The sequence below is a fragment of the Hypanus sabinus genome, unplaced genomic scaffold, assembly GCF_030144855.1.
Source record: "Hypanus sabinus isolate sHypSab1 unplaced genomic scaffold, sHypSab1.hap1 scaffold_47, whole genome shotgun sequence".
NCBI classification, from domain to species: Eukaryota; Metazoa; Chordata; class Chondrichthyes; order Myliobatiformes; family Dasyatidae; genus Hypanus; species Hypanus sabinus.
In genome coordinates this window covers 1,305,524-1,882,239 of record NW_026781341.1, presented here as the reverse complement: position 1 = coordinate 1,882,239, position 576,716 = coordinate 1,305,524, and the positions used below count along the sequence as shown (strand labels likewise).

At 44.1% G+C, this 576,716-nt stretch overlaps 9 protein-coding genes, 1 long non-coding RNA gene, 2 other non-coding genes and 1 pseudogene across 30 annotated transcripts; 10 read left to right on the top strand and 3 right to left on the bottom strand.

Annotated features, from left to right (window-relative positions):
• The first annotated feature begins 11,174 nt into the window (after window positions 1-11,174).
• Window positions 11,175-19,038, top strand: LOC132389080 (uncharacterized). Its single transcript, XR_009510413.1, has 3 exons — window positions 11,175-11,333; window positions 12,696-12,846; window positions 18,617-19,038. It is a non-coding gene; the product is annotated as an uncharacterized LOC132389080 (long non-coding RNA).
• A 13,933-nt stretch (window positions 19,039-32,971) lies between these two features.
• On the bottom strand, window positions 32,972-42,650 carry LOC132389060 (gastrula zinc finger protein XlCGF26.1-like). Of its 3 annotated transcripts, none has more exons than XM_059961472.1 (2): window positions 42,383-42,648; window positions 32,972-37,726 (listed from the first exon to the last, which is right to left on the bottom strand). In XM_059961472.1, exon 2 carries the CDS (start codon window positions 37,316-37,318, stop codon window positions 36,044-36,046), a length of 1,275 nt encoding a protein of 424 aa, XP_059817455.1. In that variant the 5' UTR covers window positions 37,319-37,726; window positions 42,383-42,648; the 3' UTR covers window positions 32,972-36,043. The 3 variants fall into 3 exon arrangements, 2 of the variants coding, with proteins under 2 accessions (XP_059817455.1, XP_059817456.1); XM_059961473.1 differs by having other exon boundaries at window positions 42,414-42,648; XR_009510412.1 differs by lacking the exon at window positions 32,972-37,726 and adding an exon at window positions 37,892-38,171 and having other exon boundaries at window positions 42,414-42,650.
• An 85,164-nt stretch (window positions 42,651-127,814) lies between these two features.
• On the top strand, window positions 127,815-127,887 carry trnaa-agc (transfer RNA alanine (anticodon AGC)). Its single transcript has one exon. It is a non-coding gene; the product is annotated as a tRNA-Ala (tRNA).
• Window positions 127,888-128,395: 508 nt separating this feature from the next.
• Window positions 128,396-128,481, top strand: trnay-gua (transfer RNA tyrosine (anticodon GUA)). The gene is given in 2 exon segments: window positions 128,396-128,432; window positions 128,446-128,481. It is a non-coding gene; the product is annotated as a tRNA-Tyr (tRNA).
• Window positions 128,482-176,613: 48,132 nt separating this feature from the next.
• On the top strand, window positions 176,614-191,933 carry LOC132389076 (gastrula zinc finger protein XlCGF26.1-like; annotated as a pseudogene).
• Window positions 176,638-451,357, top strand: LOC132389087 (zinc finger protein 239-like). Of its 4 annotated transcripts, none has more exons than XM_059961517.1 (4): window positions 176,638-176,775; window positions 434,576-434,748; window positions 435,978-436,122; window positions 449,787-451,357. In XM_059961517.1, exon 4 carries the CDS (start codon window positions 450,195-450,197, stop codon window positions 450,486-450,488), a length of 294 nt encoding a protein of 97 aa, XP_059817500.1. In that variant the 5' UTR covers window positions 176,638-176,775; window positions 434,576-434,748; window positions 435,978-436,122; window positions 449,787-450,194; the 3' UTR covers window positions 450,489-451,357. The 4 variants fall into 4 exon arrangements, with proteins under 4 accessions (XP_059817500.1, XP_059817499.1, XP_059817497.1 ...); XM_059961516.1 differs by having other exon boundaries at window positions 435,952-436,122; XM_059961514.1 differs by having other exon boundaries at window positions 435,948-436,122.
• Window positions 201,260-208,403, top strand: LOC132389058 (zinc finger protein 229-like). The gene is made up of 2 exons (XM_059961469.1): window positions 201,260-201,639; window positions 206,533-208,403. Exon 2 carries the CDS (start codon window positions 206,889-206,891, stop codon window positions 208,092-208,094), a length of 1,206 nt encoding a protein of 401 aa, XP_059817452.1. The 5' UTR covers window positions 201,260-201,639; window positions 206,533-206,888; the 3' UTR covers window positions 208,095-208,403.
• On the top strand, window positions 246,255-247,409 carry LOC132389075 (N-acetyllactosaminide beta-1,3-N-acetylglucosaminyltransferase 3-like). Its single transcript, XM_059961489.1, has one exon. It carries the CDS (start codon window positions 246,255-246,257, stop codon window positions 247,407-247,409), a length of 1,155 nt encoding a protein of 384 aa, XP_059817472.1.
• On the top strand, window positions 263,233-270,477 carry LOC132389094 (probable G-protein coupled receptor 139). Of its 3 annotated transcripts, none has more exons than XR_009510420.1 (3): window positions 263,233-263,348; window positions 264,909-267,308; window positions 269,431-270,477. XR_009510420.1 is itself a non-coding variant. In XM_059961534.1 (2 exons), the coding sequence occupies exons 1-2, from the start codon at window positions 263,282-263,284 to the stop codon at window positions 265,817-265,819; spliced, it is 978 nt and encodes a 325-aa protein (XP_059817517.1). In that variant the 5' UTR covers window positions 263,233-263,281; the 3' UTR covers window positions 265,820-267,939. The 3 variants fall into 3 exon arrangements, 1 of the variants encoding a protein (XP_059817517.1); XR_009510421.1 differs by lacking the exon at window positions 269,431-270,477 and adding an exon at window positions 268,160-268,816; XM_059961534.1 differs by lacking the exon at window positions 269,431-270,477 and having other exon boundaries at window positions 264,909-267,939.
• Window positions 303,862-305,487, bottom strand: LOC132389074 (gastrula zinc finger protein XlCGF26.1-like). Its single transcript, XM_059961487.1, has one exon. It carries the CDS (start codon window positions 305,485-305,487, stop codon window positions 303,862-303,864), a length of 1,626 nt encoding a protein of 541 aa, XP_059817470.1.
• On the bottom strand, window positions 347,761-371,877 carry LOC132389086 (gastrula zinc finger protein XlCGF57.1-like). Of its 4 annotated transcripts, none has more exons than XM_059961511.1 (3): window positions 371,817-371,877; window positions 367,608-367,775; window positions 360,009-361,867 (listed from the first exon to the last, which is right to left on the bottom strand). In XM_059961511.1, the coding sequence occupies exon 3, from the start codon at window positions 361,458-361,460 to the stop codon at window positions 360,825-360,827; it is 636 nt and encodes a 211-aa protein (XP_059817494.1). In that variant the 5' UTR covers window positions 361,461-361,867; window positions 367,608-367,775; window positions 371,817-371,877; the 3' UTR covers window positions 360,009-360,824. The 4 variants fall into 4 exon arrangements, 2 of the variants coding, with proteins under 2 accessions (XP_059817494.1, XP_059817495.1); XM_059961512.1 differs by lacking the exon at window positions 371,817-371,877 and adding an exon at window positions 370,833-370,929; XR_009510415.1 differs by lacking the exons at window positions 360,009-361,867; window positions 371,817-371,877 and adding an exon at window positions 347,761-350,677 and having other exon boundaries at window positions 367,608-368,320.
• On the top strand, window positions 374,885-402,390 carry LOC132389084 (zinc finger protein 135-like). 6 transcript variants are annotated; one of them, XM_059961500.1, is made up of 4 exons: window positions 374,885-375,039; window positions 380,135-380,311; window positions 390,983-391,108; window positions 399,982-402,390. In XM_059961500.1, exon 4 carries the CDS (start codon window positions 400,387-400,389, stop codon window positions 401,524-401,526), a length of 1,140 nt encoding a protein of 379 aa, XP_059817483.1. In that variant the 5' UTR covers window positions 374,885-375,039; window positions 380,135-380,311; window positions 390,983-391,108; window positions 399,982-400,386; the 3' UTR covers window positions 401,527-402,390. The 6 variants fall into 6 exon arrangements, with proteins under 6 accessions (XP_059817483.1, XP_059817488.1, XP_059817489.1 ...); XM_059961505.1 differs by having other exon boundaries at window positions 390,891-391,108; XM_059961502.1 differs by having other exon boundaries at window positions 374,928-375,039; window positions 380,139-380,311.
• On the top strand, window positions 410,837-419,350 carry LOC132389085 (zinc finger protein 239-like). 4 transcript variants are annotated; one of them, XM_059961509.1, is made up of 2 exons: window positions 410,837-412,427; window positions 415,537-419,350. In XM_059961509.1, exon 2 carries the CDS (start codon window positions 415,860-415,862, stop codon window positions 416,727-416,729), a length of 870 nt encoding a protein of 289 aa, XP_059817492.1. In that variant the 5' UTR covers window positions 410,837-412,427; window positions 415,537-415,859; the 3' UTR covers window positions 416,730-419,350. The 4 variants fall into 4 exon arrangements, with proteins under 4 accessions (XP_059817492.1, XP_059817493.1, XP_059817490.1 ...); XM_059961510.1 differs by lacking the exon at window positions 410,837-412,427 and adding an exon at window positions 412,436-413,118; XM_059961507.1 differs by lacking the exon at window positions 410,837-412,427 and adding an exon at window positions 412,436-413,130.
• Window positions 451,358-576,716: the final 125,359 nt, after the last annotated feature.

Sequence of the window (576,716 nt, the reverse complement as noted above, 5' to 3'; positions counted from 1 at the left end):
GCACATTGTCCATATGTGCTTTCCTTGCTAAATTACGCTTTAAAAAGTCAGATTTCCAAATATCACTCTACTTCTTCCCACTTGCAAATTCTCTAGCAAGTTTTGCATCACCAAAATGCAAACAGGCATTACTAGTTTCTGTATTCGACATAAATATTCCCCCTGAATCCGCCCCCAATGACTGACGGTGGTGAACTCAGTGAATGAAATCCCAATGAATATGAAGGGAAGGGCAGTAGTCTGTCTCACTGGAGTCTGGCACATTTGTGATGTGAAAGCTACTTGTTGCCCAGGGCAAAGGTGTTTGATGTCATTACGTACCCAGAGAGAATGGGACAAAATATGTTCTCACCGGTAGAGTAGTCCAGAGCAAGAAGAGGTAGCGGAAGCAACACACACAAAATACTGGAGGAGCTCAGCAGGCCAGGCAGCATCTATGGAAAAGAGTACTAATGCCGATTTTCTCAACTGGTGATGTAAAAGATTTTGTTCCCTTTCTCCGAGTTCCCAATCCTTGCGTTTAGATAGCTGGAGCTCAGCTCTGTCTGAGAGATCCATCGGTTCCCATTCCCTCATCAGCCGGAAGCTCCCCGGGGCCCGTGTACGGATCGTGGGGCTGATAGAGAGGGAAGAGGGCAGGACTGTCCCGGGGTTGCTGGTCACGGTGTCCGAAATTCAGAGGAATTATCCCGAAGTCGGTGTTTAAGATAAAAACTCGGAGAATCACTCTTACCTGCAGCCGACATTTTCAGATGCTTCTGTGTACTGCGCGCATGCGTGAAACTCAGGGACGGCCTCAGCCTGACGCCTGCGCATTTCATCAGCGCTTCAGCGCCGACGAAATTCTTAACTCATGGCCCTATGGGTAATCACGGTGCCATTAAAGATTTCTGTAAGCACTGGTTCAATGTCCATATCTCTTTTTTTTTTATCTTGGGTATAGAAAAAATAGAAAACGGCTCCCATAAGCAATATACTCAATATCAACGTGTATCTAATGCCAAAGTAAAATGCAGATATAAAACACAGGAGTTTCTGCAGTTGCTGGAAATACAGAGACGCATACACACAAAACAATTCAGAGAGCAACTAAGCAGCGGAGTACACAGGCTAGGCATGCGGAAGGGGCTCTGCCTAAACGTTTTCTATTTATTCCTCTCCAAAATTTCTGCCAGATCTGTTGATTTCCACCTGTGTTTTGCAGAAATTAACCCCCTTTTTTTTCGATCAACCAGTTTCCAAATGCTTCTAATCTTTCACTTTTAACCACATCCTGCTGGTCTTATTCGTCCTCCTCCTCTGGACCCCATTTCTCCCTGGAGCCCCTGATTCAGGCTGGCAACTCTTTTGTTTCTGACTCTGCACCATCGAAGTTTCACTCGCTTGCCTGCTGTCAGACTTTAGAGGTGCATTGTGTTACGAGACCGCAGGTTCGTTTACTGTGAGTGTCGCTTTAAGTGCCTGAGTGAGGCGGGGCTGTGACGTCAGACACAAGCTGCGGCAGCCTGAGGGAGCGGGAGAGGGAGAGGGAGACAAGCTGTTGGAACTTCAGCGTGTGACTGCTATAGGCTGCAACTCTTCCATGCCCAAAAGGTACGGTTGATCTGATCATCGGCACGCAGTGCACAACGGATGTGTGACTGTCACTTCGTATCATCCATATGTGTGGATTTGCTGGAGTATCCTGTGGTTTTACTTTTGTTGGCCCTTACCTGGAATCGGGGTGTTCTGTGGTAATCACTTGAAGACGATATTCCTGTGACTGTCACCTGGTGATATTTCTAAGTGGATTTCGGAGCTAATCGACGGATAAGATCTTTGGCGACTGTTATTTCGTTTACCCAGCGTGGAATGTGTGTGGAATTCTTCGTAATTGCCTTCTCTCTACATTTTCGAGTGGATTTACAAATCTCTCCCCTCACTCACTTATTCCGTAGATTACTGAATTTTTCTAATTTACCATCTGAAGACTTTAAGTATTGTTTCCCAAGCTTGACAGTTTGGGAGCTATATATCCGCATTACACTGTTAAATTCTGTTTATTTCCTTTAATCTTTTATATTTGGAGTAGATACTGTTAGGTACCCCGTGACGGGTCAAAGAACCAGCAGAAATAGAAAACACCGTGGAGTCTGGTATTGCTGTAAACTAATGCTGTTTATTAGTAACTACGCGATACAGCAATATAAATGCAGATATATCAACCAGGTTAGCAATGATTATGTGTGTGTGTGTGTGTGTGTGTGTGTGTGTGTGTGGAAATAGGAAAGCCAAGCTTCTTCACGCCTCGGGGTGAATGGATACCGTCTGACGGTGATGAGTGAAGTTCGGTTCAGTTCGTGGGATTGAGTCGAGCAGTGATGGAGAGAGAGAAGGAGAGGTTTGTGTCTTCAGGTAAGCTGACGCCGTCGATAGCCCCGTCGTCCTCCGAAATCCTTTGGAAGTCACCGACTGTGACACTACAAACGGGACCGTTCTTCAGTGGTGGAGTTATTAACCCAGGCGAGGGATGGACACACGAATAACTCCCCACCGGTCACAGCCTTTTCACACTGCGAGAGCCACTGATCGATGCTCCGGATCGATCTTCCAAAGCCCAACTTTTTCTGTGGACACAACAAAGCTCATTCAGTGTCCAAAACCATGTGTCTGGAGGTCTATCAGCGGACCTCCTACTTATCTCACCGTGCTGACCCCCAGCTGTCCATCAAACAGTTCCTCCCTTCTCTCTCTGGAAGAAGCTGACAGTGTCCTTGTAAAAGTGTCAACAAGCTTGCAGAGAAACCATAACACCATCTCCGAGCAGTCAGTCTGTCTCTCTCTCTCTCTCTCTCTCTCTCTCTCTCTCTCTCTCTCTCTCTCTCTCTCTCTCTCTCTCTCTCTCTCGTGTTGAACATCTCCCTCTCTCTTTTCAAAAACACACTTCATAGGGGTAATTCAGGACCCCGTCACAATACTAATAAAGATAGTGGTTTTAACATCGAAACCAGACTCCGTTGGTGATCTGTTGCTGCTGGTATGTAACAATTACAACAACCCAGCTGTCTGAGGCACAGTCATTTAAAATTGGTGAAAATGACACAAAACGTTGAAAAGAGCGGGGAAGAAGGAGTTTAACCAACTTCGTCCGGAGCCCTGAACAACGTCACAACCACAGTGAGCTCATCGTCTTGTTCAGCCCGGAGAAAATCATGCAGGGAATTCATGCAGGTGTATAAGATGATGAGAGGCATTGGTCGTGTGGATAGTCAGAGGCTTTTTCCCAGGGCAGAAACGGCTAACACGAGGAGGAATAGGTTTAATCTGCTTGGAAGTAGGGACAGGGGAGATGACAGAGCCAAGTTTTTTAAACAAAGGATGGTGTGTGAGTGAAATGCACTGCCAGCGATGGTGGTAGAGGCGAATACAATAGGGTCTTTTAAGATACTCTTAGATAGGTACATGGAGCTTATGAAAATAGGTGGCTATGCGGTAGGGTAATTCTAGACAGTTTCTAGAGTAAGTTACATGGCCGGTACAACATTGTGGGACAAAGTATCGGGAATATGTTGTAGTTTTCTGTGATTCTATGACATTCAAGGGAAATCTCCTATCCCACGGAGTGGTGACTAGTTGCAACCTGTCATCTCAGTGAGGGTGAGAGGGGAACGTCAGGGATAGATTTTCATATACTGATATGGAACAGAAACATGGGCAGGGACCAGCTGGGCTGAGTGGCCCCTCAAGAGAGACACGGGATTTGATACAGACTGAATTGTCTTTCACAGATCCACAATATTAAACACCAGTCTAGTTTAAGTCTAACATCAGCAGAACAGACTCCTCCAATGCTCAGTGACCAGGGTTCAGTCCTGGGTGCGATGAGCAGCCGCAAGAACTGCAGAATCTGACAGTAACAGTCCCTCATGAACCTGCAGCTGCCTTCAGTCACCGTGATGGTGAAACATTTAACACGGAGCTGATTTGAACTTCCTTCCTGATGTGAAGTTGCTGGTGCTACAGCAGCTGGGATGATTGAGTAAAACTCTTTGCTCACTCCGGACAGAAATGTGGCCTCTATTTATTGTGAACTCACCGGAGCATCACAAGGTGGGTTAACTGAATGAGTCTCTTCACACACACGGAGCAGGTGAACGGCCGCTTCCCAGAGCGAAGCTGTTGGTGTATCTGCGATGGCCGACTGAATCCCTTCCAAAATGAGAGCCAGAATGACGTCACAGTGCTATCAACGTCATTGCGATGTATCCAATCAGATGACGGGCATGGACAATGTTTGGGCTCTCCTTGCAGCAAGAGGGAGCGTTGTCTTCTCCGCCATCTCCGCCTCCACATTCAAGGATCGGCGGCATTCAAGCGCTGGTGAACTGACAGATACAGCGGAACTATCGAGCTGTTGTGTTTGTGATTCCCATGCACAAATCCTTTGTCTTTTCTAAACTGTTAAAAGCTTACAAACCACGTCAGAGGGTGCAGGACAACATTTCCACTCAGATTATTTACTTTCCATGGTGCCTTCTGAGAAAAACACTGTCACAACTCAAAACAACTTGGGGGGACAAGACTTCATCTTCTAACTGGCCACAGTTCCGGCATCAGGCAGAACATCAATCTCTCCGCTTCCCTCTCTGTATCAAAATGGATCATTCCTCCCCTTCATCAGTCTGTGACTTGGCTCAGTCTGTCTGTCTCCTTCGCATTCTGAGCATGCGCCACACACCCACTGAGATCACATTTTATTTACACGGCTGTGACTAGAGACTTTCTGATTATTATGTCCCTCCTGGCATTTGACGGTGGTGAACTCAGAGTCAGCAATGGTATTGACCCTCAGGAGTAGGTGATTCGGCTTTTTCGTTGGAGATCGATAAACTGCCGGTAGTGTGTGTCTGGATGAGTGGATCGTTTTCAGACTGGAAGGAGGTAGCGTTTGGAGTACCCCAGAGAGCAGTCCCTGACCACAGTTGTTCACAGTTTAATGTCCTGGCGGAGGCAGCGAGATGTGAGATGTCCCAGTCTGCTGGTGACGCAGAAAGAGTGGAGTTGGGGGAGGGGAGGCTATTCACATGCAATTTCGTAGCTTTGCAATCAGTACATAGTGCACTGTGGGGCTGCAGTGGCGGGTTCCAATCTGCTAATTAGATTTGCTGACCACACTGCATTGATCGGCCGAATCCCAAATAATAACGAGGCAGTGTATAGAGAAGAAGTCATCACCCCGACAGAGTGGGGTCAAGAAAACAATCTCTCCCTCATTGTGACAAAAACACAGGTGCTGGTTGTGGATTACAGGAGGAATGGAGACAGGGACCAAATTCAACATTTCCAAGTCTGTTATTGACACAAAATGCACATTTTATTATTGATCATGACGCAATGTATTTTATATATTGTTGATGACATAAAACATATTTATAGATTGTTACTGACAGAGAATCGTATAACTCGTGTTCCGTGTGTTATCTGAATGTACTTGCCTGTGATGCTGCCACAAGTCAGTGTTTCTCTGTACCTGTACCTTCCCGTACGTGTGCACTTGGCAATAAATTCAACAGGACCTGAGAAATCTCAGTGAGATTTGATTAGTGATAATCATCTTGGCAGCTCGGTAGGACGAATGTATACGACAGTACACTGTTAAATGCAAAACCCTGAACAGTGTTGATGATCAGAGGGATCTTAGACTCCAAGTTCATCGCTCCCTGAAAGAGACTGCACAGATTGATCGGGTGGTTAAGAAGGCAAATGACATGGTTGTCTTTATTAGTTGAAGCATTGAGCTCAAAAGTCAGGAAGTTGTGTTGCGGCTGTTACGAGCCTGCGGTCGTACTGTGACTGTTTCTTTAAGAGCGCCGGCGTGAGGAGGCGGGGCTATGACGTCAGTCACAGGCTGATAGCGCTGACTGTGGAATGAACCATAAGAGAGAGAGAGAGAGCGATCTGCAGACAGGCAGTCGGCCAGTCTAAAGAGAGAGAGAGAGACTGGAAAAGCTGATCGCTTCAGTTAGACGCAGCTGAGGCTTGGAACTCTCCTCTGCCCACAAGAGTGGGTTGATCATCGGTACACGGAACCACAACGAATGTGTGTGGCTGTCACTTCGTATAATCCATAGGAGTGGGTTTTGGAATATCTTGTGTTAACCCTTGCCTGGGTATGTTGTGTGGTAACCCCTGGAAGACGGTATTCCTGTGACAGGTCACTTTCGCCGATAACTCGTATGTGGACGGATTCAACGGATAAGAACTTCGTCGACGGTTATTTTGAAGTAACGGCCTTTTCTCTACGTTTCACCATGGATTACAAATATCTCTCCCCCATCATTTATTCCGTGGATTACTGAACTTTCCTACTTTTCCATCTCAAGACTCTGAGCTTTGTTCCCTCAGGCTCGATAGTCTGGGAGTTATATTTACACATCTATAACACTGCTAACTTTTCTTTATTTCGTTAAATTACTATGTTATAAGTAGATACTAATAAAGAGAATGGGTTTAACATCAAAACCAGACTCCAGTGTGAACTCTGTTGCTGGTGGTTCGTTTCTACAACGTCACAGTTCGTAACACAGTTTTATAAAACTAGTTAGACCACATCTGGAGTGTTTCATACAGTTCTGGTCGCCCCCATTCTCGGAAGGATGTCGGGGCTTTGGAGAGGGCGCAGAAGAGGTTTACCAGGACACTTTTGTAAATGGTTCTATTACCGGTATCTATAACTTGTTGATTGATTCTAGACAAGACTTCTTTGATAAAATAAAAAGAGCTTGGGAGGATGACCTAAATTGTCAGATTTCTGATGATAGATGGAATCGAATTCTTAAACGGGTTAATAAATCATCTTTCTGTGCTCGTCATTCTCTTCTACAAGTTAGTGTGGTTCATAGAGCTTACGATTCTGAACAGAAGCTCTCCAGTTTTTACCCGAATGTTTCTCCACTTTGTAATAAATGCAACACGGCTGATGCCTCTTTAATTTATATGATTTGGTTTGGCCCTACAATTGAAAAGTTTTGGTGGGAAGTATTCCATACCTTTTCACAACTTTTTTGGGTCCAATTTGACCCAAATCCCCTTACTGCCTTGCTTGGTATACCTATCTTTTTAACTAAAATTTTTTTCGATCAAATTGACTCTCTTATTTCTTCCTTTATTTGGAACAATAAGAGACCACGAATTAATAAGTATAATTTACAAAGATCTGCAAAAGATGGTGAACTTGCACTTCCTAATTTAAGACTGTATTATTGGGCTGTGAATATTAGACAATTATGATTTTGGTTATATTGGCTTGATATTAAAACAAAAATCATTATGAGTTGATTTGGAATTAAAAGCTGTTAAACAATTTCATTTAACTTCAATATTAGCAGCTCCATTACCTTTACAGCTCTCCAAAATTCCAAAATTAAATCGTTACCCGGTTATTAAACTATTCTTATCGATTTGGGTTTAGTTTCGTTATTTTTTTAAATTTGAAACAATTTAGTTGTCTAGTTTTTTATATCGAAACTTTTCATTTAAACCTTCAACAACTGACCCCATTTTTCTCCTATGGAACAATAAAGGGATCCATTCTTTTACAGATTTATTTTGTGATGGTCGATTGATGACCTTTGAAGGGCTAATTGACAAAATTTCTCTCGCTCATACACATTTTTTGGAATATGTTCAGTTTCGACATTTTTTACAACAATGCTTACCTAAGTTTCCATATTTACAAGAATCTGATTTGTTAGATAACATTTTGAAATTGAATCCCTTAGAGAAAGTTTCCATTGGCAGAATGTATAACTTATTTTTATTACAAATGAGAACATATCACTAAAGATTAAACAAGATTGGGAGAGAGAACTTCATATGATCTTTGTTAATGAAGATTGGCTTCGAGTTTTGAAAAACGGAAATTGTTCTTCTATATGTGCCAACCATTGTTTAATTCAATTTAAAATTGTTCACCGTTATTATTTAACAAAGGAGAGACTATCTAAAATATTTCCTCGTATAGACAAATGCTGTGATATATATAAAACTGAAGTAGCTACTTTGTCACATATGTTCTGGCATGTTCATCATTAAAATCGTTTTGGAAATCTTTATTTCCAACAAGATCTAAAGCTCTGAAAATGAATTTACGACCTAATAGGTTGACTGTTCTATTTGGTATAGTTCCACATCATATTCAGGGTATTTCATCTCCAGATCAACATGTAATTGCATTTGTTACACTATTGACAAGAAGGGCTATTTTATTAAAACACAAAGATAATTCTTCCCTTGAATTAATTGAATGGTTTTCTCAAGGAATCTTATGTCTTATTTTGAAAAAAATTAGGAGAACTTTTGATCCTCGATTCGATTTTGAGAGAAGATGGGGTTCTTTGCCAAATATTATCATTTAATTTGAACTATGCTATATGGTTTCCTTCCACTTTTATTTTTTTTATAAATATGAAATGGCGGTTGATGATTCTATTTTTATATTTAGATGATGGTTAAACGTTTTGCTCCAGGGGGTTGATTCCTAATGGGTTTTTCCCCTTTTTTGTTGTTAGTGGGTTCCCCCCTAGTTAGATGGGGTTCTTTATTTCCTTCCTTTTCCTATATATATTTTCCATTTTTATATTTTGCGATTAGTTTTTTTCTTCAGCTTTATTAATTTTATACATATTAATCTATTGAAGTCTTGTTTCATTCTATAGCTGGAGAAGATTATGTACTAGTTAAAAAGATTCTAAAAATGAAAAATGTAAATGACAAAACAACAATGTAACAAAGCATTATGGCTGCAGAGATAGTGCAGTGCAGATAGACATATGGTGCAGGGTCACGTCGAGTTACATTCTGAGGTCGAGTTACATTCTGAGGCCGAGTCCATTTTATCATTCATTTGGCTTATAACCACAGACAGGAAGCCGTCCTTGAGCCGGGTGGTTCGCGCTTTAAGGCTTTTGTATCTCTTCCCCGATGCGGGAGCGGGTTTGCAGCGAGAATGTCCAGGTTGTGAGGGTCTTTGAGTACATGGCCTGCTTTTTCGAGGGAGGGGAATGAATGTAGGAAGAGTCCACGAAGTGGAGGCTTGTTTCTCTGATGTTCTCTGCAGTTCCTTGCAGTCATGGGCAGAGCAGTAGCCGTACGAAGGCGTGAAGTATCGACATGGAGCTCAGAGACCTCGGCCTTCTCCCTGCCTTGTGTAGCTGGATCCTGGACTTCCTCGGACAGATCGCCGGCATGTGCTAAGTGTGGGCTCGCTCACCTCTCTCTCTCTCTCTCTCTCTCTCTCTCTCTCTGACCCTCAGCACACATACCCCACAGGGTTGTCTTCTTGCCCCCTCCTTTTCTCTGTGCACCCATGAGTTGTGTCGCCACCCACAGCTCCAATCTGCTAACTAAATTTGCTGACGACACTACACTGACTGGCCTAATCTCAAATAATAACGAGGCAGCCGACAGAGAAGAAGTCATCACCCCGACACAGTGGTGTCAAGAAAACAATCTCTCCCTCATTGTGACAAAAACAAAGGAGCTGGTTGTGGATTACAGGAGGAATGGAGACAGGAACCAAATTCAACATTTCCAAGTCTGTTATTGAGACAAAATGTACATTTTATTATTGATCATGACGCAATGTATTTTATATATCGTTAATGACTTAAAACATATTTACAGATTGTTACTGAATCGTATAACTTGTGTTCCCTGTGTTATCTGAATGTACTTGCCTGTGATGCTGCCATAAGTCAGTGTTTCTCTGTACCTGTACCTTCCCGTACTTGTGCACTTGGCAATGAATTCAACAGGACCTGAGAAATCTCAGTGAGATTTGATTAGTGATGATCATCTTGGCAGCTCGGTAGGTGGAATGTATGCGACAGTACACTGTTAAATGCAAAACCCTGAACAATGTTGATGATCAGAGGGATCTTGGACTCCAAGGAGGCGGGACTATGACGTCAGTCACAGGCTGACAGCGCTGACTGTGGACTGAACCATAAGAGAGAGAGAGAGAGAGAGCGAGAGAGCGAGAGAGAGAGAGAGAGAGAGAGAGAGAGAGAGAGAGAGAGAGAGAGAGAGAGAGAGAGCGATCTGCAGACAGGCAGTCGGCCAGTCTAAAGAGAGAGAGAGAGACTGGAAAAGCTGATCGCTTCAGTTAGTCGCAGCTGAGGCTTTGAACTGTCCTTTGCCCGCAAGAGTGGGTTGATCATCGGTACACGGAACCACAACGATTGTGTGTGGCTGTCACTTCGTATAATCCACAGGAGTGGGGTTTGGCATATCTTGTGTTAACCTTTGCCTGGGTATGTTGTGTGGTAACCCCTGGAAGACGGTATTCCTGTGACAGGTCACTTTCGCTGATGACTCGTATGTGGACGGATTCAGCGGATAAGAACGTCGTCGATGGTTATTTTGAAGTAACGGCCTTTTCTCTACGTTTCACCCTGGATTACAAATATCTCTGTCCCATCATTTATTCCGTGGATTACTGAACTTTCCTACTTTACCATCTCAAGACTCTAAGCATTGTTCCATCAGCCTCGATATTCTGGGAATTACATTTACACATATATACACATAACACTGTCAACTTTCTTTTATTTCATTAAGTTACTATATACTAATAAAGAGAATGGTTTTAACATCAAAACCAGACTCCAGTGTGAACTCTATTGCTGCTGGTTCGTTTCTAAAACGTTACAGTTCGTAACACAGTTTTATAAAACTAGTTAGACCACATCTGGAGTGTTTCATACAGTTCTGGTCACCCCCATTCTCGGAAGGATGTCGGGGCTTTGGAGGGGGCGCAGAAGAGGTTTACCAGGGCACTGCCTGGATTAGAGGGCATGAGCTATAACGAGAAGCTGGACAAACTTGTGTTGTTTTCTCCAGAGCGGCGCAGGCTGGGGTGAGACTGGATGGACGTTTATAAGATTACGAGAGGAATAGATAGAGTGGACAGACGATATATTTTTCCTGGGGGTTGAAACGTCTAATACATTTAAGGTGAGTGGAGATGTGAGCGGCAAGTTTGCTTCTTTCCACAGACTAATGAGTAGTTGGAGTCTCTGCCTGGGGGGAGGGGGGGAGGTGTCACCAATCCTGACACGTGATCCCGTTTGCCCCTCCCATTTAACCGCAGATGGGCAGCATCTCCGCGTCTGTTTCCGAGGCCCCGCCTCCCGATGATGTAACAATCTCTCCGCGCATGTTCACAGTCTCCGGGTGGACGGTGTTTTCCTCTCCGCTCAGAGCTGAAGTGGGTCGGCTGTGTGTTCGCGAAAGACTTTCGTCTCTTCCGTCGGGATCACTGTCTGCGGGCCGAAGATATCACTTTCCCATCGGTGAGTATTGAGACCGATCCCGAGCGGGGAGATCCGATGTTGGCCGTGAGCCCCGAACTGAGGGCCAGGAATTCATTTGTTTCCCAACTAACTGGGCTCGTCAGAAATGTTGCGACTTCACTTAATCTGCATTGAACGATCCAAACCAGGAGCCCAGGCTGTCTGTTTCCGCAGAATTGAAATGGAAGTCCCGCCGACAGGTCACGTGAGGCTGTGTGCCGCAGATTTGCTCCGCCCTCCGCTTTGTGATGCCAGATCACGTGGTGTGATTTTGGCCACTGAGTCCCATTAACGTCCCCGAACTCGTCTCGCTTCCTGAAGCTCCTCGCGTTTGTCCTGGAGCTTTATGGCTGTTGTGTCTTCTCCCGGACTGGGGTGGGTGAGAAAGGAGAACGTCCCAGGTTGTGGGGATCTTTGATTTTACTGCCTGCTTTACCGAGGGACTGGGAAGTCCAGGGGGAGAATGGTTCGAGCCTCAGCTCCACGCAGCAGAGCAGAGCCACACGTTACTCCTGCAAGCCCAGCGACGGCGGTCGGTCCAGTATAGACAAGACAAGATCTGTAATACAAATTTCCTGAAATGGTCCTGTTTTAATCTGGAAATGGGGTGATAGTATAACAGTAAAGGAAGCACAACTTGCTGGAACCAATTTGTCTTTTATCCCTGGAAATGTGGCCAATGCAGTTGTTGCTAATGAGGTTCACATGAATAATCTCTTGATCGGTGTTACGTGTGAGGAGCATTTGATGGTTCTTGACCTGTGCTCGATGGAGTTCAGAGGGACGGTGTGGGTGGTGGAGGGGTGTATGGCTAAGTAAACCTACCGAATGCTGAAAAGCCTGGATACAGTGGGCATGGAGAGGATGTTTCCATCAGACAGGGAGTCTGCGATCTGACAGCACAGTCTCAGAATAAAGATGCTTCCCTTTAAAACTGAGATAAGAATTTTTTTTTGACTAAAAGATGTCTGATATGTGGAATTTGTTTGAGGCTGTCATTTGTGTATATTTGTGACAGATTAATATACTGATGATTGCTGAGTAGCTTCAGGGTTACAAGAGGAAGGCAGGAATATGGTGCTGGAATAAAAATCAGCCCTGGTTGAGTGGTGGGACAGACCAGATGGATCGAATCACCTGATTCTGTTCCTGTGTCGTATGTCTTACCGTGACTGGATGATGGATCCTTCTAATCCCGTATCGTCTGTGTCATGCGAGGGACAATAAAAGATTGTTCACTGAGATCATTATATTTTCCTTCAATGTTTAAATTTCAGTGAGTTTTGTTCCTAGTAACATTAAGCAGATATGTTTGGTCCTCCTTTTCATTGTTAATGTGCTTCATTATCTTTCATGTTAAAGTTAGACCTGCAGTGAGAGATTTATTGGAAGAAAAACCACGACTGAAGACATGGGAACAGCAACAAGTGAACCAGCCCGAGAACTGAGAGCATAAACAGGAGAGAACCCATCTGACTCAGGGTTTCCATTGATTCAGTCAGGAGAAAGTCTGGTGAGTCTCATTTACTCAAACACTGGTCCTTTAGGCATTACATGCCTGTGCAAAGGAAGGTACAAAATAGTTGGGAGTGAGACAGAATGTGCCCAGACGAACCAGTTATGCCAGTACCAGTCAGACCCAGTTGTGAAGAAGCCCCCCCCCCCCCCCACCTCCAATATTCCCTTTAAACTTTTTGCCCTTCACCCTTAACCCATGTCCTCTGGGTTTTCTTCTCCCCTAGCCTCAGTGGAAAAAGCCTGCTTGCATTCACTCTATCTATACCCATCCTAATTTTATACACCTCTATCAAATCACCCCTCATTCTCCTATGCTGCAGGGAATAAAGTCCTAACCTATTCAACCTTTCTCTGTAACTCAGTTTCTCAAGTCCCAGCAACATCCTTGTCTCTGCACTCTTTCGACCTTATTAATATTCTTCCTGTAATTCGGTGACCAAAACTGCACACAATACTCCAAATTCCCCCTCACTAATGCAATATACAACCTCACCATTACATTCCAACTCATATACTCAGAACTTTGATTTATAAAGGCCAAAGTACCAAAAGCTCTCTTTACTACCCTATCTACATGTGATGCCACATTTAGGGAATTTTGTATCAGTATTCCTACATCCCTCTGTTCTAGTGCACCCCTTAGTGCCCTACCATTTACCTTGTATGTTCTACCTTGGTTTGACCTTCCGAAGTGCAATACCTCACACTTGTCTGTATTAAACTCCATCTACCATTTTTCCAGCTGGTTCAGATCCCTCTGCAAGCTTTGAAAACCTTCCTCACTGTGCACTACACCTCCAATCTTTGTATCATCAAGAAATTTGCTGACCCTATTTACCAGATTATTATCCAGATCATTGATACAGATGACAAATAACATTGGACCCAGCACTGATCCCTGTGGCACACCACCAGTCACAGTCCTCCACTCAAAGTAGCAATCCTCCACTACCACTCTCTGACTTCTCCCTTTCTCAGTTCCCATTCAAATTTACTACCTCACCATGTATACCTAGTGAATGAATCTTCGTAACTAACCTCCCATGTGGGACCTTGTCAAAGGCCTTACTGAAGTCCATACAGACAACATCCACTGCCCTGCCTTCATCCACTTTCCTTGTAACCGCCTCGAAAATCTCTGATATATTTGTTAAACATGACCTACCGTGCACAAAGCCGTGTTGACTCTCCCTAATACGTCCGTGTCTATCTAAATAATTGTCGATCCTATCTCTTAGTACTCTTTCCAATAATTTACCCATGACCGACATCAAACTTACCAGCCTATAATTTCCCACATTACTTTTAGAGCCTGCTTTAAACAACGGAACAACATGAGCTATCCTCCAAATCTCTGGCACCTCACCCGTAGATAATGATATTTAAATATATCTGCCAGGGCCCCTGCAATTTCAACACTAGTCTCCTTCAGGGTCCCAAGGAATAACCTGTCAGGTCCTGGAGATTTATCTACTCGCCTCAAGGTAGCAAGCACCTCTTCCTCATCTATCTGTATAGGTTCCATGACCTCAATACTTGTTTGCCTTATTTCCATTGACTCCATGCCAGTTTCCTTAGTAAATTCAGACACACACAAAAAAAAAACATTTAACATCTCCCCAATTTCTTTTGGTTCCATACATAGCCGACCACTCTGATCTTCAAGAAGACCAATTTTATCCCTTAACTATCCTTTTGCTATTAATATACCTGTGGAAGCTCTTACTGTCCTTCAGCTTGACTGCCAACGCCACCTCATGTCTTCTTTCAGCCCTCCTGATTTCTTCCTGAAGTATTTTTTTGTACTTTTTATACCCCTCAAGTACCTTCTTTGCTCCCTGTTTCTTACACATGTCATGCATCTCTCTCTTCTTTATCAGAGTTCCAATATCCATCGAGAACCAAGGTTCCTTATTCTTATTCACTTTGGCTTTAATCCTGAGACTTTGTTCCCAGGGTGTCCTCATGGGCCGTCCAGAAATGATTTCAGCTGGTGACAACCCTGTTTTCCCCTGTGGAGTAACCCTCATGTGGATTCGGGCTAATGGTCGGACCTTCAACCAAGTGAGTCCAGTCTCCGCTGTTAGTCTGGCCAGTTTACTCTTCAGAGTGCCATTGGCTCTTTTCACTCTGCCAGCGGCCCGTGGGTGGTGTACACAGTGGAATTGTTGCTTGATAGCTAGTTTGTTACATACCCATTTGTTTACTTTCACCACAAAGTGTGGGCCATTGTCAGAGCTCAGCATCTCTGGCAGGCCGTAGTGGGAATTATTTCCGGTAGTCATGTACGTGAATATGTGTGTTCCGTGTCATCGAACCCAGACAGAGTGATTGTAGCGTATGATAGCTGGAATCCCTTTTCCAATACTATTTCCTGATCGAGAGTGGTTGTGATTGCCCCAACATCAGCCATAAACAGAAATGAAATTCCAGCAACTTGCAATATTACATTGGGCTCTTCCTCAGGGGTGGAACTCACAGTAGGAGGCATCCTTGCTTGTCAATTTCTAAACGGGTTGTTGTCCCCACCTGTCCGTTGGTAGGTTTTTGTTCCCATTTCTGATCCCCAGATGTCGCCCACTCACATCCTCCTTTCCATTGAACATGGTCACCTTTAATATTAGTTCCCTTCAGGGTTGATCAGGATTCGAAAGTCTGGTCAGAATGATATGTCAAAGCTCATCACATTCGATTTCGGTCATTGTCAGGCCAATCCATATTAATTGTTTTAATCATGTTGGCTAACTCAGTTGGTAAGCATTGGAGCAGTAGGGCATTGAACGGGGGGGGGGGGGGGACAGATTCCAATCATTAAATGTTTGGTCTCCTGTGCAGGTGCCGTAGCAGGCCACAAATCACTCCCAATAGTCTGATCCTGATTCCCCAGGGTTAGGCTTGCATTCAAGTACTTTAGTGATGTTCACAGGTTGCTGGAGAGCCCTTTCCAAGGCTTGAATAATCTGGCCTGTCTGTTCATTCTCATTATGTTTTCCCACCTGTAACTCCTGATAGCTTTGGTATCTCAAATCTGCCTTCCATTTTCACCCCTCGTCATGCAGCAGAGACCAAATAAATCTTGTGGAGTCGCAGTAAACATTTTTGTACTGTGGACACACTGAGCAAACTGTGCTGGGTTTTCTCTTCTGTCTGGGGCCTGATTCATGATCATTATCATTTCTTGAGGCTTCCAGGGTGCATACACAGGAATCACTGAGGGCTCTCCCTCCTCCTGCTCGTGGATTGGGCAGCATTCGGGTGGGTAATTGTCTTTGTGGAGCCATTAACTCTGTGGTTTTATTGGATTCTTCCCTCCCTGTCTCGAAATAATCCTCAGTATTCCCATTCGGGATCTGAGAGTAAAGAGAACCTCCCTTCCCTGTTACCCGAGCAGTCACCATTGGGGTTTTGGGGCACTGGGTGCACTTGGCCCGTGGCAAGGTAGGAGAGGTATGGGTGGTGCCCACTCCTCATCATGGTCACTGTCCTCAAACAGGGTTGGTATGACAGACATGGGTTTGGGATCCCTTGTTTCCCTATCAGTATGTAATGAAACCCAATTTCCTTTGGGATCAATAAAGTATATCTGTCTGTCTGTCTGATGTTCCTGCCCTTCTCTCCTATCAAGGCTGGCCTTGGTTTGCTTACTTTGTTTTTCCTGCTCTCGTTTTCGGCATCCTTGCACCCATTCACACTTCACTTTTAGCATCACCCAACCTTTGCAGGTCATACCTCTATCCCATTGTCACATGCATTCTTACTCCAACTTGCTAATAACATACCGTTCCACTGCACATCTGCTTTTCCTTCCATTCCCTTTACCACAATTTCCACTTCATTCCACAGTTCATTTTCCATATCAAATTTACTGCTTGTTCTCATGAGGTAATATCCCAGGTTCCCCCCCAGTGGCCACATATTGTTCCCCAATTTCTTATTCAGCGCTGCACTCAACATTTGAAAATCGTTTTCCTTGTCTGGAAAACTCTAAATCGACTGCAATTGACCCATGTTCTCTTTGTCATTTACTCGGCACAAAGCCTCCTGCTCAATTATCAATCAGGTAACTTTACCCGGCTGGCAAATCCTGCGCAATTGATTAATTTACATGGCAGATCTGCCTCCTGCCACGAGGGACTGTACCTGCAAAGGAACTAACGGACAGCAACAAAAATTAAAATAACTATTGGGCACCCGGTCAGTCTCTGCAGTCCCCAGAGTGGTCCAGCCATTTGCTCAGCCCGTCTGCTTGGCACTCCCTGTATTGGGATCCTGTTCATGATGACAAATGTTAAAAGTTGAATCCAAATAATACACAGAAGCCCAGTTTCCTATCATCACCACAGTTTATTGTGCATTCTCCTGCAGGAGTTTGAGACCCAGTTGTCAAAGGGAAGGCATGCAAGCACTGCCACTATCTTAACAAGTGGACTGACTTGTTATTGACTCAGGTTACAGCTGTATACTTGTACATGGCAAGCCCATACATTACTTTTCTAAGATGTTATTTGAACTGGTACACCCAACAAGTCTGTTGGTGCAAAACGTAATTATTAGAATTGAGAGTTTGCTAAATCAAGGTTTTAGTTACAGGTGGATGTACTGTCCAGTCCTTGTCAGTTATTCCCTTTGCAAGGCCCTGGCTTAATTTCAAACAGAAGTTCATTCCTGTCCTATCACTGAGTCCTCCTCCATTTACTCAAACAAGAGAACAATCGTTATCAGCTAAGGTATAATGTATAATGTTATCAGCTAATGAGAGTACAATGTATAATGTTATCAGTTCTCAGTGTGTCTCTCTGCAAGCTGCAGAGAACTGGTATTGAGCCTGTCTTAGCTAAATGCTGAAGACTGAGTTCACTTCAGTTCAAAATTCCTATTCAGTACCAATTATTCTTTTAGTCAGAGATTACATAGGTTCAAAATGATTTTTTTTAATATATCCTCAATTCCTCTGGTGGGTTCAGCGGAAATATTTATGTCCAATATAGAAACTGGTGTTACCTGTGTGTGTTGTGGCGATGCAAAAGTTGCTGGAGAATTTGCAAGTGGGAAGAAGTGGAGTGATATTTGCAAATCTGACTTTTTAAAGCATAGTTTAGTAAGCAAACCACATATGGACAATGTGCAAAAGCTTTGGTGAGAAAATCCTTCATTACCTGTTACAGGTCTGCTACATAGGTTGTGTGAACGTGCAGATGAACTCAATCACATATAATGTGTAATGTCCTTGTTTATGTTAAGACCCTTTTTTAGGTGTATAAATGATGAGGGGCATTGATCGTGTGCATAGCCAGAGGATATTTTCCCAGAGCTGAAATGGCTAACACAAGGGAGCAGAGTTTTAAGATGCTTGGAAATCGATGCTGAGGGGATGTCAGGGTAAGTTTTTTTTACACAGAGAGTGGTGGGTGCATGGAATGCGCTGCTGGCTTTTTGTGTGTGAGTATTTCAGTTGCTGTGGGGCCAGGCACCCATGCAGCTCAGTAAACAGGGAAAAATATCAATGGAGAGAGTCAAACTGAGTCAGGTCACAGTTTGGAGATGGCAGAAATCCCCCATTCTTAGTGACACAGGAAGAACATCTGAGAGTTTAGTGGTCATTCCAGATACCAGCTCTCTGCCCAGTTAGAAGATGATTTCTCTCTCCAACTCGGGTTGAACTTCACTGTAAGAGTGTGTTGCCAGATCACACCGTGACAACTCAAATGATCTCATCTGAAATGTTGTCCTACACCCATTGATGGATTTTGTATATCTTTTTACAGGTTAAAAATGACAAAGAATTAATCTATGGGAATCTCGAACACCACACACCAGTTTTGCTGTCTCTATCCAGATATTTAAGAAGTGGAACAAAGGATTTCCTCGATCTTCCTTCCTGCTCAGACTGTGGGGAGGGATTCACTCAATCATCTGACTGACTGGCACGCCTGACATTTTAAACAAGGGAGGAAACCCATTCATCTGAAGGGACATCACCAAGTTGACACTGTGACGAGGCCATTCACCTACTCTGTGAGTGAGAAGGGATTCAGTCGGTCTTCCCACCTGTGGACACACCAGTATATCACACCGGGCAGAGGCTGGTCATCTGCTGAATTTGTGGGGAAGGATTCACACGGTCATCTGACCTAATGGCTCACCAGGGAGTTCACACTCGGGAGCGGCCATACACCTGCTCAGACTGTGGGAAGGGATTCACTTGCTCATCGGAACTGAAGGTACATCAGCGAGTTCACACTGGAGAGAGGCCATTCACCTGCTCAGACTGTGGGAAGGGCTTCACTCGGTCAATCGACCTCCTGGGACACAAGTTGGTTCACACTGGGGAGCGGCCGTTCATCTGCACAGACTGTGGGAAGGGATTCACTCAGTCATATCAACTACAGAGACACCAGCGAGTTCACACCGGGGAGAGGCCATTCACCTGCTCAGAATGTGGGAAGGGATTCACTCGGTCATGTCAACTACAGACACACCGGCAATTTCACACTGGCGAGAGGCCGTTCATCTGCTCGGAATGTTCAAAGGGATTCACTCAGGCATCTCACCTACTGAGACACCAGCGAGTTCACACTGGAGAGAGGTCATTCACCTGCTCAGACTGTGGGAAGGGATTCATTTGCTCATCCCAACTGAAGGGACATCAGCGAGTTCACACTGGAGAGAACCCATTCACGTGCTCAGACTGTGGGAAGGGATTCACTTGCTTATCCCAAATGAAGGTACATCAGCGAGTTCACACTGGAGAGAGGCCGTTCACCTGCTCAGACTGTGGAAAGGGATTCACTCGGTCATCCCATCTGAAGGAACATCAGCGAATTCACATTCGGGACAGGCCATTCACCTGCTCAGACTGTGGGAAGGGATTCACTCAGTCACACGAATTACTGGTACACAAGTCAGTTCATACTGGGGAGTGGCCATTCACCTGCTCAGACTGTGGGAAGGGATTCACTCTGTCACACGCACTACTGGTACACCAGTCAGTTCACACTGAGGAGAGGCCGTTCAACTGCTCAGTCTGTGGGAAGGGATTCACTTGCTCATCCCAAATGAAGGTACATCAGCGAGTTCACACTGGAGAGAGGCCGTTCATCTGCTCAGTCTGTGGGAAAGGATGCACTAGTTCATCCCAACTGAAGGTACATCAACGAATTCACACTGGGGAGAAACCGTTTACCTGCTCAGACTGTGGGAAGGGATTCACTTGTTCATCCCAACTGAAGGTACATCAGCGAATTCACACTGGGGAGAAGCCATTTACCTGCTCAGACTGTGGGAAGGGATTCACTAGTTCATCCCAACTGAAGGTACATCAGCGAATTCACACTGGGGAGAAGCCATTTACCTGCTCAGACTGTGGGAAGGGATTCACTTGTTCACCCCAACTGAAGGTACATCAGCGAATTCACACTGGGGAGAAGCCGTTTACCTGCTCAGACTGTGGGAAGCGATTCACTCAGTCATTTCAACTACAGAGACACCAGCGAGTTCATACTGATTAGAGGCTGATCAACTGATCAGACTTTGGGAAAAGTTTCTCTCGGCCAAATCAACCAAATTGTGCATCATTGAGTTTATACTAGGAAGAGGCAGTTCACCTGCTGTGAATGTGGAAAGGGATTCATTCACTTATCTATCCTTATGACACACTACCTGGTTCACAATGGGAAGAGGCGAGTCAGCTGCTGTGAACGTGGAAAAGGAGTCATTCATCTAACCTGATGTAAATCTCGCTTCGGCTAGCAGCTTAATATACGGGGTGATAGCCCCCACCTCAGCCCGGTCAAACATAAGAAATCTCGTTTGGGTGGATGCTGTGTGGTGTGTCCCATGTTATAACTAAGTACCCTGAAATAACAAATGATACACAGTATGTGATTTAATGATTGATCTTTATAATTCATTCTTTGACTATAGGGTTAGTAAAAAAATCAAAAGACAAAAGGGCCCCCACTCTCCGTTCACATCTTCTCATCTCTCCCCAGCAAAAAACACAATAATCTCTCTTCCAGACTCACAAGAAAAAAAAAATTCTGCCATCGGAATGCCTTGCACTCCAAAACCCTGTTATCACTAGTCATAACCTAAATATTGCTGCTACAGAGAAACCATTACATCAGCAGTGAAACCTTACAGCGTGTTACACTTGTGACAGACTAGCGGGTTCACACTGGGGAGAAAGTTTCAATAAGCTTCATGCTGGATATTTGTCCATCACCATTGCTGAATGCTATTTTGAGAGTGACTGTAAGTGCTGAACTCTGCAATTATTGCTGCTGCTCACCACACCCAGTTCTGCACCCTGGTCACTGGGCATGGGAGAAGATTCTCCTGCTGCGCATTACTGGGACAGGAGTTTAATATTCTGCATCTGAGACAAATAAATCTGTTCCATTTTAAACCCTGTCCTTGGTACTTACTGAATTTACATTACACCTATTGTACAGTAGAGAGTCAACTCAGGCTGGCTGGACCCTGCTAGTGATTCTGTTCCAGGACAGTCCTCTTAAATCTTCCCCTGTTGTTCACCTCTTCCTCTGTCTGTAGTGATGGGTTCCAAACAGTCACCAATCTGTTTGTGAAGAGGTTTCCCTTGAATTCTCTGCAGACTGAAGAAGTTAAGCTGACTGCAGTTCTGTCTGAGATGTTCTTTACCCCTGAAATCTCTGGACTGAGGAAGAATTAATTTCGGAGTTACCCTCCTTACTCATGGCTCATTACCACATTATTGGTCATTTTCTCTGCTTCTAAAGGGTTGTTAGAAAACACCACTGTCTTCCAAAGACTGAAAGCAGAATGGTAAACCATTAGCAGGACGTTCAATGGAGCAGGGTCAGAAACCAGAGACAAATCTGCACAGGGCAGAGTTTGGGGCTCTGGAAGATGGTTGGGGTAAGAACATACGATGAGGAGAAGGGAATCAGCAGTGGGGTATGGCAACAAATGACAGAGTAGCAACATTTGGAAGCAGATTGATGGAGAAAATCTTTTGGTGGTTTGACTGATAACAAACTATACCCGTGTGACATCTATGTGTTTGGAATGGTTTCAATTATTGAGGGTGTTGTTCCTGCTTGTTTATCCTGTAATATTATGTCTGGATAGTTATTATAGATTGTCCTATCTGTAACAATGTATTGATTATCATATCATTTGTAAGATTTTGACTCTGAAACTGGATCAGGCTTGAACTTACAGGCTTGTCTGAAGTGATGGAGGGCAATCATGAGTCAGTATTTTAAAGCAAGAATTTGCTGAATGATATTTTATCTTTATAAGTAATCAGTTTGAGTTAAATTCCTGCTGGATCCTGGAATGTGTTGGATTGTGTCTGGTTTCTCTTGGCATTTCCAGCACTTACTGCTTTCAATACAAACAATATTGTATGTATTTTTGATTTTATTTTCCCCTTTTGTTAACCAGCTTGTCTTGTATTCCTGCAAGGAACCCCTCTGTTTCTGGTAAGAGGAGTCCAACTGTCAGTCAGGTGCTCGATGCTTCCTTGTCAACATCTCATCTGCTGAGATTGTTGCGATGCCATACTCATACCACCTGCTAATGATTTCTTCCAGAGTGATGATTTATTTTTCTGAGTTGGCCTCTCAGTTAATTTTTCTGATCTGTATTCCGTATCACAACTGTATATACACACATGGAGTGCTGAATCCAGTTCATTTTTCTTGAAAATATAGAAGTTTTATCTGACTGTTGTGTGATCTTTCCTCGTGTGTTATTCCTGTTCCTCCTTCTGTCCAGGGTCGTGTTAATCTAAGTGAGTTTCAGTGTAAATACTCTTTTCTAAAGCTTTCTAAAGTTCTTATTTACCTTTTGTAAGTTTTACTGATTGAAATGGGACCAATATATTTTTCTTATTAATAAGTCAATGCCAGTATTGAAGAAAGTGTTTATTGCCTTTGTTGTATTTGTTAACTAGTGAGCTCTGTTTAACAGGACTTTTTAAGCCGTGAACTAAATTTTTTCAAAGGTTTTCCCTATTTCGCACTACTTTCTATTTCTTTGCTTGTTGATATTCCAGATTTGTGGGTATCAAGAGTCCCGGTGAAGGGTCTTGGCCCGAAATGTTGATTCCCATCCATAGATGCTGCCTGACATGCTGAGCTCCTCCAGCACTTTGTGTGTAGTTCTCTAGATTTCTAGCATCTGCAGGTCCTCTTGTTTCTCAGTTACTTGTATATTTATTGAAAGAACAAGACAAAAACAAGCTGGTAGTGGGGTGGTGTGGCTCTGAAATATGAGATAAAATCATTAGAAAGAGGTGGCAAAGGGTTGGAAGTTGTAGAATTGAGGAACAGCAAATGTTAAAAAAAATCCCTAATGGGAATTTTACAGAGACCTTCAAACAGTAGTAAGTATGAGGTCCTGAAATTACAATGGGAGATGGAAAATGCATGCCAAAGGGCAATGTTACAATAGTCATAGGGGATTGTCATGCAGTTGATTAGGAAAATCAGGATGGTGTTGGTTTGAAGAGAAGGAATTCCTAGAATGCCTACAAGATGCTTTTTAGAGCAGCTCATGGTTGAGCCCAGTTGGGGATCAGCTATTCTGGATTGGGTGTTGTAATGAACCGGAATTAATTAGGTCACTGAAGTTCAAAGAACCCTTCGGGGCAAGTGATCTTAATGTGAACAAATTCACCCGGACATTAGAGAAGGAGAAGTTAAAGTCAAATGTGGAATAAAAAGAATTAGAGAGGCATGAGAGAAAAATTGATCAAAATTGATTTAAAAAGATCACGAGCAGGGAAGAAAACAGAGCAGCAATGGCTGGAATTTTTGGAAGCAATTCGGAAGGCACAGGATATACCCATGCAAAAGTTTGGGCAACCCTAGTCAAAATTTCTGTTAATGTAAATAGCTAAGCAAGTAAAAGATGACCTGATTACAAAAGGCATAAAGTTAAAGATGACACATTTCTTTAATATTTTAAGCAAGATTACATTTTATTTCCATCTTGTGGTGAACTACATATACCTGTCTGGACACCACCCCCCCACCCCCGCCCCCCGCTGACTGTTCCTGTGGCTCCTCCCACAGACCCTGGTATAAAGGCAATTGAGGCCTGAGCCCTGGCCTCACTCTCCAGGATGTAACATGGTGGTCAATTGCTGCTTGTTCTTTCTTCCAGTCAATAAACGCCGATATCTCGACTCACGGCTCAGAGAGTTATTGATGGTGCATCACATCTTTTACAGTTTCAAAATAGCAAAAAAAGATAAGGGCCAGAAGCAGAAGTTTGGGCACCCTGCATGGTCAGTGTTTAGTAACACCCCCTTTGGCAAGTATCACAGCTTGTCAACGCTTTCTGTAGCCAGTCAAGAGTCTTTCAGTTCTTATTTGAGTAAATTTCTGGGTTCAGACATTAGTAGCAATGTACTAAATGTGGAAATTACAAATCACAATATTATTAGAATCACAGAGCCAAGCGGCACTGAAACTTCCAGCCCTTCCAGTCAATGCTGACCTGATTTTTGTTGTTACTGCCCATTTCCAACTACCTGCTCCAGAGCCTCCATACACCTCCCATCCACGTCCTCACCCAAATTCCTCTTTAGTGTCTAAATCAAACCCACACCCTCCACTTCCACTGGCAGCTCAGTCCACACTCTCACCAACCTCTGAGTGAAGAATTCCCCTTCAGGTTCCCCAAAATAATTCACTTTCACCCTGACTGTATGTCCAATGTCAGGGTGAGCGGGAGGATGGGGCAGAGAGGGAAGACAGGTAAGTGGGTGGTCGAGTGCGGAGAGGGAAACAGAGCAGAGAATTTATACTTAATATCTTTCAGAAAAAGTAATTGTTTGAACTTGTTGCAAACCTGCTATCCGTACCTTGTACATTCTTAACCAGATTATTGATCCAGGTGGCAAGTAGCAATGGTTGATGTTCAAAGTAAATGGTATTATCAGAGTACATCTATGTCACCACATGCAACCCTGAGATTGTTTTTCCTACAGGAACACTTAGCAAATTTATAGAATAGTAAAAAGGATCAATGAAAGTTCAAGTGAAGCATCGAAATCAACTGTGCAAATGCAAATATCATTAAATATCAATGAATAATGAGAGCAATGGGGTGTAACCCTGGGGAACCTTACTGGGCCCGGGCCTCAATTCCAATAAACAGCTCTGCTTCCTACCATCAAGACAACTGTGCATCCAGTGAGCCAGCTCTCCCTGGATCCCGTGTGATCTGACTTTCCACAGCAACTTACCATGTGAACGTTATCAAAGGCCTCACTGATGCCCATATCAGCCCCGATCCTGGGACAGAGGTGTCACAGATCAGAGGGCACAGATTTAAGCAGAGGATGTAGAGGTTTAGAGGGATCTGAGGAGGAGATTTCTCACTCAGAGGGTAGCTGAAATCTGGAACACACTGCCCGAGGTGGTGGTGGAGGCAGGACCCTTCACAACATTTACGAACAGGATGAGCATTGAAACTGCCGAGATACAGTCGGCTGTGAACCAAGTGCTGATAAATGGGACCAGTGTAGACAGTGAGTGGATGGTCAGAACAGGTATGGCCGGCCAAAGGCCTGTTTCCGTGCTCTGTGATCCACCACTCTGGACATGCTAAATTAACGATGGTGGCACCACGAGGCATTGATTTCAAAACTCCACACCCCTCTCCCACCTGAATTGAACCAGACTGAACCCCTTTCTCCCCACTGTGAATATCTGTTTCTGTCAAGGTAATATACCAATTGATCACTTTTGCTGAACAACTGGCAATTGGTGAAGTTCCTGTGTCTTCTTCCGTTAATGTTGCTGCCTTACAGCAAAACTAACCCTCTCACTGTGTCAGAATCAGTGATTAAATCAGACCCCAAACACTGTGCTTTCATCCCTGCATGTTATAAACTGGGACCATCTCACTGAGGGTCTGATGGAGACATGTGATCACATCTCCCCTGCCTCTGACATTTCAAATACCCTCAGAATGGTTTTCTGATTCAGTCTGCAGGTTATGGTACATTCAGCTCGTCGTCAGACCTGACAAACCATGTCTTCCCACAGCTGGTTCCACCTGTTGGTGTGTCCTCTTTCCTCCATCTCCAGGGAAGCTGCATCTCCACACAAACTCCTCACTTGAGACGACTGTCTGTACCCGTGATACAGGAAATCACATCACTGTCACTCTCCTGATACCATGTCTGACCTGCTCACCTCCGGGTATCCTCCCTCAACAAGCTCCTTCCTCAGTCACCGTCTGTGAGATTATATAAAAACACAATTACTGTAAAACGATTTATCAGACAGCTCCTGTATCCCTCCAGCCCGGACGATGGTTTGCTGATTAAAACTCTCTCTCCTCAGCCCTTCCCTGTTCCCTTTCCCCTTGCAAGCTCCACACATGCCAGCTGATCCGAATTTATATCATTTATATCTCACAGGAGGAGGTAGAAACCCGTGTTGTTCTCTGATACAGAGGTCACTGACACCCCGCTGCCATCCCAATCTGCACCAACAGCCCATGACGTTGACAGCTCTACCAGACACTGGGGCTTTGTAACAAACACAATGTTAGCAGCAAAATTAGACAGTAATTCATTTGCAGAGAGAATTGCTGCTTCCTAAAAGGACACGCGAGCGTCCGATACAACGGAGCGGATCCTCCCCTGTTTACAACTCTATTCGACCCAGGTCACGGAACGTCCGATCATCCCACTTTCTCACAACAGCAACCTCACCCCGCATCCCCCCCCCCTCGAATACGGTCCCCCAAAACGTTACTCCTCTCACCCCACACCCACAGTCCACCCATAACCTCTACCCACACACACAGAGACAGATACCTTTCACCCCATATCCCTCCTCGCCTGGGAACCACAACTAACTGATCCCACAGCCCGGGCTCGGGCGCAAAGCTAAAACCGGGGCTGCGGGACCGGAGAGCCCGGAGCCTCCAGCCGCCGGCAGAGCTCGTTCCCGGCACTTTTCATAGAAACATAGAAAACCTGCAGCACGATACAGGCCCTTCGGCCCACAAAGTTGTTCTTCCAAGGCAGCCCCCGATTTCCACAAACCCGAGATCAGTACCATCTTCACGGAATCCTGAACAGAAGAACCGCCGGCGACAGCTACGGTCGGCACTGCGCCTGCGTTTAGCAGGAGGTTCTGGGCTGCACCAGCCGTGGCCAGATGTCCCTATAGGGAGACCAGTAGCCGGAGGCGGGAGGGACAACGGAGAGGTAAATCACAAACAAGACAAAGTCTACAGATGCTGGAAATTCAGAGCAACACAAACAAAATGCTGGCGGAACTCAGCAGGCCGGGCAGCATCTATCGAAAAGAGTCAACAGTCGACGTTTCCAGTTGAACCCTCCTTCAGCACTGAGATGGGATGGGAGAAATATCTGAATAAAATCGGGGCGGGCGAGGAAATGTCCCGCTGGAAGGTGATAGGTGAAACCAGGTAGGTGGGAAAGCTCAAGAGCGGAAGAAAATAGAGTCTAATAGGAGAGGAGAGTGGAGAATAGGAGAAAGGGATGGAGCAGTGGATCCAGAGAGAAGTGATAAGCAGGTGAGAGGACGTGAAAAGTCAGAGAGGGAGGGAGGGGTGTGAGGGAAATTTGTTCACCGGAAGGAGAAATCGATATTTATGCTATCAGGTTGTGTGTGTCTGTGTGTGTGGGGGGGGGTGGGGAGGTGCCCAGACGGAATATAAGTTGCTGATCCTGGACACTCAGGGTGGACTCGTCTTGGCACAAGATGGGCTGACACGTCGGAACGAGAATGGGAATCGGAATTGAAATGTTTGGACACCGGAAGTCCCGCTCGGAGCGGATAGTTCAAAGGTTAATTTATTAGCAAAGCAGGTATCCATAAACAACTCTGAGTTTTTTTCTCCAGAGAAGCACGAAACAAAGAAAGAGCATGAAAGTCGTTCAGAGAGAAAAAAAATCAAATCCCACCCCACCCCCTGCATAAAAAAGAACGACTTCCCGATCATCAACCCCCAAATCCACCCCTCCGGCACAAAAGGGAACAATAATATCGACCCCCGGTAAAAAAAAACACGCCTACCCCGCACAACTGCGGAGGAGCCGGTGTCACCAGTGTCGAGGCGGCCGCATCGGGAGCAGCGGACACAACGGGCGGCCCCGGAAGATTCACAGGTGAAGTGTCGCCTCACCTGGAAGGATGTTTGGACAACGGAGAGAGTTCGGACGTCCGGCCCTTTCACTGCGACACCCCGAACTCCGCATCAAATCCGTCCAAACGAATCTGGGTGAACTTTAATGACGAATAAATATAATTCCTCACAACGATCAGCTGTCTGAATGATTCCCTGACTGAGAGGAAGGGGTATCTATGGTCCACACTGTCAGGGTGTTGAGTTTACCAGGAGACAAAGACTGCAGGGACGAGAGGTTTTCTGTTCGCTAATACACTGTGTGTGGACCCCGCTGGCAATTCTGGTGTTGTGACCCGAATCGAGACAAACACCACGCTGCCCACTCCACCAACAACACGGCACAGCCGGACACATAACAGGGGACTTTACATCCCACAACCCTGGATTCAGTGATGAAACCCGTCATTAATGTTGTTGTCCCACTGAAAAGTCCATTAAGGTGCTTTTAAATGCCAGCGCTCTCCCACAGGTGACGTCACACAGCTCCTCCTCCCAGGCGCCTGACGTCACACATGGGCTCCCCACACCGGGATCTGCCCTCACGTGCGCGGTGTCTTACGTCACCCACGCGCTGCTGTGCTCGAGCTTTATCGGTTTAACGGCTGGGCTAATAATCACGTGACCAGCCCCTTCCCCCATCGCTGTCAACAGAGGATTCAGGCGCTGCGCTATTCCCATTGGTGCGAAGCGATGTCAATCACAGGTTACAACCAGTCCCGGAGGCGGACATGCCGAGTGGGCGTTACCCCGCTGAGTTCGTCTCCCGCTCGAGCGCCGACCGCCTCCTCAGAGCGGAGAAAACCTCAAAGTAAATGTCCGCTTTCTGATTTATTTCCATTTCCCTCCGAGGGAAGTTGGGGCGTTTGTGAAGCGTCTCCTGCGGCCGGAGTCTGATGTATCGCTGAGAGGTAGGAGGAGACCGCTCGGCCCGTCGGTTCGATGCCGGTTCCCCGGGGAGGGATTTTATTGACAGGATGAAGATGGTGAGAGAGGGGGCGGACAGGATGTTTGTCCCAGTGGGGACAGGAGGGGCTCATCTGGGGAAATATCTGAGCCCACGGTGTTGTCGAGCAGAGAGATTCACAACATTGGGGGCAAACACCGGCAGACTGTTGCCCTGCAAGCGGGGCTAATGGTCCGGGCAAAGTGACAATTATTTGTGCTTTGTTGAGATTGTACCTGGAATATGGTGTAAAATCCCGCTCCCCAGACTAACACGGGTTATACAGACCAAAGAACAAACTGCCGGAGGAACTCAGCGGGTCGGGCAGCATCTGTGGAGGGAAATGGACCGTCAACATTTCGGGCCGAGACCCTCCCTCTGGACTGAGAGTTGACGGGAAATAGTCAGAGAAAAGAGGTGAGGGGTGGGGATGGGGCAAGAGCTGGGGAGTGAGAGGTGGATCCAGGTGAGGGGGAGGTGGGAAGGTGGAAATAGTGACAGGGGTGGGAGGTGAGTGATCGGGGCAACACGGGGCTGAAGAAGATGGAAATTAATTCCACAGAGGATTAACAAAGAGGTTAGAGAGTATTTGTTATAGAGAGTGCAATGAAGATACACTGATCCCTGGGGTGGTGGGGTCATCATATGAGGAAAGATCAAATGTGATAACCCTTTCTTTTAGAGAATCGAGGACTGAGAGGTGAACACACTGAAATGCACAACATCATTACCGGTTGAACCAGGGATCTCAGTCTCTGAAACAGGGATAGACTGTGCGGGACTGAAATGAGGGGAAATGTCTCCACTCCGAGGGTGGTGAATGTTTATAAATCCCCACCACAGAGGGCGGTGAAGACTCAGTGATCGTCCGCACGTAAAACAGATGTGTGGAGAACGAAGGGATGGAGGAAATGAGGATCGGGCAGAAACACGTGGCTGAGATGGGTGAGCAGCCGCCATCTTGCTGATGGTTAGAGGGGCTGAATTGCCTCCTGCTGTTTCTCACTTGATGTTTCAGTGTTCCTGTCCAGCAAGGCTCTGGAGGAATGTGAATAGAAATCAGTGTTTATAAACACAGAACTGATTTAAATGAAACGTGAACATTTCCTTTTTGCGTCTGAGTTATGTTTTGGACCTGGATGGGAATTGAGCCGGTGACTCTGTGACCTGGAGGTGGAGGGAAAAGGATCGGGGAAGATATGGTGTGGAAAAATAATCATGTATCTGGGGTAGATATGGAATAATGTGGGGAATGCGGTGGATGGGTCGGGCAGCATGTGAGGGGCGAGGAGCAGAGTCACCAGTTCAGGAGGGAGTCCCTCCACCCGTCACCTGATCCCGGTTCCTGTTCACGTTTTTCTGCAGATCTGCAGCATCTGTGGGTCACTGCTCTACGTGTCCGTGTAGCTTCATCTTTCCCCGTTCAGACAAGGCAGTGAGATCCGGATCTGTCACGTCCTCTGTTGTGCGTGGACAATGTTTTTTTTTTCTCTGCAATAGTTTCTGCATGTTTCATTCACTGTTTTGTGGTGCTGAAGTGCTGCCAATGTTTCTGGGTGTCTGACCCGTTTATGTGAGAATTTAGCCATTTGTATTTATCTGAGCTTCTCATAAATGTGTAAAGTTTAGTTCAGCTTCACTTCAGAATTTCCAAAGCAACACCCAGTCAGTCAAATTGCTCCACACAATTAAAATAGCTTATTACTTTTTTCTCTATTTTTGTACTATATATATGTATATTCTTATTTTAAATCACAATTTTTCAAAACTATTATGAATTAGGTTCTGCTGCTACCGCAGGGACAACATGACACATGCCGGTGCTATTAAACCTGATTCTGATATTGATATGGGAGACCCACCACCGGTCACCTGATCCCAGTTACTGCAGATCGTAATGTGAGATTGAGGTATTTTCCATATATTTGCTTTCCACAGAAATGACAACAGTTCAGTTTCCTTCTGTGGTTCCAGAGCAGAAGCTCAGTCTGTCTAATATTTCCACACAATTAAAATGGGGAAATTTGTTTATTATCATCATGTACTGAGCTACAGTGAAAATCTTGCCTGATGTACCATCCACACAGATTGATACATTCCAACAGTACATTGAGCTGATATACAACAAAATAATCACTGTAACAAAGCATTATGTCTGCAGAGAAAGTGCGGTGCCGATAGACATAAGGTGCAGGGTCACGTCCAGTTACATTGTGAGGTTGAGTCCATTTTATCATTCATTTGGCTTATAACCACAGACAGGAAGCCGTCCTTCAGCCTGGTGCTACGCACTTTAAGGCTTTTGTATCTCTCTGCCAATGTGGGAGCGGGTTTGCAGCAAGAATGTCCAGGTTATGAGGTTACATGGCCTGCTTTTCCGAGGCAGGGGAAGTGTAGGAAGAGTCCATGGAGGGGAGGCTTGTTTCTCTGATGTTCACTGCTCTCCAAAGTTCTCTGCAGTTCCTTGCAGTCATGGGCAGAGCAGTAGCCATACAAAGGCATGAAGTATCGACAAGGAGCTCAGAGACCTTGGCCGTCACCCTGCCTTGTGTAGCTGGATCCTGGACTTCCTGTCAGATCGCTGGCAGGTGGTAAGAGTGGGCTCCATCTCCTCTGTCTCTCTGACCCTCAGCACACATACCCCACAGGGTTGTCTCTTTGGCGCCCTCCTTTACTCTCTGTGCACCCATGACTTGTGTTGCCACCCACAGCTCCAATCTGCTATTTAAATTTGCTGTCAGCACTACATTGATTGGCCTAATCTGAAATACTGATAACAATCAATCAAATGCCTTCTGACAAGGCTCGGTCCAAACAAACTTTTCACCCTTCTTCAGGAGATTGGTCAGAGGAAGAGCGATAGCAGCAAAGTTCTTACGATAATATCTATCCATTCCCAGAAACCTTCTAAGAGCCTTCTTAGCAGTCAGAATAGGAACTTGAGAAATTGCCTGGACTTTTGCCTGAACAGGAGCCAACTTGCTTTGACGTACAACATAGCCAAGACAGGTCACACTGGCATTGCCAAATTCACTCTTAGCCTAGTTAACTGTAAGGTTGTCCTAAGAAAGCCTGTCAAATAGCTTTTCTACTGCAGAGATATGCTCTTCCCAAGTGCCACTCCCTGTAACTAAGTCATCAATATAGGTATCTGTGTGTTCTAACCCTCGAATTACAAAATCAATCATTCTCTGGGATGTTCCTGGAGCATTTTTCCTTCCAAAAGGCAAAACATTGTATTCATACAACCCAGATGGTGTCACAAACACAGAAATGTCTCTACCTCTGTCCGTCAATGGAACACACCAATACCCTTTCAACAGATCAATCTTTGTAAGATATTAGCTATTCCAACCTTATCGATGCAATCATCCACCCTAGGGATAGGATAGGCATCAGTTTTTGTTACTGCATTTACCTTTCTACAATCAGTGCAAAATCTAACACTACCATCATGTTTGGGCATAATAATGCAGAGTGACTCCAATCTCATTTTGAAGGCCTAATAATACCATTCTCCAGCATATACACAATTCCCTGGTCAGCCAATTTACACTTGTCTACGTTCATGCAAAGTGGGTGTTGTTTAATCGGTTTGGCTTGACCAACATCTACATCATGTACTGCGCCCGTGGTTTGCTTGGGAACATCGGGAAATAAATCTTTGTACTTCAGAATTAATTCCTTCAGCTGTTGTTGTTGCTTTGGCTGCAGATGAGCCAACTTGTTATCAATGTTTTCTAGAACAACCGAGTTCATTAGCCTAACTGGGACCATGTTTGGCTTGTGAAAAGTCTCAGACGAGTCTATTGTTTCATTCTCAGGGTTACCAGATTCATTTGTTTTGACAACAATACTCACAGATGGTGCCTGCTTGTCAAAAAAGGCTTTATCATATTTATGTGCACCACCTGTGTTAGTTTACGTCAGTCGGGTGTTTTAATAACAGAATTCACATTATTAATTTGAGAGACTATCTCATACGGTCTATTGAATTTTGCCTGGAGTGGATTCGTCAACATAAGGCAAGCACCTTATCCCCCACCTGGTGTTTTCTTTCGCGAGCGCTGTTATCAAACCAACATTTTGTTTTGAGAAATCTTTAAGATTTGTCTCGCTAGACTACAGGCTTGGTGTAGTTTATTTTTGGACTTCAAAACACAGTCTAACAAGTTAACATGTACATCCCCATCAATCCACTGTACCTTTAACAAGGTCAAAGGGCACCTCGCTCTGCAACCAAATACAAGCTCAAATGGACCAAAGCCCAGTGATTCCTGCACTGACTCTATTTCTGTGGATGAAAGCAAATATGTTCCTTCATCCCAGTCTTTTCCATTTTCAACACAATGTCTTAATCATTGTTTTGAGGGTAGAATGAAATCTTTCTAAAGCCCCTTCTGGTTCCGGATGGTATGCAAATGATGCAATCTGTTTTGCTCCCAATTCATAAACTACCTGCTTGAATAATGCAGATATACAAATACATCCTTGATCAGACTGTATTTCTTTAGACAAATCGAATAAAGTGAAAATCTTGGTAAGAGCCTTCACCACAGTTTTAGCTTTAATATTTCTGAGAGGCATTGCCTCTGGGAATCTGGATGTAGTACACATAATAGTTAGCAGATACTGATGGCCAGCTTTAGTCTTTGGCAATGGGCCAACACAATCCACTATAACTTTGGAAAAGGGTTCACCGAATGCAGGTTCAGGCCACTGGGGTGAGCTCATTAGGTTTACCCACAACTTGACAAGTGCCTTTTGGAAACTCTTATTCAGCGTAAACATAATTTCATGAGTTAAAGCAAACTGATCTGCTAATCCAGCAGATTCCTGCCGAGTGGCAGCATCATTTCCATCTAAATACGTCTTTATGTCATCAGGGACGCACCTTCAGAATTCTTCAATTGAAACCAACTCTCTCAAGCTGTTAAAATCATCATTTACATGTTCAGATGTGCATCAGTAGTCAATAGACACAAATTTCTCATAAGCAAATTCCGTATGTCTGGTTCACAGATTTCTTCAAATTTCTAAACTTTTGCCTGTCTGCTTCTGGGACCAACCCGTAAGCTTTGAGCACAGCCTGTTTCACTAGGTCATAATGTGTGGTCATAATGCGTGGCCATGTGGTTAAGGTGTTGAACTAGCGATCTGAAGGTCATGAGTTCGAGCCTCAGCCGAGGCAGCTTGTGTGTCCTTGAGCAAAACACTGAACCACACACAGCTCCTGCACATTTATAGCCCAGTGGCGATGATTGGGGCAGCATAAATAAGTAAATAATAAGCTGCTTCAGCAACTGTCAAAGCAGAATAGGCTTGCTAAGCCTTCCCCTTAATTACACTTTGTAAGAGAATTTTCTGTCTGCTTTTCTGCCTCTTTAGCCTGAAACTGCCTCTGCCTTTCTGGAGCCTCCATCTTTAATATTTCTAACTTCTACTGGAGCTCAAGCTCACGAGGTTTACTTTCAGGAAACACCTCCAACTCCTTCACTTTAAACACATCCTCAGATACATAATGCTCAGCTATTATCTTCTGCATCTGTGCCCTCCTCATTGTCAATTTCACCTTAGCAAGTATTAACGTTCTAGCAATACTCAACAACTCAATCCTTCTGGTGTCCTCTAATGCCTGAGAGGTTCACACTTCCAGATATCTATCAACATCCATTGCTGCTGGTTTTCCACACACAAGTAAATCAAAAGGGATTTCCCCAATGAAATTGATAATTAATCAATCCTTAAATTTGTCATATCCCAGACACAGCCCCATTTTGTTACAAACCATAATGGTTTAGAAATGAACCAACAGCAAAAGACTACTCCCAGTGGCCACACATTTTAATTCCACATCCCATTCCCATGCTGATATGTCTATCCATGGCCTCCTCTACTGTCAAAATGAATCCAAACTCAGGTTGGAGGAACAACACCTTATATACCGGCCGAGTAGCCTCCAACATGATGGCATGAACACTGACTTCTCTAACTTCTGTTAATGCCCCTCCTCCCCTTCTTACCACATCCCTGACATATTTAGTTGTTTACCTGTTCTCCCCCTCCCTCTGGTACTTCCACCCCCACGCTTTTCTTTCTCCCAAGGCCTCCCGTCCCATGATCCTTTCCCTTCACCAGCTCTGCATCACTTTCGCCAATCACCTTTCCGGCTCTCAGCTTCACCCCCACCCCCTCAGGTCTTCTCCTATCATTTGCATTTCACCCTCCCCCCATTACTTTCAAATCTCTTACTATCTTTCAGTTAGTACTGTCGAAGGGTCTCGGCCCACAACGTCGACAGTGCTTCTCCCTATAGATGTTGCCTGGCCTGCTGTGTTCTATCAGCATTTTTTTTGTGTTTGTATTTCCAGAATCTGCAGATTTCCTCGTGAGTGTTATGTGTATGTATGTGTGTAAATATAACTCCCAAACTTCTGAGCTCAGGGGAAACAAGGCTTGGAGTCTGGAGATGTTAAAGTATTAAAGTTCAATTCATTCACAGAATAGGTGATGTGAGAGAGATATTTTTGTAATCCAGGGTAAATGTTGAGAGAAGGCAATTATGTTGTATTCCACAGGTTCCATGGTGGTAAAAAGAGAGAACAGTCGCTCTAGATTTTATCCATCATCTTTACAAATGTACATACGAATTATCACCTAAAGTGAATTGTCATAAGGGGTATCATCAAATGAATGACCACGCCACAGCCAGGCAAGGGTTAACACATAAGTTGTCTCCACAGGATATCCCAAATCAGATCCACTCCTGTGGAACAAATGAGGTGACAACCACACATTCGATGTACGGTGAATCGATAATTAGCCCACCCTTGTGAGCGAAGGAAAGTTCCAAACAGTGATCCTTGGCTACTAGTTCCCTGGTTTTGATCCTTCCATTTTTCCTCCTTTGTCTCCGTCTGACTCTGAGTGTCTGTGTCCTCAGTTAAAACTAAACAAGCTGCGAGCAATGTAAACAAGCTGCAAGTCAGACTGATTCACCTTCTTAATTTCTCTCTCTCTCTCTCTTAAAATGACAGTCTACAGCAATCAAAACCAAAGGATTCATAACAATGGCCTCTCCTTACTGTGAACTGACTGGTGTGCCAAGAGGTGGGATGACTGAGTGAATCCTTTCCCACATTCTGAGCCTCTCTCTAGTGTGAACTCGCTGATGACTCTGTAGGGTGGATGACTGAGTGAATCTCTTCCGACAGAATAAGCAGGTGAACGGCTTCTCCCCAGTGTGAAGTCGCTGGTGTCTCTGCAGGGTGGAAGAGTCAGTGAATCCTTTCCCACACACTGAGCAGGTGAACGGCATCTCCCCACTGTGAACTCGCTGGTGACGCCGTAGGGTGGATGACAGAGTGAATCGCTTCCCACATTCTGAGCAGGTGAATGGCTTCTCCCCAGTGTGAACTCGCTGGTGTCTCCGTAGGGTGGAAGAGTCAGTGAATCTCTTCCCACAGACTGAGCAGGTGAATGGCTTCTCCCCAGTGTGAATTCGCTGATGTACCAGTAGGAGGGATGACACAGTGAATCCTTTCCCACAGACTGAGCAGGTGAATGGCTTCACCTCAGTGTGAACTCGCTGGTGTCTCTGTAGGGTGGATGACAGAGTGAATCCTTTCCCACAGACTGAGCAGGTGAATGGCTTCACCTCAGTGTGAACTCGCTGGTGTCTCTGTAGGGTGGATGACAGAGTGAATCCTTTCCCACAGACTGAGCAGGTGAACGGCTTCTCCCCAGTGTGAATTTGCTGATGTACCAGTAGGCGGGATGACAGTGTGAATCCCTTTCCACAGTCTGAGCAGGTGAACAGCTTCTCCCCAGTGTGAATTCGCTGATGTACCAGTAGGGTGGATGACAGAGTGAATCCTTTCCCACAGACTGAGCAGGTGAAAGGCTTCTCCCCAGTGTGAACTCGCTGGTGACTCTGTAGGTTGGATAACTGAGTAAATCTCTTCTCACAGACTGAGCAGGTGAACGGCTTCTCCCCAGTGTGAATTTGCTGATGTACCAGTAGGCGGGATGACAGTGTGAATCCCTTTCCACAGTCTGAGCAGGTGAACAGCTTCTCCCCAGTGTGAATTCGCTGATGTACCAGTAGGGTGGATGACAGAGTGAATCCTTTCCCACAGACTGAGCACGTGAATGGCTTCTCCCCAGTGTGAACTCGCTGGTGACTCTGTAGGTTGGATAACTGAGTAAATCTCTTCTCACAGACTGAGCACGTGAATGGCTTCTCCCCAGTGTGAACTCGCTGGTGACTCTGTAGGTTGGATAACTGAGTAAATCTCTTCTCACAGACTGAGCAGGTGAACGGCCGCTCCCCAGTGTGAACTCGCTGGTGAGCCATTAGGTCAGATGACAGAGTGAATCCTTTCCCAGAAATTCAGCAGAAGACCAGTCTCTGCCCAGTGTGAACTGATTGGTGTGTCCACAGGTGGGATGACCGACTGAACCCCTTCTCACACACAGAACAAGTGAATGGCCTTTTCCAGTGTGAACTTGCTGATGTACCTTTAGTTGAGATGACCGAGTGAATCCATTCCCACTGTCTGGGCAGGTGAATGTCCTTTTTCCTGTGTAAAATGATGGGCGTGCCAGTTGGTCAAAATCACCGAGTGAATTCCTCCCTACAGTCTGAGCAGGAAGGGTGGACAATTGGATCCCTTGCTCCACTTCTTAAATATCTAGGCAGAGACAACAAAACTGGCGTCTCGTGTTTGAGCTTCCTGGAGATGAATTCCTTCTCATTTTTAACCTGTAAAAAAATTTACAAAATCCATCAATGGGTTTAGGACAACATTTCAGATGAGATTACTTGAGTTGCCAAGGTTTGATCTGGTATCACACTGTTACAGTGAGGTTCACCCCAAGTTGGACAGAGAAATCATCTCCTGACTGGGCAGAGTGCTGGAATCTGGAATGACCATCAATTATCTGATGCTCTTCCTGTCTCTATCAGAATGGGGCATTTCTGTCGTCTCCAATCTGTGACCTGGCTCATTTTGACTCCCTCCATTGGTATTATTCCCGGCTCCTGCTGAGCGGCATGTGTTCCTTGTCCCACAGTGACTGAAACACTCTCATGCAAATTGTCTTTCTTGACGTGCAGCTGGGATCTTCTCTTGTGTATTATTAACAAAATGCCACAATTTTAACGCCATTTAAAAAATTCCCGCTGAAATGACTGGTTGGCCGCACATCTGTTAAAAGGACTTAGAGTGAATTTTTGTATTATTTCAGGTTCTTGTCGCAATCATAGAAAATTTCAACACAGAAACAGGCCCTTTGGGCAATCTAGTTTGTGCTGAACTATTTAAACAGCCCACTCCCACACCCCTACCATCCAGGTATCTACAAAAACCTCTTAAACGTTAAAATCGAGCTCGCATGCACCACTTGTGCTGGCTGCTCATTCCACAGCCGGATGACCCTCTATGTGAAGAAGTTCCTCTCATGCTCCCCTTAACATTTCACCTTTCACCCTTAACCCATGGCCTCTGGTTGTAGTCCCACCCAATCTCAGTGGAGAAAGCCAGCTTGCATTAACACTATGTGTGCCTCTCTATCACAATCAAATCTCCCCTCAATCTTCTACATTCCCAGGAATAATGTCCTGATTTGTTCAATCTTTCCTTATAATCCAAGTCCTCCAGACATGGCAACATCCTTGTGTATTTTCTCTGAAATCTCTGAACTTCTTTTACATCTTTCCTGTAGGTAGGTGACCAAAACTGCACATAATACTCCAAATAAGGCCTCACCAATGTCTTCTACAAGTCATCTATTGTTGTCACTACTGTGGTTCATGCAGGGCAATGGGCTAAAATATTTCCTTCCATCCCTATCTAACTGTGATACCACTTTCAGTGAATTAAGGACTTGTATTCCCAGGTCCCTTTCTTCTACAACACTCCTCCGTGCCCGATCAGTCACTGTGAAAGACCTCCCTTGGTAGGTCAGACCAAATGCCACAACTCACACTGGTCTGCATTAAATTCCATTTTCCAATTCTCAAACCATTTTCCCACCTGGTCCAGATCACACTGCAAGCCATGATAGTCTTCTTGCAGCCGCTAAACCTCCAGTCTTGTTGTCATCCACAAATTTTCTGATCCAGTTAACCACACTATCATCCAGATTACAGATATAGATGACAAACAACAACAGATCCAGCACTGATCCCTATGGCACACAACTAATCACAGGATTACAGTTATAGAGGCAACCATCTGCTACCACACTCTGGCTTCTCCCAAAGACAGTGTCTCATCCAATTTACTGTCTCATCTAGAATGCTGAGTGACTGAACCTTCTTGACCAACCTCCCATATGAGACTTTATCAAGTGCCTTGCTAAAGTCCATGCAGACAACATCTACTGCCTTGCCTTCATCCACTTCCCTGATAACCTCCTCGAGAGACTCTGAAAGATTGGCTAGTGCCATGCTGTCTATCCTTTATCAGTCCACACCTATACAAATACTTACAGTATATACTTGGTTCCTGCACACACATTCCAATAACTTTCCCAGTTCTGATGTCAAGCTCACCAATGGATAACTTCCTAGTTTATTTTTACAGCCTTTCTTGAACAGCAGAACAACACTGCCTGTCCTCCAATCCTCCAGTACCTCACCTGTCACTAAGGATGATTTCAATATCTGTGCTTAGGCCCTGATAATTTCTGCACTTGTCTTCCGCAGGGTCCTGGTGAACAACTTGTCAGGCCCTGGGGATTGATCCACACTAATTTGCCTCAAGACAGCAAACGCCTCCACCTCTGTAATCTGTACAAGGTCCATGAAGTTAATGCGGCTTTGCCTCACTTCTCCAGACTCTGTGTCCATCTCCTGAGTAAATACGGATGCAAAAAAAATCTCCCCAAGTCTATGCTATCCTTCATATGGATTACCATTTTGATCTTCCAGAGGATTAATTTTTTTTCCCTTGCAATCTTTTTTGCTCTTAACATATCTGCAGAATCCCTGAGGATTCTCCTTCACCTTGACTGCTGGGGCAAACTCATGCCTTCTTTTATTTCTTTCATAAGTGTTCACTTGAATTTCCTGTATTTCATAAGTACCCCATTTGCTCCTATCTGCCTGTACCTGGTATGCACCTCCTTTTTATTGATCTGGGAGAGGAAAGCCAAAGGGGTGATAGATCTGCATGCTGGGAGGTGGGGGTAAGGAGGGTTAAACTAAAGTTGCAGGGGGAATGGGAGCCTGAATAACGGAACAGATAGTGGTGGAGTTGTGGAGAAAGATTTTGTTCAGGCCTCAGACAAAGTCAGGAATGAAAAAGTTGAGTGTGGTGCAGTGAATATGCTGAGCCCTGTGTATTTCAATACAAGGAGCAGCGTAGGAAAGGCGGATGTGTTCAGGGCATGATCAACACTAGGATCTGGCAACTGTGGACTGGGACAGGCTGCTTTATGGCAAAGGTGTGCTTGGTAAATGGGAGGCCTTCAAAGCAAAATTCTTAAAGTAGAAAGCGGGTATGTCAGAATCAAAGGTAAAGATAGAAACTGTAGGGAAACTTGGATTGCAAGAGATATTCAGACCCTGGTAAAGCACAAAATGGAATTACATAACAGGGATAGGCAGTCAGTTTCTTATGGAGTATAAGAAATGCAAGAGAACACATAAGAAATAAATCCGGATGGCTAAAAGATGGCATGAGGTTGCTGTCACAGAAAAGGTGAAGGATAATCCTCAGGGATTCTAGTGATAGATTAAGAGCAAAAGGATTGCAAGGCAAAAAGTCGGTCCTCTGGAAGACCGGAATGGCAATCCACGTGTGGAAACAAAGCAGATAGGGGAGATCTTAAATATTTTTCAAACTCAATTTACTCAGGAGATGGACAAAGGGTCTGTGGGAGTGTGGAAAAGCAGCATTAACCATTTCAACCCTGGGGAAAAAACACTCCTCTGGCCACTCACACGCTCAATACCCCTCATCATTTTATACACCAAAAAATGTCTCTAAATATAAATAAGGAAATTATACATTGCACAACCTACTTTCCATGATTCAGTACATTTACACAGACAGGTGTGTAAGAAGGGCCCAACAAATATCAGGGACAAACGGGCCCAATGCACCCCAAACACAAACTGTTCCTGCTGCCACCATCCAGGAAATGGTATCACAGCAAAAGGACCAACAGGCTCTGGCACATCATCTTCCACCAGGCCATCAGACTGATTAATTCATGCTGATACAATTGCATTTCAATGTTATATTGACTGTCCTATGTGCAAACTATCTATGTAAATTACACGTTGCACATTTAGATGGAGATGTAAGGTAAATATTTCTACTCCTCATGTTTATGAGGTATGTATCTAATAAAGTCAATTCAATTCACCCTCTCCACTATCTGTTCTGTCATTCTGGCTCCCATTCCCTCTACAACTTATTTTAACTACATCACCCCCTCCCCTGCTCACTACCACTAGTAAGCCTTACCACTAGATTATTCATCCCCTCTTGTTCTGTTCCTCTACCTGACGAATCCCCTATCAGGCCTTTGACTTTCCTCTGCCAGGTAATTCCCCCCAACAGGTTATGAAGTGCTCCACCTGTTGTTGTGGGGGATGGCCACTAGAGTACTCTGCGATGCCTATTTAACCTCATTCCCCTTCCTGATTCTCACCCAGTTTCCTGTGTCCTGTGGGTGTGACTCACCTCTCTGCATGTCATATCTATCACCCCCTCCAACTGCTGGATAATCTGGAATTCACCCATTTCAAGTTGCAGCTCATTGAAGTGCAGGGTTACAAGCTGCACATCTTGTAGGTGAGGGCATCAGGGACACTGGAGGCCTCCCCTCCTTCCCTCCTATACCCCTCTAATTTGTAATAATCTCCCCTCTAATTTGTAATAACCAGTGTGCAGATAAATCTTGTACTGTGCATTTTTTACCCAGTGACAATATGTGCACAGTGAATTTTATATAGAGAGGTATTCATTTTCACAGCTGGCAAATCACTGTTGATAAGTACTTTGATCGAGTTCATCTGCACTCTCACACAACCTATGTAGCAGGCCTGTAACAGGAAATGGAGGATTTTCTCACCAAATCTTTTGCACATTGTCCATATGTGGTTTGCTTGCTAAATTTTGCTTTAAAAAGTCAGATTTCCAAATATCACTCCACTTCTTCCCACTTGCAAATTCTCCAGCAACTTTTGCATCACCAAAATGCAAACAGGCATCACTAGTTTCTGTATTCTACATAAATATTCCCCCTGAATCCTCCCCCAATGACTGAGGGTGGTGAATTCAGTGAATGCAATGCCAATGTATATGAAGGGAAGGGCCGTTCTCTGTCTCACTGGAGTCTGACACATTTGTGATGTGAAAGCTACTTGTTGCCCAGGGCAAAGTTGTTTGATGTCATTACGTACCCAGAGAGAATGGGACAAAACATGTTCTCACCGGTCGAAAAGTCCAGAGCAAGAGGAGGTAAAGGAAGCAACACACACTAAATACTGCAGGAGTTCTGCAGGCCAGGCAGCATCTGCGGAAAAAAGTACTAATGCAGATTTTCTCAACTGGTGATGTAAAAGATTTTTGTTCCCTTTCTCCGAGTTCCTAATCCTTGCATTTAGATAGCTGGAGCTCAGCTCTGTCTGAGAGATCCATCGGTTCCCATTCCCTCATCAGCCGGAAGCTCCCCGGGCTCCGTGTACGGATCGTGGGGCTGAGAGAGGGGGAAGAGGGCAGGACTGTCCCGAGATTGCGGATCACGGTGTCCGGATTTCACAAGAATCGTCCCGAAGTCGGTGTTTAAGATAAAAAGACGGAGAATCGCTCTTACCTGCAACCGACATTTTCAAAGCCTTCAGTGTACTGCGCGCATGCGTGAAACTCAGTGACGTCATCAGCCGGACGCCTGCGCATTTCATCGGCGCTTCAGCGCCGGTGAAATTCTTAACTCATGGCCCCATGGGTAGTCACGGTGCCATTAAACATTTCTGCAAGCACCGGTTCAATGTCCATACCTCATTTTTTTTACCGTGGGTATCGAAAAAATCTGCAGCTGTTTAACGCAGAGAGCGGCTCCCATAAACAATATACTCAATATCAACGTGTATCTAATGCCAATGTAAAATGCAGATATAAAACACAGGAGATTCTGCAGTTGCTGGATATTCCTCTCCAAAATTACTGCCTGACCTGTTGATTTCCTCCTGTGTTTTGCAGAAATTGACCACCTTTTTTTTTCGATCAACCAGTTTCCAAATGCTTCTAATCTTTCACCTTTAACCACATCCTGCTGGTCTTATTCGTCGTCCTCCTCTGGACACCATCTCTCTCTGGAGCCCCTGACTCAATCTGGCAAATCTTCGGTTTCTGACTCTGCACCATCGAAGATTCACTCGCGAGTCTGCTGTCAGACTTTAGAGATGCATTGTGTTGCGAGACCGCAGGTTCGTTTACTGTGAGTGTCGCTTTAAGGGCCTGAGTGAGGCGGGGCTGTGACGTCAGACACAGGCTGCGGCAGCCTGAGGGAGCGGGAGAGGGAGAGGGAGACAAGCTGTTGGAACTTCAGCGTGTGACTGCTATAGGCTGCAACTCTTCCATGCCCAAAAGGTACGGTTGATCTCATCATCGGCACGCAGTGCACAACTGATCTGTGACTGTCACTTCGTATCATCCATGTGTGTGGATTTGCTGGAGTATCCTGTGGTATCACTTTTGTTGGCCCTTACCTGGAATCGGGGTGTTCTGTGGTAACCACTTGAAGACGATATTCCTGTCACTGTCACCTGGTGATATTTCTAAGTGGATTTCGGAACTAATCGACGGATAAGATCTTCGGCGACTGTTATTTCGTTCATCCAGCGTGGAATGTGTGTGGAATTCTTCGTAATTGCCTTCTCTCTACGTGTTCGTGTGGATTTACAAATCTCTCCTCTCACTCGCTTATTCCGTGGATTACTGAACTTTTCCACTTTACCATCTGAAGACTTTAAGCATTGTTTCCAAAGCTTGATAGTTTGGGAGCTATATATACGCATTACACAGTTAACTTCTGTTTACTTCCTTTAATCTTTTATATTTGGAGTAGATACTGTTACGTACCCCGTGACGGGTCAAAGAACCAGCAGAAATAGGAAACAATGTATTGCTGTAAACTAATGCTGTTTATTAGTAATTACGCGATACAGCAATATAAATGCAGATATATCAAACAGGATAGCAATGATTATATGTGTGTGTGTGTGTGTGTGTGTGTGTGTGTGTGTGTGTGTGTGTGTGTGTGTAAATAGGAAAGCCAAGCTTCTTCACGCCTCGGGGTAAATAGATACCGTCTGACGGTGATGAGTGAAGTTCGGTTCAGTTCGTGGGATTGAGTCGAGTAGTGATGGAGAGAGAGAAGGAGAGGTTTGAGTCTTCAGGTAAGCTGACGCCGTCGATAGTCCCGTCGTCCCCCGAAATCCTTTGGAAGTCACCGACTGTGACCACTACAAACGGGACCGTTCTTCTGTGGTGGAGTTATTAACCCAGGCGAGGGATGGGCACACGAATAACTCCCCACAGGTCACAGCCTTTTCACACTGCGAGAGCCACTGATCGATGCTCCGGATCGATCTTCCAAAACCCACCTTTTTCTGTGGACACAACAAAGCTGATTCAGTGTCCAAAACCATGTGCCTGGAGGTCTATCAGCGGACCTCCTACTTATCTCACCGTGCTGAGCCCCAGCTGTCCATCAAACAGTTCCTCCCTTCTCTCTCTGGAAGAACACAGAAGCTGACAGTGTCCTTGTAAAAGTGTCAACAAGCTTGCAGAGAAAGCATAACACCACCTCCGAGCACTCACTCACTCACTCACTCTCTCTCTCTCTCTCTCTCTCTCTCTCTCTCTCTCTCTCTCTCTCTCTCTCTCTCTCTCTCTCTCTCTCTCTCTCTCTCTCTCTCTCTCTCTCTCTCTCTCTCTCTCTCTCTCTCTCTCTCTCTCTCTCTCTCTCGTGTTGAACATCTCCCTCTCTCTTTTCAAAAACACAGTTCATAGGGGAATTCAGGACCCCGTCACAATACTAATGAAGATAGTGGTTTAACATCGAAACCAGACTCAGTTAGTGATCTATTGCTGCTGGTAGGTAACAATTGCAACAACCCAGCTGTCTGAGGCACAGTCCTTTAAAGTTGGTGAAAATGACACAAAACGTTGAAAAGAGCGGGGAAGAAGGAGTTTAACCAACTTCGTCCGGAGCCCTGAACAACGTCACAACCACAGTGAGCTCATCGACTTGTTCAGCCCGGAGACAATCATGCAGGGAATTCATGCAGGTGGATAAGATGATGAGAGGCATAGGTCGTGTGGATAGTCAAAGGCTTTCTCCCAGGGCTGAAACGGCAAACACGAGGGGGAATCGGTTTAAGCTGCTAGGAAGTAGGTACAGAGGAGATATCAAAACTATTTTTTTTTAAGCAGAGTGGTGTGTGGAGTGCACCGCCAGCGACGGTGGTAGAGGCGGATACAATAGGGTCTTTTAAGGGACTCTTAGAAAGGTACATGGAGCTTAGGAAAATGGGTGGCTAATGCGGTAGGGTAATTCTAACTATTTTCTAGAGTACGTTACATGGTCGGTACAACATTGTGGGCCAAAACATCGGTAATATGTTGTAGGTTTCTGTGATTCTACGAAATTGAAGGGAAATCTCCCGTCCCACGGAGTGGTGACTAGTTGCAACTCATCATCTCAGGAAAGGTGAGAGGGGAACGATAGGGAGAGATTTACATATACTGATATGGAACAGAAACATGGGCAGGGACCAACTGGGTCGAGTGGCCTCTCAAGTGAGACACGGGATTTGATACAAACTGATTTATCTTTCACAGATTCACAATATTAAACGCCAATCTAGTTTAAGGCTAATATCAGCACAACAGACTCCTCCAATGCTCAGTGACCAGGGTTCAGTCCTGGGTGCGATGAGCAGCCGCAAGAACTGCAGAATCTGACAGTAACAGTCCCTCAAGAACCTGCAGCTGCCTTCAGTCACCGTGATGGTTAGACTTTTAATACGGAGCTGATTTGAACTTCCTCCCTGATGTGAAGTTGCTGGTGTTGCAGCAGCTGGGATGATTGAGTAAAACTCTTTGCTCACTCCGGACAGAAATGTGGCCTCTATTTAGTGTGAACTCACCGGAGCATCACAAGGTGGGTTAACTGAATGAGTCTCTTCACACACACGGAGCAGGTGAACGGCCGCTTCCCAGTGCGAAGCTGTTGGTGAATCTGCGATGCCCGACTGAATCCCTTCCAAAATGAGAGCCGGTGAATGACGTCACACTGCTATAACGTCATGGCGATGTATCCAATCAGATCACGGACATGGACAAGTGTTCGGGCTCTCCTTGCAGCGAGTGGGGCGCATCTCCGCCTCCACATTCAAGGATCGGCGGCTTTCAAGCGCTGGTGAACTGACAGATACAGCGGAACTAACGAGCTGTTGTGTTTGTGAGTCCCATAGACAAATCCTTTGCCTTTTCTACACTGTTAAAAGCTTACAAAGCACATCAGTGGGTGAAGGACAACACTTCAACTGAAATAATTTTAGTTTCCATGGTGTCTTCTGATTAAAACACTGTCACATCTCAAAAACAATTTAGAGCAACAAGATTTCGTCTTTTAACTGGCCACAGTTCCGGCATCAGGAACAACATCAAACTCTCCGCTTCCCTCTCTGTATCAAAATGGATCATTCCTCCCCTTCATCAGTCTGTGACTTGGCTCAGTTTGTCTGTCTCCTTCGCATTCTGAGCATGCGCCACACACCTACTGAGATCACATTTTATTTACACGGCTGTGACTAGAGACTTTCTGATTTTTATGTCCCTCCCGGCATTTGACAGTGGCAAACTCAGAGTCAGCAATGGTATTGACCCTCAGGAGTAGGTGATTAGGCTTTTTCGTTGGAGATCGATAAACTGCCGTTAGCGTGTGGCTGGATGAGTGGGTCGTTTTCAGACTGGAAGGAGGTAGCGTTTGGAGTACCCCAGAGATCAGTCCCTGACCACAGTTGTCACAGTTTAATGTCCTGGCGGAGGCAGCGAGATATACAATAGACAATAAACAATAGGTGCAGAAGTAGACCATTCGGCCCCTCGAGTCTGCACCGCCATTCTGAGATCATGGCTTATCATTCACTATCAATACCCAGTCCCTGCCTTGTCCCCATATCTCTTGATTCCCCTATCCATCAGATATCTATCTAGCTCCTTCTTGAAAGCATCCAGAGAATTGGCCTCCACCGTCTTCCGAGGCAGTGCATTCCACACCTCCACAACTCTCTGGGAGAAGAAGCTCTTCCTCAACTCTGTTTTAAATAACTGACCTCTTATTCTCAACCCATGCCCTCTGGTACTGGACTCTCCCAACATCTGGAACATATTACCTGCCTCAATCCTATCAAATCCTTTAATTATCTTAAACGTTTCAATCAGATCCCCTCTCAATCTCCTCAATTCCAGCGTGTACAAGCCCAAACTCTCCAATCTCTCTGCGTAAGACAGCCCTGCCATCCCAGGAATCAACCTAGTGAATCTACGCTGCACTTCCTCAATTGCCAGAATGTCCTTCCTTAAACCTGGAGACCAAAACTGTACACAATATTCCAGGTGTGGTCTCACCAGGGCCCTGTACAAATGCAAAAGAACATCCTTGGTCTTGTATTCAATTCCCCTTGTAACAAAGGGCAACATTCCATTTGCCCTCTTCACTGCCTGTTGCACTTTCTCATTCACCTTCATTGATTGGTGAACTAGGACTCCTAGGTCTCTTTGCATTTCCCCCTTACCTAACTCTACACCGTTCAGACAATACTCTGCCCTCATGTTCCAGCTTCCAAAGTAGATGTGAGATGTCCCAGTCTGCTGGTGACGCAGAAAGAGTGGAGTTGGGGGAAGGGAGGCCATTCACATGCAATTTCGTAGCTTTGCAATCTGTAAATAGTGCACTGTGGGGCTGCAGTGGCGGGTTCCAATCTGCTAATTAAATTTTCTGACCACACTACATTGATCGGCCGAATCCCAAATAATAACGAGGCAGCATACATAGAAGTCATCACCCCGACACAGGGGTGTCAAGAAAACAACCTCTTCCTCACTGTGACAAAAACACAGGAGCTGGTTGTGGATTACAGGAGGAATGGGGACAGGGATCAAATTCAACATTTCCAAGTCTATTATTGACACAAAATGCACAATTTAATATTGATCATGACACAATGTATTTTATATATTGTTAATGGCATAAAAGATACTTACAGATTATTACTGACAGAGAATCGTATAATTTGTGTTCCGTGTGTTATCTGAATGTACTTGCCTGTGATGCTGCCACAAGTCATTATTTCTCTGTACCTGTATCTTCCCGTACTTGTGCACTTGGCAATAAATTCAACAGGACCTGAGAAATCTCAGTGAGATTTGATTAGTGATGATCATCTTGGCAGCTCGGTAGGTCGAACGTATGAGACAGTACACTGTTAAATGCAAAACCCTGAACAGTGTCGATGATCAGAGGGATCTTGGACTCCAAGTTCATCGCTCCCTGAAAGAGACTGCACAGATTGATCGGGTGGTTAACAAGGCAAATGGCATGGTTGTCTTTATTAGTTGAAGCGTTGAGTTCAAAAGTCGGGAAGTTGTGTTGCGGCTATTACGAGCCTGCGGTCGTACTGTGACTGTTTCTTTAAGAGCGCCGGGGTGTAGAGGCGGGGCTATGACGTCAGTCACAGGCTGACAGCGCTGACTGTGGACTGAACGAGAGAGAGAGAGAGCGATCTGCAGACAGGCAGTCGGCCAGTCTAAAGAGAGAGAGAGAGAGAGAGAGACTGGAAAAGCTGATCGCTTCGGTTAGTCGCAGCTGAGGCTTGGAACTCTCCTATGCCCACAAGAGTGGGTTGATCATCGGTACACGTAACCACAACGAATGTGTCTGGCTGTCACTTCGTATAATCCATAGGAGTGGATTTTGGAGTTAATCGTTGCCTGGGTATGTTGTGTGGTAACCCCTAGAAGACGGTATTCCTGTGACAGGTCACTTTCGTTAACTCGTATGTGGACGGATTCAGCGGATATCTTCGTCGACTGTTATTTTGAAGTAACGGCTGTTTCTCTACGTTTCACACTGGATTACAAATATCTCTGTTCCATCATTTATTCCGTGGATTACTGAACTTTCCTACTTTACCATCTCAAGACACTAAGCTTTGTTCCCTTAGGCTCGATAGTCTGGGGGTTATATTTACACATATATAGACATAACACTTTCCTTTATTTCGTTAACTTACTATGTTATAAGTAGATACTAAGAGTAGTTTTAACATCAAAACCAGACTCCAGTGTGAACTCTATTGCTGCTGGTTCGTTTCTAAAACGTCTCAGTTAGTAACACAGTTTTATAAAACTAGTTAGACCACATCTGGAGTGTTTCATACAGTTCTGGTCCCTCCCATTCTCGGAAGGATGTCGGGGCTTTGGAGAGGGCGCAGAAGAGGTTTACCAGGACACTGCCTGGATTAGAGGGCATGAGCTATAATGAGAGGCTGGACAAACTTGTGTTGTTTTCTCCAGAGCGGCGCAGGCTGAGGTGAGACTGGATGGACGTTTATAAGATTACGAGAGGAATAGATAGAGTAGACAGACAATATATTTTTCCTGGGGGTTGAAATGTCTAATACATTTAAGGTGAGATTAGATGTGAGCGGCAAGTTTGCTTCTTTCCACAGAGTAGTGGGTAACTGGTTCTCTGTCTGGGGTGCGAGACCAAACCGGTCACGTGATCCCGTTTCCTGTTCACGTTTTTCCGCAGATCTGCAGCATCTGCGGGACACTGCTCTACGTGTAAGTGCAGATTCATCTTTCGCCCGTTCAGACAAGGCAGTGAGATCCGGATCTGTCACGTTCTCTCGTTGTGGTGGACAATATGTTTTTTTCTGCAATATTTTCAGCATGTTTCATTCCACAGTGTTTACCTGCTAAGTGCAGCCGATGTTTCTGGTTGTCTGACCCGTTTATGTGAGAATTTAGCCTTTTCTATTTCTCTGAGCTTCTCATAAATGTGTACAGTTCAGTTAAGCTTGACTCCACTACTTCCAAAGCAACAACCCAGTCAGTCAAACAGTCGGCACAATTAAAATAGTTTATTACATTTAAAAATATATATTTTTGTACTATTTATATAATTTAACTACAAAATGTATATTCTTATTTTAAGTCACAATTGTTAAAATCTATTGTTATGAATTAGGTTCTACTGCTGCCGCAGGGACAACGAATTTCATGACATATGCCGGTGCTATTACACCTGATTCTAATATTAATATGGGAGACCCACCACCGGTTACCTGATCCCAGTTACCGCAGATCGTAATATGAGATTGAAGCCTTTTTCATATATTTGCATTCCTCAGAAAGGACAACAGTTCAGTTTCCTTCTGAGGTTCCAGAGCAGAAGCTCAGTCTGTCTAATATTTCCACGTAATTAAAAGGGGAAATTTGTTTATTCTCATAACATACTGAGCTATAGTGAAAATCTTGCCTGACGTACCATCCACACAGATCGATACATTTCAACAATACATTGAGCTGGTATTCGACAGAACAATAACTGTAACAAAGTATTATGGCTGCAGAGAAAGTGCAGTGCAGGTAGACATATGGCTCAGGGTCACGTCGAGTTACATTGTGAGGCCGAGACCATTTTATAATTCATTTGGCTTATAAACACAGACGGGAAACCGCCCTTGAGCTTGTCATTACTAATAACTGCAGGTCTTCTTTTTTTCTCACTTTCTCGTGGCACCAGACAGGGATGTCCATTAACCCCTTTATTATTTAATCTTGTATTGGAGCCTTCAGCTATAACACTACGTGAAGCTAAAAATATTCTCGGTATCTCTACGAATGGAACCACACATAAGATTTCTCTTTATGCAGATGATCTTTTTGTTTTTATTTTAGATCTTGAGGAATCAATTCCTAATCTTTTGGAAACACTTAAAGATTTCGCTAAATTTTCAGGATATAAACTTAACTTGAATAAAAGTGAATTGTTTCTTTTAAATGTCCCTTTTAGTATATATAATGATATTCCTTTTAGAATTGTTAATTACTAAAAAATGTAAACATCTCTATAAAGCGAATATAGTTCCTTTAATGGACGCCAGGAAATAACTATTTTCTCGATGCTATCCACTTACTTTTTCTTTAATAGGTCGTGTTCGTGCTGTGAAAATGATGATTTTACCTAGATTTTTATATATTTTCCAAAATATACCTATCTTTTTAACTAAAAAAATTTTCGATCAAATTGACTCTCTAATTTCTTCCTTTATTTGGAACAAAAAGAGACCAAGATTTAATAAGTATCACTTAGAAAAATCTAAAACGTACGGTGAAATTGCACTTCCTAATTTAAGACTATTATTGAGCTGTGAAAGTTAGACAATTATGTGTTTGGTTATATTGGCTTGATAAGAAACAAAAATCATTATGGGTTGATTTGGAATTAAAAGCTGTTAAACAATTTTATTTAACTTCAATTTTAGGAGCTCCATTACCTTTACAGCTCTCTAAAGTTCCAAATTTAAATCTTTTCCCGGTTATTAAACAATCCCTACGGATTTGGGTTCAGATCCGTAAATTTTTAGAATTTTAAACAATTTAAGTTGTCTAGTTTTTTGCATCGAAACTTTTCTTTTAAACCTTCAACAACTGACCCCATTTTTCTCCTATGGAAAAATAAAGGGATCCATTCTTTTACAGATTTATTTTGTGGTGGTCGAAGCGTTAATTAACAAATTTTCTCTCGCCCATACACATTTTTTGCAATCTGTTCAGGTGAAACATTTTTTACAACAATGTTTACCTGAGTTTCCATATTTACAAGAATCTGATTTGTTGGAAACCATTTTGAAATTGAATCCCTTAGTGAAAGGTTCCATTAACAGAATTTATAATTTATTTTTGTTACGAAAAGAGAAACTATCACTAATGATTAAACAAGATTGGGAGAGAGAGCTTAAAATGACCCTTGTTAATGAAGATTAGCTTCGACTTTTGAAAAACGTAAATTCATCTTCTTTATGTGCCAACCATTGTTTAATTCAATTTAAAATTGTTCCCCGTTATTATTTAAGAAAGGAGAGAATATCTAGAATATTTCCTACTATAGACAAATGCAGTGATAGATGTGAAACTGAAGTAGCTACTTTGTCACATATGTTCTGGTCATATTATTCATTAAAATCGATTTGAAAATCTTTATTTTCTACAATTTCTAAAGCTCTGAAAATTAATATACAACCTAATAGAATGACTGGTCGATTTGGAATAGCTCCACATCATATTCAGGGTATTTCACCTTCAGATCAACATGTAATTGCATTTGTTACGCTACTGACAAGAAGGGCTATTTTATTAAACTGGAAAGATATTTCTTCCCCTACATTAACTGAATGATTTTCTCAAGGAATGTTATGCCTTAGTTTGGAAAAAAATAGAAGTAGAACTTTGGATCCTCGATTCGATTTTGAGAAAAGATGGGGTTCTTTTGCCAAATATTATCTTTTAAATTGAATTACACTATATGATTTCCTTCCAATTTTATTTTTTATATAAATCTGAAATGGCGGTTGATTTTTCTTATTTTCATACTTAAATGATGATTGATGGTCAAATGTGTGTTTCTCATGTAGTTAGTGGGTTTTTTACCAAGTTAGATGGGGTTCTTTTTCCCCCATACATATATATATTTCCAATTTTATATTTTACAATCAGTTTTTTCAGTTTTATTAATTGTATACATATTAATCTATTGAAGTTTTGTATCATTTTGTAGCTGTAGAAGATTCTGTACCAATAAAAAAAATTCTACAAATGAAAAAAAAATGAAAACGACAAAACAATAACTGCGACAAAGCATTATGGCTGCAGAGAAAGTGCAGTGCAGATAGACATATGGTGCAGGGTCACGTCGAGTTACATTGTGAGGTCGAGTCCATTTTATCATTCATTTGGCTTATAACCACAGACAGGAAGCCATCCTTGAGCCGGGTGGTTCGCGCTTTAAGGCTTTTGTATCTCCTCCCCGATGGGGGAGCGGGTTTGCAGCAAGAATGTCCAGGTTGTGAGGGTCTTTGAGTACGTGGCCTGGTTCTCCGAGGCAGGGGAAGTGTAGGAAGAGTCCATGGAGGGGAGGCTTGTTTCTCTGATGTTCTCTGCAGTTCCTTGCAGTCATGGGCAGAGCAGTAGCCCGTACGAAGCCCTGAAGTATCGACAAGAAGCTCAGAGACCACGGCCTGCACCTTGCCTTGTGTAGCTCGATCCTGGACTTCCTGTCAGGTCGCCGGCAGGTGGTAAGAGTGGGCTCCCTCACCTCTGTCTCTCTGACCCTCAGCACACATACCCCACCGCGGTGTGTCCTTGCCCCCTCCTTTACTCTCTGTACACCCATGACTTCTGTCGCCACCCACAGCTCCAATCTGCTAATTAAATTTGCTGATGACACTACACTGACTGGCCTAATCTCAAATAATAACGAGGCAGCCGACAGAGAAGAAGTCATCACCCCGACACAGTGGGGTCAAGAAAACAATCTCTCACTCACTGTGACAAAAACATAGGAGCTGGCTGTGGATTACAGGAGGAATGGAAACAGGGACCAAATTCAACATTTCCAAGTCTGTTATCGACACAAATACACATTTTGGTATTGATCATGATACAATGTGTTTTGTATATTGTTAATGACATAAAACATATTTATAGATTGTTACTGACAGAGAATCGTATAATTTGTGTTCCGTGTGTTATCTGAATGTACTTGCCTGTGATGCTGCCACAAGTCAGTGTTTCACTGTCCCTGTACCTTATTGCACTTGGCAATAAATTCAACAGGTCCTGAGAAATCTCAGTGAGATTTGATTAGTGATGATCATCTTGGCAGCTCGGTAGGTCGAATGTATGCGACAGTACACTGTTAAATGCAAAACCCTGAACAGTGTTGATGATCAGAGGGATCTTAGACTCCAAGTTCATCGCTCCCTGAAAAAGACTGCACAGATTGATCGGGTGGTTAAGAAGGCAAATGTCATGGTTGTCTTTATTATTTGAAGCATTGAGTTCAAAAGTCGGGAAGTTGTGTTGCAGCTGTTCCGAGCCTGCGGTCGTACTGTGACTGTTTCTTTAAGAGCGGCGGCGTGAGGAGGCGGGGCTATGACGTCAGTCACAGGCTGACAGCGCTGACTGTGGGCTGAACCATAAGAGAGAGAGAGAGAGCGAACTGCAGACAGGCAGTCGCCAGTCTAAAGAGAGAGAGAGAGAGAGAGAGAGAGAGAGAGAGAGAGAGAGAGAGAGAGAGAGAGAGAGAGAGAGAGAGCGATCTGCAGACAGGCAGTCGGCCAGTCTAAAGAGAGAGAGGGAGACTGGAAAAGCTGATCGCTTCAGTTAGGCGCAGCCGAGGCTTGGAACTCTCCTATGCCCACAAGAGTGGGTTGATATTCGGTACACGGAACCTCAACGAACGTGTGTGGCTGTCACTTCGTATAATCCATAGGAGTGGATTGTGGAATATCTTGTGTTAACCCTTGCCTGGGCATGTTTTGTGGCAACCTCTGGAAGACGGTATTCCTGTGACAGGTCACTTTCGCTGATAACTCGTATGTGACGGATTCAACGGATAAGAACTTCGTCGACGGTTATTTTGATATAACGGCCTTTTCTGTACGTTTCACCCTGGATTACAAATATCTCTGTTCCATCATTTATTCCGTGGATTACTGAACTTTCCTACTTTACCATCTCAAGACTCTGAGCTTTGTTCCCTCAGGCTGGATAGTCTGGGAGTTATATTTACACATATATACACATAACACTGGTAACATTCCTTTATTTCGTTAAGTTACAATTTTGTAAGTAGATACTAATAAAGAGAGTGGTTTTAACATCAAAACCAGACTCCGGTGTGAACTCTATTGCTGCTGGTTCGTTTCTAAAACGTTACAGTTCCTAACACAGTTTTATAAAACTAGTTAGACCACATCTGGAGTGTTTCATACAGTTCTGGTCGCCCCCATTCCCGTAAGGATGTCGGGGCTTTGGAGAGGGCGCAGAAGAGGTTTACCAGAATACTGCCCGGATTAGAGGGCATGAACTGTAACGAGAGGCTGGACAAACTTGCGCTGTTTTCTCCAGAGCGGCGCAGGCTGGGGTGAAACTGGATGGACGTTTATAAGATTACGAGAGGAATAGATAGAGTGGACAGACGATTTATTTTTCCTGGGGGTTGAAATGTCTAATACATTTAAGGTGAGAGGAGGTGTGAGCGGCACAGAGTAGTGGGTAACTGGAGTCACTGCCTGCGGTGGGAGACCAAACCGGTCACGTGATCCAGTTTCCTCCTCACGTTTTTCCGCAGATCTGCAGCATCTGCGGGTCACTGCTCTACATGTACGGGTAGCTTCATCTTTCGCCCGTGCAAACAAGGCAATGTGATCCGGATCTGTCATGTCCTCTCGTTGTGGTGGAGAATATGTTTTTTTCTGCAATATTTTCAGCATGTTTCATTCCACTGTGTTTACCTGCTAAGTGCAGCCGATGTTTCTGGTTGTCTGACCCATTTATGTGAGAATTAAGCCTTTTCTGTTTATCTGAGCTTCTCATAAATGTGTACAGTTCAGTTAAGCTTCACTCCACAATTTCCAAAGTAGCAACCCAGTCAGTCAAATAGTCGACACAATTAAAATAGTTTATTACATCTTTTTTTTTCATTTTGTACCATTTATATCATTTAACTATGTAATACTTTTATTTCTTATATTAAATCACAATTGTTAAAATCCATTGTTATGATTTAGGTTCTACTGCTGCCGTAGGGACAACGAATTTCATAACATGTGCCGGTGCTATTAAACCTGATTCTGATATTGATATGGGAGATCCACCACCGGTCACCTGATCCCAGTTCCCGCAGATCGTAATGTGAGATTGAAGCCTTCTCCATTTATGTGCATTCCACAGAAATGACAACAGTTCAGTTTCCTTCTGAGGTTCCAGAGCAGAAGCTCAGTCTGTCTAATATTTCCACACAATTAAAATGGGAAATTTGTTTATTCTTATCATGTACTGAGCTTCCAGTGAAAATCTTGCCTGACGTATCATCCACACAGATCGATACATTACAACAGTACATTGAGCTGATATACGACAGAACAATAACTGTAACAAAGCATTATGGCTGCACAGAAAGTGCAGTGCAGATAGACATATGCTGCAGGGTCACGTCGAGTTACACTGTGAGGCCTATTCCATTTTATCATTCATTTGGCTTGTAACTGTAGACAGGAAGCCGTCCTTGAGCTTGTCATTGCTAATAACTGCAGCTCTTCTTTTTTCTCACTTTCTCGTGGCACTAGACATTAACCCCTTTATTATTTAATCTTGTATTGGAGCCTTTAGCTATAACACTACGTGAAGCTAAAAGTATTGATGGTATCTCTATGAATGGAACCATACATAAGATTTCTCTTTATGCAGATGAACGTTTGGTTTTTATTTCAAATCTTGAGGAATCAATTCCTAATTGTTTGGAAACACTTAAAAGATTTCGGTAAATTTTCAGAATATAAACTTAACGAATAAAAGCGAATTGTTTCCATTAAATGTCTCTGTTAGTGTATATGATGATACTCCTTTTAGAATCGTTAATACATTTAGATATTTAGGTATTATAATTACTAAAAAATATAAAGATCTCTATAAAGCGAATGTAGTTCCTTTAATGGACTCCATGAAACAACTTTTGATTTTATATATTTTCCAAAATATACCTATCTTTTTAACTAAAACAAATTTCGATCAAATTGACTCTCTTATTTCTTCCTTTATTTGGAACAATAAGAGAGCAAGAATTAATAAGTATCATTTACACAAATCTGAAAAAGATGGTGGACTTGCACTTGCTATTTTAAGACTATTATTGGGCTGTGAATATTACACAATTATATTTTTGGTTATATTGGCTTGATAAGAACCAAAAATCATTATGGGATGATTTGGAATTAGAAGCTGATAAACAATTTTATTTAACTTTTATTTTAGGAGCTCCATTACCTTTACAGCTCTCTAAAATTCCAAATTTAAATCATAACCCGGTTATTAAACTATCCCTACGGATTTGGGTTCACTTTCGTAATTATTTTAAAAAGTTTAATCAATTTACGTTGTATAGTTTTTATATCGAAACCTTTCATTTAAACCTTCAACAACTGAACCCATTTTTCTCCTATGGAAAAATAAAGGGATCCATTCTTTTACATTTATTTTGTGATGGTCGATTGATGACCTTTGAAGAGTTAACTTTCTCTCGCCCATACACATTTTTTGCAATATGTTCAGGTGAAACATTTTTTACAACAATCTTTACCTAAGTTTCCACATTTACAAGAATCTGATTTGTTGGATACCATTTTGAAATTGAATCCCTTAGTGAAAGGTTCCATTAGCAGAATTTATAATTTATTTTTGTTGCAAGAAGAGAACCTATCACTAAAGATTAAACAAGATTGGGAGAGAGAACTTAATATGACCTTTGTTAATGAAGATTGGCTTCGAGTCTTGAACAACGTAAATACTTCTTCTATATGTGCCAACCATTGTTTAGTTCAATTTAAAATCGTTCACCGTTATTATTTAACAAAGGAGAGACTATCGAAAATATTTCCTAGTATAGATAATTGCTGTGATAGATGTATAACTGAAGTAGCTACTTTGTCACATATGTTTTGGTCATGTTTTCATTAAAATCGTTTTGGAAATCTTTATTTTCTACAATTTCTAAAGCTCTGAAAATTAATTTATAACCTAATAGATTGACTGTTCTATTTGGAATTTTGGAATAGTTCCACATCATATTCAGGGTTTTTCATCTTCAGATCAATATGTAATTGCATTTGTTACACTACTGACAAGAAGGGCTATTTTATTAAACTGGAAAGATATTTCTTCCCCTACATTAATTGAATGGTTATCTCAAGGAATGTTATGTCTTAGCTTGGAAAAAATTAAAAGTAGAACTTCTGATCCTCGATTCGATTTTGAAAGAAGATGAGGTTCTTTTGCCAAATATTATCATTTAATTTGAATTACTTTATATGGTTTCCTTCCAATTTTATTTTTTCATAAATATGAAATGGCGGTTGATGATTTAATTTATATTTAGATGATGGTCAAACGTATCGCTTGGGGGTTTGATTTGCTATGAGTGATGAACAGACCTGATGGACAATGGGGTACAGAGTTAACAACCCCCTCCTGAGAACCACGAACTATTACTGTTGCTATGCTGACCATGAGAAAGAGAGACGGAAAAAGCAAGAACATCGGCGACAAATAAGAGAGAGGTGGAAATTGCTGATTAACCGTATTGTGACTCCTTTTTGAATTATTTACTCTTTCGCTGCTAGGACAATAATTTGCTCATAAACATTCCTCAGTGGATTGAAGGAGTGGCCTTATTTGATGGACACAGTCATTCAGGAGTGATGGATAGCTGAGTCCCCGTGAGTAGGGATAAAAGACAGGTCTGGAGTGACGCCCTCCAGACACGTCAGTGAACAATGATTGAGTGTTGGAACCCACAAGAATGGTGGGGGCTTCAGAGACCGAAACAGGAGATCGGTCAGTAAAGCTCACAGTGTTAAAGCAGGGCCGGTGGGAACTTGTGTGTGTGTCCACTCATGCCAGAGTGACGAGTCCACCACAGAAGAACGGTCTAGCAGAAGGACCGAGAGGTCATAACTGAATGACCACACCGATACGACGGATTAAGAAAGCAAAGGAAGGTTTGCCTGACTGTAGCTGTGACATCTCTCTCTCTCTCTCTCTCTCTCTCACGATTACAATATAACAACCATAACTACATCAGCACTTAAGAACTGAAATTAACTTAATACTTTTCTATGACAATTTATTTACCCCAAGACAACGATAGAGCTTGTTTATTATTGATTATTATTATTCCTACACTTTTAGGTTTAATGCTGCTAACTTGTTTTATATGTATATTAGCATTATTGATAAGTTTTTGCTTATTTTTTTTATTAATAAGCACCTTTAGTAGAGTACCACCAGACTCCAACGAATTCTTCTTTCATTGCTGATTGGACACCCAGTTAAGAGCTACGTAAAAGATTCCTAATGGATTGGTTTTTCCTTTTTTGTAGTTAGTGGGTTTTTTTCGGAATTAGATGGAGTTATTGTTTTCTCCTTCTTTTTATATATAACTTCAGGAGATTAGTCAGAGGAAGAGCGAGGGCTGCAAAGTTCGTACTATAATATCCATCCATCCCCAGAAACCTTCTAACAGCCTTTTTAGCAGTCAGAATAGGAACTTGAGAAATTGCCTGGACTTTTGCCCCAACAGGAGCCAACTTGCTTTGACCAACAAAATAGCCAAGACAGGTCACAGTGGCATGGCCAAATTCACTCTTAGCCAAGTTACCTGTAAGGCTGGCCTGGGAAAGCCTGTCAAACAGCTTTTCTACTGCAGAGATATGCTCTTCCCAAGTGTCACTCCCTGTGACTAAGTCATCAATATAGGCATCTGTGTGTTCTAACCCTCGAATTACAGAATCAATCATTCTCTGGAATGTTCCTGGAGAATTTTTCCTTCCAAAAGTCAAAACACTGTATTTACACAAACCAGATGGTGTCGCAAATACAGAAATTTCTCTACCTCTGTCCATCCATGGAACACACCAATACCCTTTCAACAGATATATCTTTGTAAGAAATTATCTATTCCAACCTTATCGATGCAATCATCTACCCTAGCAATAGGATAGGCATCTGTTTTTGTTACTGCATTTACCTTCCTATAATCAGTGCAAAATCTAACACAACCGTCAGGTTTGGGCACAATAACGCAGGGTGAGCTCCAATCTGATGCTGAAGGACTATTTTTCAGCATATATTCAATTCCTTGCTCAGCCAATTTACACTTTTCGACGTTCATGCAATATGGGTGTTGTTTAATCGGTTTGGCTTGACCAATATCTACATCATGTACTGCGACTGTGGTTTGCTTGGGAACATCGTGAAATAAATCTTTAAACATCAGGATTACTTCCTTCAGCTGTTGTTGTTGCTTCGGCTGCAGCTGAGCCAACTTGTTATCAATGTTTTCCAGAACAACCGTGTTCATTAGTCTTACTGGGACCACGTTTGGCTTGTGAAAATTCTCAGACGAGTCGATTGTTTCATTCTCAGGGTTACCAGATTCATATGTTTTGACAACAACACTCACAGATGGTGCCTGCCTGTCAAAATAAGGCTTTATCATATCTATGCGTACTACCTGTATTAGTTTACGTCGGTCGGGTGTTTTAATAACATAATTCACAACATTAATTTGAGAGACTATTACATACGGTCTATTGAATTTCGCCTGAATGCAGATATAAACCACAGTGGGGCCACAGGGTGACCTGATTAGGTTTACACACAACTTGACAAATGTGACAAGTTCTGCAAAAGGTCACAACATCTTTCCTCAAATTAGGAATTAGGAGAATTATTTCATAATCCTGTTTACAGTTTTATTCACTCCAAAAAGGCGACCTAAGGGCATACTGTGGGCCACATTAAAACTTCAGCCCTATAAGCTTCAGGAACTACAACTTGGTGAACAATTGCCCATTCCTCACTCGCTGGAATAGCAGGAGGCCCTCACTTCCTCATTAACACTCCGTCCTTGAGATAATACCCTCCTGGCACTTTCTTAATCTCATCATCTGACAGAGTTGTTTCTTTTAAAGCTTCAATCTAAGGTTCTCAGTTCTGTTCTGCTATAAACTCCTTCCGACACAGGGATAAATCTTCCTCATCAGACTTACTACCTGAATCCTGTTGAAACAATGAAGGCAGAAAAGTCGCTGTCAAGTCATCATAACCTGAATCCCGATTTTGGCTATCATGGGTATCAGAATCATGCTGCACAGAACCGTCTGCGTCGGCAGACTTTTTAGCCATACTTCGAGTTACTCGCGCAGGAAGGATAAATGTTAAAATCCATCTGTGGGTCGTCAGTGGTTGGCTTAGTTGTCAACAGCACTGCAGGAACAACTTTACCATCTGCCAGGTCATTCCCTAACAGCAAAGTAACATCTTCCACCGGTAAACTGGAGCACAATCCTATCTCAACAGGTCCCGAAACCAACCCTGACTGTAAAGTTACCTTGTACAACGGCACAGAAACCATGCCGCCCCCAATGCCTTTAATAAGATTTACCTCACTAGTGTCAGTCTCATCACCAAACTTTTGAACGCTGTCTAATATAAGTGACTGAGAAGCCCCAGTAACTGGAAGAATTTTCACTGGTACCGGGGTTGACCCTTCCTTTACTAATACAAACCCATCTGACATAAAATGATCGAATCCTTTCTTATCTCGGTCAGAACTCAGTCCTTAACTGAGCCTCAATAGAATGTTCAGAACCCTGTGGGTTCATAGCTGCTTCAACATATTGAATACAGGCATTTGGGACTGCCTCCTGTTCCTTTTTCTTCATCAGGACGGAACAATTAGCCATCATATGTCCAGCTTTCTTACTCTGGGTAAACTTGACCTAGTGGGTTAAAGCAAACATTTGCTAATCTAGCAGACTCCTGCAAAGTGGCAGCATCCTTTTCATCTAAATACGTCTGTATGTCATCAGGGACGCAGCCTTAGAATTCATCAATTAAAACCAACTCTTTCAAGCTGTTAAAATCATCATTTATATTTTTACATGTGCACCAGTGGGTAATACACACAAACTTCTCATAAGCAAATTCCATATAAGTCCGGTTCACAGATTTCCTCAAATTTATGAACGTTTGCCTGTAGGATTCTGGGACCAACTCATAAGCTTTGAGCACAACCTGTTTCACTTTGTCATAATCAGCTGCTTCATCAACAATCAAAGCAGAATAGGTTTGCCGATCCTCCCCCTTAATCACACTTTGTAAGAGATTAGGCCATTTTTTTTTGTCTTGTTAAGAGGGGTTGTGGTTTTTTGATTATATTTATAACAGCGTAACTTTATACTTCGTCAAGTCACTTTTATTGTCATTTCGACCATAACTGCTGGTACAGTACATAGTGAAAATGAGACAACGTTTTTCAGGACCATGGTGTTACATGACACAGTAAAAAAAAACATCTGATTTTCACAATATATACTTTTATTTGCTGTTTATACGTCTTTTGTGTTATCTGATTCCTAACACTTCCTCTGATTTGTATTTTTTATTGGAAAATCAATAAAAAGATTGAAAAATGAATGAAATGAGAATAGGCCAACCCTCTTGGCCACTTTAAACTCTGAGCAACCTTCTCAAAACGCTGAAAGTATTTAACAACCTCTGCCTCGTCAAACGCAGGTACCAATTTAACTTCCCGTCTGGCCTCAAACTTATCACCAGAGTACCTTTACTGCAATCTTTCTATCCTTTCCAGCTCGGCAGCCTCTGTCTTTCTGCTTCCTCGCTCTGTTTTTCTGCCTCTCTATCCTCAAATTGCCTCTGCCTTACTGTAGCTTCCATCTTTAATTTTTCTCACTTGTACTGGAGCTCACGAGGTTTACTTTCAGGAAACACCTCCAACTCCTCCACTTTAAACACACCCTCAGATACATAATGTTCAGCTATTATTCTCTGCATCTGTGCCCTCCTGATTGTCAATTTCACCTTAAAAGTTTTAACTTTTTAGCAATACTGAACAACTCAATCCGTCTGGCATCCTCCAATGCCTCAGAGGTTGGCGCTTCCACAAACCTATCAGCGTCCGCTGCTGATTTTCCACACACAAATAAATCAAGTGGGATTTCCCCAATGAAATCGATAATAAATCAATCAATACGCCCCAAATTTGTTCATATTTCGGATGCAGGCCCCGATTTTATTACGAACCATGACACTTTAGAAACAAACCAGCTGCAATAGAGTTCACACTGGAGTGTGGATTGTATGTAAAAAATACTTTCTTTATTAGTATTTACTTACTATATAGCAACTTGAGCAAGATAAATAAAAGTTAACAGTGTAATGTGTATATATGTGTGTAAATGTAAGTCCCAAACTATTGAGTTTAGGGGAATCAAGGCTTGGAGTCTTGAGATGGTAAAGTATGAAAGTTTAGTTCATTCATGGAATAGGTGATGTGAGAGATATTTGTAATCCAGGGTAAATGTCGAGAGAAGGCAATTATGTCGAATTCTACAGGTTCCATGGTGGTAAAACGAGAGAACAGTCACTGTAGATTTTATCCATCGTAATTCCAAATCCACATACAAATGATCACGGAAAGTGACTTGTCACAAGGCGTTTTGTCTTCAAGTGAATTACCACACCAAAGCCAGGCAAGGGTTAACACATCAGTGGTCTTCACAGGATATCCCAAATCAGATCCGCTCCTATGGATCAAACGAGGTGACATCCACACATTCGATGTATATTAGACTGAATCGATAATTAACCCATTCCTTGTGGGCATAGGAAAATCACAAATAGTGACCCTTGGCCACAAGCTTCTTTGTTTCGACTGTTCCATTTTATCCTCCTTCATTTCTGTCTGACTCTGAGTGTCTGTGTCCTCGGTTAATACTAATCAAGTTGCGAGCGACTTAAACAAGCTACAAGTCAGACTCTCTCCTCTCTCTCTCTCTCTCTCTCTCTCTCTCTCTCTCTCTCTCTCTCTCTCTCTCTCTCTCTCTCTCTCTCTCCCTCTCCTCTCTCTCTCTCTCTCTCTCTCTCTCTCTCTCTCTCTCTCTCTCTCTCTCTCTCTCTCTCTCTCTCTCTCTCTCTCTCTCTCTCTCTCTCTCTCTCTCTCTCTCTCTCTCTCTCTCTCTCTCTCTCTCTCTCTCATAAAATAACAGACCACAGCAAACGAAACCTAGGGATTCATAACAACGACCACTCCCTAGTGTGACCTGACTGTTGTGCCAGTAGTTGGGATGACTGAATGAATCCTTTCCCACATTCTTAGCAGATGAACGACTTCTCACCACTGTGAGCTCGATGATGAACCAGTAAGTTGGATGACTTAGTGAATCTCTTTCCACAGACGGAGCAAATGAACGGCTTCTCCCCAGTGTGAACTCGCTGATGACTCAGTCGGGTGGATGAGTGAGTGAATCCTTTCCCACAGACTGAGCAGGTGAATGGCCTCTCCCCAGTGTGAACTCACTGGTGTGTCTGCAGGTTGCATGACAGAGTGAACCTCTTCCCACATTCTTAGCAGATGAACGACTTCTCACCACTGTGAGCTCGATGATGAACCAGTAAGTTGGATGACTTAGTGAATCTCTTTCCACAGACGGAGCAAATGAACGGCTTCTCCCAGTGTGAACTCGCTGATGACTCAGTCGGGTGGATGAGTGAGTGAATCCCTTCCCACAGACCGAGCAGGTGAACGGCTTCTCCCCAGTGTGAGTTCTCTGATGACTCTGTAGGTGGGATAACCGAGTGAATCCTTTCCCCACAGACTGAGCAGGTGAATGGCCTCTCCCCAGTGTGAACTCGCTGGTGTGTCTGCAGGTTGCATGACAGAGTGAACCTCTTCCCACATTCTGAGCAGGTGAACGGCTTCTCATCAGTGTGAGCTCGATGATGAACCAGTAAGTTGGATGATAGAGTGAATCTCTTCCACAAACGGAGCAGGTGAACGGCTTATCCACAGAGTGAACTCGCTGATGACTCCGTAGGTTGGATGACTGAGTGAATCTCTTCCCACATTCTGAGCAGGTGAACGGCTTTTCCCCAGTGTGAACTCGCTGATGACTCAGTAGGTTGGATGACTGAGTGAATCTCTTTCCGCAGTCCGAGCAGGTGAATGGCCTCTCCCCAGTGTGAACACGCTGATGACTCAGTAGGGTGGATGAGTGAGTGAATCCCTTCCCACAGACCGAACAGATGAACGGCTTTTCCCCAGTGTGAATTCTCTGATGACTCAGTAGGCTGGAAGACCGTGTAAATCCCTTCCCACAGTCCGAGCAGGTGAACGGCCGCTCCCCGGTGTGAACTCGCTGGAGCGCCATTAGGTGAGATGACCGAGTAAATCCCTCCCCACAAATTCAGCAGATGACCGGCCTCTGCCCGGTGGAAACGGACTGTTCTGTCCACAGGTGGGATGACAGATTGAATCTCCTCTCACACAAAGAACAGGTGAATGTTCTTGCCCAGCGTGAATTTGCTGATGTAACTTCAATTGAGGTGACCGAGTGAATCCATTCCCACTGACAGAGCAGGTGAACGGCCTTTCTCCTTTGTAAAATGACGGGCGTGCCAGTTGGTCAGATGACCTAGTTGAACTCTCCCCACAGTCTGAGCAGGAAGGACGGTCAACTTCACTTTATAAATATCTAGATCGAGACAGCAAAATTGGCGTGCCGTGTTTGAGATTCCTGGAGACAAATTCCTTCTCGCTTTTAACCTGAAAAAAAGATTTACAAAATCCATCAATGGGTGTAGAACAATATTTCAGATGAGATCACTTTAGTTTCCAAGGTATGATCTGACATCACACTGTTACAGTGAGGTTCAACCCAAGTTGGACAGAGAAATCATCTCCTGACTGGGCACAGTGCTGGTATCTGGAATGACCATCAAACTGTCTGATGTCCTTCCTGTCTCGATAAGAATGGGGCATTTCTGCCATCTCCAATTCGTGACGTGGCTCAGTTTGACTCTCTCAGTTGGTATTATCCCCATTTCCCACTGAGCTGCATGGGTTCCTGGCGCCACAGTAACTGAAACACTCTCCCGGAATTAGACTTTGTTGACATGCAGCTGGGATTTTCCTTTACCTGCTGTCAATTTAAAGTTCCAACAGTTTTAAAGCTTTCTGAAGATTCCCTGCCCGGATGAATGGTTGGTCCGCACAGCTGATAAAATGATTTAGAAGAATAATAGCATTATTTCATGTTCTTGTCACAGAATCATAGAAAGGTACAACACAGAAACAGGTCCTTTGTTCCATCTAGTTTGTGATGATCTACTTAAGCTGTCTGTTCCCATACCCCTACCATCCAGGTACCTATACAATCCTCTTATATGTTGAAGTTGAGCACGCATGCACCAGTTAGGTTGTCTGCTCATTCCACACATGGATGATCGATGTTTAAAGAAGTATCCCCTCATATTCACCTTAATGTTTCACCTTTCTCCCTTAATCCATGGCCTCTGGTTATCGTTCCACCCAATCTCAGTTGGAAAAGCCATTTTTGAAAAATGAAAAAGCTTCCATTTACCCTATGTATAAACCTCATAATTTTGATACACCTCCATCAAATCTTCTCACAATTCTTCTACATTCCAAGGAATAAAGTCCTGACCTGTTCAATCTTTCCTAATAACCCAAGTCTTCTCGACCTGGCAACATCCTTGTGAATTTTCTCTAAACTCTTTCAACCTCTTTTACATCTTTCATGTAGGTACGTGAACAGAACTGCACACACTGCTACAAATTAGGGCTCACCAATGTCTTCTTCAAGTCAACATAACATCCATTTATTGTTTTCAGTTCTTTGGTTCATGAAGGCCAATGGGCTGATTTTTTTTTTATCCCATCACTAGCTAACTATGATACCAGTTTCAGTGAATTAAGAACTTCTATTCCCAGGTCCCTTTCTTCTACAAAACTCCTCCGTGCCTGACCAGTCACTGTGAGAGACCTCCATTGGTAGATCATACCAAAATGCAAAACCTCACACTTGTCTGCAGTAAATACCTTTTTCCATTACTTAATCCATTTTCCCAGCGTGTCCAGATCGCACTGCAAGCCATGATAGTCTTCCTCACTGTCCACTACACCACTAGTCTTGGTGTCATCTACAAATCTACTGATCCGGTTAAACACACCATTATCCAGATTCTTGATATAGATGACAAACAACATCAGACCCAGCACTGATCCCTATGGCTCACCACTAGTCCCTGGCCTCCGGTCAGAGAGGCAACCATCTGCTACCACACTCGGGCTTCTCCCAAAGACAGTGTCTCATCCAATTTACTATCTCGTCTTGAATGCTGAGTGACCGAACCTTCTTGATCAACCTCCCATATGAGACTTTGTGAAGTGCCTTCCTAACGTCCATGTAGACAAAACCCACTGCCTTGCCTTCATCTACATTCCCGATAACTTCCTCGAGAGACTCTATAAGATTGGCTAGACATGACCTACCATGCACAAAGCCATGCTGTCTATCTTTAATCAGCCCACATCTGTCCAAATACCTTTATCTGGTTCCTGCATATACTTTTCTATAACTTTCCCATTACTGATGTCAAGCTCACCAATGTACAATTTCATAGATTATTTTTAGCGTCTTTCCTGAACAGCAGAAGAACATTGGCTGTCCTCCAATCCTCCAGTAGCACACCTGTCACTAAGGATTATTTAAATATCTGTGCTTGGGCCGCTACAATTTCTGCACTTGTCTTCCGCACGGTCACAGGGAACAACTTCTCAGGCCCTGGGGATTGATCCACACTAATTTAGACAATAGACAATAGACAATAGGGGCAGAAGTAGACCATTCGGCCCCTCGAGTCTGCACCGCCATTCTGAGATCATGGCTGATCATTCACTATCAATACCCAGTCCCTGCCTTGTCCCCATATCCCTTGATTCCCCTATTCATCAGATATCTATCTAGCTCCTTCTTGAAAGCATCCAGAGAATTGGCCTCCACCGTCTTCCGAGGCAGTGCATTCCACACCTGCACAACTCTCTGGGAGAAGAAGCTCTTCCGCAACTCTGTTTTAAATAACTGACCTCTTATTCTCAATCCATGCCCTCTGGTACTGGACTCTCCCAACATCTGGAACATATTTCCTGCCTCAATCCGATCAAATCCTTTAATTATCTTAAACGTTTCAATCAGATCCCCTCTCAATCTCCTCAATTCCGGCGTGTACAAGCCCAATCTCTCCAATCTCTCTGCGTAAGACAGCCCTGCCATCCCAGGAATCAACCTAGTGAATCTACGCTGCACTTCCTCAACTGCCAGAATATCCTTCCTTAAACCTGGAGACCAAAACTGTACACAATATTCCAGGTGTGGTCTCACCAGGGCCCTGTACAAATGCAAAAGGACATCCTTGCTCTTGTATTCAATTCCCCTTGTAACAAAGGCCAACATTCCATTTGCCCTCTTCACTGCCTGTTGCACTTGCTCATTCACCTTCATTGACTGGTGAACTAGGACTCCTAGGTCTCTTTGCATTTCTCCCTTACCTAACTCTACACCGTTCAGACAATACTCTGCCCCCTTGTTCCTGCTTCCAAAGTGGATAACTTCACATTTATTCACATTGAATGACATCTGCCAAGTGTCTGCCCATTCACCCAGCCTATCCAATTCTCCCTGTATTCTCCTAACGTCCTCTTCGCATGTCACACTGCCACCCAGTTTAGTATCGTCAGCAAACTTGCTGATATAGTTTTCAATGCCCTCATCTAAATCATTGACATAAATCGTAAAGAGCTGTGGTCTCAATACAGAGCCCTGTGGTACCCCACTAGTCACCTCCAGCCAGTCCGAGAAACACCCATTCACTGCTACCCTTTGCTTTCTATCTGCCAACCAGTTTTCTATCCATGTTGAAACCCTGCCCCCAATGCCATGAGCTCTGATTTTACTCACCAATCTCCTATGTGGCACCTTATCGAATGCCTTCTGAAAATCTAGGTATACAACATCCACTGGCTTACCCTCGTCTAACATCCTTGTTACACCCTCAAAAAACTCCAACAGATTAGTCAAGCATGATTTGCCCTTGGTAAATCCTTGCTGGCTCGGCCTAATCCTTTTTCTGCCATCTAGATGTTGCCACTATTTCGTCCTTAATAATGGACTCAAGCATCTTCCCCACGACTGACGTTAGGCTAACAGGGCGATAGTTCTCCGTTTTCTCCTTCCCTCCCTTCTTGAAAAGTGGGATAACATTAGCCACTCTCCAACCAGGAACTGATCTTGCAACTGAATTTGCCTTAAGACAGCAAACGCCTCCACCTCTGAAATCTGTACAGGGTCCATGAAGTTCATGCAGCTTTGCCTCACTTCTATAGACTCTGTGTCCATCTCCTGTGTAAATACGGATGCGACAAAGCTCCCCCACATCTGTTGGATTACATCATATGGATTACCATTCTGATCTTCCAGAGGAATAATTTTTTCCCTTGCAATCCTTTTGCTCATAACATTTCTGCGGAATCCATGAGGATTCTCCTTCACCTTGTCTGCTGGGGCAACCTCATGCCTTCTTTTATTTCTTTCATAAGAGTTCAATTGAATTTCATGTAGTTCATAAGTAGCTCATTTATTCCTCTTTGCCTCTACATGGTCTGAACGTCCTTTTATTGATCTGGGAGAGGAAAGCCAAAGGGGTGATAGAGCTACATGCTGGGAGCTGGGGTAGGTGGGGGTAAACTAAAGTTGCAGGGGAATGGGAGTCTGAATAACAGAACAGAGAGTGGACAGGTTGTGGAGACAGTTGTTGTTCAGTCCTCAGAGAAAGTCAGGAATGAAAACGTTGAGCATGGTGCAGTGAATATGCTGAGACCTGTATATTTCAATACAAAGAGCAGCGTAGGAAAGGTGGATGTGTTCAGGACATGGATCAACACCTGGAATCTACACTAGGATCTGGTAACTGTGGACTGGGACAGGCTGCTTTATGGCAAAGGTGTGCTTGGTAAATGGGAGGCCTTCAAAGTGAAATCTTGGAAGTACAAAGCGGGTATGTGCTTGTCAGAATAAAAGGTAAAATAGAAACTGTAGGGAAACTTGGATTTCAAGAGATATTGCGACCCTGGTGAAGCACAAAATGAATGGAGTTGCATAACAGGGATAGGCAGGCAGTTTCTTATGGAGCATAAAAGAAGCAAGAGAACACATAAGAAGTAAATCAGGATCTCTGAAAGAGGATGTCTAAAATGTGTGGGAGTCCCTACATTGATTGGGACTTCCATACTGTTAAAGGTCTGGATGGGTTAGAGTTTGTGAAATGTGTTCAGCAAAGTTTTCTAAATCAATATATAGATATACCAACTAGGGAGGATGTAATATTAGATCTCCTATTAGGAAATGAGCTAGGGCAGGTGACGGAAGTGTGTGTAGGGGAGCACTTTGTTTCCATTGTTCATAACGTCATTACTTTCAACTTGATCATGGATAAAGATAGATCTGGTCCTCGGGATGAAGTTATAAACTGGAAAAAAAGCCAAATTTGAAGAAAAGGGAAAGGATCTAAAACGCGTAGATTGGGACAAGTTGTTCTCTGGCACGGATGTGATTGGTAAGTGGGAGACCTTCAAAGGAGAAATTTTGAGAGTGCAGATTTTTTTTGTTCCTGTTAGGGTTAAAGGCAAAATGAATAACTACAAGGAACCTTGGTTCTCGAGAGATAGTGGAACTCTGATAAAGAAGAGGAGATATATGTATAACAAGTATAGGCAACAGGGATGAAATAAGATACTTGAGGAGTATAAAAGAGAAGAAAATACTTAAGAAAGAAATCAGGAGGTTAAAAGAAGAAATGAGGTTGCTTTGGCAGTCAGGGTGAAGGATAATCCTAAGAGCTTCTACAGGTATGTTAAGAGCAAAGGGATAGTAAGGGATAAAATTGATCTCCTGAAGATCAGAGTCGTCGGCTATGTATGGAACCAATGGAAATGGGAGAGATATTAAATGTGTTTTTTTTTGCATCTGCATTTCTTAAGGAAACTGGATTGGAGTCTATGGAAACAAGGCAAACAAGTAGGAAGGTCATGGAACATACAGACTGAAGAGGAGGAGGTGCTTGCTTTCTTGAGGCAAATCAGAGTAGATAAATCCCCTGGACCAGACAGGTTATTCACTCGGACTTTAAAGGAGACTGGTGTTGAAATTGCAGGGGCCCTGGGTGAAATATTTATAATGTCGATATCCACGGGTCAGGTGCCGGAGGATAGCTTTTGTAGTTCCGTTGTTTAAAAGTGGGTCAAAAAGTAAGCAGGGAAATTATAGGCCGGTAAGTTTGACATCAGTAGTAGGTAAATTATTGGAAGGAGTACTAGGAGATAGAGTCTACAAGTATTTGGATAGACAGGGACTTATTAGAAAATGTCAGCATGGCTTTGTGCTTGGTAGGTCATGTTTAACCAAACTATTAGCCTTTTTCGAGGAAGTTACCAGGAAAGTGGATGAAGGGAAGGCAGTGGATGTTGAATACATGGACTTCAGTAAGGCTTTTGACAAGGTCCCGCATGGGAGTTTAGTTAGGAAGATTCATTCCCTCGGTATACATGGAGAGGTAGTAAATTGGATTAGACATTGGCTCAATGGAAGAAGCCAGAGAGTGGTAGTGGAGGATTGCTATGCTGAATGGAGGCCTGTGACTAGTAGTGTGCCACAGGGATCAGTGCTGGGTCCATTGTTATTTGCCATCTATATCAATGATCTGGATGCTAATGTGGCAAATTGGATCTGCAAATTTGCTGATGATACAAAGATTGGAGGTGTAGTGGACAGCGAGGAAGGTTTTCAAAGCTTGCAGAGGGTTGCAGGAATGGGCTGCAAAAATAGCAGATGGAGTTTAATGCGGACAAGTGTGAGGTATTGTACTTCGGAATGTCAAACCAAGGTAGAACATACAAGGTAAATGGTAGGACACTGAGGAGTGCAGTAGCACAGAGGGATCTGGAAGTATAGATTCATAATTCCCTAAAAGTTGTGTCACCAGTAGATAGGGTTGTAAATAGAGCTTCTGGTACATTGGCCTTTATGAATCAAAGTATTATAAGAGTTGGAATGTAATGGTGAGGTTGTATACGACATTGGTGAGACCGAATTTGGAGTATTGTGTGCAGTTTTGGTCACCTAATTACAGGAAAGATATTAATATGGTTGAAAGAGTGCAGAAAACTTTTACAAGGATGTTGCCGGGACTTGAGAAACTGAGTTACAGAGAAAGGTTGAATAGTTTAGGACTTTATTCCCTGGAGCGTAGGAGAATGAGGGGTGATTTGATAGAGTATAAAATTATGATGGGTATAGATAGAGGGAATGCAAACAGGCTTTTTCCACTGATGTCAGGGAAGAAAAAAAAAACAGAGCTCATGGTTAAAGGGTGAACGGGGAAAAGTTTAAAGGAAACATGGCGGGGGTGGGTGCTTCTTCACACAGAGACTGTTGGGAGTGTGGAAAGAGCTGCCAGATTAAGTGGTGAATGCAGGTTTACTTTTAACATTTAAGAAAATCTTGGACAGGTACATGGATGAGAAGGGTATGGAGGGATATTGTCCAGTTGCAGGTCAGTTGGACTAGGCAGAAAAATGATTCGGCACAGCCATGAAAGGCCAAAAGGCCTGTTTCTGTGTTGTAGTGTTCTTTGTTTCTACGGATCTAGCCATGCTGGAGTATCTTAAAAAGACCCTATCGGTTCCACCTCCATCAAAGCCATTGACAGCCCATTCCACGCACACCATTGCGTAAAAGAAACTACCCCTGACATCTCCTCTGTACCTACTTACAAGCTCCTTAAAACTATGCCCTCTCGTGCTAGCCATTGCAGCCCTGCGAAAAAGCCGCTAACTATCCACTCGATCAATGCTTCTCATTATCTTGTATACCTCTATTAGGTCACCTCTCCTCCTCGGTCGCTCCAAAGAGAAAAGGCTGAGTTCACTCAAACAATTCTCATAAGGCCTGCTCTCCAATCCAGGCAACATCCTTGTAAATCTCCTCTGCACCATTTCTATGGTTTCCACATCCTTCTTGTAGTGAGGCGACCAGAATTGAAAACAGTACTCCAAGTGGGGTCTGACCAGGGTCCTGTATAGCTGCAACATTAACACTCGGCTTTTAAACTGAATCTTATGACTGATGAAAGCTAATGTGTTGTATGTCTTCTTAACCACAGAGTCAACCTGCGTAACTGCTCTGAGTGCCTGAGGGACTCGGATCCCAGGATCCTGCTGATCCTCATATACAAAGACCATTACCGAGGATCTGGAACCCAGAAAGATCCCAGTTACAAACGGCACTTGGCAATTCAGTATTGTTGATGTACGTACAGTATGGGATGAGGTGGAGAGCGCTGGGTGTGACGAGAGAGAGAGGCAGAGAGGGAGGGAGGGGGGAGACGGTTGGGTACAGAGAGAGTGAGAGAGAGCGAAGGGGGGAAAGCTTAGGATGAGCGGTGCATTTAGAGGGTGAGAGAGAGAGGAAGACAGTGTGGGATACGGGTGCCAACAGGGAGATTACATGGGAGAGCAAGGGGAGAGGGTAAGACATTGGAAGAGAGATTGAGAGGGAGAGGGTTAGAAATGGAGGAGCTTACAGAGAGGCAGAGGTGAGAGAGACGAGTTTGAGTGAGGTGACAGGGTGCATGAGAGAGGAGGACATGGAGAGGGGAAGACAGAGGGTGACTGAGATTGGGAGTGGGATAGCAGGTGATAGGGGTAGGGACAGGGATTGTGGGATGGGAGAGAGAATGGAAGAGTAAGATGAACAGATGGACAGAGGGGAGAGAGTGTGAGAAATGAAAAGAGGCATGAGAGAGTGAAGAGATGAAGAGAGACGAGAGAGGAGTACGATTTGTTAATAGAGGATTAGAGGCAGTGGTGAGAGTAGAAAGCGAGGAAAGGGGTGATAGAGAGTGGGAGACTAGTCGAATAGGGGTGTAACAGAGGGGTAGAGAAGGGGGAGAGGGAGAAAGGCGATGAGGAACCAAGGATGATTGAGAGCGGTGATGATAAGGAAGGGGTGAGGGAGAGGCAAGACAGTGCGGGCGAGAGGGAGAAAGAAGTAAGGGCTGGGGTAGAGGGCTGCATAATGAAGAGGGACTGGGAGGAGGGAGTGGTGAGGGAGATGTGGTAAGTAGCTAGGGATGAGAGAGAAAGGCGAGGAGATAGTGTGTCTGATTAGAATTATTAGACTAAATACTTATTCAGTCCCCAGTTGCAGGGTCGTTAATCACGTATGTTCACAAGTCTCCGAACCAATCCACCGAGCGATTTCATTTCCACGCCGGGAGTTTGACCGCGTACGGTTCGGGTCTCCATTTCGGACAGCAGGGAGTTTGACCGCGTACGGTTCGGGTCTCCATTTCGGACAGCAGGGAGTCTGACCGCGTACGGTTCCTGTCTCCATTTCTGACAGCGGGGAGTTTGACCACGTACGGTTCGGGTCTCCATTTCGGACAGCAGGGAGTTTGACCACGTATGGTTCCGGTCTCCATTTCCGACAGTGGGGAGTTTAACCACATAAGGGGACCTACTGTAAGTCGCAGCACGATGTCAACCGCAGCTAATACCGGGGTGTTTCCTGTTCAGATGACGTGAGGAAAGGGTTGATCTGGGTTTTTTGTAAATCGAGGGCTGGTTGCAGTGGGAACGGGTCGGGACCGAGCCGGACACCGGGAGGCTCCGGGCTCTCCAGTCTTGCATCCCTGGTTTTAGTTTTGCACTGAGTCAGGATTGCGGGATTAGTTTGCTCTGGTTCCCCAAGCTGGGAGGGCGGACGTTGGTGAAGGGGTCTGTCTATGTATCGGTGTGGGGTGAATGGTCAGAAGGCTGTGGGGCCACGGGTGGGACGGAGGGTGGTTGGGGTACTGTGAGTGATCGGAAGTAACATGACCCGGGTGGATGGGCAAGGGGTAAATTACGTTGTCAACCCGAGGGTGGATCTGGTCCAATGAATCAGGCAGCTCAGCTCGCATATCCTTTCAGGAGTCCACAATTCTCTCATCATCTTAATCACTGACTAATCTTCCTATTACAATTGAGTTTGTTACAGAGCCCCAGGGTCTGCAAACAGAGGGTGAGAGGCTGTTTCTCGAACTCGAGTCCCGAGCTTAGTGTCATTTCCTGGTGTTATGCCCATTGCTACTCGTCATCTATGTCAATAACTTAGCTGAGAAAGTATAGGGTATGGGTAGGGAGTTTGCAGCAAGTTCAAACAATTACTCTTTTTGAAAGGCAGTCAGTATAAACACTCCCCTCTGTTTCCCTCTCTGCACTCAGACCTGACCAAAAGCTACTTCAGGAGATGCAAGATCTTGAACTGAGTAAACACTGTGGGTGAGAGGGACTGGTTTTAAACGGCTGTGCTGCTTGGAGCTTATAACCAGACCTGGAGTGATTGGAACTGCGTCTGACAGAGGCATAACTGTTACTTCTGGGCACATTCAGTCTCACTCCAACTAGTTCCTACCTTCCTTTGTACAGGTATGTAATGTCTAAAGTGTTTGAGTAAATGAGACTCACCAAACTTTCTCCTGACTGAATCCTGGAATCTCCGATTCAGATGAGTCCTCTCCAGTTGATGCTCTCAATCCTCGGGCTGGTTCACTTGTTACTGTTCCCTCGTCTTCATCTGTGGTTTGCTTCCAGTTGGGGTTTTCCTTCCATGAAACCTCTCACCTCAGGTCTGACTTTAACATGAAAGATAATGAAGCACATTAGCAATACAAAGGAGTACCAAACATTTCTACTAAATGTTACTAAGAACAAACCTGACTAATATTTAAACTTTGAAGGCAGATATAATGATCTCAGTGAACAATCTATTGTCCCTCACACGTCACAAAATGATATGGGATAAGAAGGAGCCATCATTCAGTCATGTTACAACATAAGACACAGGAACAAAATTATTTGATTCGATCCATCTGGTCTGCCCCTCCGCTCAAACATGGCTGAGATTTATTTTAACACCATATTCCTGCCTTCCTTCTGTAATCCTGAAGTGATTTAGCAATCATGAATATATTAATCTATGTTATAAATACACTCAAAGGCAGCTTCATCCTACCTCTGCGGCAACAAATTCTACATTTCAGACATCTTTTGGACATATGTTTTCTCATCTCAGTTTTAAAGGGAAGGATTTTTATTCTGTGGTTGTGCTGTAAGATTACAGACACTCCGACTAATGGAAACATCCTCTCCATGCCCACTGTATCCAGGCTTTTCAGCATTCGGTAGGTTTACTTAACCACCCTCACCCTGGCCACCAGCATCGACCCTCTGAGTACAGAGTACAGGTCCAGAAACATCAAGTGCTCCTCATACTTAAAGCTGATCATTCCTGAGATTACTCTTGTAAACCTTCTTAGCAATAACTGCACTGAACACATTTCCTGAAATAACAGACAAATTGGTACCAGGATAATTGACGGGGGAAAGTTGTGTTTTCTTTACTGTTCTCCTATCACAGAACGAGTCATTTCCATTCCCAGGTTAAATCAGGTCCATTTCGGAAAATATAAACCAGTCCAGAATGAATGTAATAAAAAGAAGCTGGAATTACCTGAAACGCTCAGCAGGTAAGGAACAACTGTGGGGAGAGGAACAAACTTTACCATTCAGGTAATAACGTTTCATCAGAATGACTTCAAACATTTACAGTTTTTAGTTAAGATCTCCAGCAACGCGAAATTCTGCCTGATTTCCACCGAGGACAGACAGGTGACAGTGAGGGGGGGGGGGATTTCCAAACACAGTTTGAACACCAAAACTCACGAGTCTATTTCTATTGTTGTAAACACGGATCAGCACATTCACTCATAGCCTCTCCCTGTGAGGATGGACTGGGAACCCATCATTTCCTCAGCAGCAGTCTTTGCTTCCAAAGGAACTCCAGAAAAAAAAATCTGATCCCAGACCAGGAATACTCTCTCAACACCTCATAAGTCCAAGCAGCTCGATCCCCGGGTCCTTTTTTACCAAGATCAAAAACTGTGATATCCAGTTCCCAACCTCACAGGATCAAACAGCTGAACCTGTCATTTAACAACCCTGAGAGTCTCACACATCGAACCCCCCTCCCATCTGACAATCCCGGATTTCCCCACAACCAAAGTCCAGCTGCTCGAAATTTCTGCTTTATTGCAGAAGGACGATCATCCAGCCCCATTTGTAGAAGCACAATCCAACGTCAAAGCTAAATCATCAACAGCTCCATTTGCCTGGAATGCTGATCACGGGATTATAGCCCAAGCACCAACTCTCCCAGTACTCTTTGCTGCCAGTAAAATGCCGCAGTGTGTCAGCCAGTCACAGTTCAAATACCAGCACCTCCATACCAATGCACAACAGGACTGGTACCCGAAGGCCCTCCGGCATTCCAGCTAACAATAACCGACTCTGGAAATACTCATTGAGGCCAAAGGTGCAAAAGAACACTTAAAAATTAAGACAAGGGTTGGAGGAAAGATTGCTAATGTATTACATTGAGGTGTGGGATACAGGGTGGATAGAAGTTGACTCAGATGGTTGATGCATATCACTGATGCGGGCGGGGTGTAGGTTAGGAGACTGGGCAGAGGTTGAACAAGATGGGCAGGGATGAGCAGATGGAACCAGGTGGGTGAAGGAATCAAGGACGATCACTGATGGTCCTCCAGCAATACACAGATACTGAATTAATAGTATATACTACTGCATAAAAGATTCTAAAATGACAAAGTTAGAGCAAACAATAAGTAATTTGTCAGATATACTTTGACGCTGAACAATTTTTATATCAACACACCATACAAAATTCCCCATCCAGATACATCACGACTTTGCATGGGAACTCATCTGCCCGTGACTGGGAGGAACTGCAGAGACTTTTAGATACAGATCAGCACATCACAGAAACCATTTCCCCCCCCCCCCCAGACTTCCCAGTCCCTCGGTAAAGCAGGCAGTGAAATCAAAGATCCCCACAATCTGGGACGTTATCTTTTCTCAGCCACCCCAGTCCGGGAGAAGGCACAACAGCCATAAAGCACAAGGACAAATGCGAGGAGCTTGCGGCACACAGCCTCACGTGACCTGTTGGCGGGAGTACCATTTCAATTCAGCGGAAATAGACAGCCTGGGCTCTTGGTTTGGATCATTCAATGCAGATTAAGTGATGTCGACACATCTTTGACGAGCCCATATAACTGGGTACTAAATGAGTAATTGGCCCTCAGTTCGGGGCTCATGGCCAACATCAAATCTCCCCGCTCGGGATCGGTCTCAATACTCACCGATGGGAAAGTGATATCTTCGGCCCGCAGAGAGTGATCCCGAACCCGGCTCCTCCTAATGGCTACACATTTTAATTCCATGTCCCATTCCCATTCTGATATGTCTGTCTATGGCCCTCCTCTACTGTACAGATGAATCCACACTCAGGTTGGAGGAACAACACCTTATATACCGGCTGGGTAGCCTCCAACCTGATGGCATGAACATTGATTTCTCTAACTTCCGTTAATGCCCCTCCTCCCCTTCTTACCACATCACTGACATACTTAGTTGTTTGTTCTTTTTTTCTCTCTCTGCACATCGCCCTGCCTGTTCCCCATCTCCTTCTGGTGCTCCCCCTCCCCCTTTATTTCTCCTGAACCCTCCCGTCCCATGATACTTTCCCTTCTCCAGCTCTGTATCACTTTCGCCAATCACCTTTCCAGCTCTTGGCTTCATCCCATCCCCTCCGGCCTTCTATCATTTCGCATTCCTGCCTCCCCTCACTACTTTCAAATCTATTAGTATCCCTCCTTTCAAATAGTCTTGATGAAGGTTCTCGGCCCGAAATGTCGACAGTGCTTTTCCTTATAGATGTTACCTGGCCTGCTGTGTTCCACCAGCATTTTGTGTGTATTGTTTGAATTTCCAACATCTGCAGATTACCTCGTGTTTGCTCTTGGGAATGTTGAATTTGGTTCCTCAATCAAATAGTTGACTCAATTTGGGTACAACTGGGCTCCAAGCACCGGTCTCTACAACACCCACAGGGTCATCCCTCAGTGAACAAATCTGTAATTGTCCCTCACACGTAATAAAACCTGATATGGAAAGAGCCATCATCCAGTCATGGAAAGACACAAGGCCGAGGAACAGAATTAGGAAATTCTGTCCATCGAGTCTGCTCCACCATTCAACCCTGGCTTATATTTATTTCAACACCTTATTCCCACCTTTTCCATTTCATAAAGTTTAAGCTAAGATTGTAATGGCTGCCTTTACCATCCCTTGTTCTGCATTCAACAAATTCTCTGGTATTTCCTGGTAACAACAAAAGATTTCAGAAATAGCTCAGTAAGGCAAAATACTTCACAATGAAGACAACGGTAGGAGAAAGATTGTTGATGAATAATCATAGGTGAGATACAGACTGGACAGATGTTGAACAAGATGATTGATATATATCAGTGAGTTGATGGGATACAGTTCGGGCAGAGGTTGAACAAGATGGTTGTTATTTCTCATTGATATGGTGGGATACAGGCTGGAGAGAGATAGAACAAGATGGTTGATATATATCATTAATGTGGTGGGATACAGGCCGGACAGAGGTTGTACAAGATGGTTGATATACATCATTGAGGTGGTGGAATACAGGCTGGACAGAGATTGAACAAGATGGTTAATATTTCTCATTGAGGTGGTGGGACAGAGGCTGGACAGAGGTTGACCCAGATTGGCCGGGGATGAGCAAATTGAGTCAGATGGGAGAATGGGATGAAGGGTGATCTCTGATGTTACTCCCGCAATATACAGACCCTGACATAATGGTACGCACTAGTAGATAACAGATTCTAATATAATAAAACCAGAACAAACAATAACAACTTTGGTATATGCCCTTTTCTACTCTACACACTTTATCAATGCACCGCAGAAAGTATCCCATCCCGATACTTCACATCTTCATACGGCTACTGCTCTTCCTTTAACTGAATAAAATAGCGGAGAACTGTGGACACAGCTGAGCACATCATAGAAACCAACCTCCCCTCCATGGACTCTGTCAACACTTCCCACTGCCTCTGTAAAGCAAACACCATAATCAAAGATCCGTATAACCCATTCTCATTTCTAATGCCCCATAGGGGCGAAGATAAAACAAAACAGAAACATGCCTCCGGGCTCAAGGACGTTGTCCATTCTGCTGTTAGAAGCGAACAGCGTGATGAGTGGACTCCTGACCTCACAGTCTAAATCGATGTGACCTTGCACCACATATCTAACTGCACTGCACTACACTCCACAAATGGGAGTGTACACATTTCAGAGAAACTCAGACAAATGAGAAAAAAACTTAATTCTCGCATTAATAGGGCCAGATATCGGGAAACGCTGTCAGCGTTTTGACAAGTCGTAGTCATGGAAAGAAGATGGAAATAAACTTCCCAGCCCCCCGGGAGGACATGAGCGATCTGGATCTCACTGTCCTGTCTGAACGGGGGAAAGAAGAATTTCTCATACACGTGGAGCAGTGACCCGAGGGTGCGATTACTCTGTTTAACCCGCGAGTCTGCAAGAACACAACAGGCCGAACGGCCGCTTCTAGTATGCTGGAAATTTGTAAAACAATTATCGACCCCAGGAGTCGATCCAGGTGAAGTTTGGATCCGATACCGGGTCGGGTGATGGAGGTAAAGTTCCCCAGGTACATCTTAATGGATGGGTTCAGTCTCGGCATCACCACCTCATCCCTCTCCTGGGACCAGAACACCAGGGGCTGAGCGGCGGCTCATCTCAGGCGGTTCGGTGTGAAGGTCCCCTAACCCGGACCGACCACGGCAGGTTGTGTCCAGGAAACGGGACGAGGCCGCCAGTTCGTGGAAGTTGACGGGACTCTCTGCCCATCATGAGGTTCCCCTCCCCCGGGATCGGCTTCAGTACTCACCGATGGGAAATTGTCGGTCGCGTTCACCCCTAGTGACCGGCCTCAATACTCACCGATGAGAACGTGATCAATTTGTCCCGGAGAGAGCGATCGGACCACCCGCACCCAGCAGACTATCCGCTTCAACAGAGAACTGAACGAAAACCCCGCCCATCCGGAGTCTGTGAGAGCGGGGGCGGGGCCGCGGAAGCGAAAACCTGAGATACTGCAGATCTGTGTTCGAGAACCTGGATCACGTGACGGATGGAGGGTCTCCCACCTGAACCGGTGATCCAGCTCCTCGCCTCTCACACGCTGTCCAACCTACCTGCCGCATGTTACACCAACTACATTTTTGATTTTTCCTGCTGTATCTTCCCATCCCCATCTCTCCACCACCCAGTTCTCAGTGTTACGGGTTGGATTCATATCCCGGTCCAATCCACAAATCCCAGCCGATTTGTGCAGGTTTCATAGAAGTCGCTTCTATGTTTATAAACACTAACTCCTACTCACATTCCTCCGGAGCCTCACTGAACAGGAACACGGAAACACCAATTGAGAAACAGCAGCACCAAAACCGCCTGCAAGCTGGCGGCTGCTCTCCCATCTCAGCCACGTATTTCTATCCAATCCTTACTTCCTCGATCCCGTTCGGTCTCCACGCATCTGCCGGCCTCTGTCACTATTTCCACCTTCCCACCTCCCCCTCACCTGGATCCACCTCTCACTCCCCAGTTCCAGCCCCGTCACCACCCCTCATCTCTTTTCTCTGACTATTTCCCGTCCACTCTCAGTCCAGAGGGATGGTCTCGGCCCGAAATGTTGACAGTCCATTTCCCTCCACAGATGCTGCTCAACCCACTGAGTTCCTCGGGCTGTTTGTTCTTTGGTCTGTATAACCCGTGTTAGTATGAGGAGCGGGATTTTACACCAAATACTCTGTAGGTGCTGGGGTCAAAGAAACACGCACAACACGCTGAAGGAACTCAGCAGGTTGGGCAGCATCCGTGGAAACGAGCAGTCAACGTTTCAGGCCGAGACACTTCGGCAGGACTGAGAGGGAGGGGGCAGGGGCCCTATAAAGAAGGTGGGGGTAGGGTGGGAAGGAGAAGGCTGGTAGGTGCCAGGTGAAAAAATAGGAAAGGGAAAGATCAGTTGGTAGGGATGGGGAAGCAGAGAGGTGATAGGCAGGAAAGGTAATGAAGGTAAAGCACTATGTGTTGTAGAAGAAGGCAGAACGATGAGAGAGGTGATAGGCAGCTAGAGGAGGAGGCAGAGTGAAACTGGGATGGAGCCACATGCAAAAATGTTATTCCCTATTCCCAGCTCCTCAGTTTCCGCTGCCTCTGCTCCCAGGATGAGGCTTTCCATTCCAGGACATCTCAAATGTCCTCTTTATTTAAGAATCGTGGCTTCCCTTCTGCTGTCATCAATGATGCTCTCACCCGCATCTCCTCCATTTCCCGCACTTCGGCCCCCACCCCATCCTCCCTTCACCACAACAGGGACCGAGTTCCCCTTTCCTGACCTACCACCCCACCAGCCTCCGGATCCGGTATATTATCCTCCTCAACTTTCGCCACTTTCAACAGGACCCCACCACTAAGCACATCTATCCCTCCCGACCCCTCTCTGCTTTTCGCAGGCATCGTTCCCTCCGCGACTACCTGGTCCATACGTCCCTCCCCACAGATCTCCCACCTAGTACTCATCCTTGCAAGCGTAAGTGCTACAGTTGTCCATAGACCTCCTCTCTTACCACCTTTCAGGGCCCCGAACAGTCCTTCCAGGTGAGGCAAAAATTCACTGGTGAGTCTGTTGGAGTCATCTATTGCACCCGGTGCTCCCGGTGCGGCCTCCTCCACATCGGCGAGACCCGACGCCGATTGGGGACCGCTTCTTCGAGACAGGATCTCCCGGTTCCCATTCACTTCAACTCTGCTACACATTCCCATTCGGACATGTCCATACATGGCCTCTCCTACCGCCATGATTAGGTCAAACTCAGGCTGGAGGAGCAACACCTCATATACCGACTGGTATGTTCAGCCCCTTGGTATGAACGTTGAATCCAAAGCAACGCGCACAAAATGCTGGAGGATCTCAGCACAACAGGAAGTGTGTATGGAAAAGAGTAAACAGTCGACATTTTGTACCACCAGCCTTTTATCATTCCTGAGGAGGAGTGGAAGTGATCTGAATAAAAAGGTCGGGATGGAGAAAGAGGGGAGGTGGAAGGTGATTGTTGAAGTCAAGTGATGGGAAGAATAAGGGCTGGAGAATAAAGAATCTGAGAGTGGTCAATAGCAGAAAGGGAAGGAGTGGACCCAGGGGGAATTAATAGGCCGGTCAGCAGAAATGGAAGTTCAGAGTGGGGAATAGAGAAATGGGTGGGGGTCAATTTGCTTACTGGAAGGAGAATTCAATATTCATACAATCAGATTGGAGGGTACCCAGATGGAATATAAAGTGTTGTTCCTCCACCCTGAGGCCGGTTTCATCTTGACACAAGAGGAGTCCATAGATCAATCGTCGGAATGGGAATCAGAATTAACAAGTTTGGCCACTGCAAAGTACCCCTTGTGGCAGATGATACAGAGATGCTCGACAAAACGACCTCCCAATTTATTGCGGGTCACACCAGTGTGAAGGAGGCCGCATCGGGAGCACCGGACACAGTAGATGACCCCAGCCGATTCCCAGGTGAAGCGTTGCCTCACCTGCAAGGACTGTTCTGTGTCTAAATGGAGGTGAGGGAGGGGGTGTACGGGTAGGTGTAGCACTTAGGCCGTACGCAAGGATAAATATCTGGAGGAGGATTTGTGAGGAGGGATGAATGGACAAGGGGATTGTAGAGGGAGTGATCCCTGTTGATCCCTGTTTGTGACATCCTAAACAGATTTGCATAAATGCAATCCCTACATTCATTAGTTCTCTCTTTATTACAACATAAACATCATATACTTCATACAGTGAATGACCAGAGAGCGTTAAAAATGTTCAACACTCTGCAGCTCTGCTGGGCTGTTACCCTGGTGATGGAGGAAGTGGCTGAGCAGAACTAAGTAAAAATAGGAAATAAGGAACAACCTCGCATACTTTGAGTTTCATTTTGACAAAGATGAATACTGAGCTCTCAGCCATTTTGTAATGTGGGAGCTGAAATTCTAATGGCAGTTTTAACTCTGTCTTAAGGTGCCTCCAGTAAATCTGTTGGTAGTTTCATCACTACAGAACTTCCAGCAGTGCCGAATCTGTTCCAAAATCAAAACACATTGTTGGATGCGGCCTGTCTGTTTCAAATGTCAGCTATAGGATATTTACAAAAGACATCACACAATACATTGTGGTGATTATCGTTAAGTGTTGTTCTTTGTTCAATTAAGTGGTTAAAAATTCCATTAAATTCTTGTGTCTGCGAATAACTAAAGCACCAACCTCCCCACCAAAAAAAAAAATACATCTGGGACCCCCACCGAACACTTAAGCGTGCAGCAATGCAACAATGAATATACATATTTGCATTACCATGTAAATACAGCCCTGTTCAACTGGGTGTTGGACTACTGAAACAACAGGCTTCAGAAAGTCAGGATGCAGAACGGTCCTCACTCCCAGTTATCCTCAACACGGGCTGTCTGCTGAGCCCATTGCTGAACACTCTGTTCACACATGACCGCACGGCTAAACGCCCGGGGAATCACAATGTCAAGTTCGCCAGCGTCACGACAGTTGTGGGGTCCATCACATAACAATGAGATGACATAGAGAGAGAAGGGCTCAAGGCCGGGTACACCTCAACCCACAAACTCACCCCACCACACCTCCATTACCACGTGTTTACCATTTCCTGGCACTCACCATATGTACAGCTACTCCTGTGCCTAATGTCAGTTTATGGACATCTCACCAATGTTTTAAGCTATGACATGATTTTATATAATGCTGATATTTATTTCTTTGTGATATTTGTTCCTGCATGAGATCCAGAGCAACAATGATTTATGTTCCCCTTTATTTGTCGATTTGTGGAGTTTGTTGCAACAGATGGTGATTGAGGCTGTTACTGGGTATATTCACGGCAGTGGTTCATATATTATTGATCGCTAAGTATTGATCATTTTAGTTAGCCAGAGCTACTAGACGATTAATTGAATGAAGCACGTTAAAGGCGGACTTCACAATTTTTAGTTTCTTCATTTCAAAATGGCTGCAGTGTTAAACTTTGTCATAACTAAACTCACAGCATACGATGTTGAGTTTGCTAATTCCCTTTTCGGTTATTTTTGGTGAGCCACTTCCTCCGTTTCCAGGGTAACGGCCCACCAGAGCTACAAGAAGAGTTCCACATTTTTATCGCTCTGTGGTCACCGCCGCTCAGGGCAGGGAGAGTGGCCTCGGGAGTAAATGCAACAGAGTGATAGTGGTAGGAAAGGATGCTGTGATTTCCTAGAAGCTTCACATTGCTATCCAGAAGTCTCTTAAAAGATCGTACTGTATCCGCCTCCACCACCGCCGCCGGCAGCCCATTCCTCGCACTCACCACTGTCTGCGTAATGGAAACTGAGCCCTGACATCGCCTCTGTACCTACTTCCAAGCATTTTAAAACTGTGCCCTGAGAAAAAGCCTCCGACAATCCACAGGATCAATGTCTCTCATCATCTAATACACCTCTCTCAGGTCACCTGTCATCCACCATTTCAAGAAGAAAGGACCAAGTTCACCCAACCTATTCCCATAAGAGTTGCTCCCAATCCAGAAAAATCCTTGTAAATCTCTTTTGCACCCTTTCTATGTTTTCCACATCTTTCCTGTAGTGAGGCGACCAGAGGTGAGCACAGTACAGGAGGATCCTGTAGAGCTGTAACATTACCTCTTGGGTCTTGAACTCAATCCCACGACTGATGAAGGTCAACACACCACATGTCTTCTGAACCACAGAGTCAACCTGCGCAGCAGCTTTGAGAATGCTTGAGTGTTCGGTGGGGGTCGCCGATGCTTTTTTTGCTGTTGGGGGTGTGGAGTTGCTGTTTTGCTGCTGCTCATGTATGGGAGGGGGAGCTTGGGGGCGACTTTGGGGTGCTAACATTTAACTGTCATTCATTCCTTAGGGCACTCCTCTGTTTTGATGGATGTTCATGGGAAGAAAACAGTTTCAGGATAAATATCGTACACATTTCCCTGACATTAAATGTACCGGTTGAAATCCGTTGAAATGTAGGAAGGTGTAGCTTTCGTAGCTGGTTTGTGTTGTTTGTCTCGAAGCATTGTTTAGAGCACGGTGAGGGGTGGGGGGGGCGGTGTGAGGTCATCACTGGTACAGTCAGAGCTATTTTTCCTAACGTTGTCTGCAATGCCGTTGATGCCCAGTCAAATATACCAAGGAATATTCCCCAGGGTTGGGGAGTCCAAACCCAAAGGGCACAGATACAATGGAGCAGAGAGATCAGAGAGGAAGTCTCAATACACAGAGCTAGTGAGTACCTGGAACAAGCTGTGTACTGATTGCATCGTTGGTTATCTACCCCGGGTTCAGTATTCTCACCTGTCGCCTGTTTGTGAGCAGCTGGAAATTAAAGGAACACTCGAGTTATTGGAGACCTGAAATCAGGTCAGAAATTGCTTGAAGCCATTCCGTTACAGGGGGTTGGAGCTGAAGCATTAACTTTGTTCTTCTCCACAGATATTCTTTATCTCCAGAGTGTTTCTTGTGTTGCAGCGTTTTCGAACATTACGTTGAAATGCTTTAAGGCTCCTGGGAAATAGACTTGCGTAGAACGCACAATGTAATCCATTCTCTTACAGCACAGAAACAGGCCTTTCGGCCCATCTAGTCTGTGCCATTCTCTGCCTGGACCCATCCACATGCACCCAGACAATATCCCCCAATACCTCCCTCATCCATACAAACTTAACCTATATACTGCATTTGAAACCCGCATCCGCATTCGAGCCACCCTCTGAGTGAAATAATTTCTACTCCGATTCCCCTTAAATATTTCACTTTTTGCTCCAAACCCATGACCACACCGAACATAAAGGGCAAATGCCTACCGGCATTCATCCTATTTCTACCATCTTAGTTTTGTATACCTCTAGCAGGTTTTCCAAACCAGAGGTCCACAGACTTTCCCGTCAATGGCAGGTGTCTATGACAAATAAAAGGTTGTGAACCCCTCCTAGCATCTCCTCACATTCTCCTCTGCTTCAGGGAAACAATTTCGAACCTGTTAAACCTGCTCCTGTGACTCTACTCCTTAAATACCAGCAACATCCGTGTCCGGCAGGGCTCCTGCAGCCTCTACCTTATTGCTGGGGATTTATCCATCCTAATTCCCCTCAAGACAGCAAGCAACTGTTGTGTAATCCGTGCACAATCCACGACCTGACTGGCTATCGTCATTTCTACAGTCTCTTCCTGTCTCCCAAGGAAACACAGGCACAGAGAATTTGTTGAAAATCTCTCCCATCTCTTTCGACTCCATGCATAGATAGGCACATCGAACACCGGGAGATATTTTGTGACTGTTAACAGGGCAGTAAGGAAACAGACAGACAGACAGACAGACAGACAGAAAGGCAGATATACTTTATTGATCCCGAGGGAAATTGGGTTTCGTTACAGCCGCACCAACCAAGAATAATGTAGAAATATAGCAATATAAAACCATAAATAATTTGATAATAATACGTTAATCCTGCCAAGTGGAAATAAGTCCATCACAAGCCTATTGGCTCAGGGTGTCTGACACTCCGAGGGAGGAGTTCTAAAGTTTGATGGCCACAGCGAGGAATGACTACCTCTAACGCTCAGTGTTACATCTCGGTGGAATGAGTCTCTGACTGAATGTACTCCTGTGCCCAACCAATATATTATGGAGTGGATGGGAGACATTGTCCAAGATGGCATGCAATTTGGACAGCATGCTCTTTTCAGACACCACCGTCAGAGAGTCCAGTTCCACTCCCCCAACATCATTGGCCTGACGAATGTGTTTGTTGATTCTGTTGGTGTCTGCTACCCTCAGCCTGCTGCCACAGCACACAACAGCAAACATGATAGCACTGGCCACCACAGACATATAGAACATCCTCAGCATCATCTGGCAGATGTTAAAGGACCTCAGTCTCCTCAGGAAATACAGACGGTTCTGACCCTTCTTGTAAACAGCCTCAGTGTTCTTTGACAAGTCCAGTGTATTGCCAATTCGTATCCTCAGGTATTGGTAATCCTCCGCCATGTCCACACTGACCCCTTGGATGGAAACAGCGGTCACCGGTGCCTTAGCCCTCCTCAGGTCCACCACCAGCTCCTTAGCCTTTTTCACATTAAGCTGCAGAGTACCTGGGCAGAGAAAGCACAGTTTCTCGCAGTAAATTATCCTGCCGCCAACTTGTCTGTTATGCGTGAACGTGTGCTCATTACAGTTGTTGTTTTCAAATTTCACAAGGGTGCTTCTGGAATTAAAGTTTGTATGTATGAGAGAAGGTTGGGATCTCTGAGGCTGTTCTCAATGGAGGGGTGGTGACTCTGGAACCAGAAATGTCAACGATACTCTGAGGGCTGGATAGACTGATAGGGACGCGATGTTTTCAACAGGTGCGGAGTCTAGGGTCTGAGATCACAATCTCAATTTATTCAGTTGTATCTGGGGACTTTCTATTCCATCCTTCTGTCCGGTAGCAGGATCTGAATATCACCTCTATCAATGCCGGAGATTGATCGTAGTAATAGGTTATTCGCAGACACAAGAGTTTAATGGTTTTTTTTAACCACAATTGAACAAAAAAGGACATTTAGCGATAATCAATACAATACATTGTGTGATGTCCTTTTTAAATATCCTATAGCTGACATTTGGAACATCCAAAAATGTGTTTTGATTTTGGAACAGCCTCGGTACTGCTGGATGTTCTGTAGAGATGCAACTACTAATAGATTTACTGGAGGCACCTCGAGACAGGGTTTAAACTGTCATTAGAATGTTAGCTTCCCCATTGCAAAATGGCTGAGAGCTCAGTATTCATCTTTGTCACAATGAAACTCAAAGTATGCGAGGTTGTTCCTTATTTCCTATTTTTACTTAGTTCTGCTGAGCCACTTCCTCCATCACCAGGGTAACAGCCCAACAGAGCTGCAGAGTGTTGAGCATGTTTATCGCTCTCTGGTCACTGCCCCTCAGTGGCTTCAGGAACTGGTGTGGAGCCCCGCATGCATTCAGAATTCACTGTATGGAATATATGACGTATGTGTTGCAGTAAAGAGATAGCTAATGAAAGTAGGGATTGCATTTATGCAAATCTGCTTAGGATGTCACAAACAGGGGTGAACAGGGATCACTCCCTCCACACTCCCCTTGTTCGTTCATCCCTCCTCACTAATCTTCCTCCAGATACTTAACCCTGCATCCGGCCTAAGTGCTACACCTACCCGTACATCCTCTCCCTCAGCTCAATTAAGACACAAAATAGTCCTTCCAGGTGAGGCAACATTTCACCTGCAAATCGGCTGGGGTCATCTATTGTGTCCGGTGCTCCCACTCCGGCCACATTTACACTGGTGAGACCCGACATAAATTGGGAGACTGTTTTGTCCAGCATCTCTGTATCAACTGCCACAAGGTGAACATGGCAGCTGCCAAACATTTTAATTCTGATTCTCATTCCGAGGTCTCGATCAATGGCCTCCTCTTGTGCCAAGATGAGACCACACAGAGGGTGGAGAAACAACACTTTGTATTCCATCTCGGTACCCTCCAACCTGATTGTCTAAATATTGAATTCTCCTTCCAGTAATCAAATTCCGACCCCTACCCATTCCTCTATTCCCCACTCTGAACTTCCATTTCTTCTGACCGGCCTATTACTTCCCCCCGGGTCACCTCCTTCCCTTTCTCCTATTGACAACTCTCCGATTCTTTATTCTCCAGCCCTTAATCTTCCCACCACTTGACTTCACCAATCACCTTCCACCTCCCCTCTTTCTCCATCCCGACCTTTTCATTCAGATCACTTCCCCTCCTCCTCAGCAATGTAAAAGGCTGGGTCCAAAATGTCGACTGTTTACTCTTTTCCATACATACCGCCTGTTGTGCTGAGATTCACCTGCATTTTGTGCGCGTTGCTTTGGATTCAACGTTCATGCCAAGGGGCAGGAGACTACCCTATGAGGTGTATGAGGTGTTCCTCCTCCAGCCTGAGTTTGACCTAACCATGGCGTTAGAAGAGGCCATGTATCGACATGTCCGAATGGGAACGTGAAACGGTGTTGAAATGAATGGGAACCGGGAGATCCTGTCTCGACGAAGCGGTGCCCCAGTCTGCGTCGGGTCTCGCCGATGTGGAGCACCGGGAGCACGGGGTCCAATAGATAACCCCAACAGACTCACCAGTGAAGTGTTGGCTCACCTGGAAGGACTGTTTGGGACCCTGAATGGTGGTAAGAGAGGAGGTGTAGGGACAGGTGTAGCACTTACGCTTGCAGGGATAAGTACCAGCTGGGAGATCTGTGGGGAGGGACGTGTGGACCAAGCTTTCGCGGAGGGAACGATCCCTGCGAAATGCAGAGAGGGGTAGAGAGGTAAAGATGTGCTTGGTGATGGGGTCCTGTTGAAGGTGGCGGAAGTTGCGTAGGATCAAATACTGGATCCGGAGTCTGGGGGGGTGGTGTTCCGTCAGGACAAGAGGACTCGGTCCATGCTGTGGTGACGGGAGGATGAGTTTAGGACCGAAGTGCGTCAATTGGAGGAGATTCGGGTGAGGGCCTCATTGATGACGGCAGAAGGGAAACCACGATACTTAAAGAAAGAGGGAATTTGACATGTCTTGGAACGGAAAGCCGCATCCTGGGAGCAGATGCAGCGGAGACCGGGGAAATCGGAATAGGGAATAGCACTTTTGCATGTGGCCCCATCCCAGTTTCACTCTGCCTCCTCCTCTAGCTGCCTATCAACTCTGTCATCGTTCTGCCTTCTTCTGCTACACATAGTGCTTTCCCCTCACATTCCTTCTTTACCTTTCCTGCCTATCCCCTCTTTGCTTCCCCTCCCCCACATCTTGATCATTCCCCTTACCGTTTTTTCACCTGGCACCTACCAGCCATCTCTTTGCCACCCTCCCCCACACCTTCTTTATAAGGCCCCTGCCCCCTCTCTCTCAGTGCTGCCGAACGGTCTCGGCCCGAAACGTTGACTGCTCGTTTCCACGGATGCTGCCCGACCTGCTGAGTTCCTCCAGGCGTGTTGTGCATGTTTCTTTGACCCCAGCACCTACAGAGTATTTGGTGTAAAATCCCGCTCCCCATACTAACACGGGCTATACAGACCAAAGAACAAACTGCCGGAGGAACTCAATGGGTCGGGCAGCAGCTGGGGAGGGAAATGAACCGTCAACATTTCGTGCCGAGACCCTCCCTCTGGAGTGAGAGTGGACGGGAAATTTTCAGAGAAAAGAGGTGAGGGGTGGGGATGGGGCATGAGATGGGGAGTGAGAGGTGGATCCACGTGAAGGGGAGTTGGGAAGGTGGGATTAGTGACAGAGGCCGACGGATGTGTGGAGATGGAAGGGATCAAGAAAATGACGATCGGGCAGAAACATCTGGCTGAGATGGGAGAGCAGCCGCATTTTTATTGATGGTTTGGGGGCGGAATGTCCTCCTCTTCCTGTTTCTCACTTGATGTTTCAGTTTTCCTGTCCAGTGAGGCTCCGGAGGAATGTGAATAGAAATGAGTGTTTATAAATATAGAAGCGACTTCAATGAAACCTGCATTCCTCGAGGTGTGGGATTTGTGGATCGGACCGGGATATGAATCGAACCCGTAACTCTGAGAACCGGGAGGTGGAGAGATGTGGACGGGAAGATACAGCAGGAAAAATTAAAAATATACTTGGTGTAAAATGCGACAGGTAGGTCGGGCAGAGTGTGAGGGGCGAGGAGCAGAGTCACCGGTTCAGACGGGAGACCCTCCACCCGTCACGTGATCCAGGTTATCGCTCCCATTTCAAAAGCAGATCTACAGTATCTCAGGTTTCAGTTTCCGAAGCCCCGCCCCCGCTCTCACAGTCTCCGGATGGGCGGGGTTTTCTTTCCGTTCTCTGTTGAAGCGGATCGTCTGCTGGGAGCCGGAGGACCGATTGCTGTCTGCGGGACAATTTGATCAAGTTCTCATCGGTCAGTATTGAGGCAGTCACTAGGGGTGAACGCGACCGACAATTTCCCATCGGTGAGTACTGAAGCCGATCCCGGGGGAGGGGACCCTGTTGTTGGGCAGAGTCCCGTCAACCTCCTCGAACTGGCGGCCTCGTCCCGCTTCCTGGACACAACCTGTCGTGGTCGGTCCGGGTTAGGGGACCTTCACACCGAACTGCCTGAGATGAGCCGCCGCTCAGCCCCTGGTGTTCTGGTCCCAGGAGCGGTATGAGACTGAACCCATCCATTAAGATGTACCTGGGGAACTTTACCTCCATCACCCGGCCCGGTACCGGATCCAAACTTCACCTGGATCGACGCCTGGCGTTGATAATTGTTTTACATGTTTGCAGAACACTGGAAGCGGCCGTTCGGCCTATTATGTTCTTGCAGACAGAGAGGGTTAAGCAGAGTAATTGAACCCTCGGGACACTGCTCCACGTGTATGAGTAGTTTCATCTTTCCCCATTCAGACAGGACAGTGAGATCCAGATCTCTCACGTCCTCCCGGGGGGACTGGGAAGTTCACATCCATCTTCTGTCCATGATTCAGATTCAGAAACTTTATTGTCATTCTAACCGTACACCAGCTCTCCAGGGCAGGATGAGACAGCTTTTCCCAGGAACTGTGCAATCATAACATAACAAACGCAACACTAAATAATAAACACAGCAATAAATAGTAAAACACAACAGCCGCATTCAGTTAAAATCAAGATATAAGTGTCCAGTGCAAGTTAAAAGTGTCCACAGCAGAGTCAGGTGGAGCAGCTATTTAGCAGTCTGACTGCCTGTGGGAGGGAGCTGTTTAGTAGCCTTGTGGTTTTAGTTTTGATGTTCCTATAACGTTTGCCTGATGGCAGAAGAACAAACACTTCATGGAGAGGGTGTGAGGGGCCTTTAATGATGTACCGTGTCTTCTGGAGGCATCGACTCAGAAAGAGGTCTTGGACAGAAGGTAGGGAGACCCCAATAACCTTCTCTGCTCCCCTAACCACCCGCTGCAGGGGTTTTATTGTCGGCAACAATGTAGCTGGAGTACCAGGTTGTGATGCAAAAGGTCAGCATACTCTCAACCACGCCTCTGTAGAACATAGTTAAGATGTTAGTGGGGAGTGATGCTTGTTTAAGCTTCCTCAGAAAGTGCAATCTCTGCTGGGCTCGTTTCACAATCCCATTGTTGTTCCTGTACCAGGGGAAATTGTCCGACATCTGCACCCCTAGGAACTTGATGTTGTCCACTCTCTTCACTGTGGAGCCGCTGATGCTGAGGGGTGTGTGCTCAGGCTGAGACCGTCTGAAATCGACGACCATCTCCTTGGTTTTGGTGACATGATGCATCAAGTTGTTGTCACTGCACCAGCTCGCCAGGTGTTTGACCTCCTCTCTGTACATTGTTTCATTTTTTTTGCTGATGAGCCCCACCACTGTGGTAACATCAGCAAATTTAATCGTCAGGTTCTCCTTGAATCTGGCTGCACATTCAATGTGTTAGCAGTGTAAACAGCAATGTGCTAAGCACACAGCCTTGTGGGGATCCAGCGCTCAATGTGATGGAGTCAGAGATGTCCCTGCCAAAACGGACTGACTGTGGTTTCGCTGTCAAGAAATCCAGAATCCAGCGACACATGGCAGAGTTAAGGCCAAGCAGCGACAGTTTCTCCACTAGTCTCTGCGGGATGATGGTATTGAACGCTGAACTGAAATCAATGTACCGGATTCTGGCATAAGGGTCTTTGTTGTCCAAGTGAGAGAGAACTGTGTGCAGTGTGGTGGATATTGCGTCCTCCGTAGAGCGATTTTGACGATAAGCAGACTGTAGAGGATCCAGCGATGAGGGGAGGCCGGCTGTGATTTGAGGCTTGACAAGCCGATCGAAACATTTCATCACAATGTGGGTCAGGCCAACGGGACGGTCATCATTCAGACAGGCTACAAATGATTTCTTTGCCACAGGGTTGATTGTGGAGGTCTTGAAGCATCCGGGGACAATGGCTTGACTAAGGGAGATGTTGAAAATGTTGGACAGGACATCTGCTAATACATCAGCACATTCCTTGAGCACACGTTCTCTCATCGCTGGATCCGTGTTGGCAGGAACATCTCTGACTCTATCACACTAAAGCATAGGCTGCTTTATTGAGGCAGTGGGAAGTGTTGACTGAGTCGATGGAGGGGAGATTGGATTCTATGATGTACTCATCTGTGCCCACAGTTCTCGCTATTTCATTCATTTAAAGGAGGAGAGAGTAGCCGTATGAAGATGTGAAGGATCAGGATGGGAGACTTCCTGCGGAGCATTGATAAAGTGCGTAGAGTAGAAAAGGGCACATACTAAAATTCTTATTGTTTGTTCTGGCTTTGTTATATTGGAATCTGTTATCTACTAGTGTGTACTATTATTTCAGGATTTGTGTATTGCGGGAGGAACATCAGAGATCGCTCTTGATCCCCTTCTCCCATCTGGTTCCATCTGCTCATCCCCTGCCGATCTGGGTCAACCTCTGTCCAGCCTCTGTCCCACCAACTCAGTGATATATATCAACCATCTTGTTCAACCTCTGTCCAGCCTGTATCCCATCACCTCAATGATATATATCAACCGTCTTGTTCAACCTCTGTCCAGCCTGTATCTCACCAATGATTATTCATCAACAATCTTTCTCCTGCCGTTGTCTTCATTGTGAAGTATTTTGCCTTACTGAATTATTTCTGAAATAGTTTTTTGTTACCAGGAAATACCAGATAATTTATTGAATGCAGCACAAGGAAGGGTAAAGGCAGCCATTACAATTTTAGCTTAAACGTTACGGAATGGAAAAGGTGGGGATATGGTGTTGAAATAAATATCAGGCATGGCTGAATGGTGGAGCAGACTCGATGGACCGAATTTCCTCATTCTGTTCCTCTGTCTTGTGTCTTCCCATGACTGAACGATGACCCTTTCCATATCAGGTTTTATTACGTGTGAGGGACAATTACAGATTTGTTCACTGAGGAATGTCCCTGTGGGTGTTGCAAGGGCCGGAGCTAGGAGCCCAGTTGTTCCCAAACTGAGTCAACTATTTGACTGAGGAACCAAATTCAACATTTCCAAGTCTGTTACTGACACAAAATGTACATTTGTATATTGATCATGACACAATGTATTTTATATATTATTAATAACATAAAACATTTCTATATTCTTACTGACAGAATAGTGTAATTTATTTTCTGTGTGTTATCTGAGTGAACATGCTTGTGTTGCTGCTACAAGTCAGTCCTTCTCTGTTCCTGTACCTTCCCGTTCTTGTGCACTTGGTAATACCTGAGAGACCTGAGCGAATTCTGTTAGATTTGATAAGTGATGATCATCTCGGCAGCTTGTTCGGTCGAATTCAGAGAGACAGTATACACTGTTAAATGCAAAGAGATACCCTTAAATGCAAAACCCTGAACAGTGTCGATGATCAGAAGGATTTTGGAGTCCATGTTCATCACTCCCTGAAATGCGTCTGTTTCCGAGGCCCCGCCCTCCGTATGATGCAACAATCACTGCGCGCATGCTAACTGTCTCCGGGTGACTGTGTTTTCGGTTCCGCACAGTGCTGAAGCGATCAGTCTGTGGTATAGGGAAAGGTCCCTCGACTCCTGGGTCGAGGAGCCGGGTTCGGGATCACTACCTGCAGGCCAGAGATATCACTTTCCCATCGGTAGTATTGAGACCGATCCCGAGCGAGGAGATCTGATGTTGGTCGTGAGCACCGAACTGAAAGCCAATAATTCATTTAGTACCCAGTTATATGGCCTCGTCAATAATGTGTCGACTTCACTTAATCTACATTGAATGATCCAAACCAGGAGCCCAGGCTGTCTATTTTCGTAAAATTGAAATGGAACTCCCGCCAACAGCTCACGTGAGGCTGTGTGCCGCAGATCTTGCTTTGTGATGCAAGATCACGTGGTGTGTTGAAAGTTCCCGGATGGGTGGTGATACTTCCTTCTTATTGTGCTGGGGAAATCTGATGTTGGCCCCTGAGTCCCGTTAACTTCCCCCAACTCGCCTCGCTTCCTGAGGCTCCTTGCATTTGACCTGGAGATTTTTGGCTGTTGTGTCTTCTCCCGGACTGGGGTGGGTGAGAAAGGAGAACGTCCCATGTTGTGGGCATCTTTGATTTCATTGCCTGCTTTACCGAGCGACTGTGAAGTCTAGGGGGGTGGATGGTTTCTGTGATGTGCTGATCTGTATCCAAAGGTCTCCGCGGTTCCTCACAGTCACGGGCGGAGCGGTTACCATACAAAGGCGTGAAGTATCTGGATGGGGAATTTTCTATAACCATATAATAATCACAGCACGGAAACAGGCCATCTCGGCTCTCCTAGTCCGTGCCGAACTCTTAATCTCACCTAATCCCACCTTCCCGCACTCAGCCCATAACCATCCACTCCGTTCCTGTCCATATACCTATCCAATTTTACCTTAAATGACACAACTGAACTGGCCTCTATTACTTCTACAGGAAACTCATTCCACACAGCTATCACTCTCTGTGTAAAGAAATACCCCCTCGTGTTTCCCTTAAACTTCTGCCCCCTAACTCTCAAATCATGTCCTCTAGTTTGAATCTCCCGTACTCTCAATGGAAACAGCCTGTTCACGTCAACTCTATCTATCCCTCTCAAAATTTTAAATACCTCGATCAAATCCCCCCTCAACCTTCTACGCTCCAATGAATAGAGACCTAACCTGTTCAACCTTTCTCTGTAACTTAAGTGCTGAAACCCAGGTAACATCCTAGTAAATCGTCCCTGCACTCTCTCTAAGTTATTGATATCATTCCTATAATTCGTTGACCAGAACAGTACACAATATTCCAAATTTGGCCTTAGCAATGCCTTGTACATTTTTAACATTACATCCCAACTTCTGTACTCAATGCTCTGATTTATAAAGGGGAGCATTCCAAAAGCCTTCTTCCCCACCCTATCTACATGAGACTCCATCTTCAGGGAACTATGAACTGTTATTCCTAGATCTCTGTTCCACTGCATTCCTCAATGCCCTACCATTTACCCTGTATGTTCTATTTGGATTATTCCTGCCAAAATGTAGAACCTCACATTTCTCAGCATTATACTCCATCTGCCAACGTTCAGACCATTCTTCTAACCGGCATAAATCTCCCTGCAAGCTTTGAAAACCCACCTCATTATCCACAACACCTCCTACCTTAGTATCATCGGCATACTTACTAATCCAATTTCCCACCCCATCATCCAGATCATTTATGTATATTACAAACAACATTGGGCCCAAAAGAGATCCCTGAGGCACACCGCTAGTCACCGGCCTCCATCCCGATAAACAATTATCCACCACTACTCTCTGGCATCTCCCATCTAGCCACTGTTCAATCCATTTCATTACTCCAGCATTAATACCTAACGACTGAACCTTCTTAACTAACCTTCCATGTGGAACTTTGTCAAAAGGCCTTGCTGAAGTCCATATAGACTACATCCACTGTCTTACCCTCGTCAACGTTCCTCGTAACTTCTTCAAAAAAAAACTTCTATGGTGTGTTGATGTAAAAATTGGTGAGCATCAAAGTATATATGGCAAAGTTCTTATTGGTTGCTCTAACTTTGTCATTTTAGAATCTTTTATGCAGTAGTATATACTATTAATTCAGTATCTGTGTGTTACTGGAGGACCATCAGTGATTGTCCTTGATCCCTTCTCCCACCTGGTTCCATCTGCTCATCCCGGCCCATCTCGTTCAACCTCTGTCCAGTCTCCTAACCCCCACCCCCCGCCCGCTTCAGTGATATACATCAACCATCTCGGTCAACTTCTGTCCACCCTGTATCCCACACCTCAATATTATCCATCAGCAATTTTTCCTGCAACAGTTGTCTTCATTGTGAAGTGTTCTTTTGTACCTTTGGCCTCGTTGAGTCATTTCCAGAATCGTTCTTTGTTTTCTGGAATGCATTAGTGTGGAGGTGCTGGTAATTGAACTGTGACTGGCTGACACACTGCAGCATTTTACTGGCAGCAAAGCGTACTTGGAGAGTTGGTGCTTGGGCTATAATCCTGTGATCGGCATTCCAGGCATATGGACCTGTCGGTGTTTTGGCTATGACTTTGGTTAGTGCTTCTACAGATGGAGCTGGATGGTCCTCCTTCTGCAATAAAGCTGAAATTTCGAGCAGCTGGACATTGGTTGTGGGGAAATCAGGGATTTCACTATTTCACTACCCAGTGTGAGATGTGGGGGGGGGGACGATGTGTGAGACTCTCAGGGTTGTTAAATGAGGTTCAGCTGTTTGACCCTGTGAGGTTGGGAACTGGATATCACAGTTTTTGATCCAGGTAAAAAGGACCCGGCAATCGAGCTGCTTGGACTTATGAGGTGTTGAGAGAGTATTCCTGGTCTGGGATCTATTGGGTTTTTTTTTTCCTGGAGTTCCTTTGGAAGCAAAGACTGCTACTGAGGAGAAGATGGGTTACCAGTCCATCCTCACTGGGAGAGGCTATGAGTAAATGTGCTGATCCGTCTTTACAACAGTAGAAATAGACTCGTGAGCTTTGGTGTCCAAACTGTGTTTGGAAACCACCCCCCCCCCCTCACTGTCACCTGTCTGTCACTCGGTGGAAATCAAGCAAATGGAAATGACTCGTTCTGTGATAGTAGAACAGTGAGCAAAGCAGAACTTTTCCTTGTAAATTATCCTGGTACCTATTTGTCTGTTTTTCCTGGAAATGTGTTCAGTACGGTTATTGCTAAGAAGGATTACAAAAATAATCTCTGGAATGATCGGCTTTATGTATGAGGAGCATTTGATGGTTCTCAATGCATTTCAGAGTGACGGTGGTGGTGGTGGGGGCAATATATTGTTAAGTAAACCTGCCGAATGCTGAAAAGACTGGATACAGTGGACATGGAGAGGACGTTTCCGTCAGATGGAGAGTCTGTAATCTTACAGCACAATCTCAGAATAAAAATGCTTCCGTTTAAAACTGAGATAAGAACAACAATGGCCAAAAGCTGTCTGATCTGTAGAATTTGTTGCCGCAGGGGTAGGTTGAGGCTGCCCTTGAGTGTATTTATGACATAGATTAATATATTCATGATTGCTAAGTCACGTCAGGGTTACAGAAGGAAGTCAGGAATATGCTGTTGGAATAATTCTCAGCCATGGTTGAGTGGTGGGGCAGAACAGTTGGATGGAATCACCTAATTGTGTTCCTGTATCTTATGTTTTACCATGACTGAATGATGGCTCCTTCTTATCCCATATCATTTTGTGATGTGTGTGGGTCAATAAAAGGTTGTTCACTGAGATCATTATATCTGCCTTCAAAATTTAAATATCAGTCAGTTTTGTTCTTAGTAACATTTAGTAGACAAGCTTGGTCCCGTGCTTCATTATCTTTTATGCTAATGTTAGACCTGCGGTGAGAGATTTATTTGAAAAAGAACCCCAACTGGAGGCAAACCACTACTGAAGACGAGGGAACAGCAACAAGTGAACCAGCCCGAGGACTGACAGCATCAACTGGAGAGGACTCTTCCGAATCGGAGATTCCAGGATTCAGTCAGGAGAAAGTTCGGTGAGTCTCATTTACTCAAACACTTTAGACATTACATGCCTGTACAAAGGAAGGTAGGAAATAGTTGGAGTGAGACTGAATGTGCCCAGAAGAACCAGTTATGTCTCTGTCAGACCCAGTCAAAATCACTCCTGGTAATAAGCTCCGAGCAGCACAGCCATTGAAAACCAGTCCATCTCACTCACAGAGTTTACTCAGTTCAAGATCTTGCATCTCCTGAAGTAGCTTCAGGTCAGTTCTGAGTAGGGAGAGGGAAAGAGAGGGGAGTATTTACGCGGACTGTCTTTCAAAAAGAGTAATTGTTTGAACTTGCTGCAAACTCTCCACCCATACCCTGTACTTTCTTAACCAAATTATTGACCTAGATGACAAGTAACAATGGGCGTAACCCCAGGGAACGTCACTAAGCTCGGGAATGTAGTTCAAGAAACAGCCTCTCACCCTCTGCTTCCTACCAATTATCTGTTTGCTGTCCGGCTTGGTCCCGGCCCTTTCCCACTGCAACCAGCCATCGACTGACACAAACCCGAGATCAACCCCTTCTTCACGTCATCTGAAACGGAAACATCCCGGCATTAGCTGCGGTTGGCATCGTGCTGTGACCTGCAGTAGGTCCCCTTATGCGGTCAAACTCCCCACTGTCCGAAATGGAGACCCGAACAGTATGCGGTCAAACTCCCCGATGTCCGAAATGGAGACCCGAACAGTATGCGGTCAAACTCCCCGCTGTCAGAAATGGAGACCGGAACCGTACGTGGTCAAACTCCCGGCGTGGAAACGTAATCTCACGGTGGATTTGTTCGGTGACTTGTGAACATACATGATTTACGATCGCGCAAGTGAGTACTGAATAAAAAGATAGTCAAACAATTCTAATCAGGCACACCATCTGTTCGCCTTTCCCCCTCACTCCAGGCTACATACACTGGCCCCCTCATCACTCCCTCCTCCCAGTCCCTCTTCATTATCCGGCCCTCTACCCCAGCCCTTACTTCATTCTCCCTCTCGCCGTCACCATCTCGCCTCTCCCTCACCCCTTCCTTATCATCACCCCTCTCAATCATCCTTGCTTCCTCATCGCCTTTCCCCCCTTCTCTACCCCTCTGTTACACCCCTATTCGACTAGTCTCCCACTCTCTATCACCCCTTTCCTCGCTTTCTACTCTCACCACTGCCTCTACTCCTCTATTGACAAATCGTACTCCTCTCTCGTCTCTCTTCATCTCTTCACTCTCTCATGCCTCTTTTCATTTCTCACACTCTGTCCATCTGTTTATCTTACTCTTCCATTCTCTCTCCCATCCCAAAATCCCTGTCCCTACCCCTATCACCCGCTATCCCACTCCCAATCTCAGTCACCCTCTGTCTTCCCCTCTCCATGTCCTCCTCTCTCATGCACCCTGTCACCTCACTCAAAATCGTCTCTCTCACCTCTGCCTCTCTGTAAGCTCCTCCATTTCTAACCCTCTCCCTCTCAATCTCTCTTCCAATGTCTTACCCTCTCCCCTTGCTCTCCCATGCAATCTCCCTGTTGGCACCCGTATCCCACACTCTTCCTCTCTCTCTCACCCTCTAAATGCACCGCTCATCCTAAGCTGTCCCCACTTCGCTCTCTCTCACTCTCTCTCAACCCAACCCTCTCCTCCCTCCTTCCCTCTCTGCCTCTCTCTCCCTCCTTCTCGTCACACCCAGCGCTCTCCACCTCATCCCATACTGTACATACATCAACAGTACTGAAATGCCAAGTGCCGTTTGTAACTGGGATCTTTCTGGGTTCCAGATCCTCGGTAATGGTCTTTGTATATGAGGATCAACAGGATCCTGGGGTCCGAGTCCATAAGGCACTCAGAGCAGTTACGCAGGTTGACTCTGGGCCTTCATCAGTCATGGGATTGAGTTTAAGAGCTGAGAGGTAATGTTGCAGCTATATAGGACCCTGGTCAGACCCCACGGAGCCTTGTTTTCAATTCTGGTCGCCTCACTACAAGGATGTGGAAACCATAGAAATGGTGCAGAGGAGATTTACAAGGATGATGCCAGGATTTGAAGAGCAGGCGTTATGAGAATGAGTTGAGTGAACTCCGTCTTTTCTCCTTGGAGCGACCTGGGAGGAGAGGTGACCTGATAGAGATATACAAGATAATGAGAGGCATTGATCGTGTGGATAGTCAGAGGCTTTTTCGCAGGGCTGAAATGGATAGCACGAGAGGGCATACTTTTAAGGAGCTTGTAAGTAGGTACAGAGGAGATGTCAGGGGTAGTTTCTTTTACGCAAATGGTGTGCGTGGAATGGGCTGTCGATGGTGCGGATCGAGTTGGAAACGATAAGGTCTTTATAAGATACTCCTGGCGGGCTAGATCCGTAGAACCAAAGGACACTACAGCGCAGAAACAGTCCTTTTGGCCTTTCTTGGCTGTGCCAAATCATTTTTCTGCCTAGTCCCACGGACCTACAACTGGATCATATCCCTCCATACCCCTGTCCAAGTTTTTCTTAACTGTTAAAAGTGAACCTGCATTCACCACTTCATCTGGCAGCTCTTTCCACACTCCCAACAGTCTCTGTGTGAAGAAGCCCCCCGCCATGTTCCCTTTAAACTTTTCCCCGTTCACCCTTTAACCATAACCTCTCTTTGTCTTTCTCCCCTGGCGTCAGTGGAAAAGGCCTGCTTGCATTCAGTCTATCTATACCCACCATAATTTTATACACCTCTATCAGATCACCCCTCATTCTCCTACGCTCCAGGGAATAAAGTCTTAACCTATTCAACCTTGCTCTGTAACTCAGTTTCTCAAGTCCCGGCAACATCCTTGTAAAGGTTCTCTTCACTCTTTCAATCTTATTTATATCCTTCCTGTAATTAGGTGACCAAAACTGCACACAATCTGTCTCACCAATTTCTGTCTCACAATTTCTGTCTCACCAATGTCTTAAACAACAACATTACATTCCAACTCTTATGCTCAACACTTTGATTCATAAAGCCCAAAGTACCAGAAGCTCTCTTTACAACACTATCTACTTGTGACGCAACTTTTAGGGAATTATGAATCTGCACTTCCCGATCCCTTTGCTCTACTGCACTCCTCAGTGTCCGACCATTTACCTTGTATGTTCTACCTTGGTTTGACCTTCCGAAGTACAATACCTCACACTTGTCCGCATTAAACTCCATCTGCCATTTTTGCAGCCCATTCCTGCAACCCTCTGCAAGCTTTGAAAGCCTTCCTCACTGTCAACTGCACCTCCAATCTTTGTATCATCAGCAAATTTGCTAATGCCACATTATCATCCAGATCATTGATATAGATGACAAAGAACAGTGGACCCAGCACTGATCCCTGTGGCACACCACTAGTCACAGGCCTCCATTCAGCGTAGCAATTCTCCACTACCACTCTCTGGCTTCTTCCATTGAGCCAATGTCTAAACCAATTTACTACCTCTCCATGTATACCTAGCGACTGAATCAACCTAATTAACCACCCATGCGGGACCTTGTCAGAAGCCTTACTGAAGTCCATGTATACAACATCCACTGCCTTCCCTTCATCCACTTTCCTGTTAAGTCCCTGTCTATCACCCTATCTCCTAGTACCCCTTCCAATAATGTATCTACGACAGATGTCAAATTTACCGGCCTATAATTTCCCGGCTTACTTTTGGACCCACTTTTAAACAACGGAACTGCAAGAGCTATCCTCCGGCACCTGACCGGTGGATATCGACATTATAAGTATTTCACTCAGGGCCCCTGCAATTTCAACACCAGTCTCCTTCAAAGTCCGAGTGAATACCCTGTCAGGTCCAGGGGATTTATCTATCCCTTTGCTCTTAACATACCTGTAGAAGCTCTTAGGATTATCCTTCACCCTGACTGCCAAAGCAATCTCATGTCTTCTTTTAACCCTCCTGATTTCTTTCTCAAATATTTTCTTACTCTTTTTGTACTCCTCAAGCATCTTATTTCCTCCCTGTTGCCTATACATGTTATACATATATGTCTTTTTCTTTATCAGAGTTCCAATATCCCTCGAGAACCAAGGTTCCTTATCGTTATTCGTTTTGCCTTTACCCCTAACAAGAACAAAAAAAAATCTGCACTCTCAAAATTTCTTCGTTGAAGGCCTCCCACTTACCAATCACATTCGTGCCAGAGAACAACTTGTCCCAATCTACGCGTTTTAGATTCTTCCTCATTTCTTCAAATCTGGCTTTTTTCCAGTTTATAACTTCATCCCGAGGACCAGATCTATCTTTGTCCATGATCAAGTTGAAACTAATGACGTTATGAACAATGGAAACAAAGTGTTCCCCTACACACAATTCCGTCCACCTCCCCTAGCTCATTTCCTAATAGGAGATCTAATATTACATCCTCCCTAGTTGGTATATCTATATATTGATTTGGAAATCTTTTCTGAACACATTTCACAAACTCTAACCCATCTAGACCTTTAACAGTATGGAAGCCCCAATCAATGTGTGGGACTCCCACACATTTTAGACATCCTGATTTACTTATGTGTTCCCTTGCTTTTCCTATGCTCCATAAGAAACTGCCTGCCAATCCCTGTTATGCAACTCCATTCACTTTGTGCTTCACCAGGATCTCAATATCTCTTGAAATCCAAGTTTCCCTACGGTTTCTATTTTACCTTTTATTCTGACAAGCGCATACCCGCTTTGTACTTTCAAGATTTCACTTTGAAGGCCTCCCATTTACCAAGCACACTTTTGCCATAAAGCAGCCTGTCACAGTCCACAGTTGCCAGGTCCTAGTGTTGATTCCAGGTGTTGATCCATGCCCTGAACACATCCGCCTTTCCTACGCTGCTCCTTGTATAGAAATATACAGGGCTCAGCATATTCACTGCACCATGCTCAACGTTTTCATTCCTGACTTTGTCTGAGGACTGAACAACAACTGCCTCCACAACCTGTCCACTCTCTGTTCTGTTAATCAGACTCCCATTGCCCCTGCACCTTTACTTTACTCCGACCTATCTCCACCTCCCAGCATGCAACTCTATCACCCCTTTGGCTTTCCTCTCCCTGATCAATAAATAGGATGTTCAGACCATTTACAGGCAGAGAGGAATAAATGGGGCACTTATGAATTACATGAAGTTGAAGTGAACTCTTATGAAAGAAATAAAAGAAGACATGAAGTTGCCTAAGCAGACAAGGTGAAGGAGAATCCTCATGGATTCTGCAGATATGTTATGAGCAAAAAGATTGCAAGGGAAAAATTATTCCTCTGGAAGATCTGAATGGTAATCCATATGAGGAGACAAAATAGATGTGGAAGATTTTTTTTCTGCATCCGTATTTACTCAGGAGATGGACACAGAGTCTATAGAATTGAGGCAAAGCTGCATCAACTTCATGGACCCTGTACAGATTACAGAGGTGGAGGGGTTTGAGGCAAATTAGTGTGGATCAATCCCCAGGGCCTGACAAGTTGTTCCATGGGACCCTGCGGAAGACAAGTGCAGAAATTATTGGGGCCTTACCACAGACTGTTAAATCATCCTTAGTGGCAGGTGAGATACTGGAGGATTGGAGGACACCAATGTTGTTCAGCTGTTCAGTCACTCAGCATTCAAGACGAGATAGTAAATTGGATGAGACACCGGCTTTGGGAGAAGCCAGAGTGTGGTCGCAGATGGTTGCCTCTCTGACCAGAGGCCAGGGACTAGTGGTGAGCCATAGGGATCAGTGCTGGATCTGATGTTGTTTGTCAGTAATATCAAAAATCTGGATAATGGTGTGTTTAACCGGATCAGCAGATTTGTAGATCACACCAAGACTGGTCGTGTAGTGGACAGTGAGGAAGACTATCATGGCTTGCAGTGCGATCTGGACCCGCTGGGAAAATGGGTTAAGAAATGGAAAAATGTATTTAATGCAGACAAGTGTGAGGTGTTGCACTTTGGTATTATCTACCAATGGAGGTCTCTCAAAGTGAATGGTCAGGCACGGAGGAGTTTTGTAGAAGGAAGGGACCTGGGAATATATGTACTTAATTCACTGAAACTGGTATCATAGTTAGATAGTGATGGGGAAAAAATTCAGCCCATTGGTCTTCATGAACCAAAGTAATGAAAACAATAAACGGATGTTTTCTTGACTTGTCGAAGACACTGGTGAGGCCCATTTTGGAGTATTGTGTGTAGTTTTGTTCACGAACCTACATGAAAGATATAAAAGCGGTTGAAAGAGTTCAGAGAAAATTCACAAGGATGTTGCCAGGTCTAGAAGACTTGGGTTATTAGGAAACATTGAACAGGACAGGACTTTATTACTTGCAATGTAGAAGAATTGAGAGAAGATTTGATGAAGGTGTACCAAAATTATGAGAGTTATACATGGGGTAAATGGAAGCTTTTTCATTTTTCAAAAATGGGTTTTCCCACTGAGATTGGGGGGAAATACAACCAGAGGCCATGGATTAAGGGTGAAAGGTGAAACATTAAGGTGAACATGAGGGGATACTTCTTGAAACAGACGATCATCCAGGTGTGGAATGAGCAGACAACCTAACTGGTGCATGCGTGCACAACTTCAACATATAAGAGGATTGTATTGGTTCCTGGATGGTCGGGGTATGGGAACAGACTGCTTAAATAGAACAACACAAACTAGATGAAACAAAGGGCCTGTTTCTGTGTTTTACCTTTCTTGATTCTGTGACAAGAACATGAAATAATACTATTATTCATATAATTCATTTTATCAGCCGTGCGGACCAGCACCAAGCATTCCTCCGGGCAGGGAATATTCAGAAAGCTCTAAAACTGTTGGAACTTTAAATTGACAGCAGGTAAAAGAAAATCCCAGCTGCATGTCAACAAAGTCTATTTCCGGGAGAGTGTTTCAGTTACTGTGACGCCAGGAACCCATGCAGCTCAGTGGGAAATGGGGATAATACCCATGGAGAGAGTCAAACTGAGCCACGTCACGAATTGGAGATGGCAGAAATGCCCCATTCTTTTAGAGAAAGGAAGGACATCAGACAGTCTGATGGTCATTCCAGATACCAGCACTGTGCCCAGTCAGGAGATGATTTCTCTGTCCAACTTGGGTTGACCCTCAATGTAACAGTGTGATGTCAGATCACACCTTGGCAACTGAAGTGATCTCATCTGAAATGTTTTCCTACGCCCATTGATGGATTTTGTAAATCTTTTTACAGGTTAAAAACGAGAAGGAATTTGTCTCCAGGAATCTCAAACACGACACGCCAGTTTTGCTATATCTATCTAGATATTTATAAAGTGGAGTCGACCGTCCTTCCTGCTCAGACTGTGGGGAGGGATCAACTAGGTCATCTGACCAACTGGCACGCCCGTCATTTTCCACAGGAGAAAGACCGTTCACCTGCTCACTCAGTGGGAATGGATTCACTCGGTCACCTCAATTGAAGCTACATCAGCAAATTCACGCTGGGCAAGGCCATTCACCTGTTCTGTGTGTGAGAGGGGATTAAGTCGGTCATCCCACCTGTGGACACAACAGTCAGTTTCCACCGGGCAGAGGCCGGTCATCTGTTGAATTTTTTGGGGAAGGATTTACTCGGTCATCTCACCTAATGGCTCTCCACCGAGTTCACACTGAGGAGAAACCGTTCACCTGCTCGGACTGTGGGAAGGGATTCACTCACTCATCCACCCTACTGAGTCATCAGCGAGATCACACTGGGGAAAAGCCGTTCACCTGCTCAGAATGTGGGAAGGGATTCACTCAGTCATCCACCCTACTGAGTCATCAGTCAACTCACCCTGGCGAGCGGCCATTCACCTTCACAGAATGTGGGAAAGGATTCTCTTTGTCATCTCACCTACTGACTCACCAGTCAGTTCACACTGGGGAGAAGCCGTTCATCTGCTCGGACTGTGGGAAGGGATGCACTCACTCATCCACCCTACTGAGTCATCAGCGAGATCACACTGGGGAAAAGCCGTTCACCTGCTCAGAATGTGGGAAGGGATGCACTCACTCATCCCATTTACAGAGACACCAGCGAGTTCACACTGGGGAGAGTTCATTCATCTGCTCGGACTGTGGGAAGGGATTCACTCAGTCATCCAACCTACAGAGTCATCTGCGAGTTCACACTGGGGATAAGCCGTTTACATGTTCAGAATGTGGGAAGAGATTCACTCGTTCATCCGACCTACTGGGTCATCAGCGAGTTCACACTGGGGAGAGGCCGTTCACTTGCTCAGAATGTGGGAAAAGATTCACTCGTTCATCTCACCTACTGAGTCACCAGCGAGTTCACACTGGGGAGAGGCCATTCACCTGCTCAGTCTGTGGGAAGAGATTCACTCAATCATCCAGCCTGCAGAGTCATCAGCGAGTTCACACTGGGTATAAGCCGTTCACATGCTCTGTCTGTGGGAAGGGATTCTCTCTGTCATGCAACCTACAGACACACCAGCGAGTTCACACTGGGGAGAGGCGATTCACATGCTCAGTCTGTGGGAAGGGATTCTCTCGGTTATCCCACCTACAGAGTCATCAGCGAGTTCACAGTGCGGAGAAGCCGTTCATCTGCTCAGTCTGTGGGAAAGGATTCACTCACTCATCCACCCGACTGAATCATCAGCGAGTTCACACCGGGGAGAAGCCGTTCATCTGCTCCCTCTGTGGGAAGAGATTCACTCTGTCATCCAACTTATTGGTTCATCATCGAGCTCACACTGGTGAGAAGCCGTTCACCTCCTCAAAATGTGGGAAGAGATTCATTCAGTCATCCCAACTACTGGCACAACAGGCAGTTCACACTAGTGAGTGGTCGTTGTTATGAATCCCTACGTTTCCTTTGCTGTGAACTGTATTTTATGTTTTATGTGTGTGTGTGTGTGTGTGTGTGTGTGTGTGTGTGAGAGAGAGAGAGAGAGAGAGAGAGAGAGAGAGAGAGAGAGAGAGAGAGAGAGAGAGAGAGAGAGAGAGAGAGAGAGAGAGAGAGAGAGAGAGAGAGTCTGACTCGCAGCTTGTTTAGTTTTAACCGAGGACACAGACACTTAGAGTCAGACAGAAAAGAAGGAGAAGAAACAAAGGAACTAGTGGCCAAGGTTCACTATTTGTGACTTTCCTATGCCTACAAGGGTGGGTTAACTATCGATTCAGCGTAAAGTACATCGAATGTGTGGTGGTAACCTCGTTTGATGCATAGGATCTGATTTGGGGTATCCTGTGAAGATCACTGATGTGTTAAACCTTGCCTGGGTGTAGTGTGGTAATTTAATTGAAGACAATGCCTATTGTGACAAGTCACTTTCGGTGATCATTTGTATGTGGATTTGGAACGACGGATAAAATCTACAGCGACTGTTGTCTCGTTTTACCACCGTGGATCCTGTGGGATTCGACATTATTGCCTTCTCTCGACATATACCCTGGATTAAAAATATCTTTCTCACATCACCTATTCCGTGAATGAACTGAACTTTCGTACTTTACCATCTCAAGACTCCAAGCCTTGATTCCCCTAATATCAATAGTTTGGGAGTTACATTTACACACATATATACACAGTACTCTGTTAAGTTTTGTTTATCTTGCTCAAGTTTCTATATAATAAGTAGATACTAATAAAGAGAGTGTTTTTTTTACAAAAAAAACAGACTCTAGTGTGAACTCTATTGCTGCTGGTTTGTTTCTAAAGTTTTACTGTTCGTAATAAAATCGGGGCCTGCATCCGAAATATGAACACATTTGGGGAGTATTGATTGATTTATTATCGATTTCATTGGGGAAATCCCTCTTGATTTAATTGTGTGTGGAAAATCAGCAGCAGATGCTGTTAGGTTTGTATAAGCGCCAACCTCTGAGGCATTAGAGGATGCCAGACGGATTGAGTTGTTGAGTATTGCTAAAAGGTTAAAACTTGTAAGGTGAAATCGACAATGTGGAGGGATCAGATGCAGAGTGTAATAGCTGAACATTATGTATCTGAGGGTGTGTTTAAAGTGGAGGAATTGGAGGTGTTTCCTGAAAGTAAACCTCGTGAGCTTGAGCTCCCGTAGAAGTTAGAAAAAATAATGATGGAAGCTACAGTAAGACAGAGGCAAGTTGAGGGTAGAGAGGCAGAAACACAGCGAGGAAGCAAAAAGACAGAGGCTGCTCGAGCTGGAAAGGATAGAAAGATTGCAGGAAAGGTATTCTGGTGATAGGTTTGAGGCCAGTCGGGAAGATAAATTGGTACCTGCGTTTGACGAGGCAGAGGTTGTTAAATATTTTCAGCGTTTAGAGAAGGTTGCTCAGAGTTTAAAGTGGCCAAACGAGAGTTGGCCTATTCTCATTTCATTCATTTTTCAATCTTTTTATTGATTTTCCAATAAAATATACAAATCAGAGGAGGTTTTAGCAAACAGATAATACGAAAGATGTATAAACGGCAACAAAAGTATATATTGTGAAAATCAGATAAGTAGTTTTTTTACTGTGTCATGTAGCAGCATGGTCCTGAAAAACTTTGTCTCATTGTTACTATGTACTGTGTCAGCAGTTATGGTCGAAATGACGATAATAGTTACTTGACTTGACTTGAAGTAGAATGTTACACTGTTACAAATATAATCATGAAACCACAACTCCTCTTAACAAATAAAAAAAAAGGCCTATTCTCTTACAAAGTGTGATTAAGGGGTAGGCTCAGCAAGCCTATTCTGCTTTGTTAGTTGATTAAGCAGCTGATTATGACATAGTGAAACAGGCTGTGCTCAAAGCTTACGAGTTGGTCCCAGAAGCATACAGGCAGAAGTTTAGAAATGTAAGGAAATCTGTGAACCCGACTTATATGGAACTTGCTTATGAGAAGATTATGTGTATTACCCAATGTTTCACATATAAAAATGTGAATGATAATTTTAACAGCTTGATAGAGTTGGTTTTAATTGAAGGATTCAAAAGGTGTGTCCCTGATGACATAAAGACGTATTTAGATGAAAAGGATGCTGCCACTTTGCAGGAGTCTGGTAGATTAGCAGATGAGTTTGCTTTAACTCATAAGATTAAGTTTACCTCGAATAAGAGTTTCCAAAAGAGTTGCAGGGATAGCCAGGGTAAACCAGAAATTAAAGTTGTGACTACTGGCAAGAGTAAGGATGAAGGGAAACGGTTGAAGGAGAAATATTCTGGTCTTACATGTTACGATTGCAAGAAAGCTGGTTATATGATGGCTAATTGTTCCGTCCTGAAGAAGAAAAAGCAATGGGACGCAGTCCCAAATGCCCGTGGTCAGTATGTTGAAGCACCTATAAACCCACAGGGTTCTGAACATTCTGATGAGGCTCAGTTACGGACTGAGAGGTCTGACTGAGTTAAGAAGGGGTTCGATCATTTTATGTCAGATAGGTTTGTATTGGTAAATGAAGGGTCAGCCCCGGTACCAGTAAAATTTCTTCGAGATACTGAGGCTTCTCAGTATCGTTTGGGTGGATGCTGCTTGATGTGTCCCCTGTTACAAATCAGTACCCCGAAATAACAGACAGTACACAATATGTGATTAGACGATTGAGCTTTATAATTCTTACTTTGACCATAGCATTATTAAAGAAAATTTAAAGAATAGAAGAAGGGCTGACTCTCTCCATTTGCATCTGCTCATCGCTCCCCGCAAAAGACCGCTGTAATATCTCTTCCAGACTCACAAGAAATAATACCTCTGTCATTGGAAAGCCCCGCACTCCAAAACCCTGTTATCTCTACTCGTAACCTAAACATTGCTGCTACAGAGAAACCATTACCTCAGCAGTGAAACATTACAGAGAGGCCATTACGTGAGCAGTGAAACCTTGTGACGCACTGCCGAGTTCACACTGGCGTTAAAGCTTCAGTAAGCTGCGTGCGGGATATGTGTCCATCACCATTGCTGAATGCAATTTCTGGAGTGACTGTCGGTGATGAACTCTGCAATTATTTCTGCTGCTCACCACACCCAGTTCTGCACCCTGGTCACTGGGCATGGGAGGAGTTTCTTCTGCTGCACATTCAACTTTAATGGGACTGAAGTTTAATATTCTGGATCTGTGACAAATAAGTCAGTTTATTTTAATCTCTGGATTTGGTACTTAGTGAATTTATAACGCAGCTAGTGTACTCAGGCCTGCTGGACCCGGCCAGGGATTCTGTCCCACGACAGTCTTTATCAATCCTCCCCTGTTGTTCATCTGTCACGCTCCTTGTGGTGACGGGTTCCAGTCACCATTCCGTGGGTGAAATTCCCTTGAATTTGCTGCAGACTAAACAAGTCGATCTGATTGCAGTTCTGTCTGAGATATTGTTTGCCCCTCAAATCTCCGGACCGAGGAAGAATGACATAGGGATTTAACCTCCTTATTCGTGGCTCATTTGCACATTATGGGGCATTCTCTCTGCTTCTGAAAGGTTGCTAGAGAACACCACTGTCCCAAAGACTGAAATCGGAATGGGAAACCCTCAGTTTGGATGTTCAACGGACCAGGTTCAGAAACCAGAGGCGGGTCCGCACAAGGTAGAGTTTGGGGTTCTGGACGATGGTCGGGTTAAGAACGTGATGAGGAGAAGGGAATCAGCAGCGGGGCGTGCCAACGAATGACGGAAGAGCAACATTTGGAAGCAGATTGACAGAGAAAATCTTTTGTTTGTCTGACTGATGACACAAACAATGCCTGTGGTGAGGTGCCCCATTGTCTGGAGGCACATGTTGTGTTGAGAAAGGTTATATCTATTGAGGAAGTTGTTCCTGCTTGGTAATCCTATAATATTATATCCGTGTGGATATTTTAGATTATCCTATCTGTAATAATGTATTGATTGTCATATAAAATGTGAGATTCTGTCCCGAACTGGATCAGGCTTGAATTTATTTTGCCATACTGAAGTTATGGTGGTCATTTCTCATTTGCATTTTAAAGCAAGATTGAGGTGAGCGATATTTGCCACTTGATTGTACCTGCGTAAGTAATCAGATTGAGTTAAACTGCTGCAGGGTCCTGGAATATGTTGGACTGCGTCTGGTTTCTCTTGGGATTTTCTGCATTGATTGCCTTCTTTTTTATTGTATGCATTTTTTTTTTCTTTTCGTTGACCACCTTGTCCTGTATTTCCACATGAACCCCTCTGTTTTTGGGAAGAGGTCTACAACTCTCAGTCAGGTGCTTGATGCTTCCTTGTCACCATCGATTCTGCTCAGATGTCTCCCGTGGAGGGTCATACTCTTTCGACTGGTTAATGTTTTCTTCGAGAGTGATGATTTATTTTTCTGAGACGGCCTCTCATTTAAGTTTTCTGGTCTGTATTTCTATTCACGATTGCATTTACACACATGGAGTGCGGAACCCTGTTAATTTTTTATGAAAATATATACTTAAAAGTTTCATCTGACTGTTGTGTGATTGTTTCTCATGTGTGTTGTTCTTCTACCTCCTTCTGTCCGAGGTAGTTGCTAATCTAAGTGGCTCTGACAGAAAATAGACTTTCCTAAAGTTGTCATTTCAGTTCTTATTTATCTTCGTGAATTTTACTGATTGAAATAGAACCAAGATATTTCCATTAAGAAGTCAATATCGATATTGCTGACAGTGTTTATTGCCTTTGTTGTATTTGTTAACTATTGAGCTCTATTTGGCAGGTTATTTTTTCGGCCTTGAACTAAATTTTCACCAAGCTTTCCCCTACGTCCCACTATTTTCTATTTTCTTTGCTTGTTGATTTTATTTTGAAACGTGGGTATCAGGAGTCCCAAAGAAGGGTCTTGGCCCTAAATGTTGATTCCCATCCATAGATGCTGCCTGACTTGCTGAGCTCCTCCAGCGCATTGTGTGAATTTTTCTAGATTTCTAACATCTTCATCCTGTTTCCCAAATACTTATGTGTCTCTTGAAATAACAAGCCGGTTGAAGGCTGTGTGGCTGTGTTGTTAAAATATTAAATAAAATCAGTAGAAAGTGTAGAAGGCTTAGAAGGTGTGGAATCTTTGTGGGTAGAATTAAGGAACAACAAATGTGAAGAAAAAAAATCCCTGATGGGAATTGTATGCAGATCCTCAAACAGTAGTAAGTATGTGGTCCACAGATTACAATGGGAGATAGAAAATGCGTGCCAAAAGGGCAATGTTACAATAGTCATGGTGGATTGTCATGCAGGAGATTAGGAATATCAGGATGGTGTTGGTCTCAAGAGGAGGAATTCCTAGAGTGCCTACAAGATGCTTTTTTAGAGCAGCTCGTGGTTGAGCCTACTTGGGAATCAGCTATTCCTTATTTGGTATTGTAATGAACCGGAATTAATTAGGTCACTGAAGTTCAAAGAACCCTTATGGGCCAGTGATCTTAATACGATCAAATTCACCCTGACATTAGAGAAGGTGACATTAATATTACCCTGACATTAAAGTCAGAGGTGGAATTTGAGAATTTGAGAGCAAGACAGAAGAACTGGTCAAAATTGATTTGAAAAGAACACGGGCAGGGATGAAAACAGAGCTGCAATAGCTGGAGTTTCTGGAAGAAATTAGGAAGGCACACGATATATACATCACAAAGAAGATGTAGTATTCTGAAGGTGACAAAGCCGTGTCTGCTAAGAGAAATCAAAGACAATACAAGAAACAAAGAGAGGGCATAGAGCAAGAATTACTCGGAAGTTAGAGAATTGGGAACCTTTTAAAAACCAACATAATGCAACTAAAATAATTAAGAAGGAAAAGATGGAATACATACGTGAGCTCGGCAGTAATATTCAAGAGGATGCCAAAGTTTTCTTCAGGTACATATACTGTGAAAGACAGACAGAATTGGAAATGCAGCCACTGGAAAATAATGCTGGAGAAGTAGCAATGGGGTGGAGGGGCAAAGGGATGGCAGATGAAATGAGTAAGTATTGTACATCACTCTTATCCGTGGAAGACCCTGCCAGGAATATGGAAGCCTCAGATATCAGTGGTCAGAATGTGTAAAGTTATGTTACACTGGAGAAGGTTCTTGGGAAACAGGAAAGGTCTGAAGGTATATAGGTCACCTCGAACAGATGGTGTACACTCCAGGGATCTTAAAGAGGTGGCGGAAGAGATGTGGAGGCATTAGCAATGAGCTTTCAAGAATCGTTAAGAAAATTATATTCTAAGGAGTTTTTGTTTCCTTCTTTACTCCCACTCTCCCAGTTTCACCTATCACCGATCACTTCTTCCATCCCTTTCACCCCAACACTTCTCCCTCTGACGTCTCATCCCTTTTTCCCCCAGTCCTGATAAAGTGTCTCGTCCTGAAACGTCGACAGTTTGCTATTTCCCATATATGCTGCCTGGCCTCCCTAGGTTCATCCAGCATTTTGTGTTTGTGTTGCTTGGATTTCCAGCGTCCTCAGATTTTCTCCTGTTTTTGATAAAAAAAAACAAAAGCGGGGTCATATAACGTTGCAAGAAAACAGTGGGATGTTAGAGGATTGGAAAGCTTTCACACAACCAACAGGAGACAACCAAAAATAGAACACTGGAGAGACAAGATGAAAAATTAAGGTAAGCGAGCCAATAATATCAAGTATCAAGAGCTGTTCATATATATAAATAGTAAAAGAGAGGCGAGTTGACATTGTACACTGGAAGATGATGCTGTGATAGAGCAAAGAAATAGCGGCCGAAGTATTTTGTGTCATTCTTCACTGTATAAGACCATAATACATAGGAATAGAATTAGGCCATTCAGCCCATCAAGTCTGCTCCGCCGTTCTATCATGGTTGATCCCGGTTCTCACTCAACCCCATGCACTTGCCTTCTCGGCACATCCTATAATGCCCTGACTGATCAGCAAACTTTTAGCTTCTGCCTTAACTGTACCCACCGCCGTCTGTGTCAAATAATTCCACAGATTCACTGCTCTCTGACTAAATAAAATCCTCCTTAACTATTTTAAAAGATCGCTCCTCAGTTTTGAGGCTGTGCCCTCCTTTATGTCTATCACCAGCATACGAAAAGTCCGGTCCTCAATCACCGTACGTAGACTTTTCCACTGTCGGTGGATTTCAAACGCTTCTCATAACTTAACCCCTTCATTCCCGGAATGATCTTCTTGAACATCCTCTGGACTCTCTCCAACGACAGCACACGTTTTCCGAGATATGGCTCCCAAATGCTTTAAGTGTGGCCTACAAGGGTCACAATATAATTACAGAAGAGCAGAAAGTGTGCCGTGATGGTGTGAAAATAAGTAAAGATAACTGATAATAGAATCTGTAATTCTAAATCAAGCCCGAATGAATACCTGAAAGCTTTCATGTGGTTATGTTGACTACCAAAAGTTATTTAATTCTGCCCCACACTAGAGAAACGTGTCATTTGGACTGCATAACCGCAGAGCATTAAACATAATGAAAGGTGCAGTAGAGCGAGTCGAGCAGCAAGTTCCGATACACCTAATGGGTGGAAATGAAACAGATAAACACCTGGGATATCATACTGTAAAAGAATTGGATTACAGTGTGATAAATGGAAATAAATCACTTCAGGGATTAAGAAAATGCGCCAGAAGGAGCACAATAGCGAAAGCATTACAAAGGCAACACACAGTTTGGCCGCAACCACGTTATATTTGTTTTTCGAAACAGATCTGGAAAACTGATAAAGAAAAATAACAACTGACGTGCAAAGTTTAGAAAACCCTATATACACGAGCGCACTTACCTCGGACGGAGGCGGAAGAAGAATAACAGACGCAATAAGTTTACACACTAGTCAGATGAAACTTCGAAAGATAACTTTTCATCAAGGAAGACAGGTTTTAGCAATCAACGCGAGCATGTGGAATTCTGATATGGATACCACACCATTAAAATTAAATGCAAGCACAGTATAGAAAAGATGACAACATTATCACTTTGGAAGAAAGAGATATCCAATGGAAGAACATGACCCTCGGTGGAGGACATCCCCACGATCTGAACAGAGTCGATGTCGACAAGGAAACGTCGAAAGTTTGGCTCAGAGTTGGAGAACGTTGCTCAGGAAAGGGGCAACACGAGGTGGTGAACTCTGAACCAATATAAAATACAGAAGAACAACAAATTCAAGCTGACAATCTCACGAGAAAGCAGAAACAATCAAACGCAACACAGGATCCTGCAGCAGATTAACAAGGGTATACGTGCTATCGTAGGGACAGAAATGTGGGCAGAGGGGGTGGGGTGGCCCCGTTGGTGAGGAATGAGATTCAGTCCTTTGCAAGGGGGGGGGGGGACATAGGGTCAGGAGAAGTAGAGTCTGTGTGGATAGAATTGAGGAACAGTAAGGGCAAAAGGACACAAATGGCTGTTGTCTACAGGCCACCAAACAGTAGCATGGATATTGGGTGCAAGTTGAATAGGGAGTTAATATTGGCATGTGGCAAAGGTAATGTCGCAGTAGTTATGGGGGATTTCAACATGCAGGTGAACTTGGTGCTGGACCACAGGATAGGGAGTTTGTAGAGGGCCTGCGGGATGCATTCTTGGAACAGCTTGTACGAGAGCCGACCAGGGACAAGACTATTCTGGATTTAGTGTTATGTAATGAACAGGATTTGATATGCAATCTTGCAGTAACGGAGCCATTAGGAGGTAGTGATCATAATATGATAAGCTTTTATCTGCAATTTGAGAAGGATAAGGGCAGATCGGAGGTGTCAGTGTTGCAGTTGAACAAAGGAGACTATGGAGCCATGAGGGAGGAGCTGGCCAAAGTTGACTGGACGGATAGCCTAGCAGAACAGACAGTAGAACAGCAATGGCAGGTATTCTAGGGAATAATGCACAAGGTGCAAAATCAGTTCATCCCCCAGAGAAGGAAGGATTCCAAGGGGGGAAAGGGGCCACAGTGGTTGACAAAGAAGTCAAAGATTGCAGAGAATTAAAAAAAAGGAAATATGACACAGCTAAGGGAGGACAGGTGATTGGGAAGTTTTTAAGGAACAACAGAACTTAACTAAAAAGACAATACGGGGAAAAAATGAGGTACGAACGCAAGCTAGCCAGGAATATAAAGGAAAATAGCAAAAGCTTTTTTAGGTATGTGAAGAGAAAGAAGATAGTTAAGAACAATGTTGGGCCCTTGAAGAATGAATTGGGTGAAATTGTTATGGGAAACAGAGAAATGGCAGAAGAATTTAATGAGTAGATCTGTTTTCACTAGGGAAGACACAAGCAATCTCCCAGATGTATGGATGGGCCAAGGACATAGGGATAACAAAGGAAATGAAACAGATTGATATTCGGAAGAAAACGGTGATGAGAAGACCGATGGGACTGAAGTCTGACAAATCCCCAGGTCCAGATGGTCTGCACCCTAGGGTACTAAAGGAGGTGGCCCTGGAAATTGCGGATGCATTGATAATCATTTTCCAATGTTCCTTAGATTCATGGCCAGTTCCTGAGGATTGAAGAATGGCTAATCCCATTTTTTAAGAAAGGAGGGAGGGAGAACTATCGACATGTCTGCCTGATATCGGTGGTGGGAAAGATGCTAGAGTACATTATTAAGGAAGTAATCGTGGCATATCTAGATAGCAGTGATATGATTGGGCCGAGCCTGCATGGATTTACCAAGGGTAAGTTATGCTTGACTAAACTTTTGGAGATTTTCGAGGATGAAACCAGGAATTTAGACGGGGGAGATCCAGTGGATGTAATGTACATCGATTTTCAGAAGGCATTTGATAAGGTCCCACATAGAAGATTGGTGGGTAAAATCAAAGCTCTGGGCATCGGGGGGAAGGCATTGACATGGATAGAAAACTGGTTGACAGATAGAAAGCAAAGGGTAGCGATGAATGTGTGTTTCTCGGAATGGTAACTGGTGACGAGTGGGGTGCCGCAGGGCGCGGTATTGGGAACACAGCTGTTTACCATTTACGTTAACGATTAGGATGAAGGCATAGAAAATAACATCAGCAGATTTGCTGATGATACTAAGCTGGGTGGCAGTGTGACATGTGATGAGGATGTTAGGAGAATTCAGGGTGACTTGAATAGGCTGGGTGAGTGGGAAGATACTTGGCAAATGGCGTTTAATGTGAATAAGTGTGAGGTTATCCACTTTGGGAATAAGAACAGGAAGGCAGATTATTATCTGATCGGTGTAGAGTTGGGTAAGGGAGAAATACAAAGAGATCTCGGATTCCTTGTTAATCAGTCAGTGAAGGTGAATGAGCAAGTGCAACAGACAGTGAAGAAGGCTAATGGAATGTTGGCCTTTATTACAAAGGGAATTGAGTACAAGAGCAAGGAAATCCTTTTGCATTTGTACAGAACCCTGGTGATACCACACCTGGAGTATTGTGTACAGTTTTGGTCTCCAGGGTTACGGAAGGTCATCCTGGCTGTAGAGGAAGTGCAGCGTAGATTCACTAGGTTAATTCCTGGGATGTCTGGACTGTCTTACGCAGAGAGCTTAGAGAGACTGGGCTTATACACGCTGGAATTAAGGAGATTCCGAGGGGATCTGATTGAAACATATAAGATTATTAAGGGATTGGACAAGATAGAGGCAGGAAATATGTTCCAGATGCTGGGAGAGTCCAGTACATGGTTTGAGAATAAGGAGTAGGTCATTTAGGACAGTGTTAAGGAACAACTTCTTCTCCCAGAGAGTTGTGGGGGTCTGGAATGCACTGCCTCGGAAGATAGTGGAGGCCAATTCTCTGGATGCTTTCAAGAAGGAGCTAGATAGGTATCTTATGGATAGGGGAATCAAGGGATATGGGGACAAGGCAGGAACCGGGTATTGATAGTAATTGATCAGCCATGATCTCAAAATGGCGGTGCAGGCTCGTAGGGCCGAATGGTCTACTTCTGCACCTATTGTCTATTGTCTATTAACTCAGTTTGATTACTGGTACAGGGGAAATCAGGTGGCAAGCGTCATTCACCAAGTTCTCGCTTTAAAATGCCAACCCATAAAAGGCAGCGCACGTTACTACAGAGAGACCCTGATCCAGTTTGAGAGTCGGAGTCCTACAATTACATTAAGACCGGTCCATTATTACAGACAGGGCTGATACATGATGCCCGTCCGGATAAAGAAGTGACAACAACTTATAACAATTCCAGAGACACACAACTTCCATAAATCAAAATGAAAAACCCGGCAATGTGCTGACTTGAAAGAGAAGATTGAAATGCATTGAAAATAATCAGGGTATAAGACGATAAGACAAAACTGCATGGTGAATTCTATCATGCTATGATCACTTATCCCGAAGAGTTGCTTTACCTTAAGATCTACAATCAACTTCTGTTCATTGCACAACACCGAATTGAGAACAGCTGATCCCGCAGTGGGCTCAACCAGAGCTGGTCGAAAAGCCATCTCGGAGGCATTCCAGAAATGCCCCCTGTTCGGATTTGGCACCAACCTCATTTTCTAAATCTACCTGTATGTTGAAATCGCTCATGATGATCGGAACATTGCCCGCTTGGCATGTATTTTCTATCTCCCGTCGTCATTTTCAAACCACATCTTTACTCTGGTCTGGACGTCTTTATATCACTTCCTTCAGGGTATTTTCTTTATTTTCGCCGTTTGTTAGTTCCACCCACATGATTCAACACCTTACAACACTATGTCACCTATTTTTTATGATTTGATTTCATTTTGTTTTTACCAACAGAGCCACACCAACCCCTCGGCCTATCTGCCTGTCCTCCAAGTACAAAGTGAATCCTGGGACATTAAGCTCCCAGTTAAAATCTTCTCTCAGCCACTGTTCAGTGATGCCCACAACTTCTTACACGCCGATATGTAGCTGTGCTGCAAGTTCATCTCCCTTATTCCATATACTACGCGCTTTCAAGTATAAAACCTTTAGTCCTGCATTCACCCTTTTCGATTTTGTCCACCTTTTGCATTGCAACATCCTGTTGATTGCAATTTTGCCCCATGATCAGCGTCTCTTTGTTAAGAAGTCTCTCTACCCACTGGCTCTGTAATGCGACCAGTTCATCATCTGCACGATCAATTCGGTTCCAGTCCTCCGCTAGATTAGCTTAGACCCTCCCGAACAGACATTGTCTAGTTTACATTGTCCAATAGTAATATTCACAACTGGTCTCATCCCAATGACACCATGCATTAGTATTAAACAATTAGACTTACACGGCAATAGACATGTAAATCTCCAGAGCCACGATACTAAACAACTCCAGAATAAGTGTCCTCGGCTACGCACATACAGCAAGTTGGACCAGCTTGAGCTGAAAAAAAAACTAAATAAAAATCAGAATGAAATACTTCATTATGCTTGAGATAGACGGGGTTGGTAATGCTGATTAACTCCCAATACATAAAAATTCTCTCAATGGCGTGATTCCAAAACAACCTCGGAGTTGTCAAACCCGTCTAATCAAGTCCAGCTGCTGACCTTCACATGAGGTTTAACTGCTGAGCCCGGCGGAACCATTTCTATTGACAGGATGAGGAGCAAAGGCGGCTCACCATGGCTTCGGACGGATGGGGCTTGTCAGCCGGGGTTGGCACTCATCACGTGATGGAAAATTCTGTTCTCGAACCTACGACAATACCCAGTCCTGGGGAAAGCTTCGGTAGCAAACTACGAGGAAAAGTCCGGAGCAACAGCTACACGGCAAAAGCGTGCTCTGTGGATTCTGTTGTGATGGCTTTCATATTGTCTTGTGTATCAGGGAGAAAACTCGGTCGCATCATCCACGGTCGACACTGGTCAATGGAGGGAGTCAATAAAAATGCAAAACAGTAAATAAAAAAATAAACAAACAAATAAATGAATGAATGAATGAATGAATGAATGAATTAATTAATTAATAAATAAATAAATAAATAAAGAAAGAAATAGATAGATAAATAAATAAATAAATAAATAACTACGTACATACATACGTAGACAGATAGATAGATAGATAGATAGATAGATAGATAGATAGATAGATAGATAGATAGATAGATAGATAGATAGATAGATAGATAGATAGATAGATAGATAGATAGATAGATAGATAAATATAGGTAGATAGGAAGTCAGATAGATAGGGAGGTAGATAACTTGATAGATGAATACATCACATCAATATTAGGAGAACATGACTTTCAGAGCCATTGAAAGTGTGATCATCGTTGTGGAATCTGTTCAGTTTTGCGGTGAGTGAAGTAATCCGCGTTGTTTCAGGTGCCTGATGGTCGGAGTGAAGAATTGTTCCTATACCTGGTCTTGCGTCTCTGTCCGATGGCAGCCGGGTTAAAAGAGCATCACCTGGAAGGTGGGCGGTCATGATAATGCCTTCCGCTTCCTTGTGACGTCACACGTTGTAGATGTGTCGCTAGTTTCCTGTGTTTTCACCTGTCGGGTTTGCAGGGTTTTCCTGTGATGGGATGGGATGCATCCACTACCTTGTGCAGGTGTTTCCGTTCTACGGTATTGGTATTCCCATACCGGGCCGCCATGCAACCGGATCAATACTGCACTCAGAGCTGAGATTTACAGCGCAGTCCAAGCCCAGATTAGCAAACTAAAGGCAAACTGCTCATTATTCTATAACTCAAAATAAAATTTCAACATGCTTTCATTCTCATAATCTGCCGGCGTATTGGTTCCACCGCATTTAGGTCTGCCGAGGTCTGGCACGGGTCAGGTGCCTGAGAACTGGATGGTTGCTAATCTATTCTGTTACTTAAGAAAGTTTCTGGGACTAAGTCCTTGAACACGACGTCAGAAGTTGGTACATTATTAGCAGATATTCTACTTGATCGAATATGTAAATTTTTGGTTCGACCGGGACTGATTAGGTCTGTGCGTGTTAGGTCGTGCCTGACCAATCTTACAAGGTTTTTCACGGAGGTTACCAGGAAAGCTGATGAAGCAATTTCAGTGGCTCATGTCCGCCTAGACTTTAGAAAAAGCCTTTGTCAATTTCGGGCCTGAGAGGTTGGTCCGGAGTGTTCCGTCTTTTGTCACTGTGAATGCGGTAGTAAATTGGATGCAACATTAGCTGACAGCAGGGGTTCTCTTCCTTGTATCCACGGACCCCTCGGTTAAACGTAGGGATCCATGCAATAAAAATATTGGAACCCCTGTCCTAGAGGCAGAATCCAGAGGGTGGTAGTAGGTAGTGGCCTCTCTAACTGCAGGTCTGTAGTTACTGGTGTAACGCAGGTGCTGCTCTGGGTTCATTGTTCTGTGTTATATAGATCAACGATCTCACTGACAGTCTGATAAGCTGAATCTGCAGATTTGCGAATGATCCCGATATTGGATGAGTGGTAGACAGCGAGAAAGGCTGATGGTCTTGAATACAGGTAAGTGTGTGGTGTAGCACTTTGGGAGGACAAACCGTGATAGGACTTATACTGTAAAAGGGGGGAGTCATTGAGTACTGCGGTATAACGGGGGACCTGGGAAACTGATCCATTATCCCTTGAAGGTGGCGTCTCAGGCAGATAGGGTTGTAAAGAGAACTACAGGCACATCGGCCTTCAGACATCGAAGCGACGAGTACAGGGGCTGTGATGCTGTGCTGAAGTTGTATAGTTGGTGAAGCCTAATATCGGGTATAGTATGTGTTCTGGTCACCGAACCTGCATGAACGATATCAATATCTTGACTGAGTACATAGAAAAATTAGAAGGATGATGCGGGGACATGAGGAGGGGAGCTGGAGGGAAGGATTGAGTAGGTTAGGAATAGGTTCGCATTCCCCCAAGCGTTGGAGTGAGAGGGAAGGTTTTTAAGAGATGTTCCAGTTGATGAAGGGTATAGGTAGGACAAACAGTGATAGGACTTACACTGTAAAAGGTGAGGGGGCATTGAGTACTGCGGTATGACAGAGGGACCTGGGAAACTGATCCATTATCCCTTGAAGGTGGCGTCGCAGGCAGATAGGGTTGTAGAGAGAACTATAGGCACATCGGCCTTCAGACATCGAAGCGACGGGGGCTGTATAGTTGGTAATGCCTGCATGAACGATATCAATAATCTCGACGGAGTGCATAGAAAAATTAGAAGGATGATGCGGGGACATAAAGAGGGGAGTTGGAGGGAAGGAATGAGTAGGTTAGGAATAGGTTCGTATTCCCCCAAGCGTTGGAGTGAGAGGGAAAGTTTTTAAGAGATGTTCCAATTCATGAAGGATAAATAAATAAACAAATAAATGAATGAATAAATAAATAAATAAATACATACATGCATACGCAGACAGATAGGTAGATAGATAGATAGATAGATAGATAGATAGATAGATAGATAGATAGATAGATAGATAGATAGATAGATAGATAGATAGATAGATAGATAGATAGATAGATAGATAGATAGATAGATAGATAGATAGATAGATAGATAGATAGATAAATATAGGTAGATAGGAAGTCAGATAGACAGGGAGGTAGATAACATGATAGATGAATACATCACATCAATATTAGGAGAACATGACTTTCAGAGCCATTGAAAGTGTGATCATCGTTGTGGAATCTGTTCAGTTTTGCGGTGAGTGAAGTAATCCGCGTTGTTGCAGGTGCCTGATGGTCGGAGTGAAGAACTGTTCCTAAACCTGGTCTTGCGTCTCTTTCCGATGGCAGCCAGGATAAAAGAGAATCACCTGAAAGGTGATCGCTCTTGTTTATGCCTTCTGCTTCCTTGTGACGTCACACGTTGTAGCTGTGTCGCCAGTTTCCTGTGTTTTCACCTGTCGGGTGTGTGGGGCTTTTCCTGTGATTGGATGGGATGCATCCACTACCTTGTGCAGGTGTTTCCGTTCTGCGTTATTGGTGTTCCCACACCGGGCCGCCATGCAACCGTATCAATAATGCACACCGTGCTGAGATTTATAGAGCACTCCAAGCCCAGCCGAGCATACCAATGGCAAACGGCTCCTTATTCTATAACTCAGAATCAGGTATTTCAACATGCTTTGTTTTCACAATCTGCCGGCGTGTTGGTTACACCGCATTTGGGTCTGCCGAGGTCTGTCACGGGTCAGGTGCCTGGCAACTGGATGGTTGCTAATGTATTCTGTTACTTAAGAAAGATTCTGGGACTAAGATCTTGAACACGACGTCAGAAGTGGGTACATTATTAGCAGATATTCTACGGGATCGAATATGTAAATATTTGTTTAAACTTGGCCTTATTAGTTCTGTGCGTGTTAGGTCGTGCCTGACCAATCTTACAAGGTTTTTCGCGGAGGTTACCTGGAAAACTGATGAAGCAATTTCAGTGGCCCATGTCCGCCTAGACTTTAGAAAAAGCCTTTGTCAATGTCGGGCCTGAGAGGTTGGTCCGGAGAGTTCTGTCTTTTGTCACTGTGAATGCGGTAGTAAATTGGATGCAACATTGGCTGACAGCAGGGGTTCCCTTCCTTGTATCCACGGACCCCTCGGTTAATCGTAGGGATCCATGCAATAAAAATATTGGAACCCCTGTCCTACAGGCAGAATCCAGAGGGTGGTAGTAGGTACTGGCCTCTCTAACTGGAGGCCTGTAGTTAATGGTGTACCGCATGTGTTGCACCGGGTCCATTGTTGTGTGTTATATAGATCGACGATCTCACTGACAGTCTGATAAGCTGAATCTGCAGATTTGCGAATGATCCCGATATTGGATGAGTGGTAGACAGCGAGAGTGGCTGATGGTCTTGAATACAGGTAAGTGTGTGGTGTATCACTTTGGGAAGACAAACCGTGATAGGACTTACACTAAAAGGGGGGAGTCATTGAGTACTGCGGTATAACGGGGGACCTGGGAAACTGATCCATTATCCCTTGAAGGTGGCGTCGCAGGCAGAAAGGGTTGTAGAGAGAACTGCAGGCACATCGACCTCCAGACATCGAAGCGACGAGAAGAGGGTTGTATAATTGGTAATGCCTAATATCGGGTATTGTTTGTGTTCTGGTCACCAACCTGCATGAACGATATCAGTAATCTTGACGGAGTGCATATAAAAATTAGAAGGATGATGCGGGGACATGAGGAGGGGAGTTGGAGGGAAGAATTGAGCAGGTTAGGAATAGGTTCGTATTCCTCCAAGCGGCTGAGTAAGAGGGAAGGGTTTTAAGAGATGTTCCAGTTGATGAAGGGTATAGACAGCGTAAATACAAGCAGGGATTTTCCACTGAGGTTTGACTAGAGTAGTGAGCTACGGGTGAAAGGTGGAATATATCAGGTCAATATGCGGCGGGACATCTTCTTGAGGCAGCTAGAGTGTGGAACGGGCTTCCAACGGAAATGGCGGACGCAGGACCGATTTCAACATTGAAGTGGCAATTGGATCCGACACGAATGGGAGGGTTATGGACGACATGTTCCAGGTGCAGTGTCCACGGGACTAGGGAGAGGGTCAGTTCGGCGCTGGAGGATGAGCAGAAGAGCCTCTTTCAGTGCCGGACTGCTCGATGACTCTGTGACCAAATGCCACTGCGGGATGTTCCCCAGCGGGGTAAGGGTACTCCCGTCAGGCTGGATGTGGCGAGGCATCAATATGGGACCACTGACCATTTCTCTCATAGTCTGCTGTAGGCGGAAATAATTACCGCATTTTTGTGCAATTCTAGTCAGTCAGTTCAGCAATGATTTGGCAAAATAGCATATTCTATTATATTATATTATAAGACTACTGCACAGAGTCTTGCCATCTTCAGAAGTTTTCTGATGACTCTGCCATAGTTGGATGTATCAGCAATGGAGATGAGGCTGAGTACAGGGCTACAGTGGGAAACTTTGTCACATGGTGTGAACAGAATCATCTGCAGCTTAATGTGAAAAAATCTAAGGAGCTGGTGGTGGACCTGAGGAGGACTAAGACACCGGTGACCCCTGTTTCCATCCAAGGGGTCAGTGTGGACATGGTGGAGGATTACAAATACCTGGGGATACGAATTGACAATAAACTGGACTGGTCAAAGAAAACTGAGGCTGTCTACAAGAAGGGTCAGAACAGTCTCTATTCCCTGAGGAGACTGAGGTCCTTTAACATCTGCCGGACGATGCTGAGGATGTTCTATGAGCCTGTGGTGGCCAGTGCTATCATGTTTGCTGTTGTGTGCTGGGGCAGCAGGCTGAGGGTAGCAGACGGCAACAGAATCAACAATCTTATTCATAAGGCCAGTGATGTTGTAGGGGTTGAACTGATAGCTCGGTTTAAATATCCTGATGCTTTACTGTGTCCGTGTATTTATGCCCCATTACGCAGTTCATCTCTGTTTAGCAGCTTTATACGCACTTTTTCCCTGAATCAATTTCTTTCTGAAATCCAGCTTCGAAGATCATCTAGTAACTCTGTAACATATTTAATATCGTCACAGCTACTTATTTGCATTGAAACCGGTGTTGATACCATATTTTCTGTTTTTCTCTGGTACTGCAGCGGACAATGTCTGTAATGCTGGGGTCATTGGTTTCCATTTCGCGCCGCATACTCGCCAACATCTGTGTTTGCGACTGACTCCGGTAACAGTGCAAACAGTGAGGGTTTGCGCCAGAAATCAATCATGTTAATGTCCAGTAAAAAATAAATCCCCGCAAGCAAAGTGACAGTGAATCACATGAAAGGTGCGTCATCTCGGGGAAGTAACAAGTCAGAGACTCCACTCGCAATGTGAGTGTGGAATCAGCGCTGATGAGGTGGACTCACCCACAGGATTACAGACTACTGTCCTCACCAGCGATGGTCAGATAATGTCCTGTCATTACACGGAGTAGTTTAACAACATCGCAGCTGGTGTTGCGATCCCAGCATCGGCCGTCTGTTGAGGCTTCATGACAGGTGTTGCGTTCAGTTCAATGAAATAAAGCGTGTTATTTCCCCACTAGCATTACGGTTCGTTAGAGCACAGATATTTTTGCTAACTAGCAGTAATTAGCACCAGTCACTGTGCAAGTTGTTTTCATTATTGGTGACCGATTTTTCTATAAAAGTACCTCATTCTGTGCTTCAGCTACATTGAGGACGGAAACATCCAGACGCTGTGGACTCTCAACAACGTGTGATCCGTGAAAAGTTTCACCCAGTAGGCGCGAAAGTAATTTGCTCTCTGGGCGTTGTTATAACTGTTTGAATTTATTTACTGGCTATTTACAACTTTTATGAAATTTAGAAATTGACAACATTCCAAACAGAGCAGCCTTGGATCAACAATGTTTCGAGACAGGGCTACTTGTTACACCGTCATTGTAATTGTCGGTATCCCGGGTAAGTACCTTTCGATTACTTATACGGAAGCAGAGACCACACGCCGCTCTCAGCTACTGCTGAGTGAGTGAGTGTGTGTGCCTGTCTGTGAGCTGCTGATTGTGCATCGGAGAACAGTGGCAGGCATGCAATGATGTTTGTCCAAAGGAGCAAATTATAGGAGGTTAGCCTGACGTGCTGGGGAATTAGCTCAAATGGTAGAGCGCTCGCTTAGCATGCGAGAGGTAGCGAGATCGATGCTCGCATTCTCCATTGACATTTTGTATTCCGAGGATTCGTTCAATCAAATCCCTGAACTTGGAATGTACAAAAGATGCGGTTGGCGCAGAGCGAGCGGAAAGTGTCTCTGTCAAAGGGCCGGGAGAAAATGTCGTAGGTTTGCTGATTGAAAGCAGATAGGAGGGAAAGCCGGCTGGCAGCTGGAGTTTCAGTAATGCATGAGCTGCAGGCGACGATTCAGGCATAAATCAGGTGAGTGGTTAGGAGGACATTGCCCTGGTTACTGGGTGAAAAGAGAAAGCTGAGTTACCTTTGATTTGAACGGGCGAGGACGATCAAAGAGCTGTGTTGGAATCGTAGTGTCCCTAGAATTGTCAGAAGCGCGGTGAGAGGCGTCATCCCGTGGCCTGTGGCCCCCAGTGCTGGAAGGACGAGATAGTTGCCATAGGCAGGCTTTTGCCATCGGTCGACAGATGCCAGGCTGAAATCTGCATAATGATTGTCGGTAGGAGCCAACGTGGAGAAACTTGGTGTCGCTTTTCCTTCGATAGCTCAGTTGGTAGAGCGGAGGACTGTAGAGGAAATGGAGTCATCCTTAGGTCGCTGGTTCGATTCCGGCTCGAAGGATCAGGACTTATTTTACTGCGCCCATCATCAATTCCATACCACAGCCTCGCCATGATTGAAATTCCCCCGCGAACGTGGCATTTGTGGACAAGCAGCTGGAATTTCTTTTATACCATGTTAACATCATTTTGAAATTATGCTAAAATGTTTCGACATCTTTGGGAATATAATAATGAAATAAACTGAATTTAACTGTATTAATGAATATAATCCATAAGTGTGCTAAGCACTAAACGTATCACATTTACAATGAAAAATTTTAGCTTCAACGTATGTGCATTGTCATTGTTTGAAGTTACATCACTGTCAAAGATGGTCACAATAAAGACAAAATAGAAGTCTTACTTTTAAGAAACCACCAACGTCGTCCCGTCAGGACATTTCACTGTTGCATCCTCCCTGTCAATTGTGACTGCCTGACAGTGTCTACGTGTGTTGTGTGTTATGTTTGGTCATCGTTTGACTTGCATATTACAGATTAAAAAAAAAACATTACAAGTGCCGAGCACTTTTAAGACCGGGTAACAATGTTCTGCTCAGAGCAATGGTTTGTCCCCGAAGCAGTAAAATAAAACAGAGGGAAGGTTGCTGCGGTGCAAGATCTTGTTTTTAGAATCTGACCTTGCAATCGAATAGTAACTCAGACTTTCGGAAAGAAGCGTAGATGCGCACTTCAATTACACTACCCCTCTCCTTGGAGATACCGCGCTTGGAGTTCTGTGAACAGTCTTGGTCGCCCTGTGATAGGAAAGGCAGAAGTCCGCTGAAAAGAGTGCAGTCAGTATTTACAAATATTTGCAGGGACTCGCGGGATTGAGTTACAGGGAGAGGTTCGGCCTGGTGGCATTTTATTGCAAAAGGCAGAAATGTAGTTGGATTCCGAGCGACGTTTCCTCACATAGAAGTTGCTGTGTGCATTGAACAGCCTGACAAAGGAAATGGGCGTACAGAGTCGTTACTAATTTTTGAAGTACACATGAATAGTTTGACGAATCTGATCCAATCACGGAAAACGGTATCAGATGTCCACGTCGGTCAGTATGGCCGAAGGACCCGTTTTTATGCTCCATCATTCTTGGACTCTACTCCTCGCTGCTGCATCAATGAACGTGAAGTGATTAATGTGAGCATGTGCTACTGTAAAACGCTTTGTGCTGCGGTCACGTGTTGAAACAAGCAAAGCATTTTTTTACTTCCACTGATAACGTCCAGCAGAGATGAACGATGGATTTTACCTCAATCGAACAAATGACTGCTGTATTTCTACAAAAAAAATGCTTTTGATTTTCTTTAATCTTATTTTTGGTCTTTTTTCATTCACTGCAGTTAACCTTGTGGCCATCATCATTCTCAGCCGAGGAAACTGCGGTCTCTCCAGATGTGTGACGCGGTACCTGGTGGCGATGGCTGCGGCGGATCTAATGGTGGTGATTATCGAAGTCCTGTTCTACCAGATGGGTCGAGCATACAGATTTACTTACGGAGTCCTGGGCAACGCTCCGTTCTGCCTTGTCCACTACGTCCTGTGTCACGTGACCGTTGACTGTTCCGTGAGGTTTACTGTCGTTTTCACTTTCGATCGCTTTGTGGCCATTTGCTCCGCTAATTTTAAAACGAAATACTGCATCCCAAAAATTGCGGGTTTGGTGATTGGCGCAATATCGATCGGTTTCTGTTTAAAAAACATACCATTTTATTTCGTATACATGGAATGGGCATCGTTGTTGGTGAGGGGTCACTGGGACTGTTTCGATAGGTCCGTACTTCTTTTCTCGGGATCGTTTGAGGGGTTTTATTGGGTGGACCGTCTGTTGAATCCGCTACTTCCTTTCTTCCTCATTTTGACCCTCAATACTCTGACCGTCAGACAGATACTGGCGGCGAGCAGAGTCCGCAGGGGGCTGAAGGGATGGGGAAATTGCGGGAAACAGCAAGATCCGGAGATGGAGAGTCGGAGACAATCCATCATTCTGCTCTTCAGTCTGTCGGCGAGTTTCCTTCTCTGTTGGGCGACAACCACTCTGGTCTTCATTTTCATGCGATGCCTCTACACAGACCTGGAAATGTCCATTCGGTTTTTTCAGGCACGGTTTTGGGGATCTGTGATTCGGAATTTCAGCAGCTGCACAAATACTTTTATCTACGGAGTAACCCAGACAAAATTTAGAGAACAACTGATAGGTCTTCTGCTCTCGCCGGCTACTTTAGTTTTGAAATATTTTAGGTCTTTACCGCTCAGATGATAGGATCAAATAATTTACAAATTTTGAAATAAAAAAACCTGCAGTGAAAGCATATTAGTGAATTGAACTGCCTGAAAGTGTTGCTGTTCCCAGCAGTTATGCCTTTATTTCTGAGGGAAAAAAATCCAAGTATAGATTGGATTGCTTGGTAATTTCCATCCTGTAAAATGTATTTTACCTTGCACGTTATATCACCCTGATGCCCGGTATTGAAAACACAAAGATCCACTGTCGAAGTGTCCATTTTCTAAACCTTCCTAGTGACCTGGCCGTGTCTGCCAATCCCGACGTCCATTTTCTTTCCTTCTCGTTCGGCGTTTTCCCTTTATTTAAAGTTCAGGTTTATCTCCTATACCGGTATGTTGCTGGGAGAATAATTGCCCTTTCTCTGTCTGGCTGAAGCTTTCCAGTTTCAGCAAACATCGAATCCTACAGTACAGATGCGATGTAGTTCTTCATCGGCCCAACTTGTCTCTAATCTGACAACATATCGGGACACATCTCCTATTGGCCTGAGAGTATTTTCAAACTGTAAATATAAGTTAACCTTGCTAAAGCAGGTTTGCAGCACGGCCGTTTACAGTAATGATGAGGAAAACAAGAAACAAGTTAAAAGAATTTTCGTTTTATAATTTCAATAATGTTAAAATGTATAACTTCACAATTCACAAGAGTGGGCTCCATCATCTCCACCCCTCTGACTCTCAACACATGAGCCCCTTAGGGCTGTGCACTAAGCCCCCTCCTTTACTCCCCATATACCCATGATTGTTTCGCTACCCACTGATCTAATCTGCTAATTAAATTTGCTGACGACGCTAAATGGATTGGACTTAAACAATAACGAGGTGGCCTCCAGGGAAGAAGTCATCTCCCTGACAGTGTGGTTGCAAGGAAACTAGCTCACCCTCAATGTTGCAAAAGCAAAGAAGCTGGTTGAGGATTACAGGAGGAATGGAGGCGGGATAATCCCTGTTGACATTATTGGATCTGGGGTCGAGAGGGTTAACAGCTTTAAGTTCCTCGACATCCACATCACCGGGGAACTCACGTGGTCTGTGCACACCAGGTGTGTTGTGAAAAAGGCACAACGGCGCTTTTTTTTTAGCTCAGACGGTTGAGGAAATTTGGTATGGGCCCCTAAATCCTAAGAAATTTCGAAAGGGGCAAAATTGAGAGCATCTTGACTGGCTGCATCACTACCTGGCATGCGAACTGTACCTCCCTTACTCGCAGGATTCTGCAGAGTGTGGTGCGGACAGCCCGGCACATCTGTAGTTGTGAACTTGGCGTGACTCAGGACATTTACAAACACAGGTGAAAAAACGCGTCCAAAGGATCATTGGGGAACAGAGGCACCCCAACCACAAACTGTTCCGGCTGCTACCATTCGGCAGCATCAAAGCCCAGACCAACAGGCTCCGGGGCAGCTTCTTCCACCAGGCCATCAGACTGATTATCTCACGGTGAGTTTAGCAGTATGAAGGGAGATCTCGTGGCAAACTACCGAACATTGAAACCTCTCAATACAGAGGATTTGAAAGGACGTTTCCTACAGTGGGATAGTCTAGGACCAGATATCAACGCCTCAGAATCGAAGGACATCCAATTAGAACACAGATGGAGAAAATTTCTTCAGCCAGAACGCAGTGAATCTGTGGAATTCTTTGGCTGTGCAGCCCAGGATATTAGTTATACTTCAGGCGCAGTTTGCACGATTAAAGACGACGAGGAGAATCCAGGAAAACAGTCTTGAAATGAATAATAAACGAGTCATAATGGAATGGCGGAGCGGTCCAGATTGGTAGAATGGCCAATGTCTGTATCGCGAATGTTTTCGTGTTATTTTGCTCATCGTTGAGGAGACTGTAATAATGGATTCGAAAGTAGGAAATACGGGGCATTGCCAGCTAAGTGCGGAATGTAAATGGAAAAGCCCACATGAGGGTGCAGAAGTGGGGTCAGTAACAGAGTCTGTTGGGATTTCAACTTCTCGCAAAGGCACTGCGTGTTCCTGATCAGGTTAAATGAAATAATTCGAAATCAGAGTCATGATTTGTACCCCGTGACTGCCATTGCCACACACAAGAACGACCTTGATGAGGCTTGGAACTGTTTGGGGAATCCTGTGGAGATCACTTATGTATTAAACCTTGCTTGGGTATGTGGTGTGGTGATTCACTAGAAGAAGATTTCCCTAAAAGCAAACACGAGGAAATCTGAACTTCAAACAACAACACACACAAAATGCTGGTAAAACACAGCAGGCCAGGCAGCATCTATAGGGAGAAGCGATGTCAACGTTTCGGGCCGAGACACTTCGTCAGGACTAACCGAAAGGAAAGATATTAAGAGATTTGAAACTAGTTGGGGGGAGGGGAAATGCGAAATGATCGGAGAAGACCAGAGGTGGTGGGATGAAGCTAAGAGCTGGAAAGGTGATTGGCGAAAGTGATACAGAGATGGAGAAGGGAAAGGATCATGGGACGGTCGGCCTCAGGAGAAAGGAAGGACGGGGGTAGATGGAGAACAGGTAAACAACTAAATATGTCAGGGATGGGGTAAGAAGGGGAGAAGGGACATTAACGGAAGTTAGACATTTTAATTACACGTCCCATTCCCATTCTGATATGTCTATCCATGGCTTCCTATATTGTCAAAATGAATCCAAACTCAGGTTGAAGGAATAATACTTTATCTACCGGCTGGGTAGCCTCCAACCTGATGGTATGAATATTGTCTTCTCTAACTTCCGTTAATGCTCCTCCTCCCCTTCTTACCCCTATCAATCAGATATTTATCTAGCTCCTTCTTGAAAGCATCCAGAGAATTGGCCTCCACCGTCTTCCGAAGCAGTGCATTCCACACCTCCACAACTCTCTGGGACAAGAAGCTCTTCCTCAACTCTGTTTTAAATAACTGACCTCTTATTCTCAATCCATGCCCTCTGGTACTGGACTCTCCCAACATCTGGAACATATTTCCTGCCTCAATCCTATCAAATCCTTTAATTATCTTAAACGTTTCAATCAGATCCCCTCTCAATCTCCTCAATTCCAGCGTGTACAAGCCCAATCTCTCCAATCTCTCTGCGTAAGACAGCCCTGCCATCTCAGGAATCACCCTAGTGAATCTACGCTGCACTTCCTCAATTGCCAGAATGTCCTTCCTTAAACCTGGAGACCAAAACTGTACACAATATTCCAGGTGTTGTCTCACCAGGGCCCTGTACAAATGCAAAAGGACATCCTTGCTCTTGTACTCAATTCCCCTTGTAACAAAGGCCAAGATTCCATTTGCCCTCTTCACTGCCTGTTGCACTTGCACATTCACCTTCATTGACTGTTGAACTAGGACTCCTAGGTCTCTTTGCATTTCTCCCTTACCTAACTCTACACCGTTCAGACAATACCCTGCCCTCTTGTTCCTGCTTCCAAAGTGGATAACTTCACATTTATTCACATTGAATGGCATCTGCCAAGTATCTGCCCACTCACCCAGCCTATCCAAGTCTCTGTATTCTCCTAACGTCCTCTTCGCATGTCCAACTGCCAGCCAGTTTAGTATCGTCAGCAAACTTGCTGATATAGTTTTCAATGCCCTCATCTAAATCGTTGACATAAATCGTAAAGAGCTGTGGTCCCAATACAGAGCCCTGTGGTACCCCACTAGTCACCTCCAGCCAGTCCGAGAAACACCCATTCACTGCTACCCTTTGCTTTCTATCTGCCAACCAGTTTTCTATCCATGTTGAAACCCTGCCACCAATGCCATGAGCTCTGATTTTACTCACCAATCTCCTATGTGGCACCTTATCGAATGCCTTCTGAAAATCTAGGTACACTACATCCACTGGCTTACCTTCGTCTAACATCCTTGTTACACCCTCAAAAATCTCCAACAGATTAGTCAAGCATGATTTGCCCTTGGTAACATCAAAAACCTGCTCGTCAGAGTAGAAATAGGAGGATATTCCAGATGAATACGTGGCTTGAAAACTGGTGCAAGGGGGAGGGATTCAAATTTCTGGGGCATTGGAACCTGATTTGGGGGAGGTGGGACCGGTATGTCTGCGCCAGGGTTGGACTGGAACCAATGTCTTAGGGGGAGCATTTGCTACTGCTGTTCACGAGGATTTAAACTAATGTGGCAGGGGTATGGGGACAAGTGCAGAGAGACAGAGGGGTGTAAAATGAGGGTAGAAGAAAAAGTAGTAAGGTGAAATGTAAAAGTGACAGGCAGGCAAATCCAGGGCAAAAAGCAAAAAAGGCCACTTTTCAACGTAATTGTATAAGGGCTAAGAGTGTTGTGAAAACAGCCCTGAAGGGTTTGTGTGTGAATGTGAGGAGCATTCGGAACAGGACAGATGAATTGAATGTGCAGATAGTTGTTAATGAATCTGATATAGTTGGGCTCACAGTGACATGGCTCCAGGGTGACCAAGGATGGGAGCTCAACATCCAGGGATATTCAATATTCAGGAGGGATAGACAGGAAAGAAAAGGAGGCGGGGTAGCATTGCTGGTTAGAGAGAGGATTAACGCAATATAAGGGAAGGACATTAGCCTGGATGATGTGGAATCGATATGGGTAGAGCTGCATAACACTAAGGGGTAGAAGACGCTGGTGGGAGTTGTGTACAGGCTACCTAACAGTAGTAGTGAAGATGGAGATGGCATCAAACAGGAAATTAGAAATGCGTGCAATAAAGGAACAGTAGTTATAATAGGTGACTTCAATCTACATATAGATTGGGTGAACCAAATTGATAAAGGTGCTGAGGAAGAGGATTTCTTGGAATGTATGCGGGATGGTTTTCTGAACCAGCATGTCGAGGAACCAACCAGAGAGCAGGCCATTCCAGATTGGGTATTGAGCAATGAGGAAGGGTTAGTTAGCAATCTTGTCGTGCGAGGCCCCTTAGGTCTTGTCGTGCATGACCAATGTTACGAAGGATGAACAGCTTTGATGGACAGAAGGGTGCAGGGTTGCCCATGTCCCCTCCTCTGGGAAAAAAAATCACAAACTGTTACTGTTACCACGCTGCTCATGAGAGGGAATGAGAGAGAGACACAGATAAGAGGAAAACAATTTGGAACATCTGCTGCTGATAACACCGGGGGAGTGAGACCATATTATGACTCCTGTAAGACCCACGGCTCCGGAAAGGGCTGTTTACTTGGTACTATTCTGTTCATTAAAATTCCTCAGTGGTCAGCCGGAGTGGGCTGGTTTGATGGGCTAAAGTCCCACTGACCTGAACCCGGGCCATATCAACCCAAACCCCTCTCATTCATATATCTGTCCAAGTTTTTCTTATATGTCAGAAGTGAGCCCGGTAAGGAGGAATAATTTATTTGCTGCTCATTGAATTTTCGCGAAAAGTAAGATACAGGATGTTCAACATAATCATCATCTTTCTGTAATAACACTGCCCCGGCAGCTTCCTCACTGGCATCCACAGCTACAGAAAACGGCTTTGTAAAGTCAGGTGCCCTGAGCACAGGCTAATGACATAAAAATGGCTTTCAATCCATCAAATGCCTCCTGACAAGTCTCGGTCCAAACAAACTTTTCACCCTTCTTCAGGAGATTAGTCAGAGGACGAGTGAAGTTCTTGCTGAACTTCATCCAACCATTCGCAGAAACTTTCGAAGAGCCTTCTTACCAGTCAGAATAGGAACTTGAGAAATTGCCTGGACTTTTGCCTGAACAGAAGCCAACTTGCTTTGACCTACAACATAGCCAAGATAAGTCACAGTGGCATGGCAACATTCACTCTTAGCTAAATGTAAGGCTGGACTGGGAAAGCCTGTCAAACAGCTTCTCTACTTCAGAGATATGCTCTTCCCAAGTGTCACTCCCTGTGACTAAGTCATCAATATAGGCATCTGTGTGTTCTAACCCTCGAATTACAGAATCAAACGTTCTCAGGAATGATCCTGGACCATTTTTACATTCCAAACGGCAAAACATTGTATTCATACAACCCAGAAGGTGTCACAGACGCAGAAATTTCTCTACCTCTCTGCATCAATGGAACACACCAATACCCTTTCAACAGATCAATCAGTATTGGAAAATTAGCTTTTCCAACTTTATCGATGCAATCATCCACCCTAGGGACAGGATAGGCATCTCTATTTGTTGCTGCATTTACCTTCTTATAATCAGTGCAAAATCTAACACTACCATCAGGTTTGGGCACAATAATGCAGGGTGAGCTCCAATCTGATGCTGAATGACTAATCATACCATTTTCCAGCATATTTTCAATTTTTTGCTCTGCCAATTTACACTTTTCTACGTTCATGCGATATGGGTGTTGTTTAATCGGTTTGGCTTGACGAATATCTACATCATGTACTGCGACTGTGGTTTGCCTGGGAACATCAGGAAATAAATCGTTAAACTTCAGAATTAAGTCCTTCAGCTATTGTTGTTGCTTTGGCTGCAGATGAGCCAACTTGTTATCAATGTATTCTAGAACAACCGAGCTCATTAGCCTAACTGGGACCATGTTTGGCTTGTGAAAAGTCTCAGACGAGTCAATTGGTTCATTCTCTGGGTTACCAGATTCATATGTTTTGACAGCAACATTCACAGATGGTGCCTGTTTGTCAAAATAAGGCTTTATCATATTTATGTGTACAACTTGTGTTAGTTACGTCAGTCGGGTGTTTTAATAACATAATTCACATCGTTAATTTGAGATCCTATTTCATACGGTCCATTGAGTTTCATCTGGAGTGGATTCGTCAACTTTGGAGATAAGGTAAAATATCCCCCACCTGGTATTTTCTTTTGCAAGCCCGCTTATCAAACCAACACTTCATTTTGTTTTGAGAAATCTTTATGTTTTTTCTCACTGGACTTCACGCTTGGTGTAGTTTATTTCTGAACTTCAAAACATAGTCTAAAAAGTTCACATGTACATCCCCATCAATCCACTGTTCCTTTAACAAGGTCAAAGGTCCCCTCACTCTACAACCAAATAGTTCAAGTGAGCTAAAGCCCAAGTGGTCCTGTACTGACTCTCTTACTGAGAACAAAAGCAAATATATTCCTTCATCCCAGCCTTTCCATTTTCAACACAGTATGTCTTAATCATTGTTTTGAGTGTAGAATGAAAACTTTCTACCGCCCTTGTGTTTGCACATGGTATGCAGGTGATGTTATTTGTTCAGCTCCTAGTTCATATCCTACCTACTGAAATAATCCAGGTGTAAAATTACTTTCTTGATCAGACTGGATTTCTTTCTGCAATCCATAAAAAGTGAAAAACAACTCGGTAACAGCCTTCGCCACAGTTTTAGCTTTAATATTTCTGAGAGTTATTGCCTCTGGGAATCTGGATGCAGTACACATAATAGTTAGCAGATACTGATGGCCAGCTTTAGGCGTCGGCAATGGGCCAACACGATCCACGATAACATTAGAAAAGGGATCTCTGAATGCAGATATGGACCCCAGTGGGGCCACTGTGGTGACCTGGTGGGGTTTACCCACAACTGGACAAGTGTGACAGGTTTTCAAAAGGTCACATCTTTCCTCAAATTAGGCCAGTAAAATTATTTCATAAGACTGCATACAGTTATATTCACTCCAAAATGGCCACCTAAGGGCATACTGTGGGCCAAAGTTAAAATTTCAGGCCTTTAAACTTTAGGAAATTCAACTTGGTGAACAATTACCTATTGCTCACTCGCTGGTACAGCAGGAGGTCTCCACTTCCTCATTAACACACCATCGTTGTGATAATACACAACTGGCACTTTCTTAATCTCATCATCTGAGAGAGCTGTTGCTTTTAAAACTTCAAACTCAGGCTGTCGGTTCTGTTCTGCTATCAACTCCTTCCTAGACAGGGATAAATCGTTCTCATCAGACTTCTACCTAAATCCTGTTGAAACAATGAAGGCAGAACAGTTCCTGACAAATCATCATAACCTGAATCCCGATTGTGGCCATCATGGGTATCAGAATCATGCTGCACAGAACCGTCTGCGTCAGCAGATTTTTTAGCCATACTTCGAGTTACTGCGCAGGAAGGATAAATGTTAAAATCCATCTGTGGGTCGTCAGTGGTTGGCTTAGTTGTCAACAGCACTACAGGAACAACTTTACCCTCTGCCAGGTCATTCCGTAATAGCAAAGTAACATCTTCCACCGGTAAACTGGAGCACAATCCGATCTCAACAGGTCCCGAAACAGCCCTGACTGTAAAGTTACCTTGTGCAATGGAACAGAAACCACACCGTTGCCAATGCCTTTAATAAGATTTACCTCACCGTTTTCAGCCTCATCACCAAACTTTGGAATGCTGTCTAATATAAGTGATTGAGAAGCCCCTGTATCTGAAACAATTTTCAGTGGTATCGGGGTTGACCCTTCCTTTAATAATACAATCCCATCTGACATAAAATAATCAATTCTCTTCTTAACTGGGTCAGACCTCTCAGCCACTACCTGAGGCTCAACAGAATGTTCAGCACCCTGTGGGTTTACAGGTGCTTCAACAGACTGATCACAGGCATTCGGGACTGTCTCCTTTTCCTTTTTCTTCTCCAGGAGGCAACAATTAGCTATCATATGACCAGCTTTCTTACAATAGTAACAAGTAAGAAAAGAATATTTCTCCCTCAACTGCTTTCCTTCATCATTACTCTTGTTACTAGTCCCAGCTTTCATTTCTGGTTTACCCTGGTGATCCCTGCTACTCTTTTGGGAACTCCTATTCGGGATAAACTTAACCTTGAGGGTTAAAGCAAACTCATCTGCTAATCTAGCAGACTCCTGCAAAATGGCAGCATGCTTTTCATCTAAATATCTCTTTATGTGATTAGGCGGGCACCCTCTGAATTCTTCAATTAAAACCAACTCTTACAAGCTGTTGAAATCATCATTTATATTTTTATATGTGCACCAACGGTCAAAACACACAAACCTATCATAAGCAAGTTCCATATAAGTTTGCTTCACAGACCTCCTCAAATTTCTAAACTTTTGCCTGTATGATTCTGGGACACAACTCGTAAGCTTTGAGCACAGCCTGTTTCACGATGTCATAATCAGCTGCTTCATCAACTGTCAAAGCAGAATAGGTTTGCTGAGCCTTCCCCTTAATTACACATTGTAAGAGAATAGGACAACCCTCTTTTGGCCACTTTAATCTCTGAGCAACCTTCGCAAAATGCTGAAAGCATTTATCAACCTCTGCTTCTTCAAATTGAGGTACCAATTTAACTTCCCGACTGGCCTTAAACTTATCACCAGAGTCTAACACTCGACTCCTTTGCTGCAATCTCTCTATCTTTTCCGGCTTGAACAGCCGCTGCCTTTCTGCTTCCTCCCTCTGTTTTTCTGCCTCTGCCTTTCCGCAGCCTCGGCATTTAATTTTTTTTTCACTTGTACTGGAGTTCAAGCTCACTAGGTTTACGTTCAGGAAACACCTTCAACTCCTCTACTTTAAACACACCGTCAGATACATAATGTTCAGCTATTACACTCTGCATCTGTGCCCTCCTCATTGTCGATTTCCCCTTAGCAAGTTTTAACCTTCTAGCAAAAAGGGATTTCCCCAATTAAATCAATAATTAATGACTACGCCCCCAAATCTGTTCATATCCCAGACACAGGTCCAAATTTTGTTACGAATTGTAACGCGTTAGAAACGAACACCAGCAACAGGCCACACCTGGAGTCTGTTTTGATGTGAAAACTATCTTTATTAGAATCTACTTATTATATAGTAACTTAAACAAGATAAACAAATGTGTTATGTGTATAAATATAACTCCCAGACTATTGAGTTCGGGAGAAACAAGGCTTGGAGTCTTGAGATGGCAAAGTATGAAAGTTCAGTTCAACCATGGAATAGGTGATGAGAGAGATATTTGTAATTCCGCGTAAAAGTTCAGAGAAGGCAATTATGTCGGTATGTCGGTTTCATGGCGGTAAATCCAAGCAACAGTTGGTGTAGATTTTATCCGTCATCTTTCCAAATCCACATACCAATTATCACGGAAAGTGACTCGTCACAAGGGGTATCGTCTTCAAGTGAATTACCACACCACACCCAGGAAAGGGTTAACACATTAGTGGTGTTCACAGGATACCCCAAATCAGATCCTCCCCTACGGATCAAACAAGGTGACAACCACACATTTGAGTACGCTGAATCGATAATTAACCCACCCTTGTGGGAATAGGAAAGTTGCAATCAGTGATCCTTAGCCACGAGTTCCCTGGTTTTGATCCTTCCATTTTACCTCCTTCGTCTCCGTCTGACTCTGAGTGTCTGTGTCCTCGGTTAAAACTAAACAAGCTGCGAGCGATGTAAACAAGCTGCGAGTCAGACTGATTTAACTTTTTAATTTCTCTCTCTTAAAATGGCAGTCTACAGCAAACGAAATCGAGGGATTCATAAACAACGGCAACTCCCCATTGTGAACTGACTGTTGTGCCAGTACTTGGGATGACTGAGTGAATCCTTTCCCACATTCTGAGGAAGTGAACGGCTTCTCCCCAGTGTGAACTCGCTGATGTCTCTGTAGGTGGTGGGACAGAGTGAATCCCTTCCCACAGACCGAGCAGGTGAACGGCTTCTCCCCAGTCTGAACTCGCAAGTGACTCTGTCGGTTGGGTGACCGTGTGAATCGCGTCCTTCATTCTGAGCAGGTGAACGGCTTCTCCCCAGTGTGAGTTCGCTCATGGCTCTGTAGGTTCGATGGATCAGTGAATCCCTTCCCACAGACTGAGCAGGTGAACGGCTTCTCCCGAGTGTGAATTCGCTGATGTCTCTGTAGGTGGTGGGACAGAGTGAATCCCTTCCCACAGACTGAGCAGGTGAACGGCTTCTCCCCAGTGTGAACTCGCAAGTGATTCCGTAGGTTGGATAACTGACTGAATCCTTTCCCACAGACTGAGCAGGTGAACGGCTTCTCCCCGGTGTGAACTCGCTGATGTATCTGTAGGGTGCAAGATCGAGTAAATCGCTTCCCACATTGTGAACAAATGAAGGGCTTCTCCCCAGTGTGAGCTCGATGGTGTCTCAGTAGGTTGGATGACCGAGTGAATCGTTTCTCACATTCTGAGCAGGTGAATGGCCTCTCCCCAGTGTGAATTCGATGGTGTCTCAGTAGGTTGGATGACCGAGTGAATCGTTTCGCACATTCTGAGCAAGTGAATGGCCTCTCCCCAGTGTGAACCCGCTGGTGTGCCATTACGTCAGATTATTGAGTAAATCCTTTCCCAAAAATTCAGCAGATCACCAGCCTCTGCCCGGTGTGAACTGACGGTGTGTCCGCAGGTGGGAAGACCAATTGAATCCTTATTCACAAACAGAACTGGTGAATGGCCTTGTCCAGTGTGAACTTGCTGATGTACCTTCAGTTGAGATGACCGAGTGTATCTATTCCCACTGTCTGAGCAGGAGAACGGCCTTTCTCCTTTGTAAATGACGGGCGTGCCAGTTGGTCAGATGACCGAATAAATCCCTCCCCACAGTCTGAGCAGGAAGGATGGTCGATTGAATCCCTTGCTCCACTTCTTAAATATCTGGACAGAGACAGCAAAACTGGCGCGCTGTGTTTGAGATTCCTGGAGACAAATTCCTTCTATTTTTAACCTCTGAAATGATTTACAAGGTCCATCAATGGCTGCAGGACAACATTTCAGATGAGATTGCTTGAGTCGCCAAGTTTTGATCTGGCTGTTCCTCACAGTTACAATGAGGCTGAACACAAGTTGGACAGAGAAATCATCTCCTGATTGGGCAGAGAGCTGGTATCTGGAATGACCATTAATTCCCCGATGTCCTTCCTATTTGTATAAGAATGGGGCATTTCTGCCATCTGCAATTTGTACCCTGGCTCAGTTTGACTCTCTCCATTGGTATTATTCCCTCTTCCTGCTGAGCTGCATGGGTGCCTGGCCCCACAGTAACTGAAACACACTCATGCAAATTGTCTTTCTTGACGTGCATCTGGGATTTTTTGTTACCTATTATTAACTTAAGGTTCCACAATTTTAACGCCATAAAAAAAAAATCCCTGCTGAGGTGAATGGTTGGTCTGCACAGCTGTTAAAATGATTTAGAGGGAATATTAGTATTACTTCAGGTTCTTGTGGAAAATTACAATACAGAAACAGGCCTTTTGGGCCATCTGGTTTGTGCTGAAGTAATTAAACTGCCCACTCCCACATCCCTACTATCGAGGTACCTACACGAACCTCTTAAATGTTAACAGCATGCTCGCATGCACCACTTGTGCTGGCTGTTCATTCCACACCCGAATGACTGTCTGTGTGAAGAAGTTCCCCCTCATGTTCACCTTAACATTTCACCTTTCACCCTTAACCCATGGCCTCTGGTTGTCCTCCCAAACAATTTCAGTGGTAAAATCCAGCTAAGGGTAGTAGGGGGCGACAATGTCTGACAAGGGAAGTCAAGGACAGTATAAAAATAAAAGAGAAGATGTGTAACATAGCAAATATGAGTGGGAAGCCAGAGGATTGGGAAATTTTTAAAGAGTAACAGAAGATAAGTAAAAAGGCCACACAGGGAGAAAATACTAAATTTTAAATTCTCCTTCTAAATTCCTGTGCATACAAGCCTGGCTTTCCCGTCTCCTGTTTGATTCTTACTGAGGAAGAGAGAGGGGCCGAAATATTTGACTATGTAGCGTGTTTACACTTGCTTGCAGGTTGTGTTTACATAGCTCACAGTTTGTTTTATTTAAGCAAGGACAGTCACAAACACAGTCAGCCAGAGAGAAAGAAAGAAGATGGAAAGTTCGAAACAAAGTGCCTAGCGGCCAAAGGCCACTGTTTGGACTCTCCTATGCCCACAAGGTGGGTTGATTATTGATCCAGCGTATACCGAATGCGTGATTGTCATTTTGTTTGGTCCATTGGAGTGGATCTGTTGGTTTGGGAGTACCCTGTGAGGCCCACTTGTGCTAACCCTTGCCTGGGTGTGGTAATTCACTTGTAGAGGTACCCCTGTGACCAATCACTGCTGGTGATAATTCGTATAATCCAAATCGGGATATTGTTGGAGTATCTCTTGTCTACCTCTTTTGTTAACCCTTAGCTGGATTCGGGTGTGTTATGTGGTAAACACTTGTGAGAAGTGGTGTGTTTGATCTGGACTGAGAGTACCTTTGCCGAAGCTACCTGTGTGTTAACCCTTGCCTGGGCGGTAGTTCCTTCTGAAGACAGTACTCCCGTGAAAAGCTGCTTCTGGTGATAATTCATATGTGGATTTAGAACAACGACGGATAAGACCTACAGCGACTGTTATCTTGTTTTACCGCTGTGGAATTTGTGGAATTCAACGTAATTGCCTTCTCTTGACATTAACCTTGGATTACAAATATCTCTCTCTCGTCATTGATTCCGTGGATGAACTGAACTTTCATAGTTTACCATGTCAAGATTTAAGCTTGGTATTCCCTGGGCTCAGTGGTTTGGGAGTTATATTTACACATATGTGTACTCATATCATTTTTAGCTTTTGATTATTTTGCTTAATTTGTTATATTATAAGTAGATACGAATAAAAACAGTGGTTTTAACATCAAAACCACACACCAGGTGTGGTCTATTGCTGCTGGTTCATTTAAACCGTTACAGGAATGTAACAGAGGTGTTCGTGTTTATTTCTTTCTGGGGGCCCCCATGTTAACACCTTTCCGTTTCTCTGTCACACCTTGCCAAACTGGTAGAACTAGGGGCCTGCTAGGTAAAACTATGATTCCAATGTCTGTAATCCTGCTCAACCAGAGTGAGAAACTCTCAGCCTGGGCTTCCTCAAATAACACCAGGGGAAGAGAGTGAGAAACTGTGGTCCAGTCAAAGATGACTGTGGCTGTCGGTGTTTTGAGGAATGGAATCTCAGGTCCCCACCAAACTGAACTTCATATACTGGGAAACATGCATCCTGGCCAGAACCGCAGGTGCCAACAGCTGAGAAGAATAACTGAGACGGAGCGATTTTGGATGATCGCTTTTCTCTCATATGGAGTAGCCAGGAATTCACGAGAGATAATCAATTTGGCTACAAGCACTTGAAGGAGCTGGCCAAAATACTGCAGGGGCCCTGACAGAAACACAGGCCCAAGTAACAGAAATATCCACTGAAATAATTGCAATCCGGCAAACAGTCATACAGAATCGAAGAGCTTTAGATTTTATCCCAGCTGAGAAAGGGGGAACCTGTGCTATTATTGACACAGAATGCTGCACCTATATCCCTGATGAGGCGACTAACGTTACATCCCTCTCCGAGCACACTGCCAAGGAGACTGACAGCATCAAGAGAGTAGGGCAGGATTTACACGGGTTCACCGAAGGGTCGAAATGGTGATCTTCGAAGACCTGTCGGTAATATGTGGGGCACGAAATTGCATTATGTCAAAATGGTTGTACATATCATTGTTATAATTACTGATGTATGCCGCTTTTACCCACTGAGAAGTTAACGCTGTACTTATTTGATTTATTTGCAAAATATTACTGCTTTGTTGATCATGTAATGACCTAAAGGAGGGAAAGTTAAAGTATGTAAAAGGGTTAACACTTCGTTAAACTATAACAGCCTGTTTATCTGAAAGAAACTGCTGATGATCAACAGATGTACTAAGCCATGCTGAGCCATATTTCTTCTTGAGGGTAGGTAGCTATGGTTTCAGGATGCTTATCTCCTTGTGCACTCATGTGTAGAGATAGGACAGCGTCAGTCTGTTCTGTGTGTGTAAGCCATTATGATTATTTTGTAATTTGTCTTTCAGGTCTGTCATGTAGTAAATATTTTTGGCTCCAGCCTGTCTTGTGCGGGGAATATCTGGACAGATATATCTGTGGTGTATGCGGAATTGGTGAATTGGGATGGGAGCATTCACAGACTGTTCCTGTCTGAGTGACTAACTAAGTAAGTCCCGCTCGGAGTGGATAGTTCAAAGGTTAATTTATTATCAAAGCAGGTATCCATAAATAACGCTGAGTTTTTTTCTTCTCCAGAAAATCACGAAACAAAGAAAACATGAAAGTCGTTCAGAGAGAAAAAAATGAAACTCCCTCCAAACCTCCCGCATCAAAAAGGACGGCATCCCGATCATCAACCCCCAAAACCCACCCCTCCCGCACAAAAGGGAAGAAAAATATCGACACCCGTTAAAAAAACTTTCCTACCCGACACAACTGCGGAGGAGCCGGCGTCACCAGTGTAGATGCGGCCGCATCGGGAGCAGCGGACACAACGGGCAACCCCGGAAGATTCACAGGTGAAGTGTCGCCTCACCTGGAAGGATGTTTGGACAACGGAGAGAGTTCGGCCGTCCGGACCTTTCACTGTGACACCCCGAACTCCACATCAAATCCGTCCAAACGAATCTGGGTGAACTTTAATGACCAATAAATATAATTCATCTCATCCCCTGACTCTGAGAGGAAGGGGTATCTATGGTCCACACTGTCAGGGTGTTGAGTTTACCAGGAGACAAAGACTGCAGGGACGGGGGGTTTTCACACTGTGTGTGGACCCCGCTGGCAATTCTGGTGTTGAGACCCGAATCGAGACAAACACCACGCTGCCCATTCCACAAAAACACGGCACAGCTGGACATATAACAGGGGACTTTACATCCCACAACACTGGATTCAGTGATGAAACCCATGATTAATGCTGTTGTCTCACCTAGAAGTGCATTAACCCTAACCATGCAAAATGGTTTAAAATCTCTCTCCCCATACTAACACGGGTTATACAGATCAAAGAACAAACTGCCGGAGGAACTCAGAGGGTCGGGCAGCATCTGAGGAGGGAAATGGACCGTCAACATTTCGGGCCGAGACCCACACTCTGGTCTGAGTGTGGACAGGAAATAGTCAGAGAAAAGAGGTGAGGGGTGGGGATGGGGCAAGAGCTGGGGAGTGAGAGGTGGATCCAGGATAGGGGGGAGGTGGATGGTGAAAATAGTGACAGGGGTGGGAGGTGAGAGTTTGGGGCAAAACGGGGCTGCAGAAGTTAATTCCATAGAGGATGAGCAAAGAGGTTAGAGAGTATTTGCTATAAGAAGATTATGAAGATTCACCTGACTGATCCCTGGAGTGGTGGGGTCACAACTTGAAGAAAGATCAAATGTGATAACCCTTTCATTTAGAGAATAGAGGACTGAGAGGAGAACACTTTGAAATGCACAACATCATTACTGGTTGAACCAGATATCACAGTCTCTGAAAAAGGTGGTGTACTGTCCGGGACTGTGATGAGGGGAAAAGTCTCTATTCCGAGGGTGGTGAATATCTGTAAATCCCCTCCACAGAGGGCAGTGAAGACTCAGTGATCGTCCTCACGTGGAAAAGAGGCCGGCAGAAGTGTGGAGACCGAAGGGATCGAGGAAATGAGGATCGGACAGAAACGTGGCTGAGATGGGAGAGCAGCCGCCATCTTGTTGATGGTTACAGGGGCCGAATGGCCACCTCCTGCTGTTTCTCACTTCACGTTTCAGTGTTCCTGTCCACTGAAGCCGGAGGAATGTGAATAGAAATTAGTGTTTATAAACACAGAACTGGTTTAAATGAAACGTGAACACTTCCTGTTTGGGCTTGAATTATGTTTCGGACCGGGATGGGAATCGACCCCGTGACTCTGTGACCTGGGGGTGGAGGGAAAGGAATCGGTGTAGATATGGTGTGGAAAAGGAACCATGTATCTGGTGTAAATATGGAATAATGTTTGGAACGCGGCGGATGGGTCGGGCAGTGTGTGAGGTGAGAGGTGCGGAGTCACCAGTTCAGCTGGGAGACCCTCCACCCGTGACCTGATCCCTTTTCCTGTTCACGTTGTTCCGCAGATCTGCAGCATTTGCGGGTCACTGCTCTACGTGTCCGTGTAGCTTCACCTTTTGCCCCTTCAGACGAGGCAGTGAGATCCGGATCTGTCACGTCCTCTCACTGTGGGTAGACAATGTTTTTTTTTCTGTAATATTTTCTGCATGTTTCATTCCACTGTTTCGATGTGCTGGATTGTTGCCAACGTTTCTGTGTGTCTGACCCATTTATGTGAGAATTTAGCCATCTGTATTTCTCTGAGCTTCTCATAAATGTGTAAAGTTTAATTCAGCTTCACTTCAGAATTTCCAAAGCAACAACCCAGTCAGTCAAATAGTTCCACACAATTAAAATGGTTTATTACATCTACACAATTAAAATACTTTATTACATTTTTATTTTTTCTGCTTTTGTACTATATATTCTTATTTTAAATCGCAATTGTTAAAATCTTTTGTTAAGAATTAACAATTAACAACGAATTTCCTGGCATTTGCCGGTGCTATTAAACCTGATTCTGTTATTGATATGGGAGACCCACCACCGGTCACCTGATCCAAGTTGCTGCCGATCGTAAAGCGAGATTGAAGCATTTTCCATATATTTGCATTCCTCAGAAATGACAACAATTCAGTTTCCTTCTGAGGTTCCAGAGCAGAATTTCAGTCTGTATAATATTTCCACACAATTAAATTGGGGAAATTTGTTTATTAACATCACGTACTGAGCTACAGTGAAAATCTTGCCTGATGTACCATCGACACAGATCGATACATTACAACAGTACATTGAGCTGATATACAACAAAAAAAGTAACTGTAGCAAAGCATTATGGCTGCAGAGGAAGTGCAGTACAGATAGACATATGGTGCAGGGTCACGTCGAGTTACATTGTGAGGTCGGGTCCATTTTATCATTCATTTGGCTTCTAACCACCGACAGGAAGCCATCCTTCAGCCTGGTGTTACGCACTTTAAAGCTTTTGTATCTCTTCCCCCATGTGTGAGCGTGTTTGCAGCAAGAATGTCCAGGTTATGAGGTTTTTGTGTCCATGGCCTGCTTTTCCGAGGGAGTGGAAGTATAGGAAGAGTCCATGGAGTGGAGGCTTGTTTCTCTGATGTTCTCTGCTCTCCAAAGTTCTCTGCATTCCTTGCAGTCATTGGCTGAGCAGTAGCCATACAAAGGCATGAAGTATCGACAAGGAGCTCAGAGACCTCGGCCTTCACCCTGCCCTGTGTAGCTGGATCCTGGACTTCCTGTCAGATAGCCGGCAGGTGGTAAGAGTGGGCTCCATCTCCTCTGTCTCTCTGACCCTGAGGACAAATAACCCACAGGGTTGTCTCTTTGGCGCCCTCCTTTACTTTCTGTGCACCCATGACTGGTGTTGCCACCCACAGCTCCAATCTGCTGATTAAATTTGCTGACAATACTACATTGATTGGCCTAATCTCACATAATAACTTAAAATCGATCAAATGCCTCCTGACGAGGCTCGGTCCAAACAAACTTTTCACCCTTCTTCCGGAGATTAGTCAGAGGAAGAGCGATAGCAGCAAAGTTCTTACAGAGCTTACGATAATGTCCATCCATTCCCAGAAACCTTCTGAGAGCCTTCTTAGCAGTCAGAATAGGAACTTGAGAAATTGCCTGGACTTTTGCCCGAACAGGAGCCAACTTGCATTGACCTACATCATAGACAAGACAGGTCAGAATGGCATGGCCAAATTCAATCTTATCTAAGTTAACTGTAAGGCTGGCCTGGGAAAACCTGTCAAACAGCTTTTCTACTGCAGAGATATGCTCTTCCCAAGTGTCACTCCCTGTGACTAAGTCATCAGTATAGGCATCTGTGTGTTCCAGCCCTCGAATTACAGAATCATTCATTCTCCGGAATGTTCCTGGACCAGTTCTCATTCCAAACAGCAAGACATTATATTCATACAACCCAGGTGGTATCATAAATGCAGAATTATTTCTACCTCTGCCCGTCAATGGAACACATCAATACCCTGACAACAGATCAATCTTTGTAAGAAATTCAGCTTTTCCAACCTTATCGATGCAATCATCCATCCTAGGGATAGAATAGGCATGTGTTTTTGTTACTGCATTTGCCTTCTTATAATCAGTGCAAAATCTAACACTACCATCAGGTTTGGGCACAATAACGCAGTGTGAGCTCCAATCTGATGCTGAAGGACTAATAATACCATTTTCTGCATATTTTCAATTTCTTGCTCAGCCAAGTTACACTTTTCTACGTTCATGCGATATGGGTGTTGCTTAATCTGTTTAACCAATATCTACATCATGTATTGCGACCGTGGTTTGCTTGGAAACATTGGGAAATAAATCTTTAAACTGTAGAATTACTTCCTTCAGCTGTTGTTGTTTCTTTGGCTGCAAGTGAGTCAAACTGCTATCAATGTTTTCTGGAACAACGGTGTTCATTAGCCTTACTGGGACCACGTGTGGCTTGTGAAAAGTCTCAGACAAGTCAATTGCTTCATTCTCAGGTTTGCCAGATTCATATGTTTTGACTACAACACTCTTGTCAAAATAAGGCTATATTATATTTATCTGTACCACCTGTGTTAGTTTACATCGGTCGGGTGTTTTGATAACATAATTCTCATTATTAATTTGAGAGACTATTTCATACGGTCCACTGAGTTTTGCCTGAAGTGGATTTGTCAACGTTGGAGATAAGTTAAGCAACTTATCGCCCACCTGGTATTTTCTTTCGCAAGCCCATTTATCAAACCAACACTTCAATTGGTTTTGAGAAATCTTTAAGTTTTGTCTCGCTAGACTACAGGCCTGGAGTAGTTCATTGTTGAACTTCAAAACTTAGTCTAACAAGTTTACGTGCACATCCCCATCAATTCACTATACCTTTAACAAGGTCAAAGGTCCCCTCACTCTCTGACCAAATACAAATTCAAATGGACTAAATCCCAGTGACTCCTGTACCAACTCTCTTACTGCGAACAAAAGCAAATATATTCCTTCATTTCAGTCTTTTCCATTTTCAACACAGTATGTCTTTTTTTGGCATACGCATGCGTATGTCCGATAATGTATTTTTCAAGACTTTACAAAGCACGGCGTAAGAGAGACAGTCTGGAACACATTATGTCTTAATCATTGTTTTGAGGGTAGAATGAATTCTTTCTAGAACCTATCGTAATTCTGGATGGTACGCAGACGTTGTAATTAGTTTAGCTCCCAGTACATAAAGTACAAGCTGGAATAATCCAGATGTAAAATTGCTTCATTGATCAGACTGGATTTCTTTAGGCAAACCAGATAAAGTAAAAACTTGGTAAGAGCCTTCGCCACAGTTTTAGCTTTAATATTTCTGAGAGGTATTGTCTCTGGGAATCTGGATGCAGTACACATAATAGTTAGCAGATACTGATGGCCAGCTTTAGTCTTTGGCAATCGGCCAACACAATCCACTAGAAATTTTGAAAAGGGTTCACCAAATGCAATTATATATAGACTGCAGTGGGACACTGTGGAGATCTGATTAGGTTTACCAACAACTTGACCAATGTGACAGTTCCTGCAAAGGGTCACAGCATCATTCCTCAGATTAGGCCAGTAGAATTCTTTCTGTGGGTCATTAGTGGTTGCGTTAATTGTTAACTGCACTGCAGGAACAACTTTACCATCTGCCAGGTCATTCACTAACAGGAAAGTAACATCTTCCTCTGGTAAACTGCAATCTTAACAGGTCTTAACAGGTCCCGAAACCAACACTTACAGTAAAGCTACCTTGTGCAACGGCACGGAAACCATGCCGCCCTCAATGCCTTTAATAAGATTTACCTCACCAGTGTTAGTCTCATCACCAAACTTTAGAACGCTGTCTGATATAAGTGACTGAGAAGCCCCAGTAACTCAAATAATTGTCACTGGTACCGGGGTTGACCCTTCCTTTACTAATACAAACCCATCTGACATAAAATGATCGAATCCCTTCTTAACTCGGTCAGACCTCTGAGACCTTAACTGAGCCTCAAACAGAATGTTCAGGACCCTGCGGGTTTATAGGTGCTTCAGCATACTCAATACAGGCATTTGGGACTGACTCCTTTTCCTTTTTCTTCTTCAGTACGGAACAATTAGCCATCATATGACCAGCTTTCTTACAATAGTAACAAGCAAGATCAGAATATTTCTCCTTCAACTGCTTTCCTTCATCCTTACTCTTGTCACTAGTCCCAGCTTTAATTTCTTTTTTACCCTGGTTATCCTTGCGACTATTTTGGTAGCTCTTATTTGGGATAAACTTAAACTTATGAGTTAAAACAAACTCCTCTGCTAATCTAGCAGACTCCTGCAAACTGGCAGCATCCTTTTCATCTAAATACGTCTTTATTTCATCAGGGACACACCTTTTGAATTCTTCAGTTAAAAGCAACAAGTTCAAGCTGTTAAAATCATTATTTATATTTTTACGTGTGCACCGGCCAGTAAAACACACAAACTTCTCAAAAACAAATTCCATTTTAGTCCGGTTCACAGATTTCCTCAAATTTCTAAACTTTTGCTGTATGATTCTGGGACCAACTCGTAAGCTTTGCATACAGCCTGTTTCACGATGTCACAATCAGCTGCTTAATCAACTGTCAAAGCAGAATACGCTGACTGAGCCTTCCCCTTAATTACACTATGTAGGAGAATAGGCTAACCTTCTTTTGGCTACTTTAAACTCTGAGCAACCATCACAAAATGCTGAAAGTATTTATCAACCTCTGCCTCGTCAAATGGAGGTACCAATTTAACTTCCCGACTGGCCTCAAACTGATCGCCAGAGTCCAACGCTAGACCCCTTTGCTGCAATCTCTCTATCTTTTCCAGCTCGAACAGCCTCTGTCTTTCTGCTTCCTCCCTCTGTTTTTCTGCCTCTCCAGCCTTAAATTGCCTCTGCCTTTCCGCAGCCTCCATCTTTAATTTTTCTCACTTGTACTGGAGCTCACGATGTTTACTTTCAGGAAATACCTCCAACTCTTCCACTTTAAACACACCCTCAGATACATAACGATCGGCTATAATCCTCTGCATCTGTGCCCTCCTCATTGTCAATTTCACCTTAGCAATACTCAACAGCTCAATTCTTCTGACATCCCCTAATGCCTCAGAGGCTGGCGCTTCCAAACAATAATCAGCATCCATTGCTGCAAAGTTTCCACACACAGATAAATCAGAAGGGATTTCCGAAATGAAATCGATAATTATTGAATACAAAAATCTGTCCATATCCCGGACGCAGGTCCCAATTTTGTTATGAACAGTAACGCATTAGAAATAAATCAGCAGCAATTGGAGTCTGTTTTTTTATGTTAAAACCTTTATTAGAATATACTTATAATATAGCAACTTAAGCAAGATAAACAAAAGTTAACAGTGTTATGTGTATATATGTGAATAAATAAAACTCTCAAACTATGGAGCTCCGGGAAACAATTCTTGGAGTATTGAGATGGCAAAGTATGAAACTTCAGTTCATCCACGGAACAGGTGATGAGTGAGAGGTATTTGTAATCCAGGCTAAATGTCAAGAGAAGGCAATTATGTCGAATTCCACATGCTCCATGGTGGTAAAACGAGAGAGCAGTTGCTGTAGATTTTACCTGTCGTCATTTCAAACTCACATATGAATTATCACAAAAATGACTTGTCACCAGGGGTATTGTCTTCAAGTTAATTACCACAACACAGCCAGACAATGGTTAACACATCAGTGGTCTTCACAGTATACCCCAAATCAGATCCACTCCTATGGATCAAACAAGGTGCCAACCACACAATCGATGTACAGTGAATCGATAATTAACTCACCGTTGTGGGCATAGGATAGTTCTAAACAGTGACCCTTGGCCATTACTTACTTTGTTTCGATCCTTCCATTTTTCCTCCTTCACCTCCATCTGACTATGAGTGTCTGTGTCCTTGGTTAAAACTAAACAAGCTGTAAGTCAGACTGATTCATCTTCGTAATCTATCTCTCTCTTAAAGTGACAGTCCACAGCAAAAGAAACCCAGGGATTCATAACAACGGCCACTCCCTAGTGTGAACTGACTGTTGTGCCAGTAGTTAGTGAATCCTTTCCCACATTCTTAGCAGGTGAACGGCTTCTCCTCAGTGTGAACTCACAGATGTACCTTCAGTGTAGATGAGCAAGTGAATCCCTTCTCACAGACTGAGCAGGTGATCAGCTTCTCCTCAGTGTGAACTCGCTGATGTCTCTGTAGGTTGGATAAATGAGAGAAACCCTTCCCACATTCTGAGCAGGTGAACGGCTTCTCCCCAGCGTGAACTCGCTGATGACTCTGCAGGTTGGATGACTGAGTGAATCCCTTCCCACAGACTGAGCAGGTGAATGGCCGCTCACCAGTGTGAACTCGTTGGTGAGCAATTAGGTCAAATGACCGAGTGAATCCCTTCCCACATTCTGAGCAGGTGAATGGCTTCTCCCCAGTGTGAACTCGTTGATGACTCTGCAGATTGAATGACTGAGTGAATCCCTTCCCACAGTCTGAACAGGTGAATGGCCTCTCCCCAGTATGAACTCGCTGATGTACCAGTAGGCGGGATGACCTAGTGAATCCCTTCCCACATTCTGAGCAGGTGAACGGCTTCTCCCCAGCGTGAACTCGCTGATGACTCTGCAGGTTGGATGACTGAGTGAATCCCTTCCCACAGACTGAGCAGGTGAATGGCTTCTCCCCAGTGTGAACTCGTTGATGACTCTGCAGATTGAATGACTGAGTGAATCCCTTCCCACAGTCTGAACAGGTGAATGGCCTCTCCCCAGTATGAACTCGCTGATGTACCAGTAGGCGGGATGACCTAGTGAATCCCTTCCCACAGACTGAGCAGGTGAGCGGCCACTCCCCAGTGTGAACTCGTTGGTGACGCTGTAGGGTGGATGAATCAGTGAATCTCATACCGGAGACTGAGTAGGTGAACGGCTCCCCACTGTGAACATGAGGATGTATCAGTAGCTTAGATGACAAAGTGAATCCCTTCCCACAGTTCGAGCAGGTGTATGGGCGCTCCCCAGAGTGATCTTGTTGGTGAGCCATTAGGTCAAATGACCGAGTGAATTCCTTCCCACATTCTGAGCAGGTGAGTGGCTTCTCTCCAGTGTGAACTCGCTGGTGACGCTGTAGGTCAGATGACTGAGTGAATCTCTTCTCACAGACTGAGCAAGTGAACGGCTTCTCCCCACTGTGAAATCGCTGATGAGTCTGCAGGGTAGAAGCATGAGTGAATCTCTTCCCACATTCTAGGCAGGTAAATGGCTTCTCCCCAGTGTGAACTCGCTCATGACTATGGAGGTTGGCAGACTGAGTGAATCCCTTCCCACAGACTGAGCAGATAAATGGCCTTTCCCCAGTATGAACTCGCTGATGTACCAGTAGGTGAGATGACCGAGTGAATCCCTTCCCACAGACTGAGCAAGTGAACAGCCTCTCTCCAGTGTGAACTCGCTGCTGAGCCATTAGGTCTGATGACCGAGTGAATCCTTCCCCACAAATTCAGCAGATCACCAGCCTCTGCCTGGTGTGATCTAACTGGTGTGTCCACAGGTGGGATGACTGACTGAATCCTTTCTCACACACAGAACAGGTGAATGTCCTTGACCAGTGTGAACCCGCTTATGAACCTTCAATTGTGATAACCGAGTGAATCCATTCCCACTGAGCAGGTGAACGGCATTTCTCCTGTGTAAAATGATGGTCTTGCCAGTTGGTCAAATGACCGAGTGAATCCCTACCCACAGTCTGAGCAGGAAGGATGGTCGATTGAATCCCTTACTCCACTTCTTATATATCGAGACACAGACAACGAAACTGGCATGCCATTTTTGAGCTTCCTGGAGACAAATTCCTTCTCGTTTTTAACCTGTAAAAAGATGTACAAAATCCATCAATGGGCTTTGGTCAACATTTCAGATGAGATGACATGAGTTGCCAAGGGCTGAATTGGAATCACAAAGTTACAGTGAGGTTCAACCCAAGAAAAGAGAGAAATCATCTCCTGACTGGGCAGAGTGCTGGTATCTGGAATGACCATCAATTCCCTGATGCTCTTCCTGTCTCTATAAGAATGGGGCATTTCTGCCATCTCCAATCTGTGACCTGGCTCAGTTTGACTCTCTCCATTGGTATTATTCCCTGTTCCTGCTGAGCTGCATGGTTGCCTGGCTCCACAGTAACTGAAACAGTATCACGCAAATAGTCTTTCTTGACGTGCAGCTGGGGAATCATTTCATGTATTATTAACTTAAGGTGCCACAGTTTTAATACCATATTAAATAATTCCAGCTGAGATGTATGGTTGGTCCACACAGTTGTTATATGGACAGAGTCAATTTTTGTATTATTTCAGGTTCTTGTAGAAAATTACAACACAGAAACAGGCCCTTTGAACCATCTAGTTTGGTGCTGAACTATTTAAACTGCCCACTCCCATACCTCTACCATCCAGGTACACGGACAAACCTCTTAAATGTGGAAATTGAGCTTGCATGCATGACTTGGGCTGGCTGCTCATTCCACACCCGGATGACTGTGTGATGAAGTTTCCCTTCATGTTCCCCTTAATATTTCACCGTTCACCCTTAACCCATGGCCTCTAGTTGTAGTCCCAACCAATCTCAGTGGAGAAAGCCAGCTTGCATTAACACTATCTGTGCCCCTCTATCACAATCTAATGTCCCCTCAATCTTCTACATTCCAAGGAATAAAGTCCTGATCTGTTCAATCTTTCCTTCTAACCCAAGTCCTCCAGACCTGGCAACATCCTTGCGAATTTTCTCTGAACTCTCCGAACCTCTTTACATCTTTCCTGTAGGTTGGTGACCAAAACTGCACAGAATTCGCCAAATTACGCCTCACCAATGTCTTCTACAAGCCAACATAACATCCATCTATTGTTGTCACTATTCGGTTCATGAAGGCCAATGGGCTAAAATCCTTTTTTTCCCATCTCTATATAACTGTGATACCACTTTCAGTGAATTAAGGACTTGTATTCCCAGGTCCCTTTCTTCTACAACACTCCTCCATGCCCGACCAGTCACTGTGAAAGACCTCCTTTGGTAGGTCAGACCAAAGTGCAACAACTCACACTGGTCTGCATTGAATTCCATTTTCCATTTCTAAAACCATTTTCCCACCTGGTCCAGATCGCACTGTAAGCCATGATAGTCTTCCTCACTGTCCACTACACTACCAGTCTTGTTGACTTCTACAAATTTGCTGATCCAGTTAACCACACTATCATCCAGATTACTGATGGAGATGACAAACAACAGATGCAACACTGATCCTTATTGCACACCTCCAGTCACTGGCCACTGGTTAGAGAGGCAACCATCTGCTACCACACTCTTGCTTCTCTCAAAGCTGGTGTCTCATCCAATTTACTGTCTAATCTTGAATGCACAGTGAATGAACTTTCTTGACCAGCCTCCCATATGAGAGTTTGGCAAGTGCCTTGGTAAAGTCCATGCAGATAACATCCACTGCCTTGCCTTCATCCACTTCCCTGATAACTTCCTCGAGTAATTCTATAAGACTGGTTAGACATGACCAGTCTTCATCTATCCAATACTTACATATCCAGTTCCTGCACATACGTTCAAATAACTTTCCCACTATTGATGTCAAGCTCACCAATGTACAGTTTCTAGTTTATTTTTAGAGCCTTTCTTGAAACAGTGGAACAACATTGTCTGTCCTCCAATCCTCCAGTACCTCACCTGTCACTAAGGATGATTTAAATATCGGTGCTTGGGCCCCAATAATTTCTGCACCTGTCTTCCGCAGGGTCCGAGTGAACAACTTGTCAGGCCCTGGGGATTGATCCACACTAATTTGCCTCAAACCCCTCCACCTCTGTAATCTGTACAGGGTCCATGAAGTTGATGCAGCTTTGCCTCACTTCTATAGACTCTGTGTTCATCTCCTGAGTAAATAGGGATGCAAAAAAAATCTCCCCAAGTCTATGTTATCCTTTCATATGGATTACCATTCTGATCTTCCAGAGAATTATTTTTTTTCCCTTGCAATCTTTTTGCTTGTAACATATCTGCAGAATCCCTGAGGATTCTCCTTCACCTTGTCTGCTGGGGCAACCTCAAGCCTTCTTTTATTTCTTTCATAAGTGTTCACTTGAATTTCCTTTATTTCATAAGAACCCCATTTGTTCCTCTATGCCTGTACCTGGTATGCACCTCCTTTTTATTGATCTGGGTGAGGAAAGTCAAAGAGGTGTTGGAGCTGCATGCTGGGAGGTGGGGTAATGCGGGTTAAACTAAAGTTGCAGGGGGAATGGGAGCCTGAATAACATAACAGGTAGTGGAGAGGTTGTGAAGACAGACGTTGTTCAGGCCTCAGACAAAGTCAGGAATGAAAAAGTTGAGCATGGTGCAGTGAATATGCTGAGCCCTGTATATTTCAATACAAGGAGCAGTGTGGGAAAGCTGGATGTGTTCAGGGATGGATCAACACCTGGAATCAACATTAGGATCTGGCAACTGTGGACTAGGACAAGCTGCTTTCTGGCAAAGGTGTGCTTGGTAAATGGGAGGCCTTCAACACAAAATTTTTAAAGTACAAACTGGGTATGTGCATGTCAGAATAAAAGGTAAAGATAGAAACTGTAGGGAAGCTTGGTTTTCAAGAGATGTTGTGACCCTGAAGCACCAAATGGAGTTGCACAACAGGAATAGACAGGCAGTTTCTTATGCAGTATAAGAAATGCAAGAGAACACATAAGAAATCAATCAGGATGGCTAAAAGATGGCATGAGGTTGCTGTCACAGAAAAGGTGAAGGATAATCCTCAGGGATTCTAGTGATAGGTTAAGAGCAAAAGGATTGCATGGCACAAAGTTGGTCCTCTGGAAGACCGGAATGGCAATCCACGTGTGGAACCAAAGCAGATGGAGGCAATCTTAAATAATTTTTCATCTCTATTTACTCAGGAGATGGACAAAGATTCTATGGGAGTGTGGAAAAGCGGCACTAAAATCATGGACCCTGCACAGATTAAAGAAGAGAAGTTTCTTCACTGTTTAAAATAGAACGTAGAATTCTACAGCATATTCCACGCCATTTAGACTAAAATGTTGTGCCAACCACGTAACCTACTTTAGTAACTTCCCAGAATTTCCCCAGCATATCTATTTTTCTAAGCTCCATGTACCTATCTAAGAGGCTGTTAAAAGACCCTGATCTATCTGCCTGCTGACAGCAGCTGACAGCACAATCCACACATTTCTGTGGAAAAAAAACTTACCCCTGACATCCCTTCGGTATCCATTTCAAAGCACCTTAAAACTATGCCCCCTCGTGTCAACCATTTCAGCCCTGCGAAGAAACCTCTGGCCACCAACAGGCTCAATACCCCTCATCATTTTATACACCTAAAAATGTCTCTAAATATAAACAAGGAAACTATACATTGCACAATCTACTTTCCACGATTCAGTACATTTACACAGACAGGTGTGTAAAAAGGGCCCAATGAATATCAGGGACAAACAGGCCCAATTCACCACAACCACAAACTGTTCCTGCTGCTGCCATCCAGGAAACAGTACCACGGCAAAAGGACCAACAGGCCCCGGGACATCGTTTTCCACCAGGCCATCAGACTGATTAATTCATGCTGATACAATTGCATTTCGATGTTATATTGACCATCCTATGTGCAAACTATCTACCATAAATTACACATTGCACATTCAGATGGAGATGTAACGTAAAGATTTCTACCCCTCATGTTTATGAACTATGTATCTAATAAAGTCAATTCAATTCACCCTCTCCACTATCTGTTCTGTCATTCTGGCTCCCATTCCCCCTACAACTTATGTTAACCACATCACCCCCTCCCCTGCTCACTACCACTAGCAAGCCTCACCACTAGGATATTCGTCCCCTTTCGTTCTGTTCCTCTAACTAACGAATCCCCTATCAGCCCTTTGACTTTCCTCTGCCAGGTAATTCCCCCCAACAGTTTCTAAAATGATCCACCTGTTGTTGTGGGGGATGGGCACAAAAGGACTCTGCAATGCCTAGTTAACCTCATTCCCCTTCCTGATTCTCACCCAGTTTCCTGTGTCCTGCAGCTTGGGTGTAACTCACTTCTCTTCATGTCATATCTATCACCCCCTCCAACTGCTGGATGACCTGGAATTCACCCATTTTAAGTTGCAGCTCTTTGAAGTGCAGTTTTACAAGCTGCAGCTGGATGCGCATCTTGTAGGTGAGGGCATCAGGGACACTGGAGGTCTCCCCTCCTTCCCTCCAATACCCCTCTAATTTGTAATAACCAGTGTGCAGATAAATCTTGTACTGTGTATTTTTTCCCAGTGACAAGATGTGCACAGTGAATTTTATATAGAGAGGTATTCATTTTAACATCTAGCAAATCACTGTCAATAGGAACTTTGATCTCCTCTGGGTTTGATCGAGTTCATCTGCTCTCTCACACAACCTATGTAGCAGGCCTGTAACAGGAAATGGAGGATTTTCTCACCAAAGCTTTTGCACATTGTCCATATGTGGTTTGCGTGCTAAACTATGCATTAAAAAGTCAGATTTCCAAATATCACGCCACTTCTTCCCACTTTTAAATTCTCCAGCAACTCTTGCATCAACAAAATGCAAACAGGCATCACCAGTTTCTGTGTTCTACATAAATATTCCCCCTGAACCCTCCCCCAGTGACTGATGGTGGTGAACTCAGTGATGGCAATGCCAATGAATATGAAGGGAAGGGCAGTAGTCTGTCTCACTGGAATCAGGCACATTTGTGATGTGAAAGCTACTTGTTGCCCAGGGCAAAGGTGTTTGATATCATTATGTACTCACAGAGAATTGGACAAAACATGTTCTCACCGGTAGAAAAGTCCAGAGCAAGACGAGGTAGATCAAGCAACTCACACAAAATGCTGGAGGAACTCAGCAGGCCGGGCAGCATCTTTGGAAAAGAGTACTAATGCTGAGTTCCTCCGGCATTTTGAGTGAAATTCCTCCGGATTTCCAGCAGCTGTAGATTTTCTCTTGCTGCGGTTGGATACAGAACAAAGGTGATCTCCTCAACAGCTGATAGAAAGATTTTATTTTCTTTTTCCGAGTTCCTAATCCTTGCATTCAGATAGCTGGAGCTCAGCTCTGTCTGTGAGATCTATCTGCTCCCATTCCCTGATTAGCCGGAAGCTCCCCGGGGCCCGTGTACGGATCGTGGGGCTCAGAGAGATGAAAAAGACCTGCCTGTGCCGAGTTTGCGGGCCACAGTCTCCGGTTCTCACAGCAATTGTCACTCAATTAAAGTCGAAAAAGTCCTTACCTTTCCGCTCCTCCCGACATTTTGTATACTGCGCGCATGCGTAGTTATCGGAGACGGCTGCAATCCTGACGCATGCGCATTTGATCGGTGCTTCAAACGACAGCGAAATTTTAACCGCGGGGCTTTATGGGTAATCATGGTGCCATTAAAAATTTCTGCAAGCATCGGTTCCATGTCCATATCTCAGATTTTTTTTTCTGTGTAGAGAACTCAGCAGCTTTCTTAACGCAGAAAGCGGCTCCGGTAAACGATACAATTATTATCAACATGCATTTCGTGTATCGAATGCCAAAGTACAATCCTCTTACAAATGCAGATGTGAAACAAAAGAGATTCTGCAGTTGCTGGAAACACAGACACACACACACACACACACACACTACACACACACACACACACACACACACACACACACACACACACACACACACATACACACAATACTGGAGGAACTGTACAGTTCAGGCGGCAACTAAGCAGAGGAGTACACAGTCGAGACATGCTGAAGGGGCTCGGCTTAAATGCTGCCCATTTATTCCTCTCCACATTTGCTGCCTGATCTGATGATTACCTCCAAAGTCCTGTAGAAATTAACCATTTTGTTTTTCAATTAACCAGTTTCCAAATGATTCTCATCTTTCATTCATAGCCACATCCTGCTGGTCCGGTTCCTCTTCCTCCTCCTGTTCGTAACCTCCAGACCCCATCTCTTTCCCGAACCCCAAAACCCTGACTCAGGCTGGCAACACTTTGGTTTCTGACTCTGCTCCATCGAAGATTCACTCGCCAGTCTGCTGTCAAGCTTTAGAGGCGCATTGCAACAACCTGGCTGTCTGAGGCACAGTCCTTTGAAATTAGTGAAAATGACACAAAGTTTGAAAAGAGCAGGGAAAAAGGAGTTAAACCACCTTAGTCCAGAGCCCTGGGGAAGGTCAAATACTCAGCGAGCTCATCGTGTTAATTAGTCTGGGGAAAATAATAAAGGCCATTAATGCAGGTGTATAAGATGATGAGAGGAATTGATCGTGTGAAAAGTCAGAGGCTTTTTTCACCTGGGCTGAGATGGCCAACACGTGGGGGGCATAGATAAGGTGCTTGGAAGTAGTTCAAGGGAGGTGTCAGAGATATATATTTTATACAGATAGTGGTGGGTGTGTGGACTGCACTGCCAGCGACGGCGGTATAGACGGGTACAATTGAGTCTTTTAAGAGAATCTTAGATAGGTACACAGAGCTTAGCAAAATAGAGGGTTCTGTCGTAGGGTAATTCTAGGCATATTCTCGAGTTGGTAGCTGTGGGCCGAAGGACCTGTAATTTGCTGCAGATTTCTCTAATTCTGGGAATTCAAGGGAAATCTCTTCTCCCACGGAGTGGTGACAAGTTGCAACAGGGAGAGTGAGAGATAAATTTTAAAATACTGATATGGAACAGAAACCTGGGCAGAGAGCAGATAGACCGAGTGGCCTTTCTAGTGTACATTGTGAGTTTGGCAGTGACAGTAAGTACCTGCGACATTGGATTTGATACAGAATTGACGTATCTTTCACAGATCCACAATATTAAACGCCAGTGGGGCGCTGTCTTCTCCCGCAACTCTAACTCCACATTTAAGGATCGGTGGCATTCAAACGCTGGTAAACGCAACATGTACAACACACTGGAGGAACTCAGCAGCTCGGGCAGCATCCATGAGAACGTTGTGTAGAGGGGGTTTCTTATTAGTATAAGGGGGTTTCTTCTTTGGGAGGGTTTATTTTTCTTTTTTGTTACTGCGTATGTGAATCAAATGGCTTCTTTGTTTTGTTAAAAGTAGGAATGCTTCTTTGTGGCAAGAGAGTGCTGAAAGCTTGTTTGAGTTAAATTTACTGATAGCGGGAATTGTATTCATTTGTTAACCAATTGGAATTAATGTTATTCTCTCTTCTGGGTCTGTAAGCTTTGTTGGCGGGCTTTTGGGGAGATCGCTGCGATGGGGTGTGTGAGAGAGAGAGGACGCGATGCTGTAAATTGGGTGAGGAACGGACCCCGAGTGGGGGTCCGAGGCCAGGATGTTCGGCGAGGAGAGAAGACGAAGATAGATGTGCTTGGTTGATCACTCCGAGTGGTCCTGAGCTGCGAGTCGAGGAGTTCGGAGGGGATCAAATGGTGGCCAGAAGACTTTGTTAATTGAGCTCCAACGGTTGTGCACGAAGTGGTTTGGAGTTTGTTAAGACTTGGCGCCTTTTCTTTATTTTCTTTTCCTTTATATATATTGTATCATTATTAATCACATAGTTCTAGTAATATCTATAAAGTGTTATAATTTAATTGCATATGGTGTGCTGTCTATTATTATTTTATTAAACCCAGTGTTTCGAGCTGCTTGTGAGGACTTGTGTAATAGCCACGGGACGGTACCGAATTGAAACGAGAGCCGGTGGCGATACGGCCTGGGGGAAGTATCTCAGGGTGAGACCCTCTTAGTGGACGTTCCGAAATACCACAAGGGAGGGGAGTTGACCGCTGAAGTCACCTCGGTTAGAGGGAGGTCGCGGCGACTGGGCCCTGAAGCCGTGGGAGACTTAGGCAGAGTGAGTGTGGAGTATAGTGCGCTGAAGAGCCACACTGTCATTGACCAGAATACGGCCCTGCGGGCCGAACAGGCGATGGTCTGTCTGAGTGGTGCGAAGTGGTTTAAGGTGCTGGATCTGAGGAGCGGATGTTGCCAGATCCCAACTAGTGAGGCCGACAAGGAGAAGACAGCCGTTATAGGTCCCCTAGGATTCTTCCGGTATGAAAAGATGCCAGATGGCATATCCGGAGCCCTTGCAACCTTCCCGCGGGGCATGTGGAAGACCATGGGGGATGTGGAGGTGCTTGGGATTTTGGCGTATGTGGATGTTCTCCTGGTATTTGGATTTGCCTCGGGAGAATCTGAAGCGAGACTGTTGCAGGAGCGACTGAGAACTAAAGAGCTAAAGCTTTCTCTGGACACGTGCCAGGTCTGGCAAAGGTCGCAGCTCGTGAGTGACTGTCTCTACGGAATCAAGTTTGAAGTGGAGATGGAGAGGCCAAATTCTCAGCAGAAACCGGAGAAAGTGAACCGGAATCCGTTGGAAGACCAAGAAAGTTATCTGATTAAGAGTAACAGCAAACCGAGAGCCCGGAGAGGGGAGTTTGAGGCGGTGAAGCAATTACGGACAGATCTTGGAAGAGGGAAGCAGAAGTTTGAAGGGAACCTGAAGATGACCATCGACAGTCCAAATGAAGTGGAAACCCTGAAGGTTGACCTTGAAGAAGTCATCAGGAAGGAAAAGCTGGAGATAAGTGCAGTGAATACAGAATTGTTGAGACTGTGGCGGGAGTTGGAGGAGCCAGAGAGGAAGCTGATGTCTCGATTGCGGGAGGCTGAAGAGGCTGGGGGAGCAGTGCAGGCCGCGTGTTTCCGTTTGGAGAAGATCAAACAGCAGCTACCGATCGCAGAAGTGAGGATGAATGCGGATTCGAAGGATAATGCGCTGGATGTGTGGTACATGCTGCCTTTTGCTAACTTCCCCTCGATTGAGGAAGAGACCTTTAGCCCTTCTACCACTGAGTCAAGTGTAGTGGGGAAGTTTAGCCGTGGACAGCGGGGGGCTCAGAGTTGCAGTGGGTGCATGAGTGAGAGATTGAGAGAGGAGTTGGCAATCGGACCCGATGTATCCCCGGTTGTGTTCGAGCCTGGAGGGCTGAAGGGGTACGGAGGTCTCGGAGGGTTAAGGAACTCCCAGATAAGTTGACCTATGTAGCGCCTGAGGAACAGGGCGTGAGGTCTACTGTTTGGGGAGCAATGTCACTGTTTGTGCCTGGGTTAGGTTGTGTGTTGGCAGGAAGGGTTGGTGAGTTTTGTTTAGAAGTCATGAGAACATGACTTTTATTTGGTGGGGGGAGAGTATAAAGGGGGTTTCTTCTTTGTTACCTCTGTTAATCAAAATGGCTTCTTTGTCTTGTTAAAAGTAAGACAGTGAAGTGAAAGACAGCGAACATGGAGCACAGAGGCAGATATAAATAATTAACTTTAGACCGCCGTTCTAAGTCAATTTGCCAGATATTTAAAATATCCATTTTAGTAATGCAGTGAATAATGCTCCATGTTTGCCGGAGCATAGAGAGCAGGTGTTACTGAGGTTAAAGTAATGGAGAGCCCTGTCTGTTTACCTGTGTCAGTAACCGAGTGATATACTGTGCCCATGATTGTAAGCAGGTTCCTCCAAGTCGTTCTGCACGGCGGCAGCTTCATGTGACGTCACCGCCGACTGTGCGGTGACGCTCCTGAAGTTTTGAGTGGTAGCTATGTCTCTCAGAATGCAGAATTCTGAGCAGCGCCAGTGTGACCACGGAGTTAATGGTACAATCCGCAGCCATACTACAATTACCTATCATGGAGCATGATAGTCTGTGGAACGCTCTGCTACAGTCTGCGGTGGAGGACAAGTCTTGCTTACATCTTAAGCGCAAGTCTATCGATTCCCGAACGGCCAGGGCATCAAAGGATATAGTGTGTAGACAGGTGAATGGGGTTGCGTGGAATCCGGGATCCGCCATGAACTGGCGGAGCAGACTCGATGGGCTGAATGGCCCAATTCTGACATATCGTTTTCTGATCTGATAGTCCTCTGGAGCTAGAACTGGAATATGGAGAGTCCTTCATATCCCTCCCGTCCATGTGTATTTGGTATTAGATTCATAAATCGGGAAGATGGGGAGTTAGAATCTCTGCTGAGATTAGAGAATTTACTCCCACTCAACAGGACCAAATGTTGTCAATTATTTTCTCAGTGACTCTAGAACTAAAGGAGTCTATTCACATTCATTATTTAACACAAACATTAGGAGATTATTGCCATACCATCCGGACAACTGCTGTCGCAAGAAACCCCCTCCTCCACGGTAAACAGCGGGTTTCATTTCACAAGCAGAGGTTGTTGCCCCCACCCAACCGGAATCATTTGTGGAATTTGTCTCCCTGAAACTCCATAAGACAAAATGACCATAAGACATTGGTGCAGAATCAGCCCATCAGATCCATCGAGTCTGCGCCGCCATTTCATCATAACTGATTCAGGTTTCATCTGAGCCCCAGTCTCCTGCCTTCGTGTATCCATTCATGCCCTGACCAATCAAGAGTCGATCAAACTCTTCCTTAAATATCCATAAAGATTTGGCCTCCACAGCAGCCTGTAACAAAGAATTCCACACATTCACCACTTTCTGGCAAAATAAATACCTTCTAGAACGACGCCTCTCCATTTTCAGGTTGCGTCCTCTAGTCTCAGACTCTCCCACCTGAGGAAACATCCTCTCCACATCCACTGCGTCAAACTCTTCGGTCAGGCTTCAATGACGTCCTCTTAACCTTCTGAAATCCAGTGAATACAGGCCCGGAACCATCAAACACTTTTCATATCACAAGCCATTCAATCGCAGAATCGTTTTCTTCAACTTCGTTTGAACTTCTTCCAGGTTCACAACACTTTTTCCTAAGGTAATGGCCTAAACTGCTGACTGTGGCCTCACCAGTGCTTTACAAAGTCTCAACAGGACATCTTTGCTTTTATATTCTATTACTCTTGAAATGAATGCTAATATTGCACCTGCCTTCCTCACCTGCACAAGGACCTTTGCACCTACATAATTTCACCTTCCAACACAAGGACTCCAAAGTGCATTGGCGCCTTCGTGTTTTCTCGTAATTTCCCTCCGTTTCGTAAATACTCAATCCTTCCACTTCTTCGACCAAAGTGCCTGACAGTACATTTGCAGACACTGTATTCTGACAGCCACTTCGTTGTCCATTCTCCTAATCTGGCCGTCTCCCTGTACCTCCTCAACTTCCTCAAAACTACCTGTCCCTCCATCCTTCTTCATATCACCTGAAACTTTTCAACAAGGTAATCAATTACATCATCCAAATTCTGGCGTACAACGCAAAAAGAAGCACTCGCAACACATGTCCCTGTGGAACACCGCTAGCCATCGCCAGCTAACCAGAACAGGCTCGATTTATTCCCGCTCTTTGCCGCCTGACGATCAGCCACTGATGTATCTACGCCAGAATCTTTCCTGTAATACCGTGAGTTCGTAACTTGTTAAGCAGCCTCATGTATGGAATCTTGTCAATGGCCTTCTGAAAATCCGAGTCCACAGCTCCGATCGATTCTCCTTTGCCTCACCTGCTTGTTATGTCTTCAGATAACTCCAACAGATTTATCAGGCGAGACTGTACTTTGAGGAAACCATGCTGACTTCTGCTTATCTTATCATGTCCCTCTAAGTACCCTCAGCGTTACTTAATAATAAACTCCAACACCTTTGGAACCCCTGAGGTCAGCTAACTGGCCTACAATTTCAATTCTTCAGTCTCTAACTTCTTGAAGAGTGGAGTGACATTTACAAAATTCCAGTGTTCCGAAACCTTTCCAGAACCTGGTGTTTCCTGAATGATCATCACTAATGCTTCCACAATCTCTTCAGACACCTCTTTTAGAATCCTGGGATCTACACCATCTGGTCCAGGTGACTTATCTTCCTTCAGACCTTTTAGTTCCCCAACAACCTTCTCTCCAATGATGGTAACTTCACACACTTCATGACCCATGACGCCCGGAAATCCCACCATATTGCTCGTGTCGTCCACAGTGAAGACTGATGCAAAATACTCACAGTTCGTCCGCCATTTCCTTTCCCCATTACTATCTCTCCAGCGTCTTTTCCCAGCGTCCGACATCCAGTCTCGCATTTTGAAACTTTCGATATCCGCTTGGAATGTGGCATATTCCAATGGGCCAAATGATTTAACATAGGAAAGAGTGATGGGCTGATCCAAACTGGGAACCATGGAGGGAGTGAGGCAAGAACTTCAGTAAGAATTGTTGTTAGAATGTGGTCTGCGAGGGAGAGATGCACTCAATGAAAATTTTCACCTGTGTTAAAATGCCCGAAGGGAGGGTATGACGTCCTGATTGACTATAAGAGAAGATGTAACCCGCGGATTGGAAATGGCCACCCGTGATGAAAGGATGCACTGACCTCTTCAGGCTGTAGAGCGGGGAAGCTGTCTTCAATGTATTTCTGTGCAAACTGGGGGCGAGGTTTGAAGGTGCGAGTTGGTTCGCGTCAATCAAGACCATCTTCTACAGGGGACATGGAGGATGGGGGAGGGGATGGGAAGAGATTGGGGAAGGCAAGTGGAGGAAAGATGAGTGAAACCATCCATCTCCACTTACCGTGCATATTTCTGTCCCTCTCTTCACCAGTCTTTCCACTCACTCTGCACTCTCTCAAACCCCTCGCACTCCGCCCACTCTTTTGCCTCTAGTTCTGCACTGCTGGGTCAGCACCCTTCTCACTACCACTATACTCCCCTCTGCACATTCTTTCTGTCCTTCATTACCCTCTCACCCGGACTATCCCTCTCTTCCCATCCCTCCACTCCATTAACCCTACCTGTAAGCCTCAATTTGTAAAATCTCTATCAAACTTCCCGGAAATCTACATTCCAATGAATAAAGTCCTAACCTATTCAATCTTTCCTTATAACTTAGGTCCTCCAATCGCGGCATCATCCTTGTAAATTTTCAATGTATTCTTGCAAACCTATTGACTTTGTTTTCTTGTAGTTAAGTGACCAAAACACCAGACAATACATTAGACCTCATCAACTTCAACACAACATCACATCTCCTGCACCCAGTACATATATTTATGAAGTCCAATGCGTCAAAAAAATTCCTTACGACCCTATCCACACAGGACGCCATTTCCAACCTATTATGTCCTTGCATTCCCTGACCCCATTGTTGTACACACTCATCAGTGTCCGACTTTCAATCTGTAAACTCTAGCCTCCTGGTTCGTACCGAAGATCCCTTTGGTATTTTTTCCAGCTGACCCAAATCCCTCTGCAGGGTATGGTAGCCTCCTTCGCTGCACTATATACCCCCACTCTTGGAGTCATCCGCACATTTGGTGATCCAGTTGACCACATTATCATCCAGATCATTGATACAGATGAAGAGAAACAAATGACTCAGCACCGATCCCTGCGGCACCACACTAGCCACAGGCCTCCATTCCCAGAGTCAAACATCTGCTACCACACTCTGGGATCTCCCACAAAGCCGATGCATAATCTAATGTACTACTTCATATTGAAACGCAGCCGCTGAACCTTCCTGGGCAGCCTTCCATGCGGGACCTTGTCAAATGCCTTGCTAAAGTCTATGCCGACAAGATCCACTAAATTGCCTTCTCAATACCATGTCAGGAACAGAAGCCTTAAGTTTCCCTGTTTATTTTTTGAACCTTTCTGAAAGAGCGGGACAACCTCAGCCATCTTCCAATCCTTCGGTACCTCACCTGCCGCCAAGCACAACTTAAATATATCTGCATCCCTCAAGGTCCGAGGAAACATTTTGTAAGTCGCTGTGGACTCACCCACCCTAACGTAAATATATCTGCATCCCTCAAGGTCCAGGAAACATTTTGTAAGTCGTTGGGGACTTACCCACCCTAACCTGCATCATGTCTGCAATCACGTCCTCTTCTATAATCTCCACAGATTAAACTCACTCTGCTTTGCCTCATAAACTCCATTTAAGATCTTCCCCAGATTTCTGGTTCCACATAGATTACCCTTCGGTAATCCAGAAGGTCAATTTTGTGCCTTGCAATTCCCTTTCTCTTATAATTTATGTACAATCCCTTGGGATTCTACTTCACCTTTTCTGCTGGGACAAACTCGTGTCTTTTCTTAGCCCTCCGGGTGTCCTTCTTAAGTGTCCTCTTGCAATTTCTTATATTCCACAAAGTCCACGCTCCCTACACATGCTATGATCCATCTATATTCTTTACCATGGCCTCAATTTCTCTTGAAAACCAAGTTTTCCAAAAATACTGTTATACTTACAGTACCTTCTATTCCGACATGCGCACACAAGCACTGAACACCTAAAATGTTACCTTTGCTAGTCTGCCACGTATCAAGTACACCTTTGACAGAAAACAGCCTATCTGAATCACACTTCTCAGAATCTTCCGGATATCTTAAAAATACTTTGTTTTCCAATTCAGGATCTCAACCCATGGGGCAGAGTTATCCTTTGCCTAAAGGTGTTGTGAACAGTAGGTGCAAAGACTTTCCGTACACTAATGTCTGTGATGGGCAGAGTCTCAACCCCTCACAATCCCACGCTCCCACACTCTCGTTGGGACTTCACAGTGCTGATTTAGAAATCTTTCCTCAACACATTTGACAAACTCCAGCACATCTAATCATTTTACAGTGCGGGTATCCCAGTCCATACCTGGAAAGTTAAATCACCTCCTGTAACAGATTATGTTTCTTGCAACAGGATGTGGACTCTCTAAAAACTGCTCCTCCTTACCCCGCAGATAAAGCCTCACTAGACGAGTTCCCCAGTCTGTACCGACAAAGCAGTGGCGTGACGTATTCCCAATACTAGTAACGCCACAGTTGCCCCTGTAATCGCCCTCGTCCTGTCGCGTCTAAAAGGAGGGAACCCCGGAATATCGAGCTGCCCATCCTGCCCTTCTTGCAGCCAAATCTTACTAATGGCTACCATCTCATAATCACTTGTGTTGATCCACGACTTGAGCTCATCTCCCTTTCCTTCAATACCGTTTTGCATTGAAATACAAGCAGTTTACGTTAGTCGAATCATACCCAACCTTTTAATTCCTGACTTTGTCCTGTAAACGTACCCCGGTAACTGGGGTACGTTAACCAGCAAAGATAGAAGTGTCCGTTGGAGTCTGGTGGTACTATTTTCGAAGTTGTTTATTAGTAAAATAAGCAAAACAATATCAATAATGCAAATATACATATAACGCAGATTAGCAATAATAAACTTAAAGAGTAGGAATAATAATAAGCAATAATAAAAAAAGCTCTATCGATGTCTAGGGGAAAATGATTTGTCATAGAAGAGTATAAAGTTCAGTTCAGTTCATGCGTGCTGAGGTAGGTATGGTTGTTGTGTGGTAATCGTTGGAGAGAGAGAGCGAGAGAGATTAGGCAGCTGCAGCAGGTAAACCTATTGTTTTCTTAATCCGTCGTGTCGTTGTGGCCATTCAGTTATGACCCCTCCGTCCTTCAGCCGGACCGTTATTCTGCGGTGGACTCGTCACTCTGGCATGAGTGGACACACACAAGTCCCCACCGGTCCTGCCATTACACAGCGCTATATTGACCGATCTCCTGATTCGGTCTCCGAAGCCCCCACGTTCCTTGTGGGTTCCAACACTCAATCAGTGTCCACTGGTGTGTCTGAAGGGTGTCTCTCCAGACCTGTCTTTTATCCCTACTAACGGGGTCTCAGCTATCCATCAACTCTGAATGACTGTGTCCAACAAATCAGGCCACTCCTGCTGTCTCCTGAGGAATGTTAACGAGCAAAGTAAAGTCCTTGTAATGAAAGGGTAAATAATCCAGGAAGAGTCAAAATACAATAAATCAACAGTCTCTCTCGCCCTCTTATCTGTAGCAGTTGTTCTTGCCTGTGTTTCATTCTTTCTCTCATGAGCAGCATAGCAACAGTAATAGTTCATGGTTCTCAGTGAGGGGGGATGGTCAACTCTGCACCCCATTGTCCGTCAGGTCTGTTCATCATTCATAACAGTCCGAAGTCTTAACCAAGTTTCTCAAACAGAAATTGTTAAGTGCAACATGAGCTGACGAATATACAGTTCGACACAGAGACTGGGAGCCGTGCGCGGCAATCGCAATACCCCCAACCTCCGCCTCAGCCAACAACTCCCCCCTCACCCCAGCGTCGGATTGCAGAACCGAAACCATGTGCGGTAAAAGTTTCGCTGTGGTATCCGAGACGAGAGCCAGAATCTGAACCATGACTAACATATTCGCCACTGTGGATAAATAACTGGTTAGTCTAATCATTCTGACCAGACGCAGCGCCTCTCACTCATCCATGTCTCCTCACTGCCGCTCCCCATCACAATGGACTCTTCTTCCAGCCTCTCCCTCTTCCCTTCCAAATCGCCCAACTCTCCTCGCCACCCAAAATACTGAACCTTCCTTTCCACGAACCTTGTCAGTTTACCACACCCTCCGCTCTGCACACATACACGCTGCAAACGTCTCCCCCTACCCTTTCTCTTGATGCCATTTCCACTTACCTCTCCTTCCTCGCTGCCCCTATCGCTCACCCACACCAACTCGGTACCCTGCACACTAATCCTCCCTCACCCCTTTCTGTCGCCCAACACTCCTCCCCCCAATTCCACCTTTCATCCCACTCTCCGTAAAATACTGTCCCACTCCCTTTCTTTTACCCCTCTATCCCTTTCTATCTCGCTCTTCCCTCTCCAGCTCCCTCCCCTTGCTCCAACCATCTCCAAATCACCCTCTCTATGTCCCCCGAAACTGTCCACTCTCATCATATATTGCCAGGTACGATGTGGCCATCACTGATTCGTAGCTGAAGAATGATTGTGATTGTAGTTGGGAGTTGAATGCCCAAGGTTACACGTTATATCAGAAGGATAGGAAGTTAGGCAGAGTGGGTAGTGTGTCTCTACTGATAAATAATAGCATCAGATCAGTAGGAAGGTGTTACATAGGACCTGAAGATGTTGAATCTTTGTGGGTTGAGTTAAGAAACAGTAAGTGTAAAAAGACACTTATATAGAGGCCTCTAACAGTGGCTGGGAGGTGGATCACAGGTTATAACAGGAAATAGAAAAGGCAAGTCAAAAGGGCAATGTTATGGTAGTCATGGGACATTTTAACACGAAGGTTATTTGGGAAAATCAGGTTGGCAATGGATCGCAAGGAAATGAGTTTTTTTGAATGCCCGGCTGATAGCCTTTCAGAACAGTTTGTCGTTGAGCCTACTATGGGATCAGCTGTACTGGATTGGGTGATCTATAATGAACGGGAGGCGGTTTGGGAGTTTAAGGTAGAAGAACCCTTCGAGAAATGTGATCACAACATGAGCGCGAGGAACTAAAAGTCATTAGAAGGGAAAAGATGAAATATGAAAGCAAGCTAGCAAATAATATGAAAGTGGCATATAAAGTTTTTCTTCAAGTATGTTAAAAATAAGAGAAATTGGAGTGGATCTAGGACCGCTAGAAAATAGACAATAGACAATAGGTGCAGAAGTAGAACATTCGGCCCCTCGAGTCTGCACCGCCTTTCTGAGATCATGGCTGATCATTCACTATCATGGAAATGAGGCAGGAGAAATAATAAAGGGGGAACAAGGAGATGGCTGATGAAACTAAATGAGTATTTTGCATCAGTCTTCTCTGTGGAAAACACCAGCAACACGACTGTTGTTGTCGTGTGTGAAGGAAGAGAAGTAGGTGCAGTTACTATTACAAGAGAGACGGTGCTCAAACTGCTGAAAGACCTAAAGGTACAGAAGTACCAGGAGCAGATGAACTGCACCCTGGGGTCCTGGACGAAGTAGCGTCAGCGATTCTGCTGGCATTAGAAATGATCATTCAGAAACCATTGGAGACTCCGGCATGGTGTCAGAGGACTGGAAAATTGCAGATGTCACTCCTTTCTTAAAGGAGGAAGACAGCAGAAAGGCAGCTATAGACCAGTTAGCCTGACCTCAGTTGTTGAGAAGATGTTAGAATCAATTGTAAGGATGAGGTGATGGAGTACCTGGTGACACAGGGCAAGATAATACAGAGTCAGCATGGTTTCCTTCAGGGAAAATCCTGCCTGACGACTCTTTCGGAATTCTTCAAGGAGATTACAAGTAGGTTAGATAAAGGTGATGCATTGGATATTGTACATTTGGAACTTCAGATGGCCTTTGACCAGCTGCACACACATGAACAGCTTACCAGGTTAAGAGTCCATGGTATTACAGGAAATGCACTAAAATGGTTAGAGCATTGGCTGATTGGCAGGAGGCAGCAAGATGGAATAAAATGACCCTTTTCTGGTTGGCTGCCAGTTACTAGTTCGACAGGGGTCAGTGATGGGACCGCTTCTTTTTATGCTTTATATAAATGAGTTAGATGATGGAATAGATGGTTTTGTTGCCAAGTTTTCAGATGATGCGAAGATTGGGGGAGGGGCAGTAGTGCTGAGGAAACAGGTAGGATGAAGAAGGGCTTAGTTTAGAAGAATGGGAATGAAAGAGGCAAATGAAGTACAATGTGGGAAAATGCAGGGTCATGCAACTTGATAGCAGAAATAAATGTGCGGACTACTTTCTGAACGGGGAGAAATTCCAGGAATCTAAGATGCAGGGGGAGATGGGAGTCCTTGTGCAGAACACCATGAAGATTATCTTGCAGGCTCAGTCCGTGTTGAGGAAGGAAAATGTCATGTTATCATTCATTTCAAGAGGTCTAGAATAAAAGAGGAAGGATCAGATGCTGAGGCACTGGTGAGGCCTCACCTTAAGTATTTTGAACAGTTTTGAACCCGTCATCTTAGAAAAGAAATGCTGCCATTGGAGAGGGTCCAGAGGAGGTTCACAAGGATGATTCCAGGAACGAAAGGGTTATCACACAAGGAGCGTTAAATGGCTCTGGGTCTGTACTCGCTTGAATTCAGAAGGATGAGGGGAATATCATTGAAACCTTTCGAATGTTGAAAGGCCCGGACAGAGTGGGTGTGGGAAGGATGTTTCCATCGTGGGACAGTCTAGGACAAGAGGGCACAGCTTCAGGATAGAGATCCGGAAAAATTTCCCAAGCCAAAGTATGGTGAGTGTGTGGAATTCGTTGCCACGTGCAGCGGTGGTAGGCAGATCTTTGGGTATATTTAAGGCAGAGATTGATATGCCCTTGATTGGACATGACAATGAACATTACGGGGAGAAGAGCGGGAACTGGGATTGAGGAGAAGGGGAAAAGGTTAAGTCATGATTGAATAGCGGAGCAGACTCGATAGGCCAGATGGTCTCATTCTGCTCTTCTGTCTTATGGTCTCTTTCTCCTCCTCTTTTCCCCACCATCTCTCCACACACTCACTTTCATCTGCAGCTACCCGCTCTCCACTTTCCACACACAACTTTGTCAACACCTCACACTCCACTTCACACGCCTCCTATTCTTCAGCCTCATTCTACCTCTACCTTTACCCTCATATCAAGATCACTTAACAAGTTAGTAGCTCGGTAACCGCAAACGTGCAGATTCCAGATTCTCGGTAATGTTCGTTATATTGAGGAAATCACAGTTAGGGCTGGTTTATGTATGTTGCAAGGGAGGCGCTGGTAGCGGACCCAAATGCAAGACACAGACACCGAAGAACTGGGAGCAGCACTATCTTTACCCAGAATGCAAGGGAAGTCAGGAGGAAAGGACGCTGGACATGGACACCGATCCTGGACGTGACAAGCAGACCGAGCCTGGTCTAGGACACAGACTATGAAAGCGAGACCTGGATGAGGCACTTGGAACTAGATGTCTGGACGAGTACTCCGAGCCAGAGACTGGACAGGGACCCGGAACATGGGTCTTGACTCGGGCTCAGAACCCGGATCCAGTCGAGGACTCGGGACTAGGAACAGACTAGACACAATATAACACTGGGAACACAGGGACGTGGCTTGGACTAGACCAAGATCTTGGACGTGGCTAGGGCTGGACTAGGAATCTCCAGCACCAGTCTGGGCGAGGTACTCCTGGGCTCAGTGAGGCACCAGAACTGGATGAGGACACGAAGCTCAGACTTGGACAGGGCTGGAACACGGCGCCCTGACTTGATCTTGGAACACAGAGCTTTGGTCCTGGAACACAGGGTCACAGAGCCGGGACCCCTCCTTGGAAACAGGACTGAGAGCCGGGGTTCTACACAGAACACAGAACCGGAACCCCTCCTTGGGAACAGGACTTAGGGCCGGGGATCTATACAGAGTCAGGACCCCTCCTAAGGCCGGGACTCTTTCCTTGACGGACACGAAACACAGGGACACAAAGGGACAGATCCAAACTCAGCAATAGATGCCTCCATATCTTGGCATGGCGAGGCTCCAGTCTCACTCCGGCGGTTGAACTTGACGGCGATACAGGCAAGGACGCAGGCAAGGTTACAGACAAAGGTTAGTGCCAAAATAACTGTTGTTATATAAATGACAAACACGAGGGAATTTGCAGATGCTGGAAATTCAAGCAACACACACAAAATGCTGGTGGAACGCAGCAGGTCAGGCAGCATCTACAGGGAGAAGCGCTGTCCACGTTTCAGGACTGACGAAGGGTCTCGGCCCGAAGCATCGACAGCGCTTCTCCCTGTAGATGCTGCCTGACCTGCTGCGTTCCACCAGCATTTTGCGTGTGTTGACTGATTTAAAAGAAACCAGCTCATTTTCTGTGTGGGTCTGAACTGTGTGTCGGGATGGGAAGTGAATCGAGACTATAACTCTGAGAACTCTGTGACCTGGGGCTGGAGGGAAAGGGATCGGGGAAGATATGGAGGGAAAATCTAAATACGTTTGGAAATGATATAGGGAAACAATGAAATAATGTGGGTAGTGCGGCGGTGGGTAGGGCGGTATGTGAATGGCGAGGAACAGTCACCGGTCACATGGGAGACCCTCCAGCGAAACGTGATCGTGTTTTACCGCAGATCGGCAGCATTTGCAGGTTTGTTTTCGTGGCCCCGCCCACCGCCTGTGACGCAAAAGAAGCACATTGCGCATGCTCACAGGCCGGAGCCAGGCAATGATGTTGTTTTCGTTCTTTGTAGAAGTGGGTCAGCGGCGGGTCCGGGTTCGGGATCGGGAGGGGGTCCTCGCCCCCTTGGACGGGGAGCCGGAGACGGATTATTCTCTGCGGGGCAACACCAACAATTTCCCTTCGGTGAGTATTGAAGCCGGTACCGAGCGGGGAGGTCTGACGTTGAGCGGTGAGTTAACTTCCACGAACTCAAACAAGAGAAAATCTGCAGATGCTGGAAATGCGAGCAACGCGCACAAAATGCTGGAGGAACCCAGCAGGCCGGGCAGCATCTAGGGGAAGAATACAGTCGACACTACCGGCCGAAATCCTTCGGCAGGACTGGAGAATAAAAGGTGGGGGTGGGGAGGGAGAGAGAAACACAAGGTGATCGGTGAAACCTGAAGGGGGTGGGGATGAATTTACCCGAACTGGCGGCCTCGCCTCCCTTCCTTCACAGAATCTGCTGGGGTCGGTCCGGGTTGTGAGACCTTCACACCGAACCGTCTGAGATGAGCCGCCGCTCAGCCCGTTGTTCTGGTCCTATTAGCCAGAGGAACTAAAACATGTTTCTATCTTGTTACTGACAAATCGTATAATTTGTGTCCCGTGTGTTTTCTGAATTTACTTGCCTATGATGCTGCTACATATAAGTCAGTGTTTCTCTGTACCTGTATCTTCCCGTACTTGTGCACTTGGTAATAAATTCAACAGGACCTGAGAAATCTCAGTGAGATTTGATAAGTGATGATCATCTTGGCAGCTCGGTAGGTCGAATGTATGAGACAGTACCCTGTTGAATGAAAAACCCTGAACAGTGTTGATAATCAGAGGGATCTTAGACTCCAAGTTCATCGCTCCCTGAAAGAGACTGCACAGATTGATCGGGTGGTTCAGAAGGCAAATGTCATGGTTGTCTTTATCAGTTGAAGCATTGAGTTCAAAAGTCGGGAAGTTGTGTTGCAGCTTTATAAAACTAGTTAGACCACATCTGGAGTGTTTCATACAGTTCTGGTCTCTCCTATTCTCGGAAGGATATCGGTGCTTTGGAGTGGGCGCAGAAAAGGTTTACCAGGATATTGCCTGGATTAGAGGGCCTGAGCTGTAACGGGAGGTTGGACAAAATTGTGTCGTTTTCTCTGGAGCCTTGCCGGCTGGGATGAGACTAGATAGACGTTTAGAAGATTACCAGACGATTAGAAGCCATGTCTCAGAAAGGGTGCGTCCATTATCAAGGACCTCCAGCACCCAGGGCATGTCGTTTTCTCACTGTTACCATGAGGTAGGAGGTACAGAAGTCTGAAGGCTCACACTCAGTGATTCTGGAACAGTTTCTTCCCCTCTGCCATCCGATTGCTAAATGGATATTGAACCCTTGAACACTACTTCACATTTAAAATATATAGTATTTCTGTTTGTTGCACGATTTTTAATTTATTCAAAGAAACATAGAAAACCTACAGCACAATACAAGCCCTTCAGCTCACAAAGTTGTGCCAACATGTCCCTAACTTAGGAATTACTATGGTTACCCGTCGCCCTCTATTGTTCTAAGCTAGTATTTCTTTATTTTTCTCCAGAGTCTCCAGGTACCTATTGTGCTGTCTTGCCATAACCATTTCAGATCTGGGAAAAAGTCTCTGACTCTCCACATGATCAATGCCTCTCATCATCTTATACACCTCTATCAGGCCACCTCTCATCCTCCGTTGGTCCAAGTAGAAAAGGCCGAGTTCATTCAAACTTTTCTAATAAGGCATGCTCCCCAATCCAGGCAACATCTGTGTAAATCTCCTCTGCACACTTTCTATGGTTTCCACATGCTTCGTGTAGTGAGGCAACCAGAATTGAGCAGATTGGGGTGAGACCAGCATCACATATAGCTGCAACATTAACTCTCAGCTCCTAAATTCAATCCCACGATTGATGAAGGTCAATGCATCATATGCCTTCTTAACCACAGAGTCAACCTGCGTAGCAGCTTTGAGTGTCCTATGGACTGGGACCCCAGGATCCCTCTGATCCTCCACACTGCCAAGAGTCTTACCATTTATGTTATATTCTACCATTATGTTTGACCTAACAAAATGAATCACTTCACACTTATCCTGGTTGAACTCCATCTGCCACTTTTCAGCCCATTTTTGCATCCTATCAATGTCCCACTGAAACTTCGGACAGCCCTGCACACTATCCACAGCACCCACAACCTTTGTGTCATCAGCAAACTTGCTAACCCATCCCTCCACTTCCTCATCCAGGTCATTTATCAAAATCACAAAGAGTAAGGGTCCCAGATATACTGTAAATGATTTAGTTGTTTATTTTTATTATTTTATTTTTTTTTTCCCCCCTTCTATAATATGTATTGCATTGAACTGCTGCTGCACGGTTTTCAAATTTCATGGCACACACTGGTGATAATAAACCTGATTCTGATTCATGTGGACAGACAATCTATTTTTCCTGGGGGTTGAAATGTCTAATATATTTAAGGTGAGAGGAGATGTAAGCCCCAAGTTTGTTTCTTTACACAGAATGGTGGGTAGCTGGAGAACTCTGCCTGGGGTGGGAAACCTGACTGTTCACGTGATCCCATTTGCCCCTCCCATTTAACAGCAGATGGGCAGCACCTGTGCATCTGTTTCCGAGGCCCTGCCCTCCGGATGATGTGACACTCACTTCGCGCATGTTCACTGTCTCCGGCCGGGCGGTGTTTTCTTCTCCACTCAGTGCTGAAGTGCATCATCTGTGGGATCGAGGGAAGGGTCGTTACCTCCTGGATGGGGGAGCCAGGGGTCAGGATCACTGTCTGTGGGCTGAAGATATTGCGTTCCCATCGGTGAGTATTGAGACTGATCCCAAGCGGGGAGATCCGATGTTGGCCGTGAGCACCGAACTGAGGACCAATTACTCATTTATTTTCCGATTAGCTGGGCTGGTCAAATATGTGTAGACTTCACTTAATCTGCATTGAACGATCCAAACCTGGAGCCCAGGCTGTCTATTTCCACAGAGTTGAAATGGGAGACCCAGCAACAGGTCACGTGAGGCTGTTTACTGTCGATCTGCCCTACCCTTCACTTTGTGATGCGAGATGACGTGCTGTGTGCTTAGAGTCCCTGGATGGGTCAGTGTGCTTCCTCTATGTTGTGTCGGGGAATCTGAATTTGGTCACTGAGTCCCGTTAACTTCCCCCAACTCGCCTCATTTCCTGAGGTTGCTCATATTTGTCCTTGAGCTTTCTGGCTGTTGTGTCTTCTCCCGGACTGGGGTGGGTGAGAAAGGAGAACGTCCCAGGTTTTGGGGATCTTTGATTTCACTGCCTGCTTTACTGAGGGACTGAGATGTCAAGGGGGGTGAGTGGTTTCTGTGATGTGCATGTGGCCGAGTGGTTAAGCAATCTGAAGGTCATGAGTTTGACCCTCAGGCCAGGCAGTGCGTTGTATCCTTGTGCATGGCACTTAACCACCCATTGCTCCTGCACGTTTATAGCCCAGATGGATCAAATCACCTAATCCTGTTCTTGTGTCTTATGTATTACCATGACAGAATGATGGCTCCTTCTAATCCTATTTAGTTTTGTGATGTGTGAGGGACAATAAAAGATCGTTCACAGAGATTATTATATTTGGCTTCAACTTTTAAATTACAGTGAGTTTTGTTCTTAGTAACATTAAGCAGAAATGTTTGGTTCTCTGTTTCATTGTTAATGTGCTTCGTGATCTCTCGGTTAATGTTAGACCTGCTGTGAGAGGTTTATTGGAAAAAAAAACCCAACTGGAAGCAAACCACGGCTGAAGATGTGGGAATAGCAACAAGTGAACCAGCCCGAGGACTGAGAGCATCAAATGGAGAGAACAACTCTGAATCAGCTGACTTGGAGTTCCCAGTGAGTCAGTGAGGAGGAAGTTTGGTGAGTCTCATTTCCTCAAACACTGGTTCTTTATACGTTACATACCTGTATAATAGAAGGTGGGAAATAGTTGGTGAGACTGAATGTGCCCCGAAGAACCATTTATGCCTCTGTCAGACACAGTTGCAAACACTCCAGGTCTGGTTATGGGCTTCCAGCAGCCCAGACCTTTAAGATCACTCACATATTGTGGAAGTCAAATCTGGATAAAGTGGTGGAAATCGGGCAGAATCTCAAGTTGCTGGAGATCTGCACTAAAAACTGAAAATGTTTGAAGTCATCCTGACAAAATGTAATTAACCTGAATTGTAAAGTTTGTCCCTCTCCCCACAGCTGTTCCTTACCTGCTGAGCAGTTTAGTAATTCCAATTTCTTTTTATTACATTCACTCTGGATTAGTTTATGTTTCCTGAAATGTTCCTGTTTTAATGTGGGAGTGGAAATGGCTCACTCTGTGATAGTAGAACAGTAAAGTAACCACAACTTTTCCCTGCAAATTACTCTGGTACCAATTAGTTTGTTATTCCTAGAAATGTGTTCAGTACAGTTGTTGTGAACAAGGTTTACAAGAATAATCTCAGGAATGTTTGGCGTTATGTATGAGGAGCATTTGATTGTTCTGGACCTGTGCTCAATGGAGTTCATCAGGATGGTGGGGGTGGTGGTGGATGAATGGTTAAGTAAACCTACCAAATGCTGAAAAGCCGGGATACAGTGGACATGGAGAGGATGTTTCCATTAGACAGTGATCTGACAGCGCAGTCTCAGAATAAGGAAGCTTCCCTTTAAAACTGAGAGGAGAAAAAAAAAATGGCCAGAAGATGTCTGATCTGTGGAATTTGTTGCCACAGAGGTTGGTTGAAGCTGCCATTTGGGTATACATATGACAGAGATTAACATATTGATGATTGCTGAGTAGCTCAGGGTTACAGGAGGAAGGCAGGAATGTGGTGTTGGAATGAAAATCAGCTGTGGTTAAATGGTGGGGCAGACCAGTTGGACCAAATCACATAATTCTGTTCCTGACTGAATGATGGCTCCTCCTTATCCCATATTGTTTTGTGATGTGTGAGTGACAATAAAAAAATGTTTACTGAAATCATTATATCAGCCTTCAACGTTTTGTTCTTAGTAACATTAAGCAGAACTGTTTGGTTCTCCTTTTTATTGTTATTGTGCTTCATCATCTCTCTGGTTAAAGTTAGACCTGCAGTGAGAGGTTTATTGGAAGAAAAACCCCTACTAGAAGCAAACCACGGCTGAAGGCGGGAACAGCAATAACTGAACCAACCCGAGGACTGAGAACATAAACTGGAGAGAACAACTCTGCCTCAGGAGAATCGAAGATTCCATTGATTCAGTCAGGAGAAAGTTTGGTGAGTCTCATTTACTCACCACTGATCCTTTAGACATTACATACCTGTAAAAGGGAAGGTGGGTTATATTTGGAGTGAGACTGAATGTGCCCAGAACAACCAGTTATGCCTCTGTCAGACCCAGTTGCAATCACTCCAGATCTGGTAATGTGCTTCCAGTTTCCAGCCCTTTAAAACCACTCCCATTCTGTGGAAGTCAAAGCTAGAGAGAGTCACTCAGTACGGTACAAACTCTTTATTCCAAGTACCTGGGGCTTACTCAGTTAGTCGCTCAAACAGGAACAGTCGATGACTGTCCCCACCCAATCCACTAACTGACTAACAATTCCCCTTACACCACAGATATATCCATCCAGATACCCCCACACAAGACAGGCTATTTACTACATGACAGGCTGGAGCCCCTAAAGACAAACTACAAAATAGGCATTATCAAAATAGTCCAGATACTCCCCACGCAAGACAGGCTGGAGCCAAAGATATTTACTACATGAGCCGCCCCTATAGACAAATTACAAAACAGTCATAAAGGCTTCCAGACACAGAACAGACTGAAGCTGTCCTATCTCTTCTCATGAGTGCACATGGAGATAAGCATCTTGAAACTCTAGCTAGCTACCCTCAAAAAGAAACATGGCTCAGCACATTGGTTCATCATCAGCAGTTTCCTTCAGAAAAACGGGTTGCTATTGTTTAACAAAGTGTTAACCGTTTTACAGACTTTATCATTCCCTCCTTTTGATCATTACAATATCAACAAAGCAGTAACTTTTTAAAGAGAAAGCAACTGATGACAGCATTGACTTATCAGTGGGTAAAGACAGTGTACAACAGTAATTACAACAAAGATATGTACAACTATTAGGCTATAATGCAGTATCATGCCCCAAACATTACCAAACAGGCCTTCGCAGATCACCATTTCGACCCTTCGATGAACCCGTGTAAATCCTGCCCTACTTTCTTGATGCTGTCAATCTCCTTTGGGGTGTGCTTGGAGAGGGATGTAATGTTAGTAGATTGATCAGGGATATAGGTTCAACTTTCTGTGTCAATAATAGCACAGGTTCCCCCTTTCTCAACTGGGTTAAAATCTAAAGCCGTAAGATTCTGTAGGACTGTTTGCCAGATTACAATCATTTCAGTGGATATTTCTGTTACTTGGGCCTGTGTTTCTGTCAGGGCCCCTGCAGTATTGTGGCCAGCTCCTCAAGTGCTGTATCCAAATTGATTATCTCTCATGAATTCCTGGCTACTCCATAGGAGAGAAAAGTAATCATCCAAAATCAATCAGTCTCAGTTGTTCCTCTCTGCTGCTGGGCACCTGCAAGTATGGCCAGGATGCATGTTTCCCAGTATTGGAAGTTCAGTTTGGTGGGGGCCTGAGATACCATCCCTCAAAACACTGACAGCCACAGTCATCTCTGACTGGACCACAGGTCCTCACTCTCTTCCTCAGCTGTTATTTGAGAAAGCCCAAGCTGAGAGTTCCTCACACTAGTTGAGCAGGATTACTGACATTGGAACCATAGTTTTACCATGTTGTGGAATTTCAGCACAAACCTAGCAAGCCCCTAGCTCTACCTGTTTGGCATTGGTATGACAGAAAGACAGAAATGTTTTAACATGGGGGCCCCCGGATGCTGGGGTGAGCCCTCTCAAAGACATAAACATGAACACCACTAACAACCAATACATTTTCCATTAGTCCGAGAGAGACCTTCTACTCTATTCCTTCAGTAACATGTTTGGCACCTAATCGATGTATCCACCAAAATTGCCCCTTCAGTTTCACAGCCGCGGGAGTGGTTGGTAACACCTGATATGGTCCTCTCCACCGAGGTCCAAGATTCCCTTAATCCCAGTTCTTCATCAGGAAAAAAAATCCCAGGTTCCATGGTGGGATAGTCATTCCTCTCTGCGTAGTTGTTCTCTTCATTGTAAGCCTGTCATACCTGTGAATGTAATGCTTAGAAAATTTTGTTTTTTTGGCATATATATTTCCTCGTGTCTTCCCCTCAGGTATGAATATCCAATTTTGCTGGTAGACTTCTGGGAACAATGGTACACAAGGTCTTAGTCCCCAGGGTGTCCTCATGGGTTGTCCATAAATGATTTCAGCTGGTGACAACCCTGTTTTTCCCTGTGGGGTAACCTTCATGTGGAACTGGGTATCAGTAGGAGTATCAACCAAGTGAGTCCAGTCTCCACTGTTAGTCTGGCCAGTTCACTCTTCAGAGTGTCATTGGCTCTTTCCACTATGCCAGCGGCCCATGGGTGGTGTACACAGTGGAATTGTTGCTTGTTAGCTAGGTCGTTACATACCCCTTTGTTTACTTTCATCACAAAATGTGGGCCATTGTCAGAGCTCAGCATCTCCGGCACACTGTACCTAGGATTTTTTTCCCGTAATAATACCTTAACAACAGACATTGCAGTATTAAATGTATTGGTTGTTAGTAGTGTTCATGTTTATGTCTTTGAGAGGGCTCAACCCAGCATTCGGGGGCCCCCATGTTAATTCTCCAATTTCCGGTAATTCCCTCACTCTTACCCTATCCCAGTCCCTCTCTGCCTCTCTCCCCTTTCAACTTTCTGCTCCTTTATCTCTACAGTTCTTTCATGCTTATCCCCTCCCACTCCCCCCTTTATCTCTCCTCTGATTGGTTCTCCACCTGCCTCTAGCCCTTCCCCTATCTGTTTTACTGGGCTTCGGCCCTCTCTTCTCCCCCATTCCTGACGAAGGGTCTCGGCGCGAAACGTTGGCTACTCTTTTTCCCACGGATGCTGCCAGACCTGCTGACCTCTTCCAGCGTTGTGTACGTATTCTTCGCAGTATTAAAGGTAGTTGGAATAGCTTCAATCCATCCACTAAGCATATCTATAATAACTGAAGCAGTATCCAAAACAATGTACTCTAGCCAATTCAAGAAAATCAACTTGTAAACACGAGAAAGGTCCACCTGTCAAGGGAGTCGTACCTGGTGTGCAGGGTACAGGTTTCCAAACATTCCCTCCTTTCAGAGGGCTGTACAATTATGTATATAATCGACCAATATTAGTAAAAACTGTGTAGGAACACAAACCTGTCCCGCTGGGGTGATCCAAAAACCTAGGTCGGGGTCTTTCTGGCACCCCATCTGGGACCACAGTTTGTGCTCCTCCTCAGAGATGTCCCCCTGAAAAGTACGCACCTCCCACATGTCCAGCAAACGCGTTCTGCTTGAGTCACGGAGGATTGCTTGACGGGAACCCGAGGGGTCTACAACTACGAGGATTGTGCCGCACATTTTGCTGTCTCATCTGCTAAAGCATTGTATTTAGTGACTCAGTCGGACATGTGCGTGTGGGCTGCTCATTTAATAACAGCCAAAACTTGAGGTAGCTGCAGAGCGGTGAGTAAGTTGTTTACAAAGGTGGCATTACTAATGGGGGTGGCCAGAGGAAGTCAGGAATCCCCATGTTCCCAGAGAGCCCCGTAGTCATGTACAATACCAAATGCATAACGGGAGTCTGTGTAAACGTTCCCACTTTAGTCTGTTGCTGGGATACAGGCACGAGTCAGAGCAAACAGCTCAGCCTTCTGGGCAGAGACAGCTGCTTCAAAAGAGGCCTGTTCAATTACTTCACTGCCCGTCACTATCGCATCGTTTTCCTGCTGGATCCACAAAAGAGCTTCTATCCTCATAAAACATTGCCTCCGGATTGAGGGGATATTGCTAAATGGATGGGAGAGTCGGTCTTTCCTTCACGGTGATCCACATGGGGGCAGTTGGTATGGCCAACTTAATGGCCTGAAATTGCCCAGAGATGGGGTACAACGTCTCAGGATCGGTGAATATTAAAATAATGTATTACCATAATTCCTGTCTTCACCTTAGAGTCCTTCCAGTGTTGGAGTTGGCCCGCGGCCAAGTCTTGCCAGGCTCCCTCGCTGCTGGAGGCTTGTTTCGTCAGGGTGTAGGCAAGGAACCCTAGTCTCTTTTGCTTGTACCCAGGACAAACCCTAACGGTTGTATAGGGAACCACCAGCCCTGTCTGTCACCAAAGGAAATCCAAAATTTTGGCCAGTAATGCATTGTACTCTCTTTCTGTAACTTTTCCAATCAACGTGACTGGGAAGTTCTGTCCCTCGAGAAGTGCAAAATATGGGCTTTCCTACGTTGAGCACCCTTCAGGTTCATTGAACCATAGAAAATTACAGCACAGAAACAGGCCTTTTGGCCCTTCTTGGCTGTGCCAAACCATTTTTCTGCCTAGTCCCATTGACTTGCACCCGGCCCATATCCCTCCATACACCTCTCATCGCATGAGATTTGGCCACTGGGAAAGGGGGTTCAAACACAGTGCAGCCCAGATTAATTGCCCAACACTGGAGAGATCAGAAACTGAAGAAGCTGTTAGTTGTTCGCTAGTCCCGGAGTGATACCTTTGCCCGTGCATAGAATCTCAATTTCCAGCGGACAGAGCAAGTCTCTCCCTACAAGATTACACCCGCGTCTGGTGGTGACTGTAAATGAAATCTCACACTGGTTTCCCTGGAATTCCACCTGCAGTGGATGGGTACGTGAATATGTACGTTCCGTGCCTTCGAACCCAGACAGAGTGATTGCAGCGTCTGATAGCTGGAATCCCTTTTGATAGTATTTCCTGATCGAGGGTGTTGTGGTTGCCTCCGTATCAACCATAAATGGAACTGGAATTCCAGCAACTTGCAATATTACATTGGGCTCTTCCTGAGGGATGATACTCACAGTAGGAAGCATCCTTGTTTGTCAATTTCTAAACGGGTTGTTGTCCCCACCTGTCCCTTGGTAGGTTTTTGATCCCATTTTTGATCCCAAGATTTAGCCCACTCATGTCCTTCTTCCCACTGAACGTATTCACCTTTTAATATTAGTTCCCTTCGAGGTTCGAAAGTCAGGTCCCAGTAATATGTCAAAGCTCATCACATTCGATTTCGGTGATTGTCAGGCCAATCCATATTATTTGTTTTAATCTTGTTGGCTAACTTAGTTGGTAACCATTGGAACAGTAGGGCATAAACTAGGGGGACGGATTCCCATCATTAAAGGTTTGGTCTCCTGTGAAAGTGCCATAGTAGGCCACAAATCACTCGCAATATTCTGTTCTCAATTCCCCAGGCTTAGGTTTGCATTCAAGTACTTTAGTGATGTTTACAGGTTGCTGGAGAGCCATTTCCAAGGCTTGAATAATCTGGTCTGTCTGTTCATTCTCATTATGGTTTCCCGCCTGTAACTCCTGATAGGTTTGGTATCTCAATTCTTCCTTCCATTTCTGCCCCTCATCAGCTGAGAGAATCATGCAGCAGAGACTGAATAAATCTTACGGGGTTGCATTAAACATTTGTAGTACTGCGGACACTCTGAGCAAACTGTGCTGTTTTTTTTTCTTTTCTATCTGGGGACTGATTCATGATCATTATCATTTCTTGAAGCTTCCAGGGAGCATACACAGGAATCACTGAGGGCTGTCCCTCCTCCTGCTCAGGAATTGGGCATCATTCGGGTGGGCTGTTGTCATTGTGGAGCAATTAACTCTGGGGTTTTATTGGATTCTTCCCTCCCTGTCTCAGAATAATCCTCAGTATTCCCATTCTGGGAATTCTGCAAAAAATCACTCTGTCCTTTTAACAGCTGTGCAGACCAACCATACATCTCAGCAGGAATTTTCTACATGGTGTTAAATCTGTGATACTTTAAGTTAATAATACATAAAAGAATTCCCAGCTGTGCATCAAGAAAGACTATTTGTGTGAGACTGTTTCAGTTACTGTGTGGCCAGGCCCGCATGCTGCTCAGCAGGAACAGGGAGTAATACCAATGGAGAGAGTTAAACTGAGCCAGGTCACAGATTGGAGATGGCAGAAATGCCCCATTCCTATACAGACAGGAAGACCATTAGGGCATTGATGGTCATTCCAGATCCCAGCACTCTACCCAGTCAGAAGATGATTTCTCTCTCCAACTTGTGTTTAGCCTCACTGTAGAAACATAGAAAATAGGTAGAGGGATAGGCCATTTGGCCCTTCGAGCCTGCACCACCATTCAGTATGGTCATGGCTGATCCTCCAACTCGGAACCCTCTGCCTGCTTTCTCTCCATACCCACTGATCCCTTTTAGCCACAAGGGCCATATCTAACTCCCTCTTAAATATAGCCAATGAACTGGCCTCAACTGTTTCCTGTGGCAGAGAATTCCACAGATTCACCACTCTCTGTGTGAAGAAGTTTTTCCTCATCTTGGTCCTAAAAGGCTTTCCCTTTATCCTTAAACTGTGACCCCTCATTCTGGACTCCCCCAACATCGGAAACAATCTTCCTGCATCTAGCCTGTCCAATGCCTTTAAAATTTTATGTTTCAATAAGATCCCCCCTCAATCTTCTAAATTCTGGTGAGTATGAGCCTAGTCGATCCGGTCTTTCTTCATATGAAAGCCATCCCAGCAGTCAATCTGATGAACCTTCTTTATACTCCCTCTACGGCAAGAATGTCTTTCCTCAGATTACGGGACCAAAACTTCACACAATACTCCAAGTGTGGTATCACCAAGGTTTTGTACAACTGCAGTAAAACCTCCCTGCTCCGGTACTCAAATCCTCTTGCTATGAATGCTAACGTATCATTCGCCTTTTTCACCTCCTGCTGTACCTGCATGCCAACTTTCAATGCCTGGTGTACAATGACACCCAGGTCTCATTGCACCTTCCCTTTTCCTAATCAGCCACCATTCAGATAATAATCTGTTTTCCTGTTCTTGCCACCAAAGTGGATAACCTCACCTATATCCACATTAAATTGCATCTTCCATGAATTTGCCAACTCACCTAACATATCCAAGTCACCCTGCATCCTCTTAGCATCCTCCACACAGCTAACACTGCCGCCCAGCTTTGTGTCATCGGCAAACTTGGAGATGCTGCATTTAATTCCCTCGTAACAGTGTGAAACCAGATCAAACCTTGGCAACTCAAGTAATCTCCTCTGAGATGTTGTCCTAAACCCATTGATGGATTTTGTAAATCTTTTTCCAGGTTAAAAATGAGAAGGAACTTGGCTTCAGGAATCTCAAACATGGAATGCCAAATTTGCAGTCTCTGTCAAGATACTTAAGAAGTGGAGCAAGGGATTCAATCAACTATCCTTCCTGCTCAGACCATGGAATGGATTCACTTGGTCATTTGATCAACTGGCATGCCCGTCATTTTACACAGGAGAAAGGCTGTTCACCTGCTCAGACTGTGGGAATGGATTCACTCAGTTATCTCAACTGAAGGTACATCAGCAAGTTCACACTGGGCAAGACCATTCACCTGTCCTGTGTGTGAGAAAGGATTCAGTGGGTCTTCCCACCTGTGGACACACCAGTCAGATCACATTGGGCAGAGGCTGGTTATCTGTTGAATTTCAGGGAGGGGATTCTCTCGGTCATCTGACCTAATGCCACACCAGCGAGCTCACACCAGGGGGCGGGCGTTTAACTGCTCAGAGTGCGGGAAGGTATTCACACAGTCATCCCTTCTACAGAGACACTGGCGAGTTCACACTGGAGAGAGACCGTTCAACTGCTAGGTGTGTGGGAAGAGATTCACTCAGTCATCCAGTCTAAAGAATCATCAGCGAATTCACATTGGGGAGAAGCCTTTCACCTGCTCAGAATGTGGGAAGGGATTTACACTGTCATCCGCCCTACATAGACACTGGCGAGTTCACTCTGGGGAGAGACCATTCAACTGCTCGGTGTGTGGGAAGAGATTCACTCAGTTATCCCACCTAAAGAGTCACCAGCGAAGTCACACTGGGGAGAAGCCGTTAATCTGCTCAGAATGTGGGAAGGGATTCACACTGTCATCCCACCTACAGAGACATCAGCAAGTTCACACTGGGGAGAGGCCATACACATGCTCAGACTGTGGGAAGAGATTCACACAGTCATTTCACCTACAGAGACATCAGCAAGTTCACCCTAGGGTGAAGCCGTTCACGTGCTCAGTGTGTTGGAAGGGATTCACTCAGTCATCCTCACTACTGAATCATCAGCGAATTCACACTGGGGAGAAGCCGTATACCTGCTCAGAATGTGGGAAAGGATTCACTCAGTCATGCAACCTACAGAATCACCAGCGGGTTCACTCTGGGGAGAAGCCATTCATCTGCTCAGACTGTGGGAAGAGATTCACTCGGTCATCCAACCTACAGAGTCATCAGCGACTTCACTCCGGGGTGAAGCCATTCACCTGCACAGACTGTGGGAAGGGATTCACTCAGTCATCGAACCTGCTGGCTCATCAGCGAGTTCACACTGGAGAGAGGCCATTCACCTGCTCAGACTGTGGGAAGAGATTTATTTGCTCATCTAAACTGAAGGTATATCAGAGAGTTCACACAGGGGAGAAGCCGTTCACCTGCTCAGTCTGTGGGAAGAGATTCACTCGGCTATCCACCCTGCAGAATCATCAGCGAGTTCACTCTGGGGAGAAGCCGTTCACCTGCTCAGAATGAGGGAAGGGATTCTCACTGTTATCCAACCTGTTGACTCACCAGCGAGTTCACACTGGAAAGAGGCCGTTCACTTGCTCAGTCTGTGGGAAGGGATTCACTCAGTCATCCCACCTACCGAGTCATCAGCGAGTTCACACTGGGGAGAAGCCGTTCACCTGCTCAGTCTGTGGGAAGGTTTTCACTCAGTCATCCACCCTACAGAGACATCAGCGAGTTCACACTGGGGAGAAGCCATTCACCTGCTCGGTCTGTGGGAAGGGATTCACTCAGTCATCCACGCTGCAGAGACATCAGCGAGTTCACACTGGGAGAAGCCATTCACCTGCTCAGACTGTGGTATAGGATTCACTTAGTCGTCCCAACTGCTGGCACATCAGTCAGTTCACAATGGGGAGTGGCTGTTGTTATGAATCTCTAGGTTTCTTTTGCTGCGGACTGTCATTTTAAGAGAGAGAGAGATTAAGAAGGCGATTCAGTCTGACTTGCAGCTTGTTTAGTTTTAACCGAGGACACAGACACTCAGAGTCAGACAGAGACGAAGGAGGAAAAATGGAAGAATCAAAACCAGGACCAAGGGTCACTGTTTAGAAGTTTCCTATGCCCACAAGGGTGGGTTAATTATCGATCCATCGTACATCGAATGTGTGGTTGTCACCTCATTTGATCCATAGGAGTGTATCTGATTTGTTGTATCCTGTGGAGACCACTTATGTGTTAACCCTTGCCTGGCTGTGGTGTGGTAATTCACTAGAAGGTGATACTTCTTGTGACAAGTCGTTTTCGGTGATAATTTGTATGTCGACTTCGAATGACACATAAAATCTACAGTGACTGTTCTCTCGTTTTACCACCATGGAACCTGTGGAATTCGACATAATTGTCTTCTGTCAACATTTACTCTGGATTACAAGTATCCCTCTCTCATCACCTATTCCGTGGATGAACTGAACTTTCCTACTTTACCATTTCAAGACTCTAAGCCTTATTTCCCCCAAGCTCAATAGTTTGGGAGTTATATTTATACACATAACACTTAACTTTTGTTTATCTTGTTTAAGTTACAATATTATAAGTAGTCACTAGTAAAGATAGTGGTTCTAACATCAAAACCAGACTCCAGGTGCAGTCAATTGCTACTGGTTTGTTTCTAAAGCATTAAGGTTCATAAAAAAAATTGGGGCCAGCATCTCGGATATGAACAAATTTGGGGGTGTATTGATTGATTAATTATTGATTTGATTGGGGTAATCCCTTTTGATTGTAATCCTGCCTGTAATGCAACACTGATCATCATAGGAAGTCATTCCTGCCTCAGAGTGACAGACACCCTGAGCCAATAGGCTGTTCCTGGACTTTTTCCAATTGGCATATTTTAACTATTTCTAATTATTTATTGTTTTATATTGCTATATTTCTACACTACTCCTGGTGGTGCGACTGTAACGAAACCCAATTTCCCTCGGGATCAATAAAGTATGTCTGTCTGTCTTGTGTGTGGAAATCAGCAGCAGTGGATATTGATATATTTTTGGAAGCGCCAACCCCTGAGGCATTAGGAAAAACCAAACAGAATGAATTGATGACTATTGCTAATGGGCTGAGCCTTAAGGAGTTAAGAATCTGTGAATGACAAGGGGAAGCATAAATCTGGGAGAGCAGGTAAAGGTTAAAAAAAATAGGGGCTTTATTCCCCAAAATGTTTACAAACTCAACAGAATTGTTCTAGAGTCCAAACTTGAATCAGCTAAACCGAACAGAACTGGGTGACAACAACATAGTGAAATACTCCTCAAACCAAGAGACACCACTCTGCTCCTGACTTTGGGTTTACATTTGATGCTGGCCAGTCCATAGTACATTGCAGGGAAGATAAAACATTCTACTCCTTAAACATATGGCATAAATGAAGTAGCTCCAGATAACATCCCCCTGGCTATAGTAGAATGGCACAATTCAATTATCCAGCCCCATCTACTTAGGCTGGTGTAACGCAACTGCTCATTCGTTTCCCAGATTATCAGGAGGATGGTCGGCTCCAGGACACTTTAATATGCCCAGCTGATGGTGTGGCTGGGAATTGCAGCCACCATAGGAGGGCTATGAGAAAGCCAGAAATTCAGAGGAAAATAGTTGAGCACTATATGAAGGTGTTTGATCAGGAGGTGTTACAGAGGTTTCCTGTGAGTAAAGAGGAGATCCTGTTATGTCTGGAACAATTGAGGATTGATGTACTTAGATTAGAGGCTGAAGTAAAGGAGAGGCAGAGGGGGGTTTGATACTAGAGAGGCAGACAAACAAAGGGAAGAGGCAGGAAAAAAGACTCTTGAAACTGAGGAAGCAGACAAACAGAGGGAAAGAAGACAGGCAGTTTGCGATAGAGAAGTTAAGGCTTGAGAAAGAAGGTGCTTGCTCAAAGGAGTTGGTTGTACCGTTCATTTCCAGCCAGGAAGTTAAATTGGTCCCTCCATTTGATCAGATTGATGTTTGTAAATACTTACAGCCTTTTGAAAAAGTGGCTCAAAGTCAAAAGCGGCCGAAAGGAAGCTGGACTCTTGTTACAAAGTATAATTAACAAGCACATTCAATTGAAAATGCAGCTAATTATGACATTGTGGAGCAGGCTGTGCTCAAAGCTCATGAGTTGGTTCCAGAATCAGATAGACAAAGTTTTAGAAATTTGAGGAAATCTGTGAACCATACTTATATGGAATTAGCTTATGAGAAGTTTGTGTGTTTTGACTGCTAGATCACATATAAAAATATAAATGATGATATTTAACAGCTTGAGAGTTGGTTTTAATTGAAGAATTCAGAATGTGTGTCCCCGTTGACATAAAGACGTATTTAGATGAAAAAGATGCTTCCACTTTGCAGGAGTCTGCTTGATTGGAAGCTGAGTTTGTTTTAACTGACAAGGTTAAGTTTATCCCAAATAAGAGTTTCCAGAAGAGTAGCAAGTATAACCAGGGTAAAGCAGAAATTAAAGCTGGGACTACCGACAAGAGAGGAGGAAGGGAAGCAGTTGAAGTAGAAATATTCTGATCTCACTTGTTGCTATTGTAAGAAAGCTGGTCATATGATGGCTAATTGTTCCGTCCTGAAGAAGAACAAGGAAAAGGAGGCAGTCCCAAATGCCTCTGATCAGTATGTTGAAGCACCAGTAAACCCACTGGGTCCTGAACATTCTGTTGTGGCTCAGATAAGGTCTGAGAGGTCTGACCGAGTTAAGGTGGTGATCAATCATTTTATGTCAGATGGGATTGCATTATTAAAGGTTTCGGGACCTGTTGAGATCGGATTGTGCTCCAGTTTACCGGTGGAAGATGTTACTTTGCTGTTAGGGAATGACCTGGCAGATGGTAAAGTTGTTCCTGCAGTGCTGTTGACAACTAAGCCAACCGCTGACGACCCACAGATGGATTTTAACATTTATCCTTCCTGCGCAATAACTCGAAGTATGGCTAAAAAGTCTGCCGACGCAGACGGTTCTGTGCAGCATGATTCTGATACCCATGATAGCCAAAGTCGGGATTCAGGTTATGAAGACTTGTCAGGGTCTTTTCTGCCTTCATTGTTTTAACATGATTCAGGCAGTAAGTCTGATGAGAAAGATTTATCTCTGTCCAGGAAGGAATTTATAGCAGAACAGAACCGAGACCCTGAGATTGAAGCTTTAAACGAAACAGCTCTCTCTGATGATGAGATTAAGGAAGTGCCAGTGGGGTATTATATCAGGGATGGAGTGTCAATGAGGAAGTGGAGGCCATTTGCTATACCAGCGTGTCAGGAATGGGCAATTGTTCACCAAGTTGGTGTTCCTAAAGTTTATAGGCCTGAAACTTTAACGTTGGCCCACGGTATGCCCTTAGGTTGAGATCTTAGAGTGAATAAAACTGTAAACAGGATTATGAAAGCATTTTACTGGCCTAATTTGAGGAAAGATGTAGTGACCTTTTGCAGAACCTGTCACACTTGTCAAGTTATGAGTAAACCCTATCAGGTCGCCCCAATGGACCCACAGCGGCCTACACCTGCATTTGGTGAACCCTTTTCCAAAGTGATAGTGGATTGTGTTGGGCCATTGCCAAAGAGTAAAGCTGGCCATCAGTATCTGCTAACTATTATGTGTACTGCATCCAGATTCCCAGAGGCAATTTTTCTCAGAAATATTTTCTTAGATAAAATTGTGGTGAAGGCAATTACCAAGTTTTTTTTTATATTTATTTGGTTTGCCTAAAGAAATCCAATCTGATCAAGGAAATGATTGTACATCTGGATTATTCCAGCAGGTAGCTTATGAACTGGGTGCTAAACAAATTACATCGTCTGTGTACCATCCGGAATCACAAGGGGCTTTAGAAAAATTCCATTCTACCCTCAAAACAATTATTAAGACATACTGTGTTGAAAATGGAAAAGACTGGGATGCAGGAATATATTTGCTTTTGTTCGCAGTTAGAGAGTCGGTACAAGAATCACTGGGCTTTAGTCCATTTGAACTTGTATTTGATCACAGAGTGAGGGGACCTTTGACCTTGTTAAAGGAACAGTGCATTGATAGGGATGTACATTTTAACTTGTTTGACTTTGTCATGAAGTTCAAGAATAAACTACAGCAAGCCTGTAGTCGAGCAAGACAAACTTAAAGATTTCTCAAAACAAAATGAAGTGTTGGTTTGATAAGCAGGGTTGTGAAAGAAAATACCGGGTGGGAGATAAGGTGCTTGCCTTATGTTGACGAATCCACTTCAGGCGAAATTCAATAGACCGTATGAAATAGTCTCTCAAATTAATTATCTGAATTATGTTATTAAAACACATGATCGACGTAAACGAACACAGGTGGTACACATGAATATGATAAAGCCTTATTTTGACAAGCAGGCACAATCTTTGAGTGTTGTTGTTAAAACATATGAATCTGGCAGCCCTGAGAATGAAGCAATTGACTCGTCTGAGAATTTTCACAAGCCAAACGTGGTCCCAGTTAGGCTAGTGAACGCAGTTGTTCCAGAAAACATTGTTAACAAGTTGGCTCATCTGCAGCCAAAGCAACAACAACAGCTGAAAGAATTAATTCTGAAGTTTAACGATTTATTTCCGGATGTTCCCAAGCAAACCACGGTCGTAGTACATGATGTAGATATTGGTCAAGCCAAACCTAATACACAACACCCATATCGCATGAACGTAGAAAAGTGTAATGTGGCTGAGCAATGAATTGAATATATGCTAGAAAATGATATTATTAGTCCTTCAGCATAAGATTGGAGCTCACCCTGTGTTATTGTGCCAAAACCTGATGGTAGTGTTAGAGTTTGCACTGATTATAGGAAGATAAATGCAGTAACAAAAACAGATGCCTATCCTATCCCTAGGAATAATGATTGTATCGATAATGTTGGAACAGCTAATTTCTTACAATGATAGATCTGTTGAAAGGGTTTTGGTGTGTTCCATTGATGGACAGAGGTAGAGAAATTTCTGCATGTGTGACACCATCTGGGTTGGATCAATACAGTATTTTGCCTTTTGGAAGGAAAAATGCTCCAGGAACATCCCAAAGAATGATTGATTTTGTAATTCCAGGGTTAGAACACACAGATGTCTATATTGATAACTCGGGCACACGGAGTGACACTTGAGAAGAGCATATCTCTGCAGTAGAAAAGCTGTTTGACAGGCTTTCCTAGGACAACCTTACAGTTAACTTGGCTAAGAGTGAATTTGGCCATGCCAGTGTGACCTGTCTTGGCTATGTTGTAGGTCAAAGCAAGATGGCTCCTGCTTGGGCAAAAGCCCAGGCAATTTCTCAAGTTCCTGTTCTGACTGCTAAGAAGGTTCTTAGGTTTCTGGGAATGGATGGATATTATCGTAAGTTCTGTCAGAACTTTGCTGCTATCGCTCTTCCTCTGAATAATCTCCTGAAGAAGGGTGAACAGTTGGTTTGGACCGAGCCGTGTCAGGAGGCATATGATCTATTGAAAGTTGTTATTTGAGATTAGGCTAATCAATGTAGTGTTGTCATCAAATTTAATTAGCAGATTGGAGCTGTGGGTGGCAACACAAGTCATGGATGCACAGAGAGTAAAGGAGAGGGCCAAAGAGACAACCCTGTGGGGTTTGTGTGCGGAAGGTCAGAGAAAGAGAGAGGTGAGGGAGCCCACTCTCACCACCTGCCGGCGATCTGACAGGAAGACCAGTTTCCAGCTACACAAGGCAGGGTGAAGGCCGAGGTCTCTGAGCTTCTTCTCTATACTTCACGCCTTCGTATGGCTACTGCTCTGCCCATGACTGCAAGCAACTGCAGAGAACTTTGGAGAGCAGAGAACATCAGAGAAACAAGCCTCCACTCCATGGACTCTTCCTACACTTCCCCTGCCTCGGAAAATCAGGCCATGTACTCAAAGAACCTCATAACCTGGACATTCTAGCTGCAATCCCGCTCCCACATTGGCGGAGAGATACAAAAGCCTTGAAGCGCGTAACACCATGTTGAAGGATGGCTTCCTGTCTGCAGTTATAAGCCAAATGAATGATAAAATTGACTCAACCTCACAATGTAAGTCGACGTGACGCTGCACCATATGTCTATCTGCACTGCACTGCAGCCAAAATGCTTTGTTACAGTTAATGTTCTGTCATCTATCAGCTCAATGTACTGTTGTAATGTATCGATCTGTGTGGATGGTACATCAGGGAAGATTTTCACTGTAGTTCAGTACGTGAAGATAATAAACAAATTCCCCATTTTAATTGGATCAGGTGACCGGTGGTGGATCTCCCATGTCAATATCCGAATCAAGTTTAATAGCACTGGCATATGTCATGAAATTCGTTCAGCAGGAGAACCTAACTTTTAACCACAGATTTTTAACAATTGTGATTTAATACAAGAATAGAAATATCACATAGTTAAATTATATAAATCATACAAAATGAAAAAAAGATGTAATAAACTATTTTAATTGTGCCGACTGTTTGACTGACTGGGTTGTTGCTTTGGAACTAATGGAAGTGAAGCTTAACTGAACTGTACACATTTATGAGAAGCTCAGATAATTATAAAAAGCTAAATTCTCACATAAGTGGGTCAGACACCCAGAAACAACGGCTGCACTACAGCAGGTGAAAACAGTGGAATGAAACATGCAGAAAATATTGCCGAAAAAAAACATATTTTCTATCACAACGAGAGGACGTGACAGATCCGGATCTCACTGCCTTGTATGAACGGGGAAAGATGAAGCTCCACGTATAGGTAGAGCAGTGACCCGCAGATGCTGCAGATCTGCAGAAAAACGTGAACAGGAAACGGGATCACATGGCCGCTTTGGTCTCTCACCCCCAGACAGATGTCCGTTTACCCACTACTCTGTGGAAAGACGCAAACGCCGCTCACATCTCCTCTCACCTTAAATGTATTAGACATTTCAACCTCCAGGAAAAATATATCGTCTGTCCACTCGATCTATTCCTCTCGTAATCTTATAAACGTCCATCCAGTCTCACCCCAGCCTGCGCCGCTCTGGAGAAAACAACACAAGTTTGTCCAGCCTCTCGTTATAGCTCATGCCCTCTAATCCAGGCAGGGTCCTGGTAAACCTCTTCTGCGCCCTGTACAAAGCCCCGACATCCTTCCGAGAATGGGGGCGACCAGAACTGTATGAAACACTCCAGATGTGGGCTAACTAGTTTTATAAAACTGTGTTCCGAACTGTAACGTTTTAGAAACGAACCAGCAGCAATAGAGTTCACACTGGAGTCTGGTTTTGATGTTAACACCATTATCTTTAGTAGTACTGACTTATATAATACAGTAACCACGAAATAAAGGAAAGTTTACAGTGTTATGTGTATATATGTGTAAATATGACTCACAGATTATCGAGCCTGAGGGAACAAAGCTCAGAGTCTTGAGATGGTAAAGTAGGAAAGTTCAGTAATCCACGGAATAAATGATGGGAGAGAGATATTTGTAATCCAGGGTGAAAAATAGAGAAAAGGTTACTTCAAAATAACCGCCGTCGAAATTCATATCCTTTGAATCCGTCCACATACGAGTTATCTGCAAAAGTGACCTGTCACAGGAATACCGTCTTCCCGGGGTTACCACACAACATACCCAGGCAAAGGTTAACACAAGATATTCCAAACCCCACTCCTATGGATTATACGAAGTGACAGCCACACACATTCGTTGTGGTTCCGTGTACCGATGATCAACCCACTCTTGTGGGCATAGGAGAGTTCCAAGCCTCAGCTGCGACTAACTGAAGCGATCAGCTTTTCCAGTCTCTCTCTCTCTCTCTTTAGACTGGCCGACTGCCTGTCTGCAGATCGCTCTCTCTCTCTCTCTCTCTCTCTCTCTCTCTCTCTCTCTCTCTCTCTCTCTCTCTCTTAGACTGACCGACTGCCTGTCTGCAGATCGCTCTCTCTCTCTCTCTTATGGTTCAGTCCACAGTCAGCGCTGTCAGCCTGTGACTGACGTCATAGTCCCGCCTCCTCACGCCGGCGCTCTTAAAGAAACAGTCACAGTACGACCGCAGGCTCGTAACAGCCGCAACACAACTTCCCGACTTTTGAACTCAATGCTTCAACTAATAAAGACAACCATGTCATTTGCCTTCTTAACCACCCGATCAATCTGTGCAGTCTCTTTCAGGGAGCGATGAACTTGGTGTCTAAGATCCCGCTGATCATCGACACTGTTCAGGGTTTTGCATTTAACAGTGTACTGTCTCATACATTCGACCTACCGAGCTGCCAAGATGATCATCACTAATCAAATCTCACTGAGATTTCTCAGGTCCTGTTGAATTTATTGCCAAGTGCACAAGTACGGGAAGGTACAGGTACAGAGAAGCACTCTGCCTCTATCACGGGCAAGTACTTTCAGATAACACAAGGAACACAAATTATACGATTCTCTGTCAGTAACTATCTATAAATATGCTTTATGTCATTAACAACATATAAAATACATTGGGTCATGATCAATATTAAAATGATTTGTGTCAATAACATACTTGGACATGTTGAATTCGGTCCCTGTCTCCATTCCTCCTGTAATCCACAACCAGCTCCATTGTTTTTGTCACAATGAGGGAGAGGTTGTTTTCTTGACACCACTGTGTCGGGGTGATGACTTCTCTGTCGGCTGCCTCGTTATTATTTGGGATTCGGCCGATCAATGTAGTGCCGTCAGCAAATTTAATTAGCAGATTGGAACCCGCCACTGCAGCCCCACAGTGCACTATGTACTGATTGCAAAGCTACGAAATTGCATGTGAATAGCCTCCCCTCCCCCAACTCCACTCTTTCTGCATCACCAGCAGACTGGGACATCTCACATCTCGCCGCCTCCGCCAGGACATTAAACTGTGAACAACTGTGGTCAGAGACTGATCTCTGGGGTACTCCAAACGCTACCTCCTTCCAGTCTGTAAACGACCCACTCATCCAGACACACACTACCGGCAGTTTATCGATCTCCAACGAAAAAGCCTAATCACCTACTCCCGATGTTCAATACCATTGCTGACTCTGATTTTACCACTTCAAATGCCAGGAGGGACCATCTGGTCCCTTCCCATGATTCTGTTCCATATCAGTATATGAAAATACATCCCTGCCTTTCTCCTCTCGCGTTCCCTGAGATGACAGGTTGCAACTAGTCACCACTCCAAGGGATAGGAGATTGCCATTGAATTTCATAGAATCAGAGAAATCTACAGCACATTGCAGACAGTTTGGCCTTTATCTTAGTCCCAACTGCTTAGAATTACCCTACCACATAGCCACCTATTTTCCTAAGCTCCATGTACCTATCTGAGTCTCTTAAAAGATCCTATTTTATCCGACTCTACCATATCGCTGGCACTGCATTCCATAAACACACACCACTGTTGTTTAAAAATCTTAGCTCTGACATCTCCTCTGTACTTACTTCCAAGCAGTTTAAACCTATTCCCCCTCGTGTTAGCCGTTTCTGCCCTGGGGAAAGCCTCTGGCTATCCACACGACCAATGCCTCTCATCATCTTATACACCTGCATGAATTTCCTGCATGATTTTCTCCGGGCTGAACAAGAGGATGAGCTCACTGTGGTTGTGACGTTGTTCAGGGCCCCGGACGAAGTTGGTTAAACTCCTTCTTCCCCGCTCTTTTCAATATTTTAGGTCATTCTCACTAATTTCAAAGGTCTTCGCTTCGAACTGCTGGGTTGTTACAATGAACATCTGAAGTCTGACAGCAGACTAGCGAGTGAATGGAGCAGAGTCAGAAACCAAGTTGCCAGTCAGAGATTTGGGGCTCCAGAAAGAGATGGGGCCTGGTTTACAAGGAGGAGGAAGAAGAGAAACCGAACCTGCAGGATGTGGCTACAAATGAAAGATCAGACACATTTGGAATCTGCTTGATTGGAAAAAAAGGTGGTTAATTTCTGCAAAATACTGGAGGAAATCAACAGATCAGGCAGCAAATGTGGAGAGGAATAAATAGACAACGTTTACGCCGAGCCCCTTCAGCATGCCTAGACTGTGTACTCCTCTGCTTATTTGCTACCTGAACTGCACAGTTCCGCCAGCATTGTGTGTGTGTGTGTGTGTGTGTGTGTGTGTGTGTGTGTGTCTGTGAGTGTGTGTGTGTGTGTGTGTGTGTGTGTGTGAGTGTGTGTGTGTGTGTGTGCGTGTGTGTCTGTTTGTGTGTGTGTGTGTGTGTGTGTGTGTGTGAGTGTGTGTGTGTGTGTGTGTGTGTGTGCGTGTGTCTGTGTGTGTGTGTGTGTGTGTGTGTGTGTGTGTGTGTGTGTGTGTGTGAGTGTGTGTGTGTGTGTGTGTGTGTGTGTGTTTCTAGCAACTGCAGAATCTCTTGTGTTTTATATCTGCCTCTGTAAGAGGGTTATACGAGAGGCATTAGGTAAATAGAATGCCTGTTGATATTGTTTTTGGGAGCCACTTTCTACGTTAAAACAGCTGCTGAGTTTTCGACACAGAAAAAAAAACCCTGAGGTGTGGACATGAAACGGGTGCTAGCAGGAATGTTTAATGGCACCGCGATTACTCATAAAGCCCTGGGTTTAAAATTTCGCTGCTTCTGAAGCAACGATCAAATACGCAGGCATCAAGGTCGATGACGTCACCGAATAGCACGCATGCGCGCCGTAGACAAAGGACATCCGGAGGATCGGTAAAGGTAAGAATGATTTTCTGGGCTGTTATCTTAAACACCGACTGAGGGACATTTGCTGTGAACTCTGGACATCATAGTCCGCAATCCTGGGACAGTCCTGCTCTCTTCCCTCTCTCTCAGCCCCGCGATCCGTACACGGACCCCGGGGAGCTTCCGGCTGATGAGTGAATGGGAACCGATGGATCTCTCAGACACAGCTGAGCTCCAGCTATCTAAACGCAAGGATTAGGAACTCGGAGAAAGGGAACAAAATCTTTTACATCACCAGTTGAGAAAATCACCTTTGTTCTATCTCCGATCACAAACAAGAGAAAATCTGCAGGTGCTGGAAATCCAAGCAACACACACAAAATGCCGGAGGAACTCAGCTTGAGTACTCTTTTCCATAGATGCTGCCTGGCCTGCTGAGCTCCACCAGCATTTTGTGTCTGTTGCTTCCTCTACCTCCTCTTGCTCTGGACTTTTCTACCGGTGAGAACATGTTTTGTCCCGTTCTCCCTGGGTGCATAATGACATCAAACACCTTTGCCCTGGGCTACAAGTAGCTTTCACATCACAAATGTGCCAGACTCCAGTGAGACAGACTACTGCCCTTCCCTTCATATTCATTGGCATTGCATTCACTGAGTTCAACACCATCTGTCACTTGGGGGAGATTTCAGAGGAAATATTTATGTACAATACAGAAACTGGTATTACAGTATTGTGGCGATGCAAAATTTGCTGGAGAATTTGCAAGTGGGGAGTGATATTTGGAAATCTGACCTTTGAAAGTATCATTTAGCAAGCAAATCACATATGGACGGTTTGCAAAAGTTCAAGTGAGAAAATCCTTCATAACCCACAACAGGCCTGTTACATAGTTTGTGTGAGAGTGCAGATGAACTTGATCAAGCCCAGAGGAGATCAAAGTTCTTATCGACAGTGAGTTGCTAGCTGTTAAAAGAAGTACCTCCCTATTTAAAATTCAGTGTGCATGTCTTGTTGTCAGTGGGTAAAAATTGCACAGCGCAAGGTGTTTCAGCACACCGGTCATTACAAATTAGACAGGACATTGGTGGGAAGGCGGGGAGACCTCCAGTGCCCCGATACCCTCACATACAAGATGTGCATACAGCTGCAGCCTGTAACCCTGCATTTTAAGGAGCTGAAGCTGGAAATGGATGAATTCTGGATCATCTAGGAGTTGGAGGGGGTGATAGTTATAACATCAAGAGAGGTGAGTTACACCCAAGGTGCAGGACACATTAAACTGGGTGAGAGTAAGGAAGGGGAATGAGGTTAAATATCCATCACAGAGTACTCTTGGGGTCATCTCATACAACAACAGGTGGACCACTTTACAAACTGTTGGGGGGGGGCGGGTTACCTGGCAGAGGAAAGTCAAATGTTCGGAAATTAAAACTAGCAGAGATCTAATATCCTAGTGGTAAGGCTTGCTATTGCTAGTGTGTGGAGTGGAGGGTGTTTGGTGAAACTAAATTTGCAGGGGGGAATTGGAGTCAGAATGCCAGAACAGATGGTGAAGCGGGTGAAATGAATTGACTTATATCATTAATATACATGAGGAGTAGAAATCTTCATATTACTTCTTCATCTAAATGTGCAATGTGTAATTTACAATAAATAGTTTATACTTAGGACAGTCATTATAACAGAAACACAATTGTATCAGCATAAATTAATCAGTCTGTTGCCCTGGTGGAAGAAGCCGTCCAGGAGCCTGTTGGTCCAGCTGTTATGCTGCTGTACCATTTCCTGGAAGGTAGCAGCTGGATCAGTTTGTTGTTGGAGTGACTTGGGTCCACAATGATCCTTTGGGACTTTTTACGCACCTGTCTCTGTAAATGTCCTGAACAATGGGAAGCTCACAACTACAGATATGCCGGGCTGTCCGCACCACTCTCTGCAGAGCCCTACGATTGAGGGAAGTACAGTTCCCATATCAGGCAGTGATGCAGCCAGTCAAAATACTCTCAATTGTGCCCCTGTAGAAAGTTCTTAGGATTTGGGGCCCCATCCCAAACTTCTTCAACCGTCTGAGGTGAAAGAGGCACACGGCCACGTACCACACAGCCGGTATGTACAGACCACATGAGATCCTTGGTGATGTTTATGCTGAGGAACTTAAAGCTGTTCACTCTCTTAACCCCACATCCATTGATGTTAAAAGGGGTTAGCCTGTCTCCATTCCTTCTGTAGTCCACAACCAGTTCCCTTGTTTTTGTGACATTGAGGGAGAGGTTGCTTTCTTGACACCAGAAAGATGTTGTTCAGACCTCAGATAGAGTCAGCAGACAAAAGGTTAAGCATGGTATGATGAACGTGCTGAGCTGTATATATCACAATGCAAGAAGCATTGTAGGAAAGCCCGATGAGCTCATGACAGGGAATTTGATATTGTAGCCATTATTGGGACTTGGTTGCTCCCAACACTCTGAGAGATTTAGAAAAAAAAAACTTTGTAGAGATCGCAGACTATGCTTAGAAACAAAGATTGATATAGTAAGCGATTTTAACTTTTTATATATTGAGTGGAATTCCCATACTGTAAAAGGACTAAATGGAGTAGAGTTTGTCAAATGTGCTCTTAATCATGACGTCGTATTCCCGACATAGAGGTGTGCGGTAAGCTGTTAGGAAATGATCTTGCATTAGTGACAGAAGTTTGTGTATGGGAACACTTTGTATCTAGCGATCGTAATGACATAAGGTTCCAAGTAAATATGGAAAAAGAGAGGGCTGGACCATGGTTTGAGTTTCTAAATTGGAGAAAAGACAATTTTGATGGTATCAGAAAGATCTAATAAGTGTGGATTGGGACTGGCGGTTTTTCTAGCAAAGGAGTACTTGTAAGTGTGAGTTCTTCAGAAGTGAGGGAGTAGAGTTTGTATGTGCCTGCCAGAATAAAAGTGGTAAGGTAACTGGTACAGTGAAACTTGGGTTTCAAGAGATATTGAGACCTCGGATATTTTGTTCCTCTAAGTGTCTCAGACTGCTGGGCGCTACCAAGACTCATTAATGACTGACTCATTAATCATCATTCCAAGCCCTGAGCTTATCTAACTTTTTGTTTAGTCGTCTTCTGTTGGTTCCTAGAAGCTTCCCAATAGTTTTTTTGTTCTTTTGTTTGTCCTGTCTTTGTCTTTTATGTTGGTTTTGGCTTCTCATTTCAGCCATAGTTGTGTCCTCCTGCCTTTCCAATGCTTCCATTTCTTTGGGATATATCTGTCACTCAGCTCCCAAATTGCTCCCAGAAACTCCAGCCATTGCTGCTACGTTGTCACTCCTAACTTTTCCCTCCCAAACACGTTTGGCCAGCTCCTCTGTTACAGAAACATGGAGAAGTTCAGTACAGAAACAAGCTATTTGGCCCATCTGGTCAATGCCAAAAAAAATTTAAGCTGTCTAATGCAACGACCTGCACTGGGAACATCGCCCTCCATACCCCTACCATACAGGTACCTATCAAACTTCCCTTAATTGAGAAATCGAGTTCATATTCACCACTTGTGCTGGCATCTCTTTCCACACTCTCACGACCATTTCAGTAAAGAGCTTTCCCAAATGTTCCTGTTAAACTTACACCATCCCCACTTACCCATGACCTCTGGTTGTCATCCTACCCACCCTCAGTGAAAAAAGCTGCTTGCATTTACCCTATCTGTACCCTCATAATTTTGTAGACTGAAAACAAATCCTCAGAGCAATGTCTAATTTCCTTGTTTATGTTTAGAGCCTTTTTTAGGTTTATGAAATGATGAGGGATGTTGATCGTGTGGATAGCCAGATGCTTGTTACATTGGCCTTTATAAATCTAAGTATAGAGTATAACAGTTGGAATGTAATGGTGAAGGGGTATTAGACATTGGTAAGACTGAATTTGGAGTATTCTGTGCAGTTTTGGTCACCTAATTACAGGAAGGATATTAATAAGGTTGAAAGAGTGCAGCGAAGGTGTACAAGGAAGTTGCTGGGACTTGAGAAAGTGAGTTACAGAGAAAGGTTGAATGGGTTAGGACTTTGTTCCCTGGAATGTAGGAGAACGAGGGGTGATTTGATAGAGGTGTATAAAATTATGATGGGTATAGATAGAGTGAATGCAAGCAGGCTTTTTCCACTGAGGCCAGGGGAGAAAAAAAACAGTCATGGGTTAAGGGTGAAGGGGGAAAAGTTTAAAGGGAACATTAGGGGGTGCTTCTTCACTCAGAGAATGGTGGGAGTGTGGAATGAGCTGCCAGATGAAGTAGTGAATGCGGACTCACTTTTGACATTTAAGAAAAACTTGGACAGGTATAAGGATGAGATGGGTTTGGAGAGATATGGCCCAGGTGCAGGTCAGTGGGACTAGGTAGAAAAATGGTTCTGCATAGCCATGAAGGGCCAAAAGACCTGTTTCTGTGCTGTAATGTTCCATGGTTCTATAGTTGAAATTTCCCAGGGAAGAAATAGCTAACATGAGGGGGCATCATTTTAAGCTGCATGGATGTAGATACCGAGGGGATTTTGGAGTAAGATTTTACACAGAGAGTGGTGGGTGCGTGAAATGCACTGCCGGATATTTGTGTGAGAGTGCTTCAGTTACTGTGGGGCCAGCAACCCATGCAGCTCAGTTGGAACAGGGAGTAATACCAATGGCGAGAGTCAAACTGAGCCAGGTCACAGATTGAAGATGGCAGAAATGCCCCATTCTTATAGAGACAGGAGGAGCATCTGAGAGTTTGATGGTCATTTCAGATACCAGCAATCTGCCCAGTTAGAAGATGATTTCTCTCTCCAACTTGGGATGAACTTTACTGTAACAGTGTGATGTCAGATCACACCTTGACAACTCAAGTGATCTCATCTGAAATGTTGTCCTACCCCATTGATGGATTTTGTAAATCTTTTTTACAGGTTAAAAATGTCAAGGAATTTGTCTACGGGAATCTCAAACACAACACACCAGTTTTGCTGTCTTTGTCCAGATATTTAAGAAGTGCAGCAAGGGATTCACTCGATCATCCTTCCTGCTCAGACTGTGGGGAGGGATTCACTCGATTGTCCTTCCTGCTCAGACTGTATGGAGGGATTCACTCTGTCATCTAACTGACTGGCACACCCATCGTTTTACATGGCCGTTCACCTGCTCAGACAGTGGGAATGGATTCACTCGGTCATTTCAACTGAAGGTACTTCAGCAAGTTCACACTGGGCAGAGGCTGGTCATCTGCTGAACTTGTGGGAAAGGATTCACTCGGTCATCTGACCTAATGGCTCACCAGCGAGTTCACACCAGGGAGTGGCCGTTCACCTGCTCAGACTCTGGGAAAGGATTCACTCGGTCATCTGACGTAATGGCTCACCAGCGAGTTCACACTGGGGAGAGGCCGTTCATCTGCTCAGACTGTGGGAAGGGATTCATTTCGCCATCTAAACTGAAGATACATCAGAGAGTTCACACTGGAGAGAGGCCATTCACCTGCTCAGATTGTGGGAAGGGATTCACTCAGTCATCCTACCTACTGGTACACCAGTCAGTTCACACTGGGGAAAGGGCGTTCACTTGCTCAGAGTGTGGGAAAGGATTTACTCAATCATCCACCCTGATGGCTCACCAGCGAGTTCATAGTGGGGAGCGGCTGTTCACCTGCTCGGACTGTGGGAGGGGGTTCACTCGGTCATATAAACTGAAGGTACATCAGCGAGTTCACACTGGAGAGAGGCCATTCACCTGCTCGGACTGTGGGAAGGGATTCACTCAGTCATCTCTACTGAAGTTACATCAGCGAGTTCACACTGGGGAGCAGCCGTTCTTCTGCTCAGACTGTGGGAAGGGATTCACTTGCTCATCTCAACTGAAGGTACATCAGCGAGTTCATACTGGGGAGAGGCCGTTCACCTGTTCAGTCTGTGGGAAGGGATTCACTTTGTCACCTCACCTACTGAGACACCAGTTAGTTCATACTGGGGAGTGGCCATTCACTTGCTCACTCTGTGGAAAGGGATTCACTGAATCATCTTTCCTGCAGAGACACCAGTCAGTTCACACTGGCAAGTGGCGGTTCACCTGCTCAGACTGTGGGAAGGGATTCAATTGGTCATCTCACCTGCTGTCACACCAGTCAGCCCATACAGGGAAAGGGCTGTTCACCTGCTCAGTCTGTGGGAAGGGTTTCATTTCATCATCTCAACTGAAGATACATCAGCGATTTCACACCGGGGAGAGGCCTTTCTCCTGCACAGACTGTGGGAAGGGATTCACTATGTCATCTCATCTGAAGGTACATCAGAGAGTTCACACTGGGGAGAGGCCATTCACCTGCTCAGACTGTGGGAAGGGATTCACTTCGTCATCTCAACTGAAGGTACATCATAGAGTTCACACTGGGGAGAGGCCGTTCACCTGCTCAGACTGTGGGAAGGGATTCACTCGGACATATCAACTACAGAGACACCAGCGAGTTCACACTGGGTAGAGGCCAATTTCATGCTCAGACTTTGGGAAAAAATTCTCTCAGCTAAATCAACCAATGTATATCACTGTTGACACTGGGGATATTCCCTTCACCTGCTGTGAATATGGGAATCGATTCACTTAGTGAACTAACCTTATGTAACTCTTGATTTGGCTAGTAGCTTAATATAACGGGTGATAGACCCCAGCCTGGCTAAACTTAAGAAATATCATTTGGATGGATGCTGTGTGATGTGTCCCCTGCTACAAATCAGAACCCTGAAATAACAGTAAACAACATGTGATTAAACAATTGAACTTTGTAATTCATACTTTGACCAGTGGGTTAGTAAAGAAAGCAAATTTAAGAAAAAGAAAAAGGACCCATTCTCTCCATTTGCATTTTCTCATCTCTCCCTGGCAAAAGACCATGAAAATCTCTCTTCCAGACTCACAAGAAAGAACATTTCTGTCATTGGATAGCCCCATAGTCGTAGCCTAAACATTGCTGCTACTGAGAAACCATTACCTCAGCTGGGAAACTTTACTGAGAGGTCCTTACATTAGCAGTGAAACCTTACAGCATGTAAGACTTGTGATACACTACTGGGTTCACACTGGGGAGAAAGTTTCAATGAGCTGCATGCTGGATATTTGTCCATCACCATTGCTGAATGCAACTTCGAGACTGACTGTCGGTGCTGAACTCTGCAATTATTGCTGCGGCTCACCACACCCAGTTCTGCACCCTGGTCACTGGGCATGGGAGGAGTTTCTTCTGCTGCACATTCACCTTTAATGGGACTGGAGTTTAATATTCTGGATCTGAGACAAATAAATCAATTATATTTTAAACTCTGTCTCTGGTACTTACTGAATTTATAACACACCTAGTGTACAGTAGAGAGTCAACTCAAGCCAGCTGGACCCTTCCAGTGATCCAGTTCCACAACAGTTCTTTTAAATCTTCTCCTGTTGTTCATCTCTCGCTCTCCCTGGGTGGTGAGATCCACCACTGGATCCATATTCCAGTGGTGACGGATTCCAAACAGACACCACTCTGTGGTGAAGAGGTTTCCCTTGAGTTTTCTGCAGAGTGAAGAAGTCGAGGAGAAGGAAATCAGAAGTGGGGTGTGGCAATGTCAGAGTTGAAACATTTTGAAGCTGATTGACAGAGAAAATCTTTTGTTTGTCTGACTGATAACACGAACAATACCTGTGTTGAAGTGCTCCACTGTTTGAGGAACTGTGTGTGTTCGGAAATGCTTTATCTATTAAGGGAGTTGTTCCTGCTTGTTTATCTTGTAATATTATATCTGGATCGTTGTTATGGATTGTCCTATCTGAAATAATGTATTGATTAATGTATAATTTTGTCATCATTTCATCTGCTCAGATTGTTGGGATGTCTCCCATGGAGGATCATACTCGTTCAACTGATTAATGTTTAATTCCATAGTGATGATTAATTTTTCTGAGTTGGCCTCTCATTTAAGATTTCCGGTCTGTATTTCTTATCACAATTGCATATACACACATGGAGTGCTGAATCCAGTTCATTTTTGATGAAAACATATATACCTTGAAGTTTTATCTGACTGTTCTGTGATATTTTTTTATTTCATGTGTGTTATTTCCCTTCCTCCATCTGTCCAAGGTAGTGTTAATCTAAGTGGGTTTGAGTGTAAATAGTCTTTTCTAAAGCTTTCTTAATGTTTATCTTTCTAAATTTTACTAATTGAAATGGGACCAAGATATTTTTATAAAAAAAAGTCAATGTCAGTATTGATGAAAGTGTTTATTGCCTGTGTTGTATTTGTTAATTATTGAGCTCAATTTGGTAGTTTTTTTTTTAAAAGTCTTGAACTGAATTTTGTCAAAGGTTTTCCCTATTTTGCAGTACTTTCTATTTTCTTTGCTTGTTGATATTCCAGATATGTGGGTATCAAGTGTCCTGGTGAAGGATCTTGGCCCGAAATGTTGATTCCCATCCATAGATGCTGCCTGACATGCTGAGCTTCTCCAGCACTTTGTGTGTAGTTCTCTAGATTTCTTGCAACTGCAGGTCCTCTTGTTTCCCAGATACTTATATGTTTCTTGAAAGAAGAAGCCAAGAACAAGCTGGTAGTGGGGTTGTGTGGCTCTGTTGGTAAAATATTAAATGAAATCATTAGAAAGAAGTGGCGTAGGGTAGGAAGGTGTAAAATCTGTGGGTAGAATTAAGGAACAGCAAATGTAAAAAAAAATCCCTGATGACAATTGTACAGAGACCCCCAAACAGTCGTAAGTATGTGGTCCTCAAATTACAATGGGAGATAGAAAATGCGTGCCAAGAGGGCAATGTTACAGTAGTCATGGGGGATTGTCATGCAGGTAATTAGGAAAATTAGGATGGTGTTGGTCTCAAGAGGAGGAATTCCTGGAATGCCTACAAGATGCTTTTTTAGAGCAGCTCGTGATTGAGTTCACTTGGGGATCAGCTATTCTGGATTGGGTGTTGTAATAAACCAGAATTAATTAGGTCACTTAAGTCCAAAGAACCTTTAGTGATCTTAATCTGATCTAATTCACCCTGACATTAGAGAAGGAGAAGCTAAAGTCAGGTGGAATAAAGAGAATTAGAGGGGCACGAGAGAAAAATTGTTCAAAATTGATCTAAAAAAAACATGGGCTGGGATGAAAACAGATCAGCAATGTCTGGAATTTTTGGAAGGCACAGGATATATACTGTGGCATGCAAAATTTGGGCACCCCTGTTCAAAATTTATTTTACTGTGATTAGATAAGCGAGTAAAAGATGACTTGATTACAAAAGGCATAAAGTTAAAGATGACACTTTTTAAATATATTTTAAGCAAGATTACATTTTTATTTCCATCTTTTACAATTTCAAAATAACAAAAAAGGAAAAGGGCCCAAAGCAAAAGTTTGGGCACCCGGCATGTTCGTTACTGAGTAAAACCCCCTTTGGCAAGTATCACAGCTTGCAAACACTTTTTGTAGCCAACCAACAGTCTTTCAGTTCTTGTTTGAGTAAATTTCTGGGTTCACTCATAAGTAGCAAAGTACTGACTGTGGAAACTACAAATGAGAATATTATTCAGGTCACAGAGCAGCAGTACTGAAACAGGCCTACTAGTCCATGCTGACCTGTTTTTGTTGTTACTGCCTGGTTCCAGCTACCTGCTCCAGAGCCTCCATACACCTCCCATCCACGTCCTCACCCAAATTCCTTTTCAGTGTCTAAATCGAACCCACATCCTCCATTTCCACTGGCAGCTCATTCCACACTCTCACCAACCTCCGAGTGAAGAATACCCCTTCAGGTTCCCCGAAAATAATTTACTTTCACCCTGAACGTATGTCCAATGTCAGGGTGAGAGGGAGGACGGGGCACAGAGGGAAGACAGTAAGGGAAGGTGGTGGTCGAGTGCAGAGAGGGAAACAGAGTGGAGAGTTTATACTTAATATCTTTCAGAAAAAGTAATTGTTTGAACTTACTGCAAACCTGCTATCCATACCCTGCACGTTATTGATCTAGATGACAAGTAGCAGTGCTTGGCGTTCAAAGTAAATATTGTTATCAGAGCACACATATGTCACCACATACAACCCTGAGATTGTTTTTCCTACAGGAACACTTAGCAAATCTATAGAATAGTAAAAGGATCAATGAAAGTTCAACTAGAGCATAGAATTCAACAAACTGTGCAAATGCAAATATATTCAAATATCAATGAATAATGAGAGCAATGTGGTGTAACCCTGAGGAACCTCACTAGGCCCGGGCCTCGAGTCCAATAAACAGCCTCCCACCATCACTCTCTGCTTCCTACCATCAAGACAACTGTGCATCCAGTGAGCCAGCTCTCCCTGGATCCCGTGTGATCTGACTTTCCACAGCAACTTACCATGTGAACCTTATCAAAGGCCTCACTGATGCCCACATCAGCCACGATCCTGGGGCGGAGGTGTCACAGATAAAAAGGGCATGGATTTAAGCAGAGGATGAAGAGCTTTAGAGGGATCTGAGGAAGAGATTTCCCACTCAGAGGGTAGCTGAAATCTGGAACACACTGCCCGAGGTGGTGGTTGAGGCTGTTCCCTTCACAACATTTACGAAGAGGATGAGCATTGAAACTGCCGAGATACAGTCGGCTGTGAACCAAGTGCTGATAAATGGGACCAGTGGAGACAGTGAGTGGATGGTCAGAACAGGTATGGCCGGCCAAAGGCCTGTTTCCGTGCTCTGTGATCCACCACTCCGGACATGTCAGATTAATGATTGTACCACTGCAAGGCATTGATTTCAAAACTCCACACCCCTCTCCATCCTGAAATAAACCAGACTGAACTCCTTTGTCACTACTGTGAGTATCAGTTTCTGTCAAGGTAACATACAAGTTGATCACTTTTGCTGAACAACTGGCAATTGATGAAGTTTCTTCCGTTAATGTTGCTGCCTTACAGCAAAGCTAAATCTCTCACTGTGTCAGAATCAGTAATTAAATCAGACCCCAAACACTCTGCTTTCATCCCTGCATGTTATAACTGGAACCATCTCACTGAGGGTCTGATGGAGACATGGGATCACATATCCCCTGCTCCTGACATTTCAATTACCCTCAAAATGGTTTACTGATTCAGTCTGAAGGTTATGGTACATTCAGCTCGTCATCAGACCTGACAAACCATGTCTTCCCACAGCTGGTTCCACATGTTGGTGTGTCCTCTTTCCTCCACCTCCAGGGAAGCTGCATCTCCACACAAACTCCTCACTTGAGATGACTGTCTATACCCGTGACACAGGAAATCACATCTCTGTCACTCTCCTGATACCGTGTCTGACCTGCTCACCTCCGGGTATCCTCCATCAACAAGCCTCTTCCTCAGACACCATCTGTGAGATTATATATAAATATAATTACTGTAAAACGATCTATCAGACAGCTCCTGCAGCCCATCACCCCGGACGATGATTTGCTGATTAAAACTCTCTCTTCTCAGGCCTTTCCCTACTCCCTTTCCCTACTCCCTTTCCCTTTGCAAACTCCAGATAAGCCAGCTGATCCGAATCCACTGTGAGGACATTTATATCTCACAGGAGGATGTAGAAACCCGTGTTGTCCTCTGATACAGAGGTCACTGACACCCCACCGCCATCCCAATCTGCACCAACAGCCAATGACGCTGACAGCTCTTCCAGACACTGGGGCTTTGTAACAAACACTATGTTAGCAGCAAGATTAAACAGTAATTCATTCGAAGAGAGAATGGCTGCTTCCTGAAAGGACACGCGAGCGTCCGACACAACGGAGCAGATCCTCCCCTGTTTACAACTTCATTTGACCCGGGTCACGGAACGTCCGATCATCCCACTTTCTCACAACAGCAAACCCACCCTCCCCGACTATGATCCTACACCTTCCCTGCACTCAGCCCACGCCCAAGTCCACCCACAACCTCTACCCACACACACATAGACAGATCCCCTTCACACTAAATCCCTCCCAGCCTGGGAACCACAACTAACTGATCCCACAGCCTGGCCTCGGACGCAAAGTTAAAACTGGGGCTGCGGGTCCGGAGAGCCCGGAGCCTCCAGCCGTCCGGCAGAGCTCGTTCCCGGCACTTTTCATTGAAACATAGAAAACCTACAGCACAATACAGGCCCTTCGGCACACAAAGTTGTGCTTCCACGGCAGCTGGCCCCTGGTTTCCGCAAACCCGAGATCAGACCCTTCTTCACGGACTCCTGAACAGAATAACGGCCGGCGACAGCTCCAGTCGGCACTGCGCCTGCGTTTAGCAGGAGGTTCTGTGCTGCACCAGTCGTGGCCGGAGGTCCCTACAGAGGGACCAGTGGACGGAGGCGGGAGGGACAACGGAGAGGTAAATCACAAACACGACAAAGTCTGCAGATGCTGGAAATTCAGAGCAACACAAACAAAATGCTGGAGGAACTCAGCTGGCCGGGCAGCATCTACCGGAAAGAATCAGCAGTCGACGTTTCCAGTTGAACCCTCCTTCAGGACTGAGATGGGATGGGAGAAGTATCTGAATAAAATCGGGGCGGGCGAGGAAATGTCTCGCTGGAAGGTGATAGGTGAATCCAGGTAGGTGGGAAAGCTCAAGAGCAGAAGAAAATAGAGTCTAATAGGAGAGGAGAGTGGAGAATCGGAGAAAGGGATGGAGCAGTGGATCCAGAGAGAAGTGATAAGCAGGAGAGAGGACGTGAGAAGTCAGAGAGGGAGTGGGAGGGAGGGGTGTGAATGAAATTTATTCACCGGAAGGAGAAATCTATATTTATGCTATCAGGTTGCGGGGGGGGGGTGCCCAGACGGAGTATAAGTTGCTGATCCTGGACACTCAGGGTGGGCTCGTCTTGGCAAAAGATGGGCTGACACGTCGGAACGAGAATGGGAATCGGAATTGAAATGTTTGGACACCGGAAGTCCCGCTCTGAGCGGATAGTTCAAAGTTTAATTTATTATAAAAGCAGGTATCCATAAACAACTCGAGTTTTTTTTTTCTTCTTCTCCAGAGAACCATGAAACAAAAAAAGAGCATGAAAGTCGCTCAGGGAGAAGAATCAAACTACCCCCCCCCCCCCCCCGCATAAAAAAGATCTTCATCCTGATCATCAAACCCCAAACACACCCCTCTGGAGAAAATGGAACAATAACATCGACTCCCCCCCGATAAAAAAAAAACACCCCTACCCCGCACAACTGCGGAGGAGCCGGTGTCACGAGTGTCGAGGCGGCCGCATCGGGAGCAGCGGACACAACGGGCGACCCCGGAAGATTCACAGGTGAAGTGTCGCCTCACCTGGAAGGATGTTTGGACAACGGAGAGAGTTCGGCCGTCCGGCCCTTTCACTGTGACACCCCGAAATCCACATCAAATCCGTCCAAACGAATCTGGGCGAGCTTTAATGGCCAATAAATATAATTCCTCTCAGCGATCAGCTGTCTGAGTGATTCCCTGACTCTGAGAGGAGGGGGTATCTATGGTCCACACTGTCAGGGTGTTGAGTTTACCAGGAGACAAAGACTGCAGGGACGAGAGGTTTTCTGTTGACTAATACACTGTGTGTGGACCCCGCCGGCAATTCTGGTGTTGAGACCGGAATCGAGACAAACACCACGCTGCCCACTCCACCAACAACACGGCACAGCCGGACACATAACAGGGGCCTTTACATCTCACAACGCTGGATTCAGTGATGAAACCCGTGAATAATGTTGTTGTCCCTCTGAAATCATAAGGAACGCCCATTAAGGCTACACCCCTACAGGTGACCTCACACAGACTCCCCCTCCCGCCTGACGTGCTCTCCACAGCGGGATCTGCCCTCACGTGCGCGGTGTCTTAAATAAATAAATGATAGATAGATAAGGTATGGGGAAAGACGGAGAGGAGGGGCATTAACTGAAGTTAATCAATAGTAATCAATATTCAGATTCAATAAAAAGAGTAATCAATATTCATACCGTCAGGTTGTAATATCAGATGTTGTTCCTCCAACCTGAGTGTGGCTTCATCCTGAAGTAGAGGAGGCCACGGTCAGACATATCAGAATGGGAATGGGACGTGGAATTAAAATGTGTGGCCACTGGGAGGTCCTGCTTTCACTGACGGACAGAGCGTGGGTCTTCGGAAACAAAAGGATGCGCCAGCAGAGAATATGGCAGAGGATGGTTTCGATCCATCGACCCCTGGATTATGGGCCCACCACGCTTCCGCTGTTACAAATCGGAGTAACTCAGCAGGTCCGGGCAGTATGTATGGAACTGAATACAAAGGGAACGTTTCGGGCCGGGACCTTTTATTGGAACTGGAAATGAAGAGGGGAGAGGCAATATCAATGATTGAGTTGGAATGTATGGGTTGCTTTGCTGTGAGACTCGGAGCTCAGGGTCTGTGTTTAAACAGCACATTCCTCAGAACAGGGAGCGGACTTTCTGCTGAAAACAAATCCAACTGGTTCGAAGTTTCACTCTCAGTCACGCAAACAAAGTCACTTTAGAATTCTATTCAACTATTTAATGTACAAGGGTATAATGTACAATGAAATGAATGTACAAGGGTATATGTGCTATCGTAGGGACAGAAATGTGGGGGGAGGGGGAGGGGTGGCCCTGTTGGTGAGGAAAGAGATTCAGTCCTTTGCAAGGGGGGGCATAGGATCAGGAGAAGTAGAGTATGTGTACATAGAACTGAGGAACAGTAAGGGCAAAAAGACACTAATGGGTGGTGTCTACAGGCCCCCAAACAGTAGCATGGATATTAGATGCAAGTTGAATAGGGAGTTAACATTGACATCTGGCAAAGGCAATGTCGCAGTAGTTATGGGGGATTTCAACATGCAGGTGAACTGGGAGAATCAGGTTGGTGCTGGACCCCAGGATAGGGAGTTTGTAGAGTGCCTACGGGATGCATTCTTGGAACAGCTTGTATGAGAGCCAACCAAGGACAAGGCTACTCTGGATTTAGTGTTATGTAATGAACAGGATTTGAAAAGCGATCTTGAAGTAAAGGAGCCATTAGGAGGTAGTGACCATAATATGATAAGTTTTTATCTGCAATTTGAGAAGGTTAAGGGCAGATCGGAGGTGTCAGTGTTGCAGTTGAACAACGGAGACTATGGAGCCATGAGGGAGGAGCTGGCCAAAGTTAAATGGACAGATATCCTAGCAGAAAAGACAGTGGAAGAGCAATGGCAGGTATTCTTGGGAATAATGCACAAGGTGCAAAATCAGTTCATCCCCCGGAGAAGGAAGGATTCAAAGGGGGGAAAGGGGCCACAGTGGTTGACAAAGGAAGTCAGAGATTGCATAGCATTAAAAAAGGAGAAGTATGACAGAGCTAAGATGAGTGGGAAGACAGATGATTGGAAAATTTTTACGGAACAACAGAACTTAACGAAAAAGGCAATACGGGGAGAAAAAATGAGGCACAAACGCAAGCTAGCCCGGAATATAAAATAATTTGCAAATGCTTTTTTAGGTATGTGAAGAGAAAGAAGATAGTTAAGAACAATGTTGGGCCCTTGAAGAATGAATTGGGTGAAATTGTTATGGGAAACCGAGAAATGGCAGAAGAATTTAATAAGTACTTTAGATCTATCTTCACTAGGGAAGACACAAGCAATCTCCCAGATGTTTGGATGGGCCAAGGACATAGGGTAACAGAGGAAGTTAAACAGATTGACATTAGGAAGGAGACGGTGATGAGTAGACTGATGGGACTGAAGGCTGACAAATCCCCAGGCCCAGATGGTCTGCATCCTAGGGAACTAAAGGAGGTTGCTCTGGAAATTGCAGATGCATTGGTAATCATTTTAAAATATTCCTTAGATTCAGGATCAGTTCCTGAGGATTGGAGAATGGCTAATGTTATCCCACTTTTTAAGAAAGGAAGGAGGGAGAAAGCAGAGAACTATCGTCCTGTCAGCCTAACATCAGTAGTGGGGAAGATGCTAGGGTACATTATTAAAGATGAAATAGTGGCATATCTAGATAGCAGTGATAGGATTGGGCCGAGCCAGCATGGATTTACCAAGGGCAAATCATGCTTGACTAATCTGTTGGAGTTTTTCGAGGATGTAACCGGGATGTTGAACAAGGGAGATCCAGTGGATGTAGTGTACCTCGATTTTCAGAAGGCATTTGATAAGGTCCCACATAGGAGATTGGTGGGTAAAATCAGAGCTCATGGCTTTGGGGATCAGATATTGACATGAATAGAAAACTGGTTGGCAGATAGAAAGCAAAAGGTAGTGGTGAATGGGTGTTTCTCGGAATGGCTAGTGGGGTGCCACAGGGCTCGGTATTGGGACCACAGCTGTTTACGAATTATATCAACGATTTAGATAAATGCAATGAGAATAACATCAGCAAGTTTGCTGATGATACTAAGCTGGGTGGCAGTGTGACATGTGATGAGGATGTTAGGAGAATTCAGGGTGACTTGGATAGGCTGGGTGAGTGGGCAGATACTTGGCAGATGACGTTTAATGTGAATAAGTGTGAGGTTATCCACTTTGGGAGTAAGAACAGGAAGGCAGATTATTATCTGAACGGTGTAGAGTTAGGTAAGGGAGAAATACAAAGAAATCTAGGAGTCCTTGTTCATCAGTCACTGAAGGTAAATGAGCAAGTGCAGCAGGCAGTGAAGAAGGCTAATGGAATGTTGGCCTTTATTACAAAGGGAATTGAGTACAAGAGCAAGGAAATCCCTTTGCATTTGTACAGGGCCCTGGTGAGACCACACTTGGAGTATTGTGCAGAGTTTTGTTCTCCAGGGTTAAGGAAGGACATCCTCCTGGCTGTCGAGGAAGTGCAGCGTATATTCACAAGGTTAATTCCTGGGATGTCCGGACTGTCTTACGCAGAGCGGTTAGAGAGACTGGGTTTGTATATGCTGGAATTAAGGAGATTGAGAGGAAAAACTTCTTCTCCCAGAGAGTTGTGGGAGTCTGGAATGCACTGCCTCGGAAGGTAGTGGAGGCCAATTCTCTGGATGCTTTCAAGAAGGAGCTAGATAGGTATCTTATGGACAGGGGAGTCAAGGGATATGGGGACAAGGCAGGAACCGGGTATTGATAGTAGTTGATCGGCCATGATCTCAGAATGGGGGTGCAAGCTCAATGGGCCGAATAGTCTACTTCTGCACCTATTGTCTATTGTCTATTGTCTATTTCTGTACATGCAAAGATGCTAAACTGTTAATAGTTAATAGTTTAACTATTAACTATTTCTTCTGCAGGGAAGAGCAATAAACCAATGAATATGTAATTTATCTTATAGGATGGGCTTGAACCAGCTACGTAACCAATTACAGTTGCTGCCCTAGTTGCTGTGAAATTGCAGAATTTGACTATTTTTACTTCAAACTCACATATCTGCAGTTGTTTTAAAAGTATTTTTTCCACGATGCTTTTAAGAAAAATCACTCCATGACATTCACAAATGTGAAATTCTTTAATACAAAGACATTACACAGTGTATGAAACGTGTATGATTCCCTGTTAAAGGAAACATGCTAAATACCCCTTTAATTTTGTTGATGTAAGGTTAAAAGTGAGGGGCAAAATGGAGATGAGAATGTAATCAATGAGGGAGGGCTGAGGGAAACGGGTTTCAGGAGAAGTGGTTTCAAGTGTGGAGTGAGCACGAGGGTTGTTGGAAAAGGATGAGTGAGGGTGATGTGTGCGGAACAGAATGAGTTAAGTGCAGGGATTGGAGGAAAGAGATGTAGAAGAAAGCATCGGCTCACTACAGGAAGGATGTGGAAACCATAGAAAAGGTGAGAGGAGATTTACAAGGATTTTGCCTGGATTGGGGAGCATGCGTTTTGAAAACAGTTCGAGTGAACTCGGCCTTTTCTCCTTGGAGCGTCGGAGGATGAGAGGTGGTCTGATAGAGGTGTACAAGATGATGAGAGGCATTGATCCTGCGGATTGTCAGAGGCTTTTTTCCCCAGGGCGGAAATGGCTAACACGAGAGGGCACAGTTTTAAAGTGCTTGGAAGTAGCTGCAGAGGAGATGACAGGAGTAGGTACAGAGAGTGGCGAGTGCGTGGAATGGGCTGTTGGTGACGGTGGTGGAGGTGGATATGACAGGTTCCTTTAAGAGGCTCCTAGATAGGTACATGGAGCTGAGTGAAATAGGGGGTTATGTGTAAACCTAGGTGATTTCCAAAGTAAAGACATGTTGGACTCAGCTTTGTGGGCCGAAGGGCCTGTGTTGTGCTGTTGACTTTCTTTGTTACAATGAAAGAGAACGACAGTGAGGAGGTATGGATGAGTGAGAGAGGTGCTGTGACTGGACGGAATAATTAGACTAACTGTTTATTCATCCACAGTGCAAAGGTTGTTAGACGTGGCTAATCACAAATCACTGAGCAAATCCAGGGTGAGATTACAGTTTTTGGTCTCTGTATTCCACACCAGGAGTTTCACCAGGGTCTGGTGTAAGCAGCTGTCTGGCCTTGCACATTCCACATTCCAGTGAGTGGTCACTCTGCGAAAATGAAATCCAATCGGTTTAACATTTCAATATCATTCCGATGTGAAAGCATTCACATTAGTATTCTGCTAAGCTATTTCTGCTGCAGGGAAGGTCAGTGAATCTGAAAACTGATATAAAGAACAGTACCAATGGTCTCGAAACTGCAACGTTATCAATTACCTGCTTGCTGTGAGTTTCCGGAATTGTACAACTTTTTCTTTCAGACTCACATTATCTACAGTTGTCTCTAAAAAAATTATTTCATGATTCTTATAAAAAAATCAGGTTGTAACATTCACCAGACCATATGACTTGGAGCAGAATTTAGCCTATCAATTCAGCTCCGCCACTCCATCATAGCTGACCCCTGATCCCACTCACTCAACCCCATACATCTGCCTTCTAGCCATAACCTTTGATGCCCTGACCGATCAGGAGACTATCAACCTCTGCCTTAAATATTCCCACAGACTTGGCCTCCACTACTGTCTGTGGCAGAGCATTCCACAGATTCACTACTCTCTGTCTAAAGAAAAAAAATCATTTTTTCATCTTTTCTAAACAGTTACCCCTCAATTTTGAGGCTGTGTCCTCTAGGTTTGGATACGCCCACCATTCTCTCCACATCTAAACTCGCCGGTCCTTTCAACATTCGGTAGGTTTCAATGAGATCCCCCAGCATTCCTGTAATTCCAGTCAGTACAGGCCCAAAGCTGCCACATGCTCCTCATATGTGAACCTCTTCATTGCTGGAATCATCCTCATGAACCTCCTGCGGTCACTCAACGATGACAACACATCGTTTCCGAGATATTGGACACAAATCTGTTGACAATACTGAAAGTATGGCCCGATTAGTATCTCAGAATTTTGTACTCAGATTAGTGTACTCAGAATTTTCTCCTTGCTTTTATATTCTATTCCCTTTGAAATAAAGAACAGCATTGCATTTGCCTTCTTCACTACAGACTCAACCTTTAAATTAACGTTCAAGGAAATTAACCTTGCACGTGTACTCATGATCCTTTCTGCACTTGTGATGTTTGAACCTTCTCCCCATTTAGATGATAGTCTGCACTATTGTTCCTTCTACCAGAATGTGTTATCATACTTTTCCCAACACTGTATTCCCTTTGACACTTTTTGTCCATTCTTTCAATTTGTCTGAGTCATTGCTTCATCCGCACTACCTATTGCTCCACCTATCTTCGTATCATCCACAAACTTTGCCACAAAGCCATCCACATTCCATTATCTAAATCACTGATAAATAATGTGAAGAACTGTGGTCCCAATACTGACCCCTGAGGATCACCACTAGTCACCGGCAGCCAACGAGAAAAGCCTCCTTTTATTCCCACTGACAGCCTTCTGCCTGTCAACCATTCCCCTATTCCAGTAATGCCACAGGATTTTAGCTTTTTAAGCAGCCTCATGTGTGGCACCTTACCAAATGTCTTCTGAAAATGTAAGCAAAGTATATCCACTGTCTTCCCTTTGACCACCCTGCTGGTTACTTCCTCAAAGAACTCTAGTAGGCTTATCGGGCAAGATTTCTCTCCACAAAAACCATGATGACTTTGACTTATTTTATCATTAGTCTCCAAGTACCCCGAAACCTCATTCTTAATAATAGACTCCAACTGCTCCCCAACCACTAACATAAGGATAACTGGCCTATAATTTCCTTTTTTTTTACGGTCCTCGCATCTTAAAGAGCGGAGTGACATTTACAATCTTTCAGTCCAACATATCTGCAGGTGAAGTGTTGCCTCTCTTGGAAGGACTGGCAGGTGTAGCATTCTGGCCGCCTACAGAGATAAGTGCCAGGAGGCAGATTAGTGGGGACGGATCACTGTGGAAGTGTAGGTGAGTTAGCGTTAGTGTTAGGATCCTTTTTTGAGATGACTGAAGTTGTGGAGAATGTTGTGTTGATGCAGAACCTGACTGGGTGGTAGTTTATGACAAGAGGAAGACCATCACTGTTAAGGCAGAAGGAAATGGAGGAGATTCGGGTGAGAGCAGCATCAGTGGAAAAGGACGGGAAACGACATTCTTTGAAGAAGAACATCTGTGATGTCCTGAAGTGAAAATCCTCACCCTGGGAATAAATCTCAACACCCCCTTCTCAACACCCCTCTCCCCAAGCACCCCCTCTCTCAGCACACACCACCCCTCAGCACCCCTTTCCCCAAGCACACCCCTCTCTCAACACACCCCCTCCCTCCACACTTTCTCTACACACCCCTCTCAGCACCTCCCTCCCCAAGCACCCCCTCTCTCAACATATCCCCCTCTCTCAACACACCCTCTCCATCCACCCTTTCTCAACACCCCCCTCTCAGCACCTCCCTCCCCACGCACAACTCCTCTCAGCACACACCCCCTCCCTCAACTCCCCACCTCTCCCTCCACCCCGTCTTAGCACCTCCTTCCCTAAGCACACCGCCTCTCTCAGCACACACCCTCTCCCTCAACACCCCACCCCTCCCTCCACCCTCTCTACCCGCGCACACCCCCTTCCCTGCGCATCCCCTCTCTCCGCACTCCCCTGTCTCAGCACTCACCCCCTCTCTCAACTCATCCCCCTCTCTCAACACTTCCTTTCCCTCAACACCACCCTCCCTACCTCCATCTCCCTCTGCTACGCAGCATCGTCCTGCAAAAGTTGCTCTACTATTTACCCCTGCCGTCCCACTCCCTACTCTTCCCCTCCCTCTCACACCCCCCCCCTCACCCGGAGGGGCGTATATAAAGTGGGGAAAGAGAAGAGGGGTGCGAAGGGGATAGACAGTCCGTACCTGGAGAGGAAAGAGAAGACGAGGGGTGAAGGCGCGAGAGAGCGGGGTAGGGTGTAGGGAAAGAAGGAAAGGGAGAGTAGGGAAAGAGGAAGGAGCGTCTAGCGGGGAGGAGAGAGCATGGGATGAGGAGAGAGCGGGAGGGGGAGGAGAGAACGAGGGGTAGGTGGGGATGAGAGAGCGGGAGGAAAAGAAGACGGGGGTGGGATTGGGAGGAGAGCACAACGGGCAGGGGTGGGTGGGAGGAGAGCAAGTGTTTTTGTAATGAGCGACTGACACTGTATAACCAAATGATCTCGGGTGTAGCGGCTCAGACTGAAATCTGCGTGCACGGTGAGCACCGTTCACCCGGGACCGCACTGAACTCGGTCCGGTTTCAACATCACAGTAAGTGTTGTCTCCGATTCTCCAGAATCAGGGAACGTTTTCAACGGGATTCGGCTTCTGTCGGGACCGGGAGGGAATTCAGTGGGAGAAGGGGAATCTGAAATCTTCAAATTAACGAATTAATTATTGACCAAATGGATTAAAAGAAACGATTACCTTCAATTGCAAACCTTCTCCAGTTGTTCTCGTCGCTGCCGAAAAGCCTTTCGCACCGACAATGATATGCGCAATGTCCCCACGGGGCAGGGAAATAGTCTCTGTCCCTCTCCTCCCTCTCACCCCTCTTACTCACTCACTCACTCACATACACACGAAAAACTATTCGGAATACAGAACTACTCTAAGATGTTGCCGTTCGGATCGTCGCAGTGGACAATGCTGCAGATATATTTATTTAATTAAATTGTGTATTTTTAATAGATATGTAAAAACTCTTAAAGTCCGATCGGAATTCAAACAAGTCGAAATTCAGATTGCAGACACTGGTGAACTTTCTTTTCTATATCATCGGTGTTTTTATTTATTTTCCCCCTGTAACAGAAATATTTAAACGCAGTGTTAAATTAGCTTTGTTCACAGTTGAAGGTGAGTGCGGAAAGTCGAACTGGTTTGTATGGTTTCAGCAGAGAAGCCGTTCCCCGCTCTGAGGGATGTCTGTGTGTTGGAATTCGCCCTGTGGACACCACAGAGAATCGTGCTGTGAGTTTTCACAGATTAGCACCCCCCCTTCCCCTCCTCCCCCGAAGCTACTAAATGACCCTCGCCTGACTGTCTGCTGTAAAGTTAGAATCTACCCACACGGAAACTGAACATTCTTAAGGTGAGAATAATTCAGCTTCTGATATTTATTTCCGATCTTTATTTCCAACCGACACGTTACCTGCGTTTTGGATTAGTGATCAAGAAGTTACTTGCAAACAAGCGAAAATTTACAGATTCCGGAGCAACACACACGAAATGTTGGAGAAACTCAGCAGGCCAGACAGCATCTATGAAAAGAGTGAACGGACGACGTTTTGGGCCAAAATCCTTCGATATGACTCCTTTCCGAGATGTTGCCTGGCCTGCTGATTTCCTCCGGCATTTAGTGTGTTTTGCAAGAAGTTATTCGCTCTATTTCAAGTCTCCTCTGTCGGTCGTGGTATTTGTGTTCTTGCATTATCCTGTCTGCACGGTTGAGATTCTCCACTGTTTATGTCAAGGTTAAAAACAGTTCCCGAATCAGGGGTTACGACTCGAAAGCAAGCGTGGGAAAAGTTATTTAGCCAACACGGCTTCTAATAATAGAAAACAGAACCGCGTTACAATAAGTATCTGTTACTAAAAGTTAAATTAAATAAGTATTGCAAAAATAAATTCAGTGAAGTACGTTCGTGGGTTCCATGTCAATTCCGAAATGGGATGGCAGAGGGAAGGAAGCGGTTCCTGAGTAGTTGAGTGTGTGCCCTCAATCTCCTGTACCACCTTCCTGCTGATACCAACGAGAAGAGGGCATCTCCTTGGTGAAGCAGATCCCTAATGATTGATGCCACTGTTTTGTAATAGCTGCCGTGCATTCTTTGTAACTGCATCGGTATGCTGGGCCCTGGAGATCCTCAGAGATGCTGACACACAGGGACATGAAGTTGCTCTTCCTGGGCACTGGTATAATTGTTAGCCTTCTAAGGGATGTTCAAACTTCCAACTGCAGCAAAAATGACCCCATCTCTGAAGCATTCACAGAATACAACTCCTGTTTCTCTGGGGTGGCTGAAATCCCTTGTAAATCTGTGTGACGACAGCACCCACCACTTCCTCACTCTCCTGAAATTGGCGGAAACACCAAAAAATCCCCACGATGTATTTTATTGAAGGAAAGGCAGATGAGCTTAGGTCATGGATTAACACATGACATTATGATATTGTCACCATCAATGAGCCTGGCTTGCAGAGAACTGGCAGATCAATATTCTGGGGTTCTGTTGTTTTGGACAGGACAGAGCGTGAGGGATTAAAGGGGTAGGGGTGGTTTCACTTAGGGAAACTGTCACGGCAGTGTGCAGTAAGGGCAGATGGGAGAACTCATCTAGTGAGGTTTTATGGGTAGATCGGAGAAATAAAATTTGTTTGAACATGTTAATGGGTCTATCTTATAGACCACCCAAGAGTCTGTGGGATTTAGAGGATCAAATTAGTAGACGTCAGAGAACATTGCAAGAACCATAATTTGTTATAATATGATTTTAACCCTCCACATACAGACTGGAACTCTCATACTGTAGATGTACTCATGTAGTTGACAAATGTCTCACAGAAGTTTCATTAATCAGTACATTGAAGTCCCAAAGACTCAAGTGTGATACTTGATCTCCCATTGGGGACTGAGACAGGACAGAGGTAATAGAAGTCTGTGTAGGGAAACTGTTTGCATCTGGTGATCACAATGCCATCAGATTCAAAGGAAGTATGGCGAACGACAGCTCTGCTCCGTGGTATTGAGGCCCTGGTAAAGAAACAAAAACGTACAAACAAGCTGGATGAACTCAGCAGGTCGGGCAGCATCCGTCATCAGACTGATTACGGACATTCAACATGACTTTGTGTGTTCTAGACAATCTACTGAGTTTTTCAAAGAGGTGACAAGGAATGTTACCAGGAAAGTTGATGAAGGCAAGGCTCTAGATATTGTCTACATGGACTTTAGCAAGGCATTTGGCAAGGTCCCGCATAGGGTGTTGACCAATAAATTTCATTCTCTTGGCATTCAAGTTGATTTATTAAATGGGAGTAGACATTAGCATAGAGGAGAAAGGCAGATAGTGGTAGCAGATGGTTGCCTCTCTGACTGGAGACCCGTGACTTGTGGATTTCCAGAGGGATCGGTGCTGATATCCGTTGTTGTTTGTCAACTTTATAAATGATCTCGATGATAATTAGATTATCCGGATCAGCAAATTTGCAGATGACACCAAGGTTTGGGGTGTATTTGACAGCGAGGAAGACTATCAGAGCTGACAGCGGGATCTGCACCAGGAGTAAAAATGTCTGACAATGGCAGATGGAGTTTAACGCAGGCTTGTGAGCTGTTACGCTTCAGTAGGATCAACCAGGGTGGGTCTTACACAATGAAGGGTTCGGCACTGAGGGGTGCGGTAGGACAAAGGCATCCGGGAATACGGATCCATAACTCACTAAAAGTGGCAGCACACCTAGATAAGTTAGTAAAGAAATCTATGGCGCATTCGCCTTCATAAATTAAAGTATTCAGTACAGGTGACTGCATAGTATAAGACAGTTATGAGGCCTAATTTGGAGTATGTTTGCAGTTTATGTCACCTACCCACAGGAAAGATGTAAATAAGGTTGACAGAATACAAGGAAAATTCACAAGGATGTTGCTGCGATTGGGGGACCTGAGCTATAAGGGAAGATTGGATATGTTACGACTTTGTTCCTTGGAACGCGGACGATTTGGGGGAGATTTTATGGAAGTCTACAAAATCATGAGGGGTATAGACAGGGTAGATGAGGTTGAGGGATGAGGCTAGTGAGAGTTAGGTCAGGGGACAGAGGGGAGTGAGGCTCCCATTTTTTAATTGGCAAACAGCTCCCCCCTTCCCCCATGCTCATTTCAATCAGTGCGTCCTTCCCTCCCTGTCGACCATTTTAACGTATGTGACGATTTTCAGTGAGTGCATCACTCCCTCCCTCGGTAAAACCTCTGGCCATTTGGAATAAATGACTTTTACGAGAATTAAATTCGGCAAGTATTTCCGGCGCGGTGTGGAATGAAACCGTGGGCGAGGAGAGTTCTTGTGACAATAGTTGTCCAGATGGAAATGCAAACATCTCTACCAGTTTTTTTCCAGTTCGTAGAAATATATAGTCGAACGTGTTTGCTTTAACTTCAGCAGAAATGCAGCCCCTGTACCTGAACAGGCGAGGGAGGTTTGAGCTGAAATTCTATCCATGTCAGGCAGACTTTCTTACACAGAGGGCGGAGTTCAGACCTTCCCACTGGTTGCGATGAAAGAAAAAGGAGAGATCCACACGGAAACCCGGACAGAAAGGTTAACGCAGCCTGTTTGTTTTCCTCTTTAGGGTTGCGACATTGACCCCACTCCCGCCTCCTCCCGCTGTCAGACCCGTCCTGAGCCGGTGAGAGTTAGTGTGACCCGGACTGTGGCAGTCCCGCTCTACCCCGGCTCACCCGGCCCTGTCCATCTGTAATGAGCGGCGGACACATCACAGCCCAGCGGCCTCGGGAGCAGCAGCTCAGACTCAACTCTCCGTACAGAGTGAGCACACTGGTGCAGGGCCATTGTTGGTCACCGGGGAAGTGGGCTGTGATTTCCCGGGACCACACTGAACGCCGGCCGGTTACAGCATCAGAGGTAAGTGTTGTCTATGATTCTGCACAGCTATTCAGGATTTAGAGCGAGGCTCGGATTTGGTCAAAACCGGGAGTGAATTTAGTGGGAGAAGGGAGTTCTGACACGTTAATGTTAACGAGGCAATTACTGTCCAAATGGATTAAGAGAAACGATGTATTTGCCGTCAACCAGAAATACTCTCCAGGCTGATTTCTAGTGAATGTGAACAGAAAGCATTTTTCACCCCGGTAGTGACATATGAAATATCCAACGGAGCAGTGACCCGTCACCGATCTCTCTGAAACAAGGTATATCAGCAGATGCTGGAAATCTGAGCAAGACAAACAAAATGCTGAAGGAACTCTGCAGGCCAGGCAGCGTCTATGGAGAAAAGAACAGTCGACCTTCGAGACCCCAGCTAATGGAGTTTACATCGCGTCATTGGTTCTATCGGTCTTCCCTGTACCACAAAGAGTTAAACTTTCTTCACGCTTGAATGACAGTGTTTTCACTGGAACACTGGAATTTAGGAGGACGAGAGGGGATCGGATTGAAACATATAAGATTATTAAGGGATTGGACACGCTAGAGGCAGGAAAAATGTTCCCGATGTTGGGGAAGTCCAAATCAGAGGCCACAGATTAAGAATAAGGGGTAGGGCGGTAGGCCATTTAGAACAGAGTTGAGGAAAAACTTTTTCACCCAGACACTTGTGGAACTACGGAATGTTCTGCCTCAGAATGCAGTGGAGGCCAGTTCTCTGGATGCTTTCAACTAAGAATTAGATAGAGATTTTAAAGACAGCGTAGTCAAGGGATATGGGAAGAGGGCAGGAGCGAGGTACTGATTGTGGATGATCAGCCATGATCACATTGAATGGCGGTGATGGCTTGAAGGGCCGAACGACCTACTTCTGCACCTATTGTCTATAAAACTGTACCGTCCGGCGTGAACAAACATTCCACTCTCAAAATCATTGAGATCACATGTCCCCTCCATTGCGATGTTTGTTTGAGACAGAACGTATCCTGTGCTAAATAACAAGAAATTATGAGAACTACTCACACTGCAGGTTATAGCGGGGGAGGGGACGGTGGGGAGGGGTGTAAAGAGGTGATGGTTCTATTGTCTAGTCGGTTGGTGGGACCTGTTGTGGATCACTGCCTGCAGTCTTGATTCCCTTCTTTCAGAGATGTGTGGATCAAAAGATGTTTTAACAGAGAGACATCTGCACCGTGTGTGTTGTCCTGTGAGGAAACCTCTGTGCTCTTGGCTTTTTTCAGTGATTCAGAAGAATTCGATATGACCTAAGCTTACCGGATGGTGTATACGTTGCAGTTTTTTTTTAATAACAATGTACTTGATTGTATCCGTTGTAGTTTGAAAAAATCAGTGGGGTATTTGATGAGAAATAAAGTATCCCGAGGCGCCTTGACGGGGACGTCGACAGAATAGTTCCTGTTCTGGCAGGAACTGAAAGCAGTTGAAGACAGTCTCCCTCCTCTTCTCCCTCCACGCTTTTCACCCCTCTCTCCGCCCTCTCCCCCTTTCTAACACCCCGCACTCGCCCCCACTCTCCACTCTCACCCCTCTCTCCCACTCTACGCTCTTTCCCCCCTCTCCTCTCTCCACATCTCCCCTCCTCTCTCCCCATCTCCCCGCCTCTCCAGCTCTCCCCCCCTTCTCCCTCTCCCCCCTCTCTCCCCTCTGCCCCTCTCTCCCCATATCTCTGTCCCCCCTTCCCTCTTCTCCCCCTCTCTCCCGTCTCTGGAATGCCCTCCTCAATATTCAGCAGAAGCAGATTATTACCATTAATTCTGTAATCTCTGCATTGTAAATATCACTGCCAGGTGCATGTCTGTTTTCCTTAAAAACACACACACAGTAAAAAGCATCCATGTCCGTAAAGCCTCACAGGTTTAAAGACAATATCGAACAGGATAAACACTGGAAATCCTCTTCTGGTGAGAAACACCACAACGTTCCCCACCCAGTACGGTCTCTGTGTGTACTTGGTGCTGAGCTTCTCTTTCTGTTCCAGCGAGTTCGAGTCCCTGAACTTAGTGGGTGCAAACAGTAAGTGAGCACACCGTGAGCAAGATTCAGTTGAATACACACATGTAAACCTGGGCTTCACATCAGTCAGCATGTAATTCCACACCCTGCTCCACAACGCATTAAGTATATGACACAAAAGCTGATTCAAGCAAATGATTCCATTGTGCTGTTCGGTCCAGGCTTCCTATTGTACCTCAATGCACGGTGACACAGATTACCTCCAGTATCTGTCCACAACTCGATCTGCGCCAGGGAGCAACCGCGACCCACAACCCGGCTCCGTTCAGTCGGTGTCATCACACTAATTCATTGCAACACGCTCTGAATGCTGGAGGAACTCAGCGGGCTAGGCAGCATCTATGGAAAACAGGGCAGTCGACATTTTGGGCCGAGACCCTACGGCAGAACCGCGTTGTGGAACAGCTGCACTTTGTCTGCCAGAAAAAAGCAGAAGCTCCCAGTGGCCAGCCATTTTAATTCCACTTCCCATGCATATTCCGACATGTCAGTCCCTGGTCTCCACCACTGTTGTGGTGAGGCGACATTCAGACTGGAGGAGCAACACCTTATATTACGTCTAGGTAGCCTCTAAACTGATAGCATCAACACTAATTTCACAAACTTCAGGTAATAGCTCCCCTCACTTCATCATTCCCCATTCCCCTTTCCCTCTCTGGCCTTAACTCTTTACCTGCCTATTGCCTCTCTCCGGTGTATTTTTCTTTTCCCCTGGCATTCTGTCCTTTCCTATCAGATTCCCACTTCTCCGGCCGTGTATCACTTTCACCAATCAATTTCCCAGCATTTTATGTCATACCTCCCCCTCCCTGTTTCACCTACCACTTTCTGCTTCTTCCTCCAACCCCTTCCCTCTCCTTCTAGCTCTGAACAAACATCTTTCTTTTTTTGGTTTTCTCCAGTCCTGCTGAAGGGTTTGGGCCCGAAACTTCGACTGTACTCCTTTCTGTAGATGCTTCTTGGCTTGCTGAGTTCCTCCAGCATTTTGTGTTTGTTGTTTGGATTCCCAGGTACTGCAGACTTTCTCTTGGCATTAATTTATTGTATACTTGAGGATCAATTTATTTTCAGACTAAAAACGGTAGTGACAGCCAAAGGCAAAGATCGCTGTGGGCTTATTGGAAAGGCACAGCAGCAGGACGGGCAATGTGAAGTCGGGTGAAAAGTTATGCTTTTGGAATAATATTTTCTTTTGAACTCTGGACCTTCAATTTCACCAGATTTAACTGTGCTTCCACTGCCTGGAGCTCCACTGATCTCAGAGTCAGCCCTTTTATAAAGCAAATTTCAACAATTGTCAACAATGGGGCCAGTAAAATAATGCGCAAGGCGGCAACTGTGTCGAGATTACAATCTGGAGATAACCTCGCCCTAAAAAGTACAAGAAGATAAAAATATATTTCACCTTCAGATGAGCGTTCATTTGCTGGAGATAAGTGACCTGATCAAGCAGATAAAATTATCACTAATGGGTCTATTTGCGTTCCTCCCGTTCAGATCCCTGAAAGTTGCCTCACGGGGATGGGGGGGGGGTGTTATGGGGGGTGCTATGTTTACTGAATGATGAAAATCCCTTTAACATTAAATTCACTGGATGTGTTTTTGTCAGCCAGAGGATGTTGAAGCGAGATTTAATAAAATTCATATGCTGAATTTACTGTGACCGACCTAGTTCAATTTGGGATCTCAGCGCCTTAATCCTGCCTCTCACCTGTAACATTTCACTCACATGTCCTTCAAGGACCATTACACTGCAGAGGTTACTGAATTATTTGCAATAATGTGCTTCTCCTGAATATTGAGGAGGTCATTCCAATGAGACACTAGACCCAGAGAGAAAAAAAAACAACTCAACTGTCTACAACTGGCGATAGCCAGTTTCAGTTCTCCCACAACAGAGACTATTTTGTTCACGTCCCTGTCAAGACGCCGCGGGATACTTTATGTCTCATCAAAGACCCCACTGATTTTACCAAACTGCTATCGATGCAATCAAGTACCTTGTTTTTGTTTAAAAAAAAAGACTGCGATGTATAGACCACCCTGTAAACTTAGGTCATGTCGAATTCTTCTCAATCACTGAAAAAAGCCAAGATCACAAAGGCTTCATCACAGGACAACTGACAAGATGCAGATAACTCTCTGTTAAACCTTCTTTAGATCTCTCACCTACCCACACACTTCTGACAGAAGGGCATCAACACTGCCGGCGGTGATCCACTACAGGTCTCTACAACCGATTATATAATGGGACCATCAGCTCTTTAAATCCCCCCTCCCCTCGCTATAATCTGCAATGTGGGTAGTTCTCATAAATTCACCCTCTCCCTGCAGCTACCGACCGAAATGACGCCTAGGATGGACAGATAGTGTTGTTACGAACCTCGTAACTGGGTCACTTACCAGCAAAGACAGAGAGGTCCTTTGAAGTCTGATGATAGGATTTTTAACAGTATTTATTGGTAAAAATACACAAAAATAATATCAATGCAAACATACAGATAATATACGTCGTCAATACTATATCTAAAAGTGCGGGTATGATAATAATCAATAAGAAGTGGCTGTATCGTTGTCCAGGGGAAAATGTATTGTCCGATGGAAATATAAAAGTCACTCTGTTCATTCAGGCTGCAGCCTTTGGTTGGAGAGAAAGAAAGAGAGAGAGAGAGAGAGAGAGAGAGAGAGAGAGAGAGAGAGAGAGAGAGAGAGAGAGAGAGAGAGAGAGAGAGAGAGAGAGAGAGAGAGAGAGAGAGAGAGAGAGAGAGAGAGAGAGAGAGAGAGAGAGATTTGGAGAATGTATTGTCCGATGGAAATATAAAAGTCACTCTGTTCACGCGGCTGCAGCCTTTGGTTGGAGAGAGAGAGAGATTTGGAGAAACTTGCCAATTCCTTTTATGATTTCGATCCGTCAGAGTCTCGTTGGTGTGGCCGTTCACTTGTGGCCTCTCCTTTAGCTAAGCCGTTCTTCCGTGGTAAGGCCGCCAATCCCAGGCAAGGGAAAGGACGCACACGAACCCCCCACCGGCTGACGCTATTAAACGCTGTCACGGGATTCCTAGCGTTTCTCCTGGTGCGTCTGAAGGGGTTGTTCCCCAGACCCTCTTTTATCCTTATTCACGGGGTCTCAGATGTCAATCAGGTTGGGATGATGCAATCCCTCAACCAGCCCACTCTGGTCATCCCCTGAGGGCTTCAATGAATAGTACAGTACTCAATACACAATTCCGTCTCCCAGAGACAATGGCCGTTATCCGTGGCTTTGTCTCGCTGAGGCCAGGACACATTCCAAACCTTGTCGATTCTCACTCATTTCCTGGGTCCCAGACCCGAAATAATAGTGATCTTGCGATTCTCAAAAAGGAGGGGGCGACTTTGTACCCTTTGCCCCTCAGAGGTGTGGCACATTCGTAACAGAGTCGATCCCGCCAGCGAAGGAATAAACAAAGCGAATCCTCGGTTCCGTCAGTCAGCGATCAGTAAAGCCCCGGGTGTGGAGAGGCCGGCCTCCTGCTGGAAACTGTAGCCCGGGGACAGTTCCCAACATCTGGAAGCTAGCTCCTTCCTCGCCTTTGCTGTTCATTCGCAACTGCATTGAAAGTGCGACGTTTCCATTAACACTTCCAACTACACCAGTTTCCCGCCGGGCATGCACAGGAAGTTGATCTAATTAGTCGAAGGGAATTATTATTTCTTTCAAAAGCGATTCACCTACAGTTCTACTGTTCAATCCACCAATACGTTCTCAATCTCATTTAAGTGTTCACAGAAGTGGCTAACGGGCTTTATGATGTTTATATTTCAGTATACAGAGCTTCTTACCGTGTACCGCGGCTCCAGGTTCTGTTACCACCCTGTCCCAGTGAGGCTGTGTTACGGGTTCTGTAAGTAATGGACACACGCTAGTTCATGTTCAGTCTGCTCCTGGTGATAATCATTAACTAAACTCAGAGCTTCATCAGCGGGTCTCTCCTTCTCCTAGTCCTTGGAACAGGGTACGTTCGGTCTCTCAAACACATCAGAATGGGGATGAAATGTGATCTCAGTGACTTAGGACGTGGAATGGTTGTTAATGCCAGACGGCGCAGTTTATAATATCGCAGAAACTGCGGATTTCCTGGGATTGTCGCCTTCAGCAGTTTCAGTTTGCGGAGAACAGCACAGAAAAGAAGTAAGGCTGCGGCAGTTCCGTGAGCAAAGACTCCTTATGAATGAGAGAGATCGAAGGGAAAAGGCCAGACTGATTCTATATGTCAGGAAGACGACAGTATCTCAAATAACCACGCTACAACAATAGCGTGCAGAGAGGCATCACTGAACGTGTAACATGGCGAAGACTGAACTGGGCGGCTTACAGCTGCAGAAGACCACGGACATACACTCAGCGGCCACACTATTAGGTACAGGAGGTGACCGTGAGATGTACTTCAGAAAGTTTTATTTCAGATAGTCTTAAGATAGACTCTACCTTTGCGCAAGGTAGCACAAAAACATACAGAGCGAAACAAATAAACAAGTGCCGAGCTCTTGATTCCGTTCCCAGTGAATTCCCTGGGCCCACCCTGCGGAACGTTCAGTTGAGATCACGCTCAGCAACCCGGACCTCACACTGATCGGGATGTAACTCCACACCCCGCTCCCCAGTGCTTGAACTGAAGGACACCAAACCTCAGTCAGGCAAATGGTTGTATTGTGTCGTTCGGTACCGGCTTACGATTGTACTTCGGTGCACAGTGACAAAGATTACATCCAGAATCTCTTTCCAATTCAGTCTGCTCCAGGGTTCCTGTTTCCTTTCGGTTGGTCTGATCGAATTAATTTATTGTTTAGTTCTGGACCAGTTTATTCTCAGACTGAAAAGCCCAGTGACAGCTGAGGGCAAAGTTCAATATGGGTTTATTAGAGAGAGACACCAGCAGGACGGACTCTATCAACTCTGGTTGGGAATACTCTTCCTTGTGAACAGTGGACAGTCGCTTTCGCCAGGTGTGACGGTACCCCATCTGCTGCAGCTGCACTGACATCAGAGTCGGACCGTTTATAAAGCAACCTTCAATATTTGTCCACAATGGGGCCTCTATAATAATGGGCAAGGCAGCAACGGTCTGGAAATAACCACGCCCTAAAGAGTACAGCAAGATAAGAATATATTTCCACAGATCAGTGTTCACTTACTGGAAATAAATAAAATTATTAATCAGATAAAATATGACGAATGTGTCTGTTTACTTTCCTCCCGCTGGTGTGCTTCCCCGCCCTCACATTTACAGATACCGGAGCCGTTTCTCCTTACTGTGTGATGAATATTCTGTCTCCTGAATATTGAGGCCGGTCATTCCCATGACACGCTGGACCCACAGAGAGAGGGAAAACATCTCAACTGTCTTCAACTGGCGGTGCCTGGTTTCAGATCCTCACACAACAGGAACAATTTTGTACACTTCCCTGTCAAACTCCGCGGGATACTTTGTCCCATCGAAGTTCCCACTCATTATACCAAATTACCGCGGATACAATGAAGTATATTGTTGTTTAAAAAAAAAACTGTAATGTGTACAAGCCCCTGTTTTATGTCACACCACAAGTCAAGATCACAACAGATTCCTCATACAAAATCTCGCAGGGACAAATATCTGTCTGGTAAACCTTCTCTCGATTTCCCACCTCGCCACTGACTTCTGACAGAAGCGAAACAACACTGCAGGCGGTGATCCACAACAGGTCTCAGCAACCGACTATATAATGGAACTATCAACTCCTCACATCGCCTCCCCCCACAGCAAGTCAATGCATTCAGTTAGATGCAGGGAATTATTAATTCATTTAACAGCGAGTCGCTACAGTTCTAATGTCGATGAACACAATATGTTATCAATCCCATTCGTGTTCATAAAAGTGTCTAAATATCTTTATGATGTTTATATTTCAGTATATAGCGCTTCTTACCTTGTACCGCGGCTCCAGGTTCTGTTACCACCCTGTCCCTGTGAGGCTGTGTTACGGGTTCTGTAAGTAATGAACACACCCTGGTTAATGTTCAGTCAGCTCCTGGTGATAATCATTAACTAAACCCACAGCTTTATCAGCCGGTCTCTCCCTATCATGTTCTTTCGTAAAGGGTACGTTCTGTCTCCAGCAAACATCACAATGGAGATGAAATGTGATCTGGATGATTTTAGGGTGGAATATTTGTTGTTTCAGACGGTTCAGTTTGAATATCGCAGGAACTGCTGAAATCCTGGGATTGTCAAGTTCAACAGTCTCAGTTTTGCGGAGAATGGTGCTGGGAAATGAATCAGGTTGCGGCAATTCTGACAGCAAAAACGTCTTAGTAATGAGAGAGGTCGGTGGAGAAAGGCGGGATCGATTCAATCTGCCAGGAAGACAACAGTAACTCAAATAAGCACGTTACTCCTGCACTGTGCGGAGAGGCATCGCTGGACGCGTAACGTGTCGAACATTGAACCAAATGGGCTCCGGCAATAGGAGACCACGGACATAGAGTCAGTGGCTGTATTACTGGGTACCGGAGGAACACAATACAGTGCACACAGACATTCGTTGTCAACAGCCAATGACATTTAAATCAGCAAGTTTTATTTTAAATATCACTGACAGATACTTGCTGTCTTTGCTAGAATAGCACACTCACTCCTGCAGAAAAATCAGGCGGATCCGCAAAACCACACTATTTTAAAGACAGTAATGAAATGGTAGAAAAACTAGAATTCCTGCCATCACAAGTGGACGCATTAACTTATCGTAAAGTTGCCCACACAGTACAGTCTCCGTGTTTACTCTGTGCTGAGCTCCTGGTTCTGTTTCCAGCGAATCCGAGCACCTGTATCTCACGACAAATCGATCAGCTCCAGGGAGCAACCGCGACCCGCATCCTGGTTCAGATCGGGTGGTGTCATTTCGCATTAATTTATTGTTTACTTTGGGACCAATGTACTGTCAGACTATAAACTTCAGTGACAGCTGAGGGCAGAAATCGCTGTGTGCTTATCGCTGTGGGCCGAGATGGCCTGTTTCCGTGCTGTGATTGTTATATGTTATATGGATATAGGAAAGACACAGCAGCAGGATGGGCCATGTGAACTCTGGTAAAAAGTTATGATTTTGGAACAATCTTTTCTTTTGAACACTGGACATTCACTTTCGCCAGATTTAACCGTGTCCCGGTAACGTGCAGCATCACCGATCTCACTCAACAACTTTATAAAGCAAACTTAAATATATGTCCACAATGGGGCCATTACAATGATGGGCAAGGCAGCAGCTAAGTGGAGATTGCAAACTGGACATAGCCTCAGCCAAAAGAGTACAACATATTTCACCATCTGATTAGTGTTCACTTACTGGAAATAAATAACCTTATCAATCAGATGACTTTCATGACTACCGGTTCTATTTACATTACTCCCGTCGGTGTGTTACCCCGCTATCACCATTACTTTGCAAATACCCGAGCTGTTTAAAGAAGAGGAAGTGCTGGCGCTATTAAGGATAGTGGATAAGTCTCCAGGACCTGATAGGATATTTCCTGGGAATTTGAGGGAAGTTAGTGCAGAAATAGCAGGGGCTCTGACGGAAATGTTTCAAATGTCATTATAAACGGGGATGGTGCCGGAGGAATTGCGTATTGCTCATGTGGTTCCATTGTTTAAAAAGGGTTCTAAAAGTAAACCTCGCAAGTCTAGGCCTGTAATTATGACATGAATGATGGGTAAATTAATGGAAAGTATTCTTAGAGATGGTATATATAATTATCTGGACAGACAGGGTCTGGTTAGGAACAGTCAACATGGATTGGTGCGTAGAAGGCCATGTTTGACAGATCTTATTGAATTTCTTAAAAATTTCTAAAAATTTATTACATTTTTAGAAATTTACAAAGAATAAATGAGGTTATAAAATAGTAAGAAAAAGAAAAATAATATTAACCCTCTCCCCTCCCCTTAACCCTCCCCCCTTAACGCTTGTCTAAAGAAAGAAAAAAAAGAAAGAAAGAAGAGAAGGATTGCCTGGATACCGGAGGATCCCCACATGCTCCATGAAGTTCAAAATAATTTTAATATTTATTTTTACTTTCCCCAATTACTTTATAATTTTATCTCCAAAGGACCTATGTATTTAATTCCATCCTTTGTAGGTATGGGAGCCAAATTTTCAAAAATATATCATATTCATTTTTGAGATTGTATGTAATTTTTTCAAGTGGAATACAACTATGTATTTCATTATTCCAACGATCCATAGTTAAATATAATCAGATTTCCATGTAACTGCGATAACTTTTTTGGCTACTGCCAATGCAATTTTTATAATTTTTTTCTGATACTTATTCAATTTAAGTTTCGGTATTGTCCCTTCAATGTATCCTAATAAAAATAATACTGGACTATGTGGGAGTTGTATTCCAATAATTTGTTCCAATAAAAGTCTCAGATTTATCCAAAATGGTTGAATCTTAAAACAAGACCAAGTAGTATGTAAAAAAGTACCAATTTCTTGATTACAGCGAAAACATTGGTCAGACATATTTGAATTTAATCTATTTATTTTCTGTGGTGTTATATATCATTGATGTAAAATTATATTGTATTAATCTAAGTCGAACATTTATTGTATTTATCATACTATCAGAACATAATCTTGACCAGCTTTTTCCATCAATTTTAACATTCAAATCAGATTCCCATTTTTGTCTTGATTTATGAATTCCTGATTTAATTATCTGTTTTTGAATCAAATTGTTCATACAAGATGTATTTCTTTAATTTTTACTTTTTGAATTAATATTTCTATTTCACTAGGTTTTGGCATGAACATTGTTTGACCAGCTTTTCTCGTAAATAATCCTTTAATTGAAAATAACAGAAAAGAGTGTTCTTTGATATTTTATATTTATTTTTTAATTGATCAACCGACATCAATATACCTCATTCAAAACACTCACCTATATATTTAATCCCATTTTGGAACGAATTATATAAAAGTTTATTATCCATTGTAAAAGGAATAAGCCTATTTTGAATTAAAGTTCTTTTTGCTAATAAAGATTTCTTTATCTCATCGTCCATATTTACCATTCCATAAATCAATCAAGTGTCTTAATATAGGAGATTTTTTTCCCTTATCCATTTGGATTCCCATTTATATATAAAATCATCTGGTATGTTTTCTCCTAGCTTATCTAATTCTATTCTAATCCATGCTGGCTTTTCTTCATCAAAAAAGACGCAATAAATCTAAGTTGATTTGCATAACAATAATTCTTAAAATTTGCAATTTGTAACCCTCCTAAATCAAATATACATGTCAATTTTTCCAACGATATTCTTGACTTCTTTCCTTTCCAAAGAAATTTCCTTACATATCTATTCAGTTCTTGAAAAACTTCTGAGGTAATTGTATTGGTAAAGTTTGGAATAAATATTGCAATCTAGGAAATATATTCTTTTTTACAGCATTAACTCTACCTATTAATGTTATTGGTAACATAATCCATTTATCAAGATCCTCTTTTATTTTTTTAATAATGGCAAATAATTTTGTTCGTATAATTTTTTTACATCATTATCAACTCTAATACCTATATATTTTACCCCATTTATTACCATCGAAATTGAGTTACTAATCGACATTGATTATAATTTCCTTTGGTAAGGGGTAAAATTTCACTTTTATCCCAATTTACTTTATACCCTGATACCCATATTCTTCCAATCTAAAAGATAATCTTTGCAAAGATTGCAATGGGTTTGTTAAATAAATCAAAACATCATTAGCAAATAAATTAATCTTATATTCTTCTTGATTAACTCTGAAGCCCCCAATGTCTGAATCTGTTCTAATTAATTCAGCTAATGGTACTATTGCCAATCCAAATAAAGCAGGTGATAATGGGCAGCCTAGTTGACCTCGTTAAGCAAAATGGTGTTGAAATCTGACCATTTGTAACTACTTTAGCTTGAGGATTAGTATTTCTGGTTTAAATGCATTGTATAAAAGATTTTCCTAACTCATATTTTTCCAATACCTTAAATAAAAAATCCCATTCCAATCTATTAAATGCTTTTTCTACATCCAAAGCAACTGCCACACTCATTTTCTCTCTTTTTTGTGCCAAATGAATTATACTAAGTAACTGGCTTATATTATCCATTGATTGTCTGTTTTTAATAAAACCTGTTTATCCATATGTATTAATTTTGGTAAATATTTAGATATTCCTTTAGATAAAATGTTGCTATTATTTTATAATCTGTATTCAACAAAGAAGTAGGCCTATATGATGTTGGGTTTAAAGGATCTCTATCTTTTTTTGGCAGAACAGTTATAATCGCTGTTAAAACTGCATTCTTTGCACTTGATATATTTCTTCCATAAAAGGAGGAATTAATCAATCTTTAAACCTTATGAAATTCAGGAGGAAAACCATCTTCTCCTGGGGATTTATTACTCTGAAGTGATCCTAAAGCTTCTTCAACCTCTTTTAATGTAAAGGGCATATCTAATCCTTTCTGTTCTTCCAAATTTAATTTTGGAAGGGTTATTTATGATAAAAATGTATCTATCTCAGTAATCGTATTTTGTGATTCTGATTGATATAGTTCAGTATAATTTCTTTTTAGTTTCATTAATTTGTAAGTGACCTTATACACACTTGTTCTAATTGCATTTATTGTTTTAGAAGCCTGTTCTGTTTTCAACTGCCAAGCAAGAATCTTATGAGATCTTTCACCTAATTCATAATATTTCTGTTTAGTTCTGATAATTACTTTTTCTGTACGATATGTCTGGTGTATTATATTGTAGTTTTTTTTATTTAAAATTGTCTTCGTTTTTCTTCAGTCATATATCTTTGAGATTCTTTTTCTAACTTTATGATATCTTTTTCTAATTGATCTATTTCTGCCAAATATTCCTTCTTAATTTTAGATGTATAACTTATAATCTGACACCTTAAATATGCTTTCATCGCTTCCCATAATACAATTTTATCCTGAACTGAATGTAAATGTGTATTAAAAAAATTTGAATCTGTTTTTTCATAAAATAACAAAAGTCTTGACGTTTTAATAAAATTGAATTAAATCTCCATCAAGAGATCGATTTCTCCTTATCCATCATTATCATTATTATCAAGGGGAATTATTGCTTTATATTCCACACTTTTCACTCTATCTTGAATATTTTTTGATAATAAAAAAATCAACCCTTTAGTAAGTTTTATGTCTATTTGAATAAAATGAATAATCTCTTTCTCTTGGATTATTTTTTCTCCATATATCAATCAGGTTTAAATCTTTCATTTATAATAAAGTTAGTTTTATTACTTTTGATTTTGTAGCAACTTTAGTTGACCTATCCAAAACTGGATCTAAACAAAAATTAAAAGCTCCACCTATTAATATTTTATCATGTGCATCAGCCAAGTTCAAAACAAAACTTCTTGTATGAATTTTACATCATTTTCATTGGGTGCATAAATGTTCATACAAGTCCATAATTCTGAAATAAATTGACAATGTATAATCACATATCTCCCCACAGAATCAATTACTACATTTTATATTTTAATTGGTAAAGATTTATTAACCAAAATTGCAACTCCTCTTGATTTTGAATTAAATGAAGCTGCAATGACATTTGCAACCCAATCTCTCTTTAATTTCTTATGTTCTGTTTCTGATAAATGTGTTTCTTGTAAAAAAGCTATACCTACTTTAATTTTCTTAATATATGTTAAAACTCTTTTTCTTTTCACAGGTCCATTAAGTGCATTAACATTAAAACTTAAAAAAAATAAGTAAATTAATCATTCATAATACATTGGGAACTCTTTGAAATTCTCCATGTTGCTATGAGTCTCTCCCCAACCAACCAGGCAAAAAAAGAAGACTAATAGAAGAAAGGTAACTTATATATAAGGAAAAAAACCCAAAATACTCCCTCACTAATGTTGCGAATAAAAAGAACACAACATTACTTCCCCCCCCCCACTTACGGGTCATGGCAATCGCCATGATTGTACAAGTGAAACTCGCAGCCATCGATCAGGAGCTCCTCCAACTCCCTCGCAAAAAAAAAAAGAAAATATATTAGTGAAGAAACAAAAGAAAATAATTAATGTCTCTGCTCCCAATTCATACTCAACTATTTTTTCCCTTATAAATGTCTGTCAAGTCCAACCTTGTTTCATTCTTCTTCATTAGTCCACTTCATTTCTATAATTCTTTACTCCTCTTCGTGGACATCAGGTAATTCTTATACAAGTTTCTCTGCTTTCCGGTAGTCAACGAAAAATCTTCTTTCTTTGTTATCCAGAAAAATTATCAATTTTGCTGGGTAGCTCAATAAAAATTTATAGCCCTTTTCCCAGAAATATTTTTGCACTGGATTAAATTCCTTCCGCCTCTTCAGAAGATCGTAACTTATGTCCGGATAAAAAAAAACTTTTATCTTCTATTATCAATGGCCCATTTCACTTTTTAGCACCTTGAGTAGCTGCCTTCAAGATCACTTCTTTACCTTGCTCCCTTAAGCATTTTATCAAAATTGATCTCGGATTTTGATCTTGCTGAGGTCTTGGTCTTAAAGCTCTTTGTGCTCTTTCAATTTCAATTACTTGGCTTCCTTCTTTCATTTCCAAAATTTTCGGAATCCATTCTTGAAAGAATTTTATTGGATTTTCTTCCGCTGTACCCTCCATAAGACCAACAATTTTGATATTATTTCGTGCACTTGAGTTTTCAAGCGCATCTATTTTTTCCAACATCCGTTTTCTTTTTATTGTCCAGGATAGATTATTGTCTTGTATCTTATCTATTCTTTCAGTATTTTCTTCCACTTTTACTTCCTTTTCTTCAACTTTATTATCCATCTTCTTTTGTTTTTCCACCACATTATCGAGTGTGTTCTTCATCCTTCTTATAGCTTTTAATTCATTTATAATATATATCAGGATATCTTTTATGACTCCTTTAATCTCCATTATCTTTTCCTCTTCTTCTTCCTCTGAATCTCCCACAGAGTCTGACTCCACTTCCGATATACTTCCAGGTTCGCTTCTAGCCGTAGTTGGGATTTGTAGTTTTGTTACTTTTGCTGATATCTGTTCATGCATACTTGTTTCTTCGCGCATGCATTGTTCTTGCCGTTTCATTTAGAGACCGCCGACGTTGCTGCAAATTCCTGTCCCGCATCAACAGAAGTGCCATGCACTTCGCTTGGAGGAGATCCAACTTGAGTCCGAGGCTTCGCCGATACGGTTAGGCCTTTTCCCACGCCGATTTGCGCAGTCTTCGAAGTAGTAGCTTTCTTCTGTTTCGGTTTTGGAGCCATATCAGAAGATAATACTGAATTATTTATAAATAGTTTCTAGTAGATATTTGTTAACTCTTCTTCATTTAAACCTTATTTCATTACTTTTTACGAGGGAGCTGGATTCCCAACGTCTTGATCCTATGGCAGCACGCGACGTCCGCAGATCTTATTGAATTTTTGAAGAGGTTACGAGGAAAGTTGATGAGGGTAAAGCAGTGGAGGTTGTCTATATGGAGTTCACTAAGGTCTTTGACAAGGTTCTACACGGATGGTTAGTTAGGAAGGTTCAATCTTTAAGTATTAATATTGAAGTAGTAAAATGGATTCAACAGTGGCTGGATGGGAGATGCCAGAAAGTAGTGGTGGATAACTCTTTGTCAGGTTGGAGGCCGGTGACTAGTGGTGTGCGGCAGGGATATGTACTGGGTCCAGTGTTGTTTGTCATATACATAAATGACCTGGATGATGGGGTGGTAAATTGGATTAGTAAGTATGCTGATGATACTAAGATAGGTGGCGTTGTGGATAATGACGTCGGTTTTCAAAGCTGACAGAGAGATTTAGGCCAGTTAGAAGAGTAGACTGAAAGATGGCAAATGGAGTTTAAGACTGATAAGTGTGAGGTGCTGCATTTTGTTAGGACTATTCAAAATAGGACAATCATGTTAAATGGTAGGGCATTGAGGAATGCAGTAGAACAGGGTGATCTAGGAATAATGGTGCACAGTTCCCTGAAGGTGGAATCTCGTGGATCGGGTGGTGAAGAAAGCTTTTGGTATGCTGGCCTTTATAAATCACAGCATTGAGTATAGGAGTTGGGCTGTAATGCTAAAATTGTACAAGGCTTTGCTGAGTCCAAATATAGAGTATTGTGTACAGTTCTGGTCACCGAATTATAGGAAAGCAGTCAACAAAATAGAGTACAAAGAAGATTTACTAGAATGTTACCTGGGTTTCAGCACCAAAGTTACAGAGAAAGGTTGAACAAGTTAGATCTTTACTCTTTGGAGCTTACAAGGTTGAATGAGGACTTGATAGAGGTATATAAAATTATGAGGGGGGTAGATAGAGTTGACGTGGATAGGCTTTTTTCCCATTGAGAGTAGTGGAGATTCAAACAAGAGAACATGAGTTGAGAGTTTGGGGGTAAAAGTTTAGGTTTAACACGCCGGGGAACTTCTTTACTCGGAGAGTAGTAGCTGTGTGGAACAAGGTGGCAGTAGAAGTGGCAGAGGCAGGTTCGATATTGTCATTTAAAAAAAAAATTGGACAGGAACATGGACAGGAAAGGAATGGGGGGTTATGGGCTAAGAGCCGATCGGTGGGACTACGTGAGAGTATGCATTCGACACGGACTAGAAGGGCTGAGATGGCCTGTTTCCGTGCTGTAATTGTTATATGGTTATATGTGAGGTGATGGACATTCAGATGAAGTAGGACTTGTACAGTGAATGGCAAGGCACTGACACGTGCATAGTTCACTAAAAGGCAGGATTGTGAGAAAAAAAACGCGTTTAGCATGCTTGCCTTTATCAGCTATGGTGCAGAGTGTAGGAGCGGGTGATTATTTGCAGTAATATAATTTGTTGTGAGACCACTTTTGGAATATTATCTACAATTTTGCTTACCCTGTTATAGGAAGGACGCTGTCAAGTTGGAGAGGGTGCAGAAGAAATTTACGAGGATGCTTTCTGGACTAGAGGGTCTGGGTTACAGTGAGGCTGGCCATGCTGGACCTTTATTCCTTGGAGAATGAGAGGTGACCTCAGAAGTTTAAAATCATAAGGGGGTATTGATAAGGTAGATCGTCATTATTGGAGAGTTGGAGAGCATGAAATGAAAAGTCACAGAGAGAGGAGAGGAGGGGAATAATTGAAAAGAGACCTTGGGAACAACCTCTGTACACTAAGGACAGTGAGTACCCGGAAGAAGTTACCAGAGGAAGTGGTTGAAGTGGGTTCAACTGCATCATTTAACCGGCATTTGGACATGTACATGGAAGGGAGAGGCTTGGAGAGTTATGGACCAAACTAGACATGTGCGACTAGCAGGGAGGATGCTGTGGTTGGTATGGACCATTTGAGCCGAATGGCCTGTTTAGCCTGCATTACTCTAGTATTCCTTAATTCTAAAGTGACACAAGTTGCATCCCAGTGCAAATACTTTTACTTGTACACATCGTTCTGCTATCAGTCACTGGTGTCTTTTCAGGGCTCCTGGCATCCAAGGGTTTACACATACACATTGTGGATCATGCTAACTATCTGCCCTATTCTGCTGTGAGTTAAAATACAATGAAAATCAGATGTTTGCAGTAGCTATGCTAACACGTTACCTTCCCTGCACTGCCTTATATTCAGTTACTAATCAATGGTCAATAATACATCATCTTCCATAGTATCAGTAACCTGTGAACTCAATCTGAATGGTGAGCGAGCTGGGAACTTACTCTTCAGAATAAAGGTGGGGGTGGGGAATTGGGGAGAGGTGATTTGATAGAGGCGTATAAGCTGGTAAGAGGCATAGATAGAATGGAGAGGCAACAACATTTTCCCAGGGTGGAAATGACTAATATGAGGGGGCATAATGTTAAGGTGATTAGAGAAATGTATAGGGGTTTGTCAGAAGTATTTTTTTTTAACAAAAAGAAAATGGTGGTTGTATGGAATGCGCAGCCTGGGTAGTGAAAAGGGCAGATGAATCAGTGAGATTTAAGAGGCTTTTAGATAGACACATGGATGAAAGAAATGGACAGCTATTTGAGAGAGTAAGGATCAATTGATCTTTGAGCAGATTAAAAGTTCGGTGCAACATCATGGGCCAAAATCCCTGCATTGTTTTATATTGCTCTATGTCTTGCCCAGCTCAGTTTAAGCCCTGAGAGGAGTGACGAGAGCTGTGAAGCGAGGTGCAATAAACCCTTTGGAATCATATACCTTTAAGGCCCAGAAATAAACTATGCGATTTTCATTTTAATGACAGAGATGGTATCCGATAGGTAGATTTGTTTTTCTGCTGGGATGGAATGCTTCAGGTCAATTAAACTTTCAGCAGCGTGTAGGGCTCTGCCTATTCCTTACCTCACCACCATTTTGGGGTCAATATTACAAAGCATTAGTGAACCTCATTATAGTTTAAACTTCCCATTCTTCTAAAGCATCATGTAAATGTAAAGTACTTTGAATTAATCCATATTTTTCTCTACTTCAGGTGAAAGATGAGCGGACATTGGCGATTCTATGAGAAAGTAGTGCTGGGTGTTGTTATTACTCTGCGATTGTTATTCGTGTTCTGGGATAATGACCAACGTCGAGAGATTGATGTTGCAGAAACTGTTCATCGCAATGACCTGCCCAAGGTTGTTACCGGTGATGCAACTGAATCAGTGCTCAAGCCAAAGTGCCACGCGAACAGGACATTGCTGCACCTGTCCTCATTTCATCAAGAGAAAGAGCACATAAAAAACTTCTTGATGTATAAACACTGTCGAGAATTTGACATGATTCAAAATGTTCCAGACAAATGTGGTGGTCGAGAAGAATCTCAGAATGTCTTCCTGCTCCTGGTCATCAAATCTCACCCTTTAAACCAGGATCGGCGGGAAATGATAAGGAAGACCTGGGGCAGAGAACGCGAATTCAATGGGGTCCTAATTAAGAGAGTCTTTATTTCTGGTGTCTCTCCTGACCAAAAAGAAAGTAGGAAATTGAATCAGCTGTTAGCCATGGAAAACAGAGAACACAGAGATATCCTACAATGGGATTTCTTGGATACCTTTTTCAACCTCACCCTCAAACAATACAAGTTGCTGCAGTGGGTCAGTGAATTTTGCCCCAGTGCTAAATTCATCTTCAATGGAGATGATGATGTATTTGCCAATACCGATAACATGGTTGATTACTTGCTAGACATGAAGGTTCACCAACACCTGTTTGTGGGCCGTCTCATTTATGGGTTTGGACCCAAACGCCAGATGTCGAGCAAGTATTATGTGCCAGAAATAGTGACCACCATTAAGTCGTACCCACCATACATTGGTGGAGCGGGCATACTTATGTCTGTGTATACAGCTCACATCATTTTCCACATAGCCCAAGACCTTGAACTATACCCCATTGATGATGTATTTTTGGGGATGTGTCTGGCCAAGGCTGGACTAGCCCCACACTCCCATAGCGGATTTAGGACAGCTGGAGTCAGGGTTCCTTCAACCCAAGATGAATCCTTCAATCCTTGCTATTACCGTGAGTTGCTGCTAGTGCACCGTTTTCGGCCTTTCGAACTGCTACTGATGTGGGATGCGGTGCATGATGCTAATCTGAAATGTGTTCGTTCTCCCCAGAAGTCTGCATCCACGGAGAGGACCACATGAGTCATGAGAGGATGTAGCAACTGTTGGAATGTAATGCAGTTTGTGCACATGTGTTAATCAGTTGTTTATGCAATGTAAGAGGTTTAATTCCTAAATTCTATAGGAGTATACATTAATTCATAGAGTTGGTGCCTTTCTACATTCTACAAATATTTGAAAAGCTGTTAGGTGTCATCACTCAGCCTAATTATTAATGCACCCATAATGACATTACAATATTGCCAGGAGCACCACAATTTAAGTCAATTGTAAAGTTATTCCAAGTGAGCAGTCCTTGTTGCATTGCGTGCACATAGGTACAGCATGTTCACTTGGGGCATTTGTATAATAAGCCACCAATAAAATTTTTAGTAACAGTTATTTCTGTGTATTTTCTTCTTGCCGTTTCTTACATGACACTTGCAAAATGTGAAAGAGACAAATGTATTTCTTGGACTGGAACTGTGAGAACAACAAAGAATCTAGATCTGAAATTGTCTCAGGGTTGGAGGAATGGAGAAACTTATGGTCATCACTTCTGTACTCAAATGTCAGCTTGCATTGTGTCTGTGTAACTACATATCAAATAAAAGCACACACGCAGGAGATGGCTTGAACTGGAGTATTTACATTGCAGAGAGGGAAAGAGATCAATGAACATGTGGGGACAACAGATCAATATGCATACATAGACGGCAGTCCATATGTAGTGCGAAGGGGAGTGGCATTAGATTTGGCAGGTGTCATGTCTAAGACAATGTACTCGGTTGCCAGTGTCATGTTGCTTGTGTTGACACGGTCATCACTGAGAGGTAAGTCCGGTAGCTTTCACTAGTGGCCAACCTGGACATCGGAAATCTGGAGAGGAGGGAACTTCAATAAGGCTCACTGTCCGAGTGGCAATAGAGCAATCGGTGACCAATCAACTAGCGGCCAATCGGCATTTGGGATTGATTAGTAAGAGCAAATTAAAGGAAGGTGGGGCAAACCCAGTGGCCGTCTTCTGAGTAGAAACATAGAAAACCTACAGCACAATATGGGCCTCTCGGCCCTCAGAGCTGTGCCGAACATGTCCCTACCTTAGAACTACCTAGGCTTTACCCACAGCCCTCTTTTTCAAAGCATGTGACCATCCAGGAGACTCTTAAAAAACCGTATCTTTTCCGCCTCCAGCACCGCCGCCGGCAGCTCATTCCACGCACTCACCTCTCTCTGTGTAAAAAAAAACTTACCCCTGACATATCCTCTGTACTTACTTCCAAGCACCTTAAACTATGCCCTCTCATTCTAGCCATTTCAGCCCTGGGGAAGTCTCTGACTGTCCACACTATCAAGGCCTCTGTCAGGCGACCTCTCATCCACCATCGCTCCGAGAAAAGGCCGAGTTCACTCAACCTATTCTCATAAGGCATGCTCCCCAATTCAGACAACATCCTTGTAAATCTCCTCTGCACCCTTTCTATGGTTTCCATGTCCTTCCTGTAGTGAGGCAACTATAACTGAGCACAGTACTCCAAGTGGGATCGGACCAGGGTCCTATATAGATGCAACATTGCCACTCAGCTCTTATACTCAATCCCACAATTGGTGAAGGCTAATGCACTATATGCCAACTTAACCACAGAGTCAACCTGTGTAGCAGCTTTGTGTGTTCTGTGGACTCGGAACCAGATCCCTCTGATCCTCCGCACTGCCAAAAGTTTTGCCTTTAATGCCATATTCTGCCATCATAGTGTAGGGACTGCGGTCTGCAGTCAGGTACTCAGGATCACTCAGCATAATGTTGCACGAACATTATTAGCAAAACACTCCGACACAAGACGGGTTTCATTTTGTTACAGACAGAAATGCCAGTTTGGTACTACAAGTAAATTGCATTTCCACATCAGTGGAGAAGTGTGCTGACACCCCTCGCTGTCTGTAAAAGCTGTGACGAGATGCTGAGGTGTATTCAATATGGACTGTGCCTTTAAAAAGAGAGAGAGTTGGTGTACATCGATTCAGAGAGAGAGAGAGAGAGAGAGAGAGAGAGAGAGAGAGAGAGCACGGAGCAGCTCGTGAGTCGCCATGGTTACGTAAGGGCGGGGCTATATAATGGGCAGCTGGCGTTCAGCATGTTTGGGATATATTCAAGGTCAGCCTGCTTTTCACACTTTTCTCACAGACACACGGAAGACACGAACAGAAATACAGAGGAAATAGACACTGGATGAACGTTCAGTGCCCAGGAAAGGGTGGGTTTTGATCGCAGTGTCGGAAAGGGGTGGCCGGTGGAATGTTATCGGTGCGTTTAACCTTTGATAACTTTACTGCGTGAAGGCGGTACTCTTTTGTGTGATCACAAAACTTTAACAGGACTTCGGAATGCAACTGAACGATCAACGACATCAGCTTACTTGGAAAACAAATCACCTCTCTCTCTCTCTCTCCTCAATTCTACTCTTAATATCGCGAAATGAACTGACGTCATTCCTATACCATCGTAAGACTGTATCATTTACCACCTAAGCTGAAGATGTTTGAGGTTTTATATTTACACGCTTACATATGCATAAACTCTGCTAATCTGTTTGGTTTATCTGGTTTTATATTACGAGATTACGTGGATACTGTTAAGTAGTGTTTTGTTTGATCGAGAGTACCGTATCTTGCTATAGTTAAGTAAGTCGATTAATTATTTAAAATTATTTAAATTAATTATTAATTAATTACACCTTGCTTTTCCAGACTACTCTCAATGCGTTGGATAATAAAGTGCAGGAGAATAAAAAAAAAACAATAGACCATATATATATTAGTACCGACCGCTGGATGATCGCGATAGCTTTGCTTGGAAGGGACTTGCCAAGTATTATGTAATGATGAATTGTCCTCGGTGTTGAGACTATGCTGGTCATGGGGTATGAAGGGAAGTATCTGGACAAACAGGAACATTAACGATAGTCAGTATGGGCCAGTGCGTAGTAGGTCATGTCTAACCAATCTCACAGAGCTTTAGGACGTAGTAACCAGGAATGGTGTTGACAGCAAGGCAGTGGATGCGTCTGCAGGGACTTCAGCAAGGAATTTGCAAGATTTACACGGAAGGATGGTCGGGACGGTTCAGTCGCTTGGCTTTCACGATGAAGTAGTAAATTGGATTAGCCATTGGCTATGTTGGGGAAACTAGAGTGTGGTAATGGATGGTTGTCTCTCTGATTGGAGGCTAATGGAGAGAGGAGATCCGCAGGAATCGTTGCTGTGTCCGTTGTTACTTGTAATCTATATCCACGATCTCGATAATAATGTCGTTAACTGGATCAGCAAATTTGCCGATGACACCAACATTACGGATGTAGTTGACAGCGAGGAATACTCCCGGAGCATGAGGCGGGATCTGGACCAATGGACAAATGGCCTGAAAAATGGCAGATGGGATTTAGATCAGACAAATGTTAGACGTTGCTCTTTGGGCGGACCAGCCAGGGTGGGTCTGACTCAATGAGAAATAGGGCACTGAGGAGTACGACAGAGCAAACGAATCTGGGAATGCAGGTCCATAATTCAACGAAAGTTGCGGCACTGTTACACAAGGTCGTAAAAGAAACTTTTCGGACATTGGCCGTCATAGACCAAAGTACTGAGTACAGGAGTTGGGACGATATTTTGCTGCTGTTTAAGGCTTTATTGGGGCCTAATTTGGAATAGTGTGTGCAAGAAAGATTAAAATATGATTAAAATAATGCAGAAAAAATTACACGGCTAATGCTGGGACGGACTGAATGTTTTTAATTAAAAGGAAAGATTACACGTGTTAGCAGTTTATTCCCGGGCGGGTAGAAGACTGAGGGGAGATTTGATAGAGGTATACAACATTATGAGGCGTATAGAGAGTGTAAATACAAGCGGGTTTTCTCCACTGATATCGGGCGAGAATACAACTGACGATCATGGGTGAAGTGTGAAATGTGACATGTTTAAGGGAAACATGAGGGGGAAATTCTTCTGCCTGAGGGTGGTCAGAGTGTAGACAGAGCTGCCAACACAAATGGTAATTGAGATTCCGATGCCAATCTTTAAGAGATGTTTGGAGAGGTACATGGATGAGAGGGATATGGATGGCCACGGTCCGGGTGAGGTCGATGGCAGTAGGCAATTTAAATAATTCCTCACTGACCTGACGGGCTGGAGACCCTGTTTCTGTGCTGTGGTTTCCTATGGCTGTCTGACTGTGTATCTGGGTTAGAGCTTCAGCGTCACACAGCACCGACCGATCTAGAAAGTCGTTGATACTGTTCGATCCCTCTGTCCTTGCAACACTGAAGTAATTTGGATGGTTATTCTGTATTCCCCAATTGCCTGCGATGGGTTTAAAGGGAGACAAGTGTGAGCCTGATTATTGCTTTGCCTTCGCTGCGTTTTTAGTTTGTGTAGTTTTGTGTGTTTCATTTATTATTGATTTCAGAGGGAGACACGGATTCCACATCGGCCATGTGGATTCAGTGTTAAAAGGAGCATTTCTACACCCGATATGATAAAACCACGATTCAGAGGTAAATTGGCATTTGGATAAGTTGGTGTGTACTTGAATTGTGAATTCGGATTGCCATTTTGGACGGCTGGTTCTTTTAATAAGCACCAGAAGCTGCTGCTGAGCACTTTGAAATGCTGGTTTCTAGTTGTAGGGCTCCATTGGAAAAGATGCTTTGAAGTCATTGTAGCATTTGCCCTGTAATATGTAAATGACAGGTCAGTTTAGAAATCGCGCTGGTGCAGTCAATCACTCAGCGATTTGCTGGCATCTTCAGCCCTAATTCCATTAATTATCCAGGTGCTACGGTGTGATCAGATTAAATCGATTATTTCCTCAGCCCTGTTTCTGAGAGCACTGGTAACTGCAGACACGCAATAGAGTTGTAAACTGCAGCAGAATTTCGACTCTGCATGAGGAACACGGCTGCGCTCTGTCTTCCAGCCAGAATTCACTCTGTCCACCACATCATCTGCCTTCTGTTAGGAAGCCAATACTGAATCAACGTAGCCAGGTTTCCCTCGATCCCATGCCTCCTGACTTTCTGAATGAGTCTACTATGGGGAACTGATCAAACACCTGACCATAATTAATGCACCCACATCGACTGTCCTGGTTCATCCGTTAGTTTTATTTTCACTTTCAAATAATTCAATCTGACTCATTAATGACAACATGCCATGTTGTCTCTCCGCAGCCAGACTACATCTCTCCAAATACTCATAAGTTCCTCCTTCAATAATCCTCTCCAGTAGATTACCCACAACCGATGTAAGACTCCCTGGTCTATAATTCCAAAAACTACCCCTATTATCTTTCGTCAACAGATGAACAACATTTTCCACCCTCCAATCATCTAGTTCTACTTCCGTGGCCAGCGAAGGCACAAATATCCTGTCCAAAAGCGCAGCAATATTTTTTCTTGCCTTCCAAAATTACCTGGACTATATCACTTCCGGTATCGGGGAATCATCTATCGTAATGTTTTCCAAGTTTACAGCGCATCCTCTTTCTTAGCGTCGGCATGTTCTGGCATATCTGCCTTTATACGTTGTGTTCGCATTGATCAATGTATTCAGTGAGGAGCTTCACCGCCTCTTTGGACTCCAGACACAAGTTTTCCTCTTTTACCTCTGATCTGCCCACACTCTCTCCAGTCTCCTCCTGTTCTTCACAGTGCAACTCGTCAAGGATTTCTCAAATCCCCTCTATGTCTTTTAAGTCCATTGTTAAATTCCTTTCTGTCTACATTGTGACTCGCTGTAGCATTACCTGATCCTTTCTTCCTTTTCTGTTAGTATCGTTCTTTCTTCCTCTTGACGTGTTGTTCCAAATTTCTTCTCTCCCAGGGTTACTTTACACTGTCATCCTTTCCCTGCGTCAGTGGGCCAAGCCTATACTGAACCCCGTGTCAGTGCTCCCTAAACAATCCTCTCATATCTGTCGCGCAATAACCCGAGTGCATCATTTCCCAATTTACGTTCCTAAGCTCCTGCCAGGCAGCACCACAAATCGCTGACCCCCAATTAAATAGAACCCATGCTCCCTGGTCCTAACTGTGCAAGGTAAATATCGGGAAGTTCTCCCTGTTGTTCTGAAATGCGGACCCGCGGAAAGATCTGTCACGACCCGTTTCCTTTTCTAATATCAGATCTGGTATGGAAAGTTCGCCAGTCAGCATTTCTTCTTATAGAGACATGAATCCTTCCTGAACACAACTGAGAGTTTATGCCTTTGCTAAACATTTTACCCTGGATAGGTGCCAAAAACTATTAGGGAAGTTGCAGTTGCCCGTGCCAATAACATGGCTCATGTCCAAGTTCCACTCTCCGATCGGTTCCTCACTGATCCCGTTGCGTTTGTTTTTGTTAATCTTGTGGGCGGCTGTACAGAATACTCCAACTGGCGAGATCGCGCCCATTTCAAAAGGGAGAATAGAAACAGTGTTCGTCTCCCAGTCTATTAAAAAACGAACGCACCACGTTGTCCTCCCTTTCTGCAGCTGTGACACTATCCCTGGTTTCCCATCGCACTCCCTTTACAATCTGTTACCCGACCCTGTCCATTTTTAAACATGTAAAACCAGAAATTCCTGAAGCCATCTCTGTCCTAGTGACAGTCGAGTGTCTGTGATAGTTTGGAACATAATTCAACCAATGTAACAATCACTCCAGCAGCATTGAACGTTTGTATTGCTACCTACCTGAACAGTATGGGGCAAACAATCTTCCACCAATTTTGCAATTTCCGGATGACCAGGATGAATTCCGGATGAATTTATGACAAATTTGCAAAATCTGTTCATTGTAAAAGGCCTTTATTTGAAAGCTCCGCTGAATTACCATTAGACACGGGCGTTATCTACACAGATGGCCATTTAATGTAAACACATGCTTCATTCCATTCCTCAGCTCTTCTCTGAATTTCCTCTGTGTCAGTGTATAGATACAAGTATTGGTGCACATGCTGATAAATTGTAACATGAACCCAAGTTGTTGGAGGATGTATACCGAGGAACTCAAATATCTGTCCTGGTAAAAATAGTTTTGAGTTTGCCATTTCAGGGAATGGGCTACAGAGGGCATCCAAAATAATATGAAATTAGCTGATATAGAAAACAACAAAATCATCGATTTTCTGCGTTTTTCCACCTCGGCGTCTTTCTGATTGTCGGTGCTGTGCCGAAGCCTTCTGCGGACTCTATTTGCCACAACGATATGCCTTACGGTTAACCCGTTAATCACCAGGATTAATCCGATTGGTAGCAATGGTGTTAAAATACAGTCCAGTAATTCGTATCCTCTCCACACGGGTGAAGTAACGTATTCCTGTGTGCGGATGCACCGCCACGGCGAGTTGTCAATGATGACGTAAGGCTCAAGGGCAAAGTAAAACGGGGCACATTTCCCGCAGCTCACTATAACCACGGTCACCATAACCACCGTTGCTGTTCTCTCGGTGCAGTATCGCTCCCGCAGCTTTCGGCAACATATTGTGATGAAGCGATCGAAGGTAAAACTGACCGTGAACCAAACAGAACAGTCCTGCGTCACAACCTTAAATACAAGTGTCAGAGCGCATACAGGAGTGATAAGCAGGGATCTGGAATAAATGTAGATATTGTTGGTCTGTTCCACTAAAGCAGCAACAATAACCACCATCAGATCCGCTGTTGCCATTCCGACCAGGTAACGGGTGATGCATTTGGAGAGTCCGCATTTTCCCCGAGATAGGATCACAATCGCCGTTAAATTAACTAGAAGAAATTTGGAAACAAAATAAAAATATGTTCAGCAGCAACTCTCTGAATGCCTCCATGGGGGTGGTCTGTTTGGAACTGGAATGCGGGGGTCCAGTGTGTGCGGTCTCGGTCGCTGCACTCCGGCTGGAGGACAATGACGGATGTGAGTGTCAGTGGATTGGCGACCTTCCCACAGTTTAGAGCAAAGAATCTGAGATCCACGACTCACGGACCGGTGAATGGAAGATCGTAAACAAACAATTTCCATTATTAGGGGCGAAACAATTGAAGGGTTTGTTTGTAGTGGAGAAAAAGTGGAATCAAAAGATACAAAACACAAATTATCATTTACTGAGTTACAGAGGAACAGACCGACGTCTCGAAAATAGACTGGACCATCATTTAAATAAGCTGCCACGTTGTTATAAGGTCGAAGTGACTGCACTGATAGAGACTCGGACCTGGAAAAGCAGAGACTAACATCACTTCAGAAAACCTAGCGAGATGAAATTATGAAACAGTGACAATATCGGCACCAATGTAATTGACAAAAGAAGAAAACACTGCGATTAAAGTATGGAAATGGAAAGAAAACCATTAGATGCCTGAACCCTCCATTCCGGAAACACGTTTCAGCCGACGGTAGCATCTGTGCTTAGTAAAAGTGCGGATACCGCAGCAGAGTAACGACGGCACCATACATAAAGTAACCAGCTCCGGCATCTTACCGGGGACACCAACCGCTACAAGTGTGGGATAGAAAATTCCCGCGATGTAATAAATCGTCGAATATCCCATATTCCGTCAGAAGCAGCTTTCAGTTGTACGGAGCGTTTCAGCTGCTCAGATGGACTGGTGATCGGTTTAGCAGACTTTTATTGAGGAGAAAGCAATTCCCCTGAGGCAATTAGCGTGACTGTCACGTCAGGGACATTAGTGACAACCAACTGCAAAAACACTTACGTTAAACTATTGTTACTCACTGTTCCCGTGTCATTAATTTGACTCCTCACGGGATATTGCAATCTAAGTTCTTTAAAATAAAATATGATGTGAATTTTCCATGTTATCTTCCATGATTCCTGGCTTCAGGGATTTAAATAGTTTATTTTTTTTAAAATATCTGTGTTACTTTTAAAATTGGTAATCATCTTGAAGTCGATTTAAATTGTAACAGTCGACGGAGTACATTTACTTCTGAAATTGAGGGAAGGAATTTGTTCTAGCTGGTGAAATGGAGAACATTTCTTTATTAAAGGGGAACTTCCGTTCATCTTTACTTTCATTTGTTCCAGTTATTCCGGGGGTTTGATTGATGAAAATCACAGTGACAGCTGACCTGTATTACAAAAACACTGCACGTATATTCCTCCAAACACCGTAGAAGATCCACAGTGATATTCCAGAGACCTGTGATCAAAAAGGGAAACTGTCTTCGGGAAATTAGCAAGGGCTGTGGAGAATTTGAAGAACAATGTTTTCCTTCGCACACATGGGCCGTTTTATAGGAACCTGACCTCTGCCAGTCAATGACCTGACCACCGCATACCCGTAACATGCGATGCAGTCTATTTAAATTTAAAGGTACTCACACCTGCCACGATTCCACCACCATTTCTCCATTCATTCTCTGTCTGAAAAAAAAGTAGCAAGTAGAAATCTGTGAACAATCCGCAGGTTCCCAGGCTGTTCTATTATTTTCCACGAAGTTGTATTTTTTTTTCTCCTGATTTACTGTCAGGTATTTTGCCTTTCCAGCGTCACGATGTGTATGTGCAGAACAGCGGATGTGTTCAAGCTGTCAATTACACTTCTTCCCGCTCCTGCAGTGTGGTTCTCGCACCGATGAGCGGCCCTCGGTTTATTGGAGAGAGTCTCATCACTCCGTTTCCATCGTGGAAATCATACTAATGTGTGGCTCTTCGTTCACTCGAGAAAGTATGAACACTGTCTTAAAATTTACCCACCGGAAAGTGAATCATCTATAACATTACCGGTTGAACTCCATCTGCAACTTTCCAGCGCTGTTCTGCATCCTGTCACTGTTCTGTTGCAATCTGTGACAACCTTCTATACTGTCCATAATTGCACCAAACTCCACATCATTGAAAATACAATAATCTATCCTTCCACCTCCTCATCCAAATCATTCATAAAAACATAAATGCCGAGAATCTCTGTAGGACACCTGTCAACAACATCCAGGGAGAAAACGCTACATCCACAACTATTCTCCTGTGGGCGTCAGTTCTGAATCCATCAGCCAACTTTCCCTGGATACCAAACCTTCTGACGTTAAGCATGGTCCTATCAAGGATGACTTTAACGTCTTGTTAAAATCTATTCATATCAGATCAATTATCCCCCACTTTATTTGCAGAAGACAACGTAACAAACACGTTCTCCCATCTGTTTCTCTCTTCTGTTGTCTCCGTCTTTAGGCAAGTGCGAAGATGTGATCTGTCATCCTCTGGGTACAAACTGGAAGTGATTGCCCAGCTCATTGAGGGAGCAACTGCTCCTTCATCCACGTAACCTTCGATTGCCTGAAACATAGTTATGAGGAGTATCTCATCTCGGACCAGAGCATCCCATTGACAATATGTTTTCCGGAACTCAGCTACTAGAGGACATTGACTATCTCCAAGGGGTTTGAGTTGGTTAATATGATACCAATCCAACGTATTTGGAGCAGTTTGAACTCGATATACTGCTGGACTGGCTCTGTCAGTGATGTCATATGTCCCGACAATTCGCGAAGCTGTAAAGGGGGTCGGCTGATGTAGAGACATTATAAACTTCTGTCCTATTTCCTTGTTTGCCCTTGTTTGCTTTGCTGCTTCTTCCGTCTCCTATTATGCACGGCAACATAATGGGCCTCCTCAATAGAGTCAATTAATTGCTATTTGCATTTGTCCTTTCCAGTGCCACTATACTCGGCTGATGATAAATCCAACCCAAACAAACATTCTAACTCTTTCATTTTAGCTAACATTGTCATTAAAGTTATATTCATCCATTCAACAATTGCACTGCATTGTGGTCGATGACAGATACCAACTGTGTTTTAACCCAAACGGTTTCATTACATTTTGGATCACGTGTGCGGTGCAGAGGGGACCATGATTGATTCTAGAGTGCTTGTCAATTGCCAACGGGTAAAAACTCTCTCCAAACAAAATCTTGGCCGTAACATCAGCGGTTTTCATTATCTATTTGGGTATAGATGAAGAAACCTCTACACACTTGGTGAAAACATCCACTATTTCGAGGATATATTTTAGTCCACCAGGGGATGGAGATAAAAATCCAACAACATGATCCTATAAAGTAACACATGCTCCTTCTACGGAGCATATCTTAAAATACTTCTATAGCCAATTCATCTGGTTTATTACTGGGCACAAAACAAGCAATTCTTGCAATAATGGTGTACATCCCCTCGCAAATCCGGCTATCAACACAGATTCTTCAGCTTTTCCATTGTTCTATCTGCTCCTTGATGCCCACAAATGTCATGGCAACAATACATAATCTGGAACCACAAATCTACCATTATTAAGCACAATCCCATTCTGTGCCTGTATCTCTCGACTCTCCACCTACTCTTCAGAATCCTCTCCCCTTTGTACATTTTCTAACTCCTGATCCTGTTGCTGTGTCATGACTAACTCTATATGTATACAGTTTCGTGGTTTCTCTGCCATCGCTATCTCTAGATGTGGATTCCATTTCATCATCCAACTTGATTCCAGTTTGGCGAACTCACCAGCCTTGTTGCTCCCTTCCGGGGATGTCTTTAACTGAGCCCTCAGCTTTTTTCATCCATCATTGTTTCCTCTTGCCTTCTCAAATATTTACTCCATCAAGGGAGCTGATGGTAAAGGTTTACTGTCTATTGAGATATTACCTCCAGCTTCCCAAAACGGTAAATATTCAGTCAAAGCACATGGGTATGCAGTGACTCCCATCTGGTTCGTAGCCCGCAGTAACTCACTCATTCATGAATTTATCTAAGCTTCTGATGGAGACATTATTGGGAAGAGCAGTAGAAATATCTCAGCGGAATTATTTCGTTTTGTTTTTCAACAGAATCTGGAAATTGTGATAAGTAGTGGCCCAAGTATAAGGAAAAAAATAGGATTAGAGGATTCCAGGATTCCAGAAGCACAGGCAGCGACAGCTCCTAGGAGACCAACCATCACAGAAGTGGATGATCCCTAGTCAAAAACTTGATTACATCAGGATTAAGAGAAACGACGAGACAGCGTAGACCCATTGCGCGGGTGTTATCTTTCCGATTATTTCACGGTCTTTGGAGGGTACGGGTAACCTATGGGTGCATGCAGGTGTTTACTGTACATTTATAGCACGGCCGCTTTCGACCAACGGCGCTAACATTTCGAAGAACTCTCGCAATTTTTTATCTGTGACTCACCTGCTATTACACCATGTCACCTCATTCCGCCAATTCATTCCCTTCCATCAATCGGCCTGTTCTGGTCAAAGACATTTGTCTTTCTATGAGTTCCATAACGGATGTTGTTTCAAGGTATAATACAGAATCAAAGACCAGTAGAACTCGTCCAGTGAACAGAGTGCGTTTAAAGAGAATCTCACTTACACACAGCCCCGGGACTGGGTCCAGAGCGTCAGTCTCAAATCCAACGTAGAAGTGACGGGACGGTAAAGGTAAATTAGACCATGGACCATGGAGCTTTTGCAGCCTCTGTAGAACGTGAACTATTGCCCGCCTTTAGGACTATATGGTGCCTGGGCGAGGAGGGGTCATGGGCATCACCAGTTCAGCCGGTCTAGTAAAAAGAAATCAGCTCATTTCCGATCGTTGGATGGTATCCAATTGGTTGATGAAATGCCGTTCCTCTCGTTTATGCTCTGCCTGACGAAGGCAGTGGAGAAGGGCGTAGACAGAGAAAATATCGGATCAATGGAATTGGAGTTAAAGTGCGGTTAACCAGGAAGGTCGGGATCAACCACGTGACCACGCAAAAAAGTATTGCGGAGAACGTGTCGCTTATGTTTCTTTCTCTCTCTCTAACATCATTGTGGACACTGAATGTTCAGTAGCACAGTTCGGCAGATCTGTAAAGAAATCGCTGCGTCAATTCTTTACATCAGAATGAAACGAGGAAAGTTAACAGCTTAGGCTAACTTACGCAAAGCTTACATTTCCACTCAACCCATGCCCTCCTTATTAGATGCGCCTGACATGGAGAAATTGTTTCATTGATGAACACTGCAAGCCGCTCAGAATTATTAAACTTCTGTGTGAAGCAACGATTCACCGTCCACTTCAATTAAAAACTGGCGGGTCCCGTCTGATATCTGAAATGTTCTTGGGGAATCCTCTCTCCATCGACTCCACTGTAATCACATCCTTTACATATGGAGATCAGCAACTCGAATCTGACCAGTATTGTGTATTATTGCATCAGGACCTTTCCCGTTAGTGAAGGCAGTTATTTCCAATGTATTGAACCCATATTATCAATCCGCACACCTGCTTTCATGGATGACTGACCTTCAATTACCTTGCCCGGCTCTACATCAGCACTCTCGAGAACCCCGTCACTCTTTGCGAATATTCGAGTCCTGCCCATCCGTGGAAGATAATCCCCACATACTTCAGTATTCACCCCTGTCTGCCCTTCGCAGACCGTTTAACAGGCTGATCAATGTCATTTCATAACTGACAGCCCATTGGTATATCACTACGAGGAGTATCCAGGCACAGTGAAAGGCTTCTCCGTGCGGCACTCGGTTCCCAACGTTCAAAGACATCGAGGAAGCACGTCAGGTAAAACAAAAACAAACAATATTCAATGGTGTGTTATATATCCAGTGAACATGCAGTTCAGATTGTCAGACAAGTCAATTCGATTGTCTATATTGCTGTCAACAACGCTACCAATTCAGTGCATCTGCTAAACAATTGTCATTGTTGGATCCAATGTAACGAACGCAGACGCTCGGTAAGTTTATTCATTTGCAACGATTGGAAGATCCCGTGCACGTTGATGGAATTATTTTGTTTCATACAGGCGTGAACTTCGATAGGAGCTGGTTTACCATGTGATGGACTACATAAATTTGATGCACATTCACAATGCCGGAGAAACCCAGCAAGCCGGGCTGTATCTATTGAGCTGGATAAACAGTTGCACTTTCAGGCCGCGACCATGTTTCAGACTGCAAAACGAATGTGGGAAAATACCAGAACAAAATTTTGGGGGGAGGGGAGAAGGCAACCGAGAACGATTGACGGCTCAGTCTACAGGAGCCTCTATGGAAATGTACAAGCAGTTGAAGCTTAGACCATAAGAACAGGACTAGTCCTTTCAGCCCATCGAGTCTGCTCCGCCATTGCATCAAGGGTGATCCCGGATCCCAGTCAACCCCATACACCTGCCTTCTCGCTTTGATGCGCTGACCGATCAAAAAACGATCATCTTCCACCTTAAATATACGCACAGGCGGCCTCCACCACAATCTGTGGTAGAGCATTCTACAGGTTCACCACCCCTTGGCTGAAAACAAAGTCATTTTTACTTCCGTTCGGAAATGTCAACCCACCATTTTGAAGCTGTGCCTTCTAGTTTTGGATACCCCCACAATAAGAGACTTCCTCCCAATATCCAGCGTATCTAGTCATTTCAACAGTCGATACGCTTCCATGAGCTCGCCACGCATTCTTCCAACTGCAAAGCTGCCAAACGCTCCTCATATGTTGACCCCCTTCATTCCCGGAATCAGCCTTGTGAACCGAGGCAGAGCAGGAGAGGAGAAATAAAAGGGGCGGGCAAGTGGAAGGGGAAATAACGGAATTTAGAGATTTCTATGTTTATGCCTTATGATTGGACCGAATAAAAGGTGTTAGTCTTCCAACCTGAGAGTGGCCTTATCCTGGTAGAAGAGGAGTCTATGGAACCATATGTCGGGTCAGGAATAGGGCTAGACATTGAAACCTTTAGCTACGAGTCTTTGAATATGTATAAACTGCGACTTTTCGGAATGCGAAGTCGGAAGACATCACGGAAGAGAGAGGGGAAAACATATGGAAGTTGATAGGTGAAGTCAGGTGGTTGGGGAAGATGGACGAAATAAGTACCTGGGAAGTAATGTGGGGAAGGCAAAGAGCTCCGGAAGGATGAATCAGATATGAGAGGAGAGTGGATCATGGGAGAAGGGGAAGGAGGAGAGGTATCAGGGGAAAGTGGTAGGAAAATGAGGAAAAGTGTAAAGGAAAGTGGGAATCATTGGAAAACAGAGATATCCATGTTCATGCCCTACGATTTGAAGTTACCAAGCCGGAATGTAAGGGGTTATTACCCCAGCCTGAGAGTGGCCTTATCACGCACAAGAGGAGCCCAAAGACCGTCATTTCGCACCGGGAATGGAGACAGGAATTGAGATGGTTTGACACTCAGGATTCCGCTTCTGTTGATGGAGCTCAATTACTCGACGGAGCCTTCATTAATCTGAATAAGGGACGCGGCCGGAAACGTCGACTGTTTACCCATTTCAAAAGATGCTGCCTGACCTGTTGAGTTCCTCCAGCATTTTGTGTGTGTTGTAATTAATTTTATTAGTGATTTGCCTGCGTTCATTTTCTTCGTAAGTCTGGACACTACCTTGATTTAATGCTCTTCACTGTATTACAAGATGACACAAACAACATATTATTTACATATATTTGTTTTTATTGCTGTGATTTAAAACCGAGACAATTTCCAGAGTAAAACAGTGCATCATTGGTCTATGATGACAAAGTCTATGCAGCCTAGGAATGGATAAGATCAACAATAACAATTTTGAAACCGATAGGTCGGCCTGAGAGTGTTTCACAACAACATTCACTGACTTCTCCAATTGTCATTTCTTCATCTGTGAGATTTTGCAACTTCGGGTCATGCGATCCATGCCTCATCACAATTGGGATTTTACTTGAATGACATCGTGTTTATTTTTACCCCAGCTGTTGGAAGACACGTCAGCCTTGTGCAGTATTGAATATTCAGTGTGATGGAGCGGGTATAAATGAATGACCGCGGAGATTCACCAGCTCAGAGATTATTCAGCGAGATCGCGGGCAGCTGGAAGACAGGTTGAATCTCACACAGCATGCTTGAAATATTTTTCACTGTGAGGAAGATATGGTACATGATCATTGCCGTTATTGGTGTTCCCGGTAAGAACAGTGGCGAGCGAACATTTGCAGCTCTCTGTGCGCGGCTTTGGACTCGTTCAGTTACCGACAGCGTTGTGATGCCGGTGTATCACTGAGTGCGGTGGAGTCATTGTGAGAAAACTCTGTATTCTTTCAGAAGTTTTCATGCAGAGTAATCAGTGGCCTTGGATGAAAATAAACGGCCACTTGAACCAGATGTACACTGGGAGATCGGAGAGATGGATTCAGTTTGCGGATTCATTTCAGTAATTAATGTTTTGATTTATCAAAACCATTGTCAAAGTAAAGGTCGATAATTCAGACTTCTCGGCACCTTCACAGGAGACTTGGTGTTATTCTGTATCAATACCTTATCGTGCTCTCCATTCAAATTTAATGATATTGCGCTATGTTTCAAGAAAGTGTTGTAAGTTTGAAGGCGTCCCTGGCAGCGAAACCTCTGTGAGATTCAGGGAAATAACACTCCGTGTTTCGCAACTTGAAATAAGGGTATGTGTGTTTTATAGTGTGCCAGGGTTTCTTTCCACGCCCGATTGTCCGTGAAGTGAGGAGGGAATTAAGAGCCAACCCAACGGTGTCCGACAGAGGTCACACCGGGTCAGATTTATGCGACATCCAACACTAGAACAATAAGCATCGAAGCATTTAGAATAATGCTGCAGTAATTTGGAGAAACCCCGAAAGAGGTCAATGGTTGAGGTACCTATATTGTCTTTCCTTTGGAAATTGGATGGTTTAAGCAATAACGTCCAAAATACCCGTAACATTCACCGGGTCAGGCAAAATCTTTTAAAGCAGAAATTGAAATCTTCTGCTCGGTTTCCTTGACACAGTGTGAAGGACCCGCAGACAAGCGGAGTGGCGAATTTTAAGAGAAGTGAGCCGAGTGGGGCCCAGGCACGGAGACGGTAAACTGGAGTTGCGGAGGGGGCGAAGACACGTGAACGTGGGAAATAATTTCGATCTAAACTTTGTAAGAGGACTGAAGCGGAGTGAGAGGGGTTTCTGTGTATGGGAAGAATCCAGAACAAAGCTGACAGGAATGCGGCAGTCACCATCGCCGAGAAAGTAGCCGAGGTATCCAGGCTTTACACGTCAGTCCAAAACCTGATGTGGGAGATCTACAGCGATTTCTCCAAACCGCCCTCGGTGATCAGTTGACAATGCCTCCTTCCAAAAGACTGATTTCCTCCCGTAGCGAGAACACCACCCTTTCAGCCAGCTTGCAGGCTGGTGAGGTATTGTTCTCTCCAAACCGCCGAAAAGACTGATTTCCTCCCGTACCGAGAACCCCACCCTTTCAGCCAGCTTGCAGACTGGTGAGTTATTGTTCTCTCCAAACCGCCGAAAAGTCTGATTTTCTCCAGTACCGAGAACCCCACCCTTTCAGCCAGCTTGCAGACTGGTGAGATATTTGTGACTCAAGCTTTGGACCTTCTAAAATTCCGGAAGCGAGCTGTCTGCAAAGTCTGATTGTATCAATTTCCAGCTTATCTCTGCCCTGAGACCCATGGAGCGGCGAGACAAAAATTAACTCATTCTTTTTGTTGTTCCCCCCAGTGAATTTAGTGGCGATTACGATCCTGTCCCGGAGAAAGTGCGGCCTCTCCACCTGCACCACGCGGTACCTGGTGGCCATGGCAACGGCGGATCTACTAACCATCATCTTTGATGTGACACTGTGGCAGATCAGTTATTATTACTTCCCCGGGACTTTCCTGGACATCACCCCCGTGTGCAGCGCGATCTCTGCCCTGGCAGAGGCAGCCACTGACTGTTCTGTCTGGTTCACCGTCATGTTTACATTTGATCGGTTTGTCGCCATCTGTTGCCAGAAGCGGAAAGCGAAGTATTGCACCGGGAAAACTGCGGCTGTGGTTCTGACGGCAACTGGCACTCTGCTCTGTTTCATAAATGTGCCCTATTTCTTTATATATCATCCAGCGAAAGTGGTTGACAATATACCCTGGGACTGTATTCCAAAACCAGGATACTATCAATATCCCGTGTGGGTTGGGTATAGGTGGTTAGCTACCGTTCTATCGCCATTACTCCCGTTCGTGTTAATACTGCTGTTCAACGCTCTGACAGTCAGACACATTTTGGTGACTAGTCGCGTCCGTAAGGGGCTGAGGGGTCAGAGCAAGGCGGAGAACCGCAGTGACCCGGAGATGGAGAGCAGGAGGAGGTCTGTGATCTTACTTCTCACCATCTCCGGAAGCTTCATCATCCTGTGGTCGGTGACTGTTGCCGAATTCCTTTATTACACCATCGCCGGATTGGATCCAAATAATTACAACGATTCGGAACAAATATTTGTTCAGTCCGGATACATGCTGTTGATACTAAGTTGCTGCACAAACACGTTTATTTACGGGATAACTCAGTCCAAGTTCAGAGAGCAGTTCATCAGCGCAGCGAAATATCCGCTCACGTCAATTATACAGCTAATTAATAATCAAAACGTCTAGGTTCTTCTCAGCTCAGAGCCACCCGTAGTAATTTCAATCTTGTTAGTACAGACTCTGCGGTCATCGGAGAATGTGGACGCGGGGAAAATAAAACTGGTTCAGCGCCTGAGAGAGAGGCACAGAGCACAGTTACAGACCCTCGTCACCCGCAGTCCCCGACCTGCTTCTCCTACCAATAATTACGTTCACACTACCTCTTATTTTTATTTCACCATTTTCCCGTACTTGTCCCCACCGCACCCCTTTCGACAACGAATACCGCACCCTAATTGGCCATTCATCCGGTGACCTACAAAGCCGTTTCGTCTCGGTGACAGAAAGGTATCGGGACACCTAGTGGAAATACTGCCTTCACGAGGAGATGGTTGGAATTCACACTGAGCGCCCCGGAGATCAGTTCGAGTCTGGCCCGTACTCAGAAATTTAGCTGATTACACCCAACATCGGCACGTCCTTTTATATGCGATAAGCAGTCAGAATCCACGTAGACAGACATCGTAACTTCAACTCTGAGTGTACCTTTGTCCAGTGAGTTGGTATCAAATTTGTGATGTGTTCACCAGCAAAGAGAAATTCTGAACAAGGTCTAATTATCATCTGCAGAAAGTTTTTCTCTGAAGTTGTCTTTCATGAAACTACGAGGAGGGAGTCTTTATTCCTCATTTCCCTAGGTAACAAAGAACTTCAAGAAATTCAACACCGTAGAATCGGCCAATAGGCACTTTAGGACGGCTTTGAGCCAAGGCCAGATGGTTAATTCAGACGTTTAAACTACCTGGGATAAGAGCATTAACCACTGGGTCCAGGAGCGGAATTTGTTCATTCGCTTCATCGAGCTCTCCGCCTTTCCTTCTCGAGTGATCTGTTCCACAACTCCAAACTCTTTCCTTCTCCCAGAAACAGTTAGACCCCTCACCATTCGAGAAAATTTAAACCCTTTTCTTCGCTACATCCAATGTCTTTGTGTCCACAACTTCTGTGCCATCGAATTCGAGTCCCCTTGATATGAGTGCCGGCATTGCATTTGTCTTCGTTACCACCGATTTAACCTGCAGGGTAGCCATCAGGAAATCCAGAACAAGGAGCCATAACTCTATATGTATCTCTTATTTCTGACTTTCCCCCCATTTACAACCTCTCTACACATTAATCGTTCGTTTCTAAATGTATCCCCCACACCTCCATACCTGTCACTACTTTGCCCACTTACTTAATCTGATCCCTGCCGGCGGCACTATCTGCCTCTGCAGGTAAATACTTTCCATCTGAATCTCACTCTTGAGCTCGCTCTCCAACGTTGAAAGTTTTATCAACCCTGGCGTAGAATGCATTTATTGAAAGTTACAGAATATCTCTCTGATGTTCCACGCTCCCTACCCCCTCCTTTATTCCTGATCCCAGCCACGAAATCCCTCACCCTGCCCCGATTCCACTCTCATCCCGCATCGGAGACCTACGTCAGAATCAGCGTCAGCATCACTTAACATAGGTAAGTGCATATGTAAGTGTAAGAGCAGTACTGTGCAAACGTCTTCTTCTTACTTAGGCAAGGTTTTACCAGGGCGCAGGCCTGGGCAGGGTTGTATGGGAGACCAGCAGTTGCCCAAGCTGCAGGCCTTCCCCTCTCCACGCAACCGATGTTGTCCAAGGGAAGGACCCATTCAGCTTGGCACTGGTGTCGTCGCAGAGCAATGTGTTGTTAAGTGCCTTGCTCAAGGACACAAACACGCTGCCTTCAGGTTACTAGTTCGATGCTTTGTCCACTAGGCCACTCGCCAACACGCAAACGTCTTAGGCACACTAAATATATAGATATAATATTTTAGACCAGTACGTGAAAATCATCTTTTGCTTTCCCCATTCATCTGTTCTGTACGGCCATACTTTACACTATTAGTGAACTAACAGGTCGCTTAACAAAGACCTGGCTTTATCACACCTGCCAATGTCTGACACATATCTCCTTATTTTCCATCTTCAGGCCATTAATGACCATATTCAAAATAGCTGGTCCAATGTTGCCCGCAATGCCCATTACTCTAACATGGATATTCTGCCACCGATGGCTTCTTAAAAGCCTCACACGCGCCCGGCGTCCTTAGCTGTGATAACATGTGCCAGTTCCTTATTTATACCACCGAAGTTAGGGTTTGCACAATTTAGGATTTACTTGAACGTCTCTTCCATCTTCTTCCTACTTCACTAAGTATCCCTGGTGTCACAGAGTACATTTTACCGGATCTAAATCGTTGCCATCTAGCCGTTTGCAGGTGTGACAGCGGCTTACCGGGAATTTCAACGGCTGAAATAACAGGGTAGTAAATGTCTTCTATCCGCCAGATTACTGGATATCCCATTTGAGTGACGCAGTGAACGCGATTGCTCTGAATTCCACAGCTCGGCAAGACACTCTGGGCTGACGTACTGCAACAGGCTCTGATTTGAACAGGGGGTCGATCTCCAGTGACAAGGTCCCACCTCTGACCATTCTTATTGAACAAACAAATTACATCACCGGCAGTGTCTCAGGTGTGAATTCTGTGGGCATGTTCCAAATGACCGGCTTCATTTCCAACATTCCACAGTTGTATTGACAGCGGTCACGACTGTTCCCATTTTCCAAACTGAAACTTTCACTGTGCTTCTCTTTCCACAAGCATCCGGAATCGATGTTTCCAAATGTTCGGCAATGTTCACTGTACACTCTGTTTCATCCACAAATAGATCCGGTTTCTCCTCAGTGTGCTCTGGATCCAGGGACACATGATAACCCTCCCAGTCTCCTCCTACAGACTCTCAGTTAATGTCATTCACAATTTTTTGCTTAAGCAGCTCCACTTTTGCCGCTCAGATAGCAAACCCATCCCACCCCGTCCACTACGTGCCACCAGATATAAAACTTCCCCACTGTGTACACAGACACGCTGTCCAATTCTCCATCAGACCTGGACGACACCGATTATTAAAACTGTGATCATCTTCCCCAGTATAATGCTTATTTCCGACACCTTGAAGCTGACACGTGTGTGTGCGTGTGTGTGTGTGTGTGTGTGTGTGTGTGTGTGTGTGTGTGTGTGTGTGTGTGTATAATTGTGTAGCTCATATATCTTACAATGTATACATATAAAATTTCCTACTCGTGTTGTGGATTTTGTAACAGTAAGGTGATAGACAAAGCCGCTGCCGAATCCACCTGATGAACAGATTGATGCTGAAATACTGTGGTGTTGAATTAATTGTAGGAATATAATGGGATGATGAGGCCACTACACATTCATAGTCTTATGGGTTACGAGCACAACCATCAGCACAATTCTCCCTGGTATAAATACATTCTGCCGTGTATAGATTCCATTCCGATTCATCGCATGGTTGAACATGAAAATGCCCGTGTCCTTGGCATTACCTTTGCAGTGTCCTGACAGAAATAAACGCAGGACCGACAAATAAGGCCACACCATCAAAGAAAACCATATAAGGAATCATTAATAGCAGATACACACACACAAACACGCACACACAACAACATACACACTCTCTACGCACACACACACACACACACACACACAGAAACGTCAGTACATATATTAAATTCTTTGTCGATCTCCCAGTTCATGGCTTTCTCTTCCCAATCGGAACACGTTGACGACGATATTTCACTGTGGAGTCTGAATATCGATTAAGGGATTCAAGAAACAAAAGCGACATTGAAACAGCTGCAAGGCCATGTTGTAGAAACTAGGATTATTCACAGCGGAAGGAAAGAAGAACAATAAATTGGGAGGACAGATTAATAGGCCATTCTGCCAGAGAGAGGAAAGGATTAAGCATGAAGTCGATTTCAAACTGCAAATGAAGAGAGGGTTAATATGCAGTTCACATGAAATGTAGAATTAGTGAGAGAGGACGTCAGCAGTGCAGCGACAATCGACAAATGAGAGACATTCAGTCGGGTAATATGAGAGTGTGTGTTTCATTCATCACCAGACTTTCGCCAGTATAGTGTGAAGAGTGGTGGTTAATTTTGCATTCATCTATCTCCTGTGCAATGAGAGACTGTGGGGGTCAATTTTGCAGAATTCAATCCCTGCTACAGGCTGGCAGTGTGAGGTTCTTTAGTTCTCATTCTCTGGTTCAGTGTGAGAGTGTGCAGTTCAAATTGTGCAGATCAGTCTCTGCTACAGTGTGAGAGTGTGGGTTTCATTCTGTATCTGTCAGTCTCTGTTACAGTGTGAGAGTGTGGGGTTCATTCTGCATCTGTCAGTCTCTGCTACATTGTGAGAGTGTGGGTTTCATTCTGTACCTGTCAGTCTCTGTTACAGGGTGAGAGTCTGGGTGACAATCTGTATTTTACGTGCCTTGATTCCAGCGTTAAGTGTGCCGTTTCATTTCGGTCCATCTGATTCAGTGTGAGCGAGTGTATTTTTTCTCCTTCTTTCCCACTGTTCCTCAAACCTATTAAATAATCTTAAAATAGATTCTATATTTCCCGAGCTATTTTTTAGAACAGGAGTCTCCTGCAGTTGGTTTATGTTATAATTGTGAGATGGACAGTGCACTGACGAATGATGACGGTTGTATCGAGCAGGACATTTGGCGTTGTAGAGTCATATGACAAACAGACCATTCGGCCCGGCATCATTCTGCAAGCTTTTCGTTACTCAACCACATCGAGCTAATTGAACAGCACATGATATGTAACTTTCTGTGGTTTGGCAAAAGAACCTCCTAAATGTTGAATGAAAATAATCAAATAAAATAAATTCATTACTTTCTATATATATAAACTGAGTAGCTAACTTAATAATGCGATCGAAGTAGGTCCAACCGAGGCAGATATTTTCATGTTCCAGCTTCATTTCCTTTCAGCATTTCTAAATTCCTACCTTCACCGTGTATCTGCTGCCGATTCTGTCTCATATTTCTCAATGCGCACTAGCCCATGAATCTATTCGACTTATGTCCCACTCATACATAGTATAGTATTAATTTCGAGTTTCTTACGACAACTTGAGACTTCCCTGCAGATGCCATGTATTTTCCATTGATAAAATTGTGTCTACGTTGTTCTGTGCAGCACTGAGAGGGTTTGTGAGTAGGCATGACAGAGAAGATCATGTTTCATATTTGGAATAATCCTTAATTCCACATTGTAGCATCCGGTTGATTGATGACCTCCCGAGAAATTGGCGGCACTCCTTACGTTACAGCTCAGCCAGGAATGTTCTGCTCGTCAGAGACATGGTGGGTGGAAGAGTTTACTCCTGTGTTGCAACACACCGTGTCTTATGACACCCATCAGTGCTAAAGAACGGGATAAATGGAGGAGAATGGGCAGCTGTTGATTAATACATTGTGATTACAATTTGAACACATCACGTGGACCTGATAGGATCATGGGAACAGTAGAACACAGGAACAAGCCCTCTGACTCCCTACTTCTGCGCTGAACAAGATAACGAATGAGACGGTACATGGCCCATCTCCATTCATTCACCGCATACTCTTGCACTTTAATTGAATATTTACCATTATGGGAATCTCGAGGTTATACCCCAATGGGTGTCAAACCTGTACCATCAGCTCCCATGTTGAAGTAAATATTTAAGAAGAGAAGAGGAAACAGGTCCAGATTTAAACAAAAAGGTGAAGGCTCAGTTACAGACTTACCCGGAAGGGAGCAGGAAGGTTGGTGAGTTCTCCAAACTAGAGTCAAGTTGGATTATGAGATGGAATCCAGATTTAGAGGTAGGGATAACAGTGAAAACAGCAAACTGTACACAAATAGACTTAGTCATGACACAGCAACAGGATCAGGAGTTAGCAAAGGTACAAAGAGGAGAGAATACTGAACAGTTTGGGAAATATCGAGGGAGACAGGCACGGAATTGGACTGTAATTAATTATGGTAAATTTGTGGTCCCAGAAAGTGAAAGAAATCATATGATGTATTGTCACCATGACTTTTGTGGGCATCAGAGGGCAGATATAATTATGGAACAGTTGAAGAATCTGGGTTGCTGCCCTAAACTGCGAAGAGATGTACATTATTGAAAGAATTGTTTGCTTTGTGAACAGTGATAACCCAGATAAACCGGCAATAGAAGCAGTTTTAAGTCCCGATCTGTCGAAGGACCATGTGTTAACTTGTAGGAATATTTTGTTGGATTTTCACCTCCATGGCCTGGAGGGCTGAACTATATCTTCGAGATAGGGGATGCGTTCACCAGGTGAATAGAGGCTTCCCCAACTAGATAATGAAAACCGCTGACGTTACAGCCAGGATGGTGTAGGACGGAATTTCCACCCTTTGGGGATTGCAAAGCTCTCCAGAATCAGCCATGGTCCCCGCTACTCCGCACATGTGATACAAAATGTAATGAAACTGTCTGGGGTAAAACACAGGTTGGTGTTCCTTATCGATCACAATAGAGTGCAATTGCTGAACGGATGAAAAGATCTTTGAAGACAATCTAATCTGAAATGAAATAGTTAGCATCCCTGTTTGGGTAGATTTACCACAGGCCGAATATGATGGCATTTGAAAGGACAATGCAAGTAGCGATTAATTGACTCTATTAAGGAGCCCTATTATGTTGCCGCCAATAATATGTGACGGCGGAAACAGCACAGCAACGCTTATTTCGAGGTGTGAACAAAACCGCAAAAGTTGGAAATCGGACAAAAGGTCATGATCTCTCTACATCCGCCAAGCCCCTTTACAGCTTCGCGATTTGTAGGGACATATGATATCCCCGACAGATCCGGTCCAGCAGTCTATAGAATCTAGACCGCTCCAAACAAGTTGGGTTAGTATCATATTAACAAACTTCAACCCCTTGGTGATAGTTAATGTCCTCTAGTCGCTCAGTACCAGAAAACACAGTCAATTAGATTCTCTGCACCGAGATCAGATGATCCTCTTAGATTTATTTTTCAGGCAATCGACGGTGACGTGGATGAAGGAGCAGTTGCTCCCTATGAGAGTTGGGCAACCACTTCCGGTTTGTACCCGGAAGTTGAGGATTGGTCACATCTTTACTCTCGCCCAAGCTAAGGCGGAGACAATAGAAGAGAGAAACAGATGGGAGTACATGTTTGTTCCGTGGTCTTCTGGAAATGAAGTGGGGGATAATTCAGCTGATATGAATGATTTTAACAAGGCGTTAAAGTTAGCCAAGGTGGGACCATTCATAACGTCAAAAGGTTTGGCATCCAGGGAAAGTTCGCTGGTGGATTCAGAAATGACGCCGACAGAAGACAGAGGATAGTTGTGGATGGAGCGTTTGCTCCCGGGATGTTGGTGACAGTGGATCTGCAGAGATTTTTTCTGGGACCCCAGGTTTTCGTGTTTTTATCAATTACTTGGATGAGGAGGTGGCAGGATTGTTTATTGCATATTCAATGATGTGGAAGTTGCTGGAATTGGACAGTTTATGGAGAGTATAGTAGCTTGTCAGATATAGACAGAACTCAGGGCAGCGGTGATCATTTGCAGATGGAGTTCACCCCGGAAAAGTACGAAGTGATTCACTTAGGAAGGATGAATTTGAAGGCAGAGTTGGTACTTGTTGCAGTTAACTGAGGGCTTCACAATAGTACGAGTACTACAATGGAAACAGAGTGATGAGACTTTCTCCAATAAGCCGAGGGCCGCTCATCGGTACGAGAACCACAATCGGCACAGAGCGGTGTACTGTAGGAGCAGAAGGAAGTGTGATTGACAGGTGAGCTTGACCCCATCCGCTGTTCTGCACATACTCACAGTGACGCTCGAAAGGCAATATACCTGACAGTAAATCAGGAGGAAAAAATACAACTTCGTGGCAAATAATAGAACAGCCTGGGAACTTGCTGCTTTTGTTCAGACAGAGAATGGATGGAGAAATAGTGGTAGAATTGTGGCAGGTTTGAGAACATACTCAACGTCAAATAGACTGCATCGCACGTCACGGGTGTGGGACGGCCCGGTCATTCACTGGCAGGGGTCAGGTTCATGCCAAACGCCCCATGTGTGCGCTGGAAAACATTGTTCTTTAAACTATCCACAACCCTCGCTAATTTCCCGAGGACACGCTCCCTTTTTGATCACAGGTCTCTGGAATATCGCTTTGGAACTTTTACAGTGCTTGCAGGAATATTTGTAGTGTATTTTACTGTAACACATGTCAGCTGTCACTGTGACATCCAACACTCAAACCGCCCGGAATGACTGGAACGAACGAAAGAATAGAATGAAGGAATGTTCCCCTTTAATAAAGAAGTGTTCTCCATTGCCAGAACAAACTCCTTCCCTCAATTTCAGAAGCGAATGTGCTCCGTCAAATGTTACAAAATAAATCGACTTCAAGATGAATGCCTATTTTGAAAGCTACATAGATATAAAACTATCCTATTTAAATAGCTGAAGCCATGTATCATGAAAAATAACATGGGAAATTCACATCATATTTTGTTTTAAAATAAATAGATTGCAATATCCCTTTAGGAGTCAAATTAATGACACGGGAACAGTGAGAAAAATAGTTTAACGTAAGTGTCGGTGCAGTTGGTTGTCACTAATGCCCCTGGCGTGATAGCCACGCTAATTGCCTCAGTGGAATTGCTCTCTCCTCAATAAAAGTCTGCTAAACCGATCCCCAGTCCATCTGAGCAGCTGAAACGCTCCGTACAGCTGAACGCTGCTTCTGACGGAATATGGGATATCCGGTGATTTACTACATCGCAGCCATTCTCTATCCCACACTTGTAGCGGTTGGTGTCCCCGGTAAGATGCCAGAGCTGGTCACTTTATGTATGTGCCGTCGTTACTCTACTGCTTCTCTGCTGCGGTATCTGCGCTCTTACTGAGCAGATACTACCATTGGCTGAAACGATTCCAGAGGTGAGGGTTCAGGGTTCTGATTGTTTTATGTACATTTTCCATACTTCGATCGCAATTTTTTCTTTGTCAATTAAGTCGGTGCCGATATTGACATTGTTTCATAATTTCACTTCGCTAGGCTTTATGAAGTGACGCAGGTCTCTGTTTTTCCAGTTCCGAGTCTCTATCAGTGCAGACAATTCGACATTATAACAACGTGGTAGCTTACTCAAATGACTGTCCAGTCTATTTTCGACACGTAGATCTGTTCTTCTGCAAATGAGGAAATGAAAACTCTTGCATAGATCTCCTTCATTCCACTTTGTCATGGCTACAAACAAACCTGTCAGCACTTTAACCTCTAATAATGGAAATGGTGTCGGTCACTGGGGAAATCGACGACTCACCAGTACTCAGTCGTGGAATTCATTTCTTCGCTGTCAACTGTCGGAGTTTCGCCAATCCACTGCCATTCCAATGCGTCATTGTCCTTCAGCCAGAGTGCAGCTACTGAGACCGTACACACTGGATTTCCGCACTTCATTTCCAAACAAACTCTGCTCTGAAAAGCATTGGAAGAATGGGTGCATTCAGAGAGAGTTGTTGGTGACCAGATTTCTATTTCTTTTTCAATTTTTTTTGCAGTTTATTTAACGGCGATTGTGATTATTTCTCGGGGAAAATGCATCACCCGTTACCTGGTTGGAATGGTAACTGCGGTTCTGATGGTGGTTATCGTTGTTGCTTTGGTGGAACAGGCCAAACAATATCTACATTTATTCTATTCATATTTCTAATGGTTTTTTTTTTACAAATTTCTTGCAGTTAATTTAACGGCGATTGTGATCCTTTCTCGGGGAAAATGCGGACTCTCCAAATGCATCACCCGTTCCCTTGTTGGAATGGCCACAGCGGATCTGATGGTGGTTATCGTATTCGCTTTAGTGGAACAGACCAACAATATCTACATTTATTCCAGATCCCTGCTCATCACTCCTGTATGCGCTCTGACACTTGCATTCGGGATGGTAGCGACGGACTGTTCTGTTTGGTTCACGGTCAGTTTTACCTTCGATCGCTTCATCGCAATATGTTGCCGGAAGCTGCGGGAGCGATACTGCACCGAGAGAACAGCAACGGTGGTTATCGTGACCGTGGTTATAGTGAGCTGTTTGAGATGTGCCCCGGTTTACTTTGCCCTTGAACCTTACGTCATCATTGACAACATGCCCTGGCGGTGCACCACCACATATGAATACACCACTTCACCCGTGTGGAAAGGATACCAATTACTGGACAGTATTTTAACACCATTGATACCAATCGGCTTAATCCTGGTTTTTAATGGATTAACCGTAAGACATATCGTTGTGGCAAATAGAGTCCGCAAAAGGCTTCGGGACAGCAGCGACAATCAGAAAGATGCCGAGGTGGAAAAACGCAGAAAATCGATGATTTTGTTTTTATCAATATCAGCTAATTTCATATTATTTTGGATGCCCATGGTAGCCCATTCTCTGAAATGGCAAAGGCAAAACTACTTTTACGAGGACAGATATTTGAGTTCCCCAGTATACATCCTACAGCAATTTGGGTTCATGCTGCAAATTCTCAGCGTGTGCACCAATACTTGTATCTATACACTGACACAGAGGAAATTCAGAGAAGAGCTGAGGAATGGAATGAAATATGCATTTACATTAAATGGTCATCTGTGTACATAATGCCCGCGTCTAATGGCATTTCCACGGAGTTTTCAAATACGCCCGTTTTACAATGAACAGGTTTGGTAAACATGCTGTAAACTCAACCAATCATATGTCTGGTCATCCAGAAATTGCAGAATTGGTGGAAGATTGCTTACCATACAGTTCAGGTCGATAGAAATACAAACGCGCAATGCTGCTGGCGTGATTGTTACATTGGTTGAAGTATGTTCCAAACTATCCCAGACACTCGACTGTCACAAGGGCAGGGATGGCTGCAGGACGTTTCGTGTTTTAGATGTTTCAAAGTGGACAGGGTCAGGTAACAGAGTGTAAAGGGAGTGCGGTGGTATCAGGCATAGTATCGCAGCTGCAGAAAGGAAGGACAACGTGGAGCATTTGCTTATTAATAGATGGCGAGTCTAACACAGAAACACGAAAGACGAGAGCACCCCATTGGGAGTATTCTATGCAGATCAACCAAATAAGTGCAACGGGAAAGGTGAAGAACCGATTGGTAAGCGGATATTGGACATTGGCCATGTTATTGACACAGGTAACAGAAACGTCCACAATGTTCTTTGGTACCTCTCCAGAGTAAAAGGTCTAGATGTGACATAATTTTTCAGTCGTGTCCAGGAAGGATTCATGTCATTATATGAAGACAGGCGGACTAGCGAACAGTCCGTACCAGATCTAATATTAGAAAAGGAAATGTAACAGGTAACAGATCTCTGGGTGGGTCAGCATTTCAGAGAAATAGGGCAGATCTGCCCTCGATTTACCTTGCACATGGATAGGACCAGGGAGCATTGAATGTGTTTAATTGAAAGTCGGCGATTTATGGTGCTTCATGTCAGGAACTTGGGAAGCTACATTGGGAGATGATGCACTCAGGGAAATGCACGACAGATATGTGGAGATTGTTTAGGGAGCACTGACATGGGGATCAGTAAGGGCTTGTCTCATTGTCGCAGGGAAAGGATAATAGCAAAATATAACCCTGGGTGACAGTAAAGTTGTAACAACTCGTCAAGTGGAAGAAATAAAAGTACTTAAGGTTTAGGGAGAAAGGATTAGGTAGGGTTATGGACGGTCATAATACACACAGGAGAGAATTTAACAATGGATTTAGAAAAGTTCGAAGGCGACTTGAGAAGGCCTTGACGAGTTGCACTGTGAAGAACAGGAGGAGACTGCGGAGCGTGTGGGCAGATCAACGGTAAAAGAGGAAAACGTGTCTGGAGTCCAAGGGGGCGGTGAAGCTTCTCACTGAATACATTGATCAATGTGAACTCAGCGTGAAAAGGCAGATAGAAAAGGCAGATATGCTAGATCATATCTAGCATATCTGCCTTTTCTATGATATCTACCATATCTTGTGGAATGAGCTTCTAGTAGAAGTTGTCGAGGCAGATTCGGGATTGTCATTTAAAGTAAAATTGCATAGCTATGTCGACAGGAAAGGAATGGAGGGTAATGGGCTGAGTGCGGGGCAGTGGGACTAGATGAGGGTAAGCGTTCTGCGCGGACTAGAAGGGCCGAGATGGCCTGTTTCAGTGCTGTAATTGTTACATGTTTATCATGCCGATACTAAGAAAGAGGATGCGCTGGAAACTTGGAAAACAATATGATAGATGATTTCCCGGTGCCGGAGGGGAAATAATCCAGCTGATTTGGGAGGGAAGCGAAGACATTGCTGAGCTTCTGGACAGGATATTTGTGTCCTCCCTGGCCATGGACGTAGAACTAAAAGATTAGATGTTGGCAAATATTATTCAATTGTTGAAGCAAGGTAATAGCGGTTTTCATTGGAAGTATCGTCCAGTGAGTCTTTCGTCAGTAGTGGGTAAACTATTATAGAGGATTATTAAAGATGGAATTTATGAGTATTTGGAGAAACGTAGTTTGGTTACGGAGAGACAACGTGGCTCTGTGAGAGGTATGTTGTCTTATATGAGCCAGGTTGAGTTATCTGAATAGTCGATGTAGGTATATGAATTCCGATAGTCAGGGGGCATGTGATCTAGGTAATCCTTCGTTGATTCAGAACTGACTTCCTAACAGAAGGCAGGTGATGTAGTAGATAGAGTGAATTCTGGCTGGAAGACAGCGGGCAGCCGCGTCCCGCTAAGAGGATGGACATGTTGGGACATTTTACAACTTCTGCACTCAGCAGTTACAGTGTTCCGAGAAATAGGGCTCAGGGAAATAATCGATTCAATCTGATCACACAACAGTACCTGGATAATTTATGGAATTAGGGCTGATGACGTAAGAAAATCGCTGAGATATTGACTACACTGCCACTTTATCTAAGCTGACCAGTCATTTCCATGTTACAGGGCAGATGTTACAATGACTTCAAAACAATCTTTTCCAATGAAGACCTACAACTTGAAACCAGCATTTAATAGTGTTGAGAGCAGCTTCTGGTGCTCATTAAAATAACCATCCTTCTAGAATGACAATTCCAATTTCCCAATTCAATTCCCAACACTTCGAAATCGTGGGTTTATCATATCGGGTGTAGATACGCTGAAACTTCGATCCATTTAACCCTGAATCCAGAGGGCCGGTGGGAAATCCGAGTCTCCCTCTGAATTAATAATAAAGAAACATACAAAACTACACAAACTAAAAATACAGCGAGGGTAAAGCAAACACCCGTGCACACACTTGTCTCCCTTCAAAACCATCACAGGCAATTGGAGAATACAGAACAAACAACTTCCTCAGCCTCAGCACGTATTCTGTAGAAGAGATGGGAGCGTGAGATGTGGGGAGCTGAGGCTCACCTACACCAGCACTTCATAGAATTTCGGAATGATATGCATCCTTCGAATTTCGCATCAGTTCCTGGAAATCACTTCTCGCAAGATGACACAAATTTTGTTGCCACGTATATGGTGAAAAAGAAGATTAATTCAATCATCCCACCAACACAAACTAAAGAAACACACAACTGACATAAAGTCATTTATGACCCTAATCTTTCTCTCTCTCTTTCAATTGACATCACTTATGTCCAAACCGCATGCTGTATTTTAAATCTGCAATGCATTCATATTTTCAAAATATCGCAGAAAATAGCATGGTCTTATTTGTACAACAGTTAACAAACATCTGTAATGGCAATCATGCAAGTTTTAATAAAGCCTTTCGACTCTGGGACAAAGAGACGCCGACGGTAATGTGCCCCCGAGTTAATATTCAACACAATTAAAACATGACGACTCCACAACTGCAAGCCTCCAAAGGCTGCCAAGGTTTCTGACCTTAAATTTCTGTCCAAGGATAGGATTCGGGCTAAATGAACCCTTTGTTGTATAGTATCGGGGCGAATGATCCCCATTACCACAGCCGAAGCAACTGATTTGTTCCCTGTACTGGGACCACTTTCACACCCACCTCCAGACCTGAACTATTGTCTCTAACACCTTTCTGAAGGTATATTCAGCAGTGTGATACTCCCTTTATCATCTCACATCTATCTCCTCATGCTGTAACCATCCATTTTACTCAGTCTCCATGCTTCAGTGTGTGCAAGGACAGAGGGATCGAGCAGTATCAACGACTTTCTAGATTGGTCGGTGTTGCGAGACACTGACGTTGTAATCCAGACATAGAGCCACAGGAAACCACTGCACAGAAACAGGGTCTTCAGTCCGTCCAGTCAGTGAGGAATTATTTACACTGCCTAATCCCATCGACCTTACCCGGACCCTGTCCATCCATATCCCTCTCATCCGTGTACTTCTCCAATCATCTCTTAATCGTTGAAAGTGAAATCTCAATTACCGTTTGCGTTGGTAACACTGTCTGCACTCTGCCGACCCTCTGAATGAAGAAGTTTCTCCTCATGTTTCCTTAAACTTTCCACATGTAACCCCCTAGCTTGCCCCAGGCTCGCTCAGCTCTCTTCCGTCTGGGGGAGCAGCCGTCGACCCCACCAAACTGGATAATCAGCTTGTTTGAATGTTGTGTGATGTCCCCAATCCCGCCAATTAACAGATAGTACGCCATGTGCGATGAACTGATTACACTTCTTAGAGATTACTAAAACTAAGTGATTAATAAAGATGCAGGATATAAGAAGGAAAGGAAAATAAAGAAAAGGCGCCAATTTATCAAAGTCCAAACCACTTCGTGCAGAACCTTTGGAGCTCAATGAACGAAGTCTTCTAGCCACCATTTAATTGCCTCAGACCTTCTCGACTCGCAGCTCAGGACCACCCGCAGAGATCAACCAAATCTCCTCCCCCCGGCACGTCTGTCTTCTTCTCCTCTCCTCGCCAAACCTCCTGGCCTGGGACACCCGCTCTGGGTCCGTTCCGTCGCCCAGTTTACAGCATCGCGTCCTCTCTCTCTCTCTCACCCCCTCGCGCCGACTCCCCAAAAGCCCGCCAACAATAGCTTACAGACCCAGAAGAAAGAACAACATTAATCCCCATTGGTTAACAAATGAATACAATTCTCATGATCAGTAAGTTTTAACCTAAACAAGCTTCCAGTACTCTCTCATAACAAAGAAGCATTCCTACTTTGAACAAAACTAAGAACCCATTTTGATTAACATGCGCTATAACAAAGACAAAGAAGAAACCCCTTTACAATCTTCCCGCACCAAATAAAATTCATGACCTCATGACTGTTAAATAACTCGACCACTCTTTCTGCCAACACACACCATAACCCAGGCGCAAACAGTTACATTGCTCCCCAAACAGTAAACCTGACGCCCCGTCCCACAGGCGCTACATAGGTCAACTTATCTGGGAGTTCCCTAACCCTCCGAGACCTCCGTACCCCCTCACCTAAATCCTCCAGGCTCAGACACAACTGGAAATACCTCGGGTCCGCTTGCAAACTCCTCTCTCCCGACAGCCCCTGTCAATCCTCGAATCATGTGGGTCCACAAATTCCCCACAGCTCTTTTACAATCCCTAAGGTAATTAGTTATGGGAAGTGGAATTATGGTGCTATATATCTGGAAACGGACCTTAAATCAGAAACGGATGTGCTCTGGGAAATACACAACGGAAATGTGGAGGGATGGTAGGCGGCACTTGCATGGGGTCCTGGGTAGATTTGTCCGATTGAGGCAGGGAACGGATGGTTGGGTGAAAGACACATGAGTGACAAGAGGTGTGGATCATCTCGTCAAGAGGTAAACGAAGCTGATTTAAGATCTCGGAAGCAAGGATCAGACAGGAGTGTAGAGAGTTACAATTCAGCCAGAGACGAACTGAAGAATCGGAATCTAGAGAGCCGGAAAGGTCTTTGGAAAGACTTAGCAAAGAAGATTAATGAAAGCCCCATGGCATTCTAGACTTATGTGAAGAAGAAGGGGATGATTACAGTGAGGGTAGGAATGGTCAGGGATAGACGATGAAACATGCGCCTGGAATCGGGGAGTTGGGGCAAGACATTAATGAAGACTTTACTTCAGTATTTACCACCGAGAGGGATCTTGAAGTTTGTGAAGGCATTAAATGTGCTGACGTGCTGGAACATGTCGAGGTGAAGAGAGAGAAATTTTAAAAGACTTTAGGATAGATTAGTCCTCGTGTGCTCGGAAAATACCCAAGGTCACAGCGCGAAGCGAGGGAAGAGATTGCCGCTCCCTTGGCGATGATTGTTGTGTTATTACTGGCCACAGAAGGGCTGCCAGAGGATTTGAGCTTGGAAAAAATTATTCCGTTGTTCAAGAGAGGGAGTGGCGATAACTTTGGAAATTATAGTCCAGTTAGTCTTACCTCATTGGTGGGAAGCTTTAGGGGAAGTTTCTTTTTTTGACGGGATTTAGAAGAATTTGGAGAAGCGTATCCTGATCGGGGAGTCAGCATGGCTCTGTGAGGAGCAGGTTATGCTTCACGAGCTTGACTGAATTCTGTGATGTGACACAGGTGGAGTTCAACCTGGAGATGTGTTAACTGGTTCGCTTCGGAAGGACGAACGAGACGGCAGAATACAGGGTTAATAGCAGCATTGTCAGCAGTGTAGTAGAACAGGGGGGATGATGGGGTCAACATCAAAAGATTCCTCAAAGCTTCTCTGCTAAGATAAGTTGTTTTTTTGATGAGTTTGTTAAGGAGGCGTATTGGGTGTTTAATTCATTAGTCAGGGGCTTGAGTTAAAGCCCTGCGAGGTATTGTAACTCTAAAATACTGGTCCGATCACATTTGTAATATTGTGTTCAGTTCTGAGCGCCTCCTTATAGAAAGGATTTGAAAATTTTACAGAGGCTGCACAGGATGTTTACCATGAGGCTACGTGGTTAAGACATTCCGGACATTCTCTTTGGAGCATAGGAGGTTGAGAGCTACTTGATAGAGTTTTACAAGATCCGTCTCTACCGAACGAAGTATAAGTTGCGTCGTCCCACCACTAGTCTGCAGGTCACCCTGGGGCGAGATGCAGCACTTCCATAGCACCCTCTGCAACGCAAAGTCACATGAAGCCATGGGAGCAGGTGTTGGATGGTCGTATGAGAACCCGATGCCGGTCCCATGCTCTGCTAATGTGATCACTGACACCAGGAACAAAATCGCTGAAGAGTATTGATGACTGCTGGAATCAGCTGTCTTGTAAAGATAATTTCTAGGACAAGGCAATAGTCAGTGCAAGTGGTTCAGATGGGACATCCGGGTGGGTTTCTTAAATTAATAAGTATATTGTCAAGTCAAGCCAAGTCATGTCACTTTTTATTGTCATTTCGACCATAACTGCCGGTACAGTACACAGTCAAAACGAGACAGCGATTTCCAGGGCCATGGTGCTACATTAAACAATACAGAAACTACACTGAAATACGTAAAACAACACACAACTACACTGACCTACAGACCTACCCAGGAATGCACAAAGTGCACAAAACAGTGCAGGCATTACAATAAATAATAAACAAGAAAGTAGGCACAGTAGAGGGCAGTAGTTTGGTGTCAGTCCAGGCTCCGGGAATAGAGGTGTCTGATGGCTTTTGGGAAGAAACTGTTAAACAGTATGGTCATGACAGCCCGAATGCTTCGTTGCCTTTTGTCAGATGGCAGGATGGAGAAGCGTTTGCATGAGGGGTGTGTGGGTTCCTTTATAATGTTGTTTTCTTTGCGGATGCAGCATGTGGTGTAAATGTCCGCAAAGGCGGGAAGAGACACCCCGACGTTCTTCTCAGCTGATCTCACTATCTGCTGCAGGCTCTTGCGATCCCAGATGGTGCAATTTCCGAACCAAGCAGTGATTCAGATGCTCAGGATGCTCTCAATACAACCTCTGTAGAATGTGGTGATGATGGATGGTGGGAGATTGACTTTCCTCAGCCTTCGCAGAAAGTCGAGCCGCTGCTGGACTTTCTTTGCTATGGAGCTGGTGTTCAGGGACCAGGTGAGATTCTCCGTCAGGTGAACACCAAGAAATTTGGTGTTCTTAACAATTTCAACGGAGGACTCGTCGATGTTCAGCGGAGAGTGGACGCTCCTGAAGTGTCCTGAAGTCAACAACCATTTCTTTTGTTTTTTTTTTCACATTCAGAGATAGGCTCTGCACCAGTCCGTTAGCTGCTGCACCTCCTCTCTATATTCTGACACATCATACTTGCTGATTCTTCCCACCACGATCGTGTCATCGGCGAACTTGATGATGTGGTTCTAGCTGTGTGTTGCAACACAGTCGTGGGTCAGCAGAGTGAACAGCAGTGGACTGAGCAGACACCCTAGGGGAGCCCCCGTGCTCAGTGTGATGGTGATGGAGATGCTGCTCCCGATGCAGACTGAATGAGGTCTCCCAGTCAGGAGGTGTAGGATCTAGTTGCAGATGGAGGGTGTTCAGGCCCAGTAGGCTCAGCTTTCCAATCAGTTTCTGAGGGATAATTATGTTGAATGCTGAACTGAAGTCTATGACCGCATTCGAATGTATGTGTCTTTTTGTCCAGGTTGGTTAGGGCCAGATGCAGGGTAATGGCGTTGGCGACGTCTGTTGAGCGGTTGGAAAGATACGCGATCTGCAGGGAGTCCAGTGAAGGGAGCAGTAGGGTCATGATGTGCCTCATGACGAGCCCTTTGAAACAATTCATGATGATGAATGCAAGTGCATCGTGACCGTAGTCATTTAAGGCGGACACTGAAGACTTTTTCGGCACGGGGACGACGGTGGCGGCCTTGAAGCAAGTTGGAACGTTAGCGCTTCTCAGGGAGATTTTGAAGGTGTCAGTGAGAACATCTGCTAGCTGGTCTGAACATCCTCAAAGCACTCAGCCAGGAGTATTGTCTGGTCCAGCAGCCTTCCGGGGGTTGACCCTGCACAGGGATCTTCTCACATCGGCCACGGTAAGGCACAGCATTGTCATTGGAAGGAGGAGTGGTCTTCCCCGCCAACACGTCACTTTCCGCCTCGAAAGGAGCGTAGAAGTTCTTCAACTCATCTTGGAGAAAGGCATCACCAGCACTTGTCGCCGCTGTCCTGGAAGTGGCTGTGGATTCGCAGGGCGTGTACACGCTTTGCCTCTCTGATTGCCCGGGACAGTTTGGCCCTCGTTGTTGCTAGGGCTGCCTTGTCGCCTGCTCTGAGGGCCGAGTGACGCCAATTTCCAATTCTGTTAGTGACTCAACTCGATTCTCCTTCGTATGGTGATCATTTCAAGAGGCTTGAGCAGGATGTAAGCAAACTAACTGAGTGAGATGAAGTGTTCAGTTCAGGGCCACTAAGTTGAAAAGTATGTAAAGGAATTCTCATCCGCGGAAATACAGGAATTTGGACTATTTGTAGCTCACAACATAGTGAGCTGCAGGGGGTAGTTCCGAAATCAAAAGCTGTGTTATGTTTAGACTCATGGAGCCCTACGTCACAAAAAGGGCCCTGTGGTACATCTGGTCAGCGTTGTCGGCATAGTTTCATTAACCCGCATCTGGTCACTCACCCATCCATGTATTTATCTGAACTTCTCTTGGAGAAATTATTGGGTGGAAAAGTAAAGACGTCACAGGGCAATCATTTTGTTTTGTTTTCAAACTGCACCTGGACATTGTGTTAAACAGTGCGACCAGTATAAGGAAAAATGATAGGATTAGAGGATTTCTGGAGTACAGGTAGCGACAACTCTGAGGAGACCAATCATCGCAGAAGTGGATGAACCCAAGTCAGAAACTTGAAGATTGCGTCAGGATCAAGGGAAACGCCGGGACAGCAGAGGCTCCGTTTCCCGTTTACTCTCCTTTAACTGCCCGTGGAGGGGTCGGAAAACCTACTCTACATTTATAACACTGCCGCTTTGGGGGTTTAATTTCCTAAGAGCTCGCTCAACTGTTCTTCATATGAGATTCAGCTACCATTACACAACCTCAACCAGTTCCGCCACTTCATTTCCTTCCACCGATCGGCCTGTTTCGGTCAGTGCCTTTGTCTTTGTCAGATGCCGTTTCAAGGTCTAAAATAGAAACAAAGACCTGTCAAACTCGTCCGGTGAACTGGGTGCGTGTAAAGAGAAGCCAGTTTACACTGACCCGCAGGACAGGGTCAGGAGTGTCAGTGTATCAATTTCCAACATGGAGATGACTAGACGGTGAAAGATAAGCTAGACCATGGTGCTTTATTCATTCTCCGTGCAGCGTCAAATATTGTCCGTCTTTAGAATTATGTGGTACCGGGACGAGAAGGGGTCATGGACATCACCATGGTCCAAGAAGAGGGCAGTTCAGCCGGTGTCAGAAAAAGAATAATAGCTCATTCCCGATCTTTGCAAGGCATCCATATTGGTTGAGGAAATGCCGCTCTTCTCATGTATGTTGGCTTGTCTCACGAAGGCGGTGGAGAACGCCGCAGTCAGAGAAAAAAGTCCGATTATCAGTGCGAGAAGAATTAATGTGTGATGAAGCCGAATGCTTAGGATGAAGCATGTAACCATACACAAGTATTCCTTAGAACGAGTTGTTTATCTCTCTCTCTCTCTCTCTCTCTCTCTCTCTCTCTCTCTCTCTCTCTCTCTCTGCCCTCTCCCCCTCCTCTCTCTCTCCCCTCCCCCCCCTCTCTCTCTCTCGGCAAATATGAAACTAAAATCGCTGTGTCAATAGCTTACATTAGAATGAAACAGGCAAGTCAACCGCTTTCGCTAATTTACGCTGAAACTGACATTTCCACTGTACCGATTTCCTCCTTATTGGATGCGCCTGGCATGGTGAAACGATTTCACTGATGAACACATGAAAGCCGCTCGGCATTATTAAACTTCTGTGCGAAGCAACGATTCCCCCTCCACTGCAACTGGAAAATGAAATTCACGAATTCCATGTTCGGGACTTCCTTGGGGTAACCACTGCAATCACATCCTTTACTGAAGGGCAGCAGAAACTCGAATCTGACCAATATTGTGTATCATTGCATCGGGACATTTCGCGTCCGTGAAGGCAGACATTTCCAATGTGTTCAACTCCATTTTATCAATCCGTATTCCCGCCTTCACTGATGTTTGAATTTCCATTTCGTTGTCTGTCCCTACATGAACACTCTCGAGAACCCCCTCACACTTTGTGAATATCCCAGCCCTACTCATCCGTGGCAGATAATCACCACGTCCTTCGATACTGACCACGGCCTGCCCGTCGCGGGCCATTTAACAGACTGATCAATTTCATTCCGTAACGGGCAACCTATTGTCTAATTACTGCGAGGAGATTCTATACACAGTGAAAGGCTCTTCTCGTTTGGCATTCGGTTCAGACCATTCATTGGCACTGTCAACAACGCTAGCAATTCCTTGTATCTGCAAATCAATTGTCTTTGTTGGCACACATTTAATAAATGCAGATGCTCTGTCGGTTTCAGCATTTGCACCAATTCGAGGGTCATGTGTACAATTCATTAAGCATGTTTGCGTCATAGCGGTGCGAACCATGTGAGGGATCGCCTTAATTTGATGCACATACAAAATACTGGGGGAGTTCCGCACATCCGCAGCATCCATGGAAATTATCAAACAGTTGGCGTTGTAGGCCGCGACATTTCTGCAGGCTGGGGGCGGGGAGAGATGGCTGTATAAGAAGGCTGGGTGAGGGAGGGTATGACAAGCTAGAAGGTGATAGTTGGTCAGGTGGACGGGGTTGGTGGAGAAATAAGTGGCTGGGAAGTAGTAGGTGGAGAAGGCAAAGGGTTGGAGAAGAAGAAATATGGTAGTAGAACAGTGTGGATACTGGGATAAAGGGAAGGATCAGGGCCCCCAGGGAGGGGGGTGTAGGTTAAGAGGCTGGTCAGGAGAAGAGGTAAATGACCAGAGTGCGAAAGATGTGGAAGGGGTAAGTGGAAAATTGGAAGTTATGGAAATCGATGCTGATGCCATCAGATTGGAGGCTCCCGAGACTGAAAGTGAGATGTGTCCCATCCAAACCGAAAGAGGCCTCATCTTGGCGGAACTGGAGGCAATGAGCCGACAAGTCGAAGCGGGAATGGGGATAGAATTTGAAATGGTTAGCCACCGTGAATTGCGGATGGAACCCAGGATCTGGACAAAACGATCATACATTTCTTAAAGGTCTGCATGCGTTCAGGATCTACATAAGCCTCGATCCCACATTAGTTTAAGGTTCTTCGGTATATTAGAGGTACGTACAAATAACATATTCTTCTTAATAGTTCTATTGCAAGATCTATAACTGAGACAATTTCCAGAGTCAAACAGAACAGCCCAATGACAGTTCAGCATTGTTCTATTGGGATAAAGTCTATGGAGTTTAAGAATGGAGAAGATCAACGATAACAATGATGAGAATGTGATCCGGAGAGTGTTTCACAGCCACATTCACTGACTTCTCGATTCGTAATTTCTTCATCTCTGAGATTTTGCAATTTCGTGTCAAACTATACATCCATACCTCATCACACTTGGGATTTTTCTTGAATGACATCATGTCTATTTTACCCCAGCTGTTGGAAGACACGTCAGCCTTGTGTAGTATTGAATATTCAGTGTGCTGGAGCGAGTATAAATGAATGACCGTAGAGATTCATCAGCTCAGTTTATTCAGCGAGGTCGCGGGCAGCTGGAAAACAGGCTGAATCTCACACAACATGCTTGAAACATTTTACCGTGTCAGAAAGATATATTTCATGATCATTTCCGTTATTGGTGTTCCCGGTAAGAACTAACATTGGCAGTTCTGTATGCGCGGTGTTTGGACTCGTCCAGTTACTGACAGCGTTGTGATGCCGGTGTATCAGTGAGTGCGGTGCAGACATTGTGAAATGCTCCGTGTTCGTTCCGAGGTGGATTGTCGGAGTTCACTTGGACACTGGTTTTCATTTATCATTGCAAACCACTAGTCAAAGTAAGCTCCGATAGTCGAACAAACTAGCAACCGGCTCGGTGTTATTGCGTATCAATGGTGCAACAGGCTTTAGATTCAGATTTAACAGATTGGCGCCATGTTTTAAGCAATTGTAATTAAAGTGGGAAGTGAATCGCCGTTGTGATTCAGGGGAGAGCGGTAGACATCACTTGAGTGTTGGATCCCAAACCACCGGGAGTTTCTGAATAAGCGTCTCTGTGTGTTTTAGTGTGCCAGTGTTTGTTTCGGTGTCCTCTTCGGTGAAGTGAAGAGGGAGTTAAGAGCCAGAGCAGCGGGGTCCATTAGCAGTGAGACGGGGTAAGGTTCATGCGATACTCCGCTCCGTAACAATAGCATCGAATCATTTAGAATCCTGCTGCAGCAATTTGGATCAACTCCTGAAGAAGCAGACGATTTGAAAAACCTATATTATCTGTGATGTTTTATACACTAACGTGTAAAGTAGCTGAAAAGTTCAGCGAGCCAGACAGAATATCAAAATGCGATCATTGAACTTTCTGATCGGAATCCTTGACACAGAGTGAAGGAAACCTGGCATGTATTGCAGAATGTAAAAGAAGCGAACCAAGCGGGGACTCATTGGGCGGCCGCCCAACGGGGAGTCTAGACGGAGACGAAGGAATGCTGACGGTGAAAATGAATTTGCTTTGAGAAATCTGCCGAGGTATCCAGGCTTTACACATCAGTTGAAACCTGATGGTTAAAGATTTGGTATTATTTCCCCAGAGTGCCTACGGTGTCCAGTTGACAACCAATCCACCCCTAACTCTGCGCCTCTGTCAGTGCTGTGTACCCATGCCTTTCACCGAACATGCACGCGTGTGAATCGTCTGCGATTCCAGATTTACACCTTTTAAAGCTCCAGAAATGAGCTGTCTGCAAAGTCTGTCTGATCTCAGTTTCCTGCTTATCTCTGCCCTGAGACTCGGGGAGCGGAGGAACAGCCATTCACTCTTTCATTTTTTTCTCTTCCCTCAGTGAATTTAGTGGCGATTGCGATCCTATCCCGGGGACAGTGCGGCCTCTCCACCTGCATCACTCGCTACCTGGTGGCCATGGCAACGGCGGATTTACTAATCGTCATATTTCGGGTTATCTTGTGGCGCGTCAGTTATTATTACTTCCCCGGGACTTTCCTGGACATCACCCCTGTGTGCAGTGTGATCTCTGCCCTGGGAGTGGCAGCCACTGACTGTTCTGTCTGGTTCACCGTCATGTTTACGTTTGATCGGTTTGTCGCCATCTGCTGTCAGAAGCGGAAAACAAAGTATTGTTCAGGGGAAACTGCGGCTGTGGTTCTCACAACAAGCGGTGTTCTGCTCTGTTTTAAAAATGTGCCCTACTTTTTTATATACCAGCCGGCGAGAGTGGTTGACAATATACCCTGGGACTGTATTCCAAAGGCCGGCTACTATACGGATCCCGTATGGGTAGGATATAGCTGGTTTTCTACCGTTCTAACGCCATTACTCCCGTTCGTGTTAATACTACTGCTCAACGCGCTGACAGTCAGACACATTTTAGTGACGAGTCGCGTCCGTAAGGGGCTGAGGGGTCTGAGCGAGGCGGAGAACCGCAGTGACCCGGAGATGGAGAGCAGGAGGAGGTCTGTGATCTTACTTCTCACCATCTCCGGAAGCTTCATCATCCTGTGGTCCGTGACAGTTGCCGAATTCCTTTATTACACGTTTTCCAGATTGAATCAAAATAATTACAACGATTCGGAATACATATTTGAACACACTGGAGTCATGTTGCTGATATTAAGTTGCTGCACAAACACGTTTATTTATGGGGTAACTCAGTCCAAGTTCAGAGAGCAGTTCATCAGCGCAACGAAATTTCCGCTCATGGCGACCTTTAAATTAATTAATAAACAGAATATTTAAATTCTTGTCAGAGGCGGTCGTAGTGTTTTCCATCTTGACACTATAGAATTGGCGGCCATTGGAGAAAGTATCAGCGGGGAGAATAAAACTGGTTGAGATCCCGAGAGATACACAACAGCAACGCAACACATCAACAGACCATGTGACACCCGCAGCCTGTGAACTCCACCTCGTACCAATTCTTAAACTCATCCTAACTGTTATTTTTATTTTCCCCATACTCCCGCTCTCGTCACCGCTCCACCGCTTTGAATAACTAATCCCGCACCCCAGCGTAAATACTCGTCGCTCTATTTAACCTGCAAAGCGGTTGCAGCTCGGTGACGGAAACAACACAATTCAACTGGCGGAAATGCTGCCGTCACTGGGGAGATCGGGCGGTATTCACTGAGCGGTCAGATCGGGCCTCTTCTCCGTCTGCTCAGGTTGAGCAGGGAGCGCCGGCAAAGAGAGTTCGCTGACTGCGTCCTACATCGGCACGTTCTTCAATACCCTATCAGCAGACAACAGCGAGATCCGAACTTCAACTGTCGAGTTTACTTGTGTTCAGTAAGAGGGAATGGAGTTCGTGATGCGGTTACCATTACAGGGAATGATCCCCAATGTCGAACTATCCACTAAAAAGTCAATTTCCTAAGGTGATGGCATGGCTTTATGAGGTGGGTGACTCTTCTTCATTTCCCTGGGTGTATTTCAATCCATATCGAAGCAGTTTAATGAACACAATGCGGTAGAATCCACCAACAGGCAGCTGAGTGAGGCTTTGGGCGAAGGGCCGAAGTTGAATTCAGACGGTCAAATAGCATGGCTTTAAACCTGGGATACAGTGGCATGTAAAAGTTGGTCAAATTTTCTGTAAATGTGAATAGCTAAGCGAGTAAAAGATGACCTGATTTCCAAAAGGCAGAAAGTTAAAGATGACACATTTCCTTAATATTTTAAGCAAGATTACTTTTTTTTTTATTTCCATCTTTTACAGTTTCAAAATAACAAAAAAAGGAAAAGGGCCCGATGCAAAAGTTTGGGCACCCTGCATGGCCACTACTTCGTCATACCCCGTTTGACAAGTATCATAGCTTGAAAACGTGTTTTGCAGCCAGCTAAGAGTCTTCCAATTCTTGTTTGGGGATTTCCGCCCTTTCCTCCTTGCAAAAGCTTCTGCTTCTGTGAGATTCTTGGGCCGTCTTGCAGGAACTGCTCTCTTGAGATCTATCCAGAGATTTCGATGATGTTTAGGTGGGGGGACTGTGAGGGCCATGGTAAAACCTTCTCTCTCCCTTTCTTCCACGACCCATTCTCCTCTCCTGTCAGATACTTTCTCCAGATCTTTGCCTTTTCCACTCATCACCTCCCAGGCGATTATTCCGTGCCCCAAATGCAACCAATTGGATTCCCCCGTCACCTTCTAGTTTGCCCACCTCTCCATAGCCACCTTATTCTATCAACTTTCACCTTACCACCAGGACAAGAGGCAGATGCTTTGAGGTACATATATTGTTATTCCTTTGGATGGTTTAAGCACTAACGTGCAAAATATCTGAAAGTTCACAAGGTCGGTCAAAATATTTAAAAGCGAAAACTGAAACTTTCTGATAGCATCCACTGATGAAGCCTGAAGGAAATGAGTGGCTGCAGAATATAAAACAAGCGAGACTGAGGTATGCAGACGGAGGAAATAAATTTGCTTTCCGCATCGTATCCAGGACATGAAGAGCGACCGAGAGGCCGGGTGTCCACTGTATGGGGAGAGTGTCAGAACATGGGTGACGGGAACGGGACAGTCCTCCACAAACACTGCTCCTCTTCCAGTACCGAGTACCGCACCCGTTCGCCCAGCACGTATGCGTGGGCACGTCCCCGCCTCCCGCTTTACGCCTTTTAAACCTCCAGAAATGAGTAGCACGAAAAGTTTGACCGTTCTGTATTTCCAGATTAGCAGTGCCATGTGACCCGCGGAACGGCGAGACAGTAATTCACTCATTCTTTTTGCTGTTCCCCCAGTGAATGTAGTGGCGATTATGATCCTGTCCCGGGGAAAGTGCGGCCTCTCTACCTGCACCACTCGCTACCTGGTGGCCATGCCAATGGCGGGTCTACTAACTATCATCTTTGAGGTCATCATGTGGCGGTTCAGTTATTATTACTTCCCCGGGACGTTCCTGGACATCACCACCGTATGCACTGTGATCTCTGTCCTGTCGAAAGCAGCCACAGAGTGTTCTGACTGGTTCACTGTCACTTTTACGTTTGATCGGTTTGTCGGCATCTGTTGTCAGAAGCGGAAAGCAAAGTATTACACCGGGAAATCTGCGGCTTTGGTTCTGTGGAAGAAAAATAGTAAGACATTGTGACGAACGTTAAGGGGTTAATTACCTTCTTCTAGTATGTGAATTCGAAGTCCCTAATCACTTATCTGCGACTAATGTACACTATGCGACTGAAATGTGCGTTGCAGATGGGATGGGAAAATGACGATATCTGTGCTTCCTTGTTCTGAGAATCATCACATGTCTGCGCTCGGGAAAACCTGATATACTGTCCTGGGAACTAACGCTTAAGATGTATAACCGCTCAAGGACATGTGGTGCAACTTCGCTGTTCTGACGAGTTGTAAATGAAGTTCCCTCCTTTTTCAGATTTAAGCGTCTCTTGTCACGTCCGCCAGGGGTACAAATCAGAGTGTAATCTATTGTTGAACAGAGTCTCAGAACTCCGCTTTAGGTGTCTGAGCTCTTCATGATATCAAATAATATAACCCCTTAGTCTGAAACAATTCTCTGTGTCGGCCTCATCTATTCTGTCTGCTGCTCCTGAGATTTTTATTCCACAACAGTTTGGCGACGAGGATGGGATCCTCAGTGTAGTCTCCTAGCTGAAAGGGGGAGGCTGGAAGAGCAGCATCCAAAAAAAGAACCCTAGGCGGAAAAGGAGAAGCAAGACAGGCAGGCGCCTTGCAAGTTGGGAAGGATAGTCACTCTCCTAGCTGAAAGTGGGAGGCAGGTGTCCTGGGTCCAAGCTGAAAGGGTGACTGCAGCGGGTACTCGTGGGATACCAAGGAAGCTACCGATTTACCGAAGTCAGAGACTTGTGGAAAGACTGAGGAAACAAACCAGGCCGCTCATTGTGCACATAGCGTGAATAATGAAACTTCGTGCTGTCTTTACTGAAACTGAAATCCTAAAGAGGAAAAACGGGAAGTGCGAGCAGTCAGTCGGCTGGCGCGGGTCCTGCTAATTGACCAAAGAGTTCTGGAGGGAAGACGAAGGCTTTGAACACTCAACTGCAGGTAGGAAAAAGACCGCCACAAAAGATTGAAAAGATAAGACAGCACCAGCTGGATATAAGAGACTCCTTAGTCCCGCCTGGATCCACGGCGGATATGGTAATCAGAGAGACCGGAGATGATCCTCATGCGGTTACATTCGGTAGTGATTTGCATGAGTGGTCACATGCGGATTGGCCGTATGGGGGGGAATTTTAGTTTGAAACCAATCCAGTTCTGGGAGGACGCCACCCAAAATGGGGACGGCGACCCAAATTGGGATGCTGATTACATGTTAAGACGATTTAAACGATTGAAGGAGGTTGTTAAAACGACACCAACCTCCAAAGTAAAGGAGATTAAAAGGGCTGAAAAGAAACCTGCCTCTGGACTTTATCCATAACTCCCCGTACCGGCCAGAGACCCACTGGCACCCAATAGTGAAATAGACAATTTAATAATGACGACGACCGCCTTGGGACGACCCGCACCCATTCCCTACAGCCCCCATGCCAGAGATTCAGGCACCTGACACCCCCAGCGGGGCAGACATCACTCTACCGAGTGGAGGGTCTCAGGAAAGAGGAATTGAAACTGATGTAGCTGAAGGAAGTGTCAGCAGTACCAGAGGGGGAAAAACGCCGGGAAAAGCAAACAAAAAAGAGGCAGTGAAAGAGAAAAACAGAATGGAGGATAAGCATTTAACAGATACCTTCATTGTATCTAAAACAGCCCCGTTTCCCCTGCTGGGTCTACAGACCTTTTTTAAATTAGGGGCAAAGCTGCACTGTACAGCTGAAGGTATGTACACGGAGCTTCCTCAGATTAGGATCCCTGAAATGCTAAAATTAATGATCGAGCTAGAAAAGGACAGTTCAGGACCCATACTCTGCTGTCGGCAGCTGGATAGCAATCTCCATGCTCGTCAGGTTCAGAGACTGTCTGACACATTGATAGGACGGGCCAACATCTACAAGTAAAATCTGCAATTCTTGATTAACAGCAGCCGGGAAAAGAAGCAGCTCCATTGCACGGTCTGTTACGGTTTACAGACTGACCCGCACTGTGCACCCTTATGTAAACGGTAAAGGGGAAGGCAACACCGGGTGTGTATTTTGGTCCCGAGGGATTAAGGCTCCTAGTAGTTTTAGTGGAAGATTAGGAGAAATGATTCCGACCTCAATGCCTCATTTGACAGTGGCCATAAAGCCACCAGCAAAGCTTAAAGATATCGGAAGGATGATAAAACGATTGGAGATGAAAAAAAACAATGCTGTTTATATTATAACTCTGCCGGTATTGGGACAAGAATCGCGAATAGAATTCTTTAACGAAATGGAGGGCAGAAATATGATAAAGTCCGAGAGCTGGGAAACATCCTTTGAAAAGCAACCACCACCAGCAGAAGACCCTGTACTTCCCGCTAGAGCCTCAGAGCGGGTGTAGGGAACCTCTGAGCCCAACATAAAACATCATGTGGGAAAGACCCAAACAGCTCCGGCGCATAAATTTACTCTAAAAAAAAAGAATGTGCCACTGTTCTGTATTAAACAGTAGCTGAAGAAGGTTTCGTTCCAGTAATTGACTCATCTCAGCAGGGGATGCTGGTGCAATCGTAAAGCCTGTGTAACACCCCTATATTACCTATTCAAAAAAAAAAACGGGCCGGAGTAATGAGTGGCATTTTGTGCAGGACATCAGAGCCATTTACAAGATATTCATCCCTATTGCTCCGCTGGTGCCGCACACCAACATTATGCTTACGTCAATACCTTTAGTTGATCGGGGCTCAGCATTTTTATACATACATTTGCACGAGGATAGCCAGCATTTATTTGCCTTTCCTATAAGAATGAGCAATATACGTGGACACGTCTGCCCCAGGGATTTACCGAAAGCCCCAGAGATTATGCTGCAACAGTTAAAAATGATTTTGCCGAATGGAAGCTGTCTGAATATTCCACGCTGATTCAGTATGCCGACGACATCCTGATAGCTTCTGCTACAGGGCCACAATGTCTGACAGATTATTTAACACTCCTTGAACTTTTGGCGAGAAGAGGTCACAGGGTGGCTGTGGAGAAAATGCAGATTTGCCAAAAGTCTTTCCAATACCTTGGGTTCTTGCTCAGTGAAGTTTGGCAAAGTTTGGGAAGGTATCGAATAAAAGCAATAAAGAAGATCCCGGTCCCCAAAACAAAATAAAAAATGACGTTCTTTCTTTCCTGGGCATAGTAGGGCACTGTCGACAGTGGATTCCCGAATACCGGGAGAGGGATGCAGTAGTGTATTCTGCTGCATTGAATGATCTTTATTGTCATTATACATAGGTACAATGAAACTCTGTTTGGCTTCCTCTCCGGCAAACAAAGCGGTAGATAAAAACAAGACAGTAATATAAAAACAGTATTAAATGGTTAAGTAGCAGAAAATAAGTTGCATCAGCAGCAGAATATCACAGTAATGCACAAAGTGCCGTTAGTGCAAGTATTTGAGTCCTTGTGTGTGCTCACAGTTTCAGTCATTGTTCTGTGGAACTGGTGTGACGGAGGCCACGGCTCTGGGGTAGAAGCTGTTCCTCAGTCTATTTGTGCTGGTTTTTAGTCTCCTGAACCTTTTGCTGGACGGCAGCGGGTCAAACAGGGAGTGGCCGGGGTGTGTGGTGTCTCCGGTTATGCTGACTGCTTTCCTCCTGAGTCTGCTGGAATAGATGGTGTCCAGTCCTGGGAGCTCCATCCTGACAATTCGCTGGGCCGCCTTCACCACGCGATGCAGGTTTTGTCGCTCAGCGGCTGTGCAGCTGTCATACCACACCGTGGCGCTTTTGGCCAGGATGGTTTCAATTGTGCTTCTGTCGAAGTTAAGCAACAACTTGTCTGGGGGGCGGGGTACATTGAAAACGGAGAGCCTCATCGTGGAATGGCCACCCGAAAGGGACAAAGCCAACCATGACCTTAATGCAATAGTAGAAAACTCTATTCCTTTTGCATTGGATCGCCCGTGTACTGTGATGGTACCTCTTGCTGTAATGCTGTTGAATTCAGCGGCGACTCCGCATTTTACCACGGCTAGAAGGACAGGTTATGAGCTGATTCTTCTCTCTCGATGCAACTGAACGTACAAAAGATCTCCGGCTATTAATCCAGCAACTTTTGTTATGTCACCATCTGCACAGCAGGATGGGGATGGCATTAACTCTCTGTTCGCAGTGGAAGCGACTACTACTCCCACACCAGACCGGAGAAGCGAACCTTTTGATAATCCTGATTTAATTCTTTTCACAAATGGCTCTTTGCACCGCCCAAGAGATGATCTGTTCCTGGCAGGGTATGCTGTAGTAACTCCCCACGAGGTAACAGAACCTTCCGCCTTGACAACAGGATCATCAGCGCAGGCGGCGGAACTCTCTGCCGTTACCCGAGCTCGCTTGCGTTTTGGCCGAAGGAAACGCTGCCGATGTTTATTCCGACTCACGTTATGCGTTTGGGAAGCACATGACTTTAGACAATTGTGGGAAAATAACGCATTCATCACCTCCTCGGGGAAAACGATTCAACACGCCTCCTTCGCACTGAACCCTTCAGAAGCTGTACAGTTGTCACAGACTTTAGTGATAATTAAGTGCGAGGCGCACACCTCATCCCAGAATGAGGTCTCCAAGAGAAATGCAGACATGGTAGCTAAACAGGTGGCCCTTCAGGGACAAACTGCGCTACAGACCCCTCGGGTTGAATCGGGAGGGAAGGAGCTCCCTGTGTGTATCGACGTCCAGCAGTTGCAGGAAGCCCAAAATCTTGCCTCACTGGAAGAGAAATGTGCCTGGAGCCGATCTGCACGTTACCGGAATACCGGGCTGTGGCGTCACCCAGACGGCCGAGTATTGTGCCCGCATAGTTTATTTTTGCCCCCGGCTCGCCTGGCACATGGCCAGAGGAGGGATGCAGCATGTCATCACTTAACAGTGGCACGCCCCTGCAAATTGACCTGTACATATGCCTGTGAAAGGAGGTTTAAATATATACTGCGAATAGTAGACGTGTTTTTCAGATGGGCGGAGGCCGATCCAACTAGGAGGAATGATGTAAGAACTGCGGTGAGCATATTGATGAAAAAAAATATATACCTAGGTTTGGAATTTCCCCAGGGATAAGTAGCGACAGGGGAACCCATTTTACAAATAAATTAGTACAGGGACTGAAGAAAGCCTTGGGGTTCCAGAAGAAATTGCGTATCCCCTACCAGCCTCAGTCCTTGGGTATGGTGGATGCAGCAAACGGGGGAATAAAAGCGGCTTTGACAAAAGTTGTCAGACAAACGGTCTCGGATGGCCAGAGGCTGTGCTCTTAGTAACGTACACTCTGCAAAATCAGAAGAACAGAAATACAGGACATACCCCTCAAGAAATTTTGATGGGGCGGCCTATTACAACAGGACCTCCCATGACCCCAGAGATGGTAGCGCTAATATGATGTGATGAGAAGACACTGAAATACGCACAGGCCTTGTGTCAGGAGGCAGAGAAATTGTATGAGAGTGTCCGTCAAGCCCATGCACCTTTAACAGAAGGTAACATTCTGCGTTAAGCCGGCAGATAGAATATATGTGAGATCAATGATTAAAGATTTTTTATCTCCCGGGTGGAAAAGCCACCTCCTAGCGCTGCTGACGACCCGTACAGCCGTTAAGATGAAGGAAAAAAACCTGATTAAACACATACCAGCAGGTGCAAGTTGCACCACGACGAGGACGAAATAAAACACTGAACGAGTGACATCTTCCCCGGGAGGAACGGTGCTGAGAACCAAGAACCAAGTGCTAATGGGAGACTGGAACATAAATCTATTCTAACCAGCACCTCATTTTATATACATAGTGACTGGTTATGAACAAAATATATACTCAGCAGAGGACTAACGTGAAGGAAGTAGGGGTAATAATCATAATGGGGGTGGGATTGATTGATTATCTAACAGCGTCGAAGGGCAAGTACAAAGAAAAAGGAAAGTGGAGAGGAAGCACTAGCCTGGGAAGGAGGGGTCTGTGCGTTAGTAGGGAAAGAATGTTGCACCTACATACCCGATGCTTCAGAAAATATGACCCACGTGTTAGAACATATGACCCAGCTGCGAGATGGAATGCACAGACTGAACTCTCAAGCACCTCCAGTAGGCTGGGATTTCTTTAAGTGGGTTAAATCAGTGTTAGGAGAAGGAATATTTTCCTGGCTACAGCCCCTCTTTTATGGCCTCATTGCCCTAGTAACGAAATCGTGGGAAATAATAGAGGGATGGTTTTCTGGCTGGGGAAGCTGGATAACGCATGGAACAATTATAGTGGCGATGATATGTGATTTAGGGTGTCGTGTATGTGAAGCATTGCGATTGTGCTGTTATCGATTAATGAAAAGAGCCTGGTCTGTCTCTGAAGGTGTCCCTATGGTACCTCAAATGATGAATGACACAGCCAGCAAGGAGCACTGGTGGGGTGAAGAGGTGTACCCAGGGAAGGAGAGTCTATTTCCCCATGGATATTGACCCCCTTATGAGAAGGAGGAGGAAATACCCCGGTAAGAAATGTTAATTTAGAAGATATGAATGGACAATAAACAGGACTGGTCAAAGAACACTGAGGCTGTCTACAAGAAGGGTCACAGCCGTCTCTACTTTCTGAGGAGACTGAGGTCCTTTAACATCTGCTGGACGATGCTGAAGATGTTCTACGAGTCTGTGGTGGCCAGTGCTATCATGTTTGCAGTTGTGTGCTGGGGCAGCCGTTTGAGGGTAGCAGACACCAACAGAATCAACAAACTCATTCGTAAGGCCAGTGAAGTTGTGGGGGTGGAACTGGACTCTCCGACGGTGGTGTCTGAAAGGAGGATGCTGTCCAAGTTGCATGCCACCTTGGACAATGTGTTCCATCCACTCCATAATGTACTGGTTAGGTACAGGAGTATGTTCAGCCAGAGACTCATTCCACCGAGATGCAACATTGAGCTTCATAGGAAGTCATTCACGCCTGTGGCCATTAAACTTCGGAGTGTCAGACACCCTGAGCCAATAGGCTGGGCCTGGACATTTCCACTTGTAATAATTTACCTATTATTATTTATTTATTTATAGCGAGATATATAACGGTGTGACTATAACGAAACCCAATTTCCCTCGGGATCAATAAAGTATGTCTGATTCTGATTAAAAAGGAGGGAACTGTGGAAGAAAATATCAAGGCCTTGCATTGGAATGGGCATTGAGGGACTAATGATTTGTTTTAAAATGTGAATTCGAAGTCTGCATTTATTTATCTGTAACTAATGTACTCTGTGTGACTGAAATATGCCTCGCAACCAAGAGGTAAAAATAAATGTATTTGCACTTCTTTGTTCTGAGAATGTTCATATGTCTGCGGTTGAGCCAGCTTGCCTGACATATTTTTTTGAGAACCAACGTTTAAGTAAAATGTCTAGCTGCTCAAGGACATATTTTTGCTATTTCGCTATTCGGTAGAATTGCGGGAGTTCCTCCTTCAGGTTTAACGGCTTCTTGTCACGTATGCTTGGGGTATAAATGTGAGTGTAATCTTCCGTTGGGCAGAGCCGCGGAGCTCCACTTTTAGGAGCCTGTACTCTCCAGGTATCATGTGCCAATAAAGATTTTTGAAGCAGATGCTTTCTGAGTCCGACTGCTCCGTAGTTCTTTTCTGCGACACTCTTGAATATTACTGGCTAGCGCACCTATGTATTCCATTTTTTCCTTCTTAATTATTTTAGTTGCATTCTGATGGGTTTTAAAAGCTTTCCAATCCTCTTAAATTCCCAGTAATTTTTGCTCTATGCCTTCTCTTTGGCTTTTATGTTGTCTTTGGTTTCTCGAATCAGCCACGGTTTTGTAAACTTACCTTTAGAATACAACTTCCTCTTTGTGATGTATATATCCTGTGCCTTCTGAATTGCTTCCAGAAATTCCAGTCATTGCTGTTCTGTTTTCATTCCTGCCCGTGTTCTTTCCAAATCAATTTTGACCAATTCCACTCTCATGCCTCTTCAATTCTCTTTCTTCCACATCTGAGTTTAGTTTCTCCTTCCCTCATGTCAGGGTGAATTTGATCATGTAAAGATCACTTGCCCCTAAGGGTTATTTAAACTTAAGTAACCTAATTAATTCCTGTTCATTACAACACCCAATCCAGAATAGCTGATCCCCAAGTGGGCTCAGCCATGAGCTGCTACAAAAAAACATCTTGTAGGCATTCTAGGAATTTCTCCTCTTGAGACCAACACCATCCTAATTTTCCTAATCACCTTCATGACAATCCCCCATGGCTGTTATAACGTCGCCCGTTTGGCACGCATTTTCTATCTCCCATTGTAATTTGTGGACCACATACTTACTACTGTTTGGAGGTCTCTATACAATTCCCATCAGGGTTTTTTTTCATACATTTGCTGTTGCTTAATTCTACCCACAGATTTTACACCGCCCAACCCTATGCCACCTATTTCTAATGATTTTATTTGACATTTTACCAACTGAGCAGCACAAACCCACTACCAGCTTGTTCTTTTAGGAAACATATAAATATCTGGGAAACAAGAGGACCTGCAAATGCTAGAAATCTAGAGAACTCCAAAGTTCCATTTTAACTTCATCATTCCATGGCCGTCACAATCCTCCGACCTAAATATCATCGAAAATCTGTGGATAGACCTCAAAAGAGCAATACATGCAAGACAGCCCAAGAATCTTAGAGAAGCAGACACCTTTTGCAAGGAAGAATGGGCAGAAATCCCCCAAACAAGAATTGAAAGTCTCTTAGTTGGCTACAAAAAGCGTTTACAAGCTGTGATATTTGCCAAAGGAAGTGTTACTTGCCATGCAGGGTGCCAAAATTTTGCTTTAGGCCCTTTTCCTTTTTTGTTATTTTGAAACTGTAAAATATGGAAATAAAGAAAAGTAATCTTGTTTAAAATATTTAAGAAATGTGTCATCTTTAACCTTATGCTTTTTGGAAATCAGGTCATCTTTTCCTCGCCTAGCTATTCACAGTAACAGAAATATTGACCACTGGTGCCCAAACTTTTGCACGCCACTGTACATGAGAGGCCAACTCAGAATAATGAATCATCATTATGCAAGAAAACGTTAACCAGTGAAATGAGTATGACCCTCCATGGGACACATCCCAACAATCTGAGCAGACTCGATGGTGACAAGAAAGCATCGAGCACATGACTGAGAGTTGGAGTCCTCTTCCCAGAAACAGAGGGATTCCTTGCGGAAATACAGGACAAGGTGGGTAACAAAACGAAAACAAATCGAAACTTCATGAAATACAAACAAACAAAGCAGTAAGTGCAGAAAATGCCAAGAGAAACGAGACACAATCCAACACATTCCTTGGATCCTGCAGCAGTTTAACTCAATCGGATTGCTTAAAAAGGTACAATCCAGTGGCAAATATCATTCACCAAAATCTTGCTTTAAACTACAAACTCATGAATGCCCTCCATCACTTCATAAAGGCACCATAATTTCAAGCCCAATACATTTTTAGTCAAAAAGTACAATTTATATGATAATGAATATATTATTATTTCAGATAGGACAATCCATAATAAACATCTGGATATAATATTTCAGGATTACCAAGCAGGAACAACTCCCTCAATAGATATAACAATTCCCAAAACACACGTGTTCCTCGACCAGTGGAGCACCTTACAAGAGACATTGTTTATGTCACCAGTTAGACAAATAAATGACTTTCTCTGTCAATCAGCTTCCATATGTTGCTACTCTTTCATTCATTGCCGCACCTCGTTGCTGATTCCCTTCTCCTCATCATACGTTCTGACCCCGACCATCGTCCAGAGCCCCAAACTCTGCCCTGAGCGGACCTGCCTCTGGTTTCTGACCCAGCTTCATTGGACATCCAACAAATGGTTTTCCATTCTGCTTTCTGTCTTTAGAGTACAGTAGAGTTTTCAACAACCCTTCAGAAGCATGGAAAATGTCCCATAATGGTGAAATGAGCCCTAAATAAGGAGGTTAACTACCAATGTCTTTCTTCCTCAGTCCTGAGATTTGAGGGGCAAAGAACATCTCAGACAGAACTGCAGTCAACTCCACTTCAGTCTGCAGGAAATTCAAGGGAAACCTCTTCACCCACAGAGTGGTGACTGTTTGGAACCCATCCCACAGGGAGAGCAAGAGGTGATCAACAAGGGAGGATATAAAAGGACTGTCATGGAAGAGAATCACTTGCAGGGTTCAGCAGGCCTGAGTTGACTCTCTATTGTACACTAGTTGTGTTATAAGTTCAATAAGTTCTGGAGACAGAGTTTAAAACAGAACTGGTTTATTTATCACAGATCCAGAATACAGTATTAAACTCCAGTCACATTAGAGATGAATATGCAGCAGAAGAAATTCCTCCAATGCCCAGTGACCAGAGTGCAGAACTGGGTGAGGTGAACAGCAGCAATAATTGCAGAGTTCAGTACCGATAGTCACTCTCAAAATAGCATTCAGCAACGGTGATGGAAAAATATCCAGCATGCAGTTTCCTGAAACTGTCTCCCCAGTGTGAACTCAGCAGTGTGTCACAAGTGTAACACTGCTAATGTAATGGCTTCTCAGTAATGTTTCACTGCTGAGGTAATGGTTTCTCTGTAGCAGCAATGTTTCTCTTATGACTGGGGAGGACAGGTTTTTGGAGTGTGGGGCTGTCCAACGACAAAACATGTGTGTCTGGAAGAGAGTTTTTCGTGGTCTTTTGCTGGGGAGTGATGAGAAGATGCGAATGAAGAGAGCGTGCCCTTTTTCTTTTATTTTTGTTTTCTTTACTAACACTATGGTCAAAGTTGGAATTATAAAGCTCAATTGTTTGATCACATATTGTGTACTGTTTATGTCAGAGTACTAAAATATAACAGGGGACATATCACGCAGTACTCACCCAGCGAGGTTTATTAAGTTTGGCCAGGCACGGCCTCTACCCAGTGTGAACTCGCTGGTGTCTCTGTAGATGAGATGACTGAGTGAATCCTTTCCCACAGTCTGAGCAGGTGAATGGCCTCTCCCCAGTGTGAACTCGCTGGTGTCTCTGTAGATGAGATGACTGAGTGAATCCTTTCCCACAGTCTGAGCAGGTGAATGGCCTCTCCCCAGTGTGAACTCGCTGGTGTCTCTGTAGATGAGTTGACTGAGTGAATCCTTTCCCACAGACTGAGCAGGTGAATGGCCTCTCCCCAATGTGAACTCGCTGGTGTCTCTGTAGATGTGATGACTGAGTGAATCCTTTCCCACAGACTGAGCAGGTGAATGGCCTCTCCCCAGTGTGAACTCGCTGGTGTCTCTGTAGATGAGATGACTGAGTGAATCCTTTCCCACAGTCTGAGCAGGTGAATGGCCTCTCCCCAGTGTGAACTCGCTGGTGTCTCTGTAGATGAGATGACTGAGTGAATCCTTTCCCACAGTCTGAGCAGGTGAATGGCCTCTCCCCAGTGTGAACTCGCTGGTGTCTCTGTAGATGAGATGACTGAGTGAATCCTTTCCCACAGTCTGAGCAGGTGAATGGCCTCTCCCCAGTGTGAACTCGCTGATGTCTCTGTAGATGAGATGACTGAGTGAATCCTTTCCCACAGTCTGAGCAGGTGAATGGCCTCTTCCCAGTGTGAACTCGCTGGTGTCTCTGTAGATGAAATGACTGAGTGAATCCTTTCCCACAGTCTGAACAGGTGAATGGCCTCTCCCCAGTATGAAGTCGCTGATGTACCTTCAGATGAGATGACGATTTGAATCCCTTCCCACAGTCTGAGCAGGTGAACGGCCTCTCCCCAGTGTGAACTGACCAATGTACTTGTAGATGTGATGACTGAGTGAATCCTTTCCCACACTCTGTGCAAGTGAATGGCCTCTGCCCAGTGTGAACTCGTTGATGTACTTTCAGTTTAGATGGGCAAGTGAACCCCTTCCCACAGTCTGAGCAGGTGAACGGCTGCTCCCCAGTGTGAACTAACTGGTGTACCAGTAGGTGGGATGACTGAATGAATCCCTTCCCACAGTCTGAGCAGGTGAACGGCCTCTCCCCATTGTGAACTCTCTGATGCTCCTTCAGTTTAGATGACCGAGTGAATCCCTTCCTACAGTCTGAGCAGGTGAACTGCCTGTCTCCATTGTGAACTCTCTGATGCTCCTTCAGTTTAGATGACCGAGTGAATCCTTTCCCACAGTCTAAGCAGGTGAACGGCCACTCCCCAGTGTGAACTGACTGGTGTGCCAGCAGGTCGGGTGACCGAGTGAATCCCTTCCCACAGTCTGAGCAGGTGAATGGCCTCTCTCCAGTGTGAACTCGCTTATGTCTCTGTAAGGTGGATGAATGACTGAATCCTTTCCCACTGTCTGAGCAGGTGGACGGCCACTCCCCAGTGTGAACTGACTGGTGTGTGAGTAGGTCGGATGACCGAGTGAATCCCTTACCACAGTCTGAGCAGGTGAATGGCCTCTCCCCAGTGTGAACTCGCTGGTGTACATTCAGTTTAGATGAGCAAGTGAATCCCTTACGACAGTCCCAACAGGTGAACGGCCTCTCCCCAGTGTGAACTAGCTGGTGATCCATTAGGTCAGATGACTGAGTGAATCCTTTCCCACAAATTCAGCAGGTGACCAGCCTCTGCCCAGTGTGAACTGCCTGGTATGTCCACAGGTGGGAAGACCGTCTGAAACCCTTTTCACATACAGAACAGGTGAATGGCCTTGTCCCAGTGTGAACTCGCTGATGTACCTTCAGTTGAGATGACCGAGTGAATCCCTCCACACTGTCTGAGCAGGTGAACGGCCTTTCCCCTGTGTAAAATGATAGGAAGGCCAATCGGTCAGATGATCCAGTGAATTACTCCCCACAGTCTGAACAGGAAGGATGACAGAGTGAATCCCTTGTTCCACTTCTTAAATATCTGGACAGAGACAGCAAAACCGGCTGTTGTGTTCAAGGTTCAAATAGACAAATTCCTTGTCACTTTTAACCTGTAAAAAAATTAACAAAGTCCATAAATGAGTGTAGGATAACATTTCAGATGAGATTACTTGAGTTGTCAAGGTGTGATCTGGCATCACACTGTTACAGTAAGGTTCAACCCAAGCTGGATCGTGAAATCATCTTCTAAATGGGCACAGTGCTGGTATCTGGAATGACTCTCTGATGCTCATCCTGTCTCTATAAGAATGGGGCATTTCTCCCATCTCCAATCTGTTACCTGGCTCAGTTTGACTATCTCCATTGGTATGATTCCCTGTTCCCACAGTAACTGAAGCACTCTCACACAAATAGCCGGCAGTGCATTCCACGCACCCACCACTCTCTGTGTAAAACACTTACCCCGACATCCCCTGGGTTCCTATTTCCAACCACCTTAAAACTATGCCCCCTCATGCTAGTCATTTCAGCCCTGGGAAAAAACCTCTAGCGATCCACACGCTGAATGCCCCTCATCATCTTATACACCTGAAAAAGGCTTGAAACATAAACAAGGAAATTAAACACTGCCTTGAGGATTTGTTAGAAGGGTACAAAATTATGAGGGTATAGATAGGGTAAATGCAAGGAGCTTTTTCCACTGAGTCTGGGTGGGATGATAAGAAAAGGTCATGGGTAAGTGGAGAAGGTGAATATTTAACAGGAACATGTGGAAAAGCTCTTTACTGAAATGGTTGTGAGAGTGTGGAATGAGATCACAGCACAAGTGGTGAATATGAGCTCGATTTCACCATTTAACAGAAGTTTGGATGGGAACTTGGATGGTAGGGGTATGGAGGGCAATAGTCCCGTTGCAGGTAGTTGCATTAGACAGCTTAAGTGTTTTTAATGGCATTGACTAGATGGGCCAAATAGCATGTTTCTGTACGGAACTCCTCCATGTTTCTGTGACAGAGAAGCTGTTGAAGCTTGTTTGGAAGGGAAAAGGTAGGAGTGACAACGTAGCAGCAATGGCTGGAGTTTCTGGAGCAATTAGAGAGATGAATGGTAGACACATCCCAAAGAACTGGAAGCATTGGAACGGCAGGAGGACACAACCGTGGCCATAAAATCAATAGAGAGAGAAAATCATAGAGGAAATTATTGGGAAGCTTTTAAAAGCCAGCAGAAGATGACTGAAAAAAAAGTTGGATGAGCTCAGGGCATGGCATTATGATATTCTAGTCATTAATGACTCTTGGTAGCACCCAAAAGCCTGAGCCATTTAGAGGAACAAGATTTCAGCGGCCTCAGTATCTCTTGAAAACCAAGGTTACCTGCACCAGTTAACATTCAACTTTTATTTTGGCAGGCACATGCAAACTCTGCAACCTCAAATCTTTACTTGTGATCAACTCCATTGCCAGGAAACAGCCAGTCCTAAACCACACTTGTCAGATCCTTTCTGATACCATCAAAATTGAACTTTCTTCAGTTTAGAATATCAACCCATGGTCCAGACCTCACAAATACATCACAAATACATCACAAAAATTGACTTGCTGAAAGGATATCGGTGTGTTCCCTTGACTGAAAGGGCTAGAGAAATCTCAGCATTTGTCACACTTTCAGGGCTGTGTGGATATGACGTGTTAACTTTCGGAATGAAAAATGCTCCTGGAACATTTCAAAGAATGATTGATTTGGTAATTAGAGGTTTAGAAAACACAGGGGCATATAATCGATGATTTAGTGGTCTGGACTGACACGGGGGAACAGCACGCTGTGGCTGTTGAAAAATTGTTGGAACAGCTGCTGTGGCCAATCTTGCAGTAAATCACACTAAAGGTGAATTTGACCACGCCACTGTCACGTATCTGGGGTATATGGTAGGTCAGGGGCAACTCGCTCCTGTAAAAGCCAAGGTGCAGGCTGTTGCTGAGGTTCCTGTTCCAACTAGCAAGCAGGCTTTGAGAAGGTTTTCGGGAATGGTAGGATATTAATGGAAGTTCTGCAAAAACTTTGCAGATATCATTCTTCCCCTTACAAAATTCCTGGGGAAGAGTGAGAGATTTGTATGGACTGAACTTTGCCAGGAGGCATTTGAACGACTGAAAACTATATTGTGTTAACATCCCATGTTCAAGGCACCTGATTTTTCAAAACCACTCTATAGCAACAAACGCTAGTGATGAAGCTGATGAGGCACAAACGAGTGTGGAAGACATTGAACACCCAGTGGCTTATTTCTCCAAGAATATTAATGTGCATCAGAAAAATTATTCCACTGTGGAAAAACAGTTACTATCAGTTATTCTGGCTTTACAACATTTCAAAGTTTATGTTTGCCCTGCCCAGAAACAATGATATGTACAACTATTAAGACATAATGCAATATGATGCCCCACATATTACCGACAGTTCTTCAAAGATCACCATTTCGACGCTTCGGTGAACCCGTGTAAATCCTGCCCTGCTCTCTTGATGCTGTCAGTCTCCTTGGCAGTGTGCTCGGAGAGGGATGTAACGTTAGTAGACTCATTAGGGATATAGGTGCAGCATTCTGTGTCAATAATAGCACAGGTTCCCCCTTTCTCAGCTGGGATAAAATCTGTCAGGTCCCCTGCATTATTGTAGCCAGCTCCTCAAGCGCTGTAGCCAAATTGATTATCTCTCGTGAATTCCCGGCTACTCCATAGGAGAGAAAAGTGATCATCCAAAATCGCTCAGTCTTAGTTATTTCTCTCGGCTGCTGGGCACGTGCAGTTATGGCCAGGAAGCATGTTCTCCAGTATAGGAAGTTCGGGTTGGTGGGGGCTTGAGATACCATCCCTCAAAACACCCACAGCCACAGTCATCTCTGAGTGGACCACAGTTCCTCACTCTCTTCCCCCGGTGTTATTTGAAAAAGCCCAGGCTGAGAGTTCCTCACTCGGGTTGATGGGAATTACTGACATTTGAATCATAGTATTACCATACTGGCATATTACCTGTTTGGCATAGGTGTGACAGAGAGACAGAAAGGTTTTAACCTGGGGGCCCCTGGATGCTGGGGTGAGCCTTCTTAAAGACATAAAAGTGAACACCACTGTTACGCACCCGTAATGATTTAAATGAACCAGCAGCAATAGACCACACCTGGAGTCCGGTTTTGATGTTAAAACCACTGTCTTTATTCGTATCTACTTACAATATAACAAATTAAGCAAAATAACCAAAAATTGAAAGTGTTATGAGTACACATATGTTTAAATATAACTCCCAAACCATTGAGCTCAGGGAATACCAAGCTCAAAGTCTTGAGATGGTAAATTATGAAAGTTCAGTTCATCCACGGAATCAATGATGAAAGAGACAGCACAAGCTTGTTTACACAAGCAAGCAAGTGTAAACAAGCTGCACGGTCAGATAGTTCTGCCCCTCTCTCTCTCTCTTAGTAAGAGTCAAACAGGAGCTGAGAAAGCCGGCGGCTGACGTCGCTCAAGCACCCTCTCTCAAAATGACAATCCACGGCAAGAAACCTAGAGGTTCATCACTCTCCACTATCAACCAATACAATTTCCTTTAGTCCGAGAGCGTCCTTCTACTCAGCTCCTTCAGTAACATCTTTGCAGTCTCTTCAATGTATTGCCCCTTCAGTTTCACAGCCGTCGGAGTGGTCAGTAACACTTCATATGGTCCTCTCCACTGAGGTCGAGTTTCCCTCGATCCCAACTCTTGATCAGGACAAAATTCCCAGGTTCTATGGTGGGGTAGTCACTCTTCTCTGTGGGGTAGTTCTCTTCCTTGTAAGCCCATCGTACCTGTGAATGTAATTCTTGGAAAATTTTGGTTAGTTGGCATATATATTTCCCCAGCTCTTCCCCGAGGGTATGAATATCCAATTTTGCTGGTAGACTTTCTGGGAGCAATGATACAAAAGGTCTTGGTCCCCAGGGTGTCCTCATGGGTCATCCGTAAATGATTTACCTCGTGGGCTTACCCTCATGGAATCGGTCTAACGGTAGGACATTCAACCAAGTGAGTCTCGTCTCTGCTGTTAGTTTGGCCAATTTACTCTTCAGACTGCCATTTGCTCTTTCCACTGTGCCAGCAACCCGTGGGTGGTGTACACAATGGAATTGTTGCTGGATAGCTAGTTTGTTATGTACCTCTGTTTACATTCTCCACAAAGTGTGTGCCATTGTCAGAGCTCAGCATCTCTGGCAGGTCATACCGGGGAATTATTTACCATAATAATACCTTCATAACAGTCATAGCAGTATTATTGGTAGTTGGAATAGCTTCAATCCATCTACTAAACACATCTATAATAACTAAGCAGTATCTATCGCAATGTACTCTAGGCAATTCAATCAAATCAACTTGTAGACATGAAAAGGTCCACCTGTCAAGGGAGTCGTACCCGGTGTGCAGGGTACAGGTTACCAACCATCCCTCCTTTCCCAGGTGTGTATAATTATGTATATAATCGACCAACATTGGTAAAAACTGTGTAGGAAAACAAACCTGTCCCGCTGGGGTAATCCAAAAACCTAGATAGGGGTCTATCTGTGACCACAGTTTGCGCTCATCCTCAGAGGCGTCCCCCTGAAAAGTACGCACCTCCCGTCACGTCCGGCAAACCCGTTCTGCTTTAGTCACGGAGGGTTGTTTGATGGGAACCTGAGGGGACTACAACTACTGAGGATTGTGCTGCACTTTTCGCTGTCTCAGCCACTAAAGCATTGCCTTTAGTGACCCGGTCGGACATGTGGGTGTGGGCCGCTCATTTAATGACAGCCAAAGCTCGAGGTAGCTGCAGAGCGGTGAATAACTTGTTTACAAAAGTGACATTACTAATGAGTTGGTCAGAGGAAGTCAGGAATCCACATGTTCGCGGAGATCCCCGTAGTCATGTACAATTCCAAATGCGTAATGGGAGTCTGTGTAAACGTTCCGACTGTTGTCTGTTGCTGGGCAGAGACAGCTGCTTCAAAAGAGGCCTGTTCAATTACGTCACTGTCCGTCACTATCGCATCGTTTCCCTGCTGGATCCACAGAAGAGCTTCCATCCTCATAAAATGGTGTCTCAGGCTAGAGGGGGTAATGCAGAATGGATGGAAGAGTCTGTCCTTCTTTGATGGTGAGCCGGACAGGGGGCAGTTGGTGCGGCCGACTTCATGGCCTGAAATTGCCCAGAGATGGGGGACAACGTCTTGGGTTTGGTCAATATTAAAAGAATGTCTTACTAGATGTCCTCTGTTCACCTCAGACTCCTTCCAGTATCGGAGTTGGCGCGCGGCCAAGTATTGCCAGTCTCCCTCAGTGCTGGAGGCTTGTTTCATCAGGGTGTAGGCAAGGAACCATAGGCACTTTGGCATGAACCCAGGGCAAACCCTAACGGTGGTATGGGGAACCACCAGTCCTGTCTTTCGCCAAATGATATCCGGAACTTCAGCCAGTAATGCTCTGCCCTCTCTTCCTTTATCCTCTCCAATCACTGTGACTGGGAACTTCTGTCCCTCATGGGTGCATAATATTAGCTTTCCTCAGTGACGCACCCTGTAGGGTCATAACACAGAGTCACATGAGAGTCGGCTGCTGGTGGAAGTTCCACAACAGATCTATCAAATCCTCACCTGTTGTTCACCTCTCGCTCTCTCTGGGAAGAGGTCCAAATAGTCACCACTCTGTAGGCGAATAGGTTTCCCTTGAATTTCCTGCAGACTGAAGAAGTCGAGCTTCTCTGTCATAGAATTATGGAGACGGTCAGTATGGAAACAGGCCGTTTGGCCCATCTAGTCAATCCCCAAAAAAATTTAAGCTGTCTATTGCAACTACCTTCACCGGGGCCATCACCCTCCATACCCCTACCATCCAGGCTCCCATCCAAACTTCTTTTAAATGATGAAACTGAGCTCATTTTCATCACTTGTGCTGGCATCTCATTCCACAATCTCACGATCATTTCAGTAAAGAGCATTTCCAAATGTTCTCGTTAAATTTTCACTTACCCATGACCTCTGGTTGTCATCCCACCCAACCTCAGTGCAAAACGCTGCTTGCATTTATCCTATCTATACTCTCATAATCTTGTATACTTCTATCAATTTCCCACAGCTATGTACAATTTCCTTGTTTATGTTTAGAGCCTATTTTTAGGTGTATGAGATGATTGTGTGGTAGCCAGAGGTTTTTTCCCAGAGCTGAAATGGCTAACGTGAGGGGTCATATTTTTAAGCTGCTTGGAAATAGATACCGAGGGGATGTCAAGGGTACGGTTTTTACCCAGAGAGTGGTTGGTGTGTAGAATGCACTGCAGGCCATTTGTGAGAGAGTATTTCAGTTACTGTGGGGCCAGGAGCCCGTGCATCTCAGTGGGAACAGGGAATAATACCTGGAGAGAGTCAAACTGAGCCAGGTCACAGATTGGAGATGGCAGAAATGTCCCATTCTTATAGAGACAGGAAGAGCATCAGAGAGTTTGATGGTCATTCCAGATCCCAGCACTTTGCCCAGTTAGAAGATGATTTCTCCATCCAAATTGTGTTGAACCTCAATGTAACAGTGTGATGTCAGATCACACCTTGACAACTCAAGTGATGAAAATGAAATGTTGCTGTACTCCCATTGATGGATTTTGTAAATCTCTTTACAGGCTAAAAATAACAAGTAATTTATCGACGGGACTCTCGAACACAACACGCCAATTTTGCTGTCTCTGTCCAGATACTTAATAAGTGGAGCAAGGGATACACTCGATCCTACTCAGACTGTGGGGAGGGTTTCAGTTGGTCATCTGACCGACTGGCACACTGGCCATTTTACACAGGGGAGAGGCCGTTCACCTGCTCAGACTGTGAGAGTGGATTCACTTCGTCAACTCAACTGAAGGTACATCAGCGAGTTCACACTGGACATGGCCATTCACCTGTTCTGTGTGTGAGAAGGGATTCAATTGGTCTTCCCACCTGTGGACACAGCAGTCAGTTCACACTGGGCAGAGGCTGGTCATCTACTGAAGCTGTGAGGCAGGATTCACTCGGTCATCTGACTTCATGGCTCACCAGCAAGTTCACACTGGGGAGAGGCCGTTCACCTCGGAATGTGGGAAGGGATTCATTTCGTCTTCTCAACTGAAGGCACATCAGCGAGTTCACACTGGGGAGAGGCCTTTCACCTGCTCAGTCTGTGGGAAGGGATTCACGCAGTTAGCTAGCCTACAAGCACACCATTTAGTTCACACTGGGGAGAGGCCATTCACCTGCTCGGACTGTGGGAAGGGATTCACTCGGTCATCTCAACTGAAGGTACATCAGCGAGTTCACACTGGGGAGAGGCCTTTCACCTGCTCAGTCTGTGGGAAGGGATTCACTCGGTCATCTCAACTGAAGGTACATCAGCGAGTTCACACTGGGGAGAGGCCTTTCACCTGCTCAGTCTGTGGGAAGGGATTCAGGCAGTTAGCTAGCCTACAAGCCCACCATTTAGATCACTCTGGGGAGAGGCCGTTCACTTGCTCGGCCTGTGGAAAGGGATTCACTCGGTCATCTGAACTGAAGGTACATCAGCGAGTTCACACTGGGGAGAGGCCATTCACCTGCTCAGACTGTGGGAAGGGATTCACACAGTTAGCTGGCTTACTGAGACACCAGTCTGTTCACACTGGGGAGAGGCCGTTCACCTGCTCAGACTGTGGGAAGGGATTCACTCAATCATCTCATCTGAAGGTACATGAGCGAGTTCACACTGGAGAGTGGCCATTCACCTGCACAGACTGTGGGAAGGGATTCACTCGGTCATCTCGCCTACTGACACACCAGTCAGTTCACACTGGAGAGAGACCGTTAACCTCCTGTTAATGTGGGAATGTATTCACTCAGTCATCTAACCTTCTGTAACTCTCACTCCAGCTAGCAGCTTAATATAGGGGGTGATAGCCCCCTAGCTCGGCCAAATTTGGGTGCATGCTGTGCTGCGTCCCCTGTTACAAATCAGTACCCCGAAATAACAAACAGTACACAATATGTGGTTAATAATTCTTACTTTGACTATAGGTTTGTAAAGTAAAAAAAAACAGGGCCCACTCTGTCCATTTGTGGCTTCTCATCTCTCCCCAGCAAAAGCCCATGAAATTTTCTCATCCAGACTCACAAGAAAGAACATTTCTGTCATTGGATAGCACACCATTCCAAAACCCTGTTATCTCTAGTTGTAAACTAGACATTTCTGCTACAGAGAAACCATTACATCAGCAGTGAAACCTTACAACACGTTTCACTTGTGACACACTACCGGGTTCACACTGGGAAGAAAGTTTCAATAAGCTGCATGCTGGATATTTGTCCATCACTGTTGCTGAATGCAATTTCGAGAGTGATTGTATGTGTTGAACTCTGCAGTAATTGCTGCTGCTCCCCAGGCACGGGGGGAGTTTCTCCTGCTGTATATTCACCTTTAATGGGAATAGATCTGTGACAAACGAATCAGTTCTATCTTAAACACTGTCTCTGGTACTTAGTGAATTTATAACACACCTAGAGTACAGTAGAGAGTCACCTCAGGCTGGCTGAACACTGCCAGTGATTCTCTTCCACAACAGATCTTTCAAATCCTCAACTGTTGATCTCCTCTCGCTCTCCCTGTGAATGAAGCCCAAATAGTCACCACTCTGAGGGCGAAGAGGTTTCCCTTGAATTTCCTGCAGACTGAAGAAGTCGAGCTGACTGCACATCTGTCTGAGATGTTCTTCGCCCCTCTAGTCTCTGGGCTGAGGAAGAATGACATTGGTAGTTAAACTCCTTAATCATGACTCATGTCCAAATAATGGGTCACTTTACTGCTAACTTGTTTTATATGTATATTTGCATTTTTGATATTGTATTGTGTAGTTGACTAATAAACGCCTTTAGTTTGGTACCACCAGACTCTGCTGATCAGATACCCAGTTACGGGATATGTAACAAGTTCATCAAACAAACAGCTCCATAAGATGTATTTCAGACATTGTACACCTATAATCATATATATCACAAAATCTCCATAAAGTATTTATCTGGGATATACACTTATAGAAAACAGTGGAAAGAAAAAAACAAGCAAAAGGAAAGAACAATTTACAAGTAGGGAGTGATTTATTTTAAAGATTCATTGATTTGTGAGATTAAAATCAGGCCTATGAGGCATTATGTAGTTAAACCATTTTGCCCAGTATGAATAAAATTGTCCCAGCTTATGGTTAACAGATGCTGTTATCTTCTCCATTTTTCAAATGTCCGTTGTAATTTCCATCATGTATTTAAAGTTGGGCTCTCCTGTGATAACCATTTCCAAGTAAGAGTCTTTTTACCTGCCACCAATAGTATATTCATTAAATATTTAACTCTTTTCACCCATTCTTTAGGTATATATCCAAAATATATGGTCTTACTCTCCAAGGGTATTTCACATTTAAAGATGTTTACTTCGGGCATTATGTATCCCCCTCCAATAGTTTTTGATAACAGGGCAGTCCCAAAAAATATGATAATGATTTGCATTTTGATTTCCACAATTTCTGCAGCAAACAGGGAGGTTACCATCATAATGGGATTTCTGAGAAGGTGTAATGAAATATCTTATTAAGTTTTTTCCATCCGAACTCCCTCGATTTCTGTGAATTGGTATGCTTCCATTGATACCTCCATATTGCTGTCCATTCTTCCTCAGATATAATTACCCTCCTTCCTTCTCCCATTTTGATTTAATGTATGAAGTCGAATGTGTTTTAGATTTGACACTCCCTTATACATGCTTGAAATGATTCTACTACCATTATCTGAATTATATGCTTTTCTAAAGAGCTCTATCAAGCATTGGTTACATTTTTAAGCATCTTATTAACATATTGTCGCATCTGTAAATACCGAAAAAAATCTTGTTTTTCTAATAAATGTTTCTCTTTAAGCATTTCAAAACTGAACAGTGTTCCTTCTTTCATTATGTTGCAAATAACTGTTATTCCTTTAGCTGTCCAGTCATTAAATCTAGCATCCAATTTATTTGGTGTAAAATCAGTCATATGCACTCCATTTAAGAATTGCAGTATCTCCCTCCAGATTATATTTTTTTATAGTAGTTTTCCATATTTTAAGAGTCAATTTCACCCATGGGTTATCAATAGTATTTATGTACCTTTGCAGGTTATCATCAGCCAAAATTGCTTGCATGGGGATGGGAAGTACCCGGTCCTCAATGTTTTTCCATTGAGCGTCAGATGATGGGTTGCACCAACGCACCACAGCTCTCAACTGTGCTGCAAAATAATAATCTCTAAGAGAAGGCATGCCCCATCCCCCCTTTTCCTTTACTAATTGCGAAGTTTTGAGACGAACTCTAGGCCTTTTACCTTGATAGCATCTTGTTCCATTGATTGAATTGATTTTGATTCATCTCTATTGGTAAGGTCTGAAAGAGATATAACAGTCTGGGCCTAATATTAATTTTAATGGACTCAATCCTTGCACTGAGACTGGAAAAAATAATCAGGCTCCATCATGTCACACCTTGCTTAATTTGTTTATATAACGGTTGATAACTACATTGTGATAATTTTGCCAAATCTTTTGGCATAATGATGCCCAAATATTTGAAAGACTGTGTACCATGCCCAGGGGTATCGACTTTCAATTTCTCTTGGTGGGCTATAGTAATATGAAAGTAATTGGGTTTTATCTATGTTGATCTTGTATCCTGATAAAGGAACATATTGTTCAAAGAATTGCATCAATTCAGGTAAAGAGTGTGTTAGTTGCCCGAGATAGATCAAAATGTCATCCACATAACAAGCCAATTTATGCTCTGTCCCTTTAATAGTAATTCCCCTGATATCTTCATTTTGTCTGATGTATTGAGCTAATGGTTCCAGATAGTGCGAAGAGTGGTGGTGTCCATGCACATCGCTGTCTCGTACCCCTTTCTAGGGTAAGACTATTTAATATACATCCATTGACTTTAATCCGAGCAGTAGGATTGTCATATAGTGTCTGTATTGTTCTAATAATTGTCTTGGAAATCAAATCTATGTAAAACTCTGCAGAGAAAATTCCAATTAAACGAATCAAATGTTTTTTTCAGCGTCCATGCTTACCACTATTGCTTCGATTTTATTTTTTTTTTGTATATGATCCATAATGTGAAGTATTTTTGTATACTATCTTGTGTCTGGTGTTGTCGTATAAAACCAGTCTGATCATTACCTATCATTATGGGTAGAAACTCCTCTAATCATTTGGCCACGATGGAGGTAAATAACCTATAATCTACATTAAGAACGGATATTGTCCTAAATGACCCGCATTCCATTTTATCCTTGCCTTCTTTCGGTATAGCTGAGATTATCGCTTCCTTCCAACTGTGTGGCATTTGTGCCTTCTTTAGAGCCCAGTTTAGTGTGGTGAGTAAAACATGAATTAACTCATTTTTAAATTCTTTGTACCACTCTGCCGTATACCCATCTGATCCTGGTGACTTGCTTAATTTAAGCCGACTAATTGAAGCTTTTTAATCAACTTCAGTTGTGTCATCAGTCATCCTTCTATTTTGTTCTTTGCTCAAAGTGGATAACTCTAGAGAATTCAAGAAGGTGTCAAGTTGGTTGATGCTTCCCCCTGGAACTTTGGAATATAGTGTTTTGTAAAACACTTCGAAAGCTTCTTGAATTTAACTTAGCTTATTTTTTATCATTTTCGTTCTTGGGTCCCTAATTCTATGAATTGTATTTTCTGCTTTTTTTCCAGTTTCCACGCCATTATTTTCATAGATTTCGATCCACTTTCATAATGTCTCTGTTTCAGAAACATTTAGTTTTTCCTGATTTCATTCGTTGCCAAATTATTTATTTTATTCCTAATTCTTGTAATTTCCCCTAATGTATCCTGTGCTAAATTCAATTTGTGTTTTTTCTCTAGTTCTTTCAGCTTATTTTGTAAATCCCCTTATGTTTTATTCCTTATTTTTTTCTTCTTATTTGAAGATATCGCTATAATTTTCCCTCTTAAGACCGCTTCAGAGTATCCCATAAAATGGGAGGTGAACCTCTCCATTATCATTAAATTCTAAGTAGAGACCAATTTCTTTTTTAATTCGTTCCTGAAAGTACGGATCATTTAGTAGACTTGAATTTAGTTTCCATATAGTATTCTTTGTTTGTAGGTCAAGATCAACATTATCACTTAAATGAGTTTCCTGTAAATATACCACATGGGCTTGTTCTTTTTTTTCATTTTGGATAAAATTCTCTTACGTTTGATTGGATTTAATAGCCCATTTGCATTAAAAGAAATGAATTTTACCTTGTCCTTATCCATCTGTATTTATCTGTCAATGTATCATTGAAATTACAATAAAGCGTAATCGATCTACTCCCTGAACAAATAAGAACCAACAAACGCAAATAATAACAAAAATGGCAACAAACGTGTGACTCCAAGGCTGAGGTCTCCAGTAGACGACCCTGCGTTGAGCTAGAGGAAATGTCTAGCTGTGGGGATAACCCCTCCTACTTGTGAGTTGAGGGCCCCCATTGCAGTATTCATAAATGTCAGTGAACAAATCCATTACACAGAAAAGATTTCCCTATGTACTTGTGTGTGTGTGTATATATATATCTAACACACGCAAATATATATATATATGCGCTGTCGACGTTTCTGGCCTGCTGTGTTCCACCAGCATTTTGTATGTGTTGGTGTTTGAATTTCCAGCTTCTTCAGATTTCCTCGAGTTTGCTAAGTAATATAAAAACCACATTATAATGTATTTCTCGAGATAGTTATATCACCGGGTACTTTTGCTTCTGTTTAGCCTCTCAACATTTTCAAAGTTAGCCAAATCTTATGGCTCTTCTGAAGTGGGTGAGGACTGTCTTTGGGAAACTCCCGGTCTCTTCCTGATATGTTTCTCTCGGCTTCCTCCCGTCTCCTGCCTTCTCGTATCTCGCACTATTTCCCAAGCTCAGCGGGACAATTCCTCAGCAAGGCTTTCTTTCGTTTTGGTGATGCTGACGGGCAACCCTCTGGCCTTCATGTCTGTAGTCGCCTCTTCCACTGTCTGGGACAACTGCATCCCATTGTCATAAAACACTCGAAGTTTAGCAGCGTCCGGGGTTTGAAATCTAATCTTATTTTTCTTTAATGCTCTTTTTACTTCGGAGTATTCTTTGCGTTTCTGGAGGTCCGCGGGGTGTGTAATCTTGTTCGAAATATATTAATTTATCCTCTAAAAACAATATCAATACCCGGAGACTTCTAACAAGACACGGAGGATTATATCCACAGTCCATCGTCCAGCGAAATTGGAATAAAGGACGACGGGGACTAGGAAGGGTCAAAGCCACTGTCCTGGATGAAATGAGAAACACCCATGAATATGTCAAGAGGATGGTCACTATGGCACTTAAGGGAATACCGCACAAAGCAGGCAGTGGATATGGAAACAGACGAGGGTGAACCAGGGCCAGAGGACTAGAGGCCATTGATGGACAAGCCACGGCACGTGTGATGTACCATTGCCAGATATCAGAGGTGGTTGTCACAAGAATGTCTTATCAACGGCGAAATGGCAGGGCTGACGGGCAGACAGCGGCGCTGCTCATGGCTGCTCAGGAACAGGTGCTGAGCACAAGAGGTGTGTCGCACCTTAAGAACATGTGGATGGACAAACCTCTGGGCGTTCACAGACTTTCACAGGCACTTCTGAGAAGCAATGCCTCTGGCAAAGATAGTTTCACGTTCGACTGAGATCAATGAGCTACCAGAGGACGACAGGATTGCCGTTACATCCGAAGGGCTCAAAGGAGGAGCTGGGGAACTGAGGGCCAGTGAGCCTCATATCATTGGTGAGAAATGCAGAGAAGGGATTCTAAAGAGCAGGATTGGGCGATAATGTTTCGTAAATTGAACTGAGTTTATGAGCATGTCAACAAAAAGTTAGAAGAATGTGCAGTGCTAGGCACTCACTACCGGAGCATTGATATTGACATCGTGATAGGTGGCACAATGTGCTAGAGGGATGGGGGATGTGCTTATTTAGGAGTACAGGCCTGGGACCAGTGATGCGTCGCAGCGATCAATGTTGGGTTTTTGATAAATCACTATACAGGTCCTTAATTTAAGGTCCGGCATCAACACCAGGGAAACATGACTTGCATAAGGTTCCAGGGTCATAAAACAAAATCTAAAATACTGTCTGTGGGTTTTCTGGCGGCTTAAACGTATGACGCTGTTTCATATCATAACAGAAGAGGCTTAACTGCGAACTGCTCGAGTTTTGGAATTTGTGAATTGTATGGTCACGCTGCACGCAGAAAGATTCAACAAAACTAGAAATTTTATTAATCAAACTGAAAAAAAGCGCCAAAAGCAGTAGCAATTACACATTCTTGTACAATTTGAAATAACTCGGCCGTAATTTCATTGCGCAAGGACCAGGCCGACAGAGTCCCGAGGGTTTAGCCCTTCAACTTTAACTACACTCCAGGGTACGGAGGAATCCTTGTCCAGCTAATTAAACCCCCGATTCGTGAGCAGCTTACAGGTCACCATTGTGATAAGAGGCAAAAGTCCAAGGGTACTTAATTGGACGCCGGCAAAGTCTTAAGGAAAGTTAATGGGAACTATCCAGGGGCAATGGCTGCTCACATGGGAATGAGAGAAAACTCAACTATAACACATCAACACCAGGAACGCAACAATACATTATAACTAACATTACTAAATCTCAGAGAACACGCACACACACCAAAAAAAATCAGTAAGGAAGGCTGAGAACTCCAGAATACTCCATCGGCGACCCGGGTTTGTGACAGAACCCGCCCCACTGTGACCGGCACCTGACGGCCTACCGAGATCTTGAATGTACAATGGAATTCTGAACTGAAGCCAAGATCCGAAATATTCCTGGTTCCTCCCGACCTTATCCGTCACAAACTACAAAGTATTGTAGGTGTCCCTTTTGTTACGTATTCAGGCAACAATAAATATATGAGTTCGGCAAGGGTTTCTTATAATAAAACAACACGTTTATTAAACACAGAAAACAAACCCCCCAAAAGTAAACAAACACTACCGTAACCGGAAACAGCTGCTGAGTGGCTGTTCAAACAGTTCGTAAAGTGATATTCCAAAACAGTTCTTTGAAGTGATATTCCAAAACAGTTCTTAAAGTGATATTCCAAAACAGTTCTTAAAGTGATATTGCCAAAAGTTCGATATGCTCACAGTCCATTTAAAAGGAGAGACTTTACAGGACGATTTAAGTTCTCTTTCACGTCGCTTGCTTCGATTCCCGACGTCGAAATTCCCACGAAGAATTTACGAAACAGAACGGCTTAAAGGCACTGACCTTTCCTTCTCCACTACCTTCAATCCTTTCTAGGTAAACCTAGGGATTAACACGAAGATAGTCAACGAAATCCTTCCAAATAAGGATCAAACAAAGGTCGCCCCCGTTTCACCGTAGAAAGCGATTCTCCTCGATCTTTAACTTCCAACCTTGAATCTTCACTCTCCTTTAATTCTCAAACTAACAGAATCATAAAGAACCTGTTGGCATTAACCTTTTAAACTTTAGGCATTAAATAAAAACTTCATCCTTCAACTAAACTGCGTCATCACTTCAAACACGCAGTAGCATGAAGTCAACTTGGCAAATCCAGCCACGAACTGCCCCTCCTCACAGGGTGGGCTCTACCTTTTATAACCTGTAAAAAACCCATCACATGATCTCTACTGGCGGGAAAATGACGTCATTCCACCATCACAAGACCATCACCTCAAGTCCAGTACAGCTTCAACCCCAGTCACATGACAAGGGCACCACTGTCATGTGTCACGAGTACGTAACACCTCCCTCCAAAAAAAACATTTTTGGTCTGACAAGAACAAAAATTTTTAACAATTGCATACAAGAAAAACAAAGGTATAAATTTTATAACATACACAATACACAACACCATCATATAACAGCTTATAAGTCACAATACAGTAGGAGTGTTACAATTGGAAAAAAAAACCACTCCATAAAAAAATTACAGTGTACGTTCAACATCGAGATAGACAATCAGCAACCACATTATCTTTACCTTTAATATGTTTTATCACAATATTGTACTCTTGTAACATCAAACTCCAATTTAATAACCTTCTGTTTTTGTTTTTCATCTTACTCAGAAAAACTAACGGATTATGATCAGTGTAAACAATAAGTGGTTTCTGAGTTGTACTAACATATACCTCAAAATATTCCAAAGCTAAAACAAGAGATAACAATTCTTTCTCTATTGTCGAATAATTTCTTTGATGCTTATTAAATTTCTTAGAAAAGTAAGCTACTGGATGATCAAGCTCATTCCCCTCATTCCTTTGCATTAATACTGCTCCTGCAGCCTCATCACTAGCATCCACAGCCAATGAAAAAGGTTTTCCAAAGTCAGGTGCCTTAAGCACAGGTTGTTGACATATCATTGTTTTCAATTTTTCAAATGCTTCTTGACAAGGCACCGTCCATACAAACTTCTCATTCTTCCGCAGAAGGTTAGTTAATGGAAGGGCAACACTAGCAAAATTCTTACAAAATTTCCGATAATATCCTACCATTCCCAAAAACCTTCTGAGAGTTTTTTTCCCCGTTGGAGTGGGAATCTCTAAAATTGCCTGAACTTTTGCCTGAACAGGAGCTACCTTACCTTGACCCACAACATAACCAAGGTAAGTCACAGTGGCATGTCCAAATTCACTCTTAGCTAAATTAATAGTTAAGTTAGCTTTTGAAAGCCTTTCAAACAATTTCTCCATCGCAATAATGTGTGCTTCCCAAGTATCATTTCCTGTCACTAAATCATCAATATAAGCATCAGTATCTTTCAATCCCTGAATCACAAAGTTAATCATCCTCTGGAAAGTACCTGGGGCATTCTTCATCCCAAATGGAAGAACATTATACTCATATAACCCAGATGGAGTTACAAATGCAGAAATCTCTCTACCTCTGTCCGTTAATGGAACACACCAATACCCTTTCAATAAATCAATCTTTGTAAGGAACGTTGCCTTTCCAACTTTATCTACACAATCATCTACTCTAGGAATTGGATATGCAACCGTTTTCGTTACAGCATTCACCTTCCTATAATCCGTACAAAACCTAATACTACCATCTGGCTTTGGCACCATAACACATGGCGAACTCCAATTCGAGTTAGAATGTCTAATGATATTATTCTCTAACATATATTCAATTTCTTTCTCAGCAAGTTCACATTTTTCCATGTTCATCCTATATGGATGTTGTTTAATAGGTTTGGCATCCCCAACATCTACATCATGTGAAGCTATAGAAGTCCTTCTCGGAACATCTGGAAACAACTCCCTATATTTAAAAATCAACTCCTTCATCTGTTGTCTCTGCTCTAACTGTAAATGTGCTAATTTTTCATCAATATTTTCCAGAATGGTTGAATTTGGTAACCTAACAGAAACAATGTTGGATTTAGAATGAAAGTCAGATGAATCATCTATCATGTTCCTAGTTAAATCAAACTCATTCTCACTAACCACAACAGTCACAGTATCAGATTGTTTCTCAAAATATGGTTTCAACATATTTATATGGCAAAGTTGTGTTGACCTTCTACGATCTGGAGTTTTTACCACGTAATCCACATCATTAATTTTAGACACAATTTCATAAGGACCATGAAATCTAGCTTGTAAAGGATTTGTCTGCACTGGGAAAAGAACCAACACCTTATCTCCAGGCTTAAACATCCTCATCCTAGCGTCTTTATCAATTTCACTATCTAGTAAAACCTGCTCTTTTAATTTTATAATCTCAGAATCTCTATTCTGCTCTGCTATCATCTCCTTCCTAGACAAAGATAAATCTTATAGTCAGACTTACTCCCAGAATCTTGTTCAAACAACGAAGATAAGAAAGTCTCTGACACATCCTCAAAACTCGAATCCTGAGTTGAACAGTCCTGAATAACAACCTCATTCTGCGCATCAATCTTTTTAGCCATAGCTCTAGTCACAACACAGGAAGAATCTGTGTTAGAATTCATCTCTGGTTCCTCTGACTCCATTGTCAAATGCACTTCAGGAAAAACTTGTCCACCTGCCAAGTCATTACCTAACAATAAAGAAATACCATTCACAGGTAAGCTATGCTGTAATCCTACTTTAACAAATCCAGTAACTAACCCTGACTTTAAATTTACTTTATGTAAATGTACAGGCATAAAATCACTTCCAACACCTCTTATGTAATTTACCTCACCAGTATCAGACTCTTCATTAAACTTCAACACACTGTCTAACATCAATGACTGAGAAGCACCAGTATCCCTAAGGATTTTTATTGGCACCAGAGTAGATCCTTCCTTCAAGGATACAAACCCTTCAGTTATAAAATGATCATATCCCTTTCTAACTTGGTCAGACTCTAACAAAGCCTCATTTGTTTTTATCAAACCCTGTAACTTTACATGTGCTTCAGTATGTTGCACACAAGCATCTGGAACTGCTTCCTTCTCTTTCTTTTTCAATTTGAAACAGTTAGCTATTACATGGCCAGGCTTCTTACAATAGTTACAAGTAAGACCAAACTGTCTTTCCTTCACAGGCTTTCCTTTCTCATTAACTTTCTCATTAACCTCCGATTTAATTTCAGATTTACCTGGAGTCTCCATGTTATTTTTCCTCTTAAAAATTCTGCCCTGAGGAAATTTGTTCTTATGGATCAAAACATACTCATCAGCTAATCTAGCACAGTCCTGCAATTTATCAGTATCCTTCTCATTTAAGTAAGTCCTTACTTCAACAGGAATGCTTCTTTTAAATTCCTCCATTAAAATCAGCTCTCTCAATGTATCATAGTCCCCATTTACATTTTTAGAAGAAACCCATCTCTCAAAACACATAGCTTTATCATAGGCAAATTCCACATAAGTTTTTTCCACAGACTTTTTCAAACTTCTGAATCTTTCCCTATATGCTTCTGGGACTAACTCATATGCGTTTAAAATATGACTCTTTACAATATCATAATCAAGAGCTTGTGCAGCTGTTAAAGCTGTGTAAACTTGTTGTGCTTTGCCTTTAATTACACTTTGTAACAACACTGACCATTTATCTTTCGGCCACTCTGACATTAGAGCAATAGTTTCAAAATGTTGAAAATACCTTTCCACTTCTGTTTCACTAAATGGAGGGACCAATTTAATTTCTTGACTAGCAACAAACGTTTTTTTAGAACCAGAAGACTGATTTCCAGTCCTTAATTCCTCCATTGCATATGCAAATTCTCTCTGCTTTTGTTCTGCCTCCAATTTACACCTCTCCAATTTCATTTGTTCGATTTGCAACTGCATCTCCAGATTACTTATTGGAAACGACTCTAAAATCGATTCATCAAAAACACCCGAATCCACATAGTGTGACGCGATTTTCCTCTGTATTACAGCCTTAGAAGTCGTCTGCAAAATACCTTTAAGTCGCAATCTACTAGCTATCTCAAACACCTCAGTTTTTTTCCCCTTCGCCAACACCTCCGCAGCTGGCGAAGCCAGAAACTCATCAATATTCAGTGCTGCCGAATACCACAACAAGCCAAACAAAAGAACCGAGTAATCCCCGTTTCCAAAACACCGATTTAAAAGTTAGCAAGCATGTAAACTCAAAAAATTCAATCCCGACGCAGCCCCCATATTTAATGTTACGTATTCAGGCAACAATAAATATATGAGTTCGGCAAGGGTTTCTTATAATAAAACAACACGTTTATTAAACACAGAAAACAAACCCCCCAAAAGTAAACAAACACTACCGTAACCGGAAACAGCTGCTGAGCGGCTGTTCAAACAGTTCGTAAAGTGATATTCCAAAACAGTTCTTTGAAGTGATATTCCAAAACAGTTCTTAAAGTGATATTCCAAAACAGTTCTTAAAGTGATATTGCCAAAAGTTCGATATGCTCACAGTCCATTTAAAAGGAGAGACTTTACAGGACGATTTAAGTTCTCTTTCACGTCGCTTGCTTCGATCCCCGACGTCGAAATTCCCACGAAGAATTTACGAAACAGAACGGCTTAAAGGCACTGACCTTTCCTTCTCCACTACCTTCAATCCTTTCTAGGTAAACCTAGGGATTAACACGAAGATAGTCAACGAAATCCTTCCAAATAAGGATCAAACAAAGGTCGCCCCCGTTTCACCGTAGAAAGCGATTCTCCTCGATCTTTAACTTCCAACCTTGAATCTTCACTCTCCTTTAATTCTCAAACTAACAGAATCATAAAGAACCTGTTGGCATTAACCTTTTAAACTTTAGGCATTAAATAAAAACTTCATCCTTCAACTAAACTGCGTCATCACTTCAAACACGCAGTGGCATGAAGTCAACTTGGCAAATCCAGCCACGAACTGCCCCTCCTCACAGGGTGGGGTCTACCTTTTATAACCTGTAAAAAAACCATCACATGCTCTCTACTGGCGGGAAAATGACGTCATTCCACCATCACAAGACCATCACCTCAAGTCCAGTACAGCTTCAACCCCAGTCACATGACAAGGGCACCACTGTCATGTGTCACGAGTACGTAACACTTTAATTTCGTGAGTTAAACAGTCTATGGATTGTGTAAACTATCTCACCGTCTGAACTCCTAGGTGGAGTGTGTGGCTTGGGATTCCGGGTCAAATTAATTGTTTCAATTTCGATGCAAGAAAGGTGGGATGAAATCTCATAGAACGGGGAAGCTGTCATCCGTGTGCTAACGGGTTAATTTTCCTAATGTATTTGAGGAGACTGATAAACCGAGTTGTTAGTTTACGTGATTCTCGTTTAGGTGGAAGATAATTATCTCAAAGCCAGTTCCACTGAGCAGAGCTGGGAGGTGAATCGAGCACCTCTGTCCGATACACTATCAGTGGGAAACCGTGAAGACGGAAACCCTGGCGCTTGAGATGTTCTGCGGTTTGTCCGGCTGATGGGAGATTGTTTAGAGCAATGAATCAGCAAGCTTTGGAAAACCTATGGGGCACAAGTGAAATAGTGGACAGGGAGGTGACGGAGTCAGACTGGTAATAAAATCTTCAGAAAGGTTAGACCGGAGAGTGAAGGACAGGGTAGAGGAATGGGGGCTGCTCCGCACGACATTCCTGCGACCAGCAACATCAACCGACGGTGACTGGATGAGCGATAGCCCGGGTTGCCAAGGGGATAAGAGTGATGATCATTTAAATCAGAGTGAGAACAAAGGTGAGCAAGGAAAAGGGTCAGATTTTGGGGGGTGAGAATGGCTGTCCGCCACGGAATTTACCCAGTGAACTGTACACAAGGATGTCATCCGCTCCATATTCTTTTCGCGGACAATTATAGGATTCATCTCGAAAACTCGGCTCCCTGTCTCTGCATTGCCTTTAAAGCCTCCTGGTGAACCTATCTCCATTACAGTATCGGGCTGGCGCCCTCCAATTCACAAGCTGTTATTCTTTGTAAAACACATCGGGACGTTCAACTCACCGCCAACGCCCCTCCCGCATTCATCAGGCCCAGAAAGCAACAGATTTTGAAAGGTCATCAAAGAGGAAGATAAATCCCCGTGAAATACAGAATATTAGATAGAACATTGGCGCTGATACACGGTTTCGATTTGAAACGTCGACAATTACTTTAACCTACAGATCATGCTCAATCTGAGTCCTCCTTGAGGTTGTATGCTGCCATGGAAATCTTGACCTTGACCGAGGTATTGCGTCCGATAGCAGGCATAGTACCTCAGGAAATACTAGGAAGTTACCGGACTGTAACTTCCAGGGATTCCTGAGAAACGGAGTTCACTTAGCGCAGAGTCAGTCCAGGACTGTACATACAAACAGAACAAGAAGCATTTGAACGGGTGTAAATCAGATGACGGACCGGAGAGCTGCTGAGTACATGGGAATGTGTGAAGTCAGTGGCAGCTTCTGGAAGAAATATCGTGTTCATTGGAAGGTGGAAGGTTTACGGTATCGTGGATAACCTGTGGCGAAGTGGGCAACCATTTGAGTTTGGTGGCGAGGTGTCGAGTCATTGGGAAAAGTCGGTAGGAATGGGGTCAGTGGGATCTGTTGGGGCTGTGGTCCAGTGTGAAGGTATGGTTTCAATGGAACTATGGCGAATGTGCTGTGTTGGAGGAAGCTGTTGGAGAGGAGGATTCAGAACGGAACATTTTGTCGAAGATTGGGTCAGTAGGAAGTATATTTGGAGGTGTACGGTTCGTAGAGGAGCTGGTAGAATATCGATCAATGGAGTGGCCGATGTTTAATTGCCCAATCAGGGGTTAATGTGGCGGCGTAACTGTTGGACTATTGGGGTCAGAGGAAAATCTAATGGGGAGGAATAGAGCCATTGTCATACGTCGATAATGAAGAAGTGGGTTTTGAAGGTATTTTAAGGGAGGCGGTGTGATAATTGGGATTGTTTAAAACTTTTGGAGTCCGGAGGTTCAATGGCAAGTACCCGTGGTAATGGAATGGACTCGGTTGCGTCTCCCTGGGAAGAGATCTTGCAGTGACGTGTGGTCATTGGGAGCTGGTGGAGGGTGGGTGTGTTCAGTGTGAGAGCGTGGGTCAGTGATGGAGGCTTGTTGAAATTTCCGGATCATTGGGTTCCGGTAGGGTGTAAGGCGTTGGGGAATTGGAAGAGGCTTGTGGAGGAGATGTGGTGTCCGTATTGTTAGCTGATGCCGAGGTCTATGTGTCTAGTTGTAAACATAATTCGTCAGTGCAAGAATGTGGTGCAAGAGGCGTGATGTCTTATCGGGATTCATAATGAAACACTGCTTAATCCTCAGTGTTCAATTTTAAATGCAATATTTCCAGATACTCTATTACTCGTACTGCATCACTTGGTTATTCAACTCCAGACTTACTCAGCTCTATATTAATGTTAAGAACAACAATGTTATGCTGCAACTGATCTCTGAGGAAATCGATTGTAACTCTTCCACCAGTCCAGGAAAAGGGAAACATAATAGAGTTCTGTTTTGTTTCTGTACAGAAACAGTTTCTATTATTCCAAGATATTTAATCTTTCTGACACCCAATTAACTTGCATCCTGTTATATACCTTTTGGAAATCAGGACCTATCCCACTTGCTTGTTCATCCGTTGTGTCATTGGAGGATTCTGTCCCGTTTTGTTTTTATTTTTGGAAGGGATTTCACTTTAGAAATGCAAATTGTCGCAGTGACGACCGATAGACTCCATTCGCGGCATTTCATTCCTCTGTTTCGAATGCTGTTCTGAATCGAGACGCGTTATTTGTATTACCCGAGACTGACCGTTCACAGTGCGATCACAAACAGTCCATGGTTCCTGCGCTTCATTTTTATATATTCACTGACAGATCCCTCACGTCTTCCATCTTTCAAGGATAATCTAATCCCTACCTCTCCAAACCTCTCATATAAATGAAAGTCAAGTGAGTTTAGCAATTGTATTGGAAAATTTTGTTTAATTGGCAAGAAATGAAGGTTTAACATGAGTAGTAAAACTTAATACTGTGATATACCTTACTAAGGCAAAATTGACAGTTTTACGTTAGTTCCGCTGAAGATAATATGAAGTACCCCAAAAACCATTCATCTTCATAACAATGAATGACTCATGACTACCGCCTTCTGAATAGTTGGAGTATCGCTTGTCCCGCTCGTCCAATGTGGTCACGGGTGACGGGCTCATGCTCGCGCTTCCAATTCATTTCCTCAGCAGACCGGCAACAGCTACAATCGTAGAATAAGTGGATCAGCTGCAGAACTTCCTGCTGTATCTTTGACACTGTGGAATAGAAACATTTATAAATCCATGTTGACATTCCTATTCACGGATCATGGTGGAAATTTGTTTTTATTCCGTCATGTTGTTAATACGCTTGAGTATCGGGGAATCTGTTCATAACTCGACAGCGTTTCCGACAATTGGAATTAAAGTAAGTAAACCAATAGAATAACCCTCCTCCCAACACACGCACACACACACACACACACACACACACACACACACACACACACAGAGTTGGGAAAGTTAGTTCCACACGGACATGTGGCTGTATATATGCATATATCAGTTGGGTTACTAGGGAGGTTCAGCTGTGTAAATCTAGGGTCCGGCCTGTTCCAGACCATAAAAAACGTAAAGACATTCACTGCCTACTGACAAGTACAAACAGTTTACTCAGTGCATTTGTAATTAGGCTCTGTGATCGTTGCCGACCCGCTCAGGGATACCGCACCCCGTAACGGGAGATATGGATCAACGGCTTTGCAGTGCAAGGAACCGGAAAAGTAAATGCGGGAGCCCAAATAACTCGGGAAAATCTGAGTTTAATTGGTTTCATCAGTTTTCAATGCCGGATTAGCGGTCAGATCGCCATTGCCAATATGATTGTGAAACATTCTTCAGGTTTGTTATCAGTTTTAATCGCGGTAAACAGTCATGTAATGTGTTTACGTTTGTTCGCATCACACTGATACTCGCTATCTTCAAACGCTACTTCCGCGGGTAAACTCTGCGAGAGGGTCTGCATTACCTCCGATAGATCTTTTGATAAAAAAAGTTTAATATTAAATGAGCATTCATGGCTAAATGACATTTAGCTCCATTGGGCCATTACGCAGCACCATTACAGATCGTGCTCTGCGCATTATACGGGTTGATCACAGAAGGAGTATTATAAAAGGAGCAGCGGGAGAGTCAGCAGCTTCCACAAGCCACAGCAATATACGTGTGAGATACGTCTTTGTCCGTCAGAGACGGATTCTCACGTTAGGGTCCAAATACGGAAATTCAAATGTCTGAATTTGAAAGCAATCATCAAACAGTGATTGCACCCAGAAGCAGATACGAGTTCCGGATTGCTAAACTGAATTTACGCCAAACACACCCTGTCTACAACATTACGTTCAGAAAAGGCTAATGTGAAACAAAGTGGTGCAACCTTTGCAACAATTTCGGGACGGTTGTGATATTTATACAGATGGAAACTATTCGTTAATAAATGAATGTTTTAAAGTGCTGTAGCAATTCTGGATTGTACGGTACGATTCCAGACATCCTGATTTAGACCATTTGAAAAGATATGTACTCCATCAAACAGCCAGCTCAATAGGACACGGGAGACTGATGTGTTCTCAAATTTCAGCGATATTGGGCCGAAGCAAAAGCATATCTCATTCAGAGTGTGGGTTCCGATTTGTACTGAAACTAGAGGGGTCTATTCAGACAGAAAAAAAGGCAAAAAAAAAGTCTGCTAGTAAAATGCTGGCTATAGTAAGCAAACTGTAACATTAGGTAAAGGGAAATACCAAGCAATACAGAAAGGGATTGGATGTCGGGATTGGCAGCCACGGCCAGACCATTCCAAAGATTCAGCTATTGAACGCTTCGAGAATTGATCGATGCGTTTTCAACATTGGATACTCGGGTGAGATAATGTGCAAGGTAAAATACATTTTACAGAAGGACAGTAAACAAACAACTGACACTTATATAACACCCTGGTCAGACTCCACTTGGAGTTCTGTGCTCAGTTCTGTCCCCCTCACTACGGGATGAATGTGGAAACCATAGAAAGGGTGCAGAGATTTACAAGGATATTGCCTGGATTGGGGACCATGCCTTATGAGTATAGTTTGAGTGAACTCGGCCTTTTCTCCTGGGACCCGACAGAGGATGAGAGGTGCCCTGAGAGAGGTGTACAATTTAATGGCAGGCATTGATGGTGTGGATAGTCAGAGGCTTTTGCCCAGTGTTTAAATGGCTAACACAAAAGGGCACAGGTATAAGGTGCTTGGACGTAAGTACAGAAGAGATTCCAGTCGTAGTTTTTACGTGGTGGCCAGTGCGTGGAATGGGCTTTCGGAGACAGTGTTGGAGGTAGATACGACAGGGTCTTTTAAGAAACCGCTGCATGGCTATATGAAGCCTAGAAAAATTTAGGGCTTTTGGTATCCTGAGGTAATTTCTCAGTAAGTACATGTTCGGCACAGCATTGTGGGCCAAAGGGCTTGTATTGTGCTGTCGGTTTTCTATGTTTCTATGTAAATTATAGCAGGAAATGGGAGTATTTTACTGAAGAAAAGGGAAAGCTGAACTGTTGGGAGCAAAGGTATTGTTTGAGAACAGGAATGTTTTCAGAGAGCCCAATTTATTCACGACTGATGTGGGTTTATTTTGCACGACACCTGCCGGTGACAATAAACCTGATTCTGATTCCGAAACGAGGAAGTTATCTGATGCTTTCTCCTGCTCGGTATGGACTTCCAAAAATCTTCAAAACTAAATAAGCGGGAGAGAGCAGAAGAGCTTTCATCTGCTCTCTGAATCTGGTCTGGGTCACTCCGTAGATAAATGTATTCGTGCAGCTGCTGAAATTCTGAATCACAGAACCCGAAAACTGTGCCTTAAAAAACCGGATTGACGTTTCCAGGTCTGTGTAGAGGCATCGCATGAGAATGAAGACCAGAGTGGTTGTCGCCCAACAGAGAAGGAAACTCGCCGACAGGCTGAAGAGCAGAATGATGGATTGTCTCCGACTCTGCATCTCCGGATCTCGCTGTTTCCCGCAATTTCCCCGTCCCTTCAGTCCCCTGCGTACTCTGCTCGCCGCCAGAATCTGTCTGACGGTCAGAGCATTGAGGGTCAAAATGAGGAAGAAAGGAAGTAGCGGATTCAATAGACGGTCCACCCAATAAAACCCCTCAAACGATCCCGAAATAAGAAATGCACTCCTATCGAAACAGACCCAGTTATCACTCGTCAACCATGCTGTTCCTCCCATATATATGAAATAAAATGGGATGTTTTTTAAACAGAAACCGATAGATATTGCGCCGATCACCAAACTCGCAATTTTGGAGATGCAGTATTTCGTTTTAAATTTAGCAGAGCAAATGGCCACAAAGCGATCGAAAGTGAAAGCGACAGTAAACCAAGCGGAACAGTCAACGGCCACGTGACACAGGACGTAGTGGACAAGGCAGAACGGAGCGTTGCCCAGGACTCCGTAATGAAATCTGTAAGCTCGACTCATCTGGTAAAACAGGACTTCGATAATCACCACCATTAGATCCGCCGCAGCCATCGCCACCAGGTACCGCGTGACGCATTTGGAGAGACCGCAGTTTCCTCGGCTGAGAATGATGATTGCAGTGAAGCAAAGATGACCAGCAATAAGAATAAACAAAATCAAACGTACTTTTTGGCAGAAACACAGCCGTCAATTGTTCTCTTGAAATGAAATCTCTGCTGGACATTATCAGTGGAAGTTAAAAGATACTTTACTTGTTTGAACACGTGACCGCAGCATAAAACGTTTTAAAGTTGCGCATGCTCACATTAATCTCTTCACGTTCACGGATGCAGCAGCGATGAGCAGAGTCAAAGAATGATAGAACACAGAAACGGGTCCTTCGGCCCAATATCTCCATGCCGACCGACGTGGCCATCTGATACAGTTGTTCGTGATTGGATCAGATTCGTCAAACTGTCCACGTGCACTTTAAATATTTTTAACGACTCTGTTTCTCCCATTTCCTTTGTCAGGCTGTTCAATACACAGAGCAACTTCTATGTGAGGAAACGTCGCTGGGAATCCAGCTACATTTCTGCCCTCTGAAAAATCTACCGCCTTTTGTTCACGATTCCCCTACCCCACGGAGTTGTATGGTTTAATTCACCTCGTCCGCCAACCACCTGCCTTTTGCAATAAAATGCCACTCGGCCGAACTTCTCCCTGCAACTCAATCCCGAGATACCCTGCAGCAACTCTGTGAATACTGTCTGCACCATTTTTAGCGGACTTCTGCCTTTCCTATAACAGTGCGACCAAGACTGTTCACAGAACTCCAAGCGGGGTATCTCCAAGGAGAGGGGTAGTGCTATTGAAGTGCGCACCTACGCTTCTTTCCGAAAGTCTGAGTTTGATTCGATTGCAAGGTCAGATTCTGAAAACAAGATCTTGCACCGCAGCAACCTTCCCTCTCATTTATTTTACTGCTTCGGGGACAAACCATTGCTCTGAGCAGAACATCGTTACCCGGTCTTAAAAGTGCTCGGCACTTGTAATGTTGTTTAAATCTGTAATATGCAATTCAATCGATGACAAAACATAACACACAAGACACGTAAACACTGTCAGGCAGTCACAATTGACAGGGAGGATGCAACAGTGAAAAGTTCTGACGGGACGGCGATGGTGGTTTCTGAACAGTGAGCGACCGACTTCCATTCTGTCTTCATGTTGACCATTTGTGACAGTGTTGTAACTTGAAACAATGACAATGCACGTTCGCTGAAGCTAAAATGTTTCACTGTAAATGTGGTACGTTTAGTGTTTAGCACATTTATGGATTATATTCATTAATACAGTTAAATTCATCGTTATATTACCAAAGTTTTCGAAAGATTTTCGCAAAATTTCAAAATGATGTTAGCATCGTGTAAAAGAAATTCCAGCTGCTTGTCCACAAATGCCATGTTCGCGGGGGAGTTTCAATTATGACGAGGCTGCGCACCCCCGCATTTTAGAGGGAACTGTGCTGACACCAAGGAACATAGCTCAGAATTTGGTGACGGGAAAAAAAAAAGGAATTGTCAAAGAATAGAAAACAGATTGGCCGTTAATTGAACAGTGCCTGGAGAAAGAGAAGGGGGAAATATGAGTTTACTTTTCAGAAGGAGGGAAGAGAATTTGTTTTTGGGGGGTGGGATTGGTGAAGCAGTCCAGTGACAAGTCTGCACGACCCAGGTTAAAACGACAACAGGGCAGGAGGTTGAGATCAACGGAACAGCATTTTAGGGATTTTTAATAATCACCGATTAAATCACCGCCGAGAGCGGCGTGAGGTCTCTGCTTTCGTATAAATATTCGAAAGGTACTTACCCGGGATACCGACAATTACAGTGACTGTGTAACAAATAGCCCTCTCTAGAAACATTGTTGATCCAAGGCTGTTCCGTTTGGAATGTTCCCAATTTCTAATTGTCATAGAAATTGTAAATAGCCAGTAAATGAACTCAAACAGTTATAAAAAAGCCCGGAGAGCACATTTCCTTTGCGGCTACTGGGTAAAACTCTTCACGGATCACACGTTGTTGAGAGTCCACCGCGTCTGGATGTTTCCGTCCTCAATGTAGCTGAAGCACAAAATGACGTACTTATATAGAAAAATCGGTCACCAAAAATGAAAACAACTTGTACAGTGACTGGTGCTAATTGACGCTAGATAGCAAAAATATCTCTGCTCTAACGAACCGTAATGCCAGTGGGGAAATAACATGCCTTATTTCATTCAACTGAACTCAACACCTGTCATGAAGCCTCAAGAGACGGCCGATGCTGGGCTCGCAACACCAAATGTGATGTTGTCAAACTACTCCGTGTAATGACAGGACATTATCTGCGCATCGCTGGGGACGACAGTAGTCTGTAATCCTGTGGGTGAGTCCACCTCATCAGCGCTGATTCCACACTCACATTGCGAGTGGAGTCTCTGTCTCGTTAATTCCCCGTGATGACGCACCTTTCATGTGATTCACTGTCACTTTGCTTGCGGGGATTGAAGTTTAATGGACATTAACATGAATGATTTCTGGCGCAAACCCTCACTGTTTGCACTGTTACCGGAGTCAGTCGCAAACACAGATGTTGGCGAGTATGCGGCGCGAAATGCAAACCAGTGAACCCAGCATTACAGACATTGTCCGCTGCTGTACCAGACAGAGTAAAACAGAAAATATTGTGTCAACACCGGTCTTAATGCAAACAAGTAGCACTGACGATATTAAATATGTTACAGAGTTACTAGATGATATTCGAAGTTGAATTTCAGAAAGAAATTGATTCAGGAAAAAAGTGTATTAAACTGCTAAACAGAGATGAACTGCGTAATGGGGCATAAATACAGAGACACAGTAAAGCATCGGGATAATTAAACACAGCTATTCCTGAAGCACGCTGTTCTCGTGTTTAGATAGAGAAACATGGAGAAGCAGTGGGCCGGGGGCTCTTTGGCATTTCATAAAACATGACATACAACGGGCCAATTGCGTCACTTCCGCTACAGCACATCAGGAACAGAGAGACGGTCAATGGAGAGACGCATTGGAAAGAACGCCGCATTAAGAACCAGCATCAGTAACTGAGCTTCCGGGCGTGCACTGGCTTCAGATTAGAGCCGCGCAAATATCTGAGTGCCGGGGAAAGCGGATTGATGGTAAATCAGGGAGGATCCTGGCACTAATTTTCGAACCCCTTTCTATGTGCATGAGAATAAAATGGTTAATTGTGCGCAGAGATCCCCTCCTCGAAGATCTGTATAGCATGGATTCTATGAAGAGTCAAGACAAAGTGTCTCGTCCCGAAAAGGCAACTGTCCTGCTTGTATTTACGCTATCTATACACTTCATAAATTGCAACATCTGTTAAAATCCTTCTCTCTTACCCCAATGCTTGGAGGAATAAAAAACCTATTCCTAACCTACTCAATCCTTCCCTCTAACTCCCCTCCTCATGTCTCGGCATCATCCTTCTAATTTTTCTATCTACACCGTCAAGATTATTGATATCGTTCATGCAATGTGGTGACCAGAACACATACAATACCCGATATTAGGCATTGCCAACGTCTTATATAGCTTTAGCATAGCATCACAGCCCCTGTACTCGTTGCTTCGATGTCTGAAGGCCGATGTGCCTGTAGTTCTCTTTGCAAACCTATCTGACTGCGACGCCACCTTCAAGGGATTATGGATCAGTCTTCCCAGGTCCCTCTGTAATACCACAGCGCTCAATGCCCTCCCTTTTACAGTGTAAATCGTGTCATGGCTAGTCCTCCCAACGTGATACACCACACACTAACCTGTATTCAAGACCATCAGCCTCTCTCGCTGTTTACCACTCATCCAATATTGGTGTCATTCGCAAATCTGTTGAGTGAATTTATCAGACTGTCTGTCAGATTGTTGATCGATAAAACACACAGCAATGAACCCAGAGCAGCACCTGTGTTACACTAGTAACTGCAGGCCTCCAGTTAGAGAGGCCACTACCTACTACCACCCACTGGATTCTGCCCATAGGACAGGGTTTTCAATATGTTTATTGCATGGAGCCCTACGATTAACCGAGGGGTCCGTGGATACATAGAAGGGAACCCCTGCCGTAAGCCAATGTTGCATCCAATTTACTACCGCATTCACAGTGCCAGAAGACGGAACAGCCGGACCAACCTCTCAGGCCCGACATTGACAAAGGCTTTTTCTAAAGTCCCGGCAGGCATGAGCCACTGCGATTCCTTCATCAGCTTTCCTGGTAACCTCCGCGAAAAACTTTGTAAGATTGGTGAGGCACGACCGAACACGCACAGACCTAAGAAGGCCCAGTCTAACCAAATGTTTACATAGACGATCCCGTAGAATATCTGCTAATAATGTACCCACTTCTGACGTCGTGTTCAAGGAATTAGCCCCAGAATCTATCTTAAGTAGCCGAATACATTTGCAACCAACCAGTTCTCAGGCAACTGATCCGTGACAGACCTCGGGAGACCCAAATGCGGTGGAACTAACACGCCAGCAGAATGTGAAAATGAAAGTATGTTGAAATTTGATTTTGAGTATTACAATAATGAACCGTCAGACGAGGGAACGAGTTCAGATGTAGAGAGAGTGAACAGCTTTAAGCTTCTGGGTGTCAAGATCTCTGAGGATCTAACCTTGTCCCAGTATATTGATGTAGTCATTAAAAGGGCAGGACAGCGGCTGTACTTTATTAGGAGTTTGCAGCGATTTGGCATGTCAGCAAATACGCTCAAAAACCTCTATCGTTTTACCGTGGAGAGCATTCTGACAGGCTGCATCACTGGCTGGTGTGGAGGGGCTTCTGCACAGGACCGTAAGTAGCTTCAGAAGGTTGTAAATCTAATCAGCCCCATCTTGTGTACTAGCCTACAAAGTATCCAGGACATCTTTAGGGAGCGGTGTCTCATAAAAGCAGCGTCCATTATTAAAGACCTCCAGCACCCAGGGCATGCCCATTTCTCACTGTTACCTTCGGGGAGGAGATACAGAAGCCTGAAGGCACACACTCAGCGATTCAGGAACAGCTTCTTCCCCTCTGCCATCAGGGAGGGGGTACAGGAGCCTGGAGACACACACTCAGCGATTCAGGAACAGCTTCTTCCGCTGTGCCATCCGATTCCTAAATGGACTTTGAAAGCTTTGGACACTACCTCACCTTTTAATATACAGCATTTCTGTTCTGTTTTTAACACATTTTTGATGATCCTTTCACTTGTGTATTTATTATGTTTTAATTTATTTATTATTTTTATTATTAACTCTGCTAGATTATGTATTGCATTGAACTGTTGTTCTTAAGTTAACAGATTTCACGTCACATGCCGGTGGTAATAAACCTGATTCTGATTTTGGTTTGCTAATCTGGGCTCGGACTGCTCTATAAATCTCCGCACTGAGTGCAGTATTGATCCGGTTGCATGGGGGCCCGGAATGGGAACACCAATGCCGCAGAACGGAAACACCTGCACAAGGTAGTGGATGCATCCCATCCCATCACAGGAAAAGCCCCACACACCCGACAGGTGAAAACACAGGAAACTCGCGACAGATCTACAACGTGTGACGTCACAAAGAAACAGAAGGCACAAACAAGAGCGCCCACCTTCCAGGTGATTCTCTTTTATCCCGGCTGCCCTCGGAAAGAGACACAAGACCAGGTTCAGGAACAGTTCTTCACTCCTACCATCAGGCACCTGAAACAATGCGGATTACTGCACTCAGCGCAAAACTGAACAGATTCCCCAACCCTGGACACACTTTCAATGGCTCCGAAAGTCATGTTCTCGTAATATTGATGTGATGTATTCATCTATCAAGCTATCTACCTCCCTGTCTATCTGACTTCTATCTACCTATATTTATCTAACTATCTATCTATCTATCTATCTATCTATCTATCTATCTATCTATCTATCTATCTATCTATCTATCTATCTATCTATCTATCTATCTATCTATCTATCTATCTATCTATCTATCTATCTATCTATCTATCTATCTATCTATCTATTTATCTATCTATCTATCTATCTATCTATCTATCTATCTATCTATCTATCTATCTAACTATCTATCTATCTATCTATCTATCTATCTATCTATCTATCTATTTGTCTACGTATATATGTATGTATTTATTTATTCATTCATTCATTCATTCATTCATTCATTCATTCATTCATTCATTCATTCATTCATTTATTTATTTACTGTTTTGCATTATTATGACTCCCCCCCATTGGCCAGTGTCGACCGTGGATGATGCGACCGAGTTGTCTCCCTGATACACAAGACAATATGAAAGCCGTTACAACAGAATACACAGAGCACGCTTTTGCCGTGGAGCTGTTGCTCCGGACTTTTCCTCGTAGTATGCTACCGAGGCTTTCCCACGGACTGGGTTTTTTCATAGGTTTGAGAACAGAATTTTTCATCACGTGATGAGTGCCAACCCCGGCTGACAAGCCCCATCCGCCCGAAGCCATGGTGAGCCGCCTTTGCTCCTCATCCTGTCAATAGAAATGGTTCCGCCGGGCTCAGCAGTTAAACCTCATGTGAAGGTCTGGAGCTGGGCTTGTTCAGACGGGGTAGACAGCTCAGAGGTTGTTTGAGAAACACGCCATTGAGAGATATTTTGTGTAGTGGGAGTTAATCAGCATTACCAACCCCGTCTATCACACGCATAATGAAGCATTTCATTCTGAATACTATTTAAGTTTTTTTGTTCTCTCAGCTCAAGCTGGGGAGTTTTAGGAGCATTCTGGAGCAGTTTATTGTTGTGGCTCTCTGGAGGCTGACATAAATATTGCTGTGAAGGCCTAACTGTTTAAAAATACTGTATAGTGTGTTTGGGATGAGACCAGTTGTGAATATTACTATTGTGACAATGTATGCTAGAGCTGTTCGGGAGGGTTTAAACTAATTTGGCGGGGGTGGGAACCGGAGTATTCCTGCTGACGATGAGGTACGTGGGGTGATTGACGGACGGGCGTTATATATTGGCCCTATTTGTGATAATGGACCAGCCTTAATGTAATTGTAGGATTCCGAATCTAAACCTGGATCAGGATTCCACTGATACAAATGTAAACACCTTTTATGAGTTAGCATTTTAAAGCGAGAACTTGGTGAATGACGCTTGCCACCTGATTTCACCTGTATCAGTAATCAAACTGAGTTAATCTGCTGCAGGATCCTGTGCTGCGGTCAATTGTTTCTGCTTTCTCGTGACATTGTCGGCTTGAATTTGTTGTTCTTCTGTATTTTATATTGGTTCAGAGTTCACCACCTTGAGTTGCACCGTTCCTGGGAAAAGGACTCCAACTCTGAGCCAAACCTTCGACTTTTCCTTGTCGACATCGACTCTGTTCAGATCGTGGGGATGTTCTCCGTGGAAGGTCATGTTCTTCCATCGGATAACTTTCTGGTCTGAAGTGAGAATTTTATTATTTTTCCTATATTGTACTTTCATTTAAGGTATTTATCTTCCGCCTCTGTCCGAGGTACCTGCTCGCAAGTGCATGAAGAAAATTGCTCTCAAGTGCATGATCTCAAGTAGAACATTTTCTAAAATTTTCATTTCAGTTGTTATTTTTCTTTATCAGTTTTCCAGATAGGCTTTGACAAACAAATATAATGTATTTGCAGCAAACCTGTGTGTTGCCTTTGTAATATTTTCACTATTGAGCTCTTTCTGGTGCATTTTCTTGAGCCCTGAAGTGGTTTATTTCTATTTACACGTCATGATCTAGTTTGCTTGCATTTTGATATCCCAGGTGTTTATCTGTTTCATTTCCATCCATCGGGAGTATCGGACCTTGCTGCTCTACTCGCTCTATTGCACCTTTCATTATCAGAATCAGAATCAGATTCAGAATCAGACTTTAATCGCCAAGTACCTGTACACATACAAGGAATTTACTTCCGGCAGATGTTGTCTCTCCGCTCATAACAGATGATAAATAGAAATGAAAATATAGATTATACAAACATGTTTAATGTTCTGCGGTTGTCCAGTCCAAATGACATGTTTCTCTAGTGTGGGGCAGAATTGAATGATTTTTGTAGTCAACATAACAACATGAAAGCTTTCACATATTCATTCGGGCTTGATTTAGAATTACAGAATCTATTATCAGTTATCTTTACATATTTTTACACCCTCACGGCATACTTTCTGCTCTTCTGTAATTATATTGTGATTATCTAAGTGAGTGTCGAATAGCTGTGGGATGCATGATGCTACAATTTTATATCCTGTTTTTAAACAGGTAAATTATTATCAATGGTATTATTTTTCCTTTTGCTCTCAGCTCCGGCTGCTAAACCCTGAGGCACGAGTAAACCTCACACACCTACTTCTCAATCCGTGTGAACTTTCCAGCCACTCTATTCGTGTAAACTATCATGGCGTTCTGGAGACTGACATCAGTATTGTGTAGGCCTCATTGTTTAATGCTGCTATGTCCTGACTTTCGGATGATGTCAGATGTATCTGTGACGATTGAGAGAATGTGTTACAAGGATTACCCATCAGCAATAATGATCAGTTAGGTACAGAAGGAGTTTGTATTTATTGATAAGTGCTTTTATTGTCTGTGCTAAATCAGCACGTGAACGTACACAACGACTACATTTCCATAAACCTGGGAAAAGTGTCAAATAATCGAAAAGATGGTTGCCGGTGAAGAGTGAGGTTCCACAGGGATCCATGTTGGAACCGATTCTTCTTACATTTTATGCCAATGATTTCAATGATGGAATCATCACCAGCAAATTGTATTTGCAATATTTGCAGACGATATGAAGAGACGTGGACGGGCAGGGAGCTTTGTGTAAGTAGAGAGGCTACAGAAGCATCTACATAGATTAGGAAAATGGGTAAGGAAATGGCAGATGGAAGGCAGTACCGTCTCTGGTCATGAACATTGGTAGGGGAAATGAAAGCATTGACTCTTTTCTAAACGGAGGGGAAATACAAACAGAAACTCAGGGGGAAAGGGACCTGGGAACTCCTGTGTGACAGTTCATAAAGAGGAAATTTGCAGGTTGAGTCTCCGGTGAAGAATGGGTGCAATGTCAGCGTGGATTTCCAGAGAACCAAAATATAAAAGCAAGAAGATAATGCGAACACTTTATAAAGAACTGGTGGGGCCTCACCTGGAGTGTTATGAGCAGTTCTCGGCCCCTTACCTTAAATGTGTTTGACTGGAGATGGTTCAAATTAGTTTCACGGAAGTGATTCCAGGATTGGATGGCGAGCCACCTGAAACATGTTTGACCACTTGGTGTCTGTATTCACTGGAATTCGGAAAAACTAAGAGTGGCCTCATTGAAAACTATCGAATAGTGAAAGGTCTTGATAGAGTGGGTGTGGAGAGGATTTTACGGAAGGCAATCCTTTTAAATCGGAACTGAGGAAGAATTCCTTCAGCCAGAGAGTGGTGAATCAGTGGAATTCTTTACCACAGTCATCTGCGGAGTCCAAGTGTTTCTGTATATTTAATGCACAGTGTGATAGATTCTTGATTGTTCAGGACATATGTAGGTGTGGGTGGAAGACAGAAGACTGGAGCTGAAAGGAAAATTGGATCAGCCATGATGGAATGGTGAAGCACACTCGATGTAACAAATGGTTTAATTCTACTCCTACAATTATGGTCTCATGGTCTTATGTCATTGAATATTAACTGGTTAAACAGCCTCATGAGCGGCACCTTCTCAAAGGCCTTCTGAAAATCCAAGTACACAACATCCAACGATTCTCCTGAATCTAACCTACGTGTAACTTCTTCTGGAAATTTTTGAAGATCTGCCCGGCAGGATTCTCCATTAAAAACCAGAAGACTGAATGAGTAAAGAAACTCTTGGGAGATCCACTGGTGCCGGCCGTCTCCCCTGATGATCAGGTCTAGTTGGAAAGTGGATATACTAGATATGTGATTCCTTTTATCAGTGACTTGTGTGGTTAGACGAATCGGAGAAACAAACAACAAGCGAAGTCAGAATTAGATCCTGGTTTTCACTGTTGAAAAATTATGATTTTTTATTATTATTATTTATTTTTTAATATATTTAAAGAAATAAAAAAAAACCTAAACTAACATGGGCAGCAATAATAGTTTATATGTATATGATAGTGTCAAAAACTCCGGAACTCCATACCAGAACAAGAATAAAAAGAGTAAAGGTCTGGAAGAGGCCAAATTAATTCATATGAAAGTGTCGAATGAACGGTCCCCAAGTTTGTTCAAATTTAATTGATGAATCAAAAATAGTACTTCTAATTTTTTTCTAAACTTAAACAAGAAATAGTTTGAGAGAACCACTGAAATGTGGTAGGAGGATTTACTTCTTTCCAATTTTGTAATATAGATCTCCTGGCCATTAATGTTACAAAGGCAATCATTCGTCTAATTGAAAGGGAGAATCGACTATCATCTTCATATGGTATACCAAAAATTGCAGTGATAAAATGAGGTTGTAAATCAATATTCCAAATTGAGGAAATGGTAGCAAATATGTCCTTCCAATAATTATGTAAAGTAGGACATGACCAAATCATGTGGGTCAATGAAGCCACATCTAAATGACATCTGTCACATTGAGGATTAACATGAGAATAAAACCGAGCAAGCTTATCTTTAGACATATGAGCTCTATGTACAATCTTATATTGTATTAGAGCATGTTTAGCACATATAGAAGAAGAATTAACCATTTGTAAATTTTTTTCCCATTTTTCCGTTGAAATATTGAATTGAAGTTCTTTTTCCCATTCCTGTTTAATTCCACCCGATACCTCTGGTTGTATCTTCATAATCATATTATAAATAAGAGCCACTAATCCCTTCTGACAGGGATTTAAATTAAAAATCATATCTGAAAAATCTATCAAAGTTGAATTAGGAAAGGATGATAAAACTTTATACAAAAAAATTCTAATTTGTAAATATCTAAAAAAATTAGATTTAGGTAACTTAAATTTGTTAGAAAGTTGATCAAAAGACATCAAACTACCTTCAGAAAAAAAGATCGCGAAAACATATTATACCTTTCCTTTTCTATATGCTAAAAGCTTGATCTGTTAAAGAAGGTTTAAAGAAAAAATTAAGTAAGATAGGGCTATCAAGAACGAAGTTTTTTAGAGTAAAAAATTGACGAAATTGAAACCAAATTCGTAATGTATGTTTGACAATAGGGTTAGATATCTGTTTATTAAGTTTAACTAAATCAACAGGGAGAGAGGAACCAAGAACTGAAAATAAAGAATATCCTTGTGCATCATTACATTCTAAATTTACCCACTGTGGGCACAATGGTAAATCTAAATCTAGTTTCCAGTATATTAAAATTCGAATATTATTCGCCCAATAGTAAAATCTAAAATTAGGTAAAGCTAAACCACCATCTATTTTAGATTTCTGTAACTGTTTTTTACTTAATCTGGGGTTTTTATTTTGCCACACAAATGAGGAAATTTTTGAATCAATGCTATCAAAAAAAGACTTAGGAATAAAAATTGGTAAGGCTTGAAATAAATATAAAAATTTCGGTAAAATCATCATTTTAACAGCATTGATCCGACCAACCAATGATAAGGATAAAGGAGACCATCTAGTAGTAAGTTATTGAATTTGATGAAGCATAGGTAAAAAATTCAATCTGAATAAATCTTTATATTTCTTGGTAATTTTTATACCTAAATAAATAAAATTGTCAGTAACAATTTTAAATGGTGTCCTGTCATTCAGTAAAGTGTGTGCAAATTATGATTGACACAACCGAGGTAATCCGGACGTGGAGCCCGTCCGAAGCTCGGGCTATGGGACAAATTTGTGAAAGATAGATGGAGGCGTTGATAGTGCTGAGGAAGCAATGTGATTGCAGAAGGACACAGGCAAATTTGAAGAATGAGCAAAAATGTGGCAGATGGAATACAATATTGGGAAATGTACGATAGTGCTTCTTAGCAAAAGGAACAATAGTGAACTATTATCTGATTGGGAAGAAGGTTAAAACAACAGAAGTACAGAAGGAAATATGAATCATGGCGCAAGCCTCGCAGAAGGTTAATCTACAGGACGAGCCTGTGTAAAGAAAGCAAATGCAATGCTGGCATTTATTTAGAGTAAAGTGGAAGATATAAGCAAGGAGATAATGCTGGTTGTTTATAATACCATATTAGGCCGCAATTAGAGCATTTGTAACCCATATCTCTGAAAACGTATGCTGACGTTGGAGAGAGTCCAGAGGATATTCAAGAAGATGATTCCGGGAATGAAGGGGTTAAGATATGAGGAGCGTTTGCCAGCCTTGGGCCTGTAATCCTGCACTGACCTAAGTTTAATGAATGCGGGTGGCGGGGTGGCAAATCTCACTGAAACCCAACGAATGTGCGAAAAGTCCAGAAAGGGTGGCTGAGGACTGGACTTTTCGTATGGTGGGGGTTGCGATAACAGAGGACACAGCCTCAACACTGAGGAGCGACCTTTCAGTTTCGTTAAAAAGAATCTTATTCAGTCAGAGAGCAGTGAATCTGTGGAATTCCCTGACACAGACGGCGGTGAGGAACACGTCTGTGGGTACATTTAAGGCAGAATCCAGAAGCTTGCTGATCAGTCAGGGCATTACAGGATATTCCGAGGAGACAGGTGCATGGGGTTGAGTGAGAACCGGGATCATCCATGATAGAACGGCAGAACAGACTTGATGGGCTGAATGACCTAATTCTGCTCCTATATCTTATAGTCTTATACAGTGAAGAATGACACAAAATACTTGTTACGTTCGGCCGCTATTTCTTTGCTCGATCGGCAGCGTCATCTTCCAGCAGTACAATATCAACTCGCCCTCTTTTACTATTTATATGTATGAACAGCTCTTGATAACTGATATTATTGGCTCACTTACTTTAATTTTTCATCTTCTCCCTCCTGTGTGTCTTCTTTTCGTTGTCTCCTGTTGGTTATGTAAAAGCTTTCCAATCCTCTAACTTCCCACTGTTTTCTTGCTATATTACGTGATCCCGCTTTTGTTTTATCAAAAACAGGAGAAAATCTGTGGATGCTGGAAATCCAAGCAACACAAACACAAAATGCTGGAGGAACCTCGGAGGCCAGGCAGCGTATATCGGAAATGGTAAACAGTCGACGTTTCGGGCCGAGACCCTTCATCAGGACTGGGGGGGGGGGGGGGGGAAATGAGACATCAGAGGAAGAAGTGTGGGGGTGAGAGGGATGGAAGAAGTGGTAGATGGCAGGTGAAACTGGGAGAATGGGAGTAATGAAGGAAGAATCTTCTCAGGATATAATTTCCTTAACGATTCTCAAAAGTTCATTACTAATACCGCCACATCTCCTGAGCCACCTCTTTCAGATCTCTGGAGTGTACACCAACCTGTCCAGGTGAACTATTTAACTTCAGACCTTTGCGTTTCCCAAAAACCTTCCCCTGAGTAACGTTACTTTACACATTCTGACCACTGACATCTGGGACTTCCGTGTTCCTGGCAGAGTAATGAGTGATGTACAATACTTATTCAGTTCATCTGCCATTCCCATGCACCCCCACCACATTACTACCTCTCCAGCATCATTTTTCAGTGGTCTGATATCCACTTCAGCCTCTCTTTAACACTATATATACATGAAGAAAAATATGGCATCCTCTTGAACATTACTGGCTAGCTCACCTATGTATTCCATCATTTCCTTCTTAATTATTTTAGTTGCATTCTGTTGGTTTTTAAAAGCTTCCCAATCATCTAACTTCCGAGTAATTTTTGCTCTATGCCCTCTCTTTGGTTTTCATGTTTTCTTTGATTTCTCTTATCAGCCACGGTTTTGTCACCTTACCTTTGGAATTCCACTTCCTCCTTCTGATGTATATATCCTGTGCCTTCCGAATTGCTTCCAGAAATTCCAGCCGTTGCTGCTCTGTTTTCACCCTGGAAGTGTTCTTTTCAAATCAATTTTGACCAATTTTTCTCTGATGCCGCTCCAATTCTCTATATTCCACATCTGACTTTAGCTTCTCCTTCTCTAATGTCGGGGTGAATTTGATCATATTAAGATCACTTGTCCAGAAGGGTTCCTTGAACTTAAGTGACCTAATTAATTCCGGTTTGTTACATCACCCAATCCAGAACAGCTGATCACCAAGTGGGCTCAACCACGAGCTGCTCTAAAAAAAAAGACATCTTGAAGGCATTCTAGGAATTCCTCCTCTTGAGCCAAACACCATCCTAATTTTCCTAATCACCTGCATGACAATCCTCCATGACCATTGTAACATTGCCCTTTTGGCACGCATTTTCTATCTCCCAATGTAATTTGTGGACCACATACTTACTGTTGTTTGGAGGTCTCTATACAATTCCCATCAGGGATTTTATTTACATTTGCTGCTCGGTAATTCTACCCAAGGAGCTTCTACACCTTCCAACCCCATGCCACCTCTTTCCAATGATTTTATTTAATATTTTACCAACAGAGCCACACAACCCAAATAGCAGCTTGTTCTTGGCTTATTCTTTCAAGAAATATATAAGTATCTGAGAAACAAGAGGACCTGCAAATGCTAGAGAACTACACACAAAGTGCTGGAGGAGCTCAGCATGTCAGGTAGCATCTATGGATGGGAATCAACATTTCGGGCCAAGACCCTTCATCAGGACTCTTGATTCCCACGTATCTGGAAAAACCTTTGACAAAATTTAGTTCAAGGCTTAAAAAAACCCTGTCAAACAGAGCTAAATAGTTAACAAATACAACAAATGCAATAAACACCTTCATCAATACCAACATTGATTTTTCTTTAATAAAAATATCTTGGTCCTATTTCAATTAGCAACTTTACAAAGATAAATAGCAACTTTAGAAAGGACTATTTACACTCAAACCCACTTAGACTTTGGACAGGAGGGAGGGAAATCATACACTTGAAAAAAAATCACAGAACAGTCAGATGAAACTTCTAAGTATTTTTTTTCAACAAACATGAACTGGATTCAGCACTTCATGTGTGGATATGCAATCGTAATAAGAAATACAGACCAGAAAACTTAAATGAGAGGCCAACTCAGAAAAATGAGTCTTCACTCTGGAAGAAAACATTAACCAGTTGAATGAGTATGACCATCCATGGGAGACATCCCAACGATCTGAGCAGACTAGACGGTGACAGGGAAGCATCGAGAACCTGACTGAGAGTTGGAGACCTCTTCCCAGAAACAGAGGGGTTCCTTGCATAAATACAGGACGAGGTGGTTAACAAAATGTAAAAAAAAATCAAAAATACATCAGATACAAACAAACAAGGCAGTAAGTGCACAAAATGCCAAGTGAAACCAGACACAATCCAACACAATCCAGGATCCTGCAGCAGTTTAACTCAATCGAATTACTTACAAAAGTACAATCAAGTGGCAAATATCGTTCACCAACATATTGCTTTAAAATACAAACTGATGAATGACCTCCATCACTTCAAAAAGCCACCATAAATTCAAGCGTGATCCAGTTTTAGAGTCAAAATCTTACAAATTACATGATAATCAATGCATTATTTCAGACAGGACAACTCATAATAACCATCCAGATATAACATTACAGGATAAACAAGCAGGAACAACTCCCCCCAATAGATAAAACCGTTCCCAACACACACGTTCCTCGACACGTGGAGCACCTCACCACAGGTATTGTTTGTGTCATCAGTCAACCAAATTATTTTCTCTGTCAATCAGCTTCCAAATCTTGCTACTCCGTCATTCGTTGCCACGCTCCGCTGCTGATTCCCTTCTCCTCATCATACGTTTTTACCCTGATCATCGCCGAGCCCCAAACTCTGCCCTGTGCCGATTTGCCTCTGGTTTCTGACCCTGCTCCGTTGAACATCCGACAGATGGTTCCCCATTCCGCTTTCAGTCTTTAGGGGACAGAGTGCTTTCATAACCCTTCAGAAGCAGGGAAAATGACCCATAATGTGGAAATGAGCCATGAATAAGGAGGTTAACTACCAATGTCATTCTTCCTCAGCCCAGAGATTTGAGGGGCGAAGAACATCTCAGGCAGGACTGCAGTCAGCTCGACTTCTTCAGTCTGCAGGAAATTCAAGGGACACCTCTTCACCCACAGGATAGTGACTGCTTGGAACCCATCACCACTGGCAGAGCGAGGTGAACAACAGGGGAGGATTTAAAAGGATTGACCTGGAACAGTATAACTGGCAGGGTCCAGCTGGCCTGAGTTGACCCTCTACTATACATTAGCAGTGTTATAAATTCAACAGATTCTGAAGACAGAGTTCAAAATAGAACTGATTTATTTGTCTCAGAGCCAGAATATTAAACTCCAGTCCCATTAAAGGTGAATATGCAGTAGAAGAAACTCCACCCATGCCTGGTGACCAGGGTGCAGAACTGGGTGTGGTGAGCAGCAGCAATAATTGCAGAGTTCAGCACCGACAGTCACTCTCGAAATTGCATTCAGCAATGGGGATGGACAAATATCCAGTATGCAGCTTACTGAAACTTTCTCCCTATTGTGAACCACAAGGTTAATTACTGAGAGAATCCCTTCCACACTCACAGCAGGTGAACAGTCACTCCCCAGTGTGAACTGAGTGATGCACATTTGGTGGAGATGACTGAGATAATCTCTTCCCAATGTCTGAGCAGGTGATCGGCCTCTAACCAGTGTGAAATTGCTGGTGTTTCAGTAGATGAGATGACGAAAATGCCTTCCCACATTCACAGCAAGTGAACGGCTTCTCCCCAGTGTGAACTCTCTGATGACTCTGTAGATTGGATGATTGAATGAATTCCTTCCCACAGTCTGAGCAGGTGAATGGCTTTTCCCCAGTGTGAACTCGCTGATGACTCTATAGTTTGGATGACTGAGTGAATCCCTTACCACAGTCTGAGCAGGTGAATGGTCTCTCTCCAGTGTGAACTCGGTGGTATGTCAGTAGATTAGATGATGAAGTGAATCCCTTTCCACAGCCTGACCAGGTAAACGGCTTCTTCCTGGTATGAACTCACTGGTGCTTCTGTAGATTGGATGACTCAGTGAATCTCTTCCCACATTCTTAGCAGGTGAACGGCTTCTCTCCAGTGTGAACTCTCTGATGTACCAGTAGGGTGGATGACTCAGTGAATCTCTTCCCACATTCTGAGCAGGTAAACGGCTTTTCCCCAGTGTGAACTCGCTGGTGTCTCCATAGGGTGGAAGAGTGAGTGAATCTCTTCTCACAGTCCGAGCAGGTGAACAGCCGGTCCCCACTTTGAACTTGCTGGTGAGCCATTACGTTAGATGACCGAATAAATCCTTCTCCACAAGTTCAGCAGATGACCAACCTCTGTCAGTGTAACTAACTGGTGTGTCCACAGGTGGGAAGACAGCCTGAATCCCTTCCCACACGCAGTACCGGTGAATGGCCTTGCCCAGTGTGAACTCGCTGATGTACCTTCAGATGAGATGACTGAGTGAATTCATTCCTGTTGTCTGAGCAGTTTAATGGCCTCTCCTCTATGTAAAATGATGTGTGTGCCAGTCAGTCAGATGACCCAGTGAATCTCTCCCCACAGTCTGACCAGGAAGGATGGTTGATTGGATCCCTTGCTCCACTTCTTAAATATCCAGACAGAGACAGCACAACTGGTTTGTTGTGTTTTAATTCCCACAGAAGAATTCCTTGTCAAATTTAACCTGTAAAAAGATATACAAAATCCATCAGTGGGTGAAGGACAACATTTCAGATGAGATCACTTGAGAGTCAGAGAAGATCTATCAAATGTATATTTCAATAAAAGTGCAAAGAAAGGAATATGCACTGTCAAAATCATGTAGAGTATAATATTGAGCTAATATAAAAAAGGAACCACAACTCCTCTTAACTATTCATAGAAAAAAAAGACTCAAAACTTCTATTATTGAGAAAGAAAAAATCACCACTTTCCAGTATTTCCTGCTTTCGGCAAAAATCTCAGGAGCAAAATCTTCCACTATACTAATTTCAGTTGAATTGTAGATTAGTTGTCCTCTTTTTCTAGCCTCTCGGAGTATAGCTTTTTTGCTTGTATAACAATGCAAGAAAAGGATGAGTGGTCGTGGACGTAATTCAGATAAATGCCAAAATCTCGGAATTCTATGTGCGCTGTCCAGTAAAGGGTTCGCTTCAAGGATCTCACTAAAAAGTGAATGTAGCATATCTCAGAAGAATTTTAACAGGTCACCAGTTTCAGTATTTTCAGGCAAACCCGAAAATTCCTCCGGCGTGCTCTGCTGTCTAAATCAATCATTTTTTTTTCTCGTTGTTCTTGATAATTCCAATGTGACATCATTAACTTTCTTTTCCATAGATGACATCTTCAATTCTTGTTCGTTAACTGTTTGCCTGAATAGTTACTGTGCCCTCTCAATTCGATGGGTAGTCTGTTTGAGCATCTGAAATTGAAAGTCCAAATTCTTCAGAGATTCTTGAACAGTCGAGATAGATTTGTCAAGCTTTCTGTTGGCATCCGTCATCTGTAAGCGAACCAAATTCAAGTTTCATATCATGTATTTTTGCGAAAGTAACAGATTTCTCCGATTTCTTTATTTGTTCCGTTTGTTCCATTTCAGGAAAGGTCTTGCCGCTTCTCAATTCAATACCAGATCGACTTCATGCCATCATGATTAAATCATAAATCCTTTAACAAAAATAATGAATCTCCATTTTCATTTTCAGAAACTTTTTATTGATGCATAATCTACAGCTATAAAATGATACAAAACTTCAACAAGTTGATATATATTGATATATACAATTAATAAAGCTGAAGAAAAAAAAGCTTATCAAAATATATGAAAATGAATATATATATATAAGGAAAAGAAGGGAAAAAGGAGAACCCCAACTAACTAAAAAGAAGAAACCCCACTACAAACCCTAACTACAAAAAAAGGGAAAAGAGAAAAAAAACATTAGGAATCAACTCTCAGAGCAATACATCTTACCATTATTTATCTCCCTCTCTCTCCCTCTCCCTCCCTCTCCCTCCCTCTATATATATATATATATATATATATATAAAGAAAAAGAATCATTAACTGCCAATTCATCCTTATATAAAATAAAATTGGAAGGAAACCATATAAAATAGTTCAAATTAAATAATTTGGCAAAACAGCCCCATGTTCTCTCAAAATCGAATCAAGGATCAAAAGTTCTACTTCCATTTTTCTTTTCCAAACCCAGATATAACATTACTTGAGAAAACCATTGAATTAATGTAGGGACAGAGGTATCGTTCCACTTTAATGAAATAGCCCTTCTTGCCAACAATGTAACAAATGCAATTATATGTTTCTGTGAAGATGCAATACCCTGAATATGATGTGGAACTATTCCAATTAAAACAGTCAATGTATTAGGTTGTAAATTAATTTTCAGAGCTTTAGAAATTGTAGAAAACAAAGATTTCCAAAAAGATTTTAATGAAGAACATGACCAGAATATATGTGACAAAGTGGCTATTTCAGTTTTACACCTATCACAGTTATTGTCTATGTTATGAAATATTTTGGATATCTTACCTTTGTTAAATAATAACGGTGAACAATTTTAAATTGAATTAAACCGTGATTGGCACATATCGAAGAAGAATTTACTATTTTCAGAACTCGCAACCAATCTTCATTAACAAAGGTCATATGAAGTTCTCTCTCACAATCTTTTTTAATCTTTAGTGAGAGGATACCTTTTTATAGTAAACATAAATTATAAATTCTACCAATGGAACCTCTTACTACGGGATTCAAATTCAAAATTGTATCCAACAAATCAGGTTCTTGCATATATAGAAACTTAGATAAGTATTCTTGTAAAAAAAATGTCTAACCTGAAAATATTGCAGTGTATATGAGAGAGAGAATATTTGCTAATTAACTCTTCAAAAGTCATCAATCAGCCATCACAAAATAAATCTGCAAAAGAACGGATCCCGTGATTTCTCCACAGGAGAAAAATGGGATCAGTTATTGAAGGTTTAAATAAAAAAATTCGATATAAAGAACCAGACAATTTAAGTTGTTTAAAATTTTAAAAATTGTGAAACTGAAACAAAATCCGTAAGGACTGTTTAATGACTGCGTAGAGATTTAAATTTGGAATTTTAGAGAGCAGTAAAGGTAGTGGAGCTCCTAATAATGAGATTAAATGAAATTGTTTGACAGCTTTTAATTCCAAATCAATCCAAGCTGGTTTTGGGCTCTTATCAAGCCAATATAGCCAAAATCATAATTGTCGAATATTAACAGCCCCATAATAGTCTTAAATTAGGAAGTGCATGACCACCATTTTTTTTAGATTATTGTAAATGATACTTATTAATTTTTGGTCCCTTATTGTTCCAAATAAAGGACGAGATAAGTGAGTCAGTTTGATCAAACTTTTTTTTTGAAAATATATAAAAATCTTTTTATGTAAAATAAAATTGGAAGGGAACCATTTAAAATAATTCAAATTAAGGAAATAGAAGATTCATGAAAAGAAAATTTTCTGAAAAATATATAAAAATCTAGGTAAAATCATCATTTTCATGGCATGGGTACGACCCATTAAAGAAAGAGTAAGTGAATACCATCCAGAAAATAGTTGTTTCATGGAGTCCATTGAAAGAACTACATTAGCTTTATAAAGATCTTTATATTTTTTAGTAATTATAATACCTAAATATTTAAAAGAATGAACAATTTTAAATGGAATATCATTATATATAAACACAGGGGCATTTAATTGAAACAATTCCCTTTTATTGAAGTTTATATCCTGAAAATTTACCAAAATCTTTGTGTTTCCAAAAGATTAGGAATTGATTCCACAGGGTTTGAAATAAAAACCAAAAGATCACCTGTGTAAAGAGAAATCTTATGTATGGTTCAATTTATAGAAATACCATGATTATTTTTAGCTTCACAGAGTTTTATGGCCAAAGGCTCCAGTACAAGATTAAATAATGAAGGGCATAATGGAAAACCCTGTCTTGTGCCCGTGAACGTGAAAAAAGGGGACCTGAAATTATTAGTAATAACTGTGGCAATAGGATTCTTATAAATCATTTGAATCCACCTATTGAAATTATTACCAAAGCCAATTTTTTTTCTATAACTTTAAACAAATATGACCAATCAACTCTTTCAAATGCCTTTTCTGCATCGAAAGAGATAACACATTGGGGTTCCTTAGATAGAGATGAATATATAATGTTCATCAATCTCTGAACATTGGAGAAACAGTAACGGCCTTTAATAAAGCCTGTTTGATCCATCGAGGTAATCTTAGTTAAAATATTTTCCAAGTGGTTAGACATTATCTTAGAGAGAAATTTTGAATCCAAATTTAATAACGAAATAGGTCTATATGATGAACATTCAGTAGGATTTTTATCTTTCTTAAGGATTAAGGAAATAGAAGCTAAGGAAATAGAGAAGGTAAACTACCTTTCTCAAAGGATTCATGAAATATTTCCAAAAGGTATGGAGAAAGTAACCTTTCAATTTTTATGTAAAATCCTACCAAATACTCATCAAGTCCAGGAGCTTTACCTGACTGCATTAACAACATAGCTTTCTGAATTCCATGCTCAATAATTGGAGCATCAGGCATCTGTTGATCTTCAACAGTAATGTGAGTAAATTTAATCTTATGTAAAAATAAAGCCTTCATTTTGGAGGAATCTGCAGAAAGTTGAGATCTATAAAGATCAGAATAAAAATCCTGAAAAGTATTATTGATGTCTTCATCGTTACTTGATATATCTCCATTATTTTTACGAATCTTTAAACATTGTCTTTCAGCTCCAGCTGCCATTAATTGGGAAGCTAAGTGCTTATTATTTTTATAAAACGGACTTTTCAATTTAACTAAATATCCTTCCATAGGATATGTTAGTAATAAATTATACCGTGATTGTAATTCCACTCCTGTTTTAAACAAAGCAACACTTGGAGAGATAGCATTGATTTTATCTAATTCTTTAATTTGTTTTGAGATTTTATCTAATTCCATTCTGTTTCTTCAGTTTAGCTATATATGAAATAAACTGACCACCTAAAGTCTTTTAATGTATCCAAAATTACTAACTTTGAGACATTTCCTGTGTTATTAAAGAGAAAAAGAAATTTTTTATCTGAGTTTCAATAAACTCAACAAATTCAGAGCTTTGTTGACAAATGTTCTGGAAAACACCTAAGTGGTCTGGTAGAAGCAACATCTTTCAGTTCAAATATTAGGCTTAAAGGAGTATGATCACAGATAACAATTGCATCATATTCACATTTCTGAACATTAAATAGAAATTGAGGGTCGACTATAAAATAGTCAATTTTCGAATATTTATTATGAACATGTGAGAAAGAAAAGAGTATTCTCTATCACTAGGATGCATATCCCTCCAAATTTCAATTATGCCATAATCAATTAAAAAGGAATTAATAAGTGATGCAGAATGATTAGGGAGTTGATGTTCGGATGATAGAAACATAGAACATAGGTGCAGTAGTAGGCCATTCGGCCCTTCGAGCCCACACCACTATTCAGTATGATCATGGCTAATCATCCAACTCAGAACCCTGTACCTGCTTTCTCTCCGTACCCACGGTCCCTTTAGCCAGAATGGCCATATCTAACTCCTTCTTAAATATAGCCAATGAACTGGCCTCAACTGTTTCCTGTGGCAGAGAACTCCACAGATTCACCACTCTCTGTGCGAAGAAGTTTTTCCTCATCTCGGTCCCAAAATGCTTCCCCTTTATCTGTGACCCCTCTGTGACCCCTCATTCTGGACTTCTCCAACATCGGGAACAATCTTCCTGCATCTAGCCTGTCCAATCCCTTTAGAATTTTACACGTTTCAGTTAGATCCCCCCTCAATCTTCTAAATTCCAGCGAGTATAAGCCTAGTCTTTCCTCATATGAAAGTCCTGCCATCCCAGGAATCAATCTGATGAACCTTCTTTGTACTCCCTCTATGGCAAGAATGTCTTTCCTCAGATTAGGGGACCAAAACTGCACAAAATACTCCAGGTGTGTTCTCACGAAGGCCTTGTACAACTGCAGTAGAACCTCCCTGCTCCTGTACTTGAATCCTCGTGCTATGAATGCCAACATACCATTTGCCTTTTTCACCGCCTGCTGTACCTGCATGCCCACTTCCAATAACTGGTGTACAATGACACCCAGGTCTTGTTGCACCTCCCCTTTTGCTAATTGGCCACCATTCAGATAATAATCTGTTTTCCTGCTCTTGCCACCAAAGTGAAGAACCTCACATTTATCCACATTAAATTGCATCTGCCATGAATCTGCCCACTCAACTAACCTATCCAAGTCACCCAGCATCCTCCTCACAGCTAACACTGCCACTCAGCTTCATGTCATCTGCAAACTTGGAGATGCTGCATTTAATTCCCTTGTCTAAATCATTGATAAATATTATAAACAACTGGGGTCCCAGCACTGAGCCTTGCAGTAACCCACTAGTCACTGCCTGCCATTCTGAAATGGTCCCATTTATTCCCACTCTTTGCTTCCTGTCTGCCAATTTTCTATCCACTTCAATACCATACCCCCAACACCATGTGTTTTAAGTTTGCACACTAATCTCCTGTATGAGACCTTGTCAAAAGCCTTTTGAAAATCCAAATATACCACTTCCACTGCTTGTCCCCTATCCACTCTACTAGATACATCCTCAAAAAATTCTATAAGATTTGTCAGACATGATTTTCCTTTCACAAATCCATGCTGACTTTGTCCGATGATTTCACTGCTTTCCAAATGTGCTGTTAACACATCTTTGATAACTCACTAGCATTTTCCCCACCACCAATGTCAGGCTAACCAGTCTATAATTCCCCGGTTTCTCTCTCCCTCCTTTTTTAAAAAGTGGGGTGACATTAGCCACCCTTCAATCCTCAGGAATTAATCCAGAATCTAAAGAGTTTTGAAAAATTATCACTGATGCATCAACCTTTTCTTGGGCTACTTCCTTAAGCACTCTGGGATGCAGACCATCTGGCCCTGGGGAGCTAACTGCCTTTTATCCCTTCAATTTACCTAACACCACTTCCCTACTAACATGTATTTCCCTCAGTTCCTCCATCTCACTAGACCCTCGGTCCCTTAATATTTCCAGAAGATTATTTATGTCCTCCTTAGAGAAAACAGAACCCAAGTTGTTATACAATTGGTCTGCCATATTCCCCATGATCAATTCACCTGTTTCTGACTGTAAGGGACCTGCATTTGTCTTAACCAATCATTTTCTTTAAAAGGCTATAAAAGCTTTTACAGTCAGTTTTTATGTTCCCTGCCAGCTTTCTCTCATAATCTTTTTTCCCTTTCCTAATTAATCCCATTGTCCTCCTCTGCTGGACTCTGAATTTCTCCCAGTCCTCAGGTGTGCCACCTTTTCTGGCTAATTTGTATGATTCTTCTTTGGAATTGATACTATCCCTAATTTTCCTTGTTAGCCATGGGTGCACTACCTTCCCAGGTTTATTCTTTTGCCAACAGGGATGAACACTTGTTGTAGTTCATCCATGTGATCTTTAAATGCTTGCGATTGCATATCCACCATCAACCCTTTAATTATCATTTGCCAGTCTATCTTAGCAAATTCCTGTCTCATACCTTCAAAGTTACCCTTCTTTAAGTTCAGAACCTTTGTTTCTGAATTAACTATGTCACTCTCAATCTTAATGAAGAATTCCACCGGATTATGGTCACTTAACCAAGGGGCCTTGCACGACAAGATTGCTAACTAACCCTTCCTCATCGCTCAATAATACTCAGTCTAGAATGGCTTGCTCTCTAGCTGGTTCCTCGACATTTTGGTTCCGAAAACTATCTCACATACATTCCAAGAAATCCTCTTCCTCAGCACCCTTACCATTTTGGTTCACTCAATCTATATGTAGATTGAACTCACCCATTATAACTGCTATTCCTTTATGGCACGCATTTCTAATTTCCTGTTTAATGCCATCCCAAACCTCACTACTACTGTTAGGTGGCATGAACACAACTCCCACCAGAGTTTTCTACCCCTTAGTGTTACGCCGCTCTACCCATATTGATTCCACATCCTCCAGGCTAATGTCTTCTTTTCTATTGCATTAATCCCCTCTCTAACCAGCAACGCTACCCCACCTCCTTTTCTTCCCTGTCTATCCCTCCTGAATATTGAATATCCCTGGATGTTGAACTCCCATCCTGGGTTACCTGGGAGCCATGTCTCTTTGATCCCAACTATATCATATTCATTAATAACTATTTGCACATTCAATTCATTCACCTTGTTACAAATGCTTCATGCAGTGACACACAAAGCCTTCAGCCTTGTTTTTAAACACTCTTAGCCCTTATACAATTATGTTGAAAACTGGCCCTTTTTGATTTTTGCCCTGGATTTGCCTGCCTGCCACTTTTACTTTTCACCTTACTACTTTTTGCTTCTACTCTCAGAAGTGTGAGGTGGTACATTTTGGAAGGTGAAATCTCCAAGGCAGAGTACAAAGTAAATGGCAGGATACTTGGTGGTGTGGAAGAGCAGAGGGGTCTGGGGTACATGTCCACAGATCTCTGAAAGTTGCCTCACAGGTAGATAGGGTAGTTAAGAAAGCTTATGGGGTGTTAGCTTTCATATGTCGAGGGATAGAGTTTAAGAGTTGCAAGTTAATGATGCAGCTCTATAAAACTCTAGTTAGGCCACACTTGGAGTACAGTGTCCAGTTCTGGTCGCCTCACTATAGGAAGGATGTGGAAGCATTGGAAAGGGTACAGAGGAGATTTACCAGGATGCTGCCTGGTTTAGTCAGCATGCGTTATGATCAGAGATTAAGGGAGCTAGGACTTTACTCTCTGGAGTGGTGGAGGATGAAAGGAGACATGATAGAGGTATACAAGATATTAAGAGGCATAGATAGAGTGGACAGCCAGCACCTCTTCCCCAGGGCACCACTGCTCAATACAAGAGGACGTAGGTTTAAGGCAAGGGGTGGAAAGTTCAAGGGGGATATTAGAGGAAGGTTTTTTTACTCAGAGAGTGGTTGGTGTGTGGAATGCACTGCCTGAGTCTGTGGTGGAAGCAGATATAGTGAAATTCAAAAGGCTACTAGACAGGAATATGGAGAAATTTAAGGTGTTGGGGGGATATATGGGATGCACGGTTTAAGGGTTGGCACAACATTGTGGGCCGATGGGCCTGTACTGTGCTGTACTATTCTGTGTTCTATAATCAGCTGCTTCATCAACTGCCAAAGCAGAATCGGCTTGCTAAGCGTTCCCCTGAATTGCACTTTGTAAGAGAATATGCCAACCCTCTCTTGGCCACTTTAAACTCTGAGCAAACTTCTCAAAATGCCAGAAGTATTTATCAACCTCTACCTCGTCAAATGGTGGTACCAATTTAACTTCTTGACTGGCCTCAACTTATCACTAGAGTCTAATGCTAGACCCCTTTGCTGCAATCTCTCTATCTTTTCCAGCTCAAACAGCCCGTCTTACTGCTTCCTCCCTCTGTTTTTCTGCCTGTCTAGTTTCAAGCTGCCTCTGCCTTTCCGCAGCTTCCATCTTTAATTTTTTCTCGCTTGTCCTGGAGCTCAAGCTCACGATGTTTACTTTCAGGAAACACCTCCAACTCCTCCACTTTATACACACCCTCAGATACATAATGTTCAGCTATTACCCTCTGCATCTGATCCCTCCACATTGTCGGTTTCCCCTTAGCAAGTTTGAACCTTCTAGCAGTATTCAACAACTCAATCCTTCTGGTAACTTCTAATGCCTCAGATGTTGGTGCTTCCAGACATCTATCAACATCCGTTGCTGCAGATTTTCCACACACAAATAAATCAAAAGCAAATTTCCCCAATGAAATCGATAACTAATCAATACACCCCCAAATCTGTTCATATTCTGGTTGCAGGCCCCAATTTTATTCTGAATTGTTACGCTTTAGAAATGAACCAGCAGCAATGGACTACACCTGGAGTCTGTTTTTGATGTTAAAACAATCTTTAATACAATCCACTTATAATATAGTAACTTAAGAAAGATAAACAAAAGTTAAGTGTCATGTGTATATATGTGTGTAAATATAACTCCCAAACTATTCTCGGGGGAAACAAGGCTTGGAGTCTTGAGATGGTAAAGTATGAAAGTTCAGTTCAACCATGGAATAGGTGATGAGAGAGATATTTGTAATTCAGGGTAAATGTCGAGAGAAGGCAATTATGTTGAATTCCACAGGTTCCATGGTGGTAAAATGAGAGAACAGTCGCTGTAGATTTTATCTGTCATCGTTCCAAATCCACATACGAACTATCACCGAAAGTGACTTGGCACAAGAGGTATCGTCAAGTGAATTACCACACCACATCTAGGCAAGGGTTAACACATCAGTGGTCTTCACAGAATACCCCAAAACAGATCCACTCCTATGGATCAAACAAGGTAACAACCACACATTCGACGTTTCCTGAATCGATAAGTAACCCACCCTTGTGGGCATAGGAAAATTCCAAACAGAGACCCTTGCCCACTGGTTCCCTGGTTTCGATCCTTCCATTTTTCCTCCTTCATCCCCATCTGACTCTGAGTGTCTGTGTCCTCGGTTAAAACTAAACAAGCTGCGAGCGATGTAAAAAGGCTGCAAGTCAAACTGATTCACCTTCTTCATTTCTCTCTCTCTCACTCTCTTAAAGTGATAGTCCACAGCAAACAAAACCTAGAGATTCATAACAAAGGCCACTCCCCATTGTGAACTGACTGGTGTGCCAGTAGTTGGGGACTGAATCCCTTCCCACATTCTCAGCAGATGAATGGCTTCTCCCCAGTGTGAACTTGCCGATGTCTCTGTAAGCTGGAACAGTGAGTGAATCTCTTCCCACAGACTGAGCAGGTGAATGGCCTCTCTCCAGTGTGAACTCGCTGATGACTCTGTAGGGTGGATGACTGAGTGAATCTCTTCCCACAGACTGAGCAGGTGAATGGTTTCTCTCCAGTGTGAACTCGCTGATGACTCTGTAGGGTGGATGACTGAGTGAATCTCTTCCCACATTCTGAGCAGGTGAATGGCTTCTCCCCAGTGTGAACTCCCTGATGTCTCAGTAGAGTGGATGACTGAGTGAATCTCCTCCCACATTCTGAGCAGGTGAATGGCTTCTCCCCAGTGTGAACTCGCTGATGTCTCTGTAGGCTGGATAACTCAGTGAATCCTTTCCCACATTCTGAGCAGGTGAATGGCCTCTCCCCCGTGTGAACTCGCTGATGACTCTGTAGGTGGGTTAACTGAGTGAATCTCTTCCCGCAGTCCGAGCAGGTGAACGGCTTCTCTCCAGTGTGAACTCGCTGATGTACCAGTAGGGTGGATGACTGAATGAATCTCTTCCCACAGTCCGAGCAGGTGAAAGGCCTCTCCCCGTAGTGAACTAGCTGGTGAGCCATTAGATCAGATGACCGAGTGAATCCTTCTCCACAAATTCTTCAGATGACCAGCCTCTGCCCAGTGTGAACTGACTGGTGTGTCCACAGATGGGAAGACAGACTGAACCCCTTCTCACACACAGAACAGGTAAATGGCCTTGCCCAGTGTGAACTTGCGGATGTACCTTCAATTGTGATAACCAAGTGAATCCATTCCCACTATCTGAGCAGGTGAATGGCCTTTCTCCTGTGTAAAATGACGGGCGTGCCAGTTGGTCAGATGACCGAATAAATCCCTCCCCACAGTCTGAGCAGGAAGGATGGTCGATTGAATCCCTTGCTCCACTTCTTAAATATCTGGACAGAGACAGCAAAACTGGTGTGCCAAGTTTGAGATTCCTGGAGACAAATTCCTTCTCATTTTTAACCTGTAAAAAGATTTTCAAAATCCATCAATGTGTGTAGGACAACATTTCAGATGAGATCACTTGAGTTGCCAAGGTTTGATTTGGTAACACACGGTTACAGTGAGGTTCAAAACAAGCTGGACAGAGAAATCATCTCCTGACTGGGCAGAGTGCTGGTATCTGGAATGACCAGCAACTCCCCGATGCTCTTCCTGTCTCTATAAGAATGGGGTATTTCTGCCGTCTCCAATCTGTGCCTTGGCTCAGTTTGACTCTCTCCATTGGTATTATTCCCTCTTCCTCCTGAGCTGCATGGGTCCTGGCCCCACAGGAACTGGAACAGTCTCATGCAAATAGTCATCCTTGATGTGCAGCTGGGATTTTCTTTTATGTATTATTAACATAAAGTGCCACAGTTTTAACGCCATATAAAAAATTCGTGCTGAGGTGAATGGTTGGTCCGCACAGCTGTTAAAAGGGCTTAGAGTGAATTGTTGTAATATTTCAGGTTCTTCTAGAAATGTACAACACAGAAACAGACTAAAATAATAGACAGGGATGGGGGTAAGGGCGTGGGGCAGGAGTTTCAATGGAGGGCAGAGAATTGGATGTTCATGCCGGCAGGTAGGAGGCTACCTAGGCGGGAGATAAGGTATTGCTCCATCGACCTGCGTTTGGCCTCATCTTGACGGTAGAGGAGGCCATGGACAGACATGTTGGAGTGGGAGTGGTCTGTGGAATTGAAGTGTGTGGCCACAGGGAGATCCCGCCACTGCTGGAGGACAGAGCGCCTGTGTTCGGCGAAACGGTCTCCCAGTCTGCGGTGGGTCTCCCCAATGTATAAATGGCCACATCAGGAACACCGGATACAGTATATCATCCCAGTTGACTTGCAAGTGAAGTGGTGCCTCACCTGAAAGGACTGTCTGGGGCCTGGGACTTCATTAACTTCGCCTCCAACTTTCACCCCACCCTCAAATTCACCTGGTCTATTTCCGACACCTTCCTCCCCTTTCTATATCTTTCTGTTTCGATCTCTGGAGACACCCTGTCCACCAAAGTCTACTACAAAGCAAATAACTCCCACAGCTACCTAGACAATTCCTCCTCCCACCCTGTCTCCTGCAAAAATGCTATCCCTTTATCTCAATTCCTCCGCCTCCGCCGCATCTGCTCTCAGGATGAAGCCTTTCATTCCAGGACAAAGGAGATGTCTTCCTTTTTTAAAGAAAGGGGCTTCCCTTCGTCCACTACCAACTCTGCCCTCCATCGCGTCTCCCGTATTTCACGCACCTCTGCCCTCACCCCATCCCCCCGCCAGCCCACCAGGGATAGAGTCCCCGGTCCTCACCTATCACCCTACCAGCCTACAGATCCAACGAATAATCCTCCACAACTTCCGCCACCTCCTACGTGATCCCACCACCAACCACATCTTCACCTTCCCCCCTCTCTCGGCTTTCCGCAGGGATCGCTCCCTACGCGACTCCCTTGTCCATTCATCTCCCCCATCCCTTCCCATGGACCTCCCTCCGGGCACTCATCCCTGCAAACGGAAGAAGTGCTACACCTGCCCCCACACTTCTTCCCTCACCACCATCCCAGGCCCCAGACTGTTTGAGGAGTCAGGGTATTTATAAAGCTTTGCAATTTGCATAACCTGTCCTAACGATGACTGTGAACAAGCCATTGTCCTAACAAGCTAATTCAGGTCTGAGACCTTGGTAAAATTTAACTGAGATCTCAAATCTCTTGGGGTGCCCAAACTTTTCCATGGTGCTCCTTTCCTTTTTTTTTCCCACTCTAAAATTGTACAAAAACAGAAATAATGCACTAAACTCCTGATGAAGGGTTTCAGTCTGAAACGTTGTCACTACCTCCTCCCATAGATGCTGTCAGGCCTGCTGAGTTCTGCCAGCATTTTTTGTTTTTAATAATACACTAATCTTGCTTAAAATGTTGAAAAGAATGTTTTGTCTTTAATTTTATGACTTTTGGAGACCAGTTCACCCTCTACTCACTTAACTATTCACAGTAACAGGAAGTTTGACCACTGGTGCCCAGCCATTTGCATACCACTATATGGGATGGGGTGGAGAGCGCGGGGTGTGACGGGAGAAAGGGGGAGGAGAAGGAGGACTGACAGGGAGCGAAGAGGGAGAACGCGTGGGGTGAGTGGTAGATTTAGAGGGTGAGAAAGAGGGGAAGACAGTGTGGGATACGGGAGCCAGCAGGGAGAGTGTTTGAGAGAGGGGGGAGGGTGGGATGTAGGGAGAGAGATAGAGAGGTTGAGAGCCGGTAATGGAGGCGGTTACAGAGTGGCGGAGGTGAGTGAGTGAGAGACAAGTTTGATTGAGGTGCGTGAGAGAGGAGGAGATGGAGAGGGGAAGACAGAGGGTGACTGATATTGAGAGTGGGCTGGCGGGTGATAGGGGTAGGGACGGATTGTGGAATGGGAGAGAGAATGGAAGAGTAAGAGAAAGATGGAGAGATGCAGAGGGAGAGAGTGAGAGAGAAATGAAAAGAGGCATGACAGAGTGAGGAGATGAAGAGAAACAAGAGCGAGGAGTACGATTTATTACTAGAGGGGTAGAGAGAGTGGCAAAAAAGGAGAGCGCAAGGAAAGGGGTGAAAGAGAGTGGGAGACTGGTCAAGTAGCAGTGTAACTGAGAGGGATAGGGAAGAGGGATGATTGAGAGGGGCGATGATAAGGAAGGGGTGAGGGAGAGTTGAGACAGTGAGGGAGAGAGGGAGCAAGAAGGGAGGGCTGAGGAAGAGGAACTGTGAGGAGGGTGTGGTGAGGAAAATGGGGTAAGTAGCTAGGGGTGAGGGAGAAAGGCGAGGAGACTGTGTGTCTGATTACAATTATTAGACTATTTATGCAGTCCCCAGTTGCAGGGACATTAATCACGTCTGTTCACAAGTCACCGAACAAATCCACCGTGGGATTACGGTTCCATGCTGGGAATTATGAGTGTGAGGGCAGCTTGCTGTTCTCGGTGTCGGATGTGGGAGGTCCTGGAGTCTCCTAGCCTCCCGGACGTTCACATTTGCGCCTGGTGTGTCGAGCTGCAGTTCCTAAGGGTCTGTGCCAGGGAACTGGAGCTGCAGCTCAATGACCTTCGTCTGGTCAGGGAGAGTGAGGAGGTGATAGAGAGGAGTTACAGGCAGGTGGTCACACCGGGGCCACGGGAGGCAGACAGGTGGGTCATAGTTAGGATGGGGAAGGGGAAGAGTCAGGTACTAGAGAGTACCCCAGTGGCTGTACCCCTTGACAATAAGTACTCCTGTTTGAGTACTGTTGGTTGGGGGGGTGGGTGGAAACAGCCTACCTGGGGGAAGCAACAGCGGCCGTGGCTCCGGCACAGTGTCCGGCCCTGTAACTCAGAAGGGTAGGGAAAGGAAGAGGAAGACAGTAGCAATAGGGGACTCAATAGTTTGTGGGTCAGATAGGCGATTCTGTGTAAGCAGTCAGGAGACCCGGATGGTAGTTTGCCTCCCTGGTGCCAGGGTCTGGGATGTTTCTGATCACATCCAACATATCCTGAAGTGGGAGGGTGAGGAGCCAGAGGTCGTGGTACATATAGGTACCAATGACATAGGTAGGAAAAGGGAAGAGGTCCTGAAAGGAGAATATAGGGAGCTAGGAAGGGAGTTGAGAAGAAGGTCTGCAAAGGTAGAAATGTCGGGATTACTGCCTGTGCCACGTGACAGTGACAGTAGTAATGGAATGAGGTGGAGGATAAATGCGTGGCTGAGGGATTGGAACAGGGGGCAGGGATTCAAGATTCTGGATCATTGGGACCTCTTTTGGGGCAGGAGTGACCTGTACAAAAAGGACGGATTGCAATTGAAACCTAGGGGTCCAATATCCTGGTGGGGAGATCTGTGAAGGCTACTGGGGAGACTTTAAACTAGAATGGTTGGGTGGTGGGAATCAAATTGAAGAGTCTAGGAGAGAGGAGGTTAGTTCACAAATAGAGAAAGCTTGTAGACAGTGTGAGGAAATCTAGGACTAATGGTGCATATTTCCCTGAAGGAGGAAGCTCATGTGGTGGTGAAGAAAGCTTTTGGTATGCTGACCTTTATAAATCAGAGCACTGAGTATAGGAGTTGGGATGTAATGTTAAAATTGTACAAAGCATTGGTGAGGCCAGATTTGGAGCACTATATACAGTTCTGGTCACCAAATTATACGTAAGATGTCAAGAGAGAACAGAGATTTACTAGAATGTTACCTGGGTTTCAGCACCTAAGTTACAGAGAAAGGTTGAACAAGTTAGGTCTTTATTCTTTGGAGCATAGAAGGTCGAGGGGGGACTTGATAGAAGTATTTAAAATTATGCGGGGATTGATAGAGTTGATGTGGATAGGCTTTTTCCAGTGAGTGTAGGGGAGATTCAAACAAGAGGACATGAGTTGAGAGTTAAGGGGCAAAAGGTTAGGGGTAACATGAGGGGTAACTTCTTTACTCAGAGAGTGGTAACTGTGTGGAACGAGCCTCTAGTGGAAGTGGTAGAGGTAGGTTCGATTTTTTCATTAAAAAAAAATTTGTATAGGTATATGGACAGGAAAGGAATGGAGGATTATGGGCTGAGTGCAGGTCAGTGGGACTAGGTGAGAGTAAGCGTTCGGCACGCACTAGGAATGCCGAGATGGCCTTTTTCCGTGCTGTAATTGTTATGTGGTTTTACCGCGTACGATTCTGGTCTCCATATCCGACAGCGGGGAGCTTTAACTCATATGGGGACCAACTGCAGCTCAACCCCAGCTGATGCGGGTGTTTCTCCTGTTCAGGTGGCGGTGAGGAAGGGGTTAATCTCGGGTTTGTGTAAATCGAGGGCTGATTGCTGTGGGAAAGGGGTGGGACCGAGCCGGACAGCTGGAGGCTCCGGGCTCTCCAGTCTTGCATCCCTGGTTTTAGTTTTGCACCGTGTCGGGATCGCGGGATCAGTTTGTTGTGGTTCCCCAAGCTGGGAGGGTGGACGTGGGTGAAGGGGGCCTGTCTATGTGTCGGTGTGGGGTGAATGGTCAGAAGGGTGTGGGGCCACTGGTGGAACGGAGGGTGGTTGGGGTACTGTGGGTGATCAGAAGTAACATGACCTGGGTGGATGGGCAAGGGGTAAATTACGTTGTCAACGAGGGTGGATCTGGTCCAATGAATCAGACAGCTCAGCTCGCCTGTCCTTTCAGGAGGCCACAATTCTCTCATCATCTTAATCACTGACTAATCTTCCGGTTAACATTGAGTTTGTTACAGAGCCCCAGAGTCTGGGAATGGCTGGGTGGTAGGAATCAGAGGGTGATGATGAGAGGCTGTTTCTTGGACTCGAGTTCCATGCTTCGTGACGTTCCCTGGGGTTACACCCATTGCTACTTGTCATCTATGTCAATAATTTGGTTGAGAAAGTACAGGGTATGGGGAGAGAGTCTGCAGCAAGTTCAAACAAATACTGTTTTTGAAAGACAGTCAGTAAAAACACTCCCCTCTCTTTCCCTCTCCCCACTCAGATCTGACCAAAAGCTACATCAGAGGATGCAAGATCTTTTACTGAGTAACCATTGTGAGGGAATGGGAGTGGTTTCAAAGGGCTGGGCTGCTGGAAGCACATTACCAGACCTGGATTGATTGCAACTGGGTCTGACAGAGGCATAACTGGTTCTGCTGGGCACATTCAGTCTCACTCCCAACTATTTCCTACCTTCCCTTGTACAGGTATGTAATGTCTAAAGGACCAGTGTTTGAGTAAATTAGACTCACCAAACTTTCTGCTGACTGAATCACTGGAATCTCCGAGTCAGATGGGTTCTCTCCAGTCGGTGCTCTCAGTCCTCGGGCTGGTTCACTTGTTGCTGCTCCCTCGTCTTCAGTCGTGGTTTGCCTCCAGTTGGGGTTTTTCTTCAAATAAATCTCTCACCACAGGTCTAACTTTAACCAGAGAGACAATGAAGCACATTAATAATGAAAAGGAGAACTAAACATTTCTGTGTAATGTTACTAAGAACAAAACTCACTGAGATTTAAACACTGAAGGCAGATGTAATGACCTCAGTAAACAATCTTTTATTGTCCCTCACATCTCACAGACGATACGGGATAAGAAGGATCCATCATCCAGTCACGGTAAGACACAAGACACAGGAACAGAATCAGGTGATTTGGTCCAACTGGTCTGCCCCACCATTTAACCATGGCTGATTTTCATTCCAACACCACATTCCTGCCTTCCTCCTGTAACCCTGAGCTGCTCAGCAATCATCAATATGTTAATCTCTGTCATATGTATACCCAAATGGCAGCTTCAACCAACTCTGTGGCAACAAATTCCACAGATCAGACATCTTCTGGCCATAAATGTTTCTCATCTGAGTTTTAAGGGGAAGCATCTTTATTCTGAGACTGTGCTGTCAGATCACAGACTCTCCGTCTAATGGAAACATCCTCTCCATGTCCACTGTATCCAGGCTTTTCAGCATTCGGTAGGTTTATTAACCATACATCCCTCCACCACTCCAACCGTCCCTCTGAACTCCATCGAGCACAGGTCCAGAACCATCAAATGCTCCTCACACATAAAGCCGATCATTCCTGAGATTATTCATGTAAACCTTGTTAGGAACACTGTACTGAACACATTTCCAGGAAAAACAGAAAAATCGGTTCCAGGATAATTGACAGGGAAACGTTGTGCTTTCATTACTGTTCTACTATCACATGTGTTGGCGCGTGGCCAAGTGGTTAATGCGTTGGTCTAGTGATCTGAAGGTTGCTAGTTCGAGCCTTGGCAGAGGCTGCCTGTGTGTCCTTGAGCGACGACACCGGTGCCAAGCTGTATGGGTCCTAATGCCCTTCCCTTGGACAACATCGGTGGAGAGGGGAGACTTGCAGAGACTCTAACGGAGGCCTACAAACTATCACAGCCATTTTCATTTCCAGGTTAAAACAGGTCCATTTCATGAAATATAAACCAAGAAATAAAAAGAAACTGGAATTACCAGAAAGACTCTGCAGGTAAGGAACAGCTTACAATACAATTCAATTAATAACATTTCATCAGATTGAGTTCAAACATTTTCAGTTTTTAGTGCAGATCTCCAGCACAGCTGCCTGATTTCCACTGTGTGATTTCCAAACACAGTTTGAACACCAGACTCAGGGTCTATTTCTACTGTTGTAAACATGGAACAGCCCATTTACTCACAGCCTCTCCCTGTGAGGATGGAATGGGAACTCATCCTCTCCTCAGACTGGCAGTCATTGCTTCCAAAGGAACTCCAGAAACAAACATCTGATCCCAGACCAGAAATACTCGATCAACAGCTCACAAGCCCAAACAGCTCGATCCCTGATTCCACTTTAGCTGGATTAAAAACTATGATATCCCAGGACCCAACACAGCTGAATCTGCCACTCACTGACCCTGAGAGTCTCACACATCGTCCCCACATCTCACACTGGATAGTGCAATCTGGGATTTCCCCACAGCCAATGTCCAGCTGCTCGACATTTCTGCTTCATTGCAGGATGACCATCCGGCCCATCTGCAGAAGCTCAAACCAAAGTCAAAGCTAAAACACCAGCAGTTCCATTTGCCTGGAAAGCCGATCACAGGATTAGAGCCCAAGCACCAACTCTCCCAGTACTCTTTGCTGCCAGTAAAATGCTGCAGTGTGTCAGCCCGTCACTGTTCATAAACGAGCACCTCCACACCAATGCACAACAGACCTGGGACCCGATGACCCTCCGGCATTCCAGCTAACAATAACCGATTCGGGAAATGACTCAGCGAGGCCAAAGGTACAAAAGAACACTTCACAATGAAGACAGAGGTTGGAAGAAAGATTGCTGATATATAACATTGAGCTGGTGGGATACAGGGTGGACCGAAGATGACCCAGATGGGAGATGTAAATCACTGAAGCAGGAAGATGGGTTTAGGAGACTGCACAGAGGTTGAACAAGATGAGCAGAGATAAGCAGATGGAACCAGGTGGGAGAAGGGATCATACATTCAGGGGTGCAGTGCTACCAGAGCTCACCGGACAACCGCTCCGGCACCTCTGTAAAAAAGTCAAAATAAACAAGCGGGTAATTTAACAGCGGCCACATATTAAAAAGAGGGAACTCTACGGAAGCAGGGGTTGGGAAGTGGGGGTGTTGGCTGGTGGGGAAAAGTGCCAGTAATAACATTAGGATATTTGATCGTTTTTGGTGAAATCCTGGAGCTGTGACTGTTTTTTATTTAGGTATTTGTGTAATTCCTTCTCGCTCGACCCGTTGTCCTAGGAAGCTGAGAAATAGCTGCACACAAATGCAAGCATTTTCCCGCTCTTTCCAATTTGTACCGTTGGATACCAGGAAGCAGTTATATTAAGCAAGGTATGAACATAGAAACTCTAGTTTAAAAGTTGAAAACAATGAAAGAAAAATTCACTGCTCGCTCATCTTTGTCCTGATTCTGATCAAATACACAAGCTAATCATCCAAAATCCTCTTCTACACCTGGATAAATTTAGTTTTGTTTTACAAGCTAAATGGAAAAAAAGCATTTCTGGGCTATAAGCTAGTTTTACGTCATTTCAACTATCATTAGTAGCGGATCAACCCCTTGGCCTCGCTCCACCAACTGTAGCTGATGGGAAAGAGGCTCTTTTTCTCTTTGTGTTGATAGGAAAAAGAGTAATTTAGTGAGGCAATGAACGAGATGAAATGCATTTCCAAAACTCCCAAATGGTTGCTGTCCTCCCCTGTTAACATTTGTCACTTCCAAACTACGAGATTTTCTATTTGTATAAATGCGATAACAATTTATGTAAAGATTCAAACTTCTTTAACTTTTTATATATTTAAAGACTAAACAGGATCTGTAAAGGTCGAACTATGTAACACCCAACGTGTGAGGAGATTGTATCGACACTCACACATACACTTCCCGTCCAACCATTTCTGCGAGAGAAACGGTACGAGGCAGAGTTGCCAACCTACCACTTTTGAGACTAGTATTCAGCAATATTCGTGGCTTTAGCAATAGTTCATCACAGTTTCTTTTTTCATACTTGATTACTTGGTTCCAATTTAGGTGGCTAAAAGTGTAAAAAAATGAATTGCTTTATTTCTGTTATTTTTATACTTCTGAGGAACACTGCTAAGCGCTGCAGGCCCTGCCGTCTGCTCCGAATCAGTCGTATTAGTAAGGCTACATCTATGGTGGTCCGTGAATTACTCGCTAATCCTAAAGTAAATTTTTCTCACTAACAACCCTTTGCTTCTAAGCAAAGTTATTTTACTTGCTTGATAATTATATTCTATGATAATAGGTTAAGTGCAACCATGCAATACTTCGTCATATTATTAAATTAAGTATTATATGTTTAATCTTACCAGTTATACACTGAAATGTAATGATAGGCTGTAATCTTGTTAATGTCTTAGCTATCACTATATTTCTGTGGATCTCTGGAATTCATATATTTCTTTCACCTTGGTTTACTGCTTGACATTATAGGAAGCCCTATATATGTCACATCAAATTTGTGCACCTACTCATTGCACGAATGGGGCAAGGCAGTTGCCCAGTAAATGAAATGAGCATGTATACAAATTGGGTTTCACAAACTGGGGGTGATTGATAAGTTCATGGCCTAAGGTGTAAGGAGTCAATTTTACAAAACCTAGCAATTTTCAATTATCTGAAACAGAAATACCACAAAAGTTATTAACTTCAAACTTTCTGCATAATCACTCAAAGAGTTGAACGAAACGTGCAGGTACCGAGAGCTGTATAACTTCAGAACTTCCAAATTAGGCCACGAACTTATCAATCAAGCAATCTCCCGCACCCCCACACCCCCACAGCTAAAACATTACCACTGCAGCCATGCTCCAGCCGTCCGGCAGAGCTCGGGCCCGGCCCTTTCCCAATGCAACCGGCCCCAGAGTTACACAACACCGGGATCATTCCCTACTCACCCCTGCTCGAATCGGAGAACCGCCAACAACAGAGGCAGTCGGCACCGCGCATGCGTTCAGCAGGCGTTTCTTCGCAGCGCCACCGGCTGCCGGAGGTCTGCACATCGTCGCCGAAGGCCGGAGATCCGCACAGCGCCACCGCTGGCCGGAGATCCGCACAGCGCCACCAGTGGTCGGAAGCCGGAAGGACAACGGAGAGGTAAATCACAAACGAGACAAAGTCTGCAGATCCTTGAAATCCAAACCAACACAAACAAAATGCTGGCCGAACACAGCAGGCCGGGTAGCAACGGGAATGGAAATCAGAATGAAAATGTTTGGACACGGGGAACTCCCGCTCGGAGCGGATAGTTCAAAGGTTAGTTTATTATGAAAGCAGGTATCCATAAATAACAGGGAGTTTTTGTTTCTCCATAGAACCACGAAACAAAGAAAGAGCATGAAAATCGTTCACAGAGAAAAATCAAACTTCCACCCCACCCCCCGGATCAAGAAGAACGGGATCCCAATCATCAAACCCCAAAACCCACACCTCACGCACAAAAGTGAACAATAATATCGACCCCCGATAAAAAAAAACACCCCTACCCTCCACAACTGCGGAGGAGACGGTGTCATCACTGTCGAGGCGGCCGCATCGGGAGCAGCGGACACAAGAGGCGACCCCGGAAGATTCACAGGTGAAGTGTCGCCTCACCTGGAAGGATGTTTGGACAATGGAGAGACTTCGGCCGTCCGGCCCTTTCACTGTGACACCCCGAACTCCACATCAAATCCGTCCAAACGAATCTGGGTGAATTTAATGACCAATAAATATATTTCCTCTCAGCGATCAGCTGTCTGAATGATCCCCTGACTCTGAGAGGAAGGGGTATCTATGGTCCACACTGTCAGGGTGTTGAGTTTACCAGGAGACAAAGACTGCAGGGACGAGAGGTTTTCTGTTGTCTAATACACTGTGTGTGGACCCCGCTGGCAATTCAGGTGTTGTGACCCGAATCGAGACAAACACCACGCTGCCCACTCCACCAACAACACGGCACAGCCGGACACATAACAGGGGACTTTACATCCCACAACACTGGATTCAGTGATGAAACCCGTGATTAATGTTGTTGTCCCACGGAAAAGTCCATTAAGGTGCTTTTGAATGCCAGCGCTCTCCCACAGGTGACGACACACAGCTGCTCACCCCACGCGCCTGACGTCACACATGGGCTCCCCACACCGGGATCTGCCCTCACGTGCGCGGTATCTTACGTCACCCACGCGCTGCTGTGCTCGAGCTTTATCGGTTTAACGGCTGGGCTAATAAGCACGTGACCAGCCCCTCCCCCACCGCTGTCAACAGAGGATTCAGGAGCTGCGCTATTCCCATTGGTGAGAAGCGATGTCAATCACTGGTTACAACCAGTCGCGGAGGTGGACAAGCCGTGTGGGCGTTACGCCGCTGAGTACGTCTCCCGCTCAAGCGCCGACCGCCTCCTCAGAGCGGAGAAAACCCTCAAAGTAAATGTCCGCTTTCTGATTTATTTCCATTTCCCTCCGAGGGAATTTGGGGGCGTTTGTGAAGCGTCTCCTGCGGCCGGAGTCTGATGTATCGCTGAGAGGTAGGAGGAGACCGCTCGGCCCGTCGGTTTGATGCTGGTTCCCCGGGGAGGTAAACCGGGGATTTTATTGACAGGATGAAGATGGCGTGAGATGCTGAGAGAGGGTGTGGACAGGATGTTTGTCCCGGTGGGGACAGGAGGGGCTCATCTGGGGAAATGTCTGAGCCCACGGTGGTGCCGAGCAAAGAGATTCACCACATTGGGGGCAAACACCGGCAGACTGTTGCCCTGCAAGCGGGGCCGGTGGTCCGGGCAAAGTGACAATTGTTTGGGCTTTGTTGAGATTGTACCTGGAATATGGTGTAAAATCCCGCTCCCCAGACTAACACGGGTTATACAGACCAAAGAACAAACTGCCAGAGGAACTCAGCGGGTCGGGCAGCATCTGTGGAGGGAAATGGACCGTCAACATTTCGGGTTGAGACCCTCCCTCTGGACTGAGAGTGGACGGGAAATAGTCAGAGAAAAGAGGTGGGGATGGGGCAAGAGCTGGGGAGTGAGAGATGGATCCAGGTGAGGGGGAGGTGGGAAGGTGGAAATAGTGACAGGGGTGCGAGGTGAGTGTTTGGGGCAACACGGGGCTGTAGAAGGTGGAAATTAATTCCATAGATGATTCACAAAGCGGTTAGAGAGTATTTGTTACCGAGAGTGCAATGAATACTCACCTGACTGATCCCTGGGGTGGTGGGGTCATCATGTGAAGAAAAATCAAATGTGATAACCATTTCATTCAGAGAATCGAGGACTGAGAGGTGAACAAATTGAAATGCACAACATCATTACCAGTTGAACAGGGATCCCAGTGTCTGAAAAAAGGGGTGGACTGGCCGGGACTGAGATGAGGGGAAATGTCTCCACTTAGAGGGTGTTGGATATCTGTAAATCCCCTCCACAGAGGGCGGTGAAGACTCGGTGATCGTCCTCACATTAAACAGAGGTCGGCAGATGTGTGGAGACGGAAGGGATCGAGGATATGAGGATCGGACAGAAACATGTGGCTGAGATGGGAGAGCAGCCGCCATCTTGTTGATGGTTAGAGGGGCTGAATGGCCTCCTGCTGTTTCTCACTTGAGGTCTCTGTGTTCCAATCCAGTCATGCTCCGGAGGAAATTAGTGTTTACAAACATAGACTGATCTTAATGAAACCTGCACATTTCCTGTGTGGGTCTGAATTGTGTGTCGGACCTGGATGGGAATCGAAACTCTAAGGCTGAGAACTCTGTGACCTGAGAGTGGAGGGAAAGGGATCGGGGAAGATATGGAGCGAAAGAATTAAAACTGTTGCTTTAATAATACGGGAAATAATGAAATAATGTAGGAAACGCGGCGGATGGGTTGGACAGCGTGTGGGGGGCGAGGAGAGGAGTTGCCGGGTCACGTGGGAGACCCTCCGGCCATCACGTGATCCAGTTTCACAGCGGATCTGCAGCATCCGCAGGTTTGACTCCTAGGCCCCGCCCACCGCCCTGATGACGGGCTGACGACATCGCGCACGCTCAGTTCTTTCCGTTCTTTGTTCAAGCGGATCGGCATCGGGAGGGGTTCCTCGCCCCCAGGGTGGGGAGCCGGGAACGAATGGTTCTCTGCGGGGCGAAACCCACGATTTTCTATTGGTGAGTGTTGAAGCCGGTCGCGAGTGGCGTAGGGGATCTGATGTTGGGCAGTGAGTCCCTTTAACTGTTCCGAACTCAAACAAGAGAAACCTGCAGATGCTGGAAATGCGAGCAACGCTCACAAAATGCTGGAGGAACTCAGCAGGCCGGGCAGCATCTCGGAAAAGAGTACAGTCGACGTTCCCGGCCGAAAACCTTCGGCAGGACTGGAGAATAAAAGGTGGGGGTGGGGAGGGAGAGAGAAGCACAAGGTGATCGGTGAAACCTGAAAGGGGAGGGGATGAACTTTCCCGAACTGGCGGCCTCGCCTCGCTTCCTTCACAGAATCTGCCGGGGTCGGTCCGGGTTGTGAGACCTTCACACCGAACCGTCTGAGATGAGCCGCCGCTCAGCCCCTGTTGTTCTGGTCCTGTTAGCAGGATGACGTAAAACATATTTCCATATTGACACTGACGGAGATTTTGTATAATTTGTGTTCCGTGTGTTATCTGAATGTACTTGCCTGTGATTCTGCTATAAGTCAGTGTTTCTCTGTACCTGTACCTTCCCGTACTTGTGCACTGGGCAGTAGGTGTCGGGGCTTTGGAGAGGGCGCAGAAGAGGTTTACCAGGACACTGCCTGGAATAGAGGGCCTGAGCTACAACGGGAGGCTGGACAACCTTATGTTGTTTACTCTGGAGCCGTGCCGGCTGGGGTGAGACTGAATAGACGTTTATAAGATTACCAGAGGATTAGAAACAGTGCCTCAGAAAGGCAGCGTCCAGTATTAAGAAACTCCAGCACCGAGGGCATGCCCTTTTCTCAACGTTACTATCAGAGAGGGAGTTAAAGAAGCCTGAAGGCACACACTCAGTGATACAGGAACAGTTTCTTCCCCTCTGCCATCGGATAGCCAAATGGACATTGAGCCCTTGAACACAACCTCACTTTTAAAATATATAGTATTTCTGCTTTTTGCACAATTTTTAATTTATTCATAGAATAATAGAAACTTACAGCACAGTACAGGCCCTTCAGCCCACAAAGTCGTGCTGACATGTCACTACCTTAGAAAATACTATGGTTACCCATAGCCCTTTATTTTTCTAAGTTAGTTTTTTCTCCAGTGCCGCCAGGTTCCTATCCAAAAATCTTTGAAAAGACCCTATCATGCCCACCTCCATAACCGTTGCAGGCAGCCCATTACACCACTCTCCACCACTCTCTGACTAAAAAAACTCACCCCTGATATCTCCTCTCTATGTACTCCCCAGCACCTTAACCCTATTCCCTCTTGTGTAACCAATTCAGCCCTGGGAAAAAGCCTCTGACTATCCACATGATCAATGCCTCTCATAAACTTGTATACCTCTATCAGGTCACCTCTCATCCTCCGTCACTCCAAGAGAAAAGGCCGAGTTCACTCAACCTATTCTCATAATGTATGCTCCCCAATCCAGGCAACATCCTTGTAACTCTCCTCTGTACCCGTTCTAAGGTTTCCACATTCTTCCTGTAGTGAGGTGACCAGAATTGAGCACAGTGGAGTGTGACCAGGGTCCAATATAGCTGCAACAAAATCTCTCGGCTCCTAAACTCAATCCCACGATTAATAAAGGTCAATGCACCATATGTCTTCTTAACCACAGAGTCAACCTGCATAGCAGATTTGAATGTCCTATGGACTCGGACCCCAAGATCCCTCTGATCCTCCACACTGTGAAGAGTCTTCCCATTAATGCTATATTCTGCTATCATGTTTGACCTAATAAGTTGAACTACTTCAAACTTATCCGGGTTGAACTCCATTTGTGACTTCTCAGCCCAGTTTGGCATCCTTTCGGTGTCCAGCTGTAACCTCTGACCGCCCTCCACACTATCCACAACACCTCCAACCTTTGTGTCATCAGCAAATTTACGAACACATCCCTTCACTTCCTCATCCAAGTCATTTATAACAATTACAGTGAGCAATGGTCCCAGATATACATATACTGTAATTTTAATTATTTTATTTTGTTTTATTTTTCTTCTATATTATGTATTGCATTGAAATGCTGCTGCAAAGTTAACATAGTTTACACAACATGACAGTGATAATAAACCTGATTATGAATCTGTGTGGACAGATGATATATTTTTCCTGAGAGTTCAAATATCTAATACACTTATGGGGAGACGAAATGTAAATGGCAAGTTTGTCTCTTTCCACAGAATGGTTGGTAGCTGGACTCTCTGCCTGGGGGGGGGGGACCCCACCAGTCACGTGATCCTGTTTGCCCCTCCCATTTATCCACAGATGTAACTAACTCTTCGCGCATGCTCACTGTCTCCGGTTGGGTGGTGTTTTCCTTTCTGCTCAGTGCTGAAGCGGATCGTCTGTGGGATTGGGAAAGGGTCCTCCCCTCCTGGGTCAGGAAGCCAGGGATCAGATCACAGTCTGCGGGCCGAAGATATCGTTTTCCCATCAGTGAGTATTGAGACCGATCCCGAGTGGGGAGATCCAACGTTAGCCATGAGTGCTGAACTGAGGGCCAATTACTCATTTATTTTCCAAATATCTGGGCTCTTCAAAAATATGTAGATGTCACTTAATCTGTATTGAACGATCCAAACCAGGAGCCCAGGCTGTTTATTACCACAGAGTTGAAATGGGAGACCCACCAACAGGACACATGAGCCTGTTTAACACTGATCTACCTCGCCCTCTGGTTTGTGACTCAAGATCATGTGGTGTGCGGTCAGAGTCCCCGGATGTGAGGTGATGCTTCCTCCATGTTGTGTTGGGGAATCTGATGTTGGCCACTGAGTCCCGTTAACTTCCCCCAGCTTGTCTCATTTCCTGAGCCTCCTCGCATTTGTCTTTGAGCTTTATGGCTGGTGTCTTCTCCCGGACTGGGGTGGGTGAGGAAAGAGAATGTCCCAGGCAGTGAGAATCTTTGATTTCACTACCTGCTTTCCTGTGGGACTGAGAAGTCTAGTGTGAGAATGGTTTCTGTGTTGTGCTGATCTGGATCCAAAGGTCTTTGCTGTTCCTCGCAGTCATGGGCAGAGCATTTACCATGAAAAGCATGAAGTGTCTGAACTTTCTAAGATGTGTTGAGAAAAATTTGGTGAGGGTTCAAAGTATATATGGCAAAGTTCTTGTTGTTTGTTCTAACTTTGTCATTTTAAGATCCTTTATACAGTAGTGTGTACTATTAATTCAGTATCTGTGTATTGCTGGAGAACCTTAATTGATCGTCCTTGATTTCTTCTCCCCCTCATTCTACCTGCTCATTCCCTGCCCATCTTGTTCAGTCTCTCTCCCACCAACTTCAGTGACATGCATCAACTATCTGGGTCTAACTTGGTCCACCCTGTATCACACCTCTTCAATGATATATATCGGCAATCTTTCTTGTCTTCATTGTGAGGTATTCTTTTACACTGAGTTATTTCCAGAATCAGTTCTTCTCAGCTGGAAAACCAGAGGGTCATCAGGTACCAGTTCTGTTGTGCATTGGTGTGGAGTCCTATTTTGTGAACTGTGACTGCCTGACACACTTCATCATATTACAGTCAGCAAAGAGTACTGGGAGAGTTGGTGCTTGGGCTCTAGTCCTGTGATCAGCATTCCAGGCAAATGGAACTGCTGGTGTTTTGGCTTTGACTTTGCTTAGTGCTTCTACAGATGAGGCTGGATGGATGTCCTTCTTCGAGCAGCTGGACATTGGTTGTGGGGAAATCCCGGATTGCACTACCCTGTGTGAGATGGGAGGACAATGTGTGAGACTCTCCGGGTCGATGAGTGGCAGATTAAGCTGTGTGACTCTGTGAGGTTGGGTCCTGGGATATCAGTTTTTGATCCAGGGAAAGTGGACCCGGGGATTGAGCTGCTTGGGCTTGTGAGGTGTTGATCGAGTATTTCTGGTCTGGGATAAGATGTTTGTTTCTGGAGTTCCTTTGGAAGCAATGACTGCTAATCAGAGGAGAGGATGTTCCCATTCCATCCTCACAGGGAGAGGTTGTGAGTAAATGGGCTGTTCCGTGTTTACAACAGTAGAAATAGACCCTGAGTTTGGTGTTCAAACAGTGCTTCGAAATCCCCCCCTCACTGTCATCTGTCTGTCACTCGGTGGAAATCAGGCAGAATCCCAAGTTGCTGGAGATCTGCAATAAAAACTGAAAATGCTTGGTCATTCTGACAAAACATTATTACCCTGAATTGTAAAGTTTGTTCCTCTCCCAAAGCTGTTCCTTACCTGCTGAGAATTTCTGATAATTCTAGTTTCTTTTCATTACATTTACCTTGGAATGGTTTATATTTCCTGAAATTAACCTGGAAATGGAAATGGCTCATTCTGTGCTAGTAGAAAAATAAAGAAATCTCAACTTACCCTGTAAATTATCCTGGTATCAATTTATCTCTTATTCCTGGAAATGTGTTCAGTACAATTGCTGCTAACATGGTTTACAAAAATAATCTCAGGAATAATCGATGTTATGTATGAGGAGCGTTTGGTGTTTCTGGACCTGTGCTCAATGGAGCTCAGAGGGACGGTGGGAGTGGTGGAGTGATGTATGGTTAAGTAAACCTACTGAATGCTGAAAAGCCTGGACACAGTGGACACGGAGAGGATGTTTCCATTAGACGGGGAGTCTGTGATCTGACAGCACAGTCTCAGAACAAAGATGCTCCCCTTTAAAACTGAGATGAGAAGAATTTTTTGGTTAAAGGATGTCTGATCTGTGGAATTTGTTGCCGCAGAGGTTGGTTGAGGCTGCCATTGGGTATATTTGTGGCAGAAATTAATATATTCATGATTGGTGCATAGCTCAGGATTGCAGGAGGAAGGCAGGAATATGGTGTTGGAATAAAAATCAGCCATGGTTAAATGGTGGGGCAGACCAGATGGATCAAATCACCTAATTCTGTTCCTGACTGTATGATGGCTCCTGCTTATCCCATATCGTTTTGTGATGTGTGAGGGACAATAGAAGGTTGTTCACTGAGATCATTATATCTGCCTTCAACATTTAAATTTCAGTGAGTTTTGTTCTTAGTAACATTCAGCAGAAATGTTTGGTTCTCCTTTTTAATGTTAACATACTTCATTATCTCTCTGGTTAAAGTTAGACCTGCGGTGAGAAGTTTATTTGAAGAAAAACCCCAACTGGAAGCAAACCACAGCTGAAGACGAGGGAACAGCAACAAGTGAATTGGCCCGAGGACTGAGAACAGCAACTGGAGAGACCAACTTTGCATCAAGAGACTCGGATTTCCCAGTGATTCAGTCAGGAGAAAGTTTGGTGAGTCTCATTTACTCAAAAACATGTACTTTGGACATTACATACCTGTACAAGGGAAGGTAGGAAATAGCTGGAGTGAAACTGAATGTGCCCAGAAGAACCAGTTATGCTTCTGTCAGACCCAGTTGCAATCAGTCCCGGTCTGGTAATGTGCTTCCAGCAGCCCAGCCCTTTAAAACCACTCCCATTCAGTGGAAGTCGAATCTGGATAAAGTCACTCAGAGACCGTACGGTACAAACTCTTTGTTCCAAGCGCCCGGGGCTTACTCAGTTAGTCACTCAGACAGGAACAGACTGTGAATGCTCCCACCCTATCCACCAATTCCCCTTACACATTAGATGTATCTGTCCAGATACTCCCCCACACAAGACCGGATGGAGCCAAAGTTATTTACTGTGACAGCCCCTAAAGACAAATTACAAAATAGTCATAATGGCTTACACACACAGAACAGACTGATGCTGTCCTATCTCTACACATGAGTGCACAAGGAGATAAGCATCCTGAAACCGTAGCTCGCTACCCTCAAAAAGAAATATGGCTCAGCATGGCTTAGTACATCTGTTGATCATCAGGAGTTTCTTTCAGAAAAACAGGCTGTTATAGTTTAACGAAGTGTTAACCCTTTTACATACTTTATCATTCCCTTCTTTAGATCATTACATGATCAACAAAGCAGTAACTTTTTTACAGAGAAAGCAACTGAGTACAGCTTTGACTTCTCAGTGGGGAAAAACAACATACATCAGTAATTATAACAATGATATGTACAACTTTTAGGAAATAGGATTAGGACTTTGCCCCACATATTACCTTACAGGCCTTTGAAGATCACCATTTCAACCCTTCGGTGAACCCGTGTAAATCCTGCCCTACTTTCTTGATGCTGTCAATCTCCTTTGCAGTGTGCTTGGAGAGGGATGTAACGTTAGTAGACTCATCAGGGATATAGGTGCTGCATTCTGTGTCAATAATAGCACAGGTTCCCCCTTTCTCAGCTGGGATAAAATCTAAAGTCGTACGATTCTGTACGACTGTTTGCCAGATTGCAATCATTTCAATGGATGTTTCTGTTACTTGGGCCTGTGTTTCTGTCACAGGGCCCCTGCAGCATTGTGGCCAGCTCCTGAAGTTCTTATAGCCAAATTGATTATCTCTCATGAATTTCTGGCTACGCTATAGGAGAGAAAAACCATCATCAAAAATCGCTCAGTCTCAGTTATTCCTCTCGGCTGCTGGGCTCCTGCAGATATGGCCAGGATGCATGTTTCCCAGTGTAGGAAGTTCCGCTTGGTGGGGCCCTGAGACACCATCCCTCAAAACACTGACAGCCACGGTCATCACAGACTGGACCACAGTTCCTCACTCTCTTCCCCGGGTGTTATTTGAAAAAGCCCAGGCAGATAGTTCCTCACTCTAGTTGAGCAGGATTACTGACATTTGAATCATACTTTTACCATACCGAGGAATTTCAGCACAAACCCAGCAGGCCCCTGGTTCTACCTGCTTGGCATAGGTGTGACAGAGAGACAGAAAGGTGTTAACATGGGGGCCCCCGGGTGCTGGGGTGAGCCCTCTTAAAGACATAAACACGAGCAGCACTGTTACGTACCCAATTGGTTTAAATGAACCAGCAGCTATAGACCACACCTGGAGTCTGGTTTTGATGTTAAAACCACTCTCTTTATTCGTATCTACTTATAATATAACAAATTAAGCAAAATAATCAAAAGTTAAAAAGTGTTATGAGTACACATACGTGTAAATATAACTCCCAAACCTTTGAGCTCAGGGAATACCAAGCTTAAAGTCTTAAGATGGTGAACTATGAAAGTTCAGTTCAGCCATGGAATAAATGACAGGTTAACAGTCGCTGTAGGTTCTATCCGTCGTCGTTCTAAATCTACATACAAATTATCACCAGAAGCAGCTTATCACAGGCGTACTGTCTTCAGAAGGAACTACCACACAAGCAAGGGTTGACACACAGGTAGATTCCACAAGGTACTCCCAATCCAGATCCGACACACAAAGTATTACCGACAGTGATTTCCACAGAATATCCCTTCTCACAAGTGGTTACCACATAACACACCCGAATCCGGCTAAGGGTTAACAAAAGTGGTAGCCGCGAGATACTCCAACAACATCCCCATATGGATTATACGAATTATCACCAACAGTGATTGGTCACAGGGGTACTCTCTTCAAGTGAATTACCACACCCAGGCAAGGGTCAGCACAAGTGGTCTTCACAGGATACTCCCAAACCAACAGATCCACTCCTATGGATCAAAGTGACAATCACACATTCAATACACGCTGGATCAATAGTCAACCCACCTTGTGGGCATAGGAGAGTCCAAACAGTGGCCTTTGGCCACTAGGCCCTTTGTTTCGAACCTTCCATCTTCTTTCTTTCTCTCTGCCTGACTGTGTTTGTGACTGTCCTTGCTTAAATAAAACAAACTGTGAGCTATATAAACACAAGTGTAAACATGCTGCATAGTCAAATAGTTCTGCCCCCCTCTCTCTCTTAGTAAGAATCAAACAGGAGAATATTAGTTTCCTTCGGGGTTGATCGGGATTCGAAAGTTGGGTCCCAAAAATATGTCGAAGCTCGTCACATTCGATTTCGGTCATTGTCAGGCCAATCCATATTATTTGTATTAATAATGTTGGCTAACTTAGTTGGTAAGCATTGGAGCAGTAAGTCATTAATAATGGGTATTTGTCCCCCCAGTTTAAAGGCTTGGTCTCCTGTGAAACTGCCGTAGCAGGCCACAAGTCACATCCACCCATTCACGCTCCACTTTTAGCAGCTCCCAACCTTTGGCATTCCTTCTGCAGTACATACCTCTATCCCATTCCATTATTCCTCCAACTTGCTGATAATATACTGTTCCACTTTAAACGTATGTCACATCCGGAGCTTTTTCCAGTTAGCCGAGGATTTCCTTCCACGCCGCTGTGCGGTGTTGGGAAATCATGTACAAGGCAAGTTACAGCAGTAGTTTGCCATTGCCTTCTGCTGGGTGAGTTGTTTTGTTTAAGAGATCACCAGCTCTAACCCAGCACGGATGAAAGTGTGCAAGGGAGTCAGCTGGATTCGAACTCGAGACCTCTCGCCTCAAAGTCCAATTCTGAAGCCAGTAGGCCATCAGTGGCATAGCTGGCAAACTTCCATTTTACATCTGCCTTTTCCTTCCATTTCCTTTTCAACGATTTCCACTTCTTTCCTCAGTTCTTTTTCCATATCAGATTTACTGCTTGTTCTCATGACGTAATAACCCAGGCTCCCCCCCCCCCCCCCCCCCCCCGTCCGAGGCCACATTTTGTTCCCCAATTTCTTACTCAGTGCTGCACTGAACATTTGAAAATCATTTTCCTCGTCCGGAAAACTCTCACACAAAGTTGTGTAGGGCTGCTCCTGGCACACTCGTATCAATCGACTGCAATTAACCGATTATCTCTAAGTAATTTATCAGGCACAAAGCCTCCAGCTCAATTAACAATCAGATAAATTTACCCAGCAGGCACCTCCTGCTCAATTGATGAATTTACCTGACATGTCTGCTTCCTGCCCACTTAGTAAAGTTTACCCAGTACCGCCTCCTGGCCACTTAGTAAACTTTATCCAATACTGCCTCCTGCCCACCTGGTAAAATTTTTGCCTACCTTATACTAGTCTCCCAACAGATTTTTTTCCCGATCCTGTCAAGGTATGTGATCAGCCTTGGGCAAGGCACCATACATCCAAAGGAACTAACAGTGAGCGACAAATTTAAAATACCTATTGGGCTCCCGGTCAGTCCCCACAGTCCCCAGAGTGGTTCAGCTGCTTACTCAGCCCATCTTCTCAGTGCTCTGTAGATAGAGATCCTGATCATGATGCCAAATGTTAAAGCTGAATCTGAATAAAACTCGAGATACAAGCTTCTTATCGACACCACAGTTTATTGCACATTCTCCTGCAGGAGTTTGAGCCCCAGTTGTCACAGGGAAGGCACGTAAGCACTGCCACTATCTGACAAGTCGACTGACTTAGGTTACAGCCGTGTATTTATACACAGTACACCCCATGCATCACTATTTCAAGATGTTATTTGAACTGGTATGCCCACCAAGTGTGTTGCTGCAAATCTTAATTACTTAGATAACAGAGTTTGTTATATTGAGGTTTTAATTATGGATGGATGTACTGTCCACTTATTCCCTTTGCAAAGCCCTGACTTAATTACAAACAGATGTTCATTCCTGTCCTTATCAGTGAGTCCTCCGCCCCTTACTCAAATGAGGGTAGAATATATAATGGTATCAACTAACAACGGTACAGTATACAATGTTATCAGCTCTCAGTGTGTCTCTCTGCAAGCCACAGAGAACTGGCAATGAGCCTGCCTTAGCTAACCACTGAAGACAGTGTTTACTTCGGTTCAAATATTCATATTCAGTCCCAATTATTCTTTTAGCCAGAGATTACATAGGTTACATAGGTTTTTTTTTTATATATCCTCAATTCCTCAGGAGGGTTCAGGGGAAATATTTATGTCCAATATAGAAACTGGTGTTACCTGTGTGTATTGAAGAATGAATTGGGAGAAATTGTTATGGGAAACAGGGAAATGGCAACAGAATTTAATGCGTACTTTAGATCTATCTTCACCAGGGAGGACACAAGCAATCTCCCAGATGTATGGATGGGCCATGGTCATAAGATATCAGAGGAATATCAGAGGGGACAGATTGACATTAGGAAAGAAACTGTGATGAGTAGACTGGTAGGACTGAAGGTTAATAAATCCCTGAGTCCAGATGGTCTGCATCCGAGGGTTCTAAGAGAGGTGGCTCAGGAAATTGAGGATGCATTGGTAATCATTTTCCAATGTTCCTTAGATTCAGGATCAGTTCCTGAAGATTGGAGAGTGGCTAATGTTATCCCACTTTTCAAGAAGGGAGGGAAGGAGAAAACGGAGAACTATCGCCCTGTTAGCCCAACGTCAGTCGTGGGGAAGATGTTTGAGTCCATTATTAAGGACGAAATAGTGGCACATCTTGATGGCAGTAATAGGATTAGGCTGAGCCAGCATGGATTTACCAAGGGCAAATCATGCTTGACTAATCTGTTGGAGTTTTTTGAGGGTGTAACAAGGATGTTAGATGAGGGTAAGCCAGTGGATGTTGTGTACCTAGATTTTCAGAAGGCATTCGATAAGGTGCCACATAGGAGATTGGTGAGTGAAATCAGAGCTCATGGCATTGGGGGCAGGGTTTCAACATGGATAGAAAACTGGTTGGCAGATAGAAAGCAAAGGGTAGCAGTGAATGGGTGTTTCTCGGACTGGCTGGAGGTGACTAGTGGGGTACCACAGGGCTCTGTATTGGGACCACAGCTCTTTACGATTTATGTCAACGATTTAGATGAGGGCATGGAAAACTATATCAGCAAGTTTGCTGATGATACTAAACTGGGCGGCAGTGTGACATGCGAAGAGGACGTTAGGAGAATACAGGGAGACTTGGATAGGCTGTGTGAGTGGGCAGATACTTGGCAGATGTCATTCAATGCGAACAAATGTGAAGTTATCCACATTGGAAGCAGGAACAAGAGGGCAGAGTATTGTCTGAACGGTGTAGAGTTAGGTAAAGGAGAAATGCAAAGAGACCTAGGAGTCCTAGTTCGTCAGTCAATGAAGGTGAATGAGAAAGTGCAACAGACAGTGAAGAGGGCAAATGGAATGTTGGCCTTTATTACAAGGGGAATTGAGTACAAGAGCAAGGATGTCCTTTTGCATTTGTACATGGCCCTGGTGAGACCACACCTGGAATATTGTGTACAGTTTTGGCCTCCAGGTTTAAGGAAGGACATTCTGGCAATTGAGGAAGTGCAGCGTAGATTCACTAGGTTGATTCCTGGGATGGCAGGGCTGTCTTACACAGAGAGATTGGAGAGATTGGGCTTGTACACGCTGGAATTGAGGAGATTGAGAGGGGATCTGATTGAAACATATAAGATTATTAAGGGATTGGACAAGATAGAGGCAGGAAATATGTTCCAGATGCTGGGACAGTCCAGTACCAGAGGGCATGGTTTGAGAATTAGGGGTAGGTCATTTAGGACAGAGTTAAGGAAAAACTTCTTCTCCCAGAGAGTTGTGGGGGTCTGGAATGCACTGCCTCAAAAGATGGTGGAGGCCAATTCTCTGGATGCTTTCAAGAAGGAGCTAGATAGATATCTGATGGATAGGGGAATCAAGGGATATGGGGACAAGGCAGGGACTGGGTATTGATAGTGAAAGATCAGCCATGATCTCAGAATGGCGGTGCAGACTTGAGGGGCCGAATGGTCTACTTCTGCACCTATTGTCTATTGTGACAATGCAAGAGGTGCTGGAGAATTTGCAAGTGGAAAGACTTGGAGTAATCTTTGCAAACCTGACTTTTTAAAGCATAATTTAGCAAGCAAACCACATATGAACAATGTGCAAAAGCTCTGGTGAGATGATTCTTCATTACTCGTTACAGGCCTGCTACATAGTTTGTGTGAGAGTGCAGATGAATTCCATCAAACCCGGGGGATATCAAAGTATTTATCGACAGTGATTTGCTCGCTGTGAAAATGATTACCTCTCTGTATAAAATTCACTGTGCACATGTCACTGGGCAAAAAAATGCACGGTACATGATTTATGTGCACACTGGTCATTACAAATTAGGGGGGACATTGTGGGAAAGTGGGGAGACCTCCAGTGTCCCTTATGCCCCCACCTACAAGGTGTGCATCCAGCTGCAGCTTGTAACCCTGCACCTTAAGGAGTTGGAACTGGAAATGGATGAATTCCGGATCATCCAGGAGTTGGAGCAGGAGATAGATATGACATGAAGAAAGGTGAGTTACACACAAGGTGCAGGACACAGAAAACTGGGCGAGAGTCAGGAAGCGGAATAAAGTTAAATAGCCATCACAGAGAACTCTTGTTGTTATCCCACACAACAACAGGTGGAACACTTTAGAAACTGTTGGGGTGGGGAGGATAGATTACCTGACAGAGAAAAGTCAAAGGGGTGATAGTGAATTCATTAGTTAGGGGAACAGAACAGGAGGGGACTGATATCCTCGTGGTAAGGCTTGCTAGTGCTAGTGTGGGTGGAGAGTGTGGTGGTTAAAATAAGTTGCTGGGGAAATGGGAGCCAGAATGACAGAACAGATAGTGGAGAGGGTGAATTGAATTGAATTGACTTCACAATGTACACTAGAAAGGCCACTCGGCCCATCTGGCTCCGGCAGTGTTTCTGTTCCATATCAGTATATCAAAATCTACCCCTGCCGTTCCTCTCTCACTCTCGCTGAGATGACAGGCTGCAACTAGTTACCACTCCGTGGGATAGGAGATTTCTCTTTAATTTCATAGAATCATAGAAATCTACGACACATTACAGACGCTTTGGCCCGCAATGTTCTGCCGACTATGTAACTTACTCTAGAAATTGCTTAGAATTACCCTCCCGCATAGCTCCATGTATTTATTAAAAGACCCTATTGTATCCGCCTCTACCACCGTCGCTGGCGGTGCATTCCACACACACACCACTCTTTGCTTAAAAATCGTAGCTCTGACATCTCCTCTGTACCTACTTCCAAGCAGATTAAACCTATTCCCCCTTGTGTTAGCCGTTTCTGCCCTGGGAAAAAGCCTCTGGCTATCCACACGACCAATGCCTCTCATCATCTTATACACCTGCATGAATTTCCTGCATGATTTTCTCCAGGCTGAACAAGAGGATGAGCTCACGGTGGTTGTGACGTTGTTCAGGGCTCCGGACGAAGTTGGTTAAACTCCTTCTTCCCCGCTCTTTTCAATGTTTTGGGTCATTTTCAAGAATTTTAAAGGACTGTGCCTCAGACAGCTGGGTTGTTGCAATTGTTACGTACCAGCAGCAACAGATCACTCATGGAGTCTGGTTTCGATGGTAAAAACACTCTCTTCATTAGTATCTACTCCAAATCTAAAAGATTGAATGAAAAATACAGCAATTAACTGTGTTATGCGTATATATAGCTCCTAAACTATCAACCTTGGGATACAATGCTAAAAGTCTTCAGATGGTAAATTGGAAAAGTTCAGTAATCCACGGAATAAGTGAGTGAGAGGAGAGATTTGTAAATCCTCACGAAAACGTAGAGAGAAGGCAATTACGAAGAATTCCACACACATTCCACGCTGGGTAAACGAGAAAACAGTCGCCGAAGATCTTATCCGTCGATTAGTTCCGAAATCCACTTAGAAAGATCACCAGGTGACAGTGACAGGAATATCGTCAAGTGGTTACCACAGAACACCCTGATTCCAGGCAAGGCCCAACAAAAGTGATACCACAGGACACTCCAACAAATCCACACATATGGATTATACGAAGTGACATCCAGACATCCGTTGTGCACTGCGTGCCGATGATCAACCCAATCTTTTGGGCGTAGCAGTGACAAGCTGAAGTCTCTCTCACTCTCACTCTCTTCCTCTCCCTCTCGCTCTCTCCCTCACTCTCTCTCTCCCCCCTCCCTCTCCTCCCTCTCTCCCCTCCCCTCTGTCTCTCTGTCTCTGCTGCAGCGCGTTTGTTAAGTCACAGCCGCGCCTCCCTCAGGCACTTAAAGCGACACTCACTCCGCTGTATCTGTCAGTTCACCAGCGCTTGAATGCCGCCGATCCTTGAATGTGGAGGCGGAGATGCTGGAGAAGACAGCGCCCCACTCGCTACAAGGAGAGCTCGAACACGTGTCCATGTCCGTGATCTGATTGGATACATCGCCATGACGTTCAGAGCACTGTGACGTCCACTGGCTCTCATTTTGGAACGGATTCAGTCGGCCTTCGCAGATACACCAACAGCTTCCCACTGGGAAGCGGCTGTTCACCTGCTCCGTGTGTGCGAAGAGACTCATTCAGTTAACCCACCTTGTGATGCTCCGGTGAGTTCACAGTAAATAGAGGCCACATTTCTGTCCGGAGTGAGCAAAGAGTTTTACTCACTCATCCCAGCTGCTGCAACACCAGCAAATTCACATCAGGGAGAAAGTTCAAATCAGCTCCGTGTGAAAGGTTTAACCATCACGGTGACTGAAGGCAGCTGCAGGTTCATGAGGGACTGTTACTGTCAGATTCTGCAGTTCTTGCGGCTGCTCATCGCACCCAGGACTGAACCCTGGTCACTTAGCATTGGAGGAGTCTGTTCTGCTGATGTTAGCCTTAAACTAGACTGGCGTTTAATATTGTGGATCTGTGACAGATAAATCACTTCTGTATCAAATTCCGTTTCTCACTAGAGAAGTCCCTGCCGATGTTTCTGTTCCATATCAGAATATCAAAATCTACCCCGGCCATTCCCTTCTCACTCACCCTGAAATGACAGGTTGCAACTAGTCACTACTCTGTGGGAGGAAGGATTTCCACTGAATTTCATAGAATCATAGAAATCTGTAGCACATTACAGATACGTTTAGCCCACATGGTTGTGCCGACCATGCAACATACTCTAGAAACTGCCTAGTATTACCATACCGCATAGCCACCAATTTTCCTAAGCTCTGCGTACCTATCTAAGAGCCTCTTAAAAGACCCTATTGTATCCGCCTCAACTACCGTCGCTGGCAGTGCATTCCACACACACACCGCTCTTTGCTTAAACAAAACTTAGCTCTGACATCTCCTCTGTACCTACTTCTAAGTAGCTTAAACCTATTCCCCCGCGTGTTAGCCATTTCAGCCCTGGGGAAAGCCTCTGTCTATCCACACGACCAATGCCTCTCATGACCTTATACACCTGCATGATTTTCTCCGGTTTGAATAAGACGATAAACCCACTGTGATTTTGACGTTCTCTCCCCCCTCTCCATTCTCCATTCCTCCCCTCCCCCTCTCCCCTTCACCTCCTCCCCCCTCCCCTCCTCCTCTATCTCTCCCCTTCTCCCCTCCTCCCCTCCTGTCCTCCACCTCTCCTCCCCTCCCCTTCTCTCTCTCCCTCCGTTGGTGTTTCACGTCACAGACCCACCTCACTCAGGCAATTAAAGGGACACTCACAGTAAACGAACCTGCGGTCTCCTAACACAATGCACCTCTAAAGTCTGACAGCAGATTAGCGAGTGAATCTTCGATGGTGTAGAGTCAGAAACCAAAGAGCTGCCAGATTGAGTCAGACTTTAGGGCTGCAAAGAGGAGGAAGAGGAATCAGACCAGCAGGATGTGGCAGCAAAAGAAAGATTAGAAACATTTGGAAACTGGTTGATCGAAAAAAAAGGTGGTTAATTTCTGCAAAATACTGGTGGCAATCAACAGTCAGGCAGCAATTGTGGAGAGGCATAAAAAGGCAACGTTTAGACCGAGCCCCTTCAGCATGCCTAGCCTGTGTACTCCGCTGCCTAGTTGCTGCTTGAACTGCAGAGTTCCTCCAGCATTTTGTATGTGTGCGTCTCTGTATTCCCAGCAACTGCAGAATCTCCTGTGTTTTATAACTGCATTTTACTTAGATACACATTGATATTGAGTATATTGCTTATGGAAACTGCTTTCTGCGTTAAAACAGCTGCAGATTTTTCTATACACACGAAAAAAATGAGGTATGGACTTTGAACCGGTGCTTGCAGAAATGTTTAATGGCATCGTGATTACCCATAGGGCCATGCGTTAAGAATTCTGCCGGCGCTGAAGCGCCGATGAAATGCGCAGGCGTCAGGCTGAGGACGTCCCCGAGTATCACGCATGCGCGCAGTACACAGAAGGCCTTGAAAATGGCGGCTACAGGTAAGAGCGATTCTCCGTGTTTTTATCTTAAACACCGACTTCAGAGCGATTCCTGTGAAATCCGGAGACCGTGGCCAACAATCCCGGGACAGTCCTGCCCTCTTCCCTCTCTCTCAGCCCCACGATCCGTACACGGGCCCCGGGGAGCTCCCGGCTGATGAGGGAATGGGAACCGATGGATCTCTCAGACAGAGCTGAGCTCCAGCTATCTAAATGCAAGGATGAGGAACTCGGAGAAAGGGAACAAAATCTTTTACATCAGCAGTTGAGAAAATCACCTTTGTTCTACCTCCCATCACAAAGAAGAGGAAATCTGCAGATGCTGGAAATCCAAGCAACACACACAAAATGCCGGAGGAATTCAGCAATAGTACTCTTTTCCATAGATGCTGCCCGGCCTGCTGAGTTCCTCAGCATTTTGTGTGTGTGTTGTTTGTTCCACCTCCTTTTGTTCTGAACTTTTCTACAGGCGAGAACATGTTTTGACCCATTCGCTCTGGGTACATGATTATATCAGACACCTTTGCCCTGGGCAACAAGTAACTTTCACGTCAGAAATGTGCCAGACTCCAGTGAGACAGACTACTGCCCTTCCCTTCATATTCATTGTCATTGCCATCACAGAGTTCATCACCGTCTGTCATCTGGAGAGGGTTCAGGGGAAATATTTATGTACAACACAGAAACTGGTGTAAAAAAAATACACGGTACATGATTTATGTGCACACTTGTCATTACAAATTAGAGGGGACGTTGGTGGGAAGGAGGGGAGACTTCCAGTGTCCCTGATGCCCTCACCTACAAGATGTGCATCCAACTGCAGCTTGTAACCCGGCACTTTAAGGAGTTGGAACTGGAAATGGTTGAATTCTAGATTATCCAGGAGTTGGAGGGGGTGATAGATATGACAGGAAGAGAGGTGAGTTACACACAAGGTACAGGACACAGGGAACTGGGTGACAGTCAGGAAGGGAAATTAGGTTAAATAGCATCACAAAGTACTCTTGTGGCCATCCCACACAACGACAGGTGGAACACTTTGGAAAGTATTAGGGGGGATTACCTGGCAGAGGAAAGTCAAAGGAGTGATAGGGGATTCATTAGTTAGGGGAACAGAACAGGAAGGGGACTAATATCCTAGTGGTACGGCTGCGAGAGCAAGTGTGGTGGAGGGGGGTGCTGATGTGGTTAAAATGAATTGTAGGGGGAATGGGAGCTAGAATGACAGGACAGATAGTGGAGAGGGTGAATTGAATTGAATTGACTTTCTTACATACATCCTTCATGTAAATGAGGAGTAGAAGTCTTTATGTTACATCTCCATCTAAATGTGTGGTGTAATTTATAGTAATTTATAATAAATAGTTTGTGCATAGAACAGTCAGTATAACATAGATATGCAATTGTATTAGCATGAATTAATCAGTCTGATAGCCGGGTAGAAGATGATGTCCCGGACCCTGTTGGTCTTTTTGCTGTGATACCGTTTCCTGGATGGTAGCAGCAGGAACAGTTAGTGGTTGTGGTGAATTGGGTCCCCAATATCTTTTGGGCCCTTTTTCCGCACCTGTCTCTGTAAATGTCCTGAATAGTGGGAAGTTCAGATCTACAGATGAACTGGGCTGTCTGCACCACTCTCTGCAGGTTCCTGAGATTAGGGGAAGTACAGTTCCCATACCAGGCAGTGATGCAGCCAGTCAGGATGCTCTGTAGAAAGTCCTTAGGATTTTGGGCCCCATCCCCAACTTCTTCAGCTATCTGAGGTGGAAGAGGTGCTGCTGTGCTCTTTTCACAACACAGCCGGTATGTACAGACAATCTGAGGTGCCTGGTGATGTTTTTGCTGAGGAACTTAAAGCTGTTCACCTTCTCAACCCCAGATCCATTGATGTCAAGAGGGGTTATCCTGTCTCCATTCCTCCTGTCATCCACAACCGGCTCCTTTGTTTTTGTGACAATGAGGGGGAGTTTGTTTTCTTGACACCAGTCAGATGTTGTTCAGACCTCAGACAGAGTCAGCAATCAAATGGTTGAGCATGGTGCGATGAATGTGCTGAGCTGTGTATATCACAATGCAAGAAGCATCGGAGGAAAGCCAGATGAGCTCAGGAAAGGGAATTATGATATTGTGGCCGTTATTGGGGCTTGTTTACACACAACAGTCTGAGGGATTTAGAGATATTTGTAGAGAGATTGCAGACCATGCCAAGAAACAAAGGTTGTTCCAGTAAGTGATTTTAACTTTCCATATATTGACTGGGACTCCCATACTGTAAAAGGACTAGATGGAGTAAAGTTTGTCAAATGTGCCCTTAATCAGTACGTAGAATTCCCGATGTAGAAGTGTGCAATAAGCTGTTAGGAAATGATCCAGGGCTGCTGGTGACAGAATTTATTAAACATCATACCATGAGATTCAAAGTAAAGATGGAAAAAGAGAGGTCTGGACCACGGGTTGAGATTCTAAATTGGAGAAAGGTCAATTTTGATGGTATCAGAAAGGATCTGACAAGTGTGGTTTGGGACAGGCTGTTTCCTGGCAATGGAGTACTTGGTAAATGGGGCTTGTTCAGAAGTGAAATTTTGGGGATATAGAGCTTGTATGTGCCTGCCAAAGTAAAAGTTGATAGGTAACTGGTCCAGGGAACCTTGATTTTCAAGAGAAATTGAAGCCCCGGATATTTTGTTCCTCTAAATGCCTCAGACTGTTGGGTGCTACTGAGATCCATTAATGACTACAAATCACAATTCCACACACTGAGCGCATCTGACTTTTTTGTTGTCATCTTCTGTTAGGTTCTAAAACCTTCCAAATAGTTTTTGCTCTTTTGTTTGCCCTCTGTTTGACTTTTATGTTGGCTCTGGCTTCTCATTCCAGCCACTGTTGTGTCCTCAATGTTTTCACTTCTTTGGGATATATTGATCACTCAGCTCTTGCTTGCATTTGCCCTTTCTATACTCTCATGGTACTATATGCTTTTAACAAGTCGTCAATTCAATGTATAATTTCTTTGTTTATTTTTGGAGCCTTTTTTAGGTGCATATGATGATGAGGGGTATTGATCGTGTGGATAACCAGAGGTTTTTTTCCCAGGGCTGAAATGGTTAACACAAGGGGGCATAGTTTTAAGGTGCTTGGAAATAGATACCGAGGCAATGTCAGGGGTAAGGTTTTTTTTACACAGATAGTGGTGGGTGCGTGGAATGTATGCCAGCAGCGTTTGTCAAGGCAGATACAATGGGGTCTTTTAACAGCCTCTTGGATAGGTACATGGAGCATAGAAAAATAGAGGGCTGTGTGCGAGGGAAATTCTAGGCAGTTTCTAGAGTAGGTTACATGGTCGGCACAGGACTGTGGGCCAAAGAGCCTGTAATGTGCTGTAGATATCTCTGTTCTATGTGAAGAAGCAAAGCAACTTCGGTTATTCGCCAATCCTCTATTACCACCCCGTCACTAAAGATGACTTAATTATCTCTGCTGGGGCCCCTACAATTTCTGCTCTTGCCTCCCACAGGGTCTGAGGGAGCTCCTGGCCATACCCTGGGGATTTATCAGGATGGGTGAAAACATGCTTCCACCAATTCTGTCTGGCTACATAATGATATCAAACACCTTTGCCCTGGCCAACAAGTAGCTTTCACATCACAAATGTGCCAGACTCCAGGGAGACAGACTACTGTCCTTAAAGGCAGTATTCCTTGGCATTACCATCACTGAGTTCACCACTTTCAGTCACCTGGGTGAGACTTCAGGGGAAATATTTATGTACAATACTGTGTGTATTGTGGTGATGCAAGAGTTGCTGGGGAATTTTCAAGTGGGAAGAAGAGGAGTGATATTTGGAAATCTGAAATTGAAAGCATCATTTAGCAAGAAAATCACAAATAGGTGGTTTGCAAAAGCTGTGGCGAGTAAATCCTTCATTAACCTGTTACATAGGTTGTGTGAGAGTGCTGATGAACTCAATCAAGACTCAACCAGAGGAGATTAAAGTTCTTACTGACAGTGACTTGCTCGCTGTTGAAATGAATACCTCTCTATATAAAATTCAGTTTGCACATGTTGTTGTCACTGGGTAAAAATTGTACAGTACAAGGTTTTTGCACACACTGGTCATTACAAATTAGAGGGGACATTGGTGGGAAGGCGGGGAGACCTCCAGTGTCCCTGACGCCCTCACGTAGAAGGTGTATATCCAGCTGCACTTTAAGGAGTTGGAGTAGGTAATGGATGAATTCCGCATCATCCAAGCATCAGAGGGTGTGATAGGTATGACGTGCAGAGAGGTGAGTTGTACCCAGGGTGCAGGACACAGGAAACTGGGTGAGAGTCAGGAAGGGGAATGAGGTTAAATAGCCATCGCCGAGTACTCTTGTTGCTGTCCCACACAACAACAGGTGGATGCTTTAGAAACTGTTGGGGGGAATTACCTGGCAGAGGAAAGTCAAAGGGGTGATAGGGGATTTGTTAGTTAGTGGAACAGAAGTAGAAAGGGACGAATATCCTAGTGGCAAGGCTCGCTAGTGCTACCCTGTGGGGTGGGTGGTTAAACTAAAGTTGCAGGGAGGATTGGAGTCAGAATGACACAGCAGATAGTGGAGAGGGTGAATTGAATCGAATTGACTTTATTACTTACATTCTTCATACATGAGTTGCAGAAATCTTTATGTTACGTCTCTGTCTAAATGTGCAATGTGAAATTTATAATAGTTTATAATAAATAGTATGTACAACAGGACAGTCAGGATAAATAAAAGTACAATTGTATCAGCATGAATTAATCAATCAGAGGGCCTGGTGGAAGAAGCTGTCCCTGGGCCTGTTGGTCCGGGCTTTCTGGCTGTGGTACCGTTTCCCAGATGGTAGCAGCTGGAACAGTTTGTGGTTGGGGTGACTCTGGTCCCCAATGATCCTTTTTACACAGTGGCCCTTTTTACACACCTGTTTTTGTCAATGTCCTGAATAGTGAGAAGTTCACATCTACATATGCGCTGGGCTGTCCGCACCACTCTCTGCAGAGTCCTGCAACTGAGTGAAGTACAGCACCCATACCAGGCAGTGATGCAGCCCGTCAGGATGCTCTCAATTGTGCCCCTGTAGAAAGTTGTTAGTATTTGGGGCCCCGTCCCACACTTCCTGAACCGCCTGCGGTGAAAGTGGTGCTGTTGTGCCTTTTTCACCACACAGCCAGTATGTACAGACCAGGTGAGATCCTCGGTGTTGTGTGTGCCAGGGAACTTAAAGCTGTTCACCCTCTCAACCCCAGATCCTGGGTCAACCTGTCTCCATTTCTCCTGTAGTCTGCAGCCAGCTCCTTTGTTTCAGTGACATTGAGGGCAAGGTTCTTTTTTTGACACCAAACAGATGTCATTCAGACCTCAGGACATGAAATTATGATACTGTAGCCATTACTTGAACTTGCTTGCGCCCAACAGTCTGAGGGATTTCAAGGAACAAATCTGTAGAGAGATTGCGGACTATGCCAAGAAACAAAGGTTGATAAAGTTAGTGATTTTAACTTTCCATTTATTGACTGGAATCCTAGGCTGTAAAAAGACTAGATGGGGTCGAGCTTATCAAATCTTCCTTAATCAGTATGTAAAATTCCCGATGTAGAAGTGTGCAATAAGCTATTGGGAAGTGATCTAGGGCAAGTGACAGAAATTAGTGTATGGGAACACTTTGTATCTACTGATCATGAGATTCCAAGTAAATACAGAAAAGCAGAGGCCTGGACCTCTCTTGAGATTCTAAATTGGAGAAAGGCCAATTTTTATGATATTTGCAAGGATTTGACAAGTGTGGATTGGGACAGGATGTTTTTTAGCAAAGGAGAACTTGGTAAGTGGGAGTTCTTCAGAAGTGAAATTTTAAGGGTGTAGAGTTTGTATGTGTCTGACAAAATAAAAGTTGAATGGTAACTAGTGCAGGGAATCTTGGTTTTCAAGAGATATTGAGGCCCTGGATATCTCGTTCCTCTAAATGCCGTGGACTGTTGGGTGCAACCAAAACTCATTAATGACAACCATTTCATAATTCCACTCCTGAACTCATCTGACTTTCCTTTAGTTGTCTTCTTTTGGATTCTAAAAGCTTCCTAATGGTCTTTTGCTCTTTTGTTTGCCCTCTCCTCTGCTTTTATGTTGGTTTTGGTTTCTCATTTAATCCACGGTTGTGCCCTGCTGTCATTCCAATGCTTCCACGTCTTTGGGATGTATCGATTACTCAGCTCTCGAATTGCTCCCAGAAACTCCAGCCATTGCTGCTCCATTGTCACTCCTACCTTTTCTCTTCCAAACAAGTTTGGCCAGCTTCTCTGTCACAGAAACATGGAGAAGTTCAGTACAGAAACAGGCTATTTGGCCCATCTAGTCAATGCCAAAAACATTTAATCTCTCTAATGCAACTACCTGCACCGGGATCATCACCCTCCGTACCCCTACCATCCAGGTACCTGTCAAACTTCTCTTAATGGTGAAATCGAGCTCATATTCTCCACTAGTGCTGACATCTCATTCTGCACTCTCACCACCATTTCAGCAAAGAACTTTTCCAAATGTTCCCATTAAATTTTCACCTTCCCCACTTACCCACTTAACCTCATAATTTTGTTTACTTCTAACAAATCCTCAAAGCAATGTAAAATTTCCTTGTTTATGTTTGGAGCCTTTTTTAGGTGTATAAGATGATGAGGGGCAGTGAGTGTGTGGATAGCCAGAGGATTTTTTCCCAGCATTAACATGGCTAACAGGATGGGGCATAGTTTTAAGGTGCTTGGAAATATATGCGGAGGGGATGTCAGGGGTAGGTTTTTTACACAGAGAGTGTTGGATGTGTCAAATGCACTGCCAGCAGCGGTTGTCGAGGCGGATACAACAGGGACTTTTAACACTCTCTCAGATAGTTACATGGAGCTCAGAAAAATAGAGGACTATGCGCTAGGGAAACCCCAGTCAGTTTCTAGAGTAAGTTACATAGTCGGCACAGCACTGTGGGCCAAAGGGTCTGTAATGTGCTATAGATTTCTATGATTCTATGAAATTCAAGGGAAATCTCCAAACCCACGGAGTGGTGACTAGTAGTGAATAGTGGGAAAGTTACTGGAACGTATGTGCAAGAACCGGAAATATAAGTATTTGGATAGATGTGGACTGATTAAGGATAGACAGCATGGCTTTGTGCATGGTAGGTCATGTCTAACCAGTCTTACAGAGTCTCTTGAGGAAGTTATCAGGAAAGTGGTTGAAGACAAGGCAGTGGATGTTGTCTACATGGACGTTAGCAAGGCACTTGACACAGTCTCATATGGGAGGTTGGTCAAGAAGGTTCAGTCACTCAGCATTCTAGATGAGATAGTAAATTGGATGAGACACTGTCTTTGGCAGAAGCCAGAGTGTGGTAGCAGATGGTTGCCTCTCTGACTGGAGGCCTGTGACTAGTGGTTGCCACAGGGATCAGTGCTAGATCTGTTGTGGTTTGTCATCTATATCAGTAATCTGGATGATAGTGTGGTTAACTGGATTAGCAGATTTATGACCACCAAGACGGGTGGTGTAGTGGACAGCGAGGAAGACTATCATGGCTTGCAGTGCAATCTGGACCCCCTGGGAAAATGGTTTGAGAAATGGAAAATGGAATTTAATTCAGACCAGTGTGAGCTGTTGCACTTTGGTTTGACCTACCAAGGGAGGTCTTTCACAGTGACTGGTCGGGCACGGAGGAGTGTTGTAGAAGAAAGGGACCTGGGAATACAAGTCCTTAATTCACTGAAAGTGGTATCACAGTTAGATAGTGACGGAAAGAAAGATTTTAGCCCATTGGCTTTCGTGAACCAAATCCTGACAATAGATGGATATTATGTTGACTTGTAAAAGAGGCCTAATTTGGAGTATTGTGTGATGTTTTGGTCACCTACTGACAGGAAAGATTTAAAAGAGATTCAAAGATTTCAGAGAAAATTCACAAGGCTGTTGTCAAGTTTGGAGGACTTGGGTTATAAGGAAAGATTGAACAGGTCAGGACTTTATTCTTTGGAATGTAGAAGATTGAGGTGAGATTTGATTGTGGTAGAGGGGCATAGATAGTGTAAATGCAAGCTGGCTTTCTCCACTGAGATTGGGTAGGACTTCAACCAGTGGCCAGGGGTTAAGGGTGAAAGGTGAAATGTTAAGGGGAACATGAGGGGAAACTTCTGCACACAGATGGTCATCTAGGTTTGGAATGAGCAGCCAGCACAAGTGGTGCACGCGAGCTCGATTTCAACATTTAGGAAGTTTGTGTAGGTACCTGGATTGTAGGAGTGTGGGAGGGGCAATTTAAATAGTTCAGCACAAGACCAGATGGCCCAAAGGACCTGTTTCTGTGTTGTACTTTTCTACAAGAACTTGAAATATTACAAAAATTCACTCTAACCCCTTTTACCAGCTGTGCGGACCAACCAGTCATCTCAGCAGGAATTTTTTTATATGGTGTTAAAGCTGTAGCACTTTAAGTTAATAATACATAAAAGAATTCCCAGATGCACATCCACAAAGACAATTTGCGTGAGACTGTTTCAGTTACTGTGGGGCCAGGCACCCATGCAGCTCAGCAGGAACAGGGAATAATACCAATGGAGAGAGTCAAACTGAGCCAGGTCACAGATTGGAGATGGTAGAAATGCCCCCTTCTTATAGAGACAGGAAGAGCATCGGAGAGTTTGATGGTCATTCCAGATACCAGCACTCTGCCCAGTCAGGAGGTGATTTCTCTCTCCAACTTGGGTAGAACCTCACTGTAACAGTGTGATACCAGATCAAACCTTGGCAACTCAAGTAATCTCATCGGAAATGTTGTCCTAAACCCATTGATGGATTTTGTAAATCTTTTCACAGGTTAAAAACGAGAAGGAATTTGTCGCCGGGGATCTCAAACAGAAAACGCCAGTTTTGCTGTCTCTGTCTGGATATTTAAGAAGTGGAGCGAGGGATTCAATCGACTATCCTTCCTGCTCAGACTGTGGAGAGGGATTCAATTGATCATTTGACCAAATAGCAAGCCAGTCATCTTACACAGGAGAAAGGCTGTTCACCTTCTCAGACAGTGGGAATAGATTCACTCAATTATCACAATTGAAGGTACATCAGCAAGTTCACACTGGGCAAGTCCATTCATCTGTTCTGTGTGTGAGAAAGGATTCAGTTGGACCTGTGGACACACCAGTCAGTTCACACCACACCTGGTAGAGGCTGGTGATCTGCTGAATTTCTGGGAAAAGATTCACTCAGTCATTTGACCTTATGGCTCACCAGCGAGTTCACACTGGGGAGAAGCCATTCACCTGTTCAGTCTGTGGAAAGGGATTCACTCAGTCATCCAACCTACGGAGTCCCCAGCGAGTTCACACTGGGAAGAGGCCGTTCACCTGTTCAGAATGTGAGAAGAGATTCACTCAGTCATCCAACCTACGGAGTCCCCAGCGAGTTCACACTGGAGAGAGGCGCTTCACCTGCTCAGTCTGTGGGAAGAGATTCACTCAGGCATCCAACCTACGGAGACATCAGCGAGTTCACACTGGGGAGAGGCCGTTCACCTGTTCAGTCTGTGGGAAGAGATTCACTCGGTCATCCAACCTACTGTTACATCAGCGAGTTCACACTGGGGAGAAGCCATTCACCTGCTCAGAATGTGGGAAAGGATTCAGTGAGTTATCCAACCTACTGGTACATCAGCGAGTTCACTCTGGGGAGAAGCCATTCACCTGCTCAGTCTGTGCGAAGGGATTCACTCGGTCATCCCAACTACAGAATCATCAGCGAGTTCACACTGGGGAGAAGCCATTCACATGCTCAGAATGTGGTAAAGGATTCAGTGAGTTATCCAACCTACTGGTACATCAGCGAGTTCACACTGGGGAGAAGCCATTCACCTGCTCAGAATGTGGGAAAGGATTCAGTGCTTTATCCAGCCAACTGAGACATCAGCGAGTTCACACTGGGCAGAAACCGTTCACCTGTTCAGAATGCGGGAAGAGATTCACTCAGTCATCCCACCTGCAGAGTCATCTGCCAGTTCACACTGGAGAGAAGCCATTCCCCTGCTCAGAATGTGGGAAGAGGTTCAGTCACTCACGCTCCCTGCAGAGACACCAGTCAGTTCACACTGGGGAGAAGCCGTTCATCTGCTTAGTCTGTGGGAAGAGATTCACTGAGTCATCCAGATTACTGGTACATCAGCGAGTTCACACTGGGGAGAAGCCGTTCATCTGCTTAGTCTGTGGGAAGAGATTCAATAACTCATCCAGATTGCTGGAACATCAGCGAGTTCACACTGGAGAGAGGCCATTCACCTGCTCAGAATGTGGGAAGAGATTCACTCACTCTTCCACACTACAGAGACATCAGCGGGTTCACACTGGAGAGGAGCCATTTACCTGCTGAGAATGTGGGATAGGATTCACTCAGTCATTCCAACTACTGGCACACCAGTCAGTTGTTATGAATCCCTAGGTTTTGTTTGCTGTGGACTGTCATTTTAAGAGAGAGAGATTAGGAAGTTTAATCAGTCTGACTTGCAGCTTGTTTACATCACTCACAGCTTGTTTAGTTTTAACTGAGGACACAGACACTCAGAGTCAGACGGAGATGAAGGAGGAAAAATGGAAAGATCGATACAAGGGAAATAGGTGCCAAGGGTCACTGTTTGGAATTTTCCTATGCCCGCAAGTATGGGTTAATTATCGATTCATCATACATCGTCTGTGTGGTTGTCACCTCGTTTGATCCATAGGAGTGGATCTGATTTGGGGTATCATGTGAAGACCACCGATGTGTTAACCCTTGCCTGGGTGTGGTGTGGTAATTCACTTGAAGATGATACGCCTTGTGACAAGTCACTTTGGGTGATAATTATTATGTGGATTTGGAAGGATGACAGATAATATCTACAGTGACTGTTCTCTTGTTTTACCACCATGGAACCTGTGGAATTCGACATAATTGCCTTCTCTCGACATTTACCCTGGATTACATATATCTCTCTCATCACCTATTCTGTGGTTGAACTGAACTTTCATACTTTACCATCTCAAGACTCCAAGCCTTGTTCCCCCCAAGCTCAATAGTTTTGGATTTATATTTACACACATATATACACATAACACTGTTAACTTTTGTTTATCTTGCTTAAGTTACTATATTATAAGTCGATTCTAATAAAGATAGTTTTAAGATCAAAAACAGACTCCTGGTGTAGTCTCCACGAGGAAATCTGCAGATGCTTGGAAGTCAAACACACACAAAATGCTGGTGGAGCACAGCAGGCCAGGCAGCATCTATAAGGAGAAGCACTGTCAACGTTTCAGGCCGCGACCCTTTGTCAGGCAGTCTCAGGCAGTCCTGACGAAGGGTCTCGGCCTGAAACGTCGACTATGCTTCTCCTTATAGATGCTGCCTGGCCTGCTGTGTTCCACCAGTATTTTGTGTGTGTTGTTCCAGGTGTAGTCTATTGGTGCTGATTCGTTTCTAAAGCTTTACGATTCATAACAAAATTGGGGCCTGCATCTGGGATATGAACAGCTATGGGGGCGTAGTCATTAATTATCGATTTCATTGGGGAAGTCCCTTTTGATATGTTTGTGTGTAGAAAATCAGCAGCGGATGCTGATTATTGTTTGGAAGCGGGAACCTCTGAGGCATTAGAGGATGCCAGACGGATTGAGTTGTTGAGTCTTGCTGGAAGGTTAAAACTTGCTATGTTGAAATTGACAATGAGGAGGGAACAGATGCAGAGGGTAATAGCTGAACATTATGTATCTGAGGGTGTGTTTAAAGTGGAGGAGTTGGACGTGTTTCCTGGAAGTAAACCTAGTGAGCTTGAGCTCCAGGACAAGTTAGAAAAATTAAAGATGGAGGCTCCGGAAAGGCAGAGGCAATTTGAGGCTAGAGAGGCAGAAAATCAGAGAGGAGGCAGAAAAACAGAAGGAGGAAGCAGAAAGACAGAGGCTATTCGAGCTGGAAAAGATACAGTGGTTTCAGCAAAGGGGTCTAGCGTTAGACTCTGGTAATAAGTTTGAGGCTAGTCAGGAAATTAAATTGGTACCTCCATTTGATCAGAAAGAGGTTGATAAATACTTACAGCACTTTGAGAAGGTTGCTTAGAATTTAAAGTGGCCAAAAGAGGGTTGGTTCTCTTACAAAGGGGGAGGCTTAGCAAGCCTATTCTGCTTTGACAGTTGATGAAGCAGCTGATTGTGACATAGTGAAACAGGCTGTGCTCAAAGCTTACGAGTTGGTCCCAGAATCATACAGGCAAAAGTTTTGAAATTTGTGGAAATCTGTGAACCGGACATATGTAATTTGCTTATGAGAAGTCTGTGTGTTTTGATCGTTGGTGCACATATATGATGATGATGATAAGTATATGATGATTTTAATAGCTTGAAAGAGTTAGTTTTAATTGAAGAATTCAAAAGGTGTGCTCCTGACGACATAAAGACATATTTAGATGAAAAGGATACTGCCAATTTGCAGGAGTCTGATAGAATAGCAGATGAGTTTGCTTTTACTCATAAGGTTAAGATTATCCCAAATAAGAGCTTCCAAAAGAGTGCCAGAGATCACCAGGGTAAACCAAAAATTACAGCTGTGACTAGTGACAAGAGTAAGGATGAAGGGAAGCAGTTGAAAGAGAAATATTCTGGTCTTGCTTGTTACTATTGTAAGAAAGCTGGTCATGTGATGGCTAATTGTTCTATCCTGAATAAGAAAAATGAAAAGAAGCCAGTCCCAAATGCCGGTGTTCAGTTTGTTGACGCACCTATAAACCCACAGGGTTCTGAACATTCTGTTGAGGCTCAGTTATGGACTGAGAACTCTGACTGAATTAAGAAGGCTTTTGATCATTTTATGTCAAATGGGTTTGTATTAGTAAAGGAAGGGTCAACCCAACTACCAAAAATTCTTCGAGTTACTGGGGATTCTCAGTCACTTATATTAGACAGCGTTCTAAAGTTTGGTGATGAGACGAACACTGATGAAGTAAATCTTATTAAAGGCTTTGGGGGTAGCATGGTTTCTGTGCCATTGTACAAGGTAAATTTACTGTCAGGGTTGCTTTTGGGACCTGTTAAAATTGGATTATACTCCATTTTACCATTGGAAGCTGTTAGTTTGCTGTTAGGGAATGACCTAAAATTGTTCCTGCAGCGCTGTTGACAACTAAGACAACCGCTGACGACCCACAGATGGATTTTAACATTTATCCTTCCTGCGCAGGAACTCAAAGTATGGCTAAAAGTATGCCAACGCAGACGAATCTGTGCAGCATGATTCTGATACCCATGATAGCCAAAATCGGGATTCAGGTTATGATGACTTGTCAGGGAATTTCTGCCTTCATTGTTTCAACAGGATTCAGTCGTAAGTCTGATGAGAAAGATTTATCCCTGTCTAGGAAGGAGTTTATAGCAGAACAGAACCGAGACCCTGAGATTGAAGCTTTAAAAGAAACAGCCCTCTCAGATGATGAGATTAAGAATGTGCCAGTAGGGTATTATCTCATGATGAAGTGTCAATGAGGAAGTGGAGGCCACCTGCTATACCAGCGAGTGAGGAATGGGAAATTGTTCACCAAGTTGTAGTTCCTAAAGTTATATGGCTGAAATTTTAACTTTGGCCCACAGTATGCCATTAGGTCGACATTTTGGAGTGAATAAAACTGTAAACAGTTATGTAATAATTCTACTGGCCTAATTTGAGGAAAGATGTTGTGACCTTTTGCAGAAGCTGTCGCACTTGTCAAGTTGTGGGTAAACCGAATCAGGTCACCCCAGTGGCCCCACTCTGCCCTATAACTGCATTCGGTGAACCCTTTTAAAAATTTATAGTGAGGGGAACTTTGTCCTTGTTAAAGGAACAGTGGATTGATAGGGATGTACATGTTAACTTGTTAGACTCTGTTTAGAAGTTCAAGAATAAACTACACCAAGTCTGTAGTCTAGTGAGACAAAACTTAAAGATCTCTCAAAACAAAATGAAGTGTTGGTTTGATAAGTGGGCTTGAGAAAGAAAATACCAGATGGGAGATAAGGTGCTTGAAATAGTCTCTCAAATTAATGATCTGAATAATGCTATTAAAACACCCGACCAACGTAAACTAACACAGGTGGTACACATAAATATAATAAAGCCATATTTTGACAAGCAGGCACCGTCTGTGAGTGTTGTTGTCAAAACATATTGAGAATGAAACAATCGTCTGAGAATTTTCACAAGCCAAACATGGTCCCAGTTAGGCTAATGAACTCGGTTGTTCCAGAAAACATTGCTAACGAGTTGGCTCATCTGCAGCCAAAGCAACAACAACAGCTGAAAGAAGTAATCCTGATGTTTAAAGATTTATTTCACGATGTTCCCAAGCAAACCACAGTCGCAGTACATGATGTAGATATTGGTCAAGCCAAACCGATTAAACAACACCCATATTGCATGAACGTCGAAAAGTGTAAATTGGCTGAGCAAGAAATTGAATATATGATGAAAATGGTATTATTAGTCCTTTGGCATCAGATTGGAGCTCACCCTGCGTTATTGTGCCTTAACCTGATGGTGGTGTTAGATTTTGCACTGATTATGGGAAGGTAAATGCAGTAACAAAAACAGAATCCTCTCCTATCCCTAGGGAGGATGATTGCATCAATAAGTCTGGAAAAGCTAAATTTCTTACAAAGATTGATCTGTTGAAAGAGTATTGGTGTGATCCATTGACGGACAGAGGTAGAGAAATTTCTGCATTTGTGGCACCTTCTGGGTTGTATGAACACAATGTTTTCTCTTTTGGAAGGAAAAATGGTCCAGGATCATTCCAGAGAATGATTGATTCTGTAATTCGAGGGTTAGAACACACAGATGCCTATATTGATGACTTAGCCACAGGGAGTGACACTTGGGAAAAGCATATCTCTGCAGTAGAGAAGCCGTTTGACAGGCTTTCTCAGGTCGACCTTACAGTTAGCTAAGAGTGAATTTGGCCATGCCACTGTGACCTGTCTTGGCTATGTTGTTGGTCAAAGCAAGTTGGCTCCTGTTCGGGCAAAAGTCCAGGCAATTTCTCAAGTTCCTATTCTGACTGATAAGAAGGCTCTTGGAAGGTTTCTGGGAATGGATGGATATTTTTGTAAGAACTTTGCTGCTATCGCTCTTTCTCTGACCAATCTCCTGAAGAAGTGTGAAAAGTATGTTTGGACTGAACCTTGTCGGGAGCCATTTGATCGATTGAAAGTTATTATTTGAGGTTAGGCCAATCAATGTAGTGCTGTCAGCCAATTTCATTAGCAGGTTGAAGGTGTGGGTGGCAACACAAGTCATGGGTGCACAGAGAGTAAAGGAGAGGGCCAAAGAGAAAACACTGTGGGGTTTGTGTGCTGAGGGTCAGAGAGACAGAGGAGATGGAGCCCACTCTTACTACCTGCTGGCGATCTGACAGGAAGTCCAGGATCCAGCTGCACAAGGCAGGGTGAAGGCCGAGGTCTCTGAGCTTCTCGTCGATACTTCACGCCTTTGTATGGCTGCTGCTCTGCCCATGACTGTAAGGAACTGCAGAGAACTTTGGAGAGCAGAGAACATCAGAGAAACAAGCCTCCATCCATGGACTCTCCCTACACTTCCTCTCCCTCAGAAAAGCAGGGCATGTGCACAAAGAACCTCATAACCTGGACATTCTTCCTGCAAACCCGCTCCCCCATCGGGGAAGAGATACAAAAGCCTTAAAGCGAACCACCCGGCTCAAGGACGGCTTCCTGTCTGCAGTTATAAGCCAAATGAATGATAAAATGGACTCGACCTCACAATGTAACTCGACGTGACCCTGCACCATATGTCTATCTGCACTGCACTTTCTCTGCAGCCATAATGTTTGTTACAGTTATTGTTTTATCGTATATCAGCTCGATGTACCGTTGTAATGTATCGATCTGTGTGGATGGTACATCAGGGAAGATTTTCACTGTCGTTCAGTACATGATGATAATAAACAAATTCCCCATTTTAATTGTGTGCAAATATTAGACAGATTGAGCTTTTGCTCTGGAACCACAGAAGGAAACTGAACTGTTGTCTTTCTGAGGAACGCAAATAAATAGAAAAGGCTTTAATCTCTCATTACGATCTGCGGTAACTGGAATCAGGTGACTGGTGGTGGGTCTCCCATATCAATATCAGAATCAAGTTTAATAGCACCGGCATATGCCATGAAATTCGTTCAGAAGTAGAACCTAATTTTTGACCATAGATTTTAACAATTGTGATTTAATATAAGAATATAACTATCACATTGTTAAATTATATAAATAGTACAAAATGAAAAAAAGATGTAATAAACTATTTTAATTGTGTGGAACTATTTGACTGACTGGGTTGTTGCTTTGGAAGTAGTGGAGTGAAGCTTAACTGAACTGCACACATTTATGAGAAGCTCAGATAATTATAAAAAGCTAAATTCTCACATAAGTGGGTCAGACACCCAGAAACATCGGCAGCACTTCAGCAGGTAAAAACAGTGGAATGAAACATGCTGAAAATATTGCCGGAAAAAAACATATTGTCCACCACAACGAGAGGACGTGACAGATCCAGATCTCACTGCCTTGTCTGAACGGGGAAAGATGAAGCTACACGTATAGGTAGAGCAGTGACCCGCAGATGCTGCAGATCTGCAGAGAAACATGAACAGGAAACGGGATCACATGGCCGCTTTGGTCTCTCACCCCAGACAGATGTCCGTTTACCCACTACTCTGTGGAAAGACGCAAACGCCGCTCACATCTCCACTCACCTTAACTGGATTAGACATTTCAACCCCCAGGAAAAATATATCGTCTATCCACTCTATCTATTCCTCTCGTAATCCTATAAACGTCCATCCAGTCTCACCCCAGCCTGCGCCGCTCTGGAGAAAACAACACAAGTTTGTCCAGCCTCTCGTTACAGCTCATGTCCTCTAATCCAGGCAGTGTCCTGGTAAACCTCTTCTGTGCCCTCTCCAAAGCCCCGACATCCTTCCGAGAATCGGGGCGACCAGAACTGTATGAAACACTCCAGATGTGGTCTAACTAGTTCTATAAAACTGTGTTCCAAACTGTGGCGTTTTAGAAACGAACCAGCAGCAATAGAGTTCACACTGGAGTCTGGTTTTGATGTTAAAACCATTATCTTTAGTAGTATCGACTTATAATATAGTAACTTAACGAAATGAAGGGAAGTTAACAGTGTTATGTGTATATGTGTGTAAATATAACTCCCAGACTATCGAGCCTGAGGGAACAAAGCTTAGAGTCCTGAGATGGTAAAGTAGGAAAGTTCAGTAATCCACGGAATAAATGATGGGACAGAGATATTTGTAATCCAGGGTGAAACGTAGAGAAACGGCCGTTACTTCAACCAAGTTCTTATCCGCTGAATCTGTCCACAGACGAGTTACCGTCTTCCAGGGGTTACCACACAACATACCCAGGCAAGGGTTAACACAAGATATTCCAAAACCCACTCCTATGGATTACACGAAGTGACAGCCACACACATTCGTTGTGTTTCCGTGTACCGATGATCAACCCACTCTTGTGGGCACAGGAGAGTTCCAAGCCTCAGCTGCGACTAACTGAAGCGATCAGCTTTTCCAGTCTCTCTCTCTCTTTAGACTGGCCGACTGCCTGTCTGCAGATCGCTCTCTCTCTCTGATGGTTCAGTCCACAGTCAGCGCTGTCAGCCTGTGACTGACGTCATAGTCCCGCCTCCTCACGCCGGCGCTCTTAAAGAAACAGTCACAGTACGACCGCAGGCTCGTAACAGCCGCAACACAACTTCCCGACTTTTGAACTCAGTGCTTCAACTAATAAGGACAACCATGTCATTTGCCTTCTTAACCACCGGATCAATCTGTGCAGTCTCTTTCAGGGAGCGATGAACTTGGAGTCTAAGATCCCTCTGATCATCGACACTGTTCAGGGTTTTGCATTCAACAGTGTACTGTCTCATACATTCGACCTATCGAGCTGCCAAGATGATCATCACTAATCAAATCTCACTGAGATTTCTCAGGTCCTGTTGAATTTATTGCCAAGTGCTCAAGTACGAGAAGGTACAGGAACAGAGAAACACTGACTTGTTGCAGCATCACAGGCAAGTACATTCAGATAACACACGGAACACAAATTATACGATTCTCTGTCAGTAACAATCTGTAAATATGTTTTATGTCATTAACGATATTTAAAATACATTGTGTCATGATCAATACTAAAATGTGCATTTGTGTCAATAACAGACTTGGAAATGTTGAATTTGATCCCTGTCTCCATTCCTCCTGTAATCCACAACCAGCTCCTTTGTTTTCGTTACAATGAGGGAGAGGTTGTTTTCTTGACATGACTATGTCGGGGTGATGACTTCTTCTCTGTCGGCTGCCTCGTTATTATTTGGGATCCGGCGGATCAATGTACTGTGGTCAGCAAATCTAATTAGCAGATTGGAACCCGCCACTGCAGCCCCACAGTGCACTATGTACTGATTGCAAAGCTACGAAATTGCATGTGAATAGCCTCCCCTCCCTCAACTCCACTCTTTCTGCGTCAACAGCAGACTGGGACATCTCACATCTCGCTGCCTCCGCCAGGACATTAAACTGTGAACAACTGTGGTCAGGGACTGATCTCTGGGGTACTCCAAACGCTACCTCCTTCCAGTCTGAAAATGACCCACTCATCCAGCCACACACTACCGGCAGTTTATCGATCTCCAACGAAAAAGCCTAATCACCTACTCCTGAGGGTCAATACCATTGCTGACTCTGAGTTTACCACCGTCAAATGCCGGGAGGGACATAATAATCAGAAAGTCTCCAGTCACAGCCGTGTAAATAAAATGTGATCTCAGTAGGTGTGTGGCGCATGCTCAGAATGCGAAGGAGACAGACAGACTGAGCCAAGTCACAGACTGATGAAGGGGAGGAATGATCCATTTTGATACAGAGAGGGAAGCGGAGAATTTGATATTGTGCCTGATGCCGGAACTGTAGCCTGTTAGAAGATGAAGTCTTGTTCCTCCAACTTGTTCTGAGTTGTGACAGTTTTTTTCAGAAGCCACCATGGAGAGTAAAATTAACTGAGTTGAAGTGTTGTCCTTCACCCTCCAACGTGCTTTGTAAGCTTTTAACAGTGTAGAAAAGGCAAAGGATTTGTCTATGGGAATCACAAACACAACAACACGTTAGTTCCGCTGTATCTGTCAGTTCACCAGCGCTTGAAAGCCGCCGATTCTTGAATGTGGAGGCGGAGATGCTGGAGAAGACAGCGCCCCACTCGCGACAAGGAGAGCCCGATCACGTGTCCATGTCCGTGAACTGATTGGATACATCGCCATGACGTTATAGCACTGTGACGTCATTCACTGGCTCTCATTTTGGAAGGGATTCAGTCGGCCATCGCAGATACACTAACAGCTTCGCACTGGGAAGCGGCCGTTCACCTGCTCCGTGTGTGTGAAGAGACTCATTCAGTTAATCCACCTTGTGATGCTCCGGTGAGTTCGCAATAAATAGAGGCCACATTTCTGTCCGGAGTGAGCAAAGAGTTTTACTCAATCATCCCAGCTGCTGCAACACCAGCAACTTCACATCAGGGAGGAAGTTCAAATCAGCTTCGTGTTAAATGTTTAACCATCACGGTGACTGAAGGCAGCTGCGGGTTCATGAGGGACTGTTACTGTCAGATTCTGCAGTTCTTGCGGCTGCTCATCGCACCCAGGACTGAACCCTGGTCACTGAGCATTGGAGGAGTCTGTTCTGCTGATGTTAGCCTTAAACTAGACTGGTGTTTAATATTGTGGAGCTGTGAAAGATAAATCAGTTTGTATCAAATCCCGTGTCTCACTTGAGAGACCACTCGGCCCAGCTGGTCCCTGTCCATTTTTCTGTTCCATATCAGTATATGAAAATCTATCCCTGCCGTTCCCCTCTCACCCTCCCTGAGATGACAGATTGCAACTAGTCACTACTCCGTGGGATAGGAGATTTCCCTTGAATTTCACAGAAACATAGAAATCTACAACATATTACTGATGCTTTGGCCCACAATATCGTACCGACCATGTAACTTAGTCTCTTAACTGTCTAGAATTACCCTACCGCATAGCCACCTATTTCCTAAGCTCCATGTACCTATCTAAGCGTCTCTTAAAAGATCCTATTTTATCCGCCTCTACCGACGCTGGCGGTACATTCCACACAGACATCACTCTCTGTTTAAAAAAAAACTTGGCTCTGACGCCTCCCCTGTACCTACCTCCAAGCAGCTTAAACCTATTCCCCCTCGTGTTAGCCGTTTATGCCCTGGGGAAAAAGCCTCTGACTATCTACACGACCAATGCCTCTCATCATCTTATACACCTGCATGAATTTCCTGCATGATTTTCTCCCGTCTGAACAAGACGATGAGCTCACTGTGGTTGTGACGTTGTTCAGGGCTCCGGACGAAGATGGTTAAACTCCTTCTTCCCCACTCTTTTCAATGTTTTAGGTCATTCTCACTAATTTCAAAGGTCTTCGCTTCGAACTGCTGGGTTGTTACAATGCACCTCTGAAGTCTGACAGCAGACTAGCGAGTGAATGGAGCAGAGTCTGAAACCAATTTGCCAGTCAGGGATTTGGGGCTCCAGAAAGAGATGGGGCCTGGAGTTTACAAGGAGGAGGAAGAAGACAAACCAAACCTGCAGGATGTGGCTACAAATGAAAGATCAGACACATTTGGAAACTGCTTGATTGAAAAAAAAGTGGTCAATTTCTGCAAAATACTGGAGGAAATCAACATATCAGGCAGAAAATGTGGAGAGGAATAAATAGACAACGTTTAGGCCGAGCCCTTCAGCATGCCTAGACTGTGGACTCCTCTGCTTAGTTGCTGCCTGAACTGCACAGTTCCTCCAGCATTGTGGGTTTGTGTGTGTGTGTCTGTATTTCTAGCAACTGCAGAATCGTTTGTGTTTTATATCTTCATTTGTAAGAGGGTTGTACTTCGGTATTAGATAAACAGAATGCCTGTTGATATTGTTTTTGGGAGCCGCTTTCTACGTTAAAAGAGCTGCTGAGTTTTCTACACAGAAAAAACCCTGAGGTGTGGACATAAAACCGGTGCTTGCAGGAACTTTTTATGGCACCGTGATTACCCATAAAACAGTGCGTTTAAAATTTCTCTGCCTCTGAACCACCAATCAAATGCGCAGGCGTCAAGGTTGTTGACGTATTCAGATCGCATGCGCGCTGTACACAAAAGGACTCAGCAGGAGCGTTCAAGGTAAGAATGAATCTACGGGCGGCTATCTTAAACACCGAGTGTGGAACAATTGCTCTGATGCCGGACACCGTGACCCGCAATCCCGGGACAGTCCTGCTGCCTTCCCCTTCTCTCAGCCCCACGATCCGTACACAGGCCCTGGGAAGCTTCCGGCTGCTGAGGGAATGGGAACCGATGGATCTCTCAAACAGAGCTGAGATCCAGCTATTTAAATGCAAGGATTAGGAACTCGGCGAAAGAGAACAAAATCTTTTACATCACCAGTTGAGAAAATCTTCTTTGTTCTACCTCCAGTCACAAACAAGAGAAAACCCGTGGAGAGGGCACAGTTTTAAGGTGCTTGGAAGCAGGTACGAAGGAGATGTCAGGGGTGTTGTGTTCTTTATACGGACCGTGGGTTACTCATAACAAACTATATTAGGGAAGAATTGACCTTTTATTTAACAGCAACAAAACCACGTTTTACACTGCCATGCTTCTCGATCATTCTTCATTTCTGCGCATTCTCAGAACTCTGTCCAGTCACGTCCTGGCACGTGATATCACCACGAGGGCTGAGTTTCTTTACGCAGAGTGATGAGTGTCTGGAATGGGCTGCCGGCGACTGTGATGAAGGCGGATGCAATCGTGTCTTTTAAGAGGCTTCTGGTACATGGTGCGCAGAAAAATAGAGGACTATGGGAAACTCTAGGTAATTTCAAAAGTAAGTAATATGTGGCACAGCATTGTAGGCCGAAGGGCCTGTATTGTATTGTATAAATGGTGAAGTCACTTACCCATGACCTCTGCTTGTCAGCCCACCCAACATCAGTGGAAAATGCTGCTTGCAAATACCTCTATCTATACCCTTATAATTCTGTATACTTCCAACAAATCCTCAAAGCAGTGTACAAACTCCATTTCCAAAAAAGTTGAGATATTTTCTAAAATGCAATAAAAACAAAAATCTGTGATATGTTAATTCACGTGAACCTTTATTTAACTGACAAAAGAACAAAGAAAAGATTTTCTATAGTTTTACTGACCAACTTAATTGTATTTTGTAAATATACACAAATTTAGAATTTGATGGCTGCAACAGACTCAACAAAAGTTGGGACAGAGTTAAAATAAGATTGAAAAGTGCACAGAATATTCAAGTAACACCGGTTTGGAAGACTCCACATGAAGCAGGCTAATTGGTAGCAGGTGAGTTATCATGACTGTGTATAAAAGTAGCGTCCATCAAAGGCTCAGTCTTTGCAAGCAAGGATGGGTCGTGGCTCACCCCTTTGTGCCAAAATTCATGAGAGAATTTAGGTCTTTCAATATCTACAGTACATAATATTGTGAAAAGATTCAGAGAATTCAGAGACATCTCAGTGCGTGAAGGGCAAGGTCGGAAACCACTGTTGAATGCACGTGATCTTCAAGCCCTCAGGCGGCACTGCCTAAGAAACAGTCATGCTATTGTGACAATTGTAGCCATCTGGCCTTGGGAGTACTTCGGAAAACCATTGTCACTTAATGCAGTCCGTCGCTCCATCCGGAAATTCAACTTGAAACTGTATTACTCAAGGAGGAAGCCATACATCAACTCTATGCAGAAACGCCAGCAAGTTCTCTGGGCCTGAGCTCATCTCAGATGGACTGAAAGACTGTGGAACTGTGGTCAGATGAGTCCATATTTCAGCTAGTTTTAAGAAAAAAAACGGGCATTGAGTTCTCCATGCCAAAGGTGAAAACGACCATTCTGATTGTTATCAGAGAAAGGTACAAAAGCCAGCATCTGTGATGGTATGGGGGTGCATCAGTGCCCACGGCATGGGTGAGTTTCATGTATGTGAAGGTAACACTGACTGAGGCATATATTAGGATTTTAGAGAGACATATGTTGCCATCAGGGCGACGTCACTTCCCGGGACGTCCATGCTTATTTCAGCAGGACGATGCCAGACCACATTCCGCACGGGCTACAACAGCGTGGCTTTGCAGACACAGAGTGCGTGTGCTTGACTGGCCTGCTGCCAGTCCAGATCTATATCCTATTGAAAACATATGGCGCATCTTGAAGAGGAGAATCAGACAACGGAGACCACGGACTGTTGAGCAGCTGAAGTCTTACATCAAGCAAGAATGGACAAAATTTCCAATTGCAAATCTACTGCAATTAGTATCCTCAGTTCCAAAACGATTCAAAAATGTTATTAAAAGGAAAGGGTAATGTAACACAATGGTAATCATGCCTCTGTCCCAACTTTTGTTGAGTGTGTTTGTGTTGCAGCCATCAAATTCTACATTTGTGTATTTACAAACTACAATTAAGTTGTTCAGTAAAACTATTGCAAATCTTTTCTTTGTACTTTTGTCAGTAAGATAAGGGTAAATGTGAATTAACATATCAGAGATTTCTGTTTTTATTGCATTTTGGAAAATATCCCAACTTTTCTGGAAATGGTGTTTGCATAATTTCCTTGTTTATGCTTAGAGCCTTTTTTAGGTGTATGTGAGCTCGATTTCAACATTTAAGAGGTTTTTAATAGGTTCCTGGATGGCAGGGGTATGGGACTGGGCAGTTTAAATGGTTCAACACAAACTCGATGGCACATAGGGCCTGTTTCTGTTTTGTATTTTTCTACGACTGTGACAGGATCCTGAAATAATTCTAATATGTACTCTATGAACTTGTAACAGCTGTGTGGACCAACCATTCATCTCAGGAATTTTTTATATGGCGTTAAAACGGTGGCACTTTAAGTTAATAATACATAAAAGAATTCCCAGCAGCACGACAAGAAAGACTATTTGCGTTTCAGATACTGTGGGGCCAGGCACCCGTGCTGCTCAGCAGGAATAGGGAACACGAGCATTAGAGAGAGTCAAACTGAGCCAAGGCACAAATTCGAGATGGCAGAAATGCCCCATTCTTATAGAGACAGGAAGAGCATCAGAGAATTGATGGTCATTCCAGATACCAGCACTGTGCACAGTCAGGAGATGATTTCTTTGTCCAACTTGGGTTTAACATCACTGTAACAGTGTGATACGAGATCAAACCTCGGCAACTCAAGTAATTTCATCTCAGATGTTGTCCTAAACCAATTGATGGATTATGTAAATCTTTTTACAGGTTAAAAACGAGAAGGAATTTGTCTCCACGAATCTCAGATACGGCACGGCAATTTTGCTGTCTCTGTCCCGATATTTAAGAAGTGGAGCAAGGGATTCAATCGACCATCCTTCCTGCTCAGACTGTGGGAATGGTTTCACTCGGTTATCTCAGTTGAAGGTACATCAGCAAGTTCCCACTGGGCAAGGCCATTCATCTGTTCTGTGTGTGAGAAAGGGTTCTATTTGGCATCCCACCTGCGGACAGACCAGTCCGATCACACTGGGCCGAGGCTGGTCATCTGCTGAATTTCAGGGAAGGGATTCTCTCGGTCATCTGACCAAATGGCACACCAGCAAGTTCATACCGGGAAGCGGCCATTCACCTGCTCAGACTGTGGGAAGGGATTCACACTGTCGTCCCACCTACAGAGACACCATCGAGTTCACACTGGGGAGAAGCCGTTCACTTGCTCGGTCTGTGGGAAGAGATTCAGTGAGTCATCTGACCTACTGGTACATCAGCGAGTTCACACTGGGGAGAGGCCATTCACCTGCTCAGTCTGTGGGAAGGGATTCACTCAGTCATCCAACCTACTGGTACATCAGCGAGTTCACTCTGGGGAGAGGCTGTTCACCTGCTCAGTCTGTGGGAAAGGATTCACACTGTCATCCCACCGACAGAGACATCTGCGAAGTCACACTGGAGAGAAGCCATTCACCTGCTCAGAATGTGGGAAGGGATTTACACTGTCATCCCACCTACAGAGACACCAGCGAGTTCACACTGTGGAGAAGCCATTTACCTGCTCAGAATGTGGGAAAGGATTCACTCAGTCATCCATACTGCAGATTCATCAGCGAGTTCACACTGGGGAGAAGCCGTTCACCTGCTCAGACTGCGGGATGAGATTCACCTGCTCATCTAAACTGAAGGTACATCAGAGAGTTCACACTGGGGAGAAGCCGTACACCTGCTTAGACTGTGGGAAGGGATTCACTCAATCATCCAACCTACTGGTACATCAGCGAGTTCACACTGGGGAGAGGCCATTCACCTGCTCAGTCTGTGGGAAGAGATTCACTTGCTCAACAAAACTGAAGGTACATCAGAGAGTTCACACTGTGGAGAAGCCGTTCACGTGCTCAGTCTGTGGGAAAGGATTCACTCAGTCATCCAAACTACAGAATCATCAGCGAGTTCACACTGGGTAGAAGCCGTTCACGTGCTCAGTCTGTGGGAAAGGATTCACTCAGTCATCCCAATTACTGGCACACCAGTCAGTTCACAATGGGGAGTGGCTGTTGTTATGAATCCCTGGGTTTTGTTTGCTGTGGACTGTCATTTTAAGAGAGAGACAGATTAAGAAGGTGAATCAGTCTGACTTGCAGCTTGTTTACATTGCTCACAACTTGTTTAGTTTTAACTGAGGACACAGACACTCAGAGTCAGACGGAGACGAAGGAGGAAAAATGAAAGGATCGAAACCAGGGAACTAGAGGCCAAGGGTCAATCTTTGGAACTTTCCTATGCCCACAAGGGTGGGTTAGTTATCGATTCATCGTACATCGAACGTGTGGTGGTCACCTCGTTTGATCCATAGGAGTGGATCTGATTTGGGGTATCATGTGAAGACCACTGATGTGTTAACCCTTGCCTGGGTGTGGTGACGATACCCCTTGTGACAATTTGCTTTTGGTGATAATTCGTATTTGGATTTGGAATGACAATGGATAAAATCTACATCGATTATTCTCTCGCTTTACCACCATGGAACCTGTGGAATTCGACATAATTGCCTTCTCTTGACATTTACCCCGGATTACAAATATCTCATCACCTATTCCGTGGATGAACTGAGCTTTCATACTTTACTATCTCAAGACTCCAAGCCTTGTTTCCCCCGTGCTCAGTAGTTTGGGAGTTATATTTACACACATTTATTCACATAACACTGTTAACTTCTGTTTATCTTGTTTAAGTTACAATATTATAAGTAGTTATTAATAAAGATAGTGGTTTTAACATCAAAACCAGACTCCAGGTGTAGTCTATTGCTGCTGGTTTGTTTCTAAAGCGTTACGGTTCATAACAAAATTGCATCCTGCGTCCGGGATATGAACAAACTTGGGGAAATATTGATCGATTAATTATCGAGTTGATTGGGGTGATCCCTTTTGATTTATTTGTGTGTGGAAATCAGCAGCAATGGATATTTATATAATTCTGGAAGCACCAACCCCTGAGGTATTAGGAAAAGCTAAAAAGAATGAATTGCTGACGATTGAACCTCAATGAGGTAAGGGGGTGTGAAGGAGCAGGGTAAGCATAAAACTGGGAGAGCAGGTAAAGGTGAAAAAAATAGGGGTTTTATTACCCAAAATGTTTATAAACTCAACAGAACTGTTCTAGAGTCTAAACTTGAATCAGCTAAACAGAACAAAACTGGGTTACAACAATGCAGCGAAATACTCCTCAGACCTAGAGACACCACTCAGCTCCTGGCTGTGGGCTTATATTGGATGCTGGCCATTCAATAGTAAATTGCATGGGACAGAAAACATTCCTCTCCTTTAAAAGATATGCCATAAATGACGTAGCTCCAGAGAACACCCCTCTGGCTGTAGCAGAATCCAATTATCCAGCCCCATCTACATAGGCTGGTGTCATGCAGCCACTGAGTCATTTCCCAGGTTATCAGGAGGACGGTCGGCTACAGGACACTTTAATAGGCCCGGCTGATGGTGCGGCTGCGAATTGCAGACGCCACAGGGGACTATGAGAAAGCCAGAAATTCAGAGGAAAATAGTTGAGCACTATATATCTATGAAGGTATTTGATAAGGAAGTGTTAAAGAGGTTTCCTGTGAGTAAAGAGGAGATCCAGTTACAACTAGAACAATTGAGGACTGATGTACTTAGATTAGAGGCTGAAGAAAAAGAGACAGAGGGGGTTTGATGCAGACAAACAGAGGGAGGAAGCAGAAAAAAAGGTGTTTTGAAGCTGAGGAAGCAGACAAACAGAGGGAAGAAGGAAAAAGACAGAGGCATGTTCTGACAGATAAGTTAAGGCTCAAGAAAGAAGTTGCTGTCTCAAAGGAGTTGGTTGTACAATTTATTGCCAGCCAGGAAGTTAAATTGGTCCCTCCATTTGATGAAACCGACGTAGGTAAATACTTCCAGCCTTTTGAGAAAGTGGCTGAAAGTCAAAAGCGGTCGAAAGGAAGCTGGACTCTTTAGTTACAAAGTATAATTAAGGGCAAGGCTCAACACACACATTCTGCCCTATCAATTGAAAATGCAGCTGATTATGTCATTGTGAAACAGGCTGTGCTCAAAGCTTATGTGTTGGTTCCAGAAGCTTACAAAGGCTTAGAAATTGGAGGAAATCTATGAAACAGACTTACATGGAATTTGCTTCTGAGAAGTTTGTGTGTTTTGACCGCTGGTGCACATATAAAAATATAAATGATGATTTTTACAGATAGAAAGAGTTGGTTTTAATTGAAGAATTCAAAAGGTGCGTCTATGATGACATAAAGAGATATTTAGATGAAAATGATGCTGCCACTTTGCAGGAGTCTGCTAGATTAGCAGATGTTTGCTTTAACTCATAAGGTTAAGTTTACCCCGAATAAGAGCTTCCGAAAGAGTAGCAGGGATCACCAGGGTAAACCAGAAATTAAAGCTGGGACTAGTGACAGGAGTAAGGATGAAGGGAAACAGTTGAAGGTGAAATATTCTGGTCTTGCTTGTTACTATTGTAAGAAAGCTGGTCATGTGATGGCTAATTGTTCTGTCCTGAAGAAGAAAAAGGAAAATGAGGCAGTCCCAAATGCCCGTGGTCAGTATGTTGAAGCACCTATAAATCCACAGGGTTCTGAATATTCTGTTGAGGCTCAGTTAAGGACTGAGAGGTCTGACCGAGTTAAGAAGGTGTTCGATCATTTTATGTCAGATGGGTTTGTATTCGTAAATGAAGAATCAACCCCAGTACCAGTGAAAATTCTTCGAGATACTGGGGCTTCTCAGTCACTTACATTAGACAGTGTTCTAAAGTTTGGTGATGAGTCTAACACTGGTGAGGTAAATCTTATTCAAGGCCTTGGGGGCGGTGTGGTTTCTGTGCCGTTGCACAAGGTAACTTTATAATCAGGATTGGTTTCAGGACCTGTTGAGATAGGATTGTGCTCCAGTTTACCAGTGGAAGATGTTACTTTGCTGTTAGGGAATGACCTGGCAGATGGTAAAGTTGTTCCTGCAGTGCAGTTCACAACTAAGCCAACCACTGATGACCCACAGATGGATTTTAACATTTATCCTTCCTACGCAGGAACTCAAAGTATGGCTAAAAATTCTACCAATGCAGAGAGTTCTGTGCAGCATGATTCTGATATCCATGATAGCCAAAATCCGGATTCAGGTTATGATGACTCGTCAGGGACTTTTCCGCCTTCATTGTTTCAACAGGATTCAGGTCGTAAGTCTGATGAGAAAGATTTGTCCCTGTCTAGGAAGGAGATTATAGCAGAACAGAACCGAGACCCTGAGATTGAAGCTTCAAAAGAAACAGCTCTCTCAGATAATGAGATTAAGAAAGTGCCAGTAGGGTATTATCTCAAGGATGGCGTGTTAATGAGGAAGTGGAGGCCACCTGCTATACCAGTGAGTGAGGAATGGGCAATTGTTCACCAAGTTGTAGTTCCTAAAGTTTTTAGGGCTGAAATTTTAACCTTGGCCTACAGTATGCCCTTACGTCGACATCTTGGAGTGAATGAAACTGTAAACAGGATTATGAAATAATTCTACTGGCCTAATTTGAGGAAAGTTGTTGTTACCTTTTGCAGAACCTGTCACACTTGTCAAGTTGTGGTTAAAACTAATCAGGTCACACCAGTGGCCCCACTGTGGTCTATACCTGCATTCGGTGAACCGTTTTCAACATTTATAGTGGATTGTGATGGCCAATTGCCAAAGACTAAAGCTAGCCATCAGTATCTGCTAACTATTATGTGTACTACATCCAGATTCCCAGAGGCAATAGCTCTCAGAAATATTAAAGCTAAAACTGTGGCAAAGGCTGTTACCAAGTTTTTTACTTTATCTGGTTTGCCTAAAGAAATCCAGTCTGATCAAGGAAGTAATTTTATATCTGGATTATTCCAGCAGGTAGTTTATGAACTGGGAACTAAACAAATTACATCAACTGCATACCATCTGGAATCACAAGGGGCTTTGGAAAGATTTCATTCTGCCCTCAAAACAATGATTAAGACATACCATGGTGAAAATGGAAAAGACTGGGATGAAGGAATGTATTTGGTTTTGTTCACAGTAAGAGTTGGTACAGGATTAACTGGGCTTTAGTCCATTTGAATTTGTATTTGGTCTCAGAGTGAGGGGACCTTTGACCTTGTTAAAGGAACAGTGGATTGATGGGGATGTACATGTTAACCTGTTAGACTATGTTTTAAAGTTCAAAAATACACTGCATGAAGCCTGTATTCTAGAAAGACAAAACTTAAAAGATTTCTCAAAACAAAATGAAGTGTTGGTTTGATAAGCGGGCTTGCGAAAGAAAATACCAGGTGGGGGATAATGTGCTTACCTTATCTCCAATGTTGATGAATCCACTACAGGTGAAATTCAATGAACCGTTTCAAATAGTCTCTCAACTTAATGATGTGAATTATGTTATTAAAACACCTGATCAACGTAAACTAACATAGGTGGTACAGAAAAATATAATAAAGCCTTATTTTGAGAAGCAGGCACCATCTGTGAGTGTTGTCAAAACATATGAATCTGGTAACCCTGAGAATGAAACAATTGACTCGTCTGTGACTTTTCACAAGCCAAACATGGTCCCAGTTAGACGAATGAACTCGGTTGTTCCAGAAAACATTGCTAACAAGTTGACTGATCTGCAGCCAACGTAACAACAACAGCTGACGGAATTAATTCTGAAGTTGAAAGATTTTTTTCCCGATGTTCCCAAACAACCACAGTCGCAGTACACGGCATAGATAATGGTCAAGCTAAACCGATTAAACAACACCCATATTGCATGAACATGAAAAGTGTAAATAGGCTGAGCAAGGAATTGAATATATGCAGAAAAATGGTATTATTAGTCCTTCAGCATCAGATTGGAGCTCACCCTGCATTATAGTGCCCAAACCTGATGGCAGTGCTAGATTTTGCACTGATTATAGGAAGGCAAATGCAGTAACATAAACAGATGCCTATCCTATCCCTAGGATAGATGATTGCATCGATAAGGTTGGAATAGCTAATATCTTACAAAGATTGATCTGTAGAAAGGGTATTGGTGTGTTCCATTGATGGACAGAGGTAGAGAAATTTCTGCATTTGTGGCACCATCTGGGTTGTATGAATACAATGTTTTACCTTTTTGAAAGAAAAATGCTCCAGGAACATTCCAGAGAATGAATGATTCTGTAATTCGAGGATTAGATCACACAGATGCTTATATTGATGACATAGTTACAGGGAGTGACACTTGGTATCCCTGCAGTGGAGAAGCTGTTTGACAGGTTTTCCCAGGTCAGCCTTACAGTTAACTTAGCTAAGAGTGAATATGGCCGTGCCACTGTGACCTGTCTTCGCTATGTTGTAGCTCAAGGCAAGTTGGCTCCTGTTCGGGCAAAAGACCAGGAAATTTCTCAAGTTCCTATTCTGACTGCTAAGAAGGCTCTTAGAAGGTTTCTGGGAATGGATGGATATTATCGTAAGTTCTGGAAGAACTTTGCTGCTGTCGCTCTTCCTCTGACTAATCTCCTGAAGAAGGGTGAAAAGTTTGTTTGGACCGAGCCTTGTCAGGAGGTATTTGATCGATTAAAAGTTATTTTTTGAGATTAGGCCAATCAATGTAGTGCTGTCAGCAAATTTAATCAGCAGATTGGAGCTGTGGGTGGCAACACAAGTCATGGGTGCACAGAGAGTAAAGGAGGGCGCCAAAGAGACAACCCTGTGGGGTATGTGTGCTGAGGGTCAGAGAGACAGGAGATGGAGCCCACTCTTACCACCTGCCGGCGATCTGACAGGAAGTCCAGGATCCAGCTACACAAGGCAGGGTGAAGACCGAGGTCTCTGAGCTCCTTGTCGATACTTCACGCCTTCGTATGGCTACTGCTCTGCCCATGACTGCAAGGAACTGCAGAGAACTTTGGAGAGCAGAGAAGATCAGAGAAACAAGCCTCCCCTCCATGGGCTCTTCCTACACTTCCCCTGCCTCGGAAAAGCAGGCCATGTACTCAAAGACCCTCACAACCTGGACATTTTTGCTGTAAACCCGCTCCCACATTGGCGGAGAGATACAAAAGCCTTAAAGTGCGTAACACCAAGCTGAAGGATGGCTTCCTGTCTGCAGTTATGCCAAATGAATGATAAAATGGACCCGACTTCACAATGTAACTCAGCGTGACCCTGCACCATATGTCTATCTGCACTGCACTTTCTCTGCAGCCATAATGCTTCGTTACAGTTATTTTTTTGTTGTATATCAGCTCAATGTACCGTCGTAATGTATCGATCTGTGTGGATGGTACATCAGGCAAGATTTTCACTGTAGCTCAGTACGTGATGATGATAAACAAATTTCCCCATTTTAATTCTGTGGAAATATTAGACAGACTGAGCTTCTGCTCTGGAACCTCAGAAGGAAACTGAACTGTTGTCATTTCTGTGGAAAGCAAATATATGGAAAATGCTTCAATCTCACATTACGATCTGCAGTAACAGGGATCAGGTGACCGGTGGTGGGTCTCCCATATCAATATCAGAATCAGGTTTAATAGCACCGGCATATAGATAGATAGATAGATAGATAGATAGATAGATAGATAGATAGATAGATAGATAGATAGATAGATACTTTATTCATCCCCAATTCAACCCATGAATTTCAACCCATGAAATATAACTCATGAAAGGGGAAATGTGCCATGAAATTTATTGTCTCTGTGGTAGCAGTAGAACCTAATACTTAACAAAAGATTTTAACAATTGTGATTTAAAATAAGAATATATATATAGTTCAAAAATAGAAAAAATAAAAATCTAATAAACTTTTAATTCTGTGGAACTATTTGACTGACTGGGTTGTTGCTTTGGAAATTCTGAAGTGAAGCTGAATTAAACTTTACACATTTCTGAGAAACTCAGATAAATACAAATGGCTAAATTCTCACATAAATGGGTCAGACACCCAGAAACGTTGGCAGCACTTCAGCACGTCGAAACTGTGTATGAAACATGCAGAAAATATTGCAGGCAAAAAAAACATTGTCCACCCACAACAGAGGACGTGACAGATCCGGATCTCACTGACTTGTCTGAACGGGTGAAAGATGAAGCTACACGTACACGTAGAACAGTGACCCGCAGATGCTGCAGATCTGCAGAAAAACGTGAACAAGAAACGGGATCAGGTGACGGGTGGAGGGACTCCCTCCTGAACCGGTGTCTCTGCTCCTCGCCGCTCACACGCTGCCCGACCCATACGCCGCATTCCCCACATTATTCCATATTTACACCAGATACATGTCTACTTTTCCACACCATGTCTACCCCGATCCCTTTCCCTCCACCTCCAGGTCACAGACTCACGGGCTCGATTCCCATCCCCTTTTTCAGAGACTGGGATCCCTGATTCAACCGATAATGATGCTGTGCATTTAAATGTGTTCACCTCTCAGTCCTCGATTCTCTAAATGACATTTAGAGTTACCACATTTGATCTTTCTTCAATTTATGACCCCACCACTCCAGGGATCAGTTAGGTGTATCTTCATTGCACTCTCTATAACAAATACTCTCTAACCTTTTTGTTCATCCTCTATGGAATTAATTTAAACTTTCTGCAGCCCTGTGTTGCCCCAACTACTGACGTCCCACCCTTGTCACTATTTCCAACTTCCACCTCCCCCCCCCACCTGGATCCACCTCTCACTCCCCAGCTCTTGCCCCATCCCCAGCCCTCACCTCTTTTCTCTGACTATTTCCCGTCCACTCTCAGTCCAGAGGGAGGGTCTCGGCCCGAAATGTTGACGGTCCATTTCCCTCCACAGATGCTGTCCGACCCATTGAGTTCCTCCGGCAGTTTGTTCTTTGGTGTGCATAACCCGTATTAGTATGGGGAGCGGGATTTTACACCATATTGCAGGGTTAGTTTGTTGACGTTCTTTGTTACGTCAGCAATATTTCAATGTTAGTTCGGTGCATTGTTTTACCATACCGAGCTGCAGAAATCTTTTCAGCATTTTGTCCAACTTTGCCAAATCATTCCTGATTCCTACATCACTCTCTGGGACTGGGAGCCTTTCCCCATCACCAGGTCTGAGGAAAAGCAGGGAATCCTCTGTCACGGTTTCCTTCTCTGTGAGTTCTGTGATTTCCTGTAAACATGGAAGGTGTTGAGTGACGGACTGAGTGAAAGGGAATGGAGAAGACATTATCTGCTCAGTGATGAGACGTCTCAGTGACTTTGATCACAGGAACAGTCACTGGGCAGCCTCTACACCCATTCTGTAAATTACTGGTTTCGGTAATTAGCAGCAAAGCACATGACTGTGGAAATTACAAATCAGAATACTATTAGAGTCACAGAGCCCAGCAGAACTGAAAGAGGCCGTTCGGCCCTTCTAGTCAATACCGACCCGTTTTTGTTTTTACTGCTAACAGCCTGCATACACTTCCCATCCATGTCCTTACCCAATTTTCTCTTTAGTGTCTAACTTGAACCCACATCCACCACTTCCACTGGCAGCTCATTCCACACTCTCACCAACCTCTGAGTGAAGAATCCCCCTTCAGATTCCCCAAAAATATTTCACCTTTCACCCTGAAATATCGTGTGACAGTGGGAAAGTGTGTATTGATCCGTAGGAAATAGCAGAGATACTTAATGAATACTTTACTTCAGTATTCACTATGGAAAAGGATCTTAGTGATTGTACTGATGACTTGGAGCAGACTGAAAAGCTTGAGCATGTAGATATTAAGAAAGAGAATGTGCTGCAGCTTTTGGAAAGCATCAAGTTGGATAAGTCGCTATGGATATGAATATTTGGAGAGGTATAATATGATTAGTAATAGTCAGCATGACTTTGTGAAGGACAGGTCGTGCCTTACGAGCCCGATTGAATTTTTTGATGATGTGACTAAACACATCGATGAAGAAAGAGCAGTAGATGCAGTGTATATGGATTTATGCAAGGCATTTGATAAGGTAACCCATGTAAGGCTTATTGAGAAAGTAAGGAGGCATGGGATCCAAGGGGACATTGCTTTGTGGATCCAGAACGGGCTTGCCCTCTAAAAGCATAGGGTGGTTGTAGATGGGTCATATTCTGCATGGAGGCCGGTGACCAGTGGAGAGCCTCAGGGATCTGGTCTGGGACCCTTACTCTTTGTGTTTTTTATAAATGACCTGGATGAGGAAGTGGAGGGATGGGTTGGTAAGTTTGCTGATGACACAAAGGTTGGATGTTTTGTGGATAGTGTGGAGGGCTGTCAGACTTTACAGCGGGACATTGATAGAATGCAGAACAGGGCTGAGAAGTGGCAGATGGAGTTCAGCCCAGGTAAGTGTGAAGTGGGTTCATTTTAGTAGGTCAAATATGATGGCAGTGAAAATGTCGGGACTGAGATGAGGGGAAATGTCTCCACTCCGAGGGTGGTGAATGTCTGTAAATCCACACCACAGAGGGTATTGAAGACTCGGTGATCGTCCTCACATAAAACAGAGGCTGGCAGATTTGTGACGAGCCAAGGGATCGAGAAAATCAAGATCGGTAGAAGCATGTGGCTGAGATGGGAGAGTAGCCTCCATCTTGCTGATGGTTAAAGGGGCCGAATGGCCTCCTCCTGTTGTTTCTCACTTAATGTTGCAGTGTTCCTGTCCAGTGAGGCCAGAGGAATGTGAATAGAAATGGGTGTTTATAAACTTAGACTGATTTAAATGACAAACACGAGGAAATCTGCAGATGCTGGAAATTCAAGCAACACACACAAAATGCTGGTGGAACGCAGCAGGTCAGGCAGCATCTACAGGGAGAAGCGCTGTCGACGTTTCGGAACGTTTCAGGACTGACGAAGGGTCTCGGCCCGAAGCGTCGACAGCGCTTCTCCCTATAGATGCTGCCTGACCTGCTGCGTTCCACCAGCATTTTGTGTGTGTTGACTGATTTAAAAGAAACCAGCTCATTTTCTGTGTGGGTCTGAATTGTGTGTCGGGATTTGTGTGTCTAGTTTCCCCTCAACAAGAAAGGGGAGGAGGGAAGAGAAGAGAGCGATAGTTTTAGGGGATTCTATAGTCAGGGGGGCAGATAGGAGATTTTGTGGGGCAGATCGGGAGTCTCGGATGGTATGTTTCCTCCCTGGTGCCAGGGTCCGGGACATCTCAGATCCGGTGCAGGCTATTCTTGAGAACGAGGGCATGAACCCAGATGCAGTGGTCCATGTAGGGACCAACGATGTAGGTAATGTGAGTGAGGGGGTCCTGCTTAGAGAGTTCAGGGAGTTAGGAGTGAAGCTGAAAGGCAGGACCTCCAGGGTGACAATCTCGGGATTGCTACCTGTGCCACGTGCGAGTGAGGCGAAGAATAGAATGATTATGCACATTAATACGAGGCTGAGAGCATGGCGCAGGAAGGAAGGGTACAGGTTTTTGGATAATTGGTCTTTGTTCCAGGTACATTGGGATCTGTTTCGAAGGGACGGTCTACATCTGAACCGGAGGGGTACTAACATTCTTGCAGGAATGTTTACCAGTGCTGCTCAGGGGGGTTTAAACTAGATGTGCAGGGGGCAGGGATCCAGATCCAGAGGGTTGGTCAGAAGGAGCATGGGGTTAAATGTGTAGAAGGTTTGGGTGATCTTGAGAAGGTCATCAAAATTCAAGGTGCAATTAGCCCGATGGAAGTTCAAGGAGCTGGGTTAGGTACAATAGACAGTGTTTTAAGCATAGAGAGGAGGAATGGGCTAAGAATTCTATACTTCAATGCGCGTAGTGTCAGAAATAAGACAGGTGAGCTTGAAGCTCAGATGAAAATGGGGAACTACGATATTGTTGGGATAACGGAGACATGGCTGCAAGGGGATCAGGCCTGGGAATTGAGTGTACCAGGGTATATGTGCTATCGTAGAGACAGAAATATGGGAAGAGGGGGTGGGGTGGCCCTATTGGTGAGGAATGAGATTCAGTCCTTAGCAAGAGGTGACTTGGGAACAGGGGAAGTAGAGTCTGTGTGGTTTGAGCTGAGGAACAGTAACGGTAAAAAGACCCTAATGGGTGTTGTGTACAGGCCCCCAAACAGTAGCGTGGATATTGGGTACAAGTTGATTAGGGAGTTAACATTGGCATGTGCTAAAGGTAATGCAGTCGTTATGGGAGATTTCAGCATGCAGGTGAACTGGGAGAATCAGGTAGGTGCTGGACCCCAGGATAGGGAGTTTGTGGAGTGTCTAAGGGATGTATTTTTGGAACAGCTTGTGCTTGAGCCAACCAGGAACGATGCTATTTTGGACTTGGTGATGTGTAATGAACAGAAATTGATAAGTGATCTTGAAGTAAAGGAGCCATTAGGAAGTAGTGATCATAACATGATAAGTTTTTATCTACAATTTGAGAGGGATAAGGGCAGATCAGAGGTGTCAGTGTCGCAATTAAATAAAGGAGACTACGGAGCCATGAGGGAAGAGCTGGCCAAAGTTAAATGGGCGGATGCCCTGGCAGGAAAGACAGTGGATCAGCAGTGGCAGATATTCTTGGGCAAAATACAAAAGATGCAAAAGCAGTTCATTCCAATGAGAAGGAAGGATTCAAAGAGGGGGAAGGGGGCCACCGTGGTTGACAAAGGAAGTCAGAGATTGTATACCATTAAAGAAAAAGAAGTATGACAGGGCTAAGTATGACAGGGCTAAGATGAGTGGGAATACAGATGATTGGGAACGTTTTAAGGAACAGCAGATTTTAACTAAAAAAGCAATACCGAGAGAAAAAATCAGGTATGAGCTCAGTCTAGCCAGGAATATAAAAGGGGATAACAAAAGCTTTTTTAGCTATGTGAAGAGAAAGAAGATAGTTAAGAACAATGTTGGCCCCTTGAAGAATGAATTGGGAGAAATTGTTATGGGAAACAGGGAAATGGCAACAGAATTTAATGCGTACTTTAGATCTGTCTTCACCAGGGAGGACACAAGCAATCTCCCAGATATATGGATGGGCCAGGGTCATAAGATATCAGAGGAATTGAGACAGATTGACATTAGGAAAGAAACTGTGATGAGTAGACTGTTAGGACTGAAGGCTAATAAATCCCCGGGTCCAGATGGTCTGCATCAGAGGGTTCTAAAAGAGGTGGCTCAGGAAATTGGGGATACATTAGTAATCATTTTCCAATGTTCCTTGGATTCAGGATCAGTTCCTGAAGCTTGGAGAGTGGCTAATGTTATCCCACTTTTCAAGAAGGGAGGGAAGGAGAAAACGGAGAACTATCGCCCTGTTAGCCTAACGTCAGTTGTGGGGAACATGCTTGAGTCCATTATTAAGGACGAAATAGTGGCACATCTTGATGGCAATAGGATTAGGCCGAGCCAGCATGGATTTACCAAGGGCAAATCATACTTGACTAATCTGTTGGAGTTTTTTGAGGGTGTAACAAGGATGTTAGACGAGGGTAAGCCAGTGGATGTAGTGTACCTAGATTTTCAGAAGGCATTCGATAAGGTGCCACATAGGAGATTGGCAAGTAAAATCAGAGCTCATGGCATTGGGGGCAGGGTTTCAACATGGATAGAAAACTGGTTGGCAGATAGAAAGCAAAGAGTAGCAGTGAATGGGTGTTTCTTGGACTGGCTGGAGATGACTAGTGGGGTACCACAGGGCTCTGTATTGGGACCACAGCTCTTTACGATTTATGTCAACGATTTAGATGAGGGCATTGAAAACTATATCAGCAAGTTTGCTGACGATACTAAACTGGCTGGCAGTGTGACATGCGAAGAGGACGTTAGGAGAATACAGGGAGACTTGGATAGGCTGGGTGAGTGGGCAGATACTTGGCAGATGTCATTCAATGTGAATAAATGTGAAGTTATCCACTTTGGAAGCAGGAACAAGAGGGCAGGGTATTGTCTGAACGGTGTAGAGTTAGGTAAGGGAGAAATGCAAAGAGACCTAGGAGTCCTAGTTCATCAGTCAATGAAGGTGAATGAGCAAGTGCAACAGGCAGTGAAGAGGGCAAATGGAATGTTGGCCTTTATTACAAGGGGAATTGAGTACAAGAGCAAGAATGTCCTTTTGCATTTGTACAGGGCCCGGGTGAGACCATACCTGGAATATGGTGTACAGTTTTGGTCTCCAGGTTTAAGGAAGGACATTCTGGCAATTGAGGAAGTGCAGCGTAGATTCACTAGGTTGATTCCTGGGATGGCAGGGCTGTCTTACGCAGAGAGATTGGAGAGATTGGGCTTGTACACGCTGGAATTGAGGAGATTGAGAGGGGATTTGATTGAAACGTTTAAGATAATTAAAGGATTTGATAGGATTGAGGCAGGAAATATGTTCCAGATGTTGGGAGAGTCCAGTACCAGAGGGCATGGATTGAGAATAAGAGGTCAGTTATTTAAAACAGTGTTGAGGAAGAGCTTCTTCTCCCAGAGAGTTGTGGAGGTGTGGAATGCACTGCCTCGGAAGACGGTGGAGGCCAATTCTCTGGATGCTTTCAAGAAGGAGCTAGATAGGTATCTGATGGATAGGGGAATCAAGGGATATGGGGACAAGGCAGGGACTGGGTATTGATAGTGAATGATCAGCCATGATCTCAGAATGACGGTGCAGACTCGAGGGGCCGAATGGTCTACTTCTGTACCTATTGTCTATTGTGTATTGTGATGGGAAGTGAATCAAAACTCTGAGAACTCTGTGACCTGGGGCTGGAGGGAAAGGGATCGGGGAGGATTCGGAGGGGAAATCTAAATACGTATGGAAATGATATAGGGAAATAATGAAATAATGTGGGAAATGCGGCGGTGGGTAGGGCAGTATGTGAAGGGCGAGGAACAGTCACCGGTCACATGGGAGACCCTCCAGCGAAACGTGATCGTGTTTTACCGCAGATCGGCAGCATTTGCGGGTTTGTTTCCGTGGCTCCGCCCACCGCCTGTAGCACGCAAAAAGTATTATATTGCGCATGCTCACAGGCCCGAGCCAGGCAGGGATGGATTTTTCGTTCTTTGTGGAAGTGGATCAGCGATGGGTCCGGGTCCGGGATCGGGGTCGGGATCGGGAGGGGGTCCTTGCCCCCTTGGACGGGGAGCCGGAGACGGATTATTCTCTGCGGGGCAACAATTTCCCTTCGGTGAGTATTGAAGCCGGTCCCGAGCGGGGAGGTCTGACGTTGAGTGGTGAGTTAACTTTCCCGAATTCAAACAAGATAAACCCTGCAGATTCTGGAAATGCGAGCTGGAGGAACTCAGCAGACCGGGCAGCATCTAGGGGAAGAATACAGTCGACATAACCGGCCGAAACCCTTCGGCAGGACTGGAGAATAAAAGGTGGGGGTGGGGAAGGGAGAGAGAAACACAAGGTGATCGGTGAAACCTGATGGGGGAGGGGATGAACTTTCCAGAACTGGCGGCCTCGCCTCGCTTCCTTCACAGAATCTGCCGGGGTCGGTCCGGGTTGTGAGACCTTCAAACCGAACCGTCTGAGATGAGCCGCCGCTCAGCCCGTTGTTCTGGTCCTATTAGCAGGATGAAGTAAAACATGTTTCTATCTTGTTACTGCCAGAGAATTGTATAATTGCTGTTCTGTGTGTTATCTGAATGTACTTGCCTGTGATGCTGCTACAAGTCAGTGTTTCTCTGTACCTGTACCTTCCCGTACTTGTGCACTTGGTAATAAATTCAACAGGACCTGAGAAATCTCAGTGAGATTTGATTAGTGATGATCATCTTGGCAGCTCGGTAGGTCGAATGTAGGTTAAATGCAAAACCCTGAACAGTGTTGATAATCAGAGGGATCTTAGACTCCAAGTTCATCGCTCCCTGAAAGAGACTGCACAGATTGATCGGGTGGTTAAGAAGGCAAATGGCATGGTTGTCTTTATTAGTTGAAGCATTGAGTTCAAACGTCGGGAAGTTGTGTTGCAGCTTTATAAAACTCGTTAGACCACATCTGGAGTCTTTCATACAGTTCTGGTCGCTCCCATTCTCGGAAGGATGTCGGGGCTTTGGAGTGGGCGCAGAAAAGGTTTACCAGGATATTGCCTGGATTAGAGGGCCTGAGCTTTAACGGGAGGTTGGACAAAATTGTGTTGTTTTCTCTGGAGCCGTGCCAGCTGGTGTGAGACTGGATTGACGTTTATAAGATTACCAGAGGATTAGAAGCCATGTCTCAGAAAGGCAGCGTCCATTATCAAGGACCTCCAGCACCCAGGGCATGTCGTTTGCTCACTGTTACCAGCAGGTAAGGAGGTACAGATGTCTGAATGCTCACACTCAGTAATTCATGAACAGTTTCTTCCCCTCTGCCTCCGATTGCTAAATGGATATTGAACCCTTGAACACTACCTCACATTTAAAATATATAGTATTTCTGTTTGTTGCACAATGTTTAATTTATTCACAGAAAGATAGAAAACCTACAGCACAATACAAAACCTTCGGCCCACAAAGTTGTGCCAATATGTCCCTACCTTAGGAATTACTATGGTTACCCATAGCCCTCTATTTTTCTTAAGCTAGTATTTCTTTATTTTTCTCCAGTGTCTCCAGGTACCTATCCAAAAGACCATATTCTACCCACACCCACCACCATTGCCGGTAGCCAATTCCACACACTCACCACTCTCTGAGTAAAAAAAACTTATCCGTAACATCTCCTCTGCAACTACTCCCCAGCACCTTAAACCTGTGCTGTCTTGTCAAAACCATTTCAGACCTGGGAAAAGGTCTCTGACTATCCAACGATCAATGCCTGTCATTATCTTATACACCTCCATCAGGCCACCTCTCATCCTCCGTTGCTCCAAGTAGGAAAGGCCGAGTTCACTCAACCTTTTCTAATAAGGCATGCTCCCCAATCCAGGCAACATCTGTGTAAATCAAATTTGCACCCTTTCTATGGTTTCCACATGCTTCGTGTTGTGAGGCAACCAGAATTGAACACAGTGGGGTGTGACCAGCGTCAGATATAGCTGCAACATTACCTCTCGGCTCCTAAATTCAATCCCACGATTGATGAAGGTCAATGCATCATATGCCTTCTTAACCACAGAGTCAACCTGCGTAGCAGCTTTGAGTGTCCTATGGACTGGGACCCCAGGATCCCTCTGATCCTCCACACTGCCAAGAGTCTTACCATTAATGTTATATTCTACCATCATGTTTGACCTAACAAAATGGACCACTTCACACTTATCCTGGTTGAACTCCATCTGCCACTTTTCAGCCCATTTTTGCATCCTGTCAAAGTCCCACTGATACCTCTAACAGCCCTCCACACTATCCACAACTCCCCCAACCTTTGTGTCATCAGCAAAGTTGCTAAACCATCCCTCTACTTCCTCATCCAGGTCATTTATCAAAATCACAAAGAGTAAGGGTCCCAGATATACTGTAAATGATTTAGTTGTTTATTTTTATTATTTTATTTTGGGTGTTTTTCCCTTTTATAATATGTATTGCATTGAACTGCTGCTGCACGGTTTTCAAATTTCATGACACACACCGGTGATAATAAACCTGATTCTGATTCTGAGTGGACAGACAATCTATTTTTCCTGGGGGTTGAAATGTCTAATATATTTAAGGTGAGAAAAGATGTAAGCAGCAAGTTTGTTTCTTTACACAGAATGGTGGGTAGCTGGAAAACTCTGTCTGGAGTGGGAAACCCGACTGGTCACGTGATCCAGTTTGCCCCTCCCATTTAACAGCAGATGGGCAGCACCTGTGCATCTGTTTCCGAGGCCCTGCCCTCCTGCCCTCACTTCACGCATGTTCACTGTCTCCGGCCGGGCGGTGTTTTCTTTTCCGCTCAGTGCAGAAGTGCATCATCTGTGGGATTGAGGGAAGGGTCCTCACCTCCTGGGAGGGGGAGTCAGGGGTCAGTGTCACTGTCTGTGGGCCAAAGATATTGCGTTCCCATCGGTGAGTATTGAGACCGATCCCAAGTGGGGAGATCCGATGTTGGCCGTGAGCACCGAACTGAGGACCAATTATCTGGGCTGGTCAAAAGTGTGTAGACTTCACTTAATCTGCATTGAATGATCCAAACCTGGAGCCCAGGCTGTCTATTTCCACAGAGTTGAAATGGGAGACCCACCGACAGGTCACGTGAGGCTGTTTACTGCAGATCTGCCCTGCCCTTCGCTTTGTGATGCGAGATGACGTGGTGTGTGCTCAGAGTTCCTGGATGGGTCAGGATGCTTCCTCTATGTTGTGTTGGGGAATCTGATGTTGGTCACTGAGTCCCGTTAACTTCCCCCAACTCGCCTCGTTTCCTGAGGCTGCTCACATTAGTCCTTGAGCTTTATGGCAGTTATGTCTTCTCCCGGACTGGGGTCGGTGAGAAAGGAGAATGTCCCAGGTTTTGGGGATCTTTGATTTCACTGCCTGCTTTACCGAGGGACTGGGAAGTCTAGGGGGGGTGAGTGGTTTCTGTGATGTGCACGTGGACAAGTGGTTAAGCTATCTGAAGGTCATGAGTTTGAGCCTCAGGCCAGGCAGTGTGTTGTATCCTTGAGCATGGCACTTAACCACACATTGCTCCTGCGCTTTTATAGCCCAGAAGGATCAAATCACCTAATCCTGTTCCTGTGTCTTATGTATTACCATGACAGAATGATGGCTCCTTCTTATCCTACATTGTTTTGTGATGTGTGAGGGACAATAAAAGATTGTTCACTGAGATTATTATATTTGGCTGCAACGTTTAAATTTCAATGAGTTTTGATCTTAGTAACATTAAGCAGAAATGTTTGGTTCTCCTTTTCATTGTTAATGCGCTCCATTATCTCTGTGATTAATGTTAGACCTGCGGTGAGAGGTTTATTGAAAGAAAAACCCCAACTGGAAGCAAACCATGGCTAAAGATGTGGGAATAGCAACAAGTGAACTGGCCCGAGGACTGAGAGCATCAACTGGAGAGAACAACACTGAATCAGCTGACTTGGAGTTCCCAGTGAGTCAGTGAGGAGGAAGTTTGGTGAGTCTCATTTATTCAAACACTGGTCCTTTATACATTACATACCTGTACAATAGAAGATGGGAAATAGTTGGAGTGAGACTGAATGTGCCCAGAAGAACCATTTATGCCTCTGTCAGGCACAGTTGCAATCACACCAGGTCTGGTAATGTGTTTCCAGCAGCCCAGCCCTTTAAAATCACTCCCATTTTGTGGAAGTCAAATCTGGATAAAGTGGTGGAAATCGGGCAGAATCTGAAGTTGCTGGAGATCTGCACTAAAAACTGAAAATGCTTCAAGTCATCCTGACAAAATGTTATTAACCTGAATTATAAAGATTGTTCCCCTCCCCACAGCTGTACCTTACATGCTGAGCAGTTTGGTAATTACAATTTCTTTTATTACATTCATTCTGGATTAGTTTCTGTTTCCTGAAATGTACCTGTTTTAACGTGGGAGTGGAAATGGCTCACTCTGTGATAGTAGAACAGTAAAGTAACCACAACTTTCCCTGCAAATTACTCTGGTACCAATTAGTTTGTTATTCCTAGAAATGTGTTCAGTACAGTTGTTGCTAACAAGGTTTACAAGAATAATCTCAGGAATGTTCGGCATTATGTGTGAGGAGCATTTGATTGTTCTGGACCTGTGCTCAATGGAGTTCATCAGGACGGTGGGGGTGGTGGGGGATGTATGGTTAAGTAAACCTACCAAATGCTGAAAAGCCTGGATACAGTGGACATGGAGAGGATGTTTCCATTAGACTGTGATCTGACAGCGCAGTCTCAGAATAAAGAAGCTTCCCTTTAAAACAGAGAGGGAAAAAAAATTGGCCAGAAGATGTCTGATCTGTGGAATTTGTTGCCACAGAGGTTGGCTGAAGCTGCCATTTGGGTATACATATGACAGAGATTAACATATTGATGATTGCTGAGTAGCTCAGGGTTACAGGAGGAAGGCAGGAATGTTGTGCTGGAATGAAAGTCAGCCATGGTTAAATGGTGGGGCAGACCAGTTGGACCAAAGCACATAATTCTGTTCCTGACTGAATGATGGCTCCTCCTTATCCCATATTGGTTTGTGATGTGTGAGTGAAAATAAAAAAATGTTTACTGAAATCATTATATCAGCCTTCAACGTTTTGTTCTTAGTAACATTAAGCAGAAATATTTGGTTCTCCTTTTTATTGTTATTGTGCTTCATTGTCTCTCTGGTTAAAGTTAGACCTGCAGTGAGAGGTTTATTGGAAGAAAAACCCCAACTAGAAGCAAACGACGGCTGAAGACGGGAACAGCAATAAGTGAACCAGCCCGAGGACTGAGAGCATAAACTGGAGAGATCAACTCTGCCTCAGGAGAATCGGAGATTCCATTGATTCAGTCAGGAGAAAGTTTGGTGAGTCTCATTTACTCAAACACTGGTCCTTTAGACATTACATACCTGTAAAAGGGAAGGTGGGTTATAGTTGGAGTGAGACTGAATGTGCCCAGAACAACCAGTTATGCCTCTGTCAGACCCAGTTGCAATCACTCCATGTCTGGTAATGAGCTTCCGGTTTCCAGCCCTTTAAAACCACTCCCATTCTGTAAGTCGAAGCTGGAGAGAGTCACTCAGAGACCGTGCGGTACAAACTCTTTATTCCACGTACCTGGGGCTTACTCAGTTAGTCGCTCAAACAGGAACAGTCAATGACTGTCCCCACCCAATCTACTAACTGACTAACAATTCCCCTTACACCGCGGATATATCCATCCAGATACCCCCACACAAGACAGGCTGGAGCCAAAGGTATTTACTACATGAGCCGCCCCTATAGATAAATTACAAAACAGTCATAAAGGCTTCCAGACACAGAACAGACTGAAGCTGTCCTATCTCTTCTCATGAGTGCACATGGAGATAAGCATCTTGAAACTCCAGCTAGCTACCCTCAAGAAGAAATATGGCTCAGCACATCGGTTGATCATCAGCAGTTTCTTTCAGAAAAACAGGCTGCTATTGTTTAACAAAGTGTTAACCATTTTACAGACTTTATCATTCCCTCCTTTTGATCATTACAATATCAACAAAGCTAACTTTTTATAGAGAAAGCAACTGATGACAGCATTGGCTTATCAGTGGGTAAAGACAGTGTACAACAGTAATTACAACAAAGATATGTACAACTATTAGGCTATAATGCAGTATCATGCCCCACATATTACCAAACAGGCCTTCACAGATCACCATTTCGATCCTTCAGTGAACCCGTGTAAATCCTGCCTTACATTCTTGATGCTGTCAATCTCCTTTGCAGTGTGCTTGGAGAGGGATGTAATGGTAGTAGATTCATCAGGGATATAGGTTCAACATTCTGTGTCAATAATAGCACAGGTTCCCCCTTTCTCAGCTAGGATAAAATCTAAAGCCATATGATTCTGTAGGACTGTTTGCCAGATTGCAATCATTTCAGTGGATATTTCTGTTACGTGGGCCTGTGTTTCTGTCAGGGCCCCTGCAATATCGTGGCCAGCTCCTCAAGTGCTGTATCCAAATTGATTATCTCTGATGAATTCCTGGCTACTCCATAGGAGAGAAAAGTAATCATCCAAAATCAATCAGTCTCAGTTGTTCCTCTCGGCTGCTGGTCACCTGCAAGTATGGCCAGGATGCATGTTTCCCAGTATTGGAAGTTCCGTTTGATGGGGGCCTGAGACACCATTCCTCAAAACACTGACAGCCACAGTCATCTCTGACTGGACCACAGGTCCTCATCTCACTTCCCCTTATGTTATTTGAGAAAACCCAGGCTGAGAGTTCCTCACTCTGGTTGAGCGGGATTACTGACATTGGAACCATAGTTTTACCATGCTGTGGAATTTCAGCACAAACCCATCAGGCAACTAGTTCTACCTGTTTTGCATAAGTATAACAGAAAGACGGAAATGTGTTAACATGGGGGCCCCCAGATGCTGGGGTGAGCCCTCTCAAAGACATAAACATGAACACCACTAACAACCAATACATTTTCCATTAGTCCAAGAGAGACCTTCTACTCAGTTCCTTCAGTAACATGTTTGGCACCTAATGATGTATCCACCGAGATTTCTCGCCCCTTCAGTTTCACAGCCGTGGGAGTGGTCGGTAACACCTGATATGGTCCTCTCCACCGAGGTCCAAGATTCCATAAATCCCAGTTCTTCATCAGGAAAAAAAATCCCAGGTTCCATCATGGGATAGTCACTCCTCTCTGCGGAATAGTTCTCTTCCTTGTAAGCCTGTCGTACCTGTGAATGTATGCTTGGAACATTTTGGTTAGTTGGCATATATATTTTCCCATGTCTTCCCCTCAGATATGAATATCCAATTTTGCTGGTAGACTTTCTGGGAGCAATGGTACACAAGGTCTTAGTCCCCAGGGTGTCTTCATGGGCCGTCCATAAATGATTTCAGCTGGTGACAACCCTGTTTTCCCCTGTGGGGTAACCTTCATGTGGAACTGGGTAACGGTAGACCCTTCAACCAAGTGAGTCCAGTCTCCACTGTTAGTTTGGCCAATTTACTCTTCAGAGTGCCATTGGCTCTCTCCACTCTGCCAGCGGCCCGTGTGTGGTTCACACAGTGGAATTGTTGCTGGATAGCTAGTTCGTTATGTATGCCTTTGTTTACTTTCATCACGAAGTTTGGGCCATTGTCAGAGCTCAGCATCTCTGGCAGGCCATACCGGGGAATTATTTCCCGTAATAATACCTTCACAACAGTCATAACAGTATTATTGGTAGTTGGAACAGCTTCAACCCATCAACTAAACACATCTATAATATCTAAGCAGTATCTATAGCAATGTACTCTATGTAATTCAATAAAATCAACTTGTAGACACAAAAAGGTCCACCTGTCAAGGGACTCGTACCCAGTCTGCAGGGTACAGGTTACCATCCATTCCCTCCTTTCCCAGGTGTGTATAATTACATATATAATCGACCAATATTGGTAAAAACTGTGTAGGAACACAAACCTGTCCCACTAGGTGATCCAAAAACCTAGGTTGGAGTCTTTCTGGCACCCCATCTGGGACCACAGTTCTCACTCCTCCTCAGAGGCGTCACCCTGAGAAGAACGAAACATGAGGTATCTGTAGAGCGGTGAGTAAGTTGTTTACAAAGGTGACATTACTAATGGGGTGGCCAGAGGAAGTCAGGAATCCCCATGTTCCCAGAGAGCCCCGTAGTCATGTACAATTCCAAATGCATAACAGAGTCTGTGAAAATGTTCCCACTTTACTCTGTTGCTGGGATACAGGCATGAGTCAGAGCAAACAGCTCAGCCTTCTGGGTGGAGACAGTTGCTTCAAAAGAGGCCAGTTCAATTACTTCACTGCCCATCACTATTGCATAGTCAGAATATATTATCCTGCTGGATCCACAAAAGAGCTTCCATCCTCATAAAACTTTGCCTCGGGATTGAGGGGATATTGCTAAATGGATGGGAGAGTCTGTCCTTCTTTCATGGTGATCCTGACAGGGGGGCAGTTGGTGCAACAGACTTCCTGGCCTGAAATTGCACAGAGATGGGGTACAGCATCTTGGGATTGGTCACTATTAAAAGGTTGTCTTACCAGATATCCCATCTTCACCTCAGACTCCTTCCCGTATTGGACTAGACCCACGGCCAAGTCTTGCCAGTCTCCTTCGGTGCTGGAGGCTTGCTTCGTTAGGGTGTAGGCCAGGAACCCTGGGCTCTTTGGCTTGAACTCAGAGCAAATCCTAATGGTGGTATGGGGAACTACCAGTTCTGTCTGTCGCCAAAGGAAATCCGGAAATTCGGCCAGTAATGCAATACCGTCTCTTCCTGTAACCTCTAATCACCGTGACCAGGAACTTATGTCCCTCGAGGGGTGCATAATATTGGCTTTCCTCAGTGACGCACCCCGTAGGGTCAAAGCACAGAGTCACATGAGGGTTGGCTGCTGGCAGAAGGAGTGGGGTCCAAATTAAGTGCCCTCCACTTGGGGGTCGGAAACTGGGGAAGCTATCGGTTGTTCTCCTGACAAGGGTGACAGCATTGTCTGTGCAAAGAATCTCGACTTCCAACGGACAGAGCAAGTCTCTCCCTGCTAGATTACACCCCCCGTCTGGTGGTGACTGTAAATGAAACCTCACACTGGCTCCCCTGGAATTCCAGCTGCAGTGGCTGGGTACGTGAATAGGTACGTTCCGTGCCTTCGAACCCAGACAGAGTGATTGTAGCATCTGATAGCTGGAATCCCTTTTCCGATACTATTTCCTGATCGAGAGTGGTTGTGGTTGCCCTCATATCAATTATAAACGGAACTGGAGTTCCAGCAACTTGCAATATTAAATTGGGCTCTTCCTGAGGGTTGGCACTTGTGGTTGGAAGCATCTTCTTGTCAGTTTCTAAACGGGTTGTTGTCCCCACCTGTCCCTTGGTAGGTTTTTGCTCCCATTTCTGTTCCTCAGATATAGCCCGTTCGCATCCTTCTTCCCGCTGAGCATATTCACCTTTAATATTAGTTCCCTTCGGGGTTGATTGTGATTCGAAATTTGGGTCCTAATGATATGTCAAAGCTCGTCGCATTAGATTTTGGTCATTGTCAGGCCTATCCATATTATTTGTTTTAATCATGTTGGCTAACTTAGTTGGTAAGCATTGGAGCAGTAGGGCATTGAACAGGGGGGACAGATTCCCATCATTAAAGTCTTGGTCTCCTGCGAAGTGATTGTAGCAGGCCACAAATCACTCTCAATAGTCTGGTCCCGATTCCCAGGCTTAGGTTTGCATTCAGGTACTTTAGTGATGTTCACAGGTTGCTGGAGAGCCCTTTACAAAGCTTGAATGATCTGGTCCAGCTTTTCATTCTCATTATGTTTTCCAGCCTGTAACTCCTAATAGGTTTGGTATCTCAATTCTGCTTTCCATTTTCGCCCCTCATCACCTGAGCAAATCATGCAGGAGAGACTGAATAAATCTTACGGAGTCGCATTAAACATTTGTATAGTACTGTGGAGACACTGAGCAAACTGCGCTGTTTTTTCTTTTCTATCTGGGGCCTGATTCATGATCATTATCATTTCTTGAGGCTTCCAGGGAGCATACACAGGAATCGCTGAGGGCTGTCCCTCCTCCTAATCCTAGGGGGAACATTTGCTAATGCTGTTCAGGAGGGTTTAAGCTAATGTGGCAGGGGGATAGGAACAAGTGCAGAGAGACAGAGGGGTGCAAAATGAGAGCAGAAGCAAAAAGTAGTAAGGTGAAAAGTAAAAGTGGCAGGCAGTCAATTCCAGGGCAAAAATCAAAAAGGGCCATTTTTCAACATAATTGTACAAGGGCTAAAAGTGTTGTAAAAACAAGCCTGAAGGCTTTGTGTGTCAATGCAAGGAGTATTCGTAACAAGGTGGATGAATTGAATGTGTAGATAGTTATTAATGAATATGATATAGTTGGAATCACAGAGACATGGCTCCAGGGTGACCAAGGATAGGAGCTCAACATCCAGGGATATTCAATATTCAGGAGGGATAGACAGGAACGAAAAGGAGGTGGGGTAGCGTTGCTGATTAGGGAAGAGATTAACGCAATAGAGAGGAAAGACATTAGCCTGGAGGATGTGCAGTCGATATGGGGAGAGCTGTGTAACACTAAGGGGCATAAAACGCTGGTGGGAGTTGTGAACAGGCCACCTAACAGTAGTAGTGAAGTTGGGGATGGCATTAAACCGGAAATTAGAAATGCGTGCAAAAAAGGAACAGCAGTTATAATGGGTGACTTCAATCTACATATAGATTGGGTGAACCAAATTGGTAAGGGTGCTGAGGAAGAGGATTTCTTAGAATGTGTGCGGGATGGTTTTCTGAACCAACATGTCGAGGAACCAACTATAGAGCAGGCCATTCTAGACTGGGTATTGAGCAATGAGAAAGGGTTAATTAGCAATCTTGTCATGCGAGGCCCCTTGGTAAGAGTGACCATAATATGGTGGAATTCTTCATTAAGATGGAGAGTGACATAGTTAATTCAGAACCAAATGTTCTGAACTTAAAGAAGGGCAACTTTGAAGATATGAGACGTAAATTAGCTAAGACAGACTGGCAAATGATATTTAAAGGGTTGATGGTGGATAGAAACATAGAAAATAGGCCATTCGGACCATCGATCCTGCACCGCCATTCAGTATGATCATGACTGATCATCCAACTGAGAACCTTGTACCTGCTTTCTCTCCATACCCCCGATCCCTTTAGCCACAAGGGCCATATCTAACTCCCTCTTAAATATAGCCAATGAAATGGCCTCAACTGTTTCCTGTGATAGAGAATTCCACAGATTCTCCACTCTCTATGTGAAGAGGTTTTTCCTCATCTCGGTCCTAAAAGACTTCCACTTTATCCTTAAAATGTGACCCCTCTTTCTGGACTCCCCCCAACATCGGAAACAATCTTCCTGCATCTAGCCTGTCCAATCCCTTTAGAATTTTAGACGTTTCAATAAGATCCCCCCTCAAGCTTCTAAATTCCAGTCATTCTTCATATGAAATTCCTGCCATCCCAGGAATCAATCTGGTGAACCATCTTTGTACTCCCTCTATGGCAAGAATGTCTTTCCTCAGATTAGGGGACCAAAACTGCACACAATACTCTACGTGCGGTCTCACCAAGGCCTTGTACAACTGCAGTAGAACCTCCCTGCTACTGTACTCAAATCCTTTTGTGATGAATGCCAGCATACCTTTCGCCTTTTTCACAGCCTGCTGTACCTGCATGCCTCCCTTCAATGACTGGTGTACAATGACACCCAGATCTCGTTGCACCTCCCCTTTTCCTAATCGGCCACCGTTCAGATAATAATCTGTTTTCCTGTTCTTGCAACCAAAATGGATAACCTCATATTTATCCACATTAAATAGCATCTGCCATGAATTTGCCCACTGACCTAACCTATACAAGTCACCCTACATCCTCTTAGCATCCTCCTCAAAGCTAACATCGCCGCCCAGCTTCGTGTCGTCCGCAAACTTGGAGATGCTGCATTTAATTCCCTCATCTAAATCATTAATATATATTGTAAACAACTGGAGTCCCAACACTGAGCCTTGCAGTACCCCACTAGTCGCTGCCTACCATTCTGAAAAGGTCCCGTTTACTCACACTCTTTGCTTCTTGTCTGCCAAACAATTCTCTATCAGCATCAATACCATACCCCCAATACCGTTTGCTTTAAGTTTACGCACTAATCTCCTGTGTGGGACCTTGTCAAAAGCCTTTTGGAAATCTAAATATACCACATCTACTGGCTCTCCCCTATCCACTCTGCTAGTTACATCTTCAAAAAATTCTATAAGATTCAGCAGACCTGACTTTCCTTTCACAAATCCATGCTGACTTTGTCTGATGATTTCACCTCTTTCCAAATGTGCTGTTATCACATCTTTGATAACTGACTCCAGCATTTTCCCCACCACCGACATCAGACTAACCGGTCTGTAATTCCCCGGTTTTTATCTCCCTCCTGTTTTAAAAAGTGGTGTTACATTAGCCACCCTCCAATCCTCAGGAACTAATCCAGAATCTAAGGAGTTTTGAAAAATTATCAGTAATGCTTCCACTATTTCTTGGTCTACTCTGGGGTGCAGACCATCTGGCCCTGGGAATTTATCTGCCTTTAATCCTTTCAATTTACCTAACACCACTTCCCTACTAACATGTATTTCCCTCAGTTCCTCCATCTCACTAGAACCTCGGTCCCTTACTATTTCCAGAGGATTATTTATGTCCTCCTTAGTGAAGACAGAACCAAAGTAGTTATTCAATTGGTCTGCCATGTCTTTGTTCCCTATGATCAATTCATCTGTTTCTGACTGGAAAGGCCATAACATTTGTCTTGAGCAATCTTTCTTTTTTCACATATCTGTAAAAGCTTTTAGAGTCAGTTTTTATGTTCCCTGCCAGCTTTCTCTCATAATCCTTTTTCCCTTTCCTAATTAAGCCCTTTGTCCTCCGCTACTGGTTTCTGAATTTCTCCCGGTCCTCAGGTGTGCCGCTTTTTTTTTGCTAATTTATATGTTTCTTCTTTGGACTTGATACTATCCCTAATTTCCCTTGTCAGCCACAGGTGCACTACCTTCCCTGGTTTATTCTTTTGCCAAACTGGGATGAACAATTATTGTGGTTCATCCATGCGATGTTTAAATGCTTGCCAATGTATATCCACTGTCAACCCTTTAAGTATCATTTGCCAGTCTGTCTTAGCTAATTCACGTCTCATACCTTCAAAGTTACCCTTCTTTAAGTTTAGAACCATTGTTTCTGAATTAAATATGTCACTCTTCATCTTAATGAAGAATTCCACCATATTATGGTCACTCTTACCCAAGGGGCCTCGCACGACAAGATTGCTAATGAACCCTTCCTCATTGCTCAATACCCAATGTCGAATGGCCTGCTCTCTAGTTGGTTCCTGTGCAATGGGAAGCAATTAAAGATTGCATGGATGAACTACAACAAGTATTCATCCCAGTTTGGCAAAAGAATAAACCAGGGAAGGTAGTGCACCCGTGGCTGACAGGGGAAATTAGGGATAGTATCAAGTACAAAGAAGAAACATACAAATTAGCCAGAAAAAGTGGCACACCTGAGGACTGGGAGAAATTCAGAGTAGCAGAGGAGGACAATGGGATTAATTAGGAAAGGGAAAAAAAGATTATGAGAAAAAGCTGGCAGGGAACATAAAAACTGACTGTAAATGATTTATAGATAAGTGAAAAGAAAATGATTGGTTAAGACAAATGTAAGTCCCTTACTGTTCAAAACAGGTGAATTGATCATAGGGAACAAGGACATGGCAGACCAATTGAATAACTACTTTAATTCTGTCTTCACTAAGGTGGACATAAATAATCTTCCGGAAATAGTAGAGGACCAAGGGTCTAGTGAGATGGAGGAACTGAGGGAAATACATGTTAGTAGGGAAGTGTTAGATAAATTGAAGGGATTAAGGGCAGATAAATTCCCAGGGCAAGATGGTCTGCATCCCAGAGTGCTTCAGAAAGTAGCCCAAGAAATAGTGGATGCATTAGTGATAATTTTTCCAAACTCCTTAGATTCTGGATTAGTTCCTGAGGATTGGAGGGTGGGTAATGAGACCTCACTTTTTTAAAAAATGAGGGAGAGAGAAACCGGGGAATTATAGACCAGTTAGCCTGACATTGGAGGTGGGGAAAATGTTAGAGTTGGTTCTGAAATATGTGATAACAGCACATTTGGAAAGAGGTGAAATAATAGGACAACATCAGCATGGATTTGTGAAAGGAAAATCATGTCTGGCGAATCTTAAAGAATTTTTTGAGGCTGTAACTAGTAGAATGGATAGGGGAGAACAAGTGGATGTGGTATATTTGGATTGTCGAAAGGCTTTTGACAAGGTCCCACACAGGAGATTAGTGTGCAATCTTGAAGCACACGGTATTGGGGGAATGGTATTGATGTGGATAGAGTATTGGTTGGCATACAGGAAGCAAAGAGTGGGAGTAAATGGGACCTTTTCAGATTGGCACGCAGTCACCAGTGGGGTACTGCAAGGCTCTGTGCTGGGACCCACGTTGTTTACAATAATGATTTACACGATGGAATTAAATGCAGTGTCTTCAAGTTTGCGGATAACACGAAGCTGGGCGGCAGTGTTAGCTGTGAGGAGGATGCTAAGAGGATGCAGCGAGACTTGGCTAGGTTAGGTGAGTAGGCAAATTCATGGCAGATGCAATTTAATGTGGATAAATGTAAGGTTATTCACTTTGGTTGCAAGAACAGGAAAACAGATTATTATCTGAATGGCCAATTAGGAAAAGGGGAGGTGCAACGAGACCTGGGTGTCATTGTACACCAGTCATTGAAAGTGGGCATGCAGGTACAGCAGGCGGTGAAAAAGGCGAATGGTTTGTGGCATTCGTAGCAAGAGGATTTGAGTACCGGAGCAGGGAGGTTCTACTGCTGTTGTACAAGGCCAATCTGAGGAAACACATTCTTGCCATAGAGGGAGTACAAAGAAGTTCTACCAGATTGATTCCTGGGATGGCAGGACTTTCATATGAAGAAAGACTGGATCGACTAGGCTTATACTCGCTGGAATTTAAAAGATTGTTGGAGGATCTTATTGAAACATATATAATTCTAAAGGGATTGGACAGGCCAGATACAAGAACATTGTTTCCGATGTTCAGTCCAGAATGGGGCTGTCACAGTTTAAGGATAAAGAGGAAGCCTTTTAGGACCAAGATGAGGAAAAACTTCTTCACACACAAGGTGGTGAATCTGTGGAATTCTCTGCCACAGGAAACAGTTGAGGCCAGATCATTGGCTATATTTAAGAGGAAGTTAGATATGGCCCTTGTGGCTAAAGGGATCAGGGGTATGGAGAGAAAGCAGGTACAGGGTTCTGAGTTGGATGATCAGGCATGATCATTCTGAATGACAGTGCAGGCTTGAAGGGACTAATGGCCTACTCCTGCACCTATGTTCTATGTTTCTATGTGTGGAAAATTAAAATCTCCCACAATCACAACCTTGTGCTTACTACAAATATCTGCTATCTCCTTACAAATTTGCTCCTCCAATTCTCGCTCCCAATTAGGTGGTTTATAATACGCCCCTATAAGTGTTACTATACTTTCCCCATTCTTCAATTCCACCCAAATAGGCTCCCTAAATGAGCCCTGTAATCTATCCTGTCAAAGCACCGCTGCAATATTTTCTCAGACAAGCATTGCAATACCTTCCCCCTTGCCCTTCTGAAACAACAAAATCCAGGAATATTTAGTTGCCAATCACACCCCTCCTGCAACCATGTTTCACTAATAGATACAACATCATATTTCCAGTTATCAATCCATACTCTAAGCTCATCCACCTTTCTTACAATGCTCCTAGCATTAAAATAGATGCATTCAAGGAACTTTCCACCTCTTCCTCTCTGTTTATCCCTAACGGTGCAAACAACTTTATTATCTCTTTTTTTACCTTTCCCCTACATCTTCGATCTGAGCGCTTCTACATCAGGGAGGATGTTCAAGTCATCTCTGTGTTAAAAGTTTAGCCATCATGGTGACTGAAGGCAGTTGCAGGTTCATGACGGACGGTTACTGTCAGATTCTGCAGTTCTTGTGGCTGCTCGTCGCACCCAGGACTGAACCCTGGTCAGTGAGCCTTGGAGGAGTCTGTTCTGCTGATGTTAGTCTTAATCTAGATTGGTGTTTAATATTGTGGATCTGTGAAAGATAAATCAGTTCTGTATCAAATCCCGTGTCTCAGATACTTACTGTCTCTACCACACTCACAATGTACACTAGAAAGGCCACTTAGCCCATCTGGTTCCTGCCCATGTTTCTGTACCATATCAGTATATCAAAATCCCTCTCTGCCGTTCCCCTCTCACTCTCCCTGAGATGACATGTTGCAACTAGTCACCACTCTGTGGGATAGGAGATTTCCCGTGAATTTCATGGAAACATATAAATGCACAACTCATTACAAATGCTTTGTCCCACATTGCTGTTCTGACCATGTATCTTACTCTAGAAACTGCTTAGAATTACCCTGCCACATAGTCACCTATTTTCCTAAGCACCATGTACCTATCTGAGAGTCTCTTAAAAGACCCTATTGTATCCGCCTCTACCACCGTCGCTGGCGGTGCATTCCACACACACACCACTCTTTGCTTAAAAAACTTAGCTCTGACATCTCATCTGTACCTACTTCCAAGCAGCTGAAACCTATTCCCCCTCATGTTAGCTGTTTCAGCCCTGGGGAAAAAGCCTCTGGCTATCCATACGGCCAATGTCTCTCATCATCTTATACACCTGTATGATTTTGTCCAGGGTGAATAAGATGATGAGCACATTGTGGTTTTGACATTCTCTCTCTCTCTCTCTCTCTCTCTCTCTCTCTCTCTCTCTCTCTCTCTCTCTCCTTGTGTCTGACGTCACAGTCCTGCCTCACTCAGGCACTTAAAGCGACACTCACAGTAAGCGAACCTGCGGTCTAGTAACATAATGTGCATCTAAAGTCTGACAGCAGAGTAGTGAGTAAATCTTCGATGGTGTAGAGTCAAAAACCAAAAAGTTGCTCCAGAGAGAGATTGGGTCTAGAGTTCACGAGGAGGAGGAGGAATCAGATCAGCAGGATGTGACTACAAAAGAAAGGTCAGAAACATTTAGAAACTGGTTGACTGAAAAAATGGTGGTTAATTTCGGGCAGCAAATGTGGAGAGGAATAAAAAGACAATGTTTAGGCCGAGCCCCTTCAGCATGCCTAGACTGTGTACTCCGCTGCTTAGTTGTTCTCTGAAATGCAGAGTTCCTCCAGGGTTTTGTGTGTGTGCATCTCTGTATTTCCAGCAACTGCAGAATCTCCTGTGTTTTATAACAGCATTGTACTTTGGCACTAGATACACGTTGATATTGAGTATATTGTTTATGGGAGCCACTTTCTGCGTTAGAACAGCTGCAGATTTTTTCTACACACACTATAAAAAAAATGAGGTATGGACATTGAACCGGTGCTTGCAGAAATGGTTAATGGCACAATGATGTCTCAGAGGGCCATGCGTTAAGAATTTTGCCGGCGTTAAAGAGCTGATGAAATACGCAGGCGTCAGGCTGAGGCCGTCCCTGAGTATCACGTATGCGCGCAGTACACAGAAGGCCTTGAAAATGTCGGGTACAGATAAGAGCGATTCTCTGTGTTTTTATCTTAAACACTGACTTCAGGACAATTCCTGTGAAATCCAGACACCGTTGCCATCAATCCCGGGACAGTCCTGCTCTCGTCCCTGTCTCTCAGCCACATGATCCATACACGGGCCCCGGGGAGCTTCCGGCTGCTGAGTGAATGGGAACCGATGGATCTCTCAGATAGAGCTGAGCTCCAGCTATAATAAAGGCAAGGATTAGCAACTCAGAGAAAGGGAACAAAATCCTTTACATCACCAGTTGAGAAAATCACCTTTGTTCTATCTCCAATCACTAACAAGTTAAAATCTGCAGATGCTGGAAATCCAAGCAACGCTCACAAAATGCTGGAGGAATTCAGCATTAGTACTCTTTTCCATAGATGCTGCTTGGCCTGCTGAGTTCCTCCAGTATTTTGTGTCTGTTGCTTGTTCTACCTCCTCTTGTTCTGGACTTTTCCACCCGTGAGAACATGTTTTGTCCCATTCTCTCTGGGTATGTAATGATATCAAAAACCTTTGTCATGGGCAGCAAGTAGCTTTCACATCCCAAATGTGCCAGATTCCAATGAGACAGACTCCTGCACTTCCCTTCGTATTCATTGGCATTGCCATCACTGAGTTCACCACTGTCAGTCGTTGGGGGAGGCTTCAGGGGAATACAGAAACTGGTGATACTTGTGTGTATTCTGGTGTTGCCAAAGTTGCTGGAGAATTTGCAAGTGGGAAGAAGTGGAGTGATATTTTGGAAATCTGACTTTTTAAAGTGTAACTTAGCAAGCAAACCACATATGGACAATATGCAAAAAATTTTGATGAGAAAATCCTACATTACCCATTACAGGCCAGCTACATAGGTTGTGTGTGTGTGCAGATGAACTGGATCGAACCCAGAGGAGATCAATGTTCCTATTGACAGTGATTTGCCAGCTGTTAAAATGAATACCTCTCTATAAAAATTCACTGTGCACATGTTGTCAATGGGTAAAAAAAAATAACACATTGCACGATTTATGTACACTCTGGTTATTACAAGTTAGAGGGGGTATTGGAGGAAAGATGGGGAGACTTGTAGTGTCCCTGATGCCCTCCCTTACAAGATGCACATCCAGATGCAGTTTGTAACCCTGCACTTGAAGGAGTTGCAACTTGAAATGCATATGGGAATTGATGATCATTCCAGATACCAGCACTCTGCCCAGTCAGGAGATGATTTATCTTCCAACTTGAGTTTAACCTCACTGTAACAGTGTGATACGAAATCAAACCTTGGCAACTCAAGTAATCTCATCTGAAATGTTGTCCTAAACCCATTGATGGATTTTGTAAATCTTTTACAGGATAAAAAACGAGAAGGAATTTGTCTCCAGGAATCTCAAACACGACACGCCAGTTTTGCTGTCTCTGTCTAGATATTTAAGAAGTGGAGCAAGGTATTCAATCAACCATCCTTCCTGCTCAGACTGTGGGGAGGGATTCACTTGGTCATTTGAACATCTAGCAAGCCCGTCATCTTACAGAGGAGAAAGGCCTTTCACCTGCTCAGACAGTGGGAATGGATTCACTTGGTTATCACAATTGAAGGTATATCAGCAAGTTCACAATGGGCAAGGCCATTCACCTGTTCTGTGTGTGAGAAAGGATTCTGTCGGGCAACCCACCTGTGGACACACCAGTCAGATCACACTGTGCAGAGACTGGTCATCTGCTGAATTTCGGTGAAGGGATTCTCTCGGTCATCTGACCTAATGGCACACCAGCGTGTTCACACGAGGGGGCGGCCATTCACCTGCACAGTCTGTGGGAAGGGATTCACTGCATCATCCAACCTACAGAGACATCAGCGAGTTCACACTGGGGAGAAGCCATTCACCTGCTCAGTCTGTGGGAAGGGATTCACTCAGTCATCCCACCTACAGAATCATCAGCGAGTTCACGCTGGGGAAAAGCCATTCACCTGCTTAGACTGTGGGATAGGATTCACTCAGTCATCACAACTACTGGCACACCAGTCAGTTCACAGTGGGGACTTGCCATTATAATGAATCCCTGGGTTTCCTTTGCTGTGGACTCTCATTTTAAGAGAGAGACATTAAGAAGATGAATCAGTCTGACTTGCAGCCTGTTTACATCGCTCGCGCTTGTTTAGCTTTAACCGAGGACACAGACACTCAGAGTCAAATGGAGACGAAGGAGGAAAAATGGAAGGATTGAAACCAGGGAACTAGTGACCAAGGGTCACTGTTTAAAAGTTTCCTATGCCCACAAGGGTGGGTTAATTATCGATTCATGTACATCGAATGTGTGGAAGTCACATTGTTTGATCCATAGGAGTGGATCTGATTTGGGATATCCTGTGGAGACCACTTATGTGTTAACACTTGAATGGCTGTGGTGTGGTAGTTCACTTGAAAACATACCCCTGGTTACAAGTCACTTTCGGTGATAATCAGTATGTGGATTTGGAATGATGACGGATAAATTCTACAATGACTGTTCTTTCGTTTTGCCACCATGGAACCTGAGGAATGTACATATTTACATATCTACATATATCTACATATTACCTACATAATATCGACATTTTTGCCTTCTCTTGCCATTTACCCTGGATTACAAATCTCTCTCTCTCTTATCGCCTATTCTGTAGTTGAACTGAACTTTCATACTTTACCATCTCAAGACTCCGAGCCTTGTTTCCCCCGAGCTCAATAGTTTGGGAGTTATATTTACACACATTTATAAACGTAACACTATTAACTTCTGTTTATCTTGTTTAAGTTGCAATATTACAAGTAGATTCTAATAAAGACAGATTTAACATCAAAACCAGACTCCAGGTGTAGTCTATTGCTGCTGGCTTGGTTCTAAAGCATTATGGTTCATAACAAATTTGGGGCCTGCGTCTGGGATATGAACAAATTTGGTGGCTATTGATCGATGAATTATCAGTTTGATTGGGGAAATCCCTTTTGATTTTTTTGTGTGTGAAAATCAGCAGCAATGGACATTTATAAATTTCTGGAAGCGCCAACCCCTGAGGCATTACGAAAAGCCAAAAAAAATGAATTGCTGACTGCTGCTAATGGGCTGAATCTTAAACAGGTAAGGGGGTGTGAAGGACCAAGGCAACCATAAAATTGGGAGAGGAGGTAAAGGTAAAACAATAGGGGTTTTATTATAAAATATAGGCATCCACCCCCTTTTTCAGAGACTGGGATCCCTGTTTCTACCAGTAATGATGTTGGGCATTTCAATGTGTTCACTTCTGTCCTCGATTCCCTAAATGAAAGGGTTATCACTTTTGATCTTTCTTCATATGATGACCCAACCATTTCAGGGATGAGTCTGTTGAAACTTCATTGCACACTCTATAACAAATACTCTCTAACCACTTGGTTAATCATCTGTGCAAAAAATGTTCATCTTCAGCAGCCCCATGTTGCCCCAAACACTCACCTCCTACCCCCGTCATTGGCCCACTTGCAGGTCAACCGTCTGCTGGTTTCCCCCCCCCCCCCCAATGTGAATCCCTATGTTCGCCACCACTGTGGTGTCAGATATTTCCACAGATTTCCACCGGGACAAACATATTGCCCGCCCCCTCTCACACTATCTTTTTCCATTCAATAAAATCCCTCCTCTCCCTCCCCAGGGAACTGGCATCATACCGATGGGCCGAGTGGTCTCCTCCTACCTCTCGGCGACACATCAGACTCCGGCCGCAGCAGACGCTTCACAAACACCCCAACTTCCCTTGGAGGGAAATGGAAATAAATCAAAAAACGGACATTTACTCTGCTGTGATGTGGAGTTTGAGGCCGGAGGGGAGGCTAACTCAGCGGGGGTAACACCCTCTGGACTTGTCCACCTCTGCGACTGGTGGTAACAAGTGATTGACATCGCTTTGCACCAGAGGGAATAGCGCAGCCCCCGAATCCTCTGTTGACAGCTGTGGGGGAGGGCTGGTCACGTGACTATTAGCCCAGCTATTAAACTGATAAAGCCCGAGCTCAGCAGCGCATGGATGACGTAAGACACTGTGCACGTAAGGGCAGATCCCGGTGTGTGAAGCCCATACGTGACGTCAGCCACGAGGGGGGTCTGTGTGACATCACCTGTGGGGAAGCGCTCATATTAAAATGCACCTCAATGTGCGTTTCTTATGATTTCAGAGGGACAAGAACATTAATCACGGGTTTCATTACTGAATCCAGTGTTGTGAGATGTTAAAGTTCCCTGTTATGTGTCCGGCTAGGCCATGTTGTTTGGGGGCTATTGATCGATTAATTATCTATTTGATTGGGCATATCCCTTTTGATTTATTTGTGTGTGGAAATCAGCAGCAGTGAATATTGATAAATTTCTGTAGGTTGGATGACTGAGTGAATCCCTTCCCACGTACTTCCTCATCCAGGTCATCCACTCTTGGTCTTCCTGGAATCATTCTTTGACACTTCTCCAGACCCACTCCAATACGAACACATCTTTTGCTCAGATAATAAGTCGGAAGTACAGGTCGGAATCTGCTCACAATCCACCAACAGTGATCTGCCCAATGCATTATAAGGCTATAGTATCGCATCCTTGCTCTTATATTGCTAACATTGCAGTTGTCATCCTTAATCAACTCAATCTACAAGCAAATCCTTAGGGCCTCTTGCTCAAGGACTTACAAGCACTTATGCACCTCTAATTTTTTCAAGCCTCTCCCATTTATTTTTTTTCTACGCCCAATTACTTCTACCAAATGTACATGACTTGCATACACTATATTTCAACTGCTACTTTGCTGGCATTCTCCAGACCTATCGAAGTCCTTCTGCAGACTCCCGCTTTGCTCTAAACTACCTGTCCCGTACCTATCTTTGTATCAACAGCAATGTTCGTCGCCAAGGTATCAATGCCGTCATCCATATCATTCAGATTTAACATGAAACGATGCGGTCTCAATACTGACCCCTACAGAACAGCATTCGTTACCGACAGCAAAACAGAATTGCCCACATTATTCTGACTCTTTCTCCCTTGTCAGCACAAGTTTCTTCCCTGTAATTCCATGAGCTGTGATCCTGTTAAGCAGCCTCACGTGCAGCACCTTAGAAACATAGAAAACCTGCCGCACGTTACAGGCCCTTTGGCTCACAAAGCGATGCCGAACATGTCCTTGCTCTAGAAATGCCAAGGGTTACCTACAGTTCTCTATTTTTCTAAGCTCCGTGTACCTATCCAGGAGTCTCTTAAAAGACCCTATCATGTCCGCCTCCACCACCATTGCCAGCAGCCCATTCCAACCACTCACCACTCTCTACGTAAAAAAAACATACCCCTGACATCTCCTCCGTACCTACTTCCAAGCATCTTCAAACTATGCCCTCTCGTGCTAGCACTTTCAGCCCTGGGAAAAAGCCTCTAACTATCCACACGATCAATGTCTCTCATTTTCATGAACACCTTTATCAGGACACCTCTCATCCTCCACCACTCCAAGGAGAAAAGACTGAGTTCACTCAACCTATCCCTATCCAAACAACATCCTCGTAAATCTCCTCAGCACCCTTCCTTTGGCTTCCACATCCTTCCTGTAGTTTGGCGACCAGGACTGAGCACAGTACTTCAAGTGGGGTCTGACCAAAGTCCTATATAGCTGCAACATTACATCTCGGCTTTTAAACTCAAGCCTGCGGATGATTAAGGCCAACGCACAGTATGGCTTCTTAACCACAGAGTCAACCTACATAGCAGCTTTGAGTGTCATGTGGACTCCATCCCCAAGATCCCTCTGTTCCTCCACACTGCCAAGAGGCTTACCATTAATACTATATGCTATCATATTTGACCGAAGCAAATGAAACACATCACACTTCTTTGGGTTGAACTCCATTTGCCGCTTCTCATCCCAGGTTTGCAGACTATCAATATCCCCCTGCAACCTAACCCAACCTTTGTGTCATCAGCAAATTTACTAACCCGTACCTCCACTTCCTCATCCAGGTCATTTATAAAAGTCACGAAGGGTAGGGGTCCCAGAACCGATCCCTGAGGCAGACCACTGGTCACCGACCAACCATGCAGAATATGACCAGTATACAACCACTCTTTGTCTTCTGTGAGCAAGCCAGTTCTGGATGCACAAAGCAATGTGCCCTTGGATCCCATGCCTCCTTACTTTCTCAATAAGCCTTGCATGGGGTACCTTGTTGAAGATCTTCTGAAAATCCAAGCAAACAACATACACTGCCTCTGCTTTATCTATCTTTCCTGTTATTTCCGCAAAGTATTCCAAGAGATTTGTCAGTCAAGATTTCCTTGAAGGAATCCGGCTGACTTTGGCCTACTTCATCATGTTTCCCCAATTACAGTACCCAAAAAACACACTCTTAGTACACTCTAACATCTTCCTGACCACTAAGGTCAGACTGTCCAATAATAATAACTGTCCAACAATAATAACTGTCCAATAATTTTCCTCTTAAATTGTGGAGTGACATTTGCAAATTTCTGGTCCACCAGAACCGTTCCAAAATCTAGTGATTTGTGATAGATCATTACTCATCACTTGAAGAGAAAACTAAGGGGGAACTTCTTCATTCAGAGGCGGGGAGAGTGTGCACCGAGCTGCTGAGCAAGTGGCAGGGACGATTGTAATCTTTAAGAGAAGTTTGCTTAGGTCACTGGATGAGAAGCATATGGAGGGCGATGGTCCAGTTGGAAGTTGTTGGAACTCGGAAGATTAATGCTTTAGCACGGACTAGACTGGCCGAATGGCATTTTCCTGTGTTGTAGTGTTTTATGACTCTAATGCCTTCACAATCTCTTCAGCTACCTCTTTCTGAACTCTGCGGTGTCTTATCTACCTTCAGGCCTTCCTGCTTCAAAAACACCTCCTCTCCTTGGTAAAAGCATGTATCCTCATTTCTGCCCCAGGTACTGCTGAATGATTGACATTTATGTAATAAATTTAATGACACAACTGTAGTGGGTGACTTCACTCTGCAGGAGGATCGGGAAAGTCAGGTTGGCGTGAGATCGCAAAAGAGGGGATGTATTGAAAGCTAACGAAATGGCTTTTTAGAGCAGCTGATGGTTGAGCCTACTCGGGGAACTGCGATCTTACATTGGGTGTTGTGTAATAACCCAGATCTTATTAGGCAGGTTAATGTAAAGGAACCATTAGAAGGCAGTGATCATAATATGATTGAAGTCCTACTGCAATTTGTGAGGGAGAAGCACAGGTCACATGTGTAGTATCGCAATGGAATGAAAGTGAATTACAGAGGCATGAGAGAGGTGATTCCCCAGGTGGATTGGAGGATGCTGGTGGAGATGACGCCAGAGCAGAAATGGCTGACGTTTCTGGGAATAGTTCATAATGTACAGGATAGATATGTCCCACAGACGTAGTTCTCAAACAGCGGGACTAGGCTATCGTGGCTGACAAAGGAAGTTAAGGACTGTATAAAAGCATATAAGGTAGCAAAAGTGAGTAGTAGGTTGGATAAATGGGTAGCTTTTAATATCCAACAACAGGCAAATTTAAAATAAAAGCTATAAGGGGAAAGGTGAAATAAGACAGCAAACTATACAATAATATAAACCAGTTATAAAATATACGGAAGGGAGGTGAGAGTTGATATTGGACCACTGGAAAATGATGCTCATGGGGTACAAATGGGGAAGAGATGGTAGACTAACTTGATAGGTACTTTGCATCCGTCTTGTCTGTGGAAGACACCACCAGTGTGCCAGAGATCCATGAGTGTCAGGGAACAGGAGTGAGTGCCATTGCTTTTACAAAGGAAAACGTGCTAGGCAAACTCAGGTTCTTAAAGTGGATAAGTCACCTGGACCAGATGGATTACACCCCAGAGTCCTGAGAGAGGTTGCTGGAGAGATAACAGATGCATTGGTCATGACACGTCAAGAATCACTTGATTCTGGCATGGTCCCGGAGGACAGGAAGATTGCAAATGCCAATCCACTCTTTGAGAAGGGAGGAAGGCAAAGTAAAGCAAATTATAGTCCAATTAGCCTAACCTCAGTGGCTGGGAAAGTGTGGAGTCATGATAACAGTTGAGGTTTTGGTGTACTAGGAGACTAATGATATAATGTCAAAGCCAGCTTGGTTCTATACAGGCAAATCTTGCCTGACAAGTCTGTAACAGATCTTCGAGGAAGTCATAAGCAGGATGGACAAACGAGAGGCAGTGGATATCATTTACTTGGATTTTCAGAAAGCTTCCGATAAGGTGTCACACATGAAACTGCTTAACAGGATAAAAGTCAGAAGTAATACTGGCATGGATAGAGGAATGGCTGACAGCCAAGAGGCAGCGAGTGGGAATAAAAGGGGCCTTTTCCGGTTGGCCAGCAGTGACTTGTGGTCTTCAGGGGTCAGTATTCGGACCGCTACTTTTCACAGTTTGTCAATGACTTGGATAATGGAACTGATGGCTTTGTGACAAGGTTTGTGGATGATACAAAGGTAGGTGGAGGCGATGGTAGTGCTGACGAAGCAATGCGATTGCAGCAGGACACAGACAAATTTGAAGAACGATGAAGAAAGTGGCAGATGGAATACAATATTGGGAAAAGTACGGTAGTACATTTCGGCAAAAGGAACAATAGTGAACTGTTATGTGATTGGGGAGAATGTTCAAGCCACAGAAGTACAGAAAGAAACGTGATGATGATGATGATGACGTCGTCGACTCAGGACTGACTCAGGGCAGCGTCGGGCATTTCCATGCCTGACAAGGCGCGAATCGGAAGGTTGTGTAGGGCGCTTCTCCTCACATAGACATTTCACAGTATTTTTCTTTATTTTATGAGGTCGAATTGCGAGCTCAACACTCAACCCGGCACGGATGGAAAGCGTACTCGGGAGAGGCCCGACAGTATTCAAACCCGGGAACCTCCGTTACGGAGTCCGGCGCTGACGTCACTACGACACCAGGACCTTGGGCAAGACTCCCAGAAGATTAACTTCCGGGTTGAGTCTGTGGTAAAGAAGGCAAATACAATGCTGGCTTTATTTAAAGTGAAGTAGAATATATCAGCAAGGTGATAATGCTGATACTTTACAAGACACTCCTCAGGCCGCACGTCAGAACATAAGAAATGGGAGCAGGAGTCGGCCATTGGCCCATTGAGTATGTCCCGCCATGCAATAAGATCATGGCTGATCCGTCAGGAAACTCAGCTCCATCTACCTGCCTTTTCCCTATAACCCTTCATTACCTTATTCTGCAAAAACCTATCGAACTCTATCTTAAATATACTTCGTGAGGAAACCTCAACTGCTTCCCTGGACAGAGAAGTCCACAGATTCACCATTCTGTGGGAAAAGCAGTTTCCCCTCATCTCCGTCCTAACTCTTCTCTCCTGAATCTTGAGGCAATGTCCCCGAGTTCTACTCTCATCTACCAATGGAAACAACTTTCCTACTATCTTATCTATCCCTTTCAAAATTCTGGGTATTTCTATAAGATTCCCTCTCATTCTTCTGAACCCCAGAGAGAAAAGTCCCAGGCGACTCAATCCCTCCTCATCCCTGGAATCAAACTGTTTCACCTTCTCTGCATTGCCTCCAAAGCCAGTACTATATATCCTTCCTCGAGTACGGAGACCAGAACTGGATACAGTACTCCAGGTGCGGCCTCACCTGTACCCTGTATAGTGGCAGCATTACCTCCCTGCTCTTGAATTCAATCCCTCTACCAATGAAGGCTAACATTCCGTTAGTTAGAGTATGCGGGACTTCTTAGAAAATGTGTGTTATCATTGGAGAGAGTCCAGTGGATCTTCAAGAAGACGATTTCGGGAATGAAGGGGTTAAGCATGAGAAGCGTTTGCCAGCTTTGGGCCTGTACTCCTGCACTGACTTATGTTCAGTAAATGTGGGTGGAGGGTGTTCAGAAGCTGCAGAAGGCTGTAAATCTCGTCACCTCCATCTTGGGTACGAGACTACAAAGAATCCAGGACATCTTCAGGAAGCGGTATCACAGAAAGGCAGCGTCCATTATAAAGGACCTTCAGCACCCAGGACATGCCCTTTCCTCACTGTTACCATCAGGTAGGAGATACAGAAGCCTGAAGGCGCACACTCAGTGATTCAGGAAAAGCTTCTTCCCCTCTGCCATCCGATTCCTGAATGGACTTTGAAAGCTTTGGACACTCTTCAATATACAGTATTTCTGTTTTTACACATTTTAATAATCTATTCATCACACATAATTGATTTACTTGTTGATTATTGTTTTAATTTATTATTATTATTATCTATGTCAGAATATGAATTGCATTGAACTGCTGCTGCTGCTGTCAACAAATTTCACGCCAAATGCCGGTGATAATAAACCTCATCCTGAATCTTGAATCTCACTGAAACCCACCGAATGTGGAAAGGTCCATATAGGGTGGATGAGGAGAGGACTTTTCCTATGGTGGGTGTAGCCATAACAGAGGGCACAGCCTGAAAACTGAGGAGCAGCCCTTTAGAGCAGTTAAGGAGGATTTTATTTAGTCAGAGAGCAGTGAATCTGTGGAATTCTCTGACACAGTTGGCGGTGGGGGCCAACTCTGTGTGTACATTTCAGGCAAAAGCTAATAGTTTATGGATCAGTCGAGGCATTACAGGATATGCCGAGGAGACAGGTACATGGGGTTGAGTGAGAACCGGGATCAGCCATGATAGAACGGCGGAGCAGACTCAATAGAGCTGATTGGCCTAATTTTGCTCCTATGTCTTATAGTATTATTCTGCATGTGTCTTACACAGTGAAGATTGACACAAAATACTTATTACATTCGGCCGCGATTTCTTTGCTCTATTACTAACACGCCAGCATCATCTTCCAGTGGTACAATATCAACTCATCCCTCTCTTTTACTCTTAATATATCTGAACAACTTTTGATACCTGATATTATTGGATCACTTACCGTAATTTTTCATCATGTCTCTCCTGTGTGTGTGTGAGTGTGTGAGTGTGTGTGTGTGTTTTTTTTGTTGTCTCCTGTTGGTTATGTAAAAGATTTCCAGTCCTCTCACTTCCCACTGTTTTCTTGCTATATTACATGACCCTGCTTTTGCTTTTATCAAAAACAGGAGAAAATCTGTGGATGCTGGAAATCCAAGCAACTCATACACAAAATGCTGGAGGAACCTGGGAGGCCAGGCAGCATATATGGGAAATAGCAAACAGTCGACGTTTCGGGCCGAGACCCTTCATCAGGACTGGGAACAAAAAAGATGAGACGTCAGAGGAAGCAGTGTGGGGGTTGGAGGGGTGGAAGATGTGGTAGGTGATGGGTGAAACTGGGAGACGGGGAGCAGTGAAGGAAAAGTCTTTGGATTTTATTTCCTTAACGATTCTCGAAAGATCAATGCTAATGCCTCCACATCACTTCAGCCACCTCTTTCAGATCTCTGGGGTGTACACCATCTGGTCCAGGTGACCTATTTACCTTCAGACCATCTCTGTTTCCCAAAGAACCTTCTCCCGTGTAACGTAACTTTACACATTCTGACCACTGACATCTGGGACTTCCATATCCCTGCCAGTGTCTTCGAGAGATAAGAGTGACATACAAGACTTTTTCAGTTCATCTGCCATCACCATGCAGCCCCACCCCATTTCTACCTCTCCAGCATCATTTTTCAGTGGTCCGATATCCACTTCAGCCTCTCTTTTACAATATATGTACCTGAAGAAAACTTTGGTATCCTCTTTAATATTGCGGGCTCGCTCATCTATGTGATCCATCTTTCCCTTCTTAATTATTTTAGTTGCATTCTGTTTGTTTTTAAAAGCTTCCCAATTCTCTAACTTCCTAATAATTTTTGCTCTGTGCCCTCTCCTTGGTTTTTACATTGTCTTTGGTTTCTCTTATCAGCCACGGTTTTCACACTTTACCTTTAGAATACTACTTGCTCTTTGTGATGTGTATATACCCTATGCCTCGCAAACTGCTTCCAGAAATTCCAGCCATTGCTGTTCTGTTTTCATCCCTGCCCGTGTTCTTTTCAAATCAATTTTGACCAATTCTTCTCTCTTGCTCTCTTTTTAAATCTTGTTATTAATTTTAAACAAACATAAATGAAACATGAATACAAAGTGTTTGAGAATACATAATTAATAGTGTAAAGACATTAATATATATAATAATAAAAATAGATAACCTTCCAAACTCACAACATTGATGAACAAAGAAATAAAAAGAAAAAAAGATAAAAAAAAAACACTAACCAACATGGGCCATTCAATAATGTTAAGTACGTATACAGTAGTGCCAGTAACTCCGAACCTCCATCCAAATAATTAAAGATAATGTAAGTAAGGTTTAGGAAAAGACAATTCAACTCATATGAAAATGTTTCATCATTTCCATCGAAGTACGTCTTTATGTCATCAGGGACGCACCTTCTGAATTCTTCAATTAAAACCAACTCTCTCAAGCTGTTAAAATCCTCATTTACATGTTCAGATGTGCACCAGCAGTCAAAACACACAAATTTCTCATAAGCAAATTCTGTATGTCTGGTTCATAGATTTCTTCAAATTTCTAAACTTTTGCCTGTCTGCTTCTGGGACCAACCCGTAAGCTTTGAGCACAGCCTGTTTTTCACTATGTCATAATATGTGGTCATAATGCGTGACCATGTGGTTAAGGTGTTGAACTAGCGATCTGAAGGTCATGAGTTCAAGCCTCAGCCGAGGCAGCTTGTGTGTCCTTGAGCAAAACACTGAACCACACACAGCTCCTGCACATTTATAGCCCAGTGGCGATGATTGGGGCAGTATAAATAAGTAAATAATCAGCTGCTTCAGCTACTGTCAAAGCAGAATAGGCTTGCTAAGCCTTCCCTTTAATTACACTTTGTAAGAGAATTTTCTGTCTGTTTTTTTGCCTTTCCAGCCTGAAACTGCCTCTGCCTTTCCGGAGCCTCCATCTTCAATTTTTCTAACTTCTACTGGAGCTCAAGCCCACGATGTTTACTTTCAGGAAACACCTCCAACTCCTCCACTTTAAACACACCCTCAGATACATAATGTTCAGCTGTTATCCTCTGCATCACTGCTCTCCTCTTTGTCAATTTCACCTCAGCAAGTATTAACGTTCTAGCAATACTCAACAACTCAATCCTTCTGGTGTCCTCTAATGCCTGAGAGGTTCACACTTCCAGATATCTATCAACATCCATTGCTGCTGATTGTCCACACACAAATTAATCAAAAGGGATTTCCCCAATGAAATCCATATTAAATCAATCCTTAAATTTGTTCATATCCCAGGTGCAGGCCCCATTTTGTTACAAACCATAACGCTTTAGAAATGAACCAGCAGCAACAGACTACTCCCAGTGGCCATACATTTTAATTCCATGTCCCATTCCCATTCTGATATGTCTATCCATGGCCTCCTTTACTGTCAAAATTAATCCAAACTCAGGTTGGAGGAACAACACTTTATATACCGGCTGGGTAGCCTCCAACCTGATGGCATGAACATTGACCTCTAACTTCGATTAATGCCCCTCTTCCCCTTCTTACCCCATCACTGACATATTTAATTGTTTGCCTGTTTTCCATGTCTCTCTGGTGCTTCCCCCCACCCTTCTTTCTCCCGAGGCCTCCTGTCCGATGATTCGTTCCCATCTCCAGCACTGTATCACTTTCGCCAATCACCTTTCCAGCTCTTAGCTTCATCCCACCCCCTCCGGTCTTCTCCTATCATTTCTCATTTCACCCTCCCCCCACCACTTTCAAATCTCTAAGTATCTTTCCTTTCAGTTAGTCCTGACAAAGGGTCTCAGCCTGAAACATTGACAGTTCTTCTCCTTATAGATACTGCCTGGCCTGCTGTTTTCCACCAGCATTTTGTGTGTGTTGTTTGAATTTCCAGCATCTGCAATTTCCTCGTGAGTGTTATGTGTATAAATATAACTCGCAAACTATTGAGCTCGGGGGAGACAAGGGTTGGAGTCTTGAGATGGTAAAGTATGAAAGTTCAGTTCAACCGCAGAATAGGTGACGAGAGAGATATTTGTAATCCAGGGTAAATGTTGAGAGAAGGCAATTATGTCGTATTCCACAGGTTCCATGGTGGTAAAATGAGACCAACAGTCGCTGTAGATTTTATCTGTCATCCTTCTAAATCCACAAACTAATTATCACCCGAAGTGACTTATCATGAGGGGTATCGTCTTCAAATGAATTACCACACCACAGCCAGGCAAGGGTTAACACATAAGTGGTCTCTGCAGGATAAACCAAATCAGATCCACTCTTATGGATCAAATGAGGTGACAACCACACATTTGAGTACGGTGAATTGATAATTAGCCCACCCTTGTGGGCAAAGGAAAATTCCAAACAGTGGCCCTTGGCCACTAGTTCCCTGGTTTTGATTCTTCCATTTTTCCTCCTTCGTCTCAGTCTGACTCTGAGTGTCTGTGTCCTCGGTTAAAACTAAACAAGCTGCACGCGATGTAAACAAGCTGCGAGTCAGACACATTTGCCTTCTTAATCTCTCTCTCTCTCTCCACAGCAAACAAAACCTAGGGATTCATAACAATGGCCACTCCCCATTGTGAGCTGACAGGTGTGCCAGTAGGTGGGATGACTGAGTGAATCCTTTCCCACATTCTCAGCAGGTGAATGGCCTCTCTCTAGTGTGAACTCGCTGGTGTGCCAGTAGGGTAGATGACTGAGTGAATCCCTTCCCACAGACTGAGCAGGTGAACTGCTTCTCCGCAGTGTGAATTCGCTGATGACTCTTTAGGGTAGATGACTGAGTGAATCCCTTCCCACAGACTGAGCAGGTGAACTGCTTCTCCGCAGTGTGAATTCGCTGATGACTCTTTAGGGTGAATGACCGAGTGAATCCCTTCCCACAGACTGAGCAGGTGAACGGCCTCTCCCCAGTGTGAACTCGCTGATGTGCCTGTAGGGCAGATGACTGACTGAATCCCTTCTCACAGACTGAGCAGGTGAACGGCTTCTCCCCAGTGTGAACTCGCTGATGTACCAGTAGGGTAGATGACAGAGTGAATCCTTTCCCACAGACTGAGCAGGTGAACGGCCTCTCCCCAGTGCGAACTCGCTGGTGTCTCTGTAGGCTGAATAAATTAGTGAATGTCTGCCCACAGACTGAGCAGGTGAACGGCCTCTCCCCAGTGTGAACTCGCTGATGATTCCATAGGTTGGATAAATGAGTGAAGCTCTTCCCACAGCCTGAGCAGGTGAATGGCCTCTCCCCAGTGTGAACTCGCTGATGTCTCTGTAGGTTGGATGACTGAGTGAATCCCTTTCCACAGACTGAGCAGGTGAACAGCTTCTCCCCAGTGTGAACTCGCTGATGTCTCTGTAGGTTGGATGACTGAGTGAATCCTTTCCCACAGACTGAGCAGGGGAATGGCTTCTCCTCAGTGTGAACCCACTGGTGAGCCATTAGGTCAAATGACTGAGTGAATCCCTTCCCACAGACTGAGCAGGTGAATGGCTTCTCCCCAGTGTGAACTCGCTGATGTCTCTGTAGGTTGGATGACTGAGTGAATCCCTTTCTACAGACTGAGCAGGTGAAAGACTTCTCCCCAGAGTGAACTCGCTGATGTACCAGTAGGGTAGATGACTGAGTGAATCCTTTCCCACAGACTCAGGTGAATGGCTTCTCCCCAGTGTGATCCCGCTGGTGAGCCATTAGGTCAGATGACCGAGTGAATCCTTTCCCAGAAATTCAGCAGATGACCAGCCTCTGCCCGGTGTGGTGTGAACTGATTGGTGTGTTCACAGGTGGGAAGACCGACTGAACCCCTTCTCACACACAGAACAGGTGAATGGCCTTGTCCAGTGTGTGAACCTGCTGATCTAACTTCAATTGTGATAACCGAGTGAATCCATTCCCACTGTCTGAGCAGGTGAAAGGCCTTTCTCCTGTGTAAATTACAGGTGTGACAGTTGGTCAAATGACCGAGTGAATCCCTCCCCACAGTCTGAGCAGGAAGGATGGTCAATTGGATCCCTTGCTCCACTTTTTAAATATCTAGACAGAGACAACAAAACAGGTGTGCCGTGTTTGAGCTTCCTGGAGACGAATTCCTTCTCAGTTTTAACCTGTAAAAAGATTTACAAAATCCATCAATGGGTGTAGGACAACATTTCAGATGAGATTACTTGAGTTGCCAAGGTTTCATCTGGTATCACACTGTTACAGTGAGGTTCAACACAAGTTGGACAGAGAAATCATCTCCTGACTGGTCAGAGTGATGGTATCTGGAATGACCATCAATTCCCTGATGCTCTTCCTGTCTCTATAAGAATGGGGCATTTCTGCCGTCTCCTGGCTCAGTTTGACTCTCTCCGTTGGTATTATTCCCTGTTCCTGCTGAGCAGCATGGGTTCTTCGCCCCACAGTAACTGAAACACTCTCACACAAATAGTCTTTCTTGACGTGTATTGGAGTGTTATATATTGGAGTATAAATTTTGCTGGACCAAAACTATGCAGTCAGCTTTGACTTGCTATTTGCTATGCATGTACCGAGAATGAAATCTTAGGAATGTAGAAGACAAAGGTGTGTTAATGAGAGGTAGCTAAGAGATGTAGATTAGTTTGGTCAAATTTTGAAGCTTGCTATTTTGCTATGCATGGACCCAATTTAGTAGAATGAAATCTTAGGAATGTAGAAGACAAAGGTGTGTTAATGAGGGGTAGCTGAGAGATGAAGATTAGAATATGATTAAATCAATTGGTAGAAACAATGGTGGCAAGATGTACGTGTAGTACGTGTGATACGCAACTATAGATCGATTACATATGCTAATACAACTGGACAAGTACTATAAAAAGTGCTGTGTCCGAGGATTGGGGGTGGGGGGGCAATCAGCGACTAGCTCAATGACTGTCTCAGCTTTGATTTGCAAATTAAAATTTAACCCTTCTTGAAGAATCTTCTGCGTCTCCTGGTCATTTGTGAGGCACGAAAAACCACGACATAATTGGCGTCAGGAACAGGACCGGAAATAGACCCGCAGAAAGGAAACGGCAGATTGTGGATGCTTCCCAGCTCTCTGGGGATCCCCACAAGGCTAACAGAATTAAGGGTGCACCCAAACAAAAGGTAAGCGCTTTCTGCGACAATTTGGACTAATAATTCGGTTGGCTTTGGGGAGGTCTTGGGGTCTCTGAAGTGTGGAACCACTGCTGAAGGGTCTCTCCGGTCCAAAGAATCTGGCAGAGTTGGGGGGTAACAGAAGAGGCTCAGAGGATTGATCAAGAACACTGCAGTGAGGGTAAGTACAAATAATTTAATAAGACGTTAAGAAAAAGTCCACGTGGTGTTGGTAGATCACTGTAGGTACCGCTTCGTACGAAACGAAGGGCTGAACGGGCAGGGAAAGGAAATTAGACTAGGCACAGAATTAGAGTAAATTTAGTTAAGAAAAAGTCCATGTGGTGTTAGACAAGGCGTAGAATTAAAGTAAATAATATTATCCAGTAAACAAACTGTGAATCTCTGAAATACCTTAAAAAGAGAGAATAACCTGACAGGTAAAGGAATGGCAGTAGAGAATCTGAGTAAAAAATTCCTGTTAATTAAATATGAGATCACAAAAACTTCAGAAAAATGGGGAAAAGAACCAAAAACCTGGCCACAAAGTGGCCAAGAGAAGGAAAGTTTGATGTAAGCTTGTGCAAAGATATGGAGGGACTAATTAAAAAATTACAAACCGAAAGATAAATCTAAGCAAAGAGGACAAAAAAGAGAACGAGAAATGGAAGTGCTAAAACTCTGGAGGGGGAAAGGCTGAGGGGGACAGGCAGAATATTGATTACAAGCGAGGAAGACACTAAGGTGCCGGAGAAACACCAGAGAGAGAGGAGGGTACGGAGAGAAGCTGGCTTCAGCTCCGCACCCGGATGCGAAAGAAACAGAAAAGCCCCCTCCCTATAATGCGGAAGGAACCCCTAAGCTGTGCCCCCTGCTGACGAGAATGGTAAACATGCAGGGAGAAGTACAGGTTTGGGATAATGTGGAGGAGGAAAAAAACAATATGAGAAGGAAAAAGCGGCGATATGGAAAGAGATACAGGCAGAAAGGATAAAGATAGAACAGGTACAGAGAGAAATGGGAGAAGAGATTGAACGGATGAAATACTTGAGAGAGGAAAAGGAGTATAAGGAGTATTGGTTATACTATAGAAATAAACAGACTAGAAAAGAAAGTAGCTCATCAGAACAGGAAGAAAGAGAAGGTGACTCATTGGAGGAGCAAGAGTTAAGTGGAGAGAGAGAGGATGCGAGAATTTGGGGGAAGAGGGAGGAGGCATAAGCCTAGAAAGGCAGATGGAGGCGGTAGAGGAACAACTTGCAGAAGTAGAGAGAGAGCTAGATAAGTTACTGAGAGGGGATTGCCAGGAGAGATGCGAAAAATACTCTAGGGGCCAAACAAGTATAGAATGAAGACAGAAAGGAAGGACTCCACAGGGAGACCAAGGGAAGAAGAGGACCCCAGAGACATTTGTGTGGGAGGCAGTACAGACAGATGGGGAGTCAGGTGAGGAGGAGAGCCAGGTCAGGTGGGAAGAAGGAGGAAGAATGATGCCTTTGTTAGTTAAAGGATCAGGACAAGTGCAGTATATCCCTTGGGGATCCCAGGACCTAGAAGGGCTGAAAAACACTCTGCCCAGTCTACATGAAGGAGCAGGGAAATGGATTAGAGCCTTTGAAGAAGAAACAGCAGGACGATTATTGGCTATGGGAGATTTGAAGTCACTGTTGATAAGGTTGATGGGAACCTCCAAATTTAACAAACTAATGGAAATGGCTGGCATAGTAAACTCGAACGACCCAAGAACTGATGCAGATGGGTTTGAAAGAGTGAGGCAGAGGGTATGGCAGGCTTTATCCACCCAAAGTGCACCCCAAAGCCTTAAACGGGGATCCACTGAAAACCCAGCAGCCTACGTCGAAAACCAGTTGAAAAGGTGAAGACTGGAGACTGAACAAGAGGTGGAGAATAGCTTATTTATGACCTCACTGTTCCGACATAACATTTTGGATGCAATGCCTCGACAAGTAAAATCCAAACTGGAGGAAGTGGTTGGGCTGACGTCAATGACCCCACAAGTATTTAGAGACCACATAGTCCATGCGGTTGAGAAATACCGGAAAGACAAATGAAGGTTGGCTGAGCAGCAGGAAGAGGTGCAAAGAAAGTTAATACAAATGCAGCCTGAAGAACTCAAACAGAAGGAAAAAGAGAAAAACAAAAAAATGCTGCCAGCAACCACCAGTTCGAGTACAGCCATCGAACTGGACAAAGCACTGCTATATGGAGGGACCGATCATACTGTAAGACAAGGGCTGGAAAACCCCATGCCAATAATTGTCTTTAAGGGAGCACTCCCACAAATGCCTTGTCAGGAACAGACTAAATTCAAACAGCCCAGACAGGACTGGAAGCCCCAAGGAGGGGGACAGAGGAGTTATGGGCAGAGGGGACCAGTGAAGAAACAGGGGGAAAGAGAGGTAGAGAGATTGTTCTGGGGATGTAATCAGCCAGGTCACATGAGAAGAGATTGTCTGTTTACACCATGGCCTGTCACACACCAGCAGGAACCGATAAGGGAACTAAAGTTTAGTCAAGGGCAAGCCCCCACAGGCCCAAGCAGACCTGTGAACCCCTATGCGAGATATTAGGGGTGCCCCGAGAACTTGAGTGGGAAGGGACATTACCCAATGATAAGGGAGTCAGATGAGGAACCCATTGTTCAGGTTATGTTAGAAGGACAACTGACACCAATGATGATAGATACTGGAGCCACGTACACTTGTGTACAGCCACAGTCTGCCCTTCACCTTCCCATGTCAGGAAAGTTTATTAAGACGGTAGGGTTCTCGGGGAAAACACAGTTGACACAGTGCGCGGCTCCAGTGCGGTTGAGAATGGGAAATAAAGAAATTGTTTTGCCGGTGCCAGTATTTAAAGAAACTCCAATTAATTTGATAGGCAGAGATGCCTTATTGAAATTGGAATTAAAATTAGAATGTACTAGAAATGGGCTGAATGTGGAAAGAGCAGGAGCTCAATTGATAGTGCAAGAAGACAAGAAGGCTAATGTCTTTTGGATAGGAGACATCACAGATCAGATTCAGGAAACCTGGGAAAAATGGAACAAGGGCGAGCAGGCTATATTATCCAGGGCTGTAACGCCCAAATCTGAGCTACATTATACAGTGATTTTTGACGAGACTCAGAACAGGGAGTTAGAGGAGAGATGGCACCTGGAGGTATGTACCCATGGCACCTGGAGGTATGTACCCAACAGCACCTGTGATAATTGAAAAGCAAGGGGCAGCTTTACAAGTTAAGTGGAACACCTTTTTAGAAAAATGGTACAGGATACCGGAGGCTGTGCCCCACATAACGTTGTTGGTAAACAAGGGATATCAGTCTAAAGACTTAGGACCCTTAGTTAAGAGTGCTGAAACCGTAACAGTGTGGAGGAAAATCACGCCCGAGGTGTGGGTATCAGAAGACAACAATTGCATTAAAATAATGGTAAGTGTAGATATGGTAGGGACAGCGAGAGAGGTCGAAATAACTCCCCAACCAGACCTGCCCTTGCTGGGAAAGGAAAGAGGCCAGCAGAAAGATAAAAGGTTATATGAGTTGCCGTCTATTCTGTGGTCACACCATGACACGGACGTAGGGAAAATAAAAACAGCTCGTCCGGTGGAAATAAGGCTGAAAAAAGGAGCAATTCCACCCAGGAGACCACAATACCCGCTAAGACCAGAAGCAGAAGAGGGAATAGCATCGACAGTGCAGGGATTGCTTGAAATAGGGGTGCTTAAAAGAACAAACAGTCCATGTAATACCCCGTTGCTGCCGGTCTTAAAAGCAGATAAATCTAAGTGGAGATTGGTGCATGATTTGCGAGCGGTAAATGATGTGGTAGAGGACTGGCCAGCGGTAGTCCCCAACCCACACACGCTTTTGACTAATGTCCTACCAGGAGCAAGTTACTTTTCAGTGATTGATTTGTGTTCGGCTTTCTTCAGCATTCCTCTAGCCGACCAGTGTCAGTATCTGTTTGCATTTACTTACAGAGGTGCTCAGTATACTATACCAGAATGCCGCAAGGATTTAAACATTCACCACACGTTTTTAATCAGGTGTTGAAGGCAGACCTAGAGGGCATGCCATTGTTACATGGTTACGGTATGTTACGGTATGTGGATGACCTGTTGATTTGCTCCCACAGTAAGGAACAGTGTGAGCAGGACACTATAACTCTGTTAGAGAAGCTGGCATACGGAGGACATAAAGTATCTAAAAAAGAAACTGCAATTTTGCACGTAGCAAGTGGAGTACCTAGGCAGGGTAATATCCAAGGGAGTGAAGGCGAGAGCACCAGATCAGATTGAGGCAATAAGTAAGGCCCCCAAACCCCAGACTGTAGGGCAGATGATGACGCTTTTGGGAATAGCAGGGTACAGCTCAGATTGGACAGGAGAATACGCTGAGATTGTGGCACCTTTGGGAAAAATAATGAAAGAAGCAGGACATACAAATTTGAAGAATGGCTTACAGTGGAATGGAGAGGCGGAGATAGCTTTCAATACTATTCAGCAGGAATTGCAGTCAGCACCAGCATTAGCTTTGCCTGACTACGAGAAGGTTTTTCATTTGTATGTATCCAACCGACAGGAGGGTTATGTCACAGCGGTTTTAACACAAGAGACAGGCACAGGAAAAGCAAAACAGCCGATAGCAGACTACGAGACTAGATGAGGTGGTTCAGGGGTATCCACCTTGTTATCAGGGATTGGCGGCGCTGTACTATGCATATGAAAAGGCGTCACCTGTCACCCTGGGCTATCCTGTGACTCTGTCCACACACCACAAAGTAGCAGAATTGTTGGAAAGAGGGAAATTTGTGCTAACGCCAGCCAGGATAGCAGCGGATCAGATGCTATTGACATTTCCTGACATATCAATACAGAGATGCACTACCAGTAATATAGCCGATTTTGTCCCTTTGGACTATGAAGGAGAACCCTATGATTGTGTAGGGAAGACGATGACATTTGCCAAATTGAGTGCAGATTGACGGTCAGAACCTCTAGAGGATGCAGATAAAAAGGTTCTGTTCGTAGATGGCTCTTGTTATAGGGATTATGATGGAAATCATGCAGGGTTCTCAGTAGTACAGCATGATCAGTCGAGGTATAAGATTATTAGGATGGAGTCCTGTCTCCAACCGTGTTCCGCCCAACTAGCGGAAATCAAAGCCCTGACAGCTGCGTGTGAAATGATGGAAGGTGAGAAAGTAGACATCTATACTGATTCAGCATATGCTCATGGCGTTTGCCATTTGTTCAAGGCAGTGCGGAAGTAGAGAGTTTTTTTAAAAAAATAGCGGAGATCCCATACAACATTGTCAGCAAATTCTAGACTTAATAAAAGCTATAATGAAACCTAAAGCATTGGCTATAGTAAAATGCCAGACACATAAAAAGGGAAATGATGTAATTACAAAGGGAAATCAAGCTGCGGATGAGGCAGCCAGAAAAATGTCTGGATGTACATCAGCTGTCATTGCTCCCCAGGTAAGCCTAACTCCAGAACCTGAGGTAGAGGACCTAATTGAAATACAAGGTAAGGCAACTTTGGCAGAACAGACAATGTGGAGACGGAAGGGGAGCCAAGCAGAACCCGGAAGGCTTGTGGAGCACAGAAGACGGTTTGTTGGTAGTGCCCACCCCTCTACTGACGATTCTGATTTCAGAAGCGCATGGGATTGACCATTGTGCATTGGGGGAAGTGATAAAGAAAATAAAGGATAGTTTTTGGTCACCTTATTTACAGGCTTCAGTGGACTTTGTCTTGTCACAGTGCGAGGTATGCGCACAGGATAATGTTCGGAAGGGAATTACAACCCCAATAGGTCACATTCCTGTACCTGAAGGACCATTTAAACATCTAGTGATTGATTACATAGATATGATAAAGACAGCGAGAGGGAAAAGATACATGCTGGTAGTAATCGATCGATTTAGCAGATGGGTCCAGGCGGTACCTTCAAAAGATCAAGGGGCAAAGACAGTGGTAAAATTTCTGACAAATGAAGTGATCCCAAGGTTTGGAATACCTGCAGAAGTTAGCTCAGACAGTGGTTCAGCTTTTATCCAGAAAGTGGTCAAATTGGTACTACAGGCGCTGAGGACAAAGCAAAGATTTGGATGTGTATTCCACCCTCAGTCACAGGGCATGGTAGAGAGAATTAATGGAACCCTGAAAGCCAAACTAAATAAAATTTGTGCAGACACTAAACTTAATTTGGTCGATGCTTTACCGTTAGCATTGATTGGGTTACCACATGCAAACTAATCGAATGACATGCCTGACACCGCATGAGATTGCTGCAGGCTGGGAAGCTATCACACCTGTGAAAGGGGCAAGCAAAAATGTTGAATGGATAAACTATATATACTATAATCAACAGAGATTCATCAACTACACCGATGATGCACTGGAGGCCTTAGGGCAACAGCTAGATGCAACTAGCAGGATGGCGTGGCAAAACAGACAGGTACTGGATTGGCTTTTGGCAGAAAAAGAGGGTGTGTGCGTAATGTTTGGAGAACAATGCTGCACTTTCATACCGAACAATACTAGCCCAGAAGGATCATTTACTAAAGCAATGAATAAATTAAAGAATCTGCGGACGGAGGTTAAACAGAATGCAGGATTTGAACATCATTTTTTTGATTGGTTAGAAAGTACACTCGGAGGATGGGGAACATGGCTGTCTAAAATAGCAATAACTGTCAGTATTGTATTGTTGAGCTGTGCGTTTGTGCTGTGCTGTTTTCTTCCTTGTCTCAAATCTCTTGTAGTGCGTGCTGCAACCAAACAATTTCCGATGCTCGTGGCAATTACTGAAGCAAGCTTAGTGGAGAAAGAAACACCGAAGATGTATCGTTACAGCCTACAACACCTGCAGGCTGAACAAGAGCAAAAGGACAATGTGGGAGTAGATAGTAAGGGCTTCCGAGTCTTTTTCCCTGTCTCAGGTACAAGGGGATAGGTTTTTGGCTCAGCGGCCCAGGGTAACAGGAAAAGAATACTTTGAGGCCTTGGCACAGAAAGTTATAGTTTAACCCGAGATTTGGGAATAAATGCTTGAGTTTATTGAGCGTTTTTTGCGCAGACACTCTGTGTGAGACCCTCTGGGTCTCAAAGGGGGGATATGTTGGAGTATAAAAGAGTATAGAAGTATAAATTTTAACTATGAAGTCAGTTATTTGCTACACATGTACTCAATTTAGTAGAATGAAATCTTAGGAATGTAGAAGACAATGGTTTGTAAATGAGAGAGCTAAAGAAATGTAGATTAGAACATTGCTCAGTTCCGAGTTTATTATTTGCTATGCATGTACCCAATTTGGTAGGAGACTGAAGTCTTAAAAATGTAGAAGACAATGGTATGTTAATGAGAGGTAGCTAAGAGATGTAGATTAGAACATGATTAAGCCAATTGATAGGAATAATAGGGACAGGATGTAGTACGTGTAATACGCTACTATAGATAGATTACATATGCCAATACAACTGGACAAATACTGTAAAAAATGCTGTGTCCGGGGATCGGTGGGCAATCAGCGACTAGCTCATTGACTATCTCAGCTTTGATTTGCAAATTAATGTTTAACCCTTCTTGAAGAATCCTCTGCGTCTCTTGGTCATTTGTGAGGCACGAAAAACCACAACATTACCCGTCTGGCTACCCGCGTAACCAGATCCAAGTTTGGACTTACAAGCCCGATTCATGGGCCTCCCAATTTGGTATCAGATCTCGAGACGAGAACCCCAAGTTGTTACGTAACCCGTAACTGGGTCACTTACCAGCAAAGTTAGAGAGGTCCGTTGAAATCTGATGGTAATATTTTTAACAGTATTTATTGATAAAAATATACAAAAATAATATCAATGCAATCATACAGATAATATACGTCGTCAATACTAAATCTAAAAACGCGGGTACAATAATAATCAATATGAAATAGCTCTATCGTTGTCAAGGGATGAATGTATTGACCGATGGAAATATAAAAGTCACTTTAGTTCATTCAGGCTGCAGCCTTTGGTTGGAGTCAAGAGAGAGGGATTTTTGGAATTTGCCAGAGTTTTTCCTTTTTATGATGTCGATCCTTCGAAATGTCGTCGGTGTTCTTTCCTTTTAGCTAAGCCGTTCTTCCTTTGTCTGTCCCGCCAATCCCAGGCAACGGGAAAGGACGCACGCAGACCCCAAGGCAAAAGTAGAAATAGAGGCGATGGAGGATATCAGAATCCTCATGAGGAGAATGAATGGATGTGGACCGTGTGTGTGCAGATGGGATTGGTTCAGCTAGGCATGAAATTACCGGTTCAATTGGTTCAGAACAGCACAATGCGCGAAAGGCTTGTTCCCGTTCTGACCCATTCGGGTTTGGTGAGATCTGTCATAGGGTGGCAAGACTCAGACTCTGAAATACCAGGCTAGGGTGTCAAGAAAGCAAGGGAAGTAGGAAATAAATGACGGTGGAGAAGGCACAGGCCCTGTACGAGACTAGGATACAGAGCCTGGTCTAGGACGAGACTACGAAAGCAGGACCTGGACGAGGAACTAGGAACTTGGAACCTAACAAGGACTCCGAGACAAAGACTGTACTGGGAATTGGAACCTGGGTCTTTCTTGGGGTCGGACTTCGGATCTAGGCGGGGACAAGGCAAGGCAACAGGATTGGACGTGGGACTCATGGGCTGGATGCGGACATGAAGCTCAGACTTGGACTTTGCAGACTGGAACACACAGCCTTTGTCTTGGGAGACAGGAACACAGAACACAGAGCCTTGGTCCTGGGAGACAGGAATGCAGAACACAGAGCTTTAGTCTTGGGAGACAGGAACACAGAACACAGAGCCAGGACCTCTCCTTGGGAACAGGACGTGGGACCGGTACTCATACACAGGCGGTGCATGACATAATGACGAAAGTGTAGAGTAACTGGTTTTGGTTTCTTTGGAATCAAAGTAAAGGTCTCCGACTTTTGTTATAAACTGAAAAGTCACGGACATGTTTTACTCGCAGAATCCTACGAGCCTGCGTTGACTGCGAACTCATCACATAATTCAGACCCACCACGACAACCACACAGTTCAGTATGCCCCGACTGCAAAACTACAAAAATGCTTGTGAATTGTCTCCAATCCCCATCTCCATCCCTGCATTGACGGTGGGTAGAACTTACAATCCAGGCAGGTCACTCATGAAGGAGAATAAGGACCCGGTCTTGTCAAACTCTATAACATAACTCCCCCACCCCACTTCCTGGTATCAGACTCGTAAATTGTTTCCGTCCACTTTCCACTTTGACCACATTTCGCTCCGTGTCCTACACACACACAAACGCTTCACCCTCCGTTTCTGGTCCACACCCCAGCTGCTCCTAATGTCTAGATACTGTCGGTCCATGGAACACTCCTCCCGGAAATTACACATGAGAGATCAGGCGGTAAATGTGTGTATCTGGAGCCCGGACTGGAGACACTACGGCCGCCTCCAGACTCCGCTCAGTGCACGGCCTGAGTAATGAACTGAAGCACCGAGGTGACCGGATATTTCACCGCGCAGATCATCTGCTCCCTGAATTTCGACTGAGTGATCACGTAAATAAATGTGTTCGTGCACCAGCTGAAATTCTTCAGCAAGGCTCCGACCTTGTGAAAGATCCATTCAGAATCATTGAAATTGAATCCTATTCCTGAGATCTCATAATACACGAAAATTACAACGTTCGTCATCCAAAGGAGGATGAAGCTGCCGGAGAGGGTGAAGAGTAAAACCACAGATCTCCTCCGGCTCTCCATCTCGGGGTCCCTGCTGTTCTCCCCCTTGCTCTGACCCCTCAGCCCCTTACGGACACGACTGGCCACAACAATGTGCCTGACCGTCAGAGCGTTGAGCAGCAGAATCACAGCGAAAGGGATGAACGGAGTTAAAACTATGTTGAGCCAATCGTATACTATCCACCCGGGGTCAGTGAAAGAATTGGCAAGTTTACAGAACCACGGTACATTGTTGACTATCGTTAACCTTTTTTCAAAAAGGACAGCGCGCCTGTTGTTGTGAGAACCACAGCCGCAGTTATCCCGGTGCAATATTTTGTTTTCAGATTCTGACAGCAGATGGCGACACACCGATCAAAAGTGAAGGTGACGGTGAACCAGACAGAACAGTAAGTGGCTGTGAGCCTCAGTACTTCGATAACCCTGCACACAGGGGTAGTTTTCAGAAAATGCCATCGAAAGTAATAATTTATAACTCGACGCACAAGGACCTCTATGACAATGGTCAGCAGATCCCCCGCTGCCATGGCCACCAGGTAGCGAGTGGTGCAGGTAGAGAGGCCGCACTTTCCCGGGATAGGAGCAGAGTTGTCGTTGAATTCACTGAGGGGAGAGAGAAGAGAACAGACACCGGGCATTATTAAAATCATTCTCAGGAAATGGACACAGATTCGGGCTTCCGCCAGAGGTCAGGAGTGCTAGATGCGGTGAACGGCTCCCCATCCAACACCAAACATGGGTTCCGCTCTCTCCGACCCTGCGTCTTCAATGTTGAGATAAGGCGATGTGTTGGTAATGGACTAAAGGTTCCCAATCACACCTTCCCGAAGGATTTCCGGATCCCAGCCCTGGGACAAGATGGGAAGGGTGTCATTAAAGGACCAATAATTCAATTGGGTCAATAACTCAAAGCATTCAGTGTCTCACATTCTCACAGGGCTGCCTGTCCCCAGCATTGGTACCACTCTGCACAAAATCCCATTGAATGCAAGATCAACGTCCGGGTCGATTTCATGAGTTAGAGGAGAGACAGGGATTTAGCTCCGTTTGTCATTAAACATTTTAGACCAGAATATTGAATGGACAGGATTGATATCTCTGAGGGATATTACTGCAACCAGCATCAAGCAGGAAGCTTGTAAAATGACCCCAAACAGGCTTAGTCCGGTTAACAGACCGAAGTGCCAAACACGAATATCTGTGCTCGCTCATCAGGAACTCCAATGGCGACGATGAACACGTTCAGTATGTTATCCACACGGAGGTACCTATCAAACAGTGCTGGCATTATCTCTGATCAGGGATCTGTCCCCGTGAACAACAGGCGATCTCCAGGAATGGAATGTCGATGCTGCACATACCTGGGGTTTTAATACCATTTACCGACTCAACAGGGACAGGTTTCAACAGATTTAAAAATAAACATTTTTAAAAATTTATTTTCCATCTGATTGCCTGAGCCAAGAGCATCCCCGGGTTGCGACATTGTGATTAACTTAGTGAATTAATTGCGAAACTGCAAACAATGGAAATTGTGATGTTACTAAGGGTTGCAAGCAGCGAATAGCATTGCTCCAGCAAAGGGGATCTTGTTTCAAACACTATCAGACCCAACTCTCCACCTCACCTTGTGTCAGTGCGACTCTTGTCCATCGGCTGAGCAGATAAACTGAGAGTTAAGCAGCGACTCCACTCTGATTCTGCACCAATTGTAATCACAGCTCATCTCACTGTAAACTTATCTCCCACTCCCGATACCAGAAACCATCCTCAGCTTTTTCTGGGTGAAATGTACCAAACTTTGACCTGGGACGAAAACATGTCTACGGTCATAACCACTGAGAGGAATGTTTGCTCTGAGAAATAAAACTTCTGTCTTTTGTTTGTTCTACATAGAACAGAGAAAGGTAAAGAACGGGAACAGACCACTCGGCCCACATTGACTGTGCCAACCAGTACGTCGTATTAAGGGGAACCTACCTACCAACACTCGATCAATCCTCCCTACGCTCCCTGACTGTCAACCCCCACAACAGTAATTGTGGAGTTCTGGGATCTCAGATCCCAGAAGCTTTTTGACCATCTGTGTGGATTAGTTGGAACCTACAAAAGTGACCGGACCTTCAAAGCTGTCTCATCAATAGGAAAATGCTTCCACTTTACTTCAGAGGAACAATTTGTCAGATACAAGTTCTTGAATGAATTCGGATATTGCAGCTTGTCTTATTGGATTCAGTCGCCTATTGTTTCCATTGTCCCCAGGAGTATAAATTCTTGACGCAGTTTGAGTTTGAGAGTCTCTGCCGAAAGTGCGTCCAATAAAATGTCTACTTGTGGTGATGAATAAACACTTCCATGTCCAAAAGACTTTTCAGTACCTTCAGTGACTTCCTCACAGTCACAACATTCAGGACGCTCACCTAATCCTAAGGCATGGTCATCCAATTTACCAGTCTAAGGGGAGGGGGTGAACTATGTGTCAAAGATCACGATTGAAGCGGCGGGGGGAACGGAGAACACGGTAAAGGGGGGCGATGGGTCAAAAAGCTGGAGAAATAGATAAGAAAGTCTCATTCTGTATGTGCGATCTCAACAGCCTGGTATCGGTCCCCAAAGTAGCCCACCCTTTCTCCACAACACTGTATCAGCCCCAAACTAGTCCTACTGACCCCGCTTTCTCCACAGCACGGTATCGGACCCGAAACCATTCCACACAGCCCCCTATTCCCCTGATCACTGTATCAGTCCCTAAACTACTCCTACTAACCCCTCTATCTCCACAGCACTATATCAGTCCCTGAAATAATCCAACTGCCCTGATCTCTGCCCGTCACTATATAAGTCCAGAAAATTATCTCTGTACCTCCTCGCGCTCCAGAGCACGGTATCGATCCACACACTGGGCTAACTGCACTGCGCTGTCTTCACGGCCCCGAGTCGATGGACAGAATAACAACACCGCTGCTCTCTCTACCGACAGCCCAGAGACAATCTCGAAAGTAATCCATCGCCACAGGTGGAGAGAGAAAGCGAAAGCTGCGGAGAGACTGGCAGAACTGCGACGAGCTTCGAGAAGAAACTGGATGCAGGAGGCGAGAGGAGGGGGCGAAGGGAGTACGGAGTGGGCAAGTTAGGAGGGAGAGGGAGAAAGAGAGAGAGAGAGAGAGTGAGAGAGAGAGAGAGAGACAGAGAGAGAGAGAGAGAGAGAGAGAGAGAGAGAGAGAGAGAGAGAGAGAGAGAGAGGAGGCATAGAGACATAGACAGGCACAATAGAGCGATGTTGGAGGGAGCAGGGAACAGAGGAGTGGTGAGATAGCAGCGGGAGATAGAGGGAACCGGAGAGGGTGAATGGGACAGAAGGAGAGAGGCAGAGAGCGGCGCGAGAGAGAAAGAGGGAAAGATATGTGGGAGAGTGGGAGGAAAGGGATTGGGGAATGAGGAGCCAGAGAAATATTGATGCTGGGAAAGTGATGGCGGAGGGAGAGAAAGCGAAAGGGAGAGATGGTGGAGTGAGGGAGAGAGCAACGTTGACAGATGGAAAGAAGGGGAGTGGGACCAGCGGGATCGAGACAGGGGGAAGGAGATGGGAGATAGTGGCCGTAGGTGATATGGGAGGGAGGGCGAGGGCACGAAGAGTTGAAAGAGAATGGAAAAAGGATAGAATGGGAAGGAAGTGCCAGTGAACGAGTGTGGCATGGGTTAAAGAGTGGATGGAGGATGATGCGAGTAAGAGAGAGAGAAAGGGTGTGAAAACACAGCGAGAAGAGGAAGAAAGGAGAGCGGGAAATGGGGGAAGGAGGAGGGAGCGATATAGCGTGACATTTGCACACGTAGTATGGACTTGGGCTTGATTTGGACACGGAGCTTAGACTTAGACTTGAGTTGGACACATCCTTTTGAGCCGGGACTCGAACTTGCTCACGGAGCAGGAACTTGAACTTGGTCAGGGAGCCGGGACTTGCTCACGGAGCGTCCAAACCAAGCAACAACAGACAATTTGTATCGTGGCTCGGAGTAGCAGCAAACGGCCAGCACGACTCAGCTGAACACGAAAATGACAGACTTCCCAAAGCACCTTTAGCACGGAAGCCCCTCAGAGTCCGCTATTTTCGGCGGCCCGGAACGTGCATTGAAACGCTGGCCAAGCTGACGGTTCCACGCACTCCGACCCTGCTACTGTTCCACCGCGGATTAAAACAAGCCGGCAGTGGAGAGAAACTTCGATGCGAAACTGTCCTGCTGCCCCGCGGCAAATTTTCGTCAGTCGGAAGTGATTGGCTCCAGGTCGACTGATCAAGGCAATGTCTGAGCAAGCGCGCGTCACAAATTTGTGGGAGGTGCGGCCGAGGAAGGAATTGAAGGAGACGGTGAGTGATGTAGGTGAAGGACGTGTTGACGGATCACCGGAGGTGTGTTGGGGAGGTAGGAGTGACGATGACGTTGTGGGGTGCAGGAGAAGGAGGGGATGGGCAGAGAGGGAGTTACAACTTCGGGAAGAGACTGGGAGACGGCTGCGACATTGTGGAGGGAGGGGTAACAGGCTATAGACTGAAGGGGGAGTTAATGGTTACGTAGACGGAGGGGGCAGAGCGCTGTACGTAACTGAAGGAGTGATGAGCTGGAAAGCAGCAAAAGGAAACAGACCTCTGAAGTTCACGGGCTCCCAGAGTCACGAAGCAGTCCTCACCGAGAGTGTAACGGAGGCGAGATACGCTGTAGGGCGCGTTAAAGTTTTCAGAGAGGGGAGAGGAGATGGGAGGAGCGTATCTGGGACGGAGCGGTTGCCGGAGACGGTGTGAGGCACAGCGGAGCTGTGTAGGGGAGGGAGGGTGCGACCGACACGCGAAGGTGCGTAGCAGGTGGAGGGGCTGACGGAGGAGCGGATCTCTTTTCTGGAGAGAGGAGTACTCAGATTCGGAATGAGTCGTTGGAAAAGGAGGGGTATCGGAGATGGGGGTTTGGTGTAGAGGTGGATGGAGGACGTTGGTTGGGGCAATGAAATGACAACCTCTCAACGACTCTGCATCCCTCTCTCCTCCAGAGCTCGATTTTGGACAGGCTCTAAGCTATATCTACATTAAACCACATTCTCAGCGTTTGAAGGGTCACCCCTTTTCGAACTTCAGGGAAAATACGCGAGGAAAGACCTTCTGGTTCCCCTCCTCGGTGGGCGGCAGAGGGGTGAGAACTCACCATAATCTCACCAACCCTTCCGCCTCGCTTTGCTTCAGCCACCACATTCCAACCCCCACTCCCCGGATCTCCACCCAATAAAATCCTCAACGCCCCAGCACTATCGCCCAGTGCTCGCATACCCCAACCACACCACCCCGACAATCAGTCGGCTGTAACACGGGGGTGGGGGGAGGGAGACACGACGGGCTAATGAACAGACGCCCCACTCACACCGGTGATTCAATATCGTCATGATGTTTATCTTCTGGATCTTCCTGTGCATCCGCAAATACCCGCTTCCCAACCGGCTCCCCATCAGAGGTCTGAGAGAAGGGTTAGAATGCAGTAGCCTCTATGCCCACCTGCTCCCTCTCCCTCATTACCTGATGTGGAGAGTACGGTTTACTGCTGAGCGGTTTGGTGTCGTTAATCTGCAGAGTCTATCTGCTGTCCCGGGACCTGATCGGCTGATTCTCTTTCTCTTTTTCCTCTGTTCCGATCTCCTACGAAGCTCTCAGCCTCTCTTCCTATCTCTGTCCTCGCTCCCTGTCTATTACTCTGTTCCTCCCAGCCTCCCTCTTTCTCTCCCCTGATCGTGTGATGTCTCACTTTTCGTTGACGAAGGAAGATGTTTCCGTGTTTCCGCGTTACGTGTTGGACATAATGGCGTTTATGGAGTGTGGCGAGCTCACACTAATGATTTTTTTTGCGTGTTTTTCACCCATTTGCTTCCCTTTTGATTTGGGAGGAGTGTGCGTTTAAGTGTCCACATTTTTGCTCTGTTTCGCGCGGTACAGGGGGGTTTCTAAATTAACGACAACATTTATTATTCGCTTTCTGGAATCTTGCTTGTGGGTAGGGAGAACCCAACTGCATTGGTCAAATCGTAGTATGCCCATCTCCTCCCTCTCAATAATGTGCAGTAAATCCCGCCAGGCGCTAGAAACATATCGCACTTACTGCTCTTTAAGAGAGCCGATACGACCTCCTTAACGGCCACATGCTTATACAAACTTAAAAGATATTTTGTATCTCCTCATGGTTTTGTACGGTTGCAGGATAGTGAAGGTTTTGTCACACATACCGAAGGCGGGGAAAAAGACCCTTCAGCGCATGTGCAAAGCGACGGGAGTCTATTAGAGCCAATTCCTGTCCCAAGGGAGATGGGTCAAACGCAGGCACTTGCATTCGCACTATTTGTTTATTTATTTATTTATTTATTTATTTATTTTTAATTTACTGTCATTTTGTATCTTTTCCCGAGCCTGATGCGGGGGAAAAACAACAACCTGTATTACACAGTAATGTTAAACCTGACCCAGAATGTATTCAGGAGATTTGCGATGCAAGTCTTTATATATATATATATATATATATATATATATATATATGTATATATATATACTCGTAGTGGTGAGTGTCTGGAATGAATTTCCGGGACAATGATAGAGGCAGAGCCGATGGAGGATATTAGAATCCACAGGAATATAAGGAAAATGGAGGGATGTGGACTTTGTGTGGGCAGACGGGATTGGTTCAGATCGGCATGAAATTACCAGGTCAATTGGTTCAGAAAACGCAGTGATCGGAAAGGCCTGTTCCCGTCCTGTCCCTTTCCGCTTTCGTGAGACCACAGCTGGAGAACCGAGTGAATCTCTGGTCGCCCGCCTCAGAAAGGACGTAATTAACCTAGACAGGCGCGGTAAGGATTCAGGTCTTCTGTTGCCGGGACGGGAGGACTCGAGTCAGAGGGAGACTGGATAGTGACTGTGCTCTGATCCCAACTAGGAGCGTGTTGTAACAATTATCGTCCCTTCCATCACAACAAGTCCCCCTGTCACGGAACATTTGTGGGGCAAAGTAAACTGAGGCAAATGACACAAGCTGTTCGTAACAGGAAATGCTCGACATCATTCACAAACTCCATCATAGAATTGTTGTTTTTACTTTACGAGGCGGTGCCTGACTTAATGACGAAAGTGTAGAGCGAATGGTTTTGTTTTTTTTTAATCAAAGGTCTCCGGCTTTTGTAACAAACTGAAAGGTCACAGACCTGTTTTACTCGCAAAATCCTACGAGCCGGCGTTGACTGCGCACTCATCTCAGAACTCAGGCCCACCACTACAACCACACGGTGCACCATGTCTCGGGTGCAATACTCGCACAGCCACTGTCTCACGGTTCCGCCTCAACAACCACATCCCTCTCTCCCTAATCACGATGCACGCTCATCCATCTGCTTCTGGACCAAAGCATCTGCTGCTCCTCATGTCCGGGAAATGCAGGTCCATGTGACACTCCTCCCGGAAATTTCACATGAGAGATCAGGCGGTGAATGCGAGGATCTGGAGCCCGGACTGGAGACACTGCTGCCGCCTCCAGACTCCGCTCAGTGCGCGGCCTGAGTAATGAACTGAATCACCGAGGTGACCGGATATTTCACCGCGCTGATCACCTGCTCCCTGAATTTCGACTGAGTGACCGCGTAAATAAATGTGTTCGTGCAGCAGCTGAAATTCTTCAGCAAGACTCCGACGCGATGAAAGATCCACTCAGAATCATTGAAATATACGTATCGTATTCCTCTTATCTCATAATACAGGAAATTTAAAACCCTCGTCATCCAGAGGAGGATGAAGCTGCCGGAGAGGGTGAAGAGTAAAACCACAGACCTCCTCCGGCTCTCCATCTCCGGGTCCCTGCTGTTCTCCCCCTTGCTGTGACCCCTCAGCCCCTTACGGACACGACTGGCCACAACAATGTGCCTGACCGTCAGAGCGTTGAGCAGCAGAATCACAGCGAAAGGGATGAACGGATTTAAAACGATGTCGACCCAGTCGTATACAACCCAACCGAGGTCAGTGAAAGTATTGTCCTTGAGTCTACAGAACCACGGTACATTGTTGACTATCTGTCTGGGCTCCCAGAGGAAGTAGCGGGGAACACTTCTCAGAAAGGACAGCACGCCGGTTGTTGTTAGAACCACAGCCGCAGTTTTCCCGGTGCAATATTTTGTCTTGAGCTTCTGACAGCAGATGGCGACAAATCGATCAAATGTGAAGGTGACGGTGAACCAGATAGAGCAGTATGTGGCTGTGTGCCTCAGTACCTCCGTAACCCTGCACACTGGTGTAATCCTCAGAAAATTCCGCAGAATGTAATGTTTTAAGACTTGCTGTAAAAGAACCTCTATGACAACGGTCAGCAGATCCCCCGCTGCCATGGCCACCAGGTAGCGAGTGGTGCAGGTAGAGAGGCCGCACTTTCCCCGGGACAGGATCACAATCGCCGCTAAATTCACTATAAGCAGAGAGTAAAGAACAGACACCGGGCATTATTAAACTCATTCTCCGGGAATGGACACAGGTTCGGGTTTCAGCCAGAGGTCAGGGGACTAGATGCGGTGACCGGCTGCTCAGCCATTACCAAGCAAGGGTCAAACTGTCTCCGACCTGCCCTCTTCAATGTACAGATAAAGCGACGTGTCGGTAATCGTCGGGGTTAAACACAAGCTGCACGAACAACAACGATCGGGACTTAACGCGATTCTAGTCGCTGGTGGGGCCGGTTTCACTGATTTCCAGGGACTGTCCGGGCATCTGGAAACTCAGCATCTGACGGGGCCGAAGCAGTCTCTACCGGGTGGACCGCGGCAGTTTTCCCGATATTGAACAGATACTCAAAATCTTGGGCCGAGATATTTCTTCAGGGCCGAAGGGTGCACGGAGAGAGTTAGGGACTCTGAGGGAAAGCCGGGACAACATAGTAACCAGATGCCGAGTAGCTCCGTTAATGGATTACTTCTACAGCGCAGCTCATTTCGACAACCCACGTCAGTGGACACGTGATCTCAAGTTCAGGAGATCAGGCCCATATATTGACAAACAAAGTTATTGAATTCGACCGTGACAGGATCCACAGGGAGAAGTGAAACACAGGAGCAAGGGTTCAATCTGATCAGAAACATACCGACTGAAATTCAGACTCTGGGAAACTCCTCCCGTCACGCCATCCCGGAGTGCTGCCCGTTCCCAAGACTGGGTCGACATGGACAGGGTTTCATTAAAGGACCAAGTATTCAACTCGGGGTCAATAACTCATAAACAGTCAACACCACAATGTATAACATTCCTAGTCTCACATTCCCGGAGACCTGCCTGTCCCCAGCATTGGCACCACTCTGAACAAAATTCCATCAAATGCAAGAACAACGTGCGTCGATCCCGTGAGTTAGAGGAGAGACAGAATCGATATCACTGACGGGTATGACGAGCATCAAGGGGGAAGCTTGTAAAATGAGCCCAGACTGCCTCACACCGGTTTACAGACAGTTGCCAAACGCGAACAGCTGTGCTCACTCACCAGGAACTCCAATGAGGACAATAAACACGTTCAATATTTTATAAGCAGGCTGAAACCTATCCAACAATGGAGGCATTTTCTCCGGCGAGTGATCTGGCCCCGTGTGATGCAGAATATCTCCAGTAATGAAATACCAAGGCTGCAAATACCTGGGGTTTTAATGCTATTTCACGACTCCACGGGGACAGGTTTCAACAGATTTAAAAATAAACATTTTTAAAATTTATTTACAATCTGATTACGTCAGCCAAGTTCAATCTCTGGTTGCAAAACTGTGATCATCTCAGTGAATTAATTGCGAAACTGCCAACAATGGAAACTGTGATGTGACTAAGAGTTTGTAAATACCGAATGGCATTTCTGCAGCAAAGGGGATACAATATTGTTTCAAACACCATCAGACCCAATTCTCCACCACACCTTGTGTCAGTGCGACCCTTGTCCATCGGCTGAGCAGCCTCTCCACTCTAATTACACTGTAATTGTTATCACAACTCATCTCACTGTAACTTTATTTCCACTCGCGATACATGAAACCCTCCTCAGCTTGTTCGAGTGAAGTGCACCAAACTTTGTCCTGGGTCGTAAACATGTCTACGTTCACCACCACTGAGAGAAATGTTTGCTCTGAGAAAAGATACTTCTGCCTTCTGTTTGTCCTGCATAGAAAAGAGAAAGTTAAAGAACAGGAACAGACCCTTCGGCCCACAGTGACTGTGCCAACCATAACGTCAGATAAAACGGAACCAAGCTAATAACACTTGATCAGCCCCCCGACACTCACTGACTGTCCACGTGTCAACCCTCACAACAGCAATTCTGGGCTTCTGGGTTCTCAGTTCTCAGAAGCTTTTTGACCATCAGTGTGGATTAGTTGCAACCACCAATAGCGACTGAAACTTCAAAGTTGTCTTACCGATTGCAAAGTTCTTCCACTGTAAATCTGTACTTCAAAGGAACCGTTTGCCAGTCACAACATCCTGAATTGTGGCATTGTAGCTTTTTTTAATGCATTGAATCAGCTGTTGTTACCATTGTGACCAGGATTAAAACCCCTTGAAGTAATTTGAGTTTGGGAGCTTCTGCCTAGACTGTGTCCAAGAAAACGACTATTTGCAGTGATGAATAAAGACTTACATATTCACCAAGCTGTCAAGTATCTTCAGTGACTCCCTCACGGTCAGAATATTTGGGGACTCCTTCAGGACCCACCCCTAAACCTGATAGCCAACATGGCCAACAGCAGTCTAAGGGAATGACTGTGTGTCAAAGACCACGTCGGAGAGCTGGAGGGGCGGATAAGAGATATGTGTGTTTCCACAGCACTGTATCGGTCCCTAAACTAATCACACTTCCCCCTCTTACTCCAGAGCACTATATCAGTCCTCTAAACCAATCACACTGCTCCCTCTTTCTCCGTAGGTGCTGTATCAGCTCCTGGACTAATCCCAGCGCCCCCTCTTATTCACAACACTGTACCAGTTCTGAACTACTCCCACTGCCCCGCTCACTCTGCCGACATCACTATATACGTCATAAACTCATCCCAATGTCACCTCGCCCTCCGCAGCACTGTATCGATCCTTGAACTGGTCTCAATGCTTCTGCACTATCTTCACCGTTCCGAGTCGGTCGTCAAAATAATATACCGACAGTCTGTATCGACATCCTGGAGCCAAATCCCAAAGTAATCCATCGGCAACACTGTTTCGCCACAGGTGGAGAGACAAAGAGAGAACTGCAGAGCGATTGGCAGACGTGTGTCGTGGAGAAAGAGGGTGCAGGGAGTGAGAGGGTTGGTGAAGGGAGAAACAAGTGAGACACATAGGAGGAATGAGAGCGAAAGAGAGAGAGAGAGACAGAGAGAGAGAGAGACAGACAGAGACAGAGAGAGAGCGAGAGAGAGAGAGAGAGAGACAGACAGAGACAGAGACAGAGACAGAGAGAGAGAGAGAGAGAGAGAGAGAGGGGGGGGGTGAGAGAGAACTAGTGGGAGGAGAGAGGTGGGAGAGAGAGAGGGGAGAGACAGACGAGAGGGGAGTGGGAGTAACGCGAGGAGAGAGAGAAAGAGAGAGACGAGAGAGGGAGACAGCATGGGGAGGGAGAGCGCGAGATGTGGGGGGCAGTGGGGGAAATGGAAGGGAAATGAAGGGGCTGAAAAAGATAGGTCTAGGGAGAGATGCTGTGGTAAGAGAGAGAAAGGGTGATAGAGGGAAAGAAAGAAAGTGGAACCAGCGTGATCAAGAGAGGAGGGACGTGATGGGAGAGAGTGTGCGTAAAAAATAGGGAAGGGTAGGTGAGGGAGCGAAGAGATGATGGAGAATGAGAAAGGGATAAAATGGGAAGGAAGTGCCAGTGATAGAGTGCGGCTTTGGATAAATAGAGGAGAGTGGACGATGCGAGGGAGAGATTGAGGAAGGGAGAGAAAGTACGGGAAGAAGTGGGAGGACAGACTGGGGGGAAATGGGGAAGATAGAAAGAGGGAGTGAGGCAGCGTGAGATAAGGGTGTGATAAAGGTGGTATGTAGAGATGCTGGGAGTGGGGGGGGGGGACTTCAGTAAAGGAGGCGGGGCTGCTGGGCTCCTCTCTTGTTAAACAGCCTGATATGCAGTTTCTGACACATCCTCAAATTTCGGATCCCGTGTTGAATAATCATGGGTAACAACTTCCGTCTGCACATAAAGCTTTTTAGCCATAGCTCGACTTACAACACAGGAGGAATCTGTGTTAGAATCTATCCGTGGTTCCTCTGACTTTATTGTCAAATGCACTTCAGGAAAAATTTGTCCACCTGCCAAGTCATTGACTAACAATAAAGAAACATATTTCACAATAAAGAAACATATTTCACAGGTAAGCTAGGTTGTAGTCCTACTTTAACAAGTCCGATAACTAATCCTGACCTTAAATTTACCCTATAAAAATGTACAGGCATAAGGACACTCCCGACACCTCTTATATATGCACCTCACCAGTGTCAGACTCATCAATAAACTTTAACACACAGTCCAACTACAGCGATTGAGAAGCTCCAGTATCCCTAAGGATTTTTACTGGCACTGAAGTAGATCCCTCTTACAACGGTACAAATTCTTCAGTTATAAAATGATTATATCCCCTTTTAACCTGATCAGACTCTGACGAACCTTTATTTGTATTTATCGAACCCTGTGGATTTAAAGGTGTTTCTGTATGTTGCACAGAATCATCTGGGAGTGCTTCCTTCTTCTTCGTTTTTAATCGGAAACAGTTAGCTATTACGTGACCAGGTTTCATACAATAATGACAACTGGGACCAAAGTGTCTTTCCTTCATCCTTACCTTTCTTACTAAGTTCTCATTTATTTTCTGGTTTACCTTGACTCTGTGCTATTTTTCCTTTAAACTGTTCTACACTGAGGAAATTTATTCTTGTGGATTAAAGCATACTCATCAGCTAATTTATCAGATTCCTGCAATGTAGCAGCGCCCCCGCCATTTAAATATGTATTTACTTCAACAGGGGTGTTCCTTTTAATTTCTTCCATTACAATCAACTGTTTCAATTTATTATAGTCCCCATTTACAATTTTAGAGGAAGCCCATCTCTCAAAACACGCAGTTTTATTGTAGGCAAATTCCGCATGTTTTTTTTTTCACAGATTTATTCAAATTTCTGCATGGTCCTCTATATGCTTCCGGACCCAGTTCATACGCCTTCAGTATTGCTGCTCGATAATATCATAATCAATTGCTTGCTCAGCAGTATACTTGCTCAGTATAAACTTGTTGTGCTTTACCTTTGTTATACTTTGTAACGTCACTAGCAATTTCTCCTTCGGCCACTCTGAAAGCAGAGCAACAGTTTCAAAATGTTTAAAATATTTGTCTAGTTCTGTTTCACTAAATGGAGGAACCAAATTAATTTCCTGACCAGCAACAAGCGTCTTCCTAGAACCAGAGGACTATTCACCGAACCTTAATTCCGCCATCACAAGTTCAAATTCCCTCTTTTTATTTTCAGCTTCTAACCTACATCGCTCCAAGTCCCCTTTACTTTGATCTACCATTATTTGTTTGATGAGCAACTGCAACTCTAGATTACTGATTGGAAACATATCTAAAACCGCTACATCAAAATCACCCAACCTTCTATAGTGTCAGGCGATTGTTCTTTGTCTTGCAGGCTTTGTTGTTCTCTTCAAAATACCTTCAAGTTCCAACGTGCTAGCAATCTCAGATATATCACTCATTTTTCCATTCTCTTATAACTCCGGGTACTGGCAAAGCCAGAAAGTCGTCAATATTCATTGTTGCCGAACACCATCCACAGAGGAGGAGCCCTCAATTGTTACAATACGGCAACAATAAAAAATAGACAGTTTTTAATCAACCAATAAAACATTTATTAAAAACTGCTCTATAAAAAGGAGAAGTAAACAAACGACTAACTTAACAGGAAGTTAACTGTTACACGGCAACTCGAACAGTTCTTAAAGCAATAAATTCGAAAACAGTTCTTCAAGCGATAAATGCGAACTCAATCTAAAAGTGGTAAAAGGGAATGTCCAAATGATTTACACAGTCAGTTAAGAGAGACGTCCCTGAAGTAACATATTCCTCGACGACGTGACGTTACTGCTGATCCTAGCCGAAATATGCCTTGCCCACAGGATTTACGACGAAGCAAATAAAAACGGCTTAATGGAACTGAACGTTTCCCTTGGCGAAACGCTGCGTACAGCCCTTTCTGCTTTGACAATGTTGGGACTAATCTTCCGAACGAGGATTAAATTAGGTCGATCCTATATTAGCGCCGACGACAGCAACTTTACTTGCTCATTCGTGTTTCCGTTCCTCGATAAATCTTCACTCTCCAATACTCAGACTTCAAAATTAAATCGAAGAGGCTTCAAACATAACTGGCAGTGATTTTCATTACTGCCGGCACAACGACAATGTACCTTACAGTCAGAATCAAAACTCCACTTTAAATCAAAACTCCGCCATGAATCCAAATATGCAGCATAATGGAGTAACAGACGACTTAAACGTCGTCCCAACAAAAACTTCTGTGTCACTGCAGGCTTTCCCCGTTTTATACCTTTTGAAAACAGGCCATAACATGACATCTCAATGGCGAGAAAATTACATTATGCTATCTCACACTGGCGGGAATATACATCACTGCTCCATCACAAGACCATTACATCACGTCAGAAGACATTCAATTACGTCATGGTAATATTACAGTCACAAGATACCACAGAGTATGTAACACATTAAATTGAAAAGTTGTTTCAATGATTGATATGTATAGTCTGCACATTGATATGTCTAGATTTAGAGAGAGGACAAATGCAATTTTCAGCTGGATTACAACGTTGGGATTGCGAGTTTCCCAACTCTGGAAAGGAAATTCAATAGGTTATTTAAACAGTGAGGGATTCCAGCGCGATTTTGGTCAGAGGGAAGAGTGAGTATATTATGAGTTGCAGAAGGTGCACCTGCTTATGGGAAGGCAAATGGAAGGTCGGCTTTCGTGGCTGGAGTGATTGAATTTCAGAACAGAGGGATTATGCGGCATATTTTCAGGGTAGTGCCGAGGCAGCTGCCGGAGTACCGTTTGCGGTTTTGCCCTCCCTATTTAAGGAAAGATCGAACACAGGACAGGCCTTTACAACTATCTGTGCCTCTGATCATCTTGTACATACCTGTTCATTCACCACCCATTCTCCTTCGCTCTTAAGGGAAGAGTCCTAACTCGCTCAAACTATCCTCACAAGATATGCTCTCTAACCGAGGCAGCATCCCCGTAATTCTCCTCTGCACCCTCTCTAAAGCTTCCACTTCCTTCCTATAAAGAGGCGATCAGGACCCAGGACTAGGAACGGTGCAATCACACTGATGGGATTGTTCTGCAGACCCACCAATAGCCCCAGGGACTGTGAGGAGCAGACATGTAATGCGATTCAGGAAATATCGGGTGTTGTCATGAGGCGTTTCACCCACCCGATTATAAACTGGGACTTTCTTAGTACAGGGACTTCAGATGGGGCTGAACTTGTTAAGTGCAGACGTGACAGTTTAGTGAATGAATACGTGGGCGGTCCAACGAGAGAAGGGGCCGTACTGGACTTGGTGTTGAGTAATGAGCCTGGACAGGTGAGTGACCTCTCAGTCGGGGAGCAGTTAGGGAACAGTGATCACATCTCAGTAACTTTCGCACTAGCTGTAGACAAAGACTGGTTTGGTCCTTGCGGGAGAATTTTCAATTCGAGTGGGACACATTTGCATGAACTTCGAAGAGTTCTTTGGGAAATCCTTTTCTCAGGTCTCTCCATCTCAGACATGGGGAGAGTGTTTGAAGATGAATAGTATATGTTCAGGAATGGTGTGTCCCCGTGAGAAGGAAGGACGTGAATGGAAATATAAGAAAACCTTGGATGTCCAGAGAGGTGCTGAATGCAGTCAAGATGAAAAAGCAGAAGTAGGTAAAGCTTCCGAAGTCAGGATCAAAGGAAGTCGGTGAGGAGAATAAAGACGCCTGGAAAGAAGAAAGGGAGGGAATGAGGAAAGCCAAGGGGGGGGGGGGGGCAGGAAATGTCCTTGACAAGTAGGATTCTGGAGAATCCAAAGGCTTTTCATTCGTACATCAAGAACGATAACTCTGGAGAGGGTGGGCTCACTCAGAGATAATTGGGGAACATTTGTTTGTCTGCGGAGAATGTGCGTGAGACACTTCATGAGTACTTTGCCTCAGTATTTACCAAGGAAAACGACTTGGAGGCCCAGGAGATCAGTGCTGAGAGTATAAACACGTTACGGTGTTTAGAGATCAAGCAGGACGAAGTGCTGGGCCTCCTAATGAGTATTAATGTGGATGACTCCAGGACCTGATGGGATGTTCCCCAGGTTATTGAAGGAGGCGAGGGAAAAGATTGCTGCGGTTTTGACCAGCATGTTCGTGTCCTCTAGGCACAGGCGAGGTCCCGAATGACTGGCTACATGAGAAAGGAAAAGGGGAATATTCTGGGAACGTCAGACCGGAGAGTTTTACATCAGTTGTAGGAAAATTGCTGGCGAAAATTCTGAGGGACAGTATACATGATCGTTTGGAAACCCATGGAGTAATTGGCTTTGTGCTGGGCTTGCCTTGGATAACAAACTCGAATGATTCTTTAGACAATGTGACGAGAGCGATCCTCTTCCCAGGGAAGCAGTAGGGAATCCGTCGGTAAATATATCATCAGTGGCCACTTCATTGGGTACGGGTGTGGTCCTCTGCTACTGTCGCCCATCTATCACAAGTTTCGACAGGGTGAAGTTCAGATGGCGCTAAACGGCGACTCCTTTACTTTGTATATTTCGGAAGCAGCTTTATTTCTATCGCTGATATCTCTTTTTATACATTTGCGGGAGTAGGGGTTCCTTTGAAGACCCTGTCCCGGATTTACACTCCGACTTCGGTTCTTTGCGAGAATGGGACCCGCTCTAAGGGCGTCACTGACGGCCGCTTTCGATTAAGGTTGCAGCCTGGAGGAGGAGAGCGCCTTCAGGGTTCCGGGTTTCCTGACTCTAGGGTCGTCCTGATTCTGGGCCGTTGCCCCTGAGTGCAGCGGCGCTGGAGAACACGAAACATCGGGAGCATCGGGTTGGCTGCTGGGGGTTGTGTGCACGGAGAGATGTGCCTTTTTGGTGCAGACACTCCGTGCGCAGAGCTCGGAAAAAAAGTGACGCAGCAGACTTTTATCATCGTCAAGCTGCCAGTTGTTTGTTATGTCTCCCCGCTCGCTGTGACACGGAGACATCTCTTATTAGGGAGAGAGAGCCTGTGGTATGTCGAATACCGTGTGAACGAGCAGTCTTCGGGATACTGCAAGTCCGTGTCTTTACTGATGCTTTGCTGCGGGCCTGAGCCCTCGGTGGAGGGGGGGGGGTGCTGATGCTTTCATTTGCAGGGGGGATGGTGTTCGTTGTTTTGCTGTTGCTTGTGCGTGGGACAGGGGAGCTGGAGATGGGCGGGGGCTTTGGGGTTTTAACGTTATTAGTAATTCATTCTTTTGTGCATCTCTCTGTTTTTTCGTGTGTTCTCGAAGAAAGAGAATTTCAGGATGTATATTGTATCCATTTCTCCGACATTAAATGCGCCTTTTGAACTTGCCTACCGTCTGTGAGTTCAGAGATGGTCTTCTGCGCACCGCCGTTACACATTTGTCAGTTTGAGTTACTGTCAGGCGTCACAATCACATGAGATTATTCGTTTCGCAGATTCTCAAACCACCCTTTCTGTCAGCAGTAATTATTCCACTGTCAAACTCAGTGAAATTACATTTCTTTCCTTTCCTGAAGTTTGGTCTCAACAAGAACTGATCCTCCTGACCTTGTCTGCACACTTTTATGCATTCAGGTGCTGCCACATGATTGGCTGATTCGATATTTGGATTAGTGCGCAGGTGTACAGGCGGAGGCTGCGTATATTTTCGATATGGCCGTACTTCTGCCCAGCATGGGAATGAAGGGTGATGGGTGAAATTCAGGTTGTGTCACGGTGATCGCTGGTAGGATTTGAGCCTGGTGCTGAGGGACAGCAGAGTCGGTCACGGTGAGCGGTGGCAACGACTGAACACAGCAGAGATGTGAAAGTCAGATCACTGCATAGAGACAGAAACAGGTTTTCTATCATAAGGTGCCTGCATCTTTCTGGGCTGTGGGGAGAGCGGGGTGTGGTTAGAATTAGGCTATTTTTTCCCCAGTGATTGGTTCCGGAACATGAGGGTTTTCTACGCGGTTGTATTCTTCATCACCACATTTTTGATCTTCCCTTATTTGTATGTTCTCTGCGCATTGTAAAGTAGGATAAAATTATAGTATGGTATTTGAACGGATTGACGTAATAGGCTGAGATGTACGTGGTTGGAATCATCCCATCAAACGAAAAAAGACTTTTAAAATCATTAATGGATTCCAGCTTGATACAATTTTTGCCTAAGAAACGCATTTCAGGGAGGAAGATCAGGAAAGATTTTTCAGATTATGGAACAGTTTGCATTTCACTCCACTTCTCAATGTTAACTAAAAGAGTGTCTATATTTATTAAATCCAGTATTTTATTCCTTCAAGAAAATATCGTCAGATTTTAATGGTAGATTTTTATTTGGTAAAGGAGTAATTTGTAATAGTCAAGATGATTTGGTCAAAATGTACAGTCCTAACTTAGATTATCCTTCCTCTTTTAAAACGGCTTTATTGCCTGATTTAAATGAATGCATATTGATAATGGGCGGAGATTTAAACTGCTGTTTAAATCCTTTGATTGACAAGAGCTCAACCAACCAGCGACTTCCAAATCGCTTGCGTCACTTATTAATTCCTTTTTAACCGATTTTGAATTAATTAAACTGTGAAGATATTTACAGCCTGATGAGAGAGTATATTTTTTCCACATGTTTATAGAAAAGTTTCGAGGATCGATTATATTATAGTTAGCCACGGTTCTTGCCGATTGTTAAGAATTGTGAAAATGACTCAATTGTTGTATCTGATCATTCGCCTTTGAGTTTGTCTTTCGAATTCGATTACGTCATACTTGCCCGCCCAACTTGGCGCTTGTCTCAGAGATTATTGCAGAATTCTGACTTTGTTAGCTTTATTGAAACCCACATAAAAGATACTTTTTTCTTTTGAATGATATAGGGAGTATGTTTAAATTAATCATATGGGATACATTTAAATCATTTTTACGCGGTCAGATCATTTCTTATTCAGCTAAGCTTAAAACAAACATACTAAAGTAGAATTTGATAAGATTTCAAAACAAATTAAAGTCTTAGATAATATTTATGGGCTTTCCCTTAATATTGGCTTATTTAAACAAAGGGTGGAACTTCAATCACAATGTTATTTATTATTATCTCACCCAATTGGGCTACTTGCTTATGCTAAAAATTCAATATTATATGTTTGTAGATAAAAATGACAAACTGCTTGCATCTCAATTAAAAACTGCCAGAACCAAAGGGTAAATATTTGAAAATCCGTAGGAAAGATGGAACCCTGGCTTGGGAATATGAAGAAATTAATAATATTTTTCAAGATTTTTATACAGATCTTTACAAATCTTCTAAAATGAATGGTTTCTTTTTACGAAAGATTGCTTTTCTTCAAATTTCTGTTGAGGATCAAAAAAATCTTGATGCACAAATTACTGAAGCCAAAATTCATAATGTTACTTTTTTTTCCCAATGCAATCCGGTAAGGCCCCTGGACTTGATAGCTGCCCTATAGAATTTTATTAAAAAATTTAGAAAATTGCTCCCTCCGTATATGTTGGAAATATTTAAGGACTCTTTTGTGAAATGTGATTTACCCTCTACTTTTTAATGAGGCTTCTATTTCTTTAATTCTTAAAAAAGGATAAAGATCCTACTGATTGTGCCTCAGTTGGAGAAGGAAGTCTGTGAATCGGTAAGGGAGTGCTGCTGGAAACATTTTGATTTTTTTGCTTCACATCGGGCTTAAGAGAGGCGGTACTGCGCAGGTGTCTGGCGTTGGGTAGTGAAACGCGGAAGATTTTAAAGGAACACAGTCTTAAACAGCGGGCTGCGGAGAGAGCCGGGAGCAGAGTGAAGGCTTAAGGGCTTTGGCGCAATGGACTTGGGCGAAAATGGGCGAGGCAACTTAGGTTACATTTTTTTCCTGTTACAAGAGGAAAGGGGGATTTATGAGTGAGGTGAACTTATTGTTCTCGGTGTGGGATATGGAGGTCCTGGAGTCTCCTCGCCTCCCGGACGTCCATATCGGCGCCAGTTGCGCCGAGCTGCAGCTCCTAGGGCACTTTATTAGGGAACTGGAGCTGCAGCCCGATGACCTTCGTCTGGTCAGGGAGAATGAGGAGTTGATTGAGAGGAGCTACAGGCACATGCTCAGCAGGACCACGGGAGGCCGACAAGTAGTTCACGGTTAGGAGAGGGAAGGGGATGAATCAGGTATTAGAGAGTACCCCAGTGGTTGTGCCCCTTGACAATAAGTATTCCTGTCTGAGTACTTTTGGGGTGGGGGTAGACGGCCTACCTGGGGGAAGCGGCAGTGGCCATGTCTCCAGCACAGAGTCTGGCCCCGTGGCTCAGAAGGGTAGGGAAAGGAGGAGGAAGGCAGTAGTAATAGGGGACTCGACAGTTAGTGGGTCAGATAGACGATTCTGTGGACGCAGTCACAGGTGACCCGGATGGTACTTTGAGTCCCTGCTGCCAGGGTCCTGGATGTTTCTGATCGCGTCTAAGATATCCTGAAGTGGGAGGGTCAGGAGCCAGAGGTCGTGGTACATATAGGTACCAATGACATAGGTCGGAAAAGGGAAGATGTCCTGAAAGGAGAATATAGGAAGGGAGTTGTGAAGAAGGACCGCAAAGGTAGTAATCTCGGGATTACTGCCTGTGCAACGCGTCAGTGAGAGTAGGAATGGAATGAGGTGGAAATAAATGCGTGGCTGAGGGATTGCAGAAACGGGCAGGGAGTCAGGTTTCTCGATTATTGGAACCTCTTTTGGGCCAGGTGTGACCTGTGCAAAAAGGACGGGTTGCACTTGAATCCTAGGAGGACCAATATCCTGGCGGGGAGTTTTACTGAGGCTACTGAGGAAACTATAAACTACAATAGTTGGGAGAGGGGTGGGAATCAAATTGAAGCGTCAAGGAAAGAAGAGGTTAGTTCACAAATACAGAAAACTTGTAGACAGTGTGTGAGGGAGGATAGGCAAGTGATAGAGAAGGGGAGCGCTCAGACCGAAGGTGTAGGGGAGAAAGCAGAAAAAGAAGATTGTAAAGTTGTTTCCACCGTTAGGGATAAACAAAGCGTAAGACGTGGAGAGTTTCTTAAATACATTTATTTTAATGCTGGGAGAATTATAAGAAAGGTGGATGAGCTTAGAGCATGGATTGATACCTGGAAATATGAAGTTCTAGGTATTAGTGAAGCATGATTGTAGGAGGGTGTGATTGCCAACTATTTATTCCTGGATTTCGTTGCTTCAGGTATGATAGAATCGGAGGGACAAGAGGGGGAGGTGTTGCATTGCTTGCCAGAGAAAATATTACAGCGGTACTTTGGCAGGATAGATTAGAGGGCTCGTCAAGGGAGACTAATTGGGTGGAATTGAGGAATGAGAAAGATGTAGTAACACTTTTACATTATAGACCTCCTAACGGGGAACGAGAATTGGTGGAGAAAATGTGTAAGGAGATAGCAGATATTTACAGTAACCATATTTATAGCCATATAGCAATTACAGCACGGAAACAGGCCATCTCGGCATTTCTAGTCCGCGCCGAACGCTTACTCTCACCCCGTCCCACTGGCCCGAACTGAGCCCATTACCCTCCATTCCATTCCTGTCCATATACCTATCCAATTTTACTTTAAATGATAATACAGAACTTGCCTCTACCACTTCTACTGGAAGCTCATTCCACACAGCTACCACTCCCTGAGTAATGAAATGCCCCTCGTGTTACACTCAAACTTTTCACCCTAGCTCTCAACTCATGTCTTCCTGTTTGAATCTCCCCTACTCTCAATGGTAAAAAGCCTATCCACGTTAACTCTATCACCCTCATAATTTTAAATATCTCTATCAAGTCGCACCTCAACCTTCTAGGCTCTGAAAGAATAAAGACCTAACTTGTTCTACCTCTCTCTGTAACTTAGTTGCTGAAACCCAGGTAAAATTCTAGTAATTCTCCTGTGTACTCTCTCTATTTTGTTGACATCTTTCCTATAATTCGGTGACCAGCACTGCACACAATACTCCAAATTTGGGCTCACCAATGCCTTGTACAATTTTAACATCACATCCCAACTCCTATACTCAATGCTCTGACTTATAAAGGCCAGCATACCAAAAGCTTTCTTCACCACCCTATCCACATAAGATTCAACCTTCAGGGAACTATGCACCATTATTCCTAGATCACTCTGTTCTTCCGCATTCTCCAATGTCCTACCATTTACCACGTATATCCTATTTGGATTATTCCTACCAAAATGTCGGACAAGTATGCACAAGTTTGTGATTCTCGGAGATTTTAATTTTTCATCATCAACTAGGAAGCCCATTCTGTAAAAGGCTGGATGGTTTGGAGTTTCAAAATGTGTGCAGGATAGCATTTTACAGCAATACATAGAGGTACCAACTACAGAAGGGGCAGTGATGAATCTCATGTTAGGGAATGAGATAGGTCAGGTGATGGAGGTATGTGTTGGGAGCACGTCGGGTCCAGTGATCACAATGCCATTAGTTTCAATATAATTATGGAGAAGGATAGGACTGGAACCAGGGTTGAGATTTTTGATTGGAGAAAGGCTAACATTGAGGAGATGCGAAAGGATTTAGAAGGAGTGGATTGGGACAATTTGCTTTATGGGAAGGATGTAATAAATAAATGGAGGTCACTTGAAGGTGAAATGTTGAGGTACAGGATCTTTATGTTCCTGTTAGGAAAGGTTAAAAAAATTGAGAGAGCCATGGTTTGCAAGGGATATAGGAAACTTGTTTCGGAAAAAGAGAAAGGGCTACAATAAATATAGGCAGCTCGGGATAAATGAGGTGCTCGAGGAATATAAAGACGGTCAAAAGAAAAAAATAGAAAGAAATTAGAAAAGCGAAAAGAAGATACGAGGTTGCTTTGGCAAGTAAGGTGTAAATAAATCCAAAGGGTTTCTACAGTTATATTGATAGCAAAAGGATAGTGAGGGATAAAATTCTTCCCTTAGAGAATCAGAGTACACAGCTATGTGTCTAGCCAAAAAAGATGGGGGAGGTTTTGAACAATTTCTTTTCTTTGGTATTCACTATGGAGAAGGGTATTTAATTGTGTCAGGTAAGGGAAACAAAAAAGGTAGTTATGGAAACTGTGATGATCAAAGAAGAGGAAGTAGTGGCGCTTATAATGAATATAAAATTGGATATGTCTCTGGGTGCTGACAGGCTATTCCCTAGGACCTTGAGGGAAGTTAGTCTAGAAATAGCAAGGACTCTGACAGAAATATTTGAAATATAATTAGAAACGGGGATGGTGCCGGAGGATTGGCGTATTGATCATTTGGTTCGATTGGTTAAAAAGGGTTCTAAGAGAAAAACTAGCAATTATCGGCCTGTAAGTTTGATGTCAGTGCTGGGTAAATTAATGGAAATTATTCTTGGAGATGGTATATATAATTATCCGGATAGACAGGGTCTGATTAGGAACAGTCAACATGGTGTTGTGCGTGGAAGGTCATGATTGACAAATTTTATTGAATTTTTTGAAGTGGTTACGAGGAAAGTTGACGCGGGTAAAGCAGTGGATGCTATCTGTTTGGACTTCTGCAAGGCCTTTGACGAGGTTCCATATGGAAGCTTAGATAGGATGGTTCAATCGTTAGGTATTAATATTGGAGTAGTAAAATGGATTCAACAGTGGCTGGAAGGGAGATGCCAGAGAGTAGTGGTGGATAACTGTTTGTCAGGTAGGAGCCGGTGACTAGTGTTGTGCCTCAGGGATATATACTGGTTCCAATGTTGTTTGTCATATACATTAATGATCTGGATGATGGGGTGGTAAATTGGATTAGTAAGTACACAGATGATAGGTGGAATTGTGAATAATGAAGTGGGGTTTCAAAGCTTGCAGAGAGATTTAGGCCATTAGAAGAGTGGGCTGAAAGATGGTAGATGGAGTTTAATGCCATTAAGTGTGAGGTGCTGCATTCTGGTAGGACTATTCAAAATAGGACATCCATGGTAAATGGTAGGGCACTGAAGAATGCAGCAGAACAGAGTGATCTAGGAATAATGGTACATAGTTCCCTGAAGGTGGAATTTCATGAGGATAGGGTGGTGAATAAAGCTTTTGGTATGCAGGTCTTTATAAATCAGAGCATTGAATATAAGAGTTGGGATAGAATGTTTAAATTGTACAGGGCATTGGTGAGGCCAAATTTGGAGTATTGTGTACAGTTCTGGTCACCGAATTGTAGGAAAGTTGACAACAACGCAGAGAGAGAGTACAGAGGAGATTTGCTAGAATGTTACTTGGGTTTCAGCACCCAAGTTACAGAGAATGGTTGAACACATTAGGATTTAGGTAAAGTGTATGTTGGTTGCCCTAGATAGATCGAAATGTCAGCCGCGTATAAGCCAATTTGCACTCTGTCCCTTTAATAGTAATTCCCCTGGTATCTTCATTTTGTGTGATGTATTGAGCTCATGGTTCCAGATATAATGTGAAGAGCAGCGGTGACCATGAACAACCCTGTCTAGGGTAAGACTATTTGATAAATATGCATTGATTTTAATCCTAGCAGTAGGGTTGGCATATAATGTCTGTATTGTTTTAATAATTGCGGCTTGGAAACCAAATCTATATAGAATTCTGTAAAGAAAATTCCAATTAACCGAATCAAATGCCTTTTCAACGTATTTTTAAGCCTTCTTTGCGTGATCCAATTTATCTGCTTTGGAAAAATAAAGGTAATAATTATTTTTCTTTGGATCTATTTAAAGCAGATAGACGTATGTCTTCTGAACAATTAATTGATAAATATTCTCTTTCATACACTTTTCACAATACCTTCAAGTTAGACATTTCTTACAAAAATATTTAAGTAATTTTCCTTACATATTGGATCACGCCCTGTTAGACACTATTATGAGCATGAACTGTTTGGTGAAGGGTTCCATTGGAAAAATGTATAATTTACTATTACAGTGGGACATTAAGGTGTCAGTCCAGACTCTGGGTATTGAGGAGTCTGATAGCTTGGAGGAAGAAACCGTTACATAGTCTGGTCGTGAGAGCCGGAATGCTTCGGAGCCTTTTCCCAGATGGCAGGAGGGAGAAGACTTTGTATGAGGGGTGCGTGGGGTCTTTCATAATGCTGTTTACTTTGCGGATGCAGCGTGTGGTGTAAATGTCCGTGATGGCGGGAAGAAAGACCCTGATGATCTTCTCAGCTGACCTCACTATCCGCTGCAGGGTCTGACCAACATGTTATTGCGTTTATTACATTGATAGCTAGGAGGATATCCAGGAAGTGGAAAGATACGTCGGCTGCCACTCTGTCACAATGGTTCTCTCAAGTGATGGTTTGTCTTAGGTTGGAGAAAATTAGAAGACGAACCTGCGAACCTATGTTTGATTTTGAGAAAAGATTGGGTACATTTGCTCGTCATAATTTCCATTGTGTCAGTTTCACAATGAATTCACTGAGCTAATCACAGTGTTGCAACCAGGGACTGCACCTGGCTGACGTAATCAAATTATAAATAAATTTTTAAAAATGCTTATTTTTAAATCTGTTGAAACCTGTCCCCGTGGATTCGCGAAACAGCATTAAAACCCCAGGTACGTGCAGCCTCGACATTGCATTCGGAGAGATCTTCTGTAGCCCACGGCGCCAGATCACTTGCCGTAGGAAATGCCTGCATTGTTGGAGAGGTTCTGGCCTGTGTATGAAATACTGAACGTGTTCATTCTCGCTATTGGAGTTCCTGGTGAGTGAGCACAGTTATTCTTGTTCGGCACTTCTGTCTGTAAACCGGTGTGAGATGTTTGGGGTCATTGTACAAGCTTCTCCCTTGATGCTCGTGGCAGTAATACCCTTCAGTGATATCTATCCTGACTCTCCAATATTCTGATTTATCAGATTTACTGACAAACTGAACTAAACCCTTGTCCCTCCTTTAACTCACGGGATCGACTCGAACGTTGTTCTTGTATTTGATGGAATTTTGTTCAGAGTGGTACCAATGCTGGGAACAGGCAGCTCTCTGGGAATGTAAGACTAGCATTGATATACATTCTGATGCTCACTGTTTATGAGTTATTGACCGGAGTGAATACTTGGTCCTTTAATGAAACACTGTCCATGTTGTGCCACTGTTGGGAGCCGGGAATCCTCCGGGAAGGTGTGACTGGGAAGGTTAAATGGCACCTTGTCCATGGTGTCCCAATGCTGGGGAAACACAGCTCTCCAGGAAGGAGAGACTAGGAGAATTACAGTGGCACCGCCTCCAGAATTGTCCCAGTTTTGGGGATGGGCAGCACTCTGGGATGGTGTGACTGGGAGCGATTTCTCTGTTCAAATTGAACCCTTGCTACTGTCTTTCACGTCTCCCTGTGGAGCCTGACACAGACGGATTCAATTGCCTGTTTAGCAATAATTGGGCCCGTTCTCCTGAACTCAAGTTCACTGATCTACTGACTTAGGTTTTCGAAATGAGCTGCGCTGTCGAAGTAATCCATTAACGGAGCCACTCGGCATCTGGTTACTATGTTGTCCCGGCTTTCCCTTGGAGACCCGACCTCGCTCGGTGCACCATTCGGCCCTGAAGAAAGGTCTCGGACGGTTATTTTGAGTGTCTGTTCAATATCCCGAAAACTGCAGTACCGATCGCTGCTGTTCAAACCGCTCGTGTTTAACCCGGACAATTACCGTCACGTCGCTTATCTACACATTGAAGAAGGCGGGTCAGAGACAGTGAGACACATGTTTGGTGTTGGATGAACAGCCGTTCACTACGTCTAGTCTTCTGACCTCTGGCTGAAACCTGAACCTGTGTCCATTCCCGGAGAATGAGTTTAATAATTCCCGGTGTCTGTTTTCTTCTCTCTCTTTGCAGTGAATTTAGCGGCGATTGTGATTCTGTCCCGGGGAAAGTGCGGCCTCTCTACATGCACCACTCGCTACCTGGTGGCCATGGCAGCGGGGGATCTGCTCACTGTAGTCATAGAGGTCCTTATGCGTCAAGTTTTAAATTCTTATTTTCCGTGGAATTTACTGAGGATTTACCCTTTGTGCAAGGTTATGGAGGTACTGAGAATCGCAGCCGCAGACTGCTCTGTCTGGTTCACCGTCACATTCACTTTTGATCGGTTTGTCGCCATCTGCTGTCAGAAGCTGAAAACAAAATATTGCACCGGGAAAACTGCCGCTGTGGTTGCCACAACAACCGGCGTGCTGTCCTTTCTGAAAAACGTTCCCCGCTATTTCCTCTGGGAACCTGGACAGATAATTAACAATGTACCCTGGCTCTGTGAACTCAAGGCCAATACTTTCACTGAACTCGGGTGGGTGGTATACGATTGGCTCTGCACAGTTTTAAATCCGTTCATTCCTTTCGTTGTGATTCTGCTGCTCAACGCTCTGACGGTCAGGCATATTGTCGTGGCCAGTCGGGTCCGTAAGGGTCTGAGGGGACAGAGCAAGGGGGAGAACAGCAGAGACCCGGAGATGGAGAGCCGGAGGAGGTCTGTGGTTTTACTCTTCACCCTCTCCGGCAGCTTCATCCTCCTGTGGATGACGTGGGTGTTAAATTTCATGTATTATGAGATCACAGGAATACGATTCATGTATTTCAATGATTCTGAATGGATCTTTCACATGGTCGGAGTCTTACTGAAGAATTTCAGCTGTTGCACGAACACATTTATTTACGCAGTGACTCAGTCGAAATTCAGGGAGCAGGTGATCAGCGCGGTGAAATATCCGGTCACCTCGGTGATTCAGTTCATTAATCAAGCTGCGCACTGAGCGGAGTCTGGAGGCGGCAGCAGTGTCTCCAGTCCGGGCCCAGATCCTCACATTCACCGCCTCGGGAAATAGTGCACCGTGTGGTTGTAATGGTGGGTCTGAATTCTGGGATGAGTGCGCAGTCAACGCAGGCTCGTAGGATTTTGCGATTAGCACAGGTCCGTGACTTTCCAGTTTATAACAAAAGTCGGAGACCTTTACTTTGATTCCAAAAAAAAACAAACCCAGTCGCTCTACACTTCCGTCAAGATTCCAGAAAGCTAATTATAAATGTTATTGTTAATTTAGAAGCGGGATGGGTACTCCTGAAAAACTTAGAGCAACCTCACTTCAGCGGTAGGTAAGTTACTCGGCAGGATTCTTAGGGAGAGGCTGTAGGGTTATCGAAGAACAGGCACACAAACTGACCCCGGGAAACTATAGGCCGGTATGTTTGACGCCGGTAGTAGGCAAATTATTGGAAGGAGTACTAAGAGATGAGATCTGAAAGTATTTAAATAGACAGGGACTTATTAGGGAGAGTCAACACGGCTTTGTGCCTGGTAGGTCATGCTTAACAAATTTATTAGAATTTGTCGAGAAGGTTATAAGGAAATTGCATGAAGGTAAGGCAGTGTATGTTGTGTACATGGACTTCAGTAAGGCCTTTGACAAGGTCCCGCATGGGAGGTTAGTTAGGAAGATCCAGTCGCTAGGTATAAATGGTGAGGTATTAAATTGGATTAGACATTGGCTCAAAGGGTGAAGTCAGAGAGTGGTAGTGGAGTATTGCTTCTCTGAGTGGAGGCCACAGTGATCAGCGCTGGGTCCATTGTTATTTGTCATTTTTTATCAATGATCTGGATGATAAATTAGTAAATTGGATCAGCAAATTTGCTGATGACACAAAGATTGGACGTGTACTGGACAGTGAGGAAGGTTTTCAAAGCTTGCAGAGGGATCTGGACCAGCGTGAAAAGTGGGCTGACAAATGGCAGATGGAGTTTTATGCAGACAAGTGTGAGGTATTGCACCTTGGAAGGGAAAACCAAGTTACAACATACAAGGAGAAAGGTAGGAGACTGAGGAGTGCAGTAGAACAGAGGGATTTAGGAATACAGATATATAATTCCCTAAAAGTGGCGTCACAGGTAGATAAGGTAGTAAAGAGAGCTTTTAGTACATTGAACATTGTAAATCGAAGTGTTGAGTATGATAGTTGGAATACATTGTGAGGTTGTTTTAGGCATTGGTGAGGCCGAATTTGGAGTATTCTGTGCAGATATGGTCACCGTATTACAGGAAGGATATTAGTAAGGTTGAAAGAGTGCAGCGCAGGTTTGCAGCTACGTTGCCGAGTCTTGAGAAACTGAGTTACAGAGAAAGGTTTAATAAGTTAGGATTTTATTCCATGGAGCGTAGAAGAATGAGGGGAGACTTGATAGAGCGATATAAAATTATGATGGGTCTAGATGGACTGAATGCAAGCGGGCTTTTACCACTGGGCGAAGGGATAAATATATCCACATAACATGGTTTATGGGTGAAGGGGGAAAAATTTAAAGGGAACCCTGGGGGAGGGGCTTCTTCACTAAGAGAGTGGTGGGAGTGTGGAATGAGCTGCCAAATGAAGTTGTAAAAGAGGGCTCATTTCTAACATTTAAGAAAAACATGGTACAGGGGTGAGTGGTGGGATATGGGTCAGATGCAGGTCTGTGGGACTAGGCAGAACAATAGTTCGGCTCAGCTAGGAAGGGCCAAAAGGCCTGTTTCTGTGCTGTAATGTTCTATGGTTCTATGGTCCTTGTTCCTTCCAATTTGTGCCGACCTGCTTTCCAGGCTCTTCCTCCCGGCGTGCACCGGAACATTAGCCTTCCACACCCCTTCCCATCTGTGCACCTACCGAGATAGGAACGAGACGAGGAGGGAATAGAAAAGCATTTTTGAGAGAAACATCAACCTCACACCGCACGGAAAGGAAAAGCATCCCGATCACCAACCCCCATCCCTACTGCCCCGCGCAAAACTGAGCAAAATATCGACTCCAAACACCACTCCCCTCTCAAATCAAAAGGGAAAAAAATGGGTGAAAAACACGGAGCATAGAAACCATCAGTGTGAGATGCATCTTTGAGAGTTAATTGACCCTTTGATTTTTCTTCGTTTCCTCTTGATAACTGTTCGCTGAAGCTGGAATTCGTAAACATACTTACGTTATAATTCTATGCGGTGTATAATCTGCTATACCTTACCGATGCACACCTGCATATGAGTAATATTTACACCGCCATTGCTCAAGTCGGCATTCCATTATTGGGAAACTCCCAACTTTCTGGTTTGCTGAGACCGAAATCACACCGCCCCTAGACCAACATTGTTTGAGAAAGGTGACAGTCCGGTGGCTATCAGCAGAGCAGAATGACGGCGAAGTTACCATGCAGGTGGCAGAGAAGCGAGAATAGATGAGAGATGAATACACTATAGATTTTGTAATGGGCCACCGTTCCCCCTCCTACCACTGAGCATCCCTGCTCCCTCTGACGCCGCCCCCTCCTCTCTCTGACTCCATCTCTCATCCTACAAACCCCATTGTCTCAGCGATACTCGTCCCACTGATGTTCCTCTGGTTGGCCTTCAATGGTGAGCGGAATACTAAGCGGGTTAGATCAAGGTCCACAACAGTTCACCCTCTATACCACCGGGTTGGACGAGGGGACACAGCGATGCGAAGTTCATTTTAATGATCGCACTAATCTGAAAAGTAGATTAATTTTGGATATGGATAGTCTGCACATTGATATGATCAGGTTCCGAGAGAAGCCAAAAGTAGTTCGGATGTATTAAACGTTGGGAATGCGTGGTTCTTCACTTTCGAGGGGGAAACACAATTGATTAGTTTGTAAAATCATAATTTTAACTGCATGAATTCGGCAGTTTAAGTTTAAGTGGATTCCATCTACAAAATAATTGCTTCATAAATTGCAGTAAAGGACCCAAATTAGCTTTTCAGAGATCTTGATAATTTTTAGTAATAATAATACCTAAATATTTAAACGAGTCATATATAGAGGTAGAATCATTTAGGGGAAATAATTTACTCTTATGAAGGTTTAGGTTATATCACGACAACTTTACAAATTTGCTTAATAGTTTCGATATTAAAAGGAATGGATACTTCGGGATTCGAAATATATACTAAGAGATCGTCAGCATAAAGAGAGATCTTATGAACAGTCTCATTTATGAAAATTCAATGACTATCTTTAGCTTCACGAAGTGCAGTAGTCAATGGTTCCAACATCAAAGTAAATAGCAAGGGCTTAACGGACATTGTTGTCTTGCACACCGCGAAAAGAAGAAAAAAACGAGATGTGCAATTATTAGTAATAAGAATAGCAATAGACCTTTTTTATATATCATTCTGATCCACTTATTAAAATTAATACCTCAGCCGAATTTCACTAAAACGTTAAATAGGTATTTCCATTCAACTCTGTCAAATGCATTTTCACCATCGAGAGGGATAACACATTGAGGCGTCTTAGAGAAGGATAAATATATTACATTTAACAGTTTCCAAACATTAGAGAAGGAATAACGGCCATTTACAAAACCTGTTTGGTCTTGAGAGACAATATTAGCTGGAAATTCTCCAGCTGATTAGCCATTATATTTGAAAGAATTTTAGCATCCACATTTAATAATTTAAAAGGACTATATGAAGCATAGTCAGTAGGGTCTTTATCTTTCTTAAGAAGTAAAGCAAAATAGAAGCTATATTAAATGTGTGACGTAACTCTCCTATCAAAGATGTAGGTTTATGCATTTCCAAAATATATGGAGAAAGCAATTTTTCAAATTCTTTGTAAAATCCTACAGAATAACCATCCAGTCCAGGAGCTTTACCAGATTGAATAGGAAAACAATAGCTTTATGAATTTCGTTTTCCGTAATAGGAGCTCAACAGTTTCTTGGTCTTCAACAGAAATTCCAGGATCTTTTGTAAAAAGGCATTCATTTTAGAAGAATCAACTGGAAAGTGAGATTTATAAAGTTCATTGTAAAAGTCTTCACAAGTTTTAATGATATCTTCATAATTACATGGTGAAGTACCGTTTCCCTTACGAATTTTTAAAATGTCTTTTAGTTCTATCTGTTTTAATTGAGATGCTAATAGCTTATTTCTTTTATCCACGAACACATAAAATTGAATTTTCAGTTTAAGCAACCTTCTTTCAGTAGGATAACTTAGCAATAAATTACATTGTGATTGGAGTTCAACTCTTTGTTTGAATAAATTAATGTTTCGAGAAATTGCATAAATATTATCCAGGTCTTCAATTTGTTTTGCAATCTTATTTAAATCCGTTTTTTTTTTACTGTTTCTTCAGCTTATCTAAATAGGAGATTATCTGACCGCCGAAATGTGCTTTAAATGTATCCCATATAATCAATTTCGACACATCTCCGGTCTTGTTAAAAATAAAAAAAATATTCTTTTATCTGAATCTCAATAAATTTGATAAAGTCCGAAATTTGTAATCATTTTCAGGAAAACGCCAAGGCAAATTAGCAATAACAATGTCATTCAATTCCCAAGTTAAGCTTAAAGGTGCATGATCTGAGTGAACGATAACATCATATTCACATTTCTGAACTTTGGACAAAAATCGGGGATCAGCTATAAAATAATCGATTCTCGAATATTTTTGTGAACATGTGAAAAAAAAGAATAACCTCTATCATTGGGATTTAAATGTCTCCAAATTGCACCCAGGCTAAAATCAATTAAAAATGAGTTAACAAGTGATGCTGAACAACTCGGAAGCCGCTGATTTGTTGAACTGTCGTCAATCAACGGATCTAAACAGCAGTTGAATTCACTCCCCATTAACAACATATATTCATTCAAATCCTGTAATAAAGCATTTTTTTAAAGAAGTATCATCTACATTAGGTCCATAGAGATTAACCAGGGCAATTTTTCTATTACAAATTGTTCCTTTAGCAATTAAAAATCTACCATTAATATCTGACACAGTCTTCTTGGATAAATAAAATATTAGATTTTTTAAAAAGTTTTTATTAGTTTTTCAAAACATTTTACAAGTTAAAAACCCCAAATCCCAATGAGGAACATTAAAACAGTGCAAAATCAAGCATGCAACAACAATATGCTACAAAGGAAGAGAGTTTAGCAAAAAAAAAACACCTGAATTAAAGACAAGTAAGCTTAGTGTCCTCCCCAAGCCCCACAACACAAGAAAAAACAACAGCAACTCCAGTCCAACCACAACACAATATAGAGAGTATAAGTCAGGATAGCCAAACTCCCAGACTGTGAATATACTCAGCAACAGAGGGTAATAATGCCTTCTACCAGAAAAAAATGAGCTGAAAGCAAAGGACCGAAGAGAAAAAATAACCCTAGTCAAGAGGAAGGTTATGAAAGTACTCGATAAAAGTTCCCCAGACCTTATTGAACTTTAGATCCGAATTGAGAACTGAATAATGAATTTTTCGAGGTCCAAACAGGCCATGATGTCGTTAAGCCATTGAGCATGAGTGGGCAGGGCAAAATCTCGCCATCTGAGGAGGATCAAGCGTCTAGCCAGGAGAGAGGCAAAGGATAATATTCGGCATTTGGTCGGACCCAGACATAAATCTGTCTTGCCCCAAAAACCGAACATAGCAATTAAGGGGTTTGGTTCTAGGTGCCGATTCAGAATGCACGATAACGTAGTGAAGATATCTTTCCAGAATTTCTCCAAGCTAGGACAGAACCAGTACATATGGATGAGAGAGGCCACGCCCCTTTTGCATTTATCACAGAGCGGACTAACGCTAGGGTAAGATCGAGATAGTTTAGATTTAGACATATGGGCTCGATGAACAATCTTAAACTGTAAAAGGTAGTGGCGAGCACAAAGAGAGGTTGAGTTAACCGATTTGAGAACTGAATCCCAGCTCTCCTCAGATAAGGAGATATTTAAATCCTGCTCCCAGGCCATTTTGATTTATCCATGGGGGCCCGTCGTAAGGCCGCTAGTTTACCTCGGATGATTGATATTAAGCCTTTACCTAGTGGATTCATGGAAATAAATAGGCCCATAGCATTTTTCGCAGACATTTCAGGGAAGTTAGGAATTAAAGGAGCAATAAAGTGTCGGATTTGGAGATATCTGAAAAAATGAGCATTGGGCAGATTGAACTTAACAGAGAGCTGCTGAAAAGAAGTGAAGCGATTATCAATGAAAAGATCTTCAAAATGTCTAATGCCCTTCCTATACCAAACCTGGAATGCTGAATCGTATGTAGTAGGTAAAAAAAGGTGATTATGAGCATTAGGGCTGGAAACGGAAAACCCCTGGAAACCATAGCATTTCCTGATCTGAGCCCATATACGCAAAGTGTGTCTAACAAGAGGATTAGCTACTGATCTGGGCAGACTGCTAGGGAGTGCAGAGCCAAGAAGTGCAGAGATAGATAATTCTTTGGTGGAGCTCAGCTCCATCACCACCCAGTTAGGGCACTCGGGTTGGCCATGGAAGAAAGACCAGAAGGTAGCACAACCTATATTAGCTGCCCAATAATATAAACGAAAGTTAGGTAAAGCCATGCCACCCTCTTTTTTAGATTTTTGGAGATGGATTTTATTAATTCTGGAGCGCTTATTCTGCCACAGATATGTCAAAATAATAGAGTCTAAGGAATCAAAAAAAGATTTAGGAATAAAAATTGGGATAGATTGAAATAGGTATAAAAAATTGGGGAGAACATACATTTTAACAACATTAATACGACCTACCAAAGACATAGATAGGGGTGACCATTGTACCAGACTCTGTTTTATAGCATATGAAAGGTTGGCAAAGTTTTCACGAAAGAGATCTTTAAACTTCCTTGTGACTGTAATTCCAAGATAAGTAAATTGATTATGGACTACTTTAAAAGGGAGATCATGAAATGTTAGTTCTTGTGTTTCTTTATTAATTGGGGGAATTTCACTCTTATGTAAATTAAGTTTATAGCCAGAGATCTGACTAAACTGGTCAAGAAGTGAAAACATTAGAGGTAGACGGATTTGAGAGAAAGAGTAATAAGTCATCAGCATAGAGAGAAACGTTATGCTCAACACCCCCCCTCAAAATCCCAGTCAATTCAGGGCTGTTTCGAAATGCTATCGCCAGAGGTTCCATAGCCTAATCAAAGAGAAAGGGACTTAAGGGGCATCCCTTAATCTCAAACCCACGTTTGAGATTAGATACTTGGGATTTCTAACAATTGGTTAAAACAGAGGCAGTAGGACACAGGTACAGCAATTGGATCCAAGAGATGAAACTTTGGCCAAGGTCAAATTTTTCTAAAACTGCAAAAAGGTAGTTCCACTCTTTACGATCAAATGCTTTCTCCGCATCGAGGGAAATAACACATTCAGGAATCCCAGTTGGAGGTGAGTATAAGATACTAAATAAACGCCGAATGTTAAAAAAAGGGAAACGGTTTTTAATGAAGCCTGTTTGGTCATCAGAGATAATGGAGGGAATGACGGTTTCTAATCTATGAGCCAAAACTTTAGCTAAGATCTTTACATCAACATTGAGCAGAGAGATCGGCTCTCAGAGGAACACTCTGTTGGGTCTTTGCCCTTTTTAAAAAGAAGAATAATAGATGCCTCACTGGAAGAGGGTGGCAGTTTGCCGTTATTAAACGAGTCAGATAATACTGAAAGTAACTGAGGAGAAAGAAGAGAAGAGAATGATTTGTAAAATTCTGCAGGGAACCCATCAGGTCCAGGAGATGTCCGTGAGGACAATGCAGAAATTGCAGTAGATATTTCTTCTAATGACATAGGCACATTGAGTTTGGCTTTGAAGTCAGATGAAAGTGAGGAATATTCAGATTCTTTAAAAATTGATCAACAGAGATATTGTCATTCAGAGATTCAGAGGAATAAAGCCGAGAATAAAAATTTTGAAATACGTCATTAATTTCTCAATGATCCGATGTAAAGTCTCCGTTCTCCTTCCGGATCTTTGTAATATGTTGTTTGGCTTTGGAACGCCTCAGCTGATTGGCTAAAAATTTACCAGACTTATCCCCATGAATGTAAAAGCGTCTCTTGCTTTCGAGAAGTTGGCGTTCGGCAGGTTGAGTGGACAGAAGGTTAAATTTAATTTGGAGTTCAACACGCTTCTTGTATAATTCAGGGTTCTTAGTTTGGGCATATATTTGATCCAATTCTTTAATTTGGTTCATGAGGTCTAATCGATCTGCACGGGATCTTCTGTTCAGATTTGATGTGTAAGAGATTATTTGCCCCCTCAGATATGCTTTCATGGCATCCCAGACAATCTGGGATGGCACTTCAGGTGATGTATTAGTGTTTAACTAAAAGGTTATCTGATCCTTAATAAATTTTTAAAAATCGTCATCCGATAGTAAAGTTGAATCAAACCGCCAGTGTTTATTCCTCTGAGGGAGACCAGGCAAATTCAGAGAGAGAGTAATTGGGGCATGGTCAGAGATCAGTATACTCTGATAGTCACAAGAGTGGGCAAATGGGATAAGTTGGTTATCGAGTAGGAAAGAATCAATTCTAGTGAAGTTATGGTGAACATGTGAGGAAAAAGAATAATCTCTCTCCGTAGGATGGAGGAAACGCCATATATCAGAGATACCATGATTAGAGAGAAACAATTGGATAGCTAAGGCAGATTTAGTAGGTGGTCTAGTAACAGAGGACGATCGATCCAAATTGGGATCTAACCAACAATTATAGTCACCACCCAGTATAAGAGAGTATGAGTTTAAGTCTGGTAGTGAGGAAAAAAACCGTTCGAAAAATTAACATCATCAAAGTTGGGGGCATACAGGTTTGCTAGTGCAACTTTAGTGTTATATGGTTTGCCAGAAACTATAATAAAACGGCTATTTATATCAGATATATTATTATGGAGTTCAAAAGGAATATTTGAGTTAATAAGAATGGAGACACCCCTAGCTTTAGCGGTAAAGGATGAATGAAAATGCTGATCCGCCCACCTTGACAAAAGCCGGGAGGTATCAGAACAACGAATATGAGTTTCTTGAAGGAAAGCAATGTCAGTTTTGAGTTGTTTGATATGTGAGAATACCTTCCTCCTTTTAACAGGGTGATTCAATCCCTTTACGTTCCAGCTCACGAATTTAAGTGCACTAGCCATTATCGATTACTAATGCATAAAAGGCAGAAGGCATATAAAAAAGTCAAGCGGTACAATAACAGTCTGGGAGCAGAGATGTAAATATAGATTCGTAAAATCAAAACAAGTACATGTCCTGAGCAATAAAGAGATATAGTATATACAGTGAGTGATGTTGGAACTAGAAAACCCACTCCATCCAAACAACCCAAAACTAGACGGCGACCAAAACAAGTAGCTAGCTCTACCAAAAAAAATTAACCCAAAACAACTTCCAGATCTGTGTCATTAACAGCAGTTCCGTGTAAATGCTATAATAAATAGTAACTAGTTTATGCACTAAAAAAAAACATAACTACAGATTAGAACAACATCTGCAGGAATATAAATCTTAATACAGAGAAAATCGGAAGAGGACCAAACCTAACCTGCCAGCGAAAAAAATTATAGAAGAATAAAGTAAGAGAAAGGAAAAAAAAGGATAAAAATGGAGAGGAAGGGCAAAATTATAAATTCAAGACGAGTATTTATCAACCACTTACAGAGAAGAGAGAAAAAAATTCAGAAATTAGAAAAAAGGGGTGAAGAAAAGAAAAAAGTGTAATAAAATAAATAAATATAAAAATAAGGAAAAATAGATCGGCAATTAAACTATGAACCAACAAACAGGAAGGCCTTCACTGAAGACTTCAAACCTCCAAAACAAGTTAAAGTCAGTGGAACTCTGTAGATAAAGTTGTCCAACAATAAATGATAGATTAGACACACACCAAATCCAGGGAGAGATTGTCAACAGCCCTTAGAGTTTCGATGAATAATGTATGAATGATTCAAGTAAAGTCTGAGTCCAGAAAAAGTAATTTTACTACGAGAGGTACTTATCCACCATTTTAGGAGGTCTGATCGGGTTCCGAAGATGGCTGGATAGCCGGAAGACTTGCCACAAATGCTTCAGCTTCCTTGGCTGACTTAAACCATTTGTATTTCCCAGTGTTAAGTTTGATTCGTAGATCAGCAGGGGACCGAAGCGAAGGTTTAAAACCACGATCAAAAAGCATTTTCATTGCACCTTTAAACTCAGCGCGCATCTTTAAGGTCTGGGGTGCAAAATCTTCCACAAAGCGAATGGTTGTATCCTGGAAAATAAAAGAACCTCTGCGACGTGCCTCTACGATCAGACGGTGTTTTACCTGGTATTGATGGAAGCACAAGATTACTGGTCGCGGGCGGTTGCCCAGAATTCCGGGGGGAACGTAGACCCGGCGTGCCCATTCGAGCTCAGGCGGGTTCGGGAGCAAATCTTTCCCGAATATCTCACAGCGAAACTCGGCGAAAAACTTCACTGTTGATCCCTGTTCGGTGGCCTCTGGCAATCCAAGAATTCTAAGATTGCAGCGTCTGCTGCGATTTTCGAGATCCACCGTTTTCAAAAGGAGTTTGTTACACTTTTCCTCCAACCTGGAACAGAGAGTCTCCAAGTATCGAACACGGCTTTCTAAATCTTCAGAAGTCGAATCGATGCGAAATAAGTGTTGGGCATGTTTGCCCACCTTGTTGTTGATTTGATCAACCTGGACCTCCAACTGCTTGAAAGCGGTTTTGAATTCCTTTAAAATTTCGTCTCGGAGCTGACCGAGCGCAGCCAGGGTCTCGTCTGAGAGAGCCGGAGCTTCCTTTCTCCCAGATTTAGAACTCTTGCTAGACATTGTAAGTTAGATGTGTTCACAGGCAAGTAAGAGGTACCGAAAAAGTTCCCGACTAAGGTTTAAAAAATGGAGACATTTAGTGCAAAGATAGCGACAGTAACGGAACAAAAGTTCGGAGCAGCTAAGCAATCGCCATCTTACCGGAAGGGGGGGGGTGTTTTTTAACGGGTGTCGATATTTTTCTTCCCTTTTGATCGGGAGGGGTGGGTTTTGGGGGTTGATGATCAGGATGCCGTCCTTTTTGATGCGGCGGGTGGGGAGGGAGTTTCATTTTTTTTTCTCTCTGAGCGACTTTCATGTTTTCTTCGTTTCGTGGTTCTCTGGAGAAGAAAAACATCTCAGCGTTATTTATGAATAACTGCTTTGATAATAAATTAACGTTTGAACAATCCACTCCGAGCGGGACTGGCTTAGTTCGTCACTCAGACAGGAACAGTCTGTGAATGCTCCCATCCTATTCACCAATTCCCCTCATACCTCAGGTATATCTGTCCAGATACTCCCCACACAAGACAAGCTGGAGCCAAAAATATTTACTACATGGCAGACACTAAAGACAAATTACAAATTAGTCGTAATGGCTTGCACACACAGAACAGATTGACGCTGTCCTATCTCTACACATGAGTGCACAAGGAGATAAGCATCCTGAAACCCTAGCTAGCTACCCTCCAGAAGAAATATGGCTCAGCACGGCTTAGAACTTTGGTTGATCATCAGCAGTTTCTTTCAGTAAAACAGGCTGCTATTTTTTGATGTAGTGTTAACCCTTTTCCATACTTTATCATTCCTTCCTTTAGGTCATTACATGATCAACAAAGCAGTAACGTTTTACAGTGAAAGCAACCAAGTACAGCATTGACTTCTCAGCGGGTAAAAACGGCATACATCAGTAATTATAACAATGATATGTACAACCATTTGTACATAACGGAATATCATGCCCCATATATTACCGACAGGTCTTCCAAGATCACCATTTCGACCCTTCGCTGAACCCGTGTAAATCCTGCACTACTCTCTTGATGCTGTCAGTCTCCTTGGCAGTGTGCTTGGAGAGGGCTGTAACATTAGTAGACTCATCAGCGATATAGGTGCAGCATTCTGTGTCAATAATAGCGCAGGTTCTCCCTTTCTCAGCTGGGGTAAAATCTAAAGCAGTACGATTCTGTACGACTGTTTGCCGGATTGCAATCATTTCAGTGGCTATTTCTGTTACTTGGGCCTGTGTTTCTGTCAGGGCCCCTGCAGTATTCTGGCCAGCTCCTCAAGTGCTTGTAGGCAAATTGATTATCTCTCGTGAATCCCCGGCTACTCTATAGGAGAGAAAAGCGATCATGCAAAATCGCTCAGTCTCAGTTATTCCTCTCGGCTACTGGGCAACTGCAGTTATGGCCCGGATGCATGTTTCCCAGTATAGGAAGTTCTGTTTGGTGGGGGCCTGAGATTCCATTCCTCAAAACACCGACAGCCATAGAGATCTGTGACTGGACCACAGGTCCGCACACTCTTCCCCGGGTGTTATTTGAGGAAGCCCAGGCTGAGAGTTCCTCACTCTGGTTGAGCAGGATTACAGACATTGGAATCATAGTTTTACCATGCTGCAGAATTCCGGCACAAGCCCAGCTGGTCCCTGGTTCTACCTGTTGGGTATAGGTGTGACAGAGAGACAGAAAGATGTTAATATGGGGGCTCCTGGAAAATCATAAACACGAACACCTCTGTTACGTTCCCGTAACGGTTTAAATGAACCAGCAGCAATAGACCACACCTGGAGTGTGGTTTTGATGTTAAAACCACTGTGTTTATTTGTCTCTACTTATAATATTATAAATTAAGCAAAATAATCAACAGCTAAACGTGATATGAGTACACATATGTGTAAATATAACTCCCAAACCACTGAGCTCAGGGAACACCAAGCTTAAAGTCTCGAGATGTTGAAGTATGAAATTCAGTTCATCCACGGAATCAATGACGAGAGAGAGATATTTGTAATCCAAGGTGAATGTCGAGAGAAGACAATTACGTTGAATTCCACAAATTCCACAGTGATAAATCAGGGTAACAGTCGCTATAGGTCTTATCCGTCGTTGCTCTAAATCCACATACGAATTATCAGCAAAAGTAGTTTATCACAGGAGTACTGTCTTCAGAAGGAACTGCCACCCAAGCAAGGGTTAACACACAGGTAGATTCCGCAAGGTACTCCCAATCCAGATCCAACACACAAAGTATTACTGACAGTGATTTCCACAGAATATCCCTTCTCACAAGTGTTTACCACATAACACACCCGAATCCAGCTAAGGGTTAACAAAAGTGGTAGCCAAGTGGTCCTCACAGAATGCTCCCAAACCAACAGATCAACTCCAATGGGTCAATCAAAGTGACAATCACGCATTCGGTATAGGCTGGATCAATAATCAACCCACCTTGTGGGCAAAGGAGAGTCCATACAGTGGCCTTTGTTTCGAGCTATCCATCTTCTTTCTTTCTCTATGGCTGACTGTGTTTGTGACTGTCCTTGCTTAAAGAAAACAAACTGCGAGCAATGTAAACACAAGCAGCAAGTAAGTGTAAACACGCTGCACAGTCAAATAGTTCGGCCCCTCTCTCTCTCTCTCAGTAAGAATCAAACAGAAGCCGGGAAAGCCAGGCTTGTATATACAGGAATTTAGAAGGAGAATTTAGAATGTAGTGTTTCCTCCCAGTATTGTCTTTTTAGTTATCCTCTGTTGCTCTTTAAAAGTATCCCAATCCTCTCGCTTCCCTCTCATCTTTGCTATGTTATACACCTTCTCTTTAATTTTTATACTGTCCTTGACTTTCCTTGTCATCCACGGTCGCCCCCTACTCCCCTTAGCTGGCTTTCAGCACTGAGATATGGTGGGACTACAACCAGAGGCCATGGGTTAAAGGTGAAAGGTGAAACGTTAAGGGGAACATGAGGGGAAGCTTCTTCACACAGATGGTCATCCGGCTGTGGAATGAGCAGCCAGCACAAGTGGTGCATGCGAGCTCGATTTCGACATTTAAGAGGTTCGTGTAGGTATCTGAATGGCACGGATGTGGGAGTGGGCAATTTAATTAGTTCAGCACAAACCAGAGGGCCCAAATGGTCTGTTACTGTATTGTAATTTTCCACAAGAACCTGAAGTAATACTAATATTCACTCTAAGTCCTTTTAACAACTGTGCAGACCAAACATTCATCTCATTTTTTATATGGCGTTAAAATTGCGGAACTTTAAGTTAAAAATACGTGAAAGAAAATCCAAGATGCACGTCAAGAAAGACAATTTGCATGAGAGTGTTTCAGTTACTGAGGGGCCAGGCGCCCAGGCAGCTCAGCAGGAAGAGGGAATAATACCAATGGAGAGAGTCAAACTGAGCCAGGGTACAAATTGCAGATGGCAGAAATGCCCCATTCTTATACAAATAGGAAGGACATCGGGGAATTAATGGTCATTCCAGATACCAGCTCTCTGCCCAGTCAGGAGATGATTTATCTGTCCAACTTGGGTTCAACCACATTGTAACTGTGAGGAACAGCCAGAGCAAAACTTGGAGACTCAAGCAATCTCATCTGAAATGTTGTCCAACAGCATCTGATGGACTTTGTAAATCATTTCACAGGTTAAAACGAGAAAAAAATTGTCTCCAGGAATCTCAAACACAGCACACCAGTTTTGTTGTCTCTGTCCAGATATTTAAGTAGTGGGGCGAGGGATTCAATCGACCATCCTTCCTGCACAGACTGTGGGGAGGGATTTATTCGGTCATCTGACCAACTGGCACGCCCGTCATTTTACAAATGAGAAAGGCCGTTCTCCTGCTCAGACAGTGGCAATATTTTCACTCGGTCATCTCAACTGAAGGTATATCAGCAAGTTCACAGTGGGCAAGGCCAGTCACCGGTTCGGTGTGTGATAAAGAATTCAATTGGTCTTCCCACTTGCGGAAACACCAGTCAGTTCACAAAGGGCAGAGACTGGTGATCTGCTAAATTTGTGAGAAAGGATTCACTAAATCATCTGACGTAATGGCACACCAACGGGTTCTCATTGGGGAGAAGCCCTTCATTTGTTCAGAATGTGGGAAGCGATTCACCCGATCTTTCACCCTACAGATACATCAGCGAGTTCACACTGGGGAGAAGCCATTCACCTGCTCAGTCTGTGGGAAAGGATTCAGTCAGTCATCCAACCTGCAGAGTCACTTGCGAGTTCACACTGGGGAGAAGCCGTTCAACTGCTCAGTCTGTGGGAAAGGATTCAGTAAGTCATTCAACCTGCAGAGTCACTTGCGCGTTCACACTGGGGAGAGGCCGTTCACCTGCTCAGTCTGTGGGAAGGGATTCACTCAGTCATCCAACCTACGGAGTCACTTGCGGGTTCACACAGGGGAGAAGCCATTCACCTGCTCAGTCTGTGGGAGGGGCTTCAGTACGTCATCCACCCTACAGAGCCACTTGCGAGTTCACACTGGGGAGAAGCCGTTCACCTGCTCAGTCTGTGGGAAGGGATTCACTCAGCCATCCCACCTACAGAGTCATCAGCGAGTTCACATTTGGGACAAGCCGTTCACCTGCTCAGTCTGTGGGGAGAGATTCACTCAGTCATCCAACCTACAGAGACACCAACGATTTCACACTGGGGCGAAGCCGTTCCGTTGCTCAGAATGAGGGAAGGGATTCACTCGTTCAGCCAAGCTACAGAGTCACTTGCGAGTTCACACTGGGGTGAGGCCATTCACCTGCTCAGAATGTGGGAAAGGATTCACTCATTAATCCCAAGTCCTGGCACATCAGTCAGTTCACGATGGGGAGTTGCCGTTGTTATGAATCCTTGGATTTCGTTTGCTGTGGACTGTCATTTTAAGAGAGAGAAATTAAAAAGTTAAATCAGTCTGACTTGCAGCTTGTTTACATCGCTCGCAGCTTGCTTAGTTTTAACCGAGGACACAGACACTCAGTCAGACGGAGACGAAGGAGGAAAAGGAGTATCGAAACCAGGGAACTAGTGGCCAAGCGTCACTGATTGCAAATTCCCTATGGCCGCAAGGGTGGGTTAATTATCGATTCAGCATACATCGAATGTACGGTTGTCACCTCGTTTGATCCGTAGGAGTGGATCTGATTTGGGGTATCCTGTGAAGACCATTGATGTGTCAACCCTTGCCTGGCTGTGGTGAGCTAATTCACTTGAAGACGATACCCCTTGTGACAAGTGACTTTCGGTGATAATTTGTATGTGGATTTGGAATGATGACGGATAAAATCTACAGCGACTGTTGTCTCGATTACCACCATGAAACCGGTGGAATTCGACATAATTGCCTTCTCTCAGCATTTACCCTGGATTACAAATATCTCTCTCGTCACCTGTTCTGTGGTTGAACTGAACTTTCATACTTCGCCATCTCAAGACGCCAAGCCTTGTTTCTCCCGAAATCAATAGTCTGGGAGTTATATTTACATACATATATACACATAACACATTTGTTTATCTCGTTTAAGTTAATATATTATAAGTAGATTCTAATAAAGTTGGTTTTAACATTAAAAACAGACTCCATGTGTAGCCTATTGCTTGTGTTCGTTACTAAAGCGTTACAATTCATAACAAAAGTTGGGCCTGCGTCTGGAATATGAACAGATTTGAGGGTGTAGTCATGAATTATCGATTTCATAGGGGAAATTCCTTTCGATTTATTTGTGTGTGGAAAATCAATAGCAATGGATGTTGATAGATGTCTCGAAGTGCCAGGCATTGGAGGACGCCAGAAGGATTGAGTTGTTATGTATTGCTAAAAGGTTAAAACTTGCTAAGGTGAAATCGACAATGAGGAGGGCACAGATGCAGAGTGTAATAGCTGAACATAATGTATCTGAGGGTGTGTTTAAATTGGAGGAGTTGGAGGTGTTTCTTGAACGTAAACATAGTCAGTTTGAGCTCCAGTGCAAGTGAAAAAAATTAAATGCAGAGGATGCGGAAAGGCAAGAGGCAGAAAAAACAGAGAGGAGGAAGCAGAAAGGCAGAGGCTGTTCGAGATGGAAAAGATAGAGAGATTGCAGCAAAGGGGTCGAGTGTTAGACTCTGGTGATAAGTTTGAGTGCAGTCGGGAAGTTAAATTGGTACCTCCATTTGACGACGCAGAGGTTGATAAATACTTTCAGCATTTTGAGAAGTTTGCTCAGATGTTAATGTGGCCAAAAGAGGGTTGGCCTATTTTCTTACAAAGTGTAATTAAGGGGAAGGCTCAGCAAGCCTATTCTGCTTTGACAGTTGACGAAGCAGCTGATTATGACATTGTGAATCAGGCTGTGCTCAAAGCCTACCAGTTTTTCCCAGAATCATACAGGCAACATTTTAGAAATTTGAGGAAGTCTGTGAACCAAACTTATATGGAACTTGCTTATGAGAAGTTTGTGTGTTTTGACCGCTGGTGCACATATAAAAATATAAATGATGATTGTAACAGCTTGCAAGAGTTGGTTTTAATTGGAGAATTCAGAGGGTGCATGCCTGATGACATAAAAAGTTATTTAGATGAAAAGGATGCTGCCACTTTGCAGGAGTCTGCTGGATTAGCAGATGTTTGCTTTAACTCTTAAGGTTACGTTTATCCAGAATAAGAGCTTCCAAAAGAGTAGCGGAGCTCAACAGTGTAATTCAGAAATTAAAGCTGTGAGTAGTGACAAGATTAAGCATGAAGGGAAGCAGTTGAAGGAGACATATTCTCATGTTGCTTGTTAGTATTGTAAGAAAGCTGGTCATGTGATGGCTAATTGTTGCCTCCTGGGGAAGAAAAATGAAAAGGAGTCAGTCCCAAATGCCTGTGTTCAGTATGTTGAAGCACCAGTAAACCCACAGGGTTCTGAACATTCTGTTGAGGCTCAGATAGGAAAAAGGAAAAGGAGTCAGTCCCGAATGCCTGTGTTCAGTCTGTTGAAGCGCCTATAAACCCACAGGGTTCTGAACATTCTGTTGAGGCTCAGTTAAGGATTTGAGAGGTCTGAACCAGTTAAGAAGAAATTTGATCATTTTATGTCAGATGGGATTGTATTATTAAAGGAGCGGTCAACACCGGTACCACTGAAAATTGTTTCAAATACAGGGGCTTCTCAGTCACTTATATTAGACAGCGTTCGAATGTTTTGGGATGAGACTGAATCCGGTGAGGTAAATCTCATTGAAGGCATTGGGGCGGCATGGTTTCTGTTCCATTGTACAAGGTAACTTTACAGTCAGAGTTGGTTTCGGGACCTGTTGAGATCGGAGTATGCTCCAATTTACCGGTGGAAGATGTTACTTTGCTGTCAGGGAATGACCTGGCAGATGGTAAAGTTGTTCCTGCGGTGCTGCTGACAACTAAGCCAACCACTGACGACACACAGATGGATTTTAACATTTATCCTTCCTGCCCAGGAACTCGAAGTATGGTTAAAATGTCTGCCGAGCAGACGGTCGGTACAGCATGATTCTGATACCCATGATAGCCAAAATAGGGATTCCATTTACGAAGTCTTGTCAGGGACTTTTCTGCCTTCATTGTTTCAACAGGATTCAGGTAGTAAGTCTGATGAGAAATATTTATCCCTGTCTAGGAAGGAGTTTATAGCAGAAGAGAACCGAGACCCTGCAAATGAAGCTTTAAAAGAAACGTTTTCTCAGATAATGAGATTAAGAAAGTGCCAGTAGGGTATTATCTCAAGGATGGAGTGTCAATGAGGAAGTGAGGGCCTCCTGCTATACCAGCGAGTGAGGACTGGGAAATTGTTCACCAGGTTATAGTTCCTCAAGTTTATAGCACTGCAATTTTAACTTTGGCCCATAGTATGCCCTTAGGTGGCCATATTGGAGTGAATATAACTGTGAACAGGTTTATGAAATAATTTTACTTGCCGAATTTGAGGAAAGATGTGACCTTTTGCAAACCTGTCACACTTGTCCAGTTGTGGGTAAACCCTATCAGGTCACCCCAGTGGCCCCACTGTGGTCTATACCTGCATTCGGTGAACCCTTATCTAATGTTATAGTGGATTGTGTTGGCCCATTGCCAAAGCCTAAAGCTGGCCATCAGTATCTGCTAACTATTATGTGTACTGCATTCAGATTCCCAGAGGCAATATCTCTTAGAAATATTAAAGCTAAAACTGTGGCGAAGGCTCTTACCGAGTTGTTTTTGAACTTTTTCTGGATTGCCTAAAGAAATCCAGTCTGATCAAGAAAGTAGTTTAACACCTGGATTATTTCAGTAGGTAGTTTATGAACTAGGAACTAAATAAATAACATCAGCTGCGTACCATCTGGAATCACAAGGGCTGTAGAAATGTTTCAATCTACACTCAAAACAATGATTAAGGCATACTGTGTTGAAAAAAAGACTGGGATGAAGGAATATATTTGCTTTTGTTCTCAGTAAGACAGTCAGTACAGGATCACTGGGCTTTAGGCCATTTGAACTTGTATTTGGTTGTAGACTGAGGGGACCTTTGACCTTGTTAAAGGAACAGTGGATTGATGGGGATGTACATGTTAACTTGTTAGACTATGTTTTGAAGTTCAGAAATAAACTACACCAAGCGTGTAGTCTAGTGAGACCAAACTTAAAGATTTCTCAAAACGAAATTAAGTGTTGGTTTGATAAGCGGGCTTGAGAAAGAAAATACCAGGTGGGGGATATCTGATCTTATCTTATTTTATCTCCAATGTTGACGAATCCACTCCAGGTGAAACTCAAAGGACCGTATGAAATAGGCTCTCAAATTAATGTTGTGAATTATGTTATTAAACCGCCCGACTGACGTAAACTAACACAGGTTGTAGACATAAATATGATAAAGCCTTATTTTGACAAACAGGCACCATCTATGAGCGTTGTCAAAAGATATGAATCTGGTAACCCTGAGAATGAAACAATTGACTCGTCTGAGACTTTTCACAAGCCAAACGTGGTTCCAGTTAGGCTAATGAACTCGGTTGCTCTAGAAAACATTGATAACAAGTTGGATCATCTGCAGCCAAAGCAACAACAATAGCTGAAGGAATTAATTCTGAAGTTTAAAGATTTATTTTCTGATGTTCCCAAGGAAACCACGGTCGTAGACCATGACGTAGATATTGGTCAAGCCAAACCGATTAAACAACACCCATATCGCATGAACGTAGAAAAGTGTAAATTGGCAGAGCAAAAAATTAAAAATAAGCTGGAAAATGTTATTATTAGACGTTCAGCATCAGATTAGAGCTCACCCTGCGTTACTGTGCCCAAACCTGAAGATAGTGTTAGATTTTTCACTGGTTATAGGAAGGTAAATGCTGTAACAAAAACAGATGCCTATCCTGTCCCTAGGGTGGATGATTACATCGATAAAGTTGGAAAAGCTCCATTTCCAACAAAGATTGATCTGATGAAAGGGTATTGGTGTGTTCCATTGATGGACAGAGGTAGAGAAGTTTCTGCTTTACTGACACCTTCTGGGTTGTATTAATACAAAGTTTTCTGTTTGGAATGACAAATGATCTAGGATCATTCCAGTGAACGTTTGATTCTGTAATTCGAGGGATAGAACACACTGATGCCTATATTGATGACTTAGTCACAGGGAGTGACACTTGGGAAGAGCATATCTCTGCAGCAGATAAGCTGCTTGACAGGCTTTCCCAGGCCAGCCTTACATTTAGCTAAGAGTGAATTTTACCATGCCAATATGACCTAACTTGGTGTTGTTGTAGCTCAAGGCAAGGGGGCTCCTGTTCAGGCAAAAGTCCAGACAATCTCTCAAGTTCCTATTCTGACCGCTAAGAAGGCTTTCTGAAGGTTTCTGGGAATGGATGGATATTATCGTAAGTTCTGTAAGAACTTTGCTGATATCGCTCTTCCTCTCACTAATCTCCTGGTGAAAAGTTTTGTTTGGACCGAGACTTGTCAGGAGGTATTTGATCGATTGAAAGCCATTTTTATGTTGTTCACCTCTGCTCTGACTTTACAAAGCCTTTACAAAGAGTGAATTTGGCCATGCCACAGTGACTTATCTTGGTTATGTTGTAGGTCAAAGGAAGAAACCTCCTGTTCAGGCAAAAGTCCAGGCAATTTCTGAAGTTCCTATTCGAACTGTTAAAAAGGCTCTTAGAAGATTTCTGGGAATGGTTGGATAAAGTTCAGCAAGAACTTTACTGATGTCGCTCTTCCTCTGACTAAACTCCTGAAGAAGGGTGAAAAGTTTGTTTGGACCGAGTCTTGTCAGGAGGCACTTGATCGATTGAAAGCCATTTTTATGTCATTAACCTGTGCTCAGGGCACCTGACTTTACAAAGCCATTTCCTATAGCTGTGGATGCCAGTGATGAAGCTGCCGGGGCAGTGTTATTACAGAAAGATGATGATGATGTTGAACATCGTGTAGCTTACTTTTCGAGAAAATTCAATGAGCATCAAAGAAATTATTCCACCTAAGCGGGCTCACTTTTGACATTTAAGAAAAACCTCGACAGATATATGGATGAGAGGGGCTTGGAGGGATAAGGCGCAGGGGCAGGTCAGTGGGACTAGGCAGAAAAATGGTTCGGCACAGCCAAGAAGGGGCAAAAAGGCCTGTTTCTATGCTGTAATCTTCAATGGTTCTTAGAGAAAGACTTGTTGTCACTCATCTTGGCTTTGCGGCATTTTGATGTCAATGTTTGTCCTGTGAAGAAACCACTTGTAGTTTATACTGATCACAACCTGTTGGTGTTTTTGATTCAGGTAAAGGGCAAAACCAGATGATTGTTAAACTAGAGTCTGATTTTGCAAGAATATGGTATTGTGATAATGTATATGAAAAGCACGGACGATATCATTGCCGATTGTCTTTCCAGATGCTGAGGTTACAGTTTAAATGGTGAAGCAGAATCTGGTATTTGCATACGATTCTGCAATGTGTTACATGATAACTATACGTGCATTATTTTACATACTGTAGCTTGCAGTGAAAAATTTTCACGTTTAGAGCAAAAATATATTTTTTGGGTGAGGGGAAGTGTTAAGAATTCCTAAGTTTCCTTTGCTGTGGACTGTCACTTTAAGAGAGTGCCTGAGTGAGGTGGGGACTAACAATGACGTCAGCCGCTGACTTTCTCAGCTCACTTTTGATTTTTACAGAGTGAGAGAGCTCAAGGAGGCGGGACTGTCTGACTTGCAGCTTGTTTACATTACTCACAATTTGTTTCGTTTTAAGCGACGACGCAGACACTCACAGTCAGAAGGACGCAAAAAAGGAGAACAAAAGGATTTAGTCAAGGAAGCTAGCGGCCAGGGTCACTGTTTGGAACTCTCCTGTGCCCATAAGGGTGGTTTGATTTTCGATCCAGTGCTCATCGAATGAGTGCCTGTCACAACGAATAATCCATATTAGTGAATTTTGTTTGGGGAATCCTGTGGAGACCACTTACGTGTTAACCCTTGACTGGGTATGTGGTGTGGCGATTCACTTGAAGGCGATATCCCTGTAACAACCACGAGGAAATCTGAAATTCAAACAACAACACACACAAAATGCTAGTGGAACACAGCAGGCCAGGCAGCATCTATAGGGAGAAGCGTTGTCGACGTTTCGGGCCGAGACCCTTCGTCAGGACTAACCGAAAGGTATGATAGTAAGAGATTTGAAAGTAGTGGGGGAGGGGGAAATGCGAAATGATAGGAGAAGACCAGAGGGGATGGGATGAAGCTAAGAGCTGGAAAGGTGATTGGCGAAAGGTGATACAGAGCTGGAGAAGGGAAAGGATCATGGGATGGGAGGATTCGGGAGAAAGAAGTGGGGTGGGTAGATGGAGAACAGGTAAACAACTAAACATGACACATATGGGGTAAGAAGGGGAGAAGGGACACTAACAGAAGTTAGATATTTTAATTTACACGTCCCATTCCCATTCTGTTATATCTATCCATGGCCTCCTCTATTGTCAAAATCAATCCAAACTCAGGTTGGAGGAATAATACCTTATAATCGGCTGGGTAGCCTCCATGATGGCATGAACATTGACCTCTAACTTCCGTTAATGCCCCGCTTTCCCTTCTTACCACATCCCTGACATTTTTAGTTTTTTGCCTCTTCTCCATCTCCCTCTGGTGTACCCCCCCCCCGCCTCATTTCTTACTCCTGACGCCTCCCGTCCCATGGTCCTTTCCCTTCTCCAGCTCTGTATCACTTTTGCCAATCACCTTTCCAGCTCTTAGCTTCATCCCACCCCCTCCGGTCTTCACCCATCATTTCGCATTTCCCACTCCCCCCACGACTTTCAAATCTCTTACTATTATCCCTTTCGGTTAGTCCTGACGAAGGGTCTCGGCCCGAAACGTCGACAGCGCTTCTCCCTATAGAAGCTGCCTGGCCTGCTGTGTTCCACCAGCATTTTGTGTGTGTTGTTGATCCCTGTGACAAGTCACTTTCGGTGATAATTCGAATGTGGATTTGGAACGGTGACGGATAAAATCTACAGCGACTGTTATCTCATTTTACCACCGTGGAACCTATGGACTTCAACGTAATTGCCTTCTCTCTGTATTTGCCCTGGATTACAAATATCTCTCTCCCATCCCTTATTCCGTGAATTATATTTCCCTTATTTCATACTTCACTATCTCAAGACCCTAAGCCTTGTTCCGCCCCCCCCCCCACCACGACCGAGCTCAATAGTCTGGGAGTTATATTTATACATACATATACACACATATCTTGCTTAAGTTACTATATTGTATGTAGATACTAATGAAGATAGTGATTTTAACATCAAAAACGTGCTAGTCAGAGCAGAAATAGGAGGATATTTCCGATGAACACTTGGCTTGAAAAATGGTGCAAGGGGGAGGGATTCAAATTTCTGGGGCATTGTATAAACGGGATGTTTTGCACCTGGGCTGGACTGGAACCAATGTCCTAGGGGGAGCGTTTGCTACTGATGTTCAGGAGGATTTAAACTAATGTGGCAGGGGGATGGGAACAAGTGCAGAGAGACAGAGGGGGTAAAATGAGGGTAGTAGCAAAAAGTAGTAAGGTGTATAGTAAACCTGGCAGGCAGGCAAATCCAGGGCAAAAACCAAAAAGAGCCACTTTTCAACATAATTGTACAAGGGATAAGCTTGTTGTGAAAACAAGCCTGAAGGCTTTGTGTGTCAATGAGAGGAGCATTCGTAACAAGGTGGATGAATTGAATGTGCAGATAGTTATTAATAAATATGATATATCTGGGATCCCAGAGACATGGCTCCAGGGTGAGCAAGGATGGGAGCTCACATCCAAGGATACTCAATATTCAGGAGGGATAGACAGGAAAGAAAAGGAGATGGGATAGCATTGCTGATGAGAGAGGAGATTAACGCAATAGAAAGGAAGGACATTCGCCAGGAGGATGTGGAATCGATATGGGTAGAGCTGCATAACACTAAGGGGCAGAAAACGGTCGTGGGAGTTGTGTACAGGCCACATAACAGTAGTAGTGAGGTTGGGGATGGCATTAAACAGGAAATTAGAAATGAGTGCAATAAAGGAGCAGTAGTTATAATGGGTGACTTCCATCTACATATAGATTGTGTGAACCAAACTGGTAAGGGTGCTGAGGTAGTGGATTTCTTAGAATGTATGCGGGATGGATTTCTGAACTAACATGTCGAGGAACTAACCAGAGAGCAAGCCATTCTAGATTGGGTATTGAGCAATGAGGAAGGGTTAGTTAGCAATTATGTCGTGTGAGGCCCCTTGGGTAAGAGTAACCATAATATGGTGGAATTCTTCATTAAGATGGAGATTGACATAACTAATTCAGAAACAAAAATTCGGAACTTAAAGAAGGGTAACTTTGAAGGTATGAGAAGTGAATTAGCTAAGAATGACTGGCAAATTATACTTAAAGGGTTGACGATGGTTATGCAATGGCAAGCATTTAAAGATCGCATGGATGAAATACAACAAGTGTTCATCACAGTTTGGCAAAAGAATTAACCAGGGAAGGTAGTACACCCGTGGCTGACAAGGGAAATTAGGGATAGTATCAAGTCCAAAGCAGAAACATATAAATTAGCAAAAAAAAAAAGCGGCGCACCCGAAGACTGGGAGAAATTCAGAGACCAGCAGAGGAGGACAAAGGGCTTAATTATGAAAGGGACAAAAGATTATGGGAGAAATCTGGCAGGGAACAAAAAAACTGACTGTGAAAGCTTTTATAGATATGTGAAAAGAAGAAGTTTGGACAAGACAGATGTAGGACCTTTACAGTCAGAAACGTGAATTGATCATAGGGAACAAAGACATGGCAGACAAATTGAAAAAGCTACTTTGGTTCTGTCTTCACTAAGGAGAACATGAATAATTTTCCGGAAATAGTAAGGGACCGAGTGTCCAGTGAGATGGAGGGAAATACATGTTAGTAAATCAGTGGTGTTAGATAAATTGAAGGGATTAAAGGCAGAGAAATCCCCAGGGCCAGCTGGTCTGCATCCCAGAGTGCTTAAGGAAATAGCGAAAGAAATAGTGAATGTAGTAGTGATAATTTTTCAAAACTCCTTAGATTTTGCATTAGTTACTGAGGATTGGAGGGTGGCTAATGTAACCCCACTTTTTAAAAAAAAGGAGGGAGAGAAAAACCAGGGAATTATAGACAGGTTAGTCTGACGTCGGTGGTGGGGAAAATGCTAGAGTCACTTTTCAAAGATGTGATAACAGCACATTTGGAAAGAGGTGAAATAATCGGACAAAGTCAGCATGGATTTGTGAAAGGAAAATCATATCTGACGAATCTTGTAGAATTTTTTGAAGATGTAACTTGTAGACTGAATAGGAGAGAGCCAGTGGATGTGGTATATTTAGATTTTCAAAGGCTTTTGGCAAGGTCCCACAAGGAGATTAGTGTACAACCTTAAAGCACACGGTATTGGGGGTATGATATTGATGAGGATAGAGAATTGGTTGGCAGACAGGAAGCAGAGAGTGGGAGTAAATGGGACCTTTTTAGAATGGCAGGCAGGGACCAGTGCGGTACCGCAATGCTCAGTGCTGGGACCCCAGTTGTTTACAATATATATTAATTATTTAGACGAGGAAATTAAATGCAGCAACTCCAAGTTTACAGATGACACAAAGCTGGGCGGCGGTGTTAGCTGTGAGGAGGATGCTAAGAGGATGCAGGTCGACTTGGATAGGTTAGGTGAGTGGGAAATTTCATGGCAGATGCAATTGAATGTGGATAAATGTGAGGTTATCAACTTTGGTTGCAAGAATAGGAAAACAGATTATTATCTGAACGGTGGCCGAGTAGGAAAAGGGGAGGTGAATGAGACCTGGGTGTCATTGTACACCAGCATTTGAAGGTGGGCATGCAGGTACAGCAGGCAGTGAAAAAGGCAAATGGTATGTTGGCATTCATAGCAAAAGGATTTGAGTACAGGAGCAGGGAGGTTCTACTGCAGTTGTACAAGGCCTTGGTGAGACAGCACCTAGAATATTGTGTGCAGTTTTGGTCCCCTAATCTGAGAAAAGACCTTCTTGCCATAGAAGGAGTTCAGAGAAGGTTCACCAGATTGATTCCTGGGATGGCAGGACTTTCATATGAAGAAAGACTGGATCTACTAGGCTTATAATCACTGGAATTTAGAAGACTGAGGGGGAATCTCATTGAAACATCTAAAATTCTAAAGGGAATGTACAGGCTAAATGCAAGAAGATTGTTTCCAATGTTGGGGAAGTCCAGAATGAGGAGTCACAGTTTAAGGATAAAGGGGAAGCCTTTTAGGACCGAGATGAAGAAAAACTTATTCACACAGAGAGTGGTGAATCTGTGGAATTCCCTGCCACAGGAAACAGTTGAGACCGGTTCATTGGCTATATTTAAGAGGAAGTTAGATATGGCTCTTGTGTCTAAAGGGATCTGGGGTATGGAGAGAAAGCAGGTACAGGGTTCTGAGCTGGATGATTAGCCATGATCATACTGAATGGCGGTGCAGGCTCGAAGGGCCGAATGGTCTACTCCTACACCTATTTTCTATTCTATGTTTCTAAAACCAGACTCCAGGTGCAGGCTGTTCCAGCTGGTTCGTTTCTAAAGTGTTACTGTTCGTAACAAAATGCTAGAATCTATCCTGCCATACCCTGTGATCGTAGCTTATAACTCTTACCCAACAGGTGCTGCATTCAATCAAACCTCTTGTCATTCTAGCGAACAGAAACTGATTCTTGGAAAACTCATTGGGATAGAAGGTGCAAGATAATACTTCACAATGAAGTCAAATGTTACAGGAAACTTTACTGATACACGGTACATCTTTGCCTCGGTCAAAGTAAGAATGATAAAGCTCAATTGTTTAATCACATATTGTGTTCCGTTTGTTATTTCGGGGTACAGTACTGATTTGTAACAGGGAACACATCACGGAGCATCCACCCAAATGAGATTTCGTATGTTTGGCCGGGTGGGGAGGAGAGGGGGCCTCCTATATATATATTTCACCTCCTATATTGAGCTGCTAGCCGAAGCGAGAGTTACATAAGGTTAGATGAATAAGTGAATCGCTTCCCAAATTCACAGTCGGTGAACAGCCTCTGCCCAGTGTAAAGACAGTGTTGCACACTTGGTTGAGTTGGCTGAGAGAATCTCTTCCCAAAGTCCGAGCAGGTGATCAGTCTCTACCCAGTGTGAACTCGCTGGTGTCCCCGTAGTTGAGATAACCTCATGTTTGCTTTTAGGGATATCGTCTTCAAGTGAATCGCCGCACCACATACACAGGCAAGGGTTAATACATAAGTGGTCTCCACAGGATAGCCCAAACAAAATCCACTCCTGCCTATTATTCGAATCCCTTCCCACAGTCGGAGCAGGTGAACGGCCGCTCCCCGGTGTGATCTCGTTAGTGTACCAGTAGGTCGGATGACCGTGAATCCATTCCCACAGTCGAACAGGTGAACGGCTTCTCCCCAGTGTGAACTCTCTGATGTACCTTCAGTTGAGATGACCAAGTGAATCCCATCCCACAGTATGAGCAGTTGAATGGCTTCTCCCCAGTGTGAACTCTCTGATGTAATTTCAGTTGAGATGACCAAGTGAATCCCTTCCCGCACACGGAGCAGGAGAACGGCCTCTCCCTCGAGTGAACTGACTTGCGTACCAGAGGGAGATGGAGAACATGCAAACAACTAAATATGTCAGGGATGGGGTAAGAAGGGGAGGAGGGGCATTAACGGAAGTTAGAGAAGTCAATGTTCATGGCATCAGGTTGGAGGCTACCCAGCCGGTAGATAAAGTGTTATTCCTTCAACCTGAGTTTGGATTCATTTTGACAATATAGGAAGCCATGGATAGCCATATCAGAATGGGAATGGGACGTGTAATTAAAATGTCTAACTTCCGTTAATGCTCCTCCTCCCCTTCTTACCCTATCCCTGACGTATTTAGTTGATTACCTCTTCTCCATCTGCCACCCACCCCCCTTTCTTTCTCCCGAGGCCTCCCGTCCCATGCTCCTTTCCCTTCTCCAGCTCTGTATCGCTTTCACCAATCACCTTTCCAGCTTTTAGCTTCATCCCACCACCTCCAGTCTTCTCTTTTATTTTCGCACTTCACCCTCCCCCCACTACTTTCAAATCTCTTACCATCTTTCCTTCTGGTTAGTCCTGACGAAGGGTCTCGGCCCGAAACGTCGACAGCGCTTCTCCCTATAGATGCTGCCTGGCCTGCTGTGTTCCTCCAGCATTTTGTTTGTGTTTTTGTTGAATTTCAGATTTCCTAGGGGATATCGTCTTCATGTGAATCGCCACACCACATACCCAGGTAAGTGTTAGCACGTAAGTGGTCTCCACAGGATTCCAAAAAAAATCCACTCCTGTGGATTATTCGAGGTGACAGGCACACATTCGATGTGCACTGGATCGATAATCAAACCACCCTTGTGGGCACAGGAGAGTTCCAAACAGTGACCCTTGGTCACTAGTTTCCTTGTCTAAAACCTCTTGTTCTCTTTCTTTGCGTCCTTCTGACTGTGAGTGTCTGTGTCCTCGCTGAAAACTAAACAAACTGCAATAATGTAAACAAGCTGCAAGTCAGACAGTCCCGCCTCCTTGAGCTCTCTCACTCTGTAAAAATCAAAAATGAGCTGAGAAAGTCAGCGGCTGACGTCATTGTTAATCCCCACCTCACTCAGGCACTCTCTTAAAGTGACAGTCCACAGCAAACGAAACTTAGGAATTCATAACACTTCCCCTCCCCCCCCCCCCCGAAATTAGTTTTGTTCTAAAAGAAAAAAATATTAACTGCAAGCTACAGTATATAAAATAATGCATGTATGGTTATCATGTAACACATTGCAGAATCGTATACAAATACCAGATTCTGCTTCACTATTAAAACTGTAAGCTCAGCATGTGGAAAGACAATCGGCAACGATATTGTCCGTGCTTTTCATATGTATTATCAGAATATCATATTCTTGCAAAATCAGACTTTAGTTTAACAATCATCTGGTTTTGCCCTTTACCTGAATCAAAAACACCAACAGATTATGATCTGTATAAACTACAAGAGGTTTCTTCACAGGACAACATCGACATCAAAACGCCGCAAAGCCAAGATGAGTGACAACAAGCCTTTCTCTAAGAACCATAGAACATTACAGATCAGAAACAGGCCTTTTGCCCCTTCTTGGCTTTGCCGAAACATTTTTCTTCCTATTTCTACTGATCTGCACTTCAGCCATATCCCTCCAAGCCACTCTCATCCATATATCTGTACAAGTTTTTCTTAAGTGTCAAAAGTGAGCCCGATAAGGAGGAATAATTTATTTGCTGCTCATTGAATTTTCTCTAAAAGTAAGCTACAGGATGTTCAACATCATCATCATCTTTCTGTAATAACACTGCCCCGGCAGCTTGATCACTGGTATCCACAGCTATAGAAAACGGCTTTGTAAAGTCAGGTTCCCTGAGCACAGGTTAATGACATAAAAATGGCTTTCAATCGAACAAATGCCTCCTGACAAGGCTCGTTCCAAACAAACTTTTTATCATTCTTCGGGAGATTAGTCAGAGGAAGAGCGGTATCAGTAAAGTTCTTGCTGAATTTTCATCCAACTAGTTCCAGAAACTTCTAAGATCCTTCTTAGCAGTCAGAATAGGAACTTGAGAAATTGCCTGGACTTTTGCCTGTACAGGAGCCAACTTGCTTTGACCTACAACATCGCCAAGACAGGTCACAGTGTCATGGCCAAATTCACTCTTAGCCAAGTAAACTGTAAGGCTGGCCTGTGAAAGCCTGTCAAACAGCCTCTCCACTGGAGCGATATGATCTTCCCAAGTGTCACTCCCTGTGACTGAGTCATCAATATAGGCATCTGCGTCTTCTAACCCTCAAATTACAGGATCAATCGTTCTCTGGAATGTTCCTGGACCATTTGTACAGTCCAAACGGCAAAACATTGTATTCATACAACTCAGAAGGTGTCACAGACGCAGAAATTCCTCTACCTCTGTCCGTCAAGGGAACAAACCAATGCCCTTTCAACAGACAATCTTTATTGGAAAATTAGCTTTTCCAACTTTATCGATGCAATCATCCAACCTAGGCATCTCTTTTTGTTGCTGCATTTACCTTCTTATAATCAGTGCAAAATCTAACACTACCATCAGGTTTGGGCACAATAATGCAGGGTGAGCTCCAATCAGATGCTGAAGGACTAATACTACCATTTTCCAGTATATTTTCAATTTCTTGCTCAGCCAATTTACACTTTTCTACGTTCATGCGCTATGGGTGTTGTTTAATCGGTTTGGCTTGACCAATATCTACATCTTGTACAGCGACCGTGGTTGGCTTGGGAACATCAGGAAATAAATCTTTAAACTTCAGAATTAATTCCTTCAGCTGTTGTTGTTGCATTGGCTGCAGATGAGCCAACCTGTTATCAATGTTTTCTGGAACAACCGAGTTCATTAGCCTAACTGGAACAATGTTTGGCTTGTGAAAAGTCTCAGACGAGTCAATTCTTTCATTCTCAGGGTTACCAGATTCATATGTTTTGACAACAACACTCACAGATGGTGCCTGTTTGTCAAAATAAGGCTTTATCATATTTATGTGTACAACTTGTGTTAGTTACGTCAGTCGGGTGTTTTAATAACATAATTCACATCATTAGTTTGTAAGCCTATTTCATACGGTCCAATGAATTTCACCTGGAGTGGATCCGTCAACATTGGAGATAAGGTTAGATATCCCCCACCTGGTATTTTCTTTTGCAAGCCCGCTTATCAAACCAACACTTCATTTTGTTTTGAGAAATCATTATGTTTTGTCTCACTAGACTTCACGCTTGGTGTAGTTTATTTCTGAACTTCAAAACATAGTCTAACAAATTAACATGTACATCCCCATCAATCCACTGTTCCTTTAACAAGGTCAAAGGTCCCCTCACTTTCTGACCAAATACAAGTTCAAATGGACAAAAGCCCAGTGATTCCTGCACTGACTCTCTTTCTGTGGACGAAAGCAAATGTATTCCTTCATCTCAGTCTTTCCATTTTCAACACAGTATGTCTTAATCATTGTTTTGAGTGTAGAATGAAAACTTTCTACAGCCCTTGTGTTTGCACATGGTACGCAGGTGATGTTATTTGTTCAGCTCCTAGTTCATAAACTACCTACGGAAATAATCCAGGTGTAAAATTACTTTCTTGAACAGACTGGATTTCTTTCGGCAATCCAGAAAAAGTGAATTAAAAAAACAACTTGGTAAGAACTTTCACCCCAGTATTAGCTTTAATATTTCTGCGAGGTATTGCCTCTGGGAATCTGGGTGCAGTACACATAATACTTTGTATTTACTGATGGCCAGCTTTAGGCTTTAGCAATCGGCAACACAATCCACTATAACTTTAGAAAAGGGATCACTGAATGCAGATATGGAACCCAGTGGGCCACTGGGGTGACCTGGTGGGGTTTACCCACAACTGGACAAGTCTGACAGGTTTGAAAATATTACATATTTCCTCAAATTAGGCCAGTAAAATTATTTCATAAGACTGCATACAGTTATATTCCCTCCAAAATGGCCACCTAAGGGCATACTGTGGGCCAAAGTTCAAATTTCAGCCCTTTAAACTTTAGGAAATTCAACTTGGTGAACAATTACCTATTGCTCTCTCGCTGGTACAGCAGGAGGTCTCCACCTCCTCATGAACACTCCATCCTTGGGATAATACACAACTGGCACTTTCTTAATCATATCATCTGAGAGAGCTGTTGCTTTTAAAGCTTCAATCTCAGGGTCTCGGTTCCGTTCTGCTATCAGCCCCTTCCGCGACAGGGATAAATCTTTCTCATCAGACTTACTTCCTAAATCCTGTTGAAAAAATGAAGGCGGAAAAGTCCCTGACAAGTCATCATAACCTGAATCCCGATTTTGGCCATCATGGGTATCAGAATCATGCTGCACAGAACCGGCTGCGTCGGCAGACATTTTAGCCATATTTCGAGTTACTGCGCAGGAAGGATAAATGTTAAAATCCATCTGTGGGTCGTCAGTGGTCGGCTTAGTTGTCAACAGCACTGCAGGAACAAATTTACCATCTGTCAGGTCATTCCCTAACAGCAAAGTAACATCTTCCACCGGTAAACTGGAGAACAATCCGATCTCAACAGGTCCTGAAACTGCCCTGTCTGTAAAGTTACCTTTTACAACAGAAACCATGCTGCCCCCAATGCCGTTAATAAGATGTACCTCACCAGTGTTAGTCTCATCAACAAACTTTTGAGTGCTCTCTGATATCAGTGAGTGAGAAGCCCCTGTATCTCGAAGAATTTTCAGTGGTACAGGGGTTGTCCCTGCCTTTAATAATACAATCCCATCTGACATAAAATGATCGAATCGCTTCTTCACTAGGTCAGACTTCTCAAATCCTTATCCGAGCCTCAAGAGAATTTTCAGAACCCAGTGGGTTTACTGGTGCTTCAACATACTGAACACAGGCATTTGGGACTGCCTACTTTCCCTTCTTCTTCCCCAGGAGGTAACATTTAGCCATCATATGACCAGCTTTCTTACAATAGTAACAAGTAACATGAGAATATTTCTCCTTCAAACGTTTCCCTTCATCCTTACTCTTGTCACTAGTCCCAGCGTTAATTTCTGGATTACACTGGTGAACCCTGATACTCTTTTGGAAGCTCTTATTCGGGGTAAACTTAACCTTATGAGTTAAAGCAAACTCATATGCTAATCTAGCAGACTCCTGCAAAGTGGCAGCATTCTTTTCATCTAAATATGTCTTTCTGTCATAAGACACGCACCCTCTAAAATTCTCCAATTAAAACCGACTCTTGCAAGCAGTTAAAATCATCATTTATATTTTTATATGTGTAACAGCGTTCAGAACACACAAACTTATCATAAGCAAGTTCCATATAAGTTTGGTTCACAGACTTACTCAAATTTCTAATATTTTGCCTGTATGATTCTGGGAAAAACTCGTAAGCTTTGAGCACATCCAGTTTCACTATGTCATAATCAGCTGCTTCACCAACTGTCAAAGCAGAATAGGCTTGCTGAGCCTTTCCATTATTTACATTTTGTAAGAGAATAGGCCAACCCTCTTTTGGCCACTTTAAACTCTGAGCAACCTTCTCAAAATGCTGAAAGTATTTATCAACCTCTGCTTCGTCAAATGGAGGTATCAATTTAACTTCCCGACTAGCCTTAAACTTATCACTAGAGTCTAACTCTCGACCCCTTCGCTGCAATCTCTCTATCTTTTCCAGCTCGAACAGCCTCTGCCTTTCTGCTTCCTCCCTCTGTTTTTCTTCCTCCACTCTGTTGTTCTGCCTTCTCTCTGTTTTCCTGCCTCCCTAGCCTCAAACTGCCTCTGACAATCCACAGCCTCCGCATTTAATTTTTTTCACTTGTACTGGAGTTCAAGCTCACTAGGTTTACGTTCAGGAAACACCTCCAACTCCTCCACTTTAAACACACCCTCAGATACATAATGTTCAGCTATTACACTCTGCATCTGTGCCCTCCTCATTGTCGATTTCCCCTTAGCAAGTTTTAACATTCTAGCAATACATAACAAATCAATCCTTCTGGTGTCCTCCAATGCCTGGCACTTCGAGACATCTATCAACATCCAGTGCTACTGATTTTTCCACACACAAATATATCAAAAAGGATTTCCCCAATGAAATCGATAATTAATGACTACGCCCCCAAATCTGTTCATATCCCAGACGCAGGACCAAATTTTGTTATGAATTGTAACGCTTTAGAAACGAACACCAGCAATAGGCTACACCAGGACTCTGTTTTTAATGTTAAAACCATCTTTATTAGAATTTACTTATAATATAGTAACTTAAACAAGTTAAACAAATGTGTAATGTGTATATATGTGTGTAAGGATAACTCCCAGACTATTGATTTGCGGGGAAACAAGGTTTGGCGTCTTGAGATGGCAAAGTGTGAAAGTTCAGTTCAACCATAGAATAGGTGATGAGAGAGGTATTTGTAATCCAGGGTAAATGTTGAGAGAAGGAAATTATGTCCAATTCCACAGGTTTCATGCTGGTAAAACGAGACAACAGTTGCTGTAGATTTTATCCGTCATCGTTCCAAATCCACATACGAATTATCTCCGAAAGTGACTTGTCACAAGGGGTATTGTCTTCAAGTGAATAACCACACCACACCCAGGCAAGGGTAATACATCAGTGGTCTTCACAGGATACCGCAAATCAGATACACTGCTACGGATCAAACGAGTTTGCAACCACACATTTGATGTACGCTGAATCGATAATTAACATACCCTTGTGTGCATAGGAAAGTTGCAATCAGTGACCCTTGGCCAAGAGTACCCTGGCTTCAATCCTTCCAATTTTCCTCCTTCGTCTCCGTCTGACTCTGAGTGTCTGTGTCCTCGGTTAAAACGAAACAAGCCGCGAGCGATGTAAACAAGCTGCAAGTCAGACTGATTCACCTTCCTAATCTCTCTCTCTCTCTCTCTCTCTCTTAAAGTGACAGCCCACAGCAAACAAAACCTAGGGATTCATAACAACGGCAACTCCCCATCGTGAACTGACTGATGTGCCAGTAGTTGGGATGACTGAGTGAATCCCTTCCCACAGACTGAGCAGATGAATGGCTACTCCCCGGTGTGAACTCGCTGGTGTCTCTGTAGGCTGGATGAGTGAGCGAATCTCTTCTCACAGACTGAGCAGGTGAATGGTTTCTCCACAGTGTGAACTCGCAGATGAATATGTAGGATGGATGACTGAGTGAATCTCTTCCCACACAATGAGCAGGTGAATGGCTTCTCCCCGGTGTGAACTCGCTGATGTATCTGTAGGGTGGAAGTGTGAGTGAATCTCTTCCCACATTCTGAGCAGGCGAATGGCCTCTCCCCAGTGTGAACCCGCTGGTGTGCCATTACGTCAGATGATTGAGTAAATCCTTTCACACAAATTCAGCAGATCACCAGCCTCTGCCCGGTGCAAACAGACTGGTGTGTCCGCATGTGGGAAGACCAATTGAATCCTTTCTCACACACAGAACAGGTGAATGGCCTTGTCCAGTGTGAACTTGCTGATGTGCCTTCAGTTGAGATGACCGAGTGAATCTATTCCCACTGTCTGAGCAGGTGAACGGCCTTTCTCCTTTGTAAAATGACGGCGTGCCAGTTGGTCAGATGACCGAATAAATCCCTCCCCACAGTCTGAGTAGGAAGGATGGTCGATTGAATCCCTCGCTCCACTTCTTAAATATCTGGACAGAGACAACAAAACTGGCGCGCTGTGTTTGAGATTCCTGGAGACAAATTTCTTCTCGTTTTAACCTCCGAAATAATTTATAAAGTCCATCAATGGCTGCTGGACAACATTGCAGATGAGATTGCTTGAGTCGCCAAGTTTTGATCTGGCTGTTCTTCACTGCTACAATGAGGTTGAACCCAGGTTGGACAGAAAAATCATCTCCTGACTGCGCAGAGTTCTGGTATCTGGAATGACCATTTATTCCCCGATGCTCTTCCTATTTCTATCAGAATGGGGCATTTCTGCCATCTGCAATTTGTACCCTGGCTCAGTTTGACTCTCTCCATTGGTATTATTTCCTCTTCTTGCTGAGCTGCATGGGTGCCTGGCCCCACAGTAACTGAAACACTCTCACGCAAATTCTCTTTCTTGACGTGCATCTGTGATTTTCTTTTACGTATTATTAATTTAAAGTTCCACAATTTTAACGCCATATAAAAAATCCCTGCTGAGGTGAATGGTTGGTCTGCACAGATGTTAAAATGAATTAGAGTGAATATTAGTGTTACTTCAGGTTCTTGTGGAAAATTACAATACAGAAACAGGCCATTTGGGCCATCTGGTTTGTGCTGAACTAATTAAACTGCCCACTCCCACATCCCTACCATCCAGATACCTGGATTCCACGCCCGGATGACCGTCTGTGTGAAGAGGTTTCCCCTCATGTTCCCCTTAACATTTCACCTTTCACCCTTAACCCATGGACTCTTGTTGTAGTCCCACAATATTACAGTGGTAAAAGCCAGCTACGGGGAGTAGGGGGCGGCCATGGCTGACAAGGGAAGTTAAGGACAGTATAAAAATAAAAGAGAAGATATATAACATAGCAAAGATGAGAGGGAAGCCAGAGGATTAGAAAACATTGAAAGTGCAACAGAGGATAACTAAAAAAGCAATACGGGGAGATAATGTTAAATTCTAAATTCTCCTTCTAAATTCCTGTGTCTACAAGCCTGGCTTTCCCAGCTCCTGTTTGATTCTGAGAGAGAGAGAGAGAGAGAGAGAGAGAGAGAGAGAGAGAGAGAGAGAGAGAGAGAGAGAGAGAGAGAGAGAGAGAGAGAGAGAGAGACGGAACTAGTTGACTATGCAGCGTGTTTACACTTGCTCGCAGCTTGTGTTTACATAGCACGCAGTTTGTTTTAGTTAAGCAAGGACAGTCACAAACACAGTCAGCCAGAGAGAAAGAAAGAAGATGGAAAGTTCGAAACAAAGGGCCTAGTGGCCAAAGGTCACTATTTGGACTCTCCTTTGCCCACAAGGTGGGTTGACTATTGATCCAGCCTATACCGAATATGTGATTGTCGCTTGGAGTGGATCTGTTGGTTTGGGAGTTTCCTGTGAGGACCACTTGTGCTAACCCTTGCCTGGGCGTGGTAATTCACTTGAAGAGGATACCTCTGTGATTAATCACTGTTGGTGATAATTCGTATAATCCATCTGGGGATTTGTTGGAGTATCCGTGGCTACCACTTTTGTTAAACCTCAGCTGGATTCGGGAGTGTTATGTGGTAAACACTTGTGAGAAGGGATATTCTGTGGAAATCACTGTCGGTAATACTTTGTGTGTTGGATCTGAATTGGGAGTACCTTGCGGAATCTACCTGTGTGTTAACCCTTGCCTGGGTGGTGGTTGCTTCTGAAGACAGTACTCCTGTGATAAGCTACTTTTGGTGATAATTCGTATGTGGATTTAGAACAACGACGAATAACACCAACAGCGACTGTTATCCTGTTTTACCACTGTGGAATTTGTAGAATTCAACGTAATTGCCTTCTCTTGACATTCACCTTGGATTACAAATATCTCTCTCTCGTCATTGATTTCGTAGATGAACTGAATTTCATACTTTACCATCTCAAGACTTTAAGCTTGATATTCCCTGAGCTCAGTGGTTTGGGAGTTATATTTACACATATGTGTACTCATAACACTTTTATCTTTTGATTATTTTGCTTCATTTGTTATATTATAAGTAGGTACGAATAAAAACAGTGATTTTAACATCAAAACCACACTCCAGGTGTGTTCTATTGCTGCCGGTTCATTTAAACCGTTACGGGAATGTAACAGAGGTGTTCGTGTTTATATCTTTCTGGGGGCCCCCATGTTACCACCTTTCTGTCTCTCTTGCCAAACAGGTAGAACGAGGGTCCTGCTGGTTAAAACTATGATTCCAATGTCTGTAATCCTGCTCAACCAGAGTGAGGAACTCTCAGCCTGGGCTTCCTCAAATAACACCTGTGGAAGAGAGTGAGGAACTGTGGTCCAGTCAGAGATGACTGTGGCTGTCGGTGTTTTGAGGGATGGTTTCGCAGGCCCCCACCAAACTGAACTTCCTACAATGGGAAACCTGCATCCTGGCCATACTTGCAGGTGCCCAGCAGCCGAGAGGAATAACTGAGACTGAGTGATTTTGGATGAACGCTTTTCTCTCCTATGGAGTAGCCAGGAATTCACGAGAGATAATCAATTTGGCTAACAAGCACTTGAGGAGCTGGCCACAATACTGCAGGGGCCCTGACAGAAACACAGGCCCAAGTAACAGAAATATCCACTGAAATGATTGCAATCCGGCAAACAGTCGTACAGAATTGTACGGCCTCAGATTTTATCCCAGCTGAGAAAGGGGGAACCTGTGCTATTATTGACACAGAATGCTGCACCTATATCCCTGACGAGTCTACTAACGTTACATCCCTCTCCGAGCACACTGCCAAGGAGACTGACAGCATCAAGGGAGGAGGGCAGGATTTACACGGGTTCACCGAAGGGTCGAAATGGTGATCTTCGAAGACCTGTCGGTAATATGTGGGGCATGATATCGCATTATGTCCATATGGTTGTACATATCATTGTATAATTACTGATGCATTCCGTTTTTACCCACTGAGAAGTCAAAGCTGTACTTGGTTGCTTTCTCTGTAAAAGGTTACTGCTTTGTTGATCATGTAATGATGTAAAGGAGGGAATGATAAAGTATGAAAAAGGGTTAACACTACATTAAAAAATAGCCGCCTGTTTTTCTGAAAGAAACTTCTGATGATCAACCATTGTGCTAAGCCATGCTGAGCCATATTTCTTCTTGAGGGTAGCTAGCTTGGGTTTCAGGATGCTTATCTCCTTGTGCACTCATGTGTAGAGATAGGACAGCTTCTGTCTGTTCTCTGTGTGTAAGTCATTAACACTATTTTGTAATTTGTCTTTAGGGTCTATCATGTAGTAAATATTTTTGGCTCCAGCCTGTCTTGTGTGAGGAGTATCTGGACAGATGTATCTGTGGTGTAAGGGGAATTGCTGAATTGGGTGGGAACATTCACAGACTGTTCCTGTCTGAGTGACTAACTAAGTAAGTCCCGCTCAAAGCGGATAGTTCAAAGGTTAATTTATTATCAAAGCAGGAATTCATAAATAACGCTGAGATCTTTTTCTTCTTCTCCAGAGAAACAAACAAAGAAAACATGAAAGTCGTTCAGAGAGAAAAAAAATGAAACTCCCTCCCCACCCCCTGAATCAAAAAGGACGGCATCCCGATCATCAACCCCCAAAACCCACCCCTCCCGCACAAAAGGGTAGAAAAATATCGACACCCGTTAAAAACATTCCTACCCGACTCAACTGTGGAGGAGCCGGTGTCACCAGTGTGGAGGCGGCCGCATCGGGAGCAGCGAACACAACGGGCGACCCCGGAAGATTCACAGGTGAAGTGTCGCCTCACCTGGAAGGATGTTTGAACAATGGAGAGAGTTCGGCAGTCCGGCCCTTTCACTGTGACACCCCGAAATCCACATCAAATCCGTCCAAACGAATCTGGGCGAACTTTAATGACCAATAAATATAATTCCTCTCAGCGATCAGCTGTATGAATGATCCCCTGACTCTGAGAGGAAGGGGTATCTATGGTCCACAATGTCAGGGTGTTGAGTTTACCAGGAGACAAAGACCGCAGGGACGATAGCTTTTCTGTTGACTAATACACTGTGTCTGGACCCCGCTGGCAATTCTGGTGTTGTGACCCGAATCGAGACAAACACCACGCTGCCCACTCCAGCAACAACAAGGCACCGCCGGACACATAACAGGGGAGGGATTCACAGTGAGCCCTCGGTGGTTTCGAGCACAGGGATTCACCACATTGGGGGGCAAAAACCGGCAGACTGGCCAAACGGGGCCAAAGGTCCGGGAAAGTGACAATTATTTGTGCTTTGTTGAGATTTTACCTGGAATATGGTGTAAAATCCCGCTCCCCATACTAACATGGGTTATACAGACCAAAGAACAAACTGCCGGAAGAACTCAGTGGGTCGGGCAGCATCTGTGGAGGGAAATGAACCGTCAACATTTCGGGCCGAGACCATCCCTCTGGACTGAGAGTGGATGGAAAATAGTCACGGAAAAGGGTTGAGGGGTGGGGATGGAGCAAGAGCTGGGGAGTGAGAGGTGTATCAATGTGAGGGGGGAGGTGGAAGCTGAAAATAGTGACAAGGGTGGGAGGTGAGTAGTTGGGGCAACACGGGGCTGAAGAAGATGGAAATTAATTCCATAGAGGATGAACAAAGAGGTTAGAGAGTATTTATTATAGACAGTGCAATGAAGATTCAACTGACTGATCCCTGGAGTGGTGGGTTCATAACCTGAAGAAAGATCAACTGTGAAAACTCTAAATGTCATTTAGAGAGTCGAGGACTGAGAGGTGAACACATTGAAATGCACAACATCATTACCGGTTCAACCAGGGATCCCAGTCTCTGAAAAAAGGGGTGGACTGTCCGGGACTGTGATGAGGAGAAATGTCTCCATTCCGAGGGTAGTGAATGTCTCTAAATACCTTTCACAGAGGGCGGTGAAGACACAGTGATCGTTCTCGCGTAGAAAAGAGGCCTAGAGATGTGTGGAGACCGAAGGGATCGAGGAAATGAAGATTGCACAGAAACGTGGCTGAGATGCGAGAACAGCCGCCATTTGTTGATGGTTAGAGGGGTTGAATGGCCACCTCCTGCTGTTTCTCACTTGACGTTTCAGTGTTCCTGTCCACTGAAGCCGGAGGAATGTGAATAGAAATTAGTGTAGATAAACACAGAACTGATTTAAATGAAACGTGAACACTTCCTGTTTGGTCTTGAATTATGTTTACGAACGGCATGGGAAACGAGCCCGTGATTTTGTGACCGGGGGTGGAGGGAAAGGGATCGGGGTAGATATGGTGTGGAAGAGTAGACATGTATCTGGTGTAAATATGGAATAATGTGGAGAATGCGGCGGATGGGTCGGGCACTGTGTGAGGTGAGAGGAGCAGAGTCACCGGTTCAGGAGGGAGACCATCCACCCGTCACCTGATCCCGTTTCCTGTTCACGTTTGTCTGCAGATCTGCAGCATCTGCGGGTCACTGCTCTACGTGTACGTGTAGCTTCACCTTTTGCCCCTTCAGACAAGGCAGTGAGATCCGGATCTGTCACGTCCTCTCATTGTGGGTGGACAATGTTTTTTTTTCTGTAATATTTTCTGCATGTTTCATTCACTCTTTCGACGTGCTGAAGTGCTGCCGATGTTTCTGGGTGTCTGACCCGTTTATGTGAGAATTTAGCCATTTGTAGTTCTCTGAGCTTCTTATAAATGTGTAAAGTTTAATTCAGCTTCACTTCAGAATTTATAAAGCTACAACCCATTCAGTCAAATAGTTCCACACAATTAAAATAGTTTACGACATTTTTATTTTTTCTACTTTTGTACTATATATATTCTCATTTTAAATCACAATTGTTAAAATCTTTTGTTAAGATTTAACAATTAACAACGAATTTCATGGCATATGCCGGTGCTATTAAACCTGATTCTGATATTGATATGGGAGACCCACCACCGGTCACCTGATCCCAGTTACCGCAGATCGCAATGTGAGATTGAAGCCTTTTCCAGATATTTGCTTTCCACAGAAATGACAACAGTTCAGTTTCCTTTTGAGGTTCCAGAGCAGAGGTTCAGTCTGTCTAATATTTCCACACAGTTAAAATGGGAATTTGTTTATTATCATCACGTAATGAGCTACAGTGAAAATCTTGCCTGATGTACCATCCACACAGATCGTTACATTACGACGGTACATCGAGCTGATATACAACAAAACAATAACTGTAACAAAGCATTGTGGCTGCAGAGAAAGTGCAGTGTAGATAGACATGTGGTGCAGGGTCACGTCGAGTTAGATTGTGAGGTCCAGTCCATTTTATCATTCATTTGGCTTATAACTGCAGACAGGAAGCCGTCCTTCAGCCTGGTGTTACGCACTTTAAGGCTTTTGCATCTCTCTGCCAATGTGGGTGCGGGTTTGCAGCAAGAGGTGTTTTGTGTAGATGGCCTGCTTTTCTGAGGGAGGGGAATGTAGGAAGAGTCCATGGATGGAGGCTTGTTTCTCTGATGTTCTCTGCTCTCCAAAGTTCTCTGCAGTTCCTTGCAGTCATGGGCAGAGCAGTAGCCATACAAAGGCGTGAAGTATCGACAAGGAGCTCAGAGACCTCGGCCTTCACCCTGCCTTGTGTAGTTGGATCCTGGACTTCCTGTCAGATCGCCGGCAGGTGGTAAGAGTGGGCTCCATCTCCTCTGTCTCCTCTGACCCTCAGCACACATAAGCCACAGGGTTGTCTCTTTGGCCCTCTCCTTTACTTTCTGTGCACCCATGACTTGTGTTGGCACCCACAGCTCCAATCTGCTAATTAAATTTGATGACAACACTGCATTGATTGGCCTAATCTCAAATAATATCTTTCAATCGATCAAATGCCTCCTGACAAGGCTCGGTCCAAACATACTTTTCACCCTTCTTCAGGTTAGTCAGAGGAAGAGCAATATCAGTAAAGTTCTTACAGAACTTACGGTAATAACCATCCATTCCCAGAAACCTTCTGAGAGCCTTCTCAGCAGTCAGAATAGGAACTTGAGAAATTGCCTGGACTTTTGTCTGAACAGGGGACAAATTGCATTGACCAACAACATAACCAAGACAGGTCAGAATGGCATGGCCAAATTCACTCTTAGCTAAGTTAACTGTAAGGCTGGCCTGGGAAAACCTGTCAAACAGCTTCTCCACTGCAGAGATATGCTCTTCCCAAGTGTCACTCCCTGTGACTAAGTTATCAATATAGGCATCTGTGCGTTCTCACCCTCGAATTACAGAATCATTCATTCTCCGGAATGTTCCTGGACCAGTTTTCATTCCAAACAGCAAAACATTATATTCATACAACCCAGATGGTATCACAAATGCAGAATTTTTTCTACCTCTGTCCGTCAAAGGAACACACCAATACCCTGTCAACAGATCAATCTTTGTAAGAAATTCAGCTTTTACAACCTTATTGATGCAAACATCCATCCTAGGGATGGAGTAGGCATCTGTTTTTGTTACTGCATTTGCCTTCCTATAATCAGTGTAAAATCTAACACTACTATCAGGTTTGGGCACAATAATGCAGGGTGAGCTCCAATCTGATGCTGAAGGATTAATAATACCATTTTCTAGCATATTTTCAATTTCTTGCTCAGCCTATTTACACTTTTCTACGTTCATGCGATATGGGTGTTGTTTAATCGGTTTAACCAATATCTACATCATGTATTGCGACCGTGGTTTGCTTGGGAACATCGGGAAATAAATCTTTAAACTGCAGAATTAATTCCTTCAGCTGTTGTTGTTGCTTTGGCTGCAGGTGAGCCAACTTGTTATCAATGTTTTCTGGAACAACTGAGTTCATTAGCCTAACTAGGACAATGTTTGGCTTGTGAAAAGTCTCAGACGAGTCAATTGCTTCATTCTCAGGGTTGCCAGATTCATATTATTAGACAACAACACTCACAGATGGTGCCTGCTTGTTAAAATAAGGCTTTATTATATTTATCTGTACCACCTGTGTTAGTTTACATCGGTCGGGTATTTAGATAACATAATTCACATTATTCATTTGAGAGACTACGTCATAAGGTCCATTGAGTTTTGCCTGAAGTGGATTTGTCAACATTGGAGATAAGTTAATTAGCTTATCCCCCACCTGGTATTTTCTTTCACAAGCCAACTTATCAAACCAACACTTCATTTTGTTTTGAGAAATCTTTAAGTTTTGTCTCGCTAGACTACAGGCCTGGAGTAGTTCATTGTTGAACTTCAAAACTTAGTCTAACAAGCTAACATGCACATCCCCATCAAATCACAGTACCTTTAACAAGGTCAAAGGTCTCCTCACTCTATGACCAAATACAAATTCAAATGGACTAAAGCCCAGTGATTCCTGTACCAACTTTCTTACTGCGAACAAAAGCAAATATATTCCTTCATCTCAGTCTTTTCCATTTTCAACACAGTATGTCTTTTTTTGGCATGTGCGTGTGTGCATCCGATAATGTATTTTTCAAGCTTTTACAAGTCATGGAGTGAGAGACAGTGACAGTGTGGAACACATTATGTCTTAATCATTGTTTTGAGGGTAGAATGAAATCTTTCTAGAACCCATCGTAATTCTGGATGGTACGCAGACGATGTAATTTGTTTATCTCCCAGTTCATAAAATACCTGCTGGAATAATCCAGATGTAAAATTGCTTCCTTGATCAGGCTGGATTTCTTTAGGCAAATCAAATAAAGTAAAAAAAAAACTTGGTAAGAGCCTTCGCCACAGTTTTAGCTTAAATATTTCTGAGAGGTATTGCCTCTGGGAATCTGAATGCAGTACGCATAATAGTTAGCAGATACTGATGACCAGCTTTAGACTTTGGCAATGGGCTAACACAATCCACTATATATTTTGAAAAGGATTCACCAAATGCAGTTATATAAAGACTGCAGTGGGGCACTGAGGAGACCTGATTAGGTTTACCCACAACTTGACCAATGTGACATTTTCTGCAAAAGGTCACAACATCTTTCCTCAGATTAGGCCAGTAGAATTATTTCATAACCCTGTTTACTGTTTTATTCACTCCAAAATGGCCACCTGAGGGCAGACTGTGGGCCAAAGTTAAAATTTCAGTCCTATAAATTTTAGTAACTACACCTTGGTGAACAATTGCCCATTCCTCACTCCCTGGTATAGCAGGTGGCCTCCATGTCCTCCATGTCCTCCAAGCTTGTGATAATACCCTACTGGCACTTTGTTAATTTCATCATCTGAGAAAGCTGTTTCTTTTAAAGCTTCAAACTTCGTGTCTTGGTTCTGTTCTGCTATAAACTCGACTGCGTCAGCAGACATTTTAGCCATACTTCGAGATCCTGCGCAGGAAGGATAAATGTTAAAATCCATCTGTGGGTCATCAGTAGTTGGGTTAACTGTTAACTGCACTGCAGGAAAAACTTTTCCACCTGACAGGTCATTCACTAACAGCAAAGTAACATCTTCCTCTGGTAGCATACTCTGATCTTAACAGGTCCTGAAACCAACCCTGACAGTAAAATTACCGTGTGCAGTGGCAGGGAAACCATGTCGGCCCCAATGACATTAATAAGATTTACCTCATCAGTGTTAGTCTCATCACCAAACTTTAGAACGCTGTCTGATATAAGTGACTGAGAAGCCCCAGTAACTCAAAGAATTTTCACTGCTACCGGGGTTGACCCTTCCTTTACTAATACAAACCCATCTGACATAATGTGATCGAATCCCTTCTTAACTCGGTCAGACCTCTCAGACCTTAACTGAGCCTGAAACAGAATGTTCAGAACCCTGTGGGTTGATAGCTGCTTCAACATACTGAACACAGGCATTTGGGACTGACTCCTTTTCCTTTTTCTTCTTCAGGATGGAACAATTAGCCATCAAACAACCAGCTTGCATACAATAGTAACAGGTGAGGCCAGAATATTTCTCCTTCATCCTTACTCTTGTCACTAGTCCCATCTTTAATTTCTGGTTTACCCTGGTGATCCCTGCTACCCTTTTGGAAGCTCATATTCGGGATAATCTTAACCTTATGAGTAAAATCAAACTCATCTGCTACTCTATCAGACTCCTGCAAAGTGGCAGCATCCTTTTCATCTAAGGAGGTCTTTATGTCATCAGGAATGTATCTTTTAAATTCTTCAATTAAAAGCAAAACTTACATGCTGTTACAATCATCATTTATATTCTTACATGTGCACTGGCGGTCAAAACACACAAACCTCTCATAAGCAAGTTCCATATGTCTGTTTCACAGATTTCCTCAAATTTCCAAACTTTTCCCTGTATGATTCTGGGACCAACTCGTAAGCTTTGAACACAGCCTGTGTCACTTTGTCATAATCAGCTGCTTCATCAGCTGTCAAAGCAGAATAGTCTTGCTGAGCCTTCCCCTTAATTACACTTTGTAAGAGAAAAGGCCAACGCACTTTTGGCCACTTTAAACTTTCAGAAACCTTCTCAAAATGCTGAAAGTATTTATCAACCTCTGCCTCGTCAAATGGAGGTACCAATTTAACTTCCCGACTGATCTTTAGCTTATCACTACAGTCTAACTCTAGATCCTTTTGCTGCAATCTCTCTATCTTTTCCAGCTCAAACAGCCTCTGTCTTTCTGCTTCGTCCCTCTGTTTTTCTGCCTCCGTAGCCTCAAACTGCCTCTGCCTTCTTCAGCCATTATCTTTAATTTTTCTCACTTGTACTGGAGCAAAAGCTCACGAGGATTACTTTCAGTAAACACCTCCAACTCCTCCATTTTAAACACTCCTTCAGATACATAATGTTCAGCTATTATCCTTTGCATCTGTGCCCTCCTTATTGTCGATTTCACCTTAGCACGTTTTAACCTTTTAGCAAGACTCAACAACTCAATCCTTCTGATGTCCTCTAATACCTCAGAGGTTGGCGCTTCCTGACATCTATCAACATCTATTGCTGCTGATTTTCAACACACAAATAAATCAAAGGGACCTCCTCAATGAAGTCGATAATTAATGAAAATGCTCCGAAAAATGTTAATATTCGGACACAGGCCCAATTTTGTTATGAATCATGATGCTTTAGAAATGAACCAGCAGCAATAGACTACACCTGGAATTTTTAATCTTTTTGAAGTTAAAACTACCTTTATTAGAATCTACTTATAATATAGTAACAAGCAAGATAAACAAAAGTTAACATTGTTATGTGTATATATATACATATATATATATATATATATATATATATATATATATGTGTGTGTGTGTGTAAATATAACTCCAAAACTTTTGAGCTCGGGAGAAACAAGGCTTAGAGTCTTGAGATGGCAAAGTATGAAAGTTCATTTCAAACATGGAATAGGTGATGAGAGAGATATTTGTAATCCAGCGTAAATGTTGAGAGAAGGCAATTATGTCGTATTCCACAGGTTCCATGGTGGTAAAACGAGACATCAGTTGCTGTAGATTTTATCCGTCTTCGTTCCAAATCCACATACAAATTATCACCGAAAGTGACTTGTCACAAAGGGTATCGTCTAAAAGTGAATTACCACACCACACCCAGGCAAGGGTTAACACATCAGTGGTCTTCACCAGATACCCCAAATCAGAAGCACTCCTATGGATCAAACGAGATGACATCCAAACATTCGATGTATGCTGAATCGTTAATTAACCCACCCTTATGGGCACAGGAAAGTTCCAATCAGTGACCCTTGGCCACTAGTTCCCTGGTTTCGATCTTATTTTTCTTCCGTCATCTCCGTCTGACTCTGTGTCTGTGTCCTCATTTAAAACTAACCAAGCTGCGAGCGATGCAAACAAGATGCAATCAAGACTGATTTGCTTTCTTAATTTCTCTCTCTTAAAATGAAAGTCCACAGCAAACAAAACCTAGGGATTCATAACAATGGCCACTCCCCATTGTGAACTGACTGGTGTGCCAGTAGTTGGGATGACTGAGTGAATCCTTTCCCACATTCTGAGCAGGTGAATGGCCTCTCTCCATTGTGAAATTGCTGATGTCTCAGTAGATGGGATGACTGAGTGAATCCCTTCCCACAGTCTGAGCAGGTGAACGGCCTGTCTCCAGCATGAACTTGCTGATGTACCTTCAGATGTGATGATTTAGTGAATCCCTTCCCACAGTCTGAGCAGAGGAATGACCTCTTCCCAGTGTGAACTGACTGGTGTCTTTGGAGGTGAGATGCCAGTGACAATCCCTTCCCACATTCTGAGCAGGTGAATGGCTTCTCCCCAGTGTGAACTTGCTGACGACTCTGTAGTGTGGATGACTGTGTGAATCCCTTCCAACAGACTGAGCATGTGAATGGCTTCTCCCCAGTGTGAACTCACTGGTGACTCTGTAGTTGAGATGAATGAGTGAATAGCTTCCTGCAGACTGAGCAGCTGAATGGCCTCTCTCCAGTGTGAATTCGCTGATGACTGCAGATTGGATAACTGTGTGAATCCCTTCCCACAGACTGAGCAAGTGAACGGCTTTTCCCCAGAGTGAGCTCACTGGTGTGCCATTATTTCAGATGACTGCGGGCATTCTTTCCCAGAAATTGAGCAGACGACAGCCTCTGCCCGGTGTGAACTGACTGGTGTGTCCACAGGTAGGAAGACTGACTGAATCCTTTCTCACACACAGAACATGTGAATGGCCGTGCCCAGTGTGAACTTACCTTCAGTTGAGATGACCGTGTGAATCCACTCCCACTGTCTGAGCAGGTGAACGGCCTTTCTCCTGTGTAAAATGACTTGCGTGCCAGTTGGTCAAATGCACGAGTGAATCCCTCCCCACAGTCTGACCAGGAAGGATGGTCGATTGAATCCCTCGCTCCACTTCTTAATCATCAAGACAGAGACAGCAAAACTGGCGTGCTGTGTTTGAGATTCCTGGAGGCAAATTCCTTCTTATTCTTAACCTGTAAAAAGATTGATAAAATACATCAATGGGTGTAGGACAACATTTCAGGTGAGATCACTTGAGTTACCAAGGTTTGATCATCCAATTTACTATCTCATCTTGAATGCAGAATGATGGAACCTTCTTTGCCAACCTCCCTTCTGAGACTTTGTCAAGTGCCTTGCTAAGGTCCATGTGGACAACATCTACTGCGTTGCCTTCATCCATTTCCCTGATAACTTCCTCGAGAGACTCTGTAAGACTGGTTAGAGATGACCTACCATGCACAAAGCCATGCTGTCTATCCTTAATGAGTCCACAACTATCCAAATACTTATATGTCCGATTCCTGCAGATATGTTCTAATAACTTTCCCACTACTGATTCTCCTTCACTTCGTCTGCTGGGGCAACCTCATGCCTTCTTTTATTTCATTTATAATTGTTCACTTGAATTACCTGTATTTCATATTTCATATTTGTTCCTGTCTGCCTGTACCTGGTATGCGTCTCCTTTTTTTTGATCTGGGAGAGGAAAGCCAAAGGGGTGATAGATCTGCATGGTGGGAGGTGGGGGTAAGGAGGGTTAAACTAAAGTTGCAGGGGGAATGGGTGCCTGAGTAACAGAACAGAGATTGGAGTGGTTGTGGAGATAGTTGTTGTTCAGACCTCAGACAAAGTCAGGAATGAAAAAGTTGAGCATAGTGCAGTGAATATGCTGAGCCCAGTATATTTCAATACAAGGAGCAGCGTTCGAAAGGGGGATGTGTTCAGTGCATGGATCAACACTTGGAATTAAAGTACTAGGATCTGGCAACTGTGGATTGGGACAGTCTGCTTTATGGCAAGGTATAGGCAGGCAGAATCTTATGGAGTATAAGAAATGCAAGAGAACACCTAAGAATTAAACCAGTATGGCTAAAAGTAGGCACGAGTTTGCCGTCGCAGAAATGATGAAGGATAATTCTCTGAGATTCTAGAGAGAGTTTAAGATCAAAAGGATTGCAAGGCACAAAGTTGGTCCTCTGGAAGACCTGAATGGCAATCCACGTGTGGAACCAAAGCAGATGGTGGATATCTTAAATCTTAAATACTTTTCCATCTCTATTTACTCAGGAGATGGACAAAGAGTCTATGGGAGTGTGAAAAAGTGGCATTAAAATCATGGACCCTGTACAGATTAAAGAATAGTAGTTACTTCACAGTTCAAAATAAAAGATAGAAATCTACAGCATATTCCAGGCCATTCAGCCTAAAATGTTATGCCAACCATGTAACCAACTCTAGAATCTGCCTAGAATTTCCCTTGCACACAGCACGCTTGTTTTTCACAGCTCCATGTACCTATCTAAGAGGCTGTTAAAAGACCCCATTGTATCTGCCTGGACCACCGCTGCTGACTGTGCATTCCACGCACGCACCACTCTCTGTGTAAAAATCTTCCCCCTGACATCCCTCAGTATCTATTTCCAAGCACATTAAAAATATGACCCCTCGTGTTAGACATTTCAACCCTGGGGGGAAAAAAACCTCTGGCTGCGCACACGCTCAATGCCCCTCATCATCTTATACACCTAACAGAGGCTCTAAACATAAAGAAGGAAATTATACATTGGATTGGGGATTTGTTAGAAGTATAGAAAATTATGAGAGTATAGATAGGTTAAATGCAAGCAGCTTTTTCCACGGAGGTTCGGTGGCACTACGACCAGAGGTCATGGGTAAGTGGAGAAGGTGAATATTTAATGGGAACCTGTGGAAAAGCTCTTTACTGAAATGGTTGTGAGAGTGTGGAATGAGATGCCAGCACAGGTAGTGAATATGAGCTTGGTTTTACCATTTAAAAGAATTTTGGATGGGAGCCTGGATGGTAGGGGTATGAAGGGCGAGGGTCCCAGTGCAGGTAGTTGCATTAAACAGCTTAAATGTTTTTTTCAGCATTGACTAGATGGGCCAAATAGCCCATTTCCATACTGAATTCTCCATGTTTCTATGAGAAGCTGGCCAAACTTGTTTGGAAGGGAAAGATAGGAGTGACAATGGAGCAACAATGGCTCGAGTTTCTGGGAGCAATTCGGGAGCAGCGTGATTCCACAGAAGTGGAAATATTAGAAAGACAGGAGGTCACAACCGTGGCTAAAATGAGAAGCCAAAGCCAATATAAAGCCAGAGAGAGGGCACATAATAGAGTAAAAACTTTTAGACACCAACAGCAGACAACTAAAAAAACTCAGATGAGCTCAGTGCGTGGAATCCTGATATTGTTGTCATTAATGGGTCTTGGTAGCTCCCAACCGTCTGAGGGATTTAGAGGAACAAAATATCTGGGATCTCACTATCTCTTGAAAACCAAGGCTCCCTGCACCAGCTATCTCTCAACTTTTATCTTGGCAGGCACATAGGGACACCACACCCTCAAAATTTCATTTCTGTAGGCCTCCCACTTACAAATATTCCATTGCCAGGAAACAGCCTGTCCCAAACCACACTTGTTAGATCCTTTCTGATACCATCCTGAGCTCATCTGGCTTTCCTACGTTGCTTCTTGCATTGTGATATACACAGCTCAGCACATTCATCGCACCATTCTCAACCATTTGATTGCTGACTCTTATCTGTGATCTGAACAACATCTGACTGGTGTCAAGAAAACAAACTCTCCTTCATTGTCACAAAAACAAAGGAGCTGATTGTGGACGACAGAAGGAATGGAGACAGGCAAACTCCTATTAATGAATCTGTGGTTAAGAAGGTGAAGAGCTTTAAGTTCCTTGGCATAAACACCGAGGATATCACATGGTACCCTGATGAAAGGTCTCGGCCAGAAACGCCGACAGTGCTTCTTCCTATAGATGCTACCAGGTCTGCTGTGTTCCACCAGTATTTTGTGTGTGTTGCTTGAATTTCCAGCATCTGCAGATTTGCTCGTGTTTACCTACCAGCTGTGTTGTGAAAAAAGCCTAACGGCACCTCGTTCACCTCAGATGGCTTAAGAAGCTTGGGTTGGGGCCTCAAATACAAAGAATTTTCTACAGGAACACAATTGAGAGCATCCTGACTGGCTGCATCACTGCCTGGTATGGGAACTGTACTTCCCTCAATTGCAGGAACCTGCAGAGAGTGGTGCGGACAGCCCAGCACATCTGCAGATGTGAACGTCTCGCTATTCAATCAATTTACAGAGACAGGTGTGTAAAAATGCCCAAAAGATATTGGGGACACAGTTAACCATAACCACAAACTGTTCCTGCTGCTACCATCCAGAAAACGGCATCTCAGCGAAAGGACCAACAGCTCTGGCACATTTGTGATGTGGAAGCTTCTAGCTGCGCAGGACAAAGGTTTTTGATGTCATTATGTACCCAGAGAGAATGGGTCAAGTCATGTCGTCACGGGTAGAAAAGTCCAGGAGAAAAGGACGTAAAACAAGTAACACACACAAAATGCTGGAGGAACTCAGCAGGCCCGGCAGCATCGATGGAAAAGAGTCCTCATGCTGAGTTCCTCCAGCATTTTGTCTGTGTTGCTTGGATTTTCAGCATCTGCAGATTTTCTCGTTTGTGATTGGACCTGGAACAAAAGTGATTTTCTCAACTGGTGATGTAAAAGATTTTGCTCCCTTTCTCTGAGTTCCTAATCCTTGCATTTAGATAGCTGGAGCTCAGCTCTGTCTGAGAGATCCATCGGTTCCCATTCCCTCATCAGCCAGAAGCTCCCCGGGGTCCGTGTAAGGATCGTGGGGCTGAGAGACAGGGAAGAGAGCAGGACTGTACCGGGTTTGAGGGCCATGATGCACGCAGTTGATAGCAATTGCCCCTCACTCGGTTTTTAAGACAGTCGCCCCGAGATGATCGCTGACCTGCGCCCGAGTCCAGGGCCGTGCTTCCGAGACCGTTTGTGAACGGCGCGCATGCGTGATATTCGGTAACGTCATCAACCTTGACGCCTGCGCATATGATCGATGCTTCAGCGCCGGCGAAATTGTTAATGCACGGCATTAAGGGTAATCACAGTGCCATTAACAGTTTATGCAAGCACTGGTTCCAAGTCCATACCTCAGTATTTTTTTGTATATAGAAAACTCAGCAGCTGTTTTAACGCACAAAGCGGCTCACAGAAACAATATACTGTGTCTGCCGGGTGAAATTCTCCATAGATCAGACGTTGAAATTCCACCGCGTCTGGATGTTTCCGTCCTGAGTGGTGTCGAAGCACGGAATGACATTCTTTTCTAGAATAATCTGGTATAAACAATGGCAACAACCTGTACAGTGACTGGCATCAATTACCACTAATCCTAACAAATTTTTCTCTGCTGTAGCGAACCGCAATGCCAATGGGGAAATAACTCAATTCAGTTCGTTATTGCAAACGCAGCATCTGTCATGAAGTCTCTGAGGACGGTCGATGGTGAGACCGTAACACCAAGTACGATGTTGTCAAACTACTCGGTGTAATGACAGGACGTTATCTGAGCAGGTAGTAGTGTGTAATCCTGTGGGTGAGTCCTCAGCGCTGATTCCACTCTAACCTTGCGAGTGGAGACTCTGCTCCGGTGCAAATGATCGAAACTTTAATTGAACAATAAAGTCAGCACTCCCTTGTTGTTTCTCTGTGATCACGCATCCTTAATATGATTCACTGTTACATTGTGCCGGTGATAAATTTCTCACGATATGACACATCAACATTAACGTTATTGGCGCAAACCGTCGCTGTCTGCGCTGTTTCCGGAGTCAGCCGAAAACACAGATGCCGGCAAGTATGCGGCCCGAGGTAGAAAACACATACCCTGTATTACAGACCCGATCCTCCACCGGTGCTGTCGCGTTTACTCCCAGAGACAGGGAAAAAAATAACAGAAAACATTCTACAACTTTGGTTTTAATGCATAACAATGCTAGTAACGATATTTAATATGTTATTGAGTTAGCAGAACATTTGGAAAGTTGGACTTGGGAAAGTAACCGAGGGAAGAAGATAACGTGCGTATTAAGCTGCTAAACAGAGATGAACCTCGTAATGGGACACAATTCACGTGCACAGTAAAGTATCAGGATATATAAACGAGCTATTCCTGGAGCATACTCTTCTCGTGTTCAGACAGAGAAACAAGGAGAAGCTGGGGGCGGGGGTTCTTTGACATTTCATGAAACATCAGAATACCACAGGAATTCTGCCTCCATTCAGCCACCGGACATTAGGAACAGAGAGGAGGTGCAAGGAGAGACGCTTCGCAACAACGCAGCATTCTGAAACCGGTATCAATAACTTAAGCTTTTTGGCTCTGCAGTGGCCTGAAATTATAGCTGTTCAAATATCTGCGTGTCGAAGAAAGGGGGCTCATGGTATATCAGGGAGCAGTCTGGCGCTAGCTGCCGAGCCCCTTTGTGTGGGCATGAGAATAAAATGATTAATTGTCTGCAGCGATCCCCTCCGCGAGGATCTGTATATCATGGATTGTGTGACTAATCAAGATAAAGTGTCTCCACCCGAAAGGCCGATATTCCCCCACAGATGCTGCCCGGCATGTTAGTTTCCTTCAGTAGGTAATTCCTACTTCGTATTTGGAAAGACGTATGTAGTTTTTGCCAATATAGATTATCTTTATCGCTCTGGAGATCATTTCGCAGTTGCGTTTGGTCACAGAGTCACAGAACAGAGAATCATAGAACAGTACGGCACTGAAACAGGCTCTTCTGATCATCCGAGAGCGTCGAATTAACACCCTCCCTAATCCCATGGAGATTGCACCTGGACCATGCCGTCCATAAGCCCACCCCCGCATCCATGTTGTATCAAATTTCCTATTAAATGTTGAAATCGGACCTCATCCACCACTTCCTCCGGAAGCTCGTTCAACACTCTCATCGCCGTATGAGGATGTTCCGCCGCGTATCGCCCCGAAATATTTCACCTTTCACTCTTATGTGCCTTCGTTTTTCTCTAATCAAACCCCAGGGAAAATGTCCGCTCACATTTACCCTACCGATATGCCGTGTAGGTAGCATCCAAACTGATGGAATCAACATCGTTTTCTCTAACTTCCGGTAATGCCCCATACCACCCATTTCACCACTTAACACCCCTCTTTCCCTCACCCACCTTATCCCCTTGTCCGCCCATCATTTCCCTTTCCCTTCATGTTTCACCTACCACCTTGAGTTTCTCTTTGCCCTCTCTCTATCTTTTAACCCGACTCCTCAGCTGTTTTTATTTCTCCAGTCCTACAGAAGGCTTTCAGCCCGAAACGTCGAATGTACTCTTTTCCATAGATGTTGCCTGGCCTGCTGAGTTCCTCCAGCATTTTGTCTATAAAAGCCTTGGATACAGCCCATTCCATCACAGGAAACACCCAAGCCAACAGTCCGAAAAATCCCTTGCCACCGTTGAACACCTAAGACCAGACGACACAGGAGCAGAACAGGCCACTCAAACCATCGAGTCTGCTTTGCCTTTCCATCATGGCTGATCCCGGATCTCACTCAAACCTATAAACATTCCTTCTCACCATATCGTTTGATGCTGTGTCCAATCAGGAAAAATATCAAGTACTGCCTCAAATATACCGCTCAGCTCCTGCTGCTCTCGGTTTTCGGACTACCCTGGTCATGGGGCATGAAGAGAAATATCTGGACAAACAGGAACGTTAGCGATAGTCAGTCTGGGCCAGTGTTTAGTAGGTCATACCTGACCAATCTCACAGATCTTTTCCAGGTAGTTACCTGCAATGCTGTTGAAGAAATTTGTCAGGTTTCCGTGTGGGAAGCTGCTCGGGAAGGTTCTGTCGCTTGGTTCTCACAATGAGGAAGTAAATGGGATTGTCCATCGGGTACGTTGGGGAAGCTGGAGTGCGGTAATGGATGGTTGTCTCTCTGACAGGGGACCTGTGATGAGCGGAGTGCCCAAGGGATCGTTGCTGCGTCCGTTGTTGTTTGTCATCTATAGCAATGATCTGGATAATGATGTAGTTAGCTAGGTCAGCAAATTTGCCTATGACAGCAACATCACGGGTGTAGTCCACAGCGAGGAACAATAGCAGAGCATGAAGCGGGACCTGGACCAGCTGGAAAAATGGGTTGAAATGTAAGATCGGATTTAACACACACAACTGTTAGATATTGCCCTTTGGGCGGACCAGCCAGGGTGGGTCTGACACAATGAGAAATAGAGCAATGAGGAGTACGATAGAACAAACGAATCTGGGAATGCAGGACCATAATTCAATGAAAGTTGTGGCGCAGTTACACAGGGTCATAAAGCTTTCCGCACATTAGCCTTCAGAGACCAAAGTACGGAGTACAGGAGTTGGGACGTTACGTTGCTGTGGTTTAAGGACTTATTGGGGCCCAATTTGGAAAATTCTGTCCGGTTGGGCTCAACCACCTGCAGCAAAGATGCAAATAAGATTGAAAGAATGCAGAAAAAAAATTACACGGCTATTGCCGGGACTGAATGTTTTTAATTAAAAGGAAAGATCACGTATGTCAGCACTTTATTTCCGAGCGGGTAGAAGACTGAGGGGAGATTTGATAGAGGTATACCATATTATGAGACGTATAGAGAGTGTAAATGCAAGCGGGCTTTCTCCCCTGATGTTGGGTGAAAATACAACTAGAGATCATGGGCGAATGGTGAAATGTGAAATGTTTAAGGGAAACATGAGGGGGAACTTCTTCACCCGAAGGGTCGACAGAGTTTAGAGAGTGCTGTCAACGCAAATGGTAGTTGAGATTCCGATGTCAAAGTTTAAGAGATGATTGCCGAAGTACACGGATGAGAGGGATATGGATGGCCACGGTCCGGATGAGGTCGATGTTCAGTCGGCAGTGTAAACAATTCCTCATTGCCCTGTCGGGCTGAAGACCCTGTTTCTGTGCAGTGGTTTCCCATGGCTGTCTGACTGCATATCTGTGTTAGTGTCTCACAGCACCGACCAATCGCTGATACTGTTCGATCCCTCTGAGACTGAGTTAATGGATGGTTATAGCATGAAAATATGGAAGCTTTGGAAATTGTTTATTCTGCATTCTCCAATAGTCTGCGATGGTTTTCAAGGAAGACAAGTGTGAGACCGGGTATTTGCTTTGCTTTCGCTGCGTTGTTAGTTTGTGTAGTTTTGTATGTTTCATTTAAAATTGATTTCAGAGGGAGACACGGATTCCACACCGGCCGTGTGAATTCAGGGTTACATGGATCGAAATATGAGCGTATCCTCACCCGATACGATAAAACCACGATTCAGAGGTAAATTGATATTAGGATAAAATGGTGTGTACTTGACGTGGGAAATTGGAATTGGCATTTTGGAAGGCTGGTTCTTTTAATGAGCACAAGAAGCTGCTGCTGAACACTTCAAAGATGCTTTGAAGTCATTACAGCATTTGCCCTGTAATATGTAAATGTCAGGTCAGTTCAAAAAACGCGCTGGTGCAGTCAGTCGCTCAGCGATTTGCTTACGTCATCAGCACTAATTCCATTAATTATCCAGGTGCTGCTGGGTGATCAGATTAAATCGATTATTTCCTCAGCCTTATTTCTTGTAGCACTGTAACTGCAGACTCGCAATAGAGTTGTAAAGTGTACCGAAGTTTCGACTCTCCATGCCCTTTGTCTTCCGGTCAGAATTCACTCTGTCTCCGACATCCATCTGCCTTCTGCCAGGAAGCCAATTCTGAATCAACGCAACCAGGTTTCCCTGTATCCCAGGCTTCCTGACTTTCTGAATGATTCCACATGGGGAACTGATCAAACACCTGACCATAATTAATGCACCCACATCGACCGTCCTGATTCTTCAGTTTGTTTAATTTTCACTTTTAAAATAATTCAATCTGACACATTAAAGACAACATGTTGTCACTCCGTAGACAGACTACGTTTCTCCAAATACTCATAAGTTCCTTCTTCATTAATCCTCTCCAGTAGTTTACCCACTACTGATGTAAGACTCCCTGGTCTAGAATTCGAAAAAACCATCCCCATTATCTTTCGTCAACTAATGAATAACATTTTCCACCCTCCAATAATCTAGGTCTACTTCCTTGGCCAGCGAAGACACAGATATCCTGTCCAAGAGCGCACCAATGTCTTCAATCGCCTTGCAAGTTACCTGGACTATATCCTTTTCGGTATGGGGAATCATCTATTACAATGACTATATCCCTTCCGGTATCGGGAAATCATCTATCATAAAGATTTCCAAGTTTCCAGCGCATCCTTTTTCCCAGCGTCGGCTTGATCGAGCATATCTGCCTTTTGCCGCTCTGTTCACATTGATCAACGTACTCAGTGAGGAGCCTCACCGCCTCCTTGGACTCCAGATAAAGGTTTTCCTCTTTTACCTCTGATCTGCCCACAAACTCTCTAGTCATCCTTCCGTTCTTCTCTTATCTTAGTGCATCTCTAATCTCCTTCTGACTTTGAAGTCCACTGTAAAATTCCTTTTCTGTCTACATGGTGACTCGCCAAAATCCTAACTGATCCGTTCTTCCTAAACCTTAAGTCTCTTCCTTTCTTCCTCTCGACGAGCGGTTCCATATTTCATGTCGGCAAGGGTTATTTTACGCAATCATCATTTGCCTGCCTCAATGAGACAAGCTTATACTGAAAACCATGTACGTGTTTTCTGAACAATCTCCACATATCGCATTTCCTTGAGTACATCATTTCCTTATTTAACTTCCCAAGTTTTGGCCAGAAAGCACAACACATCGCAGATCTCCAGTTAAATACATCCCATGCTCCTCGGTCATATCCACGTGTAAGGTAAATGGAGAGGAGTTCTGTCCTATCGTTCTGAACTGCTTACCCGCGGAGAGATCTGTCACCTGATCCGTTCTCTTTTCTAATATTCGATCCGGTCTGGACTGTTCGCTAGACTGCCTTTCTTTTTATATTGAAATGAATCCTTCCGGCACACAACTGAGAGATTATGCCAGAACCTTTACCCTGGGAAGGTGCCAAAGAATATTGTGGAAGTTTCACTTACCTGTGACAATAACATTGCTAGTGTCCAAGATCCGCTTCCCGACCGGTTCCTCACCGTTCCCGTTGCAGATATTGATTTTTTTTGGGGGGGTAAACAGGTCGGCGGCTGTACAGAATACTCTAAATGGGGTCATCGCTCCCTTCACGTCTCTGTGCTCGTCGCCCAGTCTATGAACAAACGAACGCTCCATGTTTTCCTCCCTTTCTGCAGCTGCGATACTATCCCTGGTTTCCCATCGCACTCCCTGTCGATTTTAAACGTCTAAAACCCGTTAAGTCCTGAAACCATCCCTGCCCTTTGTGACAGTCGAGTGTCTGTGATAGTTCGGAGCAATCTTCAAGTAAAGTGACAATCACGCCAGCAGCGATGAGCGTTTGTATTGCTACCTGCCTGAACTGTATGAAGTCAGCTGTCTTCCGCAAATTCTGCAATTTCCGGGAGACCAGGCATATGATTGTTTGGATTTATGACATATTTGCCAAAACTGTTCATTGTAAAACGGCTTTATTTGAAAACTCCGCTGAATTGTCATTAGACGCGGGCGTTATCTACACAGATGGCCATTTAATGTAAACATATATTTGGTTCCATTCCTCAGCTCTTCTCTGAATTTCCTCTGTGTCAGTGTATAGATACAAGTATTGGTGCACATGCTGAGAAATTGTAACATGTACCCAAATTGTTGCAGGATGTATACCGGGGAACTCAAATATCTGTCCTCATAAAAATAGTTTTGCACTTGCCATTTTAAAGAACGGGCTACATAGGGCATCCACAATAATATGAAATTAGCTGAAATAGAAAACAGCAAAATCATCGATTTTTTGCGTTTTTCCACCACGGCATCTTTCTGATTGTCGCTACTGTGCCGAAGCCTTCTGCGGACTCTATTTGACACAACGATATGTCTTACGGTTAACACGTTAAACACCAGGATTAAGCCGATTGGTATCAATGGTGTTAAAATGCTCTCCAATAATTCGTATCCTCTCCAAACGGGTGAAGTAACGTATGCATGTGTGAGGGTGCACCGCCACGGCGCGTTGTCAATGATGACGTAAGGTTCAATGGCAAAGAATAACGGGATACATTTCCCGCAGCTCACCATAACCACGGTCACCATAATCACCGTTGCTGATCTCTCGGTGCAGTATCGCTCCCGCAGCTTTCGGCAGCATATTGCGATGAAGCGATCGAAGGTAAAACTGACCGTGAACCAAACAGAGCAGTCCGTCGTTACAACCGCAAATACAAGTGTCAGAGCGCATACAGGAGTGATGAGCAGGGATCTGGAATAAATGTAGATACTGTTGGTCTGATCCACTAAAGCAACAACGATAACCACCATCAGATCCGCTGCTGCCATTCCAACCAGGTAACGGGTGATGCATTTGGAGAGTCCGCATTTTCCCCGAGAAAGGATCACAATCGCCGTTAAATTAACTGCAAGAAATTTGGAAACAAAATAGAAATATGGTCAGCTCCCTGAATGCCCCCATTCTACCGATGCTACGCAGGGTATGGTCTGTTTGGAAGTGGAAAGCGGGAATCCAGTGTGTGCGGTCTCGGTCGCTGCACTCCGGCTGGAGGACAAAGACGGATGTGAGTGTCAGTGGATTGGCGACCTTCCCACAGTTCAGAGCGAGGCATCCGAGTTCCACGACTCACGTAACGGTGAGCAGTCGATCGCTCCTGTAAACACCATTTCCATTGTTAGAGGCGAAATAACTGAAGGGATTGTTTGTAGCGGCGACAAAGTGCAGTCAAGGAGATATAAAGCACGAGTTCTCATTTACTGACTTACAGAAGAACAGACCTACGTGTCGAAAATAGACGGGACCGTCAGTTAAATAAGCTGCCACGTTGTCCTAAGGTCGGAGTGTCTGCACAGATAGAGACTCGGACCTAGAAAAGCAGAGACCAGCGTCACTTCAGAAAGCCCAGCGAGGTGAAATTATGAAACAGTGATGATATCGGTACCAACTGAATTCACAAAAGAGGAAAACACTTCCATCAAAATATGAAAAATGGAAATAAAAACATGAGATGCCTGAATTCTACATTCCGGGTACACGCTTCAGTTGACGGTAGCCTCTGTGCTTAGAAACAGTGCGGATACCGCAGCAGAGAAACGACTGCGCTATACATAAAGTGACCAGCTCCGGCATCTTACCGGGGACACCAACCGCTATAAGTGCAGGATAGAAAATTCCCGCGATGTAATAAATCGCCGGATATTCCATATCCGTCAGAAGCAGCGTTCAGTTGTACGGAGCGTTTCAGTTGCTCAGATGGACTGGTGATCGGTTTAGTAGACTTTTATTGAGGAGAAAGCAATTCCACTGAGGCAATTAGCGTGGCGATCACGTCAGGGACATTAGTGACAACCAACTGCACAAACACTTACGTTAAACTATTTATATTCACTCTATCACCTTGTCATGAATTTGACTCCTCAAGGGAGTCTATTAATTTAAAGCAAAATATGATGTGCTTTTTTTCCCCTGTTATTTCCCATGATACGTGTCTTCAGCTATTTAATTCGCATATTTTATATCATTGTTGCTTTAAAACAGGCATTCATATTGAAGTCGAGTCATTTTGTAATATTTGACCGTGCACCTTCGCTTCTGAAATTGAGGGAAGGAGTTTGTTCTGGCGGGTGAAATGGAGAACACTTCTTTATTAAAGGGGAGCAATCGTTCATTCTTTTGTTTCGTACGTTCCAGTCATTCCGGGGGATCACAGTGACAGCTGACATGGGTTACAGTAAAACACACTGCACATATTCCTCCAAACACTTTGAAAGTACCACAGCGATTATCCAGAGACCTTTGATCAAAAAGGGAGCGTTTCTTCAGGAAATTAGCGAGGGCTGTCGACAGTTTGAAGAGCAGGTTTTCCAGCACACACATGGGGCTTTTGGGATGAACCTGACCTCTGCCAGTGAAGGACTTGACACCCCACACCCGTGACGTGCCATCCAGTCTATTTAACTTTAAAGTTAATCTCAAACCAGACATAATTCTGCCACTATTTCTCCATCCATTCGGTCTTTGAACAAAAGTAGCAAGTGAAATCAGTAAACTATCCGCAGGTTCCTAAGCTGTTCTATTATTTGTAACGAAGTTGTATTTTTCCCCCTGATTTACTGTCAGGTATATTGCCTTTCGAGCGTAACTATCAGTATGTGCAGAACAGCGGCAGTGTTCAAGCTCACCTGTCAATCACACTTCCTTCTGCTCCTGTAGTGCACCGCTCTGTGCTGATTGTGGTTCTCGTACTGATGAGCGGCCCTCGGCTTATTGGAGAGAGTCTCATCACTCTGTTTCCATTATGGAACTCGTACTAATGTGAGGCCCTCGGTTGGCTCGAGAAAGTATCACAACTGCCCAGGTGTCCCGCGTCTTGCCCAGGACCAGTTCATGCCTGGGACTCGGCTCTGCCAAGCAATTCTGCGGTCCGCTCAGCGGGTTATCTGCCCTGCATTCCTTGTCCCAAAGACCCATCCTCTAGCCTAGCAAAGACCCTGCCTTCCCATGATCTCCAAGACACTGCCTTGCCATGAACTCCCTCTAAACCCCAGGATCACCTTTGAATGCCACGTCCTTCAGTCCACGGTCACCTCACCATGTTCTATCCTTTAGTCGTCCCCGTCATGCCCCTAATACTTCAGTGCCTGCGTCATGCATTTGGGTCCATTCCAGGTCCCTTTATGACATCCGGGTTGAGCACCATCTGTAACATCTTAGCGCTGCTCTGTGACCTGTCACTGTCCTGTTGTAAACTCTGACTCTCTTCTATACTATCCATAATTCCACCAACTTCAACATCATTAAAAGTACAATAACTCAACATTCAACTTCCTTATTCACATCATTTTAAATCCGGGGATCACAGAACAGATCGCACAGGACACCACTGGCACCAGCATCCAAGGTGAAAACACTCAATCCACATTTATTCTCTGCCTTCTTGGGCGTCAGTCCTGAATCCACAAGCCAACTTTTGCAGGATACCAAGCCTTCTGAAAGGTCGTAGCATGGGTAACCGAAGGATGATCGTCAGATCCTCACAGAATTGAACCTGGGACGTGAGAGATGATCTGCCCCTCAAAAAGCCACACTGATACTCCCAAATCTAACTGGAAACTGCTTCAGGAAATTCCCTTAAATCCTGTTTCTGAGAATGTTCTCCAATAATTAGCCCGACACTGAAAACTACACTTTCACACTGTACAAGAGACAGACAGATGCAGAATTAACCCCACACTCTCACACTGTAACAGCGACTGACAGATACAGAATGAAAAACACACTCTCGCATTGTAACAGAGACTGACTGATACAGAATGAAACACACACTCCCGCATTGAAACAGAGACTGACAGATACAGAATGAAACCCACACTCTCACACTGTAACAGAGACTGACAGATACAGAATTGAACCCATTCTCTCACACTGTAGCAGAGACTGACAGATACAGAATGAAACCCATACTCTCACACTGCAACAGAGACGGACAGATACAGAATGAAACTCACACACTCACGCTGCAGCAGGGACTGACAGATACAGAATGAAACCCAGACTCTGACACTGTAACACAGACTGACAGATACAGAATGAAACCCACACTCTCACACTGTAACAGAGACTGACAGATACAGAATGAAACCCACACTCTGACACTGTAACAGAGACTGACAGATACAGAATGAAACCCACATCCTCACGCTGTAACAGAGACTGACAATACAGAATGAAACCCACACTCTCACACTGTAACAGAGACTGACAGATACAGACTGAAACCCACACTCTCACACTGTAACAAAGACTGACAGATACAGAATGAAACCCACACTCTCACACTGTAGCAGAGACTGACAGATACTGAATGAAACCCACACTCTGACACTGTAACAGAGACTGACAGATACAGAATGAAACCCACACTCTCACAATGTAACAGAGACTGGCATTTACAGAATGAAACCCACACTCTCACACTGTAACAGAGACTGACAGATACAGACTGAAACCCACACTCTCACACTGTAACAGAGACTGACAGATACAGAATGAAACCCACACTCTCACACTGTAGCAGAGACTGACAGATTCTGAATGAAACCCACACTCTGACACTGTAACAGAGACTGACAGATACAGAATGAAACACACATCCTCACGCTGTAACAGAGACTGACAATACAGAATGAAACCCACTCTCACACTGTAACAGAGACTGACAGATACAGACTGAAACCCACACTCTCACACTGTAACAAAGACTGACAGATACAGAATGAAACCCACACTCTCACACTGTAGCAGAGACTGACAGATACTGAATGAAACCCACACTCTCACACTGTAACAAAACCTGACAGACACAGAATGAGACCCACTCTCTCACGCTGCAATAGAGACTGACAGATACAGAATGAAACCCACACTCTCACACTGTAACAGAGACTGACAGATACAGACTGAAACCCACACTCTCACACTGTAACAGAGACTGACAGATACAGAATGAAACCCACACTCTCACACTGTAACAGAGACTGACAGATACAGAATGAAACCCACACTCTCACACTGTAGCAGAGACTGACAGATACTGAATGAAACCCACACTCTCACACTGTAACAAAACCTGACAGACACAGAATGAAACCCACACTCTCACACTGTAACAGAGACTAACAGATACAGATTGAAACCCACACTCTCACACTGTAACAGAGACTGACAGATACAGAATGAACGCCACACTCTCACAATGTAACAGTGACTGGCATTTACAGAATGAAACCCACACTCTCACACTGTAACAGAGACTGACAGATACAGAATGAAACCCACACTCTCACGCTGTAACAGAGACTGACAGATACAGAATGAAACCCACACCCTCAGGCTGTAACAGAGACTGACAGATACAGAATGAAACCCACACTCTCACGCTGCAATAGAGACTGACAGATACAGAATGAAACCCACACTCTCACACTGTAACAGAGACTGACAGATACAGAATGAAACCCACACTCTCACACTGTAACAGAGACTGACAGATACAGAATGAACGCCACACTCTCACAATGTAACAGTGACTGGCATTTACAGAATGAAACCCACACTCTCACACTGTAACAGAGACTGACAGATACAGAATGAAACCCACACTCTCACGCTGTAACAGAGACTGACAGATACAGAATGAAACCTACACTCTGACACTGTAGCAGAGACAGACAGATACAGAATGAAACCAACACTCTCACGCTGTAACAGAGACTGACAGATACAGAATGAAACCCACACTCTCACACTGTAGCAGAGACTGACAGATTCTGAATGAAACCCACACTCTGACACTGTAACAGAGACTGACAGATACAGAATGAAACACACATCCTCACGCTGTAACAGAGACTGACAATACAGAATGAAACCCACTCTCACACTGTAACAGAGACTGACAGATACAGACTGAAACCCACACTCTCACACTGTAACAAAGACTGACAGATACAGAATGAAACCCACACTCTCACACTGTAGCAGAGACTGACAGATACTGAATGAAACCCACACTCTCACACTGTAACAAAACCTGACAGACACAGAATGAAACCCACTCTCTCACGCTGCAATAGACACTGACAGATACAGAATGAAACCCACACTCTCACACTGTAACAGAGACTGACAGATACAGACTGAAACCCACACTCTCACACTGTAACAGAGACTGACAGATACAGAATGAAACCCACACTCTCACACTGTAACAGAGACTGACAGATACAGAATGAAACCCACACTCTCACACTGTAGCAGAGACTGACAGATACTGAATGAAACCCACACTCTCACACTGTAACAAAACCTGACAGACACAGAATGAAACCCACACTCTCACACTGTAACAGAGACTAACAGATACAGATTGAAACCCACACGCTCACGCTGTAAACGAGACGGACAGATACAGAATGAAACCCACACCCTCAGGCTGTAACAGAGACTGACAGATACAGAATGAAACCCACACTCTCACGCTGCAATAGAGACTGACAGATACAGAATGAAACCCACACTCTCACACTGTAACAGAGACTGACAGATACAGAATGAAACCCACACTCTCACACTGTAACAGAGACTGACAGATACAGAATGAAACCCACACTCTCACGCTGTAACAGAGACTGACAGATACAGAATGAAACCTACACTCTGACACTGTAGCAGAGACAGACAGATACAGAATGAAACCAACACTCTCACGCTGTAACAGAGACTGACAGATACAGAATGAAACCCACACTCTCACACTGTAACAGAGACTGACAATACAGAATGAAACCCACACTCTCACACTGTATCAGAGACTGACAGATACAGACTGAAACCCACACTCTCACACTGTAACAAAGACTGACAGATACAGAATGAAACCCACACTCTCACACTGTAGCAGAGACTGACAGATACTGAATGAAACCCACACTCTCACACTGTAACAAAACCTGACAGACACAGAATGAAACCCACACTCTCACACTGTAACAGAGACTAACAGATACAGATTGAAACCCACACGCTCACGCTGTAACCGAGACGGACAGATACAGAATGAAACCCACACCCTCACGCTGTAACAGAGACTAACAGATACAGAATGAAACCCACTCTCTCACGCTGCAATAGAGACTGACAGATACAGAATGAAACCCACACTCTCACACTGTAACAGAGACTGACAGATGCAGACTGAAACTCACACTCTCACACTGTAACAAAGACTGACAGATACTGAATGAAAACCACACTCTCACACTGTAACAAAACCTGACAGACACAGAATGAAACCCACACTCTCACACTGTAACAGAGACTAACAGATACAGAATGAAACCCACACCCTCAGGCTGTAACAGAGACTGACAGATACAGAATGAAACCCACTCTCTCACGCTGCAATAGAGACTGACAGATACAGAATGAAACCCACACTCTCACACTGTAACAGAGACTGACAGATACAGAATGAAACCCACACTACGACACTGTAACAGAGACTGACAGATACAGAATGAACGCCACACTCTCACAATGTAACAGAGACTGGCATTTACAGAATGAAACCCACACTCTCACACTGTAACAGAGACTGACAGATACAGACTGAAACCCACACTCTCACACTGTAGCAGAGACTGACAGATACAGAATGAAACCCACACTCTCACACTGAGATAGAGAACGTGTTTGTTTGTGTGTGTGTTGTGTCTGTGTGTGTGTACTGTGTGTGCGCGCGCGCGCGCGTGTGTGAGTGTGTGTGTGTGTTTGTGTGTGTGTGTGTGTGTGTGTGTTTGTGTGTGTGTGTGTGTGTGTGTGTGTGTGTGTGTGTGTGTGTGTGGATGTGTGTGTGTCTGTCTGTAAATAATGGCTTTTAATATGGCTTTATGTGATCGTGTGTCCCTATTTGTCAGTTCTGCATTTATTTCCGCACGGCACTGCGAAGGTAATGCCAAGAACACGGACATTTTTACGTTCAACCATGAGAAGAATCGGGTTGGAATCTATAGATGGCTGAACGTAGTTTGTTAAATTATGCCCGTATTCACACCAGGGATGGATGGTTGTGCTCGTACCCCACAGGGCAGTGAATGGCAGCCTTGTCAGCTCATTGTAGTCCTACAGCGAATTGCGCGCCGCAGAAGTTCAGCATCTCACTGTTTCTCGGGTGGATTCATCATCGGCTTTGTCCGTTACTTCACCGTTTCAAAATCCAGAGAACGAGTGGGAAATTTTATACAGATATGTTTTAAGATATATTGGAGGTACACACATATATACGTAACTTTAGCCGCTTAATACGCACTTTTTCCCTCAAACAATCTCCTTCTGAAATCCAACCTGGTGACTCTGTAATATCGTTATTGGTGCTTATTTGCATTAAAACCGGTGTTGACACAATATGTTCTGTTTTTCTCTATCTCTGGTACAGCAGCGGATAATGTCTGTAATGCTGGTGTCATTGGTTTACATTTCGCGCCGCCTACTTGCCAACATCTGTGTTTGTGACTGACTCTGTAACAATGAAAACAGTGAGGGTTTGCGGCAAAAAACAAAACATTAATGTCAATGTGTCATATCCGGGAAAAAGTCACCGGAGCAAAGTAAGTGAATCATAGGCTACGTCCACATTATACTGGATAATTTTGAAAACGCCTTTTCCGCGTAAAAACGATAGGCGTCCACACCAGGTGTTTTTGTAAATACCTCCGTCAACATTAAAATGGTTATTCAGGCGAATCTCCTCCTACTGGGCATGCGCAGGCCACATTTACCGAAATCAAGCGACATGTTTGGTGTCGAACCTCGCCGTGTAGGATTTGCTGCGCGTTGGTGCGACTAGAAAAGCTTGAAAGGAAATTGCCAAACGACGGCAGCTGTTGGCTCGCGCGCAGGAGGACTTAAAAAAAGCAAACACTGGAGCGTAAGGAGGCAACCGACAGGGAGTTCATGGATAGTTTGACCCGACTGATGACGAACATTGAAAAACTGACTAACTCTGTTGCTGAGGGATCTGCAATGATGAGTAATATGATGGCTCACCCCGAGTACTTTTCACCGCCACAATACCAGCTTCACAGCCACTCCAATAGCAACACATACGGACACACGGACCACCGGGTGGTCCCAATGCACCACTGCACAACATCTTCCCCACTCCCACAGAGAGGTGACGCTGGAAACAGTTCCTACATCCACTGTGTCTTCACCGATGAAAGGGACGACAGCTACAACGAAATGCAATAAGACTTGTTACTGGGCAAAAGTGAAATTTACTGTTACCTCATTTTGTTTGCCTTTACTTTTGCCACGTCTTTCTGTATTATTTTGCTGTATTTAACATGTGCAATAAAACGAGTTACTGGGCAAAGGTGATGTGGTCCCAGCGTTAGCCGTCCCTTGAGGCTACAAGACTGGTGTTGTTTTCAGTTCAATGAAATAAGGCGTATTATTTCCCCATTGGCATTACGGTTCGCTAAAACAGAGAAATAATGGCTAATTAGTAGCAATTATTAGTAGTAAATAGTAGTAATGTACAAGTTGTTTTCATCATTAGTAACCTATTATTCTATAAAAGAATGTCATTCTGTGCTTCAGCTACATTGAGGACGGAAACATCCAGACGCGGTGGACTCTCAACAACGTGTGATCGGTGAAGAGTTTTACTCTGCAGGCGTAAAAGAAATTTCCTCTCTGGGCGTTGTTATAGCTGTTTGAGTTTACTTAGTGGCTATTTACAACTTTTATGATATTTAGAAATTGGAAATATTCCGAAAAGAATTGCAAATACTAACAGCCTTGGATTAGCAATGCTTGAAGAGAGGGCTATTTGTTACACAGTGATTATAATTGTCGGTATCCCGGGTAAGAGCCTTTCGTTACTTATATAGAAACAGAGACCTCCCTCCGCTCTCAGCGACTGCTGATTTGATTTTAATCGGTGTTTATTAAAAATCCCTAAAATGCTGTCTCGTTCCTCTCAATATCCTGTCCTGTTAATATTTTAGCCTGGTTCATGCAGTCTTGTCACTGGAACTGCCTGTAATCTTCTCATTTGTGACGTGAGACCTCGAGCTGTACAGACACCACACAAACAACCCATGTCCAGCAAAGCCTCCCGTCATTAGCGGATCTCATTCCTTCCAACCCTGTCACGTGAGCAGTAGATTGGCGTTTAAACTCACAGTAAATAGCTTTGATTTCAACTTGTGAAATTCTGTTCCCTTTTCTAATTCAGGTTCACGGGAAGTGAACATCGCAGACAATACTGATATTATTACGGTCTCTCTAACTTTCCCGATCAAATGATGATTAATGGAAAAATCCACAGCATTCTTGGGTCTACAGTCACATAAAATCCAGATAAAGGCGAATGCTTTCCATCCCTATAGGACATTTATGAAACAAATGAGGCTTTACAGCAATTCAGTAGTGCCGTGTGCTTCGTCACCGAGGCCGGCTTGTTAGGGAAGGGTGAAAGAGACTCGTCTAAAGACAGGGATTCCGTACGGTGGGATTCCATTTCACCATAATCGATGCGCCGCCACGGCTGTGATCCAGAGACTCTTGTCGCTCCACAAACACTCGCGCACGCATCTTCCAGCGGCTGAGCGCCCAAGTGCAAATTTACCAATTTCCACCAAAAATTTCTCTTCCATCTTTCTGAAAGGTAAACTCATTTCCCCCTTCTATTTTCCCCTCCCAGCGCTGTTCAATTGAAGGACGATCCATTTTCTACTCTTTGACAATTCCCAAGTTTTTCCAGTCTCAAATTCTGATCTATGTTTTTTTTTTGGTATCAGCACTGTTCCCTCGCAGATGCGCGGGTACGCAGCTGCGCCAGAACTGAAATGGGTCACTCTGTAAATATTTTTTTGAAATCATTGTTAATATAATTATGAAATACCGTGAAATTAACTGTATTACTGAATATAATCCATAAATGTGCTAAATACTAAACGTACCACATTTACATTGGAACATTTTAGAGCTTCAACCTATTTGTGTTGTCATTATTTCAGGTTGCAACACTGTCAAAAATGGTCACAATAAAGACAGAAACCACCAACGCCGTTCAGTCAGAACATTTCACGTTGGCATACTCCCTGTCAGGGGTGACTGCCTGACAGCCTTTACCTGTGTTGTGTTGTGTTGTGTTTTATCATTGTTTGACATGGATATTCCAAATATAAGAAAAACATTACAAGTGCCGAGCACTTTTAAGACCGGGTAACAATGTTCTGCTCAGAGCAAAGGTTTGTCCCCGAAGGTTGCTGGGGTGCGAGATCTTGGTTTCAGAATCTGACCTTGCAATCGAATAATAACTAAAGCCTCTAGAAAGAAGCGTAGACGCGCACTTCAATTACACTACCTCTCTCCATGGTGATACCGCGCTTGTAGTTCTGTGAACAGTCTTGGTCGCCCTGTTATAGGAAAGGCAGATGTACGCTGAACGGAATGTAAAGAATATTTACAAAGATGCTGCCGGAACTCCAGGGCTTGAGTTACAGGGAAAGGTTCGGCCGAGTGGCATTTTATTCTTTGAGGCAGGCAATTCGCGGATGGCTTATTAAAGATGCATAAAGCCACGATAATGTATTGATACAGTCATTCATCTCCGTGTGGTTGGGTAATCGTGAACAAGAGGGGGTAGACTTAAGATCAGAGGGCAGAAATGTAGCTGGATTCCGAGCGACGTTTTCTCAAACAGAAGTCACTCTGTGTTTTGAACAGCCTGACAAAGGAAATGGGCGATACAGAGTCGTTAACAATATTTAAAGTACACCTGGACAGTTTGAGAAATGCGAAAGCCTTAGAGAGATGTGATCCAAGCGCGAACGAACGCGCTCAGCTCAGATGGCCGTGCCGGTCGGCATGGAGATATGGGCCGAAGGGCGCGTTTCTGTGATCTATCATTCTTGGACTCTACTCATCGCTGCTGCATCGGTGAACGTGAGGAGACAAAGCAGCAGGTGCTCCTGTAAAGCGCTTTGTGCTGCGGTCAGGCTTTCAAACAAACCGCAAAAACACAGGTATTCTTTACTTCCACTGATAATGTCCAGCAGAGATGAACAACGGATTTTACTTCAAGCGATCAGATCATGGCTGTATCTCCACGCAAAATGTGTTTGATTTCTTTTTAATTCTTTTTTTTTGGTCTTTTTTGTCACTGCAGTTAACCTTGTGGCGATCATCATTCTCAGCCGGGGAAACTGCGGTCTTTCCAAATGCGTCACGCGGTACCTGGTGGCGATGGCTGCGGCGGATCTAATGGTGGTGATTATCGAAGTCCTGTTCTACCAGATGGGTCGAACATACGGATTTAATTACGGATCCTGGACAACGCTCCGTTCTGCCTTGTCCACTACGTCCTGTGTCACGTAGCCGTTGACTGTTCCGTGTGGTTTACTGTCGCTTTCACTTTCGATCGCTTTGTGGCCATTTGCTCGGCTACTTTTAAAGCAAAATACTTCACCCCCAGAATTGCGGGTATGGTGATGGGCGCACTATCTCTCGGCTTCTTTTTTAAAAACATACCATTTTATTTCAGGTATATGGAAAGAATAGCGTTGTTGGTGAGGGGTAATTGGATTTGTTTCAGTAGACCTGTAGTGCCTTTCTCGTCATCGTTTGAGGGGTTTTATTGGGTGGACCGTCTGTTGAATCCGCTACTTCCTTTTTTCCTCATTTTGACCCTCAATGCTCTGACCGTCAGACAGATACTGGCGGCGAGCAGGGTCCGCAGGGGACTGAAGGGACGGGGAAATTGCGAGAAACAGCGAGATCCGGAGATGGAGAGTCGGAGACAATCCATCATTCTGCTCTTCAGCCTGTCGGCGAGTTTCCTTCTCTGTTGGGCGACAACCACTCTGATCTTCATTCTCATGCGATGCCTCAACACAGACCTGGAAACGTCCATTCGGCTTTTTCAGGCACAGTTTGCGGGTTCTGTGATTCAGAATTTCAGCAACTGCACAAATACTTTTATCTACGGAGTGACCCAGTCCAGATTCAGAGAGCAGGTGAAAGTTCTTCTGCTCCCCCCCCCCCACCCCTACCTTAGTTTTGAACTGTTTTAGAAAACTACTCTGCTCAGATGAAAGCGTCGAATAAATTTACAATTATGGAGATAAACCCACAATTGCTTTGCGAGAAAATTAATAAACGAAATTCCCTGAAAACGTTTCCATTTTCGAGCAGTACCTGTGTTTCTAACAGATGTGCTTTGCCTTTATTTCAGTAAAATACTCTGCTTTCCTGTAAAATTGTTTGGTAATTTTCCTTCTGTCAAATGTGTTTTACCTCGCACTTTAAATCACCCGGGTGTTCAATACAGAGAACTGATCGATCCATTCTCTAATTGTCCATTACCTCCACATTTGGAGCGATGATACAATGGCGGCCGATCCCGACATCCATTCTCTTTCCCCCTTGGCCCGTGTTTTCACTGTAATTAATGTTCCAGTTCGGCTGCTCTACCAGCATGCTACTAGGAAGTTTGTTGTCCTTGTTCTGTCTGGCGGAAGCTTACTGGTTTCAGCACAATATAAATGAGTTATAATTTTGTTTCGGCCCAACATCGCTCTGTTTTGACGTCGCATAAGTTCACCTTCCCAACTTCATAAAGTAAATACAAATTGCCCTTGAAATAGCACGATTTCAGCCCCTTCACGGTAATAATGTCGAACATGAGGAAAGCTATAAGCAATTTAGATTCGCCATTTTATACATTCAACTAATTTCATAGAATATATTTTCTCAATTCCTACATTGAGTGCGAGCCATTATAATGCCGGTCATGGAAGCTGTATTCCTGTTTTATACATTTCCGTTTTTTATTATTTTTTTCCAGGATGTTGCGAGTGATGGGATTGAACTACGGCCTCTCTGCGGTGTCACGTGTCGCAAGGAACTGCGTTGTGACCAATGACTGTGAAATGATAGCTCCGAATCTATAATCGCGGCAGTTTATGATAATGAGAGGAGATCTAAAAATTCGGAAGGTCTGCATAAAGAAGATGTAGAGCGGACGTTTCCTGCAGTGAAGGAGTGTAGAACCAGAGATGACAGCCTCAGAATTAAGCGACTCCCCTTTGAACACAGACGAGAGGGGAAAGTATCTTTAACCAGAGGACGGTAAATCCGTGGACACGACAGGCACAGTTGGTTGTGTAGGTCAA

Excerpts from the sequence above, each read along its gene's own strand:
- LOC132389085 (XM_059961509.1), top strand. The coding sequence starts at position 415,860 with ATGGCACACCAGCAAGTTCATACCGGGAAGCGGCCATTCACCTGCTCA.
- LOC132389075 (XM_059961489.1), top strand. The coding sequence starts at position 246,255 with ATGAGCGGACATTGGCGATTCTATGAGAAAGTAGTGCTGGGTGTTGTT.
- LOC132389094 (XM_059961534.1), top strand. The coding sequence starts at position 263,282 with ATGCTTGAAATATTTTTCACTGTGAGGAAGATATGGTACATGATCATT. Across the intron at positions 263,349-264,908 it reads TGCCGTTATTGGTGTTCCCG|TGAATTTAGTGGCGATTACG; the intron begins GTAAGAACAGTG and ends TGTTCCCCCCAG.
- LOC132389084 (XM_059961506.1), top strand. The coding sequence starts at position 400,387 with ATGGCTCACCAGCGAGTTCACACTGGGGAGAAGCCATTCACCTGTTCA.
- LOC132389074 (XM_059961487.1), bottom strand. The coding sequence starts at position 305,487 with ATGGATCACCAGCTAGTTCACACTGGGGAGAGGCCGTTCACCTGTTGG.
- LOC132389060 (XM_059961472.1), bottom strand. The coding sequence starts at position 37,318 with ATGGCTCACCAGCGAGTTCACACTGGGGAGCGGCCGTTCACCTGCTCA.
- LOC132389086 (XM_059961511.1), bottom strand. The coding sequence starts at position 361,460 with ATGGCTCACCAGCTAGTTCACTACGGGGAGAGGCCTTTCACCTGCTCG.
- LOC132389087 (XM_059961517.1), top strand. The coding sequence starts at position 450,195 with ATGGCACACCAGCGTGTTCACACGAGGGGGCGGCCATTCACCTGCACA.
- LOC132389058 (XM_059961469.1), top strand. The coding sequence starts at position 206,889 with ATGGCTCACCAGCGAGTTCACACCAGGGAGTGGCCGTTCACCTGCTCA.